Below are 546,317 nucleotides of genomic sequence, written 5' to 3'. Positions count from 1 at the left end.
GAGCCGCGTGAGAGCTCTTTCGTGTTTCTCCCTCTCTGCTGGGCGTCACCCTCGTTTCGGCGTGGGACGTCCTGAAAGCCAGGCCCTTGGAAAATAAGCCATGCTAACCTTTGCATAGGCGTCTGCTGAGTAGGCTTTTCCAGTGGCGCTGTTTCTCACCTGAGCAGGGAAGATGAAAAACAAGGGTCAAGCCTATCCACACAAATTGATTGATAACAAAGATAAACTGAACAATCACTGAACTGACAAAGTATTTCAGATGGTCAGATTGATATAACACTAAAATGACATGTGATTGATGGGCTTGTGACAGCGGTGTCAACTTGTGACATTTAGATCTTTCATCTCAGCCCCATCAGGCATTGATTACACAATCTTTATCTTAAAGTATGCTTATTCCTCTGCGAAACAGGACAAAACTAACTACTGTAGGCTATAATGCATTAATTACATATTGGCCAAAAAACAAGCTGTATGGATATTTCAGGTAAAAAGGGAAGATCTGTGCTGTGAGGGCGAGCAATAGAGTTCCCTGGAATCACAGCCAGGATTTTGTGGTTGACCTCCAGGTTAGACTTCCTGTTCTCTTCCTATTTGGTAAATATGGTCTGGTGAAATGTACAAGTCAGCACAGCACATGCTGGCTCTGTTGTTTCATGGTGTGTCAGATAAGATTTCAATAACACTACACCTGTAAGGCAGCAGCGCACCGTATTCCCCTTCCTCCTCCACGATTTGCATGTATTTGTTTTGTAGTGAAATAGTGCAGGTGCGGGCTCTTTATTAAAAATAAAAATCAGCTCTGCAGTTTCATAACCTATTCCTCCTTCCAACCTCCTAGATGGCACTGTTGGGCTACAGAAAGGTTGAGAGGTTATGCCGGTGGTGTGTTACAGTTCAGTGTAACGTGCTATTGGTTTCCAACTCACTGTCACCTCCATGATTAAGAAACTGATGATAACATCTCATGATTTGATTCTCTAATCAATTTCCAAACCCTCTTCTCAAGGTTGTAACCTTGAGTGTGGACTAAAGGAACATCAATCTGGCCAGCTCTTACCAATGTGCACAAAGACAGTTAGGCACCCGTCCATTGCAAACCTGATAGAGGTGATAAGGATCCAGCTTTAATGGGATCGGAGGCAGGGTTAAAAGGAAAGAGCACCTGCTCTCAGTGATACAGACGCTGCAAGGAGCTTAATGAGTGCAACTCATTCTGATGAGACACATCACACTGATTTTAGACGAATAAGCTATTTATTTTGTGCTTGGCGTGATCTCTAAAAGCTGCTGGCAATTGTGTTTTTGTTCTCAACAAAGCTGATAAATTTAATAGGTACAATCATTACAAGACGTCTCGTCTAAGGCTTTGTGAATTCTGATGATGTGACAAGAGATTAATCGCTCAGATGATCGTATCAATATCATTTCTCTGGTTTTACAACTTCTACATGTCACAGCACCAAAGATTAAGTACTGGGCAAACAGGCAACTGTCCCAGGCAGGTCCAATTTAGTACCACGGCGCTCATGTTGTCAGCCATTGCTTGTTTCCATCCATGATTTCGTCCCCACGTTGCCCTTCGATTTTGTAATATACTTCATGTCAAAATTCATTGCTTGATGCAACTTGCGCAGTGTTAAGAGCACAGGATTTTGTTGTCAGTGATTTCCAGTCGTCACCACAACTGCACCAATGAAAGAACGACATATAAAGACCACCTTACAGGTTGAACTTTCACTAAATATATCATTTGATATTTCTTAGTAATGTTCATTTGAAAAGTTAATCCATGATTTTGTATGTTTTACACGACGTGAAGGCCGAAGTTCAGCTGAAAAAGTTGCATTTTGAGCAGTGCACACTTTCCCCCCCCCCCACATAAGAGAGTCTCTGCAGTACTGCACTGTGCAGTAGGAGGAGGTAGTGAGTCTAACCAGCTGTGGTTGTGGGAGTTGACCTTTGTTGTAAAATGAGATTTATTTTGTGATTGTTCTGTACAATAGATGTGGGAACTAGATAATGGGGTGCACCTTAACTGTAATGTTGATCTCGATTGGATTTGGGCGAAGTGATATGTGGTAAGGTTATGGGGCCATGTTTTGGTAGGTAGTTAGTTTATTTGTGGTTGTCCACGAGGAAGATTAAAAGAAGCAGTGTCTCAGTTTCGTCTATAGTTAACTCTACGGAGTTACCAGCGTGACAATAGTTTTATCTTGCATTTCAGGACTTTTCCACTGTGGTGAATTATTGTTCGTTGCACAAACACACCCAAGTTGCTCTGGATGGGAGACGAGCACCTTTGAATGTGTGAGTGTGTGTGTGAACGGGAGGCAAAAACTGTAATAGTAGTATGCTTATACTGTAGTTTATGTGCCTCTTCACAATGAGAGGCAACTGTAAATAGCAAATCTTTACCCGAGGCCTCATAGCATCTTCGTCATGCCTGATTGAACGCCTGCACTCACGCAGACATACTGAAACGGCAAAAACTATTCACACACATTGATTCTTCAGCTGATTTGTGGATCTATAAAAACGCTGGCTGTTGTTTCATCATAATCTCAATGTTAACTGATAATGTGGCCTTCTGCACTGTGATTCCCCCGGCATAATTTCCCTGTTGAGAAAGACATCATAATTACAGTGTCTCCACTGATATTGTTATCTGTCACTGCGGATTCTCTTATAGAATAATTCAAACGACACATTATTTCCCATTCACTGAAGATGCATTCCCTCTCTCTGTTGCAATTTCCCCCACTTTGATGTCATATAATGAAATCATCAGGAGAATCAATCTCTCCTCCTTTTCCCCCGACAGGCTATTAAGACCCAACGCCAGATGAAGTCTAGGCTGGCAGCCATTTTTCATACTTCAGTGGCGTCTAAATGCGGTGGATAACAAATGATGAAATCACAATAGTACACAAGTAACCGTATAAATAAGTACAAACGAGCTTACTCATCGGTAGAAATTCTGGCCCTGCACACACAGAGCATTTGGCAAGTCACAACCCAATCAATGATCCATTCCAGCGGCCGTTGATAATGTTTCTAACAATCACGTACGGACAAAGTGTTAATCAGAGCAATGCTGGAGTTATTGCAAATGGCTTTTTGAAGTTAAAAGGAGGGAATATTGAAAATTAGTGCAGTGTGGAGAGGGATTACTAGATGATCCCCTGTTGCATCATCAACATATGAGCAACATAGCCAGCTCTACCGCCACCACCCGCTTCCATTCAAACCCCACTCTCTGCAGCTCCTTGCCCAGATGAAGACATTGTCTGAGGCATCCATCAGTTACTGACACAGAAAATCCCAGAGCAGTCGATGTGCAATCCCACCGCAGCTGGGCGGGCCGTGCCGCCGGTGTGTAGCGGGTCGGCTGCTTTCTGACTGACACAACCATTAGAGATTGTTACACCTGCCTAAATCTTCCCTCTGTAAAAGATTAGCCGCCGAGGGAGCCACTGAGGAGGAGAGGTTTCAGGGAAGGCAGGCAGGCAGGACAGACAGATTGACAGGCGGACTATTTTCCAGAGAGCAGTAGACTCTGTCCAGCTCCAGACTGCTCATATAATGATGAGTGAATTGTGGCCCGAATATGCACAGATGAGGAACTAATGATAAGGTGGTGATTGAGTGACAGAGGAATGACAGGTTGCTCAGGTGCTGGATGTCAGTTTGACAGATGCAATTTACAGTTTGTGGCTCTGCTCTGTTTTCACACTACATACATAAATTTACAGTTTTAGATGCGTAATCTGTTAACTAATGTTTTTCGACAGGCGCACGCTCATCTGCAAACTCATTAATATATGGAGACGCACCACATGTAGGTGATGATGACAGGATGTTGGTATGTCACGCAAAGTTAATGGAAAATTGCAACGTGAAAACAAAACTAACTGGATCAATTATAGAAACTGTAAAAAAACAAAACAGGAACCTTAGTTCAGAGTTTCCAGTGTGGACGCTCATTGTTTTAAAACTACTTTAAAAAAATAAATAAAAGTGTCTGAAAGCTACTAATTTTTTGCTACATTTAGTCACATAGCTGAGCTCCACCCAAACCAGCTGAATAAGCTTATGGAAGCAATAACAATTTGATACTCGACACACACATTTCGTAAGTTCAACAGCTTGTGCTTGCTTTTTTCGGCACGCACCTCTTTATGTTTTGAGTTGAGTATTTACCCAATTTATGAGCACCTGGTTCTGTTCCAGCTCAGCGTGAGAGTCTCCACTGCATTTCTGTCCTCTGATCTCTGTGCGCCTCACTCGGGGCGGAGCTCAACCTTCACTGCATCGACACGGTGCAAAGCAGACACAGGTGAATAAAGAGCGAGGGGAGATTGTCCACTCGTTTAGCGATCGCAGGTTAAAAAATAAGATGAAATTGATTGCCAAATATATCTGACCAGCCCGCCCAAGTAAGTCTACGTGTCCCAAACACTGCATATTGTTAGAACCTTCTGCGGGCTACTGGTTGTTTGCGAGCTAAGGGTTGGAGACCCCTGATCTATAAAATATGAATGCAGCTTTAAATCATATTTATGTCACTTCCTTCTGGCCTTCCTGGCCAGTGATGGCACAGCGGACTCTTTGTCAGCTTTTGAAAAACACCAGCTGGGAGACGACTAACGGAGGCGAGGCCAGCTCTGCAAGATTATCTTCACATTTCAACCTACAGGGTGCAGGGATTTTTATTTTGACCTTCCTGCTCGTCATTGGTGAAGACCAGTGTCACTGGTAGAGAGGGAACAGAAACAGTGTTCTTCATGGATGTGGGTGTGTTTCCTCAACAAAATGAAAAGTCTGCCTCTGTTACAGCCTCGGCCTTCGATACTGGATGAGAAGAACAAATCTCACAGAGTTGCGATAAGATCTCTGTGCTGCCACCGTCTTCGACGGGTCAACAGCAGCAGTGGGGACATTCATCAGCAAACGTATTGCTTTGCTGCCACTGAAGGAAGGAAGGAGGTAGAAATATCACAAAAAGCCATCACAAAATAAACATAGCCATCCTCCTTCAAGTCCCACGAGTGGGAAAGATGGGCTGCAACAACTCAATATTGTTTATTATTTCTGGGTTTGTTTCCTCGCGGAGCCCAGATAAGGGGCTATCCATCACAGGCCTGCGTCTGCAACCTGAGGATTCCATTATGGGCCGACAATGTGTTCACGGTTTACATCCAGCAGTGCACAAAGAACCAATTTCCTCTTACCTTCATGAATAAAGAATCTCATTCATCTTCCTCTGTGCACATTCATAAAGGCAGACAAGAGCAGAGCAGAGGCCCATTATCAAGCTGTCTTCGGCGCTTCAGCAACAGTCCGAGTACAAACGCAGGCAGATGGAAGCACACCTTTCCTGTTGTTTCCAGAGAGAAAACCTGCCGCGTGCAAAAAGCTCAAATTGATTGTGTTGAATCTTGTATGTTTTTCTAATTTGTCTGTAGCAGGAGCCCGTTCGTACGTGCCTCCAACACGATGCACCACAGTCATGACTCCCCCCCTCCCTCCTCCCCCCTCGTGATTCAGTTACCCTAAACTGGTATATGTCACGCAGATGTTTTTCATTTTGACACTCATAGCAGCCCCCCCCCCAAGAATAAATCCCTGCCGTCCCCAGATCACCTCTCACTGGTGAGCAGAATGACTTTCCATCCATCTGTTTATTCAACACCCATTCAATCACGGCTGGAGCACGTTCCGCTCTCGTGTCGTTGTTGTAAAGTAAGTAACGTGTGGCGTTATGTCAGATATTTTACAAAGGACAGAGTAAATGATACATAATCGGGAGAGGGAAAATATCCGGGTGTTGGAATATGACGAATGTTGATTTAAAATGAAATCAGATCACTTTGGAATATGTCAGCTTCTCTCCACGTGAGTAGAGGTCAACGGTGAATCACATCAGAGGCACTTTGCTGTAATTGAGAGGGATTCACGTGTTTTAGTCCGGTTCCTCGGTTGGTGAGACAGAAGGCAGACACGAGCTCGAGGGGCTTCCTGTCACCGGGAGAGCTGCGTGTCGACTGATCACCAACGGGGAGAAAGAGGAATTTAAAGCTCCAACTGGTACCATTTTTACATCATTCATGGCTATTTATTCTGCTACAGTTATTTAATGTTTTTACACTCAGTTATCTTACAATGGAGATCCAAGATGTTTGAAAAAGAAAACATAACCGTGTTCCGGCAGAGCAGAATCTCACAGATAAACATGTCATTTCATAGAGAATTCCGGGAGTTTTAATATTATGTTCTTCATAATACAGTAAATTGTTATTTCATGATCTCTGCCGAGATAAAATGTTTAGCCGACCAAAACACCTCCCCTGTAATTCTGACAAAGAAGGTTGACTTTAGGTTTCAACATTATCATTATAATGTGTACAAGTCATACTAGCAGGTCCGATTCTGGATTTGGTGGAGAAGGAATGGTGGCGATGGTCATGTGTAGCGGGTATGAACTTGTGGCTTTAAGCAAAAGATAAGGTTGCCAAAGTATAAAGGTGCAAAGTTATACTCCAGACGTGAAGCGGGTGGAGCATGTGCGAGTATTGAGGGGAGAAGTTCAGGGACGCCAGGACTGCTGTTGATCCTTCCCGAGGTGTCGCGGGCCGAACTGGACGGAACACCGGTGAAGGGAGGTGCCCACCTGATAATCCCAGTGACGTGCTGCACTCGCACCTCGGTGCGGAGATTTTGTACTTTACTGTAAAAGCATAGACGTCTGTGAATTGGTGAGGCAGGACAGGTGGTAATATTGAGTCCGTTATTGACTTTAAAACAATAAAATAAACTTTAAGGTCGTGCAGTGTTCCTTTAGGACATCTCTATTATTCAGTTTAATGTGCCTGCATTTGTTCTGGTATTTTTTTTTTCAGCTGACAGCAGAAGGCGGAGATAAATATCTTTTCTGTTTTCCACACAGTAGACGGAGGACGCTGCGGCCCTAAAATTCAGGGTATTTGTGCAAAAACAATATTCTTGATAATATGACAAAATGCTGACATATTTTTTTTGTGTGTTAATTTTCAAGAACATGCAACAAAATGTGTTATAGTTTTATATGTCAGCATAAACATTACAGCTTTCAAATATTCAGCAAAAACCAAACACTTCAGTGAGCAACTCGCAGTGAGATTCAGATTCTGGCTAAAATGTCAACAGCTTCAGCCGCGCTTGTTGTTTCTCTGGCAAAGTTATGCACTTATGTCGTACGGGCGGCTTGCTGCTCAGATGGAGGAGCAGGTTAGTGACTGAATCCCCGGTTCCTCCTGTCTGCACGCCGAAGTGTCCTCGTGCAAGACACTGAACCCCGAGTTACTCCCAAAGGCAGACGAGCACCTTGCACGGCAGCTCTGTGTGAACGGGAGGTAAATTCACAAGCGCTTTATAACTGCAGACTATTTACCATTGCATAACAGTACGATGCCATTACATGAACAAGAATCAGAATATTGACATTATTTGAAGTTTTTTTAAAAACGTTTTTTTTTTTGTTAAATCATATTAAACATATTACCGATATTATTGTTAACGTCACAATATGGTCCACCCTCCCACACGGGCTGCATTACAGCTGTACACCTGCGAGTGCATCTTTTCACACGGCAGGTCTGTTTCCCAGCTTTTTATGCACATAACTACGGTGACTGTGTACCGGGTGACCGACAACTGAGACGTGTGCCTGAACGCATCCTGCGTCGACACACACGCGCACGCACACGCACGCACACAAACACCACCGCAGCTCCTCCCCCTACGCAGGCATGGCTTCATACTATAATTTCTCTGCGTTAAAACACAGCAGTCGATTGTAGAGCCGCGCACCAACACAGGAAACCCGAACCACAAACTCCGCTCGCTTACGACAACATAAATCTTGTGCATACAAGAAGCGTCTGAGCATTACTCAAGCATGAGTGAAAGATGGCGTGGCGCAGAGATTTCTGAGTCCGCTGGGCTGTGTAATGCCGCGGTGATTATTTTCCGAAGCCCCGGGAAAATAAAACTGTCAGGCAGCATAAATCATAATTAATTGTAATTAATGGAACCAGTTTTGGTCTAATCATGGCATAAATCGCAGAGGCCATTGCTAGAAAAATAATGTAACTACTCACACTTTGTAATTGATGGCTTCTCTGAATGCATTTCAGGCATTTAATCATCTATGTAAATGGGCCGCATTACTCGGGAAATGATTAAAATAATGGAAATCTACTACGAGCAAACTATAACAATTACACAACTAATGGACTTCCCACTATATTGTAAAAGTTGAGATTAAGCAACTCTGGACGGGGCTGAAATAAACAAGTACGTTGTTTACTCGATAGGAAACACAGAGGAACCCCAATTACACACGATAAGAAATTTATTCCATTGGTAGTAATGTACAAGAAATATAAAGCTGGTTTGCTTTACATCTGCCGTGTAAGTTTACATTGCTGTACACATCTGCCATCAAATGTGGGCTGTCCTCACAAATACACCAGAGGTTTAAATAAAACAGCTAAACAAACAGAAAGGGGGAATGTGGGGAACAAATGAAAAAAAAAGGAAAATATTGAAGAGGTCCTGCTGAGGATCTGTTGGGTTTAGCCTGTAAATATTTAATATTAAATGTAAAAAAAAAAGGAACATAGTAACTCAACTCTACATACTTTCAGGGCCTAAATGTTACCAGACACATCTGAAATGACATACAGAGAAACCTGTCAGATGCAGATATCACAATGATCATTTTAGCTCCACTTGTGTTGAAAGTGTCCATTTGTGTCGTATTCAGCTCGACACTGAATGCTCAACATAGATTAACAGAGCTGAGCAAATGACAACTAAAGTAAAAAAAAAAAGGGGGAAAAAAATTGACGCAATCTTTCACCTTCTGTGAGAAAACAAAAGTCTCAGAGATCATTCCTGATAGAGACTTAGAGGTTATAATACCGTGCAGCCTCAGAGATGCTGCAGTGACGACTTCCTCCTCCTCCTCGTCTTCTTCTTCTAATAAGCCATCAGCAGGACTCTCACTCCTTCCTGCGCTTCTTGTCGTGGTAGTCGTCCTTGGACCGGTTGCTGGTGGAAGGCCTCTTGGAGCCGCCGTGCTGCTTGGCCTGCTCCAAGAACTTGTCCAGACCGAAGGGATCCTCCTCGAACTGGACCGGCCCTTCTCGCCTCTGCCCGTGGTCGGCACCTGAGAACTCCTTGTCTGGAGCGAACCTGACGGTGGGCGAGAAAAAAAAAATCTGAATTCACTGCCAACTTCCAACATTCATTGATGGTTTTATTTCACCGGTAAATTTGCCTGAGTTAAAAAGAATCTCTGTTTTGTACAATGGTGCAGCACCTTGTGGACAACCTAACGTCCCTGAAGGACAATGACAAGGTGGTGACTAAACATACGGGACAGGATCTGCTCTGCTAGAGTGTAGCATTGCTGCCCCGAGGAGGAGGCCTCCTGCCGGGACTTCATGTACACGTTTGCCTGGTGCCTCAAAATAGAGCTGAAATGACCTCAAAAATATCTTCATTGTTTCTTTAAACTATCATTTAGTGGGTTAGATACTGTCTTGGTAAATAGTTTAGTTGTTTCGTCAGTTGCCTCATCACTCATTCTTGAGTTGTTGTGTTTGTAGATTCAAGACAATAATATCCACCAAAAAAACAACAATGAACCTAATCCAAACTTTTCCAGGGAAGCAGTATGTTGTTGAAACACTTTTTTTTTTTAATATTTTTTTTTTACAAGGCACTGATAAACAGTCACCGCTTCATTCTCCTTGTTACGTTCAGACAAACTGGTGAACAGGTATACAATTATGTAAATATATAATCAAGTCCGTGCACAGTTACCTGTTGTTTTGCATGAGTGTGTCGAAGTCGTCCGTGTAGGCGTCTTTGTCGATGTTCTTGCTGGGCCTGTAGATGTTGGACGCCATGTCTCTGCCGCCGCGGAACGGCTGGTCGTACACGTTGTACGTCTCGTCTTCACCGCCGGCAAAACCGCTGTCCATACCCTGAGAACAGAGACGGAGAGAGAGGAGAGGGAAACATGAAGGTGCGCAGCGATGCAATATTATCGTTCACTGCCGTCTTTGCATATCTGTTCGTCATGTTTTTGCTTCTGTTCATTTATTACAGCTACTGTTGCTGATGTTGTGGTGACCTTGGCTCATTTATGAGTACCTTGTTGTTTTGATGTGACAGCTCTCTTCCTCTCTGAGTGCGTGTGGGTGTGTTTTTGGAGAAACCAGCTGTCTGATTGGACCAGAGTTTGTCGGCAGCGTTTTTAAACCGCACCTGTCCGCCCTCTTCTTCCATCCCTCTGCTGCAACCAACAAGGCGCCAGCATTGTTTGTGTTTTCAAAGCTTGGTTGTGAGTAGTTTAACCGAGAAGCTTTTGAGAACTTTCGTGTTTTTTTTAACAGTAAATTTCTTGGTTTGTGAAGTTAATGACGCTGGTTACTTGTGTAAATAGCATCAGTTGTAAATAGAGCAGCTTGCAAGCAGTGGTAGGAGAGAGAATCCTTTTTGTTTTCTACACCCTTTGTCTCTCTTGTGTTTTGTTTTGTGACAACAAAGACTTTTGTTTGTTGTTTTTAGAGCGCTGCTCATCTCAGAAGATAAATAAACGGCTTTCTTTGAATCTTAAACTGCTGCAGGCCGTTCTTAGGAATGAGAAGAGTGGGTGGTTTATGTATCAACTTCCCTTGACTGGGGATATAACAATGTTTATATATTGTGTAAAATCTGTATTTAATATTCAGTGTCTTCTTTTAACAGATGTGAAATTCTGCGTATGATTTAATTTTATGTAAATATCTTGTTGATTGTGCTGCTGTGACTTCCCTCACAGGGTCAATAAAGTCCATTAGTCGATCTATCAAGAGGTGTCTGACATCTCTTTGGGTAACAAATTACTCAGAATATTGTTTTTAAAAAGCCGGTCAACCTTCAAGTTTGATCTGCAAATAAGGGTTTCAGTTATGTTCATCTTTACCAGTGTAATTAAACACTGGAAGTGAAACAAAGCCTTTTCTATTTAAGAATTAATGAGACACCCCCCCCCCCCGCACACACACACACACACCTAATTTCCATAAATCATGTATGTATGCGTCGCACAAGCATGAACGTATGAAAGTAGGTGTGAGATGTTCCTACCTTGCTCTGGTTGAAGAGTCGCTGGTCGTACTGAGCCTCGCTGGAGGAACGAGGGTTCGGCTTGCCCAGAGCGATGAGCTCACTGATGTCTCTGTCCTGATCTCGCTGCAGCTTCGACCTGGGACAGACATCAAGATTTAGCCAAGGACTCTCAGCAGCAACCAAAGACAGTAAGATGTAAACGTAGGACAAATAAGGGATGGGAAATTTGACTGAAAGTAGTTCCATGATATTAAATTGCAACAGTAAAAGCAATAATTTTAGCATTCTAGTATGAAAAATCTGAAGTCAACGTTGAACTATAGTTTCACAGGTTTGTGTTACAGAATATATCAAAAATATATTGGCTAAAAGTTTTGAGTATACCTTCGGGTATCATCTGAAATCATTTCCAAAACAGGATTCTGCCATTATAGCTTTGATTTTTGCTGACACGTAAGAATGAAATGTTAAAAGTTTTCCACTGAGCTCTTGATTGTCCTTCAGCAAACCACCACCTCAAAGTTAAGTGAAAGGTAATTTTAAGATAACAAGGTCTCTGCTTTCTGACAGCTGGAATTGTGACTGTAATGAGCTCTCCTCTGAATTTCACTTTCGCCACTTCTCCAGGGACCCAAACCTCCATCAACTGACAACCTGATGGTGCACACACAGACACACACTGATCACACCTCTCACATGCACAAACAGTCTGCGGGTCCTTGCAGACTAGGAAAAGCCCGAGTACTCTGTGTGTGTGTATGTATGTGTGTGTGTATATGTATATATATATATATATGGGTGGGTGAGTTCACATGCGGTGTGTTTAAAGTGCGTGTCCAGCACCTCTTATCAGGAGCAGCCCTGGAAATGTTCCTGTCGTGCTGTCTCTCTTTCCTTCTGTCGTGGCGGATCTCGTCACGCTCCCTGGCCTCGCCTTCCTCGCCACCTGCAGTGGGCGACGGGAGGTGGTGGACGCGGGGAAAGGGGGAGGGAACGGGGTGCAAAGAAACAAAAAGAGCCATTTTTAGAGAACCCCATGAGAAAAGGAGGGGGAGACAGATGATGTGAGATAGTAGAGTAAAGGTGCAGAGGTGAAAAGAAACAATAGAGATGAAGAGACAGAAAGACAGGGGAGGAAAAAGTGAAGTTGTGAGTAAAGTTTGGGATGATTGGGGGGGGGGGTGGTATAAGAAAAGAACAAATACAAGGAAGAGAAGATAAAGTGAGGACAAATTGTCAGTGGGCAGTAAACTTCCAAAATAAAATCAAAGTGGAAGGATGTTGGAATTTATTAGAGAAAATGTAAAAAAAAAAAAATGTAAAAAAAAAAGTACAAATAAATCCAGTCTTTATATTCATCGTAAATATCCTGTAAATTACCTGTAAATGCTCGTTCAAAAAGTATGTCAAGAAACAAGACATGCAACACTGAGTTTTCTTCTCAAAAAATATATGTAAATGATCGCTGGGGAAGCAGAAACATAATTTCACAGTTTACTGGTCCTGTCAGCACTGGCAGAGTGAAAAATGTTGTCATCGCTTATGCCAGTCATGTTCCAGATTTAGAACCGGCAGCAGCACTGATAACGGAGTCGACTCAGAGAGTCACACATCTGTACGTGTCACATATACACACAAGCTAGTCAGATATGCTGGAATTTTAAGAAGCTGTTGAAACAACCTTGTTCTCCTTGGCTCTTTTCTTCAGGACTCACCTTTGTCTCCGTGGCTTTTAATCCCCGCCCTGCGGTCTCGGGCCATTTGGGCCAACTCCCTCAGTTTCTCCTCCTTCTTTTCCTTCTCCTTCTGCGCCATCTTCTTCTCCACCTGAGCTCGCATCTCCACCGCCTCTCTGGCCTAAAGACACGACCAGCGTTTCAATATGAGCGCCAGGTGCAGAATTAAATCAGTGAAACATTTCAGATCCACCGCTGACAAACGGTGCATTACCTTTCTGTCAGCAATGTAGAGCGCCTCGGCCAGCTTGGCAAAGTTTTCATTGATGTGAACTGTTTGGAGACCGCGACCATCGGCAGCCAGACGTTTGTCAAGGGGGATCGTGTAGCCCTGAAGGAAAGCACATCAGGAGGAAAAAAGTTAGCAGAGAAAATATATATATATTTTTAAATTAAGATACCATTCAGGCTTCCCCGGATTAAAGAGTCCAACGAATAGTCAACTAGTCGATGCATGCTTTTGATATTAAATGTATTATTATTATTATTACCACCCAGGCCTTTAATTTCCTTCTCTGAGGCAGCAAACATGCTGCACAACATTTGGATAACTGTTATACTGAAACGTTGGCCTATCTGGACCCTTTATGTTGGATTTCAGTGAGTTAATCACTGCTGTCTGGATGCACTTCACAGTGGCTACGACTCGGTGCTGTTAATGTTACTTCTCACATGGAATTCACTCGCTCCCAGAACAAACACCTCCTGGACATGCGTCACCCCCAGGTTACCCACAAACCCACCTTCCGTCTCTGACTTGGAGCAGTTTGAGGTTGTTTTTTTTCTGCGACTAAACAACTAATTAAGACTTTTCTTGTTGACTAATGCTTAGCTGACTGTTTGGGGTCATCCCTAATTACCATACAAATGTTTTAAAAACATTAATTAAGAATCCCTGTAAAAATATGCCTGCATAAACAACTTAAAAGCAGGATGTGTTTCTGCAGTCGTATTACCTTTGCGTTCTTCCAGTTGGAGATACATGGAGGAATCTTCCATTCCTGCTGCTCCTTGACTGTCATCTACAACAAAGGCAGAAACTCTTTTAAACACAGTACGGGCAACCGAGTTTTGATTTAATGTATAGCGTTAAATAAATAAAAAAAAGAGACTATTTCAAACGTTTCAGCCAAACCTACCTTTCTGCTTGGAGAATGCATGACAGGGGCCGGGGGAGACGGAGGTCCTCGAGGAATCTTCTTGTTGATTCTGAAACGTCAAAATTATACACATTACATTTCTTTAGAATTCACTTTAGACAAAAAGTTGGCCATGATAATGTAAAAATTAAAATATCATTGTGTCAACAGTAACTCGTTTAATGGGGAAAAACAGAGTCAATGATAGAACAACAAATCGAGATCAATTAACTGTCGTGTTTCTGAACACATTGGTTCATAAAGACTTCTTTATCAAAGGATAAAAAGATTTCCATCCATCTGAGCCTATGATTACTGGAATTATTTAGTAAGTTTTCCCGGGGAATCTTACTCAAAAGAGAAGTTTACTTGAACAAGATTTAGATCCCATAGAAACAAAATATTACATTTTTTATTGCCTCTTTTAAATCCGATTAGGCTTCCCAATACTTTTCACTTAGATTTATTTTGGCCATTACAAAATGCTTGATTCAAACAGACACGTTGTCAACAAAACAGAACTACAAATGGGCTCTCTACACGCGGGAAAGAAGCATCAAGCTATCACGTAGAAAAGCAGAACCGGCTGTATGAAATAAAACTGTCAAAACAGCTATAAAAAGTGAATTTAGCACGAATCGAATTATATTAAATACCCTGTGTGATCAACCAAAGTGGCTTTCAGCTTCCCGGATGGAGACATGTTTACTTACTTGAATCGTGGAGGTTCCATTGGGTCTTTCTGCATTTCCACCATGCGGATCACTCTCTGTTTGGCCCCTGAATTAAAAGCCACTCCCTGCTGGGACGGGGTGTATCTTGAAAAGAGGAAAAGAAGAAATGTGTCACCAGGCATAAAACCTCACCCTCAACAACATAAACACACACATGTGAAAGGCAGCGCTGCATGTGCAATACTGAAGCTCAGACTACACTGCTGGGTTTTGATATTGATCGGGAATACTGTTTTTATTTTGTTTATTTTATACTTCAGAATAAACAGGTTAGAGTCTTTCATTGAACCATTACTTACATTTGAGTTTACATTCACAATATTCCAGCATTTAATTGCCTGAATTGTAAGAAATATAACCAATCAGTCACTGTTGAATATTTAGATTACAAATTTTTTTTTATCACATAAAATGTATTTTATGCCTTTCTTTTGTTTTGTCTGCCATACTGACATATACTGGGCCATAATCCCCAAAAAGGGTAAGTAGAGAACTGGGAATCTTGTGTACTATTACACCCCTAAATAACATCATCAATTATTCATAGGACTGCTGTTGACACACAATTTCAACACTGTGTTAAGAGCTTTAATTATTCACAAAATGAAGCTTTCACATAGAATGTTATTTGGCTGCAGTAGTGTGGTGCTTTATACGTCTACTACACCTGAAGAAATGGTCATGTTTGGTAGCCTTGATATATCCAACCAGCTGCTAAGAAGTTTTTTTGCAGAAGTGACACGCAAGAGCTGTGCAGCAGAAAGGTAACATTTTACACTGGCAGGTAGTGACTGACAATCTCTTCTTTCACCACCTTTAATCCTGTTTGATGGCAGCATAGCAGCATATATAACCAAGAGTTGGCATTCCCTCCCTCTCCATTGACTTTCTGTGCAGTTCAAAATGGTGCTGATAATGGTCCAACCTGAATACATACCTGATGTACTGTGCAGGAGCTTGTTTGTCTGCAGCTCTTACAGGCATGGCAGCGGCAATCTTTTGAGACACCTGCTTCTCCAGGGCAGAGCGGGTCTTCTCCGTCAGCTAAAAAGGACACAGGACGACCGTGTTAACCGGTAAACGGTCTGCTTCATCACCTTATCGGTCTCGGAGCGCTTTTATACTGTTTTCCATTCGCCCATTCACACACTAACGAAACTGAGCTGCCATGCAAGGTACCCGCCATCAGGGGTACATTTACACACCAATGGCACGCCATCGGGAGAAACTTGGGGTTCAGTGTCTTGCCCAAAGACACTTAGGGCATGTGGACAGGAGGAGCCGAGGATCGAACCACCAACTTTCCGATTAGAGGGCAACCCGCTCTACGCCTCCATGTTAACAATATAATAACATATGAACTGGTTCACCTGATTACCAGTAAAGTTAAAGAAAAATCTGAGTACAAGAAGACAAATGACAAACTGTTTTAACTGTGTCACTGAAGTCGTTATTTTGTTTGATTCTACAGATGAAAATGATTTTAGATCACACAGTAACCTCAGTGTTATTACTGCAGCTTTAAATGGGAACAATGAACAGAAAATGTTGTATCATCTCACTTCACATCTCACTCAGATGACAACCTACATAGACTTTGCCCCGTGTCTCACCTCTCGAACAGCCTCCTCATCAGGCTTCTGTAGTTCTGGAGTGTCTTGATTCAAAACTTCCTTTGGCAGCAGGTCGGTGTATTTACTGAAGATCACCTGCAATGATGAAAGATGAGAAATGTTTAGAAACCAGCAGTGCCTCACAACACTACAGGAAACAAAATGTGTTTAGGAATAATCACATGTAAAACTTCATTTTTTTCGGCTGTGAATTAGACACTTTGACTGTACATGTAATGAGCCTTATAAAATATGAGCAGTTTCACTGTTTTTGTCTTAAGACATTGTCAGACTAACTGACATTAACAATAACGGTCAAACTCTGGAGTCTTTGAACGTGCTCACCCATCAAACGTGATGTTTCTATAAATATCTCAGTGACAATAAGGCTCAGCGATGTGGTTTGAATCTTGACAGAATCAGTTGAGTCTCTGCTTCCTATTCCATCTAATCACAAGATCACAGTGACAAGGATGGCGGAGCTTCAGAGGTGTTTGATTCATATGAATATGAAGGCAAAGGAGATTCCATTTAAAGATGGTATTTATTTTACAAAAACATAGGGAGTTTTTATTCATGTAAAACTACTGGATGGCAAATAATTGTGTGTGGGAGGGTCCAGTAAACCACACATGTAGCATGTCTCCAGTAGCATGGCATGACAGTTGAAAAAAGTATTAAATAAATATTTAGTTTAAATAAAAAAAAGTTATAATGCTCATTTTTCACTTTACACAATACATCAAGATTGATATGAACTATGAAGTCATTATTCAGTCCCATTTTGATCTCAATCCCTCTAACATTTGGTGAAAACAGTGATAGGGAACACCTACTGTCCAGTCATTTATTACTAATTTATCTTCTATTTATTTCATATCATCCACTACTTTTGTGAACCTAAAACTTTAGTAAACCCGTTTCAAGCACCAAAACAATTTGTCCACACGAATAAGGTACGTTTTCACTAAATTTAGAAAATTGCACTTCAGTGTTTCAGCATTATGGGCAAATTATCTCTTTACACAGAGGAGTTCTAGGTCTAATGAGTGCTTCATTATAGTTATGCCAAAGATAATCCTGAAAATTGTGATATGAAACAGTTGGGTATTATGTTATCTGCGAGAGCCTTTGAAAGGCAAATTTAAGAACATACGGAAAATCAGGAGAAAACCCTTAAGACGGGTAAACTAAACAGCCTGGATTTCTTCATGGGACGTGTTATTAACAAATGCTGCAGAAAAGATTAGCTACATAATTATGCGTGGACACAAGTCAATAAAGTGTGTGTTAAGAGGATATTTGCTGACCCTTTAAAAGCAATGACTTGTTCATGTACCTTATCCTTTCCCTGTCCTTGTCTGGCGATGGAGTCATATTTGATCTTTCCTTCTGCATCCACTTGCACTGCCAAGGCATTGGATGTCTTCTTCTTCCGACCCATCTCCAGAGGAAACTGGGCCACATGGATCTCTGGGAAAGCGCCTCCATCTCCGAAGTCCTGCACGAACACAGATTTTTTTTTTTTACAGCAAAGAGAAGAAGAGGGCCTTCGTGTTTGTACACTGTAAAAACAAGACAAGCTGTATACTCAACCACCACAAAACAAAATGAGGAAAAAAACAGTCCCATCTTCAGCTCTTTTGATGAAGTCCGAAGATTTACCTCCAGTGAGCGAGGCACCCAGCCTTTTCTGTTCCCGTACGGTGCGGGCTCTCTACGGGACGCAACCAGGGCGGTAGAGTACGACTTCTGGGCCCGGAGCTTCTCCTCTGCCTCCAGCTGGTCCTGCGACAGCTGGGTCGGCGACGGTAAAAAGCTGGATGCACAGAAATACGTATTAAAGCCTCATTGTTTTGAACACTAACCCAAAGGCTTGATAGCCCCAGCCACCGTTAAGCCGCGGTAGCTTCACCATTAAGAGTGGTAGCAGCACTATTTACAAACCTTACTATGTTAAAAAAAAAAAACAACAACCGCTAAAAGATAATCAACAGCCAAGCTAGATATATTTACAGTTTTAGAGAACCAAATAAAAGCATTTTCCAACTCGACCACTCCTCCGCGGATAAACGTGCATCGCGAGCATTGCTGCGTGCTACTAAACCAGCTAATGCTAAATGTTTCGCGTTTGCGACATTTTTGCTAACTAGCCTTAGCCGATAGCACTATCTTTAATTAAAACTCGGAAACGAAAGCGCTCAGACCAATAATATCAATGTGAAATATCAAGCGTAATCTGTACAGTGTGAAGTGAAAATGACATCGGACAACAAATTGGTAAATTAGGAATACAAAAGGCCTCGTCGAGGGGACTCACCTCGTCAGAGACATTTTCCCCTTTCTTCCTTAGCAATGAACTGGGCATGCGCGGTAGCGGCTTTTTTTTTTTTTTTTTTTCTGTAACGTCATAAGGCTTTCTAAAGAATTTGACTTTTTAAGGTGGGCTATTTGTTTTCCTGTGATTATTTTATTGACTATGTAATGTATTTAAAATATATATATTATCCATTGTGTCAAAGCTTTATCTGAAAAGTAACTAAAGGTGTCAGATAAAGTAGAAAGTATTCTGTTTAAATGTAGTGGAGCGGAAGAATAAAATTGTATCGAATGGAAATACTTGAAATACAAGTATCTCAACGTTATACTACTGAAGTAAAGCTCTACTTACATTACACTGGTTTCTCCATTGCTAAATACTTACAATGATGCTGCACACATCCTTTAAACCCACCCAATAGTTCTACTGCTCTGTTCTTTCAGATTTTAGTTTATAAAGGACATCGGTGAATGGACTGAAAAGCCTTTGGTTGATTACAGTCCTTCCCACTAGTGGTGCAAACATTACTTTGAGTTTTCTGTATTGGTCAGCAATAACTGATTCCACTTAGTTCTACCGAGAAAGCGATGAAGCAGCAAAGGACAGCTGACATTATCCTGTGTAAAACAGCCACAAGGAAACCCTTCAGCTGTTCCAGGAGTCTCAGTTGCCACTTAAGCAGACACAGTACGTTTCACTTGAGACCAGTGAACAAAGGGAGAACATAAAATGAGTTGTGCCATGGAATAGGAGAGTTATGTGATGTCACCATATTATATCCTACAGTAATGATGAATGTGATGAACATCTTTGCTCAGACTCTCCTGCCGTAATGATCAGCAATAAAAGTGACATCCTTGCTGTGAGTGACTGGTTCTCATCTTCCTCCTTTGCCTCTTGTGGTCTTTGGCTTCCGCCTCTTTCTTTCTTTCTTTCTTTCTTTCTTTCTTTCTTTCTTTCTTTCTTTCTTTCTTTCTTTCTTTCTTTCTTTCTTTCTTTCTTTCTTTCTTTCCTCTGTCTCTGCTCCCTTCCCATTCTCCGTCCCTCCTCTCCCTGTGTGTTTCTCAGAGGAAGAGGCAGTCTGTCAGTCTCTCAGCAGAGACATAGTTTATTAATGTGACACAGGGTAAAAGGACACGTCAAAGGAGATCAATCACCACACTGTGGCAAGGGACAAGAGAGCTTTTAATAAACCCAATCATCTGGGTACTACTCTCTTTTTATAAATGTGCCTGGCATTTGGCATTGAGGAGCCCTCCACCATCCTGCCTCCACTCCCTGGACATGCTGGATCAGGATTACAGATGGAGTGTCCACTCAACTGAAATATCCCTCCAGGGAGTTTGTAGGTACTTTAGATTTAGACAAGGGATGTTTGCTTGAGAATGGAGAGGGATGTTTGAGTTCAGTTTTGGAATGACATCATCATGGCCATGTCATATTCCTCAAACAGCAGCTAGTGATTGACTGATTGTTTTTCTCAATGGAATCCTCTAAATGAAATATACAACTGGCAGTACAAGTCTCTTGATTTGGATTTACAAGTCAAAGAAAGACAAAGGCCATGGGAAAGTTTAATTCTCTTCTGTTTAAAAAGCAGCATTTAATGGAATATACTCGTCAGGTTAAGGTCACCACGACAACAAGGAAAACGGTTTTCACTGTCTTCGTCATGAGACCAGACTAACAATGGGAGGGAGCATCCACATGCTGCCAGCTGTGTTGCTTAATTTGGGGATGTGACAAAGGGCTTTGATGCGAGCCGACATGGAGGTGGCATAGTTGCTGGCTATGTGGATGCTCACAGCAATAGTAGAGTGTAGGACTGAGGAAGGTGACACAGGCCCTTAGATACCTCAGCATACCCGCCAGTGTCTGCAGTGTCACTGCAGGGCACAAAGGACCCTAAGGAGGTAAAAGTGGAGGAGAGAAAGATCAATAGACACATGATGCAGACAAAAGTATCATTCACCCATCACTCTTCTGTGATACGTAAATCTGCAGCCACTTTAATATGTCTGTTGTGGTGATGTTATAATTGTACCGTTTCTGGTTGTCTCCTATGAAGCCACTGTCATTCAGTCCTGCACACCGTTGGGTAAACAGGACAAATCCCACTGGGCTGCTCTCTCTGTGCACCTGTCAGTTAAGGTGCACATGACAGTCTGTTGCAGGGGTCTGGTCCCAGTGGGTGAGTCCGGGGCTTAATTTCTTTCCCAGTACACCTTGAGTGCTCCAAACCACTGGTTATTTTATGTTTAAGCAAGTGCATGCGTAACCCAGAGGATTACCGTTACCTGTGAGTAAGTATGGAGTTATTGCATTTTTAGAATGGCCTATGTTTTGTCACTATTGAAGTCTGCTGCCTGTCTACTGGATTTGAAAGTGTAAACCATTTAACAGGCCCTATTTCACAATGTTAATAAAAGAAAAAACTAATTTGTGGAACTGCCTCGCGATTCAATTTTGCTTTTGATTTCATGTGTTCTTGTTTGGCCATTGCTACACCTTTCCACCAAGTTTTATGAAAATTGGCCCAGCAGGTTTTCTGTAATCCTTCTGACAAACAGACGAACAAACAACACTGAAAACATCAAACTCCTGGGTGAAAGTATTCATAAATTCCAAGTCATCCTATCGGTTTTGAGTTAAGTCACTTAAAATGAGTTCTGTAAAAAGTTTAAAAAAAGAACTGTCGAACCTTGTAGAGTTTTCCCTCTTAAACAATACATGAGAAGCTAATGTGTTCATTATGTTTGTGAAGTGACCCAATGTTTCTATGCTCTGACGTGGTCTGAAAATTTAAAAAAAAAGTTTGAAAGCATCACCTTAACTGTACAGCTTTCTTAGAAGGCAACACCTGCCAGAAAGTAAAATTCTTCAGTTACCTCTACCTTTGTTTCCCAATCTTCATTTGAAAGAACAACAACAGCTGTCTTTTCTCTGCATTCAACATATTATGTTCCAAGGAAACACCTTGCTCACCTGAGAAGATGTTTTTCCATTGAAATCAGTCAAAACAGAAAAACTGAGATACGAAGAGTACTACTAAACTCAGTGGTTTGAGCTTTGGGAATCAAGAAAAGATTTTGCTTCCTCTCCCCTAGCTATCATAGAGGGCTTGTTCTCAAAGATGAGCTCCTCCCTGTTGGAAATGAATCATGTCACAATCATTAGCAGGTAAATACTGGGAGGAGAACAGGAAGAAGTTAGAAAAAAAGATGTATGGAGAGCAAGCACAGCTGCCCATGAGAGTGAATGAAAAATGAAAACAACTCAAAGTAGGTCAGCAGACTGTCAGTTCCCATTCTGGTGGATGCACACACACACACACACACACACACACACACACACACACACACACACACACACACACACACACACACACACACACACACACACACACACACACACACACACACACACACACACACACACACACACACACACACATGCATAGCCCAATATGCATGCACACACACAAATAAGATACTCAAGAGGATGCTTACTGCGTAGGGCACAGCACATATGACAAACTGAGGCAGTGCCATTGTGTTTATTCATTGTTGCACTGCAGTCATACACCTGATCTAGCTGCTTTACCATGTGTCACCTTTGATTTTAGATGGCAGGAAGATGGCCTTAGATGAATTTAAGTCTATTTCTTTTCACTCCTTATCTGTCAAATGAATTTACACAGTCAATGTCATTACTGTTCCCCTCTGCAGCTGTTTGATGAAGGGAGTCAGTCTGAATTACATGGATGTGTGTTACTGTGTATTGGGACAAATAACATTTGTAAATCCAGCAGACAGGTATGGAAAGCTGGTGTGTGCCAGCTGGTTATTCCTGAGAGGCAATCACAGGCAGCAGCAGGTGTTATGGGTGTTGCTGCGCAAACACGATTCAATCTCACCCATTTTTATTTAAGTATGTCAAGATTCAGGATACTGAGGTCAGCATACGTGAAAAGGTATTGGTCAATTTAGATTGATTGAACGGCAATCCAGCCAATCACAGCCATTTGACCAATTCACGTGACCAGCGAAGCGTAAACATTTGAAATACGAGAATGTTTGGTGCGTTGTGCAAAACCCAATGCTTCTGTGGCAACACGAACAGACTAGAGGTATGAACGGCTCATTGTTCTTTCTAATATGCAACAAATGAGAATATGTACTAAATGAAAAGGCAGGAGAGGATTGTAGTTATAGTTGTAGATAAATAGGCCTTTATTTGGAGGGAAACGGAAAACTAGCTTGCAATCTATTATTGTAATCATTCCATTTTATAGTTGTACATTGATTTGGTTCTTGCGGTAATGCTTTGTTGGTGTACATTTACGTAACTGAAAGCTATTTGTTTGAGTTTAAAACTGTTCTGCTTGTTTAGGAGATGCAACACATCAGACATCAACATCAGTGGGTTCGGGTTGAAGTTAACGTTTCAAAGGTGAGCTCTCAAATAAAAATGGGTTTGACTTTTTTTCCCCCTAGTCTTTTGGTTGATGCTGGGCCTTTACACATGGGAAGAGTGACAATGTAAGATGCGAAATACTTAGCTGTGAATATTTTATGTCCAAGCTGTCCTTACCAGCAGTGATGCAAATTTACGAAAAAGATGTTCAAAAAAAGGTTTGAATAGATTCACAACTCATTCTTCAGAAAAATTATGGATTCAACATAATACCAGTGATGATGATATTGTCCTGCTCCTTCTCACTCCACAAAAGATTTTGTTACGAAGCCTAACCTGCTGACACTGTTGCCTGCTCACTACCAACTCTACTACATCCAAAAGTAAACTACATGAACCACTCACTATCCTGACAGCCTTGTTCAGTTATGCTGTTCCATATGTTGTCTTTGAGATCTTTATATCTTTGTAATTATTGTCCTTTGTCATAAAAACCCCGGGTGGCTGTTATTAGGACGTGTGATGTGATGACTGTTCCACAGTGTGATTGGTTGATGCCTCCACTTTCAGAGTGAAAGCTCAGAAAAATGTACAAGTACTCATGACAAAAACAACAGTTAAAAAAATACACTCGCATATGAATTAATCACACACACACACAAAAAAAAATCACCCCCAGTGTGTAAAGATCTTTTGGCCAAAGGTGGGAGATTTGCAGTTTTCATGTACCACCCTTAAAACCATCACACTTTTATAATCGCTACCCCGCCCCTGTTGGTCATTTGTGCATAATATTCACAGATTGTCTCTCTCGATACTTTTTTTTCCGGTTGCGCTGCTGTTGGGATTTTTATCTGGTTGAGAAATCCTCATATTGTGCACCACAGAGGGAACACAAGAAAAGAAAGATGAACACAAAAACCTCAAGTCGAAGGAGACTTGAGGGGAATTATTTTGTTATTTTGATAGCAGGGAAATTTTTCTTAACCTTTCACGCTGACCTCAACCCAGTTTTGTTGGAGCCAGATGCAGTGCTATCTGTCCTTCCCACAGTGCAGTCACTCCTGCTCTGTGCCCCTCTTTTCCAGCATCAGGATGGAGTCCAGAGAGAGACCGGGCCAAATAAGGTCAGCGAAGGGCTTGCACAGCTTACGAGGGCTAAATAAACTCTAGGCACTGCCAGTGGAGCCTTTCATCTAAAGGAAGGGGAGCAGCTCTGGGAGCCACGAGGAGGACGAGGTGATGTTCAGCAAGGACACAGGTACAAATTCTACTTTTCATCTTTGTGCTCTGATATTGTATTGCGCTTATTTGTTTCCCCGGAGCAAAAAAAAAATTAAAACAAACCCTCTTTGTCTTATTGACACAATTAGGTCACGGGAATGGATGATTAGGTCTGCAGCAGACTGGATGATTCAGTGTTTATGACCATGTAGCTTAAGCAGTGATGCAAACAGCGCAAACATATTTACACATCACCTCCTCTTTCATGCCTGCTTGAGGTTGTGAATAATGTAAACACTCTTTATATTTACATGCAATGCCGAGACTGAACAATCTATTACCCAAATTGGATATGATATACCGATGGTGCCTTAATAACACGTTTGTTTAATTGGATGTGTCCATTTTCCTAAATTACAGGATGAAGAAGTGATATAGCACGTGTTTATTCACCAATCTGCTTATTATATGATGAATGAATCATGTCATAGTATGCATCAGATGCACTCCCCAGGTCATATACTCACCACTAGATGGCAGCACTACCCAAAGAAGGGTTGCCACTTTTGTGGACACACATTCACACCCAAAACAGAGCACATCCACTTTCACAAGTGACAACAAAGATGCCTACAGGTGTTTGACGACTCTGAGCTCGACTACACCGCATCTGTTTTGCACGAGAAGGGGACAGACATTCAATGATACTGTATCGTTGTGGGCGACTGTGTGTGTGCTTTTTTTCCCTGAGTAAGTGTGCTTGTGCACAGCTCTGTGTGAGTGCCAGAGAATGCATTAGCAGAGAGTGAGAGAGAGGGAGCCAGCAGCGGGCAGTCAGGGCCTCTTTACATCAGCAGGCGGGCTGTTTGGGATACTGTTCCCCTCGTTCTGTATTTGGACTTGTTCTGACTTGGAACGGTGCGCAGCCCAGTCAGGGAGCTGCGAGAGAAATGGGCTCCCATCAGCACCAGCAGTCCTATCGTTGGCCTCCCATTTTTTGGAGAGGAAGTCATTCATTTCCTAATCGACAAAAAAAAATTGCTTTGTCATACGGAGGCAGCTTGTTGTTGAACGGAAGAACAAGAGCTAATTAAAATGCTCTCAGCAGACATTGACAGCCTTTTTATGCAATTACTCAGCCTGCTGCGTGTGTTCAAATAAACAAGCGGGCGAAGTTGAAGCTCTGATAAACCCCATTTCATGCTGCGTTCATGCCTTGGCACGCCACGTGCTGCTTGTTTTCGGTGCTGCGACGTTGATCTGACCTTGAGAATGGGAAGGGAAAATGCAGGCAGCGCTAGTAGGAGCAGCGGCACACAGGGCTAATCTCCAGAGCATGTTGCTCGATGGAGGGTGCTGATAGTGAGCAGCAGCGGTAGCGTCTCCAGCAGTGGAGATATGTATCGCTCCAGATTTCAGACAGAGCCCTCGAATTGAGGCAAAGGATTTGAAAGGCAACTTTAAGCAGCCACAGTTCAGCCTCATTTTCGGCTCCTTTTGATGTTGAGCAGAGGTAGTAACACGATTCAGTTTGAGGAGAAGGGGCTGAAAATGAGGTTATACTGCACGTAGGGTTCACCGGGAAGTAAGGAAACTTGTAGAAGCTGTTGTTGTAAATGTTTTACTTGGAGCTTGTGGTGCACGAGAAAGTAGGAGAACGAGCAGCACGGTGTTGCCGATGTAGCAATATATCATGCAACCAGAGAACTGTTTCTGAACATGTAAATACTGGAAACTGCTACCGTCCGGCTTCAATTCACATTTTGCCTGGATTTTTAGGACATCTTTTGGTGGAATCTGGTGTTGGTGTGTGTTTGTGGCTGATTTGCCTTTGTACGTCAGAGGGCACACACAGTTATATGTGGGACATATTCCTGTGACAGTTGGGTAGCTGCCAGACCAGCTGTGCCCTCCAACCACTGTCTGATGGATTTGTTGGAGCAACGTTGGCCCCCGTGCTTTCATCTTTATGCATGGAGGTTTCCCCCCGAGGCGGCCCACCCCCCAATTTTCTGCATTTCCCTTCAATCTCCATTTCTTCTGTTTCACCCACGTCTACTTGCGTCTCCCCTAGCCCCACCCTTTACTACCCCTACCACAGGCAGCCAATGTTCAGAAATGGACCTCATTATCATAATAAGTGCCAGCGAGGTTCACCTAGGGACAGCTGTATGCTCCACAGCAACCAGACGACATGTTTTTTGGTAGCGGGTGGTGCGATGGGGCCACTCCGCCCTAACTGTTTTCGACAGGTGAAGGAGACAGGAGGTAGGATGTGCAGCTGTGCTCCGCGTATACCTGGTAGCAGATCAGCTGGCATCATTTCCTGAGGAAGAAGGGACACAGCTGCGGTTCTGAGCGTTTGTTCCACCTTATAGAGTCTGTATTTTAAGATATCGTGTTGGCACATGCAGCATTAAGCCATTGGTTCTGTCATCAGCCCTTTCCTTGGCTCATTCTTAAATGTATATGGCAAACATATTAGGTGCTCTTAAACAAGTAGTTAAACATTTTATTTAAATGTGTTTCTTTGCTTTTTTTTTTTTTTGCTGAGAGTCACAGTAGAAGGCTGAGGCCACTTTTACAGCTGCATGTTAAATAGCTGCCGGTTAACTTCTCAGACTGGAAGATGAAGGAAACGGTTATCTTGGCTCTGACATAAGTAAACAAAATCCAGTATTGGGCACACATTACATTGAAATACATTCCAGTAATGTGATTATTATTATTTTTTTTTTACTGCTGAATAGTGTAAGAGATTACAATTTCAAATTTAGTAATTAGCCCACACTACAGTTTCATATCTCTTAAACCATCTATACCTTTGACAGTTTAGGTTCAGCTTTTTTCCTATTTTGTTTGACTTATTAGGAGTTACTTGGGTTGATTTCATTTTGGTCCAAGTGGCAACCCACCGGCACGCGTTGGTTTGTGTTCTGTCATTGTGAAACCTCTTGTCTGGCATTTTAGCTGTCACCAGTTTGATATTTTGGAGTCAGAAGTGACCTTATTTGGATGAGGGTAGGAGTGAGGACACTATGCCTGGCCCACCTATACTGGAAACCTGACTGCACCCTAGGCATGTCAATCAAACCAGGCACACCCCTGAACATACCTTTCTTTGAGGCCTTGTCTCCAATTAAGGATGGAATTATTTTCAGAAAGAGCACTAATACACTGATCAGGAGTAAGTTTAAAGAATGACCTAACGGCACTTCAACAGTGGTTTCACTTTTCAGACCGGAGTCTATGTCCATCTTTATATACCGTCTGTGCTTTGGTCTCAGTGTTCAGTGGACAGACTGGTCTGACTGACTGACTGGACTGGGCTAGCTTGGTGTACGGGCCGGAGCAAAGACGGCATATAAAGATGAACGATGCGTCACCTCTTCTCACGTCGTACAGAAGTTAAGCCAAAATATTGTGGAAATGCTATCTTGCCTTGGGAATCTTCGCAGTAGCAGGCAGGAGACATTATATTGATCTTCCTCGTACTCCCGGGGATCTGGAGACGTGACGATAGCCTCTACAAAAAGAGGAGAAATGCGACTCCTGTGAACTCCAAAGTTAGCTGGCTTGCTAACATCGTAGACCAACATTTAGGTATTGATCAGGTTTTGTTTAAAGCTGAAAAGTGTTAAAATGTGCGCTGACTTCTCCATAAACCAGAATGCCTTATTTAAAAAAAAATATTTCTTCATGTATTAAATATAGAAGAGGAGGCTTTTGGGTTGTTTACAGAGTTGGGCTGAGTTACTTCTTTCTTTAATTCACACAAAAAGGGAAGAAACAAATACATACAGTTGAGGTGATTTGTGTTCAGCGCCAGGCCAGCTTGCACCTTGTGTTTCCAGTCTTTGCGCTCACATTGAGTGCACAGATGTAAGAATGGCATTTCTTTCCCAAATTATTTCTTTGAAACTGTCTTTTTTAGTTTTGTAGCATGACGGGAATTTTTCCTTCTACATTTTTTTTCAGCTGACGAATGCGGTCTGACAAAAGGTATCAAATTACAAATGGAGCAAGACCAGAGAAGGTACATTGGATGGTGGGGGTGGATAGTCATTTACATCTCAGAGCCAGTGAAGGGTAGCGAACCCAAATGGAAATGCCACCACTGTCTCTCCCCTCTGGTTTTATCGGGCTCCCTCTGAATTAGCACTGTGTGAAAGTAAACCGTAATATGGATTTTTCCAGGCCTCCCCTCACAAAGATAGCTCAGGCTCCACTGTTTGAAGCCCGGGTGAGTGTTGGAGGTGGTGGTGAGGAAATGTGAAAGATCACAGCACGTGCGTTTCATCGCGCTGCCCTGAACCTCGATTTAGCCATGCATAGCAGTAAAATACAAGGCATGAAATTAGCTGCAGCTCCCCTCCTCTGTGATCTGGCTCCCCAGACACCACTTGCACCTTTCTGTTTTTTTTTAATTTAAAAAAAATTTTTTTTTTTTTTTTACTATATTTTCCATTACAAATGAAGAAGCAGAAAAATGCAGATTAGATGTACTATTAGGGATCAGCACTGCAGAATGCTGCGGAGTGTTACATCCATTGCAATGCAGGAACATAATTTGCTACTTCATAGGCTCCAAAAATTTGTTTTGAGTCCTTATATTTTGGATTGGCCGTAGCTGAGAGGTGTTTGAAATATTTAAAGATAAGTCTGTTTTAAGTATGAAATTGTTCAAGAGAGGAGACAAAAATGGTTCAACGACGACTTGAAAATGTCGAGGTTTTGTCCCAGCTGATCTCCAATCCTCACAAATAAATACTTCAAACAAGAATACATCATGAAAAATATCAATATCATGAAAGAGTTGGCTTTTTTCTCCTCCCACAAGATGATGAAGAAGAGCAGCATTGAGCTCTTTGGTTGTGCCTTTTCGCTTGTAGGTGACTCGCACGGCAGAATACATGTCGCTATCACAAAGGACATTTTTATGGAAGTTTTCAAGGACATCGACCTGCAGGATCTTTCTCTGTGCATAACTTTCCTTTGAGGTGTCATTCCCTCGGCTTGCTTCGTTGAGATCAATGAACATAGTTAACACCCACTGCTTTATGTTCCCGTGTGATATACCTACACCTGCTCGTAATATTCTCTCACCAAAAAAAGAAAGAAAAAAAAAAGTGTCAATTGTGGTGCCCGTGGGAGAAGGGAGTCACTCGACATTGACTCAATTGACCCGGCTCTCCCGCAGGATTGAAGTGTTTTTTTGGCTGAGTGAACAGTGTTTCAAGGTTACGGAGAGAGATGCAGTCAAACGTAATGGCAGCCCGTAATGAGTGTTTTCCTGTGGGATGGACGCTGACTTTGTGGATGGCAGGTGATTTAAGGCCTGAGGGAAAAAGGATTACAGACTCTCCTGCCATCTCCGGGTTCAGACTAATTTAAACTGATAAAGCACACTTGGTTAACACTCGTCTCTCCTCCTCCTCACATCTTTTTTTATTTTATTTTTCTTTGTCTCCTTGCTTTGTGCATTCATTTCTCGCAAATCTGCATCTCATTCCTGTATTTATGATCTGTTGTCTGTCAGTCTCCGTTTTGTCTCATTTGATCTCACCCGTATTTCTCGTTTTTGTCTTTCATCTTCTTTCCTTTCAACAACTCCAGAAAAACCATCAGTGAAATATCCCCTTAAATCTTTTTGCGCTCACTTAAAAAGGTGTGCATTCACGTGACTACTTCCTGTGTGATTTCACATCTATGTGACATGTCATGTGCAGATGAAAGATTGACACTGGCTGTGTACTGTATGAAGGGACTCAATGGCATTAAGTTCTGAATAAAAAGCCTCCAGTCAGTCTGAGCTGGCTCGCACAATGAGCAAAACATTTACCTTGAACTTTTGCATAAGAAATGAAGACCAACTGGACTGTATACACATGCTTATTGCCCACAGGGACTTTTGTGTGGCTGACCATTCAAATTGTTATATAAGGTCTCTTCAACCTCAGATCCTTAGGTTTTTTTTAGAAGCCATTCCACTTACATACGCGCACGCACGCACACACACACTCACTCTGACCCTACATCGCTAGAAATGACACAATCTCTTCATTGCCTGTGAGACACACTGTATGTCGTGGCCGCAAATGAAGTAAAATAAGAGTTATCGGCCTGAGCATTGTGGTAGAAATAAATGATAAATCATGGAATAGTGTGAAGTGGACGCTTCCTCAGCCTGTGTTTTCTGAATACGCCTGCTGTAAAGCTGAAGCAAAGAGTGCCATTGCTTGCTCCTCAGTGTAATTAATGTCACCACAGAAAGGCAGAGTGTAAAGGAAGTAACAATTTAAAAAAAAAAAAAAGGAACACAACTGGAAATGAGCAGCTAGCAAGTCTGAGAGGAAGATGTAATTTAGCGTTGGACCAAGTGTCTTGGCTGTGAGATAATGGTGATAACACAAGAATTGGGTCTGTCTTCTGGGGAAGAAGTGAACAGAGCTAAAGGGATCATTCCTGCAATTCAGGCTGTTTTCAGACAGTTGACATGATCTATGCAATAGCTAACACATCTGAGCCTGAGAGGATCTCATGTCATCATGCATATTATTTAGAAGTGATTTTATTTAATCAAAAGTCCAACTAGATAACAAAATTTAAGCACATTTTTAGATTAGCTAAGTACTGATTTTTAATTTTTAACTACTTTGGGCCAATGTAACAAGCTCAAAACCAAGTGGCAGCCCCCTGTGATTTCATCCATTGGTGTGTGAACTGTTCTTTTGAAGTCTTGAGTATGGCTTTGGAAATTTGCGGTAATTCTGGAGTTTTCTTTAGGTTAACACACTCAATCACATAAACTATAAAAGTTTTCCGAATGTGGAGTGACCTTATAGCTCCGGGCCAGCAGGGAGGACATGACACAATTTACAGTTATGCACCAGCACCAAAACACACACACACACACACACACACACACACACACACACACACACACACACACACACACACACACACACACACACACACACACACACACACACACACACACACACACACAGGTGCGAGCAAGGCCCCATTCATTCAGCTCCATGGGAGCTACCAGCAATGCCCGATCATTAAAAAAAAAGGACAAAAAGCTTTTTAAAAACTTCTCTAAAAGATCTACAGGTAAAAATAACGGAGACAACAGGCTTCAAGGTGCCCATATTGAAAAATCCAAATAAAATGAGGCACATAGGAAGAGAAAACAAAAACCCAAATTATACAAATTTCTGTATAAAATGAAATAAAACTACTGAAGGAGGTTTAGACAAAACAGCCCTGGCAGGTTCCTTCAGTGCAATGGCAATTAAAGCAACATTCACTGGATGACTCGCAGGTGTTTAGCCAATGTACCTTTTTGCTGTGATTATCTCACCCGGTGCTACCTCCTAGCAGGTCAGTCAAACATCCAGAACAACACTTTAATCAGTTCAAAGTAATATCTTTACCTACCCTACAAAAAAATAAGATTGGAGTAAGTAGTTTTGAGCTACCAGCAATGCCTGATCATTAAAAAAAAAAGGACAAAAAGCTTTTTAAAAACTTCTCTAAAAGATCTACAGGTAAAAATAACGGAGACAACAGGCTTCAAGGTGCCCATATTGAAAAATCCAAATAAAATGAGGCACATAGGAAGAGAAAACAAAAACCCAAATTATACAAATTTCTGTATAAAATGAAATAAAACTACTGAAGGAGGTTTAGACAAAACAGCCCTGGCAGGTTCCTTCAGTGCAATGGCAATTAAAGCAACATTCACTGGATGACTCGCAGGTGTTTAGCCAATGTACCTTTTTGCTGTGATTATCTCACCCGGTGCTACCTCCTAGCAGGTCAGTCAAACATCCAGAACAACACTTTAATCAGTTCAAAGTAATATCTTTACCTACCCTACAAAAAAATAAGATTGGAGTAAGTAGTTTTGATTCTGTCAGGTATCATTACCAACATGGAGTATCTTGGGTCTTGCAGTTTATTAATATGCATTATTTCACTAATAACTCAAAACACATCAGGCCAATACATTTTTAGTTTTGGATATGTTCAGCATATGTGTATAGTTGCTCACCTGTGCTCCACAACTCCTACAGCAATTGACGTTTACAGAAGAGTTTAGTTTGGCTCTTATATGTGGTATTATAAAAAAAAACCTTGTTATCATCTTCCCCTTAAGATATGCAGTTTTGTTATGCGCTTATTTTACAGCTAATGGTGAGGTTTTGCACTTTAAATATGGTGACTTTTAAAAGTGTAGTCTGCAAGTTGACATGCGCAGAGATGACATCTCTCGCTGACATTGTGTACTTCTGACTACACCGTTGAATTTTACTCTCATTTTCTCGGCTTGGTCAGCCTGGGAATCGAAGAGGTGACTGAGTGGTTGTATAAATTACAGGCCTTTAGGTGAGAGAGAGAGAGAGAGAGAGAGAGAGAGAAAGAAAGAATGAAAGAGCAGGGAGTAGATGTAAGAAGAAAGGCTTTCTGTCTAACAGCATGTCAAGAAAAAACAAGAAGAGGATTATGCCTCTAATCAGACCTGGAGTTTTAATGATCAATATCAGCACATGGGGGTTAATGCTCTGTCAGACAAATGAGACTTTCCAGTTGGGCAAGTGAAAACAATGTTACCATGTGTTCATTGCTGTATATTTCCATAGGAACATCTGATCTGAAAATGTATTTGTGATACACTACATATGCATTTTTGATTGTGTAAATGAATTGATGTCTCACCTGAAGGAAATGGCTGATAGAAAAAAGTCAAGAGCTTTCAAATGAACTCTGGAAGAATCTTGAGAAGTCAAAAGCTTTTGCTGTTGAAGGAAAAGATTGATTTTGTCATTGCACTGTACAATTGGTAATAAAATAGAATAAAGCCTTTAGAGATCTCATCTCATTGTCGCTGAAGGGCAGAGACACTGAGAGTGAGGTGCACTCCCACGTTTCAGAGCTGCAGCGTCGATCTGCAGTACCTGCATGTCCAAATCAGCATTTCATCCTGAACATAAGAAAAACTCGATGCATGTGAACGCTCAAAGAGACTTACTGATGCAATATTGTTTCGTTCGAGAAAACACCTAGAGCAATTTCTACCGTGATCGCCCCAAAGCTCAGCGGTATTTAAAACCCAGCACCCCTTTGATTGACACGCATGATGCATTTTCTCACCCCCTCTACACCGATAGCGACAATGCATACTTAAAAACCTCGGGGAAAGGCTACAAATTAAAAATTGAGTTGGAAAAACACACGCACACACACACACACACACACACACACACACACACACACACACACACACACACACACACACACACACACACACACACACACACACACACACACACACACACACACACACACACACGTGCACACACTCGCATCCAGTGTTACTCTTACATCATCCTCTCTCGCTGCCTTCCTGAGTTTCTGTTTGCTTTCAACAGAATTTTCCCTCCAGTCCCTCATGCTGCTCCAGACTGTAGCAACTTGAGGCCTGTTGATCAATGTAACATTAATTTGAGAGCATGGATTATAATAGAGGCATTAGCGTCCATTGATTAGAGCTCGAAGGGCCAGTTGGAGTATGAATGGAGAGTCGATAAAAACATCACTTGCAATGACAAAGACCTGCAGACCCCCTTGAAGCAACAGGGGGATTTAAATGTCAAGAACAAGCTTGATGTGAGCGCAACTTGACTAGTCGTTATTATTGGCCTTATGTTTTTAAACAGAAACAAATTTTTTTATTTGGAATAGTTGATCACTACACCCTCTTGTATGCAAGCATTTCTTTTGATTTCTGTTATGATTGACATTCACGTTTGGCTTCGATTAAGTGCATCTACAAGCTTTAGCATAGTGCTGTAATCCAACAGGGATCGTGTCACAAAATCACAAACATAAAGTAAAGGAAGAGATGAACTGCAGATAGGAAAGTGGTGCTAATGATGAAGTTGAGTGGAAGTCTATGATGTTAATTGTTAATGTGCTGGACGCTCAGTGTCATGTTTTCAACCAGAGGGTACGTCTGCAAGTTAAGTGGGAAAATTATACATTGATTTGTCATTTGTTTTACAACTTCTACCTGTTCTGTACTTTAAAAGATTCAAACCAAGAGATTAGGAAAATGAGAACTAGAATGGATCTCTGCCAAGGTCTGTAGTCCACAATTGTGTCTATGTTTCGGTTCACCCCTATAAAACCACGGCCAGAGTGCTCCATAACGAAAGCTCACTACATCCAAGCGGCAACCCACCATGCCATCACCTATTTTGAAGCCCTGTCAATCAAACCAGGCACGCCCCCAAACATACCTCTCCTTGACCCATAATATCTGATTAATTATGGAATTATTTTCTGAACCACCACTGATCAGAAGGAATGAGTTTAGTGAATGTCACCATATTGAGTTGTTGGAAAAGAAGTTGAATGGGAGTCTATGGAGAAAGAGGTTTTAGGAGCCAGCCCCGATAGCTACCTCCATTTTTATATCTAGTATGGCTGTATAAAGTTTGAACAAGTACATGTGTATCCCAGAGGATTGCTGGTGGCCTCGCTGAAGGTAGCCCGTAATACAGAGTCATTGTATTTCTCGAATGGCCTGTGCTTTGGCACTATTGAACTTTACTACCATCAACTGGATTTTTAAAACGTATGGCATTTAATAGGTCAAATGCTCGAAATGTTAAAGAAAGTGAAACATAATCTTTGGATCCGCTCCAAAATTGTTCTTTCTTTGCCCATGATACACCATTCACATAATTCCATTATAATTGGGCCTGTAGTTGTTCTGTAATCCTGCTGACAAACAAACAAAACCTCTTTCAAGTTAATAAAAAACTAGATTTCCTGTCTACATTAAAAAAAAAGTCTTTCAAGGAAATGAGCTGGTGGTTATTACTTTTACAGACTCTGACTTAATGTTGACATCAAAATTGAGTTTAATGTCAGTTATAGTGACTCCTTTTTTTTTTTTTTTTTAATTTTTTTTTTTTATAACAGTCCACTGCATCAATCTACAGGTATTTGACTGTCGGAGCAGAAACCCTCCAGTCTACAAAGTGAAACAACAATCCTAAAATAATTACTGTTGCTGCATTATTGTAATAAACATCTAAAATTCTCTCTTTAACGCTTGCATGTACAATTACAGTTGCCGCAGCAAGATAACGGGCATTTCTACCTTGTAATGTCCTGTATCCAAGCAGAGATAACAGACAGTCTGGTCAGTAATCGGATTAATGAAACAATCAGGCAATCAGCATTAATTAACCGACCAAGCCTAAGAACGAGTTTTTTTGGGGGGAAAAGGCAGCGAAAACAACAATAAATAGAGCCAATCGTCTTTATCGGTGAGTAGCACATTGCTCATCCACACCCTCTGCAGCCAGTCATCCGAACCCTAATTAACTCTCTGGAATTGGCTGTGGCTTTTTTTTTTTTTTTTTGGGCCTCAATGTTCCTCCTCACTATTCAGAGTGCTGGAGATTATCCTTTTTTTTTTTTTTTTTTGTGGGGCAATGAAAACCTGGGTGTACTGCAGGGTTAGGAAAAGCATGCCTGGGGCAGCAATATTTATACTCTGCTTGCACTTTCATTGACAATGCTGTGGTTGACAGAACCTGTCTAACAGTTAGTCACAGAAAGCCATGATCCTCCACTACTCTGAGGGTGAAAATCAACTTGTGTCAGACTAATCCACAAATTTAGGTGGATAAATTAACACGACGATGTGCATGGGATGCTTTAGGAGGCGAGAGAAGGTGTACTGTTCGTGTGTTCCTCTGCCCTGCTGATCTACCACATTGTTGGTGGTATCCATTTCTTTGAAGGCACTGTGTTCTCCTTCCTCCTCTTGTGAAGTAATAGCGTCGCTGTGAAAAGTGCTGCGCTGGCTCTTTTTTATCTCCCTGTGGAGAATCTGGTCGGTTTGGAGTCGTGTAGTTGCGAGAACACACCCCCCCGGCCCAGAGTGAAACTTCACCCACTAACACACTGCGATGGCGTCCTCCAGCAGAACATTTTCCCTTTTTCACTAGCTTATCCTAAATATGGCTCTCTGGTGCAACTGGAGGTAGCTGCTGGGGACAAAGAGATAGTGGAGGTGGTGCTGGAGGTGCAGGGTTGTAAAAAGTGACGCGGGTACACAGGGGGCTTATGGGATGGAGGACGAGTATGATGGGCTCGGGCAGGTGAAGGAGTGAACAGTGTTGTCATGTCTCGCAGCAGCTCGAGGGGGGTGAAAGCTAATTTGACGACCAGAAGAGGGGAAGGGCGGGAGAGAAAATACATTGAGGCTAATGTGGAGCGATACAGAGGGGGAATGAGCTCAACAGTAGACTTACTCAAACAGTCAGGTTCACTCATTCAGTTTATTTCCACAGAGAGCTAATGTACGAGAGGCAGAGAGAGTGGGTGGGATAGAGAGGGATATGTAAAAAAAAAAAAAAAAGAAAAAAAAAAAGGGGAGGACAGAAAAAGAGAAATACGAGCTCAGGGCATAAGTAGGAGTGTTACATCATGGAATTGTAAAAGATTGGGTCAGGTGGGACTTTGTCTCCTCTAGGACTGAATTTAAAATCTCTCTCCTGCCTTCTCAGTCTGCAAAAAACATCCCGCCCTATAACTCAAAGAGCTTATTATCCCCCAGTCGTCCACTGCCAGGTCAAGCAACAGTCTGCACCTCTGAGCCCCCAGGATGGAGCTCTGCACCGCAGGGGAGTCAGTGCTGCTGCCGTCCCCCCTGCTGGTGGAACAAAATACAGTCACCCATGCATGAGCTCTGTAGCCTGTGGGTGCTTAAAAAAAAAAAAGAAAAAAAAGTCAGAGCTTTTCTTTATGACCCAGACCTTTTTGTGTTTCATTTGCAAGCAGCCTGATATTTCTTGGCTTGGCTTTTAATCTTCATTCCTGCTCCAGCTCAATGATGGGAGAAGTGTTCTCCATTACAGCTGAAAGTCATTAAGTCACAATTATACCCAAACCTGATTTTGAGGTTTGTTTTGGCCACTTGTGGACAGCTGAAACAAGTTGTGAACACAACACTGACATGTCACCTTTTAATTCGCCAAACATATTGATTCTTAGACATTCAGAGCAGCATTATTATTCATTTGGAGTCATGTTTTGGGTCATCTGCTAAGTGTATATTGCTCTCTTTTAGCTCTGTGTTCAGTCTACCAACCCCTGACAAGAATATCTGGTTCGTTAGCTGCAAAGCACTCCACAGGGATCGTCATTGAGGAGCTAACTGTCTTTCTGGTGTTTTGTGCTAGAAAATAACTGCACAGTGAGTTTTAGAGCTTTTTGCTAAAAAAAAACAAAAAAAAAAAAAAACAAAAACATCTGCCTGCTGAGACTAAAAAGTAGCCCAGATGATACTGGATAATTTATTGGTAGAAAATTCCAATATTGATTTATTGATATCACAAAAGGTTTTCGTATTGTACAACATACATGCCAATACCAATATAACCTTTTTATTTTTCAAATAAAATCATGCCGCCGATAAATTGTTTGGGCTCTATTGAAAATACACTTCAGAGGAAACCAAAACAATAAAGTTATGGGCAGAACATGTGAAATACAAGGTGAAACTCAATAAGCTAAAGTGATCATTTTCATTATTACTATGACCCATCCATTTAGATTTTCATTTCACATTTTGCTGTGATAAATAAAATAGCAATAATTGCTAATTTTAGGATAACCATTACTCTGCTGAAAATGACCTATGAGTGTGAATGATAGTATGTCAAACATAACATTGTTAGATATGTAACATTTTACAATTACATCTCGAAAAGACTGATAGAAACAAGTTTGTGTCATTTATCGTGGACTTTGCTCAAATATTTGCATGTTTATGAAGTGTTGGATGATTTAACCTCCAGAGGGCCATTTGATAGGACCTTAAGTATCTATGCAGTCTTGTTATCTTTGCTAAAGCAGGTATTTTGCCTGTGTTGCACAGAACAAATTCTGTTCAGTGAAAACCTGCCCAGTGCGATAGAAATACATTCTGCACCTTCAAATAGGTTCAATGCAATGCTCTTGTTTGACTTGTAAATTGTAGCCTAAAACCCATATTCGGTGCTCTATGTAATTGATTGTGGATGAGTCAAGGCATTCTGTCTGTAATGCAACTAGCTATGGGACAGAAGCCAGTGGAGAGCAGGATGGAACAGCGGAGTTTGGGAAAAAGGTCACATGATAGGGATGAAAACTATAGTATAAATAGTTTTGAGGCTGGCACAATCGCACCAGAGTTTGTTTCAAAGGTCCCATATTCGACACATTCTCGTGTTGATATTCATAAGACGTACGTACCAAATCTATTATAGTTTTACAAATCCCAGTGTAAGAATCTCTCTGTAGCTCTGCTAAGAACAAGCTGTTTTGTGTCTGTCTCTTTAAGGCGTATTGATATTGATGACCCTCTTCTCTGATTGGCTGACTGTTATTTGTATGATACACTTCCGGGCCAACCACAGGCTTTCTTAAATCTTTTAGCATGCTAGCTCTGCAATGGAGTGATGCTCGGTGTTTTCTTCCACATAAGACAGTGGGCTGTACTGAGGGCGGACATCTGACAAACGGCCCAGTTGTTGGATACGTTTTTTTGTGCATTTCTTAGGTGCCTGACCATTTTGAGCACCTAGAACTGCTTTATAATTAAAAAAGGGATGACAATCAGAATCTTAACAAATGTATGACCTTTAATCGAACCATACATGCCAAATCTGAACACACCTGAAATTAACCTAAGAACAAAATATACAAACTCAGGGTATTTGCTTGGAGGACAGGGTATAGAACGTGCAGTTTACAGGGGAAATCTTTCTTGGTGGAAATCCTAATGATTCGTAGTCATCTGAAACGTGACAACCAGATATTCCTTTTCAGTCACAAAGCAAAAAGGTCAAAAACCACTCTTTTAATTCATAAGAATGTGTAAGATTTCATTATGAAGGTATTTTTATGTAAAATCTTAATAATACAGTGTAGTAGAGGTGTAAAGGAGCATAACATTGAAATACAAGTAAATTAAAAGTTTCTTCACTGCCTACCTACCTACCTGGTTGTTGGGGGTTGCATAGTGCATTATCGATATGTTTACATGCTTGGTATTTGATAATTTATGCTGTTCAGACATGCATTTTTGCCCTGCCAGGAGGCGGGTCTTTCAAATTCTGCCGAGCGCCAGACATGCAAAGTCACAATTTATTCACCTCACTGCAAACAAAAGGTTACTTTGATTCTCCCTCCTCCATTGTCTCCGTTCAGCTCTTTTTTCTCTCACTCCATCTGTCTTCATCCCTCCTTTCTCTCTCCTCCTCAGTCTTTCTTTTCTTTCTCTCAGGAGACTTGATTCTTCTCCAGCTTATTTCCCATGAGCCTCTCCTGATTGTATGATTGCAATCACCCCACGCAGCTGCCATAGTGACAGGTAGAGTGTATTCTTGTTCCGAGCGCAAATTCAACACCACATTTGATGACATAAGCAGAATGAGGTGTGTGTGTGTGTGTGTGTGCGCGCGCGCGCGCGCGTGTTCATGTGCAACTGTGCAACTGTGCCTAATTCATCTAAACTGCCATACACCTATCACAAAAGGCCACGGGTGTCAAGAAACTCAGTGTTATCTCTGCTGTCTGGCAGTATGTTTCTGTATGAGGGTTATTGCATCAGAAAATGAGAAATATGGACAGATACAGTAAAGTTATATGTCAATTTGTCAACATCCTCTCCTATGGGGTATCAGGTTTGTCAGTGAATGCAGGTTTTATGAGCGCTGTCTGTCTCGAGATCTCTGTATCTCCTACCGAACCTCTCTGAGGAGTGGAGGATGCCCTTGCTTGTGTCAGAGCAATCTGTTTTGACAGGCTCCGAGAGATGTTTGATAGTGAGGTGCCTTTTCCCGTCGAAGAAAGGAAATTGGATGGCATTTTTGGTCTGTGTCATACAGGCTTGCCTAACTGGCATAGTCACTGTAATCGGAAAAAAAAATATATATATTAGAGTGGCAGCTGGTTTGCATAGTGTGACAGTCCTTGAGTAAATTATGGTGAAATGCAGGGAGAAATAACACCTGAAAAACCCATATGACCATATTTGGACAAGCTGGGGAGAAGCGAGTGGTGGATCTGACTCGATCTGATTTGGAACCAGAGGACACTACCACCTACACTGGAAATCTGACTGAACCACAGGCCTGTCAATCAAAGACACACCTCCAAAAATATTGTTTTTTGAGGGCTGCTAAGAAGTGACTTTAGCGAATGACACCATTATGACTTGCGGAAAAAAATGTTTTGACTTTGTATTTCATGAGGGGGTTTGAATGGGAGTCTATGGAGCCAGAGCCTTTTTGGAGCCAACACCCTGCGGCTCTGGTATTGCACCACCAATGGAGCCCTGCTGGTGTCTCCACCTCATCTCTCTCTGAGTCTGTCTTTTCACATCCCTCTCTTTCTCTAAGCCTGCACTTCTCAATGATGCTTCCCTCGTTTACATTCACCCTCCATCCCCCTCTTACTTTGACTTCACTCTTTTAATTTCCTTCCTTTTCCTTTATCTTACTCGGCCTTTTCCGTCTGACGATGCTTTCACTCCTCAGGTTCATATTTCATCTCCTTCTTTCTTTCTTTCAAGCGTTCCGCAATTTCATTTCATTTCCTTCTCTTTCACTCCAATCTTTTTACTGTCTTTAATACCACTCTAGATCACATCATGGAGCATAGCTGCTGTCAGACAGTACAGTGAGATGTGCAAATGTCTTCTATGTCATGAATAATATGGAAAATCTGTTCAGAGTAAAACAGGATATCAAGCAATTGTACTGAAAATGATATTAATGGCTTAACTTTGCCGCCTTCATGTTGGTGATACATTCTTCATCCAAAGTACTTTTAGGGAAAAAAAAAAAATCCACTGTTGAGCAAAAGAGTGACAGCCATTATACTCTATGCTTTGGAAGCCACCATGGCCAATCATACAGTTGAGCAGAGAACGCTGTATTTTTTTTCCACAGTCCATCAAATTAAACTTGGTTCAAGCTGAGGCTGACAAGTTAAGGCTTTGTTCAGACAGATAACAGCACTGTGGGAGAAAAGGCAGCCACCTCCTTCATTTAAATGGAGCTGGTGCTTTGGCAAGGTGGAGATGGGTAAAAAAAAAGTACTTCTACTGTTTACTTTGCAATCGTTAAAACAAAAGAAAAAAACAATTTCTTTCCAGAGTTCATCATGTCTCAGTAATATAAACTGCATGGCAGTATTCTCAAAAAACCTTCAAAACCATGTGCCTATTACTCACATTATCCTTGCTTCATCATATTTTATTATGTTACTGAGGCAAATGAGAACAGGATCACCTGTTGACAGAAAAACTGTGATATTAGTGGCAGTAAGTAACATATATTAAAGATAATTTTCAATCAATAATTGTAATTTTATTTATTCTGAATTGATGCATAACTTAAAAACAATCCTTTGCTGTTGGTGCTATTAATTATTTTGTTACAATTTAAATCTTCAGTGCAAGAACTTTGTGTCCCACCTCCTTCCTGAGTAATTGCAAACATCCTGTTGAGAAGTGCTTATATTTCATAGGCTGCACTGTAGTCTAGTGTGTTGTTACAGTCGCGGCTGTAAAACGCTGGAAAGATTGTGGGTATGTGGTGGATAAATGAAATGAACGGCGTCACAACTTCGCAAAATACCTCATTCAATCTATTCTGTCAAATAAAATGTAAAACATCGAGAAGAAACACATGACTGAATTATTTTATCCACATTCAAGTTAGCATAGGAGTAAACCGGACGTTAGTGGGCTCGGCTAATGGAAGTCTCTGGTGCAGATGTTCTGCCCATCCAACATGCCCAGTATGCATTCATCCAGCCAAAGCAGAAATGTCTCAACACACAACAGTCGGTCAGTGAGTTAGTTTAATGTTTAATAGTTTAATGTTAGTTGTGAGAGAACAACAAAATGGAAGGCTTTGCCAGTGAAGGCAGGTGGCACCAATTTGATTAAAGGTGGGATGTTTTTTCCCCGCTGAACTAAGTACTGTTGTTCATTTGCTTGTCGGCCAAAGTTTGTATCTTTTTTTTTTAAAGAAGAGAGTAACGAATGAAGTGCACACATTTAAAAAAAAAAAAAAAAAATGCTCCTCTTGAAGCCCTCATATGCCAGGATGTTGTTACAAACCAAACTGCTGGTTGATAATAATTTAAAAGACAAATAACATCTTTGTTGCTTATTGTTTGCTATCCAGAGGGAAGCGTAGCTGGTCAACAGACTTTTAGGATCTTAAGCATCTTTTCGAGAGAATTGTGAGACATGAAATCAACAGGAGTCATCTAGACAATGCAGTATGAACTTTAACTTTAAACTGCCCCTGATATCACAGTTTATGTTCTAATATTGTATCCCCATCTACTTATACTTTCTTTCATGCTTCTGTAGTTTTCTTGGGAGGACTTTACTTTTTCACCGTTTTTCTCTCTTCTGTAAAATTGTCCCCTTCATTGCTTCTGCCTCCCATCATTGCAAGAATCCCACTGCCTACACATTGTGGAGCTCAGCATATTCGAGTTCAAAGTTCATTTTAGTTGAACTTTTGTTACCCAAATTGGTGGAAAATCAATTTAGTGCTTGAAGTTACAGCTCAAGTAGCCACTCTCGCCGTTGGAAATAGCTGTCCCTGCTCTGTACAGTGTTGTACAGTGCATTTGATGGGAAAAGTCCACAAAGTGATGCACTGCAGATGCTTTGTAATCATTGATGCATTGCATACGTCTGGGAGTAAGGCTTATTTTGACAGAAATTGGTAATATAAAGTATACAGTGGCTTCACGCAGGCCTTTATCTCAACATTTATGTATCCAGACCCACCGCCTGCAGCACTGGGCCTGATACTCCCTCAGCTTTGGACACACATTTTGGCATTAAAAACCTTTCAGCATTCAATTTGGTGAGCAGCAACAGTCATGTTCTCCTGGTTATTTTCTCCATGCGATACAGAAGTCCTCGAAGATAGTCGTCATCGACTCTTGTTTCAAAAAGTCCCTCTTTACCTCGTTTCCATGGAAAGTAATATGTTTAAGATCTGAGCATGTTAAGCACATCAGCCTGAAAGAATCTCTGTCTTCTCAGGATTCAGCTACTTAAAGGGAATTAAAAGGATGGACGTGGCATATGTACATAAAGGTTTACTAATTGCTGTCACTCTGTGGTCCAGACACTGCTGGGCTTACCTGAGGTTTACCTGCAGTGAAAGAATGTTCGGTGGAGAAGGTCGCTGTAGTTTCAGGGCTCAATCTTTCGATTGTCGCTTGCCACTAAGATCCCAAAGAAAACAAAGAGAGCACAACACCACGTGATTGTGGTTGGGCGGTTTTAGAATGTAAGACCCGAGACTTTGTGTTTGCTCTGATTATTAGAGGAGATACCACTTGTGTTGGAAAAAGACGGGAGAAATTGACCAAAGAGGGGCGATCTCCCGTCTCAAGCCCCTTCGACCCTCTGTTTTTAAAAAATATTTTCGATGTGTCATCACTACTAAAAGTGCACCTGTTGCAAGTAACTCATGATCACTGTACTCATTCGTGTTTTAAGATTTAAAATTATTTCAAGCTCTGAAAAGCCTGAAAAGCTAACAGTTCAAACAGTACAGAGTCATTGCTGTGGAGATGTGACACCGTCTTGTCTGGTTGCTTTGGTGCGAACTAGCAGCTGTCAGATTGTTACCTACTGACGATTTCTGAGAAGTTGCAAGTTTCGATTAATCTTCACTTGAATTTTTGGTCTGACTGGGCCTAACATAGCTGCTTATGTTCATCAAGTGATGTAACTTCAAATAGTCATTCCTGAAGGTTATTGCCTCCCCCTTCCATGTGCATTACCAGGCTTCGCTCTCTGTTTGTGCGCAACAGGAAAAGTCTCGGAGCTTTTTGATCTCCTCTCGTATTTGTTTGCTGCCAGTGGGTCTTCACCATGAGAATTCTCCACACAGCCGTGCAACCCTGAAAACATATTGCCGCTGAGCTTACCTGGCCTTAGTCTCTCCAAACACTATAGAGGTTTGGAGAGCAGAAGGCAGCATTTCTGTTTTTTTTTTTTTCAAGGTAAAGAGCGATACAATATACCTAAAATTGGCAGGAAGTCTTTGTATGACCTCGATGTCAAGTCAGCCAGTGTTAACAGAGCCTGCTTGGACTGTGAGATTAGGTGGCAGAGATATCTCCTGCCTCCGAGGGAGTGTTCTGCTGTATGAAGTGTCTTCTATAAAGATTGCTTTGCCCACAAAGGCTGTGAGGACTGAGGGTGGAGGCTGGCGTGCATCCTGACCCAATAAGCCATATTCACCTGTCCGTTCTGACCTGCCTGGGAGGCTGTTATCTCATTGAACATTTGGTTCCATTACCAGCACCCCCTTCCTGCGCACTTTACAAGGCAGCCTATGGTTTCCGTTTGATTGCTATATTTTGTGCTTTCTTTTCTTCGTCTCAAAGGAACAATTGTCCTTGCTCAAGCAGAACTGTCTTTCTAGACCACATACAAGACTGAACAGTGTGATCTCTAACTTTCTTCATAACCTTTTTAACGACTACAGGTCCTGCTGGCTCTTTGAATGAACAGAGATGCATTAATACCACGGTTTAGGGTATGATACTTCACGTTCTGTGAAGCGTATTTTTCACGGAGATGTTCTGCTGCGCCACATGAACTTTAAATGACTCAAATAAAGACATTGCAAATGTCAAATGTCTCACTTTCTCTCACGCTTGCTGTTTGTTACTTTTTTTTTTTGTGTGCTCTCAAACCCTCTCTTCTTCAGCCTTTTCTCGTGTGTGTTTCTCCCGTCGAGTCCTGTCTTTCTTTGTCTTTTCTAATTGTCCCCATAGCCGGGGGCACGGAGTCAGACAGGGAGACGATTACACAGAACTTGTCGTTATGTAATTCATTATTCTGCTCCGACTTGATTGGCTCACTTGGAACGATGAAGTGCAGGGAAGGGGAGGAGGTGGGTAAAAGACACTTTACACACGGTACACAGAGTAAAAGGACGGCCAGAGAGTATGGTGGCTGGCACAGTGTTCTTATATGGGTCATTGCTTTCTATCAGAGCTGTGCCCCTCCTCCTCTTTCCTCTCTGACACCGCCTCTCTGAAGTTCACTTATTCCTCTGCCTACATGCAGAAACCGTTTGCTCAAGATACATGAATGAACATATGCAGGGACATTATTACAGATTATAATGACGCAGTAGATGCTTATTTAGACTTTGATTCTTGCCCTGTTCTGTTAATTATCCATGTGTCAGGCAAAGTAGATTGGCCCAGTCCAGAAGACGACAGAAGGGAAATTTGGATAAATGAATAAGCAAATAAACAACAATTTCTGCACTCAAACATCATAATGCATGAGTTCACAAAGCCTAGATTGCCGGCCAGTGACAGATTGTTCAATGACGCCATTCATTGTGCTCGCAGCACACAAATTAAATCAAATTACAAGTGTTCGTCATTTTTCCAAGACTTCAAAAGCCCCCATGGTGCCACTTTAGCCATGCGGCTTTCACTTTGTGCATATAGGAGACCAAATAATGGGACAACAGAATCATTTCATTTCGAGGCTGGAAAGAGAAATTTGATTGTCTTCCAGATATTTTAGATTTTGTTGTAATGAAATAGTCAGTTGCAGTGATTTTCAAATTGAGCTCTGCAATTGTTGGGAGCAGCAGTGGAAGCAGCCTCCCTGCTGGTGAGGGGTCGTCACACATCAAGTGCATTTGCTCAAATTAAGCAGAAGTGTGCAAGGTTGCACTGATGCACTATAGACACCTCGTTTAAAGAGATGCTATCTGCAAGAAATAGGGCATAAAGAGGGAGAAGGGCAGAGGAGGTGATGGAGAAAAAAGACAGCATGGCGGAAATGGGAGAAAGGATCAGAAGGGGAGAGATGGTGAGAAACAGGAGGAGGAAGAGTTGCAGAGGGAGGCATCTTCTAGCAGGACTCAACATTGTGCGTTTGCCATAATCTGCCTGATTCACCACTGTGTTACACAACGCCATGCAGAAGGCCTTGTTTTTCTATAATAACGGCCCACTGCAGGAAATGTCCAAGTCAGTTTCGTATTCAGACCTTAACATGAGCATTACACGGAACATGTCATGTACTAAATTACCTTCTTCCCAGCACCTAGACAATCTGTCGCCCCCCCGGAAATAATACTCCTGTCCAAGCTACATTTTTGAAGAAAGCGCGGTTTCGGTTTAAAAGCTTCAGTGAGGAGAGACCGTACTGCTGTCCAGGATTTGATAGTGTTCATGAGATGCACTGTGGTGCACATTGAGTCATTTCATCTATGTTCTATGAAGACCTCTCAAGCTAATCAACAATGCTAATGGATAGTTAATGTTGTTCACTCAGCTGATTGCTAGCTTTGGTTAGTAGCGTGGCGAAGCATTAAAGGTGCAGCGCACTTCATCTGGTTTTAGTGGGTTTCACTTGTTTAAATGGTTCGCAGTAAAACTATAGTGGAACTGAGCTAATTTTGGGTATTAAAATGTACCTGTTAGCAGTCTAATAAAATATACATCGAGAAAATTTGCTTTAATAATTCAATTTAAATTCATGTTAAGGTGGAGCATGTTAATATGGTCACGTTACAGGCTAAAAGGGGAAAAATCTTGAAAGTAATTCCTTTATCAATGCAAAAATACCAATTATTTCAGTTTTATATGTCCATTAATTTTATTTAAGCAATATTACACTAGAGGGTTTGCTTTAACGTGATGATTGGCACTTCAGTGATGCGTCACTGAGATGCCAATCATCACGTTAAAGCACCCTTGAGTTTAATATTGCGATTATACAAATAAATGAAATATATGATCATGAAATATATGATCAAAATGTTGTCATGTTGTGGGGCAATTCGTTCTCAAAACAAAACATTTTTGTTGGTGCGATCTCCATTTCCATGGCAATACATGGGGTATGACTAACAACTGGAAAACAATCAGTCGCGTCAGTAGACTCTTGTGTAATATATACCATGTTTACTACTCAAGGAAGTAGGCCGACCCTTAGCAACGACCCTAGCAACAGAGTCGAGATCTAGTCCGTTTTATCGCTTTCTAGAGATCGTTCCTTAAACTGAATAAATACAGAGCATAGAAACACTAAACTGCGCAGCTCGCTCAATCTCGTTGGAATGAAGATATCCGCTGAAAAAAGATATCGATGCACTCATGTATTTTAAAGATTTTAGCACCGCGTCACGTCTAAAAACATAACCGGTCAAGCTGGCACATTCCAAATGTGCAGCTGACCAATCAGATCGCTGAGTCAGAACTGCTTGTTGTGTAATATAATGTAAGTAAACCACTATGTCTTCGTACAGCTTCACAGAGCTGCTGGCATGACTCTCGACTCTGCAGGCGTGCGTCAATGTAAAAATGCTTTTAAAAAAAAAATGATTTCAGAATAATAATAAGGAGGTTGCGTGTTGCCTCTGTTGAAAAAGAGGCTGCGGTGTTCTCCTGTGTTTAGTGTCACAAGGACAGGGTTTTCTTTTCACATAAGTATGATAATATTATCAATGAAATCTTTATTTAAAAAATGTACTGTGAGCCAAAAAAACCACTAATCACAAAACAACTTATTGTGAATGGATCTTCTACAGTTTTCTCATCCTCCCGTAGACCCATAGTGTCCAGCAGCCAGCTTTGGAGACAGGTATGGCAAAAAGAAAAGAAAAAAGATTTTATCTCATTAAGACTTCCATCAATGTTTTTCAGAATAATTCAGAACAGGATTCATATTTCAAATATGGTATAATATTGTTCCTACGGCAGCAACAGCAGTGTGTACAACAGCAGAGTCAAAATAAACTCAATAATATCTCACTGGAGAGACGTCTGAAAATGTCAATGAAATGAATAATATTTCCAGTGCCAACCTACTGAGAGAAGTTAAGAAAGAATGAAGAACGAGCATTAGTTGGTATCAGTCATCCTCCTGTTCTCCGTCCTGCAGCCGAGGGGCGGGGGGAGGCTGCCATCTCAGGCAACAGGTAACTTTACAAGAGTTTGATTATAGTTTTAATAAACATTACAAACTAAGCTAAACTTTGCAGCCAGACATTTCTCTGTTTACATACATAGTCACCACAGTTAACAGTAGCTGGCACACCTTCAAAGTCAGTCGATTAAGTGAACCAAGTCAAGTTAGACTAACGCGTTGTTGCTACCTTTGGAGCTAAAAACCCTTCACTTTAGTCAGAAGGCGTTTAGATAGACACGAACACTTGGCTTGTTTCTTGATGAGTTGTAGCAATTATTCAGGGACAAATAACCCAAACTGTACACATACTGTACTCCTGCGTTCACACCGCCACACTGCTAATATCATACTGTGCTCGGTGTCACATGTCTTGTTGCGCTCTTTTTCCCTCACAGTCTCGCCAGCACTCAGTTTTTTTGTGTTCATTCGGCTCAGGGGCTCTGAAAAATGTCTCAGGTGTTGCGATGGGGCGTTATAATGGTTGGGAAAGCCCCGCAAGGAGAAATGAACAGAGTATATAGGATGTCTGCAGTGGAATCGCAATAGATTTCTGACCCTGTAGAGTCATTGTTTTTTTTACACTAATAGTTGTAGCTTTTTCTTGAAAAGCTGTCAGTGCTGTAATTCACAAAGTGTATTCCAATAAGATGCATCTAATTCAATCATCTGCTGCTTCTGCTCTTCCATAACCCTCATTACTGAAAATAATTTCTTGAATAAGCTTTCTGATTGCTCTCTTTTTTTTTTTTTTTTTTTTTAAAGGGAAAACGTGTCCTGTGTGTTTTATCTTTTCGTTCTCAGTTAAATCTGCAGTCCTGGCTTACATTTTTTTACGCCTTGTTATTTTAACGACCGCACAGATGATATTCAAACATTTTTTTTTTCAGCCCAGAATCTGTCAACACAGCATCAAACGAGGTATCCCGAGATGTCTTGTTTGCACATGTCTGTTGTTTTGTTTAAACGACAGGCTGCAGTATTTAATGAGTGAAAAAAAAAATGTATTCCAAGGAAAATGAATAAGAATAAACAGTTAGTTGTCTTTGCCAAAATGGGTCTCCTGACACGTTTTGCTTATCTCTTTCAGTGAATAACATCTTGTTACAGCAGAGAATCAAATCTGCATGTGAAGCGGTGATTACCGCACATTAGTGTACATCTACATTTTTCATTTTTATGCACCCCAGCACACACAAAGATGACCGCTGCACTCCAACACACACATTTATGCTTGACCGTTTGAATTGCACCATCATCACGATAGCAGTTTGCCTCCATTTTGTCTGCTATTTGCTGGAGACGGCCATATTTAAATCTAATGAGCTTCGCTGAGACACAGCTCCTGGCTGCACTGAGGTTGTGCGAGACGTGTGGAACCTAATCCTCTCTCACACAGATCACTGACTTACAGCGATCAGCTAATAACTCTGCCAACTCTCTCATTAACTGCTCTCAGTAACTCTGGTCCGGCGCCCATGAACTGCTCAGACCTGAAACACGCACACATTCGCGCGCTCTCTTTTGCTCCCTCGTGCGATGCTACCTTTGTTAGACGATTGCATTGACTTTTATGTATTGTGGACAGCATAACCCAAAACACCACCTAAACCATAATCACTTAATGCCTTCGATTCACACCGTACTCCTAACCAGGACCACAGAAATGACGTTTTGCCTCATTAGGACCGGGCTACTGGTCCCCGTGTGGACTGCAGGTCCTGACAAGGTCGGTGTTCACACCCGAAAAGGTCCCAATGAGGTAACAGAAACATGTGCAGATGCAGTCAGATTTAAGAGTTATTAGTCAGTCGTCTGACTAAGACATGCTATCAGGTAACTGCTGTAGTCAGCATGCTAACATCATCTTAGGTTAGCCTCTTAGCAGGCCAACGTTGACTAATAAGCACTACTCAGAAAGAATTTGACTGAGTTTTAGTTTTGCAGGTTTTTATACAAACCAAATTATTGAACAAAGAGGAACTTGACCTCATGATGGTGTGATGAAAAGTTAAGGAATCAACAAAGTGATTTTAGCCTGTTGTCAGGGAAGCACGAATGTCCTCACCAATATTTGGTGCCAGGTAGTGACCTGGTTTTTCATCCGTTATCCATTACATCATTCAGATTTTATTTCTGGGTACCAGCCATGGCTTAAAACATCATCAGCATAACATCGGGACAGTGTCGGTGGGATTTGATCAGATTTGACCAAAAGCGCAAGCAACTCCAAAACTGTTCTCGCAGTCAGATGCAGCTCAACTCTAATTGGCACACTTCCAGGAAAATAAGAACAAAAACAGTCAAAACTGTTCTAACTTTGGCAGTGCAAAAGTGCGTTGTCGTTACTCCCAGTAAGAAGCCGTTTGTTTCAAGACATTTAATATTGTCCTGATTGATAATTTCCCGCAACCAGCACTAAATGTGGACACAGAGCTTCGGGCATCAACGTCACCCTCAAACCCCTTATAACCAATGTATGGACATTACTGAGAGTACGAACTCCATCCATATCTAAGCTGTGAGTCGTCATCATCAGCTAAAGGCCGCTACATCAGAAGCTTAGTGAGAAATGTCTTGCTCAAATTCCACCTGCTCAGACACACATGTTGCCCACATACATATATTTGCACTGGGGGCCTCTAGATGGAATAATGAGCCAGACGACTAACCTTTAATCAGGGAGTCTGGGATGGAGTCTTTGTGCCTTCGGCAAAGCTCCAAATTCCCTACAACTCTTTGTAGCCTCTTTTTTTTTTTTTCAAAGGGTGGATTCATATATCACCGATGTTAAGATGAGATTTATGCAATGTCATAGTGTTGGTCTTGTGTCCTTTTGATGCTTTCCAAACCTTTAGTGATGATTTATACAGTGGGTTGTGGTGAGAAAAGTTGCCTGAACTATACGATTATAAATGAATGATATTATGCGTAACCAGGTAAACCCAGACCTACTTAATGTTAGTGATTTATGACAGTAAGTGTGTACGTGGTGACTCCACATCAGCCGCTGTCTCTCGGTGAGTAAAATCTGGTTGATCACTTTTACGACCATTTCACTTTCTTTGCCATTCACCTCGTTGATGTGTGCTCGGAGAATATAACCTTATTAATGCTTTAATGATATCATCTGAGCGTAATGAACTAATGTGTCTAGTGCATGTCGCTCCTATCTGCCAATCTCCTTTCATCAAGTGGAGTGATTGGTAGGTGGGCATGTTGGTAATCTTTATCGCAATTTTAATAGCTCCCATTAAGTCCCTCGTTCCATTACTTTTCACAGTGATTCAAAACCTGCTGACAGCAGCAGCAGCTGGCTGGCAAGCAGAAACGGGCATCCTCATTATTTCACAATCAGGAGTCTTTTTATTTACCTCGCAGTCTCTTCGGAGCTAATGGAAATGTTTTTCTTATTAAAATCAGACAAGGACAGTTTGAACTGCTCAGCAGTGAAGTACCCGAGCTCTTCAAACTCTGACAATTGGCTTCCAATTATATCTGCAGAGCCAGTTACAATTTGTAATTTTGGTGCTGAAAATAAAATCTGGCATTGAAAAATCACCTGAAAAGGACACATTGACATTGAAACATTTGAAAAAAGTTCTAGTTAAAAATATAATGCATGAATGAAAAGAAAATCACAGCTTTTTATCAAAAAATACATTTTAGATTATTGTTCATCGTTGTTTGATCATTACCGTCCGCTTTATTTAATTTTGAGAAATTCTGTCACAATCTTCAGGATTTCACTTAATCCGTCATCTTACACTGACAGTGATTTTTACGCTGACGTTTCTTTTCAGTGACTGCACCTGCCTATAATTTGCATACTGCTGACACAGCCGCATGGATGTATTATTGCCTACAAAATGAGATTTGTCTGGTAACATTTTAAATCAGGATCAGTACCAACAGGATTTAAGTGTTTTCATGACTTCTTGACAAGATGACAAGATCTTATAAATGCGATAACCCCAAATATTTGGCAAAACAGAAGAATTCTGCAGTTACATGAGCTGCAGGATCAGCAGTACAGAGCGGACCTCTCCTGAACTAGGAAACAGTTATCCAGCTAATAACATCCATTTTTAGCCCAGTTTAATTCTTGGTGAGAATGTGTATTTTCTTTGAATATTTTAAAATGTCTATATTTCATTGTTCTGTGAATTTTGTGGTTATTGTACGAGTGTATCTTTTTCCTATCCTTTTTTTAGTTCAGGTTTTGTTTTCAATGCCAAAGTTTATTTTCAGTAACACATATGTCACTGTTCTGACTCCATAGCTCTCCTGCATTGGCAGCATTGTAAATAATAGCAAATCTTATTTGACCCTGGTGCAATTTCTTTCAGTTGGTAAATCTGACAAAAAAAACAACCAGTTTTTATTTAATGAAAAGTTGGAAGAAAGCTACAAAATCTTTGTGCTGTGTTTAGTGTTTCTGAGCTGGATCAGCAGATTCAGAGGACGTTCTGGGCTCAAACACTGCCTTCACAATAACTGCAGTTATTGTTGCTATTGCTTTTCCCTCCATAAAAGGATCACCTGCACAAACTCATCGCTGTGTGTAGACCAGGAAATGTCTAAAGTGGGTTATTGGCTGTCAAGAGCTGTGGGGAGGTGTATGGGGGGTTACAACTGTTGTTTAAAGGGCAATTCTAGTTTTTGCTGATTTGTTTATCGTCCTGTTACCATTTAACGTCACTCCAGAACTTTTCATTGTGCTTTTTCTTATTATGATAGTTGTAGTTTGTTGTCTTTTTGTTGCATGTTTAAGTCTTTCCAAGTCTTATTTAATTGGCCCATTTATAGGACTTTAAACTGTAGTTGTGTTAAAAAATTATTACTCATTTCCATGTAATTTTGTAACATCTGTCATTATTTTATTAATTGTCTTAGTTGTGATTATTACTGATGTCCAGTGGAAATGCAATGTGCTTATGGCCTATTTAACTTTAGTTTGATGGCATATTTTTTTGTACAATTATAAATCCTATTTAAACTGTTGTTGTCGGCTCCTTCCACTCTCGTGTTCCTTTAAATCACCTGGATTTGATTGACAGAAGGTGGAGGCAGAATCTCAAAGCTTGGCTGCAAGTTTTCTTTTGAAAACCAAAAATCTGTGTTGCAGACGGCAGAAATACGAAAGCCCTTCACTCTCACTGTGGACTCCAAGTATGTCCATACATGCCCACTCTATTAAGGAGACGGGATCGGATTTATGGATTTGCATTATTTGTATTTTAAAGGAGATGAATGAGCCTTTATATCATGGTGTTTGGCAAGCTAAGCAAAATAAACCAGACAAAAAAACAAATTGAATGTCAATTTAAATTTTGATCTGTTACTCCTTAAATCCCTTCTTTTTTTTTTTTTTTTTTTTAATTCTGTCTTCTTTGGCTGAAGATAGATTACAGCATCACTATATAAACAGTACTGATGTTCACTGAATATTAACCTCCTTACATGCTGTCTGTGGGGCACTTCACATTATAATGATGTGGATATTTTGCAGCCCGGTTTCTTTTTACAGAACAAGTCCTGGAAGAATAAAAGATGTCTTCTTTGCTGAATAATACACGGCTTCATAAAATCCATATGATCCTGGTAAGAAAAATGGGTCCTTGTACCATTTAATTATTAGAAATTACTGCATGGAAAAGTTTTATAATAATAGCCCTTCAGAGAAATACATAAGCATTTATCCTGTAAGGGAGAAGGCCTTTGGTTGTTTGCTTTGTAATTAAGGACGGCACAGCTCCTGGAGCTAAACAGCTCCCTCCTCCTCCTCCTCTCTCCCTCTCCTCTTGTCGGCAGCACCGCTCAGTGTAATCTCCGGCCTTAATAAACACATGCACACATGCAGATACATGCGTGCACACACACACTGTGACACACACATATTCTCTGTGAAATCCCTTTAGCTGGAAGAGCATGCTGTCTTAGCAGTGGAGGCCTTCACCACGAGCTGCAGCGGCTATATATAGAAGTCATCATAGTCGGCTTTCAGGCCCCCTCATCTATTTTCCCTCTCTTCTTCTTTTCTGTATTAACCGCACCAGTGGTTTTCTTTTCCTAAAGTGCTTTTGAGCCGGACAGCCCATCCTCACTAGTGTCCTTGAAAAGGTTACGCACATGTTTCATTCTTCTCCATTTTGACTATCTCCTGCAGAGAGACACGGCGGAGGAGCTGGAAAGAGAGAGAGAGAAATAGACAGTCCCTCCTGATTGAGAATGATTAAAAGCAGCGGGTTGTCACACCCTGCCGGTACTGATGACTCGACAAAATTACAGTGTGTTAAAGACGGGAGGAGGAGGAGGAAGGAGGAGGAAGGAGGAAAGAAAGAGGAAGGCGAACGCGAACGCGCTTGGAAAGAAACGGCAATCTAAAACCTGTTTTGACAAATTGATGTTGAGTAGAGCCTGAAATCCCTTGAGTCGACCTGCCCGCCCCAACACACACACACACACACACACACACACACACACACACACACACACACACACACAGGTTACCTCATTATATACCCAGTGACCTCATTATATCTTACAGAAACAAGCGTTCCTCTGTGCGACCCCCAAGCCTTGAAATACGGGGCCCCTAGGATCCCATTAAGACGACGCTCGGTTTGAAGACCACTCAGAGACCGTCGCTGCTCCACTTGATTCACGGCCATTAATGTACCAACTGGTGAAGTGCAGCAGCTCTTAGCTGCTTGCGGTGGTGTTGTTAAAGTTAATGTTTGATTATGGGGTCTCTGATTTGCCATCTGGACTGCACAGTTGAAGACATTAGTATGGTTATAGCACTGCCACTTCCTGTGCCCATCTACAGCTACAGGAGATAATTTGAGTTTTTATGTTTTTTTTTTTTACAGGTGAAAACGTGAAAAGTGGATTATCACCTTAATACAGAAGTAGAGATCTGAGACAATTTAAATCACTTTGCAAATTAAATGGAGATTGGAAGATTGTGGAAAATATTAACAGACTGACAATAAAAAAAAAAAAAGAGAGAAAGTATTAAAGTGTTGGGCAGTGCAGTAGAGCGTTGCTTAATAATGAGTAGCACAAGGGGTTACAAATTTAAATTCAGTGATTACAGTGCAATTACTGAACCCTGCAGCTTTACTAAGAGGACATGAGTTATGTTAGTCTGTGTGAGTTATGTTAAGCTAGGTGTTAATTGTCAGTAAATGACTAAAACATAGGCTGTGTACTTATTAAACCATGAGGTCTGGTTTCCCATTTGTACAAGTATTCAATACAGAAAATGAGACGTGTGTGTGGAGGATATGGAGGTGTTTAAAGGCACTTTCGATGGAGCAGGCAATGTAAGGAATTACTTTGGTGCTGTGCAATGATGTGCAGTTTCCCCCAATCCTCTGTGAAAAGGATTGCAATTAATGGTCAACAGCTGTTTGTATATGAAGCCAATCGCCAACTTCATCGTAAATTCGTCCTAAATGAACCATGCTAGTTTTGGTTGTCATGCAACTGTGCTGTTTATAAGGTTGGGGGGACTTTCAGTTAGTTGACACCATAGACTGTATATAACTGGATGCAGTTTCAGAGCCAATCATAAAGTGGCTTGAAATGCATTACCACTGAGAGCCACGAGGGGGTTAGCTCCAAAAAGTCTCTGGCCCCATAGACTCCCATTCAACTTCTCTTTTGAAATAAAACGTCAATACATTTTTATCCACATTCCACTCATTATGGTGTCACTCGCTAGATTCACTCCTTCTGATCAGTTTTCTGTCAGTCTCTGAAAATAGTTCCATAATTAATTTGATATTAGGCCTTATAGAGCAGCATATTTATGGGTGTGCCTGTTTGATTGACATGCCTGAGGTGCAGCCAGATTTCCGCTACAGGTGAGCGGGCGGGGTGTCTTTGGGTTTATGCTCATTTCAGTTCGCTGCTGTTGATAACTAATGCTTCCCTTGAACCTAAACGAAGCAGGTGTGACAGACTGCTAAATGACTCGTATGCTCTCCACCTAAAATATTGTGTGTCAGACTCCACACATACATCATTCTGCAATGTGACGCTCTCACATCCAGTCAAAGTAACAATTAGCAAAGCACATTTTTGAACAATTGAACAATTTAAAAAAAAAGGATTTTCGATCTTGGAGAAAGCAGAGTTTATATGTGGCATTGTCAAGGTGTTCATGTACAGCAGTTTTATAAAGAAGCATCGGAAAGTGAAAAGGTTCAGGACAACAGAAAAATCTCCAACATGTCTTTCATGTTGAAGGATTGATTCCTTACTGTCAGAACAACCCAATCATAGAGCCTTTCAGTCTGCTTAAAGAAATAATGTATTATTTTAAGAAGTTGTAGCCTAACTGTTTAACATGTGTAACACTTCCCTGTTCGGCAATATTTACTAATTACGCTTAATTAAAGCAGGCAGAAACACTGTTTTATAAAAATGGTATCACCCGAATATCATTTGCAGTGACGACTGGCACCGTATTACCACACAGTCTTTCACGATGCACGTTGATCTAACACTTGGATGATAAATCTTGAAGGTGAGACATGACAGCCTATTTTCTTGTGTGTGGGTGAAAACCTGAGGCAAATTGTTCCAAGGTGAGGTTTTTATGCTTTAGCTATATTCAGTAGCATTCTGCTTGTATGTCCTGTGGGAAGGTAGAATTGGAGGACAGCTAAAATTTTCTCTCAGTTCATTTTTAGCATATAGAAACAGCTGTGCACTGAAATTTCATTTCCACCCCTTTTGAATGATTTTGGCTCATGAACATTTACTTAGTAGCAACTCATCAGGCCAAAACAGAGCACTGAATGTTCATACTTTTCAGGAGCACCAACCCACATGAGGAGTGGAAAGTAGGAAAATTCTGGATGCAGCGGAGGCGTTTTCTTTGAATTCGATGAAGTTTGTTGTGCATCAGCCAAATCTTTGACTTTTATTTTGTTTTTTCCAATCTGTATAAGTTGATCGTTACAACCCTCATGAGTAGGTTTGCTCTATAGTCTAATAATCACTGTATTTCCTTCAGGATTTAGTGGTGACCAAAGTAATAAAAGAGTGAAATACAAATAGAAATACAGACAGACCAATACAGACATAAATATACAGTAAATGGCCGCTAATGTTTTTTTATTACCTGTTGGTTGTGTAAACGGGCAACTGTGTGGTAACAAGTCTGCTAGAGCCAGACTGATTTTTATGGCTTATACTGATTCTGATATTAGAGAGTAAAAAGTACAGTTATATATGAATACACTTTTTTAAGTGTGATTATTAAACACTTTTAAAACTTGTAACAAAGATATGTAAAAAATAAACAGGAAACTTTAATAATAATAAATGACTATAAAAAAGACACAACTAGAACAACTTCTAATTTATCCCAAACATCTTTATTGACATAATGTTCTGTAAAAATGTTTTTTTTTTTTTTATATCCTGAGTGATACACCAATATGAGGCAATAAAAATGTAATATATCGGCCAGCCAACAGAACAGTCGGGCTCTAGTGTTTCCCATGTGGCATCGACCATTTAAGGTGGTAATATGTCAGTCCAGGTTAAAAAAAAAAAGAAAAAAAGAAAAAAAAAAGCAATTCAGTGTTTTCTATTACAACCCCATTTCCAAAAATGTTGGTACGCTGCTTAAAATGTAAATAAAAACAGAATCGGTTTATTTGCAAATCAAGTAAACCCGCTTTTAATTGAAAATACACCAAAGACAATGGTGTTACACAAACCTTTCCAGTCTGTATTTGCCCCTGTGGCAACTTTTTGAAACGTGTTGCTGGCATCAAATTTAAATTGAGCACATATTTTTCAGAAAAAAATATAATTTCTCAGTTTGAACATTTGATAAGTTGATTTTAGTCTATTTTCAATTAAATATGGGTTTACATGATTTGCAAATAGTCACATTCTGTTTTTATTTACATTTTACACAGTCTCCCAACTTTTTGGGGAAATGGGGTTGTATTAGAAAATAAAAATAATTCTTATTGGTTGTAAGGTTATGATTACTTGAATATTTCTAATCTGTATTTGTGAATGCAGGCAGTAACTCCTTGATAGATGGCCCAGGGTCCATGGGGAGGAATCGGTCTGTCAGTGTACTTTTGCATCCTGCCAGTGCTACCCGTCGATGTTAACATTTAAATTGCTACCTCGCTGCAGGCCCAGAGATGAGCAGAAATGTCATTGTGTGATGACAAATAAACAATGCCTCTGTCCTGACTTGATTCCTCTCTTTATTGGACAAAAAAGCAGAAAGGGCCATTTGCATTTTAGTGAAACGTGGGCTAGAAATCCTCGGGCGCACACAAAGAGCTGCCGGTGTGACGCTTCGAAATGTGACATCGTGCCACAAATAAAAGTCAATCCCTCAAAGGCTACACGTTTTTTTTTTTTTTTCTTCGCTCTTGCTTTCTGTGAACACTCTCACTCACACACACACACAGGCCCAGCGGCCATTTGTTGTTTGAGCAGCATGTACCCATCAAATCCTGCCTCCCCTTCCATCCCCGCAACCTCTCTCTCCGAGCGTGCATCACAGGCCTGACAGACAGCGCTGGGGCCGAATCGCTCCCTCAGCTGTGGAGGTCTGCTCTTGTGTGTAATACTGATCTGTGTGCCATCAGCCACCAGTGGCTTCACTTACACACTGCCACGTAGAAGCCTGTTTTATGCCAAAGATCAAGAAACTATTTATTTTCTTATCTTTGCAACACTGCAGATAGCGCAAGCCGGCTGATCTCCGAGTTGAAGAAACAACATTTGTTTTTCTACTTTAACTGTAAAATTAGAGAGCATACATTGATGCTTCTGTGTGTGAATATTGTTGCTCAACCTTCCCAACACCTCTAAGCCAACTCGGCATTACAGCGTTACAATGTCTCATTTAACTTCATTTTAAGTAACTACCATTTTTAGGCTATGACAACTGCAAGCCTCTCGCTTTGCGATTCGATTTCTTTCACACAGCAGCAGTCGTCAGGAGTAGAACTGCAAGGCATATGGAGGAGCGCTAATGCAGGAATGTTTATTAGCACAGCAATTCAACCTTTATGAGCCTTCAACACCACACGTTACTAAACTAATGCGGCCGCTGCGATTGTGCTCAGGGCTCGTCCCGAATGAACGTCTCATTTAGCATGCAGGGCAAGATCATGTTTAATCTGTAAAAGCAAAGATGTTAATCTGTTATTGATGTTGATGACTGGCAGTCCCAGCTGGATCTGCTTTGCTATTCATAGAGTTGACTCCGAGCGTCCTCGCCTCAGCCTGTTCCACGCGCCGTTGCAGGGCGTGATTTGCACAAACCATCGCCCTGCGCCAATATACTGTGTGTATGCGTGTCCCTGCTTGCGTGCATGTCAATGTGTTACAGAGGGAGACATTGTGTGCATGACCTAGTAGCTCTGTAGGTGTATACTGTTGAGACGGCTTTCAGCACAGAGGTATATGTTTCCTTCACACAACGCTTCTCTCGTCTCCTGTACCTTTGCAGCTCCACTGCTGATTCATCATTTTTATTGTGGAAAGAAAGAGAGCTAACTGTATTCGCTCTGTAATGTAGTGCATCTGTAGTTTAAAGACATAGTTCAGGACCCAAAAGTTGCTCATGGGGAATCATAAAAAAAATGTTGAATGGATAATGATAAAGGACAGCTACCTACAGTATGTTATGATGGGCATGACTGTGCAGTAATTGTACTGAATTATCCTCTACTGTTTACTACAAAATCTGCTCTGCATGAAATATTATTTTGACATGTTGACTCTGACTAATACATTTTTTGGAAATCAAATCTTGGAAAACCACAATCTCAGTCCTCTCTTACATGCAGCCTGCATCATTGCCAGAGTCGGTTACCCTGGGAAAGGTCATATATACAGTATATGTGTCTTTAATGTCTTCCATGCAAATTCAGGAAAACAAATAACCTAAACATTCATGGACTAAATTACATATTGGAAAGAAGCTGGCGCCCAGCTTCGACACTAACTAGGTATGTGTTCTCTCGACATCATAAGAAAACCAGAAGAGAGAAACAGAATTTTGTATTACTTACCCCTGCAGGCATCATTTTGCACAAATCATACATTCGCTTGTATTGTGCTTCAAAAGACTGCTGAATAATTTTTTTGGAATTTACAGTTTTTGCCTGTTTCTAACCTCCATGAATGCTAGTGAAGCAGAAAAGGCTAATATATATTTTCCACATTTCCAATATAATTTCCAGAGCATATTTCTGAATAAGGTCGCTTTGTCTATGCTGTATGAAATATATAGGGGACATGTGCTGCCTTATAATGGAGCCTGAGCTTGTGGTTACGACACGGCGAGATGTGTGGCGCACACACCTTATGCTTCACAACAACAACAACAACAACAACGTTAACGGTGTCTAGAAGCCACAGAGGCTAGCAATTTAGCTAACAGATGGGAAACGTAATGCAGGAAATACAGAAGACATATTGACAGAAGGAAAACATGAGGACGTTGGGGATACCAATTTTCCTCGATGCATTATTTAAGTCATGAAGAAAAACTCTACATAACTAAAATTACAATATATTGGCGTAACCTGGTCGGTAATGATGGGAGAGATTCCCATGTTTGTGAATTGTGAGCATTTTCAAACCCTCTGAGAACTTAAGATGGAAACTGCCTGTCTTCTTGGGCTGTTGTTTCTCCCTGTTGCAGCTGTCTTAATTAATGAATGGAAAGAAAACCAAAATTGGCAGAAGCATCCATTTCATCCATTTCTTCAAAAAACTAGACAGCTTGCAAAAAAAAAAAAACCTTTTAATGGCTACTATGTAATTTGACCAAAACACAACAATGAGTGAAGGTAATTTTACTGCAAAGTTAGACTTGTGAGAGTTAAAATATTATGATTGTAGACTAGAGCTTATTACATTTCAATGTATTGACTTTAATGATAGACTTTGTCTAACATGGGAGACCCATATTTCATTACTTTTGTTGTACACTTCCTTTTCGGTGTCAAATCAGATATGTGGACTTTGATTATGACACAAATGACATATTTGATTCATGATTATGACACAAAGTTTTTTCCCCCACAATAAATGGTCATGTACTGATCTGTGAGTGTGAATTCTGGTCTTTTTTTAAAAAAAATTCTTGCTACAACTGTGCAGCTGTTATCAGTCTAGATTTGATTTAGAGTTTTCTTTATAAATTGTGGTAACTTTGCTGTAATGTGGAAGCAGCCTTGCTAAGGACATAAGTGAACACATCAGGACCGCTTCCCCTCACAAAAAAAAAGGTGACAATACCCCCGTAATGGGCAAAGTCAAAGGTTTGAAATCTAAAATAATCTTGTCAAAAATAGAAAAGAAAATTTTCCACAAATTAAAATGTTATCTGGGCTGCATGAACTCGGTATTATATTGAGTGCAAACATCTGAGCTGGATGAATAGTACCAATCAACAGCGCTTTGAATGTGCTGCTTGTTGTGGTGTTCTCATTACCTTTGCATTTGTGACAACACTAATTTGAGTATGAAAGAAAAAACACCATTCAGGCGCCCTTGTTGAGTTCAATAAGCCCACAGTGTTAATTCATCACCTTGCATTACAATGCCACAACTGCACACGGAACCACACAGACACAAACACGCTCACACATCCATTAAGTGGCGGGTCGGATATCCAGCCGTGAAATCCACCGCTGAATATGGAGTGCTTCCGCTCGGGCAAAGAGAGATCCATTGATCGCTGTCTCCCGACATAAAAGAGAGTATTGATGCCATACCCCACAAGGATTGGTGCGAGACATGCAGACGGAGAGGAATCACACACTGAGGAGGAGTCTGACCTCTGTGACCCCCCCCCGCCCATTGGAAAGAGTGGATACCTCTCCTGTCTTGGCGGTACACCCCGAGTGCCCCAGGAAGGCCGTCGCTCACCTCTTATCTGAAGTCTCCAGTTGACAAGAGGAGGATGTTACAGGAAATATTAATTTATCGAGACTGAAATTCCTTATGCACACTTTGCATCCTAATATCTTCCTAAATTCCCAGTTTTCCACACAACATTGGCCTCCTCTACCGTCACCACTGTACTGAAACATGTCCTGCGTTCCGAATCGCGTACTTTTAGTACGGACTGCAGATACCCTACAAAGTATGTACGGTAGCTTGGAGAATGTGTACAATTGGGACATACCACTTTATCCTCAAAATACGGCTTTAACTTTGACCTGCTTGGTCATATCCGCCACGTTCCGCAGCGCGACGTGTGAAGTAAAAAGAAAAAGGATGCGATTTGGAGCAAGTACACTTCCTTTTAATACTTTTTCTTCTTCTCCTTCTTCTTCCTTTTGCGGGTGGCACATTAGCGCCACCAACTCTCACTGCGGCATCAGTCGATGTAACGTATCTTCCGCTGCGCAAAGGATTGTGGGTCAGAACAGCTCAAGTAGCATGCTGACCTACATACTGCAACAGATGTAGTAGAACATCCTGGTACTTTTGACATACTATGTTTAACATACTAAGTATTGGGACATACTGAATCTTTTTCTGGCATGCTAAATAGTTTAGTTGTAAGGATATTGGAACACGGGGATGATTCTTTTTTTGGTCCTTACTTCTTCCTCCTTCTTCTGCTAAGGGACAAGGCCAAGAAACCTGATCTGAATGAACCAAGTTAGTGATAATGAGGAGTATGATAATGACCATGCTACACTCTGACCCTTAACTCCTTATTCAAATTCAGTGCGATGATGGAATTGAATATCTCCCAGCCTTATCCAGTGGAGACCCATGAGAAAAGTGACCTACTTGAGTCAAAAGTAGTAGCTTAAAAAGGACTGCGGTATTAAATTATTTTAGCATATAGGACCAAAATAATTCATCCATAAAGCGGCATCACTTTCCTGCTGCAGGATTCTTAAAAGAATACACATTGTCCTCATACATCTAATGAATTTAAATCTATATTTAATACACCTGCAATGACGACTTCACTTCCTATGAACTGAATTTATTAGTGTGGCATCAAAAAAAAAAAAAAAAGACATGCTAAATAATGTGCCCACGAGCAAAGGATGTGACTCAGTTTTCATGTTACACGTCCCCAGTGGAACATTGGCTTATAAAGCGCTCCTCCATAAAATGTCTGCTGTTATGCTGCTCTGGCAGCCTCCGGGCAGAGGTAGTTTGAATTTCTCAGACATTTCAAATTTTTTTTTCTGTGTGGGACAGAAAAAAACAGTAAACACGCTCTTAAATGTGGTTTATAAGCACGGACCATCTACATAGTCTGTCGTTTTTGTCTTGTGCTTGCTGTTTTCCGTATCATATTTCCCCCTTTTATGTGGCTGTATTTGATTTGTAAGTAAGACGCACTCTCAAGCGGCTTGTCCGGTATTCAATTATCACCACAGCACATGTATACGGTGACAGTTTTCGAGCAGACAAGCTGCGATAACAGAAGAAGTACTGTCAATTTGCAAAACACTTTATTCGTGTGCAATGCACGGTGTTTTGTGACAATTTACAGCATGCAGGTGTCTACAGAGAATACAGTCAAAAGCTGCTGTTCAGCTTCCTGTGGAGTGGGTGCGAGATAACTGTCTGTCTTCCAGCCTGCGTGAGCAAACATCAAAGCCTCCTGTCAAAAACTTCTGATGGAGTTGGAACAGTGACATATTTCAGAGCTATAATCAGTCACAATATGACAGAGAAATTACCACTTTCCCTCAAGAGCAATCAGTCAGTTCTAGTGCCAATCAGCTCATCTGACGCTCACACAAATAGACATGTCAACCCCCCACACCGAACCACCCCCCCTCCTCTTACTCTGCTTATAACACTCCAGTTCCTTGTGTGTGTGTGTGTGTGTGTGTGTGTGTGTGTGTGTGTGTGTGTGTGTGTGTGTGTGTGTGTGTGTGTGTGTGGTGGGGGGGGGGGGTGTTTGGAGCACTGAGGAAATTCTGAGGAAGCTTTGCACTCCAGAGACATTAAGTCCTTAAGCAAAAACATCTGTGCCCGTCTCATTAAAATACATATTTGATTCTCAAAAATGGTGCAAACACTCATGGGCGGTGTTATTAACTCCTCCAATTTGCATCCATGCGATTTGCTGAATACCTTTTTAAGTGTAGTTGTAGACACATCTTTTGACAGTCTATCTCACTGTGCACAGCAGGCCAGCGCTCCTGGTCAGTGTTAAATGATCATGTTCCAGTCGGATGGTCTGACCGAGCTCCGCCGTGCAGCCACGGTTGCCCGGAGTGACAGGGCTCCGTTTGAGTAGAAAGAGAAGACGGCCTCCTACTGGTCTGCCGTCGCTCGGGCAGCGGCGTGGGGTGGGAGAAGTGGAGGACGGAGGGGGGGATGGACAGAAGGGGAGGAGCGGGAGGGTGTTTGTGTCGGGAGTGTTTTCTGTTGCTTCCTCTGTAATCTGACCAAAGCAAGGAGAGGGAGCGGAGGCTGAGGGGAGGCGAGTAGTTGTAAAGTGAATATGCCACACCGGCAGGCCCCGTGGGACGACACTGCTCAGTCACAGCTCTGATTACAGAGGGGAGGGATACAGGAGGACGACTGGAAACAAGGGGGATGGTGTGACAACAGGGGACGGAAAGGGACATGGGGGGGGGAGGGAAGAGGCGCTAAATGGATAGAACATAAGCTGGAGATGGCTGACGAAAGAGCGGAGAAAGGAGAGAAAAACTGCCTGAGAGAAAGAAATTTAAATCAAAACCCTTGCTAAGTGCTATTTATATTTGTTTAGCCCGGGATTTTTTTAAATTTTTTTTCCCACACAGGTTGAAGTTCTTGCTTCTATCGGAAATCTTCCAGTCAACAAGTCTTGTGCTGCAGTGTATAACTCAATCACAAAGTCAAGACATGGATTTGCCTTCCAGAGTCAATACTGCAGCTACACTGAATTCATTTCCATTTGCATTGCCTCAACCCTGGGCTCCGTGCTCCCCTCTGTGCTATTGATCTATGTAGCCTTTGCGATGTGAGGATTTTGAACGCTGGAGGAGAAGCGTTTGATATAATTTTCATTTAAGCAGTTGTGAATAATTATATAGCATGAGCATGAACACTGACACAAAAGCAGAAAAATAAGCCTTGTTTTTTCATCCTAGCAATCAGTGTTCTTTTATACAAAGCTGCGGAATTGGAAATACAATTTGTTTGTTTTTTTACAACGTCGATAATTACAGCCAATGAATAGGCACAAAGAGGGAGTATGAAGAATGACAGTCAACCAATAAAGGGAGATGAAACAAACTGTGCCGATCAGAAGGCCAAAAACATTCAATATGTCAGAGCAAAGCCAAAGAGACACAGCGAGGGGGATTGAGACTGAGTAATGAGAGTCAGTGTTCGTCTGTCTTTGGGCTCAAGGTTGTTCCTGGTCCTGATATTCATCTGCATTCAGTGATGTGGGGCAGATGGATTAGTTTAATATTGAATTAGAACTGTCTTTTTAGAATGCCTCTCCATGTTCACAGTTTGCTCATATAACGTCTTGTGTCATTCATCTTCAGCAGCCTTCCCTTCGTCTTCTTGCGGGGAGAAATCTGAAAGGCAAGCACAGAGGAGAGGGAAGTTAGACATGAGATTTATTTACTTTTCCATGAGCCAGTGTGTTGCTACCGATATTACAATTATATTTCTGTTTATAATTTATGTTTAAACTAACTCTAAAAACAGGCCAAATTTGCTCATTAAGGTTGATGTGGTTAGCCTGGCTCTGTCCAGCTTCACTGTGAGTATAGTCCGGAAAGCCTGTTCACATTCAGGTTGTCTCAGCTTTTCTAAATAGCGGCCCAATCTGTGACCACCGGGGGTGGCCAAGTGCGATGTGGCCGTAGTTCCAATGACGGCGGCGGTGCTAAAGGTAGATGACGTGATACGAACAGTTGTCGCACATATCGAGGAATTGAAGGAGTTTGTAAAGTCTGCGATGGTCGTGTATCCCACCAACTGTGATTTTGTCGGTTGACCTTCTCAAAAGAAGCCCAGGATAATCTATAATATATATATATATATACACTGTATATTTTAGTTTTTTAATAGAAGGAAGGTAAATCAAAGTTTAATCCAGATCATAATTACATTTTCACGTTTTGTACACGGTTGGCCACGTTGAAAATGTTTTATTTCATTATTAATTACAGTTGTAGTCGTGCACTGAAAATGAATCCCGATTTTGCGTTTCTCACTTTAATTTGTATGCATCATAAGTAGCTAGCCCAATGCATCTCGGTCTTTTACTTTACTCTGTTTACATATCTAAACACACCCTACTGTCTGATCAAAATGTCATGTCAGTAAAGCTCCAATAAACAGATTTAAATTGAACTGAAATGCAGGACGTGAGGAGTCTACCAGAAGGGGCCTTGTCTGTCCCTCGGTAGCAAATAGGCTGCCACACATCTGTCAAACAAAAGAAAAAGTGAAAAGCAGTAAAACAGACCAAGATTGAAAAAGTTATAAGAGGGTGCACACAACAAACTCTCTCGGCGTCTTTCATATCTAAATTCAAACCTATTTTACCTGCTTTAATTAAATTACCAAAGCAGCTGCCGATTATTTTACCACAGTAATGTTCAAATATTCTTAAAAACATAGACCCTCAAGAGTTGAAGAATAACCTGAAAAACCTGCTGTTGTCGTAAAATTATTTTATGTCACGCCACATAAAATGGAGAGGTCAAACCATTTCAAGGCTTAAGACTGAGAAGTTGTTGCTTATGTAGCATGCAGTCACTATAAAGCCTTCATTCCATTGTTCAGTGAAATGGACTCATTTTACAGTCGTGCACAGAGAAACTTCCAGGAAGCAACTCAAGCTACTTTGCAGAAAGAGCATTGTTTCTCATTTTTGATCTGATGCCTTTTGACTTCTTACCCAAGTTCATGTAACACGTTGAACTGGATCAGGATTTAAGATACACACTTTGGCATTTATGTTCCAACACAGCAACCCATCACGATGAGAAAAATATAAGGATGTTGAATAAGTGATGAAAATATGATTAAGGACAAACCATAAGCTTATTACTGAGTTTACTTTCCCGACAGTTGTGAGCCCTGTAACATTGTTTTTTTTTTTGATGGAATAGTTAAACCTTTCATCTAAAGACAATTGAAACCCAGACATTTCAATCACAACTATCCTGTCCCAGAACAATAATATATCCTCACAACGGTGAAAGCATTAACCGGACTGTACTGGATATTAAGGAATATAGTTGCAGACTTGGGAGGGGGGGGGGGACAACAACTGTGCATCACGGCCTAATAAGTCATTCATGAAAAATGGTTTGATGTCGATGAAAGATGTTTGAAAAAGTTCGAATAAATTTATCCCATCAAAACATACACAACTACTCTCTCTGTCCACATTTGACTGGCAGTCTGCTTCATACAGTCAAAACGCGCGCGCGCGCACACACACACACACACACACACACACACACACACACACACACACACACACACACACACACACACACACACACACACACACACACACACACACACACACACCTTTTCCATTCCCTTCACTGCCCTACCCTGGGGTGACTCCCCCAGACTGACAGTGTGGATGATTTCTCCTGTCAGGCTGTCTTAAGTGGACACTGTCACACCATAGCTGCGTCTGTCTCCCTCCACCCGAGCACGGCCGCCGTCTGATCCTGACCTCACCTTCTCTGTGGGCTGCTCCCCCCCCCCCCTAACTTTCTCCACCTCCTCACATCTTCACCTCTGTCCTGCAGACACAGCTGGTCTCAAAGGACTCAAAAGTTTCCCTTTCCCTTCAACACAAATCTCTTCCCTTTTTCCACGTGGGCGTAGTGAATCGAAATAGGACTCCGTGTAGTTGACTTTCAGGGGAAGCGAGTGCTCCTGCGGATGATGTGCAGGGGTAGCTGCTGTACATACGCTGGTTTTGCCGAGTCAGCAGTGGCCTCAAGATAAAAGCTCTGGTGTTTTTGACTTGCATCTGACAATCTGTGGCTTTCATAGTTTTACATTTTAAATGTGATCCATGGCTTTTGCGCAAACTCCCATAATAGGGGCGCTGTGAAAATTATTCAAGTAACACAGAGTTTATTAACAAACAAGTTAGTGCATGCATATTTATACAGTGTGTGTGTGTGTCCGTGTTTCTGCTCCTTCTCATTTTGTGCAATTATGATGTGAAAACCAGTGGAGGGCTATGAAAGTTGAAACACCCTGGTATCTATACTAGACACTCAGCATGGGTCTTAAAACCCTGACTAAGCTTTTTAAAACATTGAAACAGATTTTCAGAGTATTTGACACATTAAAAACAGTTTTGAGTACACTGAAATTGTTGAAGCAGCTTTTTAAATAAAACATTACAAGAGATTTTCAAACATATAAAAAAAAAAAAAATTAAATATTGAAGCACTGTAACAACTTTTTGAAACAGTGAACTGTTTTTAAGAATATTAGCTCTGCATTTTAACAAATGTTGGTTCTGCCGTACAGGTTTTTTTTTTCTCACTGTGCTGTGAACTGAACAAGATGTGTGTCAGTCGCAACATTTCTGTGAAAAATCACAGGCACTGCAATAGGCTCGCTTTTCATGTCACTTGGATATGAAGCGGGAATACTTAAAAGACAAAGAAGAAACGGAAGTGGTGTAACGTTTTTTTCTGGCCTGTCTTGGCGTTCAAAGTAAACTGGTACAATTTGCGAACAAAGAAAGAAATGGTGACAGACGAACTTCAAAAACAATTGCAATCCAAAGTTAAAGTGACAAAAGCACTCGGGTGACACTATTTGGATCTCTGGGAAATCCAGAACAACAAAAACAGCTGCAATACTGCCTATCACCACAGGGGCCGCCAAAGAGAACAATGTCCCCCCCCCCCCCAGATTGTAACTTTATGGTAAAGTTTCCAAATTCCTCACACAATCATAAATCACTAACATTTCTCTACACAGTCTCTCTTTACTTTTGTGACATATTCCACTTTATATGAACATTTTTGCAAATAGTTAGAAGGCACACGCAATGCTGTCATGTTGATCTGTGACGTGTCATAAAGCAGCAGCTGCACATTGAAGTGAAATGTCCCTCACATTACACTAAATAATTTGTTGAAGTAAGTAAATGCATTGTGAATCCCTTTTTCATGTGACCACCATTTGAGTTCAACATAGAAGTGATGAACTCCACCACTGTCCAGACAAAAAAAGGGTGGAAAAAAAGACTGAATATGTTAAATTTCGATAGCAGAATACTGCAAATGTCAATCTTTAATAGTTTCAAAAACTGAGACTGATATGATAAAAACATTAACGATTGTTACTCGTGGGAGGTTGGCAATCACATCTGAGGCAAGCCTCAGCAGAGCTCGATGGTTATCCCCAGACCACCTTAGGGTGAACCCGAGAAGCTGTCTGGTCTCTACCTCATCTGACTTCAAAAGCAGCTTTTACAGTTTTTAAATGAAGCGCAGGGTGAAAGCTTTCTCATTTTCTTTTCATGCATATTATTGTATATCTTCCCCTATGTTGTCTCTACGTCTTACAACCATCAACATTAAGGATATGCTCGAAATGTTCCCTTTGAGACCGAAGCACAGCAAACCCTGCTTCCTCGATGGCTTACATGTAAGCAGGTGAGACGGGCCAACATTGTGCAATAAGAGACGGGATGATTGAAAGGGATGAATAAAGTAGAACAAAAGAGAAAGTGAGGGAGGAGGATCAGAGGACGGGACAAATTGCCTTTCAACAGTGGAGATGCCTGCAATCATAATGGGACATCAGACAGAAGGGTGTGTGTGTGTGTGTGTGTGTGTGTGTGTGTGTGTGTGTGTGTGTGTGTGTGTGTGTGTGTGTGTGTGTGCGCGCGTGTGTGCGTGTGTGTGTGTGTGTTCGCGAAAAACCGCAGCGAGCAACAGGATTCTGATTCATTACTGGAAATGTTTGTGAGAGTCCCAGCATTTGTGGCTGGCCGATACAGAAGCGGAAAAACCGGAGGCTGTCGAGATCCAAAAAAAATACCAAACAAACTTAAATAGAGACAAAACTGATAAATATGTGTTTGGTCTGCAGTTGAGAGAAATGATGACACCCCTCCAGCCCAATCTGCTTCAAGGCCAATCGACACCCTTAAACGCAACGACTTTTTTTTTTTTTTTAATATCTTTTTATTTCAGTACAGCACCGGCGTTACAGTGTTACAGCACACTATATGGCCTCAATATCCTCTTTCTGATCACTTGTAGGGAGGACAGAGAGAGAAGACCCGTGGCTATTCATCCTTATCGCTGCCGTTTTTGTCAATTTGTCATATTATCGATCGCACAGGGAGGCATAGGCTCAGCAGCCCGCGAACAGGGGTGTAAGAGGAACAGAGACGCCACCTCTGCAGTTTGACCGTCACACCAGATAACTCGGGACTACACTGCTCTGTGTGTGTGCGCGCGCGCGCGCGTGTGTGTGTGTGTGTGTGTGTGTGTGTGTGTGTGTGTGTGTGTGTGTGTGTGTGTGTGTGTGTGTGTGTGTGTGTGTGTGTGTGTGTGTGTGTGTGTGTGTATATGTATGGATGTGCCCTTTTGTGCTTGGGCCCCTTGGTACGTCCATTTTGCGAGAATAGATGGATGAGGCACAACAGAACAATATACCCTATGACCTGGATACTAATAGAGCAGCCCCAACCTTCATACACTTGGTGCTCTCGAGTGCCATACTCGCACACATATCGGTGCACGGCCACGCAGAGACACAAGAATCTGTTTGGCATCAAAAGGTTACATGTTTTTCCTAAAGGGTTTATAATAGAGAATTTGTGAGAGCGGTGTGTGCGTGTGCTCGTGTTACTCATGTTGCGGAGGCATAAATCCGTTGACACAATCAGATTGTGGGGACTTATCTTCCTTTTGGGGTCAAAAAGTAAGTCCCCATGACCCATATCTTAGTGGAAGCGTTAGGATTAGGCAAGCTGTGGTTTGCATTCGAGAAAACTCTTAAGAAATGAATGCGACTCCACGTAATGTCCTCTGTAGTGATGGAAACCTCCTGTGTTTGACTGTGGGTGTTCTGAGCATTTTGCTCCAATAGCTGCAAAAAAATTAGCAGTAATAAAAGTACTTTTTTTTTCTCCTCTTTTGCACTGATACACCGAAGCCATTTTTTTCAGAACCTTTCTTTCCTTCCATTTCGCAGCAGGTTGAAGCGCCTTGCTGTTCCCATAACCCGGAGTTGTTGGCTTAGTGCATGTTTTCCCACACCATTTGTGTGTATATATTTACAGGCAATCGCAGCGAGACTGTTTGCCGCTATTAAATATTAAAAGTGGGAGTGTTTGCTCTGGCTGATAGACCAGCCCTGCTAATGGCACTGAGTGAGTGAGTGCGTGTTAGTCATGAGACGAGACACTTAAGAGCAGGAGCTGCTTCTCCACTTCTCAACAGAAGGAAACAGTGCTCTTGGTATTTCAGAGAGGTCTGCTTACCCCTGAATTATCTCTGCCTTGCCTCGGCATGTAGGCTGTCTCGGCTCCTCAGCTGTCTGTCTTTCTGCTCGGGTCCCGTTTTAAGATTCATTGCCTGCAATGAGGCATCGCTAGTGGGGTCAGTGAATGAATCCTCCGAGGTTTTTGGGGGGGAGGTACAGTTGAATATAAATTTCACTTTCAGACAAGGTTGCCAAGATGTCCAATTGTTCAGCTGTAGCACAAAAACGGTTGAAGTTTATGTGTTTGACGGGAAAGGCCGACCGTATTTCAGGCTGAACTGCAACAGCGAGGCACCGCCGGTCGGCGGAACGCCTTGTGAAGAGCTGCAGTCACACTGCTGGGTGTGCAAATGCCACGCGGCTGACCGCAGTCAGCACCGTCGGGTGGCCGAAAGCCTTGTGACTGACAGTAGTTACACCACCGGGGTCTGTGAATGCTATGTGACAGACTGAAGTTACAACATCGGTCGGCCAAGTCGGTTTCAAATGTAAAGCTCATCCCGTTTATTTTTCTTAGCCGCTCAGACTAATTGTACTCGCCGTGGTAACGGCCCAAACCTCCCCTGCTCTCTCAACTTCCTCCACCACGTCCGGGGGAAATCCCGAACCGTTTGGGGATGTTTTGGTCATTATCCACAGTTCAGGAAGGTAGGTGAGGTCAGGGTTGGCGGTAGAGCAACCGGTAAAATAAAAAGACCGATACGGTGACCAATTACTGTTCCCTCTTCACCCGGCCTAATGGCGTTCTAACCTTGTTTAGAATGAAAAGCACCCTTGCGTTTTATACAGTCCAGCTGTATACTAGGTTTTAACCATGTCTTGTAAACGATGCAATGCAAGTATTGTGAATTCAGGCCATTTGCAGTCACAAGAATTTGTTTCTCAGCACTGCTTGTTCCCCTCAGCTCAGTGGAGCATTTTAGCATCTTTCAGCTCGTTGTTTTGGTTTTACAAGCTTGCAAATATACTATTTTTTCTTTCTCGCCGTTACGGCTCTCGCAAACTGAAAAGCTCTCGCAGTATAAACCGATTTCACACTGCCTGCCTGCCCAACACCAAATGGATGCACAAAAGGAGCAACTAGCTTGTAAGGTAAAACAGCAGATATCATTACTTCTTCAAACAAATTTGGATAGATATGTCCCACGTGACAGACGGTCCCCTTGTTTTATACATCTCAATCTTGGGTTTCCATTGGTTTCCTTGAAAAAAACAACACCACAGGGCTCAGGTGGTCCTGCACACGGGTACCCAGAGCTGGTAGGATCATTAGCAGCGCTGCTGGCTCAGTGGCACCTGCTCCCGCTGTCTGCTGTGCAGAATGTTGATGAATTACAGAGATTCGTTTGGGATTATTCGGATGATCGTGAGTGCAGCCTGAAAACAAAATACAAGCCACGCAAACTGGATGTAGGTCAACTCTACGCTGACCATCGGGGTTTGGCACCTTTTAATAGTTTGGATTATTACCACAGGCTGCTGATGAGTATCTTGTCAGGAGTGCCTCCTTGTGATCTGATGAGTGTAGCCTCCCTTCTTTTTTTTTTTTTTTTTCCTCTTCCCCTCTCTTCTCTTTCCCAGACTTGTTCCTCTTCAATCAATGTCCCACACTATTTGCATCACTATATCTCAAACACTACCACCTGGGGCAAGGTATTAAACATTTATTGTGAATTAAGTCAGGAACCTGCACAGGGGTATGACAGTCTTCTTCAAATTTAAATTATTGTTTCGGTAATAATGTCAGCCCTGGTACCGTATGTCGTATGGGAGGTAGAGTCCAGTGAGGAACCGTATCTTAACAGATATTCGTACATGGAAACACAGCCAACGCTCTGCATTCATGACATTGTGTGCAGCAACAAATGTATCCGAGCTCTTTCATCATATCTCACAACTGTGCGATGTTACACTCTGGGAACTCTGAGACGCCGTACATTCGTCCCGGGGGGTATTTTGTTAAACCACACGGAAGAGTTGGCCGATAGAAAGACTGCTCATGCTTGACAAGGGACAGACAAGAGGGACAATCCAGTGGTGACATTTAGCTGCGGAGCACTGCCCTTTAACGAAAGTCAATTTAACAGGAACACACAAAGGTCAGCGTGTTTAGGCCGGCCCTCGTGATGAGCCATAAACTGCAGCGCATTGATGTCACACTGACATGTGATGTGATGTCTTCACCTGTAAACAGCACTGTAAATATCTTATTTCATAATAAAAAGAAGAAAAAAAAAAAATCATTTTTCATAGGAATTACACTTTTAACTCTGGAAGAAATGTAATATTGATTTTTTTTTTTTTTCCTTTTTCACAAAGCATTTCACGGCAGATTGGCACACTGAGTATGCAGGAGTCCTCATTTCCTTTTCCTTCTTTATTTTTTTTTTAGAGCTTCTTTTCAGTCCCCCGCTACATAATGCTAAAGTAGAATATCCTGTTTCAAATAGATATACATGTCAGAGGCAAGATGACATAAGACATGGTTCCACTTAAGTTGTCTTCAGCACGTGTGCTCAAATCATAACCGTGTCTCAGTGGAGCTTGTGAAATCCAGTGTGCGATGGGCATAAATGAGACAAGGGCTGTTGAAGCGTTTGGTCCTTTTCATCCACACAGTCTCTGCTCTGACTGGACTTACTGGACAAAAAAAAAAAAATGTCTTTAAGTACGTTAAAATCTATACTGCTTTTATTTTGGGATTCGTAGATTTCATTTCCCCTATCCACCCTGGTGAGGCCAACATATCTGCAGTGAAATTAGAAAGATCGTGGCCTTGATCCATCACTCCAGATACTGACAGCTAGAGGTTGGCAAAAATAATATCCCGAAAATAATATCGCATTATTTCAGGGTATTTCGGCAATAACGGTATTCTTAATGACATGACAAAATACTGCAAATATTTTATGATTGATTTCAACAAAATAAATGTAATAGTTTTATATGTCAGCATAAATGTAATGGTTTGCGTTAAAACATTTTTTTTGTAAAAATTAAACAAAAATGTAATATAGCCGCCTTTTGTAGCGACAATCATCTGGCACTAATACTAAAAAAAAATGCAGGGGGTCTTTTGTTCTGTGTTGAATCTTGATTGATTGATTGATTGTATGTATCTGGTTCATGAGATGAGCGAGTGACAGATGGCCTTTGAGGTGGCTTTGCCTTACGGTTACTATTGTGGATCACTATCTTGCAGCGTGCCGGACGTCAACATAATCCTGACATTATTTGGGGTTTCAGGCTGTATCGATACTATACTTATGGATCATTATCTTGCATACACTTTTGACATTGATCACAGGAGCATATGTGCGGATCTAAACTGCAGCACATTATGCCCTCGTGAAAAAGACGGCGTTGAATTTTTAACATCTGCCGTGAAGAAGAAAACCCCTTTTCTTTCCCGCCCGACTTCTACCTGCGTGGAGACGGGCGGATTCAAGGCAGTTAAACCACTGTGAATCAGGAGAATAGACTTCAAAGATAAGCTGATTTATACACAACTTTTCACCTCAGGAATGCTGATGTGGGGATGTTAGCGTTTGGTGAGACAGGAATGTTGAAGGCGGCCCGGCTGTCTGTGATGTACTGCACACAGGGGCGATGCATTATTTCATCTGCCTCCAACAGCACCATCCGCTCTGCTCTCTCATGATGTTTTCACAGGGTGGGTATTATGTCCTATTCACAGATCTTTTTACAAATACTCCTAAACATGATTTGCGTTATCATACATTTAACAAAGAGGGGAAAAAAACCAACAACATTTTCTCTATAGAATAATTGAGTATAACAGGAGTTTGAATTAACAGTGTTTTACATTCTCATACTGAATACTTCCATAGTTGGAACTCTGGCATATTCATTTATCGAGGCCTTATTAAATCAAAAAATTCATTCAATTTTGTTTGAAGTATTACACGTACAAATATAGAGGATTAACATCTCAGATACCTACCAGTTTTATCAGTTATCATACTTCTGAAATAAAATTGTCTGCAACACAATTCAATTTCACATCTTGACAATGAGACATAATGGGTTTTTGACAAGCTCACACAATTTTAATTGAAAAATAACCAGTTCCGTTGGTTAAAAACACACCGACTGTCCCGACAAACGCAAAAAAACGTTATCGCGTAATGAAATGTGGTTTCTGTCCATAGAGAAAGACATCAAAAAATGCATTACAGGAGAACAAACTCTATCAGAACTTAAAGGGATAGTTTGTTTTGTTTGATGTGGGATCATAGGAGGTATTTATCTACAGTCAGTGTGTCACCTGCAGTCGACGGGAGTCGGCACGTCCCTAGTATCGCCGCGGAAGCTAAGCATAGTAGCATGGCGGTGGATGTGGTCTGCAACAAAACCTAAAAAAAAAAAAAGATCTAAATAGTTTTCACCGCTTTACTTTACAGTCCAACACTCCTTTCTGACGAGTGATCCGAAGCCATTATATCCAGCTAAACGTTTGGCGATTAATCAGACTCCCTGGACAAAAACAGTAATTTGACCTTGCAGAACAAGGGAGTTTTTGGTTTAAACGCTCCATTGATCAATTAGTTTGTTTGTACATATTGTGTGACTTTGGTGGTGATTCCATTTCGAACTAATTTTGTTACACAACACCAAAGTCACAAAATAACGCAACTGAACAAACTGATTGAGACAGAAGCAATCCAGCGACTTTCGTGATCTGCAAGGTAAAATGTATGTTTTTGTCAAGGGAGTTTGGTGGTTTCTGAAAGAGCAACATAACCGTTTCAGTTTCCCGTCGGGAAAGGCTGTCTGGCTGTCTGGCCACCAGTGAAAATATTCTAGTGTACACTGATTTATTTAGAGGCCTTTTTTTTTTTTTTTTTTTTTACTTAAAACATATTTTGGTGCTGACCCTGTCCACACCAGTACAAAGCGTATAGTTGCTTTGCCATTAAACCTGCCTGCTTCTTCCATCTAGGTGACACACAAATTCCTCATACACTTTCACTTCAAACAAACCAAACTGTCCCTTTAACATTACAATTACTTTTAATCTATATTCAGTCGTGACATCGCCACTTGGTCCGTGAGCCAATTCCCAGGCCTCGGGTACATGTGAACACTCGCTGACCTTTGAACATAGCTTTTCATATTTACTTCAACATACCTGGCACACGTCGTCACCGTCACACACACACACACACTGACTGTGGCCTGTTTTCACTTCTTTTTCCCAGCTTGCTACCACATGATCTGTCTCTTTTGTGGATCTCAAAAAAGTTTGACTCGGTCTTACTGTTTTCTTCGCCTCCTCTCGCTTCTATCATCCGACTCTCATGCCGCCTCCTTCCCCTCTGCCCCACCTCTCCCCCATCTGCCTTTTCATTTCTCCTCTTCTGCCATTCTTGCTGGTGATGAGAGGCATTATTTCTCAGAGCTTTTACACCCGGGAGGCCGCTGCCTGACTTTTGGCAGACGTTGATAAGGGATGATGCTGTGGTTGCCAAGCCATCCAAATTATTTCAGGAATAAAGAGATCAATAGCATCTTTTAGAAAATCCTCCCCCCTTCCCAGACCACTGTTCATCCCGAGTTTATTTTTCGCTGGCAGAACACAAGTTATGGGGAAACAAAGACTAATCTGAGGGAGGCGAGTTTTAAAATGGTGTCGTGCACCAGGGGTCATTCATAGGAAACAAGGAAACAAAAATGTCAGCTTTTCTGTTTGCTGAAGTTGCCAAGCTTCAACTTCTGAGTGAAGGTGTGTGTGTGTGTGTGTGTGTGTGTGTGTGTGTGTGTGCGCGCGTGTGCGCGCGGCCAGTGAGAGTATGTTAACCTCATTTTTCTTGCTTTAAAGCAATAAAAGAGTTGTTCACCAGTTACCTTAGTTTAAAACACAAACTGAAAGGTGAGGGGAAAAACTCACCTCGCTCTGCCCAAAAATATAAATTTGTTTACCAGTGCTTGTAAAGTTAAAATGAACTCTTAACATTTTGTTTGTTTTATCCATACCCAAACGTGAAAATTACAATTTGTAGTTTTAACAGGAGTGAGTTGTGGAGTAGGACTAGGTTTTAGCTAACAACAGCCGGTTGCAGTGACTGTATGCCGCTTCCTGTCGCTTTGGCGTCACAGTAAGATTGCGAAGTTTGGTTTGTTGTGCTTGGTGGTTCGATTGAGTTCTGTCTTTTTTGTTCCTTTTGAGGAGAATTCTATTGTTTAAACTACGGCACATCTTATCTTTGCTATGGCACATTTTCACCAGTAGTTGGCAGCGTAAGTATACTGCAGTCACTCTCCTATAGTTGTCGGAAGCGCATGCGCCCACTAAAGCAGTAATGGCAGTGTAGTAATGTTTCAAAACGCATCCCAAAATTGCTGTTTGTTTACTAATGTGGAGGAATCATTTTAGTTTAAAAAATAAAATAAAAGAGAGTAAAGTGAGTGTGGAAAGAGTTCATTTTTGTTGTTGTTGACAAATTAATGTCCACTCAAAGTGACAGTAGTCAATCAATCAAACTTCTTTTTTTTTTAATATAGCGCTTTTATATACAGGTTAGTGAAGTTCAAAGTGCTTGGCAGAAGCGCACTCATTTGCTTTGTTAGTGAACCTGCTCGTGCCAAAATGTTAGTTTTGAGCTTAAGTCTCCACATTTTACGGTATGTTTACATCCCGTCTAGCTGGAGATTGCTGTCGGTGTGAAATTCTGAAAAGATGTGTGTTTTTATTGATACTGTTACGAGAAAATCCACATTGCCTCTCAGTGCATTTACACTGCAGTTATAGCCAAAACATATTTTTGTGAAGTTGAATATGGAACCAGAGGAGACCTAATGTATTTGTTTTCGATTTGATATTTCATTTGTATATCTGTTTAATAAAGATGAAAATATGTCTAAAAGGACAGCGGAAGCGCTGTAGCAGTGGATATTGGAAAAACAGAAAACATCATTTCTCGTTTGTGTTAAAGGATATGTAACGTATTATAAGCAGTTTGCACTCAAGGAACTTGATGAATAAGATATTATGTATATGTAATGAGGAAGGACACCTCATACATAGAGTCGCTGTTTGAAACATTTCAGATTAAAGAGGGAGAACTGGTAGCTATTTACTGTCAGGGTTATTCTAGAACTCGCAACACAATCAGATCAGTCTGTCATTATGATTATAAACATTGCTGGTATGGTTACAGATTTTTCTCATTATTATGTCATAATAACTTATTAAGTTCAAATAAAAACTTGTTATAGCTACTAATCTCATTATAGCAAGAAACTTGCTATAATGAAGAAAAAAAAAAAAAAAAAAAGACCTTGTAGTCTGTGTTCAGTGGAGACGGTGTGTGGTTTTTGGGTTTTACAAAAAAAAATTGTATTGATGTTTTTTTCTACTGTTTTAATTCGTAACTTTACAGCGCAGTAAATGAAGGGAGGCTCGATGCAACATACGACGACTGTTTGGCATTTTTTTCACGAGTTAACTGAAAAGAAATTGCTGCACATTCTGAGATTCATAATCAGTTTTGTGGAGTGTGTTGCCTTTTAAATAGAGCCCGAACAATACTGGATGTTTGGGGCTGATAGCGATTCTAGGAACGAAGAACTACAATATAAATATTTAAACCAAAAGAACTTGATCAAACTCTTGTGAGAAAGATATGTAATGGAGACGGGATATTTAACAGTTCAACAATAACCTTTGTTTTTCAAAATTACTTTTATTGTCCAACATCAGTGCATTGAAACGGTGAACGTTATGGGCAATGTAAAAATTATAACTGCAATTTATGAGGAAAAAACAAAAAAACAAATACAACAGTTTCTAAATTACCCCCCCCAAAAAATCTTTTTCTGCATTATTTTTAAAAATAAGATATGTTTGTGATAGGCAAATATAGGCCTAAAATCTGTTGAACGAATCAGTAATTCATTTTTAAATATCTCTGACTGTGCTCAACAATAGATGAATCTGGTCATTTGTCATACCCAAAATATATTAACATGTAAGCTGCAGTCATATTGAGAAAAATATAATATGTTACAGAAAGCTGTTATGATGAAAACTGTTCCTTGTGTATGAAAAAATACATCATTACATCAATAAATTCTACATTTTTTTTCCCACAATGTCACAACGAGAAGCTGATTTTTTTTATTTTATTCAGCTCAATATCTGCTGAAGTTTTAATCCAGTTCTTCGGTACGGTTTATTAGTTGAGGTCATTGTGTGCAGCATCTGGTTAGTAGCGCCATATCTCTACATATATCCTGCTTATGCTCCGTGGATAATGATCTACAGAAACCTGTCGTACTTCTTTCGGTGTAAATGAAAGAAACGGCTGGACATGATGGGGTTTCTAAGGCCCTAAATGAGACATGGGAATGAATGATGGAGCATTATGAAAGTAGTCTTTGTCATCTTCGCCCATGTAGCAGCTTCAAATCATTGTGCTGAATGGCCCATTACTCATCATTGGAAATTGGAGCGTGTGTGTGTGTGTGTGTGTGTGTGTGTGTGTGTGTGTGTGTGTGTGTGTGTGTGTGTGCAGACAGAGAGACAGAGAGATAAAAACAAGGATAGCGCCTAGCCTTCTGTATCTCTGAGGTTTCTTTGTGTAGGCAGACTTTTGTCTGGACAGACTGTGCGTGAACTCATCATATCGCCCACTCTGGTTATTTAGATTCTTCTTCTTCTTTTTTTTATTAACTTTAAAAAGGAGAAGTGAGAGAAAAGAAAGGTGACAGCAGACGGTTCTCTTTCCGGTTTTTAAAATAAAGTATACTTTTATATTCAGGAATTTCTGTAATGTAGGATTAAAGAATGAAATAAAGTTCTTTATTTTTTTGAGAAATCCATTAATCTTTATCCATTTATCTTTAGTAGCATCATGTTCTCAACTGTCAGCTTGGTAGGTTTGCCAATATCCAAGCTATTATCAGTTATTATGTCGATGGCATGTGGTCTGACACGGCTTCAGGGTTAAACATGTCCTTGAAAATGGCAATTAACCCGTGGCTGCTTCAGTGGACCAGCTCGGCGGCCACAGTGCAGGTTGTGACTGCACCTGCAGCTGCACAGAGCCCTTACATGTAAAGTGAAGTGTCGGTGAAAAAGATTAAGTCTGACCTGGTCGGCCGAGACGTCGGAGAATGGGCCGGTGACTGAAAGGTTGCTAGTTTGGGTTGAGAAAATAAATGAAAAAAGGGGCCCACTGCTGCAGAGTTGTCCTCGAGCTGAGAAGAAACCCCAAACTGCTCCATTGGAACGGCTCGGCAGCTAATGGCAGAAGATTGGTGAGCGTTGTGGGCAGCTCCCAGACGGGGATGTTTGTAAAGCTGTGTGTGTGTGTGTGTGTGTGTGTGTGTGTGTGTGTGTGTGTGTGTGTGTGTGTGTGTGTGTGTGTGTGTGTGTGTGTGTGTGTGTGTGTGTGTGTGCTCAGGACAAAACTCTCCTTGGAAAAATTACTGCAAGCTCAGGCAAATCATGCATGTATTCGAACAGGATACAGCAATGTTTATTTTGTCATTTGTGATAAAACTACATTGCAATTTATGATTTGCTATGATCCTCTGTATGATATATAAGCAAATATGACTGATAACTGTAATCTTTAAATTTTTTTTATAGAAAAATAAGATAGAAGTTAGGGAGAGCAGTTATTAAAACAAAAACAACAACAACACATTAACAAAGAAGAAATTAAAGCCTTCAAGGAATATTTTGACATTTTGGAAAATGCCTTTTTTTCTTTCATACTTGGAGTGAGGAGATTGAGCTCTCATGTCCGTTAAACAGGAAGCTACTGCCAGCGGCCAGTTAGCCTAGCTCAGCATAAAGACTGGAAGTGTGGGTTTGGGAGTGGGATTGGCGGGATGATTGTTCAAAAGTGGTAACAAAATAAGTCTAAAGATCACTCATTATTTGTGTATTCAATACAAAACCTGACTAGCTCTTAACCCCAGTCTAGCTCCAGGAGCATGCTAAGGATTCTTGAATCTTTAGTAGCGCTTAAAATGGCACTTACTGATAGCACTTTGTAGTTTGGCTTTCTTGAAGTTGAAATTGTACTTTCTTGATTCTTGTTGTTCTGGGTTTTGTACCCTCGTGGTTGAAATGCACTTATTGTAAGTTGCTTTGGATAAAAGCGTCAGCTAAATGAAATGTAGTGTAATGTAATGCGCGCTCCGAGCAGATGCGCTGCTCCTTTGCATCAAAAGGACCCCGTTTAGGTGGTTCAGGCATCTGATCGGGATGCCTCCCGGGACCCTTCCATTGGACATTTTCTGGGCGTGTCCAACTGGTGGGAGACCCCAGGGAGGACCCAGATCATGCCGAAGGGATCATGTATCTCATCTCATCGACGACCTCCCTGCAAGGAGGTGGAAAATGTAGTTCGGGAGCGGGAAGTCTGGGCTAACTTGCTCAACCTGCTGCCACCGTTTCCCCACTTTGAATAATCGGGCAGAGAATGGATGGATGGATGGATGGATGGATGGACGGTCTTGCTATGCTAAGCTAACTGGCTTCAGAGACATTACCCACTGCAGAGCAAAACAGATATTTTTGCCCTTATTTTTCTGCTTAAACCTATGATTTGAGGTGTAAAGCCGACTTGTCAGAGCAGGCATACCTGTGACCTTTTGTGTGATTGAAACCAGCCATGGTGAGACACATCATATTATTTGATGTCCTTGCCTTGATCGGTGCAATCAGTCAAGCATTAAATGTCTACTTTATAGCTATTCTGAATGTCATTCTGCCTCCCTTCATCTTTTTGAAAGGGAAGGTCTTTAGCTGGGAGTGAGCAAAGCTGCAAGGCTCGACACATCTCGGTCACACCTGTTCTACACAATCAGAGAGGTTAGACTTAGACTTCAGATTTTCTTTCTCCAACTTTATGATTTACAATTAAATCAAACTGTTGCGGATATACTAAACGCCACCCCATGTCTTCATGAAGATGACGGCGTCCTTTCCGTAAGGCATAAAAAGAGCCTGAATTCAGTTCAAATTCTACCAGTTTTAGGTGCAGTTTTCTCTTACAATAGGGCATTGTGTTTTTCTCCTATTGTCTGGGGTCGATTCTTAAAATTCATATTTTGCCTGTATTTTCATCAAACATGGTCTGAAGGTTCGCAGTGCACACGTAAATAGCTAAACAACTACACTTTAGTGCTTTACATGCAACACAATTGAGCCAGAGTACTTTAAAATACTATGAGGAAAATGGCAAAAGAAAGAACACGACATAACATATGACGCATAACAGAAAACAATGCAAAAATTGAATTAAGAAAAACAAAATAGTAGTAACAAAGAAACAAAAAAAATGAACAAAAAAAACACATAGGTCTTAAATCCAAATCTAGAATGATTTAAAAAGAAAAAAAAAACATCATTCCGGAAACGGAGAAAAACCCTACTAGATTAATGTCAAGAATACCATAGACACTAAAAGTACATTCAAACTGTTTATCAGGTCGATTGATTTATTGTTATTTCATGAAGAAAAGTAAATGTTGACTGCTGATACTGTCCAGCCAGAAGGATCAAAAACAGCTCAGTGCAAACACATGTACTACTTTATATGTATAGAGAAGCACTGTCAAAGTCACATTTGTCATTCACTGCGCAGCTGTACAAAGCTGACCGGATATGTGCCTTCTTTTTTCAGACCTGTGACAAGAGCATCTTGTATGACCTTAATACCAGGCACATTGGAGTATTACCGCATATATGAAAGGACTATAGCCTATTGCAGGTTACGCATGTTTTCTGACAGTTAAAAGTTGCTCAAATCTTATCTTTAGTCAACATTGGGTTAATTCCAGGGAAACTTTAAAGTGAAAGTGTCTATAATTGATATATTTGTTGTAACAATAAATAATTTGACTGTAGTGTGAAATGTGTCAATTAGTCAGTGCTGCAGTTCCCTTCAGCTTGTCTGAGCTTTGCAGGGTCTCTTAGCTCATAATTGTGACTTTCCGGCCCGCACTTTCACTGATTTGGTTCATTCTCACAGCACTGTTTTTGGCCACAATGCACAGCTGTTCAGTCAAAACCCACTTTACACTTTCTGCCGAGAACCAAATGGTTGGCAGTCAAAGTTAGTACCTGCCTGTCGACATTGCACAGGATTTAACAGGTAAACGGCCACGTATTTTTTTTTCATGATTGGTGGAGACCAATGCGGAGCTACTAGAATAGTAAATATTGAGTTTACACACATGGTTCCCAGCATATTCTTTAAACCATATCATACAACCCGATATCCTGTGTGTCAGTACACCTTTCTGGCCACTAGATGATACTGTGTCCGTGTCACGTTTTGCTTCGCCTCAGCGTTAAAAAGTAAAGCCTCTTCGGTTTAGGCACCAAAAACTGTGGGGTTAGGGTTAGGAAAACATCATGGTTTTGGATTAAAATAGTAGTAATTTTACGTAAATAACTTACATTTTGTAAATTATATACATTATACGTTACCTAAAAGTCCCTAATTTGACTTTTGCTTGCTCCCGGACTGAAACACCGGTCATCCTCTTTGTACTTTGACACATCCCCCCCTTATTTGACCCTGGTCATGTGTATACTTTTCACAGCTAGGCCAGGCCAAACGACACTGACGTGGTTCCCTCTAGTGGACTGATGAGTGTATAGCATGCTTTGGCAGGATAGCAGGATGCTCCCTATCAGTGGAAGGAGTTTGTTCATTTGTCGTGAAGATGCATCTGTTGACATGCTGTTGGGATTTTATCCTCCTGAGTTTTTTTTCCCGATTTCCCTTCGGATTTGTTGAAGCATGAAATTACATTCTTGATCTTTTGAAAAAAGATGTTTAAACAAAACAAATCCCAACTCAAGTCCCACTTCTGAAGGTTTTTTTTTAAATTTTATTTTAAGCTTTCAACCCTACAACTGATATATTTGAAGGAGAGTAACTTAATAAAAGAGTAGGACATTTCCCGAACATAATTACCTTTTGATTTGGCAATTTTAGAAAAAGCTCAAAATTAGATTTTTTTTTTCTGAAATTTTAATACACTGTCGGAGTTACGACTCATCCCGGGTAATATTTCTGAACTTTTTCCCTGCAGCTCTTTCAACTCTGAACTAACAGGTCTTTTATTTATCTACATAAACATACTAACACCTACATCTGGCAAACAAGAATGCTTATTATTCTTTCTCCACAGATTGGCAATGGCAATTAGAATCATTACGTGTTGGAGCGCAGCTGTTGCCGGGCAAAATGAGCCAAATGCCTGAAATGGTGCGCCATCAAACCTCTGATTAAAACAAATGTGGGCAGATATTGGGTGGTTCTGCTGATCGCTTATTCACCCACTGAAACCGTAATTATAACAATAGTGGAGACCATTGTTTTTCCTTTTAAACATTGCTTCGAGGCTGCAAACACCTGCTGGAATGAATTACGCTAATGTAGAGCAATCACAAGTAAACTGACTGACATTTTTCTCCTAATTTTGTTTTTTTATGCCTTTTAATTTAGTGACATCTGTGCCTTTTAGGTTGCCTATCTCTGGACTTTGTTTATGCATTTATAGGTGAACAAGACTGACAGAGGGTGTGAGACTAATATATAATTATAAAAGGCCACAGTGAGAAGAAGAAAAAGGAGAGAAAGATAAGAGAGAGAAAGCAAAGGAAGTCTCATTTAGCTTCAACAGCAGCAGCAGCCGAATCTTTCAGCTTCAATGGCTGGTGTTGATAGAGGAACAGGAACAGCCGGGCTCCCCCACAGAGAAAGAGACCAGCGCAGCGAGATGAAATGGCTTTTTCAAAACACCCTGATCACGCATTACTGCAAATTACTTCCCATCACACGGGAAGAAAAAAAGAAATTATAAATAAAAGAAATCAGTGTGCATTTTCAGTGAGCCATGACACGACAGTCTGTGAGGCTGCGACGTGGATGCTCACCGACTGGGATGATTTGTACGACACAAACGAGGATCCGGGAAATGTGTTTAATTATAAAATAAAAACGGCATATGTGTATGTTTGACGATGAGGCTTCAAATAAAAGTTGTATCCAATAGACACATTCAGTTCTATTACATCTTGAGATACACTTCAAACACTCATTAGGGCTGATCCATATTGCAAATTAACTTCCCCTGTGCGAGGCTTATCTCAAATTGCCTGTGTGCAGCACAGATGTTCAAGAAGTGTCTTTTAAAAACTCTGCGCCTTGTAAGTGAATCCCTGTTAAAACGTTTCCTGCCTCAGGGAGTTTCTTTACACCCTGCAGTGACTTATAAGAAAAGTTGGATGAGAGCAGTGAATGGCAACAGTTCTGAAGTTGAGTGGAAGTCATGTATTCGTCAATGTGTCTTTAAGTGGCAATTCATGAGGCCCAAACATTCGGAGGCTTTCACGTTTACTTGAATCTCTCCTCAAAATAATCATCTCTTGTTTTTGTTTTTTTCCACTTAGTAGCACAAGGTGCTTTAATTTTAATATCGATGTTACTCGGAGAAACCAGTTTATGCCTCTTGCTCGGGTAATGTTCTTCCATCTCTGTTTAGTTTTAGGTTATGGTAACTGCAGTTCATTAACCATTGCTTACTACAAATATTAGGGCAACATTTAGCTCATAATAGTAAATGGTTATGGTCGATAGGGTCAAATTAAGAGAGCGCGCGACAGCTAGCGAAACAGATTAAGGGTGTGTAGCATATGAACAAAAGGATTATTACTAATCATGCAAGGCCAATATTTCTACTGGGAATGGGAGAGCATGAGAGAAGGGAATTCACACACACACACACACACACACACACACACACACACACACACACACACACACACACACACACACACACACACACACACACACACACACACACACACACACACACACACACACACACACACACACACACACACACACACATCAATCCAAATCAAGCCTTTGCCCTTGTAATCATGATGTAGTTGTATGGTTGAGCAATGCCGTGTATGGGTCTACATTGTGTCTGCTAATAGCAACAATCAGCATTTAACTTGGCAGCATTACCAGACTTGATTGACTCGATAGCCTCTTTTCCACTGCTGGTACCAGCTTCACTCTACCTGCTACTGTTTTTGGTATCAACTCTGTAAACGATCCAAGTGAGCTTGACTGACACTAAGAGGTGGTGTGAAAACACTGAAGACCACTGATTGGCCGCAGAGAAAGGTCACAATCACTGCATCACTGCCTCACTGGACATCTCGCACAAACCTGCCATTGTTAACTTGCCAAGCTACTATAACAGTCAAACATTTTTTATTTTTTTTATTCGTTGTACTATTCGACTAAAGATAAACCACAAAACCAGGCGGTGGTCATTTTAGCAGGTGCTGAAGTTCCTCTGTTGGATGAGAGGATCCGGCGAGTGAGTGAGTGTGTGTGTGTGTGTGTGTGTGTGTGTGTGTGTGTGTGTGTGTGTGTGTGTGTGTGTGTGTGTGTGTGTGTGTGTGTTGCGTTGAAGATTACATCTTGGGATTTTCACACAGCGGCTCTATAATAACTACGTTGTACTGGAAAATTAAATCTTAAAACATACCTCGTGCGAGTGCAGTGGAGTCGAGTAGAGCTGGTACGATATATAAAGGGGCTTATATATATATATACACACATATACATATATACACACATATACACACACACACACATATATATATATATATATATGTGTGTATATGTGTGTGTGTGTGTGTGTGTGTGTGTGTGTGTGTGTGTGTGTGTGTGTGTGTGTGTGTGTGTGTGTGTGTGTGTGTGTGTGTGTGCGCGCGCCTATGTGCCTAAAATACAGTGTACATAAGGCAGCTAGGCGATATAGTTGGCAGTTTGAGGTGACAGTGAAGGCAGCAGTGTTTTATGGAGATGATTTGACGTTTTCGGCCACACTACCTATTAATGGCCTACAACTGCAAAATATAAATGTGCATGTCCAGATTACATAGAATAATCATCATTCTCTAATTCTTTTTAACACATTTGGTCGATGTGTACATCTATATAGTACACCAGAAATCACAGAAAAAAGAAAAGCAGGTTTTTCATAGGGATTGTAATACAATACGCGCATTGCATTTGCCTGAGATGTTAGCATTTTAAATACAAACCCAATTAATTTAGCTGCTCTATGTCTGAAATAATGTTTTAAAAAGGGGGAACAAGACTGGCATATCAGATTCCAATCAAGTAAGCTAATTTCATTTGGAAGGAAACGCCATCTGCAAAGAACAAATTGATTTTGGAGAATTAACACGACCTTTTCCAAATGCAAAACAGCATTTATCAAACCTACATTAGGCCTTACTGAATCATCAATCGGGCCGCAACTGGCGTGTCACAACATTTGAACTGCTCTTGGCTATGAAAATCCCTCCAGTCTACTGCGTTCCCACTGAGGGCTGCTTGCTGTAGCATCCCGGGAGATTCACCCCGAGGCTCGTAATGTAAGCATTTCAAGATGCTCACAACTTTTTTTTTTAATTGTATTTCTTTAAAGGTGTTTGTTTCTGTCGGAGTCAGAATGTTTTAAACTTGCACAGCTAAAACAGATGGCTGGAACAGATTTGAGCCAGCAGCTGGGCATCACATGTCATTAGCTTTAAGCTGCCCTCTCTTGCCACAGTGCTGATCATATTGTCTCACCCCATCTTGTACATGCAGCTGTCTTCCCGCTATACCAATAAATCCTACACACCGGGTTTTAACCGTCTGGCTACGTGTGTGTGAAGTGTGACGGGGAGTTTGTTGCGGTTGAGGTAAGATCTCTGATGTGTGCCTTCATACATATTGTCTGTGCTGCTTGATGATAAGTCCGTGCATGTTGCAGTTCAGGCTCATAGAGCATGTCTTGAACTAACAATGCTTTGCCTTTATACTCTCCTGTGGCACCGGCTTCACTGGTGGAGAACAGATTGTCTAGCTCCCACAAATTTCCCTCTCCAGTGCCCAGGCCATCAAAGACAGAGGCTACCAAACAAAACCCAGTAAGGTCATAAAAAAAAAAAAAAAAAAATGTTTTTTTTTCCTGGTTCAGCCCCTGAACAAACAATACAAGCGTTCAACTGGACAGAATATATGTTTATTTTTTTTAGCCACTTATTCACATACTTCCATCAAATGTGACACTTCCTGATCTTTAATTGGCAGTTTCCCAGTGTGTGCGTGAGACAGGGCTGGCCAGAATCCAGTATACACTCAAAATATTGCAGACAATTTGTACTCTCTAAAAGCAAACGTTTAAGAGAACATTGAGAATACCTTTTTTCCCCTCTCATAATTGTAAAATTGTTTCTGGCATTTTGCTCCATAGAAATGATCTGTTTTATCTTTTTCCTTCAACTAACATATGCAAAAACATTATTTTATAGCTATGGGATTTCGCCAACTCGATGCCTTGTAAAAAATATGCATATGCATCAGCAGGGAAATCTACCATCCTTCTCCCAATGCTGACTTTTTGTAAAAAAAAAAAAAAAAAAAAAAAAAAAAAAAAAAAAAAAAAAAGATTTGGCACCTGCATTACACTTTGGGGATACGACTGCTGGAATTTTAGATTCTGAAATGGGACTTGGGGTCATATAGTATAATGGGAGGTGGGACAGATAGTAGCCCCGGAAGAGGTGGAATCCACCTGGAGCAGCACCTCATGGATGGATGACCGGGGAAGATATGGTCCCACTGGCGTAGATAGAAATGCTCTCTGGCAAATCCAATCTGCTTGTCTGACATTATGTTTTGGTAGCAGGGAAGAAAAAGATTAGTGAGAATTTCAAAGAGCGAGGAAGTAAAAGAAGACGCTGACCGTGTGCACTTTGAGGCAAAGGGTCCTTGGCTTCATCAGAGGCTCTACAAAGATTAAAAGGGAGCAAGTAAACAGTCAACTGAGGTTTTTTCTGAGCAAAAAAAAAAAAAAAATCACGATGCTGTATTTTCTCACACAAAATGCAGTGCAATAAAAATCATCTAATCCCAACTCTGTCTATATACTGTACATGCAGCCAATCTATCATCGGGGGCAATCCAGGCATATGTAAATGATCGGACTCTGTTCCAACATCCCGAGTTGGCAAAGTTTGCTAACCTGCTTAGCTTACAAAATCAATTATTTCTCCACTCTGCTTCTCGTTCGAAAAGATCCGCGTACAAAACACTCAGTTATTGACACCAATTCTTTGAGTAACTGATGATGGGCCAAATTCACACTGGGCTATTGTTGGGTTTGTGCTTTTCTGCAGTTTGCACTTTGCCAGCGATTGTTTGTAAGGTAAGAGAAAGCATCGCTCCGTAACACGGCTGTAAAACGTGAGTTGAGGATTTCTGTAGACTGAAACATCTTCGCACCAGCTGATCACGTCAGGTCAGTTTCAGGAATCACGTTATTGCAGTTGAGCTTTTATCATAACGTGAACAATCTAAGTTTATTAGCTGAATAGTGTGAACCAAGAGTCTTCTGCGTTTTCATCAGGTAGCTTGTGGGAGATAAGGTATGTCCAGTTTCAAGGTCCGCGGCTGTTATTTCAATGTGGCCGATACATACTTAGAACAGTTAGGTAAATACAGTGATAGACCTTTTACTTAAATATATGTACGGTCGTGTACAGGTGGAAATGAGAACTCTGTTCCATTCACTGTTCCTGTAAGTCATGACAGTGAATCAGCATTCACAAAAGCACGACCTCCCCTAAACAGAATGTAGACATCACTAAGAAACCTGTGCTTTCCCTACAATGACAATTCAAAATGTCTGTCATGAAAAAGCTCTGTCGGATCGGACTGGGCATTAAAGTATATTCAATATCAACGGCCTTGAATTGAGTCTTTTTGGGTAAATCTCTACAAGCTTTGCAGGCAGTTTATTCCATTCTTCTTGGCAGGCTCTTTCAGCACTGTCAAATTGGATGGTCGTCTCCACGGATGTTCAACAGAGGTAAAGTCTGGGCTTTAGCTTGGCCACTCAAGGACCGTCAGAGACTTCTCGTGAAGCCACTCCAGTGTTTTAGCTGTGTGCTTCAGGTCATTGTTCGCCCCAGTCTTAGATCGCTGCAATCTGGAGCCTCTCAATATTTGGCTGCGTTCGTTCTTCCCTCAGTTTGAACCAGTCTTCCTGTCCCTGCTGCTAACAAAAACACTCCCATAGCACGACGCTACCACCACCATGCTTCAACATAGGGACATTATTAGTCAGGTGGTGAACAGCCTTGAACATCTCGTGTCCACCCGACACAGTGGTTGGAAATATACTCAAAAATGGTCTATTTTGGTCAAGTGCCCTTAAAATGCCACTTGACCAACCCTAAGTAGGCTGTTTTATGCCTTTTACTGGGGATTGGCTGCCAACATAAAGGCCTGATTGACGGAGTGCTGCTGACACAGATCTCCATGACTGAATTCCCTTCATGTGCTGTGACCCAGATGGGCTTAACGGACAACTCTAGAAAGAGACGTGGTGGTTCCAAACTTCTTCTATTTTAAAAATGTTTAGGACCCTTGTTATGGCAATGGCAATGTTAATATTTCTGTTTTGTAATTAGTGTCGCTCCCTCTGTGACCCCGGGAACACGGAAATGGTTTGATACTCTTGCCCAGATCTTTGCCATGCTGCAGATTTATTGTGGAGGTCTGTAGAAACGTCCTTGTACTTCATAGCTTGGTTTTTGTCCTGACATTTGTGGAGGCTTATGTGTTTATGTATCTAAACTATGCTCAAGCAACTGCAGTAAGGTTCTAGACACATCTCGAGGATAGTTAAAGGAAATGGAGGCACCTGGCCACAATTTTGTGTCCCGCAGAAGAAGGTATGAACACACACTGAAAAATAGATTTCGGTGTCAGTAAAAACACATTTTCACTTTGTCATTATGGGTTATTGAGAGCACCGATTGATGGAGAAAAATTGAAGTTTGGATTTTTTTTCTGACTGTTCAGCTCATGTATTTTTGAATAGACACTGTGCTAGGTCACTTTTTTCATGCGTGTCTACTGACGCAGCAGAGAAGGGATGAATTTCCATTGTCTCATGTCATGTGATGGAGCCTCCTCCACTTGAAATGTGTCACCTTTGAAACAGATTGCTTTTGCTTTGTGATAATATAGCCCGCAGCTGAAATTTTCACTTTTGCATATTTAAAAATCTCATCAGTTTTCATTTAACATTTCCTGAATAATTCATTACATTATACTTTGTTCTCAGGATGAGATAGAATCCAGTGCAAATGTTTTGCTACCATTAAAGTACAGTGTTGTTATACTAGTATAAAATTTTTTTTCATATTTTGTGCTCAATTCTTTCCAGATGTCATTCCAATTATAAACACTACTTTACATTTGGTATCCATTAATATCTGAACAAAGAGTTTCTTTTCAAGAATAATTATTTAAGCTTTTAAATGCAAATTGTTCCATCCTCCAACCATGAGTATAGTAGAACTCACAGATCTAATATGCTTCCACATTTAACTGTCGCATTGGCATCTCCTTGCATTGGAGTTGAGCTACATTAAAACCCTGTCAAACAGTTTGTGACAGCCTGGAGGAAGGAAGCAAGCAAAAGAAAAGGAGGCGAAGCATCACCATTGATTGATCCGCCGGTGTTTACTATCAGGACCACTGCAGGGACATGAAGGTTCCAAGATAGTGCAGATCCAGGGTCCCATTAGGGCACACAGTCTACTCTTCCCACATCACTGCCTTAGATCTGCTGTTTCAGACCATCAGGAGGGACTGATGGTATCAGGCCCCTCGGCTGTCCCTCCCTCTCCCTTCGCCACTGTGATCCATCACTAAAACACCCTGCCCCCAGGTCCCTGCAGGCTCTCTGATGCCTCTGATCATGTTAGCAACCGTGCTCAGACTCCAAGGGTGAAGGCTTTTCTACTCCTTTTTTTTTTTTTTTTCGTTAAGGTGATTCATTTTCAGGTGAATGCATTGTCACATTCAGTCCTACAAACTGCCGTAACGGGCGACACGTCCTCGTACAGAAAAGACAAAACGGCTCCTTTTCCAGTGACTCTCAAAAAGATATAAATGAGCATTTTTAGCATCCTCTATAGGACTGATACATCCTACTACCCGAAGAGAATAAGGTAATTTGTCACATATACAGTATATGACAGTTGACGTATACCCGTGGCAGGTGTGCTGGACCTTTTGTTGTCACGGTAACAATGACAAACATGTGGTTAATGTTGTGAAACGGTCACAGTTTGGTTAAGTTTACCACCAAAACTTATTTGTTCGGATCAAGAAAAAAAAAAAAATCATGGTTTGGGTTAATTGTTAGTTGCGATATTTACGTTACGTGTCTGACGCATGTTGCACGTCCAGCTGGCGGACTACCAACTCCAAAGAGCCGTACTAAGCTTTTAGTTTGTGTCGTGACAGGTTACTTTAAGAAAAGACTTGTGTATCCTACTGTATCACGGTGTAGGCTAACATTAGCAGCTCTGTCCTGCTCTTTATTTGATTTTAGACATTTACACACCAGCGACCTCACCTTGGAATCAATTGTATTACACAAACATCTATTAATGAAAACAAATTGTCTGTATAAATATGAAAACAAGGAAGCCAAACAGGATTATGTTGAATGTGTAATTCTTACACGTCATATTCAAAAATACTAGAATTCACTTTATTACAAGAACAGTGTCACGTCTTTATTTCCACATCCTGCACTTGGATCACCAACTAGTGAGGATGCTGATATTATTATTATTTTTTTTTCCTGACTCATGCAGCTTTAGCTTCAGCATTTAAGCGTGGCGTTATTTTAAACCGAGTCAACTAGAAAAATTGAAGTCTGACCAATTCCGTTTTTTGTTTGTTTTTAACCCACTCGTGTAGGTAGGTAGGACGTGTTGCAGCTTAAGGCACTTGAGCATCTGCCTCATTTTTTTTTGGACCTGAAAGCTACGTCAACTTTTATGTACAGTCTACGGGTAAAATGACGGTTGCATGATGATGATAAAAGCCATCTTTTGTTTTATCTCTGTCTAAAATACAGAGCCCATTGTTTAACAAGTTTAAAAACTGAATTGTGATACCATCTACCATCGCTGTTCATCATTAAACGTAGCCACAGTGACGATGAGAGGCGAGGCTAACGGTCATTTACAATTCTAACTCTTCCATCAAACTCTTGCTGTACGTCACTCCTCCTGAACATTTCCAATTTAAATGTAGAATAATGGGTTGCACTTTGTTTATAGAAGTTGCTGCAGTGAGGTTCAGGAGACAATTAGAGTTCAAGAACTCAATGTTCCACTTGACTGAGGACAAACAGACACTGCAACGCAGCACCATGCAAATGAGTCCAATTAACTGCAATATCACTGCACAGGGGCCGCCTCTCAAGCAAAGCAAAGCAGCGTTTAATGGATTTCGGCTCAGTTGGTGAACAGTGTGAAAGTACGAGTGAGAGCACTTTACAGTATGAAAGCAGTGTGGAATCCTTGCACAGCATTTCATTTTTACTGTGATTTTTCAGCTGCACAAAAAGCCTCCTTGATATCGAGATAATCGCTTTCTAGCCGTGCCACTCTGGTCATGGGAATTGTAGTTCTCTACTTGCTCTTAAGAGTTGATATATATATATTTTTTTCCAGCTTCCACACTGCTTCGGTTACCAGCGTCAGCCCTCTTTACTGCAAAAGCTAAGCCTGTCTGTTTCTCTGGGAAAGAGGAAGGAGATGTAGACAGTTGGGAGAAGCGGGGGGGAGGGAGTACTGGAGGGTGGGGAGGGTGGTGGTGGAGACGAAGGTGAAAGACTGAGTCGAGTAAGGTTATGCGAGTGAAAAGAAAAGGTGAGAGAGGGAGCGCGCGGGGTAAGAAGTAAGACTGAAGCTGGCAGAGCTGCAAAGGAGTTCTGAGAGGGGATATAGACAGAGCTGTGTATCCCGGCGGCTTTTGAAGTGGGTTATGAAAGTCGGCCTAGGATCCTGTGGAGTGTGTTCTTATGCTACGAGGTGAACAATAGGGGGGCTCAACACCTCTCCCGCCAAGGAACACACAGTCTGAGGTGCCTGAGAAACATTATAAACTACAACAGAAGCACTGTGAGTGTGTCTCTCTTTGCCAGCGTGTTCAAGTGTGCATTTTCTGAGTGTGACCGCTCATGTCGGTATCCGTCGTATTCCCTGTATCTGAATGTGTTTGGTTGTAAACTTTGAGATAGAAAAAGTAATGGAAAGAGATAACACGGTGAACTTTGGTGTTGAAAAACTGTCGTCTGCCCACAATAACTACAATTTTAAAACAAAAGAGTTTATTTTTGTCCTCCGCGGGGGAATACGTTTCCCCTTTTTCCATATGTGTCAGCGTAACTAAACTTCCTGCCAGCCGTCGGATAGCTCCTTGTAATTATCCAAAACTCTGATGGAAAAAGCTTCTCTTTGTTGCAGTTTGTTTGCCAAAAGCCAATTGGATCAAATTGCCAAGCTGGCTGAACTACACAATAACACTAAATTAAACTGTATTTTGCTGTGGAGCTTTCCAACTAACTCGCCCACCCCCTCTCGGTTTCTCACACCTAATTCCCACTTTTCTTATCTTCATTGTTCAACCATCGTTTTTCATCCCTCTCTTCCATTTATATTCACTTACCTGACACCTTTCTGCTTTTCCTTCGCTGTGAGCCAACCTCTACGTATTCAATGTGTGTGTGTGTGTGCGTGCGTGCACTGTATATCTCATTCCTTTTTCTTGCATAATTATATTCCCTCGCTTTCCATTACTCTTTACAGTTTCTTCCCACAGGCAGTCAAGATAAGGAACTTGTTATTGTTCGTCTTATTTTTTAAGACCTTATTCTAAAGTCTCGAGGGAAGAGAAGGTGTAGGACTCTTTTGCGATGGCTTACAGATTCATTATTGGGCTTAAAACTGATGTGTCTTCCTCCTGTAAAGTTCTGACCTGAAGAGGGGTGTCCACAGTTATAGTGGCGAGGATACAGTGTTTGTATCCTGGTACAATAACTCACAACCGGTAATAGATAGTTTGTTGTACAAATAACATGATGCACAACTCTTCTCGACATTGTTTTACTCATTTCTATTTGTTGGACACTTCTTTTTCTGGCTAACTATAGATGTTTAAGACGGCTAACTATAAATATTTAAGCTAGCCCTAGGCTACAGCACACATGGGCAAAATACGGTCCGAGGGCTGGAACTGGCCCGCGGATTATCTCAATTCGGCCCGCTACCTCCTCAAAGAAGAACAAAACCACTCCTAAAAAAAGTAAATGAAAGGCAGCAACTAGAAAATGTGGTCTTGCATCTCCTCAACAACGATTCTCTGCGTTTCCATTTTACCGGCTTTGCAGGTTTTTTTCTTAGCCTATATATTTTGAAATGTTTTGAAACCTTAATTAACCAACCGTTTGTTAGTTGGGGGGAAAATGTGTGCGCTTCCAATATGTATTTAGTGTTTTGTACACTACACTGTCATCTTCATCAAAAATGCACTTTGAAATCATCTGTCCACCCCTCATGGCCACTAGGTGTCAATATATTAACCAATTTAACAGGCACAGCTGCAAATGTCCTTTCTTTCCCAGAAGTAGAATGTTTTTGCCGGTAGGATGAGTTTGAGAATGACAAGGTCACATTTCACTCAGTGTGCACGTTTGTCTCCGACCTGAGCCGGAGAGGTCTTTCTGTTTATCTCTCTACACGGAGCTGTCTATCTGAGAAGAGCTCTGACGGACTTTTATCTTGTGTAACCAAAATGGAAAAAAAATAAATAATAAAATCTAAAATTAAAACAGATGCAGGCACATTAAGTGCACGTATTAAATCTAAAGCTTAAATTACCTCCTATCACGGCCTCCTTCTTTTGCTCCGCGAGAGCAAAATGTAATGCATTCTCAAGCTCTCCCCCTGTTGTTTTTTTTTTAATACATAATGAAACCAATTTACAGGTAATTGCCTCCTCTCTATATTGCTCGGCCATGGCCTTGTAATGATGGTGCTGTGCATGGAGTGATAAACCACGGGGAAGCAGAGCAATATGTTGTCACATCGTGATTCAGGTTAAGAGGAAAGCACTTCTCCGGGATGTATTGTAAGGTCATGTAGCACGTTGTGACATAGCACTAGTGGAAATGAGACATGCATGATTCTTTATTTTATTGTTTTGGCGTTGTTTATTTGTCTACCATGTACATAGAAAGAACTGACAAATGGAAAACTTCAACTAACCTCTTAAGCTCATCCTTTTCAACAAATAAAACTGCTCATCCAAAACATCTTGACAATTTATGGTGTATAAACAAAAACTTCACGTGACTAACGTGTTCAACATGCAATCTACATTTCTTTGATTTTGTAGATTTTATGAGAATTTGTTTTCGGACAAAACAGGAGGTCGTATATTGCATATCTATTTAAAATGTATTTATTAGTCCCTTCATTAACATGATTTACAGTTAATATAATACACTGGTAAATAATAATTCTGCCTCATGAAACCTTTAGTCATATTTTTGTAGCTTTTGCCTTAATTTCTATTTGCAATAACACTACAGAAATCTTTTTTTTAATTGCTGCTAAAAATAAATTTGATTGCAATTAGTTTTTATTTGGCCTCACCAGATAGTTGCAAATATGTCTTTGGTTGGTTAGCAAAGAGACAATGTTGAGCGGCTTCTCTGAGCTGAATGTAGAATATTATTTGAAATGCAAGAAATGCAAAAGAAAATTAGGCACCAGCTGTTTCACAGATGGGAATAAGCAATCGTGTCTGCTGGAAATTACATTTATACACCTCTAATATTTAAAATAGGTTTCAAATCAGAACCAGAGAGCTGCAGCTCCTTTTCATACTGACTCCACTCCTGCTAACTCATACTAAACCTGAGTTATATTAGCTCCCTTAAAGGTCCCATATTTTATAAATTAAGATTTTCATTGGGTTTTTTTTCTTATAAAACTGGACTAGGTTCTGGATAAATACTGTGAAAGTGTTAAACGCTCAGTTCACAGATAATTGCACACAGCCCATATTCAGCAACTGTCCCGTTTAGACTTCTGTAAGATGTCATGAACTCATCTTCATATCAAAAACAATCTCACTGTCTAACCTTTTATGCCGGAAAAAAACACAGTGCTCATTAATTCACGGAAAAAGCTACAAGACCAAAGAAAACCTGGGCGTGGCCCGGCCAGTCAGCCAATCAGAAGAAAGGGTCATTGACATCAATGCGCCTTTAAGACACAGACACAAAACAGCCTGTTTTAGAGCTGTTAGAGCTCCAGAGAGAAGCTGAAGAAAGGAGATGTAAAATTACATTAACATGGTCTGTGGTACTTAAAACCTCAAAAGTATTTTATGAATAATAAAACACTGGGAAAGTGTAAAATATGGGACCTTTAGCTGGTGTGCAGAGTAATTAACCAAATATTTCTCAAGTTGCAGTGAGCACAGACGTTTGCCATTAGCGCCATGTTCGAAGGCAGTTTATCACGAGTATATTTAGGGCCCGAGCACCGATGGTGCGAAAGCCCTATATGGTAAATGGTCTGTACTTGTATAGCGTTTTATCACCTTTTGGTTTCAAAGTGCTTTAACATGGTTTTTCCCATTCACCCATTCACACGCTAATGAGACAGATCACCATGCAGGGTGCTGCCGTCAGGAGCACATTCACACACCGACGGTACACCATCGGGAGCAGCTTAGGGTTCAGTGTCTTGCTCATGTGGACAGGAGGAGCTGGGGATTGAGCCACCAACCTTCCGATTAGTGTGCAACCCCCCCTGCCGTCTGAGCTACAGCCCCCCATATATCTCCTCACACATGTTGTATTTTAGCAAACTCCTCCTACAGATTTTGTTGGACCAACTTGAAATTTAGTTTGTGCACTCTTAACATGTTTGGAATTAAAAATGATCAAAATAATTTGTTTTTGTCGATCGGTGTGCCCGTGGCGTCCAAAAAGTGACCCAAAAATGACTTTTTGGTCACTTTTTGCTATAGTATGACTTTATTTTCATAATTTGGACGACATGGGCCCGCATATCACTGCTTGCAGTTTTAATTCTACCTGAAGGCTCTTGTATGCGCACACTCACACGCTTTGTCATATTGATATTGCACACATGTCATTGATGAGTGTAAATAGCTTTATGCTTCATGCCATCAGAGATGAATTGCGGTGGTGGAGGTTACAGACCATCAGCTGTCTGAGGCAAAGATTTTTTTTGCTGCATTTATGTGAATGTGTGTGTAAAAAGTGGGTTGTTAGCATGAGTGTGTGTGTGTGTGTGTGTGTGTGTGTGTGTGTGTGTGTGTGTGTGTGTGTGTGTGTGTGTGTGTGTGTGTGTGTGTGTGTGTGTGTGTGTGTGTTTACACCACTGTTTTGTTTTACTTGTCTTATCAGTGTTAGAGCAGCTCTACATCCTCCCCACCCTCATCCACCGCCATAGCAACCAAGCTAAATGCTTACCTCCTTCCATCCAGTCATCTCGCCCCCTTCCTATCCTCCCCACTCACAAGTTCACCACCGCACTCTCTCACCAAAATATCCTAAATTAGCTCTGACCTTCTCTAATGAAAAGTGGAAAAAACACTGGGGCTCATTACGGTGGCAGGGCTGGGAGCCTGTGAAATAGCATGCTGTTATTTACCAGACCCCCAGTGGCAATTATGCGTCGCACCCAACATGGATTTCCACCACACTTTCCAGCTAGCAGGTGGTCCTTTTAGATACAATAGACACGAATGACAATGAAGTAAACAGCTGCTATTCAGCTGCTCTTGCTCTGATGTAAATGGCACCATAACTGCACAGAACGATAAAGAACATCAGGAGGAGAGATGATGAGAAAACACTATCTGGATTTTAGTTCCTCTACTGACACACATTTCTAAATATATTGAAGGTAAATCTCCATGAAATATAATTGTTTTACAAAAAGAAACCCATTTTAGGATCCTCCCTATACATGTATGTACTTGACTGTGTGGGGAAAATGAGGACCAGGTCTGAAGGAACGATGCCTGCAATCATATGTATGTGAATACTTTTTCATTCATTTGTTAAATTCTAAATACAGTGTAGTTTATGCGCAGCCCGTCACAGCCCATTCTCCTCGCCAGGATGTCAAATTTCCAGGGCGTCTTTTGTCGAAGCTGTTAGGCATCAGAGAAATATGCATAGGATGCCCTTACTGGTGTCGACAGCAAGAAGGAGGAGGTCATGTGAATAGAAACATTGACAAAGTCTACTTCAGGAGAAGGCTGGTAGTAGGTGGATGGTACAAACATAGATTTTTCACTCCGGAGAAGGCGGTGTTCGAGTCCCTGAGAAATCATAGTCAAGGAGGATTTCTTTTAGGAAATGTTTAACATATGTTACGTAATGCATTTAACTTACATAAAAGCGCGTAAAGTAACTTACTTTTCTTAACCTAAGCCAGGATATTTTCCTAACCCTGGCTAAGTAGTTTTGGTGCCTAAACTTAACCATTTGTGTCACATTTAACCCAAACACGGATCTTTTCCTAATCCTGTGGCTTTTGGTGGTTAAACCTGAGGCACCTCGTGTGTTTGTATGAAACACCAAAAGATAGCAATATTTTATGCCCTGGAATGAGAATGGTTTGTCCTTCAAAAACTTTTTTGTGATGGAAGGTTTAGTTCACCGTAAAATTAATTAATTCCTTTATTAACCAAAAATGTCTAAACATTATTTGTTTCCAGTTTCTCAGTGGAGATGATTTTGAGTGCATTTTTCTCTATTATATAACTATTAATTTAATTTCTTTTGGTGTCTGAATGTTCATTAGAAAAATACAGCAATTTTAAGGACACCTCCTTAGGCTTCTGATGGCTTTTTCCCACTTTTTTCTGCATTTGTATAAACTACAAATAAAATAAATAATTGATTAATTGGTCAATAATGAGAATATAGTTGCAGTCCTTTTTTTTAATTGATTATTTGTGTAGTCTATGTAACACTCCGGCAGGAGAATCCAAGAAGCCCAAATGCAGCTTCACCCACGGCGAAGATGATCAGGGATCGCAGGGTCACTCAGCTCCAGTGCTCTGTGGAGGTTTAGTGGGGATCGCTGTCTCCATCACAGATCCATACAAAAAAATAAATACATCTGCATACAGCAGAATTGAATGTGATGTCAGTACTGTAATTTCTAACTCTATCGTTGGTGTAACAGTAAATGACCAGTAATATAGTATTACACACATATATATATATATATATATATATAATACTATTCGCTATGGTCAATATTAACATACCAACATATTTCACACACACGTGTACTCATGTCTCAGTGGCATCTATCACTTATACCTAACAGGCATTATTTAAACGTCTACAGTTACTAAGCAACACACTCAACAGCTGTTCTCAATCTGACCGTTTACTTCTGGCGCTAAACCAAGAAAATGACATCATCGTTCCCGCTCGGCTCAACAGGTCCCGACGCCAGCGCTTAGCTATCCCCGTCGCGCACATGTAGCTCCACAATCACAGATATCAACCCCGTAAAATAATATTCATCAACAAATTAATATTTATCTCCGACTGGATATTTTCCCCTTCTCTCCTGATGGGTATCTTTAGCCCAACTAAACAATTGTGTTACCACCGTCCTCCTTTGTAGCTCTACAGCAAACGGCTAACTGTGAGCAACGTATTCGTCACTCACCGGAGATTCTTCTCGGACTTAAAATAAACTTTTCCCTTCGGCGTCGGTCTGGTTAACGGTCAAATAAATAAAGCTCCTCAAAAGCAGTGAGCAAAAATCAACCAAATGAGATTCTTCAGTGGTGTAGCTCATGACGCTGCTGTCTTTTTTTCCACTTGCAGTCTTACAAACATCAACTAATTAACTAAACTATCAGTTGAATGTTTAAACATTTCTAACAAAATGATCTTTCTCACCAGTTTTTAAAATGGTGATAAAGTTTTCTTTTATCGCCACAGCCGTTTGTTGTGGTTATCTTCAAACTTCAACACACCAGTAAGCAACGATGTACGTGCATGTACAGATACTGTATGTGTTTTAAGAAATTTAGGTAAATTAGTTTGTGTTAAACAATCTTTCAGAGGCGCTACCACTCCACCAATCAAAACAAATCAAGACGCAGCATTGTATCCTATTTAAATCCTTTCAACGAGATATTCCCAAACTCTTTAGATCATGTACCACTGCAGTATGTACTAAACCTAATTTCCCATGAAATAAAAGTTACTATGTGACCATGCAATAGTCTCAGAAAGGTTAAATAACAGCAACATCGGAACACTCTTTTAAAATCCATCAATACATTGACATCTCTTGCAAAAAGTCCCCTTAACTGTTTTTGTAGCCTTGTAGTCATTTCAAAATGCGACTCATTCTGCTTCCTAAAATCAACAACTGAGGGGTCAAAATCAGACTGTCAAACTACCATTAGCGTCATGTTATGTTGGACGTGATGTGACATAACCCCACGTGGTTAAGCACAGGCACATTTTATTTCTAAAATATTAAAATGATTAACAATTATTTTTTGCATCATTGTGATTTCAACATGTAGTAATTTCTGTCTGTAATAAACTGAAATTAAACGGCCATTTTTTTGGGTTTGGGCCAGTTGGAGTGAAACCGGTACACTTGGCACCATTTATATCACTGCTTTAAAACATAATCCTTATTTCAGCTAGTGCTTTTCTTATTTAAATCCTCAGCTATATACTTCACAAGTTGAGTGTTGAGTCTCTGAAAATATAATTAAGAATGAGTATTTTTGTCTCGGAGATGAAATTCCTTTGGCTTGTACATTTTCCTCCTGACTGATTTTGTGAATCTTATGGAGTCGGTTAATTTGTTGAGTGTGTTTGAGATCATCCCAATTAAAGGCAGTTTGTGTAGTTTGTTTTCACCCCAGTTAAATTCCTATAACTGTGCACATGAAATGACTGTTGTGAACATACTCCTTGCTCTTTCCCAGACACTGTGCCTTTCTCTGCTTCTACTGACTTAACTATCTCCTGTGGCAAATTCTCCGAGGCCTTTTTGACAAGCACTTCCCACCCAACTCACGTGCTTCTGGTCAATACTGAGGAGAGATTTGATCATTTTAATTGCCCTTTTGACTGCTCTTGATGGTACTCTTTCTTTGAAGAACAAAAGCCCTGCCACTTGAAAACACTCCAGCTAGTCTTGCTCACTTGTCTTCTGAAAAATAAAGGCCCATCTCCCAGCTGTTTTTTTATTCAAGCTTTTTTAAGGATTTGATACTTGACTTACAAGTGAAAATAATGATTGTTGGGGAATTCCAGACTCGCTTGGAGCTCTTGAGAGCACACAAGTGTTCTCTTTAGAGTTACCAAGGACCCTTTGGGTTCCTTTTGTAGATCTCACGGCAGCTTTTGAAAGTGAAGATCTTAAAGTTTTATATTAAATTGCTAAAAAAAAAAAAATTGTTGGTATCAGGCAAGTAGTTTCAGCAAATTGTTCCAAGTACTCATAAGTTAAACGGGGACCCTCTGCACTCACCACACTTTTTTTTTTTTTATATTCTTTTCTGTCTTTCTTTCATCACAATTGAAGGACATGACATTTATCATGAGCTGATTGATTGCTATAACTGTAATCCAAAATAGTAGACCTTAGTGCAAAATGTGGCGTGATTCTGAAATAGATAAACTGTCCCATCATTAAGAACAATAGGAGCAGTCATTTCAGCTAGTGCCGCTAAACAACATGACAAATCCCTCTAGCAATTGCATGTATAACTTTAACAAATTAGGAAGTAACCCAATGTTGTTATTCAGACAATGTATGCATAGGGAGGAGGCTGGGGTGGATGGACGGGTAAAAAAAACAACCACTGAATGTTAACATGAGAAACAGCTGTTTATTTCTGTATTTCAGCCAACTTTCAAAGTTGTACTTTACTCTACTTAAAAAAACACATGACCAAAATTGTTCTCTCAACTTAACCACGTTGGTGACAAAGGTCCAGTAATGGTAGACCGGATTATTTTGTTTGAACACAACATGTATGTGTCATCTTTTAAGTTGATATGATGAAATTAGCAAACAGTTGCTTATTTACACAACCCGGTAGCTTGACATGTCAAAAATGTCAATAATATTGAATTTTGATAGTTTTGGTCACTGTTTTTATTTCACTGGTGGCTTGCTAACTAAAAAAAAGTGTATAAACTCAAAACTGAAATATGCAATCAGGTAGCTCATATCATTTTTTTCAGTATGGCCTGAGCTATTTTAATATTTTTATTTCAATATAATATAGATCAACGAAACCGGACTTGAATTTATAACATTTCACTGATTTATCAACATAATCAGACTTGTAACCAGCGGCCTCTGTAACGAAACAAAATGATCAACGGAATGCTTTGTTGTTCATGACTGGGGAGACCCCAGGTTTTATTTGGAGGATTTGTTGCCCCAAAGTGTGGAATTTAAAACTAGAAGGCCGTTTTCACATTTATCTTCTGAAAGGGGACATTTTCTCATTTAAAATTAATGTTAAGGGGTGGAGCATAATTTGTGACATCACAAATAGTTTGGAAGCCAATCCTTGTCCAATTCAACATACACAACTAAGATGAGGAAACCTGAAACCTGCAGTGCACATACACTGAGAATGGACTTTACAGTGAATCATGAGACATCTTGTGTGTTGCTGTTAAACTCTAGAAAGGAAACGTATTTGCATATTCATAGTTTCTGAAATTTCAAATGACAGGAAAGAAGTATGTCATTTTTAATATTTCTACAAGATAATTAAGTTTTATTGTGGGAAAACCCGTCTGAGACAAATAATTATTCAAAGTAGAGTTTAATATGTACATCTTAAAACATGTCTGGAGGGGATCTTTAAACAGTCATTTTAAATGAGTGGGCCAAAGAGGTAATTGCACTGGATAGACTCAAAATAGGTCAAGAGATTGTGTATTACGAGACCATCCACAGTGAGTACATCCCCACTGGCAATATTCATCTCTATCAAAGGCAATATTGTCCATCTGAATTGCTTCCAGACGGTTACAGAGGACGGCTGAGGGAAAGTGTCCTCAGTTCTCGGCTTCATGGAGGTGATACAGACATTTCAGTGAATGTAATGCCACACCAACACCATGACTATGACCTCTCCTCTGGTACCTCAGGGAATGTTGTGTTAGTAATGTCTCGGTCTCTTTCTCAGGGGCAGGAGAGAGGGGGAGTCTGAACTCGGATAAGAGTCAGCTTTGCAGTGATTGAGCAAAGAGATAATATGCCTGAGCAAGCAAAATAAGTACCTTTCACCCACACTCTTTTTTTCTTTTTCAATCTCCCTTATCACTAATTTAGATCAACAACCAGCTTAAAACATAGAGGTGATTTCTGACCTCCAAAGCCGCACTATTACACAACGAAGAACCTCAAAGAACTGCTGACACACTCGACTACAAGAAGCACTTTCATCAATGGACATAGAAAAACTAAACTGGCCACCGAAACGTATTGGAGGTGAAAAAAACATTTACACCTACCAAGCGAGGTTGTCGTAATTAGTGAGAGTGCAAATCTAATGCTAAACCATGTATACTTCTTGGCACGCTCGCATAGTTTCATCTTGTTTTTCATTTAATTTAAAACATTGCAGAGATCAATCCTAATGAGAGATGAACAGATGAAAAAAAAAAAAGTTTGTTCATTCGTCTTTTCAGATCTAGTGAAGGTGACACATCAAATGCTTTTTACGTTTTTTTTTCTCATAGAAAGTTAGTCTTTTTTTTGGTTGTCTTTTGCATTTATGTAAATTAATGCTTGTTGTCGGTCATCAAAACAGAATAATCCTATGTACTTTCAGCCGGGAAAGTGATTGGTGTGTTTTTTGTCTCTTTTTTATCCTTGTTCTGAGAAGCACCTGATTCAGCTGCATGCTGTTAGACGATGTGCACAGAACCTCCTTTCATCAAATCACATGTACTTCCAGTTGATTGCCTGAAGCTATGTATGTCTTCTTCCTTTGGTTGACAATTTTTTTTTCTGTACTTCTTGCAGACAGAGCCCCTTAGTGTACCTTGAAGATTATTTTGTTAAACCTACACAAGCAGTTGTTTGATCCACAAATAAATTAAAAGATAAGAGCTAGCAAGGAGACTAATTAGCAAAGTTTTTTGCTCAGTCGTAATAGGACAGTAAGTAAGCAATTAATTCAAAAGACCTTATAATACCTGCTTGCATGCTGCTCTTTTCTGTAGAGCACTTTATACTTCAAGAAAGGAGGGGGAAATAACTGGGAATTGGCAACAAAGCTGACAAGCAACTGTAGCGTCCTCCATTTTAGACTGAACTTTGTTCTCTCAGCAGTCAAGATAGCTTGCTATTGGTTAGTAGACCAATAAAACTGGACATAATACATTTCCACAGAGTTTTTGAGTTCATGCACATGAAACATACAAATTAGCAACAAAACAGAAATGTTGTCAATGTAAAAGCATTGGCATCAGATAAACCGAGTTAACTATAGGTTTCTACAGAATTAACTGATATCCCACATTGATATTATGCTACTAAATTGTATGTATACCATGTGTTATAGGCAGTTGGACCAGCTGTCTAAATAGGGTCAATTTTAACCCTCTTTTAATTGATTCCAAATTGAGATTAATTAGTATCCATCAGTGTACGAACATCACACAGCAATTTATTATCTCCACCTGGTTTGCTGGAGCGCTCACCGGAAGGCTAGCACTGACATCCGTCTGCCTGTCTGCTTGGTTTTAATTTCTTCGGGCAGTCAGGGAAGTGACAGATTTCACAGCATGGTGGCTCAGACAAAGTGTGGAAGGAGCACCTATCAATCCCAGAATCCATCTGGCATAACATTTGCATCCAGTGTCAGTTTGCCATTTACAAACTTCCAAACTTCCTGTGTGCAAAAGTTTCTTGATTTAACTCACCACAAACTGAAATTAAACTAATACTAAATGGCTTCAGCACACTTTTCTTTTCTGTTTTCCTCACATTATCCACCTCCTTTTCCTCTTACTACATGTCAATGCTGTTTTGAACTGCAGCACCCAATTACCTTGCCAGCATTCATATTCAGGTGGGATGCTTAGTGACACAAGTTGGGCTATGCTGTGGAGGCTGCCTATACCAGCAGACTTTACACATCTCTGCCAAACTGACAGGTAAGCTTCTCCCACAAAATGGGAGTAATGATGAGTGGCTGTGTAAGTGGCGGCTGGAGTGGCACACCAGCAGCCACATGGCTCTACGTTAGAAAGTGGAATCACACGAGGCTAAGCATTTTATTCTCTCCACACTGCTCCACTTCTTCACTTAGTTGTATCACTGGCAGCAGAGGGTAGTGGCCTCTATTCAGAATACTGTTTGACTTCTTATTGTGTTTACTTCATGTGCATGTCAGTGGCATTGTACCTGATTTTTACATTCACCAACCTACCCAGTGTCTATTGTTTGTTGTCTTGCTGTGCTGTTCTTTTCTCTCTCTGCTCTCCTCTCACCCAAACTGGTTGAGGCAGATGGTCCCCCACCTCCGAGTCTGGTTCTGTCAGAGGTTTCCTCCTGTTAAAAGGTGGTTTTATCATTTCAGTCTGAGGTTTTCTTTCTGTTAAAAGGGAGTTTTTCCTTCCTGCTGTCAGAGGTTCCCCCACATAATGTGATGTGTATATCCATCCAACCATTATCTATACCACGGGGGAGCCTATCCCAACTCACTTTGGGCGAAGGCAGTCGCCAGTCTATCACAGGGCCAACACATAGCGGCAGACGAAAACAAAGACCATTCACACTCTCATTTACAACTAAGGGGCCATTTGCAGGATCACCAATTAACTTAAAATGCATGTTTTTTTTGGATGGTGGGAAGAAGCCGGAGTACCCGGAAAGAACACACGCAGACACAGGGAGAACATGCAAATTTCGCACAGAAAGGCCCACGCTGGGATTGAACCCCGAACCTTTTCACTGTGAGGCGACAATGCTAACCATTGCTCCGTAAATCAAATGAAAATATTTTGGACTTGGGAGAGTTGGAATACCATTGTTTGGCTTATTAGCAAGATTCTTGCGTTCCGTTAGATAAAGCCTTCCACAGTTTGGGAATCACTGCCTTAATAGGACCAATTTTAGTGCCAATAGACTAACATTGGCCAGCTTTAGCTTCCCACCGGGTGAGGACAAAACCAATGAAGGGATGCACTCAGTAGGAGGTCAATTCTCATGGGTTCAATTCTCGTAACCAGAGATGGTGCCTCATCACTAAACACAAATTAAGCTCACATCACAACGGTTTTTCAAAATGTTTTTCTCGTTGATGTAACTGGCTGGTAGCCCTTAGCTGCTAGAAACCTGGGGCCAGAGAACTTTTCACACCTCGGTTGTTGTAACTAAAAACCATCATTCATGTTACTTTTTTTTTTACTCTTTTATACATTTTGTAATTACTCCGTTTTTTTAAATATTAAAACTTTACACATTGTGTCAAACTAACATTTCTGATAAATTTAATTAATTCAATACATCAGCGCTACAGCACCAATCCTCCCTCCATTTGTTTTTTTTTCTCATACATTCTGTAAACACCTTAGGCTGACAGTGATTTTGACTGGCTATTAGTCTATGAGTTTCAAGTCGTGTGTGTGCATGTGGAGGATTTTCTGCACCAAAGGGTATGTGGCTGAGGAGGGGATATTTACTGAACTTTTTACTTTACAAGGCTAGATTTACATATACTTCACAAGCCCTAAAGGTGGTCGAGTGCACTTGACATCAATTTGTTGTAAAAAGCAGGCAGCACTCTTAACACAAATCTATCCAAAACATACTTCAGCTTTTATTTGCACATATATTAAAACTACAGGCACACAGAAGCAAGGAGGGTATGTGCACGAATGCTTGCTCAAGTACAAAAACCTTAACACACAACCACGAAGAACACAATCCAGTAACAACTCTTGGCAGATATGTTTGCAACTGCACATCACCCTAACCTCCCCCCCCCCCCACACACACACACACTAAACACACACCACATTTTTCAAGCGTACAATACGTCTAATTAATATGCAAAGTATGCACTGCAGTAAAACACTGTGGTTGAGCTAATCAAATGGTAATGATTTTCCCCAGCTAAACTAATTATAAATTCTTCAACTCCACTCATTCAATAACATAGCCATTAAATCATAATAGCAGAGGCAGAGATTTATTCATATTTTCCTCACATAAGGAGCAACATGTTCCCTTGTAAGAGATGAAGCTTTGAAGCTGGTCTTTGAGGTTAAACTTCAAAGAAGGCATGCAGGCTAAATGATGTCGGTGGTGGAGTTGAAGGGAGCGCTCTGACGGGGCAAGAACACTGACACATCGGTAAAAAAAACATGCACGCAAACATATAAACATTCATGTACCATACATATCAAAAATGAAATTTGCACAAAACACAATAAACAAGCACAAGTCAACTTAGCACATGAGGCCATAGGACACACACAGACACGCTGGTTGTAAAAGTCATAAATAAATCAGTTGAATTACGTAGAAAATGTTGGATGCATTTGTATCCTCATGTAAAAAGCCAAAAGGTTAACTGATCATCTAATCCATAGTTACGGCCGACTGTTTTTCAAAGTTTGAAGAAGCAGAACTCTGTTATTGCCCGAAAACTATAAAAAGCAGGTAAAAGACTGAAAGTTATGAAAAAGACTTAACAATGCTAGAACAGTTTAATCTGAAACAACTTTCCAATTGTGTTTTTTATCTTTAGAAAGATGTCATCTAGCAGTAAGTCCACATTTGCATTGGTTAGCTAGTTTAATGAGCTGGGAAGAAATTGACTATGTTAAAGTAGCAGTGTGTAGGATTGGGTGGCATCTCGTAGTGAGGTTGCAGATTGCGACTTAATACACCTCAGCCAACCATTTATTATTATATCATTTATTGCGGTGATGCAACATTCGGACAAACCATCTTCTGGACTGCATTCAGAAAGTTGCAAACATTTGGCATCTTTTCCTGTGGGTTTCACTTGTTGTAATCAAAAATAGGCATTTTCAGACATCTAAACCTTATTTGGGTCTGATGCCAGCCATGTGGGAGTCATCAGAGTGTCCTAAATCAAAGTGCGAAGGAGTGTAAGGGTAAATATAAAGTAGATCAAACGATTAGCTCACACGTTCAGTAAAGGAGAGTTGCTTCCTTTTTATCTTTTAGCTTTCTCCCTCTCTTGGCCAGTTAGGGTTTCTTGGGTGGTTTGGGCATAACCTCATAATGGGATTCCGGCTAGTGGGGACGTGTCTGGACTAGATGCTTCTAATGCAGAGGTTTTTCTATAGATAGAAAAACACTGTGCTTTTCCAATGCTCACACTCTATGTAACAGGGGGATATTGGTTAATCAGTACTTTCATCATTGGCGCTTTCTGAACAGGTGACCTGAATCAGATACTTACATTGTTCTCCAGGCAATGTTACCAGTTAGTTTCACACCAATTCCCACCTTGATTCATATGAGTACGATAACACATTCCCATCTGCCATGTGACATAAGTAAGAACATGATTCTTACAATGATGTCATGGTGTGAATAAACCACAGAAATTGTTCCTACTACTCCCCACCTGGTAGAAGAAAGAGATCTGTCCCACATCGGACTACTGAATTTGGTAGTTTTATGCTGGATAAGAGATTTATTGAAATATGCTCTAAATCTTGAGCCCAAAAGGCTGTTGGATTGATTCTAAACCAACACTGTACCCGAAGGAAGTTGACCAGTCAGTTTGATCGTTTCTATACTTGGCACCTTCATATAAATCGCTGAATTAAGTGATGTTAAAACAAAAATGGCATCCAAAGAATCCCATTTCATTGATAGCCCCCAACGCTAATGCCAAAGACAACACCCACACATACTTAGCAAGCTTTTAGGAAGGTCACAGTGATCCATATGACTACCTAGCCACATATTTTATTGTTAGCAAGTACATTTTATGCCAACTTCAGACTATGTAATCAACACAATAAAAGCTCGACCCAAGTATATGGGGTGCGTCTGGCATGAAAATGAGTGTCAGGTGGGACAATTGCAGTAAGTGAGCCACGAACTGAAGCAGTGAGACTTACAGTGGGTACGGAAAGTATTCAGACCCCTTTAAATGTTTCACTCTTTGTTTCATTGCAGCCATTTGCTAAAATCAAAAAAGTTAATTTTATTTCTCATTAATGTACACTCAGCACCCCATCTTGACAGAAAAAAACAGAAATGTAGAAATTTGTGCAAATTTATTAAAAAAGAAAAACTGAAATATCACATGGTCATAAGTATTCAGACCCTTTGCTGTGACACTCATATTTAACTCACATGCTGTCCATTTCTTCTGATCCTCCTTGAGATGGTTCTACTCCTTCATTGGAGTCCAGCTGTGTTTAATTAAACTGATTGGACTTGATTAGGAAAGGCACACACCTGTCCATATAAGACCTTACAGCTCACAGTGCATGTCAGAGCAAATGAGAATCATGAGGTCGAAGGAACTGTCCAAGGAGCTCAGAGACAGAATTGTGGCAAGGCACAGATCTGACCAAGGTTACAAAATAATTTCTGCAGCACTCAAGGTTCCTAAGAGCACAGTGGCCTCCATAATCCTTAAATGGAAGAAGTTTGGGACGACCAGAACTCTTCCTAGACCTGGCCGTCCAGCCAAACTGAGCAATCGTGGGAGAAGAGCCTTGGTGAGAGAGGTAAAGAAGAACCCAAAGATCACTGTGGCTGAGCTCCAGAGATGCAGTAGGGAGATGGGAGAAAGTTCCACAAAGTCAACTATCACTGCAGCCCTCCACCAGTCGGGGCTTTATGGCCCGACGGAAGCCTCTCCTCAGTGCAAGACATATGAAAGCCCGCATAGAGTTTGCCAAAAAAACACATGAAGGACTCCCAGACTATGAGAAATGAGATTCTCTGGTCTGATGAGACCAAGATTGAACTTTTTGGCGTTAATTCTAAGCGGTATGTGTGGAGAAAACCAGGCACTGCTCATCACCTGCCCAATACAATCCCAACAGTGAAACATGGTGGTGGCAGCATCATGCTATGGGGGTGTTTTTCAGCTGCAGGGACAGGACGACTGGTTGCAATTGAAGGAAAGATGAATGCGGCCAAGTACAGAGATATCCTGGAAGAAAACCTCTTCCAGAGTGCTCTGGACCTCAGACTGGGCCGAAGGTTCACCTTCCAACAAGACAATGACCCTAAGCACACAGCTAAAATAACAAAGGAGTGGCTTCGGAACAACTCTGTGACCATTCTTGACTGGCCCAGCCAGAGCCCTGACCTAAACCCAATTGAGCATCTCTGGAGAGACCTGAAAATGGCTGTCCACCAACGTTCACCATCCAACCTGACGGAACTGGAGAGGATCTGCAAGGAAGAATGGCAGAGGATCCCCAAATCCAGGTGTGAAAAGCTTGTTGCATCATTCCCAAGAAGACTCATGGCTGTACTAGCTCAAAAGGGTGCTTCTACTCAATACTGAGCAAAGGGTCTGAATACTTATGACCATGTGATATTTCAGTTTTTCTTTTTTAATAAATTTGCACAAATTTCTACATTTCTGTTTTTTTCTGTCAAGATGGGGTGCTGAGTGTACATTAATGAGAAATAAAATGAACTTTTTTGATTTTAGCAAATGGCTGCAATGAAACAAAGAGTGAAACATTTAAAGGGGTCTGAATACTTTCTGTACCCACTGTAATAGCAGCATATAAATGGCAAGTTCAAACATGGGAAATGTGCCACGTGTAACAACCCTCTAATGACACGTTACAGATTAAAGCGCAAAGTGGCTCCTAATTAAACCTTTTGGGGAAATTAATCTTTTGATAAACATTTAAAAGCAACGGGAAGAGCAAAGTTTAAAAGAGCTCACTTCCTGTTTGTCTCATGTCACAGCCAAGCAGCTATTTATTGTTGCTGTCTCAGTGCAGCCTGAACACACTTTGACCCTCTAATTGTAAGCACTACAGTTTTTATTCAATGTAATATGTAGCAATTATTTCTTAATTATTCCTGGAAAGTTTCCAGGCTCTTTTTTTTCTTTTCCTGAATCAAACAACATGCAAACCCTCCTTAATGGTCTCAAAACACATTTAAATTGGTCTCAAGGCGCTACACATGCTAAAACGTGTTCCTTGAGGTGTTCCATCTGTTTTTATTCTTCACTTTCATCAGTCTCAATTTCTTTGTCTTCATCCCTCACTCCCCTCCTTGTGCATTTGTGTATGTGAATGTTTGTCCTCCCATCTCATATGCATTTATTCTCAACATTCATGGGGTTTTGAAGCGCAAATGTACACGTGTGGCCGATTCCAACTTTACACTTTTGGCTGTTTGTGCAATTTCACAGTCGCTGCTCCTCTGGGCCTAGTTTGCACCTCACACTCTCGAGGCTTCTTGCCACTCTACCTGCTTTTTTTCACACATATTTGTTTGGCCTTGCGAACCTGTTAAGTCTGTTGATGTAACTGGTGCGCGACTTCATCGTGATCCGCTGCGATCCACCGTCAAGGAGTGCAGAAATGAGGAGGGAAAAGCAGGTTGAGTTTGAAATAAATACATTGAAGTGTTGGAGCATTACAGGCAGCCTCGTACAGAATTTCTTTACTTGCAGCACCTGCGTTGTATCATTGTATAAGCTGTGACACACAGTAGCCGGACTCAGAAAGGGCTGTGCAAGCAAAGTAAAAAAAAAAAATTTAAAAAAAAAAGAAGCAAAGAAAAAAAGGCAATCTTGTAATCCACCACTTGAGCGTTGATTGCATGAATATACAATGAGAAGTTCAGGCTCCTGTGCCATCTGTACTTCGGCACACTAAAAAAATAATCTATTTAATTTCCCTGGTGACCGCAGGTGCTATCATTTATCTCATTCAGAGACTTCTAAAGTAGATAAATGCACTTCTTAGAATGAGATAAAGCTACCTAACCATATGTGCCCTGCTGTGCTGCCTTATGCGAGACAGAGGGGGATCCCGTGTTTGTGTTTTCCCTGCTATTTAATAATCACGATCCCAAATCTTGGCCAGACGAATTTCATTTGTCCGTTTCAGTGGGAGGGTGTTGCGTGCAGGTATGAGGCTGCAAGTTTAGAAAACAGCTAAGAGAAAAATACTGTGTTGTAAATGTTTGAAAGAACATCACATCATGTTAATGTTTCACAGCTACATGTTTTCTCAAGGGGTAATAAGAGCATATATGTGGTCCATCTGCATGAAGCGAATGAAGCACCGTGCCGCTAACTTAACCTGACATCTCCCTGCGTGTGTGCATGCATGTTTGCATGTGCGTTTGTGGGATTCAGCAGCACAGATAAAGAGTGGCGATGCTGCCCGACGCTGTGTGCTCACCCCCTGTGGTGTTTTTCCAGCTCAGAGTTGGCATTTTAATTCATGCTTGCGTGACTGTGCTAAAGACTCTCCGCAGCTCCGTTTGGATTCCCTCCCTTTGTCTCCTCCCATTTTCCCTCCCTTTCCTGAACTCTCCGTCTTTATTCCTCTATTTTTCTCCCCCTCCTTCTCTCAGCAGGACTGCCGACACTCCTCACCCAGATATCGCATTTCCCACTCCTCCCCCAGCACTCGGCATCATGCCTACAGTTAACGTCTATTGGTAATAATATCTACCTGAACTTGAGCCTATGTGACCTCTCACCCCTGGGGACTTTAACATACTGTGGAACCATTCAAGAGCCTCATTGGTCACGGGTGGCCACAGATGCTCATGACAGTTATAGCCTATATGCTGTAGCAGAATATGAGCAAATACATAATTCATCCAGTCAAGTCGTATGGCCTTGAGCGATGCTGCTGAGAAAGTTAAGTGTAGCAAGCAGGCAGCCAGGGGAGGTCTGTGTGCAGCTGCCAGCACAACAGTTTGCCTGTCGTAAGATTTGATCTGGGAGCTAATTGAACTTGACGTGAGTTGGGGGAAAGTGCATCATGGTGTGCGCCGAAGAGAAGCAGGATCGCTCCTGCGAGTTTGAGCTTAATGTTCCTAAAATGAGAAGTGCTTTTTAAAAATGGCTGCTCTAAGGGATCTCTGGTGGGACTCCAGGTGTGTGTGTGTCATGTAAGCGAGGGTGGATTTGTCTGTCACACGCATAGAACGGTTTCCTGTTCTTTCTTTTTTTAGCATTATGTTGCATTTTATTTGTCTGCATGATGCACACGCATGCACATAAACACACTTTTAACTGTGCTGTGGGTATACAAACGAACAGATAAAAAAAGAAAAGAAGAAGAACAGGTGATGATTAAGGGTTGAGTGGTGAATCAGAAGTGGACAGTGGTGCCGGGCTTTTGTGCGTCCCCAAAACCGGGCGGGCGGAAAGAGAGAGGTGAGAAGGGGAAGAAATTATTAAAATGTGCCACAGCTACAAAGTGCTCTTGGAGTAATTAAGTCGACAGCAGTTTGGCTCCAACAGCTCCATTTTTGAGTGTGTAAATGTATTTCAATAATGGCAAACTGGCTTGTCATCACGCTCTCTCTCCCAGCTAATCCTGTTACTGCTGACCACTCTGACGGGGCTGCAAGTCCAGCCATGTTGCCTGATTGCCACTTTTCTAAGGGGGCAGGGAGGGCGGGCGGGAGGGAGGGGTTGGGCAGAGAGGGACAGAAACAGAGAGAGCAGCCTGTTTGTTTTTTCCGTGCAGCGTCTCACTTGTTGGAGTGTGTGTGCGTGCACGCTTGAGGTGCTGATTGTCACTTAGTGTGCGTGCGATAGATTTCAAGTGCTTGCTTGTGTGGTTCAGTGGCAGCACGGAGCGTCAGGCGCATATCTACCGTAAATGTTTATTCAGTCCGCAGTGAATACACTCCAGCCCCTCGTTGCTTACAGAGGGGGTTTTCAGCATCATCTCGGGCTCAGAGCCCATCTCCTCTGCTCCGGCCACAATGGCTAATCCTAACACAGGCAGCAGCGGCAGGCAATCAGCACTCACAGCCCAGAACATAATGGAAGCCTGCCTGTCTGGCTAGATGTCTGTGTGGATGACTGGCAGGCCGGCCGCTCGTGTGGATGCTGGCCTTTTGTGCTACTGCGGCTGTTTTGATGGTCGGGTAGACAGAGTGTTGGACTGCTCATTATGTAAAGTCTTTCTGGCCATGAAGGAGAAGGAAAGCACACCCAAAACTGAAGTGAGCTGCTGATTAAAGAGACGGAAAACAAGCAGACGAGAAAGACGGGGCCTTTCTGAATTTGTCCAAAACATGAACTGATCAAAACTTTGTTTTAATACAAACGTAGGTTTACTCTGCAGCATTACCATGTGTATGTCTTTCTGTCTGCCTTGATGCTGTCTGTGTTTGCGGGCAGGGTTGAAGTGCTGAGGCAGGATAACTGGTCAGTTCAGTATTCCTAGTTCAGCATCTCTCAGGGATAATTCATCCCTTTATTCTCTGTACAGTTGCGAAGGAAAAATGTAGCAGCACATTTTAAAGCATATAGACAGGTTATCTAAAAACACCGATTTTTAGCCTTGTTAGCAACGTGGTTCTACAGCTATGTCAGTCAATCTGCCGCTTTGGTTCAGACTGAAATGCCTCAACAGCTACTTAATGGTAAACTTTTTTATAAACAAACAATTCAAATGTATTTTATACTTACTGATAACAGTACTGTTACCTTGACTTTGACACATTACGCAAACGTTTAGTTTTCATGCAGTTTAGAGGCGGGAGAGTGTAACCCAAGCTGCTATCTTTACAATCAACAAGTGTTGCTTCCATGCTTCACATGCTAGTTATTGACAGCAGAATTTACCAATGTTCCCTATATGCTTCAGATGCTATCATTAGATGCTTGCTATCTGGCTACATGCAGAGAAGTTTCCAGTCACTGCAATGCAATGCAACACAGCGTGGCCAAAAAAAAAGAGTGAAGTAAGGTCTTCTACCAGAAAGATTTAATTAACTGAATTGAAATCAATTTTACCTTGATTTCATCTACTGCGGCTGACTGCCCAAGTAAAAGGTACGGTTCACTGACTAGATACACTCCTACGTAACTATATCAAAAGTTGTATTTCAATAAGAAAATGTGTTCATGTGGATGTATCCTTGCTATTGAAATTTGGTACCAAAACCCAAGGCAGTTTTTTAAACGAGATAATGCTGGATCAGTTCGTTCAGGGCCATGAAAGTATTGAAGTCGGTTATCCAGGCCTCCCGGAGTTACAAAGCACTTCAGTCACAAAAAAAGACAATAGAAGTATTTCAAGCAAAACGTGCAAGAAATACGGATAAATCAGGGATAAGCATCTGTATTATTCCTTTTTAAAATAAAGATATTTTGAGATTTCAGCAGCTACACAAAATAAATGATGGCTGAATCCCATTTCGGTGCTTCAGTTTCAGGGTCACTGCCATGCTTTCTTGTCTGTCTGGGTCACATAAATAGAAGCAGAGCAGTGCATTTCCTTGTTTTTACTGTTGTCAGAATATTTTCAGTGCTCCTGTTGCCACTACCTGAAGGAATCAAGGACATGAAATGGTGCCATTTCACTGACAGACGTTTTATTTGCCTTGAATATTTCCTCTGGGTGTTTTTTAAGAATAAAGTAACCTCTGTACCGAGGACTGTTGTTCACGGTCAGTTTGTAGACAGGCAATTTTACATCTTGGAGCCAGACACATTCCAACCTCCAATAACCTTTTTTTTTTTACTTCAAACATAAGCTCCCCAGTAATATTGCCTTTAACTTGTCGTGTTTTGGTCTAAAAGACTGTAAAATACATTTTACCAGAAAGCTGCGCTGTGTTACTGTAGATGTGTTTTTCCTGCAGTACCTTTCAAATATTGGATCACAGCAAATAGTCTTTAATGGGAGGAAATAGGTCTGTCCCTCGGGCTTGTTGCACTGAAGCAGCCACATCGCCTCAAATCTCTTTCCCTCTCACATTCACTCCCTCTCATTTTCCCTTCCTCTTTTGTCTCTCTCTATTACAATGCACTTTGATGCATACACCCCGCTACAGTTTGTGAGCATGCACGCCGTGCATGCTGAAGCTTTCCCATAATGAGGCCAGAGGTTGTCACGGGGAGGAGCAGGGCGGGGAGGGGATAAATGGAAAGATATGAGATATTCCGGAAGAGGTGGATAAAAAGGAAGGGAGGGGGATGAGCTGGCAAAAGAAAAGCTGGTGTCCAAGGTCTGTTGTCACAGCTTGAAGACAGGCGAAGGCAGGAGGCATTGTGTTAGCACAAACTTATAGTTCAAAGGTCGCCAAAGCCCATTTACCTTTTCCATCCGGCCTGTGACATATGGGGCGAGGTTTGCACTGCATCACCTGTGACATCCGCACACTCGGGGAAAGAAGATGGCAGAGCAGCTTCAAAACATTGAGGCCACAGAACAACACAGCACAGGGACAGAAGGCTTCTTTTCAGAGCCCCAAACAAAGATAAAGTCCTTTCATGCCAAAGATCTCTATTCCTGTCTCTCTTTGCGTAGAGGCGTGTGAAAAAGATGCTTTGCATAATCCGCTCGCATCTGTATGCAGTGCGTTTTGGAGAGATAAAGTAAACAGGATTCCCTCTGGCTGTTGCTTTCACCTGCTGGAGGTGGACTGCAGAAACCAAGGCCACATTTACAGAGCTCAGGGCATTTCATGCGAAGGACCGCTTTTCAGCTGAAAAAGTTACACAGTGATGAATTAAATATGACTTGATGAATACCATATGACTGTTTGTGCTAAGGCTGCAAAATATTTATGAGAGGAAAAAAATTGCGATCATCACTTTTTTGTGAATTTTTTAAATTTTAAAACAGTTTGACGTGGACGGGGCGACGACTGATTCTGGTCTTGTAAAGTGTAGCAGAGCTGTTTGCATTGATTTGAAATGCAAAACGCTTGCATTATGTTTTTGTTAATTCCTGTATCCATTTATAAATCTGCTCTGTAGTTGGCTGTTGTTGGCTGTCCAGGAAACTTCTCAGTCTTGTCTCATCTATTCTTCCCAACATTCAGGCTTTAATTATATATTTGGCTGTATATGTACAGTTATAACATTCACTGATATTTTTTTCTTTCCTCCAACTCCTTTTATTCATTTATTTATAACTTAGCAAGCTCTTTCCTTTGGTCCAGCTGACCACCTTTCATATATAGCAATCTCTAACAACAGCCCATCAACAGCACCCAGAGGGTTTCTCCATGCAATATTGAAGATTTCCATTAGTGCTGAATTGTTGGTGGGAACCTTCAAGAGTGTTTGTGCATCCGGAAACAGATATGAACCATCATCATCACAGAGGAGAGATGAGGAGCCGACGGGAGAGAGGGAGGAGGATCAAGGAAACAAAGACAAAATGCATCAAAATTGAATAAAAACAGAATTCAATATAAGAATACAAGGGAATATCAGCAGCGTTGCTCCCTCTTCAGATTTCCTGTCAAGTCCTGTGAAGGAAGGTGCAGCTCAGCGGGGAAGTCAAATCATCCTCCTTCTTATTCGAATGGCACACAAAGATTCAAACACACTGACGCATACTCAAACAAGTCTAGTACAGCTAACTGGTTGTGTCTGTTTATGCCCCAGGTTACCAAATTCTTTTGTTCATAAGCTGTATGCATTAAAGAACACATTAGGCAAACAAATTTAAGGCAGCCAACAAGCTATAAACACAACACTGACATATTCTGACCTAATAAAGTTAATATGGCTGACGAGTTAGTTAACAGTTGCCTATTTACACGTCCAATATTTACTTGCTTCTTAGCTATCCACTAATTACTGAGAAAAATCGACATGGTCAGGTTCAAATCAGGTGCAAAGTTTCTCTGTCTCCTGGTTGGTTGGTAGATAGCATACAGTTTGTTTATCAACACTTTTCTTTTTAAAGCAGCAGCCTGCTGCAGCTGGAGCCAAGGTTGGTGAGTAAACCTGTGGGCCATAAAACCAAAACAATGAGCTAAAAGACACTAATGATAACGCATCGGCAAAAAGGACAATCTTGTCCTGCAGAAAGTAACACAAATCCTCCAACCCTTTTGACCATATATGTCATTTGTTCCTGCATACCCTCCTACCCAACCTACGACCCAGAGGAGGGTTTCCTAAATGAGCGCCCCAGGTTAGGTTTAGGCACAAAAGACACTTGGTTAGGGAAAGATAGTGATTCGAGTTCAAATGATGACACCAACACTAAACCACAGATTCAAAATACCGTCAGGACTCAGTTGAAAACGGGAAAAGAACAGCTGTCTCCTGAGTCCAAGTCCACTGTTCTATCGACCCATCCACCCAACCCGCCTCCTTCTAACAAAGAAAAACTCATTATAAAAATGGATGTGAACCGTGTCACTTCTCAGGGACACTGGGTTGTTGCTGTTTAACTTACAAATGTAGCTATCGGTCATAATAAGCTGCAAAAAAGACCTCTGGGATCATTTTATGGAGTTACAGGACAAGAAGTGAGTTAAAATTCTACTCTAAAATGGGTACCTCCATTTATTACCTGGACTTACCTCGAATAAAGAGTGAAAACCAAATGTCAAACCTAGCTGCACGAGAAAAAAAAGTGTACAGAAAAGGCCGACAAAAACTTGGCAGTTGAAATAGATTTGAACATTTGTCTGTTTTTCACACTTAATTCCAACATTTCAGTGGCGGAGTGAGCTGAAAGACCGTCTTGCAGAACTCATTCCATCAAAGGCTTTGGATGCAGTTATCTAACAAAATCAGCAATTAGCTGCAAAGAAGCAGAGACAATTTAGTGAATAAAGCAACCTAATTAACTTTCGCCATGTGAATGTTTTTTTTTTTTTTTTGGGCAAAACATTTCCGATAGTAGAAGAGACTCTGTAAAACTGATTGTATGTGTCTCATGGAGGTGTGTGTGTGTGTGTGTGTGTGTGTGTGTGTGTGTGTGTGTGTGTGTGTGTCACAGGTTTTCGATTTTCATTAGACACATAAGGACTCGCTGCTGTCCTCTGTCCAGCTGTGAAAGTAGCAGTTTACAAGTCTCCAGGTACATCGATGCACCGTTAATTCGGAGGCTAAATGCTCTTTTCTACGCACGCACGCACACACGCACGCACACACGCTTACGCATATACACACATGAGCATTGCAGTATTTCCATTCAAGTAGATATTAAAACCTGCTCCTGAGAGGGACTTTCCCTCACTTGTCTCCACTAAAGTGCAGCGTGATTTTTAGTGTCATGGAAGAGTTGCTTTGCTGTGTCCATGCGTATAATCACATGTTTATAATTCTGATGATGACAGAATTTTTTTCCCCCCCTAGGTCACAGTACATTGATCTCATCAGTCAACTCATCCAGCCTTTTTTGATTATATTCACACACACACACACACACACACACACACACACACACACACACACACACACACACACACACACACACACACACACACGCACACTCTCATGCATGTCAGTAGTCAGTAGCCATACCTTCAGCTGTGGCCCTTGAGGAGGAGACCTATCGCAGCAGGTGACAGCTATCAATCCAGCCCCAGGGTCGATGCAGGTATAGAAGAAAACCCCTTTCATCTTACCTCTGACTTTCACTCAATCTCTGTCTCTGCCTGTGCGCCCGGTCTCCCTCCTTCCTTTTAACTGCACCTTCTCGCGCCCGCAGAATTTCTCCGAACGGTAACACACTTGTCCAAGATGATCCTTCAAACCCTGTCTACAGTAAATGCTCTGGCACATCTTTGTTTTTTCTTCCTCCTTGCAGCCCCTTTGTTTTTTTTCTCCCTGTCTTATCACCTTTCATTCTCACAGATTTGTGTGGATGTTCTGTAATACACTTGTGGGTGAGGGAGCCAATCACCAGCAGATGATGGACTTCGAGGGAGCGAGTCGTTGGCACCGAGCTTCCTGGAACATATTTAGAGAATTCTCCAATGATGCTAATTCTCTTCTTGCGAGTACTTGTTGAATGTTTTTTGGCCGTGTGCGCATGCAATCACACAAATCCACTTTCAGCTGGGGCTCAGAAGGCATCTATTTATGGTTGGCCTGATTGGAGAATAATTCTCGCTGTTAAAGGGGGGACATATCAAGTATTTCTGTGGTCTTTGACAGTTCAATCAATATCGGGAAATATGAGCAACTCTTTGTCAAAGCCGAGAAATTCAAGCGCTAAACAGGATGTCACATGCAATGATGTGATCAAGACCAATTATGGCTCCACTTTATCCTTAACTGGTGGACTTGTTTGTGCTGCAGAGAAAGGTTTTGATTCATTCATGGTAAAAATAAACAGTCGATGCCTCCGGTTTGCTTACCAGCTTGATTTCCATCTTCCCCCTCCATCTCCCTCAATCCCTCTTCTTGCTCACCTCGGGATGGAGGCAGTATCAAAGTGTTTTCTTCCTCTCTCAAACTAGTCCCCAGGGGGAAATACCCCCCCCCCCAACCAAACCCCCCCCCACCACACACACACACACACACACACACACACACACACACGCACAATCCTCCCCCACCACCCCTCCCTCCTCCACCTCATCATCATCCATCTGGGAGGCAGGATAAGCACTGCATGGGACATTAGGCCCATTACCCAATCACAACATGTTACCAGCCCTGGCCCACCAACTCTGCCCTCGCTCTCACGCCGCGCTCCAATTTACTGGAAAGGACACTGCTTAACAGTTGTGAGGAAGCATCGGAGCTGCATCACTCTTTCACTGAGTCTCATATGACTAGATTGTGTTGGAAATACTGTATCGCCATGTCAGATATGTGCATTTTGACTTTAAATTTGAAACTTAGCTTATCTTTCTGAGTGTAATTTAATACCCGTGACCCTCTAAAGGATAAGCGGGTATAATTAATGGATGGATGGAGGTTTATAAATAATGAAAATCAACCCAGACTTATATGTTTCCATTCATAATGAGATCTTGACAGGTTTGGAGACTTTTTCTGAAATTTTTCAGGTTTCTTAACACATTCAGAGTACCTGGCCTCTACATGCCGTATATGAGAGATACATTATTTAGAGCACAGAAACTAATTACGTTATGTAAGCCGGTTTTTAACACTGTTTAGGGTGACATATGCTTCCATTTTTACGGATGGCTGTTAATTTGGTAACACATTAAAGCCGAGTAGGCCGGAGAAGGTGAGAGTTTTAGAGAGCGAGCATATGGCTGTTTCCTGCAGGCGCTCCGTTCCCGTGTAAACTTGATGCATATTGAATCATCACAAATTCTCGTAGAAACAACTCGGATGTTCATTTTTGGCCAGCTGTGCTGCGTTGCAATGCCTTGCATCGCGCAGCCTGGATTAAAAGAAACACAAATGAATAGATAAACATGCCCAGTCTAATTTTACTACCTAAATTCCCTTAAATTTGGGGATGAAACACACTCATTGCTCTCATTACTTGCATTTATTAAAAATCGAATTGCCCTCAGATCAGACAGCTGAATTTCTTATTAATGGCTGGAAGTTTCTAAATGATTCCGGCTTCCACTGAAAAAAGTTTGTTCCAAACAAGTATCCTCCTCCTCCTCTTTTATCTGTTTTAACCTCCTTTATAAACTTAAAAGCTAGAAGTCTCAGTGAGAAACTGAAAATATACTTTTCAATCAGTAATTAAATAAATGACAAAGTGACTCTACAGCTAGACGCCTGACATTTAAAGAGGCTGATGGATTTAAAATAAAAAGGTGGCTGATGACGTACGAGTCTGAAACATGCTTAAGATTTGGGACTTCCTTTTGCCAGAACAGGAATGAGCTACATTGTCGATGCTGCCGGATAACACAACAGCTGATGCAGTCTGTTATTAAAACGGTAAGAAGTGCAATCTCTATGACAACAGGGATCTTCAGCACATCAGCTGTTGTCATTAGCAGCAGTGCTGCGAGAGGCTGAGGCTGATGGGATTGTCATCCTGGTGCTGAGACTGCTACACCTCAGTTAGTAGGCTGTGGTCTTCAACATGGGGCAGGTGGCTCACACAGGACCTGACAAAAGAAATGACCATGTTGGGTCCCTTCTAGTTTCTAGTTGTTTTAAAATATTTTAGGTCGGTGGTCCCACTCTTTACACTACGTAGCTAAGATGGTGACTGTTGAGGGTAAAAAAGTCACACTGAATTTGGAGACTGGTTTGAATAAATCATCTAGGTACTTATACTGCACTGCATGTTTCCATACTTGACAGTGTGAACGCACTTCTGTATTCACAGTAGTAAATGTTAGTATGTAAGTACATCAGCTGGAACACAGCATTAGCCATTTTGGAACCAGTGGGTTAATTTCAGGCTGAAATAAACAGGCAATTCCAGCTGTTGTCTGTCAATTTTAATATCTGAAATGAAAACTGTTGCTGCATCAGATACATCAGATGTAACTAACTTATCTAATAAACCTAACGTTAAAAGCTGGGTCTGGACTTTTTTTTGCCTCTGCGCCAGCAAGAGTCAAAGCCAGACCATCAGAAAACATAATTTATAATGGATGTTGTTTTTTTTGGTTTGTAGAAAAATACACCATCTTCCACACATATACAGCATGTCCAGTATAGAATTGCTCCAACTGCATCCACACAACTTACTTTTGACAGACCTGCCATGCTTAGTTCTGGTTGTTAAACTATGATTGGACAAACATGGGCAACTGAATGGTCAAGTGAAATGAAACTCCAAACAAGAAAGGGACTCAAAAGTTAAAAAGATAAAGAATAATAGAGAATACTTCTCAATTTCAAACCGTCCTCCTCCAAATTTTGATTCACTTATAGTTGAAATCCAATTACTCAACTAAACAGTTTAATTTGAATATAATAAATTAAAAAAATCTGTCATTATGTGCTTGCTCTAACTTTTTTTGTACAATAATTCTCAGTTATTCATTAGTGGCTTTTCAGATTGAACCATACCATAACTTCAACATTGGTTTCATTATGAACTACTTGACATTTGCCAGACACTATTCCCCTTCTGTTAAACCATTTGAATTCCTCCCCAAAGGCTCGTACTGTACAGTAGTCAGTCACAGTGACACCAAGACGGTCACAAAGGAAATGTATCAGCCGAAGAGATAAATACCTACTACAATACGGCCTACATTTAGACCTTGGCTGGCGTCAACGAAGAGACTGCACAGACAAAACAGAAAAGCCAAAGTGATCGAGAGAAAAAAAGAAAATTATTTGCCAGACAAATCCCATTTGAATTCCTGCTCTCTTTAAATTTTTGTTTCCATGTTGTGGAAATATGCAGCACTAATCCTAAACTAACATATCCTGCATATTTTGGATGTTTTAAGTACTGAAAGAAGTAATTTGAAACAAATATTTGGTATCCTTAACACACTCTGTTTGAACACATTTTTTGTGTATATAAGGATGTGTGCGTACGTACTGTATATGTGGCTCTATATTTTATTGTGTGTGTGTGTGTGTGTGTGTGTGTGTGTGTGTGTGTTCTCAGGAGTGGGGGTCTGGGTGTCACTCTTTGACATTGTAGCCTGGATCTGGCAGGGATTTAGCTGTTTTGATCCACAGTATGAGTGACCGTCGGGCACGCGGGCAGGACAGAGGGTGTAACTGGCCTCAAACCCCCTAACTAATCTACTCACGGAGTTATCTCCTGCTAAAGGAGCTTATATAGCCACTGTCTACCCCAGGGGGGGTACCCCAGATGTACAGTAGACTCCACAAACACACAGCTGCACGCTGATGCCACTTGCTCTGATAATTATACGACTGTGATATCACTTACCTCTCTAAGTTTGCAGAGTATACCCTTAAGTGTTGGACATAAACTATCGCAAACTGAAGAAAAGAAAAAAACAGAGTAAAAAAAATCTGATCTTTTTCCAGTCCCTGCCAGGAAAAAACACAGGGCAATGGGTACCAAGGGAAATCTACAGAAGTTCAGCTTATCCGCTGTAATGCATTATCTCATGGAGATGTTGTAAAGTTATTCCAACTGATACAACCCCGATGCTTCTAACATCCAGCCCTCTCCCCCAGACTTTAATACACTGTAGACAGATGATCCCTAAATAAATATTCTGTCCCACTTTGCATGCTGAGATTGTTGTAATGCAATAAGCTTGTGTAAGCAGAAGGCGCACCGACGAAGCACTGATGCCAATTCTGCTTGTCCAGTATGTTAACAGGGTGGTCAATATGGGCTGAAAGCTCGCAGCCTCTGGCCTTGGATTTGAATACATCTTAGAGCATTTTGTAATTTTGTGACACTTTGTACAGTATTTGTGTGTGTGTGTGTGTGTGTGTGTGTGTGTGTGTGTATGTCGAGCAATATGGCAGCAGAATTCAATACCGATCACATAATCCTTAAAACCTTGACATTTCTGTTAACCGTTTAAAAGATAATAATGGCTCCAGGGACGGCAACGTTGGTCTGTTTCTCAGCTGCTTTGCTCACGTTATCTCAACATCTACTTGATATATTGCCATGAAATTTGTTACAGATATCACAGGCATCAAAAGGAGGAATTATACTGAAACTCACAATCTCTTGACTTTTCATTTTTTGAGTAAATTGTGCATATTGTGTCAGATGGATGCAGTTTTGTTCTCTCATTCATTATTATGGGAATTGTAAATTCTTGTAAATTTTAACACCATTAATGATCCCTTAATTTTTCATCTGGTCAAAAATCAAAATTCCCCAACATTTTAGTTTATGACCGTGTAGCTGCAAGCCTGATCATAGTCCCAACAGCATCAGCTGCATTTTATTGCCAGTTAACCAAAGTCGGTATAGTGACATTCTAGATTAAGGTGGTGAACCTAGCACGTGCTTCGAATGTCACTGCCCATCGAATGGCCACAATCAGCTGTTATCAGGACCGTAGATGTGGGTAGTAGGGTTCTCCTCCACCTCCTAGTCAGCTCAGTAGGCTGTTATCAGCGAAACATTGGAGAATACCGGCGACTGTCGGTCCTTTGTCATAAATGCGTTAACGCTCTGACATGGTTGCAGTTTGGTTAGCTTTCGTTACCAAAACTACTTGGGTAGGTTTAGGCAAAGATCGTGGTCTGAGTTAAAATAGTTACTAATGTAAGTTATGTTAAGTTATGAAACACGGTGTCCAGGGAGAAAGTTCTCTGTTTGAACCACCCAATTATCAATGATCTCCTCACTACGCGGACTCTCTGACTCTTTATGCGACAGCACCTGACTCCTTCTTTGGTTCTTGTCTAGAGCTCGACCGATTCAACGATTTTATTGGACGATATTGACCGATCACAGATATCGGTATTGGCATATATGTTGTCCAATATGACAAAAATATTTTTTGCCAAACTTAAATCAGAAAGATGCTTGGGATAATTCACAACTTGTTGTACATTTGTGTTTTTTTTTTCTAGTGAAGTTGCTGTTTCAGTGCAGTGATGTCATTTAGGACGATGAAGTTTATCGTTAAACTGTAAGGCATTAGGGCAGCACGGTGGTGCAGTGGTTAGCACTGTCACCTCACAGCAAAAAAGGTTCCGGGTTCGAATCCGGTCCTGGGCCTTTCTGTGCGGAGTTTGCATGTTCTCCCTGTGCTTGCGTGGGTTCTCTCCGGGTTCTCCGGCTTCCTCCCATCATCCAAAAACATGCACCTTAGGTCAGCTTACCTGGCGCCGCGCTAGTGGCAGCCTGCTGCAGCAGCTCCCCCCTGAGAGCCCCCCTGCTGTAGTGAAGAAATTTCCCCTCGGGGATTAATAACGTGTATAAAATCAAATAAATAAAAAAATAAATAAAATATTCCGCCTCCATACGCGCTTCCAAGTGTTTGATAACCACATTTCTGTCGGTATCAAATTCTGAATTTTTTTGTACTCCCTAATATCGGTATCAGAAAACCAATATCGATCGGCCTCTACTCTCATCATAATTGCTATTACAACAAGAGGTCGCAATAAACATAACTTTCTAGCCGAGTAGTCGGTGCAGTGTTCCCAGTCTGAAGAATGATTAGGGGTGTGACAGCCAATTAAAGGGCTGATAACATTTGAATCAGGTGATCTTTGTAAACAGTTTTGTAATCATTGTCATCTATTGATAAAGTATTTTATTATTCTTTGTACATTATCGACCCACATGCTAAAGTCAATGCCAACATTCACAGTGTAGCATCCACAACTTGTTTTAGATTTGGAGCCAGATCCATTATGAATGCCTTACCCTTTCTTTCAGACATTTATCCATTATTATTGGTTATGTAATGTAAATTTAGTTTGTGTCACAAAAAAAAAATAAAAAAAAATAAATCTATTTTTAGCCTTATTTGGATTTTTGGTAGTTTGTTTTTGATCCACTTACAAATAAATAAAATAAATAAATAAATGAAAATACTATTACAGTTTCATCATTTAGATTTTTGCAAAACATGCCTGTGTTGCCTTCTGCTTGCCTCCCTGCTGTTTTCACACTATGATTCAACCAATAGGCCAAGGTGTTGATATGAGCCTCGACGACATATGAAAGCATGAGGAGCTGAGAGCACGTGGGCGACTTCTAGATCCAACATGAGCTGTTCATGGGTGTTTTCTAGCTGTTTTTGCTGAGTCTTCACTCTTGCCCTTTGGAGGTGAGAGCCAATGACGGAGAGGGAGGGAGAGGGAGAGAACAAGCCAGGCCAGGATGACTCTGTTACATAACGTCTGCTGCTGCTGCATGACACGTTTGGTCACGCTCCGAATCACTACTCGTCAGTGCACCACCGTGAGGTGTGTGTGTGTGAGTGACAAAAAGAAATGGTGCTGAGAGGGTGGTCTGTAGTCCTGCCCATGGGTGGGTGTCGGAGAGGGGGTGGGGGGATTTGTTATTGATTGCACAGCTGTCCCTTTTAATTATGTCTCTATCCAATCAATGCAAAAGACGACAGGAGCCAAAGTGACATTTCTCCTCTCTGATTACTGGTGTCTCCTTTGTGGTCCAACTGTCCTCTGCTTTGATTCGGTGCCACGCTGCACCCATCTGCAGTCATTTTGAATCAGGCGTTTTACCCTTTGCGAGCATATGGTGTCATGCATTTGGGGATGCAGAATGGCACAAGCGAGAGATACCCAGTGGGTGTTCATACATTCGGAGCAATGTGTTTGGGATGCAAAGTTAAGCCAAGAGCTGAGGCTGTGCTTGTTTTATCAAGTGCAAGGCTCATTTTCTACTTCTACAATGTTAGAATACTGGTGGTTGTGGCACATCCAAGGCCACAATGTACAGGAAATGCTGTAGTATGAATAATCAGTATTAAAGATATGTTAGAGAATATCTGGTTCTTGGATAAAAAAAAAAAAAAAAGTGGAATGTACAAGCCTGTGGATATAAACAACAGAAGTCGATTATGGCCCTTGTGCTTGAAAGGTTCTTCTAAACTCTCTAACAGAAGGTAGATTACACTTGGAAAACCTGAAAATGCTCTAAGCCGTTTAGGTTTATTCACTCTCTCATTCTAGGTCAACCTTCCATGAACATTTCATTCCTAAGAAACATTCCAGTGGTGTCATAATATTTAAAGTTATCCTCCATACCACGCTGACGGAAAAAAAAAAAAAAATTCTATGCATGAAATCCTTAAAACTGATGGCAATCATACAAACCAATAGCAGCAGTCTGTTATATGGGAGACTGGTGTCATATTATTTTTTTCTTGTGTGTCCCTCATTGACTATATGCAAGTGGCCGTAGCTTGCGGGTCGAAAAATGAGGCCAGTGCGGCAACTTCTCTCATGAAATACAAAGTCAATATATTTTTTCCACAATTCAGTTTGGTGTCGTTCGCTAAAGTTATCCGTTATCCATATTATTTTTTTTGATTGTTATTAGGCCTCAAAAAGTGGCATTTTTAGGGGCGTGTCCGATTGACAGGCCTGTGGTGCAGTCCGGTTTCCGCAATAGGTGGGTGGGGCATACTGTCCTTGGGTTTTCAATGAGATCCAGTTAGATCCATTGCTTGTTTACCCCCCAGCTCATCCAAATACGGTCACTTCTGGCTCAAAGCAAGATGGCGACAGTAAAAATCCGAACTCGAAGCTACATAACTGCAATTCACAAACCAATGGAAGATGTCACTGTTGGCCACTTGGTGTCTATAATTTCCTGTTCATTTCAAAGATGTTTCTTTGACATATGATGTCACTATGTATAGTAAAAATAAGCATGTCCTTTAACAAACCTGTGAATATTCATGTATATTCCATCGATAATTGGAAACTTAATTATTATATTCTTACTTGGAGACAAGTCTCTATTTTCCCTATGAATAATGCAAAATCCAATATGTCTTCCAAGCAAACCATTTTTGAAATTATGGACCAGTAAGAAAAAGTTATTACCAATTTTTTTAATAGAAAATTACTTCTGGGGAAAAATACTTAAATACTGATAGCTTCTCCCACATTGCTTCAATATAATTGAGCATTTGAGTGCCGCTTGTGTATTTATATTTAAGTCTATTTGGTTATAACTCCATCAGCTTTGGTCTCGTAAATAGCTTTTAAAACATCGGTGATAAACTGGACATTGACTGCTGTGGCCCAGAGGCCTGCTGTTGTCTGAAAGCATCGAGCACGCCGTACAGTGTGTGTGTGTGTGTGTGTGTGTGTGTGTGTGTGTGTGTTGAAATCCCTTTGTGAATAAACAGTATCAAGGTCATTTCTAATGAGTAGAATTTTTTTTAAATTTGTGTACATAGAAGCTGTGTCCCTTGAGTTGCAAAATGAAATTTACCTCTGCAAGCAAGAACAAATTTCATGAAGGAGGCTCCACAATGGCAGTGTGTTTGTAATTGTGACTTTCAGTGTTTACCCTATCAAAACTGAACGTGGTGCTAAATTAAATGCTCCTCTGAATAATAAAGCTTGGGACTGATGAGGTGGGCACGTCTGAATTAAGCAGGTGGTAATTGAGGTGGTGGTGGGCCTGCACTAACAATGAAAACAGTGCGTTGCTCTACAGTCCATCAAAATTAATGACATATCCTGTTTATTAATTCCAGGTCAAAGAAGAATACGAGCAGTGCTCAGCGCCCACCGAAACATGTCTTTGATTCTCTCTCATGTTCCTCTTTTTTCCCGTCTCCCACAGTTGATCTGCTTTTCTGTGTGATCTATGAATGAGTGAGGTGTAGATGTAGCGTCTGAAAGACATAATTGGGTCCTTGAAAACTTTATGAGATTTTGACTTTGCATTTCTGCGTTACCTCTGCACATTTCTAAAAGCTTTTCTATCTGTAGTTTTTAATTTCCATGATGTTTAAACTGTATCACATCTGTCGGCATCTCAGACGGTTTCGTTGCTTGTTCTGGTCATGTACAATTGGAGTCGAATTTATCACTCCAGGTAATTTGCAGTTTGCCAACTGTTTCAGTGTGTGCATGGAGAATCAGTACAAACACTTGTCCAGAGCTTCTGAGGCACAATCTTTGGTACTTCCTGTCCCACTGTGCCTGGTAATTCAACGTGTCTTGTATCATACAGTGAAAAACGAGAGTCTCTAATCCAGCTATAAATGCGAGGACATGGATTTAATGGCACATTGGACCGTACATATCAAGCCCTGAAATTCCACCACTGTAAATATAAACATGGTCTCAGAGGAGAGCCATGTTCCCCTCCTCTCAGCTATTTTGTTGTTTTGGGATTACACCAGGACAGTCGTGGCTAACTGACCCTCATCCGTTTCCATGGGGACAGAAAAGCCTTTTCTGTCATTACTGAGATTAGAGTCTTATCTGCTTTTGTTCTATTTTGGAAAAGCTCATGCGGACTATCAGGGTGCCCACTGCTGCTCCTCCAGCAGTTATTATCACAGCCACGATATCTACATCTCATATCACTTCCTACAGTACACCACTACTGTTCAACTTCCACAGATGCACTTTATGGTATCACTTTGTCTGAAAGCAGGGTTGCAGTGCCAGAATGGGTGCTTGATAGCTGCTGCAAGTCGTACTCATTATAACGGCAATTCTCTCATTTAACTCTGCAAAACGAGTGAAATTAAACATAAAAAATTCATGTAACAATTGGCCTGTCTGTGATAATTTAACTATCAAAAGTATCAAATTCAAAGCACCTTCTCTTGTTTGGCGAGAGACTGCTTTTCAATTTGTCACTTTTCACGGGTGGAGAAGTGATCAGAATTACATTTTGACCAATAGTGTGGATCTACACTGGAGCTGAAACTGACACTACAAATCCCTTACCAAGCGAATTTTCCACATCAGTATGTTGGTTGAATGCGTTCCTCCAGTGCAGGCCGGCCCGTATGTTCTTTTAATTTAAAGTCACAACCAGTAGAATATAAACTGCCTTGAATTTAGAAACCTCTACAAACTGTGGGGCCGACAGCAGCCATGTCTTACACGGCTATCGCAAAGATGACTCACCGCTTGTTTGCAGACTGCAGAGAAAAGGCATGCTGAATGTACACATAGAGGAGTGACGTCAAGCTTTTGTTGTAAATATGGAACACTGCGACTGAAATGTCCGCGAGGTTTACTTTTCACTGGCGTTGGAGGAAACTGGAACTCGCCCATAGGTTTGAACCTTATGTGTTGTGTTTGTAAAATTAAAAAAAAAAAAAATCATGGTTTGGGTTAAAATGAGGTATATTTCGTAAGGAACATATGTACGTCATGGAATTTATTTTACGTATGTTACATAAGTTTAATATGTTCTGTTACTTATGAAGAAATTACAAAGAAAAAGACACAAAAAACCATGAGGTTGTGGTCAGGAAAGGATCATGGTTTGGGTAGGTAACGTTACGTACATCCTGTACATCACTTAACAAAGGTTATATAAGTAAATACATTAAATATGTTACTTTATGTTGACTTTTGCGTTCTCACCCACTTAAACATCACTGACGGATGAAAGTGAAATCTTTGTTTGTTCCTTCCAACCACCCTCGACCTGCTAGCTACATAGTTTTTGTCTCCTCGGTCACATGACCTCCCTTTTCAACCCAGGTCATTACGGTGCAGACGCCAAAGGGCACCTTATGCTTTGACAGAAAGGCTGGTCAGCCCTGTGATAGACTGGTCAGCCCTGTGATAGGCTGGTCAGCCCTGTGATAGACTGGTCAGCCCTGTGATAGACTGGCAGCCTGTTCAGGATGACCCTGCTTATTGCCCAGAGGGTGAGGATGAGGATTATTTCCATTTCATTACTGAGAGGTAATATTTACAATAGACCTGTTTTAGGGTGTCTTTGTCCAACGTCGGCTGTAATAGTGGCATTTTGAGTAGGGTGACTGAGGTAGGGCACAAAATGGGACTATATGTATGTTTTTGTCACAAAAATATCTGTTTGGATTTATATTGGATTTAAAGGGGATTTTAATCTTATACGATGAATGCATTTTCACATTAAAACCAAGACTGTATGAAACAATCAAAACAGAAAACGGATTATATTGTGCCGCCACAGTAAAAGCAAGCGGAGGCTGTTGTTGACGTGCACTTTCTTAAGTAAATGTGGCTCTGCAGTGCTGGAAATATCTCATTATTGTGCTCCATAATGTGACCATGGCAGCCTAAACACATGCTTTGGCTCCAGAAAACGGCATGTTGACAAAAAAAACAAAACAACTAATGACCTCCACCACAGGGACAAAGACATGTGACATATGAATGGAAAATATCTAAATGCAGTGTTATAATTAACAAGGCCTTGAGTTGGGTATGGAGATTCTAGCTGGTCATATGTGCTTCTCTCCTCAATAAAGCGTCTCCTAATGACCTCTGCTTCACTCTCCATCCTCACTCCTTCCCTCGCTTCGCAGGTCGAGTTCTCACAATCCCTCGGGGGGGATCGAGGAGAGAGTCTGCGTGCTCCGTGTGATGATCAGCAACTCTTAGAGAGATCCTGACAGCCAATCATCTGTCTTCTAGTAGCGTCCTGCTCGGCTTAGCTTCACATTTCAGGATGGTGCCATTTCTTATATTCCTGCCCGGAGAGCTGTTTCATGTTTGGAATGGGCTGCTGTTTTTTTTTTAGTTTTTTTTTTTTTTATCCGGCCTGCTGAAAGTGACTGATAGATCTGTGCTGTGTTTATTAGAGAAAAAAAATCTGCAGAGCTTTGTTTCCGGCCGTTCATGCATGCTCAAGTGTAGAAAAAAACCCTGAAAAACGCAGTTCACTCCGCTTCCAAAATCAGGATAGATTAGTTACAGAAGAAGCACTTCTTGTACCCCCCCCCCCCATTCTCCTTCACCAGTGTAAAGAGGAAAGTTTCCCATTAAAAATGTTCCCAGACCCAGCTCAGTTAGTGTGGAGAAAATACATTAGGAGAGTTAATGTGATTTTGGCTGAGCAGATTAGAAATGTCTTTCATGGTCACATTCCAATATTAGTCCAGAGCTAAGCCTCAATATGTGTTTCTTTTGTGCTTAACCTCATAATGTCAAGAGACCCATAGTCACTTCTGGCATGGATATTCTCTTCCGCTGCCAGCAAAGTTAGCTGCTCCACTCCTCTAAAGCCGTGTGGAAAAGGACGGGTTAGGGGAATAGCATGTGGCAAGGAGGAACAGGAGTGTCAAAAATGGACATTTGATTGATATTTTCAGCAACGTCTGCTCGAATGCGCCAAAGAAAAACAAAAAACGTGATTGACACGAAGTCGTCACGGAGCCAAACGTGTGCGCAAACAAACAAGGCGAGAGTCGATGGCCTCGCTGATGATCTGTCCCTAATAGACTGAGAGAGTCCTGGCTGCCAGCGGGAGCCAAATCCTCCGAGTAAACACGGGCGGGCGACTGATCCACTTTCAATTTAAATGACCTCCATGCTGCCGCCGCGTCTCACCGAAGGAATTCAAATGCCTCAATCATGCCGCACTCTCTCCCTAACTCATTCCAAGAGGGATTAAGCAACCAAATCAATTAGAAGCTGCAGCTAAGAAGCACGAGTCTTCAGCTATCGCTTCCTCCCTCTCACTTACTCTTCCTCTGGCTGCAGCGAGAAACAAAAGGTGCTTAAGTGCATTAAATAAAGTAGGAGTGGTCACTGGCTTGTAATTATAATTAATAACAACTGAGTAATTGGAACTACTTTTCTGATATAAATACATTCAAGGTCTTTTCCAAATGTTGCCATAGGGTACCTGTGACTGAGGACCAACGGTTTATTTAATTCTATTAACAGAAACACTCTCAACTACTACTTCGACAGTACGTCAACGACTCAAGCGAAGCTGTTTGAATCTCTTTTGCTGCCTAATCTCGGACTTTTTTTTTTTTTACCTCTTTCTCTCCCCGCTTTCCCTCTTGTGTGTCCTGCTCTTTCTCAACTAAATCTTGGTATGCAGAGCCTGTTTTGCCTCTTGTTACACCTTTCTCCCACCTCCACCTCCTCCTCCTCCTCCACCTCCATCATATCTCCCTCTCTGGCCCTGGGAAGAATGCTGACGTTCTGAGGGAAACAATTGTGCTTCGACATCAGGATGAGAGGACCAGGGGCTGTTGCTGACTGAATCCTCCTGTTTCTCTCCTGTTTCTCTCTCTCTCCCCCTCTCTCTCTCTCTCTCTCTCTCTCTCTCTCTCTCTCTCTCACACACACACACACACACACACACACACACACACACACACACACACACACACACACACACACACACACACACACACACACACACACAGTCTCACTTCTCTTTCTCTCCCTGTCTGTCTCCTCCTAGTCCAAGTGAATCAAAGGAGATCAGCTCCCTTACAGCCCTGTCTTAGAAGGGCTTGACTACAGAGGAAGGAGAGCGAGGAAGTGGGAAGGTAGGGGTGGGGGTGCTCATCTGATAGAAGTAACTCAGAGGGCAACACAGAGAACATCAATTGAATGAAAATATAAGTTTTTGTTTCTCTTTTTTTTTTAACTCTATATCTTTAGAAACTGTGTGTTCCTGTTATGCATGTGTACCTGCTATGATTTCTTAATAATGATTTGAGATAAAGAGAACATTAAATTGAACCTCTTAATATAAGGTTTCCACTTTTACTTCCCTTCACGCATCTTAAAGAATGGAAAAACGCTCCGTTATAGCTTGTTCCTGCTCTAAATTGAAGCTACAGTATCAGAGGTTTAATATCGACATATTCAATCCATAGACTCCAAATGTTTTATGGCTGCATTGTTCCATCAAATCAAAATGTTTTGTCCAGGTTTTTCCTTAATTCATATTTGATATCTTTGAGATCACCATTAAAATGTCCAAAAAAGTTTGCTGGACAGTTCGAGTTTGTATTGACTGAGCTGGGAGTTCAGAAGCAGGGGCGAAAGGTCAAAGAGGATTTTTTTTTTTTTTTTGTCTGTTTGACTGTCGTTATTCAGCTTAGTGACCATAGCACAACCCTGCATGTCAGTTAACAAGCCTTAACTAAAGTTAGCATGTACATTTGCTCATGTCCGGTACTTAAGTACAAATGTGAGGTATTTGTACTTTACTTGAGTATTTCCGTTTCATGCGGCTTTATACTTCCACTCCACTAAATCTCAGAGGAAAATCTTGTACTTTTTACTCCACTACATTTGTCTGATAGCTTTAGTTATTAGCACCAGTTTTTCATACCCTTCCTGCCCAAGTAAAACTATGTTTCTCTAAATTTGGTGATTTTGAATTTGATCTTTCTCTCCTTTGGATGACCTGAAGGAGATGAGAAAAATCTCATACTATTTAAACTAAATAAACAATCTAAAAACCCTTGTGGATGCATTCTTCCAGTACAGAAATAATTCAAACACATCAGGATTTTTTTTTGGAATATGACACATTACTGTAGATTACACTCTCCAACAGTAAATAAAGTTGTTAATATATCTGCAACCCGAATAAACTACAGCAGTGACATGCACATTAATTCAACGGTAATATTAATCCAGAACCATCATATATAATATTAAAACACTGACAGGGAGTATTTACAGTACAGTGTGTACTTTTACTTTTGATAATTTAAATACATTTTGCTAATAATACAAACATACTTTTACTTAAGTAAGGTATTCAATGCATGAGTTCCACAGATTTTTGCAGTGTGGTATTGGTACTTTAACTTAAGTAAAGGATCTGAATACTTCTTGCAGCACTGTGTTAATATGAACCACAATGCTTATTAAGTCTGCCACAGTTGCCATTGTCAGTTCATGTTAAACTGTATGAATGTTAACATTTGATAATTAAGCACTAGCGAGTACAGCTGATACCGATGGGAGTGTCATTAGTTTTACAGGTATTTGGTGAAAAACCAGCATTTTGGACAAATAGAAACTGTCATAATAGTAGAACTAGTCAATGTAGTAGTTTTGAACATGTACAAAGGTGTGGCCTTGGCCTTTATGCAAATGATCATGAAATCATGTACTTTAGAAGTGTTGAAAAGTTATGTACTACTAATGTCTAAATGAGGCACAAGTGTGTGTCTTCCAGTGGCCCTACTTCTTTTCTGAAATATGGTGTGACTCAGATCTGTAAGAATGATTTGCCTTTCATTGTTCCATTTTGATGTGAATGGTCCAACATACACACTGGCTCACAGCCTGTCAGCATGGTTGTTGGTCGATCTGCTTCTCGCTGCTTTGCTCCTTGTATTTGTTTGTATGTTTATTTCTCTCTTTGTCACTATATCTATGTCCATCTGTCTGTCCAGCTGTCTGCATGAGTAATCAATAGTCTCTTCATTATACAAATGTAAGGAGATGGGAGGAAGCTACATCAGGAAGCCAATCAGATAGCATAAGTGGGAGGGAAGGACATTTCAGATACGAATCAGCTGGAATGAGTCACAAGGGCACGGCTGATTCATAGGCCACGGCTTGATTTAGGACTGGATAGGCGTGATTCAACAACATACTGACTCGCTTTTGCACTAAACAGACTTGGGATTTTGACATTTACGAACAGCTGCAAACTTCACTGTTTCCACATTTGCTGCACATGGACCCACACTTGTGCACATGTGCTCACTGAGTACGACACGCATTTCACATTGCAATGACATTGGAAAGTTACACCATAGGTTTTCAATCTGCATGATTTTAAATACATTTCAAGATCAAACAATTGATTTTGAAAAGAAATAGGAGTTCAGCTTTCTCTCAAAAACACACCTGTGTTTGTTTTCAGTCTTTCTCTAACGCCTCTGCATGAGGTGACTGAATGTGAACATGGTCTTATTTGCCCGGTCATCGATTCTTTTCACTACCATTACAGTTCAGCCATACCTGCCCTCCTATAGTCTCTGCATGCCTAAAATTTGTACCTATGTTTGGATTTGCTGCCTGTTTCTGACTCGACGACCCGCCTTACTCCTGTCTAATCCAAAGATGGGCAAAGAGGTGGCGTGTGGGTGGAGCTGAGGTGGGTCGAATGCAGCAGTGCGTGTGTTTACTCTGGCTGTCGGTATACAGCTAAAACTTGTAAGCAGCTAGCTGACTGTGAAGATAACCACCTTAATTATGCATAATTTTGAGCCTTTACACAATTTAAATTGCTGAGTGATATTGTTTTTTTTTTGCTGTCTTAATTACTCCTCCTAACTTGCTATATTAGTATTTAGTTTACTTTTGCTTCTGTACATTGACCTGTTTAATGGAGAGCATTTTCAAATACATTACTTACATGCCATTTGTTCAGTGAACGAACTATCGATCTCTGTAATTATTCTTCCTCTTGCCCTGAAGCAATTCCTTTGTAGAGTGGTTTTGGTGAAAGAAATGGAAGACAAAGTCTCCATAACATGTAAAAATGCATTGAGAAGTCTGGCAACCAGTGAGTGATAGCCTTGGTAGCTGTGTGTATGTTTGTTGCCCTTGTTGTTCCCAAGCAACAAACCCATGTGAGACTACTGGGAAATAACCTTTCAATATCCAGTTGAATCAACAAGAGGGAACTTGGGGAGATTCACGCGGCTAGTCCATTCTGCTGATGCTTCACATTAGCTTTAGTTGGACTAGCACTAGTTGGGGGGGGGGGGGGGGGGGGGGGTCATTTTTCAGACTCGGAAGCTACGTCCACTTGTATATACAGTCTATGACACGGAGGGGAGAAGTCATTGCGGTGACCAGCAGAAATGAGTAACGTATTAAGAAAGACTGAGAAATCCCAACACATTCCTTTTATGTTTTTGTAGCTCCTCTCTTTCTCCTCCTTTCACTTTCTTGCGTCCTCTTAATTTAAATGCGAAGAATAAGAAGTCAGCAAGTGTTACTGTACAGAGGAAGAAGGATCGTAGAATACCGAAAGAGGTGAACCTAAACCCTCGTCGGTGGAATTTATACACGGGCTATGAAAAATGGCTGCCTTGCAGACTACATCACTTCCCACCTGCAGCCTCTGTGGCGTACTGAAGCGCTTCATCCTGAACTGTTCCATTTTCAAAGTCACTGCCTGGTTCCATATTCATAACCATTCCTGTATGAGTGTCCAATTCCATTCCAGCCCCGTAGACAAATCACCTGCTTAGACCCAGAATGCTAACCCCGTTCTCCGTGCGCTGATTGATCTGTCGACTATCTCCCCGCAGCAGCTTTATTTCAAATCTGAAAGCAAACATTAGCAGCCCGAACATTACCCTTCTCCCTTATATTCTATCTCTTTCTCTCTCTCTACATTATATCCATCTCTCTCCCACTCTTGCTATCGCATCCAGGAATCATCCGTCAGTGCAATGAGGGAATAATGGGAGCTCCCTCTCGCTGGGTCGAAGTGACTGCTGTACCTTCCATTACAACTGAGACATGAGTGATTGCCTTGGAGATGGAAGGTAGAGAATATGAATGAACTGATCTTAGTTAGAGAGAGTGGTGCCGGTGTGACTGGTGGCTACACCATTGTTTGACTGGAAGCTGTGGGATTTCTCCCACTCATGCGCTACATTGCCAACAAACACAAGAGTCACTCAAAGGCTTTGATATAAGAAGGCTTCTCTAAAACATATTGGCCTTTATCTTCCAAAGGAGGGGCAACTTCAATGAAATGTGCCCTTTTTCTTTTTTTCTTTTTTTGGATGGCATCAAAGCTCTTTTCCAAGGGCCCATTGAAAAACAAATTGGCTCCCTCTTGAAATCATATAGCAGTGGCGCATGTTTCGTGGAAATAAAGAAATGTCCGCATGATTTATGTGCCATATGATTTTTTTAGTACAATTGCAGGAAGGACAAAAGAAAATATGACTTTTGCTTCAGCATTGTACTGTACGTTGCTTTGATAAGCAGGCATTCTCTCTCCACAAATGAAAGCAATGTGTCATCTTTTTCAAAATTCTCCGAGCTTTCATCACTTTGTTTGTCCCTCTGTGTCTGCTTTTGTTTCACCCACTCTGCCTCTGAAGTCGTTTTTGAGGGGCAGAGGGCTTCATTGTGTCTTTTTGTGTCCCGAATTTCTCTCGCCTTCTTCTCCTTTTGTCATTTTTCCTAATCAAAATCTGGAGCTTACCCTTTGTCTCTGTTCCCACATGAAAATGTTTCAGTTTCGTCTACAAGAAAGCCGGCGGAAAAATCTAGATGGGTCACATGGGCGACCTTTTCTGGCTTGAACTTCTGCCTTGTACTGAGATACTGTATATCAAAAATGATATCGCGCCAAAGCTAGTAATCCACCAGTCAGTCCACTAGAGGACACAGTGTCAGCGTCATGTTTTACTTCGCCTAGTCATGAAAAGTAACGTGCCTGAGGGTTAAGCACCAAATACCACATGGTTAGGTTTAGGAAAAGATCATGGTTTGCGTGATAATGAGTAATTTTGCGTAGGTAACGTTATGTACTTCATATGAGTCACTTTACGTATGTTAAATAAGTTAAAACGCGTTAAATCTGTTACGTTACATTGAATTTTCCTTTGTCACGGACTTGAACAGTCTCTCTTTGTAAAAGTCCTGTGTTTCGTCACATGATGACCTTCTTCGACAGTCATACATGTCTGTACTTTTTACATCTAGGCGAGGCAAAACTTAACTCTAATACGGTGTCCTCTAGTGGTCTGATGGATGTATTACATGCTCTGTCATGATACTTGGCTGGTCTATCGAAATGAGAAAAGTCTTCTAGCAGGCTTTTGTTCACCAGGACAAAATTAGGAAGCTATCTCTTTCTCGCAAAACTTGTATAGCTTTAAAGACACATTTCCAGACCCATACATTATGAAAGCTAATTAAATTCTTAAACTTGAAGCTAATGTAAAGACTAATACGCAGAACAATGTCTGGTATTAAGTGTAAAAGCCTTTCACCTTCCTATGAATACAGCACAACCTGAGCCTGAGAAGTATCCGTTTGTGTTTAAGACTGCAGATCTACAGTGCATCTGCCTCCCATGAATTATTTGTGCGAGGCAACTGTATGCCAAACTGTAGGTGTCTGCAAGTACCGTTGGTCTGCATGTGTGATCTCTCTTCACGCAACCATCTGGTCAGAGTCTGAAGCACTTAGGTATCACAGTCGGCCCTGCCAGGTGTCAGGTCGTCCTGGTGCCCAGGTGGTAGGGGTGTCTTGCCAAGACCTTTGCCTGTCTGGATCTGTGGCGTCAGATGCTACAATTAAAGCAATATTTCACTTGAATGTCGAGGTTTTTATTTCATGTTAGACTCACCTTGACATGACTCATTGAACAGTTGACCTTTGGCATTAGCAAGCTGTGCATGTTTGTACAAGTGTAACCTTTCTTTTTAAATCGATGCTCAAATGAGTGAAAATATCAGTAAAGCCTTCCATTTCAGTAACAATAATAACTTCAGATTTTTGTTATGCATGAAAGAACCAACCTTATCTGAATGGTTTTCATTTTCAAACTATCACTGTTGCAGGCTCAGGAAAGATGGGTGCATAAGCCCTATAATGTAATCAGGAGAACCTGTTCCATCATTCACTCTCTCAGTGCTCATTGGAGTCATTGGTGGAGATGCTGAAATATCGGTGGTCTGACTCAGTCTCAGTCTGAACACAATGATTTCCTGTTTGTGCGCAAGTGGGAGTGAATTCTTAAGTTAAAGATCACTTCTACTAACACTAAAGTGTGATTCACAGTTTTATTTCACAGACACTGAGTTAAATAACTATTATCCAGTTTTATGACTAGTATTAACAAGGTTACATTTGTTTTACCACAACAGCTGTTTGGTAATGCCGAAAGCCTACGACAGTGTATTTCACAGTTTAACTTTCATCTGTTTCTAGACAGCAGTTTATGCAGTGAAACATGGTGCAGAAAGTTCTAGTTTGCTGTGGTCTGAGGTTAAAGGAGCTGCATGGGATTTCACACACTCAAAGAACTCACAGTTCTGAACAGCATCACTCACTAAAAAGGGACGTACTCTAAGTTATATGTTCTTCAAGTGTAGTTTTAATCCTGTGGTCTTTGTAAGAACGGTGGATCTCATCTCAGAGCAGCAGTTTCCCGTGGCGTAGGCCAGTGATTGATGCAGCATTACGGCACATCTCTAGCAATTGTTTATTCGAGCTCTGAGGTATGTGGTTAAAAAAAACATGCAGGTTACCCTGCAGTGCGGTGAGTGTGCTCTCGGTCTCTTTGTCTCGCTCTCTCTCTGTCGCTCCCCTTTCAGATGTATGTAGGTGTCGGAACTACATTCCATGTGTCAAAATAAGCAGGCCTGACAGGTGCTTCTCCTCATTACTCAGATAGATTCTCAGCAGTATGAGAGGGGGTGATAGATGAAGTGCCTTTATGTGTCGTGCTGTATAAGGCGCTGTATATACAGTATATGGTCTTCTACTGATGTGTCCATACTGCATATGTGTGTATAGTCTGATGTGCGGGCGTTGTCCCCCAGCCTGGGCATTAATGGTTACATCACTATGACATTTACAATGAAATATCACCCTCTTATTATCTGTATACCATCGCATTTTTCCCCATAACCTGGACCTATTGATCTAAATATCACATCCATCCTGCTTAGCACCGGAGCTGCGGACCTCGCACGCAACAGTTCCCAAACAACAGGAGATAAATGAATGTCCATTAGGGAGGTTAGCCAGGCCTGTTTGAGGACCTAACCTGGCCAAATTGGATTCTAATAGATGTCCTTGATAGTGTAATCACTTTGACCCGCTAACGGCCTCTTTAGTGACTGGCCAGGCGGGCGTTCAGACGGCAGGGATTTGAGGTAAAATAACTACAATTAGGATCAATCAGCATCACTGTGTGTTTGTGTGAGTGAGAAAGAAAACACATGACCTTCAGTGTGGAGGTGGTAAACCGTGATGCAGCGTTATTAGGACCCTCATGGATTATTGATAGCACCATAGCAGGTGGTGCCCGCTGGCAGCAGGCTCGTTGAAATGTATTGTTCAAACTTACAGTTGTGGGGACGATACACACCACACACACATTAATAGGATAATGCCAGCATTTACATTATTAAACAGCCGGCAGGTTAGCTTAGCTTAGCAGAGTACTCACTGTCTCATTCACAACAGAGTGTGTAATATCCCTTCTATATCATTAGCCTGTGGAGACAGCATGTGGTTATTAAGACATTTTGGATTAACTCGGAGTTGCCACGGGTTACGGAATATCAGAGAATTTTAAAAACTCTTTTCCAGACGGGGAAAGTCGGGGAATTTGAGGATTTTGTGGGCCAAGTCATGGAAAATCAGAGAATTTTGTTTGCATGTTTAACCTTAAGTTGCCATTTATCAAAATATAATATTTTCCATTTATGTAGCTGTAACATTAGTTCGCTAGTTATTGTCAATGTATTTGGAAATGTAGCTTATTAGGTTGCGAGCTAATTGCCGTTATTGTGAAATAAATTCTTTGCCTCTGCAACCAGGGCTTAGAAATGGATTTTATTTCTTTCAATATTGGCGCAAATGGAGGGGCATGTGCTCGCCCATTTTTTTTTAACAGAAATGTGGCTGTTTCTTGTCTTCTTAAACTTCATTGTGAGAGAAGAGACTGTTGGAAAGACGAACTGAAAAATGCTTTTCACAGGCCTCCCTTTGTAGCGAGTCCTTTTTTGACGTGCTTTTTAAAAAAAAAAAAAATTTTTACTTTATAATTACCAGGTGTCCCTTAGAAGAGATACCCACACATCACTTCTCATGAAAATGGTTTGGAACTGCTGAGCAGCAGCTGCTAATCGAGTATGAACACAAAAGGAACAATAAGAGGAGATAATGGATATTTGCAGTGAGCACAGTGAGCACACACGCATACGGACCGCGGTGGCAGTGTGTCATCTGTTTGTGGTTTAAGAGTAAGCCTTGCTCAAACTCGGGGCTAATAGGTTGGTAGCTCGTCTGCTGTATCTGCGGTAAGCGGAGGCTCAGCACTTTGGACTGCAGTCAGAATCATGCCGGGAGGAGTCGGCGAAAGATCAAACTCCACTCCAAACCTCCCACTATCGGGGGGCCGACAGTGGAGCCACGAGGCCACTGATCTAGAGACAGCGCTGGACAGAAAAAGCCCTGCAACCTAAGAGAACATGTTTCCTTTGTGTGTGTGTGTGTGTGTGTGTGTGTGTGTGTGTGTGTGTGTGTGCGTGTGCGTGAGAGGAGCAAAGGTTGCTCTTTGAAAAGTCTGCAAAGTCTACTACAAAATGAAGCAGGGCGAAATTAGCAACAGAGAGCCGGGATTGTGGAAAATGATCGTTCACTAAGAAGCCTCTTTCCTCTGCGTGATGATGACTAAGCATTGTTCCAAACCATCACGGTGCAGCAGGAAAAATCTTTATCCATGATTTGTACATGTTTGCATTATGGTATATATACACCACATCATTAATATTGCAACAGTTGTTGTTGCAGCAGGAAATTAATTTCGTGATTTCTGAACAAGTATCTGGGGTTTTATTTCCGTTAACTTGTGTTGAATTAAAATGTTATACATGATTTATTAACCTTTTCAGTAAAGCTGTAAGGAGGGTAGAAAACCTTGCATGGGAAACTGAGGTTACTTAAGGCTTTAATGTCATTGATTTAAATAATATATTTGTGTAAGAGATTCTTTTGTCATTCTGTGTGCATTTTTGTCTTGGCACACTGAGTTTACTAGTCGAAGTGCATGTGCTGTGACCCGTCACCTTTTATATTTCTCGAGGGATGCAGCTTTCTGTCCTCTGCCTTTGTACTCTCAGTTTTTCTCTGCTCCCAGTAATTAGAGGCAGAGCTGTTAATCTTCTCATCACCACCCTGCTTTAATTAGCCCCTAAAACCTGCTTGATATGTCAGTGGATTATCTTTCATATCAAACCTCCCGGACGAACCAGGTGATACTCTGGCAATCTAAAATCCTCTAATGTGTGACACAAATGAAAACCAAATAAATGAATTATAATTGTGGAATGATCTTAACAGATGACATATTCATCATGAGTCATTTTTAAGGCTCAGTAGTCAGTGGTTATCTTCAAACCGTCAGTATCTTGAACAGTCAAATGAAATAGAAAAAGGATTTTATTAATGCCATCATTATAATTATCATTTATTTTAATATCAGTGTGTCAAATTCATTCAAAGCTGTCATGTTTGTCAGGTTTCCCATGGAGAAGAAAATCAGTTTTCTAGACTTGGAGGTGGTTTTGAATTAACAGAATGTTTTGGAAAAGTTTTGAAATCTGAACTGTTTTTAGGTATGGTTTAAATTGTGTTCATAAAAATCCCAAAACATAATTAACATTCAGCAAAATACATTCTTTGTTATACTTTTTTGCAATCTAGCTCTTTACAGGCTCTTTACAGGCTGTGTGATGGTGGAACAGGCCCTTGCTTTGTCTGCATACACTCCAGACTCTAGGTTGTTTTGATTGCTTGTGTTACCGTCAGTCAACTGGTCCTCAATATTAACCCTCCCACGTAACAACCAGTCAGAGGCGCTCGTCTCGGGTATGCAGGTCCTTCCAATGTTAAACCCTGAAAATAAAGTTACAGAAATGGGGTCAAAGGTCATGAAAAAGTTACGGAAAAGTTTTGAAAATTCATTGGTAAAAATGTATGAGAAACTTGTATTGGACAAGGCAGCTCACCATCAATCTACTCAATAGTGACCGGAATGATTATAAATTAAAACTACATATATAATTGATGAGGTCCAGTGATTATTTTAACAAGCAAATAGGCGAGGGGCACTCATCCGTTCTGTCCAATCACAGCGCCCCTCTTTTTCCCCCCTCTATCCAGGTCAGGGCTGCAGTGACAATACAGCGGCCCAGATGTTGCTTTAGTCTCGCTGCCGTATTCAAAGTAACAAATGGCCCCAATTTTCCAGCAGATGCAGGCGATTGTTTCATTTGAGTCCTATTAGACCTTAGTGCCTTATTTACCGACCTTAGTGTTCATCATGCAGTTGTAATTCACCTTCTCTAGCAATGGGTTAATATCCCCGGCTTTCCACCGTATTGGCTGAGTCCCCACCTTTGCGATAGAATGTATTCCTTTAAGATAGCCAGTGTCTCATGGTCATTAACAGAGATGACCTGCAGAGGCCCCATGGCAGTTTTTAAGACCCAATCCTTCACTCTGCCTGCTTCAAAATACTGCTTTATGGAGGCAAAACATGTTTATGGTGCTTTGACCTTTTAAACTAAACTAAAAGATAGTGCTCTGCATAAGGTTACATTTAATTTAATGAGAAAGTTGATCTGACACAAGTGCATTAAAAGGGACATTTGGAGGAGAAATTGATGCAGCATGTTTTGATATATCAAGCAGCAACCAGCAATGACATCACCCATTAGTTTGTGAACGGCCGTTATGAAGCTTCGAGTTCGGAATTTGCCCGGCGCCATCTTGCTTGCTCTGAGCGGTTTGGTGCCAGAAGTGACCATATTTGGACGAGCTGGGGAGGAGCGAGCAGTGGATCTGACTCGATCAGATCAGAGATACTAAATCCCGCCCACAGATAGCTGTAACCTGACTGCACCACAGGCCTGTCAATCAAACAGACACGCCCCCCAAAACACGGCTTTTTTAATCTTATTTTATAATTAATGATGGGATTATTTTCAGATGGACCGCCAGAACACTAATCTGGAAGAGTGAATTTCGCGATTTACCTATAGAAATCATGAGAGAAGTTGAATAGGGGTCTATGGAAAGCGGCGCTTTTTGGAGCCGACCTCTAGTGGCACTTGGTGGTATTGCAATTTAAGGCACTTCCACATTGGCCTCATTTTTCAGAAGCTATGCCCACTTTTATATACAGTCTATGTGATATATGCAGTATTTATATATATATATATATACACACACAACTTGGCCATCCACAGTTTTAAGTTAAGTTAAATAAACTTTTATTTTTTTCTTGCTGTAGTACATCCAGAAGTCCAGAAATCTCTGTGGTCCGTCCAGGTTCTTTTTATTCTTCACAGAACAACAGAAGGTCATTGATGCTTCTCTGCTCATCTCCCTCTAGTCTTGCCTCAGTCAAAAGTCACTCTCGTGCCTTGAGCTATTCCTCAATGCAGCAGCTCGGATTTTGAGCTGGTGCCAGATGAAGAGAGTCCACACATCTCCACATTTAGCTTCCTTCCATTGCTCATGAACGCTTGTCATGTTTAAACTTGGTGCGATGCCCAGATATATAATGACCTCTCAGTACGCTATAAGTCAGAGATCAGGTCGAGACCCCTCGGGCAGGGCCTGGCTGACTGATCCTGCAGTCTAGACTCACATTACATGTCCCTGAGCACTCCTCCAAGGCCCTGCCTGCAGAACTTTGATATGCAAATTTTACTTTGATGCAGTTGGTTGTTTTTTTTTAAATCCCGTCAAATTTCAAGAGTGTGCTTATTTTACACTGTCATTTTGCATTTTACAAATCGCTTATTTATTTTGATTATTTATTTGTTCTTGTTGCTTTAATCCTCTCATTATGCATTTTAATACATTTTCTGGTTTTGTGTTTTCTTCCTCTAGCAATTTTGGAAACTCTATTTTATTAGATAAGTATCATGAAACAGAAATAGCAAGCATCAACAGCAGCAGGAGAGCTGTAAATAGAATACACAACATTCATGTGATGCTTAATGATGTACAGTAAGAGGTGAAAAAGACGACCTTTCACCTTTTGTACAACTATTGCAAAACAGTTGTCAAGTCCAGAAAGCACTGTAGCAATAGCCTCTGGATCATTGGCTATATTGGCCACGCCTGGGTGCCATGATCTCACGAGACTACTGGCCCTTCCTCCATTTTCCTACACAACACCATATTTGTCAGACCTAGAGAAAGCTGAATGAGAAGACTACATCATAGTGATGCAAACTGTACATTACAGCTTGATAAAATATCATCATTATCATTAGTAGTAGCAGCAGTAGTAGGTGTCATTAGTAGAATAAGTCCAAATGTAAAAAGGAAACATTATTGGCTACAGCATCCTAACATAAGCCTGTACTGAATTTAAACAGCCTATTGTAAGATTTGCACTCAAACATTTTCAAGTGCTCTGCTGTGGTGTTATATGTAAAGACAAAGCACTGCAGACCTCTCGAGTTTTCCTCGCCCTGTCTCTCTGGTTTCTCTCGCTCCCTTCCCTGTCTGACAAGCTTTCAGCACCTTGGACAGCACCCAGGCATCAGGATCCCTGTGACAACATGCAAAATTTCACTTGTGTCCAGAGCTGTCCAAAGTGCTGAACTCCTAGAGCAGGCTCAGAGCTTGAACTGCCTGGAATTTCTCAATAAAATAGCAATATACTGTCATTTACACCTGTTTAGAATATAATAGTGCATTTCCAGGAGTAACCAGAAGCAAATGCAGGACAGGAATGGTCACATTTGACTCCTTTACCTTGTAGATCCAGACAGTCCTCTCCTCTGGCAAACAGACAGACACTAGAGGCACCTAAAATTATGGACACATTTATGATTTTTATGGTAAAAACCCGAAGGTGTGCACTCCATACAGTGAACAATTTAAACGTCATGTGCGCCTTGTCTTGTTCACAATTCCAGCACACAAGCAGTAGAAGCCTCTTTTTTTCTGCAAAGATAATGTAAAAGCCCCATCTAAAAATAAGAAACAAATCATTTTCATTATTGGTAATTTGTCCTAAGGGGCTACATCCCCCCGTTGTCTCTCCAAAATGGAGTGTTTCCCCCTCCCCACTGTGCAGAGCGCCGTGTTGAAGGCGGGTCAGATCGTCAGTGTGGGAGAAATCCAGGGGCCCATCAGCAGTTGCGCTGAGTGAGCCGAGCTGAGAGATGCGCGTTCACTGAGCCGGAGGAAAGAAGGACCGCTGCCTTTTTCCTCCACCGCGCCTCACTTCTAATAACCGCCTCATCACGAGCATCAGCATCTCACCGCCCCGGGCATACTACAATTAAACAATACCACGCTTTCTGGATGGGATTTTGCTGTGGATTATTATAAATTTGCGCTATTTATACGCGGGCTTTATCAGTCCGGAGTCGTCTCTGCACGAAAAGGTAAGGGGCATGTTAAAACTGGTTTATTTAATTTTTCTCATCCCGTCCCACATGCAGTAGGTGTTGCGTGATGATGTTTTGCGTTGCGGCATTCTGAAGTTTTTCTGCAGGAATTGTGTTTTTCCGTGAATGTGACGTTGAATTTGGGCTGACTTTGGGATGGGGATTTAAGCGCAGCGGGATGGCTCGGATGATTAGTTTAAAATCTCTCACCCGCAGTTTAACCTCAGAGGATCGAGTGATTTGTGGTGGGGGGGGGGGGGGGACCACGTTGACTTATCAAAGTTGTGTTTGTAACAGATATTGGTGGTGATAAGAGTGAAGAGCGTCGAGACGGAAAGTTTCAGTTGACTGAATCGCGTCTCTCAGTGACAGCTCAGCACCGAAAACACTTCAGAGACAGACCTCCTCATGATTTTTCCACGAGTGTCGGCTTCTTCCAAACGTAATTCCGACTTCCCTGTTAAAAATAAATAAAATTCGCTTCGTAATTTCAAAAGCAAAGGCTGGTGAGCCCTTGAGCAACAGCCAGACTGCCACCGTGCGTGAAGCAGAGGGAAAGCTGGAGCGCTGCTGGAAAAAAAAAAAGGTTGACCGCTGTTTTATTCATCGATGCGGGGCTGCGGGTCTGAGCCGGTTTTAATCGCTTTTCTATCAGTTGAGGGGTTTAAAATATTCAATTAACAGATAAAATTCCTATTATGATCTATGATATAATTGGGTATTGCGCTCATTTTGGGAGAGCGTGCCTGTGTGGAATTGAAATATCCACCGTGGCTTTCAGCAGCATCACTATAATTTTATATTCCTGCCGGAACTTGTTCCTCTGAGCTGACTGGAGAGTTAACAACGACCTCGTGCCCACCTTTATTTTTCTTCAGAGATTGTTGGCCTTTTGAATATTTATTTATTCTTCTCATCTAAAGATTTTTCTGGTCAAATACGAGACTATTGTTGCACCTGGAGAAGGCCATAACACAGACATACTTTTTTATTGTCTCATTCCGTTAAAGGCGCGGTGCCAGATTGCGCTGCTGTGTTGAGGTGTGTGCAGCTGACCCCCTTTCCAAATAACTTTTTTTGTCGTCCACCTCGGTTTGATTTGCTTGGAGGCCTAAAAGTCACGCAAGCAAGTATCCCCGCTGAACATAAACCCTGAAATGATCAATTTCCCTGCTGAGTGCTTGGTGTCCCCCAAAACGTCCCCCGGTGGTCCCTGGACCCGTCTAACCAGTGGACTCGCAGGTCCGGACACCCTCCCAACGCTGCATACCCTTGTCTGGTGTGACTGATGTCGGATTAAATCGTTCCTCAAGGCTGAGGCTCCTGTGATAGACAGGGAGCACAGCAGGGGTGTGTGTGTGTGTGTGTGTGTGTGGGGGGGGGGGGGGGGCTGTGCGTAATGGGGGGCTCGCGCTACATTTACAAAAAAACATGTCAGTAAATCTGCCGCACACACCGAAGCTGGACGCCTCAATATGCATCATTTATGGCCAGTCAGTGACGGTGTCCCGTGCAGGTCATCTCATATCCTGCACGATTTAATAATTCAATGTGTATATCCCAGAAGATTTTTGCTTATTCTTGCATAGCTATTATAGAGCAAGCTAGCTTATGTTACTGCCGACTCCCACGATGTCAAGATCCACGATGTCAAGATGGTTCGGCCTTTATGTTTGGAAATATGTTGCCTACTTTTTAATTTAAAGACAAAAGCTATGTTTGAATGGCCAAAAGTGTCTGGTTTTGCGAAGCTGAAAGGCATTTTTTTTTAATTTTTTTATCACAAACCTGTGAGGAAATGTAAAATATCCCACGTGAAAGTTAGCTTGTCACCACATTAGCCTCAATGAGCTCAGCCTACTAACGAACGGCGTTTTTCCGACATAAAATTTATGTTTTGAGAAAGTCAAATGTCAAAAGAATGACTCTGAACCGGCCCTGTATTAGTATAAAATGCTTTTACAGTTAAATAAAAGTAACGTTGTGGTAACCTGGAGTTAATAAACCTTTTTTTTTTTTCTCACAGCAGACATTTTGCGTTGTCGATACGGGGAAATGACAGTGAACGCAGCTCTTATTAACACACCTGTTCTTCCCCAACAATGACACATCAAAATGTCTGCCACGAAACAGCTCTGCAAGTCCCCATTAGTGCTTTAGTGAACCGACAGAGAACACGTTAGCATTGTTTGCATTCACCTTCGGATCCGCGGCTTGCGGGGACACCTGATGCCTCAGTTAGGCAACGCACACAATGAGTCACGTTAACTGAATAGAGGCCAGTTTTCATACAAGCACTGACGTCTCAGGTTTCATTGGCACCACGAGCTTTGCTTGTTGAAGGGACGCAGCACGCAACACGCCTCTGTAGTCGCCCGCGTCGGACTGACGCAGCGGCGTTCGGGGCTATTTCGCCACGCAGAACCTTTTAACCTCTCTGCTGCCAAGTCCCTTTTAAGACAACCGCAGTCATCCAGCTTGGCAACCCGGTGTTGTCGCAGAGACCCACTCCTGCACGGGGACACACATGCGTGCACACACAGTACATCAGCATCGGTATCGGTTACTAGAATTCAATAGCTCGCCTGCTGCAGCAAGATTAACTATTCAGTGCAGGTGGTTAAAGGGCCTATTGTGTTGCATGGCTCTGTGCTACTGTCATGGCTGGACAATGCGTTTGTCTGGTGGGCAACCCGCTGCCAAAACAATTGCAAGGGCAAAGGGCTGGAAGAGTACGCACACGTATAAGGTTTCGCCACGTGAATCATTCCTAGGTCTGCTGAGCAAATTTAAGCAGAACTAGATGAGTACAGGTGTAGCATGCAAAGGCTACTGAGCGACTTAATATTCCATACCAGTGCCATCTGGGTGTTATTGACGGAAACAATTTGAATATGTAGTCTCTGGAAGAAATAAAAAAAGAAAGAAATGTTAATAGTGGCGGGGATTCAAATATGAAGTGCTACCATCCTAACATCTTTCTGAATAAGCTGTTTATGATTGTAATCCCCCAAAGACATGCAAATGAGAGAGAGAGTGGCAGTGGATAATTAGTCATATTTATCAGGATCCCAGCAGACCCCTACAGATAGCAGGCTAACGTTTGAGGCTAAACACATGTTCTGGCTCACCTCAATGGATTTCCACTCATCATGGAATCAACAACAACGGTCTACTGGATGGTTTTATTTATTTGTTTATCATTTTTTTGCTGCCACTGTTTGGAAATTTAAGTCTCAAATTAAGGCTTTTAAAACTCTGAACAATTATTCCAGTTGAGCTACAAAATACAATGAGTAATTGGTAGAGAATGGAGTCGTGCATAAACTGCTCATAAAGCTTTAATGGGTGTTATTAGTGGTTATTTGTTTGTATTTAATGGCCACATAGAGAGTCGATTCTGCGTTGAATGGTCCTCTCATGGTGCCTTTCAGTTTGATCTAAACTCATAGGCACAGTTTGCATAGTCGCTGCTTTCTCTAGTCTGCCCCTTCTGAATACTATTTTTCATATAAACTGACTTTATTACATGAAAATATGCTAACATAATGCCACATCTCCACTAAAAATTCCTTAGAGTTGAATAAACAGCCCTCTGATGGTGTTAGTTTTGACAAATGCTCTCTTTGTAGCAGATAAACTATTGGCTACCATCAGATATATCGTATTGTATTTGTTTTCTGTATTCATTACCTCGCATTTTATTTGCAGGCAGTTCCTTTGTTTTGGCAATTCACGTAGAAAAATATGAATTTCTGCTTAAAGAAATGTGCAGTATTCACAGGCTGTCTGTTTTTTTTGTGTTTTTTTCTGCAGCTCTGTCAAAGGTGTGTCTGAAGCTGGAGCTCGAAGCATGGGGCATGGAACCGGACCAACGATGACCGTCATGTGCTTCAATCCAGGAAGTCGCCTCAAAGAAAAATCGCAAGATGCAGCTCTGAATCACTGACAAAACACACCAAGGATCCACTTCATCACAGCACTTTCACCTGTCCGCTTTGTGTGGAGACTGGATATTTTTCCATATATCTCTCCATAGACTTGGCTGACGAGATTAGATTCCATCCATTATCAGCATTAGATCTCGCTCTAAAATAATAATAATAAAAAAAAAAAAGGATATTGCATTGTCTGCTTGACTGTAAAATTATCTATGTGGAATATAACAATCAGCAGATAAACCCCGGGACAAAACCACAATCAGATGTTAGTATCACTCTGAGGATCTTTCCCCAGTTCTGACCCTCTTGTGGCGCGCCCTGTTATTCTCTACGATGAATCCAAACAGCCTATCTGGGCATTGCTTCATGCTGCTAAGTACCGTGCTGGGCCTGAGCGCAGGCTTGGAGTTTACTGGCTCTGAAGGTCAGTGGGCTCGCTACCTGCGCTGGGACGCCAGCTCCAGAAGTGACCTGACCTTTCAGTTCAAGACTTCACAATCGGAAGGCCTGCTGCTCTACTTCGACGACGGCGGATACTGTGACTTTCTGCTTCTCGCCGTGTCTGAGGGTAAGATGCAGCTCCGCGTCAGCATTGACTGCGCCGAGACCACCATCACCTCCGACAAATTGGTCAACGACAGCCGCTGGCACTTTGCCGCCGTCAACAGGCACAATTTGCGGACTGGCCTGGCCGTGGACGGCCAGACCAAGACGGAGGAGGTGCGGCCCCAGCGGCAGTTCATGAAGATCGTCAGCGACCTCTTTCTCGGAGGGCTCCCGGGAGACATCCGCACATCTGCCATCACCGTGCCCTCTGTCCGTGAGCTGCCGCCATTCAAAGGAATTATCACAGACCTCAGTTATGGGAGTAAGCTGCCCACACTAATCAATAGTCAGAAAGTACGCTTGGAGATGATGGGCCTTTGCACAGAGAACCCCTGTGAGAATGGCGGGATCTGCTCGCTGGCAGATGGAGAAACCTACTGTGACTGCTCCAAAACTGGATATGTAGGTCGATACTGCACTGAAGGTAAGGGGGCTGGCTCCAGAGCTTTCTGTGTCAAGTGCTGAATATTGATTAAAATCTTTGTAAAAAATTCAGTGGGATTCATAACAAATGTGGACCTGATCTAACAACAGGTTTACTATTTGCTTCCAGGTACACAGTGAAGATTGATATACGTACCTTCAAATTTGCTTTGTGCAGACATATAAAGTATATACTGTTAAAACCATCTCATACCATGTGGCTTAGAACTATTTGGCACCACCATAAATCTCAATGCAGACTTCTGAAATTAGATTTAATTTCCATAACTGTGTTGCAATACGCACTACACCCAATATGATTTGTGCCACACCAAACCTCATTTACGAAATGCCTTGAAAAATGTGCCTTGATTACAGCGTAGCATTTATACAACAGTGTAATTTATACAAAGCAGGAGCAGCTCTACTTCAGTGTGTTAGACAGATTTAATGTCATTCACACAGGACATCAAAATCAGAATATTACTTTTGTGGTTTGTTTGGTCTTACAGCTTCTTTTAGAAAGCCTTCATATTTCAGGTGGGAGTTAAATTGGAGGTGATGTGCTCAGCATTTTCTCCCTTCACAGTTATTACTTTTGATGAGGTGGTGGTGGATACGGTATTAGCTGATATGACTAAAATTACAACACTGAGTTCTCTTTTTGTCATTAAATGTATTCAGATTTTGCAAGGTGCTGCAGAGACCTGAAGGTACACACAAAGTTTGGATGAGAAACAACTTCATCTATTTTTTTTCTCTGCCTCTGTACCAAGGCCATCTCTTGTTTGGGGAGTGTAATGAGATGCAGAACTTTGACAATACTCTACGGTATTCTGTCTTCACACCTGTAAAGCTTTAGGCAATAAAAACCTCTTTTCTTTTTTTACAGCTGATACTTGGTTATACACTCAAATGGTCAAATGACCGTGATATAATACAGGAACATCTGGTCTTTCCCTTCCTTTCCAAGAAATACAAACAAAATAATTTTCCTCTTCTGTACACTGAACTACTTTAAATTCTGCAGCCCAAGACAAAGTCGCAGAATGAAATCGGTTTCTGTTCCCGTTGTTTGTTGTTTTGCTGCCAAAAAAAAAAAAATCTACCTCTTTACAAACACACCACTGCTTGTAGCCTTGAGATCAATGCCAGTTGATGCCAGGAATAACTTGCTTCATTTCCTTCTTTTTTGGTATTGCATTGTCCTACGTCACAGAAATGTCCATTTTTCACATTTAGACCTGTAACACATACAATACACACTTTCACCACGACCTTAACTCATTTCTTCTTGTGTACTGATTGTAGAAGATTACTCTGTGTGAACAGACCCATGTCAAATTTCCTCCACTGCTGACCCACTTCCTGCCTGTCTAAATCACACTGACATGGCTGAGGGATGACTCCATTTTGCCAAAAATCAGGGGAATGCTCACTGAATGCTACAATGCAGATCGCAACCTATTTTAAGCTGCATCAAATACAGTTAAGATGCTATAATTTCTCATCATTATAGCATGCATTTAAAATATAGAGTTTCTGATTTCCTTGGAGCATTTTTTGCTGCGTTTGTCTCTTAATATGTCAGAGTATTTGTTGCCCGAACGAAGCTGTTTGGAGCTTAAATCCCAAGCACTAGCCTGCGGCACTGTTCAGGACAGCAGCACGCGATGTGCTGGTTGCAGAGCAGTCAAGCGGACGGACTGGACTTGACCCCTTTTTCGCTTCATCCCATTTGCTCACTGCCTTTGTCGAACAGTCGATAGAGGAGGCGTAGGTGGTCCATTTGTCTGAGAGCTGACAGGGGAACTATGACATCTTCGTGTTAAAACAACTGAGGTTTTAAGAGTGCACTCGCGCCTCAGCCAGACAGCTTGGACAGGGAAAGAGGTAGCCATATCTCAGCCGCAGGGCAGAGCCAAGTGTCACGAGTGAATTCACCGCTAGCCTGTTGTATCCCCCCCCCCTCACCCCCCACCTCTGTGTGTCTATCTTTCTTAGACACATCTAGTCCTCGTCTTCCTCTGCTTTCAGGCCATAAAGGAAGGTAGTCATTTCCTTCCGCAGCTGATCTGACTGCTGCTCTTTTCTGACTTTCCCATTAACTGATGTGGCTGATTGTTGATTATGCCACAGAGACTGGAAACCATAATTAGGAGGATAATGAGAACAGAGACGGCTAATTTGCCTGGAAAATGCCTCCGCCTGTCTATCAGCAAACTACTGCAGATTTTTTTTTTTTTTTTAAATTGTTATGTCCACAAGTGGCAAACTACTTGTTGTGAAAGCAACCCCTGAGCACAGTCTGTTTTCATTGGCTATTCAGAGCGATCACACTTCCACCGTTTGGAACAACTGCTAAGCACACCTGTCTTTGTTGGTATGCTGTGATTATGTTAAACATTAATGAGCAATGAAAGCAATCCGTCGAACCTGTGAATATTTGTACGTTATCAGACAGTCGTCCAGGCCTCGAATGCACACACTCAGAGACATTTGCATTTACAGGCGAGCACACAAACACACGCATTAACGAGGAAAAGGCCCCGGAGCTGCTCGTTAAAACGGGCAGATGGCTGACTGACTGAGTGGACTGGGCCTCGGAAGCATTTTGCCAGCCGTATTCCTAACGGTAGCCCGCTAGCCCACTGGCCTAGAAGGGGAAACGCATAGAGTGGGCAAAATTAAGGTGAGATGAGGAATGAGAAAAAGGGAAAGGGGGAGAACTTAATGTGGCACTCCCACTAAAAAAAACATCCATATTGCCACGCTGTTTGCCCGTTTTTTTTTTTTTTGGTGTGCTTTTCTTCCATCATGGTGAGAAGCATCATCATTTCACTGCAGCGATAATCATGAGACCGTTCCCGTCTCTGAGCTCCTGCAGCTTTTTCCGAGCCGTACCCAGCTCGGCTCGCAGCTTAGCACCAAAAAACAGTTGGCCATAAAACACATGTTTAGCCTCTCCTCCCCTGTGGATCGGGTCGTATCAGTGCAGCTAACTGTGTCAGGGCAACCGACTGAAATCAGACACCACTCGCTCTCCATACATGTTGACTTCGGATGGCAAATCCGGCCCTTCGTCCTGTCATTGATTAAGCTACTTCTACGTCATTTTTTTTTATATCAACTTGACTCTTCTCCTGCTATTAGCTGTGCAAATATCATTATCTTTTATGGTAATGATCTGCATATTGAACCTCATTCTGTTCATTTAACTTAGCGCTGGTGACATTATGAAGTCTCTTGAATACCTGAGGGTTTCCCTGTTACAATGAGTTATGCAGAAGGTCAAGGTTGTCAAGAGCTACACTGGATTGTTTAATGAATATCTAAAAACGATCGCACCAATTCCTCTTCCACAATTGCACATCCTGTATTTATAATGAACAGTTTAAACCCCACCTCCCCCCACCCACCACCACCAGCCCACACCCGTCTTTTTGCTTCCAAAATATGCAGTGACTTGATTGAAGGCTAGTAATTGAAGGCTGGGGCAAGCAAACTGTTAAGCAAGTGCTGAAATGGTGCCTTCAGGCTTAGCTTTAGGGATTAATAAACAGACATGGAAAAAAAAATGACAGTTACAATAATCTTACTATAAAAAGTAGGTCAGGGAGAAAAAAAGGGAAAAAAAATGGTGCAGGGACTTGCCTGATTCCAGTGCAGAGGGCATTTGTGTCTAGTGCCCAAGCTGAAAATTATGTTTGGATTTGAGTGGTGAAGCTGCTGGTAAAATAGAGCAGGGGATTACACTCGGACCACATGTCCTCCACAGCACATTGGCTTGTTCTGAGCGCTGTTGCATCAAGAGAAAGGGTTTTATCTACATGGGGGAAACTGAGCATTTAGCTTGCGAACATTCAGGCAGGATATGCACGTTTAACTGAGCGGAAGCATTTTTCACGGTCAGGCAAAAAAAAAAATACAAAAGATGCGGACCTGCTGACTGCGGCTCATAAACTCAGGGCCCCCAAATTTTGCGAGCCGGAACTGTGCTGCTGTCCATCAGCTGGCCGCTATCTCCCTTCCCCCTGCCTCCATCGCTTCGTCCTTCCCTTCCCTCTGCCAATGTCATCCTTCTTGTGTGGGAGGGGAAGTAGCATCCATTTTCTACTCCCTAAAGGAGACAGCAGAAAATCCTCACCTCGTCTCCAACAGCCACTTCTACGGCCCCCTCTTCTCAAATGATATTTCTGTCTTGTGTTGAGTTAGTTAAATTTAACACTAAATAAAGACTTAATGCTGTCACGACAGAAGAAATGAAACCGAAAAATCCCTGGTTGCATGCAGCGGTGGGAAACAGGCGAGTCCTCTATGTAGCCCGGGGAGCAATCGAGGCACAGCACGAAGTCAAATTATTATCTGATATTGTGTATTAGAGCAGATACTTAAAATGTCTCACGTTTTAATTAGGATTTGTTAATTTTTTATCGTCAGTTCTTGATGCTCAGAGGCGTTGATTACAAGTCTCTGAACACTCCCTTAAGGTTGAGACTTTCAGACTAAAAAAAAGTTGAGTACCCAATGTACAACAGACACGACAGACAATGGCAGGTTTGATGCCCGTCCCACTAATGTGTTTTTTTTTTTTTTTTGTCACTGTGCTGTGAACCACAGCAGGAGTCCCACAGTGAGCATTCTCCTGAGAAACCACATGCGTGTGCTGATTTTGGGTCAGCAATAAAGAAAACATGGGGTTGGAGGGTTAAATGGGCGAAAAGGGCAAATGGAGGAGAAAAACATGGGTCTGTGAACGAGCATCCTGAGATCCACAAACCTCACAACACCATAAATCCTCACGAGTGGTGATTTATGTCTCTTCTTTCTAATGTGTTTGAGGAACTCTGTGTGATACAAGATGCAGAATATTATGTTACTGTGACAATATTCGAAATGTGAAAGAGTTGTTTGCTGGAGAAGTAATGTCAATCTGGTTCCCTGAAAGGACGGGACAGATGAAATGTTACGTGTTCTTCTTTCCACAGGGATTTTTTTTTTATTTTTTATTTTTTTTTACAGAAGTAGTTATTTCAATAAGGCATGTCAAGGGGCATCTCTTTGCTCCTTACATGAAAACCCAGTGATTAGAAGTGTGGTATGTTTTGCATGTTAGATTCACATGCAAAAGTGGCTGCAGCGTGTTGTTAATGCGATGCTTCTCTTTGCTTTCTCTCTTTTCCTGCGACGACTCCACAGCAGTCCAGAGAAAACCAGGTGAGTCTCAATGAGAGTCAGTCATATACTGTGTTCCTGATGGCGTACTTACATACCAACACTCACTATTTTGAGTGCATAAGTGCGTTCGCACTGCCAAGTATGGAAACGTGTGGTGCGCTACAGGTACTCAAAACGATCCCAAAAAATTAGTTGGACACTTTCACACGTCAAAATATTTTCAAATATTCTGACGTCTGCATCTTAGGATGCTGGAGCTGTTGCAGAACACAATACAAAAGTGTTTATTTTTCCCTAAGTACCACCATACTGCTGTTGGATAGAAGCCATCGATATTTTAATTGTGTGTGTTTAACAGAGGACACAAAAACACTTTCATGTCTGGGTAAATTAATTAAAGCAGCAGATATATTGGCAGGTGATGTGCGATTTGACATGATGACGTTCAAGTACTACACAATTAAGTGTACTAACATGTAAGAGTGTGTTTGAGTGCACGATGGGAAGTACGCCATTTGAAACACAGCCAATGTTTCAGTTAAATCGTCGCAACAGTTCATTTCATATTAAGCTATTTATTATTTGTGTTCACCTTTAAAAGGCAAGAATTATTATTATTTATTTTTTTTACCAGTAATCCTGTTATAACATGTAAAGGTGACATGTATGCGGTAAACAACCTCGACAGCTACTTTATATTCATATACGGTGTTGCTCTCTTTATTAGTCATTTGTCTGTTTCCACAGAAAGCTTTCAAATGCACTTGGGAAAGCTTTTGCTTTTTAGTGTGGTAGCCATGGTTTGCCATCATGCAAAGCATGCTAAGTGACAATACGGCTGTGGTATTGGTGTGTTGTTCTCAATTCCTCTCTTGGTTCCTGTCTGTTTGATTTTTCTCTTGAAGGCCTCGCACACCTGAAGGCAGAGCAAGGTACTCTCTTCGCTTTCGTTCTAGATCTCTATTATTTTTTCCTCACTCACCCCCCCGGCTCGGTTCTGGGGCGTAAATTTACACTGTGTGCCTCCACTATCTGTCCATGTGCATTTGTGTGTTGCGGTGCTCCCACTGCTACTGCAGAGAAGTGGGAGGGCGCGTGTGTGTGTGCGTGTGTGTGTGTGTGTGTGTGTGTGTGTGTGTGTGTGTGTGTGTGTGTGTGTGTGTGTGTGTGTGTGTGTGCGTGTGTTGGCGGGGAGGGGAGGGGTGCATGGCAGCATGGCATGTCCCACATCTCACCTTTGTCTCTCTCTCTACGCTTCTGTGTCTCCTCAGCCTCGTTTCATCCAGGTTTCTGTGTATTACATAATTGTGTACTATTCTCAGTTCCACAGCAAACAGGCAGTGACACAATCCACTGTGTGGGGAGTGAGTGGGGGGTGGGGAAGCAGGAGGGTGGTTATAGAAATGACTGGAATTTGGGGAGACAGTTTAGAGGATGAAAAAGAGGTGTATTTGGGGGAAAGTGAGGAATAAAGAACAAAAAATGTCACCAAGATATTTAATTTTTAAAAAAACAGTATACTTTTAAAATACAATCATGTCGGACGAATCTGTAGCGCACACATTGCATTTCATATCCAGTACCAACGTAGGAAGTAGTTTTGAGGTCTGGACAGCGGATGGATGTCTTTTTTTGTAATTGTAACCAAGTGTTTTAGTTGCATCATCTTGCGTACACGCATCTCGTTCTCATCCCAAGGCATCCCAATTACTACCGTTTTGTTACAGCCTGCTGGTATCTCAGCGATACGCTCAAGGTTCCTCAGGTTTAGGCAACAGAAACCACACTGTTGGGGTCAGAAAAAAAAAAAAAATCATGATTTGGGTTAACGTGACACAATTTGGTTTTGGGTTAGACACTAAAACCACTTAGTAGCATTACGATCATCGTGTTAGTTACGTTACTAAAAAGAATTCCCTGTCGACTTTTGCTTTCTCACGAACTCAACCTCTGGTATCCCGGCTGAAAGTCCTGTGTTTGCTCCATCCAACCATCCTCGACCTCGTCCCTACACGTTCTTTATCACTTTTTATACTCACAGGACCTCCTTCTTTGAGCCGTCTGGTCACAGTGCCGACACTAAAGCGCAACTTGTGCATAACTAATGAAAACGGCAGCATTTGACGCCCTGGAAATGCGATCGGGCTGGTACACATTAACGATAGTTTATTTGTCATAACTAAAAAGTATTACTGACCCAGACCGAAATCATAGTAACCGTAGATAGATATTATAAAGGAACAATGTAAAAACAGCAGCTGATCATGACCTTACATGACCCTCTTCAACAGAATGAGTTTGCTTAGTTGACATGAAATCACAGTTTATTTTTAAATAACATGTAACAAGCGAAGATCCCAAAAAGTAGTTCCTCTTTTCTTGAGTAATTCAAGCTGAATGTAATCAGAGACTTTAATGAAACCAATATCAGCGATCTTTTGTGATGGAAGAAACAGTGACTTTCATACAAACATATTTTCTTATATACAGCAGTTTAATTGTACACAAATATAATGTCATTTCAATAACCCCCCCCCCCCCAGATCTCCCTGCAAACTGGAAACATGACATTACTTCCTGCTGCGGTTTCACATAGTTCTGCTTTGAACTCGACCAATTGACCGTTTTGACAGCGTTGACCTTTAACATCACCTGAGAGTACAACGTTAACAAAGCTTTTTTATTAGCTGAGGTGTCAACACTTTTCCTCCCCAGGTAAACAAGCGAGGTTGATAGATTTTCTTTCTCATCATTTCGATTTTTACTTCAACCAAAACTAGCCAAAACAAATGGTAGCTCCAACGTGACCTCGACGTACTCGCCAAGCTTCCTGTACCACTTGTTTCAAAATGTGCAAATTATTGTTTCTGTGCCTCTTTCTGGTGGAATCTCTGCACTGTAGTGCCATTCAAGAAAAAAAGATGATGTGAAAAGAAAATTGAAAAAAAAAAAAAGCTGAAATTGGGAAGTGTCAGTGGTGTGCTGCCCTCGTGCGCTTCTCCCATGTCCCCACCATTTGCATGATTGTCAACATTTTGCATGTAAGTGTCAGTCGGCGGTTCAATGTAGACTAACAATAGCTTATCCCCACTTTCTGCTGTCTCTCTCTGGTGCTCTGCCTGGATGACACTCTTCCCTCTTGTATCTCTGCGGATCCTTTCTCCTCTTCAAAACCTGTAGGTAGAAACAAAGGTACAGAAATCCCTTTCTTCCTACTCTACTCTTATCTGAGCTGCGATATGTGTGTGTGCTAATCATTTATTATGTGTGTTCATTAGTGTATTCATAGGCTCACCTGTATGTTTGAGAGAGAAAGAGAAAATCAGAAGCTTTCCTGCTAACGAGCGCTCACATTTTCTGTTGCATGAAGGATGAACGATTGAGCAGAGAAATGAGTGAAGCTGGAGACAACGACAGTGTGCTCTTCACTTAATCATCACGGTTTAATATGAAATGAGAGTTATCGCTGCACTGGATTAGTGATATCATGTAAATATTATTGAAAGACTGGCAGTGTGAAGATTCACGTGTGTATAAATGCACAGATTTGTGTGTGTGTGTGTGTGTGTGTCAGTGCTTAATTAGATATGGCAGTTCTCTGTCCATTGAAGACGAGCTGATTGGTGAATTTGACCTAACATTTTAATGAGGTCTCCTCATTATTCATTTATCAAAGCTATGTGCTACACTTTTCTGAAGTTGTATGTCATGTTATGTTGTGTCATTATACAATGTGTGCATGCCTTCTTTAGATAGATCTTTATCATTAGGTTAATTCCCGTATTCCCTGATTTTGGACTGAAACATGGCGACTGAGACACAAGTGTGCATAAGCAGATGATTGTTTTTTTAACCTCCCCTCCCCCCTTTTTAGTTACTGTCGCTACACATGTCACGCCTTGCCATTATTGCATTGCACATAATACTGGTTATGTTAAAGGGTGCAACTTTGCCACTTGAAATTGTTGGTCATTTGCAAAACAGTGGTTTGTTGATATCAGACAGGATGAACAAAAATATGTTTCTCCTTTTGCGTTGTGTTCAGCATTAGCTAGCTAGATAACTTTAGCTGCTTCCATTGGCTAAAACGCTGTTTCTGGTTAAGGTTCTAATATGTTTGGCTGAGAAACAAAACAAAAAAAACAGACGCTTGTAAAAGATATGTCCTTGCCTACATACATAATATCATGGTAAAAGATGAGGCTAAGGTTGCATCCTCATCAGAAAGAAACAAGCATTGCTATTGTATAGAAGTGTTGACAGTCGTAATATTATAAGTAAGATAAGAAAATATGTAAGATCTGACTGTTGATTTGTTTAAACAGATCCCTGTGAGGTTGCAGAGTTTATATACTTGTTGATATCCAACCTCCAGCCCAGGATGGTTTCCACTCAGTGGGAAAAGATCACAGTGGATGTGAATATCTTGTAATCTCACAAACTGACATACTGACTGATGTCCTCTTTGGTGGTGGAAGTGATGTTGGATTACTACTGTAAGTAGTAAGCAATCGAACTCACCAACTTCATTCTGTCCATTTTTATTTTAATGAATTACTGAGTATCACTGAAACCTTTCGGGCACTGCTTCTTTTTGTGAAGAAGTCCAAAGTGTGACTAACCTGCTGTACCTAGTTGATGGTTGCTAAGCCACAATTAGACAGTTGCTGTGCTGGGGAGGTGTTATGTGAATAATTTATTAGGATCATCTATTGATTTCCAATAAGGGACAGTTTGGTAGTTTCTGACTTTTGACTGACACATGATGACAGTGAGACTTAAGCGTAAAGTGTGTGATCTGCTTGTGCTCGCTCTACGTCAGACGCTGCACTGTTTTCCCTGAGGATTGGTTAAAACCAAAAACAGAATTCCCCTCCACTTGTATCACATATTACTTAGCAATGGGCAGATCAGTGTGTCGTGAGCAGTCCCATAGCGGTTCAGTCATTAGTGCTGTTGCATAACAGAAGAAGGAGGACCCAGGTTTGATGCAGGGTTCTGGCCTTAAGTCCATGGGGGTTTCCTCTGGGTGTCCCAGTTTCATCCAGCTGTCCAAGGACATCCAAATCACATGGACCAGGGACTCTAGATTACCCAAAGGTGTAAGTGTGAATGATTGTCTCTATGTCTGCTTTAATCCGGCAATGATCCCTGGATAGAAACCAGATTCCCTGGAAAGGAAGAATTATGTAAGAAAATGAATGAACAACAGAATCAAAATTGTTGCTATTTATTTAAAAAAAAAATGCTTAACCATGATTAAAGATGATTTTAAAACACAGACCAACGCAGTGTTCACCTTACAGACTATTTATTGTGAAATAGTGAGACATAATGTGTAAAAGGAGGACATGCCTTACAGCAGGTCCCTGTGCTATTAAATTCATGTCTCTGCAGTTGTGTCTATGTACTGTAAATGGCAAAGTGGTCAGAGGGTACAGTGAGTGGGAAGCTGGGGAGAATAGATTTGAGAATGAACTCCCGAGGGGAGAGATGAAAGAGAGAAAAGAAAGAGAGGGGGGGAAGGGGTTGAAGGCAAAAAACAAAACAAAAAAAGATACAAAGCCACAAGGAAAAATGATAGCTGCAGATGAAGGGGGCGAGCATGTCAGTGTTGCGAGGCCACATATTTCAAATGAAGAATATGGAGCACCTTGTCATCCCTGTACTTAAAACAGTGGCCGATGAGGCCTGCCTCTATAGCCATCTATAGAGGAATTTTTTAGTCCCCAGCAATCAGATTGTTCTTGGCTCCAAGATGCATAGCTTTGACGTTACAGCTAACTTTTTACAAGTTGTGGCAACGGACCAGCGACTGTGCTCCAGTTAGCACCACTGCTCCAGTTAGCAAAACTTTGCACTTCAGCCTGCAGACATTCACGTTTGAGTGCTTGGTTTTTACATTTTTTGAATGTGTGTTTGAGGTGTTAAAACCACTTATTCTCTTTTAGTCGTAAATTGGAACAATTTCATTTACTGAATTTGACCCGTTCTTTGCTTGGTGGATGAATAATACAACCGAAAATATGTCAGTCTTTATGTGAAATAAATTTAGTGAGTCCTAGTACCAATTAACAGCCCCATTTACGCTGACATTACAAATGTGGTCATACCTCTATGTCACCCAGCTAATGAGATCAGATCAGGAGGACTTGGGTTTACAGTACACTCGGTGGTAATTATTCATCTTGTTAGTCTTATTATGTTGAGCCGGGGTATATCTGTATGTAGTAACTGTCCCTCAGCAGTCACAGACATCAGCTGGTACATGGACCACATGCAGATATGAGGTGATCAAGTCAAACACACATGCGAGGCGTGCCATATTTATTAACACCTTGAAGTAACATATTGAAATGAGGATTATTTTTTTTACAAGAAAAAGAGAGTTTATTTCTAAAGCAGACAGCAGGCGATTCAAGGTGCTTTATAGAGGCAGAGAAATGCATAAAATATATGATGTCTACTGTGAAAAAAAAAACTTTAAAATTCTGGTAACACTTTTTGGTAAGGTACATGATTTATCATGAATTCATGAATTACTTCAGCATTATTTCATTCATTAATTCCTCATGAATTATCAGTAAGTAACGTGAGTTCAAAGTCTTTCATCCCTGATATCATGCATGAACAGCACATTAATGAAATCATTATCTAAGATTATGATTCATAAAGCATGAACATGATTAATTCTTTGGCAAACGTTTTGGGCTAAGTTTTGGGTCTGTCCATTAACCTGCAGGTTAAAATGACTAAAACATAAACAATGAACAACTCAAACATCATGATAATTGAAACACATTTGTTCTTCCAATAGTCACCACTTCGTTTTAGGGGTCACAAACTTGATGAACTCATAAGTAACTAATGCTTAGTTAATGATGATTTGAGAATTGCTCTTCTGTGCTGCAAAGTTTGGCTCAGCATGTTTAGCGAAGAAATCATCTGATATCTGATGACGTACTCACCTTCAATTCATCCACCTGAATATGTTGTTCATGCACGAGATCATGAATATAAGACTTTAAACTCATGTTACTTCCTGATGATTTTATGAGGTATTAATGCATCAAGTCATGCACAAATCCTTGATAATTCATTCACTTTTGAGTGAAGTGTTACTTCAAAATTTGTATTTTATAATATTTACTAAACTTAAATCCTACTTGTAAACTTCTGATTATAATCACTTCCTGTTCATATTTTACACTTCCAGAGCACAAAGAACAAAGTGAGGCGCGCTGTGACTGTATTTTGTTGTACACGAAGGCTCATATTGCGTTCACTGACGTGTGACATCATTATCTCCCCTCCCCCTGCGTCTCATCAGCTTAGTGGACACCCGGACAGTGTTCGTCACGGTGTAGCAGGTTAACTCCATATCAGAGATGAGACTACAAGGCAGCCTGCAGGTCTCACTGCCAGCATCCCCTGACGGCTCTCTTCTGATCAGGAGAACATCTATTATATATGTGACACAAGTTCAGTGTCGCTGAAAATCAGATTTTTTTTTTTTTTGTACTTGTTCTTCTCCCTGACAGTTCTAATAATATTATACCGTTAATGAATCTGACTCGAATGCAGACACACAATACGGACTGACAAAATAATTGTTACACTTTGCTATAATACAATCCAGAGTTGACATGGTTTCATCAAAATTTGAGAATGATGATTATGTATAATTGTAATTTTGAGTGACATATTAATATATCCCACGTTATTGGTGGCTATTAGACAGAATTAAAGTGTTCTATACTGACTCTCTGTATGATGCTGAAATGGTGAATGTGTTATTCTGTAATGAAGCGGCACTGGGCAGAGAAATAGCGCTGCCATTGCTCCTTGTCCCCATTGCTAAATTGTCAGTGGTCCACTTTAGAGAGCAGTTTGATTGCGGGAAGGAGGGTTGGTTGGTTGGTTGGTTGGTTGGAGGGAGGGAGGAGTTCAGCCCGAGTCTAATCCCTCTGCATGAAGGCTTAGGACTGAGATCTCATTCTCCACTTCTGGAGTCACTCTCTCTAATTATCCCCTCAAAGTCCTGCCTCAAAGTTCCCAGACACATTTTTTTCTTTCTGCCTCTGTGGCAGTCATTCTGTTTCTTCCTCCCTCTCTCTCTCTCTCTGTACGTATATATATTCCCTCCCTGCCTGTCACCTCTTCTCCGACTCTCACTCGTTCTTCCTCCGATCTCCCTCTCTTGCCTTTCTCCTCACCCTATTCATCTTTGTCGGCCTCGGTATTCTAGTTAGCCTTTCTCATTTTCTCTCTCGTCCTCCTCCTCCTCCTCTCTTGTGTTTCTCCGGTTCAAAGTACTGTGGACATCATGAGCCTCAGATCACACTCGGGCTCGAGATGGGAGTGCTTACTGCCTGTCCACAGATGCTGCCGGGCTTCAGTGGGATTTATGTACAGCTCTGTCCGAAGTGCTCACAGGGTTCTTGGTTATTTCACCGGGCCTGGCCGATACTACACTAGAGATGTAGCTTTCTGACTCTGCAGCAGTTTACAGAGCAATGTTTCCTGTCTTTTTACACAGTAGTTTCAGGGAATATTCTACAAATACAGTATACTACACCATCAGAGGGATGTTGCAGGAGTGTGAAATCAAAAAGAACTAGACTCAGGAACAGCCTCTGTGCTTCTGACACAAAAACTCTTTCCAGCTGTATGATGGGTTTCAAGTCTCCCTCACACACACACACACACACACACACACACACACACACACACACACACACACACACACACACACACACACACACACACACACACACACACACACACACACACACGCACTTTACACGTTATTGTGCACACTCTGTACATGTCATTTTACTGTGGTTTTAGAATAAGTCTCAATGCCTTGAGCCACTGCTACATTTTTATGAGCACTTTACATTTAACATCACACTCTTCAATGTCTTTAATTGCACAAGCTTAATACAGCCAACCTCATATCTACATAAAAGACTGCTTTTTATATTTATATACTTTTTTTTTTTTTTTTTTTTTTTTTTTTTAGCAGAAACAGAAGGAATACAGAATAAGAATTCCATTGTTCAGTGTATCAACCTGTTTACTGTGCATATCACGATACAAATTGATGAATCATTTATCTCAAAGGATGCAAAACACAAAGGCTCTTTTCTGCTGCTAGAAAGAAACTGCAGTGTATGTATTTTATTTCTCTTGCAAAATGTATGTGTTCAGTGTCATGTGTCATGTAGCGGTGCGTTGTTTGATACCCCAATCCAGGGAGTGATTACATAGCTGCTTTTCTGGAGAGTTGATGCTTGTCGATGCTTGAAAAATTGGCCATTGGCATATGGTGAAACATTGATGCGTGTCAGGATGCTGCGGGTGTGTGACTTTACACATAAAACAATGGGTGCTGGTATTTTGAGACGAGTCGTGTGCTGCGAGTGTGCCGCGGACCTGAGTCTGTGTTGTTTCGGGACTACAAGTTTAAACATGAAAAACATCTGGGGATGTGGAGTGAGAAAGAAATTATGTTAGCAGACCTCTGTAACCTACTCAGCATCTCTGTTGAAGACTAGCACATCAACGCTACTGGGTTGTAGGTAATGTAGGTGAAAGGTTTTTACAAGAAGGTGAAATGCTTGTCATAAAAAAACAACTATATCTCTTATTTCGGCTGCATTGACTCTGATCTGGGCGGCGCAGTGGTTAGCATGGTCACCACACAGCAAAAACGTTCCGGGATGTTGGGGTCAAGTTTTTGTTTCGAAATGTATTTCTAACAATAGTGTCAGTGGCAGAGCTAGATGAACACGAACAGTCGAAGCAACGCTAGCAAATATCAAGGAATTGAAGCCAGAGCAAGAACAAGGTCTTTGCCCATTAGAAGACTATAATTGCAAACACTCTCCAATGGAGCGTGTCCAGACCAAGTGGCAACCAACAGTGAAGTCACCTGTCGGTTTGTGAACGAACGCAATGAAGCCTCGAGTTCAGAATTTGGATGTTGCCATCTTTCTTAGTCGCCGGTGGTTTGGAGCCGGTAGTGACCATATTTGGACGAGCTGGAGAGGATCGAGCGGGGGATCTGACTCGATCTGATTGGAAACCAGACAATACTACGTCCCGCCCATCAATAGCCATAACCTGACTGTACCACAGGCCTGTCAATCAAACAGACACGCCCCCCCAAAAACATGGCTTTTGAAGCTTATTTTATAATTAATGATGGGATTATTTTCAGGTGGACAGCCAGAAAACGAATAAGAAGGAGCGACTTTTGCTTGTAAAACCGAGATAACTCTGAAATTTGATTGACTTATAATTAGAGAGAAGTTGAATGGGAGTCTATGGAGCCAGAGCATTGTTGGAGCCAAACTCTAGCGGCACTCGGTGGTATCGCAACTTAACGCACTTCCGCATCTGCTTCACTTTTTAGACCCGGAAGCTACGTCCACTTTTACAACGTATATACAGTCTATGGACCAGACCCTATTTATCCACAAGGTGAGTTTGAGTCTGGCAACACTAAAAGCTATGGATAGACAGTTTCACAGATTGGTTGAACTCATGTAGATATCAGCGAGCGTATATTCGTAGTTCTGAGTGTTTGAACATTTTGCAAAGACAGCTGAGGTGCTGGTTGTTGGGAAGGGGATGTTATTGGACATGAAAATACTTTTTTAGGGAATCCTCCTCAAGAGCTTGTGGAAAACTCTGAGGGTAGAACAAAATGCTTCGTTTCTACAGAAGTGAATTGTTGCTCTATTAATTCACTGCTTCTAAAAAGGTAGAATATGTACGCAGCACCTCTCTCTTCTAAATGTAGTCCCGACACATGATTTCATGTTGGAAAATGAGGCATTGGTATTTTCTCATCCTTTGTAATGCCTGAGACTGGGACAGGCTCTGTGTCATCCGAGGTTTGGTTTATTAGTGTCCATGCAGTGTCACCCAGGCGATGGATAGGGTTTTTCCTGTTATGCCTCAGACACCGGATTCAGAGCACCAGCTGGCTCTTATTGGCCTTGGCGAGTGTTGGCCGTGCTGTTGATAAACGGCTATTAATGGCCAGATGCTCACCCCGAAATGGAGTTTAACTTTGCCTCTCCTCATTACTCAGTCCAAAACTACGGTGCAATCCTGGAGGTGGATTTCAAAGTTGCTAAAAAATTGAGGGCATTGGTCAAATTGATTTCAGCGCTGACCGGCTGCTACTCAAGTGGGAAAATATGAGCTGTAAACACAAACATGCTCCTCTATACCGGTGGGTTTCCTCCTGCAGCTCATTGTTTCTGAAAGGCTTCTGATTGGCTGCAGTGAAATTTCACCCTGGCAGCCATTATTCTCCTCTATGGAAACCAGAAAATAAATAGTTTAGAGCCGTGGCTGAAAAGGCAACACATGATTCTGTTTAAGGTTCAGAGGCTGTTTAAGTATAGAGTGAGGTAGGTTTTGCATTGGTTTCATTACATTTGTCTCTGGAACCAGAGGGAGTATCGATCGTCTCCGCTCGTCTAATTTCCTTTGCATGTTTCCTCTCATGTCTCCGCATCTATCACTTTCTTTGTTTTATTTCCTTTCTTTTCCCCCTCCCACTCTCTTGTTCCACTCTGTTATTTGGCCCTTTGTTTTCCATTTAGTTTACATTATTCTCCTGTCATGTTCCTTCTCCTCTCTCTTGTCTCCTTCCTCCGAGCCGTTTCCTGCGTCTCTGCTTCCCCAGACAAACGGGCGGAGGTTCACAAAAACATTGTCAGCTACATCGCACACTTCTTACCTCGACACCAACTCGCTGATGCCACCGTGCCGACGATTGGTAACCGCTCCCTCCTTCTCTTTCCCTTTCACTCTTGTTCTGGCCTTGTGCTCTCTTTACTTCTCTCCCTCTGTTCTCTCTCTCTTTGCTTGCTGCTGACCTCTGGGATCAACCGAGCAAAACTGATTCCCACTTTTTCACGCATCATGAGTGCGTCAGTGGTTACGCAACAGCGAGCGAGAGAGAGCGAGAGACGGAGAGAGAGAGAGAGAGAGAGAGAGAGAGAGAGTGCACATGCGAATATGTAACTGACATATTTGTCCATCTTTATTTGCGTTGCTGCTTGTCACCGAGAGAATATTGCTCTTGGTTAAGCCCCTTTCTCAACAAAATATTTAATATGTTTGCATGAAATATTTGAGCCATCATTATTGACTAGGCAAACATAAAATGTGCACTGTTAACATGCTGTGACAAGTAGAAAATCTGCTTACACATTACATAAATGTGCATCTGCATAATGGCAGATAGCGATGCAAGTTGAAACATCCTCTGTATGTTCGTAGTCTGTTAGTTGTTGTTGAACACAGTGTTGCAAATGAAGGTGAACGTTTGAATGTCTCACTAGTCAGGAAACCTGTCACGTCTTCACCAAATGCACTCTTATTTCACATCTAAGTATTCTGGAGTAGTAGTACACATTTGGCTGCAATCTCAGGAATGCTGCATATTGTTTGTGAAGTGCCTGAGACCTTATGAGTAGGATTCATGCGAAGAACTAGGTTAAGATGTGGCTTGAAGGGCTGCATTGTGAGAGTCTAAGTATGAGCGCATGCAAGAAGGCTTAGGAATATGTGGGAGCGAGTGTGTTTGTGCAGTGTTGTGTGATTGTGGAGAGGGGTGACATGTGTAGATGTGATGGCTGCAGCCATGCATAGATGTTCACACCAGGGAGAGAGTAAACAAACATGGCAGCAGCATGGTTAGAAAGGCAGCGAGCACTGTTCGAGCACACGGCCTCTTTCTATCTTTCCTGTCTCTGTTTGTTACCTCTGCCACGGAGCTTATTTATTCATTTCTGTTTGTTTGTTGTTCTGTTAGTTTGTATGAATAATAAAGATCAGAAAGGACTGAAAAGAATTTGGTTAAAATTAGTGCAATATTTACTTGAATACTGCAGTGGGCAAAACCAAATATGATGCAGACAGCACTTCAACTGCAAAACACAGGAGCACCTTCACTTACTTGATTCTTTGATTCAGATTCTTTGGTGCACAACATGTGGTCACCAGCTTTTGTTTCTTCATATATATAATATATATGAACGTCTTTTAGTTTTCTAAAAGTTTTTTGACTTCTTATTAGAGACGGACTTATCTGCTTTTTTAATTTTTTTATTATTAATTTGGAATGTATTCCAAAGCAGTTTATTTGAACTTCAGTTACAAATCGTTATGGCAACACCTTTTAATGTTTAAAAAAAATTATATCTATAAAATCGAATTTCTTCTAACATTTTCTCTTACTGACACAATTAGCAGAATACAATCAAGCAGCTAAAAAGCCGCCATCTGTTGTACTGTCTGCAAAGTGCAGTGAGCGGCCTGCTAGAGTCACGGTTGTGGTTCAGCCATGTCTTGGTCAGAATTAGGATGCAACAGTTTCTTGTGCCTCGCTGTAATATTCCTCTCAGTCTTAGCTCGTCAATCTTGTTGTACAGGAATTAGGGTTCGCCAGAAGGATGTGCCGGTACCAGTAGCTTGTGCGGCGTAGCCTTTAGCTTTGCTTCTAGCCTCGCTCGTGTCCTTCGCCTCTGCTTCTGCTCTCTCCACGACAGAGAGGGCTACTGTTCCCTAAAGAAGACATTCAGATCACACTGATCCCGGTGATCTGACGATCTCTACTGGTATCTGCTTGCAGTCAAACCCAAGGTTATTGCATGTAGTGCTGATTTTTAGAGGTCATGGCAATTTGAGGCCAAGAAAGAGACAGTAAAAGCAACACAATTTATCAATGATAAAGAGGTTTTCAGGGAGCACCAACCGGCTGTGTCTATTCACCTTGAAAAGCAGGTCAAAAAACCCGTCAGACCATCAAACCTGGATTGGAAGGTGGATCGGTAATGCCAGTCCAATGAATATCAGACCCCAAAAACAGGATTGGGTTGGATTGGTCCCAACTATCCATATTATATTATTCTCATGTTGCATTTTCAATCTAAATTTTTTTTAAATTATATTTTGCAACCATTTAAAGCATCTATGCACATACCAACTCCAGGAAAACTGCACCCTGTTACAATTGTACTTTATAAGCATTTGTTTTTTTCTTCTACCTTCTTTCTGCTTCTCTTTCTTCCCTTTCAAAGACAGAGCAGCCTCCTAAGCCTTTATGGACTCTAACATTATTCGGCAGTACACTTGCCTGACAGGAACGCTGCTTTTTCCTGACTTGGAAGTCATTTCTCTACGTGTCTGTGTGGACGCTTATGTGCGACGAAGTGTACTGCCCATGCAGCATGTCTGCTGCTTGAACATTCTGACACCGATGACTACAAAAAGGTGCCGTCTCCATTCAGAAACATATTTTCATCCGAGCTGGTGAAAATTTTGACCTGTGAACCACGATGAAGGCAGCTAGTACTTATTAAAAGAAAAAAAGAAGCAAACCTAATGGAAAAAAAATGACCATGACTTTTATTAGCTTTAGTGTTGCAAAGTAAGTGATTTGAAATGTTAAACAGGTGAAAAGAAAGAACCATTGTCCTCGTACTAACCGAGGACAAACGTTTGTGATGTGAGGAATGAAAACTTTTGATGGCACCTGCAAAGAATTGAAGACTGGTGAGGACCTGGTCGTCTTTTTTTATCTGATTGAACCAGAATGACCAAGAGTCACATCATGTGTCATATTTTATTTTGACGGTGTATCATATAAGCCATTTCCAAGAGATGTGTTCAGAATGCTAAAATAGAAATATTCAGGCAATTAATATCAGGCGTATAAACATTCTTGCCCACGTGTTTCATTTGCAGCAAAGAGGATGATAATTGGATTCATCAGGGAGGGAAATCCGGCGATGGCACACAATAGAGAGAAATTATCTTCGGTTGAATTTTTCTTTCTTTTATCGTGCCCTCAATTAACTGTCCAGTTGAGATGTGTACGGCGACCGTTTGACTCAAAGGAGGCCCAGAATATGTTTAGTTATAACAAAAGTGAAAGAGGATCTCTAACCCTAACCTTCCCCTTTCAGAGTGAGGCATGGGAGATGCCACGTAGCACGCGAATGCCCTTGCTCCGGCTGAGCCATTATGCAGATGATATGCTAATGAAGTCGTCCGATTTGATTCTGCTCAGGGTGCGCTGCACTGAGGGAAGATAATCAAGCGTTGATCATCTCCCACTCCAGCACTCGATCTGTGCTCATTTGTGTGTGTTGTACGTATCCAGGTATCCTGGTTGGATTTGCAAGGGAGAAAATATGTTTGGGTTCACATGTGTTGTATAATTTGGTCTGTAATTATTATTAATATTAATATTTTGATTTGTTTGGTATGTTTAAAACACAAACTGCATTCTTTTATACAAATGGCCCCAATTTTGCTGCTAATAACCGATGTTGCTGCTCAAAGAGTCAGCATACTTTCAATGGGACAGCATAGCCAGGATGCAACAAATATGGCCTCCCCAACTGTTGTGTTATTTGGATCTTTCATTGTTTATTTATCCAGTTAATTATATTTAATATACATTTTATTTTCTAATATGAAAGCCTAAAGGTTTTTCAAAGCCTTTTCTGAAAGTGAAGTAAAGTAAAACTCTGCTAGAGAGATGGAAAGTCTTCGCTAATGCTGAGTGTTGAATCTTTAAAACTCTAAATGTTAACTAAATTGCATCTGTAGCATTGAGTAAATGAGACATTTCCAGATTGAAATCCAGGAACCAGTTAGAAATATCAAAAATATCACGACAGAAAAGCCAAATTTGAGGTTTTAGAAACAATACTACCTTTATAAACTATAATTCCAATTAAATTGCATCTTAATCTAAATTCTAAAATAAAAGATGAAAACAAAAACAAGGGATTTCTTATTGTTAGTTGTCACCCTAAAACAATCTGGTTTTGGTCTGGTTACAAACTTACTTTTTTTAAATCACTGCTGCATTTAGCAGAGAAATATAGTTTGAGATACTCACAACATTTCCCTCAAAGAAATGCATCCTATAAAGCTGGGAAATATAATGATATCGATATCAATATGGTGATATGAGTCTAGACATTGTCTTTAGATTTTGGATATCATAATATCAGATTTTATAACTGTTGTTTTGCCTGGTTTTAATGGCTGCATTACAGTAAAGTGGTTTAATTTTCTCAAATTACTAGGCTGTTCTGGCTGTTATAGAATTTGCCGTTACCCACTTAGTCATTATATCCAAAGACAAATTTCACTGTGTAAATATTTAAAAAAACAACAACACAGATAGCCACCCCTACAATATAGCAACATTGACATCGAGGTATTTGGTCAAAAACATTATATATGATTTTGTCCATATTATTTGGCCCAACATACACTGCAGGTGCCAATATCAGTACTGTGTTAGTAAAGTACTTGCACTCCAAAGTAAAGTCAAATCTAAGTATATTTATTTTAAACATACTGTAAATAACACCTAGCATGTGAAATTATACTGTATATATTATAACTCCTCCTCGTGTAGTTAAAACAAACTGATTCCCTGAAAAAACACAGAAGACTTTCTTGTCCTCAGTGGGCGGTGCGGCCCTGGTGCTGTCACAACAAATGTACTAAGAGGACTCTACTACAAGGTTCTACTATTTATTTGTTTTTTTATAGTTCAGTTGCTTCAGCTCCTCCTGTCTCTTATGCTCTCAACCTGCACTGACTTGCTTTCTCTATATGATTTTTCTCTGTATTGCTTGTGATTTTTTTTTCTCTTCTTCTTCCTCCCCGTGCTCCCTGAACCTTTTGTAGTTCCTCCTTTTGTGTCCTTATCTGTCCTCTCTTTCATCCCCCTGTCCTTTTTCTTCCGCTCGTTCTCTTGTGTCTCTTTCACCCTTACTCATTAGTCACACACCCACCTCCACGATTTCCTCTCATTCAGCTATCAAACAGTCATCAGTTCACGTTGTGTTTTCGCGCCCCCTCCACCTACTCCTCTCTTTCTCCCTCCTCTTCATCACTTCCTTTATAAAATGTAAAATTAGTGAATAAATCATCATCTGTCTGTACTTTTCCCCCATCGTTCCTAATCTCCTGCTCTCACTACCATTTACCTCAGTTCAACCAAAGTTCATTGCTGATTTGTAACACCCCCTCCCTCCCTCCCTCCCTCTCCTCGACCATCCCTCAGTTCCCACTTCCAGTGCACTACCTGTTCCCAGTTCATGCGAGTCTGAGCCTTGAACCTCCCCAAAGCCTTGAGTAAACATAAACGTCATTTTTCTCCTTTTTTTTGGAAAAAAAAAAGAAAAAGCTGAGTAAATAATGGATTCAACTTGCATGTTCTTGTATGTGAATTTCAAAGTGCTGCAGCACACCCATTAACCCCTGTTGCCTCGCTGCCTGACTGGGGGTCCTCTGAGAGACTCGTGGAGGCATTTGATCTCGTTTGATCATCATCTTCCCTTTTAGCGGTGTGCATGTTTGTATATGTGTGTGTTGCTCCGGATTAACACATCCTATTGATCTCCACTGCCCCGCGCTTTGCACAGTGTGACAGATCTGCAAGAGGCAATAATTAGTCTGATAATTGGCTGATCAGTTGAATGGAAATATGCTGAGCCAGCACACTTGCCGGAGCGCGCTTTGACCCTACAGTAGATTTTGACAGGTGTGAGTCTTTGTGAGTGTCTTTTTATGTGAAACATAAAACGCAGAGAAGTCTTTTAGTGCTTTTAATAATAATTTCTGATCACATATAATTACAGTCATTAAAGCACAGCGAAGGGATGATTAATTTACATCTTACATGTCATTATTTGTGTCATCTTTTTCTTTCTAAATGAGAGTGAATAATCTTCTCTCTTCGTGGATTTGCAGGTATATTTTTGTCAGAAAGTTATCCCATAATGGTGTTATCCCATAAATTGTTTTTTTGCTGGTCTATGGAATATATACTTATTTCAAGGGCATGAGGGCATCTGACTGCAACTGTTAAGGGAGACTTTGAAGTCTGATATCAATATCTCACAAACAAGACACTGTTACACTGCAGGACGAGTTTCCTTTATTTTTAGTCAATGCCACATACTAATCTGGTGTTTACTGCTGAAAGTAGTCCCTAACAAAGTCATTATTTGCTGCTGGTTGTGTAACATTTATAGGAAGGTTTAGCCTTTTAAAAAACTAAAAGCAAGACCCAAATTATTTGGACAGTTTGTGTGCCATTGGAGGTGTGCAATATTGAATCGTTCATGATAGTATTGGTGTCATTTTTAGTGTGATTTAAAAAAAAAAAAAAAAAAGTCAAATCATGATAATAACAGTGTTCCGACTTGTCGATGTAACACACATTACATCATACCTGAGGGATTTATTTATAGCAACAATGATCATGGATAAAAGCACCCACATTGGTGGAATTTGGTGTGGAAATTTAGAAAAGATCCAAACCTCGATAGTGAGTTATTTAGTGGTTTAAAGACCTGTGTGAAAGACATTAATGTTAGTTTAATTCCAATTGAATGTGCTGAAGATCTGAGCCTTAAGAAACATGTTTAACTGTCCAAATACTTCTGGACTGTATATTCTTGACCCTCTTTTAACACAGCTTTGTGAAATTGTTTTCCACTAAATGTTGTTCAATTTTATTTGTAGTCCAGTGCTGGATGATGTTGCACCATTCAGAAACCAGTACCATTTAAAACTACTGCTACTCATTGACTGGCAGAGAAATCTCAAGTCAAACTCCTCTTACTAGCTTTTTCCAAATTTCAACGTCCAGCGTGAATATGAGTTTATACGTTTATATCTTCTCTTAAATGTAGCCTACGTCGTCATAGTGACACAGTGCTCCCCTGTAGCACTCCTGCGGGGGTCCTGCATCTATACATGAGATAGTGACAGTGCAGGAATGTGAATTTATGAGTGAGTGTGCAAACCGGAGCCACGGACGGCTCATTCTTGTGAGTAATCAATATCTCGTTCAAGCATGACGGCGTCACTATGCAACCAAGCATCAAGTAGGGCAGTGGAGAGGGATGATGGGGCCACAGGCGTGTACTGTTTTAAAGGGTAAGCTGTGTGTGTGTGTGTGTGTGTGTGTGTGTGTGTGTGTCCCCGTCCGTCCAGACAGAGATGAGAAGTACTGGGATACTTTTCTCTCACAGTACCTAACACACCCACTGGGTGAGATTGGAGAGCGGCTCTGACCTTCTCTCGACCTGCGCGATGGAAACGCTCACGCCAGTCAGCGATGCGTCTGCACGCACAGACGTGTTAACTTGTCAAAGTATGATCATCGAAGTCCTTGAACATGTTTGGCAGAGATGTGTGTGAGTCTGCTGGTGTGCGCGTGTGACTGAGCGAGTGCCTTGCTCAATTATAGAGTATGTTTGCTTTTTAACAGATCAGCAGAAGAGGTGATGCCACAGTCAATGTCACAGCCCTCATGCATAATTGCTCCACTTTGTCATTGCCAAGGGCTGGGCTGAGGCCACATCTGATTGCTTCCCCTTTTCCCCCCTATTCTCCTTCCCTCTCTGTCTCTTCCTCTCTCCCCTTCAGTCCTCATTCTCATTGGGCTCATTAACTCGTCCTGCAGAGACAGACAGAGTGAGACAGACAAAGAGTGAGCGCACACAGTAGTGGAGACAAAACGAGCAGTCTGCACTCGATTTATTTTTAAAGGTTCCTACTTCACAATGCAGTTGATGAGCGACAGATAGCGATACATCACAGTGTAAACCAAGAATAGCTTCTTCAAGCTAAATTAAGTAAACGGGGAGAGAGTGTATGACACCATGTCTGGTACAACAGACCTGACGTGAGTCTGTCTGTGTGTGTGACTGTGTATGGCTGTTTTTTTTGCATGAGCGTACCTGTTGGCCTGTGAGTGTGAGTGATGGTGGTAAGAAGACACTGAGCAGTAGAAAGCTGATCCTATCTGCGTTGCTGAGAGGTCACTGTCGCTGACTCGCTGTCCGACTCTCGTTAAAAATGAATAGGAAAACACAGTTTAGAGAACGCAGCACTTTTTTGGACTGACATAGTTTTTGGGGAATATATATTTATATGTTCCCAAATGAAATGTAGTAAGTCTTGCTATCCATTTCTCTGTAGAGTAGGTGAGTGTGTGTGTGTGTGTGTGTGTGTGTGTGTCGGAGGGGAGGGAGGGGAGGGGTGTTTTCTATGTAAATATATGTCATCTGAAGCTCAAGTGGCACAAACAGATATTTTTAGCTCTTTTATTTTGAAGTAATATATCACATCAACAACTTCAAAGTAAGTTTCCTTCCTTGCACCAGTTTTACCTCTTTTGTGTGTTTTCTTGATGTTTGTGTTTATATGACTTTTTGGGGTATATGGGTGCGCACACAAACTTGCACACGTGTATTAGTGTGTCGGTGCACCCCAGTGCTGAAATGCCGGCAGTGAGTGAAGTTGGAATGTCTCATGGTTAAATGATGGGACCCTTTCGGGCACTCAGAGGGCTTTGAAACACTAAGTAATTGGTTTTCCTGGCAGAATGGGGCCACGGCTGTAGCTTAGGGCCAGTGTGAACTCCACTGTAGCTCAGGTCTTGTCAGGGACACTAGCCTGCTAAAGTTGGGGTGGAGGTTCTCTACAGCATGTGAAATACTAGAAATATGGGGAAAAAAAAGTTTTTTAAATCACTGCCCCCTCTTCTGTATGTTTTTTGGGCTTTTTCAAATGTTGTCTTTAAAAATATATCAGTAATTATCAATTCAACATAACATTTTTTTTTTTTTTTTTTTTTTTTAACTCTTACATGGCCTAGAATTTTAGTTTTAGAGATTAATGTCATAAAAATATTCACACACTAAAAATGTGGATCCGGTGTCCTGTGTGTCTCACCGCTGCATGACCATCAGACTGTAACCTGACAAATGTGTGTGTGCAGCATGAATGAATGCTGAGAACATCACTTAGGCTCACGTGCATATGCAGGGCCATGACTTTACACACACACACACACACACACACACACACACACACACACACACACACACACACACACACACACACACACACACACACACACACACACACACACACACACACACACACACACACAGAGATTCAGTCCGCTCAATCATTCATTGTTTGTCCCTGAAAAGTCTTAGGCAGGCCTCCATCTTTCACTCATACACACACACACACACACACACACACACACACACACACACACACACACACACACACACACACACACACACACACACACACACACACACACACACACACACACACACACAGAGATTCAGTCCGCTCAATCATTCATTGTACTGTACTCACACACACACACACACACACACACACACACACACACACACACACACACACACACACGTACTGTACTCACATTCCCAGGTCTCTCAGCTGATAAATATCCCCATATGTGTGTGTGTGTATACACATGTTCGTATTTGTATGTTTGTGTGCGGATGCGGTGGAGCTGGCTGGTTGCTTCCAAAGCTTGGCTGGCCTCAGGCACTGGAAAGGCTTTATATATATTGGCCTACATGCCACAAACTCTTCGGGGAGACTGTCAAGAGCTCATTTTCCAGACTGATAGTTGTGTGGAGATGATACAGCTGTGACTGTACAACTGTACAACTTCTCTTGTTTGATGTAATCATCTCGGTTGCTCTTCTTTCCACATTCCTCATATTCTCCTACATTTTAGTGTTTGGACTTCCCTGTAAAAAAGCTCTTCTATTTTATGTCTTATTATTGCATTGGGTTATTGCGCAACAGACCTCAAATATCCTCCGCATTTTCTTACTCAAGGTTGGAAGAATATGTTGCAACAAAAGCTGTAATCTCAACTCCTGGTGAAACTTCTTTGTAATTTCTGTTGCACTTGAAACGATACAATGTGACTTTCTGTTCTCACGCAGCTCCTTCCAGCAGAGACACTGTCTAAATCACTGAATGAAAAAGTAAAGCAATATGAACAATTAGAGGCATGTTGTTAAACATTAATAGCACGCAGTCACATTTCCATGTACTAAAAGCGAAGGATAGATCAATGAATATTCTTGGATAATAAAAATGCTTTTTCTTTTTCAAGGATACTGTTAGTACTCGGTCATTTTGACACAGATACATAAAAAGTAATTATAAAACCTTAACACTTACACTCAAGCGCAATGCAAGTGTTTTCGCTCGTTTTAGACCGATGCAGTTTTGCATCCAGCGTCTACGTTATTAAAATGAATGTACAGTGGGTACGGAAAGTATTCAGACCCCTTTAAATTTTTCACTCTTTGTTTCATTGCAGCCATTTGCTAAAATCAAAAAAGTTCATTTTATTTCTCATTAATGTACACTCAGCACCCCATCTTGACAGAAAAAAACAGAAATGTAGAAATTTGTGCAAATTTATTAAAAAAGAAAAACTGAAATATCACATGGTCATAAGTATTCAGACCCTTTGCTGTGACACTCATATTTAACTCACATGCTGTCCATTTCTTCTGATCCTCCTTGAGATGGTTCTACTCCTTCATTGGAGTCCAGCTGTGTTTAATTAAACTGATTGGACTTGATTAGGAAAGGCACACACCTGTCTATATAAGACCTTACAGCTCACAGTGCATGTCAGAGCAAATGAGAATCATGAGGTCGAAGGAACTGTCCAAGGAGCTCAGAGACAGAATTGTGGCAAGGCACAGATCTGGCCAAGGTTACAAAATAATTTCTGCAGCACTCAAGGTTCCTAAGAGCACAGTGGCCTCCATAATCCTTAAATGGAAGAAGTTTGGGATGACCAGAACTCTTCCTAGACCTGGCCGTCCAGCCAAACTGAGCAATCGTGGGAGAAGAGCCTTGGTGAGAGAGGTAAAGAAGAACCCAAAGATCACTGTGGCTGAGCTCCAGAGATGCAGTAGGGAGATGGGAGAAAGTTCCACAAAGTCAACTATCACTGCAGCCCTCCACCAGTCGGGGCTTTATGGCAGAGTGGCCCGACGGAAGCCTCTCCTCAGTGCAAGACATATGAAAGCCCGCATAGAGTTTGCCAAAAAGCACATGAAGGACTCCCAGACTATGAGAAATAAGATTCTCTGGTCTGATGAGACTAAGATTGAACTTTTTGGCGTTAATTCTAAGCGGTATGTGTGGAGAAAACCAGGCACTGCTCATCACCTGCCCAATACAATCCCAACAGTGAAACATGGTGGTAGCAGCATCATGCTATGGGGGTGTTTTTCAGCTGCAGGGACAGGACGACTGGCTGCAATTGAAGGAAAGATGAATGCGGCCAAGTACAGAGATATCCTGGAAGAAAACCTCTTCCAGAGTGCTCTGGACCTCAGACTGGGCCGAAGGTTCACCTTCCAACAAAACAATGACCCTAAGCACACAGCTAAAATAACAAAGGAGTGGCTTCGGAACAACTCTGTGACCATTCTTGACTGGCCCAGCCAGAGCCCTGACCTAAACCCAATTGAGCATCTCTGGAGAGACCTGAAAATGGCTGTCCACCAACGTTCACTATCCAACCTGACGGAACTGGAGAGGATCTGCAAGGAAGAATGGCAGAGGATCCCCAAATCCAGGTGTGAAAAGCTTGTTGCATCATTCCCAAGAAGACTCATGGCTGTACTAGCTCAAAAGGGTGCTTCTACTCAATACTGAGCAAAGGGTCTGAATACTTATGACCATGTGATATTTCAGTTTTTCTTTTCTAATAAATTTGCACAAATTTCTACATTTGTTTTTTCTATCAAGATGGGGTGCTGAGTGTACATTAATGAGAAATAAAATGAACTTTTTTGATTTTAGCAAATGGCTGCAATGAAACAAAGAGTGAAAAATTTAAAGGGGTCTGAATACTTTCCGTACCCATTGTACTTGAGCCCATCTGAGTGCCCGTGTTTGTGTTGATCTCCGAAGGAGGTGTGGTCAGGTGGGTTTTTGATTTTTCAAGGAAGCAGAAAGCACGATTGACCAACAAATACCTGGTCTTAAATCAGAGGTGCAGTATTATTAAGATAGTAATATGTACCTCTGTAGGCGGCTAAACAATGTATATACATTCTGTCTTTTTAAAGGGATTGGGATTTGACTCTGATTGGTGTGAAGCTCTTTGAACAATAAACCTTGCTTTGCTGATGATCCACCATTAAACTCGCTAGAGTGAATTTTGCTGTAAATGCACTTGTGGCATGTGCTTCAGATCGTGCACTTTTATCATCAAAATATAGCCCATAATGTTGATATTATTTTTTAATGTAGTAGTTGTAATCCTTAGAGAAATTATATTTGTCTATCTATCTTATTTTTTCATTAAATGTGCCTTTTTAAACTCTGCTGCAGGACTGATTTCTCTTTACTAGTAGTATGTAGAATATATCCTCTTAAGGAAGCAAAATATTTATATTGTGGTTAATTTACACTGTGTGCATTAATACAGCAAAAATCGGTGTGCTCACTGAGCAAAACATGAAATATTTTGTCAGTGGAAACTCTGCAAAGAGGGAGTCGCCCTGTTGCTGCATGTCATCTTGAAATCCTTGACAACCAGGTGAGCTGTGAGATGTGACCTCAGTGACCTCTGGTACTCAAGAAAAGTTCAAAGTGGCTGCTTTCGTAACCAAGTGTTGTGTCGTCTTCTCTCTAAAGGGCTTCGGTACCTTCATTTTTCCTTCTTGACTTTCAGCCGTTGTGTGCTGATGGGAGCTCTGTCAAGATATCGCTTTGAAAGCATTTTTTTTTAGGACTTTCAGAGGTCTTTCCAAATTCCTGCAGCCTCTCAGTGAAAGGCCTCCGTTTGATCCGTAACATTGGAGATCACGTTTGTGCAGAAAGCCAAAGATTAATTAGTAAAGTTTGTCATTTCATCAACAGCAATTACAGATTTAATATGTGATTCATCCTCCTCTTTCTCTTTATCCTTTTAATGATTTTTGATGCCAACCAGTAATGTGAAAAAGGTGAAACAGGAAAAAATAGATTAGGTTTATGTGAGGGTAAACAAATAGATCTTTAAAAGTTGCCTGAATTGGGTGTCTGAGTTTTTCTCCCTGATGTCTCTAGGAAGGATGTTTGAATATTTGATGGAAGCTGCATTTCTAACTTACCTTCGAGCAAAAGTGTAGACGTATCTAAGCAATCATCACGGGACAGTCTGAGAGTGCAGTTTGTAATGTAAAGTGGTTCAAGGCTATTTGGAGCTTCATATAGTGTACATAAGGAGAAAAAGGTTAAAATCAATTCATACAGATACTGGAAGCCATGTGGCCTGGATAGAACCGGCCTCACATGATCCCTCTCTGTTCTTCTAGTTGGTTTTCCAGCTGCGAAGTTGTGAATCAGCTGAAGTCTGTCAATACACTGTTTGGAAGGTCTTTCAATAATGCACTATAGTAGTCTAGTCTTTTTGAATTCAAAGTGTATTAGTTTTTCTGTGATGTTACATCTCAAGAAGGGTCAAACTTTGCGAGTAAAACTCAAGGATTTTCCTTTTAAATTTCCCATGCTCTGCTGTATGTGTAACAGACTGCCCTAAAATACTTTAACTAAAACTCCTGACCTTCAGTGCCAAGCTCTGATGTCATGAATCTGTTTCACCATAGATGAGCAGCCAGGCAAATATTACAGGCACTTTCACTCCGACTCCTCAGATGATTTCTTTTTACCGTTCAGAGAGAGATGATTTCTCGCTCAAGGCATCTTCTGGTGGTAACATTTAAGCTGTGTTCCACCCGCTTCCAAATTTTCTGGGAATCCTTGTGTTCCACAGTGGATAGAAAATAGGAGACCTCTGGCGATATATGGGACAATGCTGTCAGTTCAGCTTGACGCCTGTCAGATGTCACCCATTCAGTGCCGGAGGAAGAAGAGGTGGCGCTTCTAAAACTAGTTGGTTGCTCGGCTGGCTGCTTTTCTCCTGACCCCAAACTGAATTGATCTACTTGGAAAGCAGGACATTTATTCAAAAATAATTTTAAAGTATATTTAAGTGCTAGTGGTTGAAATAGCTAGAAAAAAAATCCAGTGTGTTAGTGCAGTTTATTTCAGATCTAAACTTGAAATAATGATGAATCCTTGAGAAGTAACTCATTAAACATGCTGGCAGATTTCCTTTGAAATTTGAAAGCCCATTACTGAGGTACTAACTGCAGTTGCCTTGGTGGTGCATAGAAAGTGGCACTGATTTACCAAAATGATGAAGAAAGCTCATAAATATTTCAAATTTTGCATTGAAATCTAGTCTCCGAAATTTGTTAGGACACTCAACATCGCTTTCAACAAAGTCGAAGGCTGCTCACATGAAGCAGAACAACAATTCAAATTAAATTCAAATTCCAGTATGTACTGCCAGTATGCCTCATAGCATCATATTGTTCCTTTCACAGCCAAAGGGCCATATATAATTTACAGTTTTCCCCATTAAAGCAAAATATAAGTAAAAGAAAAATGACCAACTGAAAATATTAGTATCCAGTCTTTTTTAAAGTTAAATGTTTTAGCAATACACGATACACATGCATTAAATGTAATGCAAGTTTGTACTAGTATCAATAGAACTCGACTGGTACTGGGGTTTTTGGGCCGATAACGACAATAGGGAGTAACAAAAATATACAATATCAGTATGTGGGCCGAAACAAAGCGGCAACCAAACAGTGACGTCATTCATTGGATTGTGAACTTCCGTTCTAATCCCTCAAATTCAGATTTTGGCCGTAGGCATCTTGCTATCTTAAAGCCAGAAGTGACAAAATTTGGGTGAGCTGGGGGTGGGAGCAAGAGGTGGAGCTGATTCGATCTGATTGGCAACCTGAGGACACTACGTCCGCCCACCAGTAGCGGAAACCTGACTGACCAACAGGTCTGTCAATCAAAGAGACGCGATCCCAAAAATACCGCTTTTTGAGGCATATTATCAAATTGATGATGGGATTATTTTCAGATGGACTACCAGAAATCTAATAAGAAGAAGTGACACCATGATGACTCATGGAAAACATTTTATTGACTTTGTATTTCATGAGAAAAGTTGAATGGGAGTCTAAGGAGCCTTTTTGGAGCCAACCCCTAGTAGCCCTCGGGGGTATTGCAGTTTAGGGTACTTCCACACTGGCCTAATCTTTTCAGACCTCCACTTTAATTATAATCTATGGCTGAAAGTTGGTCATCAGATACATGACATTGATGTAGTGTATATAAGTTGAATTGTTCGAAATGACATCAGTGCATTGGAACAGCAAACTTGTCTGGGAATGTAATAATTCAACAAAAAAACAAAAAAAATAGAAATGAAAAACACACAAACACAACAAGAACATTTTCTAAATGACTCCAAAGATCTTTTTTCTGAATCATTGACCAACAAATACACTGATACCGATATATCTACACCAATATCGGCCAAAGAAATTGGCCAACCAATAAATCAGTCAGTGTCTAGTATGAATTTAAAAGTTGAATTTAAATGAATTAAATTTCACTCCTTTAAACACCAATTGAACGTTTTGTCTTTGTCCCTGGTTACTGCTTAGATTGAAGTGGAATTTAAGAGGTTTTTACAATTAAATCCCAAACTGCGCACAGTCTTGTTATCTGGTTTACACATTTTCCTCAGCAGTGCATGTGGGAGCTTTACAAATACTACAGCTGGGTTTTTTTTCTTTAGTCCTCCCTTCTTTCTCTCTGCCTGTATCCCACCATTCCTGCCCCCTCTTCCCCAGTTCTCCACCATGTGCCTGCTGGTAATTGAGTCATTTTCTCCTCATTCGAACACTGTCTCCGGCAGGCAGCTGTATCAAGGTGACCTCCCGCTATTGTTTGGGCGTCTGTGTTTTTGTCTCGCTACCTCGCCAACATAATCACTGCCTTTCAAGCAATGTAATGGGTCAGCAGTGACGGCGAAACATAATTTCTGACCCGGGATACCTTGCTTCACAGTTGGAAATGTCAGCGAAGAGGCAAGGAGGAATGGCCATGAATGTAGTGATGTAATACTGCAGTCAAACCTTGCCTTTCTTACGTGTCCCTCTCCGTCAGAGCACTCAGTCTGTGGGACTCTGGGCTGTTTTTGCTCAGCATCTCCCTCCTCAAAACCAACGGAGAGGGAACGAGGATCTCTCTGGAGTTGGAAATCTCTCCTTGGAACGTCGTTTCTCTGAGGAATAATCTCCTTTTAAAACTCTAATCCATCTGTCAATTCCTGTCTATTAATTGTAGCATTAGTGTTGTGTAGGCAGGCTGGACGGACAGGCTAATTACATTGATTTGACTGCTATTTAACCTTTATTTAGCCACATCACTCTCAATAACAAAGTTTCAATGACAAAACTTTCACATTTAAAATTGGCCGGATTTCACAGGAGGTGATACTTTTAAAACGCTCATATTTTTGACCAGCACTGTTTAGACGGCTATTTGATATCTTTGTGTCTTTGCTGTTTAAAGTGTTGTCTAATGGTTACACAGTTCAAACAGCAGTGACTCAATCCCACAGTCTCAAAGTCAAATAGTTCTTTCTGGGGAACTGAAAGACTAAAAATGAATCAGCAGACTGTTGTAGGAAGTCAGATCAATCAGGATTAGCTTGTGAGGAGAGCACATTTCCTCTTGATAGACTGGTAGTCAATCGAAAGATAAGATATTGTGTTAACTATACACACTATGTATACATTATCATGAGTAAACTAATATATGGTGTGGTATGAAGAAAAGATTCTCAATACATCAGCTCAAATATTTTAATACAATTCCTGACTAGTAATTCGTCTGCTGTTGTCAGTGGTGGAGTCTGCCATTTACACATACTGTATTTAAAGTACATTTAAATGGCTGGTATAGGCATTTTAAAGAGGAAATTTGTCTTGGCACAAGTATAGCTATAGCAACTGGTCTTATTAACCACCATTAACTACAAGATATATAGTTAAACTCAATTTACAACTTGTTTTTCTACGTGCGTTAAGGTTTAATAATGCTCTTTTTTTGTCTTGGGCCATGCTAAATTGATCCCATTTCAGCTTGAATCCTGGAAATCTCTGAACACTGAGAGAAAGCATTCTTTAAAAGTTTACCTTTGTGCTTTTATGAGTTTATAGTTTTTATGCACAAAGGGTGTGACTGTGTTGAATCTAAAACGTTAGCTGAAGAGTCTCAACTGGTTGAGCACCTGCCTTCCCATAAAGATGGTTTTCTACAAGCATTTCCGAAATTTCTACATGCACTTCTCAAAACAACACCTAACGGCAAATTCAAGCGTACTCTGTTCGGAGCTTTTTTAAAGTCGGCTGCTGCGGTGCTGAAGAGAAAGAGGGAATGACGCATATTTAACTGTCTGTGAGGCAAATATATTTATAGACTAGTTAACTGAAGCTCAAATCGTATCTGTCGTGTGTGTGTGTGTGTGTGTGTGTGTGTGTGTGTGTGTGTGTGTGTGTGTGTGTGTGTGTGTGTGTGTGTGTGTGTGTGTGTGTGTAAAGACGAGAGACGATGACAGAAACCAGCAGATTAATTTATCAAAGTCATTCAGTTAATTTGTATGTGTTTGTGTCAGTGGAGATTTGTTTTCTAATTACACCTCCCTCATTTTGCATTTCATCAAACGTTATCTGACAAAGAATATCATGAAAACAGATCATGATAAGATTGTAGATTTAAAAGAAGGACAGAAACAATAAAAACATGAATAAAGTCTGGAGTAAAATTTAAGAGCTTCTTCAGTTACGATTCTTTTGGGAAGTTCCTCTCCGTGCATTGATTAAACACATAAAAACTCATCTACGGTCATCAAATTACATATTTATACGTTTTTTTTTCCCCAAGAAATAAAATTGACTTATGCCTTAAAGTGGCTTAGATGTAACTCTACACTTTTGCCTTTGTTTATTACATGCGGATCTATGAATTTGCAAATAGTCCCCGCCTCTATTTCGATCCGCCTCTCTGCTGCTTACCTGCAGCTTGATGGTATGTAAAGTCCCACCCATTAGTTGACAGGGTTGGTTCCTTAAGTACAGTATGTGATGTATGAAACCCTGTTTTTGAGACTGTCAGAGTGCCACTGCAGTTCCAAAGTGGCAATGCGATGCCATGAAAAACCACATTTACATTGCAACAAGGCTTTAAACTTGATCTTCAGCAGCGTGGGTCTTAAAACTTTAGTACGATAGATTTTACAGTCATCTTAGCTGAAAGAAACTCTGAGGAAAACGGGATGCTGTCCTGCTGTTGGGGTTGCGCTCTGATCATAAATGAAACAATCTCCATTTTACTGACTAAAAGCTGTTGAGTACAACAAATTAACCTTAGGGAAACAATGTGGTTTGGATCACAGAGAGGCCGCGCTGCCTCCGGCTATCTAAGCTTGGTTTTAACCCCGGAAAGTCATTCGTAGCTTCTGGCTTCAAAAGAGCTTTCAGGTTAAGAGTCATGGCGGTTTGATGGCAGTGGTAAGGATGCAGGGCCGTATGGTCCTTTACGGTCAGTCATGTCCACTGGCAGATGTGTCACCCACTGTTGGTCAAACACATGTAACTGTCACTGTCAGTGATCAGTCATATGACCTGCAGTGTGTCGGGGATGAAGTGCCGTGCATGCGTGTGCTTCTATGGTTTTGATGCATCGTGGTAGACACAACATGTCTGATGATGTTTAGGAGGCAGTGGAGGACTAAATGAAGGAGCACCTGCTTTGATAACATGTGAACATAGACAGCGAGACTGTTAGTGATACAGAGCAGCGAGGACACAAAACAACAGATGCTTTTATTTGATAAAACTCTTCATCAGTTGATGACACGTAACACTGGAAGCCGGATGTGAGAAGAGTGCAGGGACCGTCTAAAAAGTGCAACACCAGGACTGCAAAAAATATTCAATAACTTCAGTCTTATTTAGGGAGCTGTCACCAAAACCACTTCACACATCAACCATCTGTTGTTAGCTTTAAATAACTCAGAGACGTTACAGAGATAACTCATCACCTGGAAAACATGAATCACAGGTTGAGAGTGCGACTCCTGGGAATTTTGAGAAAAAAATATTCCAGTGTTTGAAATCATCTAGACTGATTTATCATCACTCAGATTCGGCTTCAGAGATTGATATGTGATTACCAGGTGAGTACAAGTCAGCTGGCGGCTGGGAGAGTGTGAGGGATGCTTTGTAAGTGTAGCTGAGCCACGGGTGGCTGTCAGAGCTGCGTTTACACACATTAAGGATGAGAGGCACTTGTCTCATTCCTTCTTTCCCTCATTTTTTTTCTTTTTTTTTTCTGATGCACTCTCTCCCGCTCGCTCTCTCTCTTTCGGGCTTGTGACTGATTTGGCTCATTAAGATCGGGAGAAGGAGAATTAATTATTGTCATTAAATGAAGCATGCTGCTCCCCCCACCCCCCCCCCCTCTCTCTCTCTCTCTCTTGAGCACTCCAGCGGCAGGGTTAGTGAAGTGTGGACAGCAGTGAGGGAATGAGGAAGCAATGGAAAGCGAATGGGGAGGGAAGGAAAGGAAGGGTAGAAATTGAGACAGACGTGGCGGAGCTAAAGGAAACTAAAGAGGGTTGAAGAATTGAGAAGGGAGAAAAAGAAGAACACGGGGAATTTAGGACAATAAAAGAGAGGATAAGATGGATGGAGGCCCTGTGGATAAAGAGAAAAAGGCGGAAATGGAGAGTGACCAGAAAGCACACATGAGAATCACACAGTGTAAGATGGAGGGGCTGAGAGGGCCACAGGGAGGAGGAAGAGAGGAACAGGGGCAGACATAGAGAAGAGGCGCTTGAGCTGGATTTCTGTTTTTTTGGCCAGGCTGCATGCTAATACGCTGGAGCGTATTGTTCAGCTCAGGGAGATGAAAAAATGTTTTAATCCAGGTCAGAGGGATGGAGGGAGGAGGGGGGAGGATGAGAGGATGGAGGGAGGGGAAGTGCAGGGGAAAGACAGAGCACACAAAAAAAAAAAAAAAAAAAAAAAAAAAGATGAAGAGGTCAGAGATTCAAGCATTAGGAGCCGTGAATGCAGGGAGGAGAAAGAAAAATCATTACCTCCATCATTAAGAACTTTGCTCTAGAATATCTCAGGAAGTACGACCAAAAAAATAAGCAATGCAATTGAGTTTGCGCTGTTTTCTTGCCACCTTGTCACCTGCAAAGCTGCATACAGATTTGTACACAAGTAGCCTCCAGTGGCTCTGTCTGTCTGTCTGTCTGTCTGTCTGTCTGTGTGTGTGTGTGTGTGTGTGTGTGTGTGTGTGTGTGTGTGTGTGTGTGTGTGTGTGTGTGTGTGTGTGTGTGTGTGTGTGTGTGTGTGTGTGTGTGTGTGTGTGTGTGTGTGTGTGTTAGAGCTAATATTATTGACTCTTGAGGAGGAAGCATGAATGCACAAGGCCCGAGGGCAAAGCCACTCAAGAACATCCCCTGCAATTCAAGTGACCTGCTTTCCTGATGCTGGCTATTTCCTATTACCCAGAGTGGCATTTCATTTAGCTTCCGTCATTCATCTTTTCCTTTTCCAGATGGGATAGGGACTCTTGTGTTGCTGACACCTGGCCCCTTTGTTTTTTAAATTTTTTTTATTATGCTGTCACTTTTGTTTTTTCTTTGTTTCTTCCTCTTTCTGTCCCTCTTACCTTTCTTTATGTCCTTTCGTCTTTCTCTTCTTTATCAAATTAAGGGCTTCAATATGGCCACACATTTCCATGCCTGCAATTTGTTTGCTAAACAAATGTGTTTAGGGCACATGTGTGCTTGGGGCACACATATGTGGTCAAATCTGTTCTGCCGCAGACTGAACACCTAGGAGGGAATGATATTTGAGGTGAGCGCCTATTGAAAGCTGCAGTTAACATGACTCAGCTGACAAATATCCCTGAGCCATAATCTCTGTTGGCCTCAGAAGTGTTTTAAGACCAACTGACTTTGACAACCATACATTCAGATGGAGTTTATTTCATCGAAGCATTTGCTGTGACAGAATGTTTCGACCTGATTTATTCAGCTCGCAGCCTGAGCCAGTCGCAGGTAATTTAACATATTGTTTAAATTCAAAGCAGCACAGCAGCGTGAGGAGGTGCTCCCCCAATTCTTTGGTCAAATAAATGAACAGATAACACAGTGATGTTGTTGGAGCAGCGTAGCCAGGCCAGGCCAGGCTTGTTGAAATTTAGACATGCTGTTACAGTATGTGCCATCTGCAGTGATGCAAAGTAATAGCTGGTGTCGGGTCTGGTCAAGTGACTGATTCAGTGTTAGTCATTAAAACTGAAGGTCATGCTTGCCTGATTTTTAAAGGAAAGAAAATGATCTAATACTTTCAACAGCAACCGTGTGTTATACAGTTACAGACTAAACTGACTCCCTCCTTTGACATTCCCCAGAAAAGTTAGTCTAACAAAAGCCATTTAAGTTTTGCCATGACATTTTGCTCAGACACTAATGGTCTGTCTGAGGATGAGATTAAATAACTTCCATTTAATGCTATTATCAGAGCAGAGTTTGAATTCAACTGTTATTTGACCTTCAAATGTTGCTGGAGTTTTTATTGTCATATAGCTAAGTTGCCATTGTTACCATTATAACAATAAGTTGGCGACCTTGGTAAACATTATATCTGCTAAACAACAGTATGTTTACATAACCATTGTGAGCATGTAAGCACAGTGATTAGCATTTAGCTCAAAGCCCTGTTGTGCTGAAGTAGTAGCTCACTTCTTCTTTTGATGGTGTAGACTTTTAGTCTTGTTTTCAACGATTTTAATTTATCCGACATAAGTAAATATAAGTAAAATATAAGTCCAATTAGATGTTTTACATTTTAATATCAACCAAAATGTTAATTTCCTTATAACAACCTTAAATCTGGTACATATGTGTTATTCAAGTAGCCTAGCTCTGCCTACCTATTGTCTAGAGCTTCAGTTTCCACTGTGGTTACAGTCTGGAAACTCTGTTCGCAAGAAGGTTTTCCTCAACCGCTCTGAAAGGTGGACCAATCAGCGACCAATGGGCGTGGCTAAGTGTATTGCTGTTGAAGTCGAGCATTGGTTTAATACCACACTATTCTTAAAAGGTTTGTGCAGTAGAAATGGATGACATCTTCTAAATAGGTTCACATTCAGTTTGTCTGCACTGTACTCCCCTTGTGCTTTTTGGTTTTAACCTGCTTTGAGAGTTTATAAACTCTGTTTATACAAACTGTCATTCAGGGAAATACTTGTATTTGGAGGAATAAAAAGGTCTTTTAAGTTATAGTTTCACTGAACAAAGCAAAAACTGAGTTCATTGACTAGATACTAAAAATACTTTCAACTATGGACTTCTGAGGGAGTGTAACTTCCTGTTCTGCTTCCTCAGTGTTCATATTTTAGACTGTATAGAGTTTTTGACAGCTACTATCTGGAAAGTTTGAAAGAGAGGTTCTTCTTTTTACGGTGTTACATACGAGTTGACATGAGTGGGGGCAGCTTGTAGACCTTTGTACCAGCAGCTTAGCTCAAAATATTGGATCTACAACCCTGTATCACAGCAAAACATGAGATGGCCACACTTTGGGCTGTCTCGGTGTGAAAGTTACACATTTTCCTGCAGTGGACGGAAATGAAACCATCATTGAGCCACGTGATTTGCAGGAAAATTTAACTTTTGGCAAAAACGCGTGGTTTAAGTTCGGAAAAAGAACATGGAAACAATAACAACTCGAGAAAAACGGTGCCACCTCCTGAATTTGAACTTCATTGTCCCACATGGCAGTCTGTGACTTATGCCACCACATGCCTCCTCATACCGGCAAACAAATGCCATTGTTCTTGTTCTCAAAACATCTGTCGCGGGACCAAAGTCACATAATCCCGCATCACATGACATTTACGTGCGTGGGAGTTTCACGTTTACAAAAAGTGTAACTTTCACACCTAGACAGCCCAAAGCGTGGCTATGTTACATTTTGCTGTATTGGACGGGCGTGTCTATTTCATGCTTTGTCGTGCTACTATGTTGGGATCTGATGCTGAGCATACCTGACACGGTCCAAAATCACCAGTCTGTCGAGGAAACATCAACACTTTACAGACCATTACACTGCAATAAATGGTTATCCATTAAAATCTTATTCTCCAGCAACAGCAAGCCATTAAGATTTTATATTTTGGGTATTCATCTGAGATATTACACACTGAAACAGTGAAGCAGGAGTTCATCTACTCATTTCTCATTTGCAGTCCTCTCAGCCTTTATTCTCTCCAGTCAATACCCCTGAACATCTAAGCTTTCAGGCAAAACTTCCCTCCAACTTCAAACATTGACTCAGCGTTGAACAGTGGAAGTCAATATATTTTTTTTTCACCTTCGGAATCCCCTCTGCCTCCTCCCATATCTGTCTCTCAGTCACTCCATCTCCTCAGTTATTTAAAAAAAAAAAAAAAGACGTCAGTTTTACTGTGTGGCTTTGCCTTTTGTAAATCTTATAAGAGTGTGGTTGTGCACACAGTCACCACAGGTGTCTCTTAAACCAGCGCGAGAGAGATGTAGAAGAGGAAAGCAAAAATCAGACAAAATTGAGGCGAGCAACCAGAGGAAATAAAAAAAGAAGAAGAAGCAGGAGAGAATGGGAGTGGAAACCAACAGTGAGTGCAGATGAAGGAAAAAAGTACGATGATAGGGAGCTACTGTAGAGGAAAGAGATGCACTTCTGCATTTCTGAGGCTCTGTTTGCACTGTAGACACTCACATGTGCCAAAGGTGCACTCGAGTGCAGAGTCATGCCAATAGGTGGAATGAAACTGTGGGACAACAAACACTCGTAGCTTTTAAAGTGCCTTGTGCCAACATCTGGTAAGGAGATGGAACTTGAATTTGAATGCAAATCAGTCCTCCTCTGCAGTCTCCCTGTGCAGACACGGAGTTGTTTCAGTATGCTGTTTCTTTTGTGGGTAGAACATCTGTGTTTTCTGTGCTGACTCCTCATATGAAAATATTAGAATCTAACTCACCCATCAGAAAAAGGACACGTTTAAATGGAACTTGTGAGCTTGTGGTTACAACATGGGAAGTCGTGTGCACCGTATGCTTGCCGTTAAAGTGGTTAAGTTGTAAAAACCCCGTTGCTAAGCACGGCAACATGGACGCCGTTTAAAAGCTACACAGGCTAACAATTTAGCAAGCTAAGAGTCGAATAACGTAATGCAAAGGCACCGAGGGAAAAGATGAGGCCGTTGGGTAGATCAACATTTTCCTCAGACGTAGGCTGTTGTCAAAGTTATAAAGACAAACTCTGCATAACTAAAATTCTAAATGTTTAGTTTACATACAACAACAAAATGTATTTCCACGACCCCTTTCGTTTCGGGAAACGTCAGCAAACACGTCGCAACTCGTGAACTCGAGGCTTATAGAAACATTTGAGTGCTGACGCCGTGAATATCACATCAGGGCGCCGTTGGTATGGACTCAGTAATTACGACCCCATTTGAATGCTGCAGTGCACCTTTCTGCACACATTCCACCTATCAACACAGCATCTCACCCTCTGTCCTCTATAAGCACGTGAACACATGAAATTACTGTTTCCACACACACACACACACACACACACACACACACACACACACACACACACACACACACACACACACACACACACACACACACACACCCCGATATGCACACACACTCCGGGGTGGAACTTAATGGAGTGTGATCTGGTCTGACGTCTCGGCGTCGGGCCCCTCATCTGCATGCAGGCAGTATTCACCAGCATTCCTCGGCCCATATTAATAATAATAATAATAATAATAATAATAATAAATCCAGACTGAGAAAATGGCACACCTAATCTGACAGGCCTTTATGGATAGTCTCATTCATGTAGGACCGGCGTCACACCGTATTATAATTCTCCAACTCATTCATACAACCTGCACGTCACAGATTGTTAAAAAAACAAAGATTAATAACTTGAAGGAACACTATTTCTCTCTGAAATTGTGTAAATCATCTTTGACACATATAGATCACACGGTGGGATCAGGGTGCAGGAGGGAGAGCAGTCGATAGAGAACAAATGGGACATGTGACAACACACATTATCACATCAAACCTGAACCTCACAAAGGTTGTTGCTGAGTTTTACTTTGCAAAATATGCTGAGTATGAAAACAGGAATAATTTGTTATTTGATGATAGTCTGTCTTTACTGAATTTATTAAATTAATAAAGTCTTAATTGCAAGAGCGGCCTGCTAAAATCTCCATTTTCCTCAAGTTAATGAGCTCCTCGATATCACATCTGACGACGACTGGATGGGCTCATTTTTCAATATTCGTTTGTGATATTTATACAGTTTATATCTTATGTACTTTTAATGTCTATTGATATGTTTTTTAACACTGAAATGTTTTTTTTTGTACTTACTTCTGTGCAAAGTTTAACCAAAAATCAAAGAAAAATTATCACATCATGTAATTTCTGTTTATTTTGAGGTATTTAGTTGCTCTGTGCTGTCCAGCAGGGAGCTGCAGGTATCACCTGATGGCAGTCATCATCACAGCCCTTTTATATACTAATAAATACACAATTAAGAATATTATATTCCATTTCTGTTCATAGATCAAACCTAAATCTTACACACTGCTTCTTTAATGTTCTGCCGTTATGTTCGCTAACACTTCACAACTCATGAACAGTGACTCATCATAATGTTGATAAAACAGGGAGATCAGGCGGTGTACATTTCTCTCTAAGTCTACATGCTGTTGCAAATTTGCGCTGTTTAAACATAATGTCTCGGAGACGGGCTTGTTGCAAACACGTCCTGCTCCTCAGCTGTCACTTCTACAACATCTGAGACGAATACAGGGCGATTTAATGTCACATCCGGGTGCCGTGTTAGATAATGGTGTGTGTGGGTAATGAGATATGAAACATCTTTCTATATGTACGCCCTGTCGCAGTTAACACTTGATTTCCATTTGTGTCACTGGCCATTGACTCGATATATTCATGCCTCAGTTCTTGTATGATGGCAAATACACAGCGGACATTGGAAAAAAGTATCCGCGCATCATTTATCATCATTGTCACCATCAGCTTCGTCATTATCGTCTCCAATCCCCCGTTTATAAAGTTGCTGACCCCCGGGATGAGCTGTGACCTTGGGGCGACAGCCTCAGCTCTGGGTCTAACCAAGTCCCCCTGCAACAAATCCACTGCTTAATGAACTTCACCCAGATGCTAAGGGGAGAAACAGCCTCCCAGTAGCCCACAGTCCCTCTCCAATCTCAGCCTCACCTCCCAGTCCTCCCTCTTCGAGCTGTCTTCTACCCTTCCTCTCCCTCTGTCTCTGTCTCCATCTTGTCCCGATGTGGTTGTCATTTTGATTATAAATGAGTTCCATTACCCGTTTCCCTCTTTCCCTTTGCACAGTTTTCCCATGAACCATCTTCTTTCCTCTTGTCAAGCGTTGGGAGGCACAGAGGACGGGATCATTTTTTGCATTTTCTGCATGTACACATATGTGCACTGTCATGGCATACACTCTGTAAAATGAGAAACCGCTTCACACTCTATATTTGTATTCTGGGGAAAAAAGGTAAATATTAAAGGGGTTTTGTACTGCCGCGAGTCTGTAAAGAACAAAGTCATTTATCTTTTCACATCTTCACTCTCCCCCACCAGCAGCCAAACATCGAGCGAGCTTGCGTTTCCACTTGCCTCGCCTCTTCTCCCCCGCAGCAAAAATAGCTGAGCTCCTCTTAGCTCCCATGAAGAGGGAGGGCTGTAAAACGTTTGTTGTTGGAATTTTTCCCACACACTGAAGCACAAAATGGATTCATCTCCTTTTAGCACAGGGGAGCTAAATAAAAAAAAAAGTAAATAAACAAACAAACAGACACAGCAGAGTAGGCAAACCAACAAAAAAAAAGAAAAAGAAAAAGGATGATGACAAATGGCTCTTCTAAAAGCTGCATAATTCTCCCGTTCCTCTTTGCCTGGAAGCGTTAGAGCTATTATGTCACTCAAATAAAACATCTTCCAGCACCTTGACCCTTGTGCATAATGGACTCTAAATGCCTAGAGTGACAAATAATGGCGAGATGGCGGTGGACTGTAGTTTAAGAGAAGGTGTAAGTACATTACCTCTGCTTGTAGTACCTGCTTTTTTTTCCCAAGCTGACATACATGATAGTCATTAGCTCATTTGTCGAAGGCAAAAAAAAATGCATCCGTAAAAGACGACATATTTGCCCCGGGGTCCGAGTCGTGACTCAAACCAACCGAGTGAGTCATAATTCCAGAGCTCATAATGGCATTTCCAGAGAAACTCTTTGACATTATTATTGCGGCATCCACTCGAGCGCTTGTTGCGTCGTGTTGTGTTTTTATTTTTACTCGACCCGATGACAACCCTTTAAACACCCGCGCTTCTTTAAAACGGACGTGATCGATCTCGTGCTGCGCTAATTAATATCCTCCTGCTCTCTCGCTGTTTTGGATATGCTGCAGGGTGTATTTGCTGAGAAAGCATGCCAGAGACATGAGGTGTTGGTTTATTGAAAAAAGAGAGTCCAAGCCTCTTTGCTATCAATATGGGTTGGAGCCAGTGTTTCTCCTCTTATCTCCCCTCCTCTCTCTCTAGTCTTCTATTTGTATTATGGTGTGTGTGTGCGTGTGCGTGCGCGCACACCACAGTTTACTTACGACTTTCCGTTTGTGTGCATACATACCGTACATGTGAGTACACAGGCATGTCTGTGTTCCTCCCCTGTGCACGTATCTGTATGCACAGGCACAGATGGACCTGGGATGCACCATCCATTCCATTCCAGGGTGTTAGCATGGTGCCTGCCCACCACAGATGGTGTTAATCATCGGTCGTTTTGAGCGCGGCGTAGCGTCGTGAGTGCAGGTACGTGGGAAATCAGCGAGTGAGCCAGACACACGGGGACAGCACCAGTGAAAAGAACTGCGTAGATGACACAATGGCACGTGGCTTAACCGAAGGATAGTAAAGAAAAACAGATGAATGCTTCCTGACGCCCCATCGATGGGGTTTGTAATTTACCATGTTTTCTTTCAAAGGCAGCTGGTAGCTTGGACGGCGGGCTAGGATGGGATGAGAGTGTTTACATAATTGACCAGTGAGCCAGGAATGCTTTCTCGTTGGCAGGCCTTCAAAGAGAAGATGAGACCCTTTCTCTGGGGGGCTCAAAGTCTGCCTGGCTTCACCTCTTAAGGTCACATTGACTGCCAGAAAAAGCCTTAGTTTGTCCTGCACGACGTACATATGACATAAAAAAAAAAATCAGGTACATGTGGATGTGTTCCTGAATTGTCCAACTGGGACAGGCTGAGTGTGTGTGCTGCTTCGTTTGTCGATGGTGCGCAAATGCTCAGTGATGCTCAGAAAGAGAGCAGTATTGTCACTGATTGTCATCTCTGGTGCTGTCCATGGTGCTGAAATGCATAATCTCTCTGAAATGCTCAGTGGTGCTCAGAGAGCTGACCAAGGTGTTGAAATGCTCAGCCAGATCTGGTGCTGACCGTGGTGCTGAAATGGTCTGAGATATCTGGTGCTGACCGTGGTGCTGAAATGGTCTGAGAGATCTGGTGCTGACCGTGGTGCTGAAATGCTCAGCGAGATCTGGTGCTCACTGTGGTGCTGAAATGCTCAGCAAGATCTGGTGCTGACCATGGTGCTGAAATACTGAGTGGTGCTCAGAGAGAGAGCAGTATTATTGTCGTTTGATATTTCTTGTTTTTTAAAGAACAAACACAACTGTTCAAATAACACATTTCAGCAGAGGCTTTAGTTCCCCTAGCCAGAGGGATTTGACAGTATTTTTTCTGTCAACATTTAGAGTTGCTCATGTACCATGTGGTTCCCCTGTAGAACATTATGTTGGTTATGTTGAATGGCTGTTTTAAAGTTGGCCTATTTTACAATATTTTTCTGTTGGATTTCAAAGCGTGTGTTAGCTTATTGTAAGTGCCTGCTTCAGGGAATTGAACCCGAGGAAAATTTCCTGGTGGGAAGAAGCCAGTTGAAATAACAAACAAAACAAAAACAAAAAAAATAGAAAAGGAAGTTGTCAGATTTAGATACAAATTTAGCATTACTTCGATTTTAACGTAAAGTTACACACACGTCCCATTTTACAGGAAAACAAATGTCAAGTTGTAGCCAAAATCATTGCTTAGGTTAAGTCCCTACTGCAGATTTAATGCAACATCTCAATTTTTGCACTTAATGATACATACACGGCCTTTGCCCTCATGCTCAGAAATCCGTGCACAGCTTTCCTGCACAATCACGCTTTACAATTTAACTCGACGGACTCTCAATCGCCCTATTCTTGTAGAATCCCTGTGCTTAATTTAAACTATCTCCTCTGTCTATTCCCCCTCTGCTGTAGTTTACTATGTGGAGTAAAAGACAGAGATAGACTGTGGGCCTTAAATTATCCCTGCTCTGCATTGACTCTGAAGCCTCTGAAGCGATGTGGGTGGACAGATTTTATGAGTGCGATGATGGTTTGATGTGGCGTAATCCTCTTTCACTGATCTCCCCTCGTCCATCTGCTCCATCTCCATCCCTCTTTTCTCTCCCCTCTCACCGTTCCATCTCCCCGTTCAGACGCACGCATGTAGACACACATGTATAAGCATGCAGATACACTTGCACTGGTACTGTACATATGCACAGGATTCATCAGATTAGGTTTAGATGTTTTCTGCTGTGCCGTGGCGTCTCTGCAAAGTAATCGCAGGTCAACCGAACAGATTTCCTTCCATTTCCCCCTCCGTCGTTTTCCGATGTTTCCCTCGATTCTCTTCCTCTCCTGTTAAAATTACAAAATAAAACTAAAGAACTGCTATTTCAAAACACACTTGATGAGTCTCAACAGTTGTGTGCCACTTTTTTTGTCCAAGGATTGTATCACCTTGCCTTTTTTGGGGATAATCCCATCCACTGCTAAACAACACAAGCAGTCCCTGAAGGAGACACATGCAGCAGGAACATGTAATTTGTCTGACAAGTGGAACACCTGGTTTTCTGGTGATATTTCTGGTGGTGTGGCAGGGACTTACTTTCTAAAAGACAGCCAAGCATATCCTCTTTCACCCTGGTTAAAGTAGACCCAGATCTTATTCTTGTAATTTGATGTGTTTAACAGAAACAAATATAGACAGAGCCACATTTCCCATAATGCCAAGATTTTAACTGAATATTCATCTTGGAGATGTAATTTTCTGAAGTTTTAGTTGGGAGATTTTCTTTTTCTTGTACAAACACATGTGCATTCATGATCATCAATATTTCATGCACCACTCCTGCTTGCTCTGATTTCTTCTGACTGGGATTTGAGTTTGAAAGCACAAAATGTATGTATGTGTCGGCTCGGACTGGGTACTGAACTTTGATATTTTTATGGCACCGACTGAGTTGGTTCGCCACTATCTAGCATCCAAAAAAAACTTTAAACAGGAGAAAACCTCATCGATGTCAGTGAGCAACAGCAGTTAACATACTGTACGTAGCCTCTATACTCACCCATGTAGATAAAATCACTCAGTTCTAACTTATGTAGCTTAAATTTTCCACTAAAACACCCTAATTCACTCTTTAAACCACTGTTTGGCCCCACACCTGTCTGAGTTGTGTATACTACAGTAAATGGAGGCTTCTCTTTGGCAAGCTAACATCTACTGATAGCATGTGAGGCGTTTGGGGAACATCCATAAATTGCATCATCTAGTGATAATGTGCATTTGAAGCATTTAGGGGACATCTGTTAGTTGTAGCTACAGAAAACCACCTGGGTTTCACTCTCCGCCTCTAAAATGCATGAACGCTAAATATTTTACTGCAATGTCAAATGTCATTTTATTTATCTTAAAGTGCATTTTATTTCATTTCATTTCATTTTTATTGATTCTGCTCATGGTAAAATCACAAAATTCTCCAAAAAATATATACAAAAAGGCAATTCACAATCAAAACACAACTTTTATTAGCACATTCCCCGACCGAAAAGGAGCAGGGAGAGGAAACATCTTATTTTGCGCCCCTTACTCAGAAAAGATATGTTCAATTTAATTTACTTACAACCAGTACTTACGATAATGTAAGAATGTGAAGAGCCATCCACAATACTTCACCATCAGTTAAGGAAACACATGACCTGAAAATCCATATAAACTAATAATTATTTCTTTACATTTTCTTGAACTGAAAGATATGTTTAAAGCCCTTTAAATCATTTTTGAGGCAATTCCACAACCTGACACCAACTTCTGAAATACACATCTGCTTTAAAGCAGTCCTTGAATACTGATGCTTAAAATTTAATTTCCTTCTATGGTCTTCATCCTCTGAACTAGAAACAAAATTTGTTTGTAAATTGTTCGGTAATGTCCTGCTTTTTACCCTGAACATAACGAATAATATCTGTCACTCAATTAAATCTTTAAGTGTCCTTAGCCCCGCCTTAAAAAAACAGCCCATTGGTGTGCTCTCTTTTGGTATTGAAAACTGTAGCAGTATCGAACATTTTTGAACGATACCCAGCCCCAGAGTGTTGTCTCTCCCCTCCTTCAAGTTTGTATTACTCTTTCTCAGTCTCACACACTACCTCCACTTGATCACCTTTGATGGCTACTTTGGCAATTTTCCCTATTGTCTCTCATCTCCTTCCTTCCCTTAATCTTTCGTCCTTCCTCCTAGCTTTTATCTTCCCTCTGTTTCTCTTCATCTTTCTTTCTCTCAGCCGTTCCTCTCATCATCCTCACTACCCCCTCTCTCGCTCTCTCCTTCTCCCTCTCTCTCTCTCTCTTCTTGCCATAACAGTGGGTGTACTAAGCAGGGATTAGGCATGATTGAAGTGCTGACGTGAGAGTTCTTCCGCCGGGGCCTCTTATCCTCTGCAGTCCCCCAGAGAGACCTCTCATTGCTAGGCTTCAGTAGCAGGTTGGGTCTGGCCCTCTCCAAGGACTCCCCATGGAAATAGCCTCTCTTCATGCCTCCATGCTTTATCCCCAATAGCCTTAGTGCCTTTTCCTGATAGATGTGTGGCTTGGCCCTGATAGAGCTTTCCGCCTGCCAGACTCAAGCCTGCCTTTTTATTTATTTATTTTAATTTTGTTTGAGAGAGATGCCCTTCCTGCTACTGTATATCAAAGCCGGGGCTCTTTTGTGGGAGAACTTGTCTTGGTCTCTTTCCTCCATCTTCCACCCTCTGTCCCAGTTGACACCACACAGGTAACATAGTGCCTGCTTTGCTTCCTGACAACTAATGAACTCACTCAGCCTGCCTGTCATTCCTCGCACATGTTAAAATGACTCACTAGTTGAGTTTTCAGGGAGGCGCCCAGTTCACCGCCGTCGTCACATTTCATGATCGAGTTTGAAAGGTCAGAATGTTTTCCTTTCATGTGGCACATGCCTGCAACACTTGACGATAGTAGCAGAAGTGAAAACAAAATATGGAGCAAGCAGGTGTCAATGAGTCTTGGTCGGGTGAGGAGTTAGGTGTGTGTGTGTGTGTGTGTGTGTGTGTGTGTGTGTGTGTGTGTGTGTGTGTGTGTGTGTGTGTGTGTGTGTGTGTGTGTGTGTGTGTTCCGCCAGTCACTTCCCACGACCTAAATCTTCATTACATTCTCATTCGTCTTCCATCCGCTGCCGCGCTGATGGTGATTAACACATAAAAGAGTGTGAGATGTGTGATATGGCATGCACTCAGCATATTGTGTGCTTTACACGCGCCCCCCTTCTCCCCCCACGCCTTCCCCCACCTGACTTGGATTCTGCAAGAGAGTTAGCCTTTGAAGTCAAGCTGTAGAGGAGAAAAGAGGAGAGCCGGAGAAAAAGACTCCTATATGCAGAATGGAGTGCTGCCCTGGGCTACCGGGAATATTCATGGCACCACTTGTTTCAAGTTTGTTGATTTAGCCACTATTTGATTTTTTTTTTTTCCTCTTCTCTTTTTCTTTCCTTGGCAGTGGTTTTACACCGCTTGTGTTTGCTGAAGAAAATGCTGTGATTACCTCTTTAGCCCTGAAAAAGACCCTCATCATCATTTCCATGCTGTGCAAGAATCCGTGCCAATTACAACAACCAATTTTTGACAATTTCCGCAGCAGCTGTTTTTTTTTCTGAACCTGGTTGTTTCCAGATAATAAATCTGAGAGAGCAAAAGGATTTGATGGTTACAGTTTTTTTTAGAGAAAGGGCATTAATGTTGTGACCACAGAAACCTGCGATGAATGGAGACAGGAAAATGATTTTGTACATACATAAAATAACCCTGTCACAATTATTACATCATTTCCATTAGTGCCCATAGTTTCTATTCATCCGTATAAAACCAGCCAGATGAAACTAACACATATTGTCTCAATTTTAGTTGCAAAGTCAAACACCAATAACAGGCTGCTCTCCATAAGGTGCATGCTTTTTTTAAACTATGATCATATTCCATCTACAATAGTGGCCTAAAATAAATGGAAAAAGAAAAAAAAATGTTGTTTGTTAAATAATTGTCAAGTAGAATGTTATGATCATGACAGCCCTAATATACGGCACTGGGCAAAGATTTTAGACATTTTAGATGTTTAGATCCTTATCCATCAGGCAGTACCATCGCTGAGGCTTTTGCTTGGATCCAAAGTCATGAAAAGACTACCGACAAACAACCAGAATTATAAAGAATCATATTCAGTGACAGGAAGAACAAGCAGTCGTTCAACAGGTGAAATGACATCCACAGAGCTCTGAACTCGGCATCATTCATTCAGCCTGTTTTTGCATGGAGAGACAGAAGCAGCTCCCAGCTTCAATCTACAGAGCTGCAGAAAGCTCTCCAAGATCATTACGATTTTAAAGGCAAAGGGTGGTCACACCAAATATTAATTTGATCAAGCTTTTGTATTTGTTTTCTACATTTTGCATGAATTGATAAATAAAATATATTCAGGATATTTTTTTGTAAGTATTAATACTTTAACTTTTGCACAGTCCTGTACACTATAGGAACATAATAATTTTCTCTCCAGATTGCATATTTATTGTAGGCTCTATTTGCATGCCAAACTACCCTCCACACCATGTCCTGTATTTTCATATTTAAGAATATAAGCGTAATAACAGTGGGCTGATTCTGACCTACTGTAAATGTTAACGTGCTCAAGGTTTTCCACTTGCTGTACATCTACTGCATGTTCACCGCCTGGTTTTGGCTTCCAGCTCTCACACCTGTCACATGCAGTGAAAGTTGTTGGCATTAAGAATCTCAAGAAATCCACTGTTACAGTATTCCACCCCGAGATTCAGGTAGAAGTTCACAGACTTTACCCCTGAGCATCATGTCAACACACTGACATTTGCTTGCGTGTGTTCAGCCACTCAGGATATGCCCCTCCAACACTACGCAGGTACTAACTATTAAAGCTGGTTGACCCGCTGCTCCGGAGCACCGTCGACTGTCTTGTCACATTAACCCTTTGAACCTGAATTGTTCAGTAAGGTCAAAGCTTCCACTTCCATTAATATCTTAGTCAATTCTCCTTCTCTCCTTTTTTGCATTGCACCAATGCATAGTCTTGGTTGCAGTTGGCCAGGCAGCTCGGAAACAACCCTGGTCCGTTTGCATCAGAATCATCCTGAAAAAGAAATACTACAAAAGAATTTCCAAACAGCTCCCTGCTCTCTGCCTGTGCCCCATATAAAAGAAACTTTAAAGCAGAGGATCAGGTGGGTTTCTTTAAACCTTTTGCCTCGACAGGCGCAGCGCTGAGAGCAAAAAGGCTGCTTGACTAGCAGCCTGGATGGTGGCTGTAGGGTGAGGTGGGAGGTAGGGAGTTGGGGGGGGAGCAAGGCCTGTCCAAAAGGACAGTTTCTCAATTAGCCTCATTGATGAGTGGAGAGGAGGTGAGCTGCTGGGACACAGCGGGAGTGACTGTCTCTGATTTTTAGAGTTACTAACAAGTTACTCTGTGCGTCATTGAAGATTTGAAGGACGGCAAGATGGTTATAACTCTGGCCATTTTGTGAAAAATGATCCGCAGGTTTGAATAGCCTCATTCTGATTGGCCGTAGACTGTATATACAAGTGGACTTAGCTTCGGGGTCTGAAAAATGCAGAAGTGCCTTAAGCTGTAATACCACCGAGTGCCACTAGAGGTTGGCTCCAAAAAGACTTAGGCAAATACTAGTCACTCCTTCTTATTAGTTTTCTGGTGGTCCGTCTAAAAATATTCCTGTCATTAATGATAAAATAAGCTTCAAAAGGACGTGTTTTTGGGGGGTGGGTCTGTTTGATTGACAGGCCTGTGGTGCAGTCAGGTTACGGCTATCAGTGGGCGGGACATAGTATCGCCTGGTTTCCAATCAGATTGAGTCTGATCCTACATATCCAAATATGGTCACTACTGGCTCCAAACTTTATGACGGCCGTTCACAAACCGACAAGTGACATCACTGCTGGTTGCCGCTTGTGATTGGCTGAACAGTGCCTTGGGCCCAAAACGTCCCCTCTTCTCGGACAGATGGAAAATGTTCATTTATTCCATAGAAACGTCATAGCTTCACAATTCCAGAGGGGAGTGTTGACCGTGAATCCAACATGATGTGACTGCTGGATGAACCTACTTGTCCATATGTGGGCGTCCAATAAATGCCACATCATAGAGCGGAACCGCACTAATCGTTGCATTGTGTGGCTGTGTGGCCGACTTCTAAATGACCTTTCCCTTCTTCTCCTCACTCCCCTCACTGTTGCTTCTCAGGGCAAGAGGGAACGTATGGCACTTATTACAAGTTAATGGATCATAAATTGAAACTGAAAGTTCTATAAAAGAGCTCCACTCATATGCGCACGCGCTCACAAACACACACACACACATACACGCGGCTTGCAATGAGATTTCTTCCAAAGCCTCCGACCGCGGTATTCCTCATTCGTTATGCTCAGACGTTCGCCGGCTTTGAGGTCATCTTTTATGAATTACGGGTCTAAATTTACGGCCTAATAAGTTTTTGAGCATTTATATGTTGCATTCTGCCCTCCACGTCCTCCTTGGCGAGGTGCAAAAATAGGAGTCAACCTCTGGAGTTTTTACTTAATGGACTGCTGCTATCTACCGGGTTACTCTCTGTGCTGGTGAGGTCATCTTGTTGTGGTTTGTGAGAGTGTCTATCTGCAGTTTATGTGTTTTTTTGGATGTGCATGAATGACGTATTTGGTCTTTTAGTTTCCAAACCTCCTGAGATGGTTGAAAGCACGCTGTCTGAAACCACGCTGCTTGTTCCTGTCACGTCCCAATTTAGCGACTATATGCTATCCTCTCGATTGGATTTGATCCCGTCATGGATACAAGATTTGACGTGCAATAATTCAGCTCTCATGACTTTGCAGATTGTTTATCTCAAGGCAGTTCATGGGGAAATTAAAGCTGAAGGAGAGTTAGTTAGCCCATTTTGGGTAGCTTCCATGGAGGAGCTGCAGCCTCCTGATTCCTCAACCACATCAGATTAAATGTGTCACCATGAATAATTACAAATCAACTGTGGTCGTCGTGGCAATTCAACACATTTTTCCTTTTCTCATCTCACCACTGCTCATTAATGTTTCAGTTGTAGCGCACGGTGGACAAAGTGTTTGACAAAATACCAAAGAACGCACAGAAATACAAATGTGCAATAAACACGCGTCAGTAATCTCACTCTTCATCTAATGGCAATTTCATGAACTCATTGGAATACACGAGATGGCCCCGCTGAGATTTAGGGAAGAGCCCTTTATAGTATTGTCTCTTTGTTCCTCCTTTTTTTGTGTTTTATTTTGTCCTCCTTGGCCGGTGTTCTGGGTGTAAATGAGCTCCACTACAATGACTCTCTCACATAACTCCACTCAGACACTTAAATAAACCGTCATCATCATCATCATCATCTCCATCGTTATCCACTCACCCAAATAATGGAAGTATGGACCTGTGTGTGTGTGTGTGTGTGTGTGTGTGTGTGTGTGTGTGTGTGTGTGTGTGTGTGTGTGTGTGTGTGTGTGTGTGTGTTTACTCAGCCTTCTCCCACCACATGGCCTTTGTGGCACCAAAGTCAATTAAAAATCTGTGAAGTGAGGGGAGGCGGTCAGAAAAGATACAGCGACGCTCACGGTGGATGTGACACTAAAACGATCTCATACTCTCACTCAACTGTAAACTTTGCGCTTCATTGTTAACCTCCTCAATACCAACACGCACACACCCTTGCTCTCCACCCACCTGGACACCCCCGCCCCACCCTCCACACACACACACACACACACACACACACACACACACACACACACACACACACACACACACACACACACACACACACACACACACACACACACACACACCCGTCCATCTGGAGCAGCCTCTGGTGGAGCGCAACAGCTCCTCACCAGCTCGAACTGGTCAGACACATATGCAGCGACACACACGTGCAAAGTCCAGAAATAGACATTTGGAGTGATAGCCTGCAGGGTGGTGCTGACCACTCTACCATACAGCCAGCTGTCCCACACGAATTGGTATTTACTTAGATCGTTTCACACACACACACACACACACACACACACACACACACACACACACACACACACACACACACACACACACACACACACACACACACACGCACACACACACACATAAAGTGCACGACTGTTGCATGACTTTTACTTTTCCGTTCTCAGTGATGTCTGCTTGTTCCTGCGTGCTTTGAGCAGAATGAGACAAGCATAAAGACATTGAATGTTCCCTGGGCTGTTTCCCCGTAGTAGAGTACAACTCTTTTTCACTCTTCCGTGAGGAAGTAGAAAATGCAGCGCTGCATCTTTTTTCATTTCTCAAAGAGGATAAAACCATTTGTAGACACATTTGTGAAAACTCCAACATTAAACCCTCCGGGTAACTACTGACTATTTCACCTTGCAGTATAATACAATAGGGATGGGCAATATGGTCTTAAATCAATATCATGACTAATTGTCACATTTACCTCATTAATTATTAATTTACTCGTAAATACGCTTGTGCACAAAATCTACACAAAAAGTGGACATTTAAAAATGATTTCCACCACGCAATAAACTGAAAATTATTGATTTGGACCCCAAGTAACATTTATTTAACATTAATAACACATTATTTTTAACCTTTTATATTGTTTCTTTCTTTTTAAAGGAAGATATATGCTTTACTACTTCTCTGCCTGTTAAACTGTCATTTTTCTCATATTCTCTGGTTCAGACACTTGCTAAGTTTTTGCTGCAATAAGAACCAGAACTACTGGATTATATTTTGCATGTCTTCTTATTTAAATGAAAAATGAAACACCTTAAATAACAGAGATGCTCACCAAATTTAACAAGTTTAGCATATGAAGCTATATTAGTAAAAAACAACTGCTCTGTCTGAGAGCTCCTCAGGTTAGCTATGTGATTTTCTTTGGTCACTTGTTTTTGGACACGCTCGGCACACAAAGTTGAAACAAATTGTTCGTGCTTCCTTTCGGAGTGGCAACATTTCTGTATCTGTCCTGGCACCAATAATTCACACCGTTGAGGAGCACTAAAGTGTGGGAGCTCTATTGTATCATCAGCAAAAACTAAACTGTTTCTTTCAGGTGTTTTAGAGAAAGTCCTCCTCAGAAAAACAAACATAATTAGTTATTTTGTTTAAGTGCTGCAAAATGTTTACATTCAATAATAAAAAAGGCCTCTAGGAGTCATCACAGGAACAAAGGTGATATTATTATAGAGCAAGGAAGTCTGCATTGGAAGGAGGTGGATGGATGGGTCAACCAAACATCATGTAACATGAGTTGCCTTTTATTGGCTGTTACAAACATGAATCAGTGGTGTCTTTTTGAAATCATAACCACAATTGTTTCCTCACCTGAAGCACATGGTTATTATTGAAACCATGATGATGAAGGTTCCAAAGTAGTCACTTTAATTGGAACCACAATGGATCTCTAACCTTAATCAAGTACCTGTTAAACCAAAACCATCACCTCTCCTTAACCCTAATCACATTGTTTTTATGTGTACACCTAACCTTAGCCATAGCTTTGTCCCATCATTAAACTGATTTATTTTTGTAACTAATTTATACAGTTTAGATGCTGCAGACAAACGAAGTCATTCTGCCAAAAAGGGGCATCGGATCAGAAGACCAGAGGACAAATTACCTAGTTTGTTGGTTCATTTTAAGGACTTCCTGCTATTTTGACAAAATTAGGACACAATTGACAGCAAACACCAAGCATACTGTATTCTGTATTCTGACTTAGCAAAAAAAAGATTTTATTTTCAGTTCAACTGTAAAATACTTTATTTAGGCTTGTTAGTCAAAGTTCTGGTCCAAAAAAACCCACCATGACTCTTAAAACCTAAAACAGTTTTGATCTAGCGATTCAAGGAGCTTTAAAATATTATTTACATTATGGAAATTTAAAGACATATTTCTTTTTAAAAGTTTTTTTTCTTTCTTTTTGCAGGCAGTGCAGAACACAAAGCAATGCAATTACTCAGTTCTTTCTCCAATTTCTGCAACCAGCCTAAAGTTGTTTGATGTAATGTCCTTAATGGAAATAGGGCACTGAAGACCATGAGGTGTTCACTTGTGTGTTATCCAACTAGCAGTGAGCCCTCTGGCGTTTGTTCCTCTCTCCTTGTGTTTTGAAGGGTCCCATGGGAGAGAAAGCAGGGTGAAATGGAGAGGGGAGTCGGAGGTGGGGTGGGCGGGGGTGGGCGAGGGTGTAGACAGAGACAAAGGGGATGCTTTTAGAGCTACAAGCCAAATAAAGCACCTTTTTTTTCTATTTGATAAAGCAGAAAGGGGAAGAAGATGGAGAGTGAGTGTGACAGAGGGGAAGAGAAGGGAGGCAGAGAGACTCAAGGGTTTGGCTCTCAGACAGGAGGTACTTTTTTGAGGCTGAACATCAGTCCTTGCGTTCAGAAAGATGTCTTCCCATCTTCCGTACTTTACAAAAAAACCGAAGTCATGCCACCTTGACTTAGCCGTCTCTCCATCTGAGTCTGTGCCTGAGAGTTTTTCTCTCTCGTCCTCTCTGTGATTCTTATTCTCATTCGGATTCTCTCTCGTTCCTCCGTGCACACTCATCCTTTCAGTGTGCTGATTTATCCCTTCATCTCTCGAGTGTCATTGAAGAGAGCCGTTCGGCTCTCCAGACTAATAACCGTCGCAGAGATGGAGAGGGGATAATGTTATTGACTTCCAGGATAGACAGCAGCTGGCAGAGAGTATCTCTGTGTGTGTCAGGCTTCATGTGACATGTGCAGGGATCCTTAGTTGGATCTATTACATTTTTCAATTTTTAATTTACATTTTTAATGTGATGCACACGAACCTAACCCTTGCTGAAGACGGCGTTGTGAAGCATTTGTGACACGCATATACAGGTCATTAAGTTGTGGCTCATTTCTAAGGTTGTGTAACGACCGTTGACAATGGACAATAGTCAATAATGTATATTTTCATCACTTTACTTACATGAAGTCAACAATGTAATTCTGCTATTTTCAACGGTTGTTGTAGATTACTCATCTAAAGTGTGATTCTGCGATTTTAGTCACAACACAGTCCTGCAAATGTATCACAACAAAAGCTTTTAATTTGAAATGGAACCAGGAAGTGTTGAGTTGGATTGACACCTAATCAGGGCAAATAGTAGGGGATCAAAACAAGGGTCCATACACCTTAAATGTTAATATGTCAATTCAACCCTTCCATTTGTTTTTATTGGCTCTGTTGCATGTCCATGGTTCTTTAAGCACTTAAAAAGTGTAAATGAATTCCAACCAGATTAAGAAAACTGTGACCATTTTATTTCCTCATTGGGAGAAGGAAAAATGGCGTAGCGCTCCAGCAGCACTACATCCATGATGCTCAGAGAGTTGTGACCGTTACCCTCGGCACCATCCTAAATTTTGTGCGTACACGACATGCTTGTTGTTGCAGCTGCATTACGAGGAAAAGCTTAAACATTTCCCTTCACCAGATGGCCAAACATTCAGCGGTGCTGCTCTAACAAGCTTGGATTAGCATAGTTTTTGTAAGTGTGGGCAGACCTTGCTCCACAAATAGTAAATAACATTTTTTCTCAATGACAGTGATTCTGTGTTTACCTCCGCATGTCAGGATCAGTTGATTTGATTGCAGCCAAACAGGATTGGGAAAGACAGCTGGCATTTGTTTTTCATAAAACACCCACGCACGTTGCCTTATTTTAAACGTGTACATGCTTGATCTCAGCATACACATGCAGAATCGTAAAACACAAAACTGCACAATATCTGTTATAAACGTTAGACATAAAGGGAGGCTTCTGGTCCAGATGACTCCACGGGACTTCGGACATGTCAGTCGGTTCGTGTTTCTCCTCGAAGAGTTTGTGGATCCTCTCTGCTAGTTTGAGACAGCTGTGGAAAGAAACTGCTTAGTTTGGCTCAGCCAAGCCAAGCTTGGGAAGCAAGGATGAGGCTTAACCCTCCTGTTGTCCTCGGGTCAAAATGACCCGCAGCTGTGTTCAACCAAGTTCTATTTTATTTCTATATTTTTATATTTTTTTTGGGATCGTTGGTCATCATTCTTTAAAGAAACCCTCACAGTCTCCTTGTCACCAATGATCCCAAAAAAATATGAAAATAAAATAGAACTTGGTTGAACACAGCTGCGGGTCATTTTGACCTGAGGACAGTTAAACCCTTTCCCCATCCCCTCAAGCACACTTTTCAAGAGAATATAAATGGCGTAGGGGAAGAAGGAAGAGGACAGAGAAAAGGAGAAAGGTGGACACGGTGGTGTTCAGGCATCGAGCGTCAGGGTTTTTTCCACGTGATGAAGGATGCGATTAGTGTCGCCAGCATGTGCCAAGATCACTGTTCGCCTATCGATGTTTAGGTGTGTGTCTCTGTGTCTATCATCTTTATTCACCTGCCTGTATACAGCACTCATCCACTTTACGGTCGCAGTATTGCACCTTATTTACTTGCATGTGTAACGTTCACAATCAGCCCTGCAGTTAAAGGTTAAAAGGAGGAAACTCGAGGAAGGTGAGAGTAATCCATCGTTACTCTTATCTCTGGAAGAAGCACATCGTTGCAAATGCTTACACACACACACACACACACACGCACACGCACACATGCACATGCACACGCACAGTGAGAGTCACATATTGTTTTGGCTACAGGCTACAACTGGTTCTAGCTGGATTTAAAGCTACAGAAGTGTTTTTTTCCTCCCTTCTTCTTAATTTTGTCAAGCTCGGTGTTGAATATGTTTCTCCGAGTCCTCTGCAGCTTTATCCCTAACTCTCCTCTGCTATCCAAGAAATAATTATTGTACTCAGCTCCTAAATACTGCACTCTTGTAAATGAGAAGCAATATTGTTTCGTCTTAGTCATCGTTTAGCCCACGTAAACTGATTTCTGAGTGACCATAATGTGGCCATAACTGCTGCTCACCTACTTGCTTAAATGCCACCTGATGTGATTGGCTATTGAGACGAGGTCACGGTCCAAGCCTGAGAGGGGATGCTTGTCATTAACCGCCTTTGGCACCCCGCTCTTCCCCCGCCATCTCAATTCTATTGGCTTTGAGGGCTCTTTCACGGTGAGTCATGTTTATTTCATTGTCCCTTTTATGGCACCGCTGTTCCCCTTTTAACCCCTCAGCTCCCTGCATGCAGCTAAATGTTCCGACAGTACACTGGAGAGTAAGTTATAGAGGTAATAAATATTAGATGGCCACAGCTTCGACTCGGAATGTGTGCTAATCTGTTTCCAAGTGCCGGAGAGGGACATCGGCTCACTTCCACTTTCATTAGTGTGTGAGTCCTGCTGGAATGGCATTGCATTATTTTAAATAAAATGTGGTGGTAAAAATGTGATTTAATAAAAAATAACAAACACATCTTCTGGAGACAGCTGGCTGAAGCACCCAACTATTAATTGTTTTGTGGTTTCAAATGTAGCTGTCATCATAGCTGTTTCTTTTTGAAATCTGTTCCTTTAAGCAGCTTTTACTGCGTCTTTTTATTTCTACTGCACATGTAGACTTAAATACATTTGGGATGTTCAGTAAGTAGGAACTGCTGTGAAGTTTATGTTGGTTCTCATATTTCCCAGGTGCCATTTTAAATTTAGAAACTGTATCAACATAAGCGGTAAACAGACCAACAAATTCATGAAATTAGTTAGTTAGTCAGTTGCAGACATTTAAATATAGAGTAGTATGTGCCACTTCAGTGTGATGCCTCCTGCATGTGAGAGCATACTGAATGTCAAACTCAGCAGTGAAGTAGGTGATAGAAATAAGTTGGAATATCCTTCAACATAACTGGCCCTCTTAAATGAAATAGTTTGTAATAGCAATAGACCTAAAATAAGAGGTAATATTTGTTGACGTATTCCCCCGTGCTGAAACAGCACGTGTCACTAAAAGTAATGATAACAGTAGCATGCAGTTTCATGCTCCGTGGCTCTATCCACAGGCAGCATGTGAACTGACAGAGACTGATGTGGTGAGGTGGAGGCACGGCCAGCCTTCTGACAGGAGAGATAATAGCCAATAAGGCAACGCCACTCTGGATGATTGACAGGCTCCAGGGAAGGCCTCGCCTGCCAGTAAACCTGCTCCGTGGAGCAAGCCCCTGCTCATATACAATTCACCATGTATATACACATGCTCAAAGGTGCTGGTTGATATCTGCACATATGCACAGTGCATACAAACCATTCAAATTATTGACAAGTTTGTTTATTAGTCTGTAAATGCTCACAAATCAGGTCCAATGCAATATACAAGTACATCCATTATCTGTAGCATTAAATAATTCAATTATTTGAATCACAAACAGAAAAGCAAATTTTATGGTAAAACCTATAATGTGTCAGGTAGACAATGAAAACAAATAACTCACAAACCCACGCAGATGCAGAGTGATGCGAGTCTATCAAGGCACTGTGCTGGAGAATATGAAACCAATGCAATGCTCACCGCCGTCACTTTCCATTTTGGCTCAGGATGGCAGCTGTCAGCCTGATGCAATAGTCGGCATTCAGGAGACACACTGTCAAAGATCGTTTGATTGTTGGAGGAAATAATACAGACTGCGGATGACTCCATAATATTGTAATCCGCATTTACAGCCATTTAAAAAAGGAAACCACTCAATGATCCAAGCAGGGATTTAATTAGTATGTGACAGTGTTAGCTAAATAATAAAACCCAGACGACTGACGAACCAGTTATGTCATCAAAATATGAAATCTGGAGCTGTGTCAGGATGTTTCCTTAAGCTGACCAGTGTTTGTAGTTTGAATGTGTTTCATACATGGACATGCCTCAGATCTCTGTTTACCATTAAGCGTGGATTTATTCTGCCTTTTACCTCTCGATAAACAGCTGGTGATGCTCACACAATAAATGTAGCTGACTGATAGTTTTGCTCCAGTTTGCACAATTTGTAAATTTGTGTGTAAAGTTCTCATATATATGTATATGAGTATATTGGAGAAGGTTAAAGTCTGCATTTTCTAGTTTTCTCAGGATGAAGTACCTTGAAAAAAGAGGATGAAATTAGAAGAAAAACAAAACAAAGCAAAACAACAACAGTGGTAGCTAACAATAAATTAGCACAATACCTTATTGATCACACAGCAGATGTTTACTGAGGGATTTAACATAACTTCACTCTAAGCAAGACATTTACATGCAGGTAATACATGTATTTTTACTTAGAGAACTGAAAGAAGTTGTCATTGATGATGTACATTTCCACAGAACTAATTCCATTATTAAGCAGTCATGTTTCTTTACATTTTATAAATCCTGATGAATGTTAAGCTACAATAGATTCGGTTCAAACAATGTTTGTGCTACTACCGATACCTTGACTTTGATACCAGTTCCTCAACAATACTTTTTTCCATACCAGTACTATAAAATACTTTTTAAGAAAATTACATCAAACATTTCAGTACGTATGTTTAGCTGTCATACATTTTAGAGGGTTAGGGTGGCCAAACTGCTGAACTCAAGACTTTAAAACGGCAGTTCACGCACCACTGGGTGACGTCACGGGTGGTTGTCGCTTTGTTTGTTTGTTGGTAATTTGGTATTGAATGACAAGACATTTTTTGACAGTTGATTGTACCAAAGCGATTTTTTTTTCGGTGACATAAACTATGTAGATGTGAAATCCGCTGCCCAGCCCTAAGCTACTGTCATCGAACCTCAAGATTACTTCACGTTGTCCACCAGTTAACACCATCTTCAAATGATTTTCATATTACCTTCAAGAGGATGGCTGTTTCCAAACATCACTCCGCCTCTTAATTGTACAGTTTTAGTCCGAGGAATGCCGTCGCCACACCGCTGCCTCTCTCTCATCCTGAACCCCCCACCTCCTCACTCCGGCATTCGCTCCGCACAATTGCCTCGGTTGATGGGATTGGACCTCAGGCGCTTGCCCCCATTCTTCAGATACCCTCCATCCCTCCATCGTTCACTCCCGCTATTCACACCATCCCCCCTTTGCTGTCACTCTGAACCTCATCGCTCACTCCGCATGGTGGAGGCTCCACCATCAGCAGCCAATAAGGAGCGCACACACACACACACACACACACACACACACACACACACACACACACACACACACACACACACACACACACACACACACACACACACAAGCTGAAAAACACACTGAAGGTGACAGTGACTAGCTTGTCGCAGCCAGTAGCCCGAAGGAAGCCACCGGTCATGTCCACAGTAATGCCGATAAATTAGAAAATGACATTTGCCTGTCCAAAGTTTTTCAAATAGTATTAGATCATTTTCTCAAGGTGTTCTGTTTCCACTGACATGTTTGACATTCTTCTGTTGCTAATGGATACTGTAGCTTCATACCATTTCTAGGTTGGCTGTATCTGAGGAGTCAGATGTTATTATCCGAGCAGACATACAGAATACCACCTTAATCATGGAAGTCAAAATATGACACGCAGACACCTGATATCACATCATACTCCATCTTTTAAAGAATTTAACACTTCATTTGGAATACATTGGAAAGCAATGGAGAGCAGTAGAGTGCTCCACAGCCTATGAAGTGGTTATAAGACACAGGTCCCTAATTATACATTAAGCAGACATGGAACACCATTAGCAGAGTATGTGTGGGCACTCTGTGAATGTTCTGTAAGTCCATTATTCACTCTTCTTTTATCTCTTTTTGCCTTTACCAACGCCTGAGAAAACTCTTTCAGAAAATAAATATCTGTCCCTTTAGCTTCAAATGCTGCACTGTGTTCAACACCTAATTGCCAAGATGTTGTGTCAGCCCCTCTGTGGGTGCTGGGCAGATAGTGTACAGAAACAATATCAGAGATTATTTTGTTGAAAACTTCTGCCTGCTGCTACAGACGAGGATGATGAGTGCACGGGGAGTGAACCAGAACAGTAAGGTTGTGGGCAGCGAAACCCAGACAATGAGCTGAAAGATGCTACAGTGGGAACTGCAGAGTTCAAATCAGAGTAAAGTTGTAGCTATACAGTAACCTGAGAAAGACTAGAGAGCAAAAACAGAAGGCTACTGTTTGGTTGTCAAAGAATATATTTACATTTCTTGGTAGAACTGCTCAGCGACTCCTCGTCTACATTGAAAGGTTCATCCAACCTGTCAGGTCCAGTGTTTGTTGGACCTTGTAGTCCTTTCAAAATTTCGCTCATACTGTTTCCTAAATTGAAAACTAAGGAGTCTGAATCTGTCGAGCTAATGTTTGTAGTATTCTTGACGTGACATCACCTTTCATGTCTGAGCACATGCAATTTTTTTTACTGGAATATATAATAATATGAAAGGATAAATACATTTAAGTTGGAGTGCACTTCTTCGGCCTTTTAGCAAGGTAGTACAACACCACAGTTTGGTATGACAGCAACACAGAGGTATGTTCCATGTACAAATATTCATTAGTTCAGCTTTAACTTTCTAATGGCATGTTTTCTTTAAAACACTATTTGAACGCATTAAAAAGGGTGCGAAAGTCTCTATGTTGTGGCCTTAAAGTGGTTCAAACCAAAAGGTGACCAAAAGCCAACCAGGACCCGTTAAAAACGGCACACTTTATATATGTTGTGTTCGATGGTCACAGTCTGAAATGTCAGGTTGTCAGTTGTGTTATTGGGGTTCAACTTTTGCGAAGCATGATACTCAACAGCTATTCCAATGTAATGATTATTTTCGTAATAATCAAGAAAGTGTCTTGCGAATGGAAATTGCATCATCATGCCGACAACATCGGTGGCCCCGAGGTAAAGTAAGGATTAAGGCGAAGGATATATTTGTGGAATTTTCCCTCAAAGGATAATGAGAAGTCCCAAAGTGTTGGACTTTCTTGACTCTCTACTCACACAACAGATTCACAGGGTTTAACCTCTCCACGTCACCGGCCAATAGGAAGACAGAGACACCAAAATCCACCCGCTGACCCGCTCTGTGCAAGTCCATTAATAAAACCAGCAGTCCATTGAGGACAATCACAATGTTGTGTTGTGTATGGTTCTAGCCTGTCGACCATAATGAGTCATACTTTGTCGCAGTCAAGACGCTGCATTCTTCTTCGTCTGCCTCATTTCTCCCTGTAGCACTTTCTATCGCCTGAACTATCTGAAGTTGAGAAGGGTTTACTTTATTTATGTCCTTTGTAAATATTGCAGTAAAATGTGCGTGTCCTACTCTCTAGGTTATGGTGGTTTCTGAACTCTTAAGTGCAATGTTTTTTTGTTTTTGTTTTTTTTCAGCAGGACCATTTCAAAAATCTTTGAAATCACAATTCTTAGATGGTAATTCCAAAACAAATTGCTCCACGGGGGGGATTTTTTTTAATTTTTTTTTACAGGATCCTCTAAGTGTTAAAACATCCCATGAGAAAGTGTTGGGATTTGTGGTGGTACTTGTGTTTTGAGCGAGGTGGGGGGGGTGGGGAAGAGAGAAGGAGAGATGGAGAGACGGGGATTCGGGGGTGGAATTGTTATCAGGTGCAGTAATAAGGAATCACAAGCCAAAGGGACGGCTCTTCTTAACACACAGTGTCACTTGGTTTCTCTGGAGAGCCATTGGAAGTGCCTCCATCTCTCCTCCTCTCCTCCATCTGCCACTCTTGCTCTCCCGCTCCGACTCTCTCCGTCTCCCAAACTCTCAGTGCTGTTCTCCCCTCCGACCCCTCCTCCATCCCCATCCCCTCCACCCCCCAGTCTCTTTTCTCCCTCGGTCCTCCTCCTCCTCCTCCTCCTCCCTCTCCCTCTCTGCTGCTTCTGTCTCTTCGCTTCCTTTTGTCCTCGACTCTTTTGCTTCCTCAGTGTCACTTCTGTTTATGTTTATCTCTCTCTTTGTCTCTCCCCTTCCTCTCTCTTCCCTACACTCAGTCTGTGCTTGCAGACATCAAAGGCAGCCTCAGACAGGTCGTCCCGCCACGGCTTCACAAGGTTACATGAAATACGGGATGAGAAGAAGAAGTGTCAGGGTGACAATTCACTTTAACCTCTTAGATATGTCGTGTGACATCTTTAGAGCTGTCGTGACCAGGACCCATTCGGCTATACTTTGTGTATAGTTGCTGACTGGAAAAGGAAAAGCCAGAGAGATCCTGCCACACACAGTTTCTTTTTTTTGTTGTTGTTTTTCACCGCTCACGTCCGTATCCTGATTGAATTTGATTATTGCGTACAGTAGCATTTGCAGTAATTGGCCAGCGAAATATTACCACGCAACACACTCTATCAAATCTCCCTCCGACATAAGCCTGTCTGACAGTGCCGCCTGCCTTTGAAGAGAGTCATCACCCGTGATGCTCCAAATTCATTTGACACGTGATGGCTCACCATTGAACTTAAAGCCGCGCAGTTGCACAGTTAGCATCAGCAGCGCAGCGAGAAGCAGCAAAGCACATTGTTCCTTCTCGGCTACGTCACGCTACCCGTGCGGCTCTAACTGTTATTGTCGAGGGAGGAAGGAGGAGAAGGCTCTCGACTCTGGACAGAGAGGGGGAGAGGTGAAGGGGCGCGAAGAGCTGTGGATTTTCAGCCATTTTCAAAATGCACCGGGTGGCCTGACGCTGTGACCTTTGAACGACCTCTGTCCCCGAGGGTGTCTCACAAACAGCGGCGGCTAAAAGCAGAAGTTAGCTTTCTATGTTTAGGTCTCGGGACAAGAGGCTTGTCCGTCTGCAAATACAGCGCAAACACGCATCTGTTGTGTTCGATGTCATCGCGGATTGAGTTCACTTCGCCAGAGAAGTCTCCTTGGGACCGGCACTTCAGTGCCAGTGGCCCGACTGGCCTTGCGTGCGCAGTGAGGCTGGTGTACTTGGCAGCCGTGCAGCTGCAGCGTCCCCGGCTCCAGTCAGAATTTTGCCACGATGATCACAAGGCTTTAAGTCTCTGATCCTGTCATTAAAATCATCTGACGCTGCATGTAGTGGGAGTTTTTCCTCCCACAGTGATAAGGGGGAGTGGGAAATCTTGCAGTGGACGCTAAAGGCTGTGGACCCGTGAGGTGACAGTTCTCCTTCGCTCAAAGGCCCCGACCTGAGAGAGAGCTCTGCCAACGTGTGTGTGTGTGTGTGTGTGTGTGTGTGTGTGTGTGTGTGTGTGTGTGTGTGTGTGTGTGTGTGTGTGTGTGTGTGTGTGTGCGTGCGTGCGTGCGTGCGTGCGTGCGTGCGTGGTGAGGGGGAGCGGAAGAGGATGGGAGATGGTAATGAAGGAGCTAATTGCTTGCAGTGGATTTTGAAATCGAACCCCCGGCCGCCAGTGCATGAGCCAGGCTGCGCACAAATGGAATATTGATGACTATTGCGAAAATGAGGGAGAATGACCCCGCGATATGATCGATATAAAAGCCACAGATCTGTGCAGAACATGTCTCAACAGGCAATACATTTCCCCCGGTTTTTATGGATCCGTATACGCTCACCACAGTTTTAGTATTGCTGAAGTGCACAAATATTACATTGTATCAATTTTCGCTCTCTATTATTCACAACAGCAATGTTTTATTGATGGTTTTTAAGGCTCCACAGGAACTTTTGTTATTACATCATTATAATTATTACACTTATGGTGACACAAACATATCACATGATGGTAACCTTTTCCTCAGTATTTAGTGGCAAAATATACAATAATGATGAGGCATCATTTGGACATTACAGGTTATGATGAATTCAACATAGAACATAACGATTTATTGATCTTAATTGTCTTCTTTTTTTTTTTTTTTGGTTTGTACAAGATGCAGACTTGACACTTACTTATTTTTACAGATCGAACCAAACACTTTTTCTATGCAAAGGCTTAGCTTACTCATTGTGACACTTTACTTTAAGCAAAATGCCTGTGTTGGCATGCTAACATGCTGACATTGACAGATGCTGACATGCTGACGTTTGGCAGGTGTCACGTTTAAGATGTTCACCATTTTATTTGTCTAGTCTGAGGTTGACGGGATTGTCATGAGTTTATTGGTGTGAAACAAAGTTTTGGGCAAATTTAAATGCTGACATCATGACAGAGCTGGAGGAAAAGTTAACGGTAGCAAATTGAATTGCAATACAGTTGTTAATGGTGAAAAGAAATTTGAGTTAAAATCACATCTGATGGAGGGGCTGTAGAGGAAAAGTTGGGCTTGACACACCAAAGTCAGTAGGATTCATCATCTGGGATTCATCAATGACAATCTTTTCCCTGGTTTTTGAGTTATTTCAGTCTGGACCAAAGTGTCCATCCTCAGAGATATGCTCAAAATAAAACACCTGTAAACTACTGTGTTGTGAAAACCTCTGTTTAATTCTTGCTTTGCAAATATTATAATGACCAGGAAACTGTAGAAGTTCTGTTGCACAATTTGAGCAGCAATCCTCAGATAGACAACCTAATTAGAGCAGCCTGCTGGATAGGAGAGGGGCGTTGCCATGACAATAACCTTTCTACCTCAAGTCAGGTGAGGGGACGAGATCAGGTGTCTGGAGTCGAGTTTATCACCATAAATATTGTTTTTGCTCCAAACGCACATTTAAACAACCTCAAGGATCAAAGCTCGGGAAACGTAAAAGAAGTAGCAATGTATGAGCCAGAATCCATCTAGCAACCTTCTTGTCATATTTATTCATAGTCTGTCAGTGTGCCATCAGGCATATTGAAGGGGCCTGGTGACAGAGGGCCCACTGGTATCTGTGGTATACTGTAATCTATTCCGCTGAGTCTCTCTGGTTTTTAGGCTGGAACTCCAACTGGAGCAAAGACCCTATAAAGATCCAAGTCATTGTCGTCATGGTAACCACAGTGTTGACATAGAAATCAATATTTTATTAATCATCTGAGAGAGTTTTGAAACTGACATGCCAGTTGCTGTTTTTCTTCAGTAATTACAACACTATCATTTTGCTTTTGATGTCCAACACTATTGTGAAGAACACCATTAAATGAATATGCAGTCAGCAGCTGCTCCATGCTGTCATTCCTGTACAATCTCTAAAATTAGATGCATGAAATCAGTAGAGATGAAGGGTATTTTTTTCATTTTTCTTTTTATCCTGCATTGTATATCCTCCTGCCTCTCTACTCTGCTCCGTCTCAGTGGTAATAATGGGTTTCTATTTATTCCCCCGGCACATGGATGAGGGCTTTCACAGGGCCTTTGTTGCCTCCCATACTATTTCCTCTTGTCTCTGCGTTGCGCAAAGACACGAGCTCCACGCCGAGGGGGAAATTCTTTTTTTTTTTTTTTTTTTTTTTTTTTTTTTACCCTCGACCGGAATCAGCACCCCATCATCCCGCAGCCTCACTCCACTTTCCATTTGTTCCTCTCAATATTCTCACTCTTGTGTTTTTTCCTTGCAGCTCCACAACGCTGCTCCCTCATGTTTACATATTGCCTGATCCAAAACAACAAACCGAAGCTTTTGCAGCTCTTTCTCGTCTCTCTTCGTCTGGCTTGTGCTTTTTTTTTCTTATTCCGTTCGTCTCCTCTGAGTACACAAAACAAGAAGAAAAAAAAAAAAAACAGAGGAAATGAAATGACACGTTGAAAATGTTTTTGTTGGCGGATAATAACGTAGTTAGTTACGGCGTAGGTTTGGCATGTTGGTCTTTTTCTAAAGGTTGACATGCCTGAAAGGTGAGGCCTTCAACACTGTCATCTACTCCAACCCTTGAATTGGAGGTGCCACGTCCAATTTAACACATCACTGATAGCCAGTTTGACCTTGACTCAAACTGACCACGATGTAAGAGACAGCAAAGAAAGTGTCAGTTAGAGTCTTCACTTTCCGTCACCCCAGCAATTTTTATTTTTGTTCTCCTTTGCGCTCCATCCATCCTCGAGCCCCCCCCCTCACCTACTGTCTCGAGCTGTCTCACCTTACTCTCCATGTCGATGTAAAAAAAAAAATAAAAAAAAAAAAAATGGGCTCAGGAAGTCACTTTGCAACAGCGGGGTGATATAAAACTGTAAAATCAGACTTATGTTTGATTTATGCGCACCATTAGCAGGGAATAGTGTTCCATCATAAGTAGTCTGTCTGTCTCCAGGCTGCACGCGAAACCTAAACCCACGGTCGTACAGACAGGACTTTATGATCTCAACTGAATGATGGGATTATCGTAGCTGTAATTATGGTGAGCAGTGTAGTGTGTGTGTGTGTTCATTGTCTGCAGCAGACACCAGATCTCATATTTACTGAGGCTGCTCTATGATTGATGCGGGGACCAACACGGATGCTTGTTTCATATTTAGAAGATTTCGCAATAAGAATGAGGATGAATGTGGGGGGGGGGGACCCGTTTAAAGAAACATAATGACTCAGTATAACTCTGCAGCAGCAAGCTAAGGTGCTACTGCAGAAATATAAAGGGCATAATGACTATTAAAGTAACATTTCGTCTTTGCTTTTGTCATTTCAGCGAGAGAGGAGAACGTAGCCACCTTCCGCGGCTCGGAGTACTTCTGCTACGACCTGTCGCAGAACCCCATCCAGAGCAGCAGCGACGAGATCACGCTGTCCTTCAAGACCTGGCAGCGCAACGGCCTCCTGCTCCACACGGGGAAATCCGCCGACTACGTCAACCTGGCGCTGAAAGACGGCGCCGTGTCCCTCGTCATCAATCTGGGCTCCGGGGCTTTCGAGGCCATCGTGGAGCCAGTCAATGGAAAATTCAATGACAATGCCTGGCACGACATCAAAGTGACGCGCAACCTGAGACAGGTAATCGTGGGTAACAGTGACAGACGCAGTTTGGAGACCAGTTTTGTTGTTTTGTTTTGCTTTTGAAAAGCTGCTTCCATGAGCTTCTTTGAAAGGTAGCTGGCTTTAAGAATGTCACCTTGGTTGTCATTCCATCGCTACAGATCAGAAATATTACTGAGACAGATGTCATTATAGTTTTGGTTGTCTTTACAGCGACATGAACTCTTTTCAAGTTCATTTCATTGTCTGATTTCTTCCCTATTAATGAATCGCTAAAGATCAGGGCAGAGCAGTTGTGCAGCATGCGACTGATTCAGAGTGCTGTTGTGCTACAGCAGGTGTTTTCCTCCCTCCTGTTTATTGGCATATTGAACTTGAGCTTCCTGTGCCCTCAAATTAAAGTTATCTGATAATTCTATTGTGCTTCACACTCCCCTAAGTTGACACTTCTATCAGGCGCTGTCGCTATCTCCTTGCTGTTTAGAAACTGTTGGTGTAGAATATAGACTTTCGCTTTAAAGCCAGCCGGCGAGTGTTTTGCCTTTGAGCCGTCCATTAACGCACTATTTATAGCTCAGATGATCGGGATGCCTTTTAAAGAGAGAGATACGTTTCCATCAAAGGGGCATTTGTTCGGCACGATGCACAATTTGCTACTCGGCAGATATTGTTTACCATTTTCTTAATGTAATTTAGAATTAGCTTGTATTGCTGCTGAGTGGAGTTCATTGCTGTCTAGAGAGAGACGGAGGGACGGAGGTAGCAGTAGCTGCAGAGTTGTTTATTGTCTCGGTCGACCTTTAGTTTGTCTGGCAGCATTTAGTGTTGCTCTCAGAGCGGCACAACAAGCGAAACAGGAAGCTTTTTTCCCACAGGTTAGTAAAGAGTTGTAGTGGGAAATGCCAGCAGGATAACACGGAGTATAAGGAGGGGTTCTAGGCTAAGAGCCAGAGGTCTGCTCGCCTGCTTTCCTCTCTCTTTCTACAGATCTGTCTTTCTTTCACTATCATTTTCTTTCCTCTTTGAAAGGCACACTTTGTTAGACTAAAGGTGAAAAAAAAACACTACAAGTTTTTGTTGGATTTGAAGCCATCCTACACAAATTTTTATCGGAACGTTTCTCTACTTGAAGGACTCATCTTTGTTTTTGTTTTTCTTGCAGGACTCTGAGGTAGAAAATTTGGCTAGGATGGCCCTTTAATACCGCTGACAAATCCTGTAGTGTTTATTCGCCGCAACACTAACTCATCCATGATTAAAGTCATTTTTTACTACTAACCAATTTCTAACCAACTAATGTACTAACTAACATCCTAATTCTTCATCGTTGCTTTGGGTTTTTGTTTTCTGTCCATCCTTATTAACAACCTTTTTTGTTCACTATTCTTTTGATTTCCTTTCTTCCCCTTTTTCTGGAAAGCAATCAGGCATTGGACACGCTATGGTAAACAAACTACATTGTCTGGTAGATATCATTCTTATTGTCTTTTTTTTGGGTTTGCCGTGTGTCCCCTCCCCCTCTCTTCTTTTATTCGTTCTCTTTGAGTTCCATCCTAGACACTCTTATCAAAAAATGAGGAGATGGGTTTGTATTACCAGGCAATTCTTTCTTCGCTTCTTCTCAATTTCCTCCCTAACCTGCCAACAACCTCCTTCTTTACCCCACGATCCCCCATCCTGTTTTTTTTTTTTCACTTTGGCTTTTACTTTTTTCTCTTTCTTTCCTCCACATTATCGCAGATTTCCAACCAGTAAAAAAAAAAGAAAAAAAAGATTATAATAATTTTACTTCTTTGCCTTAGTCAGGGCAACTTACTTTTTATTTTATTTTTTCACACAAAAAGTCCCCATTTTTTGTGAGGACTGTCGTCCAGAACTGACAGAAGCTTGCCACAATTCCAAAGATGGTGACCTCGACATCGAGCCCTAAAAGAGGATCTACCAAAAAATGGCAACCCTTAACCTTCATTGCGGGAGCTCTGACAGTTGTTTCCTACTCACTATGGCGCATGGCATGCCCACACCCCATCGACCTATCACCTCCAAGTCTCATATAACCTCCACCCCGTCATCCACAATAACCACTAACACTCTAATTCATTCACTCACCTTCCACCTTCCACCGTTTCACTCACTTTGCCCTCCCTGTGTGTGTTTTTGTAGCATGCTGGTGAAAGTGGTGTTTGCGTGTTTTTGGCTAAAGCTGATCACCTTTACCCCCCCTCCCCCCCGGGGCCCATATGCATAACGTTTCCAAGAATAAGCATACTGATCGAGGATTATTGGTGTGGTTCACTGACATTGACAATGTAACCATCAGTGTTTCCCCGAGCCAGACAGCCTCGGTGGGCCGGAGGTCGCGGTGTCGTTACGCGGCATGTCGGGATTGCAGCTGATAAAAAAAAAAAAAAAATGCTGATATTGCTTTTCAGCAGTTTGAGGTCAAGGTTTGTCCATTGACAGCTTAATTTTAGGCTTTTACTGCGCTTTTTGTCACCTAACGAGTGTCGAACAACGTTCACCTGCGTCCATCGCTCTACTCTGCCGTGTGTGTGTTTGCGGGAGCGAGGCTTAGCCCCGCCCCTCATGAAACACACAGTCAGCAGAGCAGAGAAAAGACAAATTAGCGTGACTTTCAGTGACAGAAAAAAAATGCATGAGCGACTCGCACACTGTGCTGAAATGAAACGGTTGCACAGGAATTAAGTAAATGAATAGTAGTTGCTGGATGTAACTGCTGTTCTATGAGTACGTTTGTATTTGGTTTCTTTCAGGCGGAAAGACAATGTGACAATGGTAGGGGAAACACTGACCATGACACCTGAGCTAAACCGGATCAGAGATCAGCATCAGCTATTCTGAGAGTGGATTTGAATACGGGCTCCGGTCTTGACTGTGCATGAGCCTCTGCACCCGGTGTGACTTGCTCTAGCTTTGTATGACACCATTGATCCACTTACTCCCTTACATGTCCAATTAAGTGTGTTAATTTGCCTTCTAACAGTGATGACCTTGGTTTGCACATTGATGTGATGTGAAAAGCCTCCCTTTGTTTTGCATGTGCGTGGATATATAGATGTAGATGTCTGCAAGAGAGGTTGAGAATGTGCGAGCGGGTACGAGCGAAGAGGTGTGTGTGCGTGTGCGTGTCAGTGTGCGTCAGTGTGCTTGTGTGCGTTCACTTACGTGTACTGTAAATGTGTGTGTCTGCAGTTACGGATAAACCCCGAAACCTAAGACAAGTGGAATCAATTTGTCCTTGGTTTGAACATTGTACTAACCCTCCCCCAACCTGAAGTTTCAGAACCAAACCTAGGATCCATTCTCTTACCCCCATCAAAGATAAAGAAAATATGCCTCTGCCATATTTTCTTTACCTGTCCTGTGAATCCTATGGCAAAAAAAATCCATTAACAAAGTCCAAACGCTGTCTGATCCAAAACAATTGCTTCAAGGTACCAAAAGATTCTGTAAAGAAAGGTCAAATGAGAAACAAACCTGCAGTGAAGAGCAGTTCATTTCGAATGCAGACCAAGGAAGAAGGTGTGTTTTATACACAGCACGCGATCGAATCCCAGAGTGTAATGTCTTGGCTTTGGCTATGTGTTACCCCCTCAACAGGTGACAATCTCCGTAGATGGAATCCTCACCACCACCGGCTACACCCAGGAAGACTACACCATGCTGGGCTCTGATGATTTCTTCTACGTGGGTGGGAGCCCCAGCACTGCGGACCTGCCCGGATCTCCAGTTAGCAACAATTTCATGGGCTGCCTGAGAGAGGTAGGAGATACTCACATGAATACAGATAGAGGATAGTGCATGACAAGTGTGGTGTGCAACTTTTCATGAGTTTTGCTGTCATGCGCGCCACCGCTTTCCTCACATGTACTTTTTCAGTGCAGCTGTTTAAGAAAAAAACAATAATCGGCATACTTTCCCTGAAAGGAAGGGGAAGGAGAGGAAGAACTCAATTGCATTATCAATTAAAGCTGCTGAGTTGGCAGAGGAAGTATCAGACTTTCAATATTCCCCGGCTTAATCTAATTCATAACACTTACTGCAGTTTGTGTGTGAGAAAATATCCCAAAATTGCTTCTGTCACATGTAATTTGCAGCATCAGCTTGAGTGTGCTGCTAAAACGCCTCCTGACGGGCAGCAATCTGAAAGAAATATTTGCTTATGATGAAATATGAAAAAGCGCTGTTGTTTGGGAACATTTGTAATGTATTTGCCGGCTCTTTGAGCTTGTGAGCAGAGCCCCAAAAAATATATTAAGTACCCTGTTATTTACATTTTGCTTGCCATTACTTATTCTGCAGCAAGTAATGATAATAAAGAGAGGGCCGATGGCTGTAAAACCGTCTGCATCGATCTCTGCACTTCAACAGCAGTCTCACAAATACTATTATATATTTACTTGAGACTCTGTGCAAGTTGGTGTGTTCATATATACTAATATATATTTCCAATGATTTTATATTGCTATTTAAAAAGTTATTTTGGGCCTGAGGTTGGTAATGTTTGTAAAATTTATCTTCACACTATTCTCTTTATTGGTTGTACTTTGTGCCGACCTGCATTTAAACGTCATACCTACTTCTTCTCAGAGCTCACAATAACCTCTCCTAGTAGGATATTCCTAGTTCAACAGGTCTTCAGGTGTACATCACTGGCCAAAAGTTTTAAAAATGACACAAATATTAATTTTCACAAAGTCTGCTGCCTCAGTTTTTATGATGGCAATTTGCATATACTCCAGAATGTTATGAAGAGTGATCAGATGAATTGCAATTAATTGCAAAGTCCCTCTTTGCCATGAAAATGAACTTAATCCCCCAAAAAACATTTCCACAGCATTTCAGCCCCGCCACAAAAGGACCAGCTGACATCATGTCAGTGATTCTCTCGTTAACACAGGTGAGAGTGTTGACGAGGACGAGGCTGGAGATCACTCTGTCATGCTGATTGAGTTAGAATAACAGACTGGAAGCTTTAAAAGAAGGGTGGTGCTTGAAATCATTGTTCTTCCTCTGTTAACCATGGTTACCTGCAAGGAAACATGTGCAGTCATCATTGCTTTGCACAAAAAGGGCTTCACAGGTAACGATATCGCTGGTGGTAAGATTGCACCTAAATAATCAAGAACTTCAAGGAGAGAGGTTCGATTGTTGTGAAGAAGGCTTCAGGGCGCCCAAGAAAGTCCAGCATGCGCCAGGACCGTCTCCTAAAGTTGATTCAGTTGCGAGATCGGGGCATGTTGTCAAGAAGGACAGCAAAGAAGCCACTTCTCTCCAGGAAAAACATCAGGGACAGACTGATATTCTGCAAAAGGTACAGGGATTGGACTGCTGAGGACTGGGGTAAAGTCATTTTCTCTGATGAAACCCCTTTCCGATTGTTTGGGGCATCTGGAAAAAAGCTTGTCCGGAGAAGAAAAGGCGGGTGGACAAACAAAAACCCACAATTTCTGACAAACTCCAAGCATTTATTATGCAAGAATGGGATGCCATCAGTCAGGATGTGGCCCAGAAGTTGATTGACAGCATGCCAGGGTGAATTGCAGAGGTCTTGAAAAAGAAGGGTCAACCCTGCAAATATTGACTCTTTGCATAAACTTAATGTCATTGTCAATAAAAGCCTTTGACACTTATGAAATTCTTGTAATTATACTTCAGTAACATCAGACAAAAATATCTAAAAACAGTGAAGCAGCGAACTTTGTGAAAACCAAAACTTGAGTCATTCTCAAAACTTTTGGCCAAAGCTGTATAGTCCCACTCTGATTTTGAAACATTCCCACATGAATGCGCCATTAATCTGTTCTGGTGATATTGCAAGAAAAAAATAATATTGAAACACTGGACACTTTCCACCCTAAGCGGTCGCCATCTTGGCTACATAGAGGAAGGGGCGGGGTGGGGTGGGGCCACCGGTGTTTTCAAATTAAGGCGTCTGAAGAAGCTGCAGCTGTTCCTGAACACCAAACAATAGTGTTTCTTTTTCACTGCTGCTGCTGGACAGAAGAATCGGTGTGTTTATTGAGCGTGTTAAACACAGGTCACAAAAACACGTTAATTTCTGAGTGAAATAATTAAAGCTGCAGATATGTTGGTGAGTGATGTATTCGCATGCTGAGGTCATATCTGGACAGTGCAGAACTGCAGCGTGCGATTGGAAACAACACCACACTGTCGAAATTTCTGCACTGCACAAGTAAGAGCCTGTAAAAGTTAGTGTACTCAGGGAAGTATGTGTTTTGGAATGTAGCATTAAAATAGATATTTGCAGTATAACCATATTTAGGGAAAGGTAAAGCAGCTCTTCTTCTCGAACAGGTCTCACACTGGACTGAGATGAACAAGCCCAGCAGCTGCTGCATCGCACTCTGAGAACATTAATAGCGGTGGTGCCAACGATATTTTCAGTTAGCAGTTACAGCTGTTGGATGTAAGGATTTAATGTATGCAACGCAGCTCCTTGGCGGATCATATGAAATGAGGACATTTAATACCGTGACGCTTAATTGATTCTCTTGTTATCCTCTGAAGAAAGCGGTGGACGTTTCTGACTGATCAGGTGTCACCTAAGACATGCCAGCTGTCTGAAAAACAATGTCGTGATACCGCAATGAAATCTTAGAAACACACTGCAAAAGTCACAAAAGCTATCATGGAGAAAGCTGTCACAAACAGGTGACTGCTGAGCTAATAATGGTTCTTTTATAGGCCTGGTTTTGTCCTGAAGTGAACATGACGAGTTAAACCAACAAAACAATTTTGTACCCAGCTACTTGAGTGAAATCACTCCTGAAAGTCATGGCAACAGAAACTGATGTGTTCACTTCCTGATGTTCGCACCGGGTGTGCTGGGACAGAGATTATAGCTTTAAAAAAAAAAAGGTAACAAACTGCTGAATCTCTGACTTCAAATATTTTTCATGAGCTGAACTTAATGTTTTTAATTAAAGGTGCTCTGATCAGGATTTTTGATGCCGATAACCAATCACAGGATTTATTAAATACTTTTTATTTATTGTATTTGTCAGTTATTCTAAACAACACTGTACAGTATTTATTATAATTAAAATATAATCAAATATAATTAATTGACAAAAGTTTATTTATTGGACTACCATGAAATTCATATGCCTTCTTTGTAGCATACTGCAGTCAGTCTTTTTTTTGAAAAGATTTCTACGCCCTCAGGAAGTTTACTTTAATCCATCTGTACAGACAGTCATATTTGATCCTTATTGCATTTAAAACTCTTTATAATATTTTTAAGTCATCTATAGAGACTTTGATATGCATCTGTGTCTCAGACAGGCCGGTCTCCACCGTGGCTGTTTTTCTCTTCTATCAAATTCGCCTCAATTTTGACAAAAGCCAGAAGAGTCCAGTGATATGCTGGCAAGCTCAGTGTGCCAACACCCAATACACACACACACACACACGCGCACACACACACACACACACACACACACACACACACACACACACACACACACACACACACACACACACACACACACACACACACACACACACACACACACACACACACACACACACACACACACACACACACACACACACACACACACCCAGTGGTGTGAAAAAGTGTTTGCCCCCTTCCTGGTTTCTTTCTTTTTTTTTTTTTTTTTTTTTGCATGTTTGTCACACTTAAATGTTTCAGATCATCAAACACACACACACACACACACACACACACACACACACACACACACACACACACACACACAGAGACAGAGCCAGGTTTGGGTGACTGCTAAGGCAAAGTCACCTTGTCTGCATTGTTGTATGTTTCGACTGAGTGGCTCAGACTGCTGTTCCTCCAGTCATTACCAGGCTGGCTAATGCAGCACTCATCCATCCTCAAACTGCTGTGACCCTGTGTGTGTGTGTGTGTGTGTGTGTGTGTGTGTGTGTGTGTGTGTGTGTGTGTGTGTGTGTGTGTGTGTGTGTGTGTGTGTGTGTGTGTGTGTGTGTGTGTCTCTCTCTTAAACACACACACACACAGACATATATTTACAGGATAGTATATTAAATTCCTGCTATGACCCAGCCATGTCTTTCCTTTTATGTGAGCTCCCATTAATAAATAGTTACCATATCTTGAATTTGGACTTTATTCACTGCTTGATTTAGTGGGACACAATTAAGCACGATTACTAAATCTCTTACAACAAGGATGAGAACTGTCTCACTCGACTCATTTGTACCTTCAAAGTAATCCAGATATACAAACCCTTTAATGGTCTACCACCAGGTGGAGGAAATGATCAAAACAGCCACATCACACACCCGGTGATTGAAATCTCCCTGTGATGCTATTGTATTTCATGAAAAATGTGTGCTTACATTGTTCCTTTTGCAGCATTGTAGGACTCGTTGTTTTTCAGTTCTTGACAGCTTTGGTAGTCGGTCCTGCACAAAGCATGAAACATAAATGAGCAGCTGGGCCAGAGCCACAGCGGTACTTTATGGCTACTCTAAAACATGTTTAGCTTCAAAGTAGTATGAGCTCGTCGCCTGTGTTATTTAACCTGTGTTATGGTTGTTCGGAAAAAGTTTCCTGGATCCACTGTGTTTTTCATTAAGATGGTAGTTGCAGCCATACTTTTGCCTAATAATACATTATTAATTTGTAAACACACAATAGTGAGACCTAATTGTTTGGTGGTTCAGTCTGTACTGAGTGAGTGAAGAGGGCTGTTTGGACATCCATTTGTCTATATATTGATGCACATGATGATGCAGTACAGTCTCACACTAATCCTGACCTGAGTCTCCTCACTCATCTTCAACTGGAGGTAAATCTGACAAACCCAGTGTAATACAGCTTCTATCTATTCATACTTAGGATATCTTATATCTAATTTGTTGGTAAGATGCTTTCATTAGCCATGTTATCTAGTCTGGTGATTGTTTGCAATGCTACTCTACTGTCTGACTTCACATCCTCAAATCCAAAACCAGATATATTAATACAGAAAACACGAAGAACCACATTCGGTCAGTTGTTCACCTTTTCCAAATTTACTAACTTTGCTTTTTCCAAAACTTGTTCCCTTTGTACAGTACAAAAAAAAGGAAATGCTAATGTTCATATTCATTCATCATCATTAATAATCCTAATGCCAGTTTGTAATGGTGCTAAAGCAAAAACTTCCCCTTAAGCATTTTAATTGATTGATTGATGAATGTATGCGAGAAAACACATTTACTCTGATCACGATATTGATTTTACACTCAACAAAAGTATCAACACTACAGTTTGGTTTTCGCTCCTATTTTTCATGAGTTAAACTAAAAGGACTTCATCTATGCTCACAAAAGGTCTATTTCTTTCAAATTCTGTTCACAAATGCGTTCAAATCTGGGTTAGTGAGCACTTCACCTTTGCAAAGCTGATCCACCCACCTGACAGGTATAGTAGCACATCCAGATACCAATTAAACAACCTGATGAGTGCACAGGTGAGCCTTGTTAAAATAAAATCCGTTCTAAAACATGCAGTTTTATAATGCAACACAAGTCACACGTTTTGAAAGAGCATCACATTTGCATGCTGCCTGAATCTCCACCAGAGCTGTTGCCCAGGAATTGACTGATCATTTCACTACCACAAGCCGTCTCCAACATTGTTTCTGAGAATTTGGCAGTACTGTACATCCAAACAGCCTCACAACCACGTGTGCCCACACTTGTCTGGAACCAGAGCGCTGGATGTAACAGTTGAAACTCTCTCAAGGAAGCTAATCTGAGTGCGTATGGCGTCGTGTGACGCCGTTCACTGATGTGGATGTTGTGAACAGAGAGGCCCTCGGTGGCAGTGGGGTTATGGCATAGGCAGGCATAAAATACAGATAATAAACACGGGTACATTTTATTGATGGTCATTTGAATGCACAGAGATATTATGATGAGATCCTGAAGCTAATTGTTCATCCGCCGCCATCGCCTCATGTAGCAGCGTGATAATGTACTGCACCATGTTGCAAGGATCTGGCCTTTTGTTATGACCAGTCCGAAGTCCCAATCTTGATGTGCATCACATGTCGGGTGGATAGATTTTGTTGACAGAGGAGTTGTGCACAACATTTTTAAGAAATAAACATTTTGTGGGAATAGAAGAAGTCTTACACCTTTACCTTTTAAAAAAAAGTGTTTGATTTATATTTTAATTGAATATAAAATGCTTAAAAAGGGACTGATCCCTTACTATTGGCCACTTGAGTGCAGAATTCTCTAAATAAGCTCCAAATGACATGTTTTACATATTTTAGCCATTTCAAATATAAGTTAGAAGTTGCCTGTTTACACATCCAGACATTTGGATTAATTTGGAGTCTTGTCTCTAGCGACCTTACAAACCCACTACAAATCCAATCCTCCCTCTCCTTCATGCTGTGTTTTGGCTCCCACCACATCCTGAGGGAAATGTCTGGCTCTTTTTAGTTGCTAAATGTTCATCAGCTAGTCGCTGACTGTTGTTGGCCTCTGAAAAAGAACCACAAGAGTCTCTGCAAACAGCTGCCCAGTTTTTGAAGAGGCATACATTTGCATATTCCTTGAGCCATGCTGCGGAGGCAGTTGCGTCTTTCATGTGTTTCCAATATTATCTGAACAAGTGGGACTCGGCATGAGTTGGCCCTTGAGTGAGAGCGTTGGGGGAAGAGAATGGAGATGATTCACGGGGTGGTTGTGGTTGTGGTAGCGGTGGTGTTGTGTGATCCTCAGCTCTTCATCGTTATGTTGCTCCGTTAAGCGGGCGTGACGCCAGCTGCTACACATGACCATGCAAATTGCTCACAACTGCCCATGTGATCTCCTCTTCATACCTTCATTCATTTACGATATATCTTTGATTGTTCCGCATAGGCCCACGTTGTGTGTGTTTCTCTGCGCTCTGTGTGTGTGTGTGTGTGTGTGTGTGTGTGTGTGTGTGTGTGTGTGTGTGTGTGTGTGTGTGTGTGTGTGTGTGTGTGTGTGTGTGTGTGTGTATTTGCATGCAGGCTTTTCACCTACGTGTACTCCCTGTGGAACGTCTTTGTCTCGCTTGCCTCTCTTGCTCTCCTACACCGTATTTATTCCTCCCTGGCACCTCCACCTCTTCCTTTGGATTCAATATCCTCAGATAATGAAGGAATGATTCAGTTGAGTTTAGCCCGTTGCTCAGATCAGAATGCGTCAGTATTTCTGTCTGACTGTGTGTGTGATGTCTGGCTAAAGCACCTCAAAATGCTGCCGAAGCAGGAACGTTAGCGCATATTGGTCTCTGTTCAGTGTGAGATTAAAAAAAAAAAAAAAAAAAAAAAGCTATAGTACATAAGTTGGAGCTGATGAATTAGTTGGTGGAGGTATGTGTTGCCACAGTGAGCAAATACCTCCTTTTTCTCTTCCGTCTGACAACAAAAGAGATGCCGCGTGCTGCCATCACATCCCCTCCCTTGTTTCGGTCTTCGCTTGCACTCATCCTTGCCTCTGGGCTCCATGGGATGTCATCCATACACAACACAGACACACACGTCCCCGCCCACGCTCGTGTTTTGCCATGTGGGCTGCAGCGTGTCACGTGACCGATGGGCCAGTGGGCAGCCGCTCGGCTCGCTCTCCGGTCAGCCGGATGTTTTGCAGCGCCATGCAGTCGGTGCCTCCTCCACCCCTTCTCCCATCACCTCCCATCTCAGCTCCTCTCACTCCATCGAACCCCTCCTCCCGGCACGGCGAGGCGGCCGTGGCAGCGTTAGAGCTGCGTAGTGGCAACTTGTGTCAGACTGTGGGGGCGGCCGGGGCGTGCAATGTCATCTCTGCTGAGACAGGAGGGGAGTGGTGTGCTGGAAGTGGAGGAACAGGAAGCGGGTGATGAGAAGCAAGCGGTGCAGCCAGGATGTGAAGGTAGAAAGTGTTTTAAATAAAAAAAAAAAGAGGGAGTGGCAGAGTGTTGGAGAAGACAGGTTGCAGGTGAGGTGGCAGCAGGAGGCAGAACACACTTATTATTCAGGGAGATTAAAAGAGTGATGAGTACGTGAGAAGAAGAGGAGAGAGGGGCAAGGGACCAATATTTGGCATTTGAGAGGAACATTGTCGTCATCGGTTATGCGTTAGTCACCACAGTACGTTCAGGCTTGTTTTCCCCTCTATTACAAATGCAAATGTCACCCTGTCCTTTTAATTATTTTACTTATTTTTAATGTCACCTCAGAGGGCAACACAGTGATGGATGGGAACAAACCTCAGACTCTAATGGAATGCCTTCACCTTTTACACCCACCCTCCTATAGGCTAAGCTGTGACAGGTAAACATTATTTGTTCAGAGGATTTTACGATAGGTGACAAACCTGTATTCTCAATTCTGGCTACCTCTTAACCTCACATTAGGTAAGATGACAAAAATAAATTTTGCTGAAAGATATTTATAAATTCCAGAGTCACAGGCCCAGGGAGGACAATTACAGCAGAGAACTGATAGCATGAGATGAATGATGTTTTTTTGGTTGACAAAATTAGATCTATTTTGTAACCTGTCTTCTTTCAGAGTGCAGCTGAATACAGATACAGAGTTTTGGTGGGTTTTTTTTTTAGCCATTAGGTAACATTTATATAAAGTCTCTCTCCTGGCTTTGATTAAACCCCTAAAAACTCATCTCTGTTATTTAGATATTTATATTTTTTTCCAGGAGAAAAATGGCAGGAAAAAAAAAAAAATCCCCTCATGCCTTAAAGCGGCTTAGATGGGGCTCCACACATTTGCCTTCATTCAGTAGGTGCTGACCTATGAATATGTAAATGTTCCCCACCTCAATTCTCCACCCAACCCTTCACTGTTCACCTGCAGCTCAAGCTGCTCGAACATATGTAACGCCCCTACCTGCCAGTTGATTGGCTCTTTACATGTGACATATGAAACCCTGGCTGTCTGAATCTGTGTTTTTAAGGCCGTTAGTGATAAACTGTAGTTCCAAATTGGAAATATTCAGCCAACATTGACTGCTTATTTCACTCATGATATGTCTTGTAGTATATCCAAAACACCGCATTGACATGTTAACAAGGTTAAAAACTGGATTTTCACTGGTGAGCGTCTTTAGCTCCACTGAAATATGTGTTATGTCTGAATGTTATACAGAAATCAAGTTCACTTCAACTCGTTGCTGACTGCAGTCAGCACTGAACAGTTTTCTATTTACTGGACTGTACGACTTATAAGATGATCTCACACTAACTTTCCACAGGAAATGAAAGACAGGCTGAGCTAAGGCTAAACTCTTCATCACACAATTTTGACTTTATTTAATTTCCTGTTTTTGCGAGATTATAAAATAAAATGAACGATCAACAATTTGTCGTTTTGCAACCAAATTTTGTTTTGTACAAATTCTTTCACGTTCAATTGGGCCACCAACCATCTTCAGCTAATCTACATTAAAGTCTCTTTTTTTTTTAAAGATAGTTATTATTGCAGCATTATTGATCAGCAATATAATGTTGAAACACTTTGAAATTCATCACCCCTTAGGCACAAGCTGACAAGGATATACACCAAAAAGAAATCCATTAAAACTTAAGCCTCCACAAATCAAGCATGTTTGATCACAACAACACATAAAATAAAATAAAATAAAATAAACTTTAACTGTAAAATGAATATGGTGATTACTCAATATGTGTGAGGCAGATGACCAACAAACACGGCTGAGATCAACCCTGTGTAGAAACACAGCATCTTAGAGCACAAAAACCAAGCTCTTCTTCTGCGTATGTGCTGCTGCGTGTCTCTGACGTGTCACTTCCTGCAATGCATATATTTGACACAAAACAAAATTAAACAGAAGGAAGCGAGAGGCAAACTGTCACCGCAGGTGGAGCCCTGAAGGCTGCGGGGCTGTAGTTGCCGTTGTAACTGCGGAGGCAGAGGCAGAGGCTGGTATTTAAAGCTGTGAAGCAGCATCAGCAGCATTTGCAGTGAGTTTATGAGCAAGTAAATGTGACAGACTGAACCGAACACTTCACTGTGTGTGCATTTCAGAGGGCACTGTATGTGTCGCAATGAATACATTATCATGTGGCAAAGCTGAAGCTGCCTGCCTCAACTGGCTTTGCACCATTCACTTTATTTTGTCACATTATGGGATCATTTCGACCAATTCACAGAATCACTCTGCCTTTGAGTCGCTGTGACATTGTTTCTCAAAAGACATGTTGCTTAAACGAACTTGTTACTTGAAGCACCACCTACAAAACAGTATTGTATGTATTGTACAGCCTCTTCAGGATTTCGCGGAGTTTTTTTTTGTGATTGTTGCAATTAAAATTGCTTCATTTTGCGACGGATTTTCTCAAACATTGAGATGTCATTTGTGGAGTTTGAAGTGAGTGTTTCCTGTAAAATTGCAGGAATTAGAAAAAAATATGCAAGTCAAGAAAGAAACATTTTATTTTTTTAAGCACTGCCTGATAAAGGAGTAAATATGTAATCACTTCCTTTTAATCATAATCATGCTTCACATCATAGAAATATTTTAGTTCTAATGTTTTATTTAATTTGTTGATGAGACTTCGAAAACAATGGGGCTAAAAGTTACGAAAAAAATCATAAAAGTGACATAGCTTTACAGAACAAACAATCTGTGATTTATGTAGAATACAACGACTACATAAGCTGTCAAACTATGAGCTTTAGATGCAGTTTGATTAATGTGAACTCGGCACACAGGCCTATTGTATGCACAAAAACAAAGTGCGGTGTCTTACAACTTGACGCGTATATGTGTGTGTATGTTCAACAAATCAGTCTCTCTCTCTGCGAAGCTTCAGGAGCACCTTGTGTGTCTGTGGCTTCACTGCTCTTCAGCAGAATTACCCCGCTCCTTCATTAACACTGGGGCTAAATCAGCAGCTGACAGGGGGCCAAAAGGACTTGGGCACTGATCTGAAGTAGATTAGGGAGGAGATTGTGTGCGCGCGAGTGTCTGTGTGCGCATCTCCACCCACCTTTCCTTCCCCTCGACCCGTCTCCTTGCAGCCTTACCGGGGACCGATCGATGTACCGTCCGTAGAGGATCTCGGCTTCATGGAGTCGTTACAGTCCTCCTGTGCGTGCATTGTAAATGGGCCCCATAAGGCCGTTGATAGGCCAAACGATAGTGGAGCAGAGTACAGCAAAAATAAAGGGAAACATGAACGCAGCCGCAGTAGTCAGTTCCTCTTTTACAACATCTTTTCGATTGCTTTATTGATCAGCCTGCAGTAGGATGGACAAAATCATAAAAAAAAATATATATATATATCATAATCCCAAAACAGATCAGAGATGGATGATTGGAAGATTAGTGTGTTCCAGAATAACACTGCTGTGCCTGGGAGTGTTTGGAAAGACTTCCCACTGTCAAGAAATTAAAAGTTCTTCATGAATCAAACAAACTGAGTGTACGATCAACCTGTTGGACCTCTGATGGAGACCTTGTGTTGTCACAGAGATTAAATATTCTTTCCATGTTGAGAAAATTCCACTTAATATGTCTCAAAGACACTTTGGCAAGTTTGAACAATTTACATCTAAGAACTGCACAGTGACCATCAAAAAAAGTTCTCCATTGCAAATGAGCAGCATTAAAGCATCTCTTTCTTCTCTCTGTCTCTTTTCATGTAATATTCAGTTTGTTCTCTCGCCCAAGACTAGTCTAAAAGCGTGTTGAAAGTGGAATGCAAGGTATTTGGCTTCAGACGAAAACACATAACATCAGTGTTTCAGAGATCAGTAATGGTGGTTCAAACTAAAATAATTTTGAGTTACAGGGCAGCGGCAATATTTTCTAAATAATCCCTTTTTTTCTCATCTGATGTTTGTCATAACATCCCAACGTGCAGTCAATCTGACAGTTGTTTGGGTAACTGCAAAGCAACATCAACAAATTGTCCTGATTGATAAAAGTCAGACAGCAAAATCATGCCAAAAAATGCTCTGTCAAAATCTAGAGGTTAGCTGATAATTATATGCAAACAAAGAGAACAAACAGAAATGATCCCCCAAGGCATGACTCATATTAGCGCGCTAAGCATACTCAAACACTGCAGAAACACTATAATTGGATCTATTTCTTGACACGTCCTCTGAAGGGCTGGAATGATCAAGCTTCAGAGATATTTTGACAATCTCATTGTTTAAGTCGTTTCTTAAGCAGAATTGCCGAACAGCCTCGAGTTCCAGCTTCTTAATTTCTAAGCTTTGCTTTTATTTATAGTGTGAGTAATAAATCTTTGGAAGTATTTCAACTGTGTGTTCAACAAAGCAAACAACATGAAGACACTTGCTGAGGCTTAAGGTAATTATGACAGACGGACAATTTATAGAACAATTTAGGTTGTAGATGGAAGTAAACAAATCATGCGCAGTACTTTACTTTCATACCTGGTTATAATATTGCAACATATGTGAAGGATTTTGCTTCTTATTCTGTATTCTGTATACATGTTAAAAGCTCTTCACCTAAATTTAGATCAGGACCCTCTTATGGTGTGTGCTTTTGCTTATTGTTGTGACCAAACATCTTTAAGCAGTTTTTGTCAAAATTTGTGACACAGTTTGCGATGTTTCATGTAATTATTATTATTTTATTTTTTTACAGAATAATTGTGGAAATTGGAAAATATTACAAGTCCAGGGAATTTTTTAAAATTTGATTTAACTTACATCTAATAAGAAATACTCATGCAATTATTTCCTCTGATAATAAGCATGCTGCACATCACAGACATCTTTTGAAACCTTTTAGCTCTCATCTTTTGTCTGAACTTATAACAACCATGAACTTCTGAATTATAAAACAAAATCCTTAGTCATGAATATGACATAGCTTTACAAAACAGACAGCCTGTGACTGTAACATAGAATACAGAATAATAACCTGCATGCAAAAATAGGTGCTTTAAATTATATTAATTCAACACATAATGTATGCACAATACAAAGTGCAACCTTTTACATACAACTGTACAGCTGCCTAAAACTCACTCATGTAATGTAGCACATACTGTCTGATTAAACTAACTCAAGGTAGTGTGTGACAAATTGTCATGTTAAGACCACATTTCCCTGAAAGCCCCATCAAGTTTTGCCATTTTTTACAGTCAACCAGCATGTGGTTTGTTTTGATGATGGGAGGTTGACATTCCTTGTTGACGGTAAATGAGTTATTTTTGTTGATAAAGCAATTTTTGTTTACTTTGTGCCTTCAATGGAGATTCAATCAGGAACCCTTTACTGTGGAGAAATGGCGGGAATTTGAAATTTTTATTAATTATTGTAATGACAAGATTTCCTCAAGGGACTGTATTTTACTTTTATGAGCCTCAATTAAATCCTCATGTTTCAATCGGCTTGCAGTTTTCTGTAGCAGTGTAGCTTTCTGTTCCCGCGTTGCTGCAGGGGGCTTTGTTTCCTGTATTTAAAATGAAATTAACTGAATTAGTAATGTGTGGTACGTCACCAGTAGATTAACAAAGCCTGACAGTGGGAATGTGTTAAGTATTTTGCTGTGTTCATGTTCAGGAGATTAAGTATGGTCATTAACCACACTGATGGCCGCATTGCCTTGTTTGCACTGTACATGCACGCACACACACACACACACACACACACGCACACACTCACACACTCACAGTCATATTCTGTGAACTCTGGTTTTACAGCATTTAATCTGAGATCTCTCGCTTTTTTTTTTTTTCCCTCCACTCGCATCCTGACGTATTTTTTTTTTCTTGTGCAGTTTCCTTCCCTTCTGCTGCCCCTATTCTCACCAACTCTTCTGCCCGCCCCTTCCCCAGCCCCCCAGCCCCCCACCCACCTCCCATCAGTCCTCCTCGGTGCTCGGGTCACCTGTGTTGATTTACTGTCAAATCTTCCAGGATTATCAGTAATCCCACAGCAGTAAAACCTGTTTGCTGACATCTGTGCTGCCTCTAACAGTGTTGCTGTTTCCTGCACACACACTGCCCTACATACCAGAAAAAGCCAGTCTTCCTCCTCAGAAAAGAAAAAATAAATAACAGAGAAAAAACATTAATTTTCCACATCAGTGCATTCCAATTGACAATATTCTGCTCCCCTTTTCTGTGGTATTTTGTTGTATTTGACTATAATGTGCAGCTGCTTTCTACTCTGATGGAGTAGGGGGTTAGTGTGAAGTTATTGTGGGTAAACAGGTATGATATTGGATATATTCTCACACGGTCACAGATCCTCCCGTGGGGTTTCACCCTCAATTTAAGAAGACTGGTTTTTTCGACCGCTCTGAGGGATAATTTAGCCGTCACTCCTCACACTTCACTTAGTCAGTAGGTGTTCAATCGAACGAAAATACTGTCATGCATCTGTGAAGGATCTCCTTTTCATTGCGGATAAATTGAAGTTGAAATAGAAAATGACTGAGACAAACAAATCTTAGAAGATATTAGTTTTATTGATTCAGCTGTCCTCGATCTGCAATATGTAATAATACCAGACTATGATCCTATAATATTACAGTTTGCAATGGAGCGCAATTCATTTATATAGAAATACATATTTTTCATGATCTCTCATAGTGACACATTATGAATAAGCTAAAAAAAAAAATACAAGTTAACATGTTCTAATACACTATTCACAGTGATGGTCACGTTTCTATCATCACTGTGTCCCAGTGTCACAGCAGAACGTGAAATAGACACGCCCGTCCACTACAGTAAAACGTGCTGGTTACAAGTTTTGTAAGCGTGACACTTATCAATATCACGTGACGAAGGATCATGTGACCAAGGTAACGCAACAGAGTTATTGAGACCAAGAACAAAGAAACTGTCCGTGAATGCAGGAGGTAACAACGTTGCTCTTTAGTTGTTTTTTTTCCGAACCCAAACCATGACTTTTTGCTGATAGTTTAGATTTCCTGTAACTCTCCAAATGTCCTCTGTATCTCTTCCCCAGGTGGTGTACAAGAACAACGACATCCGCCTGGAGCTTTCCCGCCTCGCCCGCATCGTCGACCCCAAGATGAAACTCCAGGGCGACGTGGTCTTCAAGTGTGAAAACGTCCCCACCCTCGACCCCATCAACTTCGAGACCCCGGACTCCTACCTGGCTCTGCCAAAATGGAACACCAAACGCGTGGGCTCCATCTCCTTTGATTTCCGCACCTCCGAGCCCAACGGGCTGATCCTCTTCACACACGGCAAAGCCCAGGACCGGCGGGATGCGAAGGGCCAGAAGAACAACAAGGTGGACTTCTTTGCAGTGGAGCTGCTGGACGGAGGGCTGTACCTGCTGCTTGACATGGGCTCCGGGACCATCAAGGTCAAGGCCACCCAGGCTAAGGTCAATGACGGCGCCTGGCACCACGTGGATATCCAGAGAGACGGTCGCTCAGGTAAGGACGGCGAGGAAAAGGTTCAAAGAGAATTCCAGTGGTCATTTTTCTTGCGTTGTAACTGAAACAGATGTTCAACTTCGCTGCTCCGCGCAGTTTGTAAAAGTTGTTAAACTCAGATCAGCTCTGTGCTTTGGGAAAGCGCTGGAGTCTCGTTAATGTTGCAGTTTTTCATTTTTTGCTTTCACACAGGCTCACACAAAATAAAATATGGCTTCAATCAGGAAATTGAACTCCTGGCTCAATTAGAAATATTTTGCCTTTGGCTAAACAGCACAGTGTATGAATTTATAGGCAGAGAGCTGACAAGGCAACTAACAAACTGGCACAAAAAACAGTCATAAAAACAAAAGAAATAACAATAGGGCTTTCGCACCTTTGGTGCTTGGGCCCTAATAAAGGCATGCAAGTGCACAAAATATCCTAAAATACAGTGAAGAATAACTAATATTCTTTGTTGTTGTTAGTTGCTATGGCGATTTTGTATATTTGATTAATATAAGTCAGGAGCATCTAAAAAATTATCCACACTTCTTTCATTATCCCAACAATAACGACTACTGATTATTTTAAAAACAGTGATCAGGTTTCTAACGGCCGCTGCTTGGCCAGTAGGTCAGAGTTTTATTGGCCCGGCAGCCAAAAAAAATAAAGATAACACTTTTCCCATAATTTTGGTGATTTATTTTACACAGTACATAACTACTGATGTTTCTTTTGGATGTGGTTATATGTGATATAAGAACAGAACTTATGATCATAACATTTTAGTGCATACCGATGACCTTAATAAGAAACTCTTGTGTCTCGAACTGAGAAAACAAGGAGATGTCTCCTAAATGCCTCAAATACAGCATATCAGTAGACGCTAAAATCAACTGACGTTGCTTAAACGCTTCACATTAGTGGGGCTAATGCACCGTAAAGGTTGAATGCCACCTGCTATAAAACTCAAAAGAAGAAGAAGAAGAACGCCTCATAGATTAGACCGGCATTTTGTCATCCAGGGCGATCTCTCATCACCATGCTCCTTTCTGGAGGAAAACAAACCCGCATACTACATTGACAGCGGAGGAGAATCGGCGGAAGTTGAGACTTTTCTCCAAACCTGTGCTATAAACTAACCGGTTTAAATCATAATGCTAAGCCGAACAGTTGCTGTGTCGTTACTTGCACCAACAATGATGTGAAAAAGTCTTTATCTTTACCCGAACATGTCCGAAAAAAGATCCTTATAAAAGGGCGTCATGGCTCCACTCCAATACAAGGGAAGACGTCAAGACACAGTGGGTTAAAATGTAGCTCAGTCAGTTGTCAGAGCACAGAGCTGATGTGAGTTACCATATTATTTGTAGAACAGGACTAACAAATAAATAATAAATCATTTACTGGTAATTTGCACACCTCGAGACTCGGTGAAGTAAAGTAGATGTTGACAGAGGACACCTCCGGCCCCTGATGTGACTAAAGAGGGATCAAATGAAACCTTTTCCTTTTTTTTTTTTTAATCTAACCAGCGTGTTCTACCGCAGGCAGAGTGGACATCATAATAATAAAGAGTCATTTATTAACTCATTTAACTCTATTAGTTTTCTAATAGTTTGGATTTGTAGCGCCATTTTAAATTAAAGTCTACGGCGAGGGTCAGTTGTTTTCCCCCCCCAAAGGGGGCGGGGACGTGCTGAAAGCCAAAGTTCCCGGATGTGCTGGTCCGCTCCACGTTCAGAATCGTAGTAGATGCTGGAATTGACTGATGTTCCATGAACGCCTCACAGGTGCTCGCGGGGCTGCGCTCAAGAGTGCCCACAGAAGGTCACGGCGTCGTGTGCGGCTCAAACAGGTGTGTGGCCAAACGTGTTCATTTAGGTGCACCGGCAGCGCATAATTTAGCAGCACCAGAGATTATTTCACCAGCAAGTGTTACGTCTCCCACTTACTCCGCTAGTTTACTTATAAGATAGCGGAGTGAAGTCGGTCTGCCCGCTTCGGATAAATAGTAGTAACGAAAACCTCCCAAATGGCGAAGTCTTTGCTCGTCAACATAACTGCCAACACAACTTTCTGCCTTTGAACTTAAAAGTCACCAACACAAGTTAGTTTCCGCTTGTTAGCGCACACAGAGCTCAGCTGCTGCCAATCAAACATTTCAGAGTGCCGACCAATCTGTCTGTTAAACCGCGCAGCTCTCCACGGTGGGGGGGATTTTCAGACGAACCTTTGACACTAAAACGCCCGGCAACTTAAAAACATTGCTAAAATAATACTGCATTCAGGAGAGGGCGGAAATAGGATAATGACGTGTTCAAAAGCAGGTCTGCAGACCCGTGCGCGAATCAAGATGCATTTATACGACATTATTTTAAACGTGCTCCCGCTGCAGATTCTGATTGGTCCTGGCCATTGGTGACGTTGAACCCTGACCAAAGCATCAGATGCATACATATTTGAATCTAAAAGCTGCAAAGCTTCAGTTTTTAAAGCCTGTAACCAATAAATACTTTTTGTATCTTTAGCCTGTCCACCACTGCAGGCTGAAGTATCGTGTTACAATAAGATTTTGTCCAGACATTCACGGTCTCCAGAGGACGATCCCCTGACATTTTCTCCAGCATGTTGCAATTGTGAATGTGTGAACATGCTGACTTTAGCATGTAGCTCAAAGCACCTGCTATGACAAAGTCCAGCCTTACAAAGGCACCGACATGACTCTACAATCTAATTTTCAAATAACTGACTAATTAATCAGCTAATTTCAAACAAAAACAACAGATAAAACTTACTTAAAATATAAACTACAAAATGGTAATATGAAATATAACATGATTTTTTTTTATGTGTAAGGTTTGTCAAGAAATCCTACAAAACTGCTAATGGCAATGTGGCTGCGCTTCACTTGTTGACATTGTTTAAGTTAATCAAAAGTGATGTCAAGAAAAAAACACTACAATACTACATCATTGTAAGCTCACAAGGCAATTACACCAGCTGTAGGACTTGTAACCATGTTACTAGATATTTCAGCATTTCCCTGCATCACAACCCCAGTATGATGTAAACTTCTTTAACAAATTAATTTCAGCGATGATTCATTGCCGGGACAATGTTGTATCTCTAGATAGCTACTGAGTCTATTTCCCCTTTGCTTCCTTCCATTTGTACGTCCGCTGACCTCAAACGCGGCCAAATACACAGAAAGTATTCGAAGAAGATTATATTAGAGAATGGGGTTAGAAACTTCTGTTGCCTTGAGCTCCAAACCCAACACAATGTCTGCATTAGGTGAGATCCTCCAGAGAACTCGGCTGTGTTAGTCGGCGTTGCAGCCTGTGTTATATATCAGGTTAGAGCAGCCAATTTAGCCGTGTGTCAGAGCTCGCTGCTTTGATTAATCACCGGCACAGCCCCTAGTGCGATAGCAGATGAGAAAGTAGGATTTTCACAGGGGGAAAAAAAGGAGGAATGAGACAGATATATGGATACTAGACTGAGGGATGGGTAAGACCGGGCATAATCACACTTGTGGCTTGAATGAAATGTTAATAGGTGTTGCGAGTGAATTAAATTTCTTATCCACAAAGAACTACAGCTCGGATCTCTCTGTCTGGCTGCAAGGTGAATGTAACATAATGTGGGAACTCAGCATAACACAGTTTTCAGAGAAGCTGAATCTGCCCTTTGTGGAAAAGGTGATCTTTTCATCTGTTTGGTTTACTTGAGCTCAGTGAGGGCTGATGGAGAGGAGCAGAGACGTAAAATGGGACACGTGGAGACAATCCGAATCTTCACTGTAATTAAGTAGTCATGTTTAAACAGCCAATCTGTTGTCTTTAGGTCATAAACCTGACCGATGTTCATGTATAATTGAAAAACAGCTTAATAATGGATATATATATATATTTTTTTGGTTGTTGAGTTAAATTAATTTACATGAAAGGCTTGTTTTCGTTTTGTATGAGCTGATATAAACAAAAATTTAGCATGACCAGACTAAAATGTAATTATCTTCACTGTCACTATTTTGGGGGTCATACAGATTATATATATATATATATTTTTTTTGTTCTGATCTTGGTACCTCCCTTTTGTTATTATTAGCAGTGTTGGGGAGTAACTAGTTACATCTAATATTTACAAAATTAAATTAAGTTAAGAAAAACATTTAAATAAATCAAATTGTTGAGGATTACAAAGGGGATGAATCTGAATATATTCTTTTAGACAAACATCTTCTTTGTAGAACATAACAGTAATTTTCCTGATTTGCATCTTTTCGCTTTCTGTCAATGTGTAGGCAAGCTTTATTCATTTGGCAGCATGTGTTAAAATTGAGAGCAGTTTTTTGATTGGTTCCCTTGTTTGAATTTGTACCACCTCTTGTCTTCCAATCAAATGACGGTGCATCGCTCGGAGTGCCCGTGCCGAGATAGCTGGACATGTGGTTACAGAAGACATTCAGGGACCATTGTGAAAAAACTGTGAACAGGACAGAGCCCTGTTGATAGATCTGTCATCACTCAGCGTGGAGTCGACCTGAACGTAGACGTGGTTTGAAGTTATGGGAAAATTTTTTCCTTCACTGCAGTCAGATGTGATCTCCATACTTGTGATTTGTTTTTGGCGGTTTTAAGGTTGAAACATTTTAATCTTAATTGAGGTTATTTTGAAGAGGGAGGCTTACACTGCACTGTTGACATCAATTTTCTGAAACTTTTCAGCTTCATTAGTCTGTTTTAAAATTAGAGTAGAAATCAAAAAGTAATCATACAAGTTTCATTACTTTGATGAAGTAATTAAAGTATGTACATAAATCAATTTTTAACCGGGTCACGAGTAATCTGTAACCTTTTACCTTGCAAAATTAAGATTCCCAACACTGATTAGTACCTAATAATATATGTTAAATGTGTGAAATAAAATTTAGATTACAACAATGCAGGTAGTCTAGTTGAGATCAATCTGGGGGATAAATTGATCCGTTTAGAATATTAACGTGATAATCTCTGCTGACTGCACCTTTTGTGTTAAAATGCAGTTGGGTTTATTCCATTCTGCTGTCATAATGCACAATAAATATAAATTGTGAAATTGTCTGAGGGAACATATCCTGTAGAAATGTTTACTATGTGGCAGTGCAGCTCTTTGTGCTGCTGGAGACAGCGACACACCGTGACCTTCTGCCAGAGGACTGGTTATGTTGTTGGATGCAAGCTTTTTTTTTTTTTCTTTTCCTTACAGATTTCTTTTTCTGCCCTCTATTCTGTAATTTTGTGCCTCAAATAGAGTTCCCCTGTAGAGAGTGTTGCAAAGTCGGTGAACGGTGCAATTTTGGCTGCCAAACACAGGTTTGCACCTCCACCTTCTCCAACCACATTTTAGCACAGAGTGATGTGCTGTGTTATTTCTGTCAGCCTCGCTCGCAACTTTGCTGCCGGTGCACCGGCAGTTTGTCAAAACTTTTGGATACAAAATTATCAACAGTCTATCATTTTCACCTCTCTCCTTCCTTTGATGAACGATAAAAGGGCTGTCAGTCTCTTTGGAAAGTACCAACCATGGTAAATATGGGGCAATAAATGTCACTTCTGTTCACTGTTATTTCAGGAATTTAGCAGACGCAAGTGCTATTTTCTTTGGCACCCAGCAAATATGACACTTGATTTAAAAAAAGAAAAAAAGAAACTCAACAAGAACCAAGTAACATTATCTTGTTCCATTTGATTACATGACATGTTGACATGTGCATTTTTGCAACGCAGCGTCTGACAGTAGTCGCCTTTTCTTCCTCCAGGCATCATCTCGGTAAACAGCCGCCGGACCCCTTTCACAGCTAGCGGGGAGAATGAGATCCTGGACCTGGAGGGGGACCTTTATCTGGGGGGTCTGCCCGACAACCGGGTGGGTTTGGTGCTGCCCACCGAGCTCTGGACCGCTATGCTTAACTACGGCTACGTGGGCTGCGTCCGGGATCTGTTCATCGACGGACGCAGCAAGGACATCCGACAGATCGCTCAGTCGCAGAACATGACCGGCATCAAGTCCTCGTGTAGTAAGGTGACGGGGAAGCAGTGCGACAGCAACCCCTGCAAGAACAACGGGGCGTGTAAGGAGGGGTGGAACCGCTTCGTCTGCGACTGCACCGGGACCGGCTTCTGGGATAGCACCTGTGAGAGAGGTGAGACTCCTTTCTGGTCCCTCTCTGTGTCCTTCATGTCTTTTTGTCTTGAAGTGATTGTGTTGACATGTTATTAGGTTTGCCAGAAGGTTTATGGATTTGTTAGTGAAAGGCAGAGCAGCTCTCCTTTTACATGCTGAAAGCTTTTATATCAGTCAGCTTATGGAATAGTGTTAATTTTAGACAATATCTTAGTGTGCTTTACAAGATGCAAAATGTCGACAATGAAGTAGTTTTGCGGAGTTAAAATATCTTCTCTTCCCTCCTAAATATGGTTGCAAAGTGGCAGTGATGAAGCTGCTGCCGACTAATAATAGCTTTTCTAAAGCAACGGACAGTTCTCTGTTTCAGCAGACAGCCAGAAGTGTGACTTGGGACACTTCCCTCACATTATTTATGGAAGCTTTGCTGAAAGATTTAATAGGATTTCACTTTTGTGCCAAGTGGCTTTAGAAACCCTTTTTTTTTTTTTTTTTTTTTGCTGGTGAAGGTTCTGCAGAGAAATTGAACTTCTCCCAGTTGATGAAATGGGCTCTCCTTGTTTGAGTTTTAAGAGCTTGGGTGCATAAAGTTTTTATGAGACGGCGAAGATAGGGATGCTCCGAGCTGTGGGAGAGTATGTTATCAGACTGTTATTTACATTGTTTCTCGACTTCTTCGCTATTTTACAGAGATGTTTGGGGTTCAGGCGAGGGCTGCAAGTACTTTCCTAAGAACATGAGGTCTGGAAAGAATTGTACTTATTTGAGGGATAATGAGCATCTGAAGAGCAGGTTGTTACTGTGAAGGATAACTATAGGAGGTGGGATGAGTATCTGTGATTAACAAAGCCAATTTAGGATACCAACATGTAAGGATTATTGTTTGGAGAATACATTCAGGTGGAGACTGAAACATTTTCTTACTGTGTTGTCGATACTGTAACTTAAAATCAGAGCAACCCAAGGACCGGGTATCAAACTTTGATGCTTAAATAGCACTTCCAAATTGGTTGGGTAGTATCTATTGTCGAAAAATGCCTTGTCATTCAGTACCAAATTTACATACCTACATCCACACTAACACGTTTTCATTTTAAAACGCATAACTTTGATACGTTTAAGCAGGAGAAAACCTCCTCAGTGTCACAGAGCCACAGCAATCAACATATGAAACTTATACTTAGTCGGCCCGGCCACTTCGGCAAAATCGCTCAATTTCATTTTTCAACTTAGGTAAGTAAATCTTCCATCAGGACACCTGGTATCACCTACTGAAACAACTAATGTTTGCCCAAAACCCTGTCGGAGTTTTGAAGTCTTCTCTGCGAGCTGCTGGCTAGCTAGCATGTACTGATAGCAAGTGAGACTTTCAGGGAATATCACAAAGTTGCATGTGAGGCGTTTAGGCTACATTTGCTAATTGTAGCTACAAAAAAAAACAACCTTTGTTACACTCTATAACATGCATGAAAAGTTAAGCATTGTAGCATGATGTAATTTTCTTCTCCCATATTCTCCATATCTCCAAATTACTTTGCACATTAATTTGATGAAATCGGTACCAAAAAAGGAATTGTTCAGGAACTGTTATCGAGGTCAATGTATCAGTACTTGTACTGAAGGTTTTTGCGCATTACCAAGCCCTAGAGAAGCCTGCCGCGATAGTTTGGTAAGAAATCATAAAGTCGCCTTTCTTAGAAGAAGGTGAAATTCAGAGAGCATAGAGACACAGTTTTCAGACTGCGCAGTCGTAAATAATTTCTACAAAAGTTAATTTTACATTGCAATGATCTAGATATCGCCACTGTGAAAGAGTTTAACTTCCAGTGGGAGCTGAGCTTGAGAGCTGCCTCTGTGTGATTGAGTTAACCTCGTTTTAGCCTGACCGCTGGGCCTATTTTAGCGTGCGTTCCCATGATGTTGCATCGGTACAAAAGGCAGCTGTGAAGGGGGCGGTGTACCGGCTAAGACACATTCAACCAGAGCCAGTGTTCTTTATTGACCTTCCACCCACAGGAAGTTGCATGTCCCTGACGCTCTGTGCCCTCACATCATTTTTTTTTTTTTTTCTCCTGTCATGCTCTGCTTCTTCCCACACATCGGCCTCTGAATGGTCATATCTCTGCATTCAGCGAGTGCTGTTGCCGCTGGGTGATAACCCATCGGGATGCGAGGCCTGCCCTCAAATTCTGGAGTTGGCGAACAAAGCTTTAGTCTGTTCAGCACTTGATTTTCACTTTGCACAGTGAGGCTTGAGGTGTGATGAAATGTGCTGATGTTGCTACCGCTGTCATGTCTGCATACACCTTGGGACTTGACTGTCTGGGTTCAAATGCTCCAATAATACAAATCCGTTCCAGTATGTTGCTGCAAATTGAGGTACTGTTGGAAAATTATTCCAACTCTTAAATGCTGTGGTCGATAAACAATAAATTGATGAACAAAAAAATAATCTTTAACAATCATTTTAAAGGGATACTTCACCTGTTTTACACATTAAAGTCAGCTTTCACGTCACACAGAGTACTGAATACCTTATACACTTAAAAACCGAATTGTACAATGAAAAACAAATGTTTTGTGGCTCTGGAAGAGATTTCCAACGTTGGAACCCTGATGATGTCATCCGGTTTATGTTTGCTTGGGTTTGGAGAATTCTGAAGTTTTGGCAAAAAAAAAAAATCTGTGTTACACCCTGCAGCTGTAGGAAACAGGAGTTTGAAAGAGGTGGGCGTAACCAGGCATCAAGGGTCTCGTGAAAACACGTTTTGTTGCATAATTGGAAATGTGTGAGCCCATATTTTGGGGGATTGCCACATACGAGCTAAAAATCAGGAATTATTGGCCTCTACTCCTTTTTCTTTTTATAATCAAACACTTGTGATTCGTGATGTCACATTGCCAGAAATTTAGTAGCCGTTCCCAATACCATAAAATATTCCCGCTACCAAATTTGATACCAGAAATAGTCAAACAAATATATTACAACATAAACAAATTGCCGCACACATGTGCACAATGTTATATTTTGACAGACTGAAGTTATGAGCAGCACCTGGCTCATTTAATGAGCTCCCACTATATTAGCCTAGTTAGTTCAAAAGTTCAAATCATGAGAATAATTAGTTGCAGTCCAATATTTACTGTAAATTACAGTTTGCAGTCCTAAAAGGGAAGTTTTCTTCAGATTTAAATAGGATTTCAGCATAAACTGTGGTCATATCATATGAAGAGACATTTCACCAGAGACATTTTATTCAACTAGACATCTTTTTGACAACGTCATTTGGACCGTTTGTTATCTGCTGTATTGCCTTTTTCTACGTTTACAAGGTCTGGTTATTAGTGGTAACAGCGTGGACGGAGCTGCCTCGATGTTGTTTCGCCCCAGCAACTTCCTCCAGCTCCCACTTGGCCTCCCCTTGCCAAAGTGTTCCTGTCTGTTCTGTGGTGTGGCCTGAACAGCTTGCTCCAACTCAGCCAGAGCTCCTGTTAGTGCTGAAGCCCTCTGCGTTCGCTGCTCCTTTCCTCAAATAGAGCGAGGCCAGCCACCCTGTCGAACAATCTCATCTCGGGCTGCTTGTGTCAGTGATCAGATTTTTTCGGTCACTACCCAAAGCTGGCGAGCGCAGGTAAAGGGTTGGAAAGAAGACTGTGCAATAAATTGAGAGCTTTGATTTGTAGCTACCAGAGTGAAGACAGCTCTCAGTACCATTCCTTAAAGGCGGGTGGCTTCACAGTTGTGGATGAATTTGTTGGTCCCGTGAACAGCTCATTGAAAAAAAAAATGCTTCAAACAGTTTTCTCATGTATACCAGCATGTCTTTGGTATGTCATAGAAATATAGATAAAAAAATAAATGACTGCTTTTTCTACAAAGATTATTATAAACAGATTAACAGCTTTGTTGGTTCCTCTAGGAAACAAATTGAAATAAGTGGGTTATAGAGATATTTCAGACAAACAGTTTACTTTAATTAGTATGACACATATTCAGTCTTGTAATCAGTCGTTCTGCCTATTTAATGTTTTCGCTCTGCTGTTCGATACCATTGGTGCAACACACTGAACATGGACCAGAGAAAACAAAGCAGAGAGTTGTCTGAGAAGGTCAGAAAGAAAATTGTAGACAAGCACGCGAACAGTAAAACCATCTTCAAGCAGCCTGATGTTCCTGGTACTACACCTGCAAATATTATGAACAAGGTTAAGGTCAATGGGACTGTAGTCAAACTGCCCCGACACGTCCAGAAGAGGAAAATGGACCCCAGATTGAACAGAATGATGGTGGTAATGGTAGACAACAAGCCATAGGAAACCGCCAAGAAGATTGGTCCTTGAAACGAACAATGACTCAAAACAAACAGCTAAAATCACCTCAGGATGGCTAAAAAAGACAAACTTTGGACTATTCTGAACTGGTTTTCTATGAGTCCTGATCTGAATCCAAAGATTTTTTGGAAAGTGTTGACATGTGGTCTTGAAAAAGCAAACCGCAGACCTGGGACAGCTGAAGCAGTTTGCTCTGGAAGAGTGGACCAAACGCTGGGTTACAGTCATGTCCATTTTACATTTGTTTTATTATTTAAGATATCATGTTGGATCAAAAATCAAAAGTAAAGTCTGAATTTGTTTTAAATATGGAATAAACAATAATGGAAGCTGATTACTTTTGGCAATTTCAAATTATTTGAAAGAATTTTCTTCTTTTTTTTTTTTCATGCAAGATTACCAACATATTTTGTCCACGACAGTATTTCTCCAAATTCCACCTCTGTACTCACCAATTAAACTCTTTTTATTTGGCCTCGTCCTGACTTTGACCCTCACATGCGAGGACACAGTCTGATAAAAGCATCATCATCACAACATCATCTGCAAATAGCACCAGGTCCGGATGCTGGCGAACTAAATTTACAAATTAGTCAGATCTCATTAGTGCTTGTATTCTCTCATGAATACTCACATTATAGTTCACCGTAGAATATATCTGAAGCTAATTATTGTCTGCTTAGAAGATGGTAGCCGTTGAGATGAAGAGATCTCTTTGATTTGAAAGGTTGAGCTTGAAACGATACTTGCTCTTTTTTTTTTTTTCTTATTTTTGCAAAATGAATGTAACACTTTGGAACGAATGGGATTGTATTAGTCATAGAGGAGTTTATTTTCCTTCTCTGCCATGCTTTTAAGCAGACTCCGGAGCTCCCTGCTGACAGTATCAAACAACCACTGAGATGTATTCACACATGACACTTGCTATTGATCTCACGCACGCTATACGGTACAACAGGGAATTTTGCTGGTATGATGAGACAAGGGGTGAAATGATAGAGATCAGGGCTCTCCCAGGGAGTGTAACAAAGGTTAGACATTTACACCACAATGTTTGGCCTTTTGCTGCTGACTTTTTGCTGGAATAATAAGCTCTTTTGTCTGTCTTTGTTCAAAACTGTTTGTCGAGATCAGCCCTACACTTTTTTTGAGATATCATTTAATCCAAATGAATGTACTTGCATTGCATGTATTTGTCACACTGCATTGATTAAGTCCTACAGTCAAGAGACCTCTTATATTACTTAAGACAACTATATATACATCTATATGTTTATCCAATAATGATGGACATACTGTGGCTCTGACCACTACTACTATTATACTGCGAATAATACTCCCACAGCAGATGCTCTATGTACTATAATTGTTTAGGTTTTCGAGAGCTCGTACAGACATTAAGACGAGTGTGGCAGCCTATTGTAGGCAGCGCTGGAGGAGCGTTTTGTTGATGTGTCTATTCAGTAACCCTAAGCCTTGCAGCTATACCAGCCACAGGCGACACCATACAGTTTACTTATTTTACTGACTTGTTTTTCTTTTCTCGTGGCTCTTATCAATCGAGCTGTGCGGTGGAAGCCCAGCTAATGTCCTCTGGTTCAGCAGCTGAAGACTCACAGCTCCAAGTTTCAGTTGATTTAAGGCTCAGAAATAAACATAGACAGACAAAAAAGCCTTCATAAAGGTTATTTATATGATATGTTAGATTAAATTGATTCGCTACCCTTTTCCCTGATAAATTTACTGCATTATGAGTTTTAAATTACTAGCCCTCCAGCGTTTGATAGAAACCCTTCATTTCTTGACTGGGCTTCTATTGTGAAACATTTGGCTATGTTCAGACATACTGAACATTCTTGAAAGTCTGAACTGCAAAGAAACACAAATGTGATTTTTGCAACCCGGATCCAAACCGCATTTGGAGGTGGTTTGAAATGCGATTCCAATCGGATTTTTACAGATGGGTCTCAATCTGGACGCTCTGCTGGCTCAGATTGGATGTCTTGCGTCACTTGCGGTACTAAACACAGTAATAACATAGAAGCTGAGTGAACAGAATCTATGCAAACACTGAGAGCTATCAGAAAGTGTTGATTTTCACACTGTGGAGGACAATGACAACAGTCCACGGACAGAAACCGAAAAAAACGGTTTGATTCGCCTGCTGTCTGAACAAAGCCTTTGTAGGAACGTGTTGTAACTGAAATCAGACAATACCGCTATATCTTAGTAAATTCAGAACAACAGTAGATTACAGAATTTCTATTTTTTGATTTTCTTTCCTCTGCCACCATGAAAATGACAGTAATCTCACAAAGTTTTTAGCCAACGATAACCCCTGCACTAATTAAATAACACCAATAAATATATTTGACCTCTTGTGGCATATGCTAGCAGTTAAACTATAAATACTACAGTCAGTTTTGATTATAGACCTTAATACTTATACTCACTGTTATGTAGCATTATTATAGTGTTAGTGCTATTTTGTTCTGGTATATAAAGTACCCAATTTAGACACTCTACTGTACATTGCTCTGCTTTTATTTTTCTACAGTACAAAGGGTGGAAGTGCAGAACCTCCTCCTCATGTGGCACCATTGGTTTTTCTGACTAGAGAAAACCTCGGTCCCATGGAAGTAGTTTCAGCACATTTTTCACCGATGATATTTTTGGACTTCAAGTAATGGAATCATCAGAAATGAAAGTCTCAAGATGATTTCAACATATTTGTATTGAACAGAGCACATGGCACTGTGTAATTCCTTCTCTTCCTCTGGGATCTAAAAAGCTGGCAATTTTCTTGCTCTGTTTACCAGAACGAAAATGCAAGCTGACAGATATTTTAGACTGTTTGAGGAGATCAAAGATCGTACCAGGCGACAACTATACAGACAACACTACTGCTGTCTGCTCTCTGTTTTCTACCTGTTATCGGTGCCAGCTTTAGTATACACGATTTCTGTCTCTTTTTTTTTTCTTTCTGTTTTTCTTTGTTCTCTTTTTTTTTTTGCTGTCTTGAAGTTCTTCTCTTTCACTATCTACAGCAGGGGTGTAAAACATACGGTCCGCGGGCCGGATCCGGCCCGCCAGGGTGTCCAGCTCGGTCCGCCGGATGACTTTGCTAAGTGTGAAAATTACAGAAAGACATTTATTTCATTTCTATGAGAATATGGAGGTTTACGAGTACAGACGTTTTGTAATTGTTTTGAATTGATCCAGTAATTGCTTCAAAAACAGCGTATATGCGATGTCTGCTCCGGAGGCAGCAGCGCTCGCTGCCCACTTTGTGACGGGTTTGATGTCAAACGCGTCACAAAGCGAGGGAATCTGCAGAGGAGAGCCCAGGCAGATAAACAGTGGGCTGATGTCTTGAGTTTTTGGTCTTTATGTTTCTAGTTTATTGTAGAAAGGCCTTAAAATAGGGTTTATCATCCAAAAACTTTCACCAATGATTTGAACATAGAGAAATATTGTCGTTATGTATGCGTTATTATGCTATGATTTTACTGGTCTGGCCCACTTGAGATCAAAGTGGGCAGTATGTGGCCCCTTAACTAAAATGAGTTTGACACCCCTGATCTACAGTATATCTGCCTTTATATTCCTCCCCCCTTCTCTCTCTCTCTCTCTCTCTCTCTCTCTCTCTCTCTCTCTCTCTCTCTCTCTCTCTCTCTCTCACACACACACACACACACACACACACACACACACACACACACACACACACACACACACACACACACACACACAAGCCCCACTGTTTGGCACGTCTTCTTTAACCCCACCCATGAGACATGACAGCACCTGTGATCAGAGGTCTGCCTCAGTACCCCACAAACAGATGTAGTGTCAGCATGTGAGCCAGCCTGTGTGTGTGTGTGTGTGTGCGTGCGTGCGTGCGTGTGTGTGTGTGTGTGTGTGTGTGTGTGCGTACGTGTGCGCGCGTACTCTGCATATGTGCACCCACTGAATCTGATGTATAAAAAGCAATGAATATCATCACTCTCGGGGTCTGTGCGACCATATGTGTCTGTGTCCTCACCCTGTATACGTTTCCATCCGTTCACATCATTAATAATACCTTTATTTTTTTGTATTTATTTTTTTATAGCCGCCAGTGCTCGTGTGTGTTTTCCCCACCAGCCAGGCAGTGCTAATGCCCCCTCGTAGCTGCGTTATACCGGGGCTCTGGCCCTGATAGACCCCTCTCGTCGGGGTTGTGACCGCGAGCGTTTCCCTGCCAAAAACCCGTCTGCCTGTGATCTGAATTCAAATGGGGCGGCTTGGCTCAGCGCAGCCCCGACAGAGACACATGGCGAAGAGAAAAAAGAAGCTGTTTGCTTAAAATACAACACTGAGAAAGGGAAAATTGTTGCTGTGCAGTGTCTGAATGAGAACATTATGATTCCTGTACTTTGTTAAACTGTTTTTATTGTCTTGCTAAGCCAGATTTAATCATTTGCTAAACTATGAAAAGGTTATTTTCGTAACCTTGCTCCATCTGCGCGGGAAATGTCTCATTGTATTGAATTAGATACGCTGGTTTTAGATTGGTGTGGCTGAAAAATGATTTTCTTCACGAATAGCCTGCAGTCAGATCCACAGAAAGCAAAGAGAACGGAAATCATTAGCCTCTTGTAATGATAATGTTTCAAGGTGGGCTTTGTCCTCTCTCTTGTCTTTGGGAGACACCTCAAGGCTTTATTTCTTTTTGATTGTTACATTCCATTACATGAAAAGGTTGCCCAAATGTTATTCCCCATCAGGAAAACCCCAGTACAACGCATTATTCAGGTCGTATTTGAGCCTAACTTGTAAGAGGTGACATTAATTCAGGACTACAGGGAGGTATGTGTGATGTCTTGAAAACGCCGTCTTAGGCCTCGTTTCTGCGAGCTCGTCAGTCATTCAGTGAGTGAAGCTCGGTGTTTGTGTGCGGGTGTATTTGTGTGGGAGCTTTTAGGGAGCCTGGGTGTTGCTGACAGTTGTGTGTTGCAGAGTGCTGTGTAGCTGATAAAGTAGCCCAGTTAATCAGGTAAATAGGCCTGTAATGAAGTGTGTTTGTCTGACGGTGTGTCAGCGCAATGCCGAGTGATCCCACTGAGACTCTCCTCTTTCTGTCTTCCTGCCGCATCTACACACACCACACACGGATACACAATCAAACTCGGTTGGGAAGCCGCAAACACACGCACGCACACACGCACACACATACACACCAATCCACTGGAGACAGATTGGATTTTGTCTAATGCATATTGCATTTTCCCTGACAAGATGCCACCGCCCACGTACAGTAAGTGCCTGTGTTTTCCCTACTGTTAGTGGAGAGGAGTCGTGATGGCTCCGGGGCTGAGCTGATGGCTGGAAGTGTGTCCACCGCAGATCAGTGATGGCATCACTCGTTAAAGCGCCAGCTTCCTCTTTCATAATGTTGTCACTGGAGGCGACGCGCTGCTGAAAGATAGCACGTTGTTTCATTCCTTCAATTCAAATCTCCTTCATTTGAAGTCCCATCGAAACGAATGATTGATTACAGGAACTTTGGCTGAAATTGGTCGAGCTCCTCGTGCTAGCATTTAGACAAGTCATTACATCTCTGCCGAAACCTACACGCGTCTTAATCGCATCAATCACATCGGTTCTCGCAAAGACACAAACATCAGAACACACACACTGTGCAATTACCTGCTCACCTCACTCAACGGTCATTCATGGTGGCAGACAAATAATAGGTTGCCACATGGATTTTACAGCTTAATCACAGGTAGTAATTGCATGAGAGAGACTGGGTGACATTGATGTTCACCACCTTGCTCTATGAAATATTGTTGCCTGGCAATGATTCCTTCACGTTTTGCTTATGCTTGAAAAGTGAAAATTGCACAACTAAAGACAAAAGAAGAAAAAAAAAAAATCATAAAGTTGAAGTTAACCTCAGCAGTGGCTCCCCCGCCATTGTCTAGGGAGAGCGGGCCGCCCCGCCATCGGGACCTCCTGCCCCCCCCTCCGAAAGAAACTAAATACGAACATACTTATAGAACTGCAATTACGTGCAGTAACTACTATTTATTTTCTTATTCCTGTGCACTCATTTCATTTCAGCGCAGTGAGAGTTGCTTGTCCATTGTTCTGTCACTGAAAGTCACGCTAACTTAAGGATAAAGATAAAAAAAACCACCAAAAAAAACCAATAAAAGCCTACAATTAAGCTATTAATGGTCCAACCTTGACCTGAAACTGCAGAAAACTAGACCAGAATATCTGCATTTTTAAAACGCACCCTACCTGAAGCTACAGAAAGTAGTAAGGATGCTAACGGCTAATGCTATCGAGCGAAGGGGAGGTTAGGGTGACGACCCGTCCCGCCCTCCCAAGGCTGTCTGCATAGTTGGGGAAACGCTGCTCAGGATGATGATACCACAGTGTCAAAGTAAAAGCACTTTACCATCACAACAAGTTACAAATAGCCCTTCATCTCACCTTCACGTTCATCGTCGCTTAACTCTTAATCTGACTGCAATAAATACTACCCATTGTGTCCTTCACAATAATGGCAAAAAATATGGTTCCAAAAGGTTGGGATGTCCCTGTGCACCAACTCTTAATTTGATAAGATGTTCATAATTTGAAAAAGAAAGTCTTTCCCAAACCCATTTGTATTCAGATGAGCTCGGCTCCTCACGTATGCTAAATGCCAGTTCCAACACGGTTAGACTGGCATAATTTAAATGCTTGTTCTAAATGCCTTTTTCCACCCACAGAGGGAGAAAAAAAAACTTGATCTGTCTGAAAGTCTCCCTCAATCCTCGAGCCCGATAATAATTGTGAGGCTGCCTTTGTGCAAATTATTTCCTCTGGTCAGGTGCCATTTACTGACACATACGATTTTGATTCTATACGTCAAACCAGACTTGCGCACTGTGCTGTATTTTGCTTCTCACACAGTAAAATAAATCCACTTATAAAAAGCTAAATCATCATATTATTGAGGATATGTAAAAAATATGAGAAGACAGGTTTTCAGTGTGTATTTTACGCTGCTCACTCTGTACACTATGTAGCTGCAATTAGAGTTATCTTGAAATTTGGAGTAATTACAAATTATCGAGCATAACTTGCTGTATGTAAATTGGCCATGACAGGTATGTTTAAACTGTAAAATGTTTAAATTGAATGCACAGAGAACCAGAAAATAGTTTGATGTTTGACAGAAATTATTATCATGCTAGTTTTTTTTATGCTCATTTCCAACATACTATAATATAACATTAAAAGTCTTGTTAAGAAATCCAGGGTTTCTGCCTAAAAGCTAGAGGGCTTTTAATTTCAAATGGATAAGGGAAGTGTTCCTCTTGTATTAAAGCATTTTGCAGTAACTTAAAGAGGGCAAATGGAAACAGATCAAAACGAGGCTTCAGGCTGACTTCGTGAATTAATCAACATGCCCTATAGGTCAAGATGACAACTTTGCACACTTCATTTGTTGTTATTGGCTCTTGTGCAGGATGCTTTATGTGTGTATAAGGAATTGTATAACTAGATCTTCTAACCTTTGAAAAATGTAAATGAAAGTCAACCTGATTAAGAGAACTTTAAACATGTTATTTCCTCACTTCGAGAAATAAAGTGTCAGAGTGTCATCCTGTGCGCACCGACAGCTCAACACTTATGTTCGTGTCAAATTAAGTGACAAGTGTATGCAACAGAATTGCACATTGGGTATGTGACTGTTTTTAGCTTATTAACATTATTCAAAGGCTGTCAATCATTTTAACAGTGTGATATTTAACATAAATTACGGCTGGAGGAGTTTATCCTTGCAAATGTCTTTGTTTGGGTCATGTTTTTGTCTGGCATTTTTCTTTTGTGTCTCATTTAAAAAATGTGCTTCAATTAACCTGAACTGAAACATCTCACATCAAACACATATCAGCCATGTGGGTTGGACCCGACCAACCACATAAATCACGGTGAGATAACGCTGGAGAGCTTTTATGATTGTAAAAAGGAAGAATTGGAGAATGTTTGTTGCTTCATCTCCAAGGTCACATTTCTGATTGGCAGTATGAGTCCATGAGGGCGATATAAAGCTGCCGTCTAGCGTGTGGCAATTTGGTTTGAATAAAAGAACATCACTTCAAGGTTGATAACTGTGCAGCTGTCTAGTACGCACAGAAAAGTGACTCACCTTTCAGCAGCTTTTCTTTTTTCTTTCAGCTTAGCTATGGCATTTGGAGAAAACCATTATCGTGTAGTGAGATAGGATGAAATATACAACTGGAGCCTTCCAGATACTTCTAAAGTAGATATCCACCCAGAGAAGGAAGGGCGAGGAAGCCTTTAGAAGCTGAGGAATCATTATTAGGCATTCTGTGCCGCCCTCAGCTTCGTCACTTGAAGTGAAAATAGTTTCATCTTCCTCTTTGCCCACGAACAGAAAGCTGGAAGTTTAGAAAACACCTGACTTTTGTGTTTGTGTTTCTCTCTTTTAAGAAAAAATAGTAGTAAAAAAAAACATAAATCCACCACACATCTGTGACCCCTCCCATCCCCTGCTGCTGTACTGTAACTCCCTTTCACCTTCATCTCTCCCTCGCCTTTTCACCAGCCCCACTTCTCGCCGTGAACGGGTGATAAGCACCTTTGCTGGGACATTTATCTCAGCAGACAGAGAAAATGACACTTCAAGGTCTGCCCTGACTAACAGGCCAGCCATTACATACTTACACAGGACAAAAGAGGGAGAAAAGGGAGGGGGGAAGGGTGTAAAATGGAGGATGGCAAAAACAAGGAGGAAAGAGAAGGAGGCTGGCGATACAAAACGGGGGGTTGGGGTGGAGTGAGATACGGCAAGTGAACAGTGGAGACAGATGAGAGTGAAGAGCTCGGCTGGAGAATAATGGCTGAGCAGTCAGCCTTGTAAAACAGGACGTCGGACTTCATACACACAGATTTACCGCCCTGTAATTGACATTATTGGAGAGACATTTCAATTTTTAGTAGATGAATAGATTTAATAGACTTGGTTGGACTTTATTTCCTAGACTTTTTTTTTTTTTTTTTTGCTTTGAAATTTATAGTGTGAGATTTTGATTCCCATAAAGGCTCACTGGATCTGGATGTACTAACTGACTCACTTCATTTAGCACATGATGCTTCGGTGGTGCACTGCAGGTGGTAGATTTGAAGCAGCAGCAGCACCCGCAGTTCACCACTCCATCCAATATCACTACATCATACTTACTTAAGAGCGGTAATGATACTAAATGTTTAGGTGTGTTAGTGACCACGGATACTCCATATTTTATCCATGTGATAAATCACCTGTCACACTTCCTCCACCCAGGATATATTTGTTTCTCCGCTAGCGTGTAACTAACAAGCATACTGACATCCCTATAAAAAAGAAATACATAAGAATACATCGCTATATCAACATGAAGGATGAATGAAGTATATTTCCTCGTGGTGAAAAAATAAACAATATACTTTTAAGTCCTTATGTGTTGAAAGGTGTCAGCAGTCAGTGTGACACCAGAAGCTGTTTGACTCGATTTAGAATAGATGTGTCAAGGTGCTCTGACACGGCGCTTGAATTTTTTACAGCCTGCCGGGCCTTTGAAAACCATAGGTGCCTGTCAACACATACCCATCTGATCCTTCTGTGGATTCTGTTTCAACGCCTGGAAATAAGTCACTCATTTTTCCAAGACTTTCCGCAATGTCAAAATGAAGCAATTAATGTACCCCGCTTGTTAAAAAAAAGTCTTTTTTTTTTTTTTTTTTTTTTTTTTTTACATGACTTAAATTTTGCTTCTTTTCATTTAGCTTTTTCTCCAACTGATGGGACATCGCTGCACAAGTCGAACCGCTGAGATTTGTGTGCCTGTGTTTGGGCTGTTTTGGGAAGCATGCTAAATGAATCCTTTTTCATCTGAAGCTGAAACGTTCTCGTTTTGTGCTGGGTGTACAAAATGCTTGCGTTTCCCTTTTTTTATTATTCTTTTTTATTATTTAATATTTCCCAGTCTCAACAACGAGTTTCTATTCACTCCTCGTCTCGGCTTTCTTCAAATTTGTCTTTTAACACTTATCTGCTTCCCAATGTTGAATGATTGTTGAATGGAGCAGAATAATGGGTTTGGTATCTTCTGCATTATCAAGCGTGTCACGTGTGTTTTTTTTTCAAGCCGTGTTCTGTGGTTGAGCTATCGGCACAATACAGCGCTGAGACTTGGGAAAGGAATTTTTTTTCTTTCCGCTCACTATCCTCTAATTCTTCCCCCCGACATTTGCTGAAATGGTGGTTTTGCAGGGAGAAGGTCCTACGTGATTGGAGGTCATGCTGAATGGATGTTAAATCTTGCGATCGCCAGCTGTGGGTAATTTCCCTGAACACATGCAGGAGAAGTGGAGTGAAATGTCCTCCCTTCTCCTCTCCTGCTGAGGAGATTTGAGTTGCCTGCCATTAAAGATGCTGTTTCCCGCCCGCAGCGCCAGAAGACAAGACTCGTGGCGAGCTGACAGTCGGCCTCCTGTGTTGAAACACTATGCCGGTGTAGTGACTGACGCAACTCAGATTCATACAGTGGCATGAAAACAAAAGGGAACGGGAGCGGGATGAGGTAGTAGATGAAGAGGGGGGTACAAACTGTTGACTGGATTGTAGAAAATGCCAGAGAGGCAGCGGCAGAGAGACAAGAGATTTGTTTGACAATGTTTACCCCGGAGAAGAACAGATCCTCCTGCACTTTAAAAATGATCTGTTCGTTTCAGTTTTTTCGCTGCTTGGTACGCCATGACTTTGCTCCCTAATCCCCATTTGTAATTAAATGTGTGCTTAGGAACTGCGCTGGGTTATGTAAACGCACACTCTCATAGTGACACACCATGCAGAATAGGGAGGATTGGGGGTAGGCGGAACCCCCCCCCCTCCTCCCTCCGTCCCCTGCCTGCTTTCAGTATCTTATGTCTCATTTCATTTGCTGCCTTTTTCTTTCCCTTTCTCGACAACACACGCGACTCTCCCTCGTCCTCTTGTGTGGTTTTCCCTCCCGCTCTCTCACACATGCAGAGAGAAGGAGAGAGAGAACACAGAGGAAATCAAGCCTTCAGTGTTCGGCCATCTGAGAAATTGACAAGTCTCCAAACCTCTGCCGGCAGCAGGGAGGATGATTCCCAGAGAGACCGACTGATTTGTAGGATAAAAAAAGTAAAATAAATAATACAAGTGTTCACCGTGCTCTTTTATGGGAGATAGAACTTCACCCTGAGGCTTATAGTGATATTTGAGATGCGTTTCATGAAATAGCATGAGTTAGCATTTTCTAATAATGTCTCCTTTTAACAATAGACACAATTCTTTTGCAGAATATTATTCAAACAATGCATCTGGAATTTGTATGTCATCTACTTTCCCTTAAACTTAATGTAATACTTATTCAACTAACCTCATCTATTCATATTATGTCTGTTGCTTGTTCCTCATTTTTAGCGGTTTTTTTATTTCTTTGTCAACACTCAGAAATCTAATTTTCCTCTTCTTTTTTTTTTAATCTGGTCTTATGACTCCACCTTTCTCATCTACACCTTGTTTCATCTCCTAACAAGTCAGATGAGAAGCTGGTGTCAGCAGCAGGCGGCTGTCTTTGACTTTGCTGCCCTCCAATGGTGCTGCGGTTCACTGTCTGGACCTGCAGGTGTGCATACTGCACATTTAACTCTCGGGTGAAGGTTTTCTTTGTAGTGACAAGGGTCGAAGAGGATGGTGACTGATTCTTTGGAAGTTCGGTACAGCTAAACGCACACCGGTGTCCACCTGCTGTGTCAGGATGAGTATTAGGCAACAGCTTTTCCCTCTGGAGAGCAATAAAGGTAGCTGCTGCACATTTAATTTGCAAACTCAGTGGTTTAAACACTGAACAGGAGGTACAGATCAGTTTACCAGAAGTGACTGACTTTTATAGCACTACAACATTTTCATTTGTTAAACATGTGGCTTACATGATTCAGAATTGTTCCGGTATAAGTCAAGCTTTTAAGGAAACCCACAGCATAACTATAGGCCTACACTGTGCCTCTTGTTAATCACACTCTTACCTGATATACGCATATTTATCAATTTTACAATGTAGGTTGTTTATGTAACTAACAGCTATAACTATAATTATTTTGACCTTTAAAATGTTTAAAAATGACAATTTCCTCAAGCCCAAGGTGCTGTCTTCAGTTGGCTTGTTTGTTTTCTGAACAACTACCAACCTTAAAGATGTTCAGTTCACAGTAATATAAATAGTGGGAATACTCACAAGTGAGAACATGAAATTAGAATTCGTTAGAAGAAGATTACTTACAGTAAATGATATGGAATTGCCCTTTAGTTTTCTTTGCATCAACTAATCAACGAATCGTTTCAGCTCAAATTGATTTTTTTTTTTTACAGTTACAGCCAACTCTGGCCTCACCCTCACTCAACCACTGTTCCCTTGTCTGTTAATCTTGTAAAAACGTGTAAAATTGATCGTTGCTTTTTTCCTTATCCCACACATCCAGACTCACCAACATTAAGCACATTTACAGGACGTATCTTTGTCCACCGTGGCCCGATGCAACACAGCAGCACTCCCAGGCAAACCCATAAATCCAATGTACTTTATCAACAAATTCTCCCAGCAGAGGAACACAGAGCAGTTGCGGGAAACATGGTGCTGTTTTTACTAAGTTTATAGTGCGATTACAGGCTGGAACCGTAAAAGTCGGGAGGATAGGCCATCCTGTCCTTTTTGGGCTGATAACTCAAGTATTCTTCTATTATACCAGTTTTATATGCCTGTTCCTTAAAGGTACATTTCCATCCTTCAGTACTGTCCTAAAAAAGCACGTCTGTCCCCAAAATTACCCTTTTGGCCTCAGTAAGTGTCTGATCAGAGCATGACCCTCCAAAGGAACCTCCCGGTTGGTATATTCTGGTTAAAAGAAGCTTCAAAAGTTAACTTTAACCCTGTACACAGCAGAGGTGACACCTTTTCCCCCCTCTCTGACAGTGGAACCCCGATTACACTTAGAAAACTATCAATAACAAGATAAATGTGGACCAGTGTGAGAAGGACTAGGATGGCAGGAGCTCAAGGCTTGAATACCAGTAAGAAGAAATTTGCGTGAATATGTGTTGAACAGATTAACTGCAGTTCAGATGTTTTGGACAGCATATATACAATTAATCCCAAAACAACAAACTAAAATAATGAAAATCTGTACAAAAATAATCTGTTTAATATTCTTGGGTCCAGTTTTTGATTGTGAAAATAGTGGATCAATCGTTGGGGCCAAGGACGTGTTCGTTTAGGTCTCTGGATGAAAATGGAGAAGTAAATCCGTCTTCTGAAGGAAATAGTCCCGACTATTCCTCCACCGGGACCTGTAGCTTGGCTCTACTCTTCAACAGATCTTCTCCTTGGCATTTGGACTTGTCGCAAAATCCACCGTTTACTAAAACCTGACCGCTGAACAGTTTGAATCCCTGAATCTCCAGACAGGACAGGAACAATTTTATTTAAACCTCCGTCTACAATTTCAGGCTACACTGAGTTGGGGCAGATCTGGGGCTTTCCATGCTTTGGATACAACAGTCTTTGTACACCATTTGTAAAGGTTAATGTAAGGTATCAAGGGTTTGCTCATTGTTGTCTATGTGTGTGTGTTTTTGGACACCAAGGCACCCTCGTGTCCGTGTGTGTGTGTAGCTACGTACTAAGCATGAATTTTACTTCCATTTCTCATCAAAAACAGTCATTAATCGTAACGTCAACATCCTTCAGGTCAAATATTACCGCTTGGCTTTTATTAATCCATCTTAAGCCACCAAACGGACTGTTCAGGAATGCCATTCCACGACTTGCTGTATATCACCGGTAGTTTTAAGCCAAAGACACCGTGGGAAGGATTCAGTCACGATGAAGCTCCTGACCTACAATACAGTATAGCACAGTGTGGTGACTTTTATGGAATCGTACTTGAAATTTAATGTGCAGCAGCTTTTTCCCGACACAAGTGTTATCTGTCACATGTTGATAAAGCTCTGCAGATTTACCTCATCCCCGTGTAAAGCCTATTCAATATGTCTGATGCACAAAACCGCTTACTGTTTCATATTGACTCTACACTACCCCTTGTGATTTTTGATATCCTGATAGATTCATCACGGCCTGCTTAGGTTGAGCATGACGGAATATTTGATAATCCCCACGAGTGCACTGACCTCATCCTGAGTTTTGCTGTCTGAAGAGGTTGCCATTCTTTAAAGTGCTTAGCACATACTATTTCTTAAATCTGTGTTGAGACTCAGCATTGTATTTTACCTTTTTAGGATTTCTCTGCAAGTCACTGCGTGTCCATTACAAAGAAAAGTTAGAATAGCAGAGAGAAAAGGTGAATTGGCGATCAAGAAACCTCTGACTCATCATGAGCACGGACTGCACTTGTTAGTTAAGTTGTTCATTATTTTACTTGTATTTCATTAAAGCCTGGCACATTAATAATTTAACGATAGATCAAGTGACTGTGTAATTTGAGAGAGGTCCCTGTCAGTGATAAACACAGAATTATCACCTGACTCGGGAGTTCCTCTCAACTCTGTGAAGCTTTTTAGATTCTTTTGAAGTGAATTCATTTTTGGTCGCTTAGTAAATGAAATAAATGATCATTTACAACAGATAATTAAAAACAGCAGACACAAATGACAGCAGTCAAAAACTAATTTTATCATAGAAGGAAAGTTGTAGCATTTAGCCATAGCTTGATTGGCCTTTCTTATCTTACAACACAAAATCTACAAAATTCTGTCATTGCTCTGCCTGTTGGTTTGTTTTACATCCTGTTTTTTTTTTTTTTTTTTTTTTTTTTTTTTTGTAGTCCCTCATCTGTGTCTTAGTTTACTTTACCTCTTTCCCTTGTGTGTGTTTCCTGTTTGTGTGATTGTGTGACCCGTCCGGATAGGTTTCAGCTGTCTCTCGTTGTCCTCCTCTCCCTGCTGTATTTAGTCTTCTCTTGGTGTTAGTTTTCCTATGTTTTTGGATTGCCATGTCTCCTCCATGACTTTTTGGACCCCGCTTTTCTGGACTTTGGTATTTCCAGTTTCCTGTTTTGTCAGCTTTTTTTTTTCCTGTTAGGAGTTTGTGGAAACCAAAACAAATGTATTAAATAATTACAAATTTACAGGAAAATGAGTTTTAATTCAAACACGTGGTAAGACGCGACTCAAAATGAAAACTAATGTGCCTCTGTGTCTGCTGGATGTGAAGTGTGTGCTAACACGTTAGACTTACCAGCTTGACAAGGTTTGTCTTTTTCCGTCGTCATGGCAAAAAAACAAAAGTCAAATAAATTAAACTTAAGTAAGGTTTTCTTCCAAAGTACCATCCTGGGAACACAGTGCCGGGGGAAATGTACATTTCGACATTGAAATTACCATTAAAATGAATTAACGTCAACACAAGGTTACAGTAAGCAAACAGTGACATTGAGCTGTTCGATCAGCGCCCCTGTAAAAACCCCTCGGTGATATTTTAAGGTAATTTTGTGCTTTGAGGGAGTACAAATATTGGCTCTCACACTGTCAGGCATACTTGGAGTAAATTTAAACAGGAGCTAGGATTAAAGTCCCAGTGCTTAAATTTTATGACTTACTGTAATAACACACTAAGAGCCTCATACTTCATCAGACTTGAACCATTGTAATGTCTCTAACGTATTCACTGTTATATTAGATTTTCCCCCATATTTAAAATGCATTGATGTCTTATTTAAGTGTTTTTCTATCGCACAGGGTTTGGATTTTTTTGGACTAGAGTATGCTGTGAAGAGCGCAGTGTAGTCTGTTGGGATATTTTTGGTGGGTTTGATGGTCTTGTGTTGCAGCAGCACATTGTTTGTGTGTCTGTGTGTGCGCGTGTGTCCCCAGAGTGAATCACATGGTGAGGATTACTGTGGAAAACGTCCACAGCCAAGAGCCTCTACGTTCAAGTTTTCCACTGCCTCAGTATGTATAGACATAGTACACAAACAGTGGAAGAGCATCACGCCCATAAACACGCAGTATGTGCACGCAAAAAGGAGACTCACTTAGTGTTTGTAAGATTTTTTTTATCAGTGTCCTTATTCTCGCTGTCAGGAGGAGGATATGATTCTTGAACGTTAAAGATTGAAGTGACAGCAGACTGTGTGTGTGTGTGTGTGTGTGTGTGTGTGAGGAGGGGGGTGGAAGGGCGGGTGGGGGGAGGGGGGGGTTGACAGGCATTCACAAGAAATACCACAATGACAGTCAAGGCTCTTGTTTGTTTATCGAAACAAAGACTTGTCACTCTGTTAAGGGAAAAACATTTTATAATCCTACACAGTTACAGCCAAGGCAAGTAAATAATGGAAACACTGAGAGGGAAAATGGAGAGAAAGAAAACAGATTGAACAGGACTACAGTGTGTGTGTGTGTGTGTGTGTGTGTGTGTGTGTGTGTGTGTGTGTGTGTGTGTGTGTGTGTGTGTGTGTGTGTGTGTGTGTGTGTGTGTGTGTGTGTGTGTGTGCTGAAGAGATTTGACTAGCTTACTACCCCCTCTATACCCTGAATATTTGTGAAGCTTCTCACTTAATAGCTTTCCTCCTCCTCCATCTCCTGCTTCAGTTGGACTGCTAATTATGGAAAGTGCGGCACTTATTGGAAAACACACACATACACACCGCACACACAATCCCCCCGCACACACACGCACACACACACACACACACACACGCACGCACGCACGCACACATGCACACAGACTGACAAGTAGCAGCTTAATTACCATCTGAAATGACATCCTCATTGCGGCTGATATCTCTCTTAAGAAATACCAAATTACAGAGAAGCACATTGTGTAGCTGCGACTGTGCTGCTGTGTTGTGTGTTTCGTAGATGTTGTGTATTCATACAAGTTTAAACACACTGTGGCTGTATGGAGTGCAATCACCTGCTGTATCTTGCTGATGCGGGTTATTAGCTTTACATCGGGTATGAATGACTGTGATCACATAAGCAGGCTTCACTTCATGCGGAGCCTGGTGTTTAGGACTTTATAAATGTAAAGTGATGTTTGGTGCAGCTGCATTTGCTTCTTCACCGCTCAGGCATTCCTCTAGGAACTATGATTAAGCTTCGCACAATACCACGACTTTCTCTGAATTACTGTCATACCTAGAGAAAGTTAGTAAAATAACCTGATGGAATGTGAAAGACTTAATGTGAGTTGAAAGGGGCAATTGGATTTCATACAATCTGAGTCCTGGTTCTGTAGTTTGAGCCTTCGCTTTTCTTACAGCAATAGAATTGTAGGCACCGTGGTAGAGATCTGAGTTGCTGAGAATCAAGTTATACTAAATTATTTGAAAGAGAAAATACGACAAAACTAAAATGATTACCTATTCACTGTCTCTTAACATCCACCGACATCCTGGTTCAACTTTGACCTGCATTCACACCGTTTTACTGTTTAATGAGATATTATTATTGATATTTTAACCAGTCTTGCTTTTGTTTTTTCCTCCAATTTAAAGGGTTAAGGGTTTTACAAATGGTATTATTGCAGATAGCACTGCCCACCTCTCTGCCAACATAATAGCCTAAAGTTTCTGATTTGTTAAAACTATGCATTTTTACTCGCAGGCGAACACACACCATTTCCTGTAGCTGCTTCACAATAAAAGTCTCTTTCTGGTTGGTACATGGAAGGCTTTTTGGCCAGATTATGAAAACGGGCCACTACAACATGAATATCTGTTATTGAGTGAGTGCTAAAGCAACACCATTGGTCGTGTAACTTCTTTTGTCCCCTTCAAATGAACAGCCTTTATTTCAAATTAAAAGCTATCTGGTATTTCCTACATAGTCAGGACATATTTTGACCTGGTTTTGTACGATTGTACGATGACACAGCAGCTTTTGCATCGAGTACGCATGTACAAATGTGTGATGTTGGTGATAAGTACTATTGCTCAGATGTGTGTCCTTTAGTTGTTTAATACAAACGACATGCACAAGTGTGTCACTTTGATTTCTTCTTGTGCGAACAGGAAAATGTGCTCAGTACTGCAGAGCTGCAGGCGGGCCACTGGCATGAACCTAGAAAGGAGGTCACCGCTGATGGGAATAAAGAGCTGATGACCAACACAACTACAGCTGCAGCTGGTGTATTTCTGTACCATGATGCTCCTCTTAACACTCTGATACTTGAGAGCAAAAATAGCATTTTTTTAAAAACATTAATTTAATGTTCACCACTAAGAAATTAATATTTTTGGTGGGCAAAAGCGAGACAGGATTGATTGTTGAATGTTTTCACTCTGATGCTTGGTGGTAATTATTATTTTATTAATGTTTATGGACTTGCATTATTATTTCAAAGTATTTGATAAGGGAGTAGCAGTAGAAAGAGAAGCGGTTCTGTTCTGTCAATCATTTCCCGTCGGTTGTCTTGGGAGTTTGAATTTAATGAGGTTTTCTCTTTTTCTTCTTGAACCTGTCCTCGGTGGTTCTAAATTAAGCAGGTGGACATCATCTAAACGAGCCCAGCCTTTCCTCGAGTTAAGTTTTCTGCCTCTCAAAGCAGCAAAAGACATGTACTGGGAATAAAAATACACAGAACATCTGTCAACTCAAAAGTTCCCTCTACTTTCGAAGACAATGAAAATCCATTTAAATACAACACAGCCGAACACAGCTGAGATGGGTCGATGCCAGTCGGGCACATTTGGGACTGTTTTTCCTCAGAAGGGGTGCTGTACGCCAAAGCAGAGCTCTGAAATGAGACGTCATGTTTAAACAGCACACTGATGACTGTGGAGCAGTCGGCCATATTGGGAGGTTCAGTTTTACAGATTTGTGGATTGTTATCATGAACTTAGACAGCTCAATCAAATTTGTGCACGCAAAGAGTCTTTACAGCAAAGAACAGCAGACGTGTTGAGCATTCTTTTTTCTTTTCTGATGGTAGTACTGTTGGTCCGTCTACCAATCAGTCAGTCAGTCTACCATTTTGGTCCAGGCTGTACTGTCTCAGTGAGGTACATTACCATGAAATGTTGTGATTATCTCTTGCATTAGCATTTTTCATAAGGGATAAGTATAGCCATTAGCATGGCTGGACACGCATATGCTGTTTTCACAATGACACACTTTGTGCAGTACAGGAATTTTGACAGGGGAGTGTTGTTTCACATTGTACACTGCCGTTCTGCACTGACCGGAAATAACCTCAGCTTTAGAATACATCACCCTACAGCTTAATGATCTTACCCAAATATTTACGTGTTTTTGTGCCCTCTATTTAATACACTGAATGAGCACACTGATTATTCTGTCCAGCAGCAGCAGTGAAAAACAAACACTTTTGTTTGGTGTTCAGCTGCAGCTTCTTCAGACATCTTAAATTGAAAATTCTTTACATCGGTGGCCCCGCCACCAGCCAAGATGGTGGCTGTTTAGGGTGGAAGGTGTCCAGCATTTCATACTTCTTTTTTGGACTGTTTTGAAATAGTGAGAGTTAGTACACAAGTATGACATTTGGAACACAACATTAGTGTTTTCTAATCTTACTTCCATGTATTTGGGAGGAGTGCCCATTACTTCTAGGATACTGTTTAGTACTCTCCACGTCTGGCACTGCTGTCTCAACAGGGCTGATTTTTTTTTTTACCACCTGTTGACTTCCAGTGGTTTATTTTTCCCAACTAGTGGCGCATAAAGGCCGTAAAGAAACACATCCAATTCCAACATAAATTTGTTTCACACCTTTAAAGTTTAGAGTCAGTAAGTAACTTATTTAAACCTAGAAATTAACTTCTGTTGCATTCAAGTTCTTGTCAAAAAGTTGACTTAGTGATGATTAGGCTTATCACCACCAAGTATATCTCCCTGTATTCAACTGTATCCAGGGTTTTTAAGTCTGGTGCTTAGTGATACAGGTCAGTGCATACAAGGCACGCTCTACGGGCAGAACACGCCACCAGGGACGTATGCTGGCTGAACCAGATAACTTCCTTCCTGTTTAGCCCTATGATCATTGGAAAGGGGATTAAGTCATTCAGTTGCACGACTCTTCCAGCCTTTCTCAATTTTCATACCAAATGAATCAAATTTTGCCAGTGAAGGGTCATAATGCAAATCAATTTATCTACTGTTTTACAGCAATGGAGGAGGCTACAGCCAAAGGTTCTGCACTAAAGATCCCGATGTTAAATTGTCATAGCAACAAGCCTCTGAACAAATATTCAGAAATATTTTTACAGAGGGCGCTATGCTAATTCTGCTTAAACTCCCTCACAGTTTGTTTCAGAGGCCAGTGTTTACGTCCCTCCTTGTCTCTTGGAGTGTGCTTGGAGGTTGACTCTCACCACGTTTTCTTTCTCCTTCTAGCGTGAACCTGGGACCTGACCTGGCTCACAGATCAATATGTGCCCCTGTCAGTTAGGAGCTCCCGTCTGTGGACGGACTGGTGTGCTCGTGCGGGTGGATGTGTGACCGCGGGTTGTTTTTTTTTAAGTGTGTGCACGAGAGTGAAGGAGACACAAAGAGGGAGGGAGGCCATGCAGTTTAAAATTGACTAGAACAATGGTGAGCCAAGGTTTCATTATCCTCCAGGCTACAGTCGACAGCTTGTTCACAGAATGGATTTTACAACAGCCTTAAAAGCAACACAGACAAATGTGGGGCGTGTATAGCAGCGCCCAGCTCGGTGAGACGAATGGTTGAACAATTTCGCGCTGCTTACATATGAATTTTTCAACCTATCACATGAATTTTGACACCCAAGTGAAGAAAAATCCAATATTCCTTATAAAGCAGTACCTTTTGCATGAGTGAAAGCTTTTCTGTACAAATCGACCTGGAAACGGCACCTCATCCTGTATCCAAACACGGTACGAGCCATGCCACAATTCATCGTTTACATGTACAACCCGCCTCGCGTGTGATGCTCCGAAACCTCTCACCTACATGCCTCAGCATTTCCCCAGAGGCCGTCCGAATGGTGGTGCATTTCTGAGGCCACAGGGCTATTTTTTTTTTTTCTTGTAAAAGCTGAGGTGTCAAAACAGGTATTTCATGGTTGGATACCCTTTTTAATCTGCCCCCCCCCCCCCCCCAAGAGGCCTCCAGTCTGCTGACAGTCTTCCTCTTTCTTTGCCACACTTACTTTGGTTCTCTCTGCTGTTTTCAAACACGAAAGAAAGGAAAAGAATATCATGCAAACCCCCTGCACGTTTGCACGTTAATAGAGTGTGGCCGTATTTGCATATCCTGCTCTGATTTTAACATTTACAAAACAAGATCTTAAAGTTAGAGCCAGGACACCCACTCACATCTACTGTATGAAGGGGAGTTGCCCGGAAGAGGAGGAAGGAGCATGATGATTTAATTTTCTGCACCCTGAGCAGCGTGTGTGTGTGCGTGTGTGTGTGCGCCACAGCAGCTTGAGCTCCCAGACACTAGCTTGTCACTCGATGGATGATGAGTACAGCTGCAACTAGGCATGTGGGACGTGTGTGTGCGTGTTTCCCATTGACAAAATATAAGAGACATGCCAGCATTCATTCCTCCCATTTTTAAAGTGGTTTCACTTTTCTTCACTGAGCATCAGTGTATTTGCTTTCATAGCACACTCTTTCTTTTATCTTATCGGAAGCTCCAGTAGCATAAACAAAGCTGTCAGAAGGAGACGAAGTGGATGCAGTATATTGCCATATTTTGTGCTGCTGTGATGGTATCTCTTGTTTTTGCACATGCACAAATAGGAGTCTCTCCTTTCCCCCCCTGTACTTTTTTGGTACAAAAAAACTTTGCATTAACTAAAACAAAATGTAATATTTATGCAAAGTCGCCGTCAACATTTGAAATTTTTTTTTTTTTTTTTGCCTCTTTTTCCTTCTCACAGAGTCATCCACTCTGTCTTATGACGGCAGCATGTACATGAAGGTGGTGATCCCGAACGTCATGCACACCGAGGCCGAGGACGTCTCCCTCCGCTTCATGTCTCAGCGGGCGTTCGGCTTGCTGATGGCCGCCACGTCCCGCGAGTCGGCGGACACGCTGCGTCTCGAGCTGGACAGCGGGAGGGTCAAACTGACAGTCAACTTAGGTATCGTATAAACCGTCACTGTTGGCTCACCTCCCCTTAAGTTGCGGGGGAGGCCTTCTTGTTTCTATGTGTTTTCGTTCTTTTGTGTTTTCTTTTATTGGTCCAGACTTTATATCAAACCTAACACATACTAAACCAGTTTTGTAGTTTGTCTTTGTAGTTGCATGAATTGTTTTCGACTTGCCTGGACTGTAAGTTTTTTCTGCCTTGATGCTTAGATGTCTTTGTAGATTTTTATATCCATCAATCTAACACTTAACAAAGTTACCCACGCTCTGCAGCACATCTTCTGAACACATCATAGATCATTTTAGTCATGCTCATTATTGTGTCCAGATACATTTTTCCAAAGGAGGCATTTCACTTCTTGAATTATCCTCATAGATGGCACGCTCTGACACATGCATTAATTCAAATAGCACCATTTTAGATGATCTCCTGCCATCTATTTAGGACTGCAGGTCGACTTTTCTACATTTCAATGCTGCATTTTTATCATGTGGGTCCGTTGCTGTGGTCTTTTTATTTATTTTAATTTAAATTTTGTCCTCATGATAGCAGGTCCATGTTTCTCTCTGTCCATTAGTAACCCTTGGTCTAGCTGGCATCTCCCATGCCTTGTTCAAAGATGGCACTCACCCCTTCAAAGGCCCAGAGCCTGCGGCCCGTCTGGCAAACAGCCCGATGCCACAGCACCCAGCACGCCTGCAGATGGTTGCACGCGTGGTACATTTAAGTAGAGTGCAGGCCTTTATGCAAGTACACCTGGAATAAACACAATGCAGACAGAATGTGTATGGACACATACAAAACATCTCAATGTAACTCATTAATTATAGAAAGCAGTGCTCTCGGTTACCACAGCTGCTGAAAACATGGAACATCTGTAGTCCATATTTCTTGCAATGTGGTGGTTTTCCAGTTTACCTTTCAAATCAGAAAGAATTTAAATTCATAATCTAGCTCATTGGGCCCATTGGATCCTCTGAGAGAGGGTCTGTAGGCTTCTGTACGGGTGTTGGTGCTGCGTGGCGCGAGGCTGTTTGCTCCCACTTTTCTGTCGCGGTTGACGGCACATGACCAGCCTGGTCACATGGATTTCAACCCGCACCTGACAAAACACAGCTTTCAGAACCTCAGATGTCGTTTTTAATAAGCGACGTGTAGCCTGTCAGTCTTTGAATATTTGATATAAAATCACTTGATTTCGCATTATGTAGTTGGCTACTAGTGAAATATTTTGGCTCCAGTTGCCGGGTTGGAAAATCGATGTGGCCATTGAATTGCAAGCGACCATTTTGAAATTTATCAATTGAGCATGTTGCCAAACTCCATGATGTTTTTTTTTTTGGACATAATAGAAGCTATGAGCAAACCTGTAAATGAAACTAAAGAAGTTAAGACAGCATAATCAGTACAGTAATATTGACCAGCATTGGTACAATATTATTGCATAAATTAATAGTGATTAAAAAGAACTGGACTGTAGATTTCCAATATCACTATGGTGATATTGACCATCAGTAGCCGACTAGGCTAAAATGGCCGCCGGCGTCATGTGACCGTCCCCGGAAGGTGGCATTTTCTTGCTCTTGGATGTCTGCAGCTGTAACCTTGAAGGATGCGATTTCATCTGTCACTTATTCTCCCCTCCCCATCTAGACTGTGTCAGGATAAACTGTAACACCAGTAAGTCAACATTCTTCTTCTGCAGCCTTCTTCCTTCAGTCAATGTTTGATTGTAGCCTGTGTGCTAGATGTAAGGGCAGGAATGTGTGAATGCAGGGGACTGATAAGAGGATTTCTCAGATAAGAGAGGCAAAATGTAATAGCCAGAGATCAAAGTTATGCAAATCGGACTTAATGTACTCTATATATTTCAAATGGCCTATTTTTCAAATTAATTCAGGCAACTACTTCTAAATCTTTTCCTGTGTGCCTATAGCTACTCACTGAACACTTTCAGGCTCTATGGGCTATATTGTTTTCCCAATTACACTGGAATATATGGCAAGGTGTTTCACTTGCCTTGTTTTATTGTCTTCCTTTTTTTTTTTTTTTTTTTTTTTTTTAACATGTACTGCAGTATATAGGTTTATAGTGTGATATACTGACTGTTAGAGGACATGCTCTTACTCACGAAAAGGACTCTTATTTTACATGATTGTTTAAGTGCTCAGCCTCGTAGAGAAAGAGAAGAGTTTAGGGGTGAATTTCTTTACTGAGGTGGCTCATTGTAAATGCCTGTTCATTTCAGATGATTACTACAACTAAATGCATATACATACACACCCATGCTACAAGGTTCAAATTCTAAAGATGATTATAATTAATTTGGTTGTTTCATGATGATGCATAGTGTCGCTGTAAATTAATTTTATTCAAATTCCACTCATCTTAAAATGTGACAGCGAAACAAGTTTGGTCAATCTTGAGCTTTATTCATCAGACATATTTTGCATACTACTGATTACAGAAGGAAAGTATTCACATTGTAGCAAGGTGAAAAAAGGAAAAGTGCATTTTCAATTCTTGGAAAAAATACAAATTTCCTTCATCGATTTCATTTTGTAACCAATGTGTCCTTATTTGATTCATCAGTCAGAGCCAAAGACCTGAGAATGTTCAATTCTTGCACAGGTCAAAGCAAGTTATCATACAAGCATAAGTTTTTGTTACCAGCTTAAAATCCTGCTCCTGGTTAAGAAATCACTCCTACTGCAACCACCTTGCTTATTTGAATTTAAACCTGGTTTCAGCATCATGCAGCATATTCAGGACTGAGAGAGCTGCTCTGGCCTTTCAGTAGACTCAGTGGGTCTGGACTGCCCTCTAGTGGATGATTCCACGAATTGCTTAACTTCACAAAATCTCTACAGACCCCGCTGGCAGTACTCTGTTAAAACCCACAAAAAAAAACTATATCTGTGGTTATCTATCTCCTCCAATTACACTGAGATTCTGAAATATATCTTATGATATAGGCAAAGGAGAAAATTCTATGATATGTCTCTGGGTTGAGTTGTACAGTTTGAGTCCTTGTATGAGTAACAGCAAATATTCTCTTTAGCTTTGCTGCCAGTTGTGATTTGTATTGCTTTCCTATGTTGTCAAATACAAACCAAATTGTTGTTTGAAGAGTAAAACGCAGCAGCGCTCTAATCTCTCTTTAATCTAAGACAATGATTTGGACATCACACGGGAGAGTGCTTCTGTGATATTACAGCATTTGTTTGTGTCTTATTTGTCAATCTGCGTTCGGTGTGAAAACAAAGATTTGGTTTGTGCTTGTGCCTCCCCCGTCCCTTCACTAACTAACCTTCATCTTCAGGCAAGGGCCCTGAGGTTCTTTATGCCGGACAAAAGCTCAACGACAATGAGTGGCACTCAGTGCGAGTGATCCGCCGTGGTAAAAACTTCAAACTCACTGTGGATGACGACATGGCTGAAGGTATCTCTCTCGTGAATTATTCAGTATTTCACTATAATATCACTGATGTGCATGATCATACATGTTTTTTTCTTGGTTTATTGGCGATGACAACAGTGCTATTACCTCACTTTCGCAGTATTTTGGATTTTATTTCATAAACATCATCCGTTCAAATTTTAAATAAATGTATGGTATTAGTGTGTTTTCTCATTATACAGTCTTTCAGAAATACAACAGGAGTGTAGAGTTCATTATGTCTACCATTAGTTATCCAAAACATGGTAAATTGTTCTATATTACTTCAAAAGTGGGTCTATTTCTGGACATTTTCCATTTTTATCCTACTAATTTTAATTATCTACAGTAATGGACATCTACACTGGATGTCTTGAGTCTGATAACAGACAGAATTAGAGATGTTATGATGCCATAAATTTGGTCGTCAGTACTAATAACAATGACATTTTACAATTTTAGAGACCAGTTTTGATACCACAGCAAAAAATAATCCAATTAAATAAATATACTTCAACAAGAAGCCTTTTACTTAAAAAAAAAAAATACCTTACAATATTACAGTAACAAGAGTGGGATGGAACTTTCATATATATATATATAAAAAAAGACATTATTGTTATGACAAAACAATGTTGTTCCAAAAGAAAAACCCTCTTTTATGATGGCATTGCATTTCTACGATGGTACCCAGCTGCCTGAAATGTGAAAAATAGATTGCAAAAAATAAATGGCCAAATAAAAATGTTTTTTTTTTGTGTTACAAAAATTAGTGGTGTGTAGCCTTCAAGTATTTCAAACAAACAGTAATGTTATAAAACTCTCAACTAGTTTTTATGCATCATGTGAGTTTGTTGAGCCTCCTCCTCATTCTCCTCATGCACTTATTGTGTAAAGATAGTAATTACGATTCAATGATCAGGTATAGCTCAAAGAATATCACAGATGCTGCTGCACACACACAGCATGCCAACACCCACACACCCACCACCATCCGCTGAGAGGCTGAACGGTAATAACAGCAGCTTCCTAACCTTGTGTGTGGAGCATTGCTGCAACAGATGCAGCTGTTAGAGTTCATAGACATCAACAGTAACATTTCAGGATGTGAACATCCTGACATGTTCTTTATTTAAGAACTGACGCTCTCGCCGACCCCGTAGATGTCTGTGTTTGAGCTAGTCGGATACGTCTGAGGTGTCTCCACTGTTTGTTTCAGATGCTCTGTGACACTGTTTGTATTATGGATTTTGGTCGTCTATAACTTGATCCAGATCATCCTTCTCGTACACTAAATATGTCTTTACATAGTTTTTTTTTTTTTTTTTTTTTTTTCCCCACTAGTCAAAGCAGACATGTCGCTGCACCTGCACATGTTGTTTCTGTGTAGTGTCTCTATTATCTAAGACGTGACTTTCGATTCCATTGAAAACAAGTGCTGTCACATTTTCTGAAATTCGGTATTGACTTGGTACCAAAGTATTGGTTCTTGTGGCAGCTGGAGACAGAATAGTAATATTGGCTTGGTGTCATATTTCATTGGTGTGTATTTTCACCACTTGTTACTTTCTTAAAGTTTCTTTCTTTTTAATTTGTGAGCACATCAACATGAGTGAAACTATGCTGTTGTGGGGTTAAAGTTTAGTGTCGATATCCCTCCTCCACCCGCTCATTCCTCCGCTTCTTTTTCTTTCTCTTACCTCGCAGGTCAGATGGCGGGTGACCACACCCGTCTGGAGTTCAACAACGTGGAGACGGGCATCCTGACTGAGAGACGATTTGTTTCGTCTGCTCCTTCATCCTTTATTGGGCATCTTCAGGTATTAATAACAACAGATGCATAAATTTTTATCAAATGTGTGATAAACGAATGTCCTAAATTATTCCTAATCCAAAAATCAAATTAGTCTTATTTTACAAAATAATCAGTGCTTGAAGTGGAAAAAAAATAGGTGCGAGCACTTCCCTTTTTCCTATGTTTGCATGTTTACCGGTCTCAAACAAATCACTGGGTTTAACATTCTGAATTCATACAGTGAATAAAAGATACTTGGAGATATTGCTGAGGTTCACAGCATAAATTCATTGAATCAAGGGAAAGACTTTTTCACTGTCGCTCAAAAGCAACAAGACAAGTTCAAAACTTGGTAGATGGCTGGATCATGTATATGAAATGCTGGAGGGCTTTTAATTTGAAATATGTGCTCTTAATTTGAAACCAATACAGAAAGTTGCGGAATTTGGTGACCGATGGTGACTTGAGCATTTTTTGTGGCCAATTAGATTGTATTAATGTGATTGAATATTTAATGGTGGCATAAACTTAGCAAGTACTAAACATGTTTGTAAGGACAAAAAAAAAAAAAAAAAAAAAATTCTACGGTATTATTCTGCAGTTAGCCGCACATGTTTTTGCTAATGGTACATTCAACAGGCTCCTTTCTTTTAGGAGCGGCACTGATGTTAGCTTGCTGCTCCTGGCCGGCATTTAGTAGCCTACTGGTTGGGTAGGGTCTGACTTTATCTGTTTGTATTGACAAGATTGTAATGTGAGGTTACTTAGACTAGCCGCCGACGGAGACAGGCAGCCAGCGAGAACGGGAACGCAGTTGGTACAAGATTAAATCTGTCAGAGGGCAGCACGCTCAAAACTCTACACTGCTGTGATTGGTTGTTTCACTGCCAATCAAATGCTCCCAAACATTAATTCTCCCACAACGTAACAACCAATCATCCACCTGGCTCTCTCCCACTGAACCAATCTAGCACAAGCCAAAAGAGTACTGACAGCTTTTGAGAAATGCCGCTGAGCATTAAATATTCACGGCACACCAAAGAGTAAAATATATAAGTGTTGCTAATGTGATCTGGTGAGCACTGAGGCTAATCATCTGCGCCTTAATTATGTTTATTAGGATCATTTCCTTTGATTGGGTATTACTACTCAAAACATAAAAGTTGTAGGTGTGTCCTTTGGGAACTTTGCACACTGTGTTTTTTGTTATTGGCAATCTGGTTTCAATTCAGTTGAAGTATGCTTCACAGTTTATTAATAACAACACCATCTCTCAATGACTCTCCCCCACAGAGCCTCAAATTCAACGGTATGCAGTACATCGACATGTGCAAGAACGGCGACATCGACTTCTGCGAGCTCAACGCCCGCTTCGGCATGCGCTTCATCATCGCCGACCCCGTGACCTTCAAGACGAAGGGCAGCTACCTGGGCATGGCCACCCTGCAGGCCTATACCACAATGCACCTCTTCTTCCAGTTCAAAACCACCTCACCTGATGGTTTCATCATCTTCAACAGCGGAGACGGGAACGACTTCATTGCGGTGGAGCTGGTCAAAGGGTGAGATGTTGCTAAAATGTCAATGATTTATTCATCAGTCAGTCCAGAGATGATTAATACATGTAAAATAATAGTGCTGTTGTGGGTGTAGTTGCTTTCTAAATGCATTATGAATTTAACAGTGCTGACCTAACTATTGATCCCAAATCTCTGTTGCACCTTTTTCCAAGCTTGTAGAAGCATAAACATAATTGTGCTGCAGAGAAGATTGTTTTCTGTATCAGTTTAACTCTGATTAGAGCCAGAGCGATGTGAGGTGCTTCTGAGAGTTTTTTCATTAAAATTAATTAGTGTTGCAAGATATAAAAAAAATAAAATAAAAAAAAAAAACAGACACACACGTGAGCTAACAAACCGTGATGTGTTCATCTACTGCTTCTTCCCTGCCAGGTTTATCCACTATGTGTTCGACCTGGGGAACGGGCCCAGTCTGTTGAAAGGCAACAGCGACAACCCACTGAACGACAACCAGTGGCACAACGTGGTCATCACACGGGACGCTGCCAACACGCACACACTCAAAGTGGACACAAAGTCAGTCACCCAGAACGTCAACGGAGCCAAGAACCTCGACCTGAAAGGTAACACGCTATTTGCGTTTGTAAATTAAAGTTCTTCAGAAGAGATGTGAAGTTTGACTTTAAGCCTCAACAGCAGGAACTTGTGCCCTCACTTGTTCTTTATCTCTCTGACTTGAAGTGACCTCATATCATTTCCAAAGATGAATAATCATATTATGAAAGAGTGTTGAAGAGAATAAAAGCCTCAATTTCCTGATGGCAGATAGGTCGTACTTTGTTGAAGGAGTTGAACCTACATATATATTTTACATATGCACATGGTCCAGATCAATATCAGCAGAATCCAAAGACATGTATATAAGTAAATAAATAAAACATTTAGCTCAGGGCTTACAAATTCCTGTATTGTCACCCTTTTTACACCAAGACATAGGTGGTTTATGTATTGGACTATTTCTTGGCCCCAACCAGTAACTTCCTGCAGTCTTTGCTGGTTGTTGTTAACCCTTAAAACCCGATCAACTCAGTGCGTTTAATTTGACTCCTCTTCTTCTCCCTTGAATAGTGTAGCGAGTGTTCATCACAGAGAGATGTATCGCATATCCTGTGAAACTGCATGACTTAAGCTTTCCAAAAACTTCAGTGCCTCGTCTTTATGATGAAGCGTTGCAGATATAATCGAACTTGAAGTTGCATTGTTGTTACACTCTGCATGAAGCGCTGCATCCATCTCTACTGACGATATCTTTGCTGACCTTATTTTCTGGTGAGATACTTGTAAAAACATAATAATTTCATAAGACAAAATATTTATTTTCCTTGATATAATGGCCAATATACAAAATCTATAAGTATAATGAAATGAAATGGTGAAAGATGTGATGAGCCTAAATTGTCCTGAAACAAACAAGGTACAGGATGAATGTTTAGCCACAACAATGACCAATACATGAGCTTAAAAGTGAAGGGAGTGAAATCACCCTGAAAGTAGCCGAGGGTCCATAGGGTTAAATAAACAACCGGTACTGTAAAATGTTTATCAGTGAGCTGTAGAGATGCTTGTACTTCTAGTGTATTTTGTTACCTTTGAATAAAACCAGCTGCTTCAGCGCTGATCTGCCTTTATGCTAAATAAAGCTAAACGGCTGCTGGCTGCCGCTACATATTCAGCGACACAGTCATGATGTGACAACAAGCGCTGCCCTTATTATTTATTTCCTGGGGGAAAAAAAAAAAAAAGTGAATAATAATCACGTAATTAATCACTTATCTCCCTTTTTCCTGTTTCTGCCCGGTCAGGTGACCTGTTCATCGGAGGCCTGGGACCCAACATGTACCAGAACCTCCCCAAGCTGGTGGTGTCTCGGGAGGGCTTCCAGGGCTGCTTGGCCTCGGTTGACCTCAACGGCCGCCTGCCAGACCTCATCAACGATGCCCTTTTCCGCAGCGGGCAGATTGAGCGTGGCTGTGAAGGTACAGATGGCCTGTAGCGTATAAGAATCATGACCTGCCGTGTGAGATTTATTAGACTAATTAGAAGGCTCTTCAGTCGGCCCTTAAAGCCATTTGCTGGCACTGTTAATCCTCATTTTCTCTTTCTTTGCCAGGTATTTGCCACATTAAAGGATAATACTTAAAATTAGTCATTCTCTGTCTTGTAATGGCTGTTAACCTTTTTCGTGTTGCATCAATACATTTTGTAAAAAAGTGCTAAAACCTGAATAACAGGTTAAAAATAAACATCCTCCTTACCCAAATTATAAGAGAAAAGATTGTTATAGATTATTTTACAGATAATACATTTAAAGATGTTTAAACCAAGCTGCTGTTTACACTCATCCACCTTCCTTCTTCACTCTCCAACCCCTAAAATTGTCATCTCAAGGCAAATTGACTTTTTACTATTACATAAGTACAGAAGCGCCGCTGCTGTTGTTGTATTTATACTTTTAATGTAATTTGAATAACAATTATGTTGGACTTGTGGCTGTTTCCATCCACATTCAGTATTCTACTATCTTGTAAAGTCAAAACTATCTAAACATATTTGGTGCTTAAGAAATTACTTTATTTAAAATACATTTTCCCCATAAAAACTTAATTACAACGCATTTGATATTCCTTGTGATTGGGGCAGGGTTCAACACATTTCCTCTAGAGGGCAGCAGCAGATGAAGATAACGTCTTACAAACACAGCAGCCTTCATGAACACTTAGATAAGCCTTCTAAAACAAAAAGCTAAGCATTCTGTTTTGTATATTAAAAAAAAAAAGGCACCATGATGAATTATTATAGGAGCTCAGCCCTCACTAACAAACCAGCAACGTTTCTTCGGTGCCAAAGTGACAGACTTGTACAAGTTTTAAGAACTTTCACAATGCTGGTCCCTCACTAACCTTTACTCTTGTTTTCCGCTCTGCTCTGTTCTGTTTGTTATTTTTCTTTCTGCGCTAACAAAGTTGGTTTCACCAAAGCCGACCTGCAAGGTAGAGGGTTAAAACTCGGGCTCTCGGAGGCCTGCTCGCCTGAAAGACTGCTGTGTGCAATGCATCGTGGGTGTCACCATGGCAATAGTGCCCCCTCCAAATGCTGCGGAGGTGACCTGCTCTCTGAGAAAAAAAAAAAGGGTGGTACAATGAGAAACTATTGGCAGGAAAAAGGAGTACATAACCAAAAGCGTGAGATAATTGTAGTGCATGGTCATATTTCACTGCATCACGGTGAATATAATAATGCAATTTTAGATTCCAGCACATTTAGATTTGAATGTGTATTAAAAGGCAGATTGTATCTGTCTTACAGCTCTTTCCCTTCACTGACAAACACCAGACGAGGCGTAGAAACCTGTTTGATCCAAACATTTTGAGTACACGGTATAATTACAGCGAGTAAACAGATCAGGTCAGATAAGTGATGTGGCAGTCATGTAGCTGGTGTAAAAGAAGAAGCAGACAGTTTGTGGGAGGACTTCGTTCCTGAATGAAAACACCAGTTGTGACACACTGCCGGCTGCCATAGACAGCAGAAAGAGGTTGTCACATCTGAACACTGTCATCGTGCTGCTGATGTATCGGCCCTCTCTATTTCGCTCTCTCAATTTTTCATAAAAAAAACCAAAAGCAAATCACATCTGTTGTTTGATCCAGATGACTTTTTTTTTTTTTTTTTTTTTCCCAGGGAGCAAGTAGCCTCCCCCGCTACAACACTGAAACGCAGTAAAACCCTCCATTTCTCACCCCAACAAATGAGTGTGTACACAAACATTAGACCCATTGATGATAAGTGTTTGCCCAGACACCTCGGTGACCACCGCCACTGTACATTACACAGTAAACGCACTTTCAGCTGGCAAACTTGCTCTGTTCTCCACTTCAAATGTCTTCTTCTCTTCCACGTTGTCTTGCACAAGACAATTGCTCTTAAACAACGTTTACTTGCATTTGTCTGCCATGTATTTGGACTGTCTATTTAATTTGACTTTATTTACTTTTTGTTTGTTTTCCCACAGAAGGGTTACTGTCAAGGTTTTTTTTTTTTTTAATCCCTCTTTGTGTCTGTAGACTCTCAGTGTGGGAGGAGGGGTGGTGGTGGTGGGGGGGAGTTATCTCGTTATCTATGCCGTGCGCTTGTCCTTATCTGCATTCCCTCTCAGTAGAAGTATTCAAAAGTGAGAGCTATGTGTGGTGTAGTGGAACAGCAAACACACATCCAGTTTGACTTTGAATACCCTCCTCAACTCCTGTCTGACTGAAGTGCATACACCCGGATATGCACCTCTTCTCTTTCATGTGTCTCTCCTCCTCTTCATGAATCCTGTCTGTCTAGTGTATCTAGTGTTCGCCGTGTATTCTCACACAAATATTTGTAAAGGAAATTACCCGGGCCTTTTAAATGGTTGTTGTTGTTAAATGAAGTATTTCTCCATGAGTCATTCGTTTAAAGGTTTTGTTTTTTTAAAGTCTTGTCTTGCTTGTCCACAGAGGGAATGCAGCGTGCTAAGTTTTACTCCGATAAAACTTTTTGGAAACACGTTGGAATGTTTAAAAATATTGCATGCATGTCTACCTGCACACACATATATATCGAAAAGAAGGAAATTAAGGGACGTTGGCAGTGTCATCACATCAGCCTTGTCGGGGGCTCTACTCATCTGCAGTAGCAGGTCTTAAATGCAGATTAGAGTATATTGCACATACAGCAGTTTTTCCAGTAATTAACTCAGAGTATTTGTTGATTCTCATTCTCCTTGAAAAGCTGTTGATCTTATGAAAACCTGGCGTTATTTCATCTTTACGCAGTACGATACCTCAGGCAGTTTTTTCGGCGTGTTGTACTCCAGGTCAGGCTTCCTGTGGTGACACTGTTCGCTCCCTGTTCTTTCTTCGAGGCCCACACAGTTTAAAGCTCTCTCACTCGAGTGCATTTTCTTCTGCATGGGTCCTGCATTGTTTTTTGGCTCCGCTGCAGCTCTTGATGTCGCTTGACTTGTGCTCCTGTGGTATCTCCGTCCTTCTCCTCGACCCTCCCTCCCCGCCTGCTTTCCAGGCCCGAGTACGACCTGCCAGGAGGACTCGTGCGCCAACATGGGCGTGTGCATCCAGCAGTGGGAGAACTTCACATGTGACTGCTCCATGACGTCCTACATGGGGACCCACTGCAACGACCGTGAGTACAGATTTTCTTTTTATGTGCTTTGCATGTGCCCCAAAGGGGCACTCTGTGGGATTTTACCTGGGAACTAAAATGCTTTTGAAAACTATTACATAACTTCTTCTGGGGCTCTGAAGGAAGTCTGAAAAAATTATTCCAGTGACATAATTTCATAAAAGAGGAAGGCCTGTGTTACAAACTGGTGGTTCGAAAGAGAAGGACCTTCATCAGCGAGGGAGGGGGGGGGGGGGGGGGTCGTCCAACATGAGAAGCTATATGATCCAGTGTTTTTGAAGCTTTACCCATTAAAAACAGTAAGAGTAAACACATCGCCACACCAGTTTGGTCTTTTCAACTGTGTGGAGGTGTAAGGTGAAATTGATGGAGTGCTCCTTTAACACATGTATGGTCAGTCAGCACCAGACACACACTACGGCAAAAAACTGCCACATTACACGTACATTACATAACCTATCGCATGTGTACATAATGGAGGGCATAAAAGTGCACATTGTTACGATGATACACAGACTTACACACACCTCAATCCTCTATGCAACAGTAAGTACCACTCCGAGGCTGCTTCACTCCTGCTTTGTAAGACTTTTCTGATGTTCTGCATGAAAGTGGTGCTGAAAGCATCATGTGATTTTTAAATGAAGCAACAGAGAGATGCCTGCAATTGTTGAGTTTTTTTTTTTTTTTTTTTTTTTTGCTGCATTGCAGGCAATAACAGGTTTGCTCGATGTCCTAAGCTTTCAAGTTTTTTGGGCTTTCGGATTGAGCGTCGTCTGTGACTGATGGTGTGTAAAATATCCACTTCTGCCTCCATCGCCTTTTCATAAACGTCCTTCAAATAGCTATTGTCGAAGTGTGTGTGTGTGTGTGTGTGTGTGTGTGTGTGTGTGTGTGTGTGAGTGAGTGAGTGAGTGAGTGAGTGAGTGAGTGAGTGAGTGAGTGAGTGAGTGAGTGAGCAGGGATCTCTTATCCCCATGACGACAAGGGACTTCCCCTCAGTAATCACGGTTGGCAGTCTTTCATTTAGCGTTTAATAGTGGGGCATAGTGCTGCTGGGCCAGACTAATGAGGTGGTGGAAGCTGTTAAGAGAGCTGCTATCTGTGAGCGCTGGCATCCCCTAATCATCCAGACCTCTCTAAAGCTAGACCGAGCCGCTGTGTATGACTTCATGTCTCTCAAAATCCCAATTTTCTCTTTCTCTCTCACTTTTCTTTCCCGCTGCTCCCTCTCACTTTCCTCTCTTTTCATCCGCTGCACTGACGGTCTGACGTAATCTCTCTCCACGCAGGCCGAGTAACTGACTCCACGTCTCACTTGGTGATGAGAGCTGTGTGTTTATGTGTTAATTAGTGATGAGAAGTCAGCATTAATTCACCTCCTGCCGCTGCCTTGGATGACATAGGAGGAGGTTGCATTGATTTCCTAAGGACACAGACATAATTCTTCTTGAAACACAAGAGCTTAGATAGTCACTTATTTTGCATCCTTGTGACGTTGCAGATCCAAGTCTTAGTTCTCCTGTTTCTGCTTTCGGAGATGGATGTTCTCTAATATTGACTGGGCTGTCCAAGCGTATAATTGTATTCTTAACTGAGGCGGTATTGGTCTTAATGGGAATTTTGTTGCTGATTTTCTATCTTTTTTGGTTCTCCTTCAAGCTGCTTATCTTTATTTCCTCTGGTAGAAGCAAGAAAATAAACACAGACAAGAGTTGGGAGAGGCAAACTCAGGCAAACAGGATTTCTGGTTTGGGAGTATTTCAATGCATTGGAGTCATATTTATTTCATAAAGTGCACGTAGAAGTCTACATGACACCTTCTGCACAAGACATAGGATCCAGTTTGCTTCTCATGGTTTGACTGAATCCTCTGCTGTTGACTGGCAGCCTGTGTTCCAATGAGCGCTGCAGTGCAGTCCCACACCACCGGGTGGCAGTAAATCCACGAGCAGGACCGCACACTGTCCCTCCGCGCTGGGAGAAAATGAGATGCAATCCCCCGAGCATGAAATCAGCTCTTCTGTTATTTCCTATTCCTGCTTTGCTTCTCGTCGTCCTCTCTGTCTTTATATATCTCTCCCTGAACAAACCCATTCAACGACTGTAGTTATTGATCACAGAGAGAATACTGTCCGATCTCCTCAACAATGCAAATGTTATTGTATTACAATAGAGTCTTTCTGTTGAATTCAAGTAGCTTGATAAAGATGAAAACAGTCGTTGCCTTGTGCTTGCGTGTGTGTGTGCTCCGTGTGACTTGTCTTTTATTCAGTGAGCATAGCGCTGAGAGACTTTCTAATTAACATTGGGGGAGTGGAGCTATTCCCTCTGTTTCTCTTGGTCTCTCCCTCTCTGATAGCTGGCAGCAAATATCGGTAATTGTCTGCTTCTCTGACTCCGTCACTAACCATTGTCTAAATGAAGAAACTTGAACAAAGTAAAGTGAACACTTCTGCCAGAGAAGTCGCCCCAAGATCCATCTCTGCTGATTGTTAGCGCCAAGCCTGCGTGCCCTCTCTGTACTTCTTACATTGTAGCCAACAGGTCTGTAGGTTAAAAAAAAAAAAAAAAAGTACTTCAGCAGGCACACATTTTCTCGCTGCTTCCATTTATTCCTGTGTTCCCCTTCAGCCTGCACTTTTGTGGCTGCACACCTTTACTTATGGGAACAGGACACGGCAGAAATTCGCAGGGCTCGTTGCACCATACAGGCCATTTTAGGAGCCCCTTGGACAATTTTGAGGTACATGTTGTGCCCAGCACTGCTTAAGAGATGGGGGGGGGGGGCTCTTTTTAAAGCATTTTTTTTTATCCTCCTTGGTTCTGGCTCATTGCTTTTGTCATGCTCATTTCCATCTCCTTGTCATCTCATATCCATCCCTCTCTCCTCTCCTCTCCTCTCCTCTCCTCTCCTCTCCTCTCCTCTCCTCTCCTCTCCTCTCCTCTCCTCTCCTCTCCTCTCCTCTCCTCTCCTCTCCTCTCCCCTCCCCTCTCCCCTCCCCTCCTCTCCCCTCCCCTCCTCTCCTCTCCTCTCCTCTCCTCTCCTCTCCTCTCCTCTCCTCTCCTCTCCTCTCCTCTCCTCTTCTCCTCCTCCTTGTCAGGTTCTATGAATGCTGCACAGTTTCATTTAAATCCAAGGGCATGGGAGCTTTAGGGCCAAGCAAGAAGAGCAATCGGACACTCCTCTTCCACATCCAGAGCAATTACTCAACTTACGTAATAGAATTATCTTTGCAAAGGTCGCTGCATTGCTCTGCAGTCAGGAACAACAAACAAACAGAGAGGAGAGGGAGGCTGAAGACGGGGAGCAGAATAGTGTTGGTCAGCTGTGATGCTGACATCAGTGATTGCATAGATAGATTTAGTGATGAATTTCTCTGTCGGTGCGACGATTCCGACAAACCCCTCTGCTCCTGTTTATCCCGATGTTTCTAATTTACTTTTGGAGGCGTGCTCAGAGGGCTGTAACCACATCAGGCTAACTGCTTACACAAATGACAACACAGCGGCAGTACTGCTTCCTTCACTGTTTAAAAGAAAATGATCATGGCATTCGCCTCGTAGTCGTTTCTCCTCCGCTTGTTGAGTAGAGGAGCAAGACAAGACTGAAGAAGTGGGGGTGAACTGCGATTCCTCTGGATCATAATGTCCCACTGAACATAAAATCAACAATAATAACAACTGTATTTTCCCTTTTTATTGACTTATGTGTCTGCTCGACAGTGAGATGTAAATGAGAAGACACACACACACACACACACACACATGGACACACCAGTGGCAGATATGAGCGTGTCTTATGAATATTGAAGGAGTTTTCATTGGAGCATTGAATAATTTAACCTGCTGTCTCTGTAAATAGGATTAAGTAGCCTGAGCTGGCCGGGACTGGCCAACAGGTGGTGAGCAGGGGTTAGTTGGCAATAAAACACACGCTGACAACAGCGGAGCTTGGCGTTGTTTCAGGCATGCACAGATGTAGCAGGTTCATATAATAATAGTGGAACAGCTTTTTTAGCCAGTAAATGCAATCAATATTAAGATGAATGTGACCAGTGGACAGTAAACAGGTGGAAATGAATATGAAACACTTTGCTTTCCTGGTTCTTGCAAAAGCAAATGGAAAGTTTTCATTTGAAAGTACCTTTTTGTAAAAGAGGGCTTATAAGTGGAGCAAAGCAATATGAGAACATTTGCCTATAAATACTACAGGTAGATTAGAAATGGGCCAAAAGAGCTCCACAGAGAAGGATTTGTCTTCAGGGCACAACCTATCCCAAAAGCATACTTTGAGATAATCTCTTTGTTGTCGTAGCTGAGGCACCATGTTGGCTACAAATGCCCATATGATTGAGATATCACACAATCAGGTGGCTTAAACACTTTGGGCATCTCTTTAAAGATTTGACAGCCGCCTGCGGTTTCATCACACATTACCAGGTTTTGGAGGTTTTGCTGCTTTTAGGAACGTCGGCTTGTTGTCGTCGTCGTCGCTGTGGCTCGAGGAAAAGTGTAATCGTTCCTCATCGTCCCAGCGGAGTTGCCAGAAACACATGCAGCACATGCACAGAAGTGCACAAACATAAAGTTGTGCCTCCGAGGTTTATAGTCTTTCTTCCTCTCGCCATCACTTTATCACTGCTCTTCCTTGTCTTGTGATATCTGTATTAGAAGCAGAGCTGCATGTACAGGCCTGGAGGGGGTGTAACGAGCTGCCCCGCTATTGGCTGATCAGGCTAATGATGCTTGCCCAGCACTGCATCATGTCACTGTGATAAGACTGGATGTCGCTTGTGTCAATCGATGTGTCACCGTCGTGCTCAGAGCTGCGGCATAATTGGATATATGTGATGCTGTGGAGCCTAAAGGCCCGAGGGCCAGAAGAAAGAGAATGTAAAACGGGTAAAAAGATGCAGGAGAACAGTGGGAGCTGTTACTCCTCATGACTGTCAGTAAATTAATGTGTGGAGGAAATGTGCACTTTCCATATTTTTGGATCATTTATTTCTATTTTCCTGTGTGGATATATTGCAGCATCTCTGAACCATTAGACTTATTTTGTCATTGGATCTGATGTATCCTGATGTGATGTGAAAGGTGTTGCTTGTAATGACAAAGCAGCAAAATTTTAGCACCAGATTCGCTGTTTAAGCTTATTGTTTTGGTTTTCTGGCCTACAACAGTGGTCTCATTAAAGCTGCCCTATGCAAGATAACTGTTGTTTGTTTCGAAATGGATATTAATAATGTATTGTAGCGAGCAGTCCTCTTTATCTTTAGTATGTCCGAATTAGGGCTGGGTATACTTTTTGATGCCGGTACCGATACCTTGAATTTGATACTGGACGATACTTTTTTCTGTCAATCTTGTAAAATTCCTTTTCAGAAAAAGAAAATGACTAAAATCCACGTTGTAAACACCGTAAATGCATCGCACGCAATGTAAAGCTAGCGTAATGCCTCCAATGATATCAGTAGATGCTAGCTCGGCGTCTGCTCACAGAGAAGCCTCCAGTCACCGCAATGCCCGACAGTCAGACGGATATGAGGCCAAAAATGAGTTGGGAGGGAGTGAAATAGGGCGTTCTTAAGTGGAAATCAAGTGATTTTTGCAGAGGCTACATATGGGAAATGTGGCTCACTGACGCTAATGAGATTTAACCCTGTTTAAACATCGCAAAAGTTATCCATTTTAAAACAGAAATCTGTTGGTGTAGATGTAGCCTAGGTATTAATATTTAGGACCAACTGATGAGGCACTTTTTTGTAGTAGATAGTGCCCAGTTTGGTTCCCAGTCAGCAGAATAGCCGTGCAGTTCACAAGACTGCGATATTGCATGTGTGTCTTAGTGCGCAATAGAATCAAAGCGGGACCAACTTGTTGTAAAGATTTGGCTCAGTGGTGCCTCTAATGGTACCTTCATCTCAACGCAGCAGGCAGCTATATTCATCAACCAGTGTCTGTGCTTGTCAGGTGGTCAGAAACAGGCGGATGTTTGTTAAAACAGTAGTCATTACAATTTTATAAGGTAGTACGTCGATGTTGTGTTTTGTGTTCTGACTGTTTTGCTGCGGTGGACAAAATTTTTTATCTCGGGTATGAAAGTCATTTTCCAGCCAAAAACTCCGCAGGAAGAAGGTGTGTTAATTAGGGAGCTTTTGAGGTGCTGCTCGGGGTTCAGTTTGTTGATTTCAGTTGGAGAGGGAGTTGTTTTTGACTGCTTTCAGACTTTATGCTAAGCTAGGCTTCATAATATAATATTATATGTGCACAAATATGCTTATTATATGAAAGTACATACATTATAGAATAATAGCAAATAAACGTATTTCTCAAAATGTTGAGCTCTTCTTTTAACAGAAAAAGACCAAACACAGAGTTCGGTTAGTTAAGAACTTTAAACTGTGGTTAATTCACCCAGGAAAAGCTGCTGACGTTCGGAGCAGTGTGATAAATACAGTCATGACTTCGACTGCTGTCTCTGGGTACACAGTGCCACTCTTTTCTTTACCACTTTCCGCAAGCTTCCTGCATGAGCGAATGAGAGAGATGTTGTACGGAAAGCGAGAGGGAGGGAATGATTGAGTTGAACACATTACAGACAGTTACGATGAGGGGCATCCATCTGTTCTGGTGCCTGGGCGGGTAACCTTGAGGCTGTCAGAGCGTTCCCTGCCTCCACCCCGGCCCTCGCAGGCTCAGAAGCCCAGCCACAGACACATCCATCAACACATGTTCCCAGACACATTTCAGGAGCGCCGGCAACACATACAAATCACCCAATCAATACCTCAAAACGCCTGGCCTGAACTTCAGGATGCCGGGCAGGAACATGTCTTGAGTAAGTGCAGCTCATGCACGTGTTTTTTTTTTTTGCACCTGTGATGTTTCATTTCGCTCCAGTCTTGGTTTAAAACACATCTCGCTTAGTTTGTCCGTGTAATCTCTTTTTTACTGCTATTTTAGTAGAAACATAACCCTCTCGCATGTCACTGCATGTGTAACAACAACTTAATATTCATATCTATATCTCTATCTATATCAATCTATTTGAACTCATTTAGACGTTCACGCGTCGTGTATTTTATTATTTTTACAGCCAAATCGAGGGAACAAACGTATTGATTCAAATCGTTCTGTGTCCTTCGGATGCTTACGAGTTTTTTTTCTTTTCTTCATCACTGCTTTTAGGTCATTGTACACAGGCTTCCTTGTGCCCTTGAGTATTTTCTCCCGTGTCCTCTTGTGTACAAATTGCGAGTGAGTTTTACTACAAGTGCAGGGACCACACACAGTCGCACTTCATGTCACATTTGTTTACCCAGCCTGAACAATGGGCAGGATCAATAGGCAGCTTCTCATCAGTTTCCCTCACGGCTCCTCTGAACTGTGTGCCTGCACAGTGTGGCGGAGGGTTTCTGAAAGGCCACATGAATCCGAGTAATTTGTCACTGGCGGACAGCGTTCCCACTCCGCACTCCATTGCACCAGCGAGTACATACAATAACCCCCTTCTGAGGTTTCACAACACCAATTTAGATACGCATGGATCAAAAAAGAAAGGTGAGTTCATTCTATTGCTCTATTGTTCTTGTAGCACTCGCCTCCTCTCTTTTGTCTCTGAGCAGCAGTGAGGCTGATGGGTAGTCTTCACCTGTAGGGAGCTAAACCACTCAAAGCAGACTGCAAAGAATAAAGATCTCCTCTCCGCAGCGTTTACAGGAAGGTGCTTCATCAGAAACAAGGAGCGCTGGGTCTAAGAGCCCGTGTGTGTTGATCTCACGTCAGAAGTCGATCTAACTGTGTCGCTGACTGGATTTAAAGGAGAAGCTGACCTGGATAGACCTGCTAAAAGGCCGTTATATATGTCTGATGTCTACTGGCAGACATTTCAATACTCACCAGGTTTTTGTCTGGCATTTTATTTCAGCTGGTGGGCAATTATGTGACTAAAAACTATGCAGTGTTAGACAAAAAAATTTACTATGTGCCATAAAAATCATAATCACAAAGACAAGGCTTAAAGTGAATAAATAAATGAAAGTGAAGTGAATTTGAACTGCGATTTTTCTCATCCTCCCACAGTCATCCAGCAGCCAGCTGTAGGGACGGGCACAGACAAAATGTGTTTTATCTTATCCATCCTCTTATCAATTCAATTCTTTATCACTGCTCTTCATTCTTTCCTTATTAAAGATGTTTTAAATCATCATTTAAATCATGTTTTGAAATCAATAAATTCAAAACAGGATAAGAAAGAATATATATATATATATATATATATATATATATACATGCACTCTCTCTCACACTACATATTTATTTGCTCATTTGTCTTTGGCCCCTAAGTGTTAAAATGATGGGGAAAATGCTGCCTACCTCACAGACAGGCTTTTAAAAAGGTCTCTCTGCCTTTTTCAAATAATTCTCAGCATCTCATTTCACAATTAGAAGGTAAAGGTTTTAACCACGGAGCCACCGTGTCATTCACCGAGTTGAATTTCCACAGTGAGGTCAGTTACTTATTGGAAGGCTGTGGGAGGTAGAAGTGTTGGCCTTAGAGCAAAAAAAAAAAGGGAAAAAAGAAGGTGAAATTGCACCATTTGATAGCTCACAGCCATTAATTTTAACCATGAAAGGGCTCTTAGCAGAAGAACCCTGTGATGTGCCTGAAGGGCACTCATGGGTTTGCTCCTGCGAGGAGCAGGACAAGACTTCCATTGGATATCACACAAAACTGATGGTTTTCATCAGGTAAAGGCATTTTAAAGGCAATTACCTTTGACATTTTCTTTTTAAAAGGAACAGGCAGTCCACTCTCACTTGTTATACTGTGATGAGCTGGAGTTCAATGCATGGAAGGAGTTGGACGCCCATCCTGCCCACCTGACTATTTAACCCTAAAAACAAGATGGAAGAAAAGTACATCCGATTCCTATGGTAGCAGTCACCTATTATTACGCCAAATGTTATGAGGACAGATCAAATGTCTGCAGATTAATATCTTTACTGATTTCTTCACTGGTTTTCAAACTCCAGCTTCACAGTTGAAAAAGTGCTCAAAGTCTGATCACTTTACAATATACCTCATAAAAAAATAAACAGCAGAATTTTACCCTTTCAGATGAGTTTCCTCTCTGTGCAACAAACATTCATGTTACATCCCACTTTGGAAGTAAAAATAAAAAGAGAATGTATTTGCGCGGCAACCCAATAGACGAGTTATTAGCGGACATATAACATGGGTACGTATACACTCATGTGCAGTGATTCTCTGGTTCCGGTCCAGACAGTCGCTGCGTGCATATAATGAGATATGAGCTTTAAATTAAAGGTGGTGAAATTACCTTGAAAATAGCCTGGGGTTCAAAGGGTTCATGGGGCACCTTTCTCTGTTTAGTGACCTGTGAACAATTAGCTAGATGGTTCATTCCATATTTGGCATTTTAGCGGTTGTCCTCCACTGACCCGTGGGAGGCTTTGGCTCATATGGTAGAGTGGGTTGCGCACTAATCGGAAGGTTGGTGGCTCAATCCCCAGCTCCTCCTGTCCACATGCCTAAATGTCCTTGAGCAAGACACTGAACCCTAAGTTGCTCCCACTTGCACACCATGAATGTACTCCTGGTAGCTGATTGCATGGCAGCTCAGTCTCATTAGTGTGTGAACGGAAAACCATGTAAAAGCAGTTTGAGACCATAAGGTGATAAAGGACTATACAAGTGCAGACCATTTACCCTGGAAAGAGTAGTTGACAAAATAATCTCATCAGGTCAACTCTGTCATTGTTCTGGACCTTTCAAGCTTTCCAGAAGTCGAGCAAACTCTCGCTCTTTTTCAATTTGAACACAGTATTTTCCTGTTAAAGTCGATATTTAATAGGCTGGCTCTTTGCTGTGATTACAGTCTGGCAAACCTGTTTGCATTAACGTTTGCACAACCACTCTGAAGGGTGGCCCAAACAGCGACCAGTTTCAGTGATGAAGTACGCTGACATTGAAATCAAGTGTTTCGAAATGTAGTTGCAGCGGTCATAGAGTTGACCGCAGATGGTGGTCTATACCGACTGATTAAAGGCTCCAATATTTTCACAATGAACCTGAGGTTTATGCCCAGTAGGATGCAATGACTGGAAACGATTTCCTATGAAGTGTAGTCAGACCTGTATATTGTAGCAGTGAATTTGGGTCTGGAAACACCAGGCTAGATCTTTAATACATTGTCGATGAATATTCTAGCCAACATATTTGTTGTTCCACTGCATTTAAAAAAAAAAAACGGTCTATGTAAAGTTTGGAGGTAAAATCCCATTGTAATCTGCTTAGTAGTTGTTGAAAGCAGTAATTTAATCCTTGAAAATGCATTTTACAAAGTTTACATTTCTCACTTGGCCTGATTGGGCAGCTGTGGCTCAGGAGGAAGAGCAGGTCATCCGTTGTTGTCTGGCGATTCGATCCAGGCTTATCTTGGTGACATGTCAAATGGGTGTATGGATGGAACTGGAGCCCAACAGTCCAAGATGGCGCCCTAATTACGGCAATTAAAATATCTCACTTTTCATGGCTTTCGCCATGTTTTTTGCCCGTAGAGCTTGCGGCAAAGTCCCTCTGGGGCCAAGCCAGTTGGGAGCTGCAACATTAGCGACGCACTTCCTGTTCGGTCTCCACAAACATGGACATTAAATATTTTAGCGGTATTTTTCTTTCACTTAAACTTCTCGTTTTTTTTCACTTCATGGATCAAATTATTATTTTACAGTCATTCCTTTAGAGAGCCTAACAAAGTTCTTTGACATGAACATTCCGGCATTGCATAATTGTCTGGTACTCATTCTAATGAGGATATTTTTCCCTTGTTATCTCACAAACTGAGGATGACTTGTGTCCTGTTACTGACATTTCACCAAACACTGTATTAGTACAAAAAGACCACATGCTGCTCAATGTTCACCCCTCTCGTAATTATCAGCCTCTCACTCCAGTGTTCTGCCTCTCAGTCTCTTTCTAGCACTTTACTTCACACTCTTCTTTTTTTTAATTCCTTTTTTTTTCCTCAGCGTCATTGCAAGTTGTCTGTAATTCTTGTGTCAGCAGCTTCCTAGTTCATCACTTAGCCCCCCACAGATGGCACTCGCAGACTTTCACAGGCTTGTTTTTGGAGTCCCAGCCGTAACTCGCAGACTTCCCGCCTGTTTCGATAGGAGCCATCAAGGCAACAGCGTCGATCGGCCTACGTCTGAACTGCAGGTACATGCAACATATCACAAGCAATATAAGATCCTGAATAGATCTCTCCTGAAAGACTGCATGTACAGCACTGTGCAATTTTTTTTAGGCACGTTACGTCTTTAGATTCTTGTCCATCATGTAGTACCATCAAAAAGAGGCGCCCGATACATCCTGAATTTACTCTGTACCATATTAGATGATTTTCTTCAACTACCCATGTTGAAATGCATCAAGGTAATGCGTTTTTGTAATTTGTGTAACATTAGCTGACGTTAAAGCTGTCTAAAACTGTCTGCCATCACTGTATTATCTTAACAGTAAAAATGTGAGTATTACAGTGTCTGGAGTTTCAGAGTGACTTCAGCTTTCCAGATGTAACAGATAATAATTAAGAGGCAGAAGTCATACTAACTAAACCCTTTGTTATCTTTACTGTGATGGAAAATGGACTTTACCTTTTAAAGAACACAATTCATCACGTTTATGTTTCGGTAGCATTTCCACCAAAGTGGCTCATCTCCAGCCTACTTGAGGAAACATGACATGAAAAAAGTCAGCTCTCAAAAGGTCATCATTCATATTCATTACACAATGGCCCAGACGAATATGTAATTCTAATTTGCTCAAGGGTTGTTGATTAATTTCACATAACAGCATTATTACTTACAGTAGTCAGTCCTTATCCTGCTATTCTTTTTAGTCTGAATTCACAATTCTTGTTCAAACATTTTTCAGGAAAGATATTGTCATGTACTGGCTTGGGTATTTATTTGCATTACCCGCATGTGATATTTGGGATAAGTCACTTTTTTCTAACTTTAGGTTGTTGTTTTAAGAACTGGACCATTAGGCCTGCAACACACTGGCTGCGTGGCGTGTGCGTGACCTCAGACGCACATCTCGCGTCTGTGTATCCACACCGGGTTGCGGCTGCAGGGCCTACCATTGAATCAATGAGTTTCTTTTTGATAATGGCCATTAATATAGACGTTTTGAGGTCTGACAAGTAATGAGTTGTAACCAAAAAGCAGGCAGGTGGTTTCTATTAACCCTCGCTCCAAGTTGAGACACACAGACACACACACAAGTACTCACACCGACACAGAGGAGAGCTACAGAGAGAGAAGGAGAGAGTGCCGCAAAGAGAGTGGTGAAGTGTAGAAAAACAGGCGTCGGGTCTATTTTATAAATGGCGCGACGCACACGGTGTGTTCCAGGCTTTAGCCTCCGGGGCTAACACCTGCTTATTTACAGTCATTTTGCTGTTGATCAATGAGCCCAGTCCCTGTCAAATAAATAAATAAAATTGAATGTATCGAGGCGCCAGTCAGGAGATGACCATATATATTGCTATATAAGCAGATCAATGTTGGTTCAACACTAATTAGTTTTAAGTACACAGAAAGTGCCATATTAATGCAGAATAACACAGCAAGGGTCTTCTGACTCGATATTTCTACCTGTCTTCACCCACCAAACGTTTCACTAATTCACAGGATGCTATGCAAACACTCTGCATGCTATGCTCATACACCAAAGTAAGACACAATGAGACAGGTGAGAGTGTACAGTGTTTCACTCCCCTCAGCACTCAACACCCACCAGCCTGTTTGTCTTTGCTTAAAACTAATACAGGAGGTTGTGAACATGCCAGCTTGAACATTTTCAGATTTTAAACACTCCCTGCACTGAAAAACAGGAATACACACAGGCTGTATTGCACCGCCACATCATATTTACATAATGTTAAGTTGTGTTAAACAAATAACACTGATAAATATGCGATAAACTCACAAAAAACATATTTTTTTCACCCACATTGAGTTTGAAATATGATGGTTTAGTTTCAGCTGACTTCTCACCACTCCATCTCTGGTAACTGTCTTCCCAAGAACTTTGATCTGACTTTTTCTTAATGATGCCCAGGCGGCTCTGGTTTTGGAGAGTTTCCAGTTTTAAAAACTATGATTAATTTAAAGTTTCAAATGTTTAAACTTTTGTGTAGAAGTGAACAGAATCCAATTGCAAGAATTTAGCATGTCATAGCTTTATCACACTATTGAAACTGATTCTGAGTGTATGTCTTCTAGAAAGCTAATTGAACCACACTGTATGTGCAGTTGTCATTTCCACAGCTGGAATAAGGGCTCTGTTGCAGTGTAGCCCAGTGACATCCCTGCACATAATTTACAAGCATCCTCTCAAGTTACTCCACCTTTCTTGCTTTCCATAGCTCTGTTTCTCACACACACAAAGTAGGACACTGGTGCCATTTAGATTAGTATCCCATGTGACCAATGCTGACATGAATTTGCTGGGTGACAAGGGACCCAATTACAGCAGTGGGCTGATCGTCCATGGACCCACCGTTTCAAATTGTCTCCCAGGCGTCAGGCGGGGGAGCAGGAAAAAGTGAAATAGTGAATGTATTGGCGCGACCGTGAGTCTGTGTTTGCGACTTGTAACTGTGTCACTGTCTGTTCACGTCCTTTAGGGAGAAGCGAGGATAAACACGCGGGTCAAATACGTCACTGTTACTCTAAAAGTAATGCAGACTGACTGCTCTCAGTCTCAGGAAGGCTGACGCAACGTATAATTGACACACACACACACACACACACACACACACACACACACACACACACACACACACACACACACACACACACACACACACACAAATCTACGCACTATAGGTCATTGTGTGATGGCAGCATCTTCCTTCAGACATGCATAGTGTCTCTAACTTTTTTTTTAAAATGCAGAAAGGTGCATCAAAGGTTTATATTTACCTTTTAATGGAAAAAAAAACCCAAAGAGGCTCGTTTCTCCTTTATACACCATTGCTGTCTTCTTCGTGAGCATATTCATAGCAGTTGAACCTCAGAGACTAAAAAAAACTTGGTTCAAATTTAAATTGTTAATCTTTGCTGCTAAAAAAAAAGTACAGCCTCGATATAATGAGCAATTTCCAAAGGTCACAGCGTGGAGTGAACAACTAATGCATCACATCAGACACAGCAGAGGTCTTTAGTATATATTATTTCCTGTAACGTCTCTTTTGCTGTGAGCCTTCTCTCTGGTCGACAGCTTTCCTAACTAAATACAGCTCAGTGGATTGATCAGCAGGCCTTAAAAGGGGAGGCAGATAAAGACTCACCACTTCCTGTGGTGACATAATCAATTGTAATCAATCCTCCTCGGCTCAAACTGTCCCAACGTGCTGCTGATTCGGGCTCCCGATTGCATTCTGTTGGGGCAAGCAAGCGTGCGCCACGCGTGTATTTATGCACGCGACTTTGTTTATGTGTGTTTGCCTTTGTCTCGTTGTTGTGTGCATTTTTTCTTTTTTGCAGTGCGTGCCCACATTAGCAGCTGTGCCATCTCTGTTTTATCCCAGGCTATTTTCAAACCTCGTTGGCTTAAACATGCACTCTCTCCCCACTGCCCCACTTCTCGAAATGTCTCCGCGGCGACGTGAACCCCGCGCTCGGCAAGTACCATTTGTTTTCCCTCCTGTGCGCCTCTTGCTGTGGTGAATCGAAGCGCCTTCTCACTGAAACGTCTGCCACAATAAAAGTATCTCCCATCGGCGGGGTAATGCTTTTGAAAGGCTTTGCGTGCATATTAAAGGCAGGCTTGGGGAACACACTGGGATGTCATATGTGCTGTCCCGGCATGAGGGAGAATGGCTGAGAATGCCAGAAAATCCCCCCCCCCCTTCGTACTGTCGCTGCACACTGAACTTGCTCACATTAGCCAGGCTGGCTATTTTTTTTGTTCTAATTTAATATTTTACACAAACGGAGCAGGTAATGTACTTTTGGCCGCTTTTATTCTGCCCAGTGAGTGACTGACAGTGATGGTCGCGGTTTCCCTCTTTATTATTCACCATGTAGTGTGTGCTGAATGTGTATGTGTCAGTGAGACTGGCCCCAGGCCTTTGCCAGCCCATTACTCCCTCGCTGTTCTGCGTGTGTGTGTGTGTGTGTGCGCGAGTGGGCTGTGTAGTCGGGCCTTACTGATTGTTTCGTCGTTGTAGGGACCCTCATTACTGCCCCCACACTGTCACAAGCATCTGCTTCCCTCCCTCCCTCTCTTCTCCTCCTGCCATGCGCTGCAGCGGGCCCCTAACGTGCCCTGCGCTGGTCTGACATGGAGTGCAGAGGGAGAAAGAGATTGGAAAACACATGAAGAGACGAGACATGAAGTGAGGAGTGGGAGCACAAATTTGGGAACACGGAAGGTAGAAACGTACGAGTGTGTCCGAGCTGCCAATTTCTGCAGGCTCTTGGCAGGAAAGCAGCCCTAAATTCAGGTTCAGAGTGCAAGTCTTCGGACAGAGATTGGTCTGTAGCCCCTGTTCGACCCTCGCCAGGCAGGTCCTTCACTCCAGGCACCACCCGAGAGATAGGCAGCTTTTACAGTGATATATTGCACGAAACAGTGTGTGGCGGCGAGGGAAGGGGGGAGGTCAGGGCTTAAAGGGAGAGAAAGTCTGCGTGAGGGAGAGGAAAGAGAGACAGAGAAGGCATAATGAGTGTGTCAAAATTCGCTTGGCTCACCCGGAGAAAAACAGCAGTATGTGTTACTAATGATTTGTTCCGGTAAAGCCCAGTGAGAGGGAAAAACAGGAAAGGGCACAGGAGATGGAAAATGGAGAAAAGGATGGAAGGGAAGACTTTTCTCTCAGCACAAATTGGAAACATGGCTCTTTCTTTTGGTCTCTATTATTAGGGATTCACAGTGACAGGCAGACACTCGGAAGGCTCAGTTTTGTTAACATTGAATGTCTTGGAGGCCGATAGATTCAAAATGAAGATGAGTAGTATCCCTTTTTTTTTTTTTTTATTAAATATTCATTAAATTATTTAGAAAATGATCAGCTACATATTACCATCAAAAAGATCAGTGAATGTCCTTATAATTCTAAAAGTCTGTATAATCCATCACCCAGATGTACGCGCTACAAAAACACGGTTTAACCCACTTTCAAACACTTGGGCAACAAACAGACTAGTAAATAACACGTGTAGTATGGCGTACTGTTATTCCACACGTACAGATCCCACAATGTATATATTTTAAAGGATTAATTCCTTAACTCCTTTCATTATGAGCAGCTGTGGACCGGAGTGACGGAACGTCCTACTTTAAACACGAGCTCTTAAACCTACGACAAGATAATTATTTAATGACCTCGAGGGGAAAGCTATCCATTATCATATTTCCAGCTAGACGTCATTTTCAGCTGTCTTCTTGGTGGTGTTGGTCTGTTTAACTTGGTCTAATTCTTCAGAGATGGAAAATGAAAGTGATTAGACTTTTTTTTTTTTCCTCCTACATTTTCAAAGATACAAACCCTCCAGCTTTTTTTTTTGTGCTTGCTTTATAAATATCCACTTCTATCTGTATCCACTTGCTCTTCATCCGAGAGGGAATAATTGATAAAGGGGCGACTATATAACTGTTTTTAGCTGTTAAATCACAGTGTAGTCCATAGCCGCTAAATATGAAATGCTAATGAGGCCATATTTAGAGATCTTTTTCACCTATTACACACACTTTGTCGTTACATAATTCTTAATGAAGCTGCGAGTATATATGGGTTCATTTGCTGTGTGCAATGTGAAATATTGTACGTACACACCTTTATTTCTATATTCATGGCAGGAGATCAATGTTTTATCGCCTGTATATCATTAGCTCCCGACTGTTGGCAACATTGATGCATGTCTGTGATGGTATTACTTGTCAGAGCTGCATTGATTGCTACATCTCAGGCTACAAGGAGGATAGAAGATGATGACAACCGTTAGCTACCGTGTGACTGTACTAATTACATTTTCATTTTTATTTATTCCGCTCGTGGAATGCACAAAATTCTCCAGAAAAGCGATTCACAATCAAAATCACAACTCTTCTATACACATTTCCTGACCATAGAGGAGCAGAGAGAAGAAGCATCTTATTTTGTCCGCACTTTACTCAGAACATAAACAACAGAAAAGATGGACGGTCTGTTCAATTACAGCTACATACAACCAGTACTTACAATAATATGAGAAGGTAAAGAATCAAGAGCTATTCACAATACTTCACCGTCAGTTAAGGAAACACATCACCTGAGACTTCATATGCACTAATACTTCTTTCTTGAACTAAAAAGATACTCGACTGTTTTTTTTGTATACACTTTTTTTTAATAAATAAGAAGAGAAATAAATGGAAAAGGTTGGACTGGTGCTACAGTAAGGATGATGTGTAAGAGGTCAGAGGGCATGTTGCAGTCAGTCTGGATGGCTGATCCTGACAAAATTACGTAATCAACGCCGTATGAGTCACCTCGAAATGCATCAAATGTTGAAACCTTAATGGTCTAATTAGTGAATGAAATCATAGGATTTGTAGGTGCTTTCATAACTGTAGTTGGAGAACAATGGTAGAGTGATGTATTCAGTGTAAAATGGAAGCGACTGTCCTTTCTAAATCATTTTTATAGTTAGTGTCTCTGATAGTTGTCTGATCTTTAAGGTTAAGTATACACCAGCCTGAGCAGAGTAGGACTCTGCAGACAGATTTATGGGACAGAATAGATGATGCTCATGCTTGTATTGTGTTGGTTGGTACCCTACAGCGAGGTATTGCACCAAACAATGGGAACTCAAATTTCGCATTCACACTTTTCCATCACCATTTAAGTTTCAAAAGCGGTGAAGAGATTTGGTTTTAGGTTCTTGCTGAATCCAAATGATTGACGTTGCAGTTACACACCGCTGCAATATAAAAATAACCTCAGCTGAGGTATTTTGGCCTTCTGCCTTGTAAACTAATGGATTACTCATCTCCCATCTTTCCCCCCTTTTCATTTCATCTTTACGTTTTCAGCAATTTAGCATAATTCAGAAATAAGTAGCTGACTGGAAATCCACAGATGTCTGTCAGATTTCTGGATAGTGCCGTGCAAAAAATGCCACCAGTTTTGTTTTTTGGGTTGTTTTCTTTTGATGGTTGGAATTTGATTCCAACTAGGGCAACCAGTGCTAAAATTATATTCCTACACTGTAAGTCGCTTTGAATGAAATCACCCAGTGAATAGCATAAAAAGTGATGATTTGGTATCTCCACTGGCAGTGCTGCAATCTAAGCCTCTTTAATCATCCAGGACATCCTTGGCTGTTTGAGTGTATCCAGCGATTCCTTAATCTCTACCTCTGCAATCCAATGGCTTGTGCAAAGCCACCTGGCTTCTCCAAGCATGTGCTCGGTGTCTCCTTGAGAAGAGTTTGGTCCCCAGCAGCTGACTACCTTCTTTTATTGTTGGAACTTTTCTCCTTCCTCCTCTACTTTTTCTCCATCCTTTCTGACTTTTTATTTTCAGTTTTGCTTTTTTTGCACCTCTGAATTCAGACTGCGGAGACTCTGCTGTATGCATTTGTCCTCCCACTTTGACCTTAAGGTGCCACATGAACTGGATTGCAGTAAGGAGGTGATTTTCACTGCTTCGCCTGAAAAAGCAGCCGAGTACATGCACCCAAATGTTCAAGAATAATGTGCAATAGCCACATTTTGTGGTTCATTATTTCCATGTTTTACAGACTGTGTTTTTCAAAGGTTGTAGAGTGTGAGCGTTGGCGGTTGGAGTTAAGACCACGGGGATGCGTATTGGAAATACACTTTTCCAGCTGTGCATTGTAGAGCTAATTGAATAGAATAGAAGCTTGTATTAGTTCACTTCGGTGGTGCCACAGTGTCAGTGCGCTGACCTCCAGAGCTTACATCATGATGCTGACCTTCTGCTAACTGCCTCATTGTACGTTTGGGGACATAATTCGTGGGACCCTCAGCAGTGTCAATATGCTCCTTTTCTGCTTCATTTCTGCTCTCCTCCTCTGTGAATCATCGGAGTCGTTATATAAATGACTTTAAAACACGTTGAGACACCATCAAGAGAAATTACGCACGATTCCTGAGTCACGCCTCATTTAATGGTTAGGCTGATTTTGTTTGGGCTCAGCAGTGTTGCTATCCTTCGGATGTTCTGTATCCCCGGGACACGTTAGCCCAGCACGTGGCAACTGTGTGTGTGTGTGTGTGTGTGTGTGTGTGTGTGTGTGCGTGTGCGTGTGCGCGCGCACGCGCACTTTTTATGCAGTGTATTGGAGAAAAAGAGACTTGATGTGTATCTGCACAAAGTGGGAAATGTAAACCTCTATGTATGAGGATTAAGTGGTTGAGGGTGCTGCGGTGAATTACAGCTAAATTTCAGTAGCCAAAGGTTAAGTCTCTCCTATTGCTTCAGAATAGTTCAATTTATATTAGCAAATACTGCTGACCACTTTACCCAGAAATAAATACTGATGTGCTGCTTTGTTAAGAAGGAGTTTGAAAAAGCGCAACCCCTTCTGGGGATTTCATGGGTATATAAATGAATCCAGTGGAACTGCTGGGGTGCAAAAGTTCAAATCTTGGCTAGTTGGGGATTTTATGATATTTCTTCTGCAGGTAAAATGTTGAATAGAACGTCATTAGTCATACGAACCATAATAGAAATTAAAATGTCTGTCCATAGCCTAACCAGGCCACCAAACAATAGAAGCACTTTGTTCTGCCTGAAAACACGTTAAAACTTATGACAAGCTTTACTTGTAACTCACTGGTATGGAAATAGGATGTAAAAAGATAGAAAGTTACTTCGGAGTGCGGATACTTCCCCCAAAGGGTTTATTGACTGTGAAGAAGCCACGGGATAGATAACGCAGTGGAAGAGATTGTTCTGTGATAGCAGCTGATATGTCTCATGAAGTGGGCTGTGTTGTGTGAACACCAGCACTTTATACAGTATAATAATAATAGGAATTGCAGTAATAGACTGTAGCACAATCATTTCTATACGATTTGAGGTGAAACGCACTGCGGCGAGACGTTTATCCTTTGAAACATGAAATAAATGTCTGGGACAATTTAAGTTTGGAGCCTCAAGACAACACACCCCATGAAGAGTCGGCATGCACGCTTTACTAATGCAACACTTTGATTTTCTCTGCTGCATTTGTGTATGCAATTTAAAGCCATCACCTCAATAAATGCCTTCTATTTCACAGTAATAAGTGACTGCCTGCCAATAGTCTGAAAACTGAAGGGTGATTTTCCACAATCAACCCAAAAACTCTCTTAAAATTCGTACTCGCTGGCAGCTTTGATGGGCAGTACTTGTCTTGTTGGTGATTTGAATCTATTTTACTTTAATGGAGCGTGTTTACCTTGATTGACAGAAGTGTCAGGCTGACACATTCAGCCATGGGGGTTGCGATTTATTCAAATTTGTATTTTCAGCACCAGCAACTAAAAGAGTGCACCAAGTGGTGAATCCAAATCTACGCTTCAAAACCTCCCTCTAGATTCTCACAGTGTGAGTGATGTCACAGATGTGTGAGTGATGTCACAGATGTGTGAGTGATGTCACAGATGTACAGTGCTTGTTTACCCAAGCTACTGTAGTGGATCATTCTACCGTTGTGGTCCAGAATAAAGTATCTCAACAGCTGTACGTTGGGTCACCTAGACATTTTCCACGGAGCACCGCCAGCACTTGAAACACATATACAGTAAAATATATATTCATTGATAAATGGAATGGCACAAAGTTCCTAGTTATCAACTTTTGCAACATTTACACAAACCTTGATCTTATCTGTTGCTACGTTCACACAGAAGTAAATCTCATCAGTGTCAGTGAACCATACATAAGCTCCACTTGGGCGAACTGCCACATAGATAAGATAATTGTGTTTGCTGCAGTAACTGGAAGCATCTCTGTGTGCAGCGGGCTAGCTAGCATATGGTGATACGGGAGTTACCACTACGTAGCACCTAGCGGTAACTTGCACATGAGGCGTTTAGGGGACATCTGTTAATCTCAGCTAAACATAGCACATAAACATAGCACCCCCTTCCCCCCCAAAGTCAGGGTATTTTTGATCATTCTATTTGTCAAATAACTAATACTTAAATACAAAAACAAATGACGTTCCCATCATTCTCAGCTGAACAAGCTAAAACTAAGATGGCAACACTGACATTGTGAACACGTGATGCAGATGAGCGTGTAACTCAAACCACTGCTGTGCTCTCTAAGTTACCAGCGTAAATGAGAGAACTAAGTTGAATGTCAATGAAAATTGCACTTTGTACTGCTTACATGTGTTTAAACAGAGACGATCGCTCACAGATGTTAAACTCAGCCCTGATTTTTTTTTTTTTTTTTTTTTTTTCTTCTTCATTTACCACCGTAACTCAGAAGTCACTTTTGAGATGTCAATATGGGTGCAGTCAAGAGCAACTCAATAAAGTCTTTGAAATGGCAGCCCTGCTATTAACTTGAGCTACACCATGTTCCGCCCCTATCTTTTACCGCCGTCCCACATCTACTCCAGAGCATCTCCCTTCGTTGGGAATCTGTTGTAATATCAGATGAAAGAAATGATTCTCCTTTTCTTTTCTTTTTTTTTTCCCTCTCATGTCCGCTGCTGCTCTGGAAGCCTCTTATCGTCACGTAGCTTTCTGCTGAAACCGTATCCGCTTCATATGTGTGTATGTGGAAACGTGTGCACGTGTGTGTTCAGTATTTGAGCATTGCTGCGTGCTCATGTAAACTCCCGTGGTGAAGATTGACAGCCGAGATAGATATTCGCTCTGGGATGCGAGTCAGAGTGGGGCCATAAGGAGGGAAATGATATGTTTAATACATGGAGATTTGACAGATTCAAAGCGTGGAGACACATTATTCGCCATCTCTATTTCCCTGCATAATGTCGCTAGCAGGAATACGTTATGATCCCCCACCGTACGGCTGCTTTATGTAATTTAAATGGATCGTCCTGACATTAACACAATGTACCATCCTATTAGTCACAATACATTTGCTCCAGAATGGCTCACTGTAACGGCAACACCATGCTCTCTGTTGTGTTTGCCGCAATATTTCCACAATAATAATTAATGATGTGCAAAAAAATTTACTTTCATTGTAATCTGTGCATTTAGCAGCACACTTGTCTGACAGGGAAATTGATAACTTTTCTTGTGTGTAAACAAGTTTACACTTCCAAAATTTTTTTACCAGGCAACGCAGAATGCAGACTTTCGCAGCATTGCATTGTAACGTCTTTGCCGACTTTACTCCTTGAGTACTGGGACTTTGTGTCTGTTGTGTGCACACCAGCGTGAAGCTGAGCATTCTCACGTTGAACTGGGAGACCATATTCCAGATTTCTATTTAAGGTGCCGAGAAAGGTGAGTGAAGTTTTCAAAGCATGCATTACACCCCTCAGCAGACACAGTACACCTGCTATGATCCTTCTCTAAACCCAGAGTTGGACTGATTGGGCCTGAACGGAGTGTAATAAGTGTGTGTGTGTGTGTGTGTGTGTGTGTGTGTGTGTGTGTGTGTGTGTGTGTGTGTGTGTGTGTGTGTGTGTGTGTGTGTGTGTGTGTGTGTGTGTGTGCCTGCATGGAGGCGGCGGAGCCCGCACGCTCTGAGGGGTCTGCAATCATGAGGGCAGACCTGTAATTCCAACTTGTGACTTCTTTGGACTTCGGCGCGTGCAGCCGGTTCTGTGTACGTCTGTGTGTTTTGTGTGAGTGCACATAAGTGGCGGTTATTACGGGCTGTGTCGCCGCCATTCTCTGTTCGGTTAGAGGGGGCGTCTATCATCTCATTTTGGTCAGCACCCCAATCAGACCTCTCAGGCCATCTCATGCGGGTCCAGCTACCTGGGCAGCTCGTCTACATGTGTGTGCGTGTGTGTGTGTGTGTGTGTGTGCGTGTGTGTGTGCGTGTGCGTGCGTGCGTGTGTGTGTGTGTGTGCGTGTGCGTGCGTGTGTGCGTGCGTGCGTGTGTGTGTGTGTGTGTGTGTGCGTGCGTGTGTGTGTGTGCGTGCGTGTGTTCGTTCGTTCGACTTTTTCTGGGTGTGTTTGTCTGGATGTGTGTGTGTCTGACCTCCAGCTCAACCTCCCTCAGTATCACACACACCTCTAGGAACCACGACGCCAATCTGGACGACTATTCATCATTTCCATAGTGTGGCCTCGATGAGAAAGGGTTTAATAATACATGTGCAAGAAGATAAAATCAGGGGACAGAAAATTAATATTCTCTGGGCTTGTCAGGCTCATTTAAGCAAGCCCTGTGTTTCGTTGTGTGGCCTCTGACACAGATGATTGCGTGGGCAGCTATGCAGTTTTTCCTCATAATTACTTTTCGCCATGCCGCTCTTGTCCATTGTCAGCCTCAATAAGGCAGAGGTCTGTGAAAGAGAGAAAGCGAGACAGAGAGGCAGAGATGTAGACTATGGAGCATGGCTTTTTTTTTCTTTCTTTTTTTCCAGCTCAAGTCTCCGAATGTTGAAACGCAATCCGCTTCCTTAAAAAAATATCTCACTGTGCTTTTTGCTCTCTAATTTACAAATCCTGGCACCACTCTGGGGCCCAGTCAAAGTGGCTCTAACTGCAGCTTCATCTGCTCAAATTAAACCAGTTCAGATCTACTCAGCTAATTAGCTTCATCAAAATATCAAGATCGAGACGCTCTGTGAAGCCTTTTATAATAAAAATCGCTTTATTTTGCTTTTTTTTTTTTTTTTGTGTGCAAATTTCTGTAAGAAAACAAAAATGGCATCAACTGGCTTTTGCTGTCTGAATCATTTGCATAGTGCCTCATGCATACTGATGCATCATGTTTTCTGCAGCACCACCAACACAGCTGTATGCCAGTACTTTAATGCAGACGATTCCAAGGTGATCACACACAGCCGAAAAGCACACATCAATGCATACATATGGAGTACTTTCAGGAATTTAAGAGCACATACATGTATAACATTAACATGGCCGGGTACTATCACACAACCACACCGTCTCCGTGTTTTTGCGCAGACACAGCAATCCCCCCCCCCAAAAAAAGAGAACGATACTTTACTGAGAGCGATGACAAACGCCTTCCTCTCCACACTTATCGGTTTCTCTTCATCTCAGTCCTTCTCCGCTGCAGCCCTACAGCAGACAAAAAGCACACACACACACACACACACACACACACACACACACACACACACACACACACACACACACACACACACACACACACACACACACAAATGTTGGCTCGCAAACATATCTGTGCACAAGGCAGAGTCATTTTAATTGAGTGTGCTGAGCGATGAGTCTGCTTGGAGGTGCTTTAATTTGCAGGGATAGCTAAACAGATGTAACATCATAAAGTAATGTAATGGATTCCCCTCCACCTCCTCCACCCCCTACGCCCCCTCCGCCCCCAACCTCAACTCCTGGCGTGAAGGCACAGGAATAAGGCCGGCTAATTGATGGCAAATTGGGAGAATGAATGGGAAAGAGGATTTTTACACTAAAAATACTTAAATGGGATGGTTTTTTTTTTTTTTTTTTTTGACATGTGACGCAGTTGGTAAATGCTGCAAGACTGGAAAATGATGATTGGCAGCCTTCTTCGTGGGTTGAAGATATCATATGTTTATGTAGGAGTTGGTTCTGTGTGCTGCATGTATGCATGATGCATCTGTGTACAATGCAGAAGGGAGCGTGTTCCTTTGAAGTGTGTTTGCGTGCGTGTTTCTCTATGCGGGTGTAAAAGTGGGGATAGTGGGGTTTTAAAATGCCCCCCCCCCACACCCACACACCACTACCACCACTCCCCGCCTTTTTTTTTTTTTTTTTTTTTTTTTTCAGTCTGTATGTGCCTGTTTATATGTGTGTGTGTTTCCGTGCTTGTAATCTAGGCAGTGGGCTAGATAAATCCAAGGTTAACTGTTGTCAAACCAGCCTTGGGGCCATGGCAGTGTAGTAGCCATGAAGTGCTCCCATAAGAGAGGCTGCTCAGCCCAGCTCCAGCTGTCGAGCTGCAAAGACGCACGCCCACCCCACATTCCTGACAACACCGACATATGTCACACTCCCGGTCATAGCCACGGAGGGGAACTGTGGCACGGAGGCAGTGGCATGCTTTCCCTTGGCCGCAGACACTCTGCCCGGCCCCGAGTGCAAGAGGCCATGTTTCGCTGTAGTGCTGTTACAGGGCTTTCACAGCATGCGAAAACAGACACACACGCTGGGGTAAGGTCAAACGTGAGCCCCCCCCCTCTCTGTCGGCGAACAAGAGCTGGCAAGGTGAATGTTGCGTGTTCTCTGCATTGGCTTGCACATGACAGATGGAGCCCAGGTGCCATTAGGCAGACAAACGACGGCTTCATTAGGACGTGCCACTGGCAAGTGATGAATGCTGCCCTCTCCAAGCCATATTTGGAACGAGATAAAAACTGGGAAAGATGCTATGTAGGTTGCTCAGAAGGCAGCTTTGTTTTCCGTTTCAAATCTGTGCTTTTAGGGCACGTTGAAGAAAAAAACAGAACAAGTGTATCAAATGTTTTAAATTACATCAAACAGCTGAAATGCAGTCAAAGACATTTTTAGGCGATTAACCTCAGTATGCAGAGTTTTTTTGTTTAAGGACACTGGGATGGAAGCCAAAAGCACCATATTACTGTTGCTACGTTTAATGTTTCACAAGATTGCTATTTATGTGTATTCCAATTCATTGCATCCATACAAAAGGTTCAATCACCTATGTGTTAGAAAATCTGTTACGAGGAAATCAAACCATATGGCAGAGACCTGTTGCATAATAAGAGGAGCTTCTCCGCACTTGTACTTCTCTTTCCAGTCTGAGGCAACTTTATTGTTGCCTCCAAACACTATTTGGAGGTAGGACGGGAAGCAGAGGGGGCGTCGGGGTTGAAGTAACAAGGGCGGAGAGAATGGCAGGGAACAGTTAAAGGGGAAGGGAGAACAGGGAACAAGCTTGAGAGAGATCACGAGAGACACGAGCGGAGGGAGAGGCTCAGAGGTGTGTGTGTGTGTGTGTGTGTGTGTGTGTGTGTGTGTGTGTGTGTGTGTGTGTGTGTGTGTGTGTGTGTGTGTGTGTGTGTGTGTGTGTGTGTGTGCGTGCGTGCGTGCATGTGTGTGTGTGGAGGGGGGGGGTGCCACGGGCCACAACGGCTCTCCCTCCACACTCACATCCATGTGTCACCTCACCGTGTTGCAAATTAGGCTACACATGCTCCCTGGAGATGTCAGAACATATATCTTGATGGTTGGCTTGAATTTGCATAGGTGCTCTGTGGTCATTTCTCATCACACAAAGATTATTTGCCATTAACAGGCAGGGATCAGCATTAGTCAATGGAGAATTTCATATTTAATATACATGATTTAACAGAGCTAATTTCATAGACACCTTAAATGAATAGTTTGACATCGTGGGAAATACACTCATTTGCATTTTTAAACAGATAAGAAAACCGTTTTGTGGCATGTTAATAAATAGCTGGCCGGCAGTTAGCTTAGCATAACAACTGGAAGACTTGTGAAAATGTAACAAAATTTGCCCTCCAGAGAGAGAGAGAGAGAGAGAGAGAGAGAGAGAGAGAGAGAGAGAGAGAGAGAGAGAGAGAGAGAGAGAGAGAGAGAGAGAGAGAGAGAGAGAGAGAGAGAGAGAGAGAGAGAGAGAGAGAGAGAGAGAGAGAGAGAGAGAGAGAGAGAGAGAGAGAGAGAGAGAGAGAGAGAGAGAGAGAGAGAGAGAGAGAGAGAGAGAGAGAGAGAGAGAGAGAGAGAGAGAGAGAGAGAGAGAGAGAGAGAGAGAGAGAGAGAGAGAGAGAGAGAGAGAGAGAGAGAGAGAGAGAGAGAGAGACTCAAGACCTCTTAATGACAAATTGAATTTGTTTAATCTGTAGAAAACACCAGGACGTTATTAGCTGACTGAAGGATGCAGGCATATGTTGTCACCTTTAGCTAAGCTAAGCTAAGCTAACTTGCTACCTACAGTATTCATTATAGCTACAGACAGGAGACTATTAATTCAATGTTTTCCCCCCCAAAAAAATCAATTAAATTGAAAAAAAATTCTGCAAATAGAGTGGATATTTTTGCCTGTGCAGCTGTCTGTTTTCCAAAGAACTAGTCAAAGAAGGAATGAAGGAGGAATACGTAGAACTTTGTACATCATCTTGTAATATCATATTGAGAGCTTTCCTGGCAAATATCTGCCATTACTGACAGACATATTACTCAGTCGCTGGCTCCTGTTATTCCAGTAATATATGATGTTTCAGTCAGAGTTTTCCCTTGGAAACCCTGCTGTAATTTAACTTCATTAAATTTGTAATGTTAGGGGAGAACTCATGAAAGGGAACTAGAGAGCTGAGTCTGCCTTGTGATTTCCTTTCCCCCCCCCCTGCTGCTCCAGAGAAAATGTGTGCTTTGATGTGCCTGAAAGAAGCAGGATTCCACATTTTCTTTATAAATTCTTTCATTTGTTATCTATCTCGCCCGAACAATTTGAAACTAAAGTCACCTCAAGATGCACTCGGGGATGACGAGCACACGATTCACCATTTATAATTGTTTGTTTCGTACCCTCTCTCTCTCTCTCTCTCTCTCAGTCTTTGGGTTTCTTTTCCAGCCCTCCTCTGTCACACTGTTCCATCTTGGGAGGCAGGTGCTTGGGTTGTGGTTAGCGTTCTGCATTGTGGGCTCTGATGGGACTGGCGATGCATTATATTGCGAGCCAGATATTGCCATGGCTGCAGTCAGACGGGCAAATGGATACTGGCTGTAAACCCTGCCCAGGGATAAAGAGAAAGACAAACTGGCAGAGCGAAGGATCAGCCGAAATGTTGGGATTGTGCCTGACACTCAACCCCTGAAACCAGCTAACTTCCTGCAAATGTGGGGAAACACATAACAGTAATAATCATCATTATCATCATCTCACGAGAAATGTTGATTAAAAAAAAAAGGAGAAAAGATATCAGCGGCCAACCAGCTGGAAAATCACACACGAGCACTCATTGTGATGCTGAGAAGACTTGTTTGCACATCATTCTGAGGTGTAGCCAGACATTTAATATGGCCTTTGACTAAAGCAGCCTCTTGGGCCCTCTTTGAAAGTGGGTGGCGGTGCTGATCAATGGCATTTGTTTCCATTACAAAGAGCCATTACGGCAGTCAGACATGTTGCTTGGACGGCAGGTTTGCGCTCATTGGCACAAACAATTTGATTTGACCGGACAAAAGCCAGCCTGTGTGGTGGCAGAACCGCAGTTAACACCGCACACACACACACACACACACACACACACACACACACACACACACACACACACACACACACACACACACACACACACACACACACACACACACACACACACACACACACACACACACACACACACACACACACACACACACACACACAAAGAAACGTGCAGTCAGATGAGCACACGCATTTTCTCACTTTGTGCTGCGCTAGTGAGAGAAGAGTTGCAGTGGTAGCCATACAACTGTTGTATAATGGTAGTCAAAGATGTGTTCTACAGTGAAATATCATAGCACATGTACTTTTGATTTTAAGTTGGTAAAAGGGTCAAAAATTATCTTCGCCAAACTTGACTCCCTTTTCCTGTTTGACCACAACCTTTCCCAAATATTAACAAAGCATTTATGTTGACTAACAATACGTTAAATACTGATAATTTGTCAATCTTCAGCATTAGCATAAAAAAAAGTCAGCATTGCGTATTCTCCAGCAGACTTGTCCAACTTTACAACCTTACTTGTCTAACAAGAGGGTTGTAAAGTTGGTGGACTTTTGAGATATCACCACCTAATCTAATCGTTAAGAATGCAATGTGTGATTAATTATCCACAGTTCTGTGGATACCACTGGTGAACAAAGATTTTATCCTGTACAAAAAAAGCCAATGTTTCTTATGTGTTTTTGCTCACTGGATCCAAAACAGTTTTCAGAATGTTTCTGTCACTCAGTTGTTAAAATGGTTCCAAGATAATAGGAGCCCCTTTATGTTGACTATTGCTGGACAGTCAGGTTGTGGGTATAGGCGGGCGGGCATTGTGTTCTCTGGTTCTCAGTCAGATCCACTTCTAGTTCCTCCCCAGCTCGTCCAAATATGGTCACTTCTGTCTTTTGTGGGACAAAACAACATTACAATTGTGTTTCCCAATGTAAAAATGGCTTAAAAGTGTTGACAAAGTGTTCGTCAACGTGTTGACAAAAGATAAATTCCCAAGTAGTACTAATTTGGAAATCACAGGAGCATTATGTATGCATGAGTACTGCAGCTGCAGTAGCTTCACTGCCACATAAAATTAGGATTAAAAAGCGTCGGAGGTGTTACGCTGTTGTCCCTCTCCCCGAGCAGCATCAGCACATCTAAATGCCGCTCAAAGAAATGGCAAAGAAAAATGTTCAAAGATTCAACATGCTGATCTGTGTGACTTACATCTGACCTACTTTTCTGTATAGCTCGACAGGATGAAACCACACAGCCAGTCGCCAGCAATTTTCAGCTTGTGTCTAAATCGTCTGGAGCTCTATAGAGATCACAGCCGCAGCACAACTTGCTTTGGTCCACTTTGCACTGTCTGTGACAATCACAAGTCTTTCAGCCACCACATCATCGCCGCTGAGATTACAAAGCCAAAGGTTGCCCACGCTGGCTTGCGCGTGGACGTGCGTTCTCTTGTGTGTGTGCGCGTATGCACGCGCGGCTTTCCAAAGGAAGCACCCATGCAATGTCTGGCTCTGGCCAGGTGTTGTGGGGTGACGGTGGACCTATTTTCCAGCTGGCTGCTCTTGTTAGAAGTCTGCCGGGCACACAAATCGCAGGGATTGATTTTGCTCAACCACAGTAGAAAAGGAGGGCTGTGATTACAATGCGTGCTTCGGTCAAACTTTAACAACTTTCAGAGACTGCTTTCCTCTCTCCCCCGCCCTGAAAGAACTGTTTTAATTTTCAGACGATAAACTATTTCTCTCATGTTGCAAGAAAAAGCTTTTGAAGGGGCGAATTGTCCTGTGGCAAACATAAAGCTGCACCCAACACCGAATTGGTTGCAATTAGCATTATTCGCCAACATAACCTGTTGGTAAGTTCTGGGTATGGACATATTGGACTCTATGTTGCTAAGTAACAATCAATATATTCAACCAGAGCATCGTATTAAGTGAAGATAGGGTACATCGGTGGCATAATGGGCTGATTGAAATATGAACTATACATTCACAACAAACAACCAGCGATTGTTAGGGAGATCCGTCTTCACTGGAGCTTCTTCAGGCTGTCAGCAAACACAACTGAATTTGTCGTCTTCTCAAAGGCTGTCAAACTGCTGTCTAATACGGCTCAGTGAGCTTAATGTAACCGAAGGTCTGTTCATTTAATGGCATCCCCACCAGATAGAGCCTGCAAGTTGCGGTTGGAGGAGATGCAGCCGAAGACAGCTGCCCTGGAGACCGAACACAACTCTCTTATCTGTTAGCGATTGAAAAAGAAAAGTCAAGTCAAGTTTTTGTTTTTTGTTTATTGTTTTGTTTCACGGGGTCTTTGACAAGATGGGAAAGAGATGCAGCCTCCAGGGCTTATAAATGAAGAAACCACAAACAATGACATGACCTATTTGACCAATTTTTGTTGTGGCCAGTTAAGTGGGGAGACATGAATTATGCCGGGTAAATCCAATTCAAATCCAAGCCAAAGGTGGTCTTTTGCTTAAGTTGCAAATTCTGCATTCTGCCCACCCGCTCGTGCCACGTTTGATTTCATTTGGACTCTTCAGGCTGGCTTTTCACGTTGTGTTTCCACTACAAAATCCCTGGATGCTTTCAGCCACATGAACAGGCTTCACCTGAAGGGCCACTCACGGAGCGTAAGGCCTTTACAGCTCGCTACCAGAGTGGCGCTGTGTGCACACACTCAGGGGCTCATTCACTTCATGGTCTTCATCCTTGAGCCAGTTTAGACAACTTGATTTCTTCCTGGAGGTCTGGTGAAGAAGATAAATGCAGCTTCTGATGAGGCTCCTACAGCCTGAGTAGTATCACTAAATCTTTCAGAAGGTATATGCATATGATTTCCATATTAATAGGAAAAAAAATCACCTCCTGATACTGAGGGTTTTTCTCATTTATGGGGGTGTTGAAGCTTTCTTTTTTCTGTTTATAGTGGCACTATAAACTCAAACTCAAACAACATGTATCTCCTCGGCCTTCTGCCAGAGCCCTGTTATTTAGTCTTCAAAGCAAGGCAACGTTGGTGTTGAAATAACTGTTATCAATATGCCAGGAACATCTGTTTCCACTGGGTTTTTTTTCCTTTTTGTGTGTGGACTTTTTCTTTTTCATTTGTGTCCCGGTGTAGCAACAGAACAAGAATTCATAATTAATCCTGCACATATAATTGCATTTCAATCCATCTGGGTGCTCTCATGACGTTATGGTTCTGCTGCATCCAGATGTGTCTGCTCCATCATGGGATAATTAGCCTCGGCAAAGGCCTTCGTAAACGCAACCTGAAAATTAGAACAACGGAAAAACAAAAAATTGGAGGCAAAGTACATCAATCTGAGTCGCTAAACGGTTGTTTGGATTGGAGATGGGCATTACGACCGAAAATACTGTTCGATATTCAATGGGGACAATCAGAATCGCACACACTAAGAAAACTTTCGCCACCTTAGACACAGCTGATGGAGGCACGTCTTCATCGGTCATCTTTGAAATGAGGGCCGTTGTTTACTTTGCGCTTCCAACGTCAAACTTACTTTGTCAGGTGACAAAGTGAGTATGTGGATAAACTGTCTGCTTAGTGCTTCAGTCACAAATTGCTGTGCACAGCGGTGGTAGACTCATGATATGCGAGCTTTACTTGGCACTGCAGCTCATTTCATTCATTTTCTTAAGGAGTTCCACGCAGAACTGTAGTAGTGTTTGCATGTTTCTGCTGTTACCAGAACCTGGTCACGTGTGCATTTAGGTGCATTACCACCCCCTTCTGATGGTAGAAACACATTCATACCAGGAGCTGGTAAACACAAAGGGAAATAAGACAATAGTTGCTCAAAGTATTTGATTTTTTTTTATTTATTTATTTTTATTTTTTATTTTTTAAAGACTAGCATCACAAATGTGTTTTCTTGAGTCTCATCTGAGATGTTGAAATGTTGTTTTGATTTGCGGCAGTATGAACTTCTTGTGAAGTCAGCGCTTGCCCAGTTACACGTGCACTTACAGTCTGTGCTTTTCTAAACCTTGTCTCCATTAAACTGTGAACTGTGACCAACATGGCAGCCGCCTCTTAACACCTCATATAACCGCAAGGTGAACAGCGGGCCAAAGAGGCCAAACAGAGCACCGGCAGCAAAAAGAGAGCAAGAGGTAGAGAAACAAGTGTGAGAAGATGTCGAGGTCTGAGGTTTACTCGGGGAAGCACTTTATCAGCCAAGTACAGCCTCCCTCCCCCAGATAGACCTCGTGTGTTTATGTGCAGGAGAAAAAAAAAAAAAAGCAGGGGGAAGGGGGGGGCTATCTCGGGGCTACAGCTCGAGCTCAGGAGGGCTACGCCTGTCCGCCCCGCGTGCGCGCTCACTCAGCACGGAGTTGAAGAGTCCACCCAGCGGGCCGAGAGTTGCCTCTGATCCAGTAATGTGGAGAGTCGACCCCAGGCAGGCCTACGGAGAGCTCGGTAACGAACGGCGCTGAGCCGTGCTCCCCCCGTCGCCCCATCCGCTCCCTGCCACACACAAAACGCACATCTATAATACAGAGATCCTGCACTCTGCTTACGCCTTTATTTGGCACTCGCAAAGGTGAAAAAAAAAATTGAGCCATGAAATCGGCGGCGATGAGCGAGGATTGAGAGTTGGGATGGAGGTTAATTATTTATGCGTATGCCGACTTGGAAAATGAAAAGTGACGTGTGCTAATGTTCCTACGGGTTTATTCAGCGTGGGATAAGCTCTGCTCCAGTCTCTTAGTTTATACACATCTTGTCACCCTCTGCATCGTGAAATTCAATCAATATAAAAGCTAAACATAGAAATGCTTTTTTTTTTTTTTTTTCACTTTTGGTTGTTTTTCAACCTTTTTCTTTTTTTTTATGACTATAACTAACAAAAGCGACAGGTCTTTCTGAAATAATGAGAAAATTCTGTGGTTGCCCCTAGGGATGCTTGGGCATTGTTGTCACCATGAGCCAGAGCCTGGTGTGAATGAGAGGGAACAGGCAGGAGAGACTCAGAGATGTGACTGCATGGAGGACTGTGGGAGGGGGAGACAGACTGAGGCTGAAAGAGGACAAAAAATAATACTAATAAATGGTGGTGGCAGACAGTGCAGAGGAGGGATGAATGGCCACTCTGCAAAAATACCACATGTATCTGTGTATTAGCATGCACAGACGATTATGAGTCTGTCATTGTTGCATGTGAAGTTTCCTGTGTGAGTTCCTGCTCCTCTGTGTGTGTGTGTGTGTGTGTGTGTGTGTGTGTGTGTGTGTGTGTGTGTGTGTGTGTGTGTGTGTGTGTGTGTGTGTGTGTGTGTGTGTGTGTGTGTGTGTGTGTGTGTGTGTGTTCGTTCTCTGCATCTGTTGTATCCGAGGATGGATTTTTAATATGTGGGTCTCACTAATGCTGCTTCTGCACTCTAATGGTGATTGCACTTCTTTGCCCAGTCCTTTCATTCGTACCAGCCTCATCAATGATTGAGCACAGAAAGACAAGTGAGCGAGCGAGCCGACAAGGCAGGGAGTCGGGCAGGAGGGCCGGTTTTATTCTCAGCAGCCGTGTGTGTGTGTGTGTGGGCGGAACAGAGGCCATTTTCCATTTGATGAGGGTAAACAGAGATCGAGGTGTGTGTGTGTGTGTGTGTGTGTGTGTGTGTGTGTTTGTCTGTCTGTCTGTCTGTGTGTGTGTGTGTGTGTGTGTGTGTGTGTGTGTGTGTGTGTGTGTGTGTGTGTGTGTGTGTGTGTTTCTCAGCTGAGACCGGCTGTTATCTGCTACGAAACACCACAGAATGCCAAAGGTGTGTGTTTGCCTCCATTAGCCTGTTTGTCAACGCACATGCTAGTGTTATGTTTATGACCTCATCAAGGTGAGACAGGCTGTATTGGCTGGGTCTGGTGGCGAAGCGTTGCCAGCTCTCCTGTCTCTGATGGGCCCTGTGTGGCCTTGCCAGGAGGGATGCATGTATCGATGGATGCAGATGGCCTCGTAATGAGAGGCAGGGGAGGATGGATACAGTCGCCGGTCTGAGCGGAGCCCTTATTTATGAGACAGGGCGCTGTGGTTTCCTAACAAAAGAGGGGCCGAGATAATGTCATCACTGTCAGTGTTATTATACCCTCCCCCACACTGAGTGCTACAACTCCACAAGAATATACCCGGAACAGAAGTAACAGTGTGTATTTACCAAGCGGCAACCAGCGGTGACGTCACCTGTCGGTTTGTGAACGGACGTTACGAAGCCTCGAGTTCAGATCTTGGCCGGCGCCATCTTGCCAGTCCTGAGCGGTAGTCAAAGTCTACTAGTGACCATATTTGGATGAGCTAGGGAGGAGCGAGCCATGGATCTGACTTGACCTGATTGGAAACCCGGCGATACCAAACCCCGCCCACCGATAGCTGTAACCTGACAGGCCTGTCAATCAAACAGACACTCCCCCCCCAAAAAAACCACAGCTTTTTAAAGCTTATTTTCTAATTAAAGACAGGATTATTTTCAGATGGACCGCCAGACAACTAATAAGAAGGAGCGACTTTAGGTAACAACATCGAGATAACTCGTGCAAAAATGTATTGACTTATAATTTTACCAGACCAGTTGAATAGAGGGAGTCTTTGGAGATGCAGGCTTTTTGGAGCCGACCTCTAGCTGCATTCGGTGGTACTGCAGTTTAAGGCCCTTCCGCATCGGCCTGCCTCGTTTCTTATCCGTCCACTTTTATATACAGTCTGTGGGTATTTACGTGCGCGAGCATATTGTAGAGAAGGGGTTGCACACCACTTTATTGGTCTTTTTTTTTTTTTTTTTTTTTTTCATTTCATGGACTGGAAACCTTTCATGTGAGCCTCCCCCCGCTGCTGTCACTCTGCTCCTCACCGCTTCAACACCCCCCCCCCCCTCCCGGTGTAAGTGGAAAGTCGATCAGCTACCCGATGGTGGCAGCCTCAACAGCAGCACGTTTCGTTTTAATCTTGCACCAGCGTGGCTCCGGTCCAGTGTTCTGACTCACGGTCCGTTCTGGAGGAATAAGGAAATAAATGAGTCAACTCCCGCACTCAAAATTAAATAGAGATTTCATTCATTCAGAGGAGCATCAATCTGGACCCACCAGGCATACTAAAGCTCCTGATTTTGATCTAGTGAATATTTAAATGAGTATTTGATTTATCTTCTGATACACCTCAATTATTACCTCAGCTTTGGGAGCTTCAATTCCTGCCGTTAGGTCACTTGATATAAGTGCATTTCACGCTGTTTAAGTACTTAAAATGATATTCAAATCAGGTCCTTCCTTTGCTTTGGTCGACTGTTTCTGACACATTGTATAATATTAAAGAAAATACAGTATAATAGAAATAGAGTTTAATATGTCACGGTACAGTAAGCAGTGCGTGTTTTCCTGAGGTCTGACATACGCACGGTAGCCTTTACTTGTCTGATTATCAGCCACTCATGTTTCCTTTTTTTTTTCTTTTTTTTTAACTCTTTCTCCGATGAGATTCAAAGCACATGCGAGCGAGGGAGAGGCAGAGGAGACACGGGGAGGCACACGGCCGAGCGAGTGGAGCAGAGAGCAAGAGTTCAAGGAGGATGACCTCACTCGATACGCTATTGATTTGCTCGTTTGGGTTCACAGCGAGAGTCTGACACTGGAACTTAACAGCTGAAGGCTCCATCTTGAGTAGCCAATAAGATCAACTCTGCTCATCTCATTTTCTCTTTGTCTTAAAAAAAAAAAAAAGAAAAAAAGAATCTGAGATAGCATGAGAGTATAAATTGTATGCTGGTAACATATTACTGTTGCTTTCGATCAAATCGTTTCCATGTCAACGTTTGTTGCTGTTTGTTTTAACTGTACATAATTTATGTTTACTGTGCTCCATCTCTGGATCTGTTTGTGTGCAGTGCATTTGAGCGTGAACTGTCCTTTTTATTTATGTTTGCCTTCAATCCGTCTGCCCCGGCTTAAAACTGTTTCACCCCGCTGATATTTCATTTTCAGCGACGTGGTGCTCAGCCACGAGTCTCTTTAATCTCTCTGCTTTTCTTTCTCTCTTATTCTCCATCTTTTTCTCTGTGTCATTTCTTGTGTGCAAACGGGATATTCAACATTTATGGCTTACAGAGACTGTCATGTATAATTCAGGCGTGATAACTTTTCTGATGATTTGACCTTGAGGCGGTCCGAGGCTTTTGATTACAGTTCAGTAGCCTGATGCTACAGCTGCTTGGAGGTATAGCGCAGGCTATTTAGGAGACTCGGCTCTCTCTTTCTGCTGATGTGCACTATCCCTTTGCTGCTGCAGATGGAGCATGTGCATTTGTGTGTGCATGAGCGCATGCTTCAATTACTGTAACAAGAATTGCAATGTGTTAATGTGTCTGCAGATATATAGGCGTTTTGTATGTGTTTGATGTGAGTGGTCTGCAGCAGCTAGTCAGCCACATAAATATATATATATATAAACAGTTTTTAATTCAGAGAGATAATCTAACCACCAAATCCCAACCTCTCCCTTCGTTAGCAAGAGGGAACAGTAGAACAAGATTTAAATAGACAAACAAGCACTGGTGACGAGCGAGCTAACTGCTGTTGACAGCACTGTGTTCCCCATAGTTTTGCAGACCCACTTTGAAGACAGAGTACTGTGGATTAATGAATGCAGCAGACCTCGAGTCTGTGTTGGCAAAAAGGGAGCAAAATGTACTTGAGGTGAGTCTGGTAAGTCAAATTGATTTTACTGGGGACATCTCGGGTTTCAGCTAATCACAGTTTAAATGGAGCTGTCTGGAAATTCTCTAAGTAGCATCTGACATGGTCTGAATAGAACATGAACAAGCTCAAGCTGTCTATGATGAAATAATGTGAGGATCTTGCTGTCTTCTTTGTTGTAGGTTTCGTGCCAGGAACTAAAATTGAAGACGATGAAATATATTATTTAAAAATAAGTATTTAAAAAAAAAAATACAAAATAAGGTTATTCTTGAATGTTAGTAAAGTTTAGATGATAAATATTGTTATACTGGAAACAAAAACATTCAAAAAGTAAAAACCGTTTAATCATTTTGTGACATCACAGCTACAGTATTACGCAATTAACACCATTTCTTCTGCACACACACTTCTTGCATCTTGTGTCCATGTATTAAACTTTTTACTTTGGTTGCACTGGTGCGCCAGAACTTTCCATTTGGGTGCACCAGCACAATATTTTTCACCGTGCCTGTTTGCTGAAACAATAATACATTGTAATGCATTTTATATATAATAACCTATTCATGCATTTCACTTTCCAAAAATCTAATTTCAGTCAGTGAGTACCTTTGTTATTATAATGTTAATACGAGCAGGTGTAGAACCGATCCTATAAGCTAAGAGGAAGTTTTAGTTCATCAGAAGATTCTGCTCATACCAGTCAAGTCAGATTTATTCATATAGAACATTTAAACACAATATAGGTTTTCCAAAGTGCTGCACATGAACAATCTGAAATAAGAAAGTCAGATCAACTTGATCATAGTACAGTTAAAGGCTAAAACACTGTTGATGCTGAAAACTTTCTGGACTGTCCCAGTTCTACAAAACAACTGATAACAAAACTTTGTCTTTAACTTACAACACAAGTTTAGTTTTTTCCACTTCCTGCCAGTGCTGGCACAGTGCAGTGGAGATAGATCTGCCTATGTGAGTCCACCCTCCCACAGACAGCTCAGCTCAGCTCAGCTCAGCTCAGCTACCAGCCGCCGCCAGTCAAACACATCTTGATTCCTGACCAGCTCCCTCTCTGTGGCTGCTGAACGGCGCCGCTCTCCTCAGGGGGATTTCAGTTTGACTTATGACACTAAAATGCCCCAAAACGCTGAACTGCGTGGTGATTCACTTCAGCCAAATAATGCTTTCATCGTTCAGGGGAATTCAGAGAGTTTGTTTATATTTGTTCAAAGCAGAGTATTTTTTAAAAGTAAGAAGGAGAGCTTTAATTTAGAGACCAGGAATCCACTATGCAGGGGGTAGCATGCTATCATCCTGATTTTTCAGATTTTCTCCTTAATAAAGGCCTTTGACTTAAAATTTGGGTTTTGGGTTGTAGTTTAAAAAAAAACTCATAATAGCTGGCTGGAAAAGGAAAAAAAATTGTGGACCTCACTTAGTTAAATAATGGTAAATATTACTAGTTAACTTAAAATGTAACTTCAGCTGTTGCTCTAGCTGCGGGGGTTTTGGTTACCCAGATACAGTAGACTTACTTGTCAGAGTTCGAGCAGTGAGTTTAATTATGTGACTGTGGCTTTATCTCGTGTTCAGTCTCCCAGTATGGAGCCATATGTTGCAGAGCCTGGAGCACCCTTGATAGTCATGTAAAACTGTACTGTTTTTAGCGTAGCTCCTCCTGTTGCTTTATCTTCTGTCCAATTACATGGAGAACTGTTCATAATAAAAGATTACACAGCCAAACATGGTATTTATCTCACGTGTGTCTTATGTGAGAGAGGTGCATCTTGTGTATCTTTACTGTACACAGTATTGCAGCAATGATCATACAAATTTTACTAAATAAAACAACTTTATTGTTGTCAGAGATGACAGTCGGTGGGGCTGAAATGTTTCTAGTTTCTATATCCATAAAGATGTTACTATGTTGATGACTAAAGGCATGACTCTTACTACGCCTCGCCGCCCTCATCCGATGGTGCAGAACGTGAACAAATCTTAACTGGCAGCTGTTCCTAAAAGTTGGCATCCTGAAATGTTCCCGAGTATGAACTCTCTGGGCATGAGCCCTCCGTCTCCGCTGCGTGGGTATATTTTGAACAGACTTTCAGATAAATAATCACTCAATAACGTACACAGGCGTCATCCTTTACGGTTCGCACCCGCGTTTTAAACACCATGTGATTACTCCTTACAGCTCTTATATGGTACAGAGCAGATTTAGACGGGAGGCTGTAACGGCGTATCGAGTGCTGCGTGGTAGTTTGTTACGCCTGCTGCACATGTGCAAACATCTGCATATCATCGCCGTAGCACCATTTATCCTCGCAACATTAAATCCATTTACCTCTTGCATGCCACGAGTCTAAATCTGGGGCTGAGTAATTAAATGCCATTCTCTTCCTCCATTAGAGAGATAATTAAGTAGGAAACCGGCACTCGTCTCATTGCTCTTTTATATGGAAGTAAATGGGGGCTCAGATGGGGTAAAAGAGATGCTACCTCGACTGAAAATCTCCTGATTAGTGGAGCCATCTGTAATTTCTTCAGCTCTGTCACTCCATGTGTGTTTCCCCTGTCTCTCTCTCTAATCATCTCACTCTTTCTTTCTCATTTTTGTTCCAAATACATCATCAGGTATTAATAAAAAAGCAGATTCTTGCCTCAAATGTCAAAGACAAATAGCTTCAGCTGCGAGTCTTTAACGAAAGACCATCTGTTAAAGTATCAACTTTGCAGTCTTAATTTGACTGTAACTATTCGTGCAAGGGTTTCCATTTTCAGAGGAAGTTTCAAATCAGCAATGGCAAGTGGAAAAACGCTAATAAATCTGAGGGAACTCTCACAATTGGTGTGAAATTGAAATAAACCCTCTTATTTTAGCACAAGGGTGCTATTCCACTGGGGATTATTGGAGATTAGGAAACCAGTGAATGTAGAGTCTAAACATGCACTGGAATCCTGTTAGCTATCTGAGGAAGCATGAAGGTACTGTTAGATGAGATGAGATCAAGTGATACCAGTTTCCCAGATAAATATTCTTTGAACATTCATCCAACCCAACTTGAAAAAAAAGTCACGTTTTTCATCTTTTTCTAAAATAACTTTGGGATTTAGGTTGATGAAAGCATGTCATGTTGCGAGACTACTTTTATTTAGGCATTTATCTATTCTTATAGGGCATCGTTTAACATGCTCTTTTATTGATATACTGTATTTGCTTAAATATTTTTTCTGGAAATCAGGTTTCAAAACGTATTTGTTGCCTTATATTTGAGAACGACGCAATTACTGTACATGTTTGAAACTGCTGATTACAAGATTTTTTAGGCTTATTTTCTAATTAATGACGGGATTATTTTCGGATGGACCGCCAGAAAACGTTTAAGATGGAGCGACTTTAGCTAACAATACCGAAATAACTTGTGAAAAAAAAAATTGAAATTTTTGTATAAGTGGAGTTGAATTGGAGTCTATGGAGACGACCTCTAGTGGCACTCGTTGGTATTGCAGTTTAAGGCACTTCTGCATCAGCCTCATTTTTCTGACCCAGAAGCCAAGACCATTTTTATATACAGCCTATGATTACATGTTCTTTTTGAATGAGAGAGTCCAAGTGTAACACGCTCTTCTGGATACTGTTGAATTACAGCTTTAATGTTGTAAGGCTATTGGTCGTTTTCAAGTCTGTTGATTGTGAGTCTTTCACATTTCCTCAGTACTGTCATTGTTTTGTTAGCAGTTGTAATTGTTTAAAGGTTCATGTACATTTTTTAAGCTGCTGCTGCAGAGGAAATACTTCATGATGACTAGAAATGAGTTCATATCATCTCCTGACATCTTTCCAGCAGAAATGAAGCTGGGAGAAATTCTGTCAATCAGACAGGACTTGTCTATCATAGACTGTCAAACTCTAACTGTCAGAGAAAATGACCACTGAAGAGCCTTTCAGGAGGGCGTGTTTGGATGTGCCTTCGGAGACGACTTGCACTGCATAGGATTCATTTATTACCATATTTTGATGTTTCACTTGTTAAAGAGAAGAGGCTTCAGTGATGAAGACTCTCTTCTCCTTGGATTAATTATATTTCAGGGAAACCTCCCTGCAAGATTAGCGTAAAAGTATTTATACTACAATCAACAAGCCTTTTCCTCAAGAGCAGATGCTAAAAAGACGTGCGTGTGTGTATAATCTTATCATCAAGGTCGGTCTTTATTCGTGTCAATACAGTATTTTAATTTCACACATTTTGCCTTCCAGTAAATGATCTGCTTTTGATGACTACATCCTGTGCTAATTTGCAAGTTACAAGGTGCAATTTCCAAAACTAAAAAAGAAAGAAAATCCCTCATTTAAACTTTTCACTTCTCAGACACAGTGAAGGGATTTCACGTTCGGTCCCATTACAGGTTTTACCAAATGACTCGACATTTACATGAAGTCCAAAAGCTCTCCTTTCTTCCCCTAAAAGGCAAAAAAATGGCAGTACATGGCATAACCTCAGCATGAGACAAGGTATGCTGCGAGTGAATGGAGGACGGTGTCTTTTTAAAAGCCTGCAGCTGTCGTCAGCATGCACAATGTTCAGAGACGTTCAGGCAGATGTTCCTGCTCAGGCTTGATTGCGTTCGCCAAGGCCCATCAGGGATTGCACTTAGCCCAGCTAGAGTTGGCAAAAAAAGACACAGAACCAGAGTTATTTTAGCTATGCTCAGTTCCTCCATTAGGTGCAACTGAAATATTGACGCAGCTCGCTCTTTTCACTTCTTTTCTCCATGTATCTCGCATACCTGCGGTTAAGAATTCGACTGCATTTCTGTTTTAGCCAATAATAGACTTTGTGTTCTCGTAGCTCAGAGTCACAAATTTGACACCGGCTGATATCAAAGCGTTTTAATTATTTTGGCTTCTGTATGTTATGTAATCTCTTCGGAGGATTGACCTAAGTTGAACTTCTTCATACTTTGGTCGGTGCAACATTAATAACTCGGGTTGTGTCGACAAAAAACAAAACAAAACAATAAAGCCTTCACAAAACTGGTTTATGAAGATTTTTTCCACTTGCTGTGCTGGTGGTGATGCGAAAACTAGCATGTTGCATTGAGCGTTTCACTTAATTTTAAGTGTGGCATACAGTACAACAGCTTTAATAAAGCACTTTAACAAGCAGATAACACGTGATGTTAAACAAAAAATATATGGAATTAATTAGATGTAGATTTAGAAGGACTTTAATCCTGTTTGAAATCCTGTTTCTTCCTTCTCTTTTGTAGAATCGGCATTTACAGCATTTAAGGATTAACAGTTCTCTTCAAGAGAAACAAAACAGAAAACGAATGTTTCAAGAATAGCACCATATGGAAAGTACCTGACCTGGTAATTAGAGCTTCAAACAAACAGATGTAAAGCAGAAACATCTAATCTTTCAGTGAGCAGTAACTCCTGTGAGAAAAAACTGAATGGTTTGAAGTCGACCATAGATAATTCTGCCTGAGGTGTGTGTATGTGGTTTTTTTTGTGTGTCTGCACATATCTTGTTTATCTGGCTATCAACAAAGGGTAGTGAACACATCTATTTATCTGCTTAAATCACACGTGTAGTTACCCGCCTTCTGGAAAACTCACCTGCTGCATGCCTCAAAGGTTGAGATTAAGAAAATGAGGACCTTATCTTAATATTACAGATTCAAAGCATAATAATACAAACATTCAACATTTAACACACAGACATTACCTTAGGAGAAAAAGGTAATGCAATTTTAAATGCTAGTGTTACACTCCTACCAGGAAATAGTGATGCAATTGTAATAATTAATGCAAGTTCAACCAATATCTGTAATATTTGTGGGGGCTTGCAATTTTGCTAAATTCCTGCAATTTTCCCCAATAAATTCATTGTCATAATGAGCTCTAATGAAGGCAATAATGCACAAAGTGAGGCTTTACAAACAACTTTCTTCATCAACAAAAACAACTGCTCATTTACAGTCAGCAAGGCTCTTCAACCTGTCATTTCATCATCAAAACAAATCACACACCAGTTGACCAAAAGAAACGGCTAAACCAGAATTTACGGTGCTTGTGGGAAATGTAGTGTTATCAAAAGGATTGGTCACCATGCATCTGTGTCAGTCTACTTATACAATATGAGTTAGATTACATGAAGTTTTCACACCCTTCCAGTTGTAAGAGATTTCACTTTGTCTTTATGCAGACAGTGTGTTGAATTCATGTTATTGAAAAAAGAAAATAGCACTTTTTTTTCTTTTTTACAGAAGATGTAGCCTCTGTATTGTAGTCTACTGAGTGATGTTGACTGTCTTATTGTTTTGTAAAAACCGCTTTCATGACTCAAGAATTATTTTGTAACTTTAAGCCTTGTGGTTCAGAAAAACAAAAAACAAAAAGACTGCAGCGAAAAAAAATTACAGCCATTGCTGGTATGTGCAGTTTGCTAACTTTATTAGGTCGTAGTTAAAAAGATAATTGCTATTTATTCCTCGGACTTGCAACGAACATAAAAAAAAACTAGAGGGACTTGTAATACAAGCCAAAATCTAATTGTGTTATTGTGATAATAGAATTAATCCCATTGCGATTTTGTATTATGCTGGATTCATCAAGCAAGCCATTATAACACAGGTAATTTAGCTCCAATTATTAGGCAGTGGTCTTTATGCAGGCCAAACACCCCACTATAATTCACACCTGACCTGTTACAAAACAGTTTTGTCCTGTTTGAAATGACAGAAGGTCTTGAAAAACTGGAAAGGACATGTAACTTCTTTTTTTTTTTTTTCCCCTGTTTATGTTATTTTACTTCCCAGATTTGCAAATGCTTATTTTCCATAACCTTTACACAAACTAATTGCACGTCCAGTCATAATTGTTGACCCGTGTGTCATTACGAGTTCCTCCCGGTGCCCCTCCTGCCTACTGTCTCATTCACCTCCCCTGAAAGTGACCTGAAGTCTGTGCGTCCGTACGTGGGGAAAGGAGAGACCTGCTTTACAGCCATAATTACCCTGCTCCATATTCATGAGATAGAGCGCCCAGTGTGAAATGTCAGTGTTTCCCACCACGCTTTGTCCCATCCTCAGCCAAGTCTAATTGGACCGGCACAGGTAGCCTAAGCGAAAAGGGAAGATGGAAGCCAGCTTGGACGGTGGTCAAAGGGGCCTGTGGTTGAATTTTATCGCCCCACCACAGTATCAGCGCTGAGTCTCACCAGGACAGGATGGCCAATATTCAGCTACCCTGGGGTAATTAAAAATGTCCTCCGTTTAATTTACACCCGGCTGGTGAAGCATGATATCATTATTGGAATGCATTATAATTCAAGGTTATTATGAGTATTATCTGCTGTGTTTTAGAACAGGCAATTGTAAGATGGTGGAAACCTATTAAGAGTGCTGTAATACTACACGCAGGTTTATTCCAGCCAAAGGAAAAAGGTGCAGTGGTCCTCTGTGCATTATGTCATCCTTTTTTCATTTTCCCCTTGGGATGCGACCCAAAACATTTCTACACATCATGAGTTCCTGGGTGCTGACAATTTTGCAGTGACAGCAGTGTTGTGGAGACACACCTGGCGGAGAGGTTTGCATACCCGCTGTACACCAGCATCTGTTGTGCGGCGCGATTAAGCGTGATTTGATGCAAAAGCGCTCGCACACACTCACACACACTCGCACACACTCACAGAGACAGCTCAGTGCTGAGCGTTGTCCTCCCTGTCACTTCGATAAGTGAAGTGAGGCAGGGAGAGCGATACAAGTGTGTGTGTGTGTTTGTTTACGTGTGTCTGTGTGTGTATAGTGTGTAGAAGCCGAGGGTAGTAGGTGATTGTCTATTTTTGTACAAATTAGCTGCCAGTCAACCTGCAGCTGGCCTGCGGATGACGCACGTGGGCCGAGTGGCAGGTGCAAGCGATTCGAGAGCTTTGTAGGTGCTCCATGTTGCTTTTGTCAAAAACAAGTAAAATTGAGGTTTTGAACGCGAGCGGAGGCGCGCGGGTGGCTTTTGAATAGTCACTCTGCGTGGCACTTCAACGAACAACAATGCTGTGTTCAAGCTCGACCGTCTGTATTGGTGTCCTCTCACAAATGGGAGTTGAGCAGGTTGGATCTTGGACAACATCATGATGGCTTTCAGACGAGGTGTCGAGCTGACTTTTCCTCATTGAGTGTTGTGTAGCTTCTTTATTCTCTGTCCATAAAGCACATTTCAATCTAACAATTGTCCATCAGTTCATGTTTCAACTGACAGGAGGACAATTTCCTTCGGATGTAGTGTTTGTGCAAATGTAGGAGACCATGTGCCTGCGTTTGCACCCGTGTGTTCACCTGTACAAGTGGCTGCTATCCATACTTAAGCATGTGTGTGTGTGTGTGTGTGTGTGTGTGTGTGTGTGTGTGTGTGTGTGTGTGTGTGTGTGTGTGTGTGTGTGTGTGTGTGTGTGTGTGTGTGTGTGTGTGTGCAGATGAGCATAGGCAACATGAGCATTACCGTGGTAATGGTTTCTCGTTCCTTTACCATCCCATAAGCAATCATCTCTGTCTCTTGCCCACTCAACCATCACGTTTATCACACACACAGCACAAAATCCCCGGGCACTTTCTCCCTCAACGAGGTATGATCCATATTTCATATATTGCCTGTAAATCGCTTGGCCAGAACTGTTTTGACAAAGCCCTGGAAGTGGCAGGGGGCAGATTGGCTCTGTGCCTGACTCCTACTGTACCCAGAATACAAACCAGCCCTCCACACACACTGTAAAATGCTGTATACGAGTATTTCTAGTGTCACTTTTCAAGGTTGAAATGCTCTTTATTACGATTTCTTGGCAAGCTAGGGTGTTGCACCAGTTTATCGTCATACTGGCATAGCAGTGTGTATTCATTGGAACCAATTTGCCAGAGTGCATTAAGATATGGATTAAAATGTTGAGAAATGGGAAAAGGCATCATCAGGCTTGGTGAAATAGAGCAATCAAACTCCCATTCTGCTGTAAAGTAGTGCTAATTCCACAAACCCTCTCCTCCCTCTGTCTTACATCTAATAACTGCAGATAGTATTTATACAGTGCGACTAACACACAGTCTGTGTGGTATGTCTGTGCACTGTACTGGGATATTTTTTTTAAGTGCATCGCCATTATGTGAAGCTGTCCGAGTCGTCTGAGCTTCCCAAGTGTCACACTTTGATCCTTCGGCGTCAAAGTTTATCACTTCTCCTCCTTTGATGGAAGGACTCGGCAGTGTGTTTGTGCATGTGTGTAACCCGACGTGTTTATACGTGCTGATCCTTTGATCCTGCATCACCTTGAGGACAGTGGCTCAGGCAGCACTGCGTGGGTGGACAAAACAGATATGTTCCATACCCTGCTATTTCTGCCCAAGGTTAATATCGAGGGGAGAGGGAGATCAGTCAGTGAGAGGTCTTGCTGCGAGGCTGTGCTGGTATTTGTACATGCCTGTGTAAGGAATATAATATAAAGGAATATAGTTCAAAATTGTAGGAAAAATACTTTTATTATTATTTTGATGTTTGATTCTTGCTGAATATAAAGTATGAAGTCAAAGCCAGTAAGCTGAAAGAATATCCGATTGCTGGAAACTAGGGGAAAACAGCTAGCCAGGTTCTGCCTGATCAGTTCTGCCAGTTTTTTATATGATGTATCTTTACAGGTAGCTTGGCTTTGATCTTCACCGTGGTGACAGTCTGGAAACCCTGTTCACATGAAGGTTCATTGAACCACTCTAAAGGTGGACCAATGAGCGACCAGGAGGGGTGGCTAGGTGCCAGGATGTTTTGAAATGTAGTTCCAATAATAACAGCAGTGGTAGAGCGAGATAAAGAAATACCAACAGTCGTAGCATTGCTAGCAAATATAAAGGAAGTTAAGCTGCAGCAACAACAAATGCCTAAAATTAGAAACAAAAGGCTGCATTGGTAATTTAACTGACATGCTACTGCACGCCGCTCACTGGCTCTCAGTTTCTCAATGCTGATTGGTTAAGGACTACTTCAAGAGTTTCGAAATTTGCCTGAGGTCTATGGTCATTAGAATGCAATGACTGTAGACAAGGAGTGAATCCAGACCCATTTATTCTAGCTGTGAATTTTGGTTTGGTAATATCAGGCTCCTTTAAATGTGCTAGACTGTGATTTTTGTTCGTGTTTTCACACTGTTTCCATTCTGTATGCTAAGCAAAGCCAACTGTCCGTCACCTTCAGCTACACATTGAACAAATTTGTATAAGAGTGTAACTGATTTCCAACTCCAACTCTCGGCAAGCAAGTGAAAAAACGTATTTTCCAGAATGTCAAACAAAGATAAGATAATAAATCTGTTGACTCCCGGAGGCAAAAATCAGATGTTACAGCACTTTAAGAGAGAGACTTTAGAGGTAATCCAAATAATAATGCAATCTAACACAATAAAAACTAATCATATGACGGTTGTAGTGTTCAATTTCTGTGCCAGAGAGGTGATTTAGCTCTTTGGTAAATATTGAAGTGTAACTTAGAGTTTATTATGTATTTCATTGTGGATATATTTGGATGCTATTGTCTCTATTGCCTGTAGGTTGAAACATATTGAACTGAAAATAAACACAGGCACTTTCCTTTGCCTTTTTTTTAGAGTGTATTTCTATCTCTGGGACCTTTCCTGGGATACCTTCAGAGACATCCTATCACACAAAATGCCACATGATAATATTGCCTTGTCACTTATCTCAGTGTTGGGTAAACACATGACTGGGTGTAGGTACAGGGTGCGGTATCATGAGATCTGTGTTTGCCAGTGAAATAACTACAGAGCCAGCAGTACTTTATGGGTTTCACTCAAGAATAGCTTTTGCCACAAACCGCTTTGAACCTTACACATGAGTTTTTTGAAAACATTTTGCGTATGTGAATTGCTACATTAAGAGATAAGAGAAATGCAGATTTGTTCCTTGGTCTATTTTCATTAATTTACACAGTGCTGGATGAGAGATTTTACTGAACCATGGAGTGGGCCAAGTCAGTGCAACCCCACCGAGAACAGTTATCTACTCTTTTTTTTGGGGGGGGGTCTTTATTTCCACAAGGGTATACTTAGTGCTCTGTTTGATAACTTCCATGCACAAAATGGAGATAGCCTTCCTCGAGGTAATTTAAAGCTTTTTTTTTTCTTCTTCTTTTTTTGCCAGTGCAGGCCAAATCAATTTACATCTACTATTTCTCAAAGTAATATCCGTAGGCAAAACGAGGCATTTGTGCTGAGCTTGGCCTGTGTGTCCAATGTTGTGCCTGCTTACTTGTGCAGATTGACTCTGTGGAAAGTCAGGCCCAAAAGAAAGCTGTAATGAAAGCTAATGTCAAAAATACTTTAGATTACACTCTATTCTGGGGTTCCTACAGCCCGCTGTATATCTGTGTGGCACGCAGGACTTGTTTGCTGGCAGATGTTATATGCTGCTGCTCCTTCAGCTACAGCTGTTTCTTTGTGTGTGGTAACTTCACTGGTCCCTGCATGGGAAATTCTCTTTTGACTTTGTCCATGCAGTGAGGAGAGCCTTCCTAGAGCTGGTATGGATTCAGAGTCTTAACTACTCCAGGACATTTCAGCTGTGTTTGTGCAAGACAACGCGAGTTGAAGTTAGGTTATCGAGTTGAATGATCCCTTTAATCACAAGGCAGCCATACTGTTTTTTCTTAATACTTGTATACTCCCTCATTTTACGCCAGATTAGATGATAAATAATAGCCTGTTATTACCAGAAATAACTGCTAGAATATACAGATTTGGGAACGCTCCATTGGGAATTGTTTCCAGTCGTTGAATCCTACTGGGGGTAGACCTCGGGGTAATTTTGATATGATGGGAGCAGCCTTTAGCCAATCGGCATACGCCACCATATCAAGCATGTTGTGCACTGACACTCACTAAGCTGTAAACAAAAGGCCTTCCCCCAATGTGAGCAGAATCCAATACCTGTTGGTAAGTGACCATATTTCCTTGATATTTGCTAGGTTTGCTATGACAGTTTGTTTTGCTTCATTGAGCTCTACTTCCAGCACCATTGTGGGAACTATATTTAGTAATAAATGCCTGACTTCAACATCCTCCCACTTAGCCACCTCCACTGGTCCCTGAAAACTTCATGCAAACAGGGTTTCCAGACTATGGACCAATAGACGGGTGGAGTCAGGTTGGCCTAAATGGATCCAGTTGCTGGCGACCAGCCTGTTACAACATAATGTTACTGCCTTTGTTCTTTGGTTAGAGAAGCCACTTACTTTAGGCGCAGTTTATATTTCATTTCTGTTTAAAGACTACAGTATTGACAGTAAACCGTGTGCATTTTCTCTCCAAAAGGTGTTGTAAAAATGTGGGCTGTAACTTCAGTACATGATGAATGTTCCTGTGCAGAGCCCTTTTGTAAGAACAGATTAATCCTATACACAGATCTTTATTTCTGAGAAATAAAAGGAGAAACAGAATTCTGTATGTGCAGAGTAATTGTGTGCTCTGTGGAAACTAGGTCTTTGGGGATTCTATTGTTCTCACTGCTGCACCCAAGGGAACACGCCGTGATGTGGGTCTTATCCTGATTCACACTTCATATGAAAACAAAAATAAATGTGTGCAGTTTAACCATTCCTTTTTATTAGATTTCTACAGCATCTGTTTAGTATCATCGCTGCTTCTTTACAGTGTGAATTACTTGAAAGCCTGTACGGCTTTATCTTGGTACGTGAAGTGGTCATTTCTGGTGGAAATGACCCCATCAAATACATGAATATGTCTCCTTGCGTGTATTATTTTGAAAGTCTTTTTGTAGAGATTTTGTGCATTTGGGTTACTTGCCTTGGTTCGGCTCTCATCAGCTCAGCTCGGCTCAGCTCACCCTGAGTTGTTGTCGTCCAATGGAGGTTTCAGGCTTCATTCATAAGTTATACGGGGGTTGCTGCATTTTTAATCTTTCAAACAAACGGCCACATTTCAATTGCTCCTTGTCAGTTTTGATTTTATGATTCATTCATTATTAAGTGTGTTAGGCTGCAGTGCAGTGCAACGGATGGATTACTGCACTTTAGCCATAGGCGGGGTATGACTCCCCAGCATGTGTGTGTGTGTGTGTGGCGGGGGAGAAGACGACGGACGTGTGCTTGCACGTGTGTGCACATTTTCATTTCACCACAGATGGCCTTCAAGTTTGTCTTAGTCATGTCAGAGCAAATGTGACTTGACCCAAGACACAACAAGCAAAGTCAGAATACTTACAATTTGTATGATGAGATGCATTTTTTTTAAATTTGAAATGTCCCAACGGTGTCAGTGATTTGAAAAAAAAGTGTATTTCCTCTGTGACATTATTGGTCAGGTCAACAACTTTTTATTGAATATTTCATGGACTTATTTGAAAGATTGTTTTTACCCGACTGAGATGATGATTTCAGTTGGTATGGCCTTTGGTCGGATCAATATTATATTTATTACTTACAGCAAGTTATCTGAAGAGTTACTGAGCCTTGACATTCCCTAATAAGTATATCAACCTTGTGACGGGTGACATTTCCCATTGAATAACATTTTGATAAGATATCTCAACAACTGTCACTGACTACATCCCTTCTAATGTCTTTGGGGACCTTTGGACTTTTTTCAAGCACCACCGTCAAGGTAACATTTCAACAGCAACACAACAGATACAACAATATAATGGGTAGGTTACCATACAAACAGCGGAAGCTATTTGTGAACACAGCAACACTCCCAGCAGTTTTATGTCGTAACTTTAGCATCCGTTTAGCGTTGCGAGAGTAATGAACACCAAAGGGAAATCTGTCTCTTTAGTAGGGGTGGGCATTTCAAGCAAAAATACTTTTTGATATTTGCTCGAAAGTATTCGACTATTATTTCAATTATTTAAGCTTAATTGCAACGTGTTCTTCTTCTCCTTATGTTGTTTAATGGCAGTCAGCTTTTTTTTTTTTTATCGCCCCCTTCTGACAGGAGTAACGCATTACAACCAGGCACCGGTAAAACCAGCTGATCATCAGCTAGTAGCGGTCTGTCTGTGTGCAATTTGGTCCTGCGTGAGCAGTGTACACAGTGAACCAGAAAGTTGCGTTTGGACAGCTAATCATTTAGCTGAACTTCACTCTAAAACCCCCCAAAAGTTGAGCGGAGCCACAGATTCTGGTGATAATTCACTATGTTTTGTTTTCCATCATTTGATACATTGCTATTGTAAAATTGTTGGTCATGGCTGCTTTAACCGTTTGGAGACTTGATGAGGTTTTTTTTTTTTTTTTTAGCATTACTTCCAGGCCAGGACAGTCAGATCCATCCTCTGAACAAGTTGGCCAGTTTTTTTCCGACCGCTTTATAGTGAAGCTTCATCTTGTTGTAACACACAGCAGCCTGTAGGGGCTGCTAATGGGACTTTAGACTTTTAAAGTTGCCGTAAACTGTTCCCATCAATGGTTATGTGTTTGGATTATTTTTGAACTGTTGAGATGATGCCTTTGTTTGAATAACAGTAACTCAATGGCTCTGACTCGGAGCTACAAAGGATTAATGGCACTGGCGCACGTGACGCTAACTTAAAAGACGGCTTCGGATGTAGTTTACTGTATTTGTGTTTGTGTTGTTACTGAATTCCTCTTTTTTTTTTTTTTTTTTTATCACTTGGGAGTTCGTCATGCGTTTTCTGTGATGCTCCAACTACCAGGCGACAGTATTTGTCCTGTGCCAATCCTCCTTTAAAGGCTGTCACTTCAGACAAGCAGGACTTTAGAAGTGTTTGTATTTGGGTGCAGGGATGTCAAAGCTTCACACTCCAGCAGTTATTTTAAACTTAACGGAGGAAACTAGAGGAAGAAACCTAAAGAAGAGTGGATTAACATTGAAAACAGCCCAATGGATTTACCTTCCTCTTGGCAATCATAGCTCAGGTAGCACGACAAACAAACAAGAATGCTTTTATCTGACTTTCAAAGACTACTTTAAAGAAGTTTGATGTTATTTACTTCCATTCACGCTCATTGAGTTTTATAAGCAGATGCACTCTCGTTGTCTACGCAAACATTTGTTTTTTTCCCACCTCCACTGATGATTGTGTCAGTTTAGGTTCACGTTCATCCTACAAAACACTCTTGTTGTGGACTGATATTCTTCAGTTATGAATCAGCAATTGAGGTTAATTGAGTTAAGAGTTTTTTGTCCCTCCTTCCCTCCGTGTCCCCACTCTTGTGTGACATTAAGATGTTTTGCGCTCCATTTGCCGGTGTGCAGGGCAAGCGGAACAGACTTCATCTGTCACAGAGAGGCACCACGGAGAAATCAGAATGTAAAACACTAATTAGCCCCGATCCTGATGAGGGTTCATTATCGAGTCAGTGTAAGACTCTGAGCTCCCGAGGTTCTTATTGGTTGACAAGTTTGGAGCAAAAAGACACAGCATTTCACATTCATGCATCGAGGGCGGGGCTGTGCATTAGAAGACGGAGTTGTGCAACAGCTACTGTATAATGTGTGCAGGTGTGCGTGTACTGTACATGTGGCTTGTTTGCTTGTGCGCGAGTGGGTGTATGCAAATACAGAAGCAGCAACCTGGTCGCCGAGCGGCCGTTGCTGCTGCCGTGCAGACGAACGAGAGCCTCCATCTGCAGTTTGAATATCTCGGATCCTCTGTTGAAAGGCAGGGCGCCCTGATCATTTCAACAAGGCAGTGGAGCAACTGCTCACTCTCTCGTAGTGTAATATAAAGAGAATAACCACTTTCTGGGTCTTCGACTTTAGCTGTAGGGGAGGGAGAGTAATCATGAAGGTGACATATTGCTGGCTTCTAACCTTGAAACCAACTTATTCATGTGTTTAAAGTGTAAAAAGGCAATTTCAATGTGTCGTTTCTCACAACTTAATATATTTTAAATAGAAACTTCCCACATGTCAGTATAATTGCTTATTAAAACCTCTACTGTATGTAGTGATCATTATATTTTTGCTTTCTGAACTGCTTATGCTATACTATCCACTTCACCAACGAAAAATAGAAATGTGATTCTCATAGACGTGGTGCAGCTTGTTACCCAGCATCAAGCCTTGAGGGTCTCTGTGAAATGAATGTATGAGAGCTGTACTAAGCAAAGACAAAAAAAAACATTTAGATGATATATGCAGTGAGGTTGCTGAGATGGAGTACACCAGATCAAATCTAAAAACATTCATTTTAGCAGTTGGTTTTCTGTTGTCTCAGGTTGTGAATAATGGGAGAGGATGATTTGCGTATGTTCTCAAATTGACACCATCTCTTTTCATTAAGGTGCAAAGTGACAAATTTAACAGGTGAAGAAACACTTTCCATGGCTGGTAGAATATACAAATAAAACCATTTTAAAATGCAAAAAAAAATAAAAAATGAAATGTTCTTGTCATATTTCATCACAAAAAGAAAATAAAAATAAATTGACATGAACAGATAATTTGGATGAAATGTCAGAGCTGACACACCTCTTTGTTGGCTTGGCAGCTTCGGTTACGTTCTGCTCATCACGCTGATCAAACTCTTAGCGTGAGGATGACAGTCAGCCTACCCAGCGAGCAGACATGCAAACAGAGCTGCAGCTCTGCTTTAACTCAAGCAGCATCATCAGAGTGAAAGTAAAACAATCTCCCTCCCAAAAAAGTAGTCAGATGAACCTCGGTATAATTGCATGCAAATTTGATTTTGCATTGGGATATATTTAGTCCAGACGATGCTCCCATGGTGATGTACAGTATTTAACAAAGGCTCAAACTGCTCTGCACCGCTAGTTCACATTTGACTAATTATTACACATGGAAAAGTACAACAAAAACACATTCACGACAAATATAGCTTTGATAACTAAACATGCTCACAAAAATCGTCGTTGAAATTATTCAGTAATCAAATCTGCCGTTCATCTTTAATGTAACGTTAAAGACCCCGAAAGCAGCATCTTGTGTCAGATTCCTACATTAACTCATTTTCTGCTTTGTGTTTTGTTGTTATTTCACCTTAGAATATTCTGGATTTCTTTTTCCTCTGCTTAGCTGTTTGAAGTGGGCGTTGCTCAGTTAAAAAAAAAAAAAAAAAAAAAAAATGTCAAATCCACCAACCACTAATTAGCTTTGAGTTCAAACAATTTGGTGAGAGCTGAGGTTGTTTACTTTTGTTGCTGGCAATTTCAGTCAAATCTGATCCAACTTCAGCCACACAGTCCTGATAAAGCCAATTAGGTGAGTTTTGGATGTTAAACTACTAATTAATAATGCTGGATGTTTTGCTTTTCCAAACTTTAGTCTTTATTGTTGTTTTTTTAGCCATTCATGTTTAATTTTATATTAAGTAAAAAAAAAAAATGAGTAAGGGAGCTACTAAAACCACCTAAATGACAAAAAAAACGATCTCATTTGTCTCATCTCCCTGTGGCTGTGTGGGTTTTCTCCAGGTGCTCTGGCTTCCTCCCAAAGACATGTATTTTGGGTGAACAGGTGATTCTAAGTTGCCTGTAGATGTGAATGAGAGTGTGAATGGTTGTCTGTTTCTATCTGTCTTTCTGTGATTGACTGGCGAGCTGTCCATTGTGTGCGCCGCCTTCGCCCAAAGTCAGTTGTGATTAGCTGCAGCCCCCCTACCCCGTGAGATAATAGATGGATAGTATCTGGTCATGCAGGTATTTGGCAGATAACAAAACCACTGTACTTTCTACAAGAGAGTCAGTCCCTTTGAAAACTATAAGAGCAGGCGATGTGGATTATCCAGAAGTATGGTAGTATTCATGTAGTTAAACTGGAACTCAGTATGCAATGTAGATCTCAAACAGAAATGCACCACAGTCCTTGCTTTTGGTGATGATATTTACCCCGTAGCAGGAATCCACTGTGATCCCGGCTGCCTTTCTTGTACGCGGATCAGTGGATGTCAGAATGTCGCCTCTTCTCTGTCATTCACTTGCCCATGAAACATTATCTGTCTCCTGTTCTCACAACAAGAGCGCCAATAATTGTGCCACCAGGCGTCTCAGACAAAGATCCCGCCACAAATGAGAAAAACACAAATGCCACATTCTGACAAATGCAAAGAAAACAAAGTGAAGCTGGAGCTGTGAAGTGGCTCCTCAAAGCCGACAATTAGTCATGTATTTGAAAAAGTTTTGCCTCGGCACATCAGTGAGATTGCCACCGCTGAGTGCACATGCATTCCTCTTGTCATTTTGGAATATCTCAGTGTCGATCCAGAAGGTCAGCAGCAAAATACTCGACGCTCTTGTCAAATCAAATTACGGTTGGAGACGAAACATGATTAAACTGCAATTTGACTTTGAGTGTTTATTCCTCCTAAGGCCTGGAGACACTTCCCCCTTCAGAAACACAGAGGGGAAGATTGACAGAACAGGGACTGGAAGCCTTTCTTCTCTGTCATTTCTATTTGAGCGGGGAGAGATTTCACCCTTTTGAAATTCACTAAATCTTGTTTCTGTGTGCATAATGCATAGATTCTTTCTTTTTTTTTTTTTAGTTGGGTGGTTTGGCTTCAATAGGCTTTCAGAACCATCAAAACACAGAGGGAGAAGAGGTCACATGCTGTTGCAGGGAAAGTGACACGGCGTTACCCCGAGCTGGGTTTGAATATATGATTCTAGGAACAGCAAACGCTCCGGTCCCACGGTTATACAGTTCTTCCGCCCTCATCCTATTTTTCTCTACTTCTTTTCCTCTCTGCCGTTCATTCCCTCACTCTTTCCTGCCTCACATCTACTCTCCCTGTTACTAAAGGCAGCCCACTCCTCTGCAGTGGCTGCCTGCCTCCCTGATTTGCTCGCTGCTCTGGGAGGATTTGCATAGGCTGGCCCACTTGGCGCTTCTCTCCTCCCCCTTCCCCTCCCCTTCCTCCTTTCCTCCATCCCATCATCTTCGCTTACTTTCACCTGAGCCTGCTCCCGTGTCTCTCTCTCTCTCTCTCTCTCTCTCTCTCTCTCTCTCTGTGCGCCCCCCGCCCCCCCACACACACCTTCATCTCGCTCCCTCCTCCCACCAGTTTCTCATTTTCTCATCCTCTTCTTTCTCCCTGGCTTTTTTCTCTTTTCTTTATCTGTCTGCAAATCTGTCTCTTTCTCTTATGGACTAATACAAAGAGCTATCAGTCTGGGTCTCACTGGGTTAACAAGCCAGACCACTTCACTTCTCCAGGGACATTTTGAAAAAGAAAAAGAAAAGAAAAAGAGGAGCTGGGAAAAGAGTCCAGACAAATATTGGATCCAAACTTAAAGATGGAGTTAAAGGACGAGTGTGGATCTTCATCTGGCGTTGAGATTCTGTAGCCGAACTGAGGAAGACGGGAGCGTGTTGCTGCTGAGACGATAGAGAGACAGAGAGCTGACAGTTTGTCCGTGCCGGAGAGCGTGGAGCTCCTCATCTTTCTATCGTTCCCTCCCTCCACCTCTCCCTCCTCCTCGGTCTCATAGCTGAGGCTGTGTATTATCCGTGGCTTGACAGAGCGGAGCTGTGCAGTGCAGAACGGAGCGGAGCGAGCGGGCAGAGGGCTGCAGCGCAGGTTCTCCCCCCTTCCTGTCACTCACTGTACGCCCGCAGGTGAGGAAGGGCGTGCAGGGACACATTCCAGGTGTCGCCCACGAAATAAGCCGTGCGCGCACAATCTCGCTGGTTGCTCGTACACACGCGCACACAAGCTGGCGACGTGGTCATCAAAGGAGCAGCCACGGGGTGATCCTGCCGAGAAAAGAAAGTAAAGACATATTGGATTCTGGTTCAAAGAGCCAGCAAGCAAACGGAGAACAGCGGGAGACCTGCCGCCTGCCAACGAGCGGAGTCCAATAGACCAGCCTGAGCTGCGTTTTGTTTGGAAGGAACTGCTGGATCCTACGTTAACAGGGAGCTTGTGCTGGTTTCTCTCTGGTATGGAGTTTGCTGCTGTATCTTGGCTACGGGAAGGTCACTTTTTCTGAGTTCCTTGCACATCTGCTTTACTCTTTTTTTAAATATATAGTAGGGGGGGAGGGCGGCGTGAGCCATGCTCCCCAAAGAAAAGCCCCAGGAGGGCCAGCTGCTCTGGATGTTGCTTCTTGCAGTGGGATGGATGGTGCTGGGTTCTGCTCGGGGATCCTCGTCCTCAGACCTCCATCTCCTCTCCCCTACCTCCGGCGTCCTCCTCCCCCCTGGCCCGCCCCGGGCCGATCGCCCGCAGGGCCCTCAGGGGCCCCGGCACCACCAGCCACCCGTGTCCATATACCGCTCCCCGGCCTCACTACGAGCCGGCCATGGTGAGTCCCGTCACCATCTCTGCCTCTCTCTGTCCATTTATCATCGTGAATGATTAGAGTGAAACGGAGCCATCTGTAGCCACCTCTCTTATCATGTTGTTTTACTCTATACAACTGACTAGCTCACTTCCTCCCTCCCACTGTCTCTCCGTCTTTGTTCTCGCTCTCCCTCTCACTCTTCCTTCCACCACGGCACGAAGAGCTAACGATAGTTGACAGCAGCTCTGCATCACGGAGCTGTATATCGTCTATGAAATTATACGTTTAATTGTCAGTGAAAGGCTCTGACAAGCACAAACACCCACAGTCACTCTATCAGCTGAAGAGCAAACAGAGGCTCCGAATGATCCCACCAGGATTGAACAACTCTTGTAATTGCCGAAGAGTAAAGAATCTTTAATAAGTGTGGCACCAGTTCCCTCTTTTATAAAGAGGCTCGTCCTCATGCATGTTCGGGGTCTGTCAGACAAAATGCACCGCGGCGTCTGGCTTTTTGAAGTTGATTTAACCACCCAGTTTAAAAAGTGTCCATGTAGGATTTTATGCATCTGTTATCTCCTCCAACAGCAGCACGAGCTTTTCCTCTCTGCAGCTGAACGTACACGCCCAGGAGGAGGGAGGGGGGGGGGGGTTCGATTAGAACTGGTGGTCAAATGCCTTTTCAATATTGACTTTTGTTTTATAGGTACTTAATGTGATCAATTTTCACCATTAGCTGCAACACAGACATCACCTTTAGGATATTTCTGCTGCTCTAACAGTGAGAACGACATGCTTTTCACAGCTTTTGTGTCACCATGTGGTCGTGGCTGTTATTTTAAAGGATTCATCTCACCGGATTTCTTTTATCACAAGAAGTTTTGTTTTTTTTGCTGGTGTTCTGTAACAGCATGTTTTCTAGTGAGAGGCTGTACATGGAGGTCAGACAGGTACTATATGTGTAGAAGCATGTGGTTAATAAGTGATGAGTTATGATAATGAATGTGAATATATACATATATATATATATATATATCAATTCAGACTAAATGGCTGAGGATTTCATGGCCGTAACCACTCGAAGGTCTTTAACTGTTAAAAGCAATGTTTAGTATAGTTTTTTTTCATGTTTGGTTTGTTATTATGTTGAAAAGTGACAGTAACATTTTTCATAATGAAACTGAACTATCAACAAAATGCTGCATAAGAACCATGAATAATGACATGCTAGTGATGAAGATGTCAGAGATGCTTACTGAAGAAAAATAACAGACCGGATTTAAGTGGCCTGTATGTGCTTTATTTTGCACTTGCAGCATTTGGGACGATCCAGTCTGCTCCTCTGTGTGCCACTGGATCTGTCAATCCCTGGTGGGGGTGGAAGGAGAGGAGAGGAGAGGGGGGGATCGAATCCGTTGGAAAAATAAATCTGATCCAGGTCCCTGCTCGACTCCTTTAACCACATCGAGGGCTCGTTTTTTTAGCACGTTGAGGGCTATTGGAGCAGATGAGCCTGACATGCTGGCAGAGAGAGAGAGAGAGAGAGAGAGAGAGAGAGAGAGAGAGAGAGAGAGAGAGAGGATCTGCATTACTAATGTGAAATGTGCAAACCATATAAAGTACAAGTCTGGGCATGGACTGGGTAGCAGCCATTTAAGAAGCTGTGGTAATGATGTACAGTCCAGTGCACTGGAAAACAGCACGTCGACTGCAATACATTCAGTTCCTTTATGTTGCACTTCATTTGAATGGCCCACAGATGATGGTTGAAGGTGCAGATAAACAGGGAATTACTTTAGATTGTGTTTGTCTGCACATAAAACATCATTTCTGTCAGATTAATTTATGACTTGTGTTGTAAACTTCAAAATCTGGTTGGGAGATGAAATAGGTTCTTGCCCAAAAGTAGATTTTATATACATACTGAGCACTCAAAGCTCCTGTTTTATCCATCACATGACCGTGTGCCTCATTTACAGAATTTTCTAACTGTATAGGTTGCAGGTTCAGATCAGTTCTGATTGACTCTTGTGTAAATTTGCATGCAGAGAGTGGTGACCCAGTACAGAGGGAGATAAAAGAGAGGATAAAAGCAGGATATTAGCAGACTTGTTTATGTTTGTGTGTGTGTGTGTGTGCGTGCGTGCGTGCGTGCGTGCGTGTGTGTGTGTGTGTGTGTGTGTGTGTGTGTGTGTGTGTGTGTGTTGCTTGCTGCCTATTTACAATTCAGCTGCAACAGACTGACCCTGGTTTGGGCGTGAGTGTAATTACAGATTCAGAGGAGACCTTGGATAAAAACATACGGACCCAACATACATGCTAATGCTCACTTGTGTGTACAGTCATGCAGTACGTGCACACACATGGATGCATGTAGCTTGTCAATACATTCATACTTGTGCAGACCCAATCAGAGCATCCTCCCGCTGCGTACTGTATATGTAAACTAGGAGTGATCCTCTCTATAAGGGCAAAACATAACCGAGGAATTCATAAGTATGGAAGTGTGTTCGGGCCAACGCAGGCATGAATATCCAATCACGGTTTATTTTTTTCATTGCACTGTTTTATTTCTAATTATTTTAATTATTTTCAATAGGCGTTATTTCATTCATTGTTCACAGGAAGGTGCACAAACAGAGAGAAGTTCCAGCACTGAAAGCAGAATGTGGTTCATTCCATTAGATTCTATTTACGTAATTTCCTAGATGTTGAAAAGATGTTTGAAGGGTTGTTTTTGTTTTGTTTTTTTGCTGTGACTGAACATACAGCGCACCAAAACCTCTCTGGTGACTTCATCATTTTATCGTCTGTGTCACTATCAGTGCTCACGCTCAGGGATGTGTATTTTTAGTTGTGTTTATGAATTGAACTGAGCTGACATGAACAATATTTGGTGTTTCATGTTCCCTGTAGCAGCTAGAAGTCAATGTTATGATGCTCAATTCTGACCCACTATTTATATATATATATGTGTGTGTGTGTGTGTGTGTGTGTGTGTGTGTGTGTGTGTGTGTGTGTGTGTGTGTGTGTGTGGATATAAATTATTCAGCACTGAAGTTGAACAAAAATACCTCTGCTATATTGCTTTCACAATAACATATAAGGATTTTACTCTTAATGGATGTCTGCTTTAGTAAACATATTTATGTAAATAATCATAAAAGGGTTATTTGTCAAACTGAGATCATGTCTATTGTGCCTCGTATTACAGAGAACAGATTATCTGGGCAGCAGATACACTAAAAGTGAAGGCATGATTGCTTTACTATAGATTGAGGAGACATTGTTTAAAAGTGAATGAGTCAACTGAATAACCAGTATGAGAGTGCTTTGGCCTGCTTTGACGCTTTGCCCTCAGCACTTAGGTAGAATAAAAGAGAGGCTGTGTGTGTTGTTTGATTACGTGAGTGTGAGTGAGAGTGCGTGCGCGTGTGTGCACGTATATGAGGCAAATCGTTTGATGCGGGATCACCTTGAAGAGAGTGGCTTTGGCAACACCATCTTCCACATACAGTAGAATGAACCTGCGCTGTACTGTACGTCTGTGGAAAGTTAAAATGGAGGCAGGCCGAGAGAGAGAACGAGACGCTGTGATATTTTTTATTCTCTTTTTTCTGAGGTTAGCTCCAGCTCTGCACTTTGAATAAAAGCTGCATCGAATCCTTCCTTTCTTTGGCAAATTATCATAGGATTGACATTCTGAGTTTACGTCTCTTCCTTGGGTCCTTGACACGGTGTGAAGGAAGTGTAGCATTCAGTTTGAGTTTAGAACGGTTTTGTGCTCTCAGCTGGAAGAATAATTCAGAGGAAGGCATTCAAAGTATAATGCAAAACAAACAAACAAAGAATAATCTATTGAAGCCTTAGGATCCAGACTGTGGTGTGGTAAATATTTCCATTAATATATCATGGGCTCACTTCAGGTATCTCGTGTTGAAGGAGAGCACGACTGCGACATCAGCAGTGCGCACTCGAAACATGCTGGCTTATTTATGTCGTGGCCATTTTCTCTGTCCTCTTACGTTGTTCAGATTCCGGCCGCATGGCCGCGTGTGGACGGTGATGTTGGTCTGTCAGTCTTCAGCTTTAGTCCAGAGTGAAATAATCCTAAGGTATTAAATGTCACACATTTTTGTGTTGACATTCATGTTCCTCAGGATGAATTTAAATCACTTGGGCCATCATCAGGTCAAAGTATTATTTGTCTTGTGTTTTAGTCTATGGATAGTGGTGCGTTCATGAGCAACTGGGGAGTGGGAAAACTTCTGATGAACACGTGTCGAACTTTGAATATCCCATTGAGGAAGTGGAAGGCCTTTGAGAGCTAAGAGAAGGTTTGGCGTCACTTGACAAGGCAGCGTTTGTGGTGAAAGGCAGAGAAGAGATAGCTTGACAAAGTTATCCTGCCTTGTTTTCTGTCCGTGTTAAATGGCAGTACATGAAAAGGTAGAGATGTACAAGTATTATTGACCGCCTGAGCTGCATTTCGTCCCTTTGTTGGTTTATATTGATGATATTGACAAGCATGTTGGTTGTTTTTCCTCTATTCTGACAGCAGAGACGGAGCAGATTTACTGTGAGCTGCCATGTTGCCTGTTTGTGAACGCTCTCAAATCGGAATTTGAGACATTCCCAAATTAGAACTTTCCTCAATTGCAAGCTGCCTGAACGCACAATAATTACCTGCTAAAGTCGTGACACTCCCGTCAGCCTCAGCTCCACTTTGAGCATAGTGCTAACGAGCCTATGTTATGATGCTGACATACTCAACGAATGTGATGAGCAAGCATTATATCTGCTAATGGGTCAGAATGCATCGAAGCATTGTAAGCATGTCAGCATAAGCACAGCTTCACAGATCAGATCGCATGGCTGGCTTGTAGTCTTGTTTCCCTACTATTATAATTGTTTGGTTGGGCACCGAAGCCTCCATAACTTTACCATAAGCTTTGTTTTGCTTATGTTTGGTTGATTATTAATTCTATGACAAACAGTTCCTTTTTTTTAAATAAATATTTGAATGCTTATTGTCCAAAACTGCTTTAAAATGTATAGTTTTTAGTCAAACAACGTCCCGCCATTGCTGCCGCAGCACCTCCAGAAACATCTACAACACCCTGGTAATGTGACAAACTTCACTTCATTTATCACAGTTAGCTTCCTGATCTTTTACATTTTTTTTTTTTATACAATGTTTTTATTCCAACCAAAATGAAAAATTGAAACCGTTCTCCACGAGTGCCTAATTAAATGTGTCTCGAATATAAAACTGTGACATTGTCTCTGTTAACCCAGAGAATATGAAGGGCAAACACTGGAACATATTTTTCATTTTGTGGCAAGGTCAAAGAAATAACTGCAAATTCCGAGTGTTTGTTTCCCTTCTCCGTGGGTTCGGTAGCTTGCGGACTGGAACGCTTTCTGTTGTCGCAGCTGAAGTTATGAAAAATGCATTTGACCCCTCAGTCTCCTGTAAAATGTATTGGTCCAGGTGCGGTGGCTGCATAATAACTTGTCCCACGTGTAGCACATATATGAATTATTCCAATGAACCGGGAGCACTGTACGCTTTGTGTTGCTGTCTACCTTGATGAGGTTTGGTGTGCAGTCATTATACAGCACATCGGCAGACTTAAATGATATTGCCCTACCGGCTATTCATGATGGCTGCACAGTGAAATAAAAACGTGAGAGTGAAGATGGTTTAAGGATGGAGGAGAAAAGACTCGTGCGGACTTCTCTGTTTTTGTCCACAAAAGATACGACGAGCTGGATTCTCATATGAAAACATTTCCCTCGCTCGCCTTTTCATCCTGCTCCTCCTCCTCACGCTGCTTCTCGCCTGCTGCTCCCTGTTTATGCTCCGGACAGCAAATCAATAGGAAAAGCTGTTTTGGGGCTTAATTATGTGGTTATTTTAGGTTTTTGCCTTCTCTGCCCCTATTTTTGCCCGCACAAGCTCAGGCATTTTATCCTGGAGGAAGACAAGGCTGTTTTTCAGGCTGCCAGAGGAGGGAGGAGGGAGGGGGGGGAGAGAAAGAAAGAAAGAAAGAAAGAAAGAAAGAAAGAAAGAAAGAAAGAAAGAAAGAAAGAAAGAAAGAAAGAAAGAAAGAAAGAAAGAAAGAAAGAAAGAAAGAAAGAAAGAAAGAAAGAAAGGAGGAATGAGAGGCGAGGTCAAGCATGGAAATGAAACAAGATGTAATAAAAACAAAAGTGAGAAAACAAAGCTGGAAACGTTAATGAGGTGACAGTGTCATAGCATTGGCTCTTCTCCTGCATTTCCTGCTAATCCTGACCTTTATCTCTCTTTTATGCCTGTTCAGCTCACAGCCTCACTTCTTTTTTTCTTTTTTTTTACCTTCCTCTCCTCTCTCTCCCTCTCCCAGACTCTGTCATATTTCTTTTCTTTTACAAGGTATAGATAAACATCTTTTTTTTTCTTTGCTTCACCGTAGTTTCTTCCTCCTCCCACTAAATTTGCTTGCTCTGCAAATTAACCAGAAAAGTCTGTCCTCACAAATTAATTCTCCAGAAACTCAGAGACACCCCCCCCCCCCACACACACACACACACACACACCCACACCCTCATCTATTCGGTCACTCCAGCCTCGCCTTTTTAATTATATTTATGCTCTTCAGCTCTTCTAATTATGGCCGTGGCTCCAACAGGAAGTAGTTGAACACATCTCATAATTATCCATCAAATAATTATCCATTTGAGCAAACTCCTACTGATTGCAGCTCCTTCCTTGGTGGGACTGAATAATCTCATGTGCGGGAATTGAGCCAACTATAGAAATGTTATATTTAATTCCTTTTATGTTTTTTATACATATAGATATATATACTTTCTAGTTTTTGATTCCCCAGCCAATTACTTTTCCACGGCTGTGTTCTCGTGTCACATCTGTCTCCATGGAGACGCTGACAGATCCTCCGAAGATTAGACGGAACAGAAGATTTCGTGCGGAGTTCACAAATCAAGTCGGATGTGACCTGCGGTGACATCATAAGGACAGCTAATGAACCTTCGTCACCTCTTAGTGACTTCAGTCTGAGCTCATTATGGTCTTCATCACAACCGGTGGGAAGACATGTGAGAACACCTCTCACGTTCTGCTGTCCTTCTCATTCCCACGTCTAATTTCACTGGACTCAGTCAGCGACCTGCAGCGGTTCTCTTCATTGAAACCACCCTGAGATTATTAGACATATTTGCACTGCAGACTGTGACCTTGAGGGGGAGCAGATGAATAATTTATACAGAGTATATAGAAGAGGACCTCCCTCCATCACACCTTTCTACAGGATGTGTCTCGTGGCAGTAATTAGCTATTCAATGATGGATTTTTTTATTCTCTGAGAGAAGTTATTGATGCTTTTGGGAGCAAGATGGAACACTTTTATAGACAATGATTTATATGCCAGCTATTTTCATATTCACCTTAAGGTTTGATGGACTCTCTTATTAGTTTATTGGAACAGCTCGCTGTAGTAAAAGTGAATAATTTTTAAAGAAGAGAAATCAATGGCTTTGCGCCCAATATGAGTTCACCTACGTAGTAATTAACCTGTATTTGCACTTAATGCTCATTATTGTACGAGTAAAACGTTAAATGAAAAGTAAACAGACTTAATGTGTGCAAACTTAAACACTAGCACCGTGTCAAAGGTGATTTTTGTTATTGCTTAGCACTTTAGAGCTCGGACCGAACGTCTAGACAAGCGTGTTTTTGCAGACACACACAACCAGCAGATAATTCATCCCCTGATAAATATGTTTACAGCCAAGCAAATTTAATATTTGTAATCCCCTCCATCTTGCCCTGCACAGACTGGATAAATATCTCAGGCTCTGCCAGGTTTCCAGTGGAGTATTTCTCTTTCATTGTGGTTTATCGCGGCAGAAGGGAGAGGCGGGGGGGGGGGGAACTGTAGCTGGAGAATGATGTAAACTGTGAATAAGCGTGAGAGAGATAGAGAACTATTTGAAGAGAAAGGGAGGTAGCAAAGGTGGCAGCTAAAGTGAGAGGAAGATGGAGAGACTTTATATGTGAAAGAAAGAGACTTACAGCAGACAGAAAAAGAGAGATTGGGATAGCCTCTCCAACCCACTCTAGTCCAGGCTAAAGTAGCTAATGGGCTTGCCCAGATGCACTGAGTGGATATTGCGTTGGGACTTCCTGCAGTCCCTAGGCAAACAAGACAGCGAGGGTTGGCTAAGAGGCTCGCTGGCCAGCCGGAAACATGATATCATCTCGCTAGCGCCACTAATATGGACACACAGCCAGCCAGAGAGAGAGAGAGAGGCGAGAGAGAGACAGACGGCAGACGAAACCAGCATGAACCCAATTTGGACTGATTTTATGAAGGAGCACCTGTAGAGAGAACTGATTGAGAGAGCCGACGGGTCACCGAAAGTGTTCTGGCATGCACTTATTGTGTCCCGACATGGACAGCATACATTACAACTTGCAGGACAGGGCTATTTAATTTTAATAGCAAGTGGGCCAAATAGGAAAGTCACTGGGGATTCGGGGACCACACAGAATACATTATCAGTTAAAGGCTACATAGAACTTGCAGGACAATATTAAGATTAAGTTAAACCAGATTTTCTGTCAGTTTAATGGTATCAGTATAATCAAATCCAGCTAGTACACTGATTTTTTTTTTTTACTGTATCGGGCAAAGTAAATAAATACCGGTGAGTCCCTTTGCTTTGGAATTGGCTATTTTTAGATCCAAATTTTCTGTCTCTTTAGTCCTGAAAGAGAGACCTTTTGAAGCGCGTTGTTAGCTTACCTCACGTGAGTTTCTCTGTGGTGCGACAGCCCAGAGCACGACGTCAGGCTTGACTGAGCGAACAGTAGGTGCAGAGCAGCTGTTGTCCTGTTGCAGCCAATCACAAGGTTACCCACATAGATCGCTCTGATTCAGGATGCACACTCCTACTTGTTTCTATGTCTGTGGTTCAGCCTGATTTGAAGGCAGCCTCTCGCAAGTTATATAGAAATTCAAAAGCGTCCACATATGCAGCCTGCCTTTTAAGGAAGATGGGCAAGTGTCTGAGGAAAGAAAAGCAACCCGCAGAACGTAGACGTTAGATCACAAAAAGGACATAAAAATCAGGCTGAGTGCTACACAGCCATGATTCATGTTCATGGACACAGCTCAGACATTGGAGAGCCTCGACAGATTTAAAAAAAAAAAAAAAAACTTTTATTCCTCAGCTATGTATACAGAGACACAAGTAAAGACCAAGTTATTCTGACTGAACTATTTGTCAACGAGGCACATTAAAATAATCATAGAAGGAGTTTTTGAAGGCTGTATCACCTCAGTGTGCCGGTTCTGAGTGCAGATGAAGACATGAAGCATGTCACCCCTCTTTAATCACCATACTGCCTGATTGAAAGCAAGTTACTGATGCTTGTTTGATTATGTAATCTTGTCTCATCCTCAAAAATGTTTTCCCCTTAAAATAATTGGTAGAGACACACAAATGTTGTTTTTCAGAACTTTGCCCTGAAACTTCAGAAAATATGAAACTATATGTATTTATAGATGAGAGTGGGCATGTATAGGCACCAATACATGCTTGTCCACCCAACCACTCTTCCCACTGCTCTGCACTCCACACTGCAGCGTACACAGCTCACTGTAGCGCTCCCTTGGGAATCATTAGCACTCCCTGAAGGGCAGTATTGTGCCAGGGCAGGTCACAAGTTTAAGAGCGGGTCAGAGTGTTTTTCTACCCACTGCCTGACCTCTTGTTTATTGTACCGAGAGCTGCCTCCATGGAGCAAATACAAGCTGCCTCTTTGTAACTATGCTCAGAGCTTAGAATAATAAGTAATGCTTTGAACGTCCACAGTAAGCAACACATCTCTCTTTTTTTTTTTATACATATTTTGCTGCAATTCTGTGCGTAAAATAAACTGGTTGAAATTAACATAAAAAGATATGAGCGGGAACGAGAGATGAGAAGGAGGAGGCAGACCTGTTCCCTCTCTCTCGTCTTACATAACCAACTTTAAAGCAAGTCTTAACCTGTGATTCATGCTGTTTTACTGGGCACTTAGTGGATATGGATAATTCATATGGATCCCAAAAGCCCCCCAGGGCACCGTAGATGTAAACAATACACAGTATGTCCCATATTTGTCAGAATGAAGAGTGCAAGGAGCAATTCAGCCGTGCTAGCGGGATGAAACTGCAACCACCCCGCCTGAGTAAGATTGATTAGATGCTCATTACTCCATGCATGCCTGCATCAGTGTGTGTGTGTGGGGGGGAGTGGGTGGGATTGGGTGTTTCCTTGATTTGATTTATCAAGTGCTCAAAAGCAGGCCGAAGGATTAATCACAGCAATGATACCATGCCAAGCTATTATCTACATTGCTTTATTTGGAGATGCTGACTCCTACTTGGTGCTTCGCGCGCGCGCGTGTGTGTGTGTGTGTGTGTGTGTGTGTGTGTGTGTGTGTGTGTGTGTGTGTGTGTGTGTGTGTGTGTGTTGGCCATATATTGTGTTGGACTGCATGTGTATATGATATTGTCTGATAATCTTGAGCAGATTGAACGAGATGTTTTTCTTTTTCCACATAAATACCTCTGTATGTTTGTTCAGTCTACTTATGGGATTCAGTTTAAAGTGTGTATGCAAGAAGACTCCTACCCGCCTGCCTGCCCTTATAGGCCCTTACTGTAAACGAAGCAGATTTATTTTTCCAACAAGAGGCTCTTCTTTGCTTTTCTTTCAGCGTTAGAACAAAACTAGACTATTAGCAACCTCTCTGGCAATCTACTGTATCTCACAACCTTGACTTTTCAAATTCTGAAATGTAGTCGGTGGCACAAATTTAAAAACAATCAAAAACTAACTGCTAATTAATGCTGCTGGAAAGAACATTATATCAAGGACGACAGGTAGTATGGAGGAAACTTTGAGTTTGCATTAATAGCGAACAGCATGAACAGCAATTTTACACAGGCATTAATGAGGAAAGAGATGGAAACAGGCCCGTCTCAAGGTAATCTGTTGTCAAATAAAGGCCTGTTTCTCTCTGCAGTTCTAGTATTTATGATTTGATGGAACTTGGAATTGTCTAACTATTTTATATCGCTCTCTGTCTGTTTCCCTACTTTAAAATCTTCTACCTAGTTGCCCAGCCGTCCAGCAAGCACTAATACCGCGCTGTGTTTTTACAATTCAAGAAGCAGCTCTGTTTATTTCACTTTCTTAGACTGGGTCTCAGAATAGGCAGCATACAGTGCAGATTACATCTTTGAATGCAGCAGAGAGAAGCAGGCTTATCCTGAGACAGTATCACTCTCCCAGATCCATAAACACGCGGACATGTGTCGCCTGAATGGAATTCAACACAGATGCCCACGCATGACTTGTCACCAGCGTTAATTCCAACAAACCAACATCCCGAGCCATTCATTTTCATAAATATCCCCTGTTCAGTTTCTTTTTATCTCTATCCGTTGTGCTGTTGTTGTTTTTTCTTCTTCATCTCTCGTCTAACTCTCTCATTTTATCTCTGCTTTTCGTTCCATCCATCTCCTCCATCCGGGCTCTCTCTCTCTCTCTCTCTCTCTCTCTCTCTCTCTCTCTCTCTCTCTCTCCCATTTTACCATCATGCCAAGTTGCAGGCTCGGGCTACGTTGATCCGCATTTGTGACAGCGTCTGAGTGAATTAACGCAGTGCTGCCACTGTGTGCAGACATCTAGGACACACAGCGGAGGAAAAAAAAACTCAGCCCCCGTTCTGTCTATCTGGCCAAGCCGGAGCAGAGCTTATCAGGCTCTACGAGAGGAGAGGAAAGAGAAGCGGATATTCACCCCACTGCAATGCCATAGTGTACATATCAGTGCCAGTCCAGGCAACATAGTCGCACTTTTTAAATGTCAAACGCTCAGATATGTGTGTTTGTGTGTGTGAGTTTCAAGCTCAAATAACTTCTACTGTAGAGCGAATTCATGTTTCAGCTGACCTTATTGTTCTCAGTTTAGAAGGCTGCTTTGTTTCACTGACTTACAGACCATACAGAAGGCCAAACATGGCTGCTTCACGTTTGCACTTTCACATACCATCTATCAATTTGAGCCATTCATCATCAATGATCAGGATTTGTTTGAAATTTGCAGTCACAATCCTACATTCTTTAACATCTTTCTCCGTAGGATCCTTTTAGTTACTGTTAGTCACGCGCAGTGCCTCTTGGTGAAAAACAACATCTTATCTAACTTTTACCGGTGGAACAGGCGGAATTCATGAGCGAACAGAGGTGATTATTGGAGTTGGCATTGACCACAGAAAGCACAATCAATACTGAAGTGCTGTATTGATTCTTCTGGCGGCTGTTGATGAAGTGAAGAGGCTCATTGCACCTCGTGGAGAGATGAGTGTAAGAAGATGAATTAATGAGCAGAACGGGGGTTAAGACTGTTGACCGGTGGACTTTGCTGAAGTTCAGACCTTTTGGCGCAACGTCATACCGGAGATGCCAACTTAGCATCGCAGTATGTTTCCTTAGTATGAGTGTGTGTCTGTGCATATGTGTTATATGCCAGGGTAACATCTGGTGTTTACATCTCATGGCAGAATCAGAAGTATTTGCATAAAGGTGTTGCTGCATCTTCCTCCAATTTGTAAACACTTGATTTGCTGCAGATGATGATACAAGCCTATAATGTCAGTACTGATGGCTGTTGTGTTTCAAAGGCGAAACAGTGAGACGTGGAGAGCTGAAAGTCCCGTGCTTTTCAACAGCTAACCCGGCGACTCGGGTTAGGTCTGGTTTCCAGGAGGCTGGCGGATAGATAGGAGCTGGCAGGTACGGTGCACACAACCCACTCTCGTGTCTTAAGGAATACTGCCGCTCCTCTGCTTCAGACTGCCTCCAACTGTGTGTGTCCATACTGTATTTGTCTGTGTGCGGCGTAGCTGTGGCATCGCCAGGAGCGGTTCTCTTGCCATGCGGAATGCAGCCTCGCCTGGATTCACTTCAAAGCTCCTCCAGACACACATCCACACTCGGGCAGTATGGACGTACCCAGGGGAAGAAAAAAAAACAAGGCATCTTTAAGTACATATATATCCACATGCAACACTCCCGTTGATTGTACTAAGGAAGGTAAAGTAGAGTCTCCATAGTCAAACAGTGCAAACCAATCACAAGGTCTATTATGGAGTGAGCAGAATAAGTCTGTACACGCCGACAGTCAGGGCACAAGGGCACAAAATTATTCTGATCTTCATCACAGGCACAAAAACATCAAAGTGAAAAAGACAGGGGGCCCACTGATTACAATTTTCATTCAGCTATCCAAAGAAAGCAGCAACATACAGTAAAAATGTTAAACACTGGACACCTCCCACTCAAATAGAAGCAAGCTTTGCTAATCAGTTAGGAACGCTCCGACGCCGAACAGCTTGCCGCTTTGATGCGACACACAATTGAAGTGCGTGGGCAAGTGAATTGACGTGTTTATATGTGTGTGTTCGTGTGGGCAGATACTGTACGTGTCTCTGTTTTCACCTCAAATGGAATGATGCATAAATGCCACCTGCTTGACCGCATTGAAGCCCATTTGGCTTCCAATTGTGGTGTAAACAACCATTTAGAGGTGTGCAAATATCAGGTTAGTTAGCACATGTTTTGCACATCACATCAACTGGATGTCATCATACGGAATCCATGCCAAGTCCTTAACAAGAAGTCAGCATGTACTGTTGCAGACAGCAACAAAGCTTCCGACAGCTTGTCGCTGTAACCCTCTGATGCCTTTAATAACGGCATGTAGTGAAGGGAGACATCGAAATGAAAAGTAACAAAACAACAAAACATTCCTGGCACGGTTCAGAACTCACAAAATGCACCACTCTTGGAGCCACCAGGACATCCCCATTCCCTCGGTGTTTGGGTATTCTGTTGGCAGCCTTGAATCTTCAAACATGTTTGGATGAGATACGAGTGAAAGAGAAACGAGGAGACCGGACAGATGGTTCTCCATCCCACACCATCAGACTCGCATCTCAAAGCACACAAGTCGCTCTCCGTGTACTTGTTGCAACCTGGCAAAGCATGTAATACACTTTCCTGGCCACTAGAGGGAAGCTTATCAATGGGGCGTCTTTGCTTCACGAGACGTGTCAGTCTGCGCAAACCTTCGTTAGGGTTTGGGACAAACCACGTGGTTAGGACTAAAAAAAACTTTAGTTTGGGAAAAAACTTGGTTTTAGTGTTTAGTTTAGAGGTAGGATAAAAAAAAAAAAAACCTCTGTTAGGGTTCCGGAAAAAAAATTCCCAAAGACAAGTTTGCCATCTCCCGTTCTTTGTCTCACTACCTCCGTCGACGCACGTTTGTCAGATGACCTGCCTCCGTTTACAGGAGTGTTTTTAACACCTCTAGACGATGCTTGGTGCGTCAAAGACATGCTTACCCTTTTGACGGTCGGGCGTAATATGAGGTTTGTCCTGATACTGGGCTGACAAGTGGCACACATGTACAGACACCCAATGGTAATATCCCATTTCATCTGCACTCACATTCAACTGGTATTTATTTAGCATGTATATGATGCAGAACAGTGACCATTAAAGTGTCTTCGCTTGTCTAGTTAGAGCTCTATGAACAGGAAGCAAAGAGCCCATCACTTTGCCCTTTTATCTTCCTACAGCTCTCAAATGGAGTGGAGACATTCAATTTAAAGTCTAAGGTCTGGTCGAAGCCACCGACTTCCATTAACTCCATTCCTCAGAAGTAGCTTGAGAGGTACAGCATCAAAGAACTTTAATTATCCTGCCCTGCAATGAGAGAGACAAAGTGATATAACCGAGGCGGAAAAAGAAGAAAGATACGAAGCGAGAGAGACGGAGGAAGAAAGACAGGGAAAAGTGGGAAAAAGAAGTAAGAAGAGTATGGATTACCTGCCATAATATTGGCTGATCTGCTCTATTCTCTGCCGGTTTTTTTCTATTGAAAGGCCCTCAAGGTTTTAAATTGCTTCCTTGCTTTCATTATCTGCCGTTTGATTGGATTGTGGAGCCCTGCTGAGGTGTTCCATCAGGAAATAATGGGCAGATCTAGCTGCATTATTATTTTATTTTGATTTGGTCTTCAACCCAAGATAGAAATCGCCTTACAAAACTGGAATATACTCACTGCTATTAATACCTTTGATCACAGTCAAAATGGTAGACTGGTATGTAGGAACAGGTGCATGTAGATACGTCGGATTATTCTAAATTCTAAAATCTTTGCGAGCCCAGAAAGTCTGATAAAAAGGAGCGAGATGTATTGCTTTCCATGGAGATGCAGGGGAAGAAAAAAAAGAAAGCGCATTTCTCCTTTCTTCTTTTTAGTGGGCCAGCCAAGAGCGATAGTGGGACAGACATTCAGACAAAGTGGTGGAGTGGAGGGCGGTCTGTTGGGAGCTGGGCGATAAAGGTCAGGGACGGGGAGATGGCTCTAGCACAAGGACATAATTGGCTAGGCAGAAAGCCAGTTCAACACACGCACACACACATTCAACACACAAAGGTAAGAGATTGAGGCCCGTTGTAGCCAGAGAGGGAATTGGAGCTTACAGAAGGACTCCGAACCACCTGAGAGAGAAAAGTGTAAAAGTCTTGACAAAGATTGTTTGGCTCTTTATCCGTCACCCTTGTTTTTTTTTTCTTTCCGTTTTTTTACTCCTCTCCAACTCCTGCAGATCCCTCCTCCAAGCTTCTGGGTATTACTCTCTTTATCTCATTTTTGTCTCTCTCGTCACATTCTCTCCCTCTGTCCCTACCCGCTCTCTCCATCGCTTTTCATATCCAAATCAGTTTTTTTAGGTTCCTCTCTCAGCATTATGTCACTGTTGTCATCGAAACTTTAACGTCATTGACTCTCTTCTCCCTTTCTTTACCTTAATCTCTCTTTCTCTCTCTCATCCTCTCTCTCTCTCTCTCTCTCGCCTCCTCTGTCCTGAAGTGGCCGCAGACATCCACAAAGCTAGTTTTCCAACAGAATACCAATGTTTCTCGAATGGTGCAATAACCACCCAGTGAAATTCTAATCCACAATGTGTGGGGAGCTTTAAGATCAGAATCAGAAAGTGTTCCTAAAAGGGGGGGTAATTCATCATTCATGGAGTTCGTCTTACTCATACAATACACAATTGTTTTATCAAGGATTTGCAGAGATGTGTTGGCGTATGCTGTCCCTTCTGGCGCTGCTCAAGTGCCGTTCATAGCAGTAGCTGTGCTCATCTGCATTAACAGTGAGAGGAAATAAAACCTGGGTGGGGGTGATGTGACTAAAACCATTACTGCTACCACCACCAGTGAACTCCTGTCTCAGGAGTTTTGTCTCGTAATGACTTTCATAGCTTCAGGGACATGTGCATTTACATCCCTTCTATGCATATACACTGTATGCACATACATTGAAAGACATATTTCTTTATGAACCCTCACCCTTAAATTCATGATTATTTTTTACATAATAATAATCTCCTCAATGCCACAGCAAAGAGAAATGGAAGAGGCAGAGAGAGATTAGGGTTAAGGGCACTGTGTTAGATGCCTATCATCAAAGAGAATTACGATCTTGTAATAGAAGTAAAAAGCACCCTTGGGCAGTAAAGAGTAGAAGTGGTTGGGGAGAAGGCGATGCAAAGGGGGGAAAAAAGAGTACTTGGGATATATACTGGGAGACAGGCTGGGGGGAGGAGGGGAGGGAGGAGGTGGTTGCCCAATCAAACTATTCACAAGCATTGATTCAATGTGACTGCTGTAAGTGGTTGTAAGTGAGGAAATCGTCAAACTCTCATTGGCTAGTACTTAGAGATGGCTCTCTTAGGCTTGTACAGGTTGATACACGGTCAGCACAAGGGCGCAGCACAGGTTCATTTCTTCACCCAAAGGTGCATTAATGGATCCTTCCTTCTTCGTGGTGTGCTGTTGTCTCGATAATGGTGATGGCATTGTGTAGTGAGCTTTTTTCCCCTCTCAGTATTTGGTCAACCACTGACAGTTTTAATTGATCCTTCGGAGAACCGGCTGATCTGGGTCAAACTTAATGTTTTAGTTGAGAGGAAATCCTCCGTTATATTAATGGAACAAAGACATGAAATTAAAAATGTCTCTCTTTTATGTCTTTATTCCACTGTCGCTCCTCCTGGTGAGAGCAAGCTAGATGAATAAGACAAATAGGCAGAGCAAGACAGCGGTGTTGGTCAGCCCCTCCCGCCCTGTCACCTTTCTCGTGGGAACTCTTTTTGCATCAGTGTAATGTTTTATTGATTTATCGGCAGCGTGAGAATGATCCATTCATCCCCGTCTCAGAGAGAAATATGAGTGTTGTTGATGTGTTCTGGCTGAATAATCCTGGTATTAATCGAAGCCAAGGGGTGTCAAGATGAGGTGATTGGACTGTTTGAGGTCTGTGGCAGGAGTCACGTCTGAATTTGGCATCTTGGCACTAGGACGGCGACTTGGGCTCAGCACAGAAAGCTAAAGCGTAAAGACATCAATTTGCAACCTCTTCACACAAGCTTGAAATATATTGCAGTGCTGTAAAGGATTTTCTTTTATGTCATTTGTAAAAATGTAGCTATAAAAAAAGTTTTTGGTTTTTTTGGGGGGGGGCCATGAGGTTGGTGCCGTAGTTGAGGATAAGTTAAATGTGGCATTTCAAGGCGCCCTAAGTGAAATCTAATATGGCGTTTGTTTAATTAAAACCCAGGCAGTGTTTTGGGGGCAGCAGATTAGTGCTAAAAGATCCAATTAAAGTGTTTGGTGAGAGAGGAGCTCCAGAGCCTGTTGGGTTTCCTCTTCGATAAGTGAAATACCTTGCAGCTAAACCTGATAGCACTGATAGCATATAATGAGAAAGGACCCTTAGTGCTCCACAGGGCTGCAGCCAGCCACTAAGTACGGCTCCTGCTGCTGATGCTCCCCGACTCTCGTGACTTCCTATCATCCTCAAAAGCACACATACTTGTTGTGCTATCTTGTAGCACAATCAGCATGTCTGAAGAGGAATATTTAGAGGCACTGTAGCATCCCCCGTCTTCAATGAAGCCCGATTAGCATCACGTGCTGCAAAACAAACTGAGATAAAGGGAGAGACCAGTTGTCTTTGGAGTTTGTTTGTTAGTCTAATCTCTCTCGCTTGGTTTTGCAATCTCAGATAACTGTCTAAATCTTTTATTAGATTCTAAGGAGGCAAGAACAACTGCGGTCTTGATGGGATAAAATGGGGATATTTAGCATTCAACTAATGCTTTTTTGTAACAGTAATGCCGGCGCAAATTACTCCCATGAGTAATAGTCCTTTTTCACTCATTTTTACATACAAACGCAGCTGGCCAGAATGAGCAGGACAGTTAGTCATGGAAGGCCTGCGTGCAGAACATTTGCGTGTGAGAATATTGCGATGGGTAATGGGTTGTGAGGCTTCATATATTACCATTTCTCTTTGTTTTTTTTCTTGTCAGCCAGGCACATTAACAGTTTATTTTCCTGCACTAGCCCCTCTCACTCCTGCCACCCTCAGTTACTATGCTGGAACCACGTATCACACCTCCCCAGCTCCTTCGTCTCACCACAAAAGAGCACTCCGAAGCAGCCATTAGCGAAGCAATCAGCATATACTGAAATGTAAATATTTGCTTGGGGCTATTTTATAAGGACCCACAACCAACTGATTAAGTCTCTAGATGAAATTTATACTTAAAGCCCACATATGAAAACATGCACCTGCATACAAATGCACCTGTATATACATGCAATACCGCATGCATAGTGCTAAATCACTGGCACTCACCCACACAAGCTCTTTCCCCCTCTATCACAACAAAAGTTCCCTTATTTGCAGCAGTGCGAATGCCTTTTATATCTGGATGAAAATGCCATCAGTCTGAAGAACTTCTATTGCATTCGCTGGCGGGGTGCTTGTGGTGCACTTGATGGAACAAAATAAAAGTTTAAATTGATCAAGGTAATGTGAAATTTGACAGTGCAAAACGTTCTCCCTGAGACAGCTTTGATGTTTTCACTTTATTTCCATGTTTGATGTCAGGGTTGCTCATTGAGTAGATGTACACATGCTCTGTTATGGCAGAGATGCCTTCCAGTCCTATCTTTTCATCCCAGCTCACTTTTCCTGACATCTTTTTCATTTAAAATTCCATTATTGTCATATCTTGGTTTTTCGAACAGAGTATGTCATCCCATTGCAATGATTCCACGGTAACGATCCATGCTGCAACCGATCTGCTTTGTGCTTCTCTGGCCTACTTCTAGCCCATTGCACTACCTACAACCTTTATGATGAGTATAAAAATATGGAAAGAGGCGGATAAAAAAAAACAAGAACAAAAAAGTTGAACCAAACCATCACAAACTAGCGACCGTCCAGTGTTGGTCCTGCTGCTGTAGCTGTACTGGCGACATATCTGTTTGCACTAGTGGCCTGACCAACTTATCACAATCCGACAGTCACCTCAGGCTGCCTCCCCGACATTCAGTTTGTCATAACGAGAATCAGTCTCAGACCGCTCACTGAGGATCTACAACCTCCTTGATGGAGCTTTGGGTAAAGTGCAGCGATGGGATTGGGGTTCGCCAGGTTGTGCACGAGATAAGAAATGCTTTGAAAAGCTGTGATTTTTAAATGTGGATGAGTTGAGCTGTAAAGTGACATTTTGAAGACCGGGGAGGGACTTGGTTCTTCACATCGTACGGTGTTGGTACAAGGTGGGGGCAAATGATGGACTTGAAAGAGCTGCACTGTAGTTTTCTTTCCTCAAGTAAATAGTTAGGTTGCGGATCACATTCAGTGCATTATTATTCTACTCCTGCAGCTTGCTGTGTTACCTCAAGGTGAAGAGCCCTACCACTGTATGTAATACAGAACAAATGCCTTTTGTCTATTGCACTGGATAGGAGAGAGTAAATGTACCATTGAGCCTCCTGTTAAGAAGACTCAGTGACCTACATACAAAGCAATATAAGTAATGCTGTATGTGTAAACAAATACACACAAATATAGCTACAGCAAAAGTTCAAATACATTTATTGCTCTCTTTTATCATCTGTGTTGCTATTGCTGCACAGTCAAATGCACCTCTATCAGTATTCATATCCAAATGCCAGTAAAATGAAGTGAGCTCCTGATAGGCTCTGTGTGACTGTAGCACCTGTTGCCCTATTGGCTCAGCCTGCAGATTGATGTCTTCCCTTTGATGAAACAAGAGCTCATGTCTGGACTATACAATTGGCCTTGTCACCTTCCCTTTCTGCTGCAACATATTTAAAGTGTGTGGGTCACCGAGCATGTACTGTTTCTTCTTTTTTTCTTCTTCTTTTTATCAGGATGGATCGTGTGCCTATAGGTAGGTCTCCGGTTAACGGCAGTACTAATATGTTTTAATGAGCTCCAGTCCCCTGGGCCGTGGAATAAATTTCTCAGTTTGGCGTTAGACGAATGAAAAAAAAATGGAAAGCCCATGCTTTGTACCAATGTATTGTCCCAGGGCAAGGAGAGAAAAAAAACCTGTTGAATGAAGACATGCCAAAATATATTTGAATGATGCATTTTTGGTTTCTGTTTTGTCAAAGGTAGCTCAGGGGTCCTGCTGGCTGAAAACGTCCTCTTTCCTGTGCATTTGCTCATTCTTATGTGTGCCATATGATCCAAGATGTGTGTGACTTTGGGCAAAAGGATTGAAGTAAGCTTTGTACCGAGGTTTTTGCCTATAGTCCCTGTCCCCGTTACCATGCCGCTGCAACAATTCCCCCATCCATTTGACGCACACAGAGTGGCAGATTTCTTTTGCCTTTCATGAGCTGTTGAAAGCTGCCGTCGCTCGCTTTAAATTTCTTGTCAGTTCAGCTAAGTACATCTTCAAAGGCAGCAACTGGGACCGGCTGGTATGGGTGGGGTTGAGGTATATGAATGAAAAGATTGAGAGAAGAAGAAGAAGAGGAGAGAAAGATGGGATAGAAAAACTTGGTAGCTTAGCTTCTAGGTATACATCTACTTACTTTAATCGAAATCTGCACACCAGAAGAAGACAGGCGCACACTTATACACAGTAATCCACACATATACAGAAAGACAAGTCGCTTAACTTTGAGGTCAAGACCCCACCAGTGGTCACTTGATAACTGTATATGATCATAAGTCATTTCTAGAACTGATATATAGTTTAAAGTGTTTAATAAGAGCTTTAAAATGCGTGCCGCAGCTTCACGTTGTCTTCTTTGGATCGCTGAAGGAGTGCAAAGCTCTTTAAAAAAATTAAGTTTGAAAATGAATGTTCTGGAAAGCACTTGACCTCTGAAAACAAAATAGGCCATAACCAAATCCACATGACAGCTTAGCAGTTCTTTTATCATGCATCATAAGACTTTTGAGACTTAGTCTAAGGCCATGGGTCAGACAAGGTTGCCAAAAACTCGACATAGAGTATTCAGGAACACACAAACACGTAAGCATGGCTTTTCAAACCCTTGAACATCCAGACACACTTTCAATTGTGAGCACTTCCACATGCTTGCACACACAAAACAGCAGCAACAACATGGAGAGCTTTTTGGCTTAGTCTTTAATTAGGCCGACACTAAGAAACACTGAGAGGGCAGCATGTTCCATCCCGCTGCCCTCCACGCTCCCTCAGGCCCTCTCAAACTCACCCCAGGCAAATTCAGCTAAGCCTTGGCCTCTGATCAACATACACATTCACACACACTTACACACAAGTTCACTTCCCACTCTCGGGCTTGCATGCAGATGTGTGGCGTCTCCCCGAACATGTGCTCACTTGCTGCCTTTGTCTCGTCCTCAGTCGGACTTGCATTCGCCCTCCTGCCTATCGCCGATCCATAAATCCTGCTTAAGGATTCCGTTAATTACAGCTTTCAAGAAGAACCCTTTACCCCACGTCTGTACCTTCCTCCCCCTTCTCATCGATTGCAACTCCCCTGGTTTATTTGTAGATAGGCTGTGTGGCAGTGGCCTTTTTAAGCATCTATCGCCGTTGCTCCCTCCTCTCCCCTCCCCTCCTCCGCCTAAACCCATTCTCCCCCTTTTTGATAAAGGATTGGAAACAGATAACAGAGGAGGTGGTGCAGGACCGACCTCTCTGTGGCTTTGCAGCTAAATCACTGCAAGGAGATGGATTGTGCCTCTGCCGCCAAATTTTCCTCCCATGGTTTGAATCAGTGCTGTGTTTTGTCTCTTGGCTCAATGTCCTTGGAGCATTGGGCAGAGCTACCGGCAAGACTCCGTCAAAGGTAGCTGGTCAATGGTGGAGGAAGAGGAGTTGGGAGGAGAAGAATGGAGAGGACACAGTGGAGGTAAATTGAAGAGAGGGAGGGCATTAATTATAAGGTTGACACATTCAATAGAGGGCTGAAGTCAAACCACCTGCCGGGGGGAATTGGAAAACAGCAACTGCCGAGTACCACTCCAATATCGGAGTCCAGTTGCTGTAATATAGACCGTCACAGTCAGAGAATGTGCCATGAATCTCATAGTGTGTATGTTTGTGTGGTTTTGACACCAAGAGAGGGACTAAAAATTAAGAGTTTTTTTGCATGTGATTAAATAGTATTTTTTTATTTAAACAATGTACAAATGGGTGACAAATTAAGGGGGGGGGTGTACAGGAATGTAATGTATAGACAACCTGTTCCATTTTGGTAATCGCAACCAAGTAGCAAAAACAAAAGGAATGTTTTTTTGTAAAGTTATTTAAATTTATAAGTATGTTTACATGTCAAAATCATGAATATTTCTCAGTGCAGACTCATATATTTGGTGTTTATACTGCCTTACCTCCGGTTTTGCTTTTAAATGATCTGATTCATCATTGGCACAAAATACAATTCTTCATCATCTGTAGCCTCGGGTACATTTTTATTCACAGAGCTGTTGTCGTTAGAACCCGCCAATGTCAGCTGCTCTGAACTAAACATGCAACTCAGCTGCAGTGAGCACTCCCCGATAATGATCCAGAAGGATACATAATTTGAAGGTTACCAAATGCACACTGCTCATCCATTGGTGTCCATCACTCACTTACTATTGGACTGAATGACTCCATTAATCAAACAATGTGTGAAGTTCCATTAGTAAGGTGTTGTGCCATCAGAAAGACTGTAATGACCCTATGCATAGATTGGAAAGTCTCCACAGTTCTGCTAGAAGGACGAACACCATTCTTCCGTGAGATACTGGGTACTGGATGACTGTAGTGGAGAGCTCTGTCGAATACCTTGGTCAAAGGAACAGCTGTGTTAATGTCATTGTGCTTTGGCAACAATTGTTTATGAAATGTCCATGTCAGTAACTTTCAAATTAAACTGAATTTAAATTATATGAACTTCCATAGTTGTTCGGTTGTATTTGAAAATTATGGAAAAATTTAGGATGTCAAATACCTCATTCTTTACTCACTTATCACCCAGTTTGACTGTTATGAGTCAGTTCAATTATCAGATATCATCACACATCTGTCCCCATTCCATGAGATATCTACTGTTGGGTTCAAGAGGGTTTTATTAACAACGTTCAATATATGACCTTTGGAGAGTACCAGCGACAGGGGCACCGGACCTTCATTGTCATGGCAACAACAATAATAATGATAATAATATTTGTTTAATGCTGCGACATGGTTACAGTTTGGTTAGGTTTAGGCTTTGAAACTTGGTTAGATTTGGGAAAACAATTTGGATTACAATAAGTATGTTACTTGCGTAACTTTAATAAGCTAAACACTTAAGTTAAGTCAGCGTTGACTTTTGTTTTCACATTGTACATGAACAGCAGTCTCCTGGGTGAAAGTCCTGTGATTGAAGCATCCAACCAACCCCGACATCCTCCATATGAAGACTGTGTCACTCTTTACCTCACCTGAATTCCTCTTTTGTTTCAGTCATAATTACTACGGCTACTAAAGGTCGCAATAAATGGTGAAGGTGTAGTTTGTGCCGTCTGAACACTGTATCAATGAGAATAACAAAGAATAAGAGGGGATCACAGCCTCCTGGATCTTCGAGTATGTTTATTAGACCCCTCCTAGTCCATATGTTTAAAATCATACATCTGGTTTAATGATCTATGTAGTAGTCTGATAACAGTCAGATCGGGTGAACCTATTTATGTTTTTCCGGTCATTTGTCATCAGTCTGTCTGTGCTGTATTTATACTGAAGTGATTACCCAACCTGACCCACAACTCTGCAGAAATCAGACTTACACAAACATTAACTCTCACAGTTTCTCAGTGATTGCCACCTGAAGTCTCACCCATTGTTCCCACCACACTGGGTGTATCACTCAGTATCACTCAAAGTCAACTTATCAAACAACTTTACATGAAAACTCCCACCTCCTGCTGCATGAAATAATACTTGAGGAGCACCATCAAGGCCGGTGAGGCGGCGCACACAGGTGAAACCCCACGGAGACAGGTTCAGTTTGATGAATGACCATGTACTGATTGCTTTCATAAAAGAATAACAGACCAGTGCACTTAACTGTGGGATCTGTGTACCTTAAAGTTTGCTATGCATGTCACACTCAAATAAGAGCTACCTGTCAAAACCAATCACTTCATCAAGGCTGCCTTTGATGGCAGGCCTCTGTTAAATTGGAGAGTGGTTTAGTGAGAACAGCAGGGCCGCCTTAAATGTTGCTGTGGAATTGAAGTCCTTGGCTCAGAAGGAGGCAGCTGAGTAAACTTATGAAAAGTACAGACTTGATTGAATATTTTATTTTTCAGTCTCGCACGCCAGCCTGAATTTTGTATGTGTGTGTTTCTCTGTTTGTGTGTGATGGAGCGGGTACAGGAGATGTGGGAGGCACGTTGCAGTGCATTTAAGTTTTTCTGTTCCTCATTAGTGGGGAGGAGCTGCCTGTAAGTTAATCAATGAGATGTAATGGTGTTTGATGTAGGCAGGGTTGGAAACCATGTCAGGTTTATCACAGACGTTGGTGGCGAGGATGTAGGGTTGCTATGCCAACAACAGGCACAGCTGGTCTATCTTTAGAGAAGACAATGAAGCTGTGTTTCAGTCTGCAATCATCAGATTCAGACAAAAAGGAGGGCGCCGAGCAAAAAAAAAAAGGTCATCAGGCAAGTTTGATTCACAATTTGATTTTGATCTCCAAAGCAGACATCCGTATTGTCAGCTTGATTGCGTTGTTTGTTTTCCCCAGCGAGGAAGAGTCATCACTGTGTATAGCATTTTAGGTTCAAGTATTTTTTTCTATTTGATGTTTGCTGATATCAAAGGGAAGATTAGCCCCGCTTCATACAACGTGTGACGTTGATTCCTTTTAGCATCTGTCCATCCAGCTCTCTAATCCATATTCTTCAGAGGCAGGTGGGCATCATGTTATAAATAGAACGTACCTGTAATAGAAATATGCAGCCAGCATGTCAGAAGAACGGATGATTTGACAATGACAGCATGTAAAACGAAGGCTCGCTCTGTCAGTTTGCAACATTTCTTTGTCGCTGTCAACTTCCATTTACAACTGCAATTACTGCATGTGAGGGAAATTCATATGCAGAAGTGCCACCTTAATTATCACTTCTCACACTTTCAGACTTTCTGGTGCAGCAAGAGGTGAAAAAGAGAGAGTTGAATAACTTAATTAGCTTTCTTTATCATGCTTTTTCTGATTTAATGTCATTTATATACTGTCGTGATGTGAGAAGTGGTCAAAGTTCCCAAAGTTAAGGCAAGTCAAAACAATGCAGTTTTACCTCTACTTCCTCATTGATCTGATGTGCAAACAGCCGTCCCTTTCATAGCCATTGTTGTTAAGGGTGTTGCTAAGGTTGTTCAGAGAGAGTTGTTGGCATTTTTCGCTGACATATTTTGGACCAGAATTGGGCTCAAACATGGATTTAAGAAGTTGACAAAGAAGTCAAGTGTGGCTGCGACTGTTTTTGTTGCCCCTGGAGAAGTCTGCAGTAGGACAACTTGGCAAATTGGCAAGAAGCTGGCCAATCAGAACAGAGTGGTGTCATCGGTAGTGTGTGTGTGTGTGTGTGTGAGGGGGAGGGGGGGATTAGAGACGGGAAATAAAATGGTGTTTCAGAAAGATGCTGAGCTCAAGGGCTGCATACAGGGCCACTATAACACTATAATAAACAATGCAAAGTAGTTCCCATAGAGCACCACAAGGAAAATATAGACCTGGAAATGTGAATGATACGTCAGCTTTAACAGCAGCTACCTAACGTTGAGCAAATACTGAAGTTGGATGCTTGGTGTGGCAGCCAGGTGGACAGACAGTCAATCCATCTTGACTCATTACATTCTGTGCTCAACTAGTCTGAGGCAAATAAACAGACCTAGCAAAATCCATTTGTTGCCGCTGTTTGTTGACATCATGTGAAAAATTACTGTGCAGCACTATCTGCCTCACTGGAAGGGTCTACTCTTTATTCAGCCAACATGCATCGACACGTGGCCTTTATCATCATATAGAATGGGGGGGAGGGGGAGAACCAGCCGTATATATACACCAGAGGAGGGCTGAACACACAAACAGGGAAACTTCCGAATAAAAGACTGAAATTAAATGTAAATAAACAGTCGCACTCAATATAAAACCCTGGAAATAAGTACTAAATAGCTAAATAATATTTAAGGATTGTCTTGTGAAGTTATTTTTGCATTTAGTGTCACAAACAAAAATGCATTGTATCTAACAAAAAAGTTGACACGTGCATATCCAAATCATTAGTTTTTTTTTCTATATCAAACAATTCCCTCCCATGTTAGAGAACTGGGTTGATAACAGCAGCAGGAATTTGTATGGCCATCTGTGTATGTGCACAATACAATACAAACAAAAGATATGTTTTATTAAATATCTATAAAAGACATCTGCTCATTTCCTCAGGGAGATGTAACTCTCCCATCCGCAGCCCCAACCTAATCTTATCAATACCAATAAAAACCAAGCGCATCATGAAATATTTGACCTCCAAAAATGTGTTTACACTGTGTTTTGTGCACCTCTGTTTTTCCTCTTTTAATAGAGCTCTTATTCTCCTCCTGTGATCCTATCTTTTGATTAACTTTCAATTTCACTCTCAGCTGAACGAGTCAAGCTTTTGCAGTCAAGCATTTTCCACATTGGTTGACATCAGGTCCTGATCCACATTCTTTCTGTGCTGCAGAAGGAAACACACAGGCAGTGTTCAGATGCAGTGTGTGTGTGTGTGTGTGTGTGTGTGTGTGTGTGTAAAATCAAAAATGTTCTCCACTCCTTGGGACAGTATGAGTATATGTGTCCAGCTGGGGTTTGAGTCATAAAGGGCTTGGGATAAGATCAATGGTCTGAGATAGCTGTGCTGTATTCGTGTGTGAGGGTCTTTCAGTTATTGCAGAGACAGGGGAGAGAGGGAGGGAGGGAGGAGTTGTGGGCTCTCCGGGAAGCCTTGGCAAAGGCAGACAGGCTGCACTATCCTCTGGGGAAGATTCAATTATAAATGATGCTTCCACTTGGAGCCATCTTGGAATCCCTTATTCTTTAGCAGATCTTCTTCACCTAATCCTCAGCGGGGTTTGGTGTGGCCTGCCTCTGAAGTGATATGCCTCACACACATTGTGTGTCATGCATTATGAATGATGGGAAGGAGACACTCATGTCCTAATTTTGCTGAGAGCAGTGTGAACATCAACACTGGAGCTGACAGAATGCTAATTTTCCACATAGAAGGCAGCACGATTGAGTCAAGTTTTGCAGAGCTTTGGTGTGCAAGTGTCCCAGCTATTTATGTGCCGTCTTTGTGTGTGTTCACGCCGTCTCAAGCTGACTTTGCTCCACCTCTGCTGCCCATCTTTGTCTGTCTGTCTCTTCTTCTTTTTCCCAGCATCCTTTTCTGCATCTCTACCTACCTTGTACCTCCCTTCCTTTCATCTCTCTGCAGCGTCGCTTTCCCCTCTCTAAAAAATTCGACTGGTGGCAGCGCGCAGCATTAAAGTCAGCAGACAGGTCTTCTTTGTAGCCTAGAGTGCTGTGTGGATCTCAGCTGCAGCACCACCCCCTCCCTCTCCCCCCCCCTCCCTCTCCCGCTCCTTCTAGTCCCCCAGCCTCTGAAATCCTCTTCAGACCCCCTTCCCGCTTCCACTTCCCTTTCCAACCAGAGAGAATAGGAGCTGACATCTCCAGAGAACCGAGAAAAAAAAAAAATCATTTAAAGCCCTTCCTCGCTGTCCGCGCGCTGCTACAACAGAGAGGAGTGTCAGTAATGCAGCAGGGGGTGAGGGATGGGAAGGGGGAGAGAAGGGGGGGAGAGGTGGGAGACTGGCGATCCGAGTTTCGCAGTAATGAGAGGGCAGTTGTCATGGCTTACCTTCTGCTGCTCTGATGTGTGCGTGTTGGTATTTTTACTTTTGTGTACTCACGTTTGCGCCTTTGCAGTGTTCCGCGGCTGAAGTGAGGATACATGACTGCTTGGTTAAAAACCTTTTTCTTGTTGATCTGAGAGGAGTGTGTGTGTGTGTAGGGGGGGGGGGGGGTGCTTGGTACATCTCACATCTATGCCACTCGACTCTCTCTCCATCTGCGTCTCTCTACTCACTCCCCCCTCTCCTCCCTGCAAACAGCGCCCTCTTCCTCTACTCTCCTCTGTTTGCCATCTCCACATCTCTCCCCACTTCCGCCTCGGCGACACGATACAGATGGCAAATCAAGCTGTTCGTCATCAAACTGTGTCAAGTACGTCCCCCGCCAGTGGAGGGTGACGAAAAACGGGAAGAACTTTCAGATTGAGCCCACTCACTGCGAAGACCCTTTACCTCGTTCTGCCTGCTAGTGAGGGTAGTCCCAGCTATGAAGCTCAGTCAAGTGGAGAGGGATCAGCAAACAGCAGTCTGTGGGCCAAATCTGGGTGAGGGTGGAGACCTCATATAATATACAGCATAATCCTCCCTAACGTCAACCTGACGCGAGGTCTGAATAATCAGGGTGTACCCCTGCGTTTAGCGTGTGCCCGAGTACGGTAGGATGTCCCGTTTCTTCTAGGGATCAAGGGGTCGTGGTTATCTAACCTGCCATCTGGCCCTCAAAACAGACTGTTTTTAGATGCAGACTTTAAATGGAGCGGTAGAATAATACTTTGCAAACCGAAGCAGCATAACATGAAAAATGGTCCATAAAAAAAAAAAAAAAAAATTCTCAAGAATGTTTTTGTAATCTGAAAATGCAGCTCTGGGATAATAAAGCTAGTTCTAGTTCTATGAGAATGAATTAAGTCTTGTTTGTGAGCATTAATGATGAATCAAATTTCTGACTTACAAACGTATCAATAATTAACTCAGGAGAATTGTGGCTAATGTTGGTGTCCCATCTCCTTAGTTTGAGATTTTAAGGCCTCTGTTCTGAAGGGCCTTTACCCAGTAGAGGGCGCTCCTAAATGAGGGGCGGGGCCACGGGATGTCGAATAGGATTGGGCCTCAGTCAAGTGTGCCTAATAAATCTACAACAGAGTGTCCAGTAGGTTACACCAATCATACTGACATGAGTCATTATGTTATTGGTCAATCAGCTAAATTCATTCTAGAAATTAGAAATAGAAATAGATAGTTTAACTAGTTGCAGCTTCTCAGGTGTGACTATCTGATACTTTTCTTTGTCACATAACCTTCGGACTGTTGGTCAGACAAAAACAAACAATTAGATGTCATCTTTGACTCAGATATGCAGATTTTCTTGAAATTTTGTAATAAAGTATTGAGGAAACCAGCTAATTAATAATGAAAACTATGGTGGCCTTTTACAGGTCGTGCAGCATGGAGTACAGTATGTTCTTGATGTTGTTTCCTGTCACACCTGCACTCCCTCTGCACGGTCTGGCGACCCACTGCAACAAAACTGTCAACACTAAATCCCACTGCAGTGGAGAGGCCTGAGCTTCTCTTCTGTAAGCGTAGCACAAATACAACCGCTGTAGTATTTGACTACTCAATCCCAGCGAGTGGAGCTGCTGCCCATCGGCTCAGACTTTATCATCCTGGCTACTGGTGCTGTACTCTGCAGCCCAAGCAGCAGCAGCAGCAGCAGCAGCCTGAGCCTCGCTTTGTTGCATTTGCGAGTGGGCTGTGGCTCATAAAGTCAGAATATGACTCCAGCAAAATTTTATACAATGTAGAGTAAGCCATACAATCCTTTGCAAGCGCCGCGTCGACTGGGAAATAACTCTGGAAGCCATAATCAGTGACGGCCTGGGTTGTCGCGTCGTGTTTTTTTCAGCCACCTTTTGACATTCGTGTAAGTTTATACATGAAAGCGTTCTTCCTTAAGCGTACCTGATACAAGATAACTCCATAGGAGCCTATTTAATTACTCTGAAACGTGAATATTTTAAAGAACAACACTGCTATGGGCAAATCTTGGGAGAAACCGTAAACAATTTTTTGTTGTAATCCCAATTCTTCACGGGTTTTACAGTTTGCTGTTTGCACATACATCATAATTCTGCTCCAGCTGCCTGAGTAAAAAGCCTCCACTTTTCACCGAGCACGCTCTGTCCGTTCTGTCTCCCTCCTCAGTTTTTCTTCCACTTCCATTACCCCTGTTTTTTGGCGCGTGAATCCATATAGTGTGGTAATGCTACAGCTTATTATAACGGGAAAACAGACAGCGTAAATCATTCGGGGCTGGCTGTTTTCTTTACACAACCCTTCTTCACAACACACTGCCCTTCATCAATCATCTTCTGCATTTTTGTTCAGCGTCACTGATGAGAGATGGGACGCGTGACAAACAATAGATACACATATATGCCGAGCGTTTTGTGCGTGTATGTCATAGAAATGCACTGAAGTCCAACAGCACTCATGCACACACATCTACGTACCGAATTTCAGCCATTTCCTCGAAACTTGCTTGCTGATTGAAAAGAGAGCGAGAGAGAAGAGGAAAAGAGAGAGAACATTCAATCATCACTCCTTCCCTCATGGTGTCCCAGCGGGCAGAGGCAACAGTTGGAAATATGAATTATGAAATGATAAGAGGTTGTAAAATGGAGATAAATCCCAGTGATTACACAGCTCACTATCTCACAATTCGATTCCTCTGTCGATGATTCTTTATTGTAGTCGTGTGAAGGACAGCAAGCCTAATAATTCCCCATGTATGAAGCACGGCAGGGGGGAAGCATTGTAATGATGGAGTTCTTTTGAACATGATTGAGGAGGCAATTACATTTTGCATCTCACTTTCAGGAAGTTTTTTTTGTTTGTTTTAAAGCTCCTCTTTCTTTTCCTCATTCTCTGATGGCAAAAAAAATTCGACCACATCAAACCGTGTTTGTCTTCTTTTTCTGTCCCCTGGGGTGCCAGTGCTGCAAAAAGCCCAAGAGATAACAAGGGGAAAGACATGAAAGCACATAAACACGCACACACACACACACACACACACACACACACACACACACACACGCTCAAAGTCATCTGCATAGACTTCCTCTCCTTTCTCCTTGCTGTGTGTGTGTGTGTGTGTGTGTGTGTGTGTGTGTGTGTGTGTGTGTGTGTGTGTGTGTGTGTGTGTGTGTGTGTGTGTGTGTGTGTGTGTGTGTGTGTGTGTTACTTACAGGAGTTTAGAGCAGTGCATTACTGTGCCTCCTGGTGGTGCCACCTTTTTCTTTGTGCTTGTCTGTAAACACACACATGCATACAAAGGTGCAGCCAACATTCACTCTATCCCATCCAGTTCCTCCTGGGAAAATAAAAAAAATAAAAAATAAAACCTGGACCGCCATGTCTTTGCAGTTGGACAGACAGCCAGTCTTTTATTCTAGGTCTGCTACCTCTAAACAGAGGGTTTTATCACAGCATGGTGTGAAGTCTGAATACAAGCAATTACCCAGCTATAACAGACGTGCGCCCTGGCAGCTGCTCGCCTCTCTTTGCTCTTTTATAGATAGCATTGTTGCCTAGTAAAGTTGAAATGTGAATGTGTCAGACAGAGAGCAGAGAGAGAGAGAGAGAGAGACAGAGAGAGAAAGAGAGAGCACAAACCAGTAAATAATGTAAATGCTTTTCATTAGTTTTTAATCAGCATTAAGTTCAGAGTTGGAGCCATCTTGTTTGCTGCTCATAGATTTGTGGTCAAGCTTTGACCTTTGGTGATTGTACTATAAACGGTGTCCTCCTCTTCTCTTTTTTTTTTTTCCTCCACTTTACTGGATGTTGGGGAACGTCACATGGGGGCCTGAAGGACAGAACATAGTTCTGTTGGGCAGACAGGTGTCCTGACCTTCTGTCTGCTCCTCCACGCCTCGGGGGACCTCTGTGAAATAGAGGCCAAGGCTTTGACCTAGTCTCTCATCTACAGTTTGCCTCTAAAAGGAGCCGTGCTACAGATGCAATGAATCAAAACAGACAGAGTAATGCGTTAGTGTATTACCTTTATTTCAGAGCGAAATTCGTATGTTTTTAAGGCTTTTTTGGAGGCATTTTATCTTAATTTATTCTCAAGTATGAAGGAGCAATAAAGGAGAATCAGTCTTGGTGTTTCTTTGTTTTAGAGGGCTTCCTATCTGCCATCCTTTCACTCCCAGATCAATGGTGCACCCATGTGTTACAATCACATTTCAGATGGCCTCCCTCCAAAACCCACTGGCCATAGCAAGATTGCATTATTCAAAGATGGAGATGAAAGTCCCCTCTGATCCACCAAAATAACATCCTGTGCAGTAATCTGTTTGTAGATTTGATTCCTTTGATGATATTTTCCCTGCAGTTGGCTTTTCACCAGGCTTTATAGCGTGAAAACCAAGCGAATACTGAACACATCATTTCTCCTGTTTACTGCTGTTAAATGTTTCAACCTTCTCAGCAGTGATGGCAATGAGTTGGCGTTGCACATTTCTTAAAGAACGGCCAACAGTGATCCCAATCGGCGAGAGAAACAAACGGGACTCATGAGTAATTATAAAACAGAGCAAGCTCACCTGAAGTACAAACGAGACTGTTTTTTTACCTCGTTGCTTTTATGCAGCTGATGCCATCAACATGTTGATCGAGTAACGAAGCGTTTTTTGCACTTTTACTATGCAAATCAAGGAAACTAAATAAGTGTACAAGCCCATCACTGTGACGCGCACCAATTTTTCTAAAAGGTTTTCTTGTTAATGAACCAGACAATGAATGGCATCCTTTTCTGTTGCAATCACTTTTAATTAGATGCACAATTTCAATTTGAGGTACTCATTGCTAATGTAGACCGCACACTGCTACAAAATCTGCATGTTTATTTATTCTATTTTAAAGACAAAAAGCTTGTCTTTTGGGAGAGGGTGGGGGTTGTATTCTTCTTTTAGTATAGCTAATTTTTAAACCCAAGTTAAAAACAACCTTGAAAAGACTAGTTTATGAACAGTTTGGGGGGCCAGGTTAGTGCCTAAGGAGATTTTAGTCGAGGTAATTGAGAGTATGCATACTAAAATATGCTAGAAATGTTCAAATATGCCATTGCTTACCCTCACCCTCTAATTAGTCTCCTTGCAAAATTGCTGAAATTTAATTATATTGGTGCTCCGTACATCCACACTTGAATGGAAAACCCCTGTCGCTTGGAAAAGCCCTCTCGCTACAGTGAACTTATTTAAATGAAACTCTTGACCTTGGGAGTTTAGCCTAGTCGCAATTTTCTTCTTTTTTTTTTTGTCAGTCGCAAACCATCCATGTGATTCTTTTCCTTTGTTGAAATCTTCATGTGAGTGTCAGAAACGATGCCACACTCCTGCAGTGAATCTATGAATTTATGATATGCAGTGGGACTTCCTGTCTGGGTGGACATGCGGTCTGAACCCAGCAGGTCGTTCGAGGGAAACGTGCTACATCTCGGCCATCTCGGGTTCTCTCTTCTCTGTACTTGTGCAGATAATCACCCACTTGTGTGATCGTATGTGTGAAGGCATCTTGTTTTGAGTGTGCGCGCACACGTGTTTGCACACGTTTACACTTGAGCATCAAGTTGTGCATTTGTGTCTCCGTCAGCCCGCCTGTGTGTGTGTGTGTGTGTGTGTGTGTGTGTGTGTGTGTGTGTGTGTGTGTGTGTGTGTGTGTGTGTGTGTGTGTGTGTGTGTGTGTGTGTGTGTGTGTGTGTGTGTGTGTGTGTGTTTCATTCCCAACATTGTCTTCTTGAAACACTAAGCAAATCTCCTCAATGTGATAATTGGCTCCCCGGGGTGCTTGTATCTTTGCTGCTCATCATCGTCATCCCCTCCAGGAAAGAAAAAAAAAAGTGTGTGTGTGTAAGATGAGATAGACAAAGTTTGCTCGTTTGCCGGGGAAACTGATCCCGAGTCTGCCTCAACTCTTTTGGCAAGAAGAAACTTTGAGGCAGTGAGACAGCAGGGCCAGATCCGGTGCAACCTGGCTGCAGGCTGCTATCTGTCGCCTTCACGGCATCAGGAGTTCATGTTCTGAAACAATGCCATGCATGAAAGGTTCTATTTGAGGCTGGTGATGCGTGATGCGCCCATTGGTGTCAGTTCCTGCATTGTCACTAAAAGCAATCAAGTTACTTTATTGTTTCTGTTTAGGAAAACCCTCAAATCCCCAAAGAGAGCCGTCTGTGTTAAACCATCCATTTACGGCCATTAGTTACAAGAAGTGAAGCAGTTGTTTGAGGCTCCGAATGCTTCACTTGTTTAGATATTTTTCACGTCACATCGCCGACCTTAGTTGGTGTTTTACAATGCTGACACCTGAGCTGTGCAAAACGCAGACCTGTTTGTGTGCCTGAAGGCAAATAGAGCTGCTCATCTGGCCAACAGAGTGTCTCCCTCTCTCTTAGCCCCTCTCATCCATATGTTCTCGCGGTCCCTGTGGTATTATGGACCACAGAGCAGATTGTTGGCCGCTTCATAGGGGAAACAGTGAGACAGCTGGGCACCCATCACACGGCCAAACAGATGTTCAGGTGACTCGGAGAGGAAGTGAATGAAGAGGAGAAATGGCGGGGGGGCTGGGAGGTGATTTGGAAGAAAAGGGAAGCGGAGGGTTGATGGAGGCAGAAGCAATGAATTAATACGTTGATGCATAAACTCGGAGGCTTCATTAGCAACCCCCCGTCAGCCTCTGCGGTGGGCCTAAATGCTTCGCGCTCTCCTCAGGCCGCAGGAGTCTGTTTTGTCTCCCATATTGATTCACCCACTAGTCTATCTGCTGTAGGTCTTAATGCCTTTGATCTCTTGATTATCTTTGCCTAAATGTGGACCATGTGGTAAGCGGCTCAAGGTTTCCCTGCTTTGATTCTGACACACTTCGGGGAACATTCAAAACTTGGATTAGAATCCGACCCTGCAACCAAATGTTTTTTGTTTTTTTTTCTTTTCCACGTGATGATAAAAAATGGAAATCCACAAACAATTTTCACAGATTCTGTGTCTCAGGGCGACATTTGATCCAGTCAGAGGCTCAACTCTGACACAGATCTGCATCTAGTGTCTGATGTAATGACAAAATTCTGCCATGAGCTTCTCTTTGTCTTTGCATTTGTCAAATTAAACCCGACGAAGATTCTTCGATCCCCCCTCCACCCCACCCCACCACCTCCCCCGCATTCTCTCGTTTCTTGTTCCAACCTTTGTTCTTTGGTTGCAGGTCTCATGTATAATACATGAGGATTGGGAGACTTATCCGATTGTGGCCATACTGGCTGTTATTCCCTGGAAAGGGGCTATATTTAAAGGCTGAATAGGTCATCGATGGCGCCGGGGGAGCGCTGACTTCCACCCAAAAGGTGGTGGTGGCTGAATACCATTAAAATCCCAAAATAGATTTCGCCACAGTTACATTGTAGCAGCGGAGAGGTGGCTGTAAAGGAATTACAGTAGATTTAGCTCTCGATGGAAGTAGTTTGGATCGGTTTTGTCAGAAATGTGTCTTGTTTGTGTCAACACTGTGCTCCCTGGTGTCTAGTTAGACAATGTTTGTACGTCTTTTTTTTTTTTTCTTTTTTTTTTTTTTGATCTGCCTCTGTTCTTTCTAAAACAAATCTAATTCTCTCTTTTATTTCCACAGCTGGCACCACCTACATCTTTGGCAAAGGAGGAGGCCTGATCACATACACGTGGCCCAATAACGAGAGGCCGAGCACTCGGACGGACCGGCTGGCGGTGGGCTTCAGCACCACCATCAAAGACGGCATCCTCGTCCGCATCGACAGCGCCCCACGTCTGGGTGACTACATCATGCTCCACATCGTATGTATCCCACTTATTCATTCTAAATTATTCAACAGCTTGTTCTTATTTTGCTGTCCACATGTTTTAAGTATTACAACCACGGCGATGACCATAAACAAACCTCTGAATCATTCCCGTCTCTGTGGCCGTATTCAGCGCAAACTTATTTATACAGACGATGCAGAGCCATAAAATACAACAAAAAAACGATAACCCACCCTCTCTACTCCAAGTCTCTGCTCACCACGCTCTTCCAGAACTACCCCTCCTTCTCCACCACATTCAAACTAAGACTCGGCATGAATAATGAATGCGGCTCTCCATACATATGCAGTGTGTTCCCACATATTGGAGCAACATGATAGAAAAAACGGGAAGCTGCGAGTTGGAATTCCTAGCCAATCGACCCGTGCAGCATCTTAATAACTTCACATCGCGACCTTGTGTGTTTGACTCGCTTCCATAAGCAATCAGTATTTATATAATCATCAACAGTAGCTGGAGGAGCGCAGGGTGCTGCTGGTCGGGGATGGATGGATGGATGGATGGGTGGATGGAGGAGTTGCTGCTGCTGATGTCGTGGGAGGGAAAAAAAAAAAAAAAAAGATGTCATGAGGAGGAGAAGTTACAGTTGCTAAAGCAGATTGAAAGTATTTTTCTTCTTAAAGAGCTCCCCTCATCTCCTGAGTGCCGGCCATGTGGTGCAGAACAGCAGCCATCTGCTCTGCCGAGATGAGGGCCAACAACAAGTAGTTGTGAGCCACCTTTACAGTACAGAGAGACGGAAGTGGCTGCATGTGTGTGTGGACGAGTGAGAAGTGGCGTGGATGGAGGGAAAGTGATTAAGATGTTCAGTTACTTGTGAGGGTGATGTGTGTGCGGGAGGGGGTGGGGAGGCGGGTGGGGCGCCTCCCCACGTGTTTCTTACCGACCGAGTAATTGCAGGAATCTCTAAAGGAAGAAAAAAAACAAATGCATTTTTAATTCAGATTTTTAAATATCACAGCGTAGCTAGCCAAGCAGGGTATCTCCTATAATTTGGGCTTGAGTCGTCGGGGGGTGAATGTCTTCATTCCTCCAATTTCCTGCGCTAATACATTTATTAATAGAAAAAAAAAAAAAAAAAAAAAAACATCAACTGGAGATTTCTCCAACTCATCCGGAGAACATGTTCTGAGCACGGCGCGTGGGTAACACTGCACCGCTAATATTTCAAATGATTTATTGACAGCCGAGGGTGAACAAATAAAGTGGGTTTTATTTAATATTGACAATGATTGTATCCTCAAACTATAAAATACTTTACTGCTCCTTTTTCGCTGCGATTACACCGTTATTGAAGAGAAACCAAATGAAGAACGCTGCCCTTGTTTGCCACAGGTGAACAGTAAATAAGTCATTCGGCCTTGAGTGAATATTTAGCTGAGGTTGTTTACTTGTAGAAAAAAATAAAGCCTCGTCCGATCTTACCTCGACTGTCTGCTGCTGGTATTTGTATAATGCATGATCATTTCCTCCACGTTGGACTTGCTGTTCTGTGGTTGTGGGATGATTAGAGTTACCGCTGTAGGGGCGCCGCTAAAACAACCGTGCTGTCCCTGGAAGTTGTGTGTGTGTGGAGAGTCTTTGGAATTCGGAAAGACTCTTGACTTCACTGAAATGTCATTACATAATAATTCCGAATGACAGGCATCAGGTCTTCGCTGTCAGCGTTTTGCGTTCAGTAATGACTGTGGAGGAAAAGGTTAAAGGCATTACGCCTGTCGATTCTGGATATATGTCTAACCAAAGGTCTCGTGAGGCCCAAGGCCATTAACTTAGCCTTTGACAATTATTACCTCCCTACTTGAGAATCAGCACACTAAAGCCAAGATAGGCACACATTCACCTCGTTAACAGGACTCGGCTTTTCAAGCAAAGATACCATTGGATTTTCACTGGGAACGCTGGTGTCGGCAGCCGTAACCCTGCACGCACTGTACGCACATTTTTTTAATGATTTTTTTAAATATTTTTTTTAATGTTCATTCTTGAAAATGTAATTGTGAGAAGCAGATCCTGTCCCCTTTCTGCCTGCATCCACTCATTAATGTTATGATGCAAATAGGCTAATAACAGTTTTATGGGAACGTTGCGTCGACAACTTTTGTGCGAAAGAACATGAATCAGTCATCCTTGCTCTCTCAGTTGTTCTTGTGGTAGATGTATCTGCTGCAGAGTAACGTAGCTGTGATTGGCCCTGGTGCTTTTATCTTTTTTAGGCTCTTCCTCTCCCATTTCCCAGCATGCCCTCTATCAGTCGTTACTTTTAGGAATAAAGCAACCAGGTCAACTAGATGTTTGTGATTGGGGGAAATTACATTTTTGTTTTTGATAAAACATGAAGTTTCGTAGCATTTATACAAAGACAACTTCAGATAGCCTCCATAACATAAGCTGTGACTCAAAACCATAAGTGTATATATATTGGCCTACATCGTACAAATCGACAGTGACTATACCAAATGCAAACAGTAAATATGATGCTGCAGGAATTAGCCTGCACATTCCCAAACCTCAACTATTTGGTAAAGAATAAGCTGTACGAACAATTGTATAATGGCATAGAGTACGCAACAGAGAAATTAATAACAAAATATTGACCCAGCTGGCAGACAAATCATGTGCATGCATTGCAATCCTGCCAGCCTGACTGGAAAGTATTTAACTATTTTTTTTTATTATTATTTGACCCCTCTCCCTCGTCTAATAGCTTTTAAGTGCATTACTGCAACCTCTTATTAATGTATTACTGCCAGGTGTGGGTAAAAAAAACAAGAGAAATAAACATAAACTATTCATTGTTTTTTTTGTTTTTTTTTTCATTTTTCAATGACTTTAAAAATCATGACTGATGTCCATCAGCTTTAATATATGACATACTAGAATCAACACAAAGAAAAATAACTGCAGCAGTTTTATACTCGAATAAATGCTTAAAGTAAATTTGTAATGAAACTTCACTAGGAGGACATGAACATGGCTTCAGCTAACCTTGACTTTGACTTTTGTATATTCTGCTTGCAGTCAAAATAAAAAAAAATTAAAAAAAGAAGGTGTTTATGGCTTTTTCCTTAAACATGCAGAGCCCAGAGAGAAAACAGACATTTTGAGGCAAGACCTAATCGCAGACTCCTTAAGTCTTCCTCTCTCTCTTGCTCTCTTTTTTGCTTCCTTCATTATCTCCTCTCTGTGATTAGCTCACGGCTTGTTTGGCAATCATGAATTAAAATGCTGATTGTAGTGTTTACATTTGAACTGCTAAGAACAACCGCATGCTTGGTTGGAAATCGGAGGGGCAATTTGGGGTAATTTGCAGAGGTGAGCACGACATTTTGCCATTGCCAGCATCTCATTTAGGAGTTCACTCGATATGAGTGCACAGGGTAAAACAGATGAGGAGCCTCGTCAGCGTCATGTGGCATGAAATAAAGAAATAACTTAATGCTGAGATAAAAACCTGAAAGCTGTCATATCAAATATGTTTGTGTCACAGACGACTTTTTAGAGTAAGATGAGTCAAATGGGAGGCTGGTGGTAACACTGCAACGATTACTAGTAGTGTGTGTGTGTGTGTGTGTGTGTGTGTGTGTGTGTGTGTGTGCGTGCGTGCGTGCGTGCGTGCGTGCGTGCGTGCGTGCGTGCGTGCGTGCGTGCGTGCGTGCGTGCGTAAGCTTAAATCCATGACAGAAGTACTCTAAGCCGTGGGCTAGATGTGGCAGTAGTGAGTCACACAGTCTCTCACTGGGGACTGCAGGTGAAGATTACCCAAGATGTAACACACAAACACACATACCCGCACACAAAGAGTGAAATCCTTGAGAATCTCATCGCTAATACATTACTTAGGCGGGAAAAAATATATATTGTTGTCATTACAAGAGCAGTCGCCACAAACAGACAAAATTTGACAAAATTAAAGAAGCTGCTTAAAATACACTCTCTATCTATAGGTGAGGTGATGGTCAAGTTTATTAAAGGCTGAAGTTTCAAAAGTTTTGTCTGGATGTTAAAGCAAAAACAGGACCTTCTATTTCTTTGAAGATTTGAAGACTGAGATACAATCCGTTTTAATCATTAATGGCTGTAAGAGTCTGAAAATGAAAGAAAATATAGATGTTATGGATGCAGAGAGTATGGATATTTGCATAGAAACTTCATGTTCATTAAAGCTGTAGTCTGCCATGCAAGAAATCCAGGCCTGGTGTGATTACAGGACAGCACAGCTACATTGTGAAAGACCCTCCTTTCCTCGTCCATGTTGTTTAAACACTGGTGAGCACGAGGTGAGCGAGTGGAAGCCTGGTTCATCGGAGCTCCTCTGAGCCCCGGATAAGCTCACTTCTGTTAGAGATGTCGCAGGTGACACTCGAAGTCACGCTAAAGCTGAAATTGAGAACGCTCCGTCAGGTTTGGTGTCTGGCAGCTCTTTTGGTTTTCCAATTAGGAGAGAGACTCACAGCAAGGCGCCTGACAAGATAAACACTCTGCAAGTATTCCAACGCAATCCACAGTTACAGGTAACTTGTAAAACACGTCGCACTCCATACAAAGTCATCACAATGAAAACCCTGATTACCAGTTGACAAATAAACGTGACGTTTAAGTATCGATCGTGATTAAAACAACTGAGCTGCTTCTGTTTGAGCTATAAACTTCACTTATTGTCATATCTGGTTTACTACTTGTTTGTTTGCTTTTAACATTATTTTATTTGATTGGAAGCGATGGTAGAAAAGTCTTTAAAATAGCTTCACTCAGGAGTCACATTAGCTGTGGCCTTTTTTTTTAATGGTTTGCAGTTGTTCAACCTCGAAATAAAAGCCAGTTCTTTCGGTAATAATAATAATGGTCATAAAGCTTCCCCCTATAAATGGACAGATGTTCCAGATATTCTGTTGTGCATATTTTTCATCAGATCTCTCCCTGCACGTATAAAATATCACATATATTCACACCTCCGTCCCTCATCGTCACTCTCTGTCTAAGAAAAGATACATTGACAACCAATCAGCGAGGTGGTTTCTAATGGAGTGACGGCACATGCAATTCCATTACCCACTTCAGTTTTCCCCTCATGCTAATTCACTGGGAGAAAAAGGTGTGGCTGCTGGATAATTGAAAACCCGAGTGCAGACACTCAGACACAAGATGTGGAATGAGATGAGTGGCTGTGGATGGCAGACGCTACATTACACAGCGCATGCATGTATCAGTTTTTTCACACATTATATGCATACATGCACAAAAGCATGTATATTTCAATGACTAAATGCTCTAGTACAACTGCATAATTCATTCAGTTTTACACACCTTCCTGTCTCTCCTCATCCGTCAGCTGCTTTTCCATCTCGTGGGTTTGTGTGTAACGCCGTCTGCCCCCCCCCTCCTTCTGACAGATCTAATATAAGATGTTTGATGTGTACCTGTGTGCATCAGCGCATATGTGGCCAGCAATGTATTGCTTCTATGAAGTTACCCCACCTCGGCAGGGAAAGATAGATATTATCACGGTTATGGCTCATGGCCTCTGATAACATTACAGCTTCTTATTTGACTTTGTATTTTCTGACTTCCCACATTTGATTCCCCCCACGGAAATAAAGCACTGAGAAAATGGACTTCGCAGCTGTTTTCACAACTAGTTGCTTGCAGTACACGCACTCAGCATTATTGTAACTTTGTGGGGAAATATGTATTTTCTATGCGGGCTGAAGAGCAGACTCATTTTTATCCCTACTGCTGTATTATTCTGATTTCCCAGGTGATACAACAGATTGTATTATTTCAGCGTATGACCATCAAAGTTAAACTAACAACAGATACTTTATCATTACAAGATTATTAGTGGATCTCACACAGGTTGTTTCCTTTGAGGTCAGTCTATGATACCAGATTATTAACATTATTCCTTCCCTTGGGTGACACTGTTGACATAATGGTTGTTCACAGCTGGCTGAACTTCACTAGCACACTAGCTAGCAGATGGTGAGTGGACATTGTGTGTGTGTGTGTGTGTGTGTGTGTGTGTGTGTGTGTGTGTGTGTGTGTGTGTGTGTGTGTGTGTGTGTGCGTGTGTGCTGTACATGCTATAATGTACTTACATGAGACACTGTGAACCTGATGAGGGATCGTTTATGTTTGTTTTCGTGTTTTATGTTTGGTCTGAATCAGAGGTGCCCAAAATATTTTCTATTAAGGGCCAAAAACGAATCTCGATGGAGGGCTGCAGGCTAAAAATAAATGTTAATGTTATATCAAATTATATTTGATTAAAATATGATATATTTAGCAGGAAATTAGCATGTTAAATTTCAATTAAAATCTCTGAATAATAAAAGCCCTGTTCTTTCATCTGCGTAGAAATAATTAGTATTTTGTAGAATTTTTTTTGTCAGAAACAGTCGTCCGGAAGGTTGTTTTTTTTTCCCTAAATGTTCTCTTGTCAGAGTGTCACTGCCTCGATCTCTTATCCTAAATGGCAGCTCCAAGTCGGTGACGTAGGACACTGCCTGCACATGAGCATCAGCAGAGAGAGAGAGAGAGAGCACCATCATTCTTCATAGATAATATGTAGGCCAGTGTCATTTATTAGTGAAGCTTAACAGCACTGTGATGTACATTTGTACTTTTTAGCTGCACTAAATTTACGGTTAATAGCCATTACAGTTATGATTTTACAGCACTTAAGAATAAGCACGAGTTTGTCAAATGCCGTGGTGGGAAGGTGTGGACCAAAACAAAGAAGGTGTGGGATGCAAATTGGATGCTCCAGTACAGATGATACAGAAGTGGTTTGATAATTTAGTCGTGTTTTGTGAACTGAAGGCACAGATCTCTGATTGGAATATAATGCTGTGCAGTGTTGTTGTCGCAACATCTGGACATTACTGTGCCACCACTGATTAAGAGAGATAGAAGTAGTTTTGTGTGTTCGTGGGTGATTTAACCTGTTAGGGGACCTCATACATTATCATCGCCAAAAGCTCCCATTAGTTAAAGTTTGCTGACAGCTTCTTTAATGCCCAAACAGCACCAAACAACATTTTCTTTCCCCATTACCAAATTCGGATGGCTGATATCAATATCAGTCTGTGGCTGCTGCTCTTTTCTCCCAAATAATGGCCGGATTCCATTTATCTGCTTCAGTTTCAGGGCCCTGGTTTTGTGCTCACTGTCACTCTGCTGTGGCGGACCAGGACACCAAAGGAACAGAGATATGATTTAACCTTTAAAGCAAAACCTGTGCTGCTGGTACTGTAGCAAGTGAAAATGTAATACTCTGAAGTAAAAGTCATGGAGTCATGTCATTTTACTCAAGTCAAAATTAGTAACATCAAAATATACTTGAAGTAATTAATCTCATGCAGAGTGCAGCCAACAGAAAAAAGGGAATCAATATTATATAATTAGATTATAATTGTTGATGCATTAATGTGTTCGTATGTTTATGCTGCAGCTGGTAAAGGTGGAACTATTTTTAATTACTTTATAGACTGCTGCATTGCTTATAAACGGTCCCCTGGGAAACAATAACATCTCATCGTATCCTATCAGAAGATATCATCATTTATTTGTTGATTATATTTGGTTTTATAAATTTCAATCTGTTAAGAAATTACTCACTAAAGTTACCAAAAAGAGGCAAGAAAAAGTAGAATACCTGCCTGTGGACTGTGGCCGGGTGGAAGAGTCCAACATGTAGCTCCAGATTGTGCTGCACTGCGTTACGTTCCACCACTGAAGGTAACATGAGGCCGTGCTGCCAGACTGATTTGATATATGTGAGCACAGAAACTAAAATAATAAAGGGCTACGAGATAAGGAAATAATGCGGGACCTGCTTATTTATATTTTAGTTGTGCAAAATTTTAAAAAGAATTCAGTAAATGAATTAGTACCAGCTGACATGCGGTGAACCTGGGACTTCCAGGGCCTCGGGGCAGTTGTCTGCTTTTGCCTGGTTGGTAATCCAACCTTGTGTGTAGTGTTTAGTGATGGAAAAAAATATTTGTATGAAAGTTTTAGTTGTTTTGAAGGACAGCCTGACTGAAAATCTGTTGTTTTTTTGCAAAGCAGATTTATACCCGTACCTGAATGGTGCTGTCATGAGAGTATGACTAGATTGAAGATCTAGTCAGATTGACCTGTGTTTACTTGTAACCATCTCACTCATTCTTGAAATGTTAAAGGATTTTGTTTAAAATTTAATAAGCTTGAGCTCTATTCAGACAAAATTGAATGCAATCTCACTCCTTGCTAGAGGGTGTTGAACATAATAGAAAACAACATGTCTTTTTTTGAGTGTTGATTTGTACTTATTTCCTCTTCTGGTAAAGTATTGTCATGGCCATTCGTGAGTTGACACAGAATAATCAAGGAAAGTGTAAGAGTTTGGTGCCTGTGGGTGTTAATAATTAACAGCTTCAGGAAGCACCTTCACTCCGACTGAAAACACAGAAGATGCATGGACACACTTTAATGCACACGACACCGAAAGCCTTTCTGTGTCTTGTATTTTCTCAAACAGCACATGCATGGATACACAAAAACATATGTAACACGAGCGCTTTTATTTCTCACTCTCATACACACCCACCCACATGCTCGCACTCACCTCATCTCTCACTCTCCGCCACATGTACATGCACACACACACACACACACACACACACACACACACACACACACACACACACACACACACACACACACACACACACACACGCGCACACATGCACACATTTCCACAGGCTCATTCAACAAATTTTCACACCATGGTATGCTGCCACTGACACTCCAAACATGATACCAGGGCTCTTCAGGGACATCCGCCTGTCAGTCATCCATGTCAACTAAAGGCACTTTGGGGGAACAATTTATGTAGCAGACCTTTTGATACTCACACACACACACACACACACACACACACACACACACACACACACACACACACACACACACACACACACACACACCCCGTTTCACCCTCCTGCCACCGTTTCAGGAGAGACACAGCAAGTAATAACGGCCCAAGTTGGACAAACAGAGCAACATTATTACAATGTGTACCCATGTGGTCTGTGACCCTAGACTCAGCGATGTATATTTCATGGATTAAGATTAAAAATTCAATGAGAGGCAACAAACAATGTGCCTGCCTGTATCTTCTTTGGTCTCTGACAGACCAAGCCCCCTGAGGTATGCCTGTGTTTTCACAGCTTCGTGGTAGGACATGAATCCCATTCGCACAGTTTTGAAGAGGGAGAAGATGAAAGAGGCAGAGAGTGGAGCATCATGTACATCCAAAAGTAGAACAAATACAATAGTCTGAATGAAATAGGAGGAGAAAAAAAGAAGAATGAGAAGAAGAGGTGGGAGGAAAGGAGTTGGGGAGAGAGATAGATGTGGGTATTTTCGAATTCAGAGCAGGATCAGAGACAAACTTGGCTCAGATAGGTCTCAGCACACAAGCGCATTGGCTGTGAATTCCAAATTATGTGTTGCCTTTCTGCTTCACTCTGACGCCCCTCCGCCCGCCTTCTCCTTCTTATCTCTCACTCCCTCTTATCTCTCTCTCTCTCTCTCTCTCTCTCTTGCGGCTACAGTCAGTGGCAAGACACCATTGTTTTCAAACTAAAGGCCAGATTGAGTGCTAGAAACCGGTCGGCCAGATTGAGTGCTAGAAACCGGTCGGCCATTCGGTTCAACTGCAGCTGCAGTGTGAGAAACAACACTAGCAGAGCTCCTGGTGGAGGGTTTCACTCACAGAGGGGTGGACAGACTGTGGTCATGACTGTGGCAGCCATTTTGTATTCGGGACTCTGTTCTCTTACTGAACCACTTCTCGTGGCAGCAGAAATTTAAGGATATTTGTTTTTACAAATTTTCAGTAAGTTCCCTGAAAAATCTGCAAGTCATTACTTATTGTACATTTGAAAATGATTGCTTTACTTAACTACTCAAGGTCAGAAATAATACTCACCTTTCTTTTTGTTCTTTAACCAAACTGTTTCAAGGGTGCTTTTGAACAAAGTCCCGCCACTCTTACAGGTTTGTCTTTATTGACCACATTAGGACATATTTACTGACCACCATTAACTATTTTAGCCCTCTGACTGCACGTTACTTACAGTGAAGCTGCAGGGTTTGCACGCCCTGCAACTCTGGACAACACCAAGGCCATTCCTAAACACAACAGTGGGTTCAGGTTTAATTGATAAAACTGTGTTTACTGTTGTCATGACAACAAAGGTTGCATAACTCTGAGAAGGTAGTAACATTAACGTACAACTCGGTTCAAGTCCTCATTTGAACTCGAACCATTATCTTTCCCTAATCAAGTGGACCTAACCAGAGGCCTAATTTAGGAAACACTCCTGTGGGTCGTATATAACAAACAATGTATGGTTAGAATGGTTGGAGTAATAGTTGAAACAATCAGTGGCGTACATTTCTATAGCTCCTGTCATTTTTGTCTACTTACAAATTATTAGTTATTGACTCTGGCAACTGTAATCAATATTTTCATATTAACAATGGATTGAGTGGCTGTGTGTCATGTGAAAGGGGTTGTTTGCAGAGAATTATCAATCATCTCCGCAGATCCTCTCTGCTCTGATGTTGGTTTGACAGCTTTGCCGTTTCTCATAGCTTTTTTGTTTGCATCTAAAAAGCTCTGAAACCCATTTTGCATCAACTACCTTCCCAAATGTCAGACGTTCAAAGTTAGCGACCTGCTGGTAACATAGTCCACATTTATAAACAAGAGAGCCACCAATGTAGGTGGTGACCAGTCCAGAGGCAACAAGGGAGTGAATAGTATCAGGTCGACTCCGATTACTGTTTGCTTAATGAGTATTTTAACCGTTTCAGCTACTTAGTTGTGGCCCCGCTCCAGTCCTAACCACAAATAACTCTTTAAGTCTTTCAGTTGCTGCACTTTCTTCGCAAGAGACACAGATCAAAGCACTTCACTTCATTCAGGAGCATCATAATTTCCTCTATTTGTACAGTTCCACTCACGATCCTACTTGTGCTGGAGTGATGAGCGGGATAGCCTGTGACGAGTTCCTAATGAAAGATCAGAGGGATTTGGAATTGATTGAGGTGTATCGCACACACAAGGCTAGCTGCCATCTCAGCTCCAAAGACACTCCTAAATCCCCCCTCAAAGCTCGGCATTACCCCGTTACAGCCACTTTCCCCCGCGCTACCATCTCTCACCTGAGCCGCCACAGGACTAAGAGTCAGATAGGGAGACAGAGATGAAGAAAGAGAGAAGGGGAGGGAAGCGGGGGTTAAACCCAAATAAAAGAAATACATTCGCATTTTTGCAAATTGACTCCCTTTCAGATTATTGAGGAGAAGTGGGGGGTGATGAATCGCAGGCCTGTTCAAGTGATAAACGTCAACATTAGAAAATAAATCTAGCGGAAAGAAGGCGAGGGGGGAAAAAAAATCTTCTGCCTTCAGTATCAGCAACAGTGTGGCAGATCAGCTCACTCAGAAACACACACGTACATACACATATGTACACACTGCAAATGTATTCATTGAGGATTAAGCACCTGCTGGTTAAAAAACCCAGCAAGAAGTATTTTTTTTTCCTCTTTTTCACTGATAAAAAAAATAAAAAAAATAGGGGATCAAATTTGAGTGCGAAGCTCTCACAGTTGGCGTGAATGTAAAAGTGAGTACCTGTGAATTTTACCAAGTTTGTATTTATTTAATCCTCCCATTATTGACTCTCAGCGTGAAGAAGCTCTATTGACAAGGAGACCAAAAAAAAAAAAAAAAATATATATTTTTTTTTTTTATGAAGCTGGGATCATCAGAATACCAATCTATGGGGGGAAAAAATATATTTCCTACTGGACGGCTCTTATATAGACTCATTTTAAGCATTGAATCACTGAAGGTTATAGAGTGAATGTCAGACTTTTATTGATCCTCAAACGTTCTGGCCAGGCAGCGGGGCAGATGGCCAAGGACATGACGGCCCTGTCTTCCATCCCCACATCTCTTGTTCTGCTCCTGCATTGCCCTCAGCCATTTCCTCTGTCTCTTTATTGTGGTGGGAAAAAAAACCCAGCATATTTTCTATTTATAGTGTAAGCTCCAGTTCTGCAAAGCTCTCTGTCTGTGCACCAGCGCACACACACGCACGCACACACACACACACACACACACACACACACACACACACACACACACACACACACACACACACACACACACACACACACACACACACACACACACACACACACGGACACGCACAGACACAGCACATTTCCTTTCAGGTCAAAGCTTGGCTCCACACAGGCCGTGGCCCCCGATAGAATCCAGTCTGATTGGGCGTCCAAGGCGACCAATAGGGTTACGACCTTTTTATCCTGATGACATACTTTGGGTGACTCTGATATGTACATGAGCATGTGTGTCGGCTGGTGAGAGGATTTTCTAACTGGTTCATCGTATTTTTTTCGAGGGGTCATTTTAAGGTGAGGGAGCAAGGGTTAAATCAAAGAGAAGGGAAGGGGGGAAAAAAATCCACTCTTCTACCTTCAACTATCACATTTAATCAATACATGATCCTCACTGCACACTGGTAATTATTCTACAGTGGAGTGGTCAACTTGAATTTCTACTCTTTGAATCAAATATACCTGCAGTGGGAGCATCTCAAAGTATTGACTACTTGTCTGAATTTGTTCTGCAGAAAACAGATGATGTTTTATTTTACAGGTTTAATAGTTTCCTAATATAAAAAAACCAAAACATGAAAAATTCCCCCTCAAAATAACTACCCGGTAGGTGTTCGTGCAAGCAGCTTATTACGACTCGCATTTTGTTGTTAATAATCGCAATACAAAATCTAATCAAGTGTTTATGATCATAAGCTGCTGATCTGTATTATATATGATCCTGAATTATCTGTTCAAGGCTGAACGGATGATAATACATACATCAACTTAAAGATCAAGTGGGTATATCTTATCTATTACTAGCTGATGGCAAATATTATTTCAATTAGGATATGTTATTACTGTAGCAAGCAAATTATTCAGATGGTTATACATCTAATAGTTACCTGGTGTCAATTTTTAATAACAGCCTTCTGTAAATGTACATTCTGGCTCCGAGTTCTTTCTTCAACTTTATTGAAATATTGAGTGGATTTCTGACATTTACTGTCTCAGAACAGTCTAATAACTACGACGAAAGTTCAGCCCCAGGAACATGCTTTTTTAAACGAGAAGTTTGAAACAATTGCACACATAAATCTGGATATTTTGTGTGTGCATTCACAATTCGCCAAATTAAATACACAACTTAAACATCATCAACCTTTGGGGTTAAGTCGGACTGTTGGGTGTTCACCCGCGCAGCAGAATACGATGCAAAGACACTATTAGTTGGATTCAGATCCTTAGACATACCCACTAAGAACTAAAAGTCAGGATATGTGAGCCTCTGCTGCAGTGATTTTGACTGAAACCATAATTAGACTGTTTTAAACCAGAAATACAAGCACAACATCACAAGTAAAAAATAGGGCCAACACTCACGAGCAAATAAAGTCAGTGGAAGTTGAGTGTGTTAAAGTGCGGCCCCACGCCCGGCAGTCATGCCCTGTGGAAGATCTAAAGCCTGTGGCCATGCCAGTGAGTCAGCACAAAGATGACAGATGTTAAGCACATCTCTCTTGAAACCCCCCCCCCCCACCTGAATTTCACAAGACCCCTTTGATTAAGTTGGTTTGAAGGCTGAAGAGCACATGCTTAATTCATTCTTCCCACATTATCTTTAATTCATTCACATCTTGTTGGAACATGCCAGACGGGCTAAAGAAGAGAAAGGAAAGACGTACTTTCCTTGACTTTGATGGTTTAACCAGCTCGTTCGCTTGGCAGATTCATTTGAAAATACTGTAATCATCATATTTTCCCTCCCCCTGATTGTCTTTGATAAAAGGCTGATGCAATTGCATATGATTCCCCCCCCCCCCCCAAAAAAAAAAAAGAAAGAAAAGAGGATGTGTCTGTTGTGCAATGTTCCCAGTGTTGAAATGCCCTAACCTGAGCATGTGTTGGCTGTTTTCCAGCAGGCTTCTGCCTGGACAGAAATTAATGTCATTTGGAGTGAAGAGGGACCTCGTGACTCATTACATATGCCTTTTGCACAGAAAAGCCTCTAAGGGGCCTCCTCCTCTTGTGTGGCAATGCTGCCACTTGGGGGATGGCACAAGTTGGATAACACTCTAATTATACAATTCACTATGAGAAATGTCCTCTGCAGTGCTGGCAGGGAGGAGATTAAACCTTGTTTTGGCTTTAGTTTATTTGAGCTTCTATAGCCAACAGACTCTATGGATACAGTGGGATTTTTGCCATTTGTGCAATTATTGTCTTAACTGCCTACAGTACAAGTTTTTCAAAATTGTTTTGAAGTTTTAAGTCCCCTCTTCTTTTTTTTTTAGCCAAGCTATTGCCGAAGAATGCTATTGGCTGCAAGCTGAAGAAAGTCTGCTTAAATTTTACAAATATTTTGCAGAGATCTGCCTTAAAAATCACTGGCAACTGCAGAGGGGGAAAAAACAGGGATATTGACAGTGACAGCGATGTATTTTTATACAAAGCATTATCTGACATTATTTCTCTAGCCTAGCTGTCAAGTATGGCAGAAAGGGAAAGATTGAAATACATCATTGGGGCATTTTTATGCTCTAACCTGTGTCAACCGTCTTGCTGAATAGACATGGAGGCCCATCTGTGCCTCACATGGCTGACTCTGGTGGACCTCCCCTCTCGACTACTGTAACCTGTTCACAGTCCTGGCTCAGTGGAGCACGCTGACAAATAGCGAGAGAGAGGGGTGAAGGGGGGTGAGACAGAATAAGATGGAGGAGACAGGCAAGAGAGAGGAAATGTTGATGGGGAGAGAGAGCAACAGACGAGGGCAATGTAGAGGGGTGGGGGGCAGAGATAGATAGAGGTAGAGAGAGGCAGTGCAGTGTGTCTAATCTCCCTTCAGGGGCGGCAATGTAAGGACGCCTTCTATGACAGATAAACTCACCCGACAGCCAACCCCAAAATGACAGGCGCCCACTGTGCCCGACTTGGCTCAGAGTCTGCGCAGCATCTGGCAGAGGGACGGAGGCAGCACCTCGTTTCCATCCAGCTTTTGGTGGAAGAAGCAGCAGAAGATGGTGGCGGGTGGGTGGTTCTGTTAGTGGAGCAGGAGAGCTGGGCGGTGAGGAGAGGAGAGTGAGTGGAGTAATGTTTGCTCTGCTGTGGGGAACGCAGGAGGGGGAGGAAGCAGCAGGAGGTTGTGTTTCTGTTCTCTTTTTCCTCCTTCGTTCACTTGTTTAGATCTCAGTCTGGACTTTTTAGGTTTTTGATTGAGATTACACTTATCTACGTCAAAGTCCTTTGGAGTACAGATTGCTCTTTTGAAATTTGGGAAGGAACAATTGTCTGCGATTATTCTGTTTGTTACTACTGTGTTGTTGTCAGGCTGTATCACTCCTTCTTTATTTACCTTCTGTTTAGCGTTTTAAAAAGAAAAAAAAGAACATTGGTCAATTTGTGAAGATACACTTGAAAGAAACTCTGTATTCACAAAGAAGCTTATTTCAGATCAGTCCCTGGAGTTTACTTTCACATCTGAAGGTGCATGTGTTTGGCTCCACCTCTCACAGAGGCAGCCTTCAGCCTTCAGTGATGCCAGATTTTTGAGGACGATACCAAAGTTATGTGCTGCGCTGACTGTCGCTCACATCTTCAGTTTTCTTTACTGTGATTAACAGTCTGCGAACTCTGCTCGTATTAGCATTTGTTCAGCCACTCTGAAGGGCGGACCCATCAGCCAGCAGTGTCGGTGGTTAACTGTGTTTGTCCCGCCACTCCTTCACTGTGATTGGACAGCTGGTGACAGTGACGAGCACAGCGTTAACGTTTTTCAACTCTCGGTGACTGGAAAAAATAAACAAACGTTCAGCGCAGAATAACCGTTCAGCACCTCTTCAAGCTGCTGCTGTTTTTATTCAAAAAATACGCTGTGCTCAGGAAAAAACGCTTTGGTAGACACGGGCTGCAGGTAGCTGCAGAGGTGGCAGAGGGTCAGCCGGTTTCGGCGCGAGCTGATAGGTTGAAATTAACCTGAGGTCTTCGTCCAATAGGATGGAACAATTGCAAACAATTCCCTATGGAGGGGGGCCAGACCCGTATTCAAGGCTAGCAAAATTAGGTAGTAAAAAAGTTCAATGTTGATTTATTGACCAAAATTATTTACAGATATATTGCATATACAGTAAATATATAAACACACTTTTTTGCAGAGATCCCTCAAATATGGTTATCAAACAAAAACACAACAAAGAAATGGAATAAAATCAGGACATTTTACCGCTTATTGACCAAACAGACATCAGTACACTGAAACAAGTAACCTTGACTGGGAGTTTGATGAGTATGAATAAGTAGAAAAACACACAAATAGCACAATTTATTTTTCACCCCATGCATCTTTTTCTGCATTATGTTCTGTAAACAAAGTTTTGATATCGTCTGACATATACAGCGATGCCGATATATGTACGAGGCCAATATCAATGTATAAAATCAGTCGATCGATGCATCAGCCTTTACTTCAGTGTGAAGTCAGCGCTTCTGGAGAGTTTTCATCAGTCAAGGTGGCAGATGCTTATATTGTAAGCTTCCATGTGTATGTGTGTGTTTGCTATGTGTGTGACACAGCAATGAGTCTTGTGGCTCAGCCTGACCCGGGACAGACTTTAAAAGCCACTGTGACATTTAAAAACAACCCCCCACTGTCTTGCAAGATAAACAATATATTTGTAACTTTCTCTGACTCACCATTTCCTGCCCTCTGTGAACCTCTGAGCAGTTATACCCAAACAGAAAAAGATCAAGTTATACATGTGCCAACATACCTATCTTTATTTATATGTCTCTCTCTGACCCAGTCACGCTGCTCCCATGTAGGAAAATGCATGCAAGTGAAGAGGATGTCACTGCATCGTGCACATTAGCACGCCACTCTTACTGTATGAGCCTCCATCACCATCTTGCCACGCCTGAAAATTAGACTCCTTTTTAGGCAGATAAAAGCTCGATGATAAACGCTTCAGCGTCTTTGATTCTGCATTCTGACATGCTTACAACAGGCGACTTGCATCAGCATGCATGCAAAGGCTCCCAACATGCAAGAAGGCATCGGCATAATCAATCATTCGGAGCCCGTGATTAACGTTAATGGCGTTTCTCAGAATTACATTGGCATCTCCTTGCATTCCAATCACCTAGATTTCATGCCTCCTCTCTGCAGGCAGCCGCGTTAATTGTGAGAGAGGAGCGCCGCAATGAGCGCTATCTGCTGAGCCTTTGATATGCACTTATCTTTTAGCAGTTTCACATTATGGGTGAGAAAATTGCCTTTAAAAATGACTGGTGCCTTATTACTTTTGGGCCAATTAATTTCATGAAAAATAATGCCTTTTTGAAACAGTGAGGGAAAAATAATTACGGAGAATAATTGACAAGGAAGGACGAACCATACGGGGAGGAGGATGCAAGTAGATGTGAATGCAAATTTACTATTATTTTGTAGTTCATAAATAATATTTCATGATCTTTCTCTCCGTACAAAGGAGGGGTTTTGACGGCAGCTTGGCCTGAAAGTGTCCAAAGCGTTCAAGAAGTAGGGCGCTTGCCTCAACGTTCCTTCAAGTGGGAGAGACAGACCGACCTAGATTTCCTCCTGTTTATTCAGCCATTTTAGGTGCTGGCTAGTCACGTCTCCATTTCATCACCCCTCTTTTTGTATCTGCGTATCACCTCCTCCTCGACACGGCTACTTTTATTTGTTTGGTTCACTCTCGCTGTTCTTCCTGTCTCCCCTGTGTCCTCTGTCCACATCACTTCTCAGTCTGAAAACATACATGAAAGTAAGTGTAAGTGGCAGTGACACTTTCAGACAGCTGCTGAGATACCCCTCGCTGTTTACCAGCGGGGCGGCTGATAGCTTGACTTATCTCGAAAAACCCAGGTGCAACCCACCTCCAGATTTGACTTTTCACTGAGAACAATCATCTTATGTGATGTATACAGCCCTCTATTCATCCTGTGCTAACAAGTTAAATAGGCTATCTCTCCATAAAGCCGAACAATTGGTCAAACAATTGCTCCAAAAAACATCTTTAATCAATCATCAGCGTTCATCATCTTTTTATGCATTCTGGAGAGTTTGATGCGGTTCTGGTTGATTTAACACGGCTCTGATGCACCGGATGTGGTCATGAATTAGAAATGAATAAATGCTAAGTGAAACTTGGTCCGCTGACCGGTATCAAACTGATGTGACAGCCATGCATACAGAGATGGCATATGTTGCCCAGTGTGGTTCCTGAACCACCACAGCAGGTGACTCCGCTGCTGCATTATTTCCATTCAAGCATTCAGCCATACATAAGATCAGATCTGCCCGAAGGTACAGCGGCACATAGAGCAGGAGGCCTCACGGTCAGGACACACAGACTGGTTGTCATCAGGGCTTCAGTGCTACGTAAAAGCACTTAGACAACTTTTACCCACCTCTTAAAACCACATAAACCAACAATCTCCACATAAACCTCTCTAAATGTTTACCCCTATTTTACGCCGACAGTCAACTAAAGCTTCGCTGGTTTGTAAAATTGTTTGATTTTTTTTTTTTGTATAAACTATAGCATTACTTGTTTAGGGCTCCACCAGAACATTGTATTGTGTTAATCGGTTAACCCACATGTGTTATGTGTTATGTGTTATTTGCAGCCGCTTTCACAGGTCCGGCAGATAAATCAGAGTTCACAGGATCAGTCACATGACCTATGAACTGTATCAAATAATTATACTAATATCAGGTAAAATACATATATCCACCGTGCTGTGGTAGTGCTGCAGAATAATCTGGCTGCATTCATATATCAATCTGTTACAAGGCAAAAATACACCCTGGCTTGTTTGTATTTCTCTAAACCAATCACAATCGTCTTGGGTCCAGAAAGCAGCGACCATGTCCTTGCAAAATAGTGTCAGTGAGGGGGAACTTTTTTTGATGGAACATTCAGACATCGGGAGGTGAGCCATGGCATTAAAATACTTTCAAAGAAAAGAACCAAGCGGGCCGGCCACATTGCAGGATCTAAATCTTCATCAGAAGGCTGCCGCTCAGAGGTTGTTGCGACAGGGATTTCAAATACGGAAGCACACAGATAGCAGAAGGGGACGAGAATGTCGACTCAATGTCAACAGTGGCTGGTTTATAACAACATGCTATGTCTGGTGAGTCAGACTAAGTAAAATAATTAATTAGCATATTGGTATTTGATGCAGCTTGATACTTTAACCTAGTTTGACTAAAAATCCTTCACTCATGTATTCCCGAGGGAAAAATGTAATATTATGAGTTCAAAATTGCCTTAATTAACAGCACATTAAGTCAGTTTGAGGAATGTTTCATGCACTGCAAGATGTTTTTAAACACAGGCTCTTTATATGTCCAGAAAGGCAACATCAGAATAAAAAGAAATAAGCTGGAGAGATAGAGATCAACGATAAACAGAAGAGAAGAGAGAAGGTTACTCAGCTGATGGACAGACATGAACAAATTCTAGGAAATGAAAAAGAACATAAAACGTATGGCTGTATGTGGATGCATTTCAGCTAGACAGTTTAAATCGCAAGACCTATTCAATTTGTATTCATTTAATTTGTTGCCCTCTGATGTTGTTAAAAGGTTGTTTACATTAGAAGCTTATTATAAATGTTTTTTATTACAGCAGGTAAATCAGCATATAGTTAAAATTATGATCAAAAAGACAAAATTGCACTTTAAACAAATAAATTCAGTGTAATCATCAGTTTGTCACAACCCCCATATTGATTCATAATAAAGACTAAGATTCATTCATAATTGGGTTCAGGGAGAGAAATGACTAGACTATGGCCTCGTGTGGGTCACCATGGAGTAACTCAGGTGAGGTCGGGTTTTCCATGAGAGGCCCGGTCATCACTGACAGATGATAAACAGCTGCTGGAAACGTGATCTGCTCGCTGCACGTCGGTTGCACAGGTATCGTTTTGTACAGATTTGGCGAGCTCCACTAATTTATCTCCATTATAACCGTGTTTATAGCAACTGGTGATACACGTTATCTCCTTACTAAATCATAATCTCTCCAAGTTGAAGCAATTACACCGCAAATGGTGTGAATTGAAACAGCAGCAGTCGGCATCTTTAGTGCTTAGTGGGAGGGAGCAACCCACGAATTGATATTATCACAGAGAGGCTTGGCAGATTTGAAACTAAACGAATCTCGAATCAAAATAAAATGAATCTCCTCGTCAGCAGTGGATCAAATACACAAAGAGATGGAATGAAGAAAGAAAAGGGTGTCATTGGGACTCTCTTGCCTCGCATCCTCTCTCCTCTCATGTATTTCTTTTTAAGATGTCCACGTTACCCCCCTCCAGCCCTTCCTCTCGGCTGAAAACAGAGAAGGCCCTTCTTTCTGCCTCATCAGGAGCAAGCAGGCCCTTCCTTTCACTCCACCCTCCACGATCGAGACCTGACATCCCCGGCGAGGGATCGAAAGGCTGTCGGCTGTTAGATGCCATCCATTAGGGTTAGCATGGTCACACCTGTTCCCGTGCATGTTGGTGGTAGCACTTCTGATCTTAATGCAGCTCGCAGAAACAACATTGCGCAAACAAGGGGTAACAGAATTTCATAAAAATGAGAAACAAAAAAGTGTGTGTGTGTGTGTGTGTGTGTGTGTGTGTGTGTGTGTGTGTGTGTGTGTGTGTGTGTGTGTGTGTGTGTGTGTGTGTGTGTGTTTTCATGTTCATTCGTTCGTGCACATTTGTGTGTTTGCATTCATCAGAATGTCTGTTTGTGCCGGGAGTGCGTGCCCAGAATAGTATGTTTATATAAACAGATGGACGCGAAGCTGCGTCTCCTCTCATTCCTCCTCACTTTGTCTTTTTTTTTTTTTTTTTTTTTCTTCTTCCTACTCTCATTGAACTGCGGTCCAAACTTTTGCTTCAACGTTCAAAGACGCATTCATGGCTACCAGACACACGACAAGGGAGCAACTCCATCCATCTCAATTTATTAGAAAGAGTCTGTGTAGTGAGGCCCCCCGACCGATTTCGAATTTGTATCTCTTGCTCTGATAATTGCCATCCATTTTATTAATTGGGATGATGTGCAGCTATCTGAAATAGCTTCTGTTGTTCTTTTGTTTTTTTGTCCTCCCTGTACTTTCCTCCCTCTCTTCCTTTCTGTCCCTCTCTCGGAGCACGGTTTTGTTTTGCATATTACCCCTGACATGGTAAGGAGAGCGTGCAAAATACAGAGAGCGGCTCTTCAAACAAGCTGAAATCTTTTGTGTGTCTATTCAAATAATTTCACCCCGTGACTCTTTACCAAGCAGATGCAGCGATGCATGTGATTGTGACTCAAGGTATTCTCGATGGGAAAACACACTCAAAGGTCAGAGTTAAATTCTCATTTTTATTATTTTTTTTTTGCCTTTACTTTTTTTCCCATTTGTGTCCACTTAAACACTTTTGTTTCAGAGAAAGTAACAGGCAGGCACTTTGTGAAATTCATTGGAAAGCTGTTGGTGTCAGAAAAATGAGGGGAGAAAAGAATGTAGGATGAATTGTGTGACCACTTGATTTATTGTGCACTACTTTCATTCTGGGGCTACCAAATAGAAAGTGCTCAAATTCAGCAGCACATTAAATTAAATATCTGCCGAACAGATTCTAATTTGATCACCAAGCTGTTTCAATTTCATTAGCCTGGTCCCTAATGGACTTTCACTGCATATTATTCCATCTAGCACAAATCCCATTCATTGGCTCCCTCCTTTTTTTTTTTTTTTTTTTTTTTTCTTTAAATGAGCCCCCTGGTGCGTGGGGGACCATGTGGCTCAACAAGCCGCAGTGTGAGGTCACACAAAACCTGCTTTTTCTCTAATGGACGCTGGTTCAGCGATAACTTGAAATCAAATCTGAATCTTCGCCAATAAAAAATAGACTTCCAACTTAAGATTTATGCCCAGCAGCCTCTCAACAACTGCTGTAAAACATCAGTCCAATCAGAGTATTAATACTACTGTGTGTGTGTGTGTGCGTGTGCGTGTGCACGCAAAGGCCCCAATCCTTTTGCATATGGCGTGATGACATATTGTTTTGGTGGCCGGCACACGCTGCATTGTCATCATGCAAATGAATTACTGTGAGCAGCAGGTCAGGCAGATGAAAATTCATCGCTGAAGTTTTAGCACGCTTCTGTTGTTTAGCGAGCTTGTAAGTATGCAGTGTGCATTATAGTTACTTGAGCTGTGTCGTTTTCTGACCGTAAATGATGATGGAACAACACTCGGCACCTTGGAGTGGATCTGCTCTCTAAAAATGTTTTTTTCTCTGTCGCCAATCTGCTGTGTAATAACATGCCAGGACAGAAAGAATCAAAAAGGTCCATCATTAGATGAAAAGAAGAGAAACAGGTAACACAGGTACTGCACTGGTATTTTTTTTATCGGCTGTGCCGTTTTGATAATAATAATCATGTTATGGAAATGAATTGCTGAAACGTATGAACTAATCAGACTAAATCATTTCAGCACTAATCAAACCTAATTTACTTTTCCAATTTAAAATTAGCAACTAAAGACGCTCAAACATGGCGATATTTAAATTAGTTTCAATATGCAGAGGTTGTATTTGTTAAATAACAACAATTAGAATTAAATAGAAGCATTAATAAGTAGAAAATATATTAAGATGTTGTTCAGTCACAGTGTAAATGATTCACAGGGGACAGACGGAGCCAAGGACATACAGACAATTCACCGTCCTGATGGAAGAAGTTTTTTCTGAGTAAAAGAAATACATCAAAGTGAAAATAAAAAATGCTGAAAATATATTAAACCTTGCTCTGTGGTGCTTAAAATAAGCTACAGATTCATTGGCAGTAAGATGCAGCAACTGGAGGGTCTTTTAGGGGCAGTGACTTTACCGAGGCAAGGCAGCCGAGACACGCGCACTAAAGTACGGCAGCGACGATTAGGATCAGTGCGCTGTCAGTGCTCCGAGCTCCAAAAGGCTGAAAGTGATAGTCTAGAGCTGGAGAGGACTCTGCGGTAGCACTGATAAATGTTTTCACCAGGCCCGTCCACCATTAGTGTCAGGGCAAGTTACAGCCACAAGAGCGGACAAACAGGAAATAGAGAAAGAGCGGGCGTAAATAATTGATAAGGCTGACCCTGCGCGATTCATATTCTGCGGCAGGGGATCAAAGAGCAACGCTGCGAGTTTGACATTGAGCCCGAACGCAGGAGTCAAAGCCATTACCTTCCCCGGCAACGCAGCTGCTTGTGTTTGTATTAAAAATGCAATGACTCTTCCTCTTCAGTCTAGGCTAACAGTAGCTGGCACTCGTGGGCATTAACCAACTGGCTAATGGACTCACTGGTATTACCCCAGCAATTACAGTAGCACTACATAAAGTGAGGTGGAAGCCATTTTGTTCCTGTCCATTCGATGAAGCTGTTGTTGACTCTCTCAGGTGTGAAACATAGCCCATGTTAGACCTCTCAGTTCTTTTAGGTGTGATCAATATTTCAGAGGCACCCAGGCCGCTGCGCCTCGTATCCTCCCACGTGGCCTCTCACAACAGCTCGGCAGCTGATTATGAACATCTGAATGAACATTTGAGCCAATGAATGATTTATGAAATTTCACAGTTTTCAGAGCAATGTTTATTTGAGTATTGCATTAAGACTGCCACTGTGCAGAGCTGCAGACTCTGCTTTTAATATGAGAAAGTCAAACCGTGTCTACCATGTTTTATTCAGGCCCACTGTAGAGTTTGACTTTCCAAAAATGAGTGCCTTTTGGTGGTCCTTGTCTGTCAGCCGCAGGAAGTATGCATCACTGCTGTGAGCAGCAGCATGTCCTCTTCCATGACATAAACTATGTATTTGTCTCATAAAGAACCAGTCAAAGCAAACAAGTGAGGATGACCTAAACCTCTTTAATTTAGATGCTTAAAAAAAAAAGACAAATCTACAAGTCAGTTGATATCAGTCGGGGCAGATTGTTTCGCTTTTGGTGTTCGGGCTTTCATAAAGTCATCTGTAAAACTCACAATTTTTAGTTTTTTGAATCATTTGACTCGATCAACAAGAACAAATAGACTTTTCTATCAAAAAATATCCTCTATGAAACTTTGCAACAAACTGTCTTCTGTGGATTCAGAGTTATCGAGAGTTACACATATGGATGGATGGATTTGATACGTAGATATTTATATCATATGTAAAGACAAAATTGTAAACCAGCTCTGACTTCTGTTTCCTGTCTTTGGCAGTCAGCCTTTAAACACACTGGTTCCTAATGAAGATGTACATTTCTAAAAATAATCATCTTTAAAAAGGGTTAAGTGATTTCCTCCAACAGCAGACCGCAGCGGAGGGCGACTTTCAGTGCCACATTAATCCACTTTTTTTTTTTCCAGAGAACATTTGTGCTTTCAGTATTGTGCAGATTGACTCACAATATTCAGTGCATCTGGAAAGTATTCACAGCACTTCACTTTTTCCACATTTTGTTATGTTACAGCCTTATTCCAAAATGGATTAAATTCATTTTTTTCCTAAAAATTCTACACACAATGCCCCATAATGGCAAAGTGAAAAAAGTTTGTTTCAAATATATTAAAAATACAGAATGAAAATATAACATACATAAGTATTCACAGCCTTTTCTCAATACTTTGTTGAAGCACCTTTGGCAGCAATTACAGCCTCAAGTCTTTTTGAGTATGATGCTACAAGCTTGGCACCTATTTTTGGGCAGTTTCTCCCATTCATATTTGAGGACCTCTCAAGCTGGAGCTCTGTCAGAGTGACCATCGGGTTCTTGGTCACCTCCCTGACTAAGGCCCTTCTCCCCCGATTGCTCAGTTTGGCCGGGCGGCCAACTCTGGGAAGAGTCCTGGTGGTTCCAAACTTCTTCCATTTACGGATGATGTAGGCCACTGTGCTCATTGGGACCATCAATGCTGCAGAAATGTTTCTGTACCCTTCCCCAGATCTGTGCCTCAATACAATCCTGTCTCGAAGGTCTACAGACAATTACTTGGACTTCTTGGCTTGGTTTGTGCTCTGACATGCACTGTCAACTGTGGGACCTTATACAGACGGTGTGTGTCTTTCCAAATCATGTCCAATCAACTGAATTTGCCACAGGTGGACTCCAATCAAGTTGTAGAAACATCTGAAGGATGATCAGTGGAAACAGGATGCACCTGAGCTCAATTTTGAGTGTCATGGCAAAGGCTATGAATACTTAAGTACATGTGATTTTTTTCGTTTTTTATTTTTAATAGATTTGCAAAAATTTCAAAAAAAAACTTTTTTTATGTTATCATTATGGCTTTATTGGGCTTTATGAGGAAAAAAATGAATTTAATCCATTTTGGAATAAGGCTGTAACAACAAAATGTGGAAAAAATGAAGCGCTGTGAATACTTTCCGGATGCACTCTAGTATAGTGCCCATGTTTGGCTTATTAAAGGAGTTTTTGGACAAGAATTGAGTTCAATGGAATAAGGGTCAATGTATTAAGCTTTGTACTGACAGAAAATACTTGTTAGTTGGATCAATGCATTGTGTTTTTTCATGGGAATTGTTGACAGTACTAAGAATATAGAATATCACGAGGCTTCTACTTTAAATTCCATTTACTTCCATCAAATTGGTGTGTAGCCAGAAAACCTCTGAGAGACACAATTAACCTTAAAAATAATTTCCATGGTTTGATACCACTCGAGGTAATATGTGTTCTTGTTTGTTTGTCAGACATTTTCAGGTCCTAATTCTCAGACAGTGTGACTACAGCGGGGTCTTTGTGTGATTTGTTTCATACCCGTTTGGTTGCATATTGTATATTTGATCTGCAGATCTAAACCATATCATTTACTGTGGGAATAGCGGCATTCTTTGAGTAATTAGGGCTTCCAGTTTCACCACTAGTAGTCTCAAGACTGCATCAAATATGCCGGGCTCTCGCTGAGCCCAAGGCCTATGGAGTTGTCAGTACATCATGTGCATGAAGAAATGACTGAGCACCAAAGGCCAAGCGCACACACACAAACCTCTCTTCACAGCCTCTAACATTCCTCCCCTTCAGCAAATTTCTGACTCCGGAGTTTGATGCGCACAAGAACAGACAGCTACAAATCACTGCGCCGTCTATGAGTTATCTCTGTCAATTACTGACAATAAATGGCTTTGGCACTGTGAAGGCCAGGTGCATCAATCCAGCACGTCTCACGTTGTCCTAGCTTCTCCACTCTATTGATTCCACTTCCACCGCTTCCATGATCCAGTTTTGATGGCCCCTGACCGCAAAAGCTAACTTGAGCACTGATGTCAGATGAAAGGGGGGATATGTAACCCAAACTCCCACCTTGGGACATGTTCACATTCTTGATATCAGACCCCCCCCAAACTGAGCATTTATATAGATCCGCTGGAGTCATCCCACTACAACTACTCTCTGCTTGGACCAAATTTAAATCCAGGTTTGATTGCAATGCAATACCTTTTGAGGGGAGAAAAACTCCCACTTTAATACCATCCTCTGACCTGAAAGTGCTTTCAATGCACATTTTCTCAGAACATATCTGGCATACATGTATATTTATCCATGTCTTTCTCTCCCTATCTCTTTTGCCAGCTTTTTTCCTCCCCGGCTGAGCTAAATGCGCTTATTCTACCCATCTCACCTTTGTAAAATGTCTGTCAGATGTATTTATCTGTCTCGGGCCTGTGGCTTAACAGAATGACCATTCAGCGAGTTGGGGATGGGGTCTATTGTGAGCGAGCTCGTCCTCTGTACAGCAGATGTCTGCTGAGGGCCGCGATGGCTCTCTGCAGGATCGCCCACCACAGCTTTGAGTGATTTCTCTCTCTTTCACTCTGCCTGGGGCACTCCATGTGTTGGAGGCATTGATCGGCCCTGAATTGCATTGTGGCGGGCCTGATTACTGATGTCAGTGTGTGCCGGGACACGTGGGATCGCTGGAGCTCCTCGTGCCAAAAACTCCTCGTGGGGGTGGGCGGGAGAGGGGGGTGAAGGCTTGCGTTGCTCGCTGGAATTACATTTATCAGTCTTGGTTACACAGAGCATAAACACAACCTTAAATGACGCACAAACAAACTGCCAACATAATCTTGTTTCGCTCCTATAGCGGTGAAACAGTCAGTGTTTGTGATCGCCGTAAAATAAAGAGTGTGGGAGCATGTTGGGCTTCATATCAGTAAATTATTGCTCTCCTTACTGTAATTTTATAATCTCAGTGTTTGCCTCTACAAGTTACTGAAAACGACTGATTGAATGTTTGGATGCTTCTTTGTGTTTTTTTCAAAAGAAACTGGAGATTCTTTGGTGCAAGGTTACACTTTATGACATTGCGTGTGTGTGTGTGTGTGTGTGTGAATTGAAGTGTGTGTACGTTTGGAGGTGATTCTCCGCGCAATCATTTGTTTACACCTAGAGTAGTGGCCATCATCTTTTCCTCTCCGAGAACAATAGCCATTTTTCCCCCTTTTGCTCAGGAGACAATGAAGTGCCTTCTTGCCTCGCGAGCGACAGGCCAATAAAAAACGTAATTGGATCTGTCAATCAAACGTTGCTGCGGCGGTGGGTGGGTGGCGGTCGCAGAGGCAGGAGGGTAGCTGGACAGCAGGAACATAGTGCAGAGGAAGGAGAGAGTGGAAAAAGTGTGACTGCAAAACACACACACACACAGCTGCTTCTTCTTCGCACACAGCCCAGAGGCGGTCAGCAACAGTTACAAAGGTGTACAATTGTTGTGTTTTGTTGTTTGTTTTTACACAGGGCCCGGGGTGTGATTGTGTGTGTGTGTGTGTGTGTGTGTGTGTGTGTGTGTGTGTGTGTGTGTGTGTGTGTGTGTGTGTGCGTGCGTGCGTGCGTGCGTGCGTGCGTGCGTGCGTGCGTGTGTGTGAGACGATCTGTCTTTGTTTGTAGAGACGATCTGTCTTTGTTTGTAGGTATTAGTGGGCCGGTGATGTGGCTTTGATGCAGCTACACAGGAGAACCGGGGTTGCCAGAGCCTCTGAAGGTCACAGTGGATGGAGTCGCGCTGATGCATCTGTCTGTTGCTTTGTGCACGCTCTGGCCGTCAGACATGTTGTTTTCTCATACCAGGGAAAGGTCCTGTCATTAGTCAGGAGGGCCAGGATGCTTTAGTAGTATTTTTCACGGTACAACACACACACTGAGCATCACCTTGTCACATTAAATCATCAACATATTCCTGCTTTTGTGTGTGTGTGTGTGTGTGTGTGTGTGTGTGTGTGTGTGCGTGCGTGCGTGCACGCGTTTTTCATAGCCTGTCTTCAGTGTGTGGGTTATGTGTATTTGCTGCCAGGTAAGCAAACGTGCGTGTCTGTGCACCTGTCCCCCGCACACTTTTATAGTATGCGTTTGTCAGCAGCTCTTAGTTTTAATGACAACTGCTTAAATTATGATCCCATTTACAGCCTCTCTGATGGAGACGTTAAGTGCGTGTTCTGATCTTCCTGCTCCTCTCAGCCCTGCCTCGGCTTTTAAGCGATGGCTTTCTCACATCTGTGGTGACATTCTTTTTCCATTATTAGAAGAGCTGCAGATTGTTACAGAGGAGAGCCGCGCCGTCGTCTCTTGCATTGTGGTCTCGAGCACACTGTAATACTTCTCTCTATCGCTCTTTTTTTCTTATGAAGAGACAAAGGATGTTTTACCTGTAAGTACGAGCGAGGAATTGAACACAGCGCGGGTCTTTAGGCCGCCTTGGCAGTTAAAAAAAGGACTTGTAGAGGAAACTACAGTCTGCAGTCACCCCAGGGTTTCCATTTTATGAAACTTTCTACCTTCTTAAGAAAAACTTCCGAAATATTACCTCTGGAGGATGCACCGTACCTTAAATCAAGACAAGAATATCCCCGTGCCCTTGTGCACTTAAAAAAAAATGCTCAGAAACAAAAATGGGATCCTAATTTAGAGAAGTGAAAAGAGCATCTGCTTCCCTCTGAGGTTTTCTAGGTGCTCTACTTAAGAAGTAGAAAGCTAGGAACAAACTGGATTTAAAGGTTAAAATTTGCTCTCTATTGATCTCATATGGATTTATTTTTGTTGTGTAAAAATGTAGAGTAAACAAACTCAGCACAATGTGATGAAGGAGAGCAAAAGTGTAACGCTGTAACAGAAAATGAATTACACAATTCATTTATTACTGCAGTCGGTAGCATGCTATAATGATCTGGTGTATAGTATCCTAATGTTATAGTCTGATTTGAGAATGCAGCAGGAGAAGCTGTGTTAAGTATAGGTCGACCTTATTAAGTGCTCTTCTACCGTATTAAGAGCCTGTACCATTAAATGGAGGTCAGCAGGTTTAAGTGTTGTGTCATTTAAACAATCGCTCAATACGTTTATGCTGACGAACACCGTTAAGTTCAGCTCGACTTCATCAGGGTCCGGCATTGTAACAGTCAGCCGTGCAGGCCCAGTGTCTCCGCTGATCAATTAACAGTATGGGTCCGCCCCCTGTGCGAGCCGTCCTAATTTTGGTTTGGTTATGAGAGACGGTCCCTCTGCTCCGGGCTTCTAAAGGAGGTAATTACACTGAGAGATTCCCTGTGGGGGATTAAAACAAACGACACAGAAAACACCGCTCTCTCTTTTTCCCCATCGCCTCTCACTCAAGCCCTGCCTCCGCTCTAAAACCTTTTGCTTGTAACGCCTACATGTCCGTGAATTCACAAGCAGCCACAATAAAACACGCTGGCAGCTCGTGAAAATTAGTGGGGTTGAGGGGAGAGGTGTCAGGAAATGATGGGGAGGCATCACGATTTATGGATATGGTATAACTGGTTTAGCATTAGGAGCTAAACAAAGCATATGGTATTCATACAGTTTGTAAGGACCGCAGCAGAAAAAAGGCATCTGTCCTGCCAGTTCTGTGGTGACGGGCTGCATTACTCATCATTACAATCTCTGCTGGCAGCCTATTTTCATCACATTACAGTGGCATAATGAAGCGTAGCGTGCTAGCGTCCTCAGGTACTCTGAGCAGTTCACCATTAGCTTCAACCGAGGGCATTCATCCAAGTAGCTTTATTGAACTTTTTACAGTTAGTTTATTACATAATTAATTCATTACTGCACAACAATACATGCAGGTGGAATCGTTGTTTCCCATTTTTCCCATTCATCAAGCTTTGACAGCTGTAGCACATTTGATTTGATTTATAAAGAAGTAGCGCTCGCTGTATTTGTTGGTTTTTACCAGTTCAGTAGAGTATGGATTCATTCAGTGCCGGAATGAGACCAACAACTCTTTCTACTCTTTCTCTCCTGGTGTCTACTTTACAGGAACAAGGCAAAGTAGGTGTGACATTCAACATCGGGACGGTGGACATCAGCGTGAAGGAGACGACCACAGCGGTGAACGACGGCAAATACCATCTGGTCCGATTCACCAGGAACGGCGGCAACGCAACCCTACAGGTGGACAACTGGCCGGTCAATGAGCACTTCCCCTCAGGTACTGTCCCGGTTATTATTCCTTCTGTCTGCAAAAAAATTAGTCAAATTATAGTTTAAAACCACTGGACACCATCTATTTGTTAATGGGCACCACCAAGAAGCAAAAAGGATCACTCACGTGGCAAACTGTGCCTCAAAAAAAAAAACGTCAGTCCATCCGCACCATCCCAACCTGACTCGGCAGGAGAGGAGCACGGCGAGCTCCGATCTTTTGTCTCGCGTGAGGCGTTAACTGTGCAACATCTGGTCGGTTAATTTCAGGGGGAAAAGGGATTGAAAGGCGCCGGGAGGCAGTTGGTCGGTGGGCAAGCCGAGGAGAGGATAGAGGCAGAGACCAAGGGTGGCCTGTTGGCCAGATAAAGCCGCTGCCTGTCAGTATCGCTCATCCCCAGGTCAGCAGAAGCAGCACGGCAGCAGAATACAAATACGCTCATCAAACGGAGCCCCCCGCTCCATTTGGAAGCTCAGGTGGAACAGATACGTGCTGCTCGGCTAGCCGGGTGAGAGAGTGAGAGAGACGGAAGAAAAGGGAAAAAAAAAAAAAAACTCTCTCGCTTCTACTTAGCAGTCCATTAAATTGCGTTGGCTCGACTCAACTTTGATATCTGTGTCTCCGTGTCAACCAGCTTTGGAGAAGCCCCCCTTTGTTTTCTCGTTCCCTTTTAGCCTGACTTCAGTTTCGCTTCGTCGAACAGAGCAGACGTACAAGGAAACCACAGTTGAGCCAAGAAGTTGGGATGAAGAAAGGTATTGTGATCCTCCATTGGTCCTCCAGGTGAAATTGTGCCTTACCAGCGAGACATAATTGGACAGAAATAGATGTAGAACAAATTAGAGAGTCTTGAAGATTAAATAGTGTTCCACTGGCAGATCTGGAGCAAAACAAAAAGGATGCGGCATGCATCGCGAGGCTGAAATCCTTTTTCTCCGAACACAACAGAAATAAAGCAGAAATGCTGATGCTACCTAAAATAAGGAGCAAACAAATAGGAGTTGATCACTTTCACTTCTCGGCCCTACGTCTCGGCAGCCCCTACAGCATGCTTCCTCGGTGCATGCCTTCACCGAGGACAGGGAACGCATCCTCTCCTGGCGTGACCTGGCACGCTGTTTTGGTTTGGTTCAATGCCAGCGCAGGTGACGTTAATCTCTTCTGTCTCTGGCTTTCTTTTGCCGTTGGCTGTCTTTCGCTTTTTTTTTTTTTTGAGCAGATAAAGTTAGACGGGTTTTATAACTGCGTTTCAGCCGCAGCAACGCTGCAAAATATTGAGAAACTCCGTGACATCGCCGTCACGTAGGCGTTCACACTCGCATGGAGAAATTGGATTAATCAGACAAATGCATTGTTGTATCAGAGGCTGTTTTTGTCTTGTTCCTTATCTTCTCCTCCCTGTAACACAGTAATTTAACCATTCACTGTCTGTAATGGCCACTAATTTGCGATGAGAATTGAACACCTACAATCTTTATAATCATTTCGAAGTGCCTTCTGCACTCGCGTTCCTGCGGCTCTTCTCTCAACTTCAATCAATGTATCTGTCAATATCTGTAATCCAAAGTCAGCGTCCATTCAGAAACCGCTGTTCAACGGTTTGTTTGTTCCCTTTCCTGTCCACCTGCTATTGTCTTGAAATGCAGTGGAGGTCAGAGGGGATCGACTGCGTGGTAATTTCTTTTTCTCTTCTGCACAGGTAATTTGCGGGACACTCAGTGATAGTAATTCAACAGTGATTGATTTTTTTTTTTTTTCTCCCGCGCCCTCCCTCCCTTGTAAAGGCGTTGTCATCTCGTGAGTAATTACATGTTAGGGTGCAGACTCATCGACTGCTTTCTCACACTCCTAATGCTTAACTAGACGGCAGCAGCAGCTGCCACGAGGCTCTCAGGCCGTTCGATAAACAGTTACCGGATCCCGGCATGCCCTCGCTCCCCGGCAGGGAATAGGTGAGGACAAAGGTGTTGGTGGTTTGCTTGTCAGTCAAAGGTGCTTTCAAAATAGCCCGGGGTGTGTAAATTGTACGCCTCAAAAACTGTGTTTACAAAGTTGGCTCCCCAAAGTACTGACACATTAGGATTCACTTTAGATAGCAGCAGGAGGTTTTCACACCGCGATGTGCTTTTGATTATTGAGATTGTTTTTAGGGCTGATGTTTCAAGCATTTTGTTTTTCATTTTATTGCCTTTGGAGACATTTCAATTTTTTAACAGTCAAAATAACATTGCGCTCCCAAGGGAAATATTGCCATGTGGAAATCTGCACGAACAATATCGCTACAAATTAGGGAGATTAGGCACGAAGTACAAGCACCAATCAGACATCATATAGGTTTTAAACAAAGCTCCAGATTAGTTTAAACTATTTGGTGTAGGACCAAACTGTCTATTTATACATCTGTCACAGTTTACAGAACAAATGTTTGGTTCTACTTTAAACAGCTGTGCTTACCATAGCTGTGCACACAGTTTTCCTGTGCAATAAGATATTATCATTGGCATTTCAGGTGTGCTCAGGTTTGGTCCTACAGTTTTCATCTTAGTAACTTCATTTAAAGATAAAGGGGGAAAATTAATCATGCAAAGCAAGAGAAATCAAAGCAAGACAAAACAAAAACAGCCACATAGTTGAAAAGATAACATAATTAAAACCTTACTTAGGGTGCTAACACAATGCTTATTAAATATCTGAAGAGTAAGGGCATGTGAAAAGGACTAATTAGTCACTGTGCGAAGCGAGGAGCTTTTAGGTCAGAATAAGTTTCTTAGCAGCAGACATTCCCAGGTGCAGGGTAATCTGCACATCATATGAAAATGTTGGTGCAGGTCGTACGAGGGGAAAATGTCTCTTTAGGAAACCTTTCAAAAATGTACCTTTTGGAAATTGTATAGTGTTTGAAAGATCCAAAGTAGAGGAACCGGTGGCCCTTCAAGATGCACTTACTGAGGACACTGATGGGGGAAAAGGAAGTGCATGTTGTTTTTGACTAAGTGAATCTGGACTCAGTGGCCACTTCATTAGGTACACCTGTAAAATTGCAGTCCAATAGAACAGCTCAGATATAAGTTTTACCTTTGCAAAGATACCAATGTTCTGTTTTGATGGACAATGTCAGAGAGGTATTAAATTAATGTTATGTTTATTATTGAGATTGTAGTTTGCTACAGTCAGTGATGCTAACGGTAGCTGCTGCGGGACAAAAAAATATATATTTAATGAATTATTTAAACTGATCACTGTTGGCTTATTTACACCCAGTCTTGAGTCGAACTTCCTGTTACGCTGCTTTGTCGGACTTCAATGTAACAATGTAATGTTACTGTGTACTCATCTCAGCGATTACTTTGAGTTCAGTGTTACTACAGCTGACAGAAACAGTGAGAAAACCTACAAAAATTAGATACAAGTTGTAATAATGAATAACTTCCCTTTAATTTTCTCTAAAGTTTCTGCTTTGCTTTTATTTAAAGTTTACATAAGTCAGGATCCTTTTAGACAGAAAATATAACAATGGTAATGAAAATATAAAGAATGATCATGATCCAGGACCTCCATGCTGAGCCCACTCGACATCACAACTTTATTCGGATTTTCTCAAAACAGAGATAAAAGGATCAAAATTAAAAGATCAAAATTGTACACGTTAATGCATCAGTGTTGAGAAATATGACAGAAAAGGAATTCTGTGCGTCACACTGCCGTTCCTCTATCTAACAATATACCCACACTGATCCAATGCCGGAGTACTTGCATCAGGCCTCTGCAGCTTACACGTGTGTGTGTGTGTGTGTGTGTGTGTGTGTGTGTGTGTGTGTGTGTGTGTGTGTGTGTGTGTGTGTGTGTGTGTGTGTGTGTGTGTGTGTGTGTGTGTGTGTGTGTGTGTGTGTGTGTGTGTGTGTTTGTTTTTGTGTGTGGGTGTGTGTGTGGGTGTGCTGGCTGCTTACTCTCTTCCTTTTTCTAATTATTCTCCCCCTCTAACAGTGCCCTCTCAGATCTCGTTTCTTTTTATTTTTTTATTTAAAATGTTTTATTTTTGCCCTCAAATTCCCTTTTATCCATGTTTCTCCTCCTTTTCTAGTCGGCGCTCATCATGCCCATGCATCTCTGCTGCAGTCCTGTGTACTTGTGTGACAACCCACATTACTGTAGGGGCTTGTCTTCGTTTCGTGAGAGGGTTCCAATTTCCTTATATAACACTCTGAATCCCTGTACTCTTTTGATTTTGGGTTACATGATCTTTTTGCGTGAGTTCGAATCTTTGAATCAAAGACTTACTAGACCGAGCCAGGCGGAAATTGTGCATCACACTTGGCCTTAAGCTGGCTGAGGTTCAGGCGTTGTCTCAGATGAATGACCATTGGCCTAACTACTCTGCTAATGCCTCGGGGAAAGTGTGTGTGTGTGTGTGTGTGTGTGTGTGTGTGTGTGTGTGTGTGTGTGTGTGTGTGTGTGTGTGTGTGTGTGTGTGTGTGTGTGTGTGTGTGTGTGTGTGTGTGCTCCATCATTTTGGGGAGGGCTGGCCATAGCGTGAAGGGCCTTCTGTTCATTTTCAGATCCACATGCACCCAAATACACACGGCCTGTTCCATCCGTGCATCGATGCACACGATGTTCCGACTCCCACGACCTGAAACAGACACAATGAGCAGCTTCAAAATATCTGCCAATCTTAGTCTTGAAATACAGACAAAACAATTCCTCAGGAGCGAGATAAATCCCTGTGCATCCCCAGGGCCAAACATGATTAGCCCTATCTGAGACACAATCTCTGTCGCTCTCAGAACTCCGACTAAACTCAGTGTACGAGCCGCCAGTCTAATTCATCCTTTCAACAACATAAATTTCAGAGCGACCTGATAAATGATGAATTTACTTCTTTGGCTTTGTCTGATGTGTGAGAGAGAATGGAAAGAGGGGGGGGAAGCGGGCAGGAGAAACAGAAGGACATGGGCGAATTGAGAAGAAAAGCAGCGACTGAGGGAATACAGAAGCATTTAATGGAGTAGAAGACAGAAATAAGTTGACAAAAGAGGAGAAAGAGCTGACATACAGACGGATAGATGTGTAGAGAAAAGGGGAATGGGAATGGAGAGAGAGTGAAAAGTAGATAAATGACGCCAGAGTTGCGGCTGCAGAGTCCTGAATCAGCCGAGAAGAGCAAAGAGCGGCTGATTGCCGAGACGGAGAGAAAGAAAATAGCAGGCAGCAGATGAAGAGGCAGAAGTACCGCTGGATGGACGGTGAGCTGAAAAAAATAGAGGGGCCGAAAAGCACATCAATGAACAAGCAGAGAGGCAGAGGAGGAGAAACAGATGAAAGTCAGGTGTAGATTGGAAGGAAAGTGGGTGGTGCAGGATATTCATAACTAGGGGGGCTGCAACAGCTAGCTGCGGAGTTGAGCTGCAGAATGATGATTTTTGGACAGGGCCACACTATATCAAATGTACTCATCATCCCCGAATGGAGAGAATGCCAGCAGCCTGTCACGGTAGCCATTTTCACAGTTTTGATGCGCTCTCAGCACCGGCCCTGTGATGAAACCCCCGCGAGATTAGTCTGGCAAACACACTGAATAGAACGGAGCGACCGAACCAGCAGATGACTGTCACGCTGCCAGTGTTTGTGTTGACTGAATAGCTGCCGCCAAAGGGGTGAAAAATCTAGACATTGTTTTGGCTGTTGGAGAAATATGGTGAAGGCATGCAGCAGGGCTCAAATAGCAAACAGTAAATAAATACAACACAAAAAGGAAGTGTTTTTTTGTTTTTTTTTCTTACTGGAGTCTGTCTCTCAGCTGTGTGCACGCAGCCAAATGTAAAATATGAACGAAATATTCTGATATATAATACGTTGTGAATAAATAGGAAGCTCTTCATTAATGTTTTGCACGTTAGAGGAAATACTTTCAAAATAAACTGGATGTTCTCAGATACAGAATGTTGTTGGGCTCAGGATTTGCTTGAGATTAGTTAGTATGGAAAACAACTAAGTATACTAAAGTTTATATGTAAGATACGCAAATTACTATTATTGAGTATAGCTGCATAAGGATGTACGCTGAATAATATCTCCATCCATTATCTATACCCGCTTTATTGTGAACAGTATCGGGGGGGGGGGGGGCCTGCAGCCTATCCCAGCTGACTTTGGGTGAAGGCGGGTTATAGAAAGACAGACAGAAGACAGACAACCATTAATGCTCACATTCACTCCAAAGTGGGATTTCAGAACACAATTTTAACCTTACGTATGTCTTCATATGGTGGAAGGAAGCTGGATCACCCGGAGAAAACCCACACAGGCAGAGGGAGAACATGCAAACTCCCCCGCCGAGGTTCGGACCCAGAACCTTCCTGCTGTGAGGCGACACTGTGGCAGTGCTAACTACTGCACCACTGTCTCCCCGAACAAAGTCTGACCCACCAAAAATGTATGTCAATGTGAACAGGACTGCAATGACAAAATACCAAACATATAATAGTGCTGAAGGGCTCTTTCCTCTTTCATACCAGAAAGACTAAAGAAAAAATTTTGAGGAGACGTCTGCCCACTCAAAACCTTGACGGCTCCAGGACTGATTTTATTATAAACAATAGTGCTTTTATTGGCAAGGTCGTCCATTCTGAAGTCACCTCTAGAAATTGAATTTCAAATTGACAAACTAGAGAGATTTTTCTCATTAGTTGGACAATTAGCTTGTGGTGTATTCATTACGGGGGGGACTGTCACCTCATTAATCACCCAGAACGATGTAAGAGCTATACCTGAGACCGGGCCATTAGCAAGTGCTCAGCAAAGCTTCTTTTCGCCGGTCCAGATGTGAGTTCACTCCAGCTAAATAACAATATGCTTCGGGACATACAGGGGACGGAAGTTGGAGAGATGACGGACTGTTTGTGTCCTCCATCCTCTGTCCTTCTCGTCCCGTCACTCGACCCGCTCCGTTAAAACTCCTAACCTTCGTGACCGTCCTCTGATTTCACATACAACCACCATGCCTCCCTCCGTGGCCCTCGTCCAGAGGAGAGTGCATTTGGCTGCCACACTAAACCTGCTGGAGATCAAAGGAACGGGGAGGGAGTGCTGCTAGTAGCTGATTAACCTGCTGGCACACTGCAGACACAGTCCTTTAGCTCCTCGAGCTCCCTCGCAGCCGTATCCACGCTCCCTCCCAGCTGGCTGTAAACTGAGAACTTGGCTGGGGTTTTTTTCTCGAAGGGTGGGTTAGAACGATGGGGAGATAGAGCACAGACAGAGAGAGAGAGAGAGAGGGAAAGGAAGGCATGGCAAGCTGATGATTTTATGTAAATGTGGTGCTTTCACTCCTCGTGTAATGCAGTGTGAATTTAGTCAGCAGGTGAGAGCGCCGCAATTTGAAATCAGGTGCACCCAGAGAGAAAATTAAATAAGAGTCGGGTGGGTGTAGAGACGAGCGTGACATCACAGCTAGAGAGTGTGTGTTCACACTTTCAGTCAGGTGGCGCTCCTTACGAGTGTGTGCAGGAACTTAACGACGTTCAACAGCTCAATCACCTGAGAGACTTCCAGCAGCCTGTTTCTGTTGTATTATACTGTAAACGATTCTGTTTTTTCTTTCCCTTCCAAATAGCCTCCCACCTGGGTACTGAGTGACATCACGCTGTCATTCATAATTCTACACAGGACTCGCGCTCTTTTGTTGTTCCTCAAAGTGTTTGAAGACAGACAGTCGTACGCCTCAATTCTCAGCGTCGACAGACTCCTTTCAGTGGGAACGGCTCTGTGATTGTCAGACAAAATATTGCATCCTGGCGTATGCACAACGGGAAACCGCACCACGCCAGAAATAACACCGACACACAACATTCCCTGTAAAAGGCGATGTATTATCTTTAATTCCGGTATACCTGCACCACGTTAGCCACGGTCTCCGAAGAGGGGGAATGTGGCAGCCGGGGTGTGGAGTGCTTTTCTTTTTTCTTTTCTTTTCCTTTCTTTTTTTTTTACCCAAAAGGCCTCCCACTATGTCAGTAATGATCTCATTTGTATGCATTGTCCCCCTCAAATCGATGTCACTGTGGGACCCCCGCCTCCTCCTCCTCCCCCCAGTAGGTCTGCTGTACTTCAAATGTCCACATCCTCGTCTAACGTTGCCTTCCTTTCCCCTGCGAACCTGCTCCACAGCTGCCTTCGCTCCAAATATGCTCCGACAGCGAATCATTGCGCGGCCCTTGAAATGTAAAAGCAGGTGGTGTCCAGTGGGAGGATTAGTGGCCATAAATTACCTCCAATTTGCTTCAAAGAAAGGCAGTTAATGCATGTCTACCTTTTTTTAACCATTTGATGTTCTTCCTTTGTCTCTATTATGCACCTAATATGATGTAGACTGTGATGTGTCTTACTTCTTCTTGCAGGTTACTTAAGCAGTTTGTCACTTTAATGGCTGCTGTCTTTGTAATGCATGGATACTTTGTTGAATATTGGTGTGGAGTGTGCTGTTTAAATATGAATTTTTAAAACTGGAAACTAAAGTAAAACTAGAAAAAACAAAAATCATAAAGCTTTTATAAATATTTTTAAACAAAGATAAAACTCATAATAAACCACTGTATAAATGTGTGATGTCTGTTGCTGTTGCCAACTGTTTCAAGCTGTTTGTTAAACTCTCAAACTTTAAAGGCAACAGCGACATTGAGCGCTATCAAATGGCAAATAAGAAAATCCCGTTCAAATATACCCGGCCAGTAGAAGATTGGCTTCAGGAGAAAGGTAAATCTTTATCAAACTTCTAGAATGTTTTTCTTTATTATTTTCTGTCATTTCATCGGCTTGTTCCCTTTCAACCTCTGAGAATGAATAACCATCCCTTAAACCCTTTAAAAACAAGTAAAATAAAGCGGGTTTTTTTCTTCTTTTTTTGGTTCCATTTTTTCCTTTATTTTGATTGGTATTATCTTTTTCTTTCTTTTCCCTTTTTTGTCATTGTCATCTTATTAAATTTTGTTGAATCATGGTGTCCAGTTAAAGGGACTGGGAAGCGATCCTGTAAACGGTGAAGCAACGGCACGTTAAGTATCAAGTGCTCCTAATCTTTTGTGCAAAATTGACGAGGAGAAGGCATTATCTATGCTGTAACGGTCGGACGATTGTTTTGAGAGGAGAATTAACTCCCTTGGCTCAAATTCTCTGCAATGTTAGAGAACAAACTAATCAGTGGGCATATTCCCCTGAAAACCTTCCAAACAGCAGGTGCTTCTCCCCACTGTAATTTATCTGATTGTAGTTACACACATCACACATGATAAAACTCTCACTTATTTGGTGATGGAGAGCTAATTGGAGCCTTTCTGACAGGCAGAGCGTCACAATGCACCTGCCAAGGTGCACTGCCCTGACAAAGTTGTTGCTTTTCAATCACTCACATCGTCAAGTCAGCACCTCGTTTCTGTTTAAAAACAAACAAAAAAAACATTTGTGGGGATTAAAAAAAAGGCCTTCTCTCTTTTTTTTTTTTTTTGGTGCATAATACACGTTCCTACTCGACATAATACCATTATAAACTGCATTTAAAATTCATTGCACATAAACATCTTAAACTGATTATAAAGTCCCTTTAACAACCGCTTAAAACACAGAAAGGTTTGGAAAAACCCCATTACTGCTGCATGCATGACTCCACATATGCTATTTCATTTTCTGTGATATGAACGTCTTGTCCCTCTCATTCCATACCTAATGTATTATGTATTATATCACAAACAAATGTAACGAGCTTCCAGTCCTGTGAGTCTGTAAATTACACCAATGAGATTTTTAATTATGATGCCTCTATTGTGAAGGTTTTCTTTTCATAATTAATGCATGAGCAGTGTGTTGTGACAATGATATTTAGACTTCTCCTAATGAAATGCACATGAGTTGTAGTATGTGTGTGTTGCTCATTTTTTCCTCATAATATGCCAAAGCCTGTGTGCATATTTATTAATCATTTTACTGCACAAGTCTCAGTCACTGTTTTTGTCCAGAGAATTTTAAGAGAACCAGAGGAACATGTTGCAGCTCATTTTTCAGATTTTTTTTTTTCCTCACCTGCATATGTTGCTGCTATATCTGCATAGTGTCTGCTGTTTTCAGCATTAGCAGCAAAGGAGCAAAACCAACTTATTTAACATAACGGTACATATAGCTGTAGTCTCAAAATTAATAGAAAGGACGGGTCATTGAGTACTGATCGCGACTTTTTTCAGTTTAAAAGCATGCAGCATCATCTTTACTGTTTAAACACCATCTACAACCTCATTTAATCAAGCAGAAATAGTACAGAAGTTTTCCAAACTGCATCTATCCTGCAGTGGAAGAGCAGTTCTTCTTCAAGGTGATGCATGTCAAATGCTGTGTTCCAAATAGTATACTTGTCTACGAACTCTCACTATTTTGAGTGCACAAGTGCGTTCACACTGTCAAGTACAGAAACATGCAGTACACTACAAGGACCAGGATGATGCACTCAATATGGTCCATAAAAGAAGTGTGACACGCTGGACACTTTTCACCATAAACGGTCGCCATCTTGGCTACATAAAGGAAGGGGGCGGGGCCACAGACATAAAGAATTTAAGGCATCTGAAGAAGCAGCAGCTGTTCCTGAACATCACAGAAAAGTATTTGTTTTTCACTGCTGCTACTGGACAGAAGAATCAGTGTGTTTATTTAGTGTTAAACAGAGGAAACGAAAACACATTATAAAGCTGCAGATATATGTTGGCGGGTGATATGTTCACATGATGAGGTTATATCGGGTCAGCTGTACTACATAAGTAAGAGCACTATTTGTTTGTGTCCTGAAGGAAGTATGTCATTTGGAACACAGCAAAAAAAAAAAATTGATATTACATCACATTATTCCTCCATCTTTGCATCCTAAGTGTATCAAACCCTCTTCCCTCCCTCCATCCCCTCGTCAGGCCGGCAGCTGACCATCTTCAACACCCAGGCCACCATCTCGATCGGCGGAAACGACCGGAAGCGGCCGTACCAGGGCCAGCTCTCCGGCCTCTATTACAATGGCCTCAAAGTGCTCAACATGGCCGCCGAGGGCCACGCCAACATCAAGGTGAACGGCAGCGTGCGGCTGGTGGGCGACGTGCCCGTTAGCCGGGGTGCCGCACGCACCACCACCTCGGTGCCGCCGGAGATGTCCACCACCTTCATCGAGACCACCACCACCCTGTCGACCACAACCACCCGCAAACAGCGCTCGCCACCCACTATTCAGGTAAGGCACGAGCAGAGATAGTCGTGCCTCTGGATGTGTCTGTGGTGAGTCACTGCCTGATGTAATCCAGGAGTTTGGCACCTTCAAGCAGAGTTTTTTTTTACCTGTATGTTTTCAAAGGATTGAAAAATAAGCAGAAGAATCACCTAGAACTACAGTATACATGCTTTTGTGTGTAAACCCATGTAGGCACACACCTATTTGTAGGTAATATAAGTCTACAATGGATTTCGATATCTTATTTGAATCTTACGCAAATAGTTTGACATTTTGTAAACGTACAATAACTTGAAAACCTGCTGAAAGAGTGTCTCTTGCTGCCCACCCTGCTAAACAAACAGCTTCCCATACAAGTGTAGTTCATTTTAATACTTTCTATCACAGATAAAACAAACAATATAATATCTCATAATGTGATACATGCTATATAGCATGGAAATTAGTCAGATTTAAAGCCACTGTCACTGGTTTTGTTCCTTTACCAGACGAGCATTTCCCCCCCCGTTTGTAACCTTTATGCTAAGCTAAGCTAAACATGAGAGTGCCATCAAAATCGCCCACAAGGCAATGCAATTGAACCGCCGTGCTACACAATGAATTCATAGAATTAGTGTGACATTTTTAGCAGTACAGTATGATTTTACACTGTATCGCTGAAAATTAAATGAGAAGATCAATGGCTCACACATCGATTTCCCTTCATGTGGAGAAACAGCTGTCTGTAGGCTAAATGTTTTGTTTTCTGCATAATCAGGTTTAAAAATGTGACAAAGTGAAATGTCAGAAAAAAAAGAAGCGCTCTTGTCCTTTCCCTATTTCGTGTATTTCTGTGCCTTTTTTGTGGCTGAGCTTTGGCAGATTGTAGCCGCGTTGCTTTTTTCCTTGCTTGATCAGTCAAGGTCAGGTTACTGTATTTCTCATTCTATGGAGGATTGAAGTGCTGCTGCTCATTGAGGTGTGCAAACCAGGCCCTTCGCCACTGCTCCCTTTGTCTACATTCCTCTCTTTCCTTTCTGTCTCCGTTCGTCTCCGTCTGTCACTCACCCTGATTCTGGCCTAAGAGGGGCCTTTTCTACAATACGTCCCGACTCCCAGCCGATGGATGTCAGCACTGTGCCATGAAAGTAATCACGACGAGTAGTCCTTTGACACCCAGAGGACAAATTGAACCATTCATTGTCCATATTAAAGCAATAACTCTCCCTCTGGGGTAGGACGGGGTTGGGTGAGAGGTTAGTTGTTGGACGCCAGACACGGACCACCGTTATCAGCCTCTTCACCTCCAAAACAGATTGCCTGGCGTGCAGTGATGATGGCCCTTCATGTCGGCGCTGACACTTGCATGTCTGTATCAGTGTAAGCGTTGGAAGAGGTCGCAGTCGGGGCTGTTAGAAAGCCACTAACTACCCTGTGATCTGGACAGAACTGATGGAGAGGGACAAAGAGACGAGCCTTCGTATGTGGGGTTTGAAAGTCTGCAACAAAAGGCAGAAAGCAGTCCATACCCATTGTGTCTGTGTGGCATCAGTAATCTGCAGTGATGATGACTGAGTCGAGATACATTACAGCACCGTCTGTGGCATCATCAACAAGGTCACATCAGATGAGAAAAAAAAACGTGGCATCGCTGGGAAAATGGCATTTTGTGTCGCAGGCTATTAATATCAAAGGAAGTCAATGAAGTTCTGTGTGCTATAAAAGAGCCTTTAAACAGAGCACTCTCCTTTTCAAGGTGAAATGATGAAGCAATACCTCTTTTGTCAATATCCAGGATGGAGCTTTTACTGTAGTTGCCAGATGAAGCACTTTGGAAACTTAACAATCAGAAATTAGTTTTTTGCCCTCAATAACTTTTTACTTTATTTTTGTATTCCTTCTGAGAGCATGACTTCTTCTTCTTCTTCTTCTTTTTCTTCTTCTTCTTCGTCGTCGTCGTCTTCTACTTCTACTTCTGCTCCCATGGCAGCGGCACGCGTCCGTGTCACAGAATTTCATTTGCAGAGGCCTTTAATTTTGTAGTTCCCCGGTTGGCTGTCAAACACTGTGGTGTGAGAGGTAAGAAAGGACCTGTACCGGTTTGGCAGATTTCTCCACGCCTCTGGGCAGCATAGGGGAGTGGAGGAAGTTGAGTTATCATTAGTGATGTACTGCAGTGCTGAAGGAGAGCCACAGGCACCTGACATCGGACTCGCACATGTGTGCAGCTGTCGTCGTGGTGGGTGCGCATGTGTTGACTTCAGATGTGTGTGTTTTGGTGTCTTCTCACACGTCTATTTTTGGTCCACTTTACCAGCACGACCTGTTTCTTTTTTCTGAGGTGAGAAGTGGCGAATCCCCTGACATCTCAGGATCAACAGAATGAGAGACGAGGGTGGGCAGTGGAAAGAACCAATCTCACGCTTAATTAATGATAGCTCCGTGGGGATACACCGACACGACAGACACGTTTCATTTTCTTTTACTCTCTCTCTCTCTCTCTGTCCATCACTGTGGTACTCGGTGGGTCAGCCAGACATGTGGGGGCATAAAGAGTAGCACAGATGAGAAATTGTTGATATGTATTTTAAGACATTTGACTCAAGCTCAACCCAAAGACTAGTCGAATGAAGTTTACACATAGTATTTAGTGGCAATTATTTACATTCTTTTATTTTGAAAATATGCAAGTAATTGATAGATTTTTTTTTTTTTTTTTCAGAAGAGCTCAATTACTAATATAAATCCTACTGACATTTTCATTTACTTTGTTTGACAATGTAGATTCAAGACTCAAAAAACTGTATCATCTATCACACTGACAGAAAATTGTCTCTGGTTAGAGGCTCACAAACAACATAAAAACACAGACAAAAGAAAATACTGTATTAAAATACAGACATTCTTGTGAAGCCTTAAACCATGAACAGCTCAAAGAAAGGAGTGTCTCACTCCTGCCAAACCAAGTTAGCTTCAGATAACCTAGAGGCAGATAAGCTGCACAAAATGAAAAAAACAATCACAGGTGTGGGGCATAAAATTCAGATCACAATACAAATCTGGGTATTTGTTAAGATCTTAAAAGCAGCGGTAAATAAGGGAACCATGGGATTTGGAAAGCTTTGATTAAATAGGTTAAGTTAACTATTATAACGTGCAGAATAGTGTATATAGAAATACAATCGACAATTTCAGTCCCTCCATGAATTTCAAAGTGAATAAAAAGGTCTCTATCAGCTCAAAGACATCACTCAGATGTGACGGTCTTCGGTTGGAACAAACAGCAAGTTTCATCGGCTTTTACATACTTGTCTTTTTATGACTATTACAAATGATCTGAGACCTGCATTAGTAGCCGGTTCCTTCTGCAGTCAGCAGCTGTCAAAACCTTCTGAAGATTTAACCCAAGTCTTCCTCCTGTTTCATCCATTTAGCAGTCGGAGCATTTCTTTGATCGTGTACCACAGACGGGGGTGACTAACGCTAACCGCGCTGCCCTCCAGCATACTGTGTCTAGCCACGGTAATGCGTGTGCTCACACATCATGCCAACAGACTGGGATGATAATGTTGCTCTGGTGTGTGTAGGATATTGAAGTCAAATCTCACACACCCCAAAAAGCACTTTACTTTTCTGCGTGCCTTCATCATAAAGGAATTAACTCTTTGTTTACTTGGTAAGACAAGTGTATAAGGTCTACAAAAGGAGTAACGAAGTGGTCAGAAGATTTCAACATGAATAAATATTGTCCTGTTATAAACTTGTTTACTTCAGATGTTATTTTAGTCTCATACCGACCCCTGACTGCTTTTATCTTCTAACGGGCTCTCTCCAGAAAACAAAAATAAACAGTTTGACATTAGCTCTATTGGCTGTCTGAGCTCCGGTTAAGTGGTTTGTGTTGAAATTGAAATGGCTTGACAATTATTCTGGAAGTTATGCAACACATAATTAAAGTTCTGCTGGTAGCCTGCAGCCTGTAAAGCCAGTAAGGGGATGGTAGATGATCTCCAATTAATGAGGAACAACACCAATTTTACACAGCAGGCCAAATCTGTTTATAGGTCTCGTCGAGTGATAATACATGCGAAGACAAAAAGTTACGTAAAGCCCTCTGTGGCTCCAGAGGGATCTGCTCAAAATGTGAAACTGCTTCAAGTCAGGTCATTTGGTCAGCGTCAGCTGACGACTGCCTGGTGGAGGGTGCAAAATATCTGGGGGTGTGGAGTCAGAGAGAAATAAGTTAGCCAGCTAGTAGATCAAAGCTACATTAGCTGCTACTTGCATAACACACCCGAATCTCAGACAGTTGCATTGTGGGTTATCGGAGACAACAGGGTTTGAGAAGGAGGAAGAATACATGGAATTAAAAATATATCTTTGCTCTGCTGCATTGATACAGTAAATAAATAATATCTTTTGACTCCAGTGATTTACTGCATGACCCTTCAAGGGGTCCTGCCCCTCATTTTGGGAAGCCCAGATTTAAACATTTAAAAATGTTGAGTTACAGTCACCAACTGTGATGTCACCCATTGGTGTGTGAATTGTCGTTTTGAAGCCTTGAGTTTTGCATTTTAGCCGTCGCCATCTTGAGTGTTTGAAGCGGTTTGGACAGGCTGGGGAGGAGCTAGTGGTGGATCTGACTCAAACTGATTGGAAACCCATACGACACCACGCGCTGCCCACCTATAGCCAAAACCCCAAAAACAAACAGCTTTTTTAAGGCCTAATGTCTAATTGATGATGAGATTATTTTCAAATGGACCTCCAGAAAACTAATTAGGAGGAGGGACTTTAGCGAATGACACCAATATAACTTGTGTAAAAAAAATTACTGACTTTGTATTTCATGAGAGACGTTGAATGGGAGTCTATGTTTCTTGTTGTTCTGGGTCTGTACCCTCATGGTTGAAATGCAATTATTGTAAGTCGCTTTGGATAAAAGTATCAGCTAATTGAAATGTAATGTAATGTAATCTATGGCGCCAGCCCCTACTGGCATTAGGCGGTATTGCAATTTAAGGCACTTCCGCATTGGTCTCATTTTTTTAGACAGTCTATGGGATGGACATGTATAGTGTCACCAGATATTATAGAAATAACAAGAAGTCTTTAACAGAAAGTTAATTCATAAACTCAGTTATTCTCCTCAGTCCTGCTGATTGTCAGTCCACGTGACAAGTAATAGATATGTATTTCTTACATTGGCTCATACTATAACCTTAAATGCTTGGAAGATCCCAATGTGCAACTGCAACAACAGTTAAATTGTAGAAGTGGAAAAATCCTACAAACTGAAACAGGTAGAGCTTGTTAAATGGCAATAAGCCCTTCAGCGCTGCACAATCCTTGTTGGGCCACAGAACGGATTGCACACGTGCCGATTTTGATGTGGATAGTAATTTTGGGAGTACTCATTTATGCGAGGCTCTCTATCATGGGAGATCAACGTCTCTCGCTCTCAATTAACGGGCGCTGCTGGCGTGAGATGTTTGGGAACAATTAGGACGGGAGGCTGTAATCTAGAGGACCGTGGGGGAAAACAGCTAAGGGAGAGACACCGAGAGTGATTTGCATGGTTGCCCTGTTCAAGAAATTGCTCGCGTCCATCATCTTCAACTGGCTCGGTGCTCAGGAGACGGGAAAATGAGAGGTAAATTGTTTGTAGTTTAATTGCACTTTTTTTTTTTTTTTTTTTTTTCAGCCGAGTAGCTGCAAATAATGTTTTATCGATGCGCTTGGACACACTTTCCATGGTGACAATATTATTTCAGCGAATCGCTGTCTATTCTTCTTTGGAACGATGTGATTTCTGTATTTTCACATTACTTTCTAGGTGTTTTGATTGATACTGAGAGTTCCACAAAAGTTTAGAGAGACGGGGAACACAGCAAAGGTCATGAACCACATTTAACTCACACCGCTGCCTGATGCAGTTTTTCACACTAAGTTACCGTTATGCCGTCTTTCTATTTCATCCCTGTTTTCCTCAAGTCGCTGCTTTAACTCCACCAGTAAAGCACATCAGGGATGTTGCTTAACGCCTGGGGATGTATGATAATCACTGATTTATTCTCTCAGCAAGAGGTTGTGAGGAAGGCTCCACGTGGTAGTCTGCTCGATGATGTTTGATGAGTGTGTTCGTCTGCTGGTTGTGAGCACAGCACGCAGGTGTGAGTCAGGGTGCGAGGAGGCAGATGCGCTCCACTTCTCCACCTGCTGCCAGCCGTCTTTTCCTCTTGCAGTTAGTTAGTCTCTGTGATCACCTTCCCTCACAACCAGCGCCTGGACCTGCCAGTAATTGTGTAAAGGTCAAACTAGTTGGCAGGTTTTGCATCGGATTCCTAATTTATTCCATCCCTTCTACTTTATTTTTGCCATTATCCCTCTGTCTGCCTGCTTTTCTGGCTGCCCGGCTCCCAGTGAATTCTTGGAGATGAATGCTGGAGGTCCGATAGTTGCTCAGTAGGTCCAATTAGGAGACAGCAGACTGATGGGAACCCTGCTGGTGTGTGTGGCTCATTAAAGGAGTAGACACACACACACACACACGAACGCGTGCCTGCTGACAGTTTGTACAAGGATCTCTTAATCTTTGTCTCGCACATCTGCAACATGCACGGCCAAATTAAGCCGCCATCATTTGCATATATTTGTGCACAAACACTTAAAAATCAGTCGGCCCGCTGCAGTTGCATCCAACCACACTGTCAAAACACTGAAACCAGATATCAGAGGGTTTTCAGCCCCCCGACCATCAACATGACAAACTCGTTCGAGCGCTATCGTGGACTGTCTGTCTTCTCTGTGGACACAGTTTGTATGCAACGTCTGGTTGTAATTCCCTCCATGAATTTTTCATGTCACTCGTGCTGCAAACGAATATGTACATAGAGCCGTTTCCATTAGACTTCTCTGTGTGAACGTGTTTGTGTTTCATGTCTGTAGTTCTTTGTGTGTGCGTGTGTGTTCAGGGCAGTTTGTCTCAGTGTGTGAGAACCGGCAGCTAGCTCCAGGGGTTTTTGGACCACGGGGGGTTTTGTAATGGATGTCCCCCCCATGCCTCACAACACAGCTTATCTAGATCCTCCGGGAACGCTCGTGTGTACGTGTAAACCTGTCTTGTCAGCCCGCCACTGTCACGGCGGGGCACTTGTGCACCAAGAGGCAAGCTAACAACACACATCACTTACACACACACACACACACACACACACACACACACACACACACACACACACACACACACACACACACACACACACACACACACACACACACACACACACACAGAGAGAGAGATGATGCAGTTTGTTTGTGAGCTGACCGGCAGGACATCAGCACATTCTCTGGGTGGTATACCGGCTCACCTCACGCTGCGGAGCCTCCAGAGATGGCCGACTGGTTATATCACGATACGCACGTCCGACTAAAAACTCAGGTTCACAACTGAGGCAACAAAGTGACACCACCAAGTAAAAACATGCTGATAGTGTGCATGAATGCCACTTTTGATTATGCAAACCCCTAATACAATTAATTTTTCCCAATCACTTTAGTCAAGGGGAATTAAAAGCCTTCTAATTTTACAGCATCAGTGAGAAACTTAAAAAAAACAAAAAAAAAACAGGCGTTTCATCTCAAATCCAGAATCTTCTTTCACGATTTTTATTTATTTTTCTTGCCTTTATTCAATGGAGACAGGAAATAGAGGGAAACAGAGCATACATGCAGTGAAGGTCCAGCTAGCTGGGAATTAAACCGGAGACTTTCTGCTGGTGGCATTTTGCGCCTTAAAAACTCGGCTATAAGGTCGCCTTCAGATTGTTCTTCTTCTTTTTATGTTACAGATGTCATCTGTTCCCAGCCACATGCCAGCAGACTTAACATGAATTATCAAAGTGGAACAGTCGGTATTAAATCCTGTGCCAAAGCATTTAAAAAAGTGGTGAGGTTGCTGTGAGATCCCACACTCTTGGTGCTGTTTAATTAACTTTTTTCCAGCACAACGGTTCTGGGAGCAAAACTATTAAACAAAAAGTTAAACTTCTCATGCCTGCATCTATTTTTTTTTTTTCTCTTCTTTAACACTATGTAAGTTACTTGAGGTTACTGCTTTAAAAACTGCTATCCTCCTTCTTCATGCTGCCTCCTGTCGAAGAGATATCTTATTAATAAGCACAGACACGGGCATTCATCAGGTCATCTACTGTAACTGTACGGCAGCAAACGTCCTCTGTGTGTTTGATAACGCCACCCGATCAAGTGAAGCTCCCCGTGCTGTGTGCTGTAGCTCTCCAGGTGTGCTTGAGGCTCAAGTTGCAGCGAGCTGGTCACTTGTTTCACAGCACGAGTGATGACTCTCTGCTGTACTGTGAATATATGTGCAGGCAGACGGCGTGAACTTGTGTCTGCATGTTTAAGAGAAAGAGAGGGAGAGTACATCTATAATGCCGTACTGTATCTGTGTCTACGAGAGGATTTAATTAAATATGTCGCACACAGACGCAGCCTTTGATGTTCCTCTGCAATAATGTGTTCTGTTTAATTTCTCGGCCGAGCTGTTAGCAAAGCCCAGTAATGTTCCTCTCCAGCGTCCGCTGAGAGAAACTACAATCAGACCTGTTGCTTTTAATAGTAATGAGCGAAAGATAATTGTGGTGATCTTGTGTGTCTGCGTACATGCATGGGCTGTCGTCCCTACATGTGTAGGCATGTCGAGGGGAGGGCTCCGACGCTGGTTGTGTTTTGAGTGATTCCCACATTGGTTAGTGATTATGTTTTAACTTTCATCTTCCAAAAAAGAGTCTTAAATCGACTGCTTTAATTTGGTTTGTGCTCATTAGGAACGGGAGCTCAAATGGGACTTCACGGCTAATGCGGGACACGTAAGGCTGCCAGCATCAGCCATTACATCACGCCTCCATTGATTTGGTATTACAGTGATAATAGGCCTTCACTGTGAGAAATACAGAAATATTGAAATGGATTGAAAAGGGAGCTCAGAACGAAGTCTACGAGGAGACGGAGCGAGGTTCAGTTTCAGAGACTTGTTTCACACTTCACACGTTCTCAATAGAAAGCCAATAATTCTCCCAACTGAACATATCGTCTTCTTTATTGATTTATTGATTGTATTGTTGCAATTAGTGAGGTCAGCTGAGGATTATTTGTAAAGGTCTTCGTCCCATATCTTATAACACCTTACAAACACAAGCTGGCAGGAGAAGTCCACAGGCGTTTCCATAATTGGTCATTTGTAATAATGATGAGATGCCATTGGAGCAATATTGTTGCTGAGGTGTTAAGTGCTTCAACTCATTGGTGCTTTGTGTCGGAGGAAATCCAAAGCAATTCATTGTTTAAAAAGCCTGGATTAAGTGAGCCTAACAGACTCATCCAGAATGAAGCCGTTCCATAAATCCAGCTCAGATTTAATGTGATGAGATTAATTCAAGCCTTATTAAAATATGTATATTCATGACTTTACAAGACAGATCTCGAAAGGACGTCGAGCACAGATCCCATCAATTCACAATAAAGACAGAGATGTTCGAGGAGAGCTGCGATGTTCAGAGCCACAGAGCAGCGAGTCGGAAATATAAAAAATACATATATATGCATGAGGAATATGATAATAAAGCAAAATGAATCAATGTACCACCATGAAAACAGAGAGCAGCTCTTTAGATTCCAGTATTGAGCGCAGGATCCGACCCGAGTACGGAGCGGAGGCGTTGCTGTTTGCTCCTCTGGGCTCTATCATAATCATATCCTTAGTTCCAAGCCCAGTGAGAGTAACGTGGACTTTAAAATCAGAAAATTATATAAAGAGCAAAAATCAGGATCACATGTTTGGTTGTCAAGAAAAAAAGCTTTTTTTTTGTTTTGTTTGTTTTTTAATTGTAAACTTTCTTTTTGACATCTGATCAAACATGAAAAGCAATATAATGTCAACTTGTACATTTTTCACCATTTTGTGGAATTTTATTGACCAAACAATCATGAAATAATTATGGCAGATTGATCAAAAAAGAAACTACTAGTGGCAGCCCTGCTTGAAATTTCTCCAGCAAATATAATATGCAACATGAAAATCAACAAATGTTCAATGTCATTACTAATATACAGTGCAGTACTGTATATTTGATTGATGAGGGTAAAAGATTTGCTTTTTAAATGAATGAAATGAAATGCAGTTTTATTTTGACAGCTGGCAGTTCAGAGTGTTTCTGTCACATTAACCTGCTTTATTAAACAGTCAAAACAAGCTTGATTTAAGTAATCCTGATTTAACTGTTAATCTTGCAGCATGTAAAACACCCTGCGGTTTCTTAGCTGGAACTCTGTCACCTCAGTTTTTGTTGAGACTGTCACGTCTGTCTTGTGAACCGCTGTAAAATGGTTCCCATTTTTTCCCCGTCTTCCTCCTCCTCCTCCTCCTCCTCTCGTGAGCCCAGCTATTTCTGTGGTCACAGCTTTCGGCGTCGCTCAGCACCACATCCATATGAATTCCTCACTTCCTCTTTGAAGGGAAGACCACAAATGGAAGCACAAACCATAACTCAGACCTGTAATCGCTGCTACAGTTTCACCTGAGGACGGCACCAACTCGCACACGGAAGAGAAATGTCCTCCCGTCCCCTGTCTGCTCACCTCACGTTCTCCTCCGCTCATCCCTCACCACGTGACTGCCTCTCTCACACACACACACACACACACACACACACACACACACACACACACACACACACACACACACACACACACACACACACACACACACACCCCTCCATCCTGCAGCTGTTGTGTTTACGTGTTAGTGTACATGTGTGTGTGTGAGTGTGTTCGTCACTGGGCTTCCCTGATGACCTTATATGCTGCAGCAGGGGGGTGATTAAGGATCAGGGCCAAAGACCATTTCCTTTTCCATGGGAAGATGAATGACCCTGTTTGAAAGTGGCTGCCTATGGCCTCGGGGCAATTAGAGTTTGCTGTGAGCCAGCAACCCTCAGCACGCTGTGTACAAAGGCAGGTCTTTGAGAAAGAGAGAAATACTCGGCACATAAACCCATTCTGCTGAAAACAACACGCTGCGGTGATGGTGAACAAATTAAATGCATTTTCTTTTCTTTTTCTTTTTTTTTTTAACCTTTCCAGCTGTTTCCCTGCTCCACCTCCCCCACTCTCTTTCCATTTACTCCACAAACCTGGACAGAAATGTGCTGACTACAGGAGCCCGCTAAGAAAGGCCCACTGAGGGTGTTCATTGGAAATATCAATATTGGATCTAGGAATCATTTAGCGTGTGGCTTTGGCCCTCCGTGTTGGTTCTGGAGATCATTTCGTTGTAATTTCCACACTTATATTGAAGGACAGCAGGACTTCCAGCCTCTTTTTGCACCGCTTGTGTTTGCTCGCCACTTTCAGCAGTGTTGTAACTAATGAAGATTAAACATGACGATAAAATGTTTGATCAGAATCTCTGTTATTTTTAACATGCCTCAGCTTCCATTTCAAGTTTCTTTTCTTTTTTTTCTCTCCGGATAAAGCATCTTATCTGTCACAGACCTGGAGATGGAGCAAAAAGAGTTGTGGCAGCCTATTGATAGGGATATGCAGCGCCATTGATTCCCTTTGTAATACAAGCCTCTCCCTTGTCGGCCTGTCAAAGCTCAGATCGGACAAGATAACGTGCACATCAGGCAGCCGTCAATAGAAAGGCGAAGCTTCCGCCATTGAGATGACTATCTTATTTTGGTATGAGGGCTGGTGAAGTGCAGGGATGGGAACTAGAGAAAGAGGAGATGGGAGTCAATCTGACCTCTGATTTCTGTCACTTTCTGGCCATTTCTCGAATCTGAAAAATAGTCTGCCGTGTGTCTTCTCATCTAGCATGTGTAAAAAATGTGTAACTTATCCAAGGTGACTTTATTCCTTGGGGTAGAAGAAATTGCTTTGAATAGTGTGTCTTTGATTTACCCTTGCCTCCACAGCGTCCCTTTGATCTGTGAACATGCAACCACATTGGATATCTATGGCCAGGATGAGGGGTTCAGGGGAAATTGATTTGTTTGCGGTTTATTCCCATCAGTCTAAAAAAAAAAAAAGAAAAAAAGAAATCAGCTCTAGCCACTGGCATTGTAAATAAACCAGACTGGGTGTGATAGCGAGGTTGTAATGTGGATGTATGGTGTTGTGTCTCTTTCCTTATTATCCAAAGGCTTCGTTGTCTCCGTGTTCCTTCAGGCCTACAGGCATAAAAACACGTGAAGGTCATTTGTTACGATAAGGCCGCGGTGTGTTCAGGAGCGACCTCCCCTCGCCCTCGCTGACGATATGACTCGGGTGTGCTGTACTTAAAGCATGTGTGCCTGGATCCCCGGCGCCTCTGAGACACACAACCCCTGTTCACACTCATATTTCATGTCATGTTTGTAACCCGTGGGCCACGGCTGAGTTTTAGCCTTTACACTGCTGTTACTGACCCTGGGTTGGAGAGAGAGAGGGGGGTGGGGATATGTGACAATGGTGGGATGTGACATTTTTCCAAAGACAAAGCATAATATTGGTGATTAAAAGCCTGTGTAGCGTTAGTTTTACACTAATGTGACTCCGTTTGTCTAATGATCTGACACACACACACACACACACACACACACACACACACACACACACACACACACACACACACACACACACACACACACACACAAGTGCGTTAGATTCAGCAGTAGAGTCTGCAGTGTCTTGTTGTAAAGCCTTCTGAGTGGGGACCGATGCTGTTAATGATGTTAAGAGGTGATTTAGCATGCGGATCTCCTGGGTTGAGTCATGTTTATTATTAGGCACAGGTGTGACGGGAGGGTGTAAATGCACTTTTTGCTCCCGCTGACACATTATTAGATCTAACACCTCAATAGTTAACCACAGTGATGAAAATAATTTGATCTTCTTCACGTCTTTTTTTTTTACCCTCCAGCCTCCCTGTTTGAAGCGAGTGGACTGCGCTTTTACAGAAAGACTTTAAACGTGTGAAGAGTGTCTTTCTTTGCGTTTAATGGTGGATTTTATTTGGCTCTGGAAGGAATATGCCAGACACCAGTTGCATTGATGTGCTTGATGTAGCAGAGCATGTCAGCCCACAGCGCTGCTGCTGCTGCTGCTAAAATGGCTGCAAGGGGCTGGGATTTTTATTTCTTGTTCTGAATGTGATGAAATTAAAGAATAGGTTCAGACTATTTTTACATTTTACCTGAAAACAATACTCTCATGCACACACGTTTATTGAAATATTGCTTTCTTTAAGTGCTCCTCCTGACCATGTCTGGCTTTTATCCAAAGGCAGCTGGACATCTTTTGAAGATGTTTCCACTGTCAAACCTTGAACTCCGCTCCATTCTCCCCCGCCTTTTGGATAAGAGGAGGAACGTCTTCAAGAACTAAACTAAACAAAGTCCAGTTTTCTTTGGATAACTCTTCGATTGACTCATACGGGGCCTGTAGACATTCCTTCATAATGTAATTGCTGCATAGTCGTTCAGCTTCAGCTGATATGAAGCTAATTTGAGTGAGTCAGATTACTCCTTTTACTTCAAAAACCTTTTCTTTGTGTTGACATCTACATGCTAGGTAATTTTAGTCCAAAAGAGACCATGACTTTGTAATGTAAAAAGACCCATTTTATTTCTGCGACATAATGTTTACACAGCCCCATAGCAGAAGGGGCACGTTAGCAGGACAGCAGCAGCAGCATTCGTCCTCCATCAGTGTCTAGAAGTGACGCATTCAGGTACAGTATTGAGATGTTTTAGCAGTGCTCAAAACGCACATGATTGCTGTTACTATGGGGGAAAAAAATGGGAAAAGAAATATGTATATAAAGACACTCTTCAAGTTATGTCTTACTATCTTTACTTACTCAGCCTGCGTGGACAGATGGATTGATTCAAACAGGACCACATCTGTTTCATTAGGTGACGCAGACCACTGAAAGCACATCCTTATATAAAGGACATGTGAAAAAACAAAGGAGCATCTGAGTGTCCTTTTATTCAGGTTATTCCTCTCTTCTCCATTAGCTTGCACGTTGCAGTAAAATTACCTTTAAATTAAAATCTCTGGACAGACACTGTTTTTTTTTTTTTTTCCTACGTTGAAAAAGATTTTTATAAAAAGAAGTGTTGGTTTCCCGTAAATCAATCTTGCATCCTCTTTGTTCACTCCGAGGTCAGGCCTGACTGGTGATGTAGCATACGCTCCATTCACTTGCAGAGGTAATTGCAGCTTCGCCTGTTCATGGCTTCTGCGTTGCTGCTGGCTGATTCACAGTAGTCAGTACAGAAGTTCTGATTAAAAAGCGGAGAAGCTTTGTGGAGACGGAGACGGTGCAGCATCTTTGCACATCCTGCGTTCGCTTTGTGTCTGTAACTTTGTGTCAGCTCTGAAACTAAAAGGTGTGTGTTATGAGACTCGTCTCCCACAGAGGCTGTCTATCTCTATCGATTGCCGGTGTGATCCATTTAGTTGATGTGCTGAAGTGGTCGGAGGCAAATGCTGTTTTAATGAAGTCTGGCTATTGATTTGGCCGCGCTGTGTGTTTGTGGAGTTAGGAATTTGAGCGTCACTTGAAGGCAGGGTAATCAGTATAATCAGGCGTGATGCACAGAGCGTTTTTTATGTACCGAAATCATCGTGTTTAATGCGCTTTCTTCACACACAGGAAGTAGAAGGCATGCGCATGCATATTAAAGCTTCCCACACGCAAAACAAACCTGCCTGTAAATCCCACCACCCAGACTCTTAAAAATGACGATGAGAACGTTTGTTGAGCGTAATTACACCAAAAAGGAAAACACTTTGCTGCCAAAATATATCCCACTCTGTGTTATGGAGATTTAGACAGAGAATTGGATTCCCCCAGCTGTGAAATCAGTTTTTGTAGTCCCTATGGCCAACCGCATCATTATGCTATACCCCGCTGTAGGCTCCCATCGCCACACACACATGAAGCCTGGGCCTTTTTTCCGCTCCACGAGTTCCCTTTGCATTTACAGCATCCAGCATCGTGCCATATAATATCACGGCCGTCTCTGGTTGACTTGGAGAAAAAACTGCGAGCTCCGTGTGTCACTTCATTGGTTCTGCATTAGTCCAAATGCGGAAAAATGGCACCGTAAGCCCTTCATGAGAAGTACTTCAGTCTGAACTGTTGTGACAGACCGAGCTACATCATATGTTGATGCAAATTAATCAGGCGCCCATCTATTGGATCTACAAATGTCAAACATCACACTTCAGAAGCCCTCGTGAATTTCTCTGAGTGGAATCAAAGTCTCTTACTGTGAGTTTTCTAGATGATCTGAAGTCAAACAGGAAGTGAATACATTGAATGGAGTGTGTCCCTCTGCCATTTGCATGCAACTTTGACAATACAGGAGCGGAACCAAGCAGGCCTCTTCTTTAATATGGACAGGCTTAAGGATAAGTGCTTAATGATTTTCTCCTCGGGGTTTCCGGAGCTTTTGGCCGGTGTGTGCCAACAAATCAGGAGAGCGCAGAGATTATGAGGATGTGTGATGAGGCTTACCTCGGTGCTAAAAGCCAGGCCTCTTGATTAGCCCGCCAAGCACCTTTTTAAATATAGTCATAACAATATCAGTCATCGTATTAGAGGAGCAGCGTGTAGGATTTAGCATCTCGTCGTGAGGTTGTAGATTTCAACTAGCTGAACATCACCTTGCCTCACCTGCACCCCAAGCTTGTAGGATCTATGGTGGTCTTAAAGGAACGTACAAACTTAAATATATATCTTGCCTATGTATATATGAAGGGTTCATTGTAAGGTAAAGAAAATACACAATTTATCTTATAGTCTGTGTCGGTCAAAACAAATCGTCCGGTCATTGCTTTATTACCGTCAGCTTTCTGAAGCATTTCAAGGGTCTCTGTTGACTATTTCCAGAGTTTGACATAAAAATTTACATCATGTCCATGTCTTATCGCAGATAACCAGCACTCGCCAAAATCTGGGTAACTCAGGTGCTGATGATGATCAAGCAACAAAACTCAGTTTACTTACTGAAGAAGATTACAGCTTCGTCCTGCTCTGTGCATGTCACGGCGCTGCGTACCATACACACACAACAGGATCAGTCTTGTAACTTTTTGATTCTCTCTCATATTCCATTTCATCCCTATAGATCCCCTAAATCCGACATACTGAACCTTTAATGTCACTAAAGCTCTTTTCAGACATAGACTCTGCAACACTTCTGGCCTCATCTGTCTGTTAAAGTCTCTTTTTGGCATTCAAAGATAAGCTTGTGTTATGTAAATGTTCCATAATGACCCGAATCCAGAGCAGCAATCACTGCTTGGTTTCTGACACTCTGTGCCGCAGCCCTTTTTCCTTCTCACCTCCGTGGAGTCACTCCTGGAGAGCACTGACAGTTGGAAAAGAATTCATATTAAAACTTAACACATTTACATAAATAAGCACCTGTCTGGGGGTCTGAAAAGAGGCTTAATATCAAAATGCAGGGCTGCGGTTAGAAGTGCTGCATTAGCAGGTAAACATCTGTCATTTCGATGTATTGCTTTAATTTGAAAAATCAGTGCGTTTGCTCGAGTAATCAATAAAGGTGATCAATTTGGCTGAAATTTTGAAGATACAGACGGATGTGGAAGGCTGCGTGAAGCCGGTGCGTCTGGAGCTGCGAAAATATTTGCTGTGTTGAGATGCTGTCGGCATCAGCTGCAGAGAAATGCGGCATGAATGGATAAGAGAGAGGCAGTGTTTTGGGCTGATGCTGGGTTGTGGTGTGACGGTCTCGGGCTGAAATTGCTGGAACAGACTTTGAAGTGGCTCGGGTTTTTCATCTCTCTCTCTCTCTCTCTCTCTCTCTCTCTCTCTCTCTCTCTCCGTGTCCCAGCCTCCCACATCTGCCGCTATCATAATAACAAGCAATAACCCTCTTTCAGCAATAACCAAGACTTTTATGCCCGTAATGTGGCGTCAATAAATAATGTCATGTTTACCAAGGGGCCATATTTTACAGCAATTTAGTTTCAAGCCTCCCCCCTTCTTTGCCTCCTCATGTTGGAGTACAGTACATAATGTGGCGCATTATGCACAGCAGTACAAACACGCATTAAGGCATTACCAAATGTACTGGTAGAGAAAATAGCTGAGCCCATCATGCATAATCACAGTGTGCATTATGCTTTGAAAAAATCAGCTTCTTCACTGGGAGATTTGGTCGACACGCATGTGTTGCATCAGCATACGGTCGAGATGGACAGCTTTTTCTTTGGGCCTCGTTGGAAGCAGCAGCACGAGCGAGAATGGGGGGCGCGTTTCATTAGTCTGTCAGACTCGATGATATTTAGAGCCCCGCACCCTCGGCCAGGACTGGAAAACTCAATCAGCGCTCTGATTTCATAACCCCGCTTGGTGACAGGGCTTATTTTATCGGCCCGCTGATTCATTCTAATAAACGCCGGCTGCCCGGCGCACCACTGCTGAAATACAACCACCGCCCCTCCGCCCCACCACCAACCCTCTGTCCTCCATGGGTTGACCCGAAAAAAAAAAAAAAAAAAAAAAAGAGGGGGAGGGGGATAAATCAAAATTGCGGGAACTGGAGGGTGCAGATAATCCATCGCTGGTCCGGGTGTATCTAGCGAGCCCCACCGTCCCCTCGCTCCCTCCTCCTGCACCCTTTAGCACAAATCAGACGCCGCGACGCCGTTGATCTGTGTGGGCTCGGCGGGTCCATTGATTGTGGACGATGGAGGAGGAGACGGGCGATAAATAATCGGAGGCAGAGTGCGAAGGGTGAAGGAAAACAATTATCTGCGGAGGTGGAAAGCACATAAAGTGAAGAATGATAAACAATGTGAAATATGATTGACTCCAAGTGATATATGGAAGCCGAAGGGCAGGCGGAGAGGTCTGTGTGCGCACAGATATCCTTGAATGAAACGGGCTGCGTGCAAGTTGAGGAGTCACTCCACTGCCCCCGGGTCTAACCGTGTGCGCGTGTGTGTGTGTGTGTGTGTGTGTGTGTGTGTGTGTGTGTGTGTGTGTGTGTGTGTGTGTGTGTGTGTGTGTGTGTGTGTGTGTGTGTGTGTGTGTGTGTGTGTGTGTGTGTGTGACTCTCTCTCTCTCTCTCTCTCTCACAGACAACAGATGACATTGTTTCGTCAGCAGAGTGCTCCAGCGACGACGAGGACCTGGAGGAGTGCGACTCCGGACACGCAGGTGGGATGAGTGTGTAGAGTTGTGCTTGCTCTGAACCTGGTCTATTTCTCCTTATCTTTTTCTTTGATTTGCTACCGAGGAGCTTCTCCTCTTAGCATCATGTCCCATGGGAGCTTCAAGTGTAACTTAAAAAAAAAAAAAAAAATTAAAATAAAATAAAGCCACTCCGAAAAGTAGCCAGTGAGAAACATGCATTAGTGCGAGGAATCAAAAGTTTGAAGAACTCTTTGGAGATGGTTGAAAGCAGTAAGAATGAACTTTCTACATCTTTAGCTCGCTCTTTGTAGGAAGTCACAGTTTGAACTTTAAACGTAAACGTGAGCGCATTCAGCTTCCTGTCAGGACTTCATCTTTACAACAAGTTACACTTAGCTATGGGGCAACTGGTTGCAGACATGACGAAGCGTTGATACTAATTTTGTTCTCTCAGCATTCGATCGAGAGCAAAACTTTACTCAACAAAGTACGAAATTAGTATCAAGCCCCATGTCGCCCGCACTGATGCTTCAAAATGTATCTGTCCTGTACTTGGTTGATTTCCTCTTGCTGTGCGTGTGTGCGTCTCTCTTGACAGACGATACATTTTGAGATTCTTTCGAGAACAAAGATGCTTTCAGCCTAGATACTGTGATATGTAGCAGACTAACTGCAACAGAGCCTCTTCCTCCCTTCTCCTTCTCTTGTTTGTACCTCTGTTTCCTTCGTCGGAGGCTTGCCTTACCTGAAACATTCTGATAGAGAACAGATATCCTCGAATTTCTGTGCGCATCGTCTCTCTTCCCTCCTCCCTTTACACACACACACACACACACACGCACGCACGCACACACACACACACGTTATCACTTTGTGATTATTTCAAAGTGATAAGACATTCACTCAGTGGAGTTTGGAAGTAAAAACAGAGCTGGAACTGGAAGGAGTGGTTATTTTGAGGCAACTTGGGTTTGGACGACTTCTGAATAAGCAGCTGTCAATCACAGCTCCGCCCAGGAGCAGTTGGCACACATATCCCGGCGATATGCAAACCAGAGGGCTGCAAAGCTGCGTTGAAACTGGCTCGGTGTTTGAAAAGCAGCTCCCCTTAGGCGCTCTGGAAATCATTAGCAGCTCAGGCTATTTGATTGCTTCACTGTCCTTCAGAATACCATCCCAGCCGCCTAATTGATGCCGCGCTAATCTGGCTAAACATGGCGCGGCTTAACGCCAAGCATATGTCCACTTTTCACAGCTAATAATGAACCGAAGTTGAAACAATGCTCTGCCCTTTCACTTGTTTATCAGTAGGTGGAGAACATAGCAGATAATCAAGCATTTATTTATGTCCAAAATGAGGTCTTTCCGAGTATTTTAGTGTATATTCTTAATGAGATCGTGGAAGTGTTTGTTTAAAAAGAAATTATTGTGCTTTTGGCTTTTTGATATGAGGCCATTTCCCCCTGCGCGTCCATGCAGTATTTAGCTGCTTTATTAAGCATGAGTTGCTTTCTTAACTCGAGATTATTAAAATTGAATGGGCACATTTTTACAGCTCGTGCTGGGTTTTTTTTGGTTTTTTTCATATCCTCAGACTATTAAAACCAGAAAACCCAAGTCTTCTCAAAAAAAAAAAAAAAGAATAGAAAGTGGAAGAAGTGCAACCAAGTGTAGAGTGAGAGTTTTATTCACTGAGAACACGGTACCCTCCCCTCATATAGTGGCAGCATACACACACTCATAAATACTGTACATTTCACCATGTTGACACAGAAATTCATATCCTCATTCCTTGCCCCCGCTTCCAGTCGTATGACCAGTTGCATGACATGACGTGGGTTTCTTTTTCTGTTGCATTTTGTTTGGTTTTTTTCCTCCTGTGGTGCACAACATCTCTCTTCTGTATCAATTTGGACCCAGCTGCTGGGTCGCTTCAGATGTTTGTTTTTTGCTTTACATTGGGGCCGGGGTGGGTTCAGGAGGGGGATTTTTTTTTTTTTTTTATGTTTGTGTTTTTTTTTTTTTTTTTTTTTGTTTATTTTTTTTGGTGTCCTCCTCATCATCCGCCGTCCATCCTCCAAGCAAGGATAAAAGCCGCCCCTCCCGTTTTTTGCCTCATCTTGTGCCGCATGAACTTTTGGTGATTGGAAAATTCAAAGTTCTCCTCCTCATCAAGTTTGTGTTTATTTATTTATTTATTTATTTTGTGCCATATGGCTTCTAAAGAAACATCCCCCAACCCCCCCCCCCACCCTCATTCTCGATACAACATAGGGAAATGAACGGCAACAAAATCTTTTCTTGCCATCATCCTTTTTTTGGCCTTGTGCAGGCAACCCCATTCTGTCTCAAGAAAGTTGTGTGTGAAAGAATGACTCCCCTGTCTCCCCCTTCTCCGAGCGTTGACCCCCCCACCCCACTCCACACACACACACACAAACCCCTCCAACCCCTCAACCCCCTCCCCCCCTAACGCTCCCCCAAACCCCTCCACACCATCCCAACTCACCCACCTTCTTTCTTTTAGCCTTTCTGCATATACATGTCTGTTTGAATGCAGATGGCATAAAAAGACTTTTATTGCCACAAAGTATATCTGTTTTTCTATTCTATCTGTTGCTCCAAGTAGAAGGCATTTGTGGCATGCACACTGTACTGGACTGTATCGCAGCTCTGTAGACTAACTAATACTCCTCCCCCCTCCCCCCACACACACACTCCCCCACCCTCCCACCCCCCTGCTTCTGCATGGATATGATTGGCATCCATTTTACCTGCTGCTTTCTTCTCCACCCATAAGTCTCGGGCTAACTCCCAACCCCATCCTCCTCCTCCCTCCCCTTCCCCCACCTTGCTTCTACTACATGTCAGTGTGTGTGTGCTGAGGGGCGGGGCGGGGGGGGGGGGGCAGCAGTAGTGCCCCCCTCTCGCCCCGCAGCAGCAGCAGCAGCAGCTCCTCCGTCCGGAGGCGTGTCCTGTGTCCGTGCTTGTGCCTGCTGTCCGTGTCCGTCTGTGTCTTGCTGTCCTGTCTGCTCTACGTGGTTGTCCTGTGGTCATGTGGTATGTGTGTCTAAGAAGAACTGTTAAACCTTACCTCTCCCCTTTATCCCATGTGAGTTCCACAAGAGAGCAAATATGGAGTGTGTGGGGACATTTTTTAAGTCCTCTGAATACCAGCCTGCATACGTTCAGTTGACGGTCAGTTGAACTGGAAACAAACAAAAAACAAATCTAAAAGTCGAACTATGTGCACAAACGCCACCTCGAAATGACGGGTGAAAACTAAGGCATGCTCAGTTTAGAGAAAAGCAAATACCAAGTCAATTTATGATTCAATTTCACAGTGATTAACAGTGTTGCAGCTTGTCATCACCGTGTAATCGGAGCAATTTTGTGATTAATATGTAATTATATTGTAGTAATTGATGCAAATGATTTTCATAAATCCACAAGTGCGAATCAGAATGTTTGATCTGTCCACACAGCACCAACAAGTTGTTAAAATCCTTTAAGATATTAGAGAGTTAGACTGGATTAATCGGACTCATAATGAGCCAAATAAAGTGATCTACTTTTTAATGGGACAAACCCACAGATGAGGGAAACCGTCTCTCTCACAGCAGACATTTTATATTATCATAAAGCACAGGTGTGAATAATAACATTAACGGTGTCTTTGCTCCATTTACTGCAGCGATGCCCAAAAGCCATATCAGGGAGACAACTTTCACATCTGGGAACTCATAAATGGAACATCATTATTGTTATTAGTTACACTTTTTTTTTTTCTTTTACTGATGTACCATGAAGGAGGTTTTGCCACGAGGAAAACATACAGTGTTGGAGTGGCTCCACTTCACACTCCAGACTACAGCAGAAGATCTCCCAATAAGACCTGTGATATGTACAAACAAAAAATACATTGCTGGTCAAAACCTTCCAAATACATAAGAATATTGTGTAATCTTTCCAAAAGCAATGTATCACATGACTAAGTGTAAAAAGAAATAAAATATAGGATTATCAGTCTGCAGCTCCCCTTAGTTGTGTGCAGCAATTTAGCATCTTTTAGCTATTGTTTAGTGTTTTGGTTCACTCCCACAGCTCTCATCGGCCTCGTTTCCAGCTGCAGCAGGCAGTTGTTTTAAAAATTAAATAAATAAAACATACAAACAAAGAAACTTAATCAGTTAAAGAAACAAATATTTCCCTCAGTTGTGTTTACAGTTTTTGACACCGGCCCAAAGTGGCTAAAATATTATTTAATGTAGGTTTATGGTTCGGGGAAGATTGTGGGCGCCTACTTTCTGCACAGCACCCTTCATAATCGTACCTTTTGCTAAAAGAATGTCAAACTACCTCCGCGTTGAACGTTAACATACAGGTAGGTTGTTTCAGGCTTTTTGAGCAACAAGCAGCACTGTGGTTTTCCTAGAAAAGACAGCCTTCCCACAAATCTCTGCAAAAAGGTTAGAGGGTAACTGTGACTGTGTGACAGTCAAATACACGGTATAAAAAAAAACTGTGCACCGTTACTCTCAGCCTTTGATCAAGTGGATCACAGATCAAACAGATGGACCATATTCATAGATGTCTCCTCACCTCATGGGCCCTCGGTTGGTAAAGTCGAGGATCTCCAGGCTACAATTAATGTTAGACAGGAAGTGCTGATGTAATGTTGTGTGATTTCTTCATCGCTGCTTATGAAGAGCCGAGTGTGAGGTACAGGATGAAGTATGAAAGGGACGGATCGCTGAGTTTCCTCGTAGTGTCTGCTCTGGCTTCCGTCAAGCCCCATCGGGCCGGCTGTCACTTCGACGCAGGCCTCAGATCAGTTTAAAGGTTATCCAGCTGACACGTGTCCACCGAGTTCAGAGGTGCAGCCTAATGGCTGTACAGCAAATCGACCAGCTGACAGCGGCGAGTCGCCGCGCCGGCTGGAGATGCCAATTTAATACACCAGACCGCGGCCCGCCACATGATGACGGATTAGGAGCTATCTGCTCTCCGCCGTGGCTTCGGAGCACCACAGAAAGGAGCTCCTCCGCCAGCCGGAGACGGTTCGAGCATCCTTACAGGGTAGACTTCTCAACTCACCCGGAGCTGTACTCGCAACATTGTTGAACTTTTAGGATGGAAATGAATGTCCATCAGTGAGAAATTAGGCCGCTCCGGGCCGGGGTGTGCACATGCAAGATAAGATAATTTAATAGCGGGGTAAAGTGCTTTCAAGGTAGATGTTTCTAGAAAGCTCAGCCGTTGCACAATGCACCAGAATAATCCCTGGCATGTCCCTGTAAATGTGTCCATGCTGAGAATCTGCGTGTTGCTGCCTCTCTGGTAATCAGCCTCCTACCTGCAGTAGGTAGAGGTGAATGAATCTGCTACAGCAGGTCTCTGGGCACAATGCACGCACCACAATGGGATTTCAGGGCCACAAACCACTGACTCACCCACAATTTGCAGCATCAAAATCCCATTGACGTAGCTCATCCGTGGTTGGTGTTGGTGCTCCGGCTTTTAGCTTTTATGGCGTGGCGTCGTCAAATCCCTGACACACCGTCGGGATTCATCTCCGTTCGGAAGCCTCAGCAAACGTCGGGCAGAGAGGAGAGGGAGTGGAGGGACGTGAAGAGAAAGTGCCGCTCGGAGTTTTCTGCATCTTGTAGCCTTCAAGCTGCTGAGGTAGTCAATCAGCCATTTAGTGGTAACTGTATTTACTTTAATTCCTCTTCAAAAGCTCACACAGGCATGCGGCAGATAGCGTCTTTATTACACGCTGGGATGGCTTTAAAATGAAGTTTGTTTCATGTTTTCATTTTTGTAGATAAGTGTTTGTCATTGATGCAAAAGCCAGTCAGGAGACGCAGAGGAGCAGTCGTTACTCTGAAGTCCTGACTCCCTTAAAAAGAAAGAAAACAGAGCGGCTTGCTGTAGGTCTAGCAGAGTGGAGAATTATTTGCCAGTGGAGCAGAGGCTTAGAACAAAATCCCCATCCATCTTGACGACTTCGGAAAACAAACGCAATCTGGTTGAGCAAACCCATTAGAAACCGCCATGTTTGTCTGCTTCAGAAAATGCAGCAAGACGTGCAACGCTTGTGCAAGAGCTTACACAGGATTAAAGTGTTTACCAAAACATCAAGGTCCCCTGCACTGACTTTACTGGAGACCCTTAACTGCAGCGGTTCCCCCTCCCGTCCGAGTGGTTTGTTGATACAGCACAAAGCTAACAGTCGCTGGGAGCTGTTAGCCAAGAATGGAGTGGATGGATGCAAACAAGGCCGAGACAACGAGGGCAGAGTTGGATAAATAAGCGCCTTGGATGAAATCACTTACTCCGCGCTGCTCTTGTTTATTCAACAGGGTGAGCCGTTTTATTGGAACATTATCGCCGCCATGCTACATGAGCAGCAGCAGCAGCAGCAGTAGAGAAGATCACAGTAAAGCAGCAGGAAGCCACTCCGTGTCTCGTCAGACGTCACCGGAGCACGGTTGGCCAGTCAGGAGATTCACATTTAAGATGTCAGAGTTGATAATCCGCAGTCAGCTCAGTGTGACAGTGACAGGTGCCACATTTACTCGATAGCGCAGTGCTCACAGACCTAAATGAACGAGGTTTGTGTAGCCGGGCTGCAGTGCAGCGGCCAAAACCTGAAGACAAACGTGCACGTCTCCTTTAAATTCACCAGAGGCACTAAACAAACTCCACGCAGCGCCCTCTTGTGGAACTCCTGATGTTTATCTGTCAAACGAAGGCTGTTGGTTATGCACATAACACAAAGCATCTAAACATGGAATAAAAAGCAGCTCATTAATTCCCCAGCTTGATTAATTAGTGGATGCGGTGGGCCTAAATGCCACATAATACTGGTTGTATATCACCCATGGTGCTCCTTCTCCCCCTCTTAACTGCTCATGAATGGTCTCTTTGCTTGAGAAAAATATCCCACAGCCCTCGGTGGCAGTGACCTCTACTGACCATTGACCCCCTTCTTAAGCCCCTCCCCTCACCTGTCCCCTGGCTTGCTGTATTGTTATTGTATATTACTCTCCCTAAATGCAACTTACTTAAGCATGCATTAACCCATAAACTTCTTAGAGTGGAGCTAAAATCCAAAGGAACAAATAAACCTCTCTTTCTCTGACGTACATCCAGATTGCACGCCCTGTCCTGTGTTTTAAAATACTAACAAGAGAAATGTATTGAAGTAACTAATAATAACATGTTTATTATTAGTTAAATGAAGGTGGTGACACTTTGCCTATAAACTGTCCCCCCCTCTCTTCGTCTGCCTCAGTGTGTGCTTTCTGGTTGTTCATCTTTGATAGTGTGACAAATTTTAATGCCTTTCTTTCTTGCTTGCTAATCTGTTTATTTTTTTTGTCTTTATTTTTTTGTACATATATGTCAACACACATATATGTGAATCGCTCTGTTTCTTTTCTGAAAAATGTTCAAATTTTAACTATCTGCTAATTTGCTAAGAATCACTACTGACGATGTTTTAATGATTTTTCTCCCTAATTAGAATGAAAACTTCCTCTTTTCTCTATGAATTAACGACAGTTTCATAAACAACTAACAAGGTTTTAGCGATTGGCTGTCAAAAAACAACAACACAGAAAATAAACAAAATTTGCGCTCTCATAGAGAAAAAAGAGAAGACACCTCCAAAGTAGACCCTCACCACTACCTGTGAAAACTGTTCCAAACTGTTTCTCTGCTGATCTCTAATAATCACCTGTTATTTAGCAGCTATCTCTGATTGAAATTTGGATTTAATCAATGAATGAGTCTATTGATTTTGTGCATGGCAAAGAAGTTGCAGCTTAGGGTTTGTAAAACTGTCAGTGTTGAGAGTGCTGTTCTCTTTTGTAGATGGGCATGTATATGCTCATTGTTTGTATATCCCCATCCCTTCCTTACAGCCAAAAGCTCTAATGCCGCCCGACCGCTTCGTGCCGCCTTTACATGGACATGGCAACTGATGTACACGTTCACCCCCATCTATGTCATTTCCTTCCTAGTATGTTCATAGGTCCCACTCCCCCCCCCCCCCCGTCTCACACTCCCTCCTCCCGAAAAACCCCATTTACGTAGAGAATCTAAGATATGTACAGTCATCCATTTGTTCACGACGGATGAACAAGTTAAAGCCGAGCAAAAAAAAAAAAAACTGGAAAAAAGAGAAAAAAAAAAGGATCAGGCTGTAGATATTTATGGAGAGACTTATCAGTCAAAGCAAGAATTATAGATATGCCGTTTTCTTTTTATATAAAACTAAATGATTAACAAAAAAAAACTAAAATATCCTGAACAGAATGGTGAAGATTATTTTTCATGTCATGATGTGTGGATGTATGTGTTGTTGCCTCCCTGTTACCATCCTGTCTAAAAAGAGAAATATATACTACTTAATCAGAAACTGTTAAAAAGAAACTAACCTAACTTGTCCAAAGGCATTCTTACACAACTTTCTTTTGTAAATTTTTTTTTTCTTCCTGCCAAAATCATGCGGGCAATTTGTTGATGTAAGTTGACAAAACTGATGGTATGCTTTCTTACTTTGAAAACTGTTTTTCTTTTTTCTTTATTTCTTTTTCGTAGGCTTTTATGATTTCCCGAGCTGACTTCTGTTTTTTTCTACTTACTAATACGTTTTCTGGATAGCTCTATCTCTGTGGCTTTACTTTGTGAATGTTTCTGACGATGTTTGCTCTAACTCTGAACTCTTTTTGCAATGCCTTAAATATCGGGGTTTTTTTTGTTTATTTGTTTTAGTTTTTTCTGTTTTCCTTCATTTCTGTTTGTGTTCTTTTTCTTTTATTGTTCCAAAAGGTTTGCATCTCTTTATAGTGCCCTGTTTGTGAGCCTTTGCGCCGTACAAACAAGCCACTTTGGCAAGAGGATAAGCAGCTTCAAGAGACATCTGAATGTTTCGAACTCTTTGTAGTGGTTGAACAACTATCCAATGAAGCTAAATTGATGTATTATATTACACAAACGGGTGGACGTGGAAGCGTCTTCCTGTCCTCCAATGAAATAATGTCGCACTCGAACACGACCTCTTATAAGTTAGATACAAGTCGGCAAACATTCAGGTGTCGCTGAACTGCCCGGTGACTTTGTGCCACTGTGGTAACTGTAGGGCTCAAAAGGCGAGAGGCTGGGGCCAATAGGGGAGCCCACTAATGCAGAGGGGAAAAAACACAGTCAGGCGAGACAGCTTTTGACTTCCGATGTCGCCGTTTCCTTTCGTAGATCAGCTCCAATCAGGTTCTCGAGAGGCACACGGTAAACTTCCTGAGCACATTTTCCTCTCCTGATTTCCTGTCATCCGTCGGTTTTGCGATGCAGGAGCTGTCAGTGTGTTTTCGCCCGTGTAGGTCAGCGAGGTTAAATGCGCCTCTCTCAGAAAGCTCTGCTGTATGAAACACCTTGCAAGCAGCTTGTCGTTTCAGACTTAGTTAACTTGCTTTCAGGCCCCACTGGCTCGCTAACGGTCTCTGCTTCTTTTTAACCGCAGAGCACTTCTTTTTTTTAACAAACTAGAAAAGCATTTCGACTCCAAGAGAAACGAAACGCCTCTTGAAAAGCCTGAATGAATCGTTTATGCGTAGAATTGCTCGGTAGAGCGAAACACGGGGCCACAAACTGTGTGGCAGCACCTGTAACTCTCGCTTTTAGACGCAGTCGCGATAAACGGTGAATGTACCTGCAGCACATGGAGCACCCGTGACCAGTTTATACTTCTAGCTGTGAGAACATGTAGGGCACATAGGAGTTGGTGTCAGTTTAATGTGGCTCACCCTTGTGCATCCCTCAAAGCCTTTTGATGCAATGTAAACTTGATTTATGGCTGTTGTTTTCTTTCAGTTTGGGTCTTGTTTGGTTCTGAGTTTCCTTGTTTTTGCACTGGTACAGTATTTTCCGTTCTTTCTTTCTTCGTTTCTCTTCGTTTGATTTTCTCCCTCTGTTGAGCTTTGCTTTTTACATTCTTTGTGTACCGGTTCTTTTGGTGTTTGGCTGCTTCTTGCTTTGCTTATAGACGACTTTCTGGACTTTCTGACTGCTGTTTCTTTCTGTTTCACTTTTCCAGGAGGGGAGCTAGTGATCCCCGTGCTAGTCGAGGACCCCATAGACATCCCTTCTGTATCCACCCGTTCTCCCTTCATCCCCCTCCCCCCAACCCTCCGCCCCGTCCTCACCATTATTGAGACCACCAAAGAATCCTTGGCCATGGCCACTGAGGCGGGGGTACCTTGCTTGTCGGACCGAGGCAGCGATGATTGTGATGATGGTGATGGTGGTGATGATGGTGATGATGATGATGATGATGATGGCATGGTGATTTCGGGGTTTGGCTCTGGCGAAGCTTTCGACTCTAGCCTGCCCCCGACTGACGATGAAGATTTTTACACCACCTTCTCCCTGGTAACAGATAAGATCTTGACCACATCGGCCTATGAAGGCGGCTACAAAGCCCTCGCGCCCAAGTGGGAGGCCAAGGACTTGAGGCCTAGCAAAGCCTCTGAGGCAGGTAGGACTACACCCACCTCGCCTCTGCCCGACCTCCGGGGCACGCCGCCCGCGGCAGTCCCCTCGGACACGCCACCCAAGCTGCCCGCCGGGAAAATGAACAACCGCGAGGTAAAACCCCCGCAGCCGGACATAGTCCTGCTGCCGCTGCCCACGTCCTTCGATCTGGACGGCACCAAGCCACGGGGCCCCTTCATCACCTCGCCCATGCTGCGCACGGTGCCCGCCGCCTTGCCCACGGTGCCCGGTGTGGTGCGGCGGGTGCCCCCGGGGGCCTCGGAGGTGATCCGGGAATCCAGCAGTACCACGGGCATGGTGGTGGGCATTGTGTCAGCCGCCGCCCTCTGCATCCTCATCCTCCTCTACGCCATGTACAAGTACAGGAACAGGGACGAGGGTTCCTACCAGGTGGACGAAACACGCAACTACATCAGCAACTCGGCGCAAACCAACGGCGCTGTGGTGAAGGATAAAACACCCAGCGGCAGCGCCAAAGGCAGCGCCAGTAGCAAGAGACCGAAAGACAAGGACAAGGAATATTATGTATAGAAATCCAGTCATTTCCCAACACATAAAAAAACAAACTGTTTGGAACAACGTTATAAACATTTTGACAGTACCATATTGGCAACTGTGATTTAAAAAGAATAAAATCTCTTGAGAACTCGAGACTTTCTGAGTCACTGAAACATTTACGAAACAACTTTGGCTTTTGGAAGCACACTTACTATTGTAAGCATTACGGAGAGACGATGCAGTGCAACTTCATCGGGACTCAGCGTGGACATTTTTCAGGAGTCCCTGCTGGAGACAGTGTGAATAACATCACTCGAACACCCACACGACACCAAGTGACTGTCAAGAGGTGTGTGATCCTTGGAGCGCTAACGACCTTGTCCATTGTAACCCTGTAAAATACGATCACTGTCATTTCGGCCATTCTGAGCATGCATGTGAGGTGTATGTGACGTGGTGCTGGCATCTGTGTAAGTGAGGGACCTCAAGAAACAATGATTGTCGGGAAAGTTGGAAGTCAAAACATGATTTCGCGTTACACAACGGTTTCATTCAATGTAGCTTTCATGGATGCAATATGAAGTAAAGTATATGTGTACTTAATGCTTTTTGTCTTTTTATTTGGACTTTTATTTTTCATTTTTTTTATTAATTCAGTAATTCATTGATTCATCGAGTTTCGGTGTGTTTTTTTTGAAGGAGTCACGGTTGACTAGGCAGGTGCTCAGCGACCGCTCAGCAGGATGTGATACAGTAATGTATCTCAATATTTCTCTCTCCCTCCCTCACGTCTCCGCTAAGGATTGGACTGCTATGCACGGCATCCAAATTCTCGATGGTGTTCAAGCGTGCAAGAGTGTCTCCATCAGGCAAAATGTACAACGCATTGTTATTTCTCTGAATTTTAAATCTCTGATAACATTTTCTTTCTTTTTTCCTCATTCCCCTTTTTTTTTTTTTTTTTGGCTACGTTTTCTTTACATGTTCTTGCTCTGCCGTGGCAAAATGCATCATCAAAATCTGTACGTGGCAAAGATGTAACTGTCACAATCTTATAAAAGAAAAAGAAAAAAATCCAGGCTTAAAAGACTTAACTCCAGTGTGAACAAGTGTGATTCTAACTGTTGTCACAGACGACTGTGTCAAAAACAGCAAATATGTTTACATATTTTACTACATCTAGCCGTTGTGCTTTGCAGGTCAATATTGTACAGAAAATTCAACTTTCTGTTGAGGTATTTTTTTTTTCTTTTTTTAAAGTCCTCTTGTATAGACCGACCACTTGATTTGATTTTACTGCTGTAGCAACATGACAAAAAGAAAAGTTATTTTTATTCTTTTACCAGGACCGCCTGGAGATAAGAAATGATGTGCACAGGAACATTTGTTTAGGCAGGGAGAAAATGTTGTTAGATTAGAAGTCTAGTCTCTCTGGATGGTGTTTCTCTTCAGTCGCATGAATATTTGACCGTCGGATGCTGTCAGTCGAATAGAAAACGCCTCCCTCAGATCTTGTTAATAGGGACTCCTCTTCCTTCTGAAATTACTTTCATCATGTTCTTTATTTTTTTATTGGAAATTTAAAAAACAGAACAAGAGAATAAAGACCGATTGTGATGGATTTGGACATTTTGCTGGCACCTTACTGACTTACAGGTGTTTTTTTGTTTTCGTATTTTTTTTTAACTGTGACGTCAACGTCTTGTCTGCTCAACTCGTTTTGCATTTGATTTTTTTTTCTTTCTTTTTTTTTCTGTTATTGTATAGCTATTTTCATGTCTCATTTCTATGACATTATCTTCCGGCAATATGTTTTGTTTTTTTATGTCATTCTTTATTGCTGAATTTATTTGTTCTCATTCATTTTCATGCAAATCAAGTCAGTCAGTGTGTATGTTCACTTTGATTTTTTGTGTTGGTACTTGGCTTTTTTCGACCAGTTAATTATTGTCTTATGCTCCTTTGACTCCAAACAATTCCCAGAAATAATAAAAAAAATGTTGTTCCCAAACCTTTTTTTTTTTTTTTTTTTTTTTTGGATGTCAGACTGCGGGGGTGGCTGTCAATCACTCTTCCATGTTGTGGTAGGAGAGCCGGAGACAAGAAGACGGAGATAGATACCATATCTGCAGAAGACTCTTCACCAAAGCACAATTTCTCCTCCGTTTGCCATCACTTCACTGATTTCCTTTCATACCAAAAAGTGGTATCATTTCTATTCAAATGAAGTCCGGGGTGGAGTAGCTCAACACTATCAGTTACCTATAGATGTTATGCAAATTTATACACTGTTCATCGATGCGACAAGAGACGACTGGGACGAGGGGAGAAAATAGTTATTAAAGGGTCTTCACAACATCGCAGGAAAGGCCTTAGGTTTCTTCAGAGTCGGGTCTTTGTGAGAGTTCGCAGCCAAATGAGATTCTTCACAACCATATGGTCACAGTACGAGCCACTCAATAGCAGCAGCACCTGCTTCCCCAGCTCCTTTTTACGCTGTCCATATTTCGTGCAAATGGGCCTTCACGGAGCTGGTCATTAACTTGCAATAGCCCATTGATGTAGGATATCAGAGCGCCGTGTGTGAGTATATCCAGCTCACACAATGATTACATATTAACTCATTCATCCTGCCACAGGCGCCGGGAAGAAGGAGGCCAGCAGGGTTTTGTTCAGCTGAGGGACTCTTTCTTTTTTTTACACTCTCAGGCAGACTGATTTCCTTTTTGTATTATTTCCCCACCAAAACTGTGTGAAGATTTGTTCTGCATAAATCAACACAATAAAATGTTGACGTGGAAGGAAACAACATTCATTTTTAAAAGCAGTGACATTCAGTCCACACGTCATTGTACTGGCGTGTTACAAAGGCAGAGAGCCGTTACTACAGAAGTATTGAATCAATATGTGTAAAGCTGTGACGAACTGAGTTCCTCTCCTTTTTTTTTTTTGTCATTTGTCAAAAAATCCGCAACACCTTTTCAGTAATTTGAATGATCCAGGACTTGATTTCTGCACCTCCTCCTGACTCTTTTTTAGGCCAATCACAGGTCATTTCAGAAAGAGGGAGTGATCCTATTGGCTGCTCTGCAAATGCAGATAAGCATGCACGTCCCCTCAAGTATAAAGCCTCGATTCAACAGAGGAAAATCCTGCAAAGCGACCCAAAAAAATGAAGTGAGGCTCATCTAAAAGAGAATCTGAAAGACAGAAAATGCAATAAAACACGTATCAATACGGGCGAAGCCTCTGAAACAGAGAACTTCGCAATTGCATCGGATTCAAGTTAGATTGTTTGCTTAAAGTTAGTTCTTCTAATGGATGTCTGTTCATCTAGTGGGAGGGGCTTATTACAGAGGGGGAGGAGGGGTCAAACCTGTGGGAGGAGGTCTGTATTTTTAAATCCTGGCATTTTTTTTGTTCAGTTTTACCTTTCCAGAGAAGTGCCTACCGCACCTTCACAGTGATGCCAATCAAGTGTTTCTGTGTTTTTTCCCTGCCCCCGAGTGTCCAAAAAGTCTGATTTAAAGCTTCCAGGCTACACGGAAACCCGCTCCATAGATAAAATAGTTGATGCGATTATTATAAACTTATTAAGGCATCTTATTTTACCCCTTAAACAATCATACTCATAAGACTAGCTGTGGCTAACTCACCAGCTAGCTTTCACTTGCCTCAGCTGTGCTGTTAGCTCTCTTTCAACGCAGCTGAACTCTGGCCCGCAGCTTCTGCCAACTCATTGAGCTGTTCACTGCAATCATACATTTCTATAGCACCATATTTTCATATCGTTAAACAGGATTGAGATTCACTCAGTTTTGATCAAATGTGTAGTTAGAGGGGTCCGCCTCTGTAGGGCAGAGTGTTGTGCACTTTTGATTTACGATATTTTATAGTTCTTGGGAATGTGCTTGCCTTCCCTGATTAGCTCCTTTCTGACCTGACTGCCCTTTTTGAAATCACTCAATATTTATCTGGTCTTTTGTAAATGGAGCCCGAGGCAACGAGAGAACTTCTCTACCTTTATCCCCCGACTGTCAGAGCTGATTTATGTTCAGGAGCATGTGTCACACACTCTCAGCCTCATTCACAACATTACGCTGGAATATGAATCTCAGTCTAATTGAATGATTGTGTGGAGAGAAAGGAAGCCGGTCAAAAGCAGAAAATCTCCCTAATCCAAAAATATAACCGTCTTCCGCATGTTTTATGACATGCTGGTAAAATGTGAATGGCCCTCATCCACACCGCAGACATTCAGACAGACAGGAGAGTTCTGTGAGCTGCTAACAAACACCGAACACCTCAACAATAACTGAGAAACAAACCAGGCACCACGGAGGATAATTGCGGCATAAATCACAGCCGAAAGAAACCGAGGCTAAATCAAATACATTCTAGTTTAACCAAATATTTCCCCAAATAGAAAATTAATATTATGATCCTAAATTTAAGGCCTCAAAATAAGACCTGAGCGGAGCCGAAAAGGGGAACCGATTCCACGTTTTAGCTCCTGTAAGGCTGGCTGACTGGTACAAACATCAACCAGTGCACTGGTGGATGAGCTTGTAAAGTTCTGCTGTAAGGAGTTCAGTGTGTGAAGTGCCATGAAATAACTTATGTTGCGATTCGGCGCTATATAAATAAAATAAAATTGAATTGAATGGAATTGGTGCCATTATCACGAGCATCAGGCTCTTCCATATTTACACCAGCAGGGTGCCAGCCGAGGAAACGCAACCATTTCATATTCACAACTCATTTGCCTTCACAGTTGTTGGCTGACAAAGTTTATTGATTGGATTTTATGTGCAGCAACTACTTTTCCTTTTAGTCAAATTAGTAGAAGTAGATTACATCAATCCCGCTGATGTCGGCTGGATAATTCATATCCTAATTGACAGAAAAACAATTTACATTTGCTAATGGTTTTCCAAATGGATTTCTGTGTGTTTGACTGCATTAGTTCTGCCTTCGCCCCGTATAGGGTCTCTGGTAACGCCAACAAGGGAGCAGCGCTGCACCCATTCATGCAATTAAAGGCTAACAGTCGACCTGTCATGAAATTTTACGTCGACTAATGAACTGGTTAATTCCACTTAAACGCTTTATGGCATGTTTTTCCTTTCAAATAAACAGCGGCTTCATGAGGCCAATACATCAGCTCCGTCACCGATTACAGATGGAAATCTATTGTCGTACGCTGAGACAGGTTGCTGTAAAATACCTCGCACACTGAGAACGATTGCAGCTGGAGCCTTTTATGGATCCCGTGTATAGATTGTAGAGATGCGGTTTTATTTTTTTATTTTTTTTCTCTCCCTGTAAAGATTCAGGAGAGATGCTGTAACCTCCAAGGACCGGAGCTAAGCAGCTGTGAAGGCGATGGTGATCAGTCCTGACAGGTAAAATATGAGCCCGCTGACCTTAACTCCAGCATTATGAAGGGCACACACACACACACGCACGCGCACACACGCACACACACACACACGCACACACACACACACGTCCAAACCTCAAAAAGAAGTGTATACGTGTCTGTGTGTGGACGCATTAGGCATGCTTAAGCCACATCAAAGTTTGCGGGGGGAAAGAAAAAAAAGGTGTTTCCGCTTGTGTGCGTTAAGCATTCATATTCATATTATCTCAGTGGGTGCACGCAGCGATACACAGGCAGAACAGTCAGGCAGGTGTATATGCCTATACATATATATATGCACTTAATTCACTTTTATCTCACTACGAGGGGCACACCTCCTATTCTTCTGCTTCATCAGTCAGCAGCCAAAGCTTTCAGTTAGCTGCTCAGCCCTAATTAACTGCCAAGATATGAATGTGCTAATCTGAGCTCTAGATCTTCAGTTCCACCGACAAAAGCTTTTACAGGCTGTCTCGGCTGCATGATAAACAGCCGGGCTGCTTTCTCGCCTAGTGGACACAGTGCCATCTAGGGACTGGGCCAAGCAGCTCAGGAGCTGTTGTGGTGGTGGTGGTGGTGGTGGTGGTGGTGGTGGAGGTGGAGGGGGGGGGGTTATTACCATGTCATACAGCATCAGACTGCATGTCACAGCAGGAGCAGTGGAGACCTACTTTTGTAGAAAACCGCCACATACACAAAAATCAATTTTTGTGAAAGTGCATCTGCTTTGTGATTTTAATTTCCATTGGCACCAGAGTAAAAAAAAAATGAGCATAACTTTTTGGATTATCACTGAAGTGGAACAAAATTAGGAAAAATTCAAGCAGACCAGTTTCCTCGGATGAGACTGGGCTGCAGAAAGCAGCAGCGAGCCTGAGCTGCACACCAAAACACTGTTGCTCTGCAGTCAGGAGCATCAACAGGCGTGTGAGTACAGAGACGGCGTGCGTGATGCCGGTGGAGGGTGCATGAGTACGTGGGCGCACATATATACTATATGTCTGCGTCTCCATCTGTGTGTGTCAGTGAGTGATGCTCAAAACTGTGTGTGACTGAGTGTGTGCTGCATCCACTACCTAGGGAGACAGGCCTTCTATCCAGGCTTGACAGTGTGATTGGATCCAGTGAGAATCCCAATGAAGCAATAAGTATCTCAGCGTCAGCGGTGCTCCCCGGGGCCCCCCGTGCGCAGCCCACGGGCCCCCGGCCCTGCCTGTTCACACCAGATGGGGAGCGAGGCGGGATGGGATGTCGGAATGAAAAGAGGTGAGCGAACTTCAAAACCCGCTCGGCTGCTGTGAAGGTGACTGCAGCAGAACCGGAGGTAAAATATGATAAGTGATGCTGGCAGATAATTGTTAATGCTGTCTAAAGTGTGTGTGTGTGTGTGTGTGTGTGTGTGTGTGTGTGTGGGGGAGGGAGGTAGGGGGGGGGAGGCGAGGGGGTGGAGGGGGGGCTGTGTTTCAACTGAGACTGGCTTTCAGATGGTTTTAGAAACATATGTTACACAAATGCACAAAAACTGATATTTCTGTGATGACTATCAAACCATCAAAAACCGCACTTTGGCTCTTTTTTTTGGAATAGCAGCAGAAGATTAGTGTTACTAGTAAATATGACTCACATGAGGCCTTCAATTATCTCAAACCAACGAGTCATAGCAAACAATCTGTTTTGAATTGAGCTGCCAGGTTAAATAAAACTTTTTAACACATCCATCTGGTTGTTGTGGACGACTCGGTTCGGTCCTGGCGGGTGAAACAGGCCCTGCGTTCCAGTATCCACACGACCGTACTATTTAGTATGCCAGGGAAAGATTTAGTATATCCCGATACATAGTATGTTAAACATCGTGTGCCAAAAGTACCAGGATGTCCTACTGCATCTGGTCGTATTTTCCAGTATGCAGGCCAGCGTGCTACTCGAGCTGTTCTGACCCCGCAATCCTCTGCTCGGCAGAATATACGTCACATCGACCGAGCAGCTGCGTTTGTGGCGCTAATGCTCCGCCCCCAACAGGAACAAGGAGAAAAAGAAGAAGAGGCATTAAATAGAGGCGTACTCATTCCAAATCGCATCCTTTTTCTTTTTAGTTGAAGGTGCATTTTTATGATTAAGTAGGATGTCCTAATTATGTACATACTAAATGCCACTGTACACTTTTGAATGATAGCTGCAGTATAACTAAAAGTAAACAGAAATAGTCTGCAGTTCGGGAAGCAGGGAGGATTTATTTTTGGTGCACAGAAACGCAAATATTCCAGCTATTCTAAATTCATCAATAAATGAAATTTCTTTGTAGTGGTCTGATTTCTGGCTCGTTATGATTTGCAATTGTGTTGCACCTTTTGAACTTTGAATATGTCAGTTTTGGCAAAAGTTAACCATGTGTGCGTCAGTGGCTAACATCTCGAGCAACTTCCAATCAAAAGTCATCCGCTCTCCAAACTGAACGTCACACAAAAGTTTTAGCATAACTAATATAAATTACGGTTTTACTGGCTAAAATATTATTTCTTTGTAAATTGTTCGTAAATGTATTTATATTGAAACTTAGCTAAACTTGTGCTGTGTTCCAACAGACACACTTCCCTTACTAACAAACAGCGCTCTTCCATGTCAGGACTCTCACTTATGTCGTGCAGGAATTTTGAGAGAGTAGTGTTGTCTCAAATCGCACACTGCTGTTCTGCACCGACCAGAAATAACCTCAAAATGTGAACACATCACCCTCCGAAATATCTACAGCTTTAAATATTTTACCCAGAAATCAATGTTTTGGTTTCCTCTGTTTAACACTCCATAAACACACTGATTATCCCATCCAGCAGCAGAAGTGAAAAGAAAAACTTTGTTTGGTGTTTAGCAACAGCTGCAGCTTCTTCAGTAGCCATAATTTGAAAACACTACAGGTCAGTGGCCCCGCCCCTTCCTCTACTTAGCAAAGAGGTAGAGGAAGGGGCGGGGCCACTGTTTACAGTGGAAGGTGTCCAGTGTTTCACTCTTCTTTTTTGGACCACTTTGAGTGCATCACTTGGGCACATGTTTCCGTGCTTGACAGTGTGAACGCGCTCACGCGCTCAAAAAAGTGTGTTAGTACACATGTATTGCATTTGAAACACAACAGCATCAATTCCACCTTGTCATATTGAAATTTGGCACTTTTCTCTTCACTGTTCCTTTTTTTAATGAATTTTTTTTTTTTATAACTATCATTTCCCCACAGCTGTTCAAACCTCAGCTGGCCAAATTCGATTCCTGCTTGTTCCAGTTGGTCAGACATATTGCAGCAGCTGCATTTAGCAGGTTTCATCTCATTTGTTTTGTCGATTTCACCCCAAACACTGTTTCAAAATCAGCGCAGTATGAAATAAAAGCAGAAGAAGCTAATTAGAACGGCACACAGGTGGAATACAGAAAGCAGTCTGGTCTGCACTCTGCCTTGGGGGGGGGGAGAGTCCGCATCCTGATCTCACTGCAGGCTAAGCACACGTTCATGTGATTCAGCGAATGATAAGTAATGACACTGAATCTGTAACAGTTACCGCCGCATCACTTATGTCAAGTCACAACGAGGTTGCAACGGCCTCCGTCTGGCTGCCGCGAGGCTGCGCGGGCCGCTCCGTGTGATTTAGTGCGGAGCCTCACAAGCGATGACACTTGATCGCTGCGTAAAGGACTTGATGAGGCTCTTGCTCACGGTGCCGTGAGAGGTCATTCTGGCATCCCGATTGGCAGGCTGAATGGCTGCTCCTCCACCTGTCTGCCATCAAACATGGAAATCACCTCACTCACCCGTGACTGTTGCATATTCATTGAGCAAACCCAGCGTACAGCGCTTCTTATTTTAAAATGGGTCATAAATGCAAATTGTTGCGCAACAATTGCACGAAAAAATATCATGTTTTCTTTTTTTTCTTTTTTTTTTATACTAAGCCCAGGAGAAAATTACGTTGATACGGAGACTCAGCTGCAATAACCCATTCGCTTATTGAACGACAGCGGCTGGATACACTCTCAGCCTCCGGGCTTAAACGAAAAAGCAGAGCGTGGCTGCCTGATTGAATGGGTTTGTAATGCAAGCCAAATAGGTTTGTTCTAATGGGAATCAGCCTCGGTGGCGGCTGCAGAGGCTTACGCCAGCACAATAACAGTAGTAAGCAGCAATGGCAAACACCCCATCGCTCTTTGATTGGCTGCAACAGGCAGCAGCGACACTAACGGGCTGCTGTGTTTACTAATGGTCGTTTCAGTGGGGTAATATTCAATGAGCCTGAACTTTAGGAATCACACAGGAAAGAATGGTGAATATACTGCAGCGTGTTCAGGTGTTTTTACAACTTCATTAAGTCCAGAGCTTCTCCGCTGTAATAGACCCTATGTCTTTAACATTAGACATCCTGCTGTAGTGCCCATGAGCACAATCAGCTGTGAAGTGCTGCAGGGACTGTTGTATATCTGACACTATGACCTGAATTTCCACTAGCACGCAACTATCAAACGTCTAATTATACTTAATAATAATACTAAAACAAAGTAAGCAACAATGAATGTTAAGATATGTGAACATCAAGTTGAGCTTAGCTGCACCTGTGGGCCTCTACTGAATGGTACTAATGCAGTTTTTTGCTTACGAGGTATCTCGGCCGAGAGTGACCGGGTGTCGCACTTTATGTGGGAGTCCACAGTATTTCTTCCCTCGTCTCATGTCCCACATTTAATTGGCTCTAGTTTTCAAAAGTCAACACTGCAGGACGGACACTTAAAAACTCGATAAATTCAGCAACAGCAAAGATACTGAAACTCAAAGATGATCGCCAGACAGATGAGGAAACAGTAGGTTAAATAACTTGTTTACCACACTGAGCAGCACTCATACAGGTCAGCAGACCGTGGTCGTAAGCCAGCAGCACATAAGACCATTTCCTTTGACCCTCTTTTTTTTTTTTTTTTACTGTATTTACTCAGTTTGTGAGTTCAGAACGTTTCATTCAAATAAAACACATTTGTTTCGCCCTTTACATGCTAGAGGACAAACCTGTAACATGCATATTATATTGTGTGTTCTTCTTCTACGTTGGCTATGTCACAATTTTAGACTACTTCTCAGCATTGGTACATGGCGCACATTGTCCCACACAAACATAAAGTTTGCATCACATTTGGACTATTAGACTCTGGTCACTTAATCTAGGTCTGTCGCAACTATTAAATAATTGCCTGACGATGATTTTTTTTTTTTTTTTATTTTAACCGGCTGCAATCATTTTGCATTATCCGTATGAAAACAGCTGGATTAAACAAAGATAAAGAGTCATATTTCCACGTCGGTTTTGATGACGTCATCTTGTCGTGCACTCTTCTTCTGCAGTGGTTTATTGGCACGAGCGGAGCTTTAACACCACCAACTGTTTATCAGTTATGACACATTTCAATTCTAATATTTGATTTACCACATCTGGATGAACATCGATTGACATTGTAATGGATTTAGTTGCAAAGCCAAACACCACAGCCGATAAATGCTCCTTCTCCACAAGGTTTTGATATTGTTAGGGTTATGTTATAAACAGTGACATAAACTGAACCGAAAAAGACAATTAAATCGTTAATCAAGACTATTTGTGTGACGATTAATTGTCAACAAAAATGTCATGATTGTGACAGACCTCATGGTGTCTGGCCGTGAACATATTTGGGGTTTTCTTTTCCAAAATTTGAAATATTCTTCGTACAGTAAAGGTGAAAAGAATTTCACTCAAAGAAATTTAAATAATGAAATTCAACAGCAGTGTTTCTTTTGAGGGAAAGTGTCCAAATCTGGCAAAAAAAAACAAAAAAAAACCTCAACACAAGGTGTGAAGGTGGCTTTCCTCAGCAGATAGAAATGTTGGATGTTGGATGGCTGACCCTTAAACTCGTGTATATAACAAGAGCTTTTATTTGTATAGACATGCTATTAAATGTCCTACAGGAACAGATTGTAGGGTCAAAGCTGATGCAGGCACAGCTGAGGGACCACGGTGGTGGAGAGTTACGCTGCAGTACACCGAGAGCCCGACAAAGAGGTAAGCAGTGTTCTCAAACCTCCAGCAGTTAGCTGTCTGACAACAAACTACTTCAAGAGGAGAGAACCAACGTTTGTGTGTCTGAATATGTTTGTCGCCTGTGTTTGCGTGTGTTGATTGTCAGCTGTGAACACACGCATCACCCTGCTAATGACCTGCTTCTCAGCCTCTCCGCATTCATACATGCAGAGAGACGGACTCATTGCGCGCGCCCTCGTGAATCGGTCTGAACCCCGCCGGCACATGCTAAATAACTCCTACCGTCATGCTGCAATTTATTCTGACAAACTCAGACTGTTAGATTTTTCATTCATGTGCAAAGGCAGATTACAAAGTAGTTTTTCTTTTTTCTTCTGTTTGAGGCTGCCGGGAAAAAAAAAAAAAAAAAAAAAACAGAGCAGAGGAAAAGCTCTGCATTTATTCATTACCAGCTCAACCTGACAAAGTGGAGTAAAGTTGGACTAATGATGGGGCAGAATGTAAATGGGGAAACTAGTCTGCTGGGAGCTGCAGGACTGATCTATGAGTTTGCATGTGTTTTGCAACCTAATATACAGTAGCTCAGATAAGCAGACAATTTTGCAGTTACAGTGCAAACATCAGAGAGGGTCGTCTGCGAGTGTGTGTATTAGTGTTGTGTGACCGACAGTCAAACGTGCCAAATGCAATTCATCCAGACAAATGTGAAAATATGAACGCTATGATGAATGAGCAGGTGAAAAAGCAAAACTCTTGAGATGACTTATTATCTTAAAATTGAAGTCTGAGCACAGGTTTTTAGCCCTTATGGGGAATAAATAATGGAGCTGATACTCACTGCTCTCCTCTGACCAGTGAAATTGAAGATAGAAAACAATTTTTTTTGTTTTTTTCCCAGAATTTTGCACTCTCCAGGTGTCTGTGAGACTTTCTCGACTAGTTGGGATATCACCACCTGCATATGTGTGGTGCTAAACGTGTGACTGAAGCGGCATAACAGTACAGTCTACAGTATGTCTGAGGAGTCATCACGCAAAAGCCCTGCAATATATGCTCTGGACCTCGGCTTTTAAAAATAAACTTGCACCTAAAGAGGGGAAACGGAGATTGAATGGAGGCTCAGCGCAGCTCTGTAGCCCGGTTTTGCTCCAGGCTTAGTTGAGCTTTTCTTTCATCCGTATGCTGCTTCATAAAACATGGACACATTTTGTCAGATTAAACTCAATCACCTGCACAGCACAGAACACTTTGTTTCCCCTTTTGTCCACAAAAACCTTTCTGCCTTTAAAAACAAGACTTTTCCATTTTGACATTTAAATTAGACGACATGAAAAATAGAGTTTGTACAAAACGAGCATTTGTTTTTATAAACAAGAAAGACCACGAGCAGCGAATAAATTCTTCTCCTTTTCTTTAAATATTACAGGCTGCTGCACTAAAGAAGCCTGCAGCAGCTTGTAAAGACAAAGACTTGTGTTGTACAGCTGGTGCACACAGCTCCCAAAACACCACACGCTTGTTGCATGGTGCATATTATATTAGAATAGTTTAGCTACAGAAAAATGTCAGGTGGTCCAAAATATCATACTATAGCAGGTTGTCATGTCCGCAAGTCCGCAAGTCCTCCCCAGCTCCGTGGTTGTCTGACTCGGTGCTCTCGGAGAGACACTATGCGGTCATCAGAAAGGAAATGGGGGAAATCTAAACACCCTGACGACCTGCTCACCTATCAATCTCTCCTCTCCTCTTTTTCTTGCCTCTATTTCTGCAGCCAAAAGCTCCTTCTACCTAATCCGCATTTTCTAACCCCAAAAAGCTATTCTCCATCTTTTCCAACCTCCTTGACCCCCCCCCACGCCCCCTCCTCCCTCCACCCTTCTACCAAGCCACTTTGCCAACTATTTTATCAAAAAGTTAGATGACATACGCTCCTCATTTTCAAACCCAGCTTCTGTAACTACATTTTCATCACCTTCATCTTCATCCCCTTCGCTTTCCTCTTTCACCCCCCCTCCCCCGTCTCCCAATCAAGTTCTCACCTTGGTAACCTCCGCCCCCCTCCAACCACCTGCCCCCTTGACCTCATCCCATCTCACATTCTCCAGCTCCTGACCTTCTTCCTTTTCTCACCCATCTTATTAACACTTCCCTGTCAACTGGCTGTTTCCCGAACTCTCTGAAGGAGAGAGTGAACCCTCTCCTGAAGAAACCCACCCTCAACCCGTCCGAAGTAAACATCTGCAGACCTCTTCTTCCCTTTCTTTCCAAAACTCTCGAACGAGCTATCTTCAATCAACTCTCCTCCTTTCTCCACCATAATAACCTTCTTGACCACCAGTCTGGTTACAAGGTGGGTAACTTGGAGAGGATCTGTGTCTGAACCTTGTCCTCTCACTACTGGTGTCCCTCAAGGCTCCGTCCTGGGTCCCCTCCTTTTCTCTCTGTACACCAACTCTCTCGGCTCTCTCATTCGCTCGCATGGCATTTCCTACCACAGCTATGCCGATGACACCCAACTGATCCTCTCTTTTCCCCGATCTGAAACACAGGTAGCAGCATGAATCTCTGCCTGTCTGACTGACATCTCTCAGTGGATGTCCTCACACCACCTAAAAATCAACCTCCACAAGACCGAACTGGTCTTCCTTCCAGGGAAAGACTCTCCCACCCTCGACCTGACTAATACCTTGGACAACTCTGTGTTATCCCCGACCCTGACTGCTAGGAACCTCGGAGACACTCGACAGTCAACTCTCTCTTACTGCCAACATCACTGCAACAACACGTTCCTGTAGATACATGCTGCACAACATCAGGAGAATATGTCCTCGTCTCACTCAGAAGGTGGCGCAGATTCTGGTCCAGGTTCTGGTCCAGGTTCTGGTCCAGGCTCTGGTCCAGGCTCTGGTCATCTCACGTCTGGACTACTGTAACTTCCTTCTGGCAGGTCTACCTGCTAGCGCCATCCGACCTCTTCAGCTCATCCAGAACGCCGCAGCTCGACTGGTCTTTAACCTCCCGAAATTCACTCCCACTACTCCGCTCCTCCGCTCCCTTCACTGGTTACCAGTAGCTGCCCGCATCCGTTTCAAAACATTGGTACTTGCGTACCGTGCTGTGAACAGAACGGGTCCAGTGTACATCCAGAACATGGTCCAACCTTACATCCCAGCCCGCTCCCTCCGCTCTGCTTCTACCAATCAGCTTGTTGCTCCCTCACTGAGCTAAACACTCAACAAAATCACGACTGTTTGCTGTCCTGGCTCCTAAATGGTAGAATGAGCTCCCCAACGACATCAGGACAGCAGAAACTCTGTACATCTTCTGCCGCAAACTAAAAACACACCTCTTCCGACTTTACCTTGAATAGGTAGCACTTTTGCAGCGCTTAAAATGGCACTTACTGATAGCACTTTGCAGTTTGGCTTTCTTGAAGAAAATTGTACTTTTTTGATTCTTGTTGTTCTGGGTTTTGTACCCTCATGGTTGAAATGCAGTTATTGTAAGTCGTTTTGGATAAAAGCGTCAGCTAAATGAAATGTAGTGTCATGAATATCATAAAAATGTCATACCATACCATGTGGTCCAAAATATCATACAAATTTCATGCTACAGCATGTGGTGTTAAATATCATGAAAATGTCGCACTATAGCAATTGGTGTTAAATATCATAAAATTTCATACTATAGCATGTCGTGTTGAATATCATCAAAATGGCCTGACTTTTTTTTATCACATTTTGGACGACATGCTATAATATAACTTTTTATGATATGTGGGATCACATGCTATAGTATGACTTTTTTTTCACAATTTGGATGACATTAAATAAGTATGACTTTTTGTGCTATTTCTGACGACGTGCTATAAGTATGACTTCCGTTCAAGTTATGGCAGGCAGCACAATGGTGCAGTTGTCAGCGTTGTCGTCGCAGTCTAAAGGTCCGTGGTTTGATACCCACCTGGGACTTTCTATGTGGAATTTGCACATTCATGCATAAGTAATAACTGTAAAGTAAAATATGTCATCCCAGATATGGATGACTAACTTATGCATGTTATCATCCATATAGTCCATAATGTAAAACAAATCTCTTGCATGTAGTCGTAAATAAGACAAAGTCACACTCCAAGCAAGAACATGCTCCACAGACAGAGTTCCAAGCCCCTGATCGAACCGAGTACTTCCTGATTGTGAGATGACAACACGAGCAACTTTAAAATTGTGCTGCCTTTATTGCATGTTTGTCTGACTTATATGACTTTTAAACATTTCCTTGTAGAGAGCACAGTGTTGCAGTGGTTAGTGTTGTTACCTCCCAGTCAGAAGGTTCTAGGTTCAATTCTTGTCCTTGATGTGGCTTTTCATCTGGGATGTTAATGTCATCCTTTCCCCTATTTATGTTCTTGTTTGAATGTAATGTTTTACATTATGGACAACATGCATAAATTTGTCATCCATATTGTGACAAATATGCCATAAACATGCTATAGTATGTTTTGACTTTTTGGTCATTTTTCAGAGAACATGCTATAGTATGACTTTTTTTAATCACTTTTTGGACGACATGCTATAGTATGACTTTTTGGTCATTTTTCAGACGACATGCTATAGTAGGACTTTTTGGTCATTTTTGGACGACATGCTATAGTAGGACTTTTTTATCATATTTTGGACGACATGCTACAGTAGGACTTTTTTTCATATTTTGGCCGACATGCTATAGTATGACTTTTTTTAATCACTTTTTGGACGACATGCTATAGTATGACTTTTTTTTCATTTTTCAGACGACATGCTATAGTATGACTTTTTTATCATATTTTGGACAACATGCTATAGTATGACTTTTTGGTCATTTTTCAGACGACATACTATAGTATGACTTTTTTTAATCTCTTTTTGGACGACATGCTATAGTGTGACTTTTTTTAATCACTTTTTGGACGACATGCTATAGTATGACTTTTTTTCATATTTTGGACGACATGCTATAGTATGACTTTTTGATCATATTTTGGACGACATGCTATAGTATGACTTTTTGGTCATTTTTTAGTCGACATGCTATAGTATGACTTTTTTTCATATTTTGGCCGACATACTATAGTATGACTTTTTTTAATCACTTTTTGGACGACATGCTATAGTATGACTTTTTGGTCATTTTTCAGACAACATGCTATAGTATGACTTTTTTTATCATACATGAGAATAAAATATGAAAAAAAGTCATACTATAGCATGTCGTCCGAAAAATGACCAAAAAGTCATACTATAGCATGTCGTCCAAAATATGAAAAAAAAGTCATACTATAGCATGTCGTCCAAAATATGATAAAAAAGTCATACTATAGCATGTCGTCCAAAAAATGATTAAAAAGTCATACTATAGCATGTCGTCCAAAATATGATTAAAAAAGTCATACTATAGCATGTCGTCCAAATTATGAAAAAAAGTCATACTATAGCATGTCATCCAAAATATGAAAAAAAGTCATACTATAGCATGTCGTCCAAAATATGAAAAAAAAGTCATACTATAGCATGTCGTCCAAAATATGATAAAAAGTCATACTATAGCATGTCGTCCAAAATATGATTAAAAAAAGTCATACTATAGCATGTCGTCCAAAATATGATAAAAAAGTCATACTATAGCATGTCGTCCAAAATGTGATTAAAAAGTCATACTATAGCATGTCGTCCAAAATATGATAAAAAAGTCATACTATAGCATGTCATCCAAAATATGATAAAAAAAAGTCATACTATAGCATGTCGTCCAAAATGTGAAAAAAAGTCATACTATAGCATGTCATCCAAAATATGAAAAAAAAGTCATACTATAGCATGTCGTCCAAAATGTGATTTTTAAAGTCATACTATAGCATGTCGTCGTCGAAAAAAAAGTCATACTATAGCATGTCAAAAAATGACAAAAAGTCATACTATAGCATGTCGTCCAAAATATGACCAAAAAGTCATACTATAGCATGTCGTCCAAAATATGAAAAAAAGTCATACTATAGCATGTCGTCCAAAATATGAAAAAAAGTCATACTATAGCATGTCGTCCAAAATATGATTAAAAAAGTCATACTATAGCATGTCGTCCAAAATATGAAAAAAAGTCATACTATAGCATGTCGTCCAAAATATGAAAAAAAGTCATACTATAGCATGTCGTCCAAAATATGAAAAAAAGTCATACTATAGCATGTCGTCCAAAATATGAAAAAAAAAGTCATACTATAGCATGTCGTCCAAAATATGATAAAAAAGTCATACTATAGCATGTCGTCTGAAAAATGACCAAAAAGTCATACTATAGTATGTCATCCAAAATATGAAAAAAAAGTCCTACTATAGCAGCTATGGTATGACTTTTTGGTCATTTTTCAGACGACGTACTATAAGTATGACTTCCGTTCATTTTCTGTTAGGCAACACAACAGTGCAGTTGTCAGCGTTGTCGTCTTACAGTCTAAAGGTCCGTGGTTCGATCCCCGCTTGGGACTTTCTATGTGGAATTTGCATGTTCCTGCATAGGTAATACGTAAATTAAAATATGTCGTCCAGAATATGGATGACTAATTTATGCATGTTATCATGCATATAGTCCATGATGTAAAACAAACATCATGTAGTCGTAATTGTGACAAAGTCACACTCCAAGCAAGAACATGCAATCCTCCACAGACAGAGTTCCAAGCCCCTGATCGAACCCAGTACTTCCTGATTGTGAGATGACAATGCTAGCAACTGCAAAGTTGTGCTGCCTCTATTGCATGTTTGTCTGACTTATATAACTTATATGACTTTTAAACATTTTTTGGAAGACAGCATGGTGGTGCAGTGGTTAGTGTTGTTGCCTCCCAGTCAGAAGATTCCAGGTTTGATTCTTGCCCTCGACGTAGATTTTCATCTAAGATGTTAATGTCATCCTTTCAAGGGCGAGTCTCAAACCTGGAACCTTCTGACTGGGAGGCAACAACGCCAACCACCGCACCATTGATCGCTCTTCAGTAACATGTTTAAAAGTCATATAAGTCAGACAAGCATGCAATAAAGGCAGCAAAATTGTGCAACTCCAAGCCAGCATTGTCATCTTACAATCAGGAGGTTCTGTGTTCAATAGGGTGCCTGGAACTTTGTATTTGGAGGATTGCTTGTATTTAATGTTTTACATACATGAATTAGTCATCCACATTATGGACAACATACTTTACTTCTCGGTTATTAGTTTTGCAGAAACACACAACTTCCACATAGAAAGTCGCAGGTGGGAATTGAACCCAGGACCTTTAGACTGAGGGACAACAACACTGACAACTCCACCACTGTGTTGCCTTCCATAACTTGAACGAAAGTCATACTTATAGCATGTCGTCAGAAATCGCACAAAAGTCATACTATAGTTTATCGTCCAAAATATGAAAAAAATATATCATGCTATGGCATGACAAAGAGAAAATAATGAGCCAATGAAAAACTTTATTTTTCAGAGAAAGAGAAAGAAATAGCTTTTTTTTTATTACATTTCAGGTTTGTATTGTTTTTCTTACTCCTAATTATTTAACAGTATCATTCGACGGATGTGCTTCGTATTATTAATATTTTATCTCTGGCTGTACACCAGTCTTCCAGCCGCCAGCTGAGGGTGTTCAGTCCGGTTTACATCGTTGCTCCATTTCCAAAAGTACGGCACAAAATCTCCAAACATGCGGCTCAACTGAGATTACGTCCAACTCTGAGAATGCTGACTCGGCAGGTGCTGTAATAGTAAATTAAAAGGAGACGTTGGAGGATTTGAGCTAAAAGCAAAAGATAGACCTGAGGGAGGAGGTGGAGTCTGCAGGTTGCTGCAAAGCAAACACTTCACTCTGAAATGAAGAGGGGGCATCATCGAGGGCGCTTAGAAAACCACACATTCAGCTGTGTGCCTTTATTGTTTGTAGTGCATAGGCTTCCTTCACATTTCATAAAAAATAGACATCTATTTGTGCTTGTCTCTTTTTTTACAAATATATATATCTGGATATATATATTTATATACACTGCATTGGAGAAAAAATAGAAAGCTGTCAAGAGAATTAGTGAATACATTAAAAGAGGTGAAAAACACATGGAATCAACAGAAATGTCACAAATTCATGATGAAGACAACAACACAATATGTTGGAAAAAAAACAACAACAGCTGCATATTGTTCAAAAGGCACCAGTTTTGTTTGAGGAGTGACTGTATGCTATATATTTTTAGCACAAACACATTGGCATGATAAGAGGACTGAAAACAAAGTAAACAGCTTTTGCCAGGAACGATGACAACAAGCGTAACAGTCAAACTATTTTGGTATCAAACAAATACATTCAGTTTAGGCGCTTATAAATAACATTTAAAACACGTAGTGGTACGTTCCTCCTTCACAGCGTTCAGACCGACTGCACGTCTCTGCTTTCAAAGTAGTTGGTAGAAGCTCGCTGTGCAATCTCGAGCACCGTCAGTGACCGGTTGAGGTAGTCGAGGAGGGTTAACAAGGCCTCTTACTGCGGGAAGTTTGTTCTGGATGAGCAGCAGACAGGTAGAGTCTGAGAGAGAGAGAGAGAGTGTGTGTGTGTGTGTGTGTGTGTGTGTGTGTGTGTGTGTGTGCGTGTGCGTGTGCGTGTGCGTGTGGAGATACAGATAAAGGTTTGCTTCAAGGTTGAACTAATCTGTGAGGGGCTTGAACCCGTTGCCTCTGCAGTCTCCCAGGTCCGAGCTGGTGAGGCGTTTGTGAGGCGCTGAGGAGGAAGACGAAGCAACAGAGAGGAAGATGATTACCGCAATGTTCCCTGTTCATCCATTAACCAGCTCGCTATCGTCGAGACAACTCACTCCCGTCAACGAGCCGGACAGAATATGATTTGCGCCACCTATTGCAGCCAAAGCAGCCATGAATATGTGCGATAATTGCATTGTACATTAACACTAGTGGTAAATAGCCATAGATGTGTTTTGGCCACCGCAAATCTCCGAGGTAAAACGGACACAAAGCCTCAGAAGTACGCTCCTCTCACACTCTGCCAAATATTTATAAGCAGCTTAGGAAAGTGCTACAAGTGATTTTGGCTGTGAGCCACTGGCAGTGATACAGATTCATTTCCAGAGCACTGATGGAAAGTTTGAGCTGCGGGAGCCTTGTTTAAATACTGAGCAGAGAAGTGACAGAGCTGAAACTGACATACTGAAATTATAGCTCTCATGTATTTGACAGGTTTATAATAACAATGTTAATACTGAAACAGTCAGCTGTAAATGTACATTTCTTTGGAGGACACCTAGTTTGACTGAAATGATGACGAAATAAAGATGAAGTGTCTAGTTGTCTCATGTTTTCAGATAAAGAGCTAGTATCTTGAGGCAGCTAAAAGCAAAAAAAAATTGGTAATTTGGTAATAACAATACTCAAACACTCCTGTTAGACACACGGGACATGCAGCAGCACACAAACATGCATGAATAAAAAAGAAAAAGATTCAAATGTATTCTTTCGTTCTATTTGGCAAATCTTTAGTTGTAGCACTCCACCACGGTGGAGGTGCTCCAGGCTTTTAAAGGGAACAGAAAATGACACTTTAAAAAAAAATTTTTTTTTTAAATGTTAAACCAAAAATATGCCTCTGATTAAGGAGACTGAGTAACACATCTTTTGAACCATACACTTTACTTTGGGCCCAGATTATCCCCCGTTATACGAACAAAAGTGGATTTGGAAACAATCTAAATGCCTTTGGGTCAAACGCTTTACACCCGTAGACTGCAACAAAACTGGACGTAGCCTTGGTGACATCACCCACAGGGTTCCTGAAGACCCGGTTACATGCTCGATGTAGGAGGCTCCAACTGTCACCATTTTGGCAGCACTTCACTCTTGCCTGTCTCCCGGCTAAGATGTGGTTTGTGGGTGGAACCGAGGAATGAACCAACTACCGTCTCTGTCTGTAGGCTGTATGGATCCGGCTGACAGCCAATGGCTGAGACTTGAAGACGACCGTGACCACCTATCACTCAAAGCAGCCCCGCTCTTAATTATGCATATTGAGGGTCTATGAGGGATCGACTCACTTTTGAAACCAACCTCAAGTGGCCACTTGAGGAACTGCATTCCTTGGCTTCATTTTTCAGCCCCGGAGGATGGTGCTTGTTTAGACCGTGCTCCTAAATCCATAAAATGGAGCCCAAGGAATGAAAGAAATTGGGACAACTATTGCTGCTTATTCATTGTGAATTGTGAGACTTGGCTCTCAACCGTGTTGTGGTACAGCACTTTTAAAAATATAAATTTTCAAACTATCTAGCAATAAAGAGATGCAGAAAAATACCACTACCATAAAAGCCTCCCACAGTCAGAGCAGCCAAGTACTTACATAGTGTGTCAGATCTCGGCGAGCTGCTGAGGAATGTGTCGGTGCTTTTGATGGAGGAAGAAAGAGCAGCCAGCCTCAGACTCCTCGAAGTGGCGTCCAACTTTTCGTCCTGGAAAACAGGAGGACAGAAGAACTGTAGTGCAGGAGAAACAGCTGAATGTGTGCAAAATGGAAAGAAATTTTAATAATGAGATTTTTTTTTTTTTTTTTAGTAATGTGCCTGAGTGAGGATGGCAGAGTATGAAAAACAGCTCAGCCGTAGTAGGAAACTGCTGTTTCAGGCAGAGAACGAGTTCATGTCTTCTTTGTTGTTGTTGTTGTTGCCTCTGATCAAGATGGAAGTCTCGTTAAGCCCATCCTTTTGCTTTGAATAAACCCAGAGTGGGCAGATGCTATTAAACTAATGCAATCACTTATCACTCAACACAGGAGTCATTTGGCAAACCAACAAGGTAATCTGGCAGATTAAAACCATTTAAAAAGTGACTGTATGGCTGTTTAAGGGAGGTTACAAACTGATGATGGCAATCAGCTGTCAACAGGGGCGTCTTGATGGATCCCTGGACTGCTTCATAGCCGAGACGATGACGGCAGTAATTGAGAGGGAACAGTGAAAGTCAGCGTTTGTCTGAGTTTATATTTGTGCTATTGTCCCAGTCTGTCCATCCACGATACATTACCGCCACGTGTTTAATCATACATTATTAATTTATTCATACAAGTTGCAAATTAGGGGCAGTGCACACATTGGCATCCACGCGGGTGAGCTGGACTCTCCAAGTCAGGCTATCCTTATCCAAACAGCTGCTGTTTGAACAAAGCACAGCAATTAGTGACTGAAATAGAAAAAGAGTGGGTTGTTGTTTGGAAGCACGGGCTCCTGTAAGGCATTATAGAACTCTCATTCTTCTAGAGTACAGAGCTGTAACTGTCTGTCTGTCTGTGTGTGTGTGTGTGTGTGTGTGTGTGTGTGTGTGTGTGTGTGTGTGTGTGTGTGTGTGTGTGTGTGTGTGTGTGTGTGTGTGTGTGTGTGTGTGTGTGTGTGTGTGTGTGTGTGTGTGTGTGTGTGTGTGTGTGTCATACTCTGTACTCCTGGATTCTGCATTTGGATTCGTCCAGCTGGTGCTGCAGGTTCCAGACGATCTCTTTGTATTTGGTGTAGCGCTGCTCTACCACGTCTCTCTGCTGCTGCGACTCCTGAAGACACAAAATGGAGGCTTGTGTCATAACCAGCCCGACGTGTGATGCAACCATCTTTGAAGTCGAAGACGATAAAAGGCTGAGAATTTCCACATTCTTGAGCATCGCCTGTGTAGATGACTGCACACCGAGTAAGTGGATAAATACGATAATTCGTGTCTGTTAGACTGAGTGGTGCAATGAGTTTACTTTACTGGATCTAAGGTTGATAGTTTGAAGGTGAAGGAAATGGAGCTGATGTCACAGCACGTTGGTACTTTATTACAAACAAATCCGTCTGGACTTGATGAACTCACCTCCAAATCTTTGAAGTTCTCCATCAGACATTGTTTCTCTGGAATCGACTCCAAATGGTTGAGGGCTACTCTTGTGTTCTAGGAAAAAACACACACACACACACACACACACACACACACACACACACACACACACACACACACACACACACACACACACACACACACACACACACACACACACACACACACACACACGTGCAAAGTCAGTTTAAAGGGAAGCACATTGCATCCACAAGGGAAAAATAGGTAATTATGACTTAATATCTTAATAAATCCTGACATTAGCAACCTCTCCAGTATATGATTCATTTAGTTAGTTATTGTTTGTGTAGACGTACTTAAATGGAGCAGACCTGGTCTATCTGTCCATCCTGTTACAGACCTGGTCTATCTGTCCATCCTGTTACAGACCTGGTCAATCTGTCCATCCTGTTACAGACCTGGTCTATTTGTCCATCCTGTTACAGACCTGGTCTATTTGTCCATCCTGTTACAGACCTGGTCTATTTGTCCATCCTGTTGCAGACCTGGTCTATCTGTCCAACCTGTTGCAGCCCTGACTTGACTAGCATCATAATTATAAGCTAATGTACAATAGACTTCTGGGACAGGAAGTGGAAAACTTCAGAACTTGTCTTTTTAAAAAATTATAACAGTTGTATAAATTATTTTGTTGTAATACATTCAATAACACATCACAAAAGCAAAGAGAATGTGTGACAAGGTAAATATCGGGACTACATCCCAATTCTGTTAATTGTCTCCCTCTTTCCCTCCTGTGTTTTTTCAGCACTCTTCACTTACACCAAGAAAAAGATCCAAAATGAGAAACGAGGAAGGAAACCAATGAAACAACACGGTGAAATTAGACGTTGTTTTCTGTCAAAATTGACGTGAAATGATGATTACTGATGAAGGCTGCATAGCTGGATCAGATGTGTGGGCTTTAATTGCTCTGCCTGTCTGTCGTGCTCCTTTGTATTTACACAGATAATAGGACGTACTGCCCAGACAACAAGGGTCCACGGCTGATACTGTCAGCAGGCTATTGTGAATATATATATATATATGCTTTTTATAATTTATGCTGTTGCACATGACAAAACAGAATGTAACGTATTAGACTCTGCATATAAATGATGTGCCCTAAAATAAACGGGATATGTATTCACACATCAGTCAAAACCTACTTCAAAATAAAAGTTTCAACATGTTTCAATGCGAGTTAAGTTTTTCTGTATTTGACCGTGTGGTTGTTGCAGTACACCTTCCTGCTGCTGCTTTAGCGCTGTTCAGGTTACTGACAGTCTGTGATCCACCTGCAAAAAGCTGCCTTGAAATTGCAACAGGAAGTGCATTTAAGAAGTTTGTTAGGCCTCAAGCATACAGACAATCTGAAACAATGAACTCCCTGAATACAACAACTGCATGCTGCGCCGTCTCCTCCTCGGAGCTCTAAAGCTCCACCGTGTTTAACAATTGATTGAGGAAGGCCAAATTGATTGGAATACACTGAGGGTCGGGATTAAAGGTTTTAAAGTGGATTATGCTGCTGGGGTGTTGAAGTTTCTACAAACACCTTTTCTGGCCGTGACTCCGGGTCAGCAGTGGATTTCATTGCAACGGTTTTAATCTTAAGCTCATTACAGCCACCATCCTCATCACAACTTTCTAAACCTGCGGCAGGAATCCATATGACAAAGGTCAGATTTGTGCGATTACAAAATAAATGTGTTGAGGAAAAAAACAAAAAACAAATCACAGCTGAGGTCAAATGTCACTTTAGTAATGGTAACGTTTAATCATATTAGCAGCTAATATTGTAAGGAAACTGTTGACATTGAGTAGCGAGGGCAGTCATCAAACTGCTCGAAGCACATCTAACAGTGGAGATATGGGAGACAGGTGAAAAAAGTGCAGCTAAAAAAGAACGTATTTCAGCATAGGTGTTTAGCGTGTTTTGTGTCTTGGTTGGGAAACAAAGAATAAGGACATGGACTGCCCACGATATGGTGTTAGCAGCGCTTGCAACTTTTTCAATTGGCTAAAAATTCAAATTTTCCAACAGTGGTGCTGCGCTATTTGCCTTCGCAACTAAGTCCACGATATTAATGTCAATATTCGGTCATCAAAATACCTGTCTGTCTGTTAAACATTATAAGAGACTCAATATAAACAGTTTGTGGCGCTAATTCTCGACTAATATGCCATTAAACTGCAGCTGAAGGAGGTGCAATGAGACGACGTCTTTAAAAGAGCACCAGTCAAACGAGACTGTATATAAAAGTAGACGTAGCTTTAGGGTCAGACAAATGAAGTGAGTGTCTTAAAATGCAATACTACCGAGGGCCACTAGGAGTTGGCTCCGCCCATGCACGTCTAAATATGGTCACTTCTGGCTCAGAAAAAACGGCGATAGATAAAAAAAAAATAAAATTAAAAATAAGACGTCAAGGCTTCAGAACAGCATTTCACAATCCTGAGGGAGACGTCACAGTTGGTTGCTACTTGAGTCAGAGTCAAATAGTTGAAAACTAGTTGGAAATACTGAAATGTGACATTTCTTTTTGTTTCATTCAGCTGTTCTTAAGCAGATGAATGGAAACAATTCTAGCGATTAAGGAACACATTTGCGGTCAGTCCAAATAATCTCAATTAGGTGATTATGTAATAACTGTGACAGGCCTTGCAACAGCCTCAACAAACTTTGGACACAAAACTTTTTCCGACAATGACAGTATGTCGCACAAAGTATACAGGGACTCTTGCATTACGTGCAAGCACCTTCTAATTTATTTAAATTTTCCATCGGGGAATGTTTCCTGCCCATCTGTCTATCGTCATGAGTTCTGCGCCTGTACTCCACATTAAACAATCTGCTTCTCTCTTTACTTTATCCTAAAAATAATCATATCTTAAAACATTTCATTCTTTCACGGCACAAAACAGGATTGGTGCCACATCTGGTATTGCTGCTAACATCTGTCAGACTAGTGTCCCCTTTGTGACTCTTAAGGCTGGAACCCTTCTTAGTCAGTATATAGACGTAGTCAGACTCCTGTTTTTTTTGTGTGCGTTTTTTTGCCATTACAGGACAAATGCACACAAAAGGAGAGACAACAAAGGACTTCACTGGAATGTTTTGGTCCTTCGCTATCGGTTTTGGAGACCTGAAAGATAGATTTTTAGTAAAATGTTGCTTTAGAGCACACAACTCCTAACAACCTCTCTGGGAAGTATTAATCCTTCTTTTCTGATACTGTTAAAATGGCATTGTTGGGATTTTAATCTATACAATTTATATTCAAACATGTTTTATGGACTTTATTGTTTTCACAACTGCTTTAGCAGGAATTAACAAATGGTGTGCGCACCAGCAGACATGATGTCATATTGCCTCGTCGATTCAAAAGCTAATTAAGGACTTTTGTTCTGACATACTCAGCACAATCTTTAATTAGGCAACTAGTCTAACTGCACTCCAGCCTATTCATCCCTCCGCTGTATGTTTCAATAGCCTTCACGTTCACATGGAGCATTTAAGCATCAAAAGAGCTGGCTGCTCCGAGGCACCCTGACATTCAAGTAAGATTCACTGGGTGATCCCCCCCCACCCAGGCTGAGTGGAAGCCGGGTCGATGCATCCTGCCACTGTGCAGTCGCAGTAAGCAAAAATGATGGGAGTTGATGGCAGTCCGGGGTTTTTCCTCTTCTTTCTTGCAGCAGCTAATTAAAGGCTGAAGTAGACAAGCATGCCGCATAATTGTGACGGATAGAATGCTTCATATATTTATCTTTTTCAGCAGGGCAAAAAAGTGCTCGGGTCAATATAACCTTTCAGCAGCGCTAACTAATTCCTGGCTCACATCTAATAGATGATTAAGGATGTTAGTGGTAGACTTTTAGCAGTTTGGATGGTACTGTCAATACCGTATTGTCAGTACAGCTGGGTTCTTAACCCCGTCAGCAAGACTTATGATGATTTACAGAGCTCTGAGCCTTGACTAAAAGCAATCTCGAACCCTGTGTTAGCCTCTATGGGCTGCTAAACAAACACAGCCTGAGGTGGACCTGCCTACATGGCTGAATCAAGTCAGGCTGAAAGTCGACACGACTCCTTACCTAACAACTCCAGGGCGCAAATTTTAAAAACCTTTATATCCTTAGAAATTTTACTTGAAAAAGAAAAGAAAAAAAAAGGAAGATCGAACCTTACCATCTCCAGATCCAATACACGATCCTGTAAAAGACACACAAACACAGCGATGTTACTTTACGTGCATTTAAAACCATGGAAGGAACCAAAGCCGAAGTAAGGCTTAAACTAGCATGAGGAGACGTGCGTGAGACAGCGAGTCCACGAAACTGCTCAAAGTAGTGGATGAGCAAAGCCGGTCTATGCGTGTGTGGGGGAAGAGTGACAGAGGAGAGGAATGGAGAGTTCCAACAAATGGGCAACAAGGGAAGGAAATGCAGAGGCTGGGGAGAGTCTGTAGCACCCAGCAGACTTCTTGTCACACACACTGACACACTCACACAAAGACAAACCGCTCTCGCCGCTCATCCAGCTCCTGACTGATGTTCCCTCTCTAACGATGCATAAGTGATGCTATGCCTCTTATCTGCCACTCAAACGCACACCTGCTCTTCCCTCCAACCGGCTGCCCCCCGCCCTCCCCCACCGCTGCCTGTAATGTGGTGATGGCTTCTAACAAGGGTATCTTTTCTTTTTTTCCTCCCCTCAGTCCACCCCTAACTTCCCCCCCCCCCCACACATTCTTTTCATAACTCGCCTACGTCCTTCACTCTATCTGTCTTTCCTCTCCACATCTCACTTTCCTCATCCTTCATATTTAAAAGCCCGGCTGCATCTTAAGAGGGCACCCGAGCTCTGGCAGGTGCCATTATGCAGCCACAGATGGGACCACGGTATCCATCACACACATGCACAGTCACAGAGGCAAAAACACACACACTCTGGCAGAACAGTTCCGTGTGTGTGTGTGTGTGTGTGTGTGTGTGTGTGTGTGTGTGTGTGTGTGTGTGTGTGTGTGTGTGTGTGTGTGTGTGTGTGTGTGTGTGTGTGTGTGTTTAATGGTGAATAAAGAGCCAGTGAGGCGCTGGGGGCCCGTCCACTCCAGACTAGGTGAATTGGTGGCCTGCCAAGTGTGGCTGCTGCAGTATTGAAAGACAGAGACAAGGCCCCTGGTGGCTTTTAAACCGCGAGGCCTCATGTCCGCAGTAATTAGCTACTTGTCCGAACAAGGCTGCAAGGAGTGCGTCAGGCCCACAGCTGTGTAGTAATGTTTGTGACACAGCATCGGAGAGCACAGATGACCAAAGTCCAGCAGTTGCTGTAAAATTCCTCAGGTGATGTGCAAAAAAAAAAAAAAAAAAAAAAAAAGTGATGTGTTCACGAACTTGTACCACATGTCTCTTGTGGAGTTTAAATGATGTCAGCTGGATATTAAAAACAGAAGCTAAACAGATGTAAATAGCACACAAACATGTCTGCATGAATAAAAATACATGATGCTGACCTGAAGGCTTCTCATTTCTTCCTCCTTCCTGCAACTCCTCTCCTGCAGCTCTGAAATGAGAGGATTGTGTTGGAGAAGATGTTGCTGTGGATGAACTGAGTGTCAGATGTCAGAGCGTAATGATATCTGTGGTCCATACCGGCTGTATGTGAGCCAGATCAGATGTCACTCTATTATTTTTTTTGATGTGTGCTGTAACTATGGCAGCAGTCATGTCTGCTTCTGCAACAGAGCTGAGCGTTTTAGTCGACTAAAGAGACCATCAGCGACCATTTGGATAATATTGAAAGTAAAACCTTTTTCTTGTTCCAGCTTGTCAGATATGAGGACAGACACACACCATCCCTAGGACGTCCTTAATGATCACCAATGATCACCTCATTTAACCAATGAGTTATGGGAAAAGTGGAATTTGGACAATAAACCTCCCAGCACATGAGAAAAGATTTGTGCTTTTCTTATTTTTTTTAATTAATGAACTCTGTTTCGGTCACATGATAAATGTTCATACAACATGTCTGACTGCTTCAAACACCATTTGGTGCTCGTGGAATATTTTCACACAGACAGGTAGATAAAAAGCAAACTCTGCTTGTGTTTGTTGTTGATTGCAGCGCCAAACTGTTTTTAATTACAATCACTGGCGGCTTAATGAGATCCTGATTTGGAAGAATAACTCAAAATTTACTGAGCAATTTTGTTTCATTAAGCAAATGTCACAATAGTTTCCCAACTTCATTGTTCCAGGCATTATGCCGAGCAGAAGCAGCTTTGTGCAAACGTTTTTAATAAACTTTTTACATTACTGGAACAATAAAAAGAAAGAAAGTGTTCAAAAACATTTTAATCAATCTTTTATGAAATATAATCAGAAAGTATTCTTCTTCCAACAATTGGAACAATAATAACTGAGGTGTTGATTTTGTCTATTGTTTAAATTCAATTAAAACATGAGTATGTCAATGAGAACTGAGCATCAGACAGATACATAGAGTCTGGCAATAAGTCAATATTATATGTATCTTTGATTTTGGATAACACACTGTGGTGTTAGTGTTATAGTGTTATAAGGTGTAATGTGGTGTAAGTGTTGTCTTTTCCAAGTTGTAAAAGCTTCATTACACTAAAGTGATGTGAGCTTTCTAAACTTACCAGACTGTTCTGGCTTTTATTTCACAGATATGTCGGCGTATATGTCCGCCAACATGCAAACTGTTTTTACAGAGCATAATACACAAAAAGGTTATACATACTAAATTCCTACTTTTAGCTTCAGTGCACTCTCGGTGTGGAAAATAATCTGTAAAACATTCTGCTTCCATTACATATCTTTGGCACAAGTGTCAACCGTCTTTGATAACCACATTTGAGGAATCATTTCGAACAAAGTGTATATATTGTATATATTATACATATTATATATACATTATATTATTTTTATATATATATACACTTCAGTATAGATATAAAGAATATCAGCCAATATATTAATTTTAGATACATTTTTGGCTCCAAAAATATAGTTCATGTCGGGCCAGTAACCTCTATATCCAGATAACGTGATTGTTTGTTAAAGATCTCATTGTGTAAATATTTTGTGAAAGCATCATTTGTCATGCCTACAATATTGTTACAATATTGATATTGGGGTATTTTGTCAAAAATATTGTGATACTTGATTTCATCCATTTTATCCAGCCCCCCCAGATAGTACACAGTAACAAACTGATGCCACTTCTGATGACAGCATTCAGCTCAAAAGCCTATAAAAGCCTGTGCAAACATATTACTCGGGCTACTCTTTTGTTAGCCTCCCCTCCAACACACCTAATGGCATGTCCCCAAATTCAATATCCCATTACTTGGGGAGGGCTGAGTCTCCACCTCCTCAAACAAATGAGTATAAACATATATCTGACTCCGCTGGCCAACCCACCGAACACAAATACTTGGAAATGCCAAACAGCATTTCTTCCTAAGGAACAAACATCCAGGCTTTCCAACCTCCAAGTCGGCTAAATCTCCTTTAAAAGCACTAGGAGGAAGATAATACCGCACGTCCACTGTTAGTGCCACAGTTATCTTTGCTGACTCACACCTATTCCCATCTCACCTAAGAGCTGTGCTAGGTTCTGTAATACTACAACCTCTGTTATCTACACATGCAGCGCAGACTTGTTTTTAAGGGAAAAGGCCAATAGGGAGCACTGCACAAGTGATGAAAGGTCTGCGGGAAAATACACAGACTGCAACCTCAAGCTGACACAAGTAAATTAACTAACACAAATACTATATATCACACAACAGCTCTGCAGAGTGCTGGCAATAAGAGCTAATCTGTAGAGATAAAAGAAGTAGATCTGATAACACAGCTTGGTAGTAGTAGTATTTGCCACACTGCATGGTTATGTATATTGTTGCAGTTGCAGGGTGGGAAGTCCTAAAATAAAAATCACGGAGAAAACATGCTACAAGCAGCGTTTTTTTTTAGATCCATGCCTTCAGTTCAAAATAACCAAATGTTGCTGTTGTGACGCACAGATTTCTCTTCGGTCTAATTACTAAAGAGACCATAGCAGTGGTTTTGCCTGTAGTGAAGACAGACGAGGCCACTTCTGTCAAATGCCTGATTGGATCCAATGATATCTACACATGCAGCGCACTGATTCCAAACGGGGGTCCGGGGATGAGGTCGTATCATCAGATTGCTTATCTGAATTGTGCATTGCTTCCACTATAGCCAAAAAGCATACAGGGACAGAGTTACAGATAGCTGACTGTTTTCCATGTCCACGACTTTGTCCCAACTCTCCCTCTATGGTCTTACTATGTCTTTCAACTCTTTCTCTCCATTAATGGAACACAAATTAGCTCCATTTGCCTGTATTGTTCAGATGAAGTGCTGAAAACAAGCTGTTATTCCTCTACCAGTTACAGCTCATTAGGAGGAATTCAGTAAAAAAAAAAAAAAAAAAAAAAGAAGAAGAAGAAAAAGCGGGGGCTCAGGACGGGAAAAACAAGTCTATTTTCCACAGAAGACTCAAAGTTCACAGCCATTAAGATGCTTTCTTAAACATTTGTCATCGTAAACAGACAGACCCATGTGCACAGTCTAAAAAACAATGCATCACAGACAGCCATTTTCCCAAACACCCATTACAACACAGCAGACAAAAAACACTCAGTCACAAAACATTTCAGTAATACGCCTGCACTGAATTAGTTATTGCTCTTAAGGATGGTGTGATTTTATGTACATGTGAGAGGAAGAAAACAGATCATGGACTGAGTAGGCTATATCTATCAAAAAGAGCGGTTAAGGAATCCTATGGTGAATATTCATGCCTTTTTACCATCATTAATTTAGTAGACATGTAAAACCAAAGGATTTCTTGTCCAGCAGTCTTTTATAACAGGCGATAACTCCCTGATTTAAAAAAAAAAAAAAAAAGGCCTCTGAATGGTCTTGCATGGAGAGTCGGCCTCAGCTATGTTTCATCTGTTTCAAGTGAAACAGGCGTCATGCTGCCAGGGGGCCCACAGCCGCAACCAGCTTACTTCATTTAAACATGACATACTGTACGCCGCTTCACTCACCAGTGCACACTCGGCTGATAATAGAGTCTGTTGAGTCAGCAGGGTCACGTTTCTCTGTGCGTGTAAGGTTTGCTCGTGGCTTGTTTAACCACTTATTTGCCTTCCTCTGATCTGTTGACCATTTACTTCGATTCCCCGCATCGAAATAAGCTTAAAAACTATATTTTCTATCTACGTCATCTAAGATAGATCTTGAACAATTGGATCACCACATCCACAACAAGCAATGATGTACTTGCTGCTGCAATATATTACAGACAGTAAGGACAATCATGTGGGTATCATGTTATAGATTGGCTTAAAAAAAAAAAAAAAAAAAAAAAGTCGGGTTAAAAAAAAGAGAGTTCGGGCCGCGTGCTGCCTTTTGAAACAGGCCCACAGGTGCTCCGCTTACATGATGCTAGGCTGTAACACATTTGACACAGCATGAGTGTATGAGTGCGTGGCATCCTAAGTGTGTGACATCATCATGAAGGACTTTTCTGATTTTCTAACGCTACCTTTCTTTTCAGAGCTGAGTGAATCCTGCAGCTTCTCCTGTTGCTCCAGGCGCTGCAGGAGAGTCGCCTGTTCGGAGTCCCAGCTCCGCCTGAGGGACTTCAGCTGATCCCTGGTCTGCTGATGCTGCCTCCTCAGGCGCTGCTCTCTTGTGTCCCGGTCCCGCACCTCCTCACACAGCCAGCGCAGCTTGGTCTGGTGGGGTTCAGAGAGACACGCGTGCATTATATCCGGGTGGATTCAAGGGTTTTATTGAAAACTTGGGGAATCAGGGCGTTACGGAGGGGAAGTCACCAGTAGACCTCAGTTCCCACTTTGACACACTGCAGTTCATACACATGCTGGTAATAAAAAGGATTTCCCTTACGTACCCACACATATACTGCCCCATCTGAGTTTTCTGATATAAAAATCAATACTAAGGACTTCATATAAGATCCTAATTAAGACCCCAAAAGTGTCTGATAGATGTATATCTCAAGAGAATACCTTTTTACCCTTTTAAGTAGAGCCCGACTGATATGAGCTTTTTGGGGCTGATGCTGACGTCGATATTAGGAAATAAAAAGATTCTGATATTGATACATCTGCCAATATTGTTTACATATAAATACTGCACATACGGTATAGATAAGACTACTTTTGACACTTGTGAGAAAGATATGTAACGAGGGCAGAATATTTTACAGTTTATTATCCACACTTTTTGCTCTCTCTGTCCAAAATGAAAGTTCACAGATCATGGAATCATTATTTATCTAATTTTGCCTTTTGGCTGACTAGTGTTCAAGTCACTTCAGAGAGTCGGATTGAGTCGGATAACTGTCCAGAGAAAATACAGGCGCATTACATAAGATAAATAAACTCACAAGGTTTTCGACAACAGGTTGTCACAGCCAAACAAAATGACTTGTTAAATGGTTATCCCGACTGTGAGCCTGTAAATCATAACTACACTTTTCTGACAAAAAAACTCTTAACAATTATTAATTATCTCCCTTGTTCTCCAGTGCTTTATTCTTGTAAATGCACAACACTCTGAGGGCCTTTCTGACAGGCGATATACATTATACTGATAAACACTACGAATTGTGCAAACACATTTTAACACAGTATCATGCATCACCACCACAGCTATAATTACATGTTTCGTTTTGTACGTTTACAATATTAAATGGGAACCGATTTGTCTAGGAAAGAAGCCAGGTGGCAACTATTATTGCAGAAAGAGAGGAACTGAATGGCTAAAAGGCTTTAAATTACAATTGCATTGCGTGATTTCATCAATTAAAAGAGCTTCTTTTGCAAAACAGAACATCTTTTTAACCCTGATGCTGACACGGAGAAATGGAAATTAGTGAAGATGTAGTAAGACTGAACCTCTGAGGGTAGTTCAATTTACAAGTGTCTTTGCCCTTTTGATTATCATGGAAAGTCATTCTGCTGTGAATCCCTGAACTTCACACTTTCAATACACTCACCGCTGACTCTCACCACACACCAGCGCTCAGCTGTGGAAAATAGTTTTCTCAACAATAAATCATCTTTTTCTGAGCGGTTACACCACGGTTAATGTTTGTTTGAAACAAGCAGAACTGGAGCTACACGTGGCTGGTGAGATCGTTTTGAGTTTGGAAGAAACAAATCCTTGATTACATACATGTATAAGCTATGCCTGTCAACGATACACAAAAGGTTCGCTGAAAGGTTTAACAATTGCCCTCCAAATTAAAACAATCTAACAGGTTTATTATTACTGGATAATTATTATTTTTAGTGCTGTGATTAATAGACAAGTGCATCCATATTAAAACAGTAGCCTTGTGTTGATGTTATTTAGCCTTTTTGAGGCTATTACATTGTGAAATCAGTGAATTTTCCAGGTGATATCTTCAGTGGTACTTTGGTCATTTATTTTGATATGTTGTGGTCTGAAAAGTCTGTTAACCTCTGATCTATGCAACTGCTCTCTTATTATCTTCGGTGTCACGTAGGGTTCAGACAAAGCATGGTGTTCATAGTAATAGCATTACATAATTTTGTGTTCTCTCCATTAGATAATTGATTATGATTGATAATTATTCCCCCAAAAAAATCCCAAATACCTTAGTCTCTGCCAGCCAGCGGTGGGGGTCTTTCACCAGTCCAGGTCTCTGGGAGATTGCCTGAATAACAGAACAGAGATAAATGCAAATGTGAGCGTACCTGTGCTGAGAGCATGAATTTCAAAATTTTATTCTTAAGAAAGTGTATCATGCAACGGGAGCAAATTGAAAACATATCGTGTTATCTGGATAACATGAACCTAAGTTGTCTAGATAAGACAAAAAGTCTGTGGAAAGACGTTACGGGAGTTACAGAATTAAAATGTGGATGGACATACAACAGGACAGAAATCAGAAGAAAGGGCTTCCTGTTAAAACCCTGAACTTTTGTGAGGAGCTGCTTCTGCCAACTTAAATTGGCATGAATGTGTTTAACAACTTGTGACACTACGCACACCGGAGCGTGCACGCATGCACACCTACACATAGAGGTTTTGCGTGTCATAAAAATGAGCTCAGGGAGTATGTGCTCCATCCTTTGCAGACAAGCTTGTCAGCGTCAGCAATGCAAACTGCCTGTCTGCCAAGTCCTAATGACTGCTGACGCACACATACACAAACAAAACCACCAGACACAAAGACAGATACAGAGATGAACACAGTCACATAACTACGTGGCACCGAGTCGAGAGCACACCTCCACCACTAACATGCAGCTGCTCAGACAGCTACATGTGGAATTTTGAGCAAAGGTTAATAATCCCTTCTAAGCTTCATTACCTCTTCGTTTCACATGAGGTGGTGAATATGTGCGCGTGCCAACACCTGAAGGTAGATATGGCTTCTTCTTTTTTTTTTTTTTTTCTACCCGGTTTGTTGTATTTCATTGATTATTGGATCCCTGTGCAGAGAATATTGTCTCTATCTGTTCATTGGCCATTTGGGTTTCACTTCAACCACTGCACCTTATTTTTTGCCCGTATTAGATACTGACAGTGGAAATACAGGCAGGAAACATGGAGAAAGAGAGGGCTATGACAATATACTGGAGGATGCTGCAGTAATGTGTTATGCTTCTGAAGCACTGGACCGTCAAGGCCATTTCAAGTGACAGTTTTATGCCAAGAAGAATGAAGCTTTCTCTCATTTGCTCATTAATGAAGAATTTGTTCTTTCCTGTGCCTGGCTGGTGGTTCGTACCTCAAACATTCATTTAAGAGCTGGCCGATATCAAAGGGAAACTTCATGATTCAACAATAGAACTGTCAGCAGCAGTGCTAATTAGCTAGTTAGCACTAAACACAAAATAAAACTGAGTCCTATCTAATGATGCAAGTTTTCGGTCATAAATGTACAAAGGCCATAAAAGTAAACCTAAAAAAAAAATTTAAAAAGCGATGAAGTAAAATGACATTTATTTACCTGATAACGGCGCTAGCTGAAACATCAAGGATCACTAAGGTTATTACAATTCATGCTAAGAGAAACATTAACATGTGTCCCACAGTTCATGACAATCCATTGCAATAGTTGTTGCTATATTCCAGTAGTCTGGACTAAACGGGAGAATCAGTCAACCAACCAACAGACCAACACTGATATCCTGAGTACCATCCCACCAGCAGACGAAATGACTGCAGCAACATCCACTTTAATATTTACATACGATGTGAAATAACATCTATTCTAAAATGAGCACTTTTGGAGTGGCAGGTGGTTTGAGTGAAGGGGTACTGGTGCTCATCTTACAGGGCAGTGGGCACAAGCACCTACTCGTCCAAAACAGAGGACTATCTCAAGTTCCTGCAGCCTATCAGGTGCCCATCTCTTCAGCTGCCGATGGCCATTAAGGCTGCGTTCAACAACGGTACCAACTTTTGAAAGCTGTGGTGCTGCTTGTATCCATCTGTTTGCTTTTACCAATACTGGTGGCTCCGCTGACGGTACATAGAAATCTGTTTAGAAGTTACATGCTGATCAGACATAGGTCACACACTCCTATGAAATATGAAAAGAACTAATAATAATAAAAAATAAAAAAAATCTTTTGCTCCATGACCAACCTTTTCAAAAGGTTTTTGTCATGTGTACAGAGCAACATTCAGCCACCCTGCTACCAGAGCAGAAACACAACTCACCTCCTGCTACATAAAGTAAGAAGAAAGAAAGCCAGGAGACATAACAAACACTCTCATTCGGCCGTGAACAAAGTCAACACAACAGTACAAGAGCTTTCTCAGGAACACCCTTGTGGCAAGTTGTTTACGCGTGATCAACAGACATGGAAAACACACAGCAGGAGTTGTTGTTTTTTTGGACCCTTTCTGTCCCGTGCCTGAGCAAACAGCGTCGACACTACACAGGTGTTAAGCAACTTTTTCCAGCTGTCACTCAAACCCAGATCCAAGCAAAGCGAATTTCCCAAGTTGTTGCCGCGGCAGCTCAAAGTGCGACGGTGGAGCGCCGCTGTGCCGAGGTCCCCGTCTCAGGGAGTGTACAACCGTATGAGAGAGCATGTGACCGAGTGGGAGGATAAAACATGCCTCTATGCTTCTCGCTCACGCTCTCTTTGCTCCTTCTCGAACCATCAAAGGCCGTTCGGCGCGGTGGCAGACAAAAAGGAGGTGAAACTGAACGAGTAAGCTGGGAGTTGAAAGTTCCGTCTGCTGGGTTGAAGTGAAAGAAATGCCACTATTTTCTCAGCAGCGCTGCCGTGGAATCCATGCGTCTGCCACTGCTAATTTAAACGTGCGACTGCACGCTTTGCGTCTCTTTCAGAATGCGAGTAAATCTGCGTCTGTGTGTCTTTGGTTGCAGTGTGTTTGTTTCACCTCCCACTGTGAGAATGGAAAGAATTTGGAGACAAGCAGAAGGCGGAGATGATAAGTCTATCGGAAGGTGGAAAGGATACGGGGAGGGATGTTTTCATTGAGATTACCACGGCGGCCTACTCTCTTCATTAAACAGTTAAGGAAGCAAGACAGAGAATAAAACAGCAGATGTTCCAGGCTGGATTCAAACACAAGAGAACTTTGCACTGCACTTAATGTACATGATGTGCAGAGACTTTAACCAGCTGAGTCCAAAAGACACAAAGACATGAATCGAGGGAGGACAAAGAGACGGGAAAATAAAACAACATCTTTCAAACTCATTTGAAGGTCAAATCGTAGGTCCTAAACTTATATAAAGTAATGTATATAAACTTAACGGTTTACTGATAGTCTTTTTTGATATTAAGAAAACAGTTTCACTAGTTCATAATCTTCTTAGTAACTGATTATAATATTTTAGTAGACAAAACCCAAACTCCGTTAGATTAGAAAAATACTGTGTGGAATTAAATGAACTAAATGTTCAGTGTCCTTGCTGCTTGTTCCAACACATTCAGAATCATTACTGCATTTGTCGTTAGTTTTAGCTTTGTTGTAAACGCTTGTTATATATATATATATATATATATATATATATATATATATATATTTTTTTTTTTTTTTTTAAAGCTCATTATTTCAGTTTTGTATTTCTCTGTGATGCAGCACAGTGTCTACAACGTTACTTATCACAATCTGTGTCAGCCTTGACACTTAAACCATTTTCTGTTGCTCCAAAACATTTATATTTCAATAATTAAATGAATATAATAAACATGCAACAACTAGTCGACTATTCACTTGGATCAACAGCTTTTCGTCAACTAGAGGAATATTTAGCTGGTGGCAGCTCTACTTACAACGTTTTGCTTCAGTGCCTCCAAAGAGGAAGAAGTAAGGAGGGTATTATGAGGTAACCGAAACCTAATACACCTTTTAACTGTTAATGATTCCCCTCATTAGGCCAATCATTAGTAAGTTTGACTTCTTTTCAAGATGACGGATTACAGATGAGGCAAGGTGTTGGCTCGCATCTCTGACTGCGGCAGTGGGTTACAGACTGAGAAATCTATAAGAGCAGATAGGAGCGGGCCGGGTTCATTAACCTGGAGCAGCAGATGAAAACTAGCTTGGAGCATGTAGGTGGGGGGAGCGAGTGTGTACCAAGTCTTAGTGGATGAGGCTGGAGATTCTTCCAGCAGGCAACATGTGAAAAATATTTGTGTTTGTCAGCGGGTTGTGGAGAAGCTTTACTGAGTGGGTATGTGTGGTTATATAGTACTCTGGAGTATGTGTGTTGTAAATATTTATGCTTATGAATACTGGTGTTGGATGAAGACTAGTGAGAGTGGATCATTGACCGAATCAATCTTCAGACAGCCAAACAGAAACTCTCTTATTTCTGACGCATTATGAGAGGAACAAGTTCATTGGATAAGACCGTAATGCTTTGAACAGTTAAAGGAAAAAGAAGAGGACGGCTCGAAACAAGATGGATGGATCCAATCACATAATCATGAATAAACCATTTAGAAGCTTGAACACCCAAACAGAAGACAGGTTGTTCTGGAGGAGCTCTATCCATGGTCACCAGGAATCAAAATCCTCTTTACAGCCCATAATATGTGTGTAGAATATATTCTCTACGTATGTACAACACAAAATAAAACAACGTTTGAGATGGTTTGTTTTTTTTCTCTGATTAAGAAGACGCTAATATGAACAGAAGGGTTAAGAGACAGACTGAGATGTAACAAAAGGCGTTTTGGCACCAAACAGTTCTAAGGACTTTCTTGAGAGGACCTACCCCCCAGAACTAAATATTTGTTCGACCAATCACTGCACAGTTATGTCACCGCAGTTCCTATGTAGTTCCAGTTCCTATTATAACAGCTAAAAAAATGACCAAAAAACAATAATAACTCCCTCCCACTGCTCTTACAACTGTGAAATAGTTCCTGCTGTCCAAAAACGCCGATATATTTCCATTGGACCTTTTGTCTCATCGAGCACATTTATCCCAAATAATCCAAACAAACAGCAAAACAAGATTCATCACAACACAGCACAGTTATTTCAATATATCAGGTCAAATGTACAGTAAACTACAGCTGTAAGCAAATAAACCAGAACTTGTCTATTCAGTATGAGATAATCTCATCAATCTGATTTCTTATATCCATCATCAGCAATGTCATTAGTATCCTATTAGTTTCCCTGCTCTTGCTAAGCCTCCTATATACTGTAGGGACCTGGTTGTAAAAAAGGAATCATATCAACGACAGGAGCTGTCCAGCATGTACTGACAGAGAGCCAAAAGGTAACAAGGGACCAATTAAGAAAATTGTGTATGAATTAAACTAAAGACACATTTTTTTTCTTAGGAGTCTGTGGACCAGCAGAGTTTAATGATGAGTTAATAATAGATCGGGATATAGCAACAAGGAGTGTAGATACGCCAACATTGAGCATCTCCCCCCTGAGAGCCCCCCTGCTGTAGTGAAGAAGAAATTTCCCCTCGGGGATTAATAAAGTGTATAAAAAAAATAAATAAATAAATAAAAAAAAAAGTAACAAGCCAGTGTTATATCAGTCGTATGTGTTTGTAAGCTAATTTTGGGCCTTTCCTGTTAGTTGCTAAATGTGGCTGTAAAAAACCCAAACAAAACATAAACAGAAGGAAATTAAATAGAGGGAGTTTTTCCTTCCCTGTGTTGGAGGTTTTTCTCCCTTAAAGAGGAGTTCTTCCCTCCTAGCTTATGTGGGAATCTTTGTGTTTCTCTGTATAATATTGTAAAGTTCTGCTGTAAGGACTTTAATGTGTTAAGTGCCATGAAATAACCTGTGTTGTGATTTGGCGCTATATAAATACAATTGAATTGAATTACCTGTAGTTTCTCTTCGCCATTCCTCGCCAGGCTGCAGCAGGCCGCGTCCAGTTCTTCCCCCATCGAGGTGAGGACCGACTCTTGCTCTGCCTCCATCTGCAGCATCTTCTGCTCCAACTTAACAAGTTCTGACTCAGAGGCACGTCTCCGCTCGCTTGACCCGACCTGTGAACAGCGTCAGACAGCCGATTGGAGCACAGTTTGCCAATTCGCTTTTCAGTATGTTTATCAATTCTGTTTGACTCACAAGAAACTGATTAAAGTACATTTTCCGTAGATGAATGCAGTAAAGCAGCACTTTTCCTGCTTATTACAAGATTAAATTCAATAATTGTTGTGGGTTCCCTGAATAATAAACCCTTACAAACATCTTTGGGGATCAGAGCCACTCAGTTTCCTCTCAGACAAACAGATCTAGTTATGTTTCCTCTCCTGGCCGATACTGTCAATAGTTTCAGGGTCTCTACCAGGACACGGCCAATCGATGAGTCCGAAGACAGGAACCAAGTGAACAGTGCTGCCCAGGGACCATGGATCATTATCCTGTCCCTGAGATAATGAACGACCCATGTTACATTAATAAAAGGCCCTTTTTCTGCATTCAATCGATTTCAAATCAATACACGGTTCCCGTGAAAAAGCCCCATACAACTTATCAGGGGCCTGTCAGAGCGGTGAATTGGGGTTCAATACTTCATCAGCTGTTGTAAAACACCTGAGGACAGATTGATAAAGAGCCTTTAAAAAATAGTGCTGATTTGGCACTACTAAACCTTTGGGACTTTTGTTGGGTTTGTATGGTCACATGATCTCAACAGTAATCAGGTTTTAAGGCAAAGAAGGAAGGAAAGGCAGCGAAGTCCCTGTAGGTTTTTGTTCATTCCAATTGCAGACACAACATTTCCAGCAGTGGCAGATGCTCTTCTAATTGGAATATCTGAGTGTGATAAGAGTAAGCAGGCTTTCAGCCCCAGACGAGAGATGCACTGGCTGATTGTCCACATACAGCCAAATGTCTTGTGATTTCTTCATGTGCTAGATTCGGCCATGATAAAACATATTGTTAAATTGTGAATAGACCTGTCACAAATATTACATAATCACCTGATTGCATTTAGTTGAGCTGACCACAGTCATTTTGGAAAATCATTCCAATTATCTACATAAAAACAGCTCGGTGAAACTAAAAGAAATGTCATATTTCCACCACAGTTTCAACGACGTTTTCCCCCATTTGAGGTTTGACTGGCCCTCTTTTAATGATGTCATCTCAATAGCCCCCTTTGTTAAGCTGCAGTTGAATGACACATAATCATACTACATTGATAATTTTGATTATAGGTGCCTTTTTGGGTCTAACAGGCAAACAGAGATGTAATTCATATTTATCTGTTCAGATATTCAATGCCAATAAATGGCCCATCTTCTTCTTCATAAGGTGTATTATTAAACTATAATTAGGCTTATACTATAACAATGGCATAAAATGAACAGAAAAACACATTTTACTCGTTAATCACAATTATCTTTACGACTGTTAATCATTAGCTAAAATGTCATGATCGTGGCAAAATCTGCAGTCTGTGAAGAGCATGCTGCTGTTTAAGGAGGAAGTACAATGTCTACTGATGTCACTCATGTCAGATTTATTATATTAAATACTTTTCTTTGCTTTTAGTCCTTAATCGCAATCAGCTCAAATATTAAAAAAAAATTTGAGACAACATTTATTATAAGTACTGTCACATATTATTCATCATTATGCTTGAAAGACATGGCAAAAGAGTCGAGGCTTACTTTGTCCTCCAGTTCCTGTTTGAGTTGCTGGTATTTTCTGTGGAGGAGGGCATGTGCCTCATTTTCTGTGCTCAGCTGAGCTGCCAGCTTGTCACACTCATCCCTCATCTTGTCCAACTTGATGTGCAGCGCCCCACACAGCTCCTTGTTTGACGCTGCATCTGCCTAGTAGAGTTTATATGTTTAAGGCAATGATACACAGGTAATTTCAGAATGGTGGTTTTCTACTTGCAAGAATACCAAAGGGAAAACAGGTGGCAGTCTGCAATTCTTGTGATTTTCGAAGCTTTAAACCCAATTGGGAATTATTTATTAATAAAGATATATTTTTGGATTTAAGTGCAGTTTTGCGGCTCATATACAGCATGTTAGATTTACCAGTGGACCCTAATCATCTGGCAAAGATCTTAACAGCGGTCTGACAGCTACAGGCTCAATTCACAATAAGGTCTGACGTGACATTCTGTGCTGTACCAACAAGAGAACATCATGTAATGGGTCAAGAGAATTGGTAAATGACATTTCCAAGACACTGAAACCATGTTCTCAGTCTTTAAAGCCGGTCCCTTAATGTCAGAGTCTGGCTCAGCTGCAGACATTAGCTCTCTATCTACAATAATAACATTATCACACACAGCTCAAGATAAAGTGGAATGAAAAAGGATGACTGAGTACTGGAAGTGACAGGAGTGACACAAACAAAGAAAAAATTGAAAAAAAAAACCCAGAAGAGCTGGAAGTGAAAATGCAAAAATTAGAACTGCAGGGAGGCAGAAAGAGAGGGATTAAGACAGAGAGACGACGGCGAGAGGGAAGATAGAGTGGAGGAGAAATCAAGACTGAGAGGACAAGGACAAGGAAATACGAATATTTTAAGCTTTTTCTGACAGTCGACTGTATCACAATTGCAATATGGGCTTTCAGCTATGCTATGTGGATATTGGGTGGGCTTCTTAGGGACATCTGCAGCACCCGTAGGCTAGCATTCAAAAACATCCCAGCAAACGCCCTTGTCCTTACTGCACTTGGAAATGACACCATTACAATGAGTTATGTCAGATATTAATGCCATTCAGCGCAGCTAATGGGCTAAACTCAACCATATCAGGGAGGACCATGCCCCTTAAGAAACAATGTACCCAGGAGGGCTCGTCATTGGAGATATTGAATGTGGGAGAGGGCTGGGTGCTGAGGGAGTAAGTCAAGTGGAGTCCCCTATCTGCAGCACTGCCTTGATGAGACTTCTGAGGTCTGATATCTGGGTTTTTAAATATTCACGCTTGGAGCTTTGGATTGGCCGTGAAGATCCACAGGGCACCACACACCATTAAGAGCTCAGCTATCCTCGGTTCACCCGCACTCAGAGGACAGAGCCCCCGCCAATGAAGGAAATTACTCCAAATGAGAATTTCGTCTGTGTCTCGCTGGGTCGGAAATATGCCAGATGTTTAGTGGCTGTGGCATGTTACCCGGCGCCGAGTTTGAAGTGTGTGCCAATGATATTCTAAATGTCAATTAGAGTGTGGTACTCTGTGATCCATGCCTAGGTGTGAAGAAAAAAATAAATCTCTATGACTGGCTTATCACCTTGAAACGTCAGAAAAGATTGGACAAATTAAGAGTGTGTCACATCTGATCCAGAGATCAGCAGTACTTTTGAGAGGGGCCTTTAGGAACATTTGCAGAATTTTTTTAAACATTAAGAGTTAGATGAAAAGATTCACACCACTAAATATGGAGTTACAGTCAGCAGTCAATTCACTTAGAATTGAATAAGAGGGGAAATGGCTCATTTGGTTCTGTTTTTTTGATAAAGCCAGGTCAACTATTCTTTAGTCTTCATGCTAAGCTACCCAGCTGCTGGTTCTATTCATACAAATACTGTACAGACATCTTTATAAAAGGGCCTACCTCAACCTCCCTCAGATGTGCCTGCATTTCATCTCGCTCCTGACGGCAGCGTTTGATCATCTCCTGCGCTTCTCGATCCTTCTTGAACCGGCCGTCCTCCATCGTGGTCTTCATGTTGTCCAATTCCTTCTGATGCACTTCTCTCTCGAGCTGCAGCTGACTGCTCACGGCTGCCCGCTCCTCCTGCAGCGCTGTCAGCTTGGCCTGAAGCTCTTTGGTGGCCTTCTGGAGCCCCTTCCTGGAGCTCTCCTCTTCAGCCGACCGCTGGGCGAGCTGGGCGTGGGCTGCGGTCGTGTGTTTCAGGGCGGCCTGGAGCTCGGCCAGCGTGTCCTGGTCCCTCTGACAACGACGGGTCTGGGTCTCAGCTCGTTCTTCCAGCCTCTGGTTCTCTTCTCTGAGTTTTGCTTGGATGGCGGCCTGATGCAGAGTTTCCTCCTCCAGGGCAGCTGAGGCCTCCCTCATCTAGGATTAAGAGCTCTGTTAGGATCTCATCAAAGCTCTCTAATGACTTTAAGGTGTTTTCTTACCTATATTATTCACTTTAAAATTAAAATGCAATGAGAAAGAAAAATTTAAATGTATCTGTTAACTGAATTTGACTCGCAGGTATGGTGGTGAATTCAAATTTAGGGAACAATAAAGATGACTGGATGCACATTGTTCAATAAAAACCTATGGTCCAATGAGTTATAGTAAAAACACAGACGCAAGCTTTGTGTCCCCGGTGGTTTGGTTTTCTAGGTTGTCCCAATACCTCCTGGATTTCCTGCTGCAGTGACAACTGCCGCTGGTGAGCCTCCGACAGCTCCATGTCCTTGCGGTGGAGCTCTTCCTCGCGCTGGGCCAAACGGCCGAGGATTTCAGCGAGCTCCCTGTGAGCTGCCTCAGTCTGCTGGCTCAGCGCCTTCAGCTGGGCCTGAGAGCTTTCCTTTTCCCTGGCTGCCTGGAGGGAGGGAGGGAGAAGAGGGAGGGAGGGAGAGGAGAAAGAGAAATGAAGAATGAAAATTGAAGAAAAGGAGGAAGATGGTGTACCAAGAGGAGCTCTGACAATAATGATGAGAGCCAGAGAAAGAGTGACAGAGGGAGAGAAACATATGCACTACCAGCTCTTGCACTGATAGGAAAATGCTAGCACTCAGCTTCCTGATAAGGGACAATGGTCAGGTCTGTTCAAGGCAGATTGCTTCTAATACTCTGGCTTTGACTGGAATTTGCAAAGACTTTGCTGCAGCTCAGAACTTAATCATTTAATTGAGCACTTGATTCTCTCCCCTAATTCATTAAGAGGGCAGAAATGATTTTGTAATTAATTCACGTCACGTTGAGTATGCCAGGTGGGAGTCGGTCCGTCTGTCTGTGAGGCACCACGGTGCTGACTGGGAGTTTGGAGGAAACTCGATCAGTTCAAACGCACTGGGAATCACTGAGAGGTGACTTTTAAACTAACAACCGCAGTTATTGCTGAACACAACCACAGTAACGCAAAGAAAAGGGGCTTCTGTTTGGTCAAGTTATTTCAAAATGCATTAAATCTGACGTTGACGCAAAGCTCTCGATGCTACAAAGACAAAACAAATAATGAATTAACATCAACAGAAAAAAGCATCAATACGTATGAAACTGCTTTGCTTTGTTTGGGTTAAACAGCGTTTATAAGAAGATCCAGAACACATCTCATGCCATGTGTTTTAATAGGTGTTAACTAGTTTCATGTAAATACCATTTTCATTTCCTTCTTTCCTTTAGAGCTGAGAACAGTTTCCTTCTCTTCATCAAAAGAGGACTGCATGTGACATATAATACAGACTACTTTTGATATGTATATCTCCCTTTACCAATAACTACACTTAATGGGTAAAGAAAATGTAGCTTTTGCTGATATTTCAGTTGATTTTTACTTTGATGGGTCATGTAAAGAATTGGACCAGGAATCTTGTACACATATGATAACAGGAGTACTATTAATATTTCAGCTTTCCCCAGTGACAAAAGACTAGTGATCTATTTCTTATGGAAGGTTGAGATCTAAACTCGGATGCCTTATTTCATGTAAATTGAAAATAATCCCTAAAGGAGCAATTGTAGGCAGTAAATCCAGAGATGAAGCATACATTGACAACTCACCAACAACCATCCAAAAATACCACTTCAGATGGACATAAGATACACAGGATAGAGTGAAAACACTCAGAAGAGTATATAACACTGGCCGGTTCATAGGTGGACAAGCAGGTCCACGGAACAAAGTCAACAGCTTTAAAAACATCGATATACGATACGATCTCCTCATTTCCTCGTAGTATTGTGGTGTGATGTGTCCATCGTGTCCACGCTGCTCTCCAGCATCACTGCAGCCAACTGTAGTAACCTACTTTCCTTCCACCCTCCACTGATGTATTCTGATCTCACTCAGTTGCAGGACTACAGAGAGACGAGGTTTGTTTTCTCCTCGCAGCCTGCGGCGTTACTACTGAAGTTGAGAAATGCATTTCAGTGCAGACATTATTGATTATTTCACTATTTAGATCAAGACTGTCAAACCCATACAAGTTATGGAAGTTATAGAGAAGTCAGAGTCTGTTGCTGAGACCTGAGGCTCGGTTGTAGCTAACAGTGCTGCCAGCTGGCTGGCTGCTAAGTCACTCTGGAGCAGCAGCTGAAGCCAAAACATGTGAAACGTGAAGTGAGAGATAACGGTTTACACCACAACAGTTGAGTCCACGACAACGACACTCGTTACTGAAAGTGCAATAAAACCTTAAAATGCCAATAAGAACTTTTTACAAACCACCTGCTCAAAAAGCACAAACTGCCGTGTCCACATCCACAGCGCGCTGCTGAGGCCAACAAAAGCTGTCGGTCTGTAGTTTAACTGTTTAGATTAGCATTTCAAAATTCATCAAAATATTTCAAACTTAGCTGCCAGCTGATTTCTATGCTCTTCATACTTTCTAAACATCACTCAGGGCTTTGATGTCAGAAATCTAATATTTATTTGAGATGTTATTGGGTTTTAATATTTGCTTTTTGTAAACATTACTGTTGTTGGTCAAGAAGCAGTATTTACTAGGACGTAAAATATAAATACATTTGAATCATCTTCTGACTTTGAATCACTTCAAAGTCAAATTGCTTGATTCATCGGTGAACATATCTGTTTCACTTCTCTACTTGCTAATTTGTACTGCGAAAAACTAGAACCCGTGTTGTTTTTGATTATAATTTAAAGCAGTTAAAGTAGTTAAAAATGTATCTGAAAATGTTGTTGGGGGAGAACCTCTAAACCCTCCTGGCTGTTGTGAGGCCCCATCTGGTGTCAAAAACTAGTTGTCAAGTCGTTTTACGCGAGTCCACTGCCTGTGTGCGCAAACACGGGTGCTGGTGTCGACAGCACCCGAGAGGAAACACCGAAAGTGACAAGTATTCACGCTGCAGTTGCCCATTGAAGCCAACTGATACCGTGTCAATACGCTGCAGCGAGATTTACCACAGCGTGAAAAACCTCAGCTGGATTGTGTGCAATTGAGAGCTTTCACTTTGTTCAATTGTAAGCAGAAACATCAACAAGAGCCAACAGAAACAGAAAGTGGGCAGCTGAGTACTAAGTAGCTGTGAGTGGTATCTTAACTGCAGGGGACACAGAGACAGTGCTGGTTTACTTCAAGTCAGTAACAGTCACAGCTTTGCTTACCTGTTACCAATGCTCCAAGCTATTATATTGTATAATGCTACTGTTTGGACAATAAACATTGTGTTCATACATTTTTAATGCAGGATGCTTGTGGGCTTCATCTCTGCACGGCTGATAGATAAAGCATACTGTTACGGTTTCTTTGTCAATATGAAAGAATAAACCTAAAGTACTGTAGACTGAACTTCCAAATCAGATGCAAAATGTTGCTTTGTTGCTTCAAACAAGCTCTGCGCAGTAAAAAAGTTACGGCACTGAAAAAAAGAACAGTCGAAATCAAATCAGTAGAGGCTGAAATATTTTGGTTCTTGGTTCCTAATATGGGTCAAACTGCCAAAACACACATCTTTTTAAATGTAGCTTCACAATTTCACCTTTTCTACGAGCAATAACCAGAGATAAGGCAGAACAGGGCAGTTCAGATCAATCCACTCGAGTCAATGACTTGTCAAAATGGGATTTTTTTTTTTCCAATGTTGAAAGCCAACATGAAACAGATCAACAGTTACTTAGCCGCAGCTGCCGCTGTGGGCTGTGGTGTCAAGCATTGTGTAATGAATGTATCTGCTTCAACCGACCTGCGAGGCCTTGTCGGTATGAAACTGAACCTGCGCTCTCGCCTCCTCCAGCTCCTTCGTCAGTCTCCTGCACTTTGCCCTCCACTGGCGCACGGCCTCTTGAGCCCTGGTCTTCAGGTCCTCTCTGCTCCTCACGCTCTCCTGCAGTATTGCCTCCGTCTCTCTCCTCTCTGCCTGCCCTCGGCTCTGAAAGGATGATTGAATTTATGAATAAAGTGGATATTCATTCTTTATAACGTGAAACCATGTTTTTTTTTTTTTTTTTTTATCCACAGGGCGTCTTGTAGAATAGAATATTTCACCAGCCTGGCGCTGAAGAATCTTATTACTGCCACATTACGTTTTAAATACTTAACATTATCATTTTATAAACTTGAGGCCCAGAGTGAGGAACTAAAAACAGCATGTTTCTAATTTAAACTTCCATTATGAAAAGCACTCCTTGATTAGAGCCCTTGATTCAAATTACCTCTCCACTTATAAATTAGTGTAACGCAGTTAATTCAATATCAGAATACCTGTATGTCCCTCAGCTGTTCCAGCATTCGGAGCTGCTGCTGCTCCCGCCCCGCCAGGTCTGACGATAATTCCTTGTTTATAGAGAAATGAAAGGTCACAGTGTGTGTTTGAGGGACTACTATTGCTGGTGGGAGGGGGAAAAAAACAAACCAAAATGCAGGAGAAAGGGAGACAGAAGTGTGAAGTAATGGGTTCAGGCTGACAAGGAAAAAGAAAAAAAGTAGTAGGGAGGCAAAGAAGAATAAAAAAAAAAGTGGGATCGATTTAGAGAAAAGATAAAGAATAAAGGGCAGGTACAGCGAGCAAAGAAGGGAACAAAAGACAAGAACAGAAAGGGCAAAGAAAGTTGAGGCTGTTTGTAATGGTATCATCTACAAAGCTGGTCTGCAAGGGAGTCTGAAAGGAGAGTTACTCTAGATTGACTTCATTACCAAGAAAATCACTGAAGTTACAAGTTTTATTGAAGCCTAGGGTAAGGGTAATTAAGGTTACACTGCCACCGATTAGGTATTTATACTGAATAAGACTGTCAGTTAGCAGTAATTAGTCATCCACTGATTAGTCATAGACCTATTAGACTGTATATAAATTCAGTCACTGAAAAATTGAATCTTCTACCCTATTCTCCTCATTATGCTTCATTTTTGCTCATTTACCACTAAAATGAAACATTTCCAGCGTCTATTTTGATCTGGGTATAAAAACCATAAGAGACGCCTCAGGTGATACATGCAAACACCCCCTTCATCTCTCAACACCTACTCTGCAATAGGAGAAGTGTGGGCGTTTAAACACATTTTCAGAGAAAGAAACATCAGAGATTAGAGGAATGTGCCAGTGCTTGAAGTGCAGCTATTTCTACTAACATTTTATTGATAACAACCACAGTCTTGAATATTCCTGCTTAGTAAATGAATGTATGGTTTTTTTTTTCCTAGATTTTTTTTTTCTTCTTTATGTCTTGTTACGGTGATAGAAGTGACACGCACAAGTTTGAGCAGGATAAATGACTGCTGGGTGACTTCTGATCTCCTAGTCCAACTGACACGTCATCTGACGATTTTAAGAGGATCAAGTGGCACGGAGTTGGCGGAGGATACGACCGTGGATGAGACGCAGCCGACAAACTGAAATAACCCGCTCGGGGTGAAGACGCCTGGCCTGGGCAAAGTCGAGAACGTGCTTGTGTAGCACTCCAGCTGAGAGACCTTCAATGCGTCACGTTTATTCTTGAAAGTATACTGCAAAGCGAGCCAAGTGAACGACTGAGGGAAAATATGCAACGCCTTCTCTGACCCACTGCAGTTACGAGCTCTTGTCGCTTTATGAATAGCAATTGTAACCCAATTTCTCTGATACGCACCTTCACCTGTAGGCTGAGCTGGAGCGTCTCCTTCTCCTTACGGTCCAGAGCCCTCTTCAGTTCTTCAACCTCACCCAGGACTGAGGCCTTACGCAGCTCAGCTCGCAGCTCTGCCACTTCTTTTTCCAGGTCTGAACGATCTACACACACACACACACACACACACACACACACACACACACACGCACACACACGCACACACACACACACACACAGAGAGACATAATTTAATTGTTGTTGGAAATTATTACTGCAGGTCGACACAAGAAAGGTCACGAAAAGGTGGAATAGATGTAAACAAAACAAGAAACATATTGAAGCAGATTTCAATTTCAACTATTTTCTCACCTTACTCTGCTGCAACTGTTTTGCAGGGGAAGCTCTAAACTTCGTGAGTAAGTATTCCAAGATTTGATCAACACCAGCACCTGAGTTTCACACAAGCGCAGCCAGGTGGGTTTTCTTTGACATTCGCAGGGTTGTGCTCTGAGTTCGTCCCACAGGATCAGACTGTCAACATCCAGTTCTGACGCACAACGTTTGGTGAAAACGACCTGAACTGCAGCGCCACGGCCCTTTGGTTCTCCAACGTGACACCACAGTCGTAGCTCCCCTCCTCCTTTAAAAGGTGTTACTACATTTGTTGTGCGCTCACTGCTCGAGTTTTAGGTCAATGTTCAAATCACAAATGCGCAAGTACAAAAATGTGTGTAACTCACTTTGAATACTTACTCACGAAGGCCGTAGCTTCCCTCTTGCTCCGTGCAGTCTCTGAACTTTTATACCTGTCCTTTTATTTTAAAGGCTCATATACGCGTTTCACTCTGTCAATCAGCGTTTGGGGCGGACCAAGATTTAACAGAAGTGAAACGAATATAAATAAAGTGATGAAAGCTGTGTAATATCACAAAACAAAGACATTGATATACAAACAAAGTATTCTTAGCTGATTTAATAATATAATCATAAACTAATCAACAATCTTTCATCCAATCTATGTAAAATTCAGATTTAAACAAATAATCTAAATCAGCCCAAGATTCTTGTTCTATATTCAACTGCGACAGAACTTGAGACACTTTTGTAAGAATCTGCCATTTTCAAGCTTTCACTGCCTCTTAAGGCACTTTGGTGGCCTAAAATCAATAGTTACAAAAAACAGAGAAGCACAGAAAGGTTGGAGTGTCAATAATTTTCTAATATACTCTTATTTTTTTTTGTTTGTGCTGTCGTCCAAATCAATTCTCTGTCCTCTCAACACTTGAGTTGTCTTTTCACCACCTTTACTTTCACTGACCCTGCATCAGGCCTCTCCTTTTCCATTGCTCTACATTCACCCTCCCTGTCCATGTCACACTCTGACAAGTATTTCGATCCAGCAGTTGGTACTGTCAGGAGATTTCCTTCAGGAAGGAATTAATCCATAGAAATAGGACATAATAACATCTAGTTCTATGGTTACAGACGTGGAAATCTTTTCAAAAACTGTCTTTTAATCTGTTCCCGCTTCCTCCCTTTCCCCTGACACTTCAGTACCTGTCCCTTGCAGTCCACCTCGTCCCCCCTCTCTGTCAGTGTGGTTACCGTGTGGCAGAGCAGTGGGCTGCGACGCCTCCAGCAACACCCTGTGCAGCCCCGTCTTCTCCGTCCTCGTCCTCGTCAGCTCACCACGCATGTCCTCCACCTTGGGAACCATCAGACACAGAAAAAGACATCTGACTATCTGACAGTGGGCAAAAACAACACTGAGGTTTCCTTAAGAGTCTCCTCACAGCTGACTGTTTTGTCCCATGAGGGTTACCGTACGGTTGCATACACAATCGGGTGCAGAACACACAAACAAACCTGCTGAACGAGGGACTCCCTGCTATCCTCTGACTGTTCCAGTAATCTTCTGGCTCTCTCCAGCTCCTGCTCCATCTGCGGAGAGCACAACAATAACAACGTCAGGGCAATGCATAATGAACAGGTGTTTTGGAAGATGGAGATGAGGCAGTAGGAGCCCGGTGCGATGTCTGTGACTAATCTGGGTTTGAGAGTTCAGAATGAGCCTCTCATACAGCACGATACTATGAGGGATGCAGCAGCTATGACTTACAAGAACTTTCATCTTTGAATGAAAGTAATTTGCATTGCGGTACAACTATGAAAGTGTAGGAAAATAGCTTTATTCAATTTGCAGCTACAAAGTGGAGAATTCAGTAAATTGATGAAGGAAAAATAAAGCAGGAACTTTTATTGGGCAAACATTTATAGTGTTTAGTTCATTAAAAAAAGGCTCACACCTTTTTCAATGAAAAAAAACAACATCCCTTTAATACCAAATTCATTCACCTTGGACTTCTCCCTCTCTGCTTTCAGTAGCCTGGCTGTAGCCTCCTGGGCTTGAACTTGGCGTCTCCCTAAAGTCTACAAAACACAAACAAAATCACGTTCAGGCCACAGCTTAGTATTACCATGAGTACTGTAAGAATGCAACATGAGAGGTGCTGTTGCATCAAAGTCCTCCCCCCTCTCTCTCTTCCTTCCTTCCCCATCTTGTCTTCTTGGAAGTAGATACTGGCATCACGGTGGATTTGTACAAGACTTTAGATCCCACTCAATCCCACTCATTCTGAGCAGGCCGTGGTGATGAATTACCGGCTGCTAGCAATAACATCAACCCAAGTGACTCATCTATTTGATTCACTTCACAGCGGGCCCATCGGTGGGGAATAGATGTGCCCTCCACTCTCCCTCCTCTCCTGCTCTAGTAGTAAGAGATTATTTTCCTTTTCATTTCCTCATGCTTGTTTATTTACCCTTAATTTTTTGGACAAATGCATTTTTTCCCTTTGCCTCGGGCCCTGCTGGTGTCCCATTAGGGCGCTATGGACAAAAGGGATGCAAATGAATCTGTAGCCGCTATCATTTCACAGCGTGGTTAAAACTCTCGCTCCCGACAGTTATCAGAACAGCTCCACAGTGCCCCTCTGTGGTGGACTAATAAACTGCAGCAGGCATGATAGAAAAGAAAAAAAGAAACACTCAAAGCAAGAAATAACCATGAAATCAATGGTTCACTTATTAAAAACATTAACTAACATTATGCTGATGATGGATGATATGGATTTGTGGGGTTAAATGGAAAGTAGAAATATAAGTGAGCAATAATAGAAGATAATGTGCATTTTCGCTATGAGTCTACATCACTACGGCGCACATAATGACAGAGATCTCTCAGCTATTAATGCTTTTAGACAAATCATGCCCATAAAATCCCCCGATTGGAATGAAATATAGGAAAGTAGTAATTGCTTGATTAGCAACCATTTGCACTATATCAAAGTAGTTGCCAAGGTGGGCTTTATAGTCTGTTAAAGGAGGATTATATGAAATAGTGGGACCACTTAAGAAACAAGAAAGGACAGCAGTGCTTTAGAGAAAAGAGATTTAAAATACAGTGTCCTAGCAGGTTTTTTGTCCAATTTTCTGTGATTGTATTCATGAGCTATTGATGGACAACACTTGTCACTGAATTCATAAATGCTAATACGTCACTGTTTCAAATTGTACAGGAGATAACTAAACACACCATTAATAGTTACTGTTTTTTCTTTGTTTTTTTACTTCCTTTTCATAAAGGTGAAGAATAATTACTCGACAGCAATCACAAAATGTTTCAGCTGTCATTTTGTGAGGCCATTATTCATCCATTTTAATCTTTCAGAGATTACACCCAGAAAAGCTTGTGATTTCTTGGGAAATTGAGCATTAACACGCTAAGAAAATGCCAACTGCCTCCACTGCTGCTCGAGACGAACCGACCGACACTTTGTGCTGCTGCAAGTCTGACATAATGGGGAGAGAAAGTGCTGCTGGCGTGCTCTTATCAGCAAAATTTCTCTATATGCGGAAACAAATCACATTTGACAGGAAAATACAGTACAAGCAGGTCCAATAGAGCTGTCAATAACAACGACTGCATCATAACAGGAAATATTTTTCTCTCTGAGCATCACAACATTAACTTTGGACAACGTAGTCCAATGTAGTGTCACTGTTTCAATTGATTTGAGAGACGTTGTAACCTCGTGGCACTCATGCCTGAAAGTTGATTACGATCAAGAACAGTTGCAATATATTTGATATATTTTTGATCCTGTCAAACAGTATCTTTGTTTTACATTTGACGTCTGCATGCTATATTTGATGTCTAATGTTGGTTACTTTGTGCTCCTTATTCTTGCTTTCTGTGTGCATGCTTCATTCATCCTTTGCATTAATTCATATGTGCTTGACTGCATCTATGTGTTTGTTAATATGTGTTGTCCCTAATAAATAAATAAGTTGAATATGCTCCATCTTGTCCACATCTCTGCACCGAGTTCATGTGCTTTCATGTCGCCTCGAGATTGTTTCTTTGAAGCTCTTTTTGAATGTAGTCGCGTATGAGAGTGTCAGCGTAGAGATGTGGGATGGAGGGATCACAGGAGATGAGTGGTGGGGAGGAGCGTCACCTCCTGCAGCTCCTCAGACACGGCCACCCGCGGCTCTGGTCGTCCCTCCCTCCCCGCGCCTCTTTGCTCGGCGTGCATCTCTCTCTCCAGCTCCTGCAGGCGCCGCTCCACACGAGACGACACCTGCAGACAGCGAGAGCGAGGACGCCTCAGGTCACGCAAAGACATCAACCGGTGCGGGGACGGCGTCGTGGTGTGATAAATGACGCAACAGGAAATTAAAAGTGCGGGGCGAGAAAAAAATAGCTTCGATAACCGACTGGAAGTATTACGCTCACGATGGAACGACTCCCCGTCTAATCAGGAAGCATCACATCCACCTGTAAAAGACAGTTAATACCTTTATCTTGTCACGTCCACAGACATGACGAGATAAACAATATTAAACTTGTTGGCTGTCATTTGGAGCAGCATATTTGTCACAGTACCGATGGTGCAGTGAGAAACCAAGAGCTTGGAAAATAGAGTGAAATATTTGGTAAAGTTAGAGGCCTGTAAAGTTACATTTAAAAAAGGAAAGCATTTGTCCCCAGCTGTTTCATATTCAGGAAGCTAAACTATTTGCATTTTCCATTCTTTACACAGCAGCTTTCATCCATCAATATTTGTGATGTGATGTCCTTTAATTCAGGACGCCTCCGCTTTTCTTCTCACATTCAGAGCCAGAAAGCACACTTGAAGTGTTGGCAATGAAATATGCGGCCACAACTCACTGAGTCCTGTCTCTGGGAAGCTGTCATGTGCTCTGTGAGGCTCTCCATCGCCCGCCTGGTGTCAATATCAGACCTAACGGGGGAAAAAAATAAAATAAAAATTGAAAAAAAACCAGACAAATCCAGCGGGCTGAAAACATTTACACAGCAGAGTTCTCTGTCGTTGTCAAAAATCCTATTCCAGGACACCGTTGATCAAAACGTGAATGCATAATTTGACGCCACGAGAAAATATTATGCAGCCTCAGATGTTGAAATATGGTGCTGGATCAATACACTCTGGTCAGCAGCACAGGGAAGGAGAGGTTTCTTTAATGACTTCAGAATATCAAATTCTAATTCTAATGGTGACGGAAAGATCTGCCGCCTTTTGACTTTGCCGTTCCGTCTCTTTAAATCTCCCGTTACACTTTTATCACGCTCATCAAGGAGATATCAAAGACATGAAAAAGGCATGCATTTATTTACAAAGCTCAAGCAAGAATTTTGAATGCATAGTGGATATGAAAAGTAGAAGATCAATATTTTACATAATTTTGCAGAGAAGCAGTTAATAGAATCTGTGAGAAGATATTTTCTAAAAGTCCACTTGTACTAAGTGTGGATTACTAAACCAGTGTGTACTAAAGCCTTATCCAAACATCCAAACTCTGCTTCATTTAGTGTTTCATTTTAATAAAATGTAAGAGATGTGTCTCCTACAGCGTCAAATGCTGATTAATCTCATTAGTGCTAAAGTAGGCACAAAAAAAAGAGGAAAAAAGATCCCGTTATAATGAGTGTTCATTTCAAACTTCAGGGCAATTAAGTAAAATGATATAACATTGAAATTTCAGTGTTGAATCTGGCAACTAACAAGGATTCTGGTATAATTTTGCTTTTGAAAATGACTTGTCTTGTAAAATAGAGACAATGGCTGTTAAATTCAAGAGTGTTTAAGTGAGCCACTGTGTTGTGTGTTCTCACTTTGCTCCTGCCATCAGATACCTATTTCTCCTTAGGATTTCTCGATCCAGGTCATGAGACATTCTCTGCTGGTCACAGTGCAGATCCCGCAAGGATTGGTGCAAAGTATGAGTCTGTGGAAGGCAGCCACAAAACCACAGATACTGAATACAAGATATGAGACACAAGCAGAGCTTGTCATCGCTGCACATTTACTGCAACCATCAAGGTAAACATACTATAGCCTGACAGTCTGTAAGAGGAAAAGTAACATGAAGGATTGAATGAAATTGTATGAAGCCCATTTTTGCTCATTAACATTAGCTTACCAAATTTCTTATTCATGTTGCTGACTCAGTGTGCCCTCTTGTGGCAAATCTCTGAAACTGCACACAGTAACAACAAGTGACACAGATTGGTGGCTGGTCTATGTTCCTTACATCGTCTCCTGCCAGACTGGTATCCTTGAAGCGAACACTGGCAGACTGAGACCTCCTTCTCCTTCCTGGGGTGCCTGTGTAGTCCCTCAGAGGCGAAGTAGGGTAGACGCGCTGGCCCTCTGAAATCCCAAATGTACAGCTCTTAGAAGCAATGTGATCTCATTGCAAATGATTCATAACAGAGACAACCAGAAGTGAGTTGACAGCGAAGTCATACATCTATTATATTCCAGACCTGATTCTGACAGAGCTTCCAGGTCACTGGTATGCATGGTGGAGGCCGAGGCACTCCGGGTCCCGTCGGCTCTGCTCAGCCTCTGTGTCTGCAGCTGACTGATTGACACCTCCAGGTTCTCCTTGAGCTGGTGCAGAAAAGCAGAAGTTTTACAGCTGTAGACATCAGCCAGAAAAAAAAGATATGGTAAATAATAGGAACAACAGGTGTCATGAATAAAATCATATCCTCTTAGAAATGACAATAAAAGTAAAATAAAAAGGTGACTTTTTTTATAAAATGTTTTCTTGATTTCAGCTAAAAGCTGAAATAGTTATCAGTAAGGAAGAAAGTGCTGTAACAGTAACAAATCTGACATGAAGACCTGCATCAAACCATCTCAATCTTCAAGGTGTGTAATATCTGAAGTAAATAAATTAAATTACATGACCGGTATCTCACCAGCGCCATGGCCTCAGCCTGATCATCGGTGTGCTCTCTGTACTGACCCAGCATCCTGTCTACTTTGGTCAGGTTTCTGCTGGTGTCCTACCAGAAAGAGACTTTTAGTTAACAAGTGTTGAAATCAACCTATGAATCAAAACAAGTCATGTGTGTGGGGAAGCTAAATGCTTTTTTTTTGCCAGTAGGTCTTGAATCATAGTAGGTAGTGGACTCCACATGGGGCAAAAACACTTCACACAACAGATTCCCTGTTCTCTATTTTCAGGTGGATGAAATCCAAAGAGACGCACCGGTCTGTCTTCCAACGCAGGGCAGAGTACCTGTAATGTGTTCGCCAGGGTGCTGATCTTCTCCGAGATGTCCGCGGGTCGGCCGGCTCCTCCAGTCCCACCGGCTCCTCCACTGTCCCGGCCAGGCCTGCGGTGGGCTTCACGCCCCCGCTGCCTGTATCGCAGTGTGTACGACTCCGACTCACTGGACGTATCCATGTCCAGACCAGTTATGTCCGCGGGAGGTGGGAGACGAAAACAACCAAACCGTCTGACTGTTCAAATAACGACAAGAAGTGATGGTCGCTCGCTTTGTCGGGAACCGCTAACTGTTAACGGTGCTCGGATTAACCGACGAAGTGCGATGGTTGTTCATTTTCGTTGCGTTGTGTAATTTTGACACGGCAAACCGACACGGGAGCCGAGTCATCGTCACTTTTAACGACCCCGCTATCCGAGCCGCGAAACGCGACGATTCAAATGATCTTCTCCCGGTTCAAGCTCCGTCCCGGGGCGTTGCTGTGGGCGATGCTGCTCCTGGATAGCAACAAGTGGCGACTACCGTGGCCGTTAGCTTGCTGGCTAACCAGGGGTTAGCCAACTACTTCAACCTCGTGGTAATACTGTAAAAACTATCAAACGCAAACAGAAGAAATGCATGGCGTCGTTAGAAATACGTTACAACGGGAGACGTTTCTTTTTCGCTCCGTGGGCGATAACTAACGGAAGAACAACCCTCGGCTTCACCGTGCTGTGGCAACTTGAACTAGCCGCGTCTGAGCAGGAAAACAAACCGACCGCAGCGGCCGCAAAGGACGCCGGGAAATGTAGGCGGGCCGCGGTGGAACAGTGTGGAAGCGCGACATCTGTAAACTACATTGTCCAAAGGTATGCTTTTTGCGCCAGTACTGCCGCTCTCCAGTAAGAAAAAAGAAAAGAAAAGAAAAGAAAAGAAAAGAAAAGAAAAGAAAAGAAAAGAAAAGAAAAGAAAAGAAAAGAAAAGAAAAGAAAAGAAAAGAAAAGAAAAGAAAAGAAAAGAAAAGAAAAGAAAAGAAAAGAAAATGCATGTTTACATTCATATGAAAATGAAAAAAGAGACAAGAGAAGCCACAAACTTATTTGGTCTAACTAACAATAACTAAGAATGGACTAACATCACAACAACTATTACTACTAGCATACTAAAAGAAACGAGACAAATAGAAATGAAATAGACAAGTGAAAAAGATATTTTATCTTTATGAAATATAGTGGAAAGAAGATTTGTGTCAAGACTGGTTTGCTTTATTTTACAATAGAAAAAAATGCATGGTTTCAAAGACAATATTTGGAAATACAGCCTTTATATGATAAACGAACCGACATTACCTTAAAAAAAAAATACAAGGGGAAAGGACTATTCTGCAGTCTAACACAAGAGTGCCTCAGAAGTCCACCCTCCCCTCAAGTTGAAGACCACCTCCAAACCCACCACGGAGCTGCAGCTGTCCGTCCTACAGCATCCACACCTTCACAGCCTCACAGAAGCTCCCGGGGCCCTGTGAGGCAAACTGAGCACAACACTGCAGTGCAGCTCCGCTGTCTCCACCTGAAGGATTACAGCTTCACAAAAAGCAATCATCCGATGCTATTACAGACAACTTTACTGAAACTGAAATATTAGTTGTTGTGGATATCAGGAGGACTTTCACCGAAACCGGCACTTGACAGCCAGCGGCATGCAGGTGATAACCTGCGCCTTGTTTACGCTCGTCACCCTCCCTATCAGCAGCGCGTCGGAGGCTGACTCCTGCCCCGCCGTCTGCGAGTGCTCGGAGTGGAAGACTCTCACAATCTCCTGCTTTGACATTGATATTCTCCCCAGGTTTCCAGCAAGCACGGAGACACTGTAAGTAGGCGTACAAAACGCATCTGTAAAAGTGATTCTGGAGGGGTTTTTTTGTTCATGCATTTTGGATGTAAAGTGCACTTAACCCCGAGGAAAAATCATTATAATAATGAATATTCCTTCAAAGTGCACCCACGAGGGTTTCGAGGCTGTCTGTGCTGTTAAGTAGCTTAGTTATTCCATTTTAAGGTATCATTTTAATCTATTAGCAAGCAATGATCTAAAGTTGCCAGTTTCATTTTGGATTCTTCATTTGGCGTGAAAGAGCTTAAAATGCCCTTAAAGACCACTCAAGCTATGCATTTTTTTTTAATTTTTTTTTTATGGAGATTAATTTACAAGTTAATGTTGGAATAATATGAATGCAATGACTGCAATGAATAATTGGTTTAAATATGTTTTAATAACAAAGGTTAACTGATCCATTAACCCACATTTGCATCCCGAGATGCAGATTTTTTTTTGTGCAGAAAAATCATACAAATATTCTTGACTTTATAGATGATATCCTTTTTTTTTTAATTATTTAATAGTTGTTGTTTGCGCTGGATCCCAGCTTTATTTAGGTTATTGACAAGTCGCCTTTAGTTCACCACTAGGTAACATATTGTTTTGGCAATGAGCATACCAGCCTTTGTCTATGTAGTTTATTTTACCCAAAGTAATTTTGCTGTCCTAAATTCACCGTGTGAGACATTGTGATTGGTGGCGGTAGCCAGAAAGAGAGAGCGAGAGATAAGGAGAGAGAAGAGAGGGAGAAATTAGCTGTCTGGGGTAAACTGGGTTCGGGCTACAGGGTAATGAAACATTTCAGGCTTCTCTGTGCAAAAAAAGTCCAATTGGCTGAAATGACGACAGACAGTTGGGAAGAATGGGATGCTCTTTGATAAGTGCCGTGCTCACCACAACTTATCAGTCCTGCATTGACCTCCTCGCACAAATTACTTCAGTTTCTGCTTTTACTTTTGTATATAGTCATATGTTTTTCTACCTGTGTACCTTGTGTGCCAACAAATTAACAGCCAATCTGCTATTGATAGATTAGATAGATATTATAGAGATCTGTGAAAAAAAATCACAGTCCACCCACTGATTTTCACTTTCCAAAAACAGTGTTTCCAGTACCAGCAAAGTACAGAGTATAATAATATTACTGCCAGCTAGCGCTGCATCTTTATTCTTATTATCAATTATCTGTTGACTACTCGTTCACATACTTGTCTGATCTAGGGAATGGAAGAAACTTGTGTAATAGGCCCATATTGAAAGATCCCAAGGTGACATTTAGTTTTAAGCGATAAGGAGAAAAAAGTAGAAAAGCAAAGTTGTACCCAGGCTTTTCAGTTTCTTTCACTCATGTATTGATCGGATACATTATGAATCCAAGCAAAGTTTTCAAGACTTTCTCTATCCCAGTAAGTGAAACAAAGGCTCTTTTGTTCATGAGAGGTAGAGAGAGGTCAATCAAAACTACAGATTTGTAGAAAATTAACCCAACAGGTGATCCATGTGTAATCTGTTGTATTGTTATCTGAGAAGAACAAATCTGTGAAGAATCCTGGGAACCAACATGATGTAATATGCAGGATTACCTCTGAAAAATGTAGCGGGGCTTTGACACTTGCTCAATTGCTTACTGTAAGTACATTATGCAATAGAGAGGGACCAGTTTGCCATGGCCCCTTGAGTGATGGAAACACATGGACTCCATAGCAGATGTGGAAATACAGAACTGGAAGCGTTAGAAAGATTATTTCCATTTAAAACAGCACATGTGAACAATAACTCAGACAGGACTGTTTAACTGTATTAACTTCATATTTTGGTGATATTGTTATAGACAATGTAAATAACAAAATAAGTACATGTCTTAATATCACTATACTATACTATACTATACTATGCTACACTATACTATACATTTAGTAGCATCACACTCACCTGTAAGATACACTACTATATATACTACTGTATACTTTATTGTACTGTACTCTGCTCTTCTTAACTCTGCTATACTATGCTATACTATTTATTTAGTAGCATCACACTTGCCTGTAGGATAGACTACTATACTATACTACTGTATACTTTACTTTACTGTACTTGGCTCTTCTCAACTCTGCTATACTATACTATACTATACTATACTATACTATACTATACTATACTATACTATACTATACTATACTATACTATTTAAAGTTCTTACTATGAATGAACGTTTTTTAGTTTTGTCACAGTGAAAGACCAAATGAGAGTTTAGTCCTACTAAGATTCTGTGACAGAACTGGATGATAGACTTTCTGTGTTTACTATAAATGTTATGGGGCAAAAGAAGGGTAAATGTGTCACTGTGACTCATAAATACATCAAAATGTCCATTTTTTTCAATACTTTGGATTTACTGCTAATTAGTAAATGTTAGCAAGCTAATATACTAAAAACTAAGAGTGTGATCTCTTCGTCTTGCTTTCATGATGAATTCACTTGTAGGATGCAGATTTCTATGAAACTATAATGTAAACATACTGGTGATATTAATTTGACAGTTCAACTTCTTGCTCTTCCACAAAAAGCGCTGATGCAGCTCGCTAATGATAGCTCAAGCCAAGGAGAAGGTTCTGTGTTATGTTGTGATAATCCTCGAATTCCTGCTTCACAGTTTATGGGAACATCCCTCGATCCTCGAATCCCAAGCAACACTTTGCATCGCCTCCAACAGTACCCATCACATACAATTATCCCCTGATCACTGCTTCAATTCACATGTCCTCGTGCCCCAATGTCCCCTAAGATTTCCCCACATTCCTGCCCAAAGTTTACCCAGCACCCTGCAGGAGAATAAAAAGACATGAAAGCATGCCAACTAGCACTGTCAACTGTCCTGATAAAAATATCTGCCAAATACAGTAAGCCCGAAATAGACTGCGTATTAAGCGGGATGTCCTAGCAGATGACGCGTGATGAAGTGTGATTTCATTGTACATACCGAGGAACGACTGACGCCGCTTCTTTGGTCAGGCCAGTCATGTCCAATCCTGCTGACTCCAGCCGGGCCCTGCTGAGAGTTCATTTCCACTGTTGGCCTTTTTGAATGGTAATTTGTCTTTCTGAGTCGCATGAAATGGACCATAAAACAAACACAACATTTAATTTAGACCAAAACTAGGGATTTAAGGCACTATGCAGTAGATACTTGAGTTAATTTTAATACGGTCATATCTAACCCAAACCTTACAAGATATAAACCTTGAACTGGGTCAGATGGAATGAGAAAGGTCAACATTTTGGGCTATAATATCTGATTTCTGAGCTACACAAGAGAATATGAGACAGTTGCAGACAACATAGAGGACAAGATCCATTCTTATTGGTCGCTTGTCCACTATACAGTAGGAACAGTGGACACAGGGCAGCACATACATTTTTACTCCTCAATTTTGTTGTAAATTAATTTATCAAAAGCATGCAGTTGGTGGTTGGCAACATTTTGAACAGAGCCAGTCGTTCCCCCTGTTTGCAGTCGTTTTATTATGCTAAGCTTAATGCAGCACCAGCAAGCTCTTTATCGTACAGATAAGAGAGTGGTACCAAATAAGTGTATAACTTAAACCTATTAATTTTAAAGCTTTCTTTCAAAACATTTATGGAGATATGAGGAGATATGTAATTGCCTACAACAATTTTGTAAATGCACCATTATGGGCAGAAGCATTGACACTTTCTGCATTAATTCCGCGATTAACATAAGAGTTTGGTTAAGAAATTATTTGTGAAAAACAAAACAAAATGTGAATTCAAAGCAGAAGTCTGTGCATGCCGCTGTGTGAGTGTGCACATGTGGATACTTAGAGTTTGGAGTCCTTTGTCTGTGTGTGTGTGTGTGTGTGTGTGTGTGTGTGTGTGTGTGTGTGTGTGTGTGTGTGTGTGTGTGTGTGTGTGTGTGTGTGTGTGTGTGTGTGTGTGTGTGTGTGTGTGTGTGTGCAGAGGTTGCTTCCATTCTCCATGTGTCAGTGGGAGTCAGAGAGGTGGAAAGGAAAGCACAGACACGCTAAAAAGCCTGCGTAGCGTGACACCCGCCTGCGTCTGGACGATGCATTCAAATACAATATTTACCTTTTACAGCACATTTCTCAAACACCCAGAGAGTTCCATTTGAGAATAATTAGGAGGAAAAAAGACTTCAAGCTTCAAGGGAAAGGGGGGAACACAGCACTTCCAGTCCTTCAAAAACCTCAGAATTTTTGGATTGGAGTTTAAACATGTGATAACTCGTGATACTTGTTGCCCCTCGACCTCTAATAAAGAGAGTGAAATCCTGATGCTAGTTCCTGAATGGTAACAGATGAGCCCTGGGATAATGTAAAAAAAAAAAAAAAAGAGTGTGAAGTTGAATATGATGAACTCTAGCTGAGATTAATGGAAATACTGACAATTACCCAGCTATTAATTTGTACCAATGGATCATGTCATGGAAATTGTTACTATGACATTTTACACTAATTTCTTCATGTGTTTATAAGAAAACAAATAGGAATAGCTTTTTTCATACTACCTATTCATTAAAAGACATGATTGAACAGGAAAATAATTTTTTTTTTAAAAGTAGCTCTGCAGTGGGCGTCCAAGCACTCTGACTGCATCTCAATGAGAAGAGTCCACACTGAATCTCTTTGGAGAAAATGCAGGTTGAAATATGCAGCCAAATATGTAACCGAGTCTCTCACCGCGCACAATTACACATCAAAAAGAGACGGCGCTCATAGTAAACACGGCTATGTTGTCAATCCAATGCTGACACCACGATAAATTATATGGCCTCGACCCACTTCAAACTCAATTCCCGACCTGTTTGTTTTCTAGGGTTTCTACCGAAAATGACAAATTGAGGCAGTAATTTTCTCCTTAAGCCTACGAGATGGGCTCCTTGGTCTTCTCCCCACGCTCCGGAGGGAAAATGCACGCTGGTTATTTGGTTTTGAGTGCGGCGGTGAAACGGCGCGGTTCTGACTGGGGTGTTTGGTGTCAGGGTCTGCTCTGTGTCACTGTTTGTTTGAGTTTGTCAAAGCGTGTGCAGCGTGCTGTGCTCCCGTGTCTATGCTGACTGACTAACACTCCCCCCCTCCCCCCCCCACCATGTGAGCGTGATTCAGACTCACGGGCCAGATCTCTGCCTCTGAATTAGTCTATTGTTCCCCTGATGAACCAAAGGTGCACGAAGATGGTGGCTTTGGCCGAGTCACTTTTTGTGTGTTTTTTTTTTCCAAATGGGCACATACGCTGTTGCTGGTTGAGGCAGGATGTAGTGGAACAAACTCTGAATGTGTATCCTATGATCCTGGAAGACAACATCCCATCAACCCATGTGGATGCCATCTTTATCCATTTTCCTTATTAGTATGTTGGGATTCCTAAATCCACCACAATAAAATCTTCATGAAGATCACAGGAAAGAAAGAACACATTTTCACGTGCAAAGTGGAGGTAAAAAATGCCAACAGTCGAGTACTCTTAAACGTCAGGCTTTAACATTTATAGAGAGATTCTTTATGTGCTTTTGTTGCAAAAAAATTCAAGATTTATTTGACTTTTGTCAATGTCTAAAGTGCATAAATTAACTTAATAACTTAAATCTTGTTCAGAAAATGAATACAAATCCCAAGTGTAAAATCAGCACTTCACGGTTTATAGGCAGACATTTTTTCACCTGAAGGTACAGCCCAAGTTGCAATTAAACATGACATCACCTATTGGTTTGTGAACTGCTGATTTGAAGCCTTGATTTCTGCATTTCGGCCGTCGCCATCTTGTTTTTTTTTTGGAGCCAGAAGTGACCATATTTGGATGAGCTGGATGGATCTGACTCAATCTGAGAAACCCGAGAACAATGTGCCCGCTCAGTTGTACCTGAAACCTGACTGCACCCCGGACATGTCAATCAAGCTAGACACGCCCCCAAACATTCGGCTTTTTGAGGCCAAATATCAAATGAATTAAGGAATTATCTTCAGATGGACCGCCCGAGAAAACTAATCAGAAGGAACAGAGTTCGTGAATGACACCATAATGACACATTTTATTTGCTTTGTATTTCATGCGAAACTTTGAATGGGAGTCTGTTGGAACCAGAGGTGTTTTGGAGCCAGCCCCTGGTGGCCTCCAGTGGGATAGCACTTTGTGGCACTTCTGCATTGGCTTCACTTTTCAAACCAAGATGCTACGTCCATTTGTTTATACAGGCTAACGTACAGCCAGGCTAGCTCTTCAAAAAACAAAAACAAAAAAACATTTTTAATTTTTTTTCTTTTTTACTAAACAATTTCCTGCAAACTAAAAGGCTTGACTTGATGCAAAAACACAAAAACACAAAATTCTAAATATTTTCTTTCCATAGGACCTGGTTTCATACTGTAACCATTAACGTAGGGTACCTTTGTATCCTGAACAAAGTGGAGGTCTATTTTCCCATGTGATGCACACCGAACCAGCTTACCTTGGATCTCAGCGTGTGACACAAATTAGAGCATGATGAAGGACCTACGACACCGCAGGCTCAGCCTTTTATTGTCTTAGTACTTTCCACCTGTTTCTTCCCCCTCACCTATCTTCTATTAACCCCGTGTGTGGGAGCCCACAGTCGCACACACTACACTTGTTTTCTGAAACATAGTCGTAAACAGACCCAGACATTGTTTGATTTGGTTGCCAGCTCAGATCCAGGTCTTTGTTTTGTACCGTGTTCCTGGAGGGGCAGCCTGTTTCACCATTTTCTTCAAAGGAACCTTTCATCTTATGCTGAAACTCATTGGTGTTGTTAGGCCTTCTTTCTTTCCTCTCGTACCTGCACAGTTTGTTTCCTTCTCTCTTCCCCTTTTGATCTCTTCTTGTCTGACATTTCTTAGACAAACATACCAGTAAAAACTTTCTTGTCATTATACTCGCACTACATTAAAGAAATAGTTTGACCTTTTGGGAAACACGTTCTCGATTTCCCTGCTGAGATTAAGAGATGGTGGATATCCCTTTTATATCTGTATTTTATGATCATTAGCTGAGACTGGAAACAGGAGGAAACAGCCAGCTTGACTCAACACCTCGCTATATCACCTCCTTTATCTCCAACTCATTATATCTCATTTATTTTTTCTATACAAAAACTTAAATGTATAAACAATTTAACCAGGTTAGCTACCTGTCTCCAGTCATTATGCCTAGCTAATTAGGATAAGCTACCTGCTGACTCTGGCTACATGGCTGCCACACTGACGTAAACTTTGTATTGATGTTTTCATCTAACGGAAGTAAATTATTACAAAATGAAAAACCTTTCCTTTCTTGACGTTTTGCTAATGTTAAAAGGCTATTGTAAATTAAAAAAAAAAAAAAAAAAAAAATTCTGTGTGTGTGTGTGTTTTTTTTTTTTTTAACCAGATGGCTTTTCGAGACCCGTCTATCATCTGTGCCTGCAGATGTCTTTGCCAGCATGGTCAACATCTCCAGAATGTGAGTGCCAATTTAAACTGTAAGATTATTATTCAAGCCCAAATTCTTAAAAGCTGCATTCATCCACCTGCTGTCTTTCAAATACTTTCCCATCCAACTCCAAACTGACCTCTCTCCCCTGCTTTTCCTTTCGTCTCCCAACCAAGCTGATGATATGCTCTCTGTTTTGTATCACCGCTGGCTCCTAATCACAGCTGGAGGAGCTAATGCGTTCCTTCAATAGGAATGTTGGTCCTGCGACCACAGCAGGGCTTGGACATTGGCTCGGTATTCCAGCTGAGCCCTCTGGGTGTGTGGTGATTTTAGACTCCCAGTAGAGGTGGGGTGTCTGTGTCGAGGTAAAATATACACTCGAGCCTTGATCCTCAGCTGCCGAGTCCCACATCTGCGTCCAAGTCATGCATGAAGAAGGACGGACGTGGATGAGAAGTTCTCCGTCAAGCCTCAAACAACCAAAAGTGCACGTAGCCACTGTTTCCTTTACCTCTTTGTTCGCTACCCAACTGAAATGATGACACGACGGGAAACCAATGAAATGTCCGTCAGATTCTCAAATACATTGAGGTGTGGTTTATTAAGTGGCTCGAAATAACAGAATAAATGTTGTTCATGTTTTTTTCTAACACACAAGTCATTTTTAGGGTTGATCTGGTGCTAAGTTCACAGTTTATTTTAAGAGCATTTTTGTTACAAAGTAATAACAAATGGGAGCTGAGTGAGTAATGACTAGGTAATGTATACGTGAGGTGCATACCTGTGAAATTACCCCTGACTTTGGGGGCTTTAAACAAGGTGGGTTGATCAATTCAGGAAAGAGTTGCAGGCTTAGGGATCATTTTAAGAACCGCACACTTTAAAAACCCATTTATGAAAACCCGTGTTTCATTTCAATCTCACTCTGGCACGGTACTTTCATTCCTTAAAGTCACATGCTAAAGAAAAGTCATTATTTTTATATTATAAAGGCAATTTGTTGAATAAGATTTGATTTGAGCACTGTTTATCTCTTTTAGATACATATCTGTGGATGTGATGCTGCAGAGGCTGGAGAAGCACTCGTTCTACAGCCTGAGGAAAATCACCCACATGTGAGTAACTAAAGGAAAAAGGGCACACTCTTTATTGATTGTTATTGATTAAGTTGTTCCATTTGCTCTCTGGGGAGTAAAAAAAAAAGCTTCATTTTGGATCTTGCCGGCAGCGAATGGAAGCAGGGAAGCAACACGTAAGGAGCTTATTTCTCTCTTTCACACTATTTACTTCTTCTCATCAAGGTGGTAGAGAGAGGTTTGAAAAAAATAATAATAATCCTTTTGTGGGAAAACTAAATGCAGATTAGATAAGAAACAATTCAATTCAATTCGAAGAAATAGCTCATTATGTGGATGTATTTGGTGCAGTATTACTGAGTTCAATCCAATAAGCGTAAACAGCAGCCGGTGTCTGGCCTCTCTGCTCCTCTTCTTCATGCTCCGGCTCTGATTGAATCAGCTCAAGGGGGGAGTGGAGGGCAAGCAAAGTGTACTCTATTCTCAATTATGGGATAGAGATTTATGGCCGAGTCTCCTGGTGGACCGCACACTTTCCAGCATCACACCTCCTAGCACTTCATATATTACTGCAAGACTTCCTGCCTATGTGAATGATTTGTTCCAAGTTACAGCATCCTGTAACAAAGCAGGTTGTGTGCACGCACTTTGTTTCCACTCTTCAAGATGTGGGCATGTGTTGAGACAGTAACTATAATTAACAGCTTCAGAAATTAATTTGACATGACTTGATGCATCATTTGGTTGCCCTTTATTTCCGAATAGTCCCGGTCTTTTCTTATTAGCTGCAGAATTCCAGATATCAAAATACAGACAGGCAATAATTCAAGCTGCTAGCTGAGGGTTCTGGGGGTGTATTTTGGATCTCCGAGGCCTATTTGCCACTGATTGGTGTGGTGTAGTGCCATACATCAGATAATGGCATCTCTCTCAGGTTTCCTTCAGGGTCAGACACAAATTAATGCTCGGCTTCCTGTTGGCTGCTCGAGGCCGACAGCAGCTGTGGATCAAGGACTGCAGTTGGAGCTGAGTATTCAGAGGGGGTGGGGGTGGGGGTGGGGGGGGTGAAGTTCGAACTGTGCCACCATCAAATAAAACCACCAATTTCAAGAAGGTTTTCAGGGGAGTGAAAGTGCACTTTTTAAAATGTACTGCAGTGTGTTTAAAACTTAGTTTCGGGCCTCTAATCACAAATAATGCTTTCAGTCAGATAAATGTGTGGACAAAACAAAGTGTGTAATCTATGTTCACAGCCGTAACGATGGTGCTTTGTCAGGATCATTTGCAAGAAATAAAGTGGGTAGTTAAAGCTGCACGAATCAATAGTTTTATATTAACTGTTGGTCAAATGTTGTCGCTCGAAGCTATAAACCCATTTAGAATTATAACTCAACTAAAAAGCTCTGTAGTGTATTTTAGCATCCTTTAGCTCATTGTTTTGGTTTTACTGTTTTGAATACCACCCTCATCAACCTCATCTACAGCGGGCAGTTCTTACAAACACGTTGTACTCAGCAACAAACCACTGACAGACAAAGTTCGTGGCTAGCTGGCAAACCTTGCATCAAGCATTAAGCAGCTAAACTGTTAGATGTTTTTCCCGGGAGCTGGTGGTGACCAAACCAGAGCCAAAAGCTCCTATCTTACATTTGATTGGAGGCCAGGAACACGTCTCTAAATGAATGCCGGTGTTGCTCCTTCTCTGATAAATGACTAAGTATGCCATTGTTTGTTTGCACTTTTGCTATGATGATATGTAAATGCTGTTTATACCGCTTACTTTGCTGCCCTCAAGTGCCCCCCCCCCAAAAAAAAAAAAAACAACAACATTTTTTTATTAATTGGGCTTGAACACAACCAAAACTACATTTTATGACATTTTTGTGTTCCTTTGGGGTAAGAAATCAGTTGATTTTCCTGATTCTACTTTTTCATAAGTCTGGATTCAAGAGCGTTGAAGAACGTTTTCAAATTACGTTGTTAACATGACCAGCCAAACTCACCATGGCCGAATGAAGGAAAGAGGAAAACTACAGAACCACACATTTTATCAACAGATAATGCAAGTAAAGCGAAATCTAATTTCACAAAGCGTGCTGTTTGAATGACCCTCTGGAGGAACAAAGTTTCAGCCCACTCAGGTGCTGCCACTCAGGATTTTCATAGCCTACATGACTCTGAAATGATTATATTTGCTGATTAAACTGCCCTCCAGTATTTTTGCTTTAAACCTGTGTTCACAGCAATGGGAGGGTGAACCTCATCCACTCTGAGTGAGGTTTGCCCACTGTGTGAAGAAGGACCAAGACACACGTTGCAGGCTTCAGAGAGGTGTTCAGTCCGGCCCAGGGCGGACCAGAGTAAACACATTAATGAAACACTAATTGGACTGTACTTCCGGTCCTGGCTGTCTGCACCAAGTTTCCCTTCTCTTGCACACTGTCGCGCACCTTGCTCTGTTCTCTCAGCACGTCTGAGGCCATGGCAGACATGTCAGTCCTTTACTTCTGCTCTGAATTAGTTTGGTTATAAAGGTAAGTACAGTACATTTTCAATAGCTGACAGCTTTTTGCATTTTTTCTTTCAGAGAGATTCGAAATGCAAAAAGTCTGACGTACATTGACCCAGAAGCCTTTAAAAATCTTCCAAACCTCAAGTACCTGTGAGTATTTTTCATAACATGACATGAACATTTCAAAATGTTACATATTGACAACACTAAAAGGGTGTATACTTTAACTGTCCAACTGGCAGCTTTGCCAGATTGATCTATTCATAGTGTTGTGTGCATGGAAAAACTGAGTCATGATTCTTTTGAGTTCAATGGAGTGATAAATGCCAAGTTCAGAAATGTCACTGTTCACCCCATTTAAAATGAAATCCAGGAACATATTTGGACGAAGTGAAATTTTTCAACCTCAAATCAATTATTGACTGTTTCACAGGCCAAAGTTGAGTAATTTATTATGATGTCTCCAACACTTAAGATCTTTTTAATGAGCCCAAACAAGCCAGACTCTGACAGTGACTCTTCAAGTTGGCTATTAAATGAAGTGGGTCAGTTATTATTGAACAATACAGTCTTTTATCTGTCTGTTGTCTGATATAACTCCTCAGAAAGTTGAAAAAGAAACAGTAGCGTCTTTAAAGCTGGTTTGTCTTACCTGTTTTATCACTTTTATATCATGACTGTTTCTTTCTGTGTGCCATTCAGGGGGCTTTTCAACACCGGCCTTATTTTCTTCCCTGGCTTGAGCAACATCCACTCGAATGACATGAACTTCATACTGTAAGTTTCAGTAACTTTTAAACCACACACCCTGTTTATTGTTTATGCTTTGCTAAAACTGCTACTTTGAACACCAGCAATCAGCTGTAACCGAGTAGGAGTCATTGCTATAATTCAATAAACAAATAAGGCTATTAGGAGGAGAATTAGCCATGATCAGCACTTTTCTACACTATGCTTTAAAGAAAAGGAAGAATGATGTGTTGCAAAGTAGAAAGACTGAAAAAAAAAAAAAAAAAAAAGCCCCATTTACATGTTAATGGTTCTTTCAATTCCAAGCTAAGAAGTTTGGGCTAGTAGCAATGTTTTTGTTTTGGACAATAGACTTTATGTGGACGTAACTTCAGAGTCTGAAGAATGAGGCCGATACGGAAGTGCCTTAAACTGCAATACCACCGAGTGCCGCTAAGGGTTGGCTCCAAAAAGGCTCCGGCTCCATAGACTCCCATTCAACTTCTCATGAAATTCAAAGTGAATAAATAAATATTTTCCAGGAGTTATCTTGGTATTGTTAGCTAAAGTCGCTCCTTCTTATTAGTTTTCTGGGCGGTCAATTTGAAAATAATCTCGTTATTAATTAGAAAATAAGTCTCAAAAAGCTGTGTTTTTGGGTGGCGTGTCTGTTTGATTGACAGGCCTGTGCTGCAGTTAGGTTGCAGCTATCGCAGGGCGGGACGTAGTATCGTCGGGTTTCTAATCAGATCGAGATCCACCGCTCGCTCCCTCCCAGCTCCTCCAAACGTGGTCCTATAGAGCTTAAGGCTCTTCCACATCGGCCTCATTTTTCAGACCTGGAAGCTACGTCCACTTATATATACAGTCACTGTTCGGAAAACAAGGATTATGGGAAATGTGGTCTGAATTTATAGGAATTCTACCACTAACAAGCCAACTTTTCTCACAAATTTGATTGTTATTGATATGTTAAATGCTACAAACGCTGTGCGTGTGCTCGTATGTGCGTCTTGTCTGCTTCTCCACGTCTGCATGAAATGAGCAACATCTTTTCTGGGTCTCTATTCACCCACTCGGTCAGCGCCTTCATTTTCTAAATCTAATTTCCCTACCTAGCCGAAACACTTTTGAGATTAAAACCATCGACTGCGCCTCACGGTCTCTCTCAATGCCACTTTTCAGTGGGAAGTATTTATTTACAACACCACTTCATTTCCTCTCTCTGCTCTGTGTCTCTCTTCGCAGGGAAATTGTTGATCATCCCTACATTACTGAGATCCCGGCCAACTCGTTCCGTGGCATCACCAGCGATGTGCTGACAGTGTGAGATATATTCACCAACCACCATGTGCAGACTCACATGCAGTATATAATTGAGCAAAAACACACACCTAATACAAATACAGGTATATTTGTATGATGTGCTTGGATAAAAAAAAAAAAAATTCATAAAGGAAATGTAAACTAGATATATACCACCGTAAAAGAACTGTAAATGCTGAAACATCACTTTGTAATATTGTTCTTTATCTCTGAATCCAGCTCAAACCCTATTATAGACACCAGAAGAAATGAGGACAGTCCAAAATGACCTCACCATAAAAACATGTCCTCACCCTGACCTAACTCGAATCTCACAAAGATAGCAAAAACAAGTACACAGACGCTCAGCCACAACAGGCAATCACACGGACGTGGTTAGGTTTGGGAGTGAGGGAAGTGAGGCAAATGTTGGGCTTTAAGAGCCACAAAATTGCACAGACCGACGCAATCTCACCATAAACTGTGAAATAAGTAGGTCCCACTTATCTCTGTCACTGCCGCAGAGAAACAGATGAAGGTCCAACACATGGAAAATATTTTCACTGGGTAGCTTTGTTATTAAACCCGAAGCGACAACTCCTAATGAGTGCTATTTCCTTGATGTCTAACTGTCGAAACTTCTTCTTCTCTTCCAGCATGCTGTATGGAAACGGCTTCAGAGAGATACACCATCACGCCTTTAATGGCACCAAGTTAGACCAAGTGTAGGTATTCCTGCCACCATCCTGAACTAATTTGATTTGATTCGTTACAGTAATGAATACTGAATTGTCAGGAAGTTTGCTGATTCCCTCGAGACCACTGATGTCTGAATGATGAATACAAAGTTTACAGCCATCAGCTGATGAGCCGAGCTTAAAGCCTGGAAACGGGGAGGAAAGAGGAAAGGGCTCGCTCTGGCTCAGACAGCGTTCCCTGCAGAGAGCCAGGTTTTAAATCTAAACTTATTAACAGGTCATATCTCATTTAATCTGCACCAAAACCAAAGCGTAACTATGAGGGTTGTTGTTTTACCGGAGGTTGCCTGTGAGCCGCTTCCTCCCGTTTCCAGCCATTTGACTAATGTGAAGCCAGAAAGCAAATAATAGCAACAAAATGTACAACTTTCATTATTTCTTCATCAGTTTGAGACACACACTAAATATCACACTGAATAATAAAAACATTGTTATTTTGGGTATTAAGTTTTAGGAGTTATATTTTAGTCACTTTAGAGCTTTTAAAGTTGTTTTTTTTTCTTCGATCCTTCAGACACTGTTTTATTACATCTGCTTGACTATCTGTCACTGAAACCAGTCAATTTAGAGGCCCTTTATTTTTCCAAAAATTAGATTATACAGCATTTCGCCTGGATTAAACTATTTCTGACATCTGGGACGTGTATTTCCTTACCCAAAATTGCACTACAAAAGCAGCGGGATCACAGCTGGGTCTCCATGGGCCTTCTCATATGCACTCAAAAGGGGCCTAAGCCCAGCTCTTGATTAGGAAGACGGAGTTCTCATGGGAAAATATGCTTCCAAAAGTGGGTATCAGGAAGTCTGCATTAAGACTTCCCCTCCCCCATACACTGTCACACTGCTCCCTCAACTTGTGGGAATCAATGTCATACTTATTCTGTAGTCTCATTTAACTTAGGAATCAATGACAAAAGAACAGATAAGCGTTCGTTCCTTTTCCTCTTTGTAGCAACATGTTTTATTCTCTTCTTTTCACCCTCTGATCCAGAATCCTGCATAGTCAGGATATGAGGTCTTAATGATATTAATTTAAGACCCCTCTCCTCTTTTACAACACCTACACTCAGCTCAAGCCCTTATAAGAGCCCAATTAAGCCATTGGTCTGTAACTAGTGAGTCTTACCACACAGGTGTTTGTGTTGGCGCCTGATCCGCTCTGAAGGGAGATCTGATCCCGGCACAGCCGGACCAAGACAAACACACGCCTCACAGGTCTATTACCCTTATTAGATTTAAGGGATTCGGGGAGATGTGTAGTGAGGGTGCAGCGTGTTTAAGGAGTACACCATCATATCTTATACTGTCTAATTTGAATCAACAACATAAGTGAGACCTTTCTCTGTCATGTCTCGCCCCTGAAATGAGAGAAAATGAACACAGGAATGTGCAGCGATGAAGCTTGGGAAGATGTTGTGCCTCGCCTCGGTCGGTCTGACTGAAACGTGCAGCTTTTGTCTGAAGAAACTTCAATTTGTTCTTTTCCTGTTCAGAGACCTTCACAGGAATAAGTATTTAACCAAGGTGGATGACAGGGCGTTTGCAGGAACCATCAGCGGCCCCATGCTTCTGTAAGTACCTGTCACTCTTATTTATACATAATCCAAACAGGGGAGACATCAGCAACATGTATTACACCTATAAATTAAAACTGACCCTAAAATTTCATATACTTGTTGTGTTGACCAAAGACATTTGATAACTTGATCATTTGGATCTCAGTGGAATCTTTACCGGCGTTGTTACACTGTTACATTGCATTCAATCTAATGAGAACTTTAAACATAAAATGTACATTTTGAAAGAAAAAAACCCACATTTATTCTCTTACAAATTAAATGTTGAACTCATAAGCATTAATACTGCTTTAGCCTGATTTGGTTTGTTATGCTGATAAGACTCGATATAATAATTGAATTAGTCTCCAGGTCTGGAAAAGTGAAACCAATGCAGCAGTGCCTTAAAGTGCAATACTACTGAGGGCCACTATGGGCTGGCTCCAATAGACTCTAATTCAAAAGGCACTCTTTTCATGAAATACAAAGTCAATACATATTTCGCACAAGTCATTAAGTTGTCACGAGCCAAATTCCTTTCTTCTGATCAGTCGATCTGAAAATAATTACATTATTAATTACATATTTGCTCTTAAACAGAGGTATGTTTGGGGGGGGTGTCTGGTTTGATTGACTTACCCGAGGTGCAGTCAGGCTGCCAGTAGAGGTGGGCGGGGCATAGTGTCCCCTCAGGCTCTGTGTTCGATCCGTTCCTCGCTCCTTCCCAGCTCGTCCACATCCGGTCACTTCTGGCTCCCAAAAAAAAACCCAACAAGGTTCAAAACCACAGCTTCATAATGACAGTTCATAAACCAATGGGAGACATCGTGGTGTTTATGACGAGCGGCTAAGTAAAGCTAATATTACCAAATTTAAGATAGATACTGTTGCGTTCTTATGTCACTGCATCAGTTTACTGACAATACAACTCCTCTCAATTTGTGCCACTGTTACGCTACATTGTGAGATGGAGTTGTAATTTAGCGACACTTCTTATACGGGAACGACTCAACAGGTGGATTTTCACGAACTCCTAAAACGACACGCGAGTGTTTTAGGCGCCCTCTGCAGGACCAACGCTTCCTCACACTTAAACCACAAAATAAGTACTTTGACCGTTGAAGAGCAGCAGCAACAGGCGTACCAGACTATCATTGCTATGGTAACAATAATAAACAGGAGGTTAACGTTGCGACGCGGTTGCAGTTTGCTTAGATTTGGATCGATTAGGTTTAAGAAAAGGTCACATTACGTTACATTGCGTGGCATAAATTACACAATGTACAAATATGTGTGCGTTATTACGCATGTTAAAATAAGCCGGTGTTTACTAATGGTTTCACACAGAACAGAAACAGCGAGTGGAAGGCCTGTTCGAACCACCCAACCGCCTCACTATGCAGACTTAGTCACTCTTTATACTCCTCATACATGTTGCAATTACAACCAACACTAGAGGATGCAGTTAAATCAACGTCGAGACAGTTTTAAAATCCTTCAACGATCGACCCGTTGCCGTTGGTCTTCAGTGTGACGACAGGCTCTAATTTGCACTTGTGGCCACACTGGCTCCGCTTTCATTAGCTTAAAGGAATAGTTCAACATTTTGGGAAATGCTCTTGCTCGTTCACTTTATTGCAGAGAGTTAGATAAAAGATAAATATCCGTTTTTGAAAAGATGAAACAAAAGTGATATAATGTGTTCATTAGTTGACTATAGAGGTGCTGATTATAAGATTTTTCTAACTTCGAACAGAATCAGTCTTTAATCTAAATTAAGTGACTAAATCACATTTATGATACAGATATGAAAGTGGTATCTTTTTGTCAAACTCTTGGCAAAAAAAAAAAAAGTTTATTCCCAAAATGTATTATCTCCTTTGCACACACTAGATCTTTAGAAAGTTATTTCTTTTTCAATTATATATATTAAATAAACCAGCAAAAAAAAAAAAAAAAGAAGAAGTTTCGGCCGATATATAAATAACTAATAGATCTAGTTCGGTGATTACGCACATCATGTCAAGTTAGTTTTCAACAATGTCCTCCTTCATGATGTGCAGACTAGGTGAGGCATGTCTGTGAGACTGGACAGAGTAAAAATCATTCCACCACAGCTGTGACTCCGACCAGGAAATCTGACACGTATCGTGTGCAAGCATGTGATGGAGAAACTTCCGACGTTTCACTGATACCGTTGTCTTTTTTTTGCTGCTCTTGAGGTTCTTTTAAGCCTACTCCTTGTATTTAAGGATATCTGATGCCGAACCCTTTTACCACGGCTATCTGGTTGCCGTTGCGGCTCTGATCTAGCCGTTAAGTGTCTGGTTAGGTAAATGGGATTTATGTGCAGGTTATTCTTCCTCTGTTCCACTGAGGAACATGTCCTGAGTGAGGTCATCTCCATGAGATCATGAGCTAAACATCTGGAAATGACAAAATCAGACCAACACTCACAAGGTCTGCACTGCTTCTTTTTTTTTTTTTTTTTTTGCACAATGAGCCCCATGAGAGGAAAACAGAGCAGGGGACAGAGAAGTGGGGAAAGCAAACGGGACTAAAAAAAGAACAAATTAACTCTTAGCAAATATGGACTTGTTTGGCTTGTGTTTCTTTTATTTAATCAGATTAATCAACAATTCCGATGTATGATAAGTGAGGAAACTAAAGAAAGCAAAAGCGAACTTGGACTGTACTTGGCCTGTGGAAAGGGGGGGGGAGGGGGTGTCCGGTGTTGTACGGTGGAATGTCCTGATAATGGGATCACACAGGATGTTGGTGAGATTGTCTTTGTCCCGATGAGGTTGAGCTGGCTTTGGCACGACGGCCATGTGCAAGAAATACCACATGTAATTGCTTAAAGATGAAGGGCCGAGAGGCTGACTGGAGGAAACAGATGGAGGGTGTTGTTTAATCCATTATTGAACTCTTTGGTCGCATCATGTCTCGCTCTTCTGATGTGCCGATAGTACGCTTGTTCCAAAGTCTGGGCTCGGAAGGTACTTGGTGGTGACTGCGCGCTCTTCTTCAAGTTAGTCAGTTGAGAGTATGGTGCTCAGTATCATATTAGCATGCAAGTGCAATCTTACGGGATGAGGGGTGTTCACAAAGTGTCACATTATCAACTTGATCAGGGATGTAGCCTGATTTGTAAACTCGTCACACCCCAGGTATCTCGTATCTGTCTGGAAGGATAAAATATTTTCCCAGGCAAGCCCAATATTTTCTCAAATATTTGACCAGCTGTATATACAAGTGGTTGTACTCTTTAAGTTTGAAAAGGGAGGCCAATGCAGAAGTGCCTTGAAGTACAATACCACTGAAGGCATCTAGGGGCCAGCTCCAAACAACCTCAGACTCCAACTTATTCCAATTAAATACAAATTCCGCTATCTTTTTTTCGAGTCATTATGGTGTCGTTAGCTAAATTGTCTCCTTCTGATCGGTGCTCTGGTGGTCCTTTTGAAATAATACCATCATTGGTTAGACATTAGGGCTTCAAAGAGAGGTATGTTTGGGGGCGTGCCTGCGGCCCAGTCAGGTTTCCGGGATAGTTTGGGTGGGCGTAGTGTCCTCGGGTTCTGATTCACACCTCGCTCCTCCCCAACATCGTCCAAATATGGTCACTTCTGGCTTCAAGGTGGTCACCAAGATGGCGACGATAAAAATGCCATAATCAAGCCACTTGGTTGCAGCAAAGAACAGGAGCAGAGTGGAGCTCCGCTGTGGAAATGTTGGATCTAAACATTGCGAAAAAAAAAATTATAAATCCAGGCAGAAAGCATCTGTGAGATCACAAAAATACATTTGAAGACACAACCTGCTACTAGACAATAATATTAGTTTGGACTTTTTCCCCAAAGGTTACTTTAGTGTTTATGATACTTGACTGACTCAGACTAAGGTGTGAAGTGCGTCAAGCATCTCGCATCCCCATCAGTCTCCTCTCGTTACCAGCCCGCCACTATTAAGGCCACAAATAAAAAATATTTAAAAAAAAAAGAAAATCTATGTTTATGCATCTAATTTATTTTCTAAAGCTCTTCCATTCCCCCATCTGTCCGTCAGAGACGTGTCCGTCACGGGGATCATCTCTCTGCCAACCACGGGCATGGATTCTCTCCGGGAGCTGAAGGCACGCAACGCCTGGGCCCTCAAGAAACTGCCGCCCATCAAGACCTTCAAGCACCTCACCGTCGCCAACCTCACGTACCCCAGCCACTGCTGCGGCTTCAAAAACCTCAAAAAGAAACGAGGGTGCGCCTTTGTCAATTCTCAATTTTGAAATGGTTGATCCTACCGGAGGAGAGTCAGAAGAGTTAAGCGAAGCAGAGGCATCATGAGAAGTGTGTGTACTTAGTGTACTTGGATGATCCAGCACAGTGAGCAGGGGCAGCTGCACTTGTACAGTGTGGATGTTGGCAGGGATTGAATCAACTCTCTGACGTGTTTACCTATAACTTCTTGCAGTGCTGCCATAATTAGTGTCACTCACTGCTGTTATTGTAGGAAGAAGGCTGAGCCAGACTACTAATGACTCTCAAAACAAGAATCCCTTTTCGTCAACTGGATATACAGTATAAATGATTTAATTGTACATTTAGTGACTGCTGCCGGGTAGGTGTTGTTGTTTTTTCATCTAATTAAGGACTACATCATTTTTTTTTTAATGGACTCAATCTTGTGTGTATTTGTCTGCATGTGTTTTTCAGCTTTTTGGAGTACATCATCTGTAACCTAACTGCTTTCTACGACCAGCATCACAAGCGCTCGGTGGGGCCTCTTCGCATTCCTTCCTTTCAGGGGGAGAGCGATGTGGAAACCCTCCCGGACCGGGAGCCAAACGACGGAGGTCACAGAGAGTCCCCGCAAGACTGGAGGAGAGGTGACTTCCACGGCAGCCTCCACTACCACGCCTACTTCGGGGGCCAGCCAGATGAGGATGTGGGTTTCGGAGAGACCCTCAAGAACCCCCAGGAGGACAACAGCCAAGATTTTGACAGTCGTTACGATTATGTGGTGTGCGAGGAAGGGGAGGAGGTGGCATGTGCACCAGTGCCCGATGAGTTCAATCCCTGTGAGGACATAATGGGTTTTGGCTTCCTGCGAGTGTCGGTGTGGTTTGTGAGTCTGCTGGCCGTTCTGGGAAATGTGGTGGTGCTCCTGGTGCTGCTCACCAGCCACTACAAGCTGTCAGTCTCCCGGTTCCTCATGTGCCACCTGGCCTTCGCAGACCTGTGCATGGGGATATATCTGCTGCTCATCGCCTCCGTGGACCTCCACACACGGGCCGAGTACTTCAACCACGCCATAGACTGGCAGACGGGGCCTGGTTGCGGACTTGCGGGGTTCTTTACGGTCTTCGCCAGCGAGTTTTCCGTCTACACCTTGACCGTGATCACTCTCGAGAGGTGGTACGCGATCACCTTCGCCATGCGTCTGGATCGCAAGCTGCGCCTGCACCACGCGGCGGCCGTGATGTTGGGCGGCTGGGTCCTCTGCCTCCTCCTGGCGCTGCTCCCGCTGGTTGGGGTGAGCAGTTACCAGAAGGTCAGCATCTGTCTCCCGATGGACACCCAGTCCACGGCGGCTCAGGTCTACATCATGTCAGTCCTGGTCCTCAACATCCTGGCCTTCTTTGTCATCTGCGCCTGCTACTTCAAGATCTACTGCGCAGTGCACAACCCTCACTACCGGTCCGGATCCAAGGACACCAACATCGCTAAGCGCATGGCCGTCCTCATCTTTACTGACTTCTTGTGCATGGCGCCCATTTCCTTCTACGCCATGTCGGCCGTGCTCGACCGGCCCCTCATCACCGTCTCCAACTCCAAGATTTTGCTGGTGCTCTTCTACCCGCTCAATTCCTGCGCCAACCCGTTCCTCTACGCCATCTTCACGAAGGCCTTCAGAGGTGACGTGTTCATCCTCCTCAGTAAGGTGGGCTTGTGCCAGCAGCGAGCGCAGCTGTTCAGAGGCCAGACGGTCTCGTCCAAGGGGAGCAGCGGGACGTCTCAGGTCCGCAGAGACAAGGACAAGCTTCGGAAAGGGGGGAGCGTTGGCCAGGAAGAGGTGCCCATCCACCTGAAGAAGTGCTCCGGACACACCTACCGGCAACCAGTCAGCCAACAGGTGAGCCCTGAAGAGAGCCGGAGCCTGGACACGTGAACCAAACACCAGCTCGAGGTAGTGGGAAGCGAGACAGGTTCAGGTGGGAAAGGAGAGGCCTTGAAGTGTTTGCGGACAGATCTGTTTGGATATTTAACAGAAAGCTCTGGTATTCTGTATTTGCTTCAGCTTTCAGGCCCAGTTCAGCTGTTTTCACAATTTCGGCTGTGATGATTTTATGGTTCCAGTTGTTGGAGAATATCAAGTGTCGCTGAAATATGAACCTAACTTCATCTCACTTCTGGTCCTTTGTATTCTGACGGACTGGTTCGAAAAGAACAGAGATTATTGCAAGAAAAAAAAAAAAATAGTAAGGATAAACATATCGTATACAGACTATGTATGTACATAACTATGAATAAGATATATATTTTCAGTATCTTAATTACATAGATAGAGTCACAACAATTGTCTTAAGCACTCCATCCTCCGGCGATACGAAGACCTTTCTGAGGGACACTATTTATACGCGATGACTGGGTTCGAGGACAGCCTGCTGGCTCAGTGCCGTTCAACGGTGAAAACTTTATCCAAGTTATGAAAGTATACAAACGCAGCATTCCCCCCCCCCACCCTCCCCCCATCATATTAACACCTCTGTATATAATGCAAATGTATGATGGAGACGCAGACATTTTATTTGCATTTCCCTCGTCTGTTTTCTTGAAACTGTAAATACGGAGAAGTATGGTACACTACTTGAACGTGATGTTGAAGCCAAATGTTTTTACACAGCGAGCGGACTCTGAAAAAAAAGTGCCTTGATGTGGCTTACCGCCGCACCAAACGACGTATCGACTTAAACAAATTCATCAGATATTTCAGATATTTGTCTCCTTTTTCCTACGGCTCCGTAGGAACGCGCGGGTTGTTTTTGCAGCGCGATCGGTTGATATTTTTCCATCCTCGTACGGAAACAAGCGACCTATACAATAAGCGCGGATACCTTCGCCTTCGCCGGGAGAGCTCGAGGCAAACGCAGCCGGAGCCGCGGCGCTCCGACTTGAGCGACGTCGAGCGTCGAAGGACACCCTCCCCCGCTAACGGCAGCTCAACATCTGGTTAGCGTTCCATCTGCCAGGTGACATTTTCTTTTCAAGGAAATATACAGATTTCCAGGAAAAGAGGGATCACTTCAGAACTCCCCCCCCAAAAAAACAAAAAAAAAAACGTTGCTTGCATATTTGCCTTGAAGATACTTGACCCGGTTGCTGCCGTGTGGAACAGCAGAGAGCAGCTCTCGATCCCTCTGACGCATTCTCAGAGCGTCAAGCGAACGTGAAGCGGCCGGAAAACTCAAAACCGGAAGGATTCCTCGTTTTGAAGCGAAAAGAAATGAAGAGCGGCGTGCGCTCGTTCCGTCCCAGACCCGACTCGCGCTTGCGAATTCCTAATGAGACTTTAACGGGACGTCATTTTCGGACGAGCGTCTTCCCGCAGCTTCCCCCGCGAACGACGATCCGGCGCGGAGCCTCCGGACGCGGAGCGCGCCGAGCCGCACGCGCACCCGCTCCGATCGTTGCACCTCCGCCGGCCGTCGGGCGTTTTCCCGAAACCCGTCGGGCGTTATCGGATTTCACCGAGAACCGCGGGTCGGATCGCGGCTCCGCCGACAAGGCGGGGCGGGGGCCGGACGAACCGGCGAAGAGACCTCGCTGGATTTATTTTGACATTCTTCTTCCAGCCGGTTCTCAGGCCCGTCCGATCGCTCTCCCCGTGCCAGAATTGCAAACAAACTCGTCTCCGAGCCGCTCCTCAAATAAGCAGGGCAGGACCCGGGCGACGCGCCTCGCCAACACCGGATTAAGTTCGCTGAAGTCCGATCCGCCGAGAAGAGAACCGCGAGAAGGAAACGGGCCGCGTCCGGAGTCGACCTCGGTCACTCGGGAGGAGGTTTGAAGGGGAGCATAAAAATCCCCGCGCTTACCACGTCATCCCTTCACGTCGCTCCGCGAAGCCGGCCGACGCGGCAGCTCCTCTTGAAGAGTCGAGTCCCTCTCCCGCTCCCGCGCGGAAAGCCCTCGAACGACAACCGGAGCGAACCGGAGGGTCGGTCGGCGAAAACATCCGCTCCTCCGTCGTGCAAGTTTCACTCATCACGCAAAACAAAAACAGGGCCGGAGTTTCATTTATTTTTGCTTTCGTCAAAACATTTCAGAGTTGAGTCAAATAAATACCCACATTTTGCTTTTTGGAAGCTCCGGCCCCGGCTTCACCGGGCGGGAAAACACGGCACCGGAACCCGAAACAAACAAAATTAGAAAACGTTATTTGTTCGTTAACAGTCGACGTACTGCTCGGATTCGCATCCTTTCGCGACGCGACCCTCGAACCTCTTTCGACGAAAACCGTTCGCCCCGCGCAACGAGCGGTCGAGATTGTCGGGGCGGGCGGGAAGTGTCTAAAATCGTCAGGCGCGAGCAATATCGCGTATTTAAACTTAATAACATATTTAACCTGCGTAAAGCGCGCCGACTCATTTCCGCGACGTGCGCGATTTTACTGGTGAAGCCGGGGCTTTGGGACTTTCCTGTATTTTCCCGGCGTCCTTCGCCAGTCTCGGCGCGCGCGCGTGCTCTGAGAAGCGGTGAAACTGCGCCCCCTGCTGGCCAAAGTCAAATCCTACAGCAGCACTGCTACAGTGGGGAAAAAAAAAAAAAAATCATTTACTGGGGTTTATTTCCCGCACATGTAAACTTTGGATCAACCAGTTACATATTTCCTTCAACACGTACAGTGTGAATACAATTGGGACGTACTTCTTTGTCATTAAGAAGCTCAGCAGGGGAAAACTTCAGCCAGCTCAGATCCTTCTTCTAAATCACCTTCCAATTAATTTTTTTTTAAACCTGTATTTTTTTTTTCTAGTTTTATATTACTCTTTCCTGCAGGTGTGCGTTTTGCGTTGTGCCTCTCTGTATAGTTAGTTAAAATGTAAATTTGAATTGAACCTTAATTGCGTGTACTGGTTTTTTCACACTCTGTAAAGTAGTTTGTAACTGTGTTATGCAAAGTGCCGTACAAATAAAGTTTACTATTATTATTTTATTGTTTTTAATCGAAACGGGTCTGAAGCTGAAAGAAAAACGGCGCCTTTGGCTTCTTAAACTTCACACCGACGTGTTTAGGACTCGATTGCACGAACACACGACAACGTCAGACAACAGAGGCGAGACGGACACGCTTGGCTCGGGTACGGGACGCTGAAGGGAGGAGATACCGGAGCCAAAAAAAAAAAAAAAAACAATAACGGGAAAGGAGGAATCTCCATTAGAAAATAAACAGAAGCTCTTTGTTCCAGAGAAGACGGTAAACTCCACATGCCGCAGCCCGACAGGCCCGGCTGCTCCTCTCCACCCAAGTCTTACGGGCCGTGTTTTGCCAGGTAGCTGATTGGCAGTCACCGCGAGTCAGCCGGTAAGCAGAGAAAGCGGCAAGAGTCTGAGCCGGACATCCCCGGGGCCTCATTACAGGCCTCATTCTGCAGCAGCGCAGACTCTCGTGCGCGAGTGTGCCCGGGAGTAGCAGGAGGGCCCACTTCATCAGGGAACATGTCTTCCTCCGCTCGGGTCCGTTTCAGCGCCGAATAATTCTCTGTGAAGTGTGATATAATGGAGAGGCGACAGCCCGCCTCGAATCCATTCACAATCAAGGGCCGAAATCTCCCCGTGTAGTTTCTGATTCGGCTCTAATCCCCGGACAGCACCGCACCGCACCTTCAGCTCACAATTACCCCGAAAGGAAACACGCGGGGATCGCAATCGGTTTGGACGGGCGTCAGAGGAGAGGAGGGGGAGGACGCCGTCCAGCCGACGGATTACAGGAGAGAGGAACTGCAAGACGCGCTGCGGCTGATTTCTGGGTCTCGTGTGCGGGCTGCATCAGATTGGAGTTAGAAAGTGATAGGGACCAGGGGCACGAGGCCCCCAACGGGGCTCCGATGCAGGGACAAAGAGGGGGAACATGGAAAGATTTGATTAAGAAATTACAATCCTATTGAGTCAGCTTTAATATGAACAATATGCAGTCGAGACCGAGAGCATTTTAGCAAGTGAGCAAAGAAGTGTAAACTGTTTGCTAAAATAACAAGGCAGCTTAATTACACAATATAACTACCAAGTCAAGTTTAAACAACAGTTAAATCAGATCGGTAAAAGTAATGAACTTGATCTACATCCGCGTGATAGAAAGTAAAAAGCTAAAAGAAATGGATAAAGAGCTGAAATAGTTCGCTAAAAGCAAAGTGGTTGAAATAGCAAACGGTAAAGTACAAAAATGAAAAAGTATAAAAGTAAAGGAACTTTGAAATAGCTGAAAGTGATGGTTTAACGGCAAGAAATAACAAATAAATAGTTGGACATGTTTGACTTCCGCCACTAAAAGTGTCGGCAGAACAGATGAAAAGTTGACCCGTGCTTAAAGAGAATTAGTTGTGAATAATAAAAAAAGTCTGACAGCGGCACAGATTTAAACGCCTGTTCAAAATTAGGGCTTCAACATATTTAAAAGAAAAAGGACATTTCTTTGAAAAAGACAATTTAACATTTTCAGATTTTTGTTCCAAACTTGGTTTAATTTAAGAAAATTAAATGAATAATATGAACAATACATTTCCTTGATCATCCGAATAGCAGTAAAAACACACACACACGCACACGCACACACACACACACACACACACACACACACACACACACACACACAGGACAAAACAATCAGAAAGCAGAGAACATCTTCATAACAAACATCTTTTTCACTCGATCATGTGTGATTACCCCAAAAAAACCTGAATGCGGGTAAAAAAAAACAAAAAAAAAAAAAACAAAACAGGCACACACGACATCCAGAGATGGAAATGAAGGTCAAAGAAGGGACCGAGTCAGTTCCGATTTTTTTGTGATTGAATGCTGAGTTTTGAAGTCCCGAAGATCCCGGAGGATCTCAATTCCTCTGCAAATGGACCCTGCTTCAAATGTGTTGGAAACCTCTTCTTTAGCCGCCGCCTGTGTAAATGTATGACCGCTGCATTCATGGACGCATAAAACAAAATAAAAGCATTTGTATTCCAACCAGATCATTCGTGTGTGTGTGTGTGTGTGTGTGTGTGTGTGTGTGTGTATATACAGTAACTGTGTGTGTGTGTGTGTGTGTGTTTTCCTCGTGCTGATGTGGTTTGTTGAAACACGGAGCCAACCAACAACCAAATCGACACCACAGTCAAAAAACACGTAGACTTTATTTCAAATTTGCTGCAACAGGGGCACTAAAAACAAGCGGCAGAGAAACACACGGGGCCCCTCCGAGTCCAACTCGCCTCCATAGAAAATATTCTCATTTTTAAAAGTCATGAATAAAATGAAAGCACAGGAGAACGTACGGTGGACGAAATGATTTGGGAACACGGCATCATGTAGCATTTGTCCAGCCAACAGAACCAAAGAAAGAAAGAAAGAAAAGAAAAAAAAAAAAGGAACACTTATTCGATTATAAGAGCACAGTTTGGTGGCTTATTCAACCTCTCGGAAAAAAAAAAAAAAAAATAGAACATTTGATGGACTTTCAGGAATAAATAGAAAAAAAAAAAAAAAAAAGGACACCAACCCTCCTCCACTGTTTCAGCTGTGACATTTTGAGACCACGGGGTGTGCAAGTGAAGTAAACCAATACATTTTCCAGGGAAAAGCGGTGACGCGCACGCACACACACACACACACACACACGCACACACACACACACACACACGCACGCGCACGCACGGACAGAACAGAGAACGCTGTGGCTATTGATTAACTGGACTGACTGACTTTACGACACATTGATAAACCGACAGTGCAAATTTTCAGACAGCTGCAGAAAACTAAAATGGGAGCGAAGAAGAAGAAGAAGAAGAAGAAGAAGAAGAAGAAGAAGAAGAAGAAAAGAAACACCGACAGGACGAACTTTCAGACGCTTTGTACAATTCTTACGGGAATTCAGTGTCTTTTTTTTTTGTTTGTTTGTTTGTTTATTGTAATGTTTAAGGATAAAGATGGAATGAAGCTCCAGAGAAGCCAATGAGGAAAATAACAGTATTTTTTTTTGGATTCAGCACTGCTTAGACAATAAAAAAAAATAAAAATAAGAGTTATTTTTAAGATTAATGTTATTTTGACCTTCTTTTGATCTCAAACCTTCATCGAACACATTTAAAATAATGTTTAAAAACAATAATAGATTAAACTACATAAAACACTCTGGAGCACCATTTTCATCAGCATGAATCGAGACACAAATATGATCCAAGAACAAAAGGAAAAAAAGAAAAGAAATCAGAAGCCAAAAGGTGATTCTGGTCTTTCTAAAGGCAGCGATCTCGACTGGTGGCACTAAGTTTGGACTTCAATGTAGACACGAGTCAATCCAGTCAACCGACTACAGTGCATTATAAAGGTGTCTCTCTTCTACGGGCTTCTAATGAATGACCTCTGACCTCCTGTGGCAGGGCAGGTCAGGTCACCCTGGTCCACTACACCCGGATGATGTGAAATGCTCACTTTCCAAAGTATATGAATTCTCTCAGGGGAAAAAAAAAAAAAAAAAAAAAAAAAAAAGGCGGAGAAGCCTGGAAGAAGAAGAAGAAGAAAAAAAAAAAAAAAAAAAAAGAGGGAGAAACAATGCTCCGTTCACAGGCCTTCCCTTCACCCTGAAGCTTTCTCATCCCGCAAGGCTATAGTCAAGTGTTTTTACAGTACCTCACAGTCCTTTGGGTTTGTCAGAGTTTCTCAGAGACTCAGAAGTAGTTTCCTGAATGAATCCAGTCACAGTCGATGGAAGGATGCTGTCGTGTCTGTTAACTGGATAGAAGGAGTTACAGAGTTCCTGCTCCTGTTGCTTTGTCTGTTTCTTCTGGTTGTTTTTTTTTTCCTTTTTTTTTTTTTTCCATTCTTCTCTACTTCACCACTCGGCATCCCCAATGGCTTTGGAGAAGACATAGTCTCTCCCGTTCAGATTCATGATCCCGTCCTTCAGGTGGAATTTCCATTTGTTCTTACTTCTGTGAATCTGAGGAGCAAAAGGGAAGGAAATGAAGGCCGTGGGCGTCGAGGACAGATGGACACTGTTTCAGCTTACAGTGGACACACACACACACACACACACACACACACACACACACACACACACACACACACACACACACTCTCTCTCTCTCTCTCAGACTGTGACATTAACCAGTCGGCTGAATTAGCAGCAAATAGTGTTGGAAGAAACTTGGTGTCATATAACGCTGGCAGCGAAGGTGCGCCGAGCTCGAAGCGGCGCTCGTATCCGCCGGAGGCGGACGGTGAAACGCCTCTTTAACGGTTCACTTCATGACATTTAGCATCAGTCTGTCCTTTAGTCTTTACAGGGAGCCGAGTACTTTTTTTTTTTTTTTTTTTTACAAAATACTCTATAACATAATATCTGAAGAGAGCAGAAATCCTGTTAATGTTTTATTGATGTCTTTCCGTGTGGTAAAACCGCTGTGCTGCTGCTGCTCGCATGCTTTGGTCATTACCGCAAAGACTTTATTGCCTCAATGTGTTTATTTTACTGTGACTCGATAAAACGACTTGTTTCCATTGCCGGTGGTAATATCTTTGTTTAGAGGCTGATGTAAGACTCTAAATGAGTTAAGGATGCAAAAAGCTGACAACCTCTATATCGATATATAAAGATACATGGAAGAATTAGGGAGTCGGCACTTGTGTACTTGCACACGCGGGTCGGTTTTTGGTGCATCGTACTGAATAAATCATGTCCTACCTTGTCGTACTGACACACCACTACATTCTCTGTATCAAACAGCTCCTGGTCCTCCGCATCACTGACGTCATCCTCGCTGTTCAGTGGCTCCTGACGACCAAAAACAAACAAGACAGGTTTAAAGTTTGTTTAGTGTCCCGGAGAGAGTGGAGAAAACTGCTGGTCTATCAAACACTGAAACGCTGTCTCCAGGAAATCAAGTCGCCATAGCAACAAACCAGTGAACAGCTGAAAGTACGTGTTTAAAACGGAGAGAAAGTCGTGTGATAAATGAAAAACTGAAACGGCGTTCCTCACCTCTTCGACCTGCCCGTCCTCTCCGCCGTCCTTGTCTTTCTCCTCCTCCTCATCTTCGTCATACTCCTCCTCCTCATCCTCGTCCTCTTCCGAGGACGTGTCTCCGGCTCCGTCCACCTGCAGCATCATGGGGGGTTGCTGCGCCTGAGGCTGAGCCTGCTGCGGCGCTGGGGCCTGTGATGCAGCTGCACCCTGGACCTGCTGGACCTGCTGGACCTGCTGGACCTGTTGGACCTGCTGGACCTGTTGGACCTGCTGGACCTGCTGGACCTGCTGGATCTGTTGGACCTGCTGGACCTGAGCTGCCGTTGCTGCCTGACCGGGCTGCGACGCCATCGCTGCCGCCTGCATCACCTGAGGGACGGAGACACCCAGAGGACGACAAGGTTATTCAACATGACACTCTTGACTGGACTTCAGTACAACACAAATCCCACAACCAGAGCACACTTTAATGTTGGTCAAGGTTGAGACTAAATTGTGAAGGAAACATGAGAATACAGTTGACTGAGAGGCGACTGAATTGCAAAACTTCCAGATAATTAGGAGGCGGAGCTCCGACCTGTGTATTGCCTTGGACTTTGTTTCCTTGAGCTAAGACGATCTGCTGCGGCTGGATGATGACTCCTGTTTGCTGGGGCAGGCCTCCCTGCAGAGGAGTTAGAACCTGGACACATATTGACACAGGACAAATTCACATTTCATGAAAGCTCTTGGGTGTCCTGGAGGGAATTCTATCTTAAACCGCGAAAAAGTTCAGCTAAATTTTAAAGAACATATTTTAATTTGAATCTATTATTATTATTATTTCAACAAGTCGTGCAGTTTTGTGTGAATTATCGAGCTGTATTTTAAACAATTTTTTTTTTTTTTATACTTCCCTTATAGTATAATTATAGATATACAATATTTCTTTAGGGAGAGGACGTGAGGTTTGAGCAGTAAACAACCTTCTGACTTCCTGAAATGATTTCGTATTTTTCATGCCACTTCTTTCCCCCCCCCACTTCAGGTGTATTTTTCTTAAGACCCCCAGCGACACGCACGCAGCTTTATTTACTCTACTTATCGTGACGGGAGTGGTGGAGTCTACCTGCTGTATGACGGGCGCCTGCACGCCGCTCGGCTGCATCTGCTGCTGCAGGAGGATCTGCTGCTGCGGCTGCTGGATGATGTACTGAGCCCCGTTGGGAGCACGGACGACCTGCAGGATCTGACCTGGGGCGTCACAAACGACGGGAAGTGGACGTCACGATCTCTTCGAAAGCCATTTGGCGCGGTAAGCCGCAAGAAATCGACACACTAACTTCGAATGGGGATTTTAATACAGGAGTGTTTCGTCACAATTCAATGCGGAGAGGAAGCTGTGCGAGAGTCTTACCTTGGCTGGTGATGAGCTGTTGGTATGGGGTGACCCCTGTGGGCAGAGCAAGGGTTGCTGCGGTAGCTGCTGCGCTCTAGAGGACGAAACGAGAAACACACATGGAACCAAAATAATAACAGACGCAGAAGGTTTGTGGGTTCAAGAGTTTCAAGGCTGTTTGCTCTCCCTGCTGCCAGGCTTCACGGTGAAACACTGGATTTCTGCGAGTGATTGTTCCAAAACACAAGACGTTGACTACAACAGCACAGACCGGTCTCGACTTTGGCAGATGGCCTGCGGAACACAAGTGTTGTTGGGAGCAGAAAGTGCAAAAGGAAGGAAAGGGGTTCAGCGCGCAACATGAAAACCGTCGAAGGGAAGTTGTGTGTTTGTCAAAGACACGCAACAGGAAGTGTAATCCCGGCTGCCAAACTACTCTGTGGAGTTTCTTCTCCTCGACTCTCCTGCTTTCATTGTCCTTCTGCTCTCTTCATCTGTCTGTGACTCATTCTGCCTTTCAGGAAAAGAGACACGCACACTAAGATCATTTCCTCTCTTCCCTTTGTCAAACTACTCTGTGCGTGTTTGAAATAAAACGTGCAGCAGTTTGAAATTCTCGCCTTTCTCTCAACAAAAATAGAAAACTGACCGAGTGCTTCAAGGTTTTCTGAGGGTGAAGTCTCACAGCAACAAAGCAACAGTTCTTCTACGGACAACATGTGAAGTCTGAGAGCACAAAGACAAGCTCATCAACATTCCTGCAGACACCGAGCATCCAAAACCTGTCCAGGTCACGTGACTGGTTATAGGTTCCTGCACTAGTGTTTTTGATTCGGTTGGACATCATCTACTCACCATCCCCGTTGCACTCATGTGCTGTAGGATCTTAGAATCCTGAACAATGACTTGCTGCTGGGGAGCTGTGGAGACAAAACACAGTCAAGTCCGACCAAACGGTGACCAAAACATTCATCAGTGATCAGCAGGGGCAAAAAGTCTTAACATCTAAATCAAGCGCGGTCTTCTCACTTGAGGAACATCAACATCTGCCTGGAAATCATTTCCACAGACATTTTCTTGTGTCCGCAAATAATTCAAAGCATTTGACGACTTGTTCAGGCCACCGTTTGACGTGACCCACCTTGCTGTTGCTGGGGGGGCAGCATGACCTGCTGGGTCGGCGCTGCTGGCTGGGCCGCCTGCTGGGCCTGCTGCAACTGTTGGACGTGCTGCTGCTGCTGAGCGGCCTGCAGGGCGGCCTGCTCCTCCGTGTGGAAGCCCTCCACTGCCTTGGACTGCAACAGCTTGTTCTCCCATAGCTGCGGAGTCAAGACGCAAAACGAGAGCGACGTCAGAAGGCCTCGGGCTCGGTGTGCAGCAATCAGTCGGATGTTTGGGATCTAATATGTTTCGGCACACAGGTCTCCGACTGGAGAACAAATCCATCTGACGCACTCTTAAAACTTGTGAAGGAGAT

The 546,317-nt window shown here is 42.0% G+C and overlaps 5 protein-coding genes across 8 annotated transcripts in view; 2 read left to right on the top strand and 3 right to left on the bottom strand.

Annotated features, from left to right (window-relative positions):
• Positions 1-8,958: 8,958 nt before the first annotated feature.
• snw1 (SNW domain containing 1) lies at positions 8,959-18,747 on the bottom strand. The gene is made up of 14 exons (XM_069703116.1): positions 18,709-18,747; positions 18,054-18,207; positions 17,728-17,889; positions 16,389-16,484; positions 15,713-15,819; positions 14,755-14,859; positions 14,042-14,111; positions 13,859-13,924; positions 13,117-13,233; positions 12,882-13,023; positions 12,010-12,112; positions 11,185-11,302; positions 9,874-10,037; positions 8,959-9,240 (listed from the first exon to the last, which is right to left on the bottom strand). The coding sequence occupies exons 1-14, from the start codon at positions 18,720-18,722 to the stop codon at positions 9,048-9,050; spliced, it is 1,611 nt and encodes a 536-aa protein (XP_069559217.1). The 5' UTR covers positions 18,723-18,747; the 3' UTR covers positions 8,959-9,047.
• Positions 18,748-153,464: 134,717 nt separating this feature from the next.
• LOC138623546 (neurexin-3b) lies at positions 153,465-455,322 on the top strand. Of its 3 annotated transcripts, XM_069703128.1 has the most exons (23): positions 153,465-154,289; positions 159,488-159,505; positions 160,372-160,398; positions 224,427-224,728; positions 226,131-226,154; positions 228,332-228,493; positions 243,706-244,144; positions 249,933-250,316; positions 276,592-276,795; positions 278,458-278,484; positions 280,127-280,246; positions 281,951-282,063; positions 283,332-283,600; positions 283,991-284,181; positions 285,421-285,594; positions 286,582-286,608; positions 288,668-288,787; positions 382,273-382,454; positions 413,000-413,171; positions 421,827-421,916; positions 424,112-424,422; positions 442,588-442,666; positions 452,745-455,322. In XM_069703128.1, exons 1-23 carry the CDS (start codon positions 153,593-153,595, stop codon positions 453,731-453,733), a joined length of 5,121 nt encoding a protein of 1,706 aa, XP_069559229.1. In that variant the 5' UTR covers positions 153,465-153,592; the 3' UTR covers positions 453,734-455,322. The 3 variants fall into 3 exon arrangements, with proteins under 3 accessions (XP_069559229.1, XP_069559230.1, XP_069559231.1); XM_069703129.1 differs by lacking the exon at positions 226,131-226,154; XM_069703130.1 differs by lacking the exons at positions 278,458-278,484; positions 286,582-286,608 and having other exon boundaries at positions 226,131-226,175.
• Positions 455,323-472,680: 17,358 nt separating this feature from the next.
• Positions 472,681-512,779, bottom strand: LOC138623547 (centrosomal protein of 128 kDa). Its single transcript, XM_069703131.1, has 25 exons — positions 511,979-512,779; positions 511,656-511,742; positions 511,215-511,341; positions 510,980-511,098; positions 510,561-510,673; positions 509,595-509,667; positions 508,882-509,004; positions 506,717-506,791; positions 506,228-506,302; positions 505,919-506,066; positions 504,383-504,522; positions 503,019-503,090; positions 502,501-502,686; positions 498,986-499,174; positions 498,232-498,693; positions 496,321-496,485; positions 494,524-494,688; positions 488,823-488,882; positions 486,720-486,912; positions 482,623-482,672; positions 481,299-481,322; positions 477,080-477,157; positions 476,667-476,780; positions 475,584-475,692; positions 472,681-473,957 (listed from the first exon to the last, which is right to left on the bottom strand). Exons 1-25 carry the CDS (start codon positions 512,144-512,146, stop codon positions 473,884-473,886), a joined length of 3,189 nt encoding a protein of 1,062 aa, XP_069559232.1. The 5' UTR covers positions 512,147-512,779; the 3' UTR covers positions 472,681-473,883.
• Positions 512,780-513,336: 557 nt separating this feature from the next.
• tshr (thyroid stimulating hormone receptor) lies at positions 513,337-535,945 on the top strand. Its single transcript, XM_069703115.1, has 10 exons — positions 513,337-513,815; positions 521,247-521,318; positions 522,332-522,406; positions 524,955-525,029; positions 525,582-525,656; positions 526,857-526,934; positions 527,570-527,638; positions 529,165-529,242; positions 533,296-533,484; positions 533,940-535,945. The coding sequence occupies exons 1-10, from the start codon at positions 513,646-513,648 to the stop codon at positions 535,393-535,395; spliced, it is 2,337 nt and encodes a 778-aa protein (XP_069559216.1). The 5' UTR covers positions 513,337-513,645; the 3' UTR covers positions 535,396-535,945.
• Positions 535,946-542,284: 6,339 nt separating this feature from the next.
• gtf2a1 (general transcription factor IIA, 1) overlaps positions 542,285-546,317 on the bottom strand; it is a 6,182-nt gene continuing 2,149 nt past the window's right edge. Inside the window, exons 3-11 of one of the 2 annotated variants that reach the window (XM_069703113.1) lie at positions 545,982-546,159; positions 545,696-545,760; positions 544,859-544,934; positions 544,571-544,695; positions 544,040-544,144; positions 543,721-543,831; positions 543,478-543,675; positions 543,181-543,270; positions 542,285-542,436 (exon numbers count right to left, since the gene is read on the bottom strand). In XM_069703113.1, coding sequence (XP_069559214.1) covers positions 542,329-542,436; positions 543,181-543,270; positions 543,478-543,675; positions 543,721-543,831; positions 544,040-544,144; positions 544,571-544,695; positions 544,859-544,934; positions 545,696-545,760; positions 545,982-546,159 — 1,056 coding nt within the window. In that variant the 3' untranslated portion in view covers positions 542,285-542,328. Of the gene's footprint in view, positions 542,437-543,180; positions 543,271-543,477; positions 543,832-544,039; positions 544,145-544,570; positions 544,696-544,858; positions 544,935-545,695; positions 545,761-545,981; positions 546,160-546,317 lie in introns of both variants that reach the window. The other variant, XM_069703112.1, reaches the window with a different exon arrangement.

Source organism: Brachyistius frenatus, unplaced genomic scaffold (genome assembly GCF_029030835.1).
Source record: "Brachyistius frenatus isolate BFR_SWC_R1_liver_20210118 unplaced genomic scaffold, ASM2903083v1 Contig_44, whole genome shotgun sequence".
In the NCBI taxonomy this organism is placed as follows: Eukaryota; Metazoa; Chordata; class Actinopteri; family Embiotocidae; genus Brachyistius; species Brachyistius frenatus.
Note: the sequence above shows the minus strand (reverse complement) of the source record. Positions and strands in the feature narration are given on the sequence as shown.

Bases quoted from the DNA above. Each gene is read 5' to 3' on its own strand.
- snw1 (XM_069703116.1), bottom strand. The intron at 13,925-14,041 runs GTAGGTTTGGCT...CCTTTGTTGTAG, and splicing joins TGCATTCTCCAAGCAGAAAG to ATGACAGTCAAGGAGCAGCA. The intron at 10,038-11,184 runs GTAGGAACATCT...CTCTGTTCTCAG, and splicing joins GACTCTTCAACCAGAGCAAG to GGTATGGACAGCGGTTTTGC.
- LOC138623546 (XM_069703128.1), top strand. From the start codon at position 153,593: ATGAATCCAAACAGCCTATCTGGGCATTGCTTCATGCTGCTAAGTACC. The intron at 224,729-226,130 runs GTAATCGTGGGT...TTTTCTGGAAAG, and splicing joins TGACGCGCAACCTGAGACAG to CAATCAGGCATTGGACACGC. The intron at 286,609-288,667 runs GTAGAGGGTTAA...CCTGCTTTCCAG, and splicing joins CACCAAAGCCGACCTGCAAG to GCCCGAGTACGACCTGCCAG.
- LOC138623547 (XM_069703131.1), bottom strand. From the start codon at position 512,146: ATGGATACGTCCAGTGAGTCGGAGTCGTACACACTGCGATACAGGCAG. The intron at 511,099-511,214 runs GTCTGGAATATA...TTGGGATTTCAG, and splicing joins GGAAGCTCTGTCAGAATCAG to AGGGCCAGCGCGTCTACCCT. The intron at 509,668-510,560 runs GTGAGAACACAC...TTCCCCCGTTAG, and splicing joins TATCTGATGGCAGGAGCAAA to GTCTGATATTGACACCAGGC.
- tshr (XM_069703115.1), top strand. From the start codon at position 513,646: ATGCAGGTGATAACCTGCGCCTTGTTTACGCTCGTCACCCTCCCTATC. The intron at 521,319-522,331 runs GTGAGTGCCAAT...TATCTCTTTTAG, and splicing joins ATGGTCAACATCTCCAGAAT to ATACATATCTGTGGATGTGA. The intron at 525,657-526,856 runs GTAAGTTTCAGT...CTCTCTTCGCAG, and splicing joins AATGACATGAACTTCATACT to GGAAATTGTTGATCATCCCT.